General features: G+C 41.4%; 16 protein-coding genes and 2 long non-coding RNA genes across 31 annotated transcripts; 11 read left to right on the top strand and 7 right to left on the bottom strand.

The window, feature by feature from the left end:
• Nucleotides 1-720: 720 nt before the first annotated feature.
• Nucleotides 721-65,370, top strand: fasn (fatty acid synthase). The gene is made up of 43 exons (XM_003217289.4): nucleotides 721-962; nucleotides 14,293-14,432; nucleotides 17,347-17,499; nucleotides 18,692-18,865; nucleotides 19,275-19,475; nucleotides 19,660-19,782; nucleotides 21,129-21,244; nucleotides 21,700-21,834; nucleotides 22,486-22,945; nucleotides 23,753-23,940; nucleotides 24,342-24,531; nucleotides 28,382-28,476; nucleotides 29,346-29,480; nucleotides 29,593-29,796; nucleotides 37,569-37,684; nucleotides 38,010-38,185; nucleotides 38,528-38,719; nucleotides 39,291-39,371; nucleotides 39,472-39,651; nucleotides 40,178-40,357; nucleotides 40,577-40,780; nucleotides 41,798-42,108; nucleotides 42,560-42,949; nucleotides 44,454-44,618; nucleotides 44,818-44,936; nucleotides 45,027-45,181; nucleotides 45,571-45,774; nucleotides 47,533-47,683; nucleotides 50,471-50,649; nucleotides 50,935-51,054; nucleotides 51,231-51,353; nucleotides 51,726-51,949; nucleotides 53,020-53,221; nucleotides 54,265-54,416; nucleotides 55,041-55,132; nucleotides 55,242-55,393; nucleotides 55,899-56,141; nucleotides 59,534-59,722; nucleotides 60,897-61,118; nucleotides 61,588-61,808; nucleotides 62,467-62,565; nucleotides 62,705-62,956; nucleotides 63,767-65,370. The coding sequence occupies exons 2-43, from the start codon at nucleotides 14,306-14,308 to the stop codon at nucleotides 63,902-63,904; spliced, it is 7,533 nt and encodes a 2,510-aa protein (XP_003217337.1). The 5' UTR covers nucleotides 721-962; nucleotides 14,293-14,305; the 3' UTR covers nucleotides 63,905-65,370.
• On the bottom strand, nucleotides 49,629-62,747 carry LOC134297118 (uncharacterized). Its single transcript, XR_010003872.1, has 2 exons — nucleotides 62,618-62,747; nucleotides 49,629-56,216 (listed from the first exon to the last, which is right to left on the bottom strand). It is a non-coding gene; the product is annotated as an uncharacterized LOC134297118 (long non-coding RNA).
• Nucleotides 65,371-67,141: 1,771 nt separating the features above from the next.
• On the bottom strand, nucleotides 67,142-71,221 carry LOC134297119 (uncharacterized). The gene is made up of 2 exons (XR_010003873.1): nucleotides 71,103-71,221; nucleotides 67,142-68,285 (listed from the first exon to the last, which is right to left on the bottom strand). It is a non-coding gene; the product is annotated as an uncharacterized LOC134297119 (long non-coding RNA).
• A 58-nt stretch (nucleotides 71,222-71,279) lies between these two features.
• dus1l (dihydrouridine synthase 1 like) lies at nucleotides 71,280-96,658 on the top strand. 2 transcript variants are annotated; one of them, XM_062973949.1, is made up of 14 exons: nucleotides 71,280-71,378; nucleotides 76,644-76,890; nucleotides 77,903-78,011; nucleotides 78,684-78,734; nucleotides 79,808-79,920; nucleotides 80,566-80,648; nucleotides 81,453-81,556; nucleotides 86,427-86,571; nucleotides 86,725-86,821; nucleotides 87,945-88,033; nucleotides 88,898-89,064; nucleotides 90,493-90,530; nucleotides 92,267-92,342; nucleotides 94,429-96,658. In XM_062973949.1, exons 2-14 carry the CDS (start codon nucleotides 76,654-76,656, stop codon nucleotides 94,575-94,577), a joined length of 1,458 nt encoding a protein of 485 aa, XP_062830019.1. In that variant the 5' UTR covers nucleotides 71,280-71,378; nucleotides 76,644-76,653; the 3' UTR covers nucleotides 94,578-96,658. The 2 variants fall into 2 exon arrangements, with proteins under 2 accessions (XP_062830019.1, XP_008102777.1); XM_008104570.3 differs by lacking the exon at nucleotides 71,280-71,378 and adding an exon at nucleotides 71,458-71,603.
• A 5,399-nt stretch (nucleotides 96,659-102,057) lies between these two features.
• On the bottom strand, nucleotides 102,058-120,431 carry gps1 (G protein pathway suppressor 1). 4 transcript variants are annotated; one of them, XM_008104574.3, is made up of 15 exons: nucleotides 120,298-120,431; nucleotides 117,382-117,526; nucleotides 112,766-112,858; nucleotides 111,050-111,231; nucleotides 109,683-109,847; nucleotides 109,010-109,145; nucleotides 108,649-108,726; nucleotides 107,120-107,180; nucleotides 106,763-106,848; nucleotides 106,390-106,484; nucleotides 105,780-105,885; nucleotides 104,780-104,860; nucleotides 104,516-104,653; nucleotides 103,220-103,354; nucleotides 102,058-103,104 (listed from the first exon to the last, which is right to left on the bottom strand). In XM_008104574.3, the coding sequence occupies exons 2-15, from the start codon at nucleotides 117,490-117,492 to the stop codon at nucleotides 103,030-103,032; spliced, it is 1,542 nt and encodes a 513-aa protein (XP_008102781.1). In that variant the 5' UTR covers nucleotides 117,493-117,526; nucleotides 120,298-120,431; the 3' UTR covers nucleotides 102,058-103,029. The 4 variants fall into 4 exon arrangements, with proteins under 4 accessions (XP_008102781.1, XP_008102780.1, XP_003217340.1 ...); XM_008104573.3 differs by lacking the exon at nucleotides 117,382-117,526 and adding an exon at nucleotides 117,128-117,331 and having other exon boundaries at nucleotides 120,298-120,403; XM_003217292.4 differs by lacking the exon at nucleotides 117,382-117,526 and having other exon boundaries at nucleotides 120,298-120,429.
• rfng (RFNG O-fucosylpeptide 3-beta-N-acetylglucosaminyltransferase) lies at nucleotides 120,395-129,735 on the top strand. The gene is made up of 9 exons (XM_003217313.4): nucleotides 120,395-120,525; nucleotides 122,205-123,497; nucleotides 124,192-124,240; nucleotides 124,646-124,748; nucleotides 125,081-125,234; nucleotides 126,091-126,176; nucleotides 126,268-126,433; nucleotides 127,033-127,118; nucleotides 127,317-129,735. Exons 2-9 carry the CDS (start codon nucleotides 123,000-123,002, stop codon nucleotides 127,381-127,383), a joined length of 1,209 nt encoding a protein of 402 aa, XP_003217361.1. The 5' UTR covers nucleotides 120,395-120,525; nucleotides 122,205-122,999; the 3' UTR covers nucleotides 127,384-129,735.
• A 1,053-nt stretch (nucleotides 129,736-130,788) lies between these two features.
• Nucleotides 130,789-131,775, bottom strand: LOC100563850 (14-3-3 protein gamma-A-like). Its single transcript, XM_016991390.2, has one exon. It carries the CDS (start codon nucleotides 131,709-131,711, stop codon nucleotides 130,965-130,967), a length of 747 nt encoding a protein of 248 aa, XP_016846879.2. The 5' UTR covers nucleotides 131,712-131,775; the 3' UTR covers nucleotides 130,789-130,964.
• Nucleotides 131,776-134,527: 2,752 nt separating this feature from the next.
• dcxr (dicarbonyl and L-xylulose reductase) lies at nucleotides 134,528-141,138 on the top strand. The gene is made up of 8 exons (XM_003217295.4): nucleotides 134,528-134,676; nucleotides 134,760-134,857; nucleotides 136,366-136,520; nucleotides 137,779-137,821; nucleotides 138,241-138,340; nucleotides 138,546-138,610; nucleotides 139,476-139,593; nucleotides 140,382-141,138. The coding sequence occupies exons 1-8, from the start codon at nucleotides 134,628-134,630 to the stop codon at nucleotides 140,483-140,485; spliced, it is 732 nt and encodes a 243-aa protein (XP_003217343.1). The 5' UTR covers nucleotides 134,528-134,627; the 3' UTR covers nucleotides 140,486-141,138.
• rac3 (Rac family small GTPase 3) lies at nucleotides 140,689-153,888 on the bottom strand. Its single transcript, XM_062973950.1, has 6 exons — nucleotides 153,671-153,888; nucleotides 149,082-149,153; nucleotides 145,875-145,992; nucleotides 144,293-144,355; nucleotides 142,027-142,186; nucleotides 140,689-141,662 (listed from the first exon to the last, which is right to left on the bottom strand). The coding sequence occupies exons 1-6, from the start codon at nucleotides 153,703-153,705 to the stop codon at nucleotides 141,532-141,534; spliced, it is 579 nt and encodes a 192-aa protein (XP_062830020.1). The 5' UTR covers nucleotides 153,706-153,888; the 3' UTR covers nucleotides 140,689-141,531.
• Nucleotides 153,889-161,088: 7,200 nt separating this feature from the next.
• lrrc45 (leucine rich repeat containing 45) lies at nucleotides 161,089-193,105 on the bottom strand. Of its 4 annotated transcripts, none has more exons than XM_062973947.1 (18): nucleotides 190,160-193,105; nucleotides 183,876-184,158; nucleotides 182,185-182,246; nucleotides 179,074-179,144; nucleotides 178,680-178,858; nucleotides 176,557-176,685; nucleotides 175,768-175,880; nucleotides 173,978-174,036; nucleotides 172,525-172,602; nucleotides 171,576-171,711; nucleotides 169,483-169,560; nucleotides 169,096-169,207; nucleotides 168,919-168,989; nucleotides 168,141-168,233; nucleotides 167,830-167,922; nucleotides 166,190-166,363; nucleotides 165,006-165,153; nucleotides 161,089-162,681 (listed from the first exon to the last, which is right to left on the bottom strand). In XM_062973947.1, exons 2-18 carry the CDS (start codon nucleotides 184,111-184,113, stop codon nucleotides 162,485-162,487), a joined length of 2,031 nt encoding a protein of 676 aa, XP_062830017.1. In that variant the 5' UTR covers nucleotides 184,114-184,158; nucleotides 190,160-193,105; the 3' UTR covers nucleotides 161,089-162,484. The 4 variants fall into 4 exon arrangements, with proteins under 4 accessions (XP_062830017.1, XP_008102785.1, XP_003217363.2 ...); XM_008104578.3 differs by lacking the exon at nucleotides 190,160-193,105 and adding an exon at nucleotides 187,449-187,563; XM_003217315.4 differs by lacking the exon at nucleotides 190,160-193,105 and adding an exon at nucleotides 184,364-184,507.
• Nucleotides 187,557-200,194, top strand: cenpx (centromere protein X). Its single transcript, XM_003217296.4, has 5 exons — nucleotides 187,557-187,698; nucleotides 196,533-196,584; nucleotides 197,298-197,351; nucleotides 198,226-198,314; nucleotides 198,501-200,194. The coding sequence occupies exons 1-5, from the start codon at nucleotides 187,657-187,659 to the stop codon at nucleotides 198,513-198,515; spliced, it is 252 nt and encodes an 83-aa protein (XP_003217344.1). The 5' UTR covers nucleotides 187,557-187,656; the 3' UTR covers nucleotides 198,516-200,194.
• A 4,438-nt stretch (nucleotides 200,195-204,632) lies between these two features.
• aspscr1 (ASPSCR1 tether for SLC2A4, UBX domain containing) lies at nucleotides 204,633-300,761 on the bottom strand. The gene is made up of 16 exons (XM_008104579.3): nucleotides 300,333-300,761; nucleotides 294,746-294,801; nucleotides 292,919-293,033; nucleotides 269,684-269,784; nucleotides 249,765-249,822; nucleotides 246,735-246,808; nucleotides 243,090-243,534; nucleotides 236,293-236,432; nucleotides 231,164-231,245; nucleotides 227,644-227,710; nucleotides 226,342-226,404; nucleotides 226,092-226,144; nucleotides 208,978-209,029; nucleotides 206,392-206,461; nucleotides 205,927-206,117; nucleotides 204,633-205,208 (listed from the first exon to the last, which is right to left on the bottom strand). The coding sequence occupies exons 1-16, from the start codon at nucleotides 300,744-300,746 to the stop codon at nucleotides 205,195-205,197; spliced, it is 1,995 nt and encodes a 664-aa protein (XP_008102786.2). The 5' UTR covers nucleotides 300,747-300,761; the 3' UTR covers nucleotides 204,633-205,194.
• Nucleotides 300,762-321,051: 20,290 nt separating this feature from the next.
• notum (notum, palmitoleoyl-protein carboxylesterase) lies at nucleotides 321,052-344,331 on the top strand. Its single transcript, XM_008104580.3, has 11 exons — nucleotides 321,052-321,552; nucleotides 322,978-323,030; nucleotides 327,400-327,495; nucleotides 329,926-329,986; nucleotides 332,711-332,769; nucleotides 335,214-335,316; nucleotides 337,307-337,498; nucleotides 337,984-338,084; nucleotides 339,467-339,614; nucleotides 341,939-341,986; nucleotides 343,166-344,331. Exons 1-11 carry the CDS (start codon nucleotides 321,170-321,172, stop codon nucleotides 343,470-343,472), a joined length of 1,551 nt encoding a protein of 516 aa, XP_008102787.2. The 5' UTR covers nucleotides 321,052-321,169; the 3' UTR covers nucleotides 343,473-344,331.
• A 4,679-nt stretch (nucleotides 344,332-349,010) lies between these two features.
• myadml2 (myeloid associated differentiation marker like 2) lies at nucleotides 349,011-351,562 on the top strand. Its single transcript, XM_008104583.3, has one exon. The coding sequence runs from the start codon at nucleotides 349,320-349,322 to the stop codon at nucleotides 350,337-350,339; it is 1,020 nt and encodes a 339-aa protein (XP_008102790.1). The 5' UTR covers nucleotides 349,011-349,319; the 3' UTR covers nucleotides 350,340-351,562.
• A 15,981-nt stretch (nucleotides 351,563-367,543) lies between these two features.
• pycr1 (pyrroline-5-carboxylate reductase 1) lies at nucleotides 367,544-383,685 on the top strand. Of its 3 annotated transcripts, none has more exons than XM_008104584.3 (8): nucleotides 367,544-367,773; nucleotides 369,248-369,345; nucleotides 371,077-371,147; nucleotides 371,834-372,013; nucleotides 375,924-376,145; nucleotides 378,182-378,274; nucleotides 380,066-380,229; nucleotides 380,309-383,685. In XM_008104584.3, exons 2-8 carry the CDS (start codon nucleotides 369,279-369,281, stop codon nucleotides 380,448-380,450), a joined length of 939 nt encoding a protein of 312 aa, XP_008102791.1. In that variant the 5' UTR covers nucleotides 367,544-367,773; nucleotides 369,248-369,278; the 3' UTR covers nucleotides 380,451-383,685. The 3 variants fall into 3 exon arrangements, with proteins under 3 accessions (XP_008102791.1, XP_016846880.1, XP_062826604.1); XM_016991391.2 differs by having other exon boundaries at nucleotides 367,544-367,841; XM_062970534.1 differs by lacking the exon at nucleotides 367,544-367,773 and adding an exon at nucleotides 367,917-367,941.
• Nucleotides 383,686-397,219: 13,534 nt separating this feature from the next.
• On the top strand, nucleotides 397,220-412,904 carry mafg (MAF bZIP transcription factor G). Of its 4 annotated transcripts, none has more exons than XM_008104585.3 (3): nucleotides 397,220-397,428; nucleotides 405,466-405,527; nucleotides 405,613-412,904. In XM_008104585.3, exons 2-3 carry the CDS (start codon nucleotides 405,492-405,494, stop codon nucleotides 406,063-406,065), a joined length of 489 nt encoding a protein of 162 aa, XP_008102792.1. In that variant the 5' UTR covers nucleotides 397,220-397,428; nucleotides 405,466-405,491; the 3' UTR covers nucleotides 406,066-412,904. The 4 variants fall into 4 exon arrangements, with proteins under 4 accessions (XP_008102792.1, XP_062826601.1, XP_008102793.1 ...); XM_062970531.1 differs by lacking the exon at nucleotides 397,220-397,428 and adding an exon at nucleotides 397,614-397,802; XM_008104586.3 differs by lacking the exon at nucleotides 397,220-397,428 and adding an exon at nucleotides 397,829-397,936.
• Nucleotides 412,905-419,284: 6,380 nt separating this feature from the next.
• Nucleotides 419,285-434,111, top strand: sirt7 (sirtuin 7). Of its 2 annotated transcripts, XM_062970529.1 has the most exons (10): nucleotides 419,285-419,443; nucleotides 421,486-421,623; nucleotides 425,065-425,169; nucleotides 428,086-428,156; nucleotides 428,270-428,342; nucleotides 429,217-429,315; nucleotides 429,399-429,635; nucleotides 430,057-430,137; nucleotides 431,115-431,221; nucleotides 431,557-434,111. In XM_062970529.1, the coding sequence occupies exons 1-10, from the start codon at nucleotides 419,348-419,350 to the stop codon at nucleotides 431,753-431,755; spliced, it is 1,206 nt and encodes a 401-aa protein (XP_062826599.1). In that variant the 5' UTR covers nucleotides 419,285-419,347; the 3' UTR covers nucleotides 431,756-434,111. The 2 variants fall into 2 exon arrangements, with proteins under 2 accessions (XP_062826599.1, XP_062826600.1); XM_062970530.1 differs by lacking the exons at nucleotides 419,285-419,443; nucleotides 421,486-421,623 and adding an exon at nucleotides 423,888-424,028.
• Nucleotides 434,112-436,452: 2,341 nt separating this feature from the next.
• pcyt2 (phosphate cytidylyltransferase 2, ethanolamine) lies at nucleotides 436,453-463,129 on the top strand. Its single transcript, XM_003217320.4, has 13 exons — nucleotides 436,453-436,613; nucleotides 444,959-445,047; nucleotides 445,474-445,635; nucleotides 446,529-446,595; nucleotides 448,218-448,302; nucleotides 449,177-449,221; nucleotides 452,981-453,119; nucleotides 454,062-454,144; nucleotides 454,265-454,342; nucleotides 455,394-455,459; nucleotides 458,943-459,008; nucleotides 459,900-459,988; nucleotides 461,887-463,129. The coding sequence occupies exons 1-13, from the start codon at nucleotides 436,531-436,533 to the stop codon at nucleotides 462,017-462,019; spliced, it is 1,185 nt and encodes a 394-aa protein (XP_003217368.2). The 5' UTR covers nucleotides 436,453-436,530; the 3' UTR covers nucleotides 462,020-463,129.
• Nucleotides 463,130-487,587: the final 24,458 nt, after the last annotated feature.

Raw genomic sequence — 487,587 nt, 5'->3', positions numbered from 1 at the left:
CACCCCTTCGCCCTCCGCGCCGCTGATTGGCCCTCGCGCTCAATGAGACGCAAGGCAGGAAAGGAAAGGAAAGGAAAGGAGGGAGCGGGCGGAGGAGGAGGAAAGGGCGCCTCGCTTTGTATCCCTCGCCGGCTTCCCAGGAAGGAACTCGGGCAGAGAGTAACGAGGCGGCGCGGGGAGAGCCGCAGAGAGCGCAAAACCCCTTAAGCCTCCCTCGCCGGGCGCAGCAGCAGGCGGGAAGGGAAGGGCCTCCACGGGGCCCCGCTCCTCTGCATACCGGGTCACACGCGTGGCAAGCACATCCATGCAAGCCTCTCTCGGGAAGCGAGGGGCCCATGAAAGCAGCCTGTGCCCAAAGTAAAAAACGTGTCCGCTTTGAAAGCGCCTTCTTCCCAAGCAGACCATTCCCTCCCCCATCCAGTCAGGCCCAACTCGAGCAAATGAGTCCATCCGCCCGCCCCCCCCCCCCCTCTCTCGAGCCATGCCCCGGGCGAGTGAGTCCCGCTGCCCAGGCGCCGGGGGCATGGTTCCCCGCGTGGCTCCCCGCCCCGCCCCGCCCCTTCCCTTCCACGGGGGGAGGCCCCGGCGCCCCATAACAGAGAACACGGCGGGGCGGGGGGGGAGGGGGGTCTGCGCCGGAGTCCCGTCCGCGGCTCTCATTGGACTGCGGCGAGGAGCAAAGCTGTCAGCCCATGTGGCGTGGCCTCCGGAGGTGGCGGCTGGTTAAATAGGCGCCGGAGCCTGAGGGAGGCAGTAAGCAGGCAGGCAGTCAGTCAGGAGAGGACCGCATCCACGCAGCGGCAGCAGCAAGAGCAGACGGAGGAGGAGGAGGAGGCGCTGGCGGAGGCGCCGGGCTGAGTGCGCATCAGGCACACGCAAGGAGCACGCAGGACGGAGCGACTGGGCTGCGCCCGCCATCACACACCCTCACAGACCATCACAGACCTCAGCCACCTGAGCAGGTAACCGGGCCCGAAGAAGATGCGGAGGCGAGGGCAAGGGAAGGAAGGGCAGACTGAAGGGCGGTGGGGACGACGGCGCTCTCAAGGCCGCAGCCTGGCCTCCTCCTGCCCCGCATCGCAAAGGGAAGGGCGGGGAATCGGTGCCGGCTCCCCACGGCTTCTTCCAGCTCCCCTACGCATCCTCCGGGAAGCGAAGTGGGCCCACCGGGAAGGACGGCGCACGGGCGCTCCCTTCTGAAAGCCGCCTCGAGCCCTTCTTCCCTTTGGGCCCCGTAAACAGGAACCTAAGCAGCGTCTTGATGGGTTTCCTTGTCTGTCTTGTGGGGGGAAGGAAGGGGCTGTGTCTCTGAAGCCTCCCTCCGCGCTGCCCACATTCTTCCCGGCCTCCTTCGAAATCGGGGGGCGAGGATGTGCGGGATGCAGGGGACAGGAAGGGAGGGAAGGAAAGGAGAGAGGTGTGTGTCTGCCGGGCGGCCGCGGGAGGGAAGGAGGAGTGCTGGGCGAGAGGGGAGATGGAGGCTAAGCCTCGCCTGTGGTTCTGCATCCAGCCATTTTGATGCCAGGCGGGGAAGATAGGCAGGCAGGCAGGAGGGCGAGGGTGGCACAGGGCAGGCCGGATCTGGAGGGGAGAGGAAAGGAGGCCGCCCCCCTCGTCCCCGTTTCGCCTCTTCGCTCCGTGAACACCGCGCAAAGGACCTTCAAGGGCTGTGACACCGAGTGGAGTCGTATATTCTCTGCCATGTCTCTGGTGGCATCAGATACCCTTTCTGCTGTATTTTGCTGCTGGGAACATTCGCCTTTCACTTGTTCCCAGGCGTCTGAGAAATCTTTCCACCTTCATGTTTAGAAGAGGGTTCTTTTTCCTCGTCCATCCATCCATCTCTCCATCCCTCCATCCACCCGTATGTGATCTATTGTTCTGAAACGCAGTTCCTCTCCATGTTCCCCAGCCCAGCTGACATCAGGCATTTCCCTCCCTGCTCTTGCCAGTCTCCAGAGCTTGTTTCAAATGCAATGATTTGAGCTGTTTCAAGTGACAGCTGATAAATTTTATTTCAAAGATGGTTATTTGATCAGAATATTTTTAAATCAGGCATAGGCCAACTTGGGCCCTCCCTCCAGGGTTTTTGGACTTCAACTCCCACCATTCCTCACAGCCTCAGGCCCTCTCCTTTCCCTCCTTAAGCTTAAGCGGCTGAGGGGGGAAAGGAAGGGGCCTGAGGCTGTCAGGAATGGTGGGAGTTGAAGTCCAAAACACCTGGAGGGAGGGCCCAAGTTAGCCCATGCCTGTTTGAAATTGTATTACAAAGTGAGAAATTTGTGCAGTGTGGAGGGAGGCTTCAGAGACAGGAATCCTCTGTGGAAGATGGTGGAGATGGGGAGTGAGTGGTACCACACCCCCTTTGCCAACCCAGATAGGACTGCATCAAAGTTGTCTGGAAGTTTCTAACTTCCCGTTGCCTGCTTATCCTGAAGCATCATTCCATGGAGTCAGGAACACTGAGAATATATTTGTTGGGTTGCTGTGAGTTTTCCAGGCTGTATGGCCATGTTCCAGAAGCATTCTCTCCTGACGTTTCATGCACATCTATGACAGGTATCCTCAGAAATTGTCAGGTCTGTTGGAAACTTGGCAAGTGGGGTTTATATAGCATATGGACAATTTCAATAGAAAGGAGGAAACCATGAAAATGAACAAAATCTGGCTACCAGTATTAAAAAACTCCAAAATCAGAACAGTAAATAAAGAGCAACACTCATAAAACAGGGGAATTCCAGACATGAAACAATCAGGGCCAGCAAACACCTCCCAACAAAGTCAGCCAGGCGTTGAAGCTGCAAGGCTATTCAGTGCTAATCAAGGTGGCCAATCGCAAAATTTACACCAGCTTCAAACAGACAAGAGATCTTTCTCACACCCTGGACCCTCCACAGATATATAAACCCCACTTGCTTAGTTTCCAACAGACCTCACAACCTCTGAATATGCCTGCCATAGATGTGGGTGAAATGTCAGGAGAGAATGCTTCTGGAACATGGCCATACAGCCTAGAAAACTCACAGCAACCCAGTGATTCTGGCCATGAAAGCCTTCAGTTACACAATATATTTGTTGTATATTACTTTAGAAAACCTTCTGGTTTCAAGAAGAAACCATAATCACTTTTTTCTTAATGACCCCAGAGAAGGGAGGAAAAATTGTATTGCTGTCAAATGTTTCTTTCTCCTGCTGAGGCAAGGAACCTTAACCTCATGATCTACAAATAATTTGGTCAAAGTTGGATTTAAAGCTAAAATAGTAGGTCTTTCATTGTGAGGCTGGTACACTAATCCCAATGGATCTGTTTGCAACATTGGGGTCAAAATTATTGTGACACTTATTTCATTTGTGTAATCGTTCAAATGTTATTTACATTTGATTAAGATTAACTCTTTGTGCAACATGCCCTCATGTGCAACACAGTAGGATGTACACCAGGCGTGAGCAAGCTTCTGCCTTCCAGGTGTTTTAGACTTCAACTCCCACAATTCCTAACAACTTCAGACCCTTTCCTTTCTGCTTAAGTGGCTGAGGGGAAAAAGGAAAGGGCCCGAGGCTGTTAGCAGTTATGGGAGTTGAAGTCCAAAGCACCTGGAGGGCTGAGGTTTGCCCATGCCTGGTGTACACAGTAGGTCTTATTATAGTTTGTGCACAGACTAACAACTCATCCCAAACTCGCCACTCAGTCCTGTGCATGTTAATTCAAAAGCAATCATACTTGAAACAGTAGCGCTTATTAAAAGTAAGGTGTTTTTCATTATAGCATTAGACAGGAATCCTAAGCACTCAGAGTTTCAAATAAGCCCAGGCACTTTCTGTGTTAGACCTCTGAGTTGGTTCCAGTAGAATTGCATTGTAAATCATAGCATTTTGACAACTTGCAACTGGTGGAGACCAGGAAGTAGATGCTAGGACAGCTAACAGCTGGTAAACTGACTGGGATTTCTGGGAGTTGTAGGCCAAAACACCTGGGGACCCACAGGTTGAAAACCGCTGTGCTAGGATCATGGAACAAAATAGTATATACAGTTTTGTAACATATTGATAGAAAGAGGACATGATAAAATAGAAATAGTTCTCAGTTACTCAATTCATTTAATATTAGGATCCATTGATTTATTGCTATAATATAAATGAGCAATTTCCCCCTTCCTCTGATGTTAACATAACTAAATAATAAATTAGAATAAGCAAATGCTTCCGTTTTCTCCTGTGCATAATACATTAAAAAGAACCTTTATGAGAGCAAGACATACAGTGTTTTTTTTTTAAAAAAAACAATTCATTATTGAAAACAGTTCTTGTTGGAAATAAATGATGTCATATGCCTTCATTAAGACAGATTGTGTTACATGTCCATCTTGGAAAGGAACAGAATAAAACTACAGAAAGAAGAGCAAAGAGATTCATTTTATTGTCATTATGAACCATGCTCTCAGTTGTTTTTTAATTGAAGCTTGTCATGTTGTCTCATTCTGACAAACTGTGGTTAATCTCAGGTATGGCTTGTTTAACACTAGTCCACTCCAATGCATAATTTATGAAATTGGCCTTTCCCACAAATCGTAGTAATCTTCAACCACAGTTTGAGTGTGGAATGCAATAACAGTTGTGGTTAATGAAACCAGAAATTAAAGCATCCAAATTTCTCCTCACAGTTGTACTGAAAAGGGAAAGGGAGATGGAAGAGAGAGAGAAGAGCACAGGACCAGCCCTAAAATTAAGCAGGAGAGCCTGGGGAGCATTTGTGAGAGATAGAAGGAACAAGGGGCCTATCTACACTGTAGAATGAATGCAGTTTAACTCAGTTTAAACTGCCATGATTCAATGCTATGGAATTGTTGTATTTATAGTTTCACAAGGCCTTTAGCCTTCTCTGCCAAAGAGCACTGTTGCTCCACCAAACTACAAATCCTAGGATTCCATGGTATTGAGCCATGACAGTTCAAGAGGGATCAAACCACATTCGTTCTACAGGTTTATCTCCCATTTCTCCTGAGCCTTTCCATCTACTCCTTTCTGTTGAAGAACAGGGGTGCGTGTAAATATGTGTCCTGTCTTGAGTCCCCTAACCTGCTGCCCTATTATCAGTGATGAAGTGAAATTCAGCTGTCAATCCAGTCAGAATCTGTACCATCTTGTCCTTCAGCTTAGACAGAAAGCTGTTGTGGGGGCAGGAGGCTAACACCATACTAATGCGGTATGTAATTCAGAACAAACCTGGTCCTACCAGTCAGGGAGCTTTGGATGCTGTGTGTTTCATGCTGTCTGCTCTGCATCCCCTAACTAGCCCAGGCCTCTCAGGGGGAAGACGGATACTGCTCCATTACCATTGGTGAAATACCTCCTGTTAGATTTTGAGCACAGAGCGGGTATGTCTGTGTGGGGGGAGATCTTTGGCTTTACAATCCTACAACAAAATGTCTTGGACAACCCTTGGGGAAAGACCAGACTAATGTTTATCATGACATACATCATGTGTGTATCATGATATGCAAATACAACCAATGTGTTGAAATCAAAACAAATTTCAGTGTCAGGCTTTGTTACAGTTCAGAACATAAACAATGGAGGGGATAAAGCACTTAATTAAAATAATAGGCAACAGGTTTCAGTGTGCTTGATGTAGTTACAAGAGTTTGTTTTAATCATAGGAAGACCAATTACAGTCTAGCATTCAAAGTGTGAAAAACATAGATCTCAAGGTTGTTAATGTAGGATGTATATCGTCAAAGCAATGTGACGAAATAAAAATTAGCAATGAGTAATACTATTGAGAATGGCCAGTTATTACAGATGCTTTTACAAATGTGTTATCACAGTGCCACACAGTTGCAAAAATATTGTGTAAATATTTACACAATTGCCATAATTGTTAGGCCATAATTGCCTCTGCAGTGGTGAATCCTCCTTTGGATTAATTCCAAGTAGAATATGGAGAAATGATTTTATAGAGAGCTTTATGCAATGCTGTACCAGATATAAAAGATTATCTGACAAAAGGGTCCAAAGTGGGAAGGGGCAGGCTAAGTGTATTACTTTCACTTTTCAAATAATAGAGCATTCTGGTCTTATTGGTAAAGACAGTGAGAAGAAGTAGTACTTTTAGGTGGCACCTGTGGAAGTTATTTCAGCAGAAAAGCTGAGGGTGTTTTGCTATCTTTGCCTGAGTGGGAATCAGATAATCTTCCAGATGGTGTTGGACACCTGATAGTCCGCACCAATGGCAGTGCTGGCTAAAGCCATTGGGCATTATAATCTAACAGCACCTAGGAGGTCATTGTTCCCAACCCTAATCTAGGGCACACTCAGTGTGTTTCACATAACACATAAATCAAAAACTGATGGACACCATTGGTAATGATTTTTCAGGCCACATTTTGGGGCATAGTGCTACCACAATCACAGGAAGTGCTACTGGCCTTATCTGTGATCACCCAATTCATAAGTTATGATATCAATTCAAATGCATACCTTGGGATGGCGCAAATAGCTCAGGTGCATCTTGTGTAAACCTGCTCTAAGAAACTACATAATTAATGTCTACTTTCTCGCCCCATCATTGAACTGTTGTGTTCATTTCCTGTGTTTACTTAAGTATAGGAACATACAATGGGCAGGTGAGGGAATGCTATGAATGGACTGTTCCTCCTCTGCTTTCTGTCTTACTTCACTATCCTGTCTGTGGCCTACTTCAGACTAAATCTGACTCAAGATATTTTGCTGCCTGAGGCAAAGCTGCAAACTATGCCCCTCTCCACAAATCTATAGCAGGGTACCCTTAAACAGGAACAGTGGTGTGTGAATGCATTGAAAATCACATTTATATACTTGTGGCTCTGCTGTTTGACTGCTTAGCTGGCCAGATGGACAAACCCTTTCCCCATCCTTCTTTGACTGGCCAGCTAGACAATGAACTGTGGAAGATGACAGGGATTTAATTAAAGGGGTTGCCAGTATAAATGCTAAGCTTGCCAGTGCTACCAGAGTGCCCATGCTATTTGAGGAATCAGCAACAGGTTGCAGAAGTAAAGCGACATGATCTGTAGTAAAGAGACGTAAATTGCTCACTGGCTATTGAAACTAGGCTAAGTAGGTATAGAAAGGAAATGAACCCAGGAGACAGTGCCACAGTGCTATTGCTACCTGAAGGTAGTACCTCATTTCACCTAATTGTAGGGCCATCCCTACTTTGGATTCAGAGTTTCATACCTGGCTTATGCAGCAGCCTGAATCTTCTTAATCTCAATTGTTGCACCATTCTGCTATAATTAGGTTGCAATCTCACTGGTGTAGGTGCACTCTTTGTTCTGTAACACGTTGTGAATACGTCTAGTGCTGTGTTAAAAATGTAATGTTGAGCAACTCTGTAAGATCAGATGAATGATGGAAAAGGATACCAGAAAAAGACTAGGAAGATGCCATTTTCAAAAGCAATTTAGCCCGATAAATCTTTTTCAAATTATTATTATTATTATTATTATTATTATTATTATTATTATTATTATTATTACAATGGAAGTTGGTGGATGACAAAAGTTTTAATGAATGTGAATAGTGGTGTGATAGGATCACTAGTTTATCTGGTCTGCACTGAAAGTAGCATGAAACTACAAATAAAACCCATGAAACTGAGCATTCAATGAGTCTGATCCTGAGGCACAACAAATACTTGTGAAAAATCCTTCCCAGGGCTGATTAGTTTACAATGCCCATTTCCCAGCCCCTCCAACGCTCTGAAAAAGTTATTGTCTGTTTTCAGACTGTTCAGATTCATTAGTCTGCATCCAGCTATACCCCCAACCGCCATTCCATTGTATCGCTGAGGCAGATAGAAACATTTTCCTTTTGTCCTTGTAATCTCTGGCTTTCAGTGCCTCAATTCAAAAAGTCAAGTGACTCAAATTCCTGCTGAGTAGAGTAATATTTCTCAACGTTATTCTAATATACACTATCCATAGAGCATGGAACAGGTAGAAATGCCATCTAAGCAAATTCATTGGTTTGTGCAGGGTGCGGCCCTGCTGAATTTAAATAGATCTAGTTCATCTCTACTTTGCTGACAGTATTCTCCAGTTGTCAAGCATTGCTGATATTGTGTGCTTTCAAGTCGTCTTCAACTTATGGCAACCTTAAAGCAATCTCATCATGAGGTTTTCTGGGGCTGGGAGTGTGCGACTGACCAAAGACCACCCAGTGGGCTCCATGGTCTCTCAGGAAACTGAACCCCTGTCTCCAGAGTCATAATTCAGTGCCCAAACTACTGTACCACACTGGCTCTCATTATTAGGCATATATAAGAAATAATCTATTACTGGTAATTACTATATATGTTTCCATTTATCCTGCCTTTATCCTAAGGTGTTTTATAATACTGCTTAAACAGAGATTAATCTGTATTATAAGATTAAACTAGAACTCACTCACAATACTGAATTTTTAAAATTTGGAAGAAAAACATAGAGAAATATAGAAGCCCTGCCATTGAAAAGGGCATAAGTTTTCATGGACTCGAATCTACATGATGAAATTGTATGGCTAACCTATATGTTCGATTTGCCATTATTATCCTCTTAGACTGAGACAGTCTAAGGTCCAACATTCAGTTCGCTGCCCCACACAGATTTACCACTCAGCAAATGATTCTATGGATTTAGTCTAGCTGGGACTAGAAATTACATTTAGGCAATTGAAGTCCTTACACAGATATCTAAATTGAATAGGAAAACTTTCATAGGGAAGATTCATTTTATGCATCTGTGGAGGAAAACAATGTTTGATTATCTGTGAGCAGTTTTTATGGATAGATCACACACTCCTAAAGCTATCAATTTATACTGCTTAGAATACCTTGCTGGCTCCACAGTTGAACAGAATGGGAAAGACTATGCATACCATAGGACAGTTTTAGATCTAATTCACACATAAGGGAGATCCTAAGCCAATCAAATACTAAGGAAACTAGTCTTCCCATATTATTAATTCCAAGCTCACTGGGGAAAGAGAGACAAGGGTAACAGAAGTGACCCATTTATCCCCCCCCCCCTCCACCCTCCTCTAGGTTTGAAGGGAGATTCAAACTAATTTATGACAAAATAAATAAAAGGGGGTTCTTTTTTGTGATACAATAGGAAAAATTCCATTTTTGCCACTCTTGCCCTGTTCCAATAAAATTCCACTCTTGCCCTGTTCCAGTAAAATTAATGGTGATGTTTCCAGTAGGTCTGTTTCTAACTACAGTAGAATCTTTACATAAGAATGTCCTAACATAAGTATGTTTTAGCTTTAAAATTCTCATTTGGCCTAGAGTGACATTTTGACATCCGAATGCTGCTTTGACCTATGAACAGTGCAAAAGAGGTCTCTTTGCCCCTAAACCAGTTCTAATAGCAAGTCGGAGAGAAACAAAACCTGGACTGGATTAGTAGCAGGAGCAGCTCTGGTTCTTCCTGCAAGGCAGAAACTCCAACTCCATGTGATTACTTTCCCTGAATGGAAGGAGTCAAATCCAGAGATTCCACTCCAGAGACTGCAGTCCGTCCTGCAGCAGAGCCTCAGCCTGAACAGCAAGTACAGGGCTTCCAGCAGCGTGGCTCAGTGCCTCAGCCTGCATGTCTTTGCCTGCATGCTCTTCTCTGCTTTGGGAAATTGCTGCCCACTGAGAAAGTTTGGGATAGTTTGTGTGTGTGTTTTTTATTCCTGGTACTGTATGTTTTGCTTCAAAAGGAGAGATGGGGAAAGAGAGCAAGGGAGGGAGGAAAGAGGTTGAAATTACAATATGAAGAAAATGATGCTGTTTTGCCTTGCTGTACACTGGCCAACACATTTTGTTGCCTGAATTGTGCTTCCTTGTCACAGTAGCTGGATGGAGCCAAGAACTGCCTATCATTTTATACATCATTTGTTATTTATAAAGTACATTTCTTATTTAAAAATCACAAAAATTTGGGGTGGTTTTCGGGGTACTGGAACAAATTAATAGCATTTCAGTGGGAAAATTCACTTTGAGATAAGAATGTTTTGACTTAAGAACATGGTCACAGAACAAATTAAATTCTTATGTCAAGGTATCACTGTATATATCATATGTGTAGCCATCAGTGATCCCTTTCCAATAACTTCCATTTGCTGTTAAGTATTCCTATCTCATATTAAGTCATATCAAAGTATACACCCTTCCTCTTTCTGACTATACTTACTGCCTTCTGGGAGAATCATGCAGTCTAAGACACTCCCTTTCTCCAAAACTACCTCTTCATCCATCACAGAGCTTATATATTTCCTAAGTGTGAAATATCTGTTTCATTTCTGGTCCCATATCAGTGAGTCTATCTATATGCATCTATTAAAGCAGTAGTTCTCAACCTGTGGGTCCCCAGATGTTTTGGCCTTCAACTCCAAGATATCCTAACAGCTGGTAAACTGACTGGGATTTCTGGCCAAAACACCTGGGGACCCAAAGGTTGGGAACCACTGTATTAAAGATACTGTAGTAAAGGGAATCTAACAAAGTATATTTGTAGTATATTGATCGGCAAATCAGTAAGTACTTGCTGAAAAATAAAGCCTCAGCAATTGATAAAAAAAGAAAATTAATAACAATATTTGACAAGAACCCATCAAGAAGAAAACTCCATAATATAACATACCGTATTCCCATCATTACATTGCTTAATGAAGTACTTTCTTTCAACAATTTATGCTAATTTGTTTTATCTTTATTTTATTTTTTAAAGGCTATGCTACCTACAGTTAGGAATACAGGAACTATTTTTAGGAAAGCTGCTTTGTGTCCCCTTTGGGGGAGATATAGCGGGGTATAAATACTGTAGTAATAATAATAATCATAATCATAATAAAGAGGCATATTAGGTACTTACTATTAAATATACAAGCAAATTTGAAATGTTTTGGGGAAAAATCCACTGATAATGGACATAATACAACAATAGAATTTTTTTTAAAAAAAAACCCTCTCAATTTGGGCATTCACCTTAACATTGTTTGGATCTCTCATTCTGTCAATAATTTATACGCCATGGACTGACAAAAGTACAGACTTCCCGATGTTGTTGGATTGCAGCTTCTGCCAGCACTAGCCAGCATAACCTAGGTCAGTGGTTCTCAAACTGGAGTCCCCAGATGTTTTTGGCCTTCAACTCCCAGAAATCCTAACAGCTAGTAAACTGGCTGGGATTTCTGGGAGTTGTAGGCCAAAAACATCTGGGGGCCACAGGTTGTGAACCATTGACCTAGTGTGAAAAAGTATGGTGGAAGTTGAAACCTAAATATACCTGGAGGGCTGGAGTCCCCAGTGGCACAATGGGTTAAACCCTTTTGCTGGCAGACCCGACAGGTTGGCAGTTTGAATCTCGGGAGAGCAGTTGAGCTCCCTCTGTCGGCTCCAGCTCCCCATGCAGGAACATGAGATAAGCCTCCCACAAGGATGGTAAAACATCAAACGTTCGAGCATCCCCTGGGCAACGTCCTTGCAGACGGCCAATTCTCTCACACCAGAAGCAACTTGCAGTTTCTCAGGTTGCTCCTGACACACACAAAAACAACCTGGAGGGCTAAAAAATTGACCAACTCTGCTTTTTGCTGAGATGAGCTTAGATGCATTCACCTCCTTCCACCACTACAAAGCCCTGCTCCCAGGACACATTGAACAAAATGGTGCAATCAGTTGCTGAACCCTGGATCTCTTTTCTATCTCAATTCATCTTGACCAATTTCCCGGAGACACCAGATTACATCTGATCTTGGAAGGAAAGTAGGGTCATGCCTGGTTAGTATTTGATGGGATACTGCCAAGAAACAAAAGATACTGTAGGCTATATTCCAGAGGAAGGCACCAGGAAGCCACCTGTGGATATTCCTTGCCTATGAAAAACCTATCAAAATGCATAGAGTCAGCATAAGTTGATATGTCATTTGAATGTCACTTTTTCTGTCCCGGTATAGTACTGTACATTTCTTTGTTGAAATTCACTTTGTTAGTTTTGTCCCAACTCTCAAATCTGCTAAATTCATGTTGGATTCTTATCCTCTTCTCTGGAGTATTAGCTATCCCTCCCAATTTGGTGCTATTTGCAAATTTGATAAACACGCTTTTTATTCTGCTGTCCAAGTCATTGATAAAGATGTTCAATAGCATTGAGTCCAGGATTGAACCCCTTTGATTGCTTCTATCCAGGATGAAGAAGAACTCTTGGGTTCTACCAGTCAACCAGTTCCCATTCCACCCAACAGTAGCATTGTGCAGTCCACATTTTTAAGCTTCTTTCTGGAGAGTGTCATGGGGACCTGGTCAAAGCCCTTGTTGAAATTGAGATATGCTACATCCACAGCCGATCCTTCATTTACCAAGCTTGTAACTCTACCCAAAAGGGGAAAAAAAGAAAAAAAAGATAAGAGTCTGGCATGACTAGTTTTTGAAAAGCCCATGTTGTCTTCTAGTGACCACAGCATTGTATTCTAAGTGATTACAGCCTTCCTCCTTAATGATCTGCTCCAATTCTTTCCTGATATTGTTATCAGTCTGACTGGATGATAATTGTTTGGGTCCTCCTCCCCCCCTTTTTTTTTTTGAAGATGGTGTAAAGATTTTGCCTTCTTCCAGTCTGCTGGAATATCTCTTGTTCTCCAAAAATTCTCAAAAACGATTGCCATTGTTTCTGACATTATTCCTGCCAGTTCTTTTAATACCTTTGAATGTAATTCATCTGGCCTTGGATACTTGAATTCATTTAGATTAGACAAATATTCCTGTCTTGCCTCTTTGCCTATTATGTGCTGCATTTCCTCTGCTGCGTCCTCCCCAAGTTGAGCACTGTTAACCTTTTGGGAGAAGGTAGAGGCAAAGAAGCTGTTGAGTAGTTCTGCTTCTTTTCTGACCTCTGTTAGCATTTTTGTCATCACTTGTTTGATTTGGCCCTGTCATTTCCTTGTTCTTCCTTTTGCTATAGACATAACCAGAAAAGCTTCTTTTATTGTATTTAAGTTTTCTAGCCTGAGCTCATTCTGTGCACTGACTTTTCAAACTTTATCCCTAAACATACTATGTGTTTGAATTCCTCTTTGATGATTTCCTCCTTTTCCTGCATCCCTTTTAAATCTTAATTCCTTGCTCTGCTGCTCTTTCAGATATGTCAGAAATGGATAAACTGAAGATGGAACAGGTTTGATTTCTGCTGCTGTAGATACTAGAACATAGAGTAGTGGATTCAAACTACAGGAAAAGCAATTCCATGTAAACGTTAGGAAAGACTTCCCAATGGCAGGAGCTATTCAGTGGTAGTATACTCTGTCTTATGGTAAGGTAGGGTCTCCTTTTGGGGGGCTGGGGAGTTTAAACAGAGCCTGGGTGGCTTTGATTGTGTGTCTCTGGAAGACAAATAAGGTTGGACTGGATGGCTCTTGGGATCTCTTCCAGCTGTATTAAACTATATTGAACAAAAACTACATAAAATCAAGCCTAATGGGTTAAATCCAAACTGATCTGTGCATTATATATATTTTTTGGTAAGATGTAACTTCTTCACTCCCCAAATGTATTGACCTGTCATTTCCCTCTGTTAACGAGCAATACTGCTTATTAAGCCTTTTCAGTAATCCGGTTCAAGTAACATGGCATGTGCACTGAAAACACAAAGGGACTGGTGGTTTAGTTTTGCCTCACTGGTTTCATACACATCCCTCCAAACATTTGACTGATATTGGGAACAGTGCCTATGATCATTTTCATTAATGTGTGCTTGTATTTTTAGCAAAATCCTAGGCTGTACATACCAATCTGATCTGTTTCCAACTGGTTTCAATGTTTACATATAAAGATTGGGGTTAGTAAGCATTATTGTAATGCCGGTCCCCTTCAATCTGAAGAATTTAACTGCTTCCACCATGTTGCATTTCCCATGTTAACCAATATGAAATCTATCATTATTGATAAACTGCTTGAGCTAAGGATGGCTTCTTCCTTTGGACAGCTTCATTAAAAAAAATTCCCACTAGCTTTTGGGTGATTTACTTCTTTCAATTATATTTCAGTACTAGAATTCAGGATTCCCCAGACACATTTCTATGCAAATGGCCAAGTCCAGAAAAGCAGTACAGATGGGTTTCTGCTCTAAAGTGTGTGCCCCAAAGAATATGTGCAAATGTACAAGAAATTAATCACCCACCCTTTTGTAATAAGGACACATTTCTGATTAACATGTGAAGCACTATAACTGCTTGCATCATGTGCTGTTGCTGCCTTGATCTGAGATTTCACCACTTTCTATTCAGGACAAACTGAGAGATGGAGGAAGTGGTGGTTGCAGGCATAGCAGGGAAGCTGCCAGAATCAGAAAACCTGCAAGAGTTTTGGGAAAACTTAATCAATGGAGTGGACATGGTTACAGAAGACGACCGGAGATGGAAGCCAGGTAGGCCTGACATTTCTGAAACTCGTAGAGACCTATTACAGGTCTTAAATTGAACATCAAATCAGAAACAGCCATTGCCTGTAAAACCAGTCCATTGTTTTCTAGTTGTTATCCCCTTCCATTTGTATTGACTGATGTTTTTGAATATATGGTGGAAGGGATTCGGACTTTCTGATGAATAAAAACTTTTAAAAACTTTCTCTCAATTTCAATCCTTTTCCAAAAATCCAACTATGTGCCTGTATAACTACATTTTAGATGTCTTTAGCAATAAAGATTGCACAATACACTTTGACAACCTTTTTATTTTTAGTCAGAGTTTCAGCAATTTCTTCTTTGATCCATGTTGTAGAGGAGAACAATTATTTGCTATTTTCTTAAAGTCAGAGATAGCCAACCTTATGAGCCGGCATGTGCTTTTGCAATTTTTAGAGAGTGTCATGGGGGCCATCACAAAATGGCTGGCAAACATGGAAGATGACCATTTGCAAAATGGCTGCCGTGATAGGCATGGCTGGTGGCCAAACATAAGAGCAAAACAGAAAGCAAACGGTCAAGACTAAAACATAAGTAACTCACCCAAGGATCTCTGGGGGCCCTTCCACACAGCCATATAACCCAGAATATCAAGGCAGAAAATCCGACAATATTTGCATTGAACTGGGTTATCTGAGTCCACACTACCATATATTCCAGTTCAAAGCAGATAATGTGGGATTTTGTTCAGCTGTGTGAAAGGGACCTGGAAAAGACAGAGATGGGGTCTTAGCCCCAAAACACGAACCCATACCTTTGAGCACACAATTTGCTTAACCAGCAAAACCCACAAACCAAATCAAAACTATAGAAAGGAAATCTGATAGACTTCAAAAACGAAGAGCAGTTGGCCCTTCACATTTTGCAGATGTAACTTTTGCAGATTTGATTATTTGTGGGTTTGACAGTTTGTTCTCTAAGAATTCCTGCATCTTCTGCAGTGATTTTATAGTCAACTTTTGCCATAGATTTGTGTTATAAGCCAGAGACTCCTAGACTGAGAGAACATTTTTAAGGAATCACAACATCTTCCAGCATGATTTTATGACCAGCTGCTGACTGGCTATTAAGTTGCCATGGGGGAACCTAAACATTTCTAGAAAATTGTTCTCTTAGGCAAAAAAGAGTATTTTCTTCTTCACTGTTTTTCCAGTTTCATGGGGGTTCTGTGCCCCTAACCCTTACAAAATTGGAGGATTGCTGCAATTTGCTCAAGAGTCTAGTTACAGAACAAATGTAGGGTCTCAATGCATTGCTTTGAAATTCAATTGCATTGCTTTGAAATTCAAGTTCTTTCTCTCATTTGGATTCATTAACCAAAAACTCTTTTTCTCTGTCATCTCATTGCCACAGCACTCCACTCACTTTTGAGGGGGGTTCTCTTTTTGAAAATCACATCCCCTAACACACCCTTTCCCTGCTTTCTTTCTCACAGCTGGGCCACCCTGCCTAACCCTTCCTATTGCTCTTCCCAGCCTCAACTTTGTGTTGGCATCACTTCCATCACCCCATCTGTCTCAGACCCCTTCCCTGAGTCTACTTCAGTTTCCTCACCATGTTGCCCCACCGTCTGTCATTACTAGACAATAGCAAACTTTACTTTCTTCCTTCTTTGCCCAAGTACTAGTTTCTAGCCACCTGGCATCTTTAATGCTTGATAATGTTTGTGGCTCCAGCAGGGACCTGGAGACATTTAGGAGAGTAAATATGGCAAACAGCTGAGATCAATGGTTTACTACGAAGCACTTCTGGCTACATTTCAAAGGATTATCACAAGTGTCAGTAGGGGCAGTTCATTTTGTAGGGTGGTAACTGTGGCCCAATGGCAGTTACACAGACCACGTTGCCTATGCCCGTCTTCATGGATGGGAAGTCTATTAAATTCCTTCAGTCTGTGTTGGCTCAAATCTTTCAGGTTTTCCTCATGGGCATTATTACTTAGATTAATAAAAAAATATAATGATAATGGTTGGTGCTGTTGACAGCTTGACCTTTAGAAGTTCTTTCTATTTTCTTCACTGCCTGGTATGCAAACCTCTCATGTTAGAGTATGAGTAGACTTTAGCAACCACAAAACTCTGCTAGCTGACAATTCATTTTATGAAGTTTTTTGGGGATTATAAAATCTTATAGATTGAATTCCCAGAGTCATCAATGGTAAGGCCTCATTGAAATCAGTGGACCTTAAATTAATCCTGAGTGATGTAAGTCTCTTTGATTTCACTGAAAGGGAGAGTGGGAAGAGAGCCAAGCAATTGTTGAGATGTGACTGATCCACTAATGATTACAATGGACCTTGGTATTCACTGAAGTTTGCTTCCAAGGCCCCATGCAGATAGCAAAAAGAACAGATACTGGAGTCTCTATTAATAAAATGGTGTAGGGCAACAGTAGAGGTGGTGACAAACCCTGGTAGGCCTCCAAGGTACATTATTTGGGATCAGCCAAATCCAGGAAACACGCAGGCTGCCCACTTCTGCTTTTGAGGCAGGGGCTGCAGTGCTTCTGCTTATTTGTTTGCAAGGCAGAAACAGGCACCTGGCAATCTCCTTGGAGGTGGGAAGCGTGAAGAAACCATACTTAGATGCTGGGGCTTGCTGCTCCCTCTGCTTTACTTGGTGTTAAATCTGTGGATCCTAAGCCCATGGATATGGTGGGCTCACTGCATTTTATTCTGTGAGCCAAAATCTGGAGTTTATTCTATAATACGATGTTCTTGCTCATGACCTTCCCTATACCTTTTAAGCTATACAAAGAATGGTGACATGTGGAATAAATCTAATTGTCGTGTGATTCCTAACTATACTCTCTCCTTCACTCATTATATACTACATGGGAGATGTGGTGAAATAAACCCATTTCTATTTTTAAATTTCAGGAGTTTATGGACTGCCCAAGAGAAATGGAAAACTCAAGGACATCAGCAAATTTGATGCTTCCTTTTTTGGTGTGCATCCTAAGCAAGCTAATACAATGGATCCCCAACTTCGCCTGCTTTTGGAAGTCTCTTATGAAGCTATATTGGATGGTGGTGAGTCTAACGTCCTCTGCCCAGATCTCCAGTTGTGTGGGAACTGAGTGTGCAAGTGGTGCACAAATAGTCTTAAGAGTCAGGTCCAGGTCACACATTTTCTTCTGTCTGTGGATCTGAGTTATTGTCTGCTTCTTTGTAAGAAAATGCAATCCTCATGCATCAGCATTTTGAATAAACAGCAGGCAGTTTCACAGACTAGTTTACTGTCATGTGATTTCATTACATTTTCCTTTTTAATGTACTAATTACAGTTATTCAGTGATACATACTCAAGGAAGAAATATAGATTGAAAGTGTAGGCTCAGCCCCATCTCAATTCTTTTGTTTAGATCTTTGTCATAGGGGGGTGGATATTCAGTTATTGTGCATTCTTTCTTGGAACTATTACAAAGTAAATTCTGTTCTTAATAGACCAGGAAGAAATAGCTGCATTTTAGCCACTCTTTTAAGAAATGAATGTTAGTACTTCCATGTGAGCGTTCTTTAGGCAGGAATTCACCATTAGTATTTAGGAGGGTTATTGAATGGCAGCTATGGAACTGGAAAAACCTTTTTTTTTTCAGTAGTGAATTGGAATGTGTTTTTTTTTTAATTTTGGTGAGGGAAGAGCTAAGCAACGGTGCGTATAGTGAACTTCCCTTGCTATCTCACTAGTTTTCCAACAGATGACATACAAAAACAACTTCACAATGCTTTCTTGCCTGAACTACACCTGTTTGATATCCTGTGCCTGTTGACACTGTGCAGTTATAGCTCTATGATACCACTAACTACCATGTTTCCATCATTTGGAATACTGGATTTTTAGGTTAAGGAGGCACATTTAAAATTTGCACCGAGAGCTCCTTTAGGATATGGCAGTTAAAGTGGTAACATAACAGTATATTATTGAGTGATGTCAAGAGGCTTCCTGTTTGACATGTAGTGGGGATCTTGTATTTAAGATTCATAATGGGTAGTTGTTTCATCATACAATTTTTTTCTTACAAAAAAATTACAATTTTTTTTCCTATTTTAGTATTTCCATAAATTTCTGCACTTGACTTGTTCATGTCCCATCTCCTGGTCCTTTAATTTACTTAGTTGTAAACTAGAAACAACCACTTTGGGTGCCAAATGTTTCTCCTGATCTAATGAATTATTTAACAGTTGATGCTCATGGCATGAACTCTGCCTCCTTCTCTTTTAGGTATTAATCCAACTGCAATTCGGGGCACAGAAACAGGAGTGTGGATTGGTGTGAGTGGTTCAGAAGCCGGTGAAGCACTCAGCGTAGACCCTGAACAATTGCTGGGGTACAGTATGACCGGCTGCCAGCGTGCCATGTTCGCCAACAGAATCTCCTACTTCTTTGACTTCAAAGGTATGTATGCAGAGACTCAAGTCTAATATTTGAAAATGTTTGTGTAGTATTTCAAATAGAAAGGATTGTAGTCTTTCTACAGATAAGAGGTTAATGTAGATAAGAACAATAGCTATGTTATGGAAGTTTGAACATATTCTTTATGAATCTGGGAAATTTTACCTGGGGAATTCATTCCAAGAATCATTCACAACATCTGTCAAATAAATAGCAGGTTCTTATGAAGTGGCATATTTTATTTAAAGGAGAACTGGAATCAACAAAATAAAAAAAGTAATATTTTTTCATCATAAATGGGACTCCCTTGCAGTATTTTCTGTTTTTATACAAGGGAACCTAAATGAACAGTTCTGACGGTGTTACCAGAAGAACTCCCTTACATTTTTTTTCATGACTTTTGTTTCCAAAGGCCCAAGTATGTCCATTGACACAGCCTGTTCCTCAGCCCTCGTTGCTCTGGACAATGCTTGCAAAGCAATCCGAAGTGGGCAGTGTGAATCAGCCCTTGTAGGAGGAGTCAACCTCATATTGAAACCCACCACTTCTGTGCAATTCATGAAGCTTGGCATGCTAAGTCCTGAAGGTGCCTGCAAGTCCTTTGATGCTTCAGGTAATGCATCCATTGTTCGATTTAATCGGGCTATAGAAGCTGTCCACATACGAGTGGGATTATATGTTGGTGTTCTCATCAAGGGTAACAAATACTGGAACTCATAAGGATTTGTGGGTTTTCTTACAGAAACCCTTTACAGACTACATTGCAGGGTTGTTCTAATGGCTCTGGATTTTTGCAGGGAATGGATATTGCCGTTCAGAAGCTGCCGTAGTTGTTTTCCTGACCAAGAAATCAATAGCAAAACGGATTTATGCTACCATTGTCAATTCTGGTTGTAACACAGATGGATATAAAGAGCAAGGTAGGTTGCTCTCCCCTCTTTAAGTTTTGGAGTTTGTAAAACATCTAAGATAGATAATGGGAGAAAATAGGTGTCATGTGTCTATAGCAAATGAGGGCATGTCATTTGAATCCATTGCGCCAGGCTTTAGAACACTCCTTCCAGCCTGGATCGGAGACAGAAGCGGAACAAAAAAGATAATGAGAGCATGTACAGATTGCTTCACTTTATACATTCAAATGTTTGTGTTCTGCCTATATGAAAGGCCTGCATTATTAGGCTGATTCGACTTAGGGTTGTCTACACTGAAGTGGACAAATGTGGCACAGGCAAGGGCATTTCTTCACCCTTGTACACCCCTTAGTGGGACATGGCAGCATGTCATCAGCAATCTGTAAGTGACCTCACATGTCCAGTCCCAATTTTGGCTAAATTTGGGGCATTTTGAGGAAGTTTGAGAGGTTGACGTTGGAGGAACAAATTGTGTTATTTTAATTTGTTCCTGGTAGTTTTAAGGGAAGAAAATTACCACGTCTTGATACTTTTAGGGTATTTGGTGGGGTTGGTACACACAGAAAAGGGTCTGAGAGCTTCATGGAGTCCTTGGGCTATCCTTTACGCAGACTGGCAGTGGCTCTATAGATTTTCAGAATGTGGTTTTCCTTAGCCGATCTGAAAATGCCAGGGATTGCATGTGATCTGCTGCTCTTCAACATCACACCTAGAAAAAAATATGTTCTCAGTAAAGTTTGCATGCTGTGGATAGTATCTTATTCTTCTGAGTTTTTCATCTTTGAAATTTTACTTTGAAAATAAAATAAATGGATACGTTCTTGAATTTTAAATATAATATTTTGTAAAATGCTAAAAGCCAAATCAAAATTGGAGCCAAATAACATATATCAGATTGTTCTTTTAAAGAAAGTGATTGATTTTTAAAATGCTGTGCTGTATTTGTGATACTTAGCACATTTCATGGGTGATTTGTGGATTAACAACAATTGTCAATGTAATCCTATGTGGGTTTCTCACTATGGGTATATGCCTTCAAATTGACTATGACTTACAGTGACCCTATCAAAGAGTGTTTTCTGCTAGATTTATTCAAAGTAGGTTTGAAGCTGAAAGAATGTGATTTGGCCCTGGTCACCCAATGGGTGTTGAGCAGGAATTTGAATCCTGGCCTCCTGGAGTCCTAGTCCAGTATTTAAACCACTTAGTGCACTGGCTGTCTTCTGAGAAGTAAATCCCGTAGAGTTCAGTGGGACTTATCTCCAGTTAAATTAGTATAGGATTATGTCTTAAATGAGAAAGTACCAATAATTTCCACATAGGAAACCAGGATGTGACCTATCACATTGTTGCAGGTGTAACCTTTCCCTCTGGATGGATGCAGCAACAGTTGGTCAGTTCTCTGTACCGAGAGTCTGGGATTGAGCCTGAAGATGTTGAATACATAGAAGCTCATGGCACAGGCACCAAGGTTTGTTGTCTCTCTGTTTTTACTCTTTTCCTTTAGTATTAGCTTATCTTTTTTTTTTGTTTCCCTAAGAACTCCACTATCTTTTCTTTACTAATTCCTCTAGCTGCATTAACAGAAATTAAATTACCCATCTGAAGTCTTCACAAGCTTCAGTCTAGTTCTAGCTACTCAAGCATTTTATTTTGGGCAGTTTCAGTGACATTGGGGTACAGATGGAATCACAAAGTCAGATTCCTCAATGTGAACAAATATATTAACGAGGGAAAGAAAAGTGGAGCCACTTTGATGGTAGACATGACAATTGGATCCTTGCCTGTACCAACCTGTTTCACCCCCATTCACACCCCATTATGTTGTGTCCTTCCATACAAAGTGATGTACAAGATGTGGGAAAGTGAGCCGGCCTTGAGTGACTCTCAGATCTAGCCTGACTTTCTGAAATTCTTGGTTGTTAGGTTGGGGATCCTCAGGAAGTGAATGGCATTGTCAGTGTCTTCTGCCAATCAGATCGACCACCACTGTTGATTGGATCAACCAAGTCTAACATGGGGCATCCAGAACCTGCTGCTGGCCTTGCTGCTTTAGCAAAGGTAAGAAACTGGACTCACTCTCCCTGCTCATGATCCCATTGCATTCAAATGTGGTTGTGAGACTGGGGTGGGCAATTTCACTGGGTCTGAGGGTCAGTTGTCTGCCCTGAACCTGGGATCCCTGGGAGCTACACAGTCTACCAAAAACTCTGTGGGGATGTCCACTTCCAAGAACATGACAGGGCTGGCAGATTAGAGAACTGGGACTCATGATTTCAGATCAAGGTCAGGATGAGAATTTCAGATAATCCCTTCTATGCTAGTTTCTTTGTAGACATTAACACTGACCCATTTATTCTCAGTTATTTTGATACTGAATGCAAAGAGATGTCACAGAGAAAGAAGTATATAATCATGCTAATTGTAAGGCTGCCCTGAGTCCCCCCTCGGGAGTGAGAAGGGCAGCATATAAATGCCTGTAATAAATAAATAAATATAACTGAGAAAACTCTGTGTTATAAGCAAGAAAGAGAGTGAATTGCAAATATATATATATCCTTAATGCAGACTATGGTGAACATTTCCGAATTCCAGCCATCTCAGGTTCTGTTTAAAAGAAAGTACATTTTTACCAGTTCTGGTTAGATCAAAATTGTTTTAATAAACTGTTTGCACTACACTGTGAAATTTCTCTCTATCATTTTCTTTCAGGTGGTCCTCTCTTTAGAACATGGTCTATGGGCGCCTAACCTTCACTACAATACCCCAAATCCAGATATCCCTGCCTTACAAGATGGCCGTCTCCAAGTGATTACCAAACCAACTCCCACAAAAGGTCAAATCGTTGGTATCAATTCTTTTGGCTTTGGAGGTTCAAACGCCCATATCATCCTGAGACCCAACAAGAAGAAATCACCCCCACTGGAGACTCCTCTATGGCCACGATTGGTACAGTTTTGTGGAAGGACTCAAGAAGCTGTAGAGACATTAATAGAACATAGCAAAAATCATCAGGAACATACAACATTTCTGAGCATGCTCAATGACATCTCTGGGATTCCTGTGTCATCCATGCCTTATAGGGGCTACACCTTGATTGGCAGTGAAAATGATGTGAAGGAGGTCCAGAGTGCTCAGTCATCAGGGAGGCCTCTATGGTACATTTGCTCAGGTAAGCACATTCAATCTCCTTTGCTTCTTGTTGAAGGCTTGATTATATGTGCCCAGCCTTCTGAAATTGCTATGTTTATACTGTATGTTGTAGTGCTGATGAATCATACATATACTTATGTAGTAGCCCCATGTAGATGTTCACTTTGTATGTAGATTAATGATTTAAGGAGAGAGGGCATATTGCCCTGGTCTTCTGCATCATTATTTCTGGTTGCTGTCAACATGAGAAGAGCGAGAGTGGAAAGCAGAGAACCCTCCCTTACTTTCATATACATTAGATCCCTGAATAACAAGGTTCCAAATTAGGAAAAGAGCTTAGGCAGATATCTGAGGCTCCTGGAATCAGACTATATCCTTCCATGCATAGAAGGACAAGAGAACTGAAGATGAAGAAGACAGTACCAGCACACTCCACCTCTTTGTATGTCTAATCTATAAGCAAACCACTTGCCTGAACAGGATTATTGTGAAATGACAATTCCTTCCTTCTGGATATGAAGTGTGAAAGTGGATGTCTCCATGATGTCTCCAATTACCCATATTGGAACTGCTGTGGCACAGACGGGAGAGCAAACCAGCTGCAATTAACTGCAATGAATCACTTTGACCAGGAGGTCATGAATGAGTTCGAGGCCCACTCGGAGCTATGTTGTTTGTCTTTGTCCTATGTTAAAAGGCATTGAATGTTTGCCTATATGTGTAATGTGATCCGCCCTGAGTCCCCTTCGGGGTGAGAAGGGCGGAATATAAATGCTGTAAATAAATAAATAAATAATAAAGGTGCTGTTACATTCTTATTCCATAGGCATGGGAACCCAGTGGAAAGGCATGGGTCTTAGCTTAATGAAGCTTGATCTTTTCCACCAGTCCATCTTGCGTTCGGATGAGGCTCTGAAAGACACAGGTCTGAAGGTGTCCGATCTACTTCTGCATGCAGACGAGAACACATTTAATGAAACCGTTAATGCATTTGTTGGCCTTGCTGCTATTCAGGTAAGAATGAAAGATGTGTCACTCCCTTTTGTACTTGATGTATACAAACAAAACCTTTAGGAAACTAATAGTTGTGCTGTGTATTTTATTTATGTATTTATTTACGTCATTTCTATCCCACCTTTCCCACCTGAGGGGACTCAAGGCAGCTTACAGATCTGATAAAAATTCAACGCCAATAAAAACAACAATACAATACAATAAAACATAAAGCAATTTGAAAACAATTTACATTAGGCATTAAAACGCATGAGACAATATACAAAACTTAAAACAAATAAAGTGCATTAATCGATTTGTCCGAAAACCTTACGCATAATCCTGTGTAGAAACTTACCAAGAGAAGATGGCTTATTCAGCTCTGTTTAATGTAAAACCTAGATACATTTTGTGCTTTCCAGATTGCCCAGATTGATCTTTTGAAGGCTGTGGGTTTGCAACCTGATGGGATCATTGGTCACTCAGTTGGAGAGCTGGCCTGTGGGTATGCGGACAACTCCTTAAGTCATGAAGAGGCCATTCTTGCTGCCTACTGGAGAGGCCGCTGCGTCAAAGAGGCCAAACTGCCTCCAGGAGGCATGGCAGCTGTTGGTAGGTGATCAAAAGCCCTTCTTTCCTTCCTCTGCCAAGCTGTCATATTTTCCTCTACAGTTAATCAGAAGTGTTCATATTTGATTACCTGTTGCACATGGGAGCAGGCTGAAGGAGGTGGACCTTTTGCCTTATTATTGCTTATAAGTAATGGTTGACTGCAGTTACATGCTATTAGTTCGATCTAATCCATGCCATTAAGCAGCTCCCAACAGTAGAATAGTTCAATTCTACTTAGAAGCAAATACACTTGTGCCAACAGTACCCTGAGATGTGGCTGAAACCCAGTCCATTTAGAAGTTACGCTCACATGCTGTTTTTTTTTTTCAGACTATAACTCCCAAAGTCCCTGGTCAATGTGGCCTGACCAAAATATATTTCCTCCCAAGCTCCACTTACCTGTACCTAAATTTAACCTACTGGTTTCTTCAGGTTAGCAAGGTGGTGTGGATGTCTTTGCACATGGAAAAGTTAGATAACATAGCTGCTGTGTTGATATGTGACACAGGAAATTAAGATATAATAAAAGTATTGGTGTCTAGTAGTTTTCATGCTAAAATAAATTAATCCAGAGTGCAACCCAACTACTGTGTATTTCTCCCTAGCTTCCAGTCATATTATTGTGTCATCTCTCAGAAAGTTTGATGGAGACCTTCAGAAACAGAACAGTTGAGAGTATTGCAAGAGCTGAATTGTGACAAAGTATCTGGTGGGGCATTTCTGTTATAATGTACCTGTGTGTTTGTGCCTTCAGTTTGCCTGTCGACTTAAAGTGATCCATGAATTTCATAGGGTTTTCTTAGGCAAGCAGTACTCAGAGGTGGTTTTGCCAATTCCTTCCTCTGAAATATAACCTACAGCACCAGGTATTAATTGGCAGTCTCCCATCCAAGTACTAGGAAAATATGTGAGCAAACTTCCATGTTTCTAGGAGTGTTTCTGAGTCCTGTAACCTGCAAAAGGAGTCCACTGTGCTGCCACTGCCGCCACCGTCAATAGACTTTGTCTGGATCTACACTACCTATGTAATGTAGTTTGAAACTACCTTATATGATCAGTGCAGACTTATATAATGTAGTTCAATGCAGTTAAACTGAATTATATGGCAAAGGGTCAGCAATAAATCCAACTTTTTAGAGCATTCTGTTTTAAATCAAGGTGTTCTGTGAGCATCTACCTTGTTTAGAGTAGGTTTTCACTCTTGGGAACATTATTTTGTTTGAAATATTGTGTGTGCTCCCTGTGTGTATTGATTTAAATGAAATGCACTCAGAACTGACTGCTTTTTATTGCCATTGTTTCTAAAACCACTTAATTTGGGATAACAGGGAACATAAAAATAGGAACATGATATATGTTGTATACCCCTAAATTGATATGTTAGAGACGGCCACTAACTTTCTCTGTCATTGAGCAAGTCATGCTTTATTATCTCTGTCACTGGTGTGATGAAGTTAGATATTAAATATGACCTACCTCACCAGGTTATTATGCAGATGGTTGAGCTACAAGATTGTAAAACACTTCATATGTAACTACTATTAGTAGTCATTATGAAATCACAGCTTATGTAGATCCTTATCTTAATTTCAGAGAGGCATTGATCGAAGAGAATGTTTTAAAATAACCCTTGTGTATATCAATTCTGGTCCTTTAGTCCAGTGATTCTCAAACTCTGCTCCTAAATATGTTTTGTATTTCAACTCCCACAGTTCCTAACAGCTGGTAAGCTAGCTGGGATTTCTGAGAGCTGAAGTCCAAAACACCTGGAAGAGTAGGGTTTGAGAAAAACAGTTTTAGTCCAATAGAAAATTTAAGTGGATGTCCATCCCTGTGGAACAGTGGTTCTCAACCTGTGGGTCCCCAGATGTTTTGGCCTTCAACTCCCATAAATTCTAACAGCTGGTAAACTGGCTGGGATTTCTGGGAATTGTAGGCCAAAACACCTGGGGACATACAGGTTGAGAACCACTGCTGTGGAATGAGTGAGGCTCTTCAAGCAGCTAGGAAATTTTATCACACAAGGCAGGCAAATTGCAATTACAACAGCAGCATCTTTGCCTGGGACATCGCATGACATTGCTTCTTTCCTGTTGCTTTCCGGTGGGAAACAGACTGGAAAGCATTTTTATATATACACAGATAATCTGTTAGTGACCACCTTTTGAAAAAGAAATGTCTTCCAATGGTCTCCCACTGGGAGAACAGGAGGTACGCTCTTCAGTGTGATAAATCGGAGGCAAAACCGCTGTTGTCCTACTGTAATTGCAATGTGCCTGCCTTGTGTAATAAACTCCTAACCCCAGGGCCTCAACAAGGAGAAGTGCTGAGGTCAAATAACAAGTTTTATGCTGATCTATATGGTACATTGGATTTGGTTTTGCTATCTCTAGTTCATGGACTAGAAATTCTTTGCATCCTTATAGAATGTCCTGCCATTCAATATCAATGACTGTGTTTTAATCGGTCATTAAGGCACCTTCTACATTGCCATATAAAATCCAGATTATCTGATTTGATCATCTAGATTATATAGCAGCATAGAAGGGGCCTTAGAAATGTATTAAAGTATTGTCTTTTGTGATCATGACTATAGGCTTTAGATGGACCATGTTTATGTGACTTGAAAGAGACACGGTTTCCCTTAGTGCCCACACAGTGTTTCCTTTGTTAAACTGATGTCTCTGATCAAACAGGTTTTGCAAGTTTTTTAAACAATACAAACATCTGCAAAACCTGTTTACCTTAGGCCACTGTGGGATGAATGCATACATCATGAGCTATGATCCCTTTTTCGAGCCTCCCTTCAATTATCTCTTCTTTTACAAAAGCCCATGATTTCCCATCATTCCCAGTTACTACAAGAATGATAACTAGCAATCTTATCTAAATAGTAGTGACACATATGTCAATTAGGTATTTCACTATCTTATGACCATTACAGGATTTTTCAAATGTCCTTCCTACTGAATGATTTTAGGGTTGCCACATTTTTGGTTGAGCTGAAACTTCAGCTGTCAGTTTCAATTAATCAAGGTGGTTAGATGGAACTAAATTGTAACTTAAGCTCTTTTACACATATGATTTGCTAGAAGTATTTATTTCTCAAAGCTATTTGAAAGGAACACTTCCAGGACAACTGAAAGAAAGGAAAGACTTGTTAAAATATCATGACCTACAACTTTCATTCAAGCAAATTTAAAATGTTGGGCCATTTTGATGCCAGACAAATGTGCAGATAGGTTGTTGGCCTTTTGGCCACACATACAGTGTTGGTAAGCACGGAGCATAGATTTATCCAGTTGAGAGGATGATTGATCCTTGTACAACTTGGTATTTAGTCATGCTGTGTGTATACACCTGGGAAGCCACCAGGTTGAGGAAGGAAGATTTCAAACAAAGGAAAAGTGCTGTTAGCTGCTTTAATTAGCAAGTTGAAAATGACCCTCTAATTTACCACAATTAATTGGCCATTTCATTTGCTCTTTCCCCATTTGACTTGCTTTCTAAATGTTTTGCAAACCCGTGGGATTTTGTATTTCTAAATTTTAGTAAATCTGCTTATGACTGAATTGTTCATCAAGGGAATTCTATATTACTTGTTTGTGGAACAGGAGGTGAGATTTGGATAGTACTGAGGAAAATACTCATTTGCTTCTTTCCCACCTACCAACCCAATATTATGATGCAATTTGAGATAATGCCAAAGGGATCAATTTGTCCTAGGTCTAGCATGGGAATGAGAAACCAGAAAACCAGGGTTGATGAGCTTCACTTATTCCTTACGAAGACTTCTTTATAAGTACTCCAAAATGGCAGGGAGTCATCCAAAGCAATATATGTTTTGCAGGTATGACATGGGAGGAGTGCAAGCTCAAGTGCCCTCCAGGAGTGGTGCCTGCTTGCCACAACTCTGAAGACACAGTCACTATTTCGGGACCTCAGGTGAGAATGCAGCATGATTGATGACTTTCTCTGTTGTGTAGTTAAGACATCTGCTGGCATCTTCCTCACCATTGGAATTTTACCTGAGTTAAATCTCAGGGCACTTCCAGACAATGTCAAAATGCGAGTTTTAAAAGTGGGCCACAAAATTCCTGAAAGCAAGTCCACATACAGACTTGCCAGTTCCGGGAAATGGTCCCCTGCTGTCTTGACACCTTCCTTTGAAGAGGATCAAGATGGAGGACAGACTGGGAACATCTGGTGGAAGTTTAAAAAAAATTCTCTAAGATGTCCTGGACCTCATATGCGTGCATGTGAAGATCCCAATGTACACATAAACAGATTTCTTCTCTCTTCATGCAACTGTTAATTCAAGCTCTGTTTAATATTATAGACATCAGAAGAAAGGAATGGTTGCAGAGAGTTCTAACTTGCTTTCCATTTGTGCTTCCCTCCAACCATCTGTGTGTCCATGGTTCCATTTTTTGACAGCCCAGTTAACTGTTTCAGGCTTTTAAAACACGTGTTCTGGAGCAATCCATACAGGGGAATGGGAAGGAAATCACGTGTTTTGCATGACTGCAGGGATATACAGTCATGTGAAGGTGCACATTTTTGGGGCAGAATCAGGTTTTAAGCTCACATTTTAAACATATGATTTTCAGCTGTTAACCTAATTCTGCCCATACTTTTCCCAAATGTCGTTTAGCCACACACCCTTTTTATCCCTGTTATTTCCGGGTTTTACTGCATGTGTAGCAGGGCCCTCAGTGGGTCAGGAAGAAATCCCACTTTAAGCCATGTCAAATTAATTGAGATTGTAATAGAACTTTCCAAAGTAGATTTACCATTTTCATTCCTTTCCTTAGAATCTGGTGTCCCAGTTTGTGTCTAAACTGAAAGCAGAAGGTATATTTGCCAAAGAGGTGCTCAGTGCTGGAGTCGCTTTCCACTCTTGCTATATGGCATCAATTGCGCCAGTCCTACTTAGTGCTCTGCAGAAGGTAAAATTCCTTAAGGACTTCTCATTGGGAGAATACTTCTTTTGGTCCCTGTTGCCCAGTTTTCGTGTGACATTTGCTTGATGCTGCCTGTCTCCTTTTTTCCTCCTTGTAGGTTATTCCCAGTCCAAAGCCACGTTCACCTCGCTGGATCAGCACCTCCATCCCTGAATCTCAATGGCAAACTGAACTGGCTCAGTATTCCTCTGCCGAGTACCATGTGAATAACCTTGTCAGCCCAGTCTTGTTCCAGGAAGGCCTGAGGCATATCCCAGAAAATGCTGTTGTAGTGGAGATCGCCCCACACGCCCTTTTACAGGTATTACCCTTGGTGACAATTAATGGGCTGAAACTATTAAGATGCTGTGGAAAGCACTCCTATTTTCTAATAACAAGAATGCTCTTTCATCTCCTGTTCTTATTCTTAGTACTTCCAGATACAGTACTTCATATAGCTTTTCCTTTCACATTTAGTAATCTGAATGCTTCAGTTTACCTCTGTGCATAATCTGAGTTTTCTGTAGCTAAAGACAGAGACCAAGATCTTATTTAATGCCAACAACGATGGCAGTAACAGCAGTGGTGTGTGTGTGTGTGTTTGGTAGATTGCTGACCATATCAGAGGACATTCCAGGGACTTTCTGGTAGCCATTCCTGCTGTGGAGCCGAAGGAGTAGAGCTTTGTGGATTTGCCATTCAGCAAATGCAGAGGCAGCTTGTGCAAGGAAGGATTGGATACCTTTTTGCACACATTTCAGCTGCTAGCATAACTTCCCAAGATGATTCCAGGTGGAGAAACAAGGGATGCTTTTAAATGAGCCTATTATTTTGCAAACCTCTTGATTAATTCACAGAGTGTTCTGGCAGAGGGGTAAATGTAGCATTTGTAACCCTTTCATATTTAAGGAAGAAAAATCAGAGAAGCTACAAAGTGTCTTTTTACTGGTATTGCTTGTAACCCTTTAGCTGAAAATGCTCTAGAATCAGTTACAAGTATTGTTATCCTACATGGGAGCAATGTAGCAGGGAAAAACAAATTAGCCATAAATATTTCAGGATGTGAAACGGTCATATTTTGTTAAATAGTACTAGATCAGTCTGGCAGTGGGATAGGTGAGCAGAAAGTTGGTCCTTTGTGTGTCCAGAGGAGACATAGTATATGGATGTGTTTGTATTATGATTGTGGGACAGGGCCGGCCCCACCATAAAGGCCATTGACGCCGCCGCCTCGGGCGCAGGTCCCGGGGGGCGCCGTCAGGCTGGGAGGGAGGCGGGGCACCGCTCTGACGGTGCCCCGCCGCCCGACCAGTGCGCCCTGGCCTTGTGGCTCCCTCTTTCGCCGCCCGGGGAGGGGAGGAGGGATCGCCTCCTTCCCTCCCCGGGCGGCGAAGCCTGGTTCTTTCGCCGCCCGGGGAGGGGAGGAGGCGATCCCTCCTTCCCTCCCCGGGCGGCGAAGCCTGGTTCTTTCGTCGCCCGGGGAGGGGAGGAGGCGATCCCTCCTTCCCTCCCCGGGCGGCGAAGCCTGGTTCTTTCGCCGCCCGGGGAGGGGAGGAGGCGATCCCCCCTTCCCTCCCCGGGCGGCGAAGCCTGGTTCTTTCGCCGCCCGGGGAGGGGAGGAGGCGATCCCCCCTTCCCTCCCCGGGCGGCGAAGCCTGGTTCTTTCGCCGCCCGGGGAGGGGAGGAGGCGATCCCCCCTTCCCTCCCCGGGCGGCGAAGCCTGGTTCTTTCGCCGCCCGGGGAGGGGAGGAGGCGATCCCCCCTTCCCTCCCCGGGCGGCGAAGCCTGGTTCTTTCGCCGCCCGGGGAGGGGAGGAGGCGATCCCCCCTTCCCTCCCCGGGCGGCGAAGCCTGGTTCTTTCGCCGCCCGGGGAGGGGAGGAGGCGATCCCCCCTTCCCTCCCCGGGCGGCGAAGCCTGGTTCTTTCGCCGCCCGGGGAGGGGAGGAGGCGATCCCCCCTTCCCTCCCCGGGCGGCGAAGCCTGGTTCTTTCGCCGCCCGGGGAGGGGAGGAGGCGATCCCTCCTCCCCTCCCCGGGCGGCGAAGCCTCCCTCTTTCCAACCCTGGCCGCGCCTCCCACGCTGCGTGGGAGGCGGGGCCAGGGCGAATAGCATGGGAGGCGGGGCCAACCCTGGCCCCGCCTTCCACCCAGCGTGCCCTGGCCCCGCCTCCCACGCAGCGCGGGAGGCGGGGCCAGGGCACGCTGGTTGGGAGGCGGGGCCAGGGCGCAGGAGGCGGGGCCGGCGGGGGGCGCTTTTCAGCGCCCCCGCTTAATATTTAAATTTATCTCCGACCGGCCCTGTTGTGGGACTTACTCCCAAGGGAGACCTGCTTGGTTTGATGCCCTTAATTCTGTTTACTAGAGTTCATTCTGATGGCTAAATTTGCTTAGTATCATTTCGTTTTTTGTTGTTTTTATTGTGGGTGATCTTTATATTTGATTGATACTTGGAAAAGTCTTTGCTCATTCAGTGACTTCTGAAATATCTTCAGGTTGTTTAAAACTACTAATAATGTGCTTTTGGTAGCAAAAAGTCTTTATATTTAGTAGTTTCTCCACACAATTGGTTTCATAAGGAATAGAGATGGATGCTATTTTCCAAAAAAAAAAAAAAAAGAAGAAGTTTTGATTGTCTTGCTGTCATGTTTAGAATAGCGTTTCTCCCTAATTGACCTAGCATTTGTTATTTTGAGCCACTAGGAAAGTTCCAAAGAAATAGACATACACACTTCTGGGCTGCATTACTTTTATAGAACATTGAACTGCTTTATTTCATTGATTATATTTGTTCCTAAAACAATGAAAAATACAGAGACCTTCTGAATTGAGCTTTCCATCAATATAGAATGGTGGATGTACATGCACATGCAGGGCATTACAATAACTTAAGAACCAAGCAAAAACAATTCTGTACATATCTCTTCAGATCTATGCCTTGCTGACTACAGTGGGGTTGTACAATAACAAGGCTCCTGTTACTTCTACTTGTTTCCAAGTGCCTTGCAAGAGGAAAAGCACTGCAGCTGTAGTTTTCCAGCACCCCAATTTCCAGCACCTCAGAAAACCTTGAGCATTTGTTTTAAGATTGGCAAGAAACAATCCAATAACCTGATCCTAATAATCAAACTAGTTTAATTTGCACCAATATGGAACATTTTCCAAAGGAACACTGTGTACAGAAATCCAAACAGAAGGTTACCGAAGTATGATTAGCAGCGACAAATTTCTGTCTCTTTAAGAGGACTCCAGCTTAAGTTTTTTAAAAATGATGATCCAGAATGGTGTAGTGATTTGAGCATTGAATTACAATGCTGGAGACCAGTGTTCAAATCCCTGCTCATTCATGGAAATCCATTACAAGTAGTCCCCAAGTTACGAACAACATAGGGTCTATAGGTTTGTTCTTATGTTGAATTTGTATGTAAGTCAGAATGGATACATTTTTAAAGTATAACTCCAGCCATATATGTGTGTGTGTGCATAAACACACACACACACACACACACACACACACACATAAAATGGAACCTCTACTTAAAAGTGTCTCAATTTAAGAGCATTTTGAGTTTTAGCTGTCATGGTTTTGCTTTGACATAAGAGCAGCATCTTTAGTTAAGAGCTAGCGCCAGAAGGAGCGCAAGTGTGAGAGTACAGGGCTTCAAGGAAGCAGCCTCCATGCCTTGTACTCTTGTCTGCTTTGAGAGATTGCTGTCTGCTTTGCTCTTGTCTGCTTTGAGGAACTTTGGGTTAGTTGATTTTGTGTGGTTTTTATTCCTGATATGTTTGGCTTCATGAAAAGAGAGTGAGAGAGAGCAAGAGAGGGAGGGAGGGAGGCTGGAATGAGTACAGTATGAAGAAAATGATGTTTCTGCCTCTTCGCTTTGTGCTTGCTTGCCGCAACTTTGTGCTTCTACCATATTAAAGTTGATCTTTCTTTTTTATTGTTCCATATGAATGTGCATTTATACATTATTTGTTATTTATGAAGTACATTTTCTTATTTAAAAACACATAACAAAAAGGGGCTGGGGGCTGGAACAGATTAATAGAATTTCAATGGGAAATTTTGCTTTGAGATAAGAGCATTTTGAGTAAAGAGCTTGGTCATGGAATGAGTTAAATTCTTAAGTCAATGTATCTCTCTCTCTGTGTGTATATATGTGTGTGTATACAGTGTGTGTGTATATGTATATGTGTGTGTGTTTGTGTGTGTGTGTATGTATGTATATGTATATATGTATATATATATATGTATGTATGTGTGTGTGTGTATATATATATATATATATATATATATATATATATATATATATATATGAACTTTGGATAGCACAGGGAAGGGAAAGGTTAACACCCCTGTGGTGTTTATTTTGTTGTCTTTGCCCCTGTTCAGAAGATTTCACCTCACTTTCTGTCCCTGTGATAATTTTGAAAAATTTGTCTTGTTGTCAAAACAGGGACTGGGGATAAAGCTTCAGTGGATACACTTTTTCCCCATGATAACTCTTTCAGGAGTAAATTTCCCTTCCGAGGGGTAGATTTCTCCCATTTTCTGTTGTCTCTCCCCCCCCCCCCCCCCCCGTTCTTAACTATGACTCATTTAGAAGTCAAGTGTTTGTAACTTGGGGACTGCCTGTATGTCACTTTGGTCAAGTCAAACGCTCTGTCTCAGGGGAGAGCAAAGACAAACTCCCTCTGACCAAACCTTCCTGAGATAGGGTCACCTTAGGATCACCATAAATTAGAAATACCTTGAAGACACATAACAGCAAGCCATTTTGAGCTGCTATTTGCAGAGGCACATGTGAGATTGAGAGAAGCATTTAAATATCAGTGCAGAAAACAGCAACATTTTAGCTTGATTATTTGATTAATTCCAGATATATATGTGTAGGATTGCTGTTGTACCATGTGATCCCGCATCACAGAAATAAAAGTAGGTTCCATTGCATTTAACAATATGGATTTCCCCCAAGTGACCATAGATTGGTAGCTTTGGGCTACAATCACATCCCTACTTTCTTGGAAGCAAAATGCATAAAAATAAGAGCTGACTATCCTTTTCTCCATAAATATATTAAGATAAATATTCAACATTTTGATAATACAATTCTCTGAGATGCCTCTTAAGTTTATTTGGTGCTACTAGCAATTTATGCAGATAATTCAATGCAATAACATAAAAGCAACTTTGATTTGGACTGTACAGTCTCAAGCGCTACCACACACTGGTTGCTTTGCACATAGGAGAATAGGAGAATGCACAAAAAAGTATAGACTTACTACAAAAGAGACAAAACTTCAATTCCTGAGTATACTAAAGCTATCAAATATTAGAAGAATTAGGAAAGGCAAGCTCTTGCATTACAGAATTTATGGGCATTTTCTTTCCACACACATTCTAATCCATGTCTGATGTACACTGTGGATTTATTGTAAATCTATATGACTAACCCATCAGCCTTGGTTTTGATTTCATGACTTAGTTTTTAGGGTTTTTTTTTTTAGTAAACTTCCAAAATGGCACTGAAAGTAGCATTATTTCAGTGATAGCATTCACTTAATTAAAAGCTCCTCTATTTATGGAACAACAATGGATAAGTCTTTTGTCTCTATACAGTGAATACATAGCCTGGATCTACACTGCCCTATATCCCAGGATCTGATCCCAGACTATCTGCTTTGAACTGGATTATATGAGTCTACACAGCCAGATAATCTGGGATAAAAATATCTGGGATCAGATCCTGGGATATAGAGCAGTGTAGCTCCACCCATAGTTGTCATTCACATTTCGTGGTATTCACAGGATTGCGAAGATTACACTGTAGTCTTCCAGACTCAATCAGAAATACTTTGCTGCTGCTGCTCCTACCTTACCAGTTTGCACACCCAATGCATTTTGGAGTACTACCCTGTTTCCCCGAAAATAAGACATCCTTTGAAAGTAAGACCTTTGCTTACTTTACTGAATTGCTAAATATAATGCCTCCCCTGAAAGTAAGATCTAGCAAAGTTTTTGTTTCAAAGCATGCCTGCCGAACAGAACACCAGAGCATGCAGGATCAGTAAATGTACGTACCATAGATTGTTGTACATGGAAATAATGGTAGTAACAAGAAATTATTGATAGGATTCACAGTTTGTCTGGTTATGCTGGTTTGTGATGACAACTACTGCACAGTATATAATAAATGTTCAATTTTTTGTTCAACAATAAATGTGAATTCTTCTTCATGGAAAAATAAGATATTCCCTGAAAATAAGACCTAGCACATCTCTGGGAGCAAAAATTAATATAAGACACTGTCTTATTTTCGGGGAAACAGGGTAGGTGGCATTTGGTTTTAAGGACTTGTGGGCAGGGCCTGTGACATCATCATTCATTCCTGATAAAAGCCAACCCCTCTTCCACTGTGCTCATATCATTTTGTGGACGTTTAATAGCATTTTTGTTGAGTTTTAGCATTTAAATTTTAGAAAGCAATGTGTTCTTCCTCTGAGACAATGAAAAATGCTTCCCTCTGTATTATTATTTTTATACACAAACATACACTGCTAGCTTTCTCAATCATTTGGGGACAGGATATTTGTGCTATTGACATTGCAACTGCTGGTGTTTAGAGCTGAAAGGAATGTGAACTTTTAATAAATCAGCATTCTGTTGAAAGCATGAAAGGGCAGAAAGTAGATAGATTAGTAGATCTCAGGGTAATCTGAACCATTTTGAGAGGGATTTCCTTAAAAAAACCCAGTAACTCTGATGTTCTCATCAATGCAATTCTGTGCCTGTTTACCTGAGATCTAAGTCCCAACATGTTCAGCTGGACTTATGTACAGATAATTACATATAGAATTTGCACATTAATGAGACTGCATGAATTAAGACTAGAATTTGAATGACTGACGACTCTTCCGCACATGACTAAATTCCAAGAGGAACTGGGATAATATATCTCATTTCCTCCTGGGATTTAGTCCCCACACCCACCCCAAACCCTGGGCTTTCCCTGGGAGGGTTACAACCAGAGGTTGACCCGGGGGGGGGGGGAGCATGGAGCCAGCCCCCAGCCCCCATTTACCGTCTAAATTTACCTGAGGAACCTGGCTGTATGTTCAGGTTCCTCTGTCAAAAGCTCCTGGCATGTCAAAATGATACATCGGTAGGTTGGAAGGGGGGGGGGAGGAGGGATGTCAGGTAAGTTTAGGGGGTAAATGGAGTACTGGGAGGGAGGGGGAGGATGCCATCCTGCACCTTCAGGCCCGGGTGCCCAAAGATGGCTGTGGGGATTGACCCTGTGGAAGAAGTCCCTGGAATCTGTTCCCACAGGGCTCACACCTGGAAAGATCTAAACCTTACATTAAGGTCTGGATCTTTCCAGGTGTTTAATTAATCTGGAGTAAACTGGGAAATCCCAGTTTACTACTGATTAATTCGAGTTTACCTGAGGCATCATTTGGACACCTCAGGTAAACATGTGACAGGTTGTGGATTAAAGGCCTGTCTGGAAGGGTCCTGAGTTTTCTTCTGATACTGGAAACAAATGGCTAAGGTATGCATTAGTTTAGAGTCTTAATTTTCAGTGTATGTTTGCACACCATAGTAACTTTTGTGACTCTAGTTCCCACTGGAAAAACCAGGAGTCTCACAAAATGACAATAGATAAAAGGTGTTTAGTATGCACATTCTTGGAAACTAAAGTGAAATGAAACACTTTCAGTCAATTCTGCTTAAAAGATAATATTGGGGAGGGAGAAGGGGGCACCAGAAGAAGAGTTGTTCACCATTATGAAAGGCAGGTTGCAACATTTTTATTACTCTGATGTAGTGCTTTATGCTTTGGTATAATGCTGGGATTTATTTCCTTCCTTTAGACTAAGGGTGGGGCTGCTGATACTGTGTTTGGTATGGCTGATAGCTGCTCCTGGTGTGACAATGAAGTGAGAAGAAAAGTTTTACCTAACAAATTTCTTGATTCCAGTCATCTATCAATTGGATTAGATACCTCCCAAAAAAAGTTGATGTCCTAGATACAGTGTATTTTTAGAGGAAGGAAGTTCATGGGGTTTTCTGCTAACATTTTGAACTTTCCAGGCAATCCTAAGGAGAGCTTTGAAGCCAACCTGCACCATTTTACCCTTGATGAAGAGAGAACATAAAAATAACCTGGAATTCTTCTTGACACATGTTGGAAAAATCCATATGACAGGGTAAGGGGATGTTTATTCATTCATATGTGTAATATTATTAAAAAGCAGAATTTCAAATGCTCATACCAAAATAGGAATAGAAATTTTACAACCAGCTAGAATATTGGTGTACTAGAAATTATATGTTTTCCTCCACACTCCTTCAGGGATAGAAAGTATTGTGCTTTTTCAGAAGAGCCTTTTGGGGGCGGGTTGGATATATTGCATTGGGATATTCCTGGGCCCAGCCTACTCTTCACTTTAGGCCTGTCACCCATGGATGGCTGTGTTCTTTTTTAGGACTATTGGGTAAACTTTTATTAAATCCTCTCTTTTGTGTTCTCAGAATAAACATCCTTGCAAACAACCTGTATCCACCTGTGGAATATCCTGCCCCTATGGGAACTCCATTCATCTCCCCATACATTCTGTGGGACCACAGTCAGACATGGGATGTGCCCAAAGCTGAAGACTTCCCAACAGGCTCTGGGAATTCTGGAGCAGCCACAGTCTACAATATTGGTGTGTACTGGAAATATTATGCATTCCTCTCTGATCCTTACTCCCTGCAAAAACAGAAATCTGAAGAGGTCAAAGTAGAGTGTTTCTAGCTTCTGACTGGAGAGTATGCATGACTCATTAAATGCTTTGTGTCACCACTTTAGCAAGAGAAAGATGCTGATGGGCAAAGGGGGGGGGGGGGGAGCTGCCTTCTTTGTTTGCAGCAGTAAAGCCTACATGGTGGGAGGAAAAGTGAGAATATTTGCATTTGAATACCTTAAGTACCTTTTGGATCTGTTTGAAACAGCGGTTGCTTTGGAGTTCTAAAAGCTATGCTTTGTTCTTTTCTATGATTGCTGACAGATGTGAATCCTGAATCAGCTGACCATTATTTGGTGGGTCATTGTATTGATGGCCGGGTCCTATACCCAGCAACTGGCTACCTGGTACTGGCCTGGCGCACTCTGGCACGCTCTCTAGGCACCTCCATAGAAGAAATGCCCATCATCTTTGAGGATGTTACAATCCACCAGGCAACAATACTTCCAAAGAAAGGTGAGATAAGCCAAGTGTCTCCCTCTCAGGTACAATATGATCGATGTGAGGATTCTTTGAAGGGCAGTACCTCAAAGCTGAATTAACATAGTCTGGTGAAATCATTCATTAAAAGGAATAACAATATGACCATAGTACAGGAAGCTTAAATCTTAAGAGCTTTTGTTCTAGTCGGCGTACTGTGACAAATGAATATTGCTATACGTAGGATTGGATTTTCTGACCATCCCAAATACGTTGGGATATTTCTACAACTATGAAAGCAGAACTGAAACTCTTCTGATATGGAGCCACAGGATTAGTGGTTGGGGACCCCAGTGGCACCTCATAGGATCCTGAATGGCTTCACCCACTATGCCCGTTGTTGTTGTTGTTGTTGTTGTTGTTGTTGTTGTTGTTGTTGTTGCTATCTTTATTTCTACCCACCTTTCTCCCTGTGGGAACACAAGGTGACTAACAATCCCACACTTTTGCTTGTTTCATTTAATAAAAAGTAAAAAATAAAAAGCCCACAAACCAGATTTTCCTCTTTCTTGCTCTAATATCTCCTCAATTTCTGACTACCTTGCAGGCTTAACACAACTAGAAGTGAGACTCATGCCTGCTTCCCAGCGTTTTGAGGTATCTGGAAATGGAAATCTGGCTGTAAGTGGTGAGTAAATACATTCAGTGCATTTGCTCTGGAGAAATCAAAATGGCTGTGTACTCCTGATGACTGACAACCTGTTGTCTTGTGTGGATTTATCTACCAGGAAAAATATCTCTTTTGGAAGAAGCTGCTCTAAATAACTTTCGTAACCAGCAAATTGACTTGGGGAGCCAGCTGAGCTCAGACATTCAGCTATCAAAGGGGGACATTTACAAAGAGCTTCGCCTGCGTGGCTACGACTATGGGCCAACATTCCAGGGACTCCTCGAATCCAGTAGTGATGGTAATTACAAAACTCTGACTTGGAAAATAGTGTTAAGCATTGTCACTTTAGCTTTTGGAGCTTTCCAGTTAAGATAGTAAGATGTGACATTTGAAATGTATGAGACTTCCCCATTGTTTCTTGATGGTTGAGGTGCTAAGAGGTTTCCCATCCACATTTGTCTGAATGCAGGTAAAATTCTCCAGTGCAGTGAGGAACATTACATTATTCATCACATGAAGAATTTGTCTTGCATTCAAGCAAATATGATCTGTAGCTTTCTTCAGATCTTCCTAATCATATGAAGGGGTCAGAAATTGAGGAGAGAAAGACAGAATATGAAAAACTCAAGGCACTGAATAATCTAGAAATCATTGTAGACATGGTTTTATGAACTAGCTAGCAAAGGAATCTTGTCATAGTTATTACTGTAAGCCAGAAGCTACAATTTACTTGTACAATGAATTGTAGTTTCTGGCTGACTGTGTAATAGAGATAACATGCCAATGATGGCTGTTTGATTAATGAGGTTATTTCTCATCCTCAGGGAATTCTGGGAAGGTGTTGTGGAATGGAAACTGGGTCACATTCCTGGATACCCTGCTGCACTTAATCATCTTGGGGGAACTGGGAAGAAGTCTGCGCTTGCCAACCAGAATCCGCTCTGTTTGCATTGATCCCAAACTACACAAAGAGCGTGCACAGACATACACCGATGAGATAGAAGGTAATGGCTTTTCTTTTCTTTTCTTTTTTGCAGGTACAACCCAGTAAGATTATGGGAGCCAATAATTTAAAGTTGCAGTGTCTCTTAAAGCAGAAAGGTAGATTTGTGGAAGTACACCTATTAGCAACTGAAGTTTCTTTGCAGATGTTAGGCTGAATTCTGAAATAGGCTTTGCTGTCTATTTCCATACTTTATGCCTTCTCTCTTCCTGCCATACAGCTTTCGATGCTGTTGTAGACCGCTGCCTTGATACTATCACAGCAGGCGCTGTTCAGATCTGTGGTCTTCATGCCAGTGTGGCTCCTCGGCGACAGCAGGAACAGACCTCTCCCACACTAGAGAAGTTTTGCTTTGTGCCCTACATGGAGGATGATTGCTTGTCCTCCAAAGCTCAGCTTCAGTCCAGCTTTGAGCACTGCAAAGGTAAGATACATTTGTATCCTTATAATTACTTTCAGAGTAATTACACTATAAGAAAAGGAGGCATCAGGGCCATGAAATAAAATGCTTTGCTTGAGCAGTGATCTGAAACCTGTTGGATGCAGGAGTCAGCTGAATGCATGTCAATTTGCTAAGAACATAGGATGCTAATTGTAGCCTCATGTATTTGGAGCATGTAATAAAAATTGTTCCAATGCTTCCAATTACAACAAAGACATCTGGGCTATAATTCAGGGAGAAAACCTAGTCCACAGGACATATATGTTGCTTTATAGTCTACTGATCTAATTGCTGTTCTTTGAATGGCACTGAGCTCCTCTAGGTGAGAATCCTGGGAATTGTTGTTTGGGGAGGCACCAGCATTGGTCTACAACAGGCTTGGGCAAACTTCGGTCTTCCAGGTGTTTGGACTTCAGCTCCCATAATTCCTAACAGCCAGTAGGTCAAAAACACCTGGAAGGTCGAAGTTTGCCCATCCCTGGTCTACAATAACATATGCTATGTATTTCTTTCTCAATTAGACTCGGAGGGGGGGGCAAAGTTCTGCCCTCTCATGGTTATTTTTGCAGACCTCATCCTCTCCAGAAATCCTAGTCTGCCTATTGGCTAGTCCAAAAAATGAAAAGCGCCAAGAGCATCAATTACACTTTTAAATGATGGTGCTCCATACCACAGCACATCAAAAAGTCAACATAAACAACCTATGTGTTTCAAATTCAGGAACGGATTTTCATCCACTTCCAGGACTTTTTGACACTTCTGACAGCTTTTACAGAAAAGTAGAGCTTAAACCCACAGCAAGGAAAGCCTTTCCTTATATACTTGCATTTATTTGTATAAACTGAAAACAATAACATGCAATTTACAATTAATTTGAATTGCTTGTACTGTAAATAGATGATTGATTACATGTACAACCATGGCTCAGTTAAATATATTCTGTGGAAAAATACTTTATCATTTTGTTTTGTTTTGAAATGTGTGGTTTCTTTCCTACAGTATTGATTCAGAGCTTACAAAAGAAGATAGCAAAGCATGGGGTCAAGTTGGCTATCCAGGGGCTTGAGAGTGCAAAGGTCCCTCCGCAGGCAGAGCCTGGACAAAAAGGTCTCTTGCACATTCTTGCTGAAATCTGCCTCCTGGAGCTCAATGGAAACCTGCACTCCGAACTAGAACAAGTTGTAACTCGGGAGAAGCTGCATCTTCAGGAAGACCCCCTTCTCAATGGCCTGCTGGATTCTGCTGCATTGAAATCTTGTGTAGACTTAGCACTGGAGAACATTACAGGTTACAAGATGAAAATAATAGAGGTGGGTTGTGGTGGAGTTCTGCACAGCTCAGAACTCTGAACTTTTTGTCTGCGGTTTAATTATGGACTAATGAGCAGGAATGAGAGGGAAATGTATGTTAGCTGATATTTTAAGTTGTTTTGGATTCCCATTGTCAGGTGAAAACCACAAAATTTTAAACTCTTTTTAATTTTTCAAATGTATGTTTGTGTTTTAGAAATGTACTCAAGCATTGGCACAATCCATGGGGAAAATGCATGAAAATACACAATAAAATGCATGCAGTAGGAAAATCCATACCAAAATATGTGTAAATATTTATGCAGGAAGGCAAAGAAAAGTTTGTAACCTGATATGGAACTCCAGAGGAATAGGAATTATGATGGAAATCTAGGGAAAAAACAATGAGAAATCATAACATGTTTTAAACATGATATATTAGCTTTTTATTGTCTCCACTTCATATTTACAGGCTCTGGCAGGAGATGGGCATTTATACTCACGAGTCACAAGTATCTTAAATACTCAACCAATGCTTCAAGTAGACTATACCGCCACTGATCGAACGCCAGAAATCCTGGCATCAAAAGAGACATATTTTCAGGAAATTGGTGTTTCCACTGAGTTGTGGGATCCTGTTAACCCTCCTTCTGGAAATTTGGCAAACGCTAACCTTTTGGTTTGCAATTGCTCCCTGAATACTTTCAAGAACCCAGCAGAGGTGCTCTCCAACATGGCAACAACCCTGAAAGATGGTGGCTTTATCTTATTGCATACTCTCCTAAAAGATCAAATTCTGGGAGAAATCGTTGGTTTCCTTACTTCTCCAGAGCTTCAAGCAAAACAAGGTCTTCTGACTCAGGTATATTATAAACTACCTTATTTCTTCTTTGGTTTCTCTATATACTGTTTTGTTCAGTATGCAGACGTTTGGATATTTAATAAAAATAATTGTGTTGTTGTTCATGGTATTTATTCCTAGCAAATAACAAGGGGCTTTACTATTAGATTGGTGTGTATATAAGGAATAAGCAAAATGCAGTCAGTGGGCCACAGGTGGCTCCAAAGATCTGCCCCAAATCCCATTAAATGTTTTTCTTAAAATAAATTTATTTCCACAACACTCGAATGTCTCCAGAATGCAGGGCCTGCAAGTAAGTCCTCTAAAATTCAGGAAAAAATGAAACATGTAGAATAATGGAGTCACAGAGTCTGAAGAGACCATTCGGGAACACACAAGCAAGACACCCCCAGCAGATGGCCTTTTAGTCTCTGCTTAGAAACTCCCAAAGAAGGAGACTCCACCACGTTCCAAGGCAACAGCATATTCCACTGCCAAACAGTGCTTAAAGTCAGAATATTCTTCATAATGTTTAGGTGGAATCTCTTTTCCTGCAATTTGGATCCATTGCTCCATGTTTCTAGTCACCAGAACAGCAGAAAACAAGCCTCCTCTCTCTTCCTTATAACATCCTTTCAAATATTTAAACATGGCTATCCTGTCCTCTCCCAGCCTTCTTTTCTCCAAGCTAAGTTGTTCCTCATAGTGCTTAGCTTCCAAATCTTGAATCATTTTGGTTGTCCTTCTCTTGGAGACGTTCCGGCTTGTCAATAACCTTCATGAATTGTGGTGCCCAGATACAGTGTTAATTCAGATGAGATCTGACCAAAGCAGAATAAAGTGGGACAACAACAACAACAACTTTTACTTGTTACCCGCCTCTCCTCACAGCTTGAGGTGGGGCACAACACAGCTTTGACTTCCCTCAGTCTAGAATATGCTTCTATTGATGCAACCTATTACAGTATGTGTATAGTGGCCTCATCCTTAAACAGAGGAGTAGATGGATAGGATTTAGGCTGCAGTCCGGTACCTCTGAGAGTATATCAAACTGAACTCAGTGAAGTTTACTTCTCAGTAGAGACACAATATTGCACTATTGCAATTACAAATGGCTACTTTGTGGTTCCTCTTCCCCAGATCCCCTCTTACTATTGAACATATTGATAACATTCAGTATATGACTAATATTGTTTAGTTAATGCATCCCAATGTAAACCAGTTTAATTACCCTAAATATAAGGAGAAGGCAAAAAACTGAAAAAATAGCCATTAAAATGAATTCTTGGCAACAGAATATTTGGCCTAAATGCAATGTTAGGTCACAACTAGAAATAGACCAATGGAGTCAATAAGGTTTTCATAGGTCTTGGTTTGGCATTTGATAATGGGTTCAGTAGGTTTACTCAATTTGGGCCACAGTTTCCTGGCTCATTAGTATATGGAGCCAGTAACTAAATACATTTTCTCTAGGCAACACATGTTTAGATCGATTTTTATCTTCCTAATTTGCTTGGTTTGGCAGGTAAAATGGGAGGAGTTATTTAGCAAAGCTGGTCTGAACTTAGTGGCTGTGAAAAAATCCTCCTTCGGTGCAGCCATCTTCTTATGCCGTCGGCCACTTCCCATGAAGCAACCTATTTTCCTGCCTGTGGAGGAAACTCAGTACAAATGGGTGGAACCTTTGAAGGTAAGGATTTCAATATGGAAGGTAGTATGTGTTTTTTAGTCTTGTTCCCAGGCTTCCCATTTACATTCAGATTTCTCAATGAGAATCTTGAAGGACCTCTCTTGACCCATGTGAAATTAGCGAGCTGTGGTTTGCGTGTTATGCATTATGGAAATCACCCTTTTTTCCCCATAATAAGCATTTCGGATTTCTCTTGTAGGAAATGCTAGCAGATGCTTCTGACCAGCCCATATGGCTAACTGTTACCAATTCTGGCACTTCAGGAGTTGTTGGGATGGTGAACTGTCTGCGTCAAGAACCTGGAGGCCATAGAATCAGGTACAGAATTTCATCTCGCAATGTTCTGGACATCTGGCACTAATGTGTGAGAGAGAAGAATCAGATTAAGTCTTGTATTTTACTTCCTAGGTGCCTTTTTGTTTCCAACCTGAATGCTTCTTCTGCGAAGCCTCCCACTAACCCTTCTGCTAAGGAGATGCAAGTGATTCTCCAGAATGACTTGGTGATGAATGTTCATCGCGATGGAAAATGGGGCTCTTTCAGACATCTACAGCTGAAACAAGGTGATTCTTATGCTAAAGTTTGTGACATTTCATTTCCATAAGAAATGGAAGATAGCAATAACAGAAAAGACAGTGGTCCAGTCTATATATATGCTAAAAAAATGATAAAAATAAATAGTCTTCTGCTCCCGGAATATCTTCCTGATTCTGTTAAATGAGAAATGTCATTTTCAACATAGTCAAATGGTATATAACTCCAGGATGACACACACTTTTGTAATGAATTCAGATTATAGTCAGAAAATCTGAGCAGTGGCCACAATTGGCTCACATCAATTCTAATGTTTGCAATGTGCAGTGCAACTTACTATTAAATAAACTTATCCTTGCCATTTTTCTATTTGTAAAATGGAACAAGGCTGACTGCTTTCTATCCTGGTCTTTTCCAGCTCAGTCTCAAGAGATGACTGAATATGCATTTGTGAATGTATTAACACGTGGGGATCTTTCTTCTCTTCGCTGGATTGCTTCTCCGCTATGCCATTTCCACACAACCAACCCCAATGTTCAGCTCTGCAAAGTCTATTATGCATCACTTAATTTCCGTGACATTATGTTGGCTACAGGAAAACTCTCCCCAGATGCCATCCCAGGTGAGTTGGGGAACATTTCTGTAAGTGGAGGATTCCTAGTATATTTTTACTACTAGCATACTGTCTATAACCTCTCATTTTACTTCATGTAAAAAATATGATTTAAAAATAAGCATTTTATCAGAAATCCAGACTTGGGAAATGCCCAAAACTCTGTGCTTATGTGTTTCATGTAGAAGGTCCTAGGTTTAGCTCTTGGCATCTATACTTCAACAATGAAGAGAGCAAATTTTGGGAAGGACTACTGCCAGAAGCCTATGAAAGCTACTGCTGATCGTAGTCAGTTAGGTCTAACATGGGCCAATGATCTAAACTCAGTTTCTCCTGACTGATTTACACCAGTGCCCTAATACCTATTTTTTAAAGATTACATATATATGTTGGAACTAAGAGTCTTGGAAGAGGTTTAAAAGAGGGAAGTGCTCCTCCTTTATTACTATTAAACCTCAGTATCTTGAGACTAGTCATATACTTCAGTGATATTATCCTCAACAAAAATAGAATTAACATTTTTGTTTTTGTATAGAGAAATTACTTAACATCATCATTAATATATTCTATATCATATTATGTAATAGCATATTATAGCAAGATGGTTTCTGCAGAAACTGCTTTGGCAATTCATACTGTTTTGGCAGAGAAGCTTAATATTAGGGTAATAAATAGGTTCTTATCTTTGCTCTTAATCTAGACATTATAGAGTCATAAAATCATAGAAGCAGGAAAACTGCATTCAAAGCACCCCTGACAGATGTCCATTCATCCTCTGCTTAAAAGCCTCCAAAGAAGGAGCCTCCACCACACTCTGGGGCAGAGGGTTCCACTGCTGAACAGCTCTCGCAATGAGGAAGTTCTTCCTAATGTTCAGGTGGAATCTACTTTCCTGAAGATTGAAGCCCATGTTTCGTGCCGTCATCTCCAGGGCAACAGAAAACAAGCTTGCTCCCTTCCCTATGACTTCCCTTGACATATTTACACATGGCCCTCATCATGTCTCCTCTCAGCCTTCTCTTCTGCAGGCTAAACATGCCCAGCTCTTTAAGTCACTACCCATAGGGCTTGTTCTCCAAAATGTCAATGTCATCAAGTTGAAGCATGGAAGAGGGTTGAAGATGTTGAGAATCTGTTTCTACCAAATGCTCAATTTAGAAGTTACAGTAGAGTCTCACTTATCCAACATTCGCTTATCCAACATTCCGGATTATCCAACGCAGTCTGCCTTTTAGTAGCCAGTGTTTTTGTAGTCAGTCTTTTCAATACATTGTGATGTTTTGGTGCTAAATGCTTTTTTCAGTTGATTTGTTGTAAAATATGATGTTTTGGTGCTTAATTTGTAAAATCATAATGTAATTTGACATTTAATAGTCTTTTCCTTAATCCCTCCTTATTATCCAACATATTTGCTTATCCAACGTTCTGCTGGCCCGTTTATGTTGGATAAGTGAGACTCTACTGTATTTTCTACCATATATTATATTGTCATGTTTTACTTATTTGTGATCAGGAAGAACCCAATGACCATAGCAACCTGATAACTGTGGCTGATTCTTTTGAATGAATTGCTGGTCAACAGCAATTTTATTATAGTTGCTTCATAGGACAGCAGGCAGTCCCCAGCTTATGAACAAGATAGGTTCTGTAGGTTTGTTCCTAATAAGTTTGTTGAATTTGTTTGTAAGTCTGAGCAGGTACATTTTTGATCTGTAACTCCAGCCTATATATATAGGACTACCTGTATTCTGTTATTACTGTTTTTAGGAAACTGGACACTGCAGCAGTGCATGCTAGGAATGGAATTCTCAGGGTGTGACTCGACTGGGAAAAGAGTGATGGGGCTGCTGCCCGCTAAAGGACTCGCCACAGTAGTAGACTCTGATACGAGGTTCCTATGGGAAGTGCCACAAAACTGGTAGGCAGCTGCTATTTTATTTCCCATGGGGGGTAGAAAATATGTACTTTGTATAGTGTGAAGACCTTATCTAAAAATGAATATAAGTTTATCCCAAAGAATGTGTACTTCCTTGCTCTTGAGATTTACTGACCACCACTTTTCTTCATGCTGGGAAAGAAAGTCCCACAATAGCAGAAGGGTGGGCTGGTAGTTTACCAGGCGCTTTCCAGAAATGGGATTAGGGAGAGGAGCTATGTCTGTATGCCATTATGCTGGGGGCAAATGGGGAAATCGCTTGGGGCACTGAATACCTCCTTGTGCAAGTGTCTAAATCAGGCAAGGGCAAACGTGGCCCCTCCAGGTGTTTGGACTTCAATTCCCACAATTCCTAACAGCTGGTAGGCTGTTAGGAATTGTGGGAGTTGAAGTCCAAAACACCTGGAGGGGCCACGTTTGCCCTTGCCTGGTCTAAATAGTACAACCAGGAGTCATGCTAGCTTCACCACCCCACCTCACCCCAACAAGAGGATTTTAGTCAGAGTCAGATTTTGAGGCATAATTGCTGATTTAAATAAATCAACCAATACTCTGGAATCTCAAGGGTCTCATCCCCTTCTTCTTATCCTCTAGTTCAGTGGTTCCCATACTCATCCCAGAATCTCTGATCATTGGCAAAGCTGAGGCCTTTGGGAATTAAAGTCCAAAACAGATATCAATATATTGGATTAAAGTTTGGAATTACTGCTCTAGTTGCATCTTTGCTTAGGACACACTTTTACTCAACCATTTGTGCTTGTTTTCATCTGTGCTGGTATAATGGATTTTGAGAAAAAAGAAATGGTACATTGTATTGTCAAAGGCACACTCCCCCCCCCCCCCCAAATGGTACTGTTGGTTAATTGTTTCTTGGTAAGATAGTGGTTCTAGGTGCATCTGCGAGTGGGTTTTGAGTAGTTTCTTCATTTTGATAATGAGTTTGTTCATGAAACTTCACATACATAGCCTTCTTTTGCAACTGAGGCAAGATTCTTCCCATAAAAGGTCTCTGCTTCTCACAGGTGTCAGATGCACAGTCCCAGAAACAAGTATTACTATGAAGGATTTGTTTGATAGTTAGTGCGTGTGATCTACTATGTGCTGCTTTACAACTTAATGTGAAAAAAGCCCTGTCAAATAGGTAGATGAGCAGCTATAACAGTGAAGTACTCAGATGCATCAAATAAACTTAGCTTTCTTTTATTCATTCTGTCTATGATATAGATTGCACTATTTCCTTACAAGCAACATTATCTTCTATTCAGATTGAGCAAGTCTTATCTGGAATTCCAAAATTGTCCCCGTTTGGTGGCTGAGGTAGGGCCCTTCGACACAGCCATATAAGCCAAAATATCAAAGCAGAAAATCCCACAATATCTGCTTTGAACTGGATTATTTGAGTCCACACTGCCATATATTCCAGTTCAAAGCAGAAAATGTGGGATTTTATTCAGCTGTGTGGAAGGGGCCATAGTGACACCTTTGGTTTCTGATTATTCAATGTACACAAACTTCACCTTCAGACTATCTGTATGAAGTGTATATGAAACAAATGAATTTCATGATTAGACTTGTGTCTCATCTTCAGGGCACCCCATTAATTATATGTAAATATTCCTAAATCCATTTTTTTTTCCAAAATCCAAATCCCTTCTGGTCCTAAGCATTTTGGATAGGGGATACTCAATCTGTATTTATTAAACTCAACATAAAATAATACATTCCTTGCCACATTACAGAAGGTGCTAAATGACAGTCTAACAGTTGCCCAAAACAGAACATATTAGATAGAAAGAGGATGCAATAAAATAGAACAGAAGTTATCCAACAAGGTAGGTAGGTATTTAGGTAATTTAACATTTATCTAAATGCAATGGATTTATTTCATAGTTTTTAACAAAAAAAATCAAATCTAATGTACGCAAGATCATTTTTCACATATTTTAATGAATTTTTTAAATACAGTATCACAATATTTTTAGTAATTTGCTAATTATTTTAGACATTCATATCTCACTTTTATACCCACAAGGTTTTCCAGGGCAGGTTACAAATATCAGCAATAATACATCAATTTACATTTTTTTAAAAACACAATTATAATAGTAAATGAGACTGTAGGAAGAGGGGGAAAGGGCAAATTCTGGCACTATTTCTTAGGCCCCGTTTTTATAATCATGGGCTGGAACAAAAGAATTTCAAGAGAAGGAGAAGCCTTAGTTCAGTTCAGTAGAGTCCGTGAGGCAGCTCAGTTCCCGGCCTGATGGAGTCAGTAGGTTTGCTGTAGAATTTTAAAGCAGTCTAATATTCACACTAGAAGTGAAATTACTTTCCACATCTTTTGAAAAGAAATTTCTGGTTGATGTGTGCCTTCTGATATATGGCAACTCAAATGTGACACTTATCACAGGATTTGTTTAGGCGGTTAGGTTTTCTCATTGCCTTCTTCTGGGGCTGAGACAGTGTGACTTACCCTTCTGTGGTTACTCAATGGTTTTTGATGCTTGAGCAGGGAATTGAACCCCAGCTTCTGTGGAGTTGTAGTCCAATACTCAAATCACTACACCATGCTGACTCTGTTGAAAATATATACATCAGTGCATTTTGTATGTGATTCATTGAAGTTAAAATCTGAGAGAGAGACCACTTCCAGATTCAGACTTGTCTCCAAGAACTGCGGTAGCTTGGCATGGAGGTCATGATAACTGTTATGAGGAAAGAGATAAAGAATCATGAATGCCTAAGAAAAGCCTCTCTGCCTTTCTCCAGGAGTCTACAAGAAGCAGCCTCTGTACCTGTGGTATATGCCACAGCTTACTATTCCTTGGTGGTCCGAGGAGGCATGAAGAAGGGGGAGTCCGTGCTCATCCATTCAGGCTCTGGTGGTGTTGGCCAAGCAGCCATTGCTATTGCCCTGAGCATGGGCTGCCGTGTCTTTACTACCGTAGGTAAGTAATGGCATCCCTTTGCATTGTGAACAAAAACCATGTGCGCCTCAATAAAGTCTATGCTTAATTCTGCAAAGATAAAAATGGAACAAGTGAATAAGAATGGATTGCACTCTTGTGAGTTCTTTTGTTCCTTAGGGCAGTGAATTACCAATAAATGTTAGATCCCACAGGCATAATTAACTATAACATAATTTAGGCATTACAGCAATCTGTTATTTTAGCATCAGACTTTGGCATTAATATGTCTTTCCCATAAACATAATGCTTATTTTCTGATTTTAGGCTCTAAAGAAAAACGTGAATATCTCCAGAAAAGATTCCCCCAACTTGATGCCAACAGTTTTGCCAGCTCCAGAAACACCTCTTTTGAACAACATGTTCTGAAAGTCACCAATGGAAGAGGTAGGTGTAATTACTAGAATTAAGAATTCGCTACCAAACATTTACAATTAGGATGCAGAATATTTAATTACTAGAGGATTGTGTAGATAAATGGAGATGGTTTTGCTAGTAAGACAGAGCAATGAGAATCCTGTAATGTACAAATTATGCATTATTGTGTTGGGTCCTTCCTCCAGGTGTTGACTTGGTGCTGAACTCCTTGTCAGAAGAGAAGCTCCAAGCCAGTCTGCGTTGCCTTGCTCGGCATGGGCGTTTCTTGGAAATAGGAAAATTTGACCTGTCCAACAACACAGCTCTTGGTAAGGTTTCATTCTTTACTATTTTAGTACTCTGGTGGTCCTTCAGAACTGCATTGATTCTATAGCGTAGATGCACTCTAGGACAGGGGGGCTATAAGATTATTTCTAACTAGAAAAGGAAAGCATATTTATTAAGGAATACCATTGCCATTATGAAATCAGATGACTGTGTGAGTTCAATGCTGTTGTGATGAGTCTTACTGCTTCTATTATCATTTACATACTTTTGACTAAATGACTGAGCAGCAGCAGCTTTGAAGGTGAAATTATTTATTTTTCCCTAACACAGGAATCGTTTTTAAAATGCACAGGAAATTTGCCAGCAACAGAAAATACAATAGAGTAAAAGTATAACTGTGTTGCTTCTTCTAGGAATGGCCCTTTTCCTGAAGAATGTGGCTTTTCATGGGATCCTATTAGATGCCATTTTTGAAGAAGGAAATGAAGAGTGGGAATTAGTGTCAGACTTGCTAACAAAAGGCATCAAAGACGGGGTAGTAAAACCTCTGCGGACAACTGTTTTCAAAAGAGACGAGGTAGAAGCAGCATTCAGATACATGGCGCAAGGAAAACACATTGGGAAAGTTGTGATCCAGGTATGACTGGTACTTCCAGATTCATTTTCTGTACCCAGGATGCTAAGTTTGGAAATGGCTCTGAACAACTATGAGTAGTTATAGTAATACCTGCATTTTTAAGTAGCAAAGAGGGACAGAAATAGGAAGGTGTGGTAAACATACACATATAGGCTGTTTTAATGTAGCTTGTATTTGTGCTTTTTGACAATTACTTAAAAAATAGAAAAAGTGCACAACTGTAAAAACAATAATTCACAAGAGAATATACCTACACCATATAACAAATGATAAAAAGTCAAAACCAGAACAGTTAAAAGTCAGACTAAATAATCCTGTAAAATATAATTACATTAACAATATAAAAACCAATATACATTTAAACAGCCAAAAATACAATGAACTCGGTTCAGTGGGGAAACCATTTGTTTAACATTTTTAATTACATTATTTTTAAGAAACTGTCAGCTAGTGTAAAGTAATTAACAGGAGAGTCAGATGAGCCACCTCTGTTAGTTTGAGGTTTTGTGGATTGAGATGAATCTGCTTTAGGCCAGAACTGAGCTGTAGATCCTTCACTTAGAAGATCAGGTGGGCCGTCTACCACAAGATATTTGAGAAGTGAAAACATAAAATCATTAAGTTTGAAGAGACCGCAAAGACCATCCACTCCAACCCCCTGCCATGCCATGCCATGCCAAGCCAAGCCAAAGAGGGGCTAATGTTTTTACTAAAATTTAGTACAATCCAAAAATGTGTGGCAGAAAAAAAAATGAGTGTGATACTTGTCTTTCCTATCATGGTCCACTCTGTTTGACTTAGAACCTTCAACTGGACCATTTACTAGTTGCTTTCTCTTATGTTTATTCTATTGTTGTTTGCTTAACTTTGTATAAATTTTTGAAATCATACCGCATGGATATGGCAAAAATATGCAAATATATGCTTATTTGAGATACATGTGTAGTGTGAGTGTGTGTGTATGCATGTATTGAATACGCATATTATCTGACATAATTAATTGTTATAAAATATTAGGCATACTTCATTGTTAGCAATATTTGATGAATTGTCTATATTGCTGTTTTTAGGTTCGTGAAGAAGAAAATCAATACCCCACAAAGGAAGCTAAGCCAACCCAACTCCCTGCAATCTCCCGGATGTCTTGCCCACCAAATAAATCCTACATCATCACAGGTGGCCTTGGGGGATTTGGGCTGGAATTGGCTCAATGGCTGGTTGAAAGAGGAGCAAAAAAGCTGGTGCTAACATCTCGATCTGGCATCCGAACGGGTAAGCTAAAAGAAAAAGCAATGAATTGGAAAGAGTGAATACTTGAGTGTTAACAATGTCCCTGAATGTTTGGCTCAATCTTTTAATTTTGTTCTGTGAACCTAAGCAGTAGCAAGAAATGTTGCAATGGAATTAGGAAACATCTAGATTTACCATCTGATAAAAGAAATTGACAAAGTTTCTTATCTGCTGACATAGACATATTTACTATAACACATTTTCACCATTTTAAAAGCATTATTACGTAAAAGGCACTGACCAGGAAGAAATTAAATTCAAATGATAACAACTAGGGTGACATACATGAATGGCTGGAAATATTTGTTTATCTTTAATAACATATATACTTTAGGCAAGGGAAAAATCAGAAATGGCAGTATAAAGCGTGTCAGTTAATGAAGGCCAATATATTGCTCCTATTTTTATTTTATTTTTTGGCTTTTATGTAATCTAGAATGGCATTGCTGGGAAGACACTGGGAATGTGTAGGAGAGAAATCATCCACTATTTTGGAATTCTAGATGTGTACTTCTTTTGCAGTTGTCCCTATTAATATAGTCTCATCTGAGGGATGGGGGAGAATTAACAAGGATCTACTGCTAGCAATAGGATCATCATCTTTCTGCATTCCCAAGAATACTATTTTATATATATAAGACACATTTCCATTGTGTCTACTAAGACAGTAAAAAAAAATCAGATCACTTAAAAAACTGTCTGGATTATTTTATTCACAAAAATGTAGCAGGAGGTACAGCCAAATGATTAAATTTTGGTGTCACCATAACTGACACCTGAAAATACCCCCTCATTAACTATTACATTAAAGAAAAATACCAGTAACTACAGGTATTCTCACTAACTTTCTCATCTCATGGGCTCAAACCATTTTTTTCTCAGACCTTAGCTAGCCTGTTAGTCTCATCATTATTGCTGCATCTTAAATTCTAAGGAAGCAGTCTTTTTTAAAACTGGAGGTAGTGCAACATTATAAGCATAACCAGTATGCAGTCAATCCAGTATTCTGGATTCTTGATTTTCAGGATACCAGGCTAAACGGGTCCAAGAATGGAAACAGCTTGGAATCCAAGTTCTTGTCTCAACTAGTGATGCCGGGACTCTTGAGGGGGCACAGCGCTTAATCCAAGAAGCTTCTCAACTTGGTCCCGTTGGGGGCCTCTTCAACTTGGCTATGGTGAGTGGCCGGTGTTTAAAACCCATGTGGCTCCAAGGGTTATTTATTTGGTGTCCAAGCTGGATCAAACTGACTGTTCAAACTAGTTTTCTTCTGCAGTTTATGCTGGATAAGTGTGAAAACAGGAAACAATTACTGTGTTGACCTGTATGTGTGTTCCTTGGCTAGAAGAAATGTTGCTTTTATTTTTTTAATGTTGTGTTGGATTATAATTATATTACTGTTTGTATTTTAAACTAAAATGAGGTATCAGGATGTTTTACCTCAGATCTTTTAGTCAACAAGAAAGGATGAAGGGCAGGCGAGAGATACCTGACAAATATTTGGGGGAAATTATGTGTTATTAGATCATTTCTTTTAACTTTCATGTTGTAAAATGTGTAAGAGTAGAGGACATTTTCATTTATGTTTCGAGATTATTTTGTCTACAGTTGTGAAGACCAAATCAGACTTAACATTAAAAATGTATTTTTTAAGTTTTGAAAAATTCAGTCGCAGTTGACTGTGAAGGGAGTGTTTAATCCCTGCTACAGTAATGGCACTTTGAGAATATGTTTTTACATTTTCTTTCAAATAGAAGCAAAATACATTCTGCATTGACTATGAAATGTCTATTTCCTTCAGGTCCTGAAAGATGCAATGCTGGAAAATCAGACTCCAGAGCTTTTCTATGAAGTCAACAAACCCAAGTATTTAGGCACACTGCATCTGGACCAGTAAGTAACATATGAAACATGAATATATGCTACTGCTCTTTTTGATGAGCACGTAGAGATTCTTGAAAATGAGACGCAAACAGTCCTTTTCTGTGTTATTTTGTTCCAGAGTAACCCGCCAAAATTGCCCAAAACTGGACCATTTTGTAGCCTTCTCTTCAGTCAGCTGTGGAAGAGGCAATGCTGGGCAGAGTAACTATGGTTTTGCCAATTCTACCATGGAGCGTATCTGTGAACAGAGAAGGCATGATGGACTTCCAGGTAATAGTGTCTTTCTTCTAACCTGTAGGGATTATTTTCCAAGACAAGCACTGTAGAGTATAGAATCACAGAAGCATAGAGTTGGCTAGGATCAGATCCAGAATAGCTTATCCCCCTGTTACCTCTTCCACTTTCTGGACAATTAAATTGTCTGCAAGGCAAGTGAGAAATTTGTTGTACTGTGTACTCTTGGCAGAGCTTGTTTTCCAACAAATATCAGAATAGTTGAAATCTACCATTATTTCTACATCTCTTCTTTCTGCATGTTTGGTCATCTGTCCAAGGAAGGCTTCATCCATCCAGTTCTTCAGTCTGGCCTGGAGGTCTGTAGTAGACCCCCACATAATTAGTAAAATAACATTTGTATGAGAATAAGCAGAATAATATTTGTATGAAAAATCTTAGGCTCATAACTGCTCCCAATTTTATACTCTTTTCTTCATCTCACGTTTCCTACTGCTGTATGCTCTGTAATAACCTCCAGGTATTCTCTATATTTGTCCAGGCCTTGCCGTACAATGGGGTGCAATTGGTGATGTGGGCGTTGTCTTGGAGACCATGGGCAGCAATGACACTGTGGTTGGAGGAACTCTGCCCCAGAGGATCAGCTCATGCTTGGATGTTCTGGATCTCTTCCTCAACCAGCCTCACCCGGTCATGTCTAGTTTTGTCCTGGCAGAAAAGCTGTTGGCAAAAAGTGATGGTGGTAGCCAGCGTGATCTTGTGGAAGCTGTTGCTCACATTCTTGGTAAGTATCATTTTGAATAACCAACCTTCTGATGTCCCCGTTGTTTTTGTTGCAACATCTAAGGTGCTTTCCATCCTATGGGGAAAGAAGAATTGTTATAATGCACTCACTCAACTGGAAGTTTGAAAGTGGTCCCTTTGTGTTGCCTGTGTCCATTATTTTTCGCAAAATCCATCACTATTACTCTATAGCTAAGTTGTATTGCTTCTTCTGAATCCTGTGTCCTGACTTGCCTTGCCTCCTACACTTATTATACAAGTCAATTTGCTGTTTGCTGGGGGTGATTTCGCAGAACTTGGGAGCATTTGTAAAACTGTACCACATGTAGAGATTAGTACGGATAATGGTGCTAAATTAGACGTGGAGCAACCTGGGTGCAGTAGAGCATGTGGGATTAGATGTGGGAGGAAATGAGGTCAGAGAGAGTATGTAGGAGTGTTGTTTTTTTGGTTTTGGAGTTTTAAAGGTGTGCACCTGTCACCCTCCCCATCTTTGAAACATGAAAACTTAATAGAAGCACCAAACTGGGACAGGGATCTGAAATGGAACAAATGTCACAATATCCCTAGATCTAGAAGGGTTTTCAAGCCTTCTTCCCAGGGGCCCACATGGAAAAGGTGTAAATTCTTATACCACAAAAACAGTGTAGAAGCAGAGCCAGTCACCAAATGGCAGCAGTTGGAGACTGAGTATGTTATAATTTACTGTAAATTACTAACATAATTTTATTTTGGTATCTACAGTCAGCCCTTCACTTTTGTGAGGGTTAGGAGTGCTGAATCCCTCCAGAAGTGGAAAAACTGTTAATATTTAAGCCCGCCTCCCCGAACCATATTTAATATGCTTGCTGGCTCTCTTAGCCTGCAGCATTCTGCTGTCTTTGCTTGCCCCCACTCCATGAGGAGTGGGGTTTGCCTTCACCTGAACAGCCCCATCCTTTGTTCTTTCTTGGGGCTGGATGGTGATGCCGAGCAAAAGGGACTAGATTTTACCTCCACAACAACTGCACTGCCACCCTCACTTGCTAACTAGACTGAGGAGACTGCCACTTCGTTAGGGTTCATTCCTTAGCTGCTCTTCTCCATCATCTGCCAGTTCCACCACGTCTGCCCTCTTTCTGCATGCATGCATGCACCAGCACCAGCACCAGCTAGAGGCATCTCCATGAAGGCTGTGGCAGAGGGCCAGGGCTCTGCTGTTGCTGTTATCGTCCAACAAACTGCCGCTGCTCTGCATGTAGAACTGAGCATGCTCCTCCAGCATTTCCCTCCACTCTTCCCCCCACTTCCCACCCTACAGCTGAAGAGCATCCAGATCATTTCTTTGCAAGTGGGGTGTGCTGTTTCTAGCAAGAAGCACTGAGAATGTAGCAGGAAAGCCCACCTACTAGTCACTTAACATTTTGATCAGGGGAGGTGGAAAAGTGTACTCATCCCCCATCTTTCAAAGCCAGGACAACATGTTCATGCACAGCACCAACTCTGCCCACACTGTGTTACTTGCCCTGCTTTTCTACATTTTTTCTCCCCTTCTTGAGTGCTTCCTTGTGCTACAAGGAGTTGCTTTATTAAAAATGGCAAAGGTCAGCAGCAGAGGCAGCAGCAAACAATCTATGAATAATCAAATATACTAAAGTTAACCCTGCAAATGTGCCACGCTGCCTATAATCACTCTTTGGACATTAGAGACCCCTTTGTCATAACATTACAGTTTTCCTCATACTTTTTTTTCGTGTTAGGAGTGACTTGAGAAACTGCAAGTTATTTCTGGTGTGAGAGAATTGGCTGTCTGCAAGGATATTGCCCAGGGAACGCCCAGATGTTTTATCATCCTGTGGGAGGCTTCTCTCATGCCCTGCATGGGAAGCTGGAACTGACAGATGGGAGCTCGCCCTGCTTCCTAGATTTGAACCACCAACCTTTCGGTCAGCAGTCCTGCTGGCACAAGGGTTTAATCCACTGTGCCATTAGGAGCTCCTTTCCTCATGCTATAAAAGGCATTGATTTTGGAGGCATTGCAACTCAAGCCTTCTCATTTTAACCAGTCTTTGCTGATCTAAAGGCTTTAAACAGAAGCTTCCCATTTTGAGTTATTGGGTTATCATGGAAACAAGGATTGGGGATAAAGCTTTAGTGGAGACAGCTTTTTCCAATGATAACTCCTACAGAAGTGACTTTTCTTCCTAGGGGTAGATTTCCTCTCACTTCCTGTTGTAACTAGGAGTTGTATGTAAGTCAGATGTTGTAACTCAGGAACTTCTTGTATTTGAAATTAATTTGAAATTAAATCAGAAGTCTCCAGGCTCATTCCAGCCTTATTAAGTAGTTGGGGCAGAAGCCCAGTTGTGGCTGGTCATTGTTACTTGGTTTATCTGGTGCATGTGAACAGTCAGTAATTAAAGTTTTGACACACTCAGATGATGGCTGAATGTTCTCATCAATAAAATGGCTGTTCAGCCGATGATCACATCTTCCCATTGCTGCTTCCTTTCCTTTCCCATTATCATTAGCATCCTTACCCTTCCTGTCTAACATGTTTGTTTGAACTCTCCCTTTCTCGTGCATTACACAGATCATTTCCAAATATTAGAATGAGTCAGCATCTTCTCAGACCATTTAACAAGGGCTTCACTATATCCTACTTCAAATTGTAATATTATTTTCCATTTGAACATGTGTCCATTTACTAGTGGATGCAAACATATTTTTTGGTGGTCTTTCTCCTGGTTTTCTAATCCCCTGTTGTTTAAATATCTTATCGGTAAGTTTTAAAAGGCAAGCACTGCTACCCCCTTGCCGAGGAATTGCAATTCTCCCTTTTCTATTCTATTGTGTCATAACTGCTTTCTTCTTCTTTTCTGAGCAGTCACGTGCTTTGCCACAAGACTATGATTCACACAAAAGGCAGAAGTAACCTTGTGGTGTGCCATGACGAATATAGTGTACTTGTATAATAATGTTTTTTAAAAATTCTGTTCTATCATTCATCTGCTTGCCTTTTATTCATTTTAATTCACTTTAATTCAGCCTGCACAGAGCACAAAGAACCTATCAGTGGACTGGGATGCAGATAATTGTGATAGATTTTTCCTATAGGCAGGAGTTCTTTCTTAGGAAAAAAAGATTTCCTACCCTGATTATAAGGTTTAAACAAACACTGATATTCCAGATTTTTAATTAAAAAAAAATTAGGGGAAAATGTTGCTTGGCTGAAAATAACTGAATAAATCTCTGAGTTGAAATATCATATTCAATATTGAAAATTTAAAAGACTTATAAACATGACCCCATACACTACCCCTGAGAGATGCTATGTCAATCAAGAAAGAAAACTTGAGAAAAGATCTAAATTGGTTGTCACAGTATTGGCACATTTGTATTTCTTTTCCACAGGTGTTCGAGATGTGAGCAGCCTGAATGCTGACACTTCCCTGGCCGATCTGGGTTTGGACTCCCTAATGGCAGTAGAAGTACGCCAAACCCTGGAGAGGGACTATGATATCGTAATGTCAATGAGGGATGTTCGATTGCTTACCATTAACAAGCTGCGAGAATTTTCTTCTAAATCGGGGACTACAGACAGTAAGTATCCCCCCCCCCCCCCCCCGATTGAGAAAGGAGAGGTAAAAATGAAGTAAATAAATAATAATAAATATGCCCATCTCATCAGGATCTGCCCTCCTTTGGATTTGAGTCACATACAAAAAAAGGTGGATATCAGGAGCCAGTAAAATTGGATGTGAATACTGTAGTGGAGATAAGATTCTATTGCCAGCAGAAATATTTTCTAATTAGCACCAAAAGGTTTTACTAATTAAACATATTTCTGCTGATAATAAATTCCTATCTGCACCAAGACTGCAGTACCCACAGTGCAGCATTCACTTCTTCTTTTACTAGCTATTTCCCACCTTTGTTCAGCCAAATTCTAAGCAGCTAGAGACCAAAAAATTGCCCTATTTTCAGTTAAACTGCCAGTTTAAGGGGGGGAAAGAAAAGGAAAAAATCTTTGATGAAAGTAAAAATGCTGTATAATAAATTTATTTTAGTTTTTTCAAATGTAATAGAATTTGTTCATACAGTTTGTCTGTTTTGGTTGTGGTCTATGGACAAATTCAATAATATATACAGTAGAGTCTCACTTATCCAACACTCGCTTATCCAACATTCTGGATTATCCAACGCATTTTGTAGTCAATGTTTTCAACATATCGTGATATTTTGGTGCTAAATTCGTAAATACAGTAATTACAAGATAACCTTACTGCCTATTGAACTACTTTTTCTATCAAATTTATTGTATAACATGATGTTTTGGTGCTTAATTTGTAAAATCATTGCCTAATTTGATGTTTAATAGGCTTTTCCTTAATCTCTCCTTATTATCCAACATATTTGCTTATCCAACGTTCTGCCGGCCCGTTTACGTTGGATAAGTGAGACTCTACTGTATTTTAATTATCAAATCAGATGTATGTGTGCTGCATGATCCTCTATAACTGATGTGAATACGAAATCTTAGCTCTTGCTAAGAATGAGAACTAGCAACTTGTGGCAAAATCAGATACAAGTTTGTGATTCAAATGTTCTGGATGGCCATTCCTACAGACTGTAAACACCTAATTTGGGCCTTTGTTCCTGGAGGTGAAAAATGTTAGTTAGATACAGTTGAACGAGACTAGCCTTAAGCAAGCTTGTGATCGTCTTGTTACCTAGATTGAATGTGCAATGTTTGTTTGCTCTTCTTCTATTTTAGCATTATCCCAGGAGACAAAAGGTAGTCAGGCTGAACAACCCAGACTAGATTTGAATAAACTATTGGTTAATCCAAATGGACCCACAATCATGCTGCTCAATGAAGTGAAGAGCCCAGAGTCTCCTCTCTTCCTCATTCATCCCATTGAGGGATCTCTCACAGTCTTCAACACCCTGGCTTCTAAACTCCGTATACCAATCTATGGACTTCAATTTACCAAAGGTAGATGGGTTATCGTATTTGTCAAGTCTTGAAACATAGTGTTTATTGTCAGAATGCCTGGAATTCACCATGAACATTTCAAGATTCTAAATGTGAACATGATTTGTTAACTTGTGCATGCATAGGAAAGTATTTGGCCTGAAAAAGGGTCGTAGAGACCCTTATGGTAGTCTATTACTTTGGGATGGAAAAACAAGGTCAGAATAGTATGTTTTGAAAGTGAGTAAACATGGAGGGAGAGGGGGAGCTATCAACTTTCTTATTACATTAACAAAACCTTTCCTACAGAATTATATTTCCATTTAAAATATTTCTGAAAAACTATAACCACTAAATTGGTTTTAAAGTCCCTTTTTATATTTCCTTGGTGTTACATTAATTATATCCAACTTGTCTGGAGATAAACTAGCAATATTGTCCATTGATCTTCTATTAGGCTGACTCTTTTCATAACTTGGTATTTTCTTAGCTGCTCCTTTGGACAGTATACAGAGCCTGGCATCCTACTACATTGACTGCATAAAACAAGTGCAGCCAGAAGGCCCCTATCGGATTTCGGGATACTCCTTTGGTGCCTGTGTCGCCTTTGAAATGTGCTGTCAGCTCCAAGCTCAACAGAATCCCTCCCATTTACCCAACAGCCTTTTCCTGCTGGATGGTTCACATTCCTATGTAGCAGCACACACACAGGTGAGATCTAGCTGTGTCATTTTCAGGCTTCCTTTGTAGGCACATTCAGGTTGACAATAGCTTGCACATCCTTTGCTTCACATGTACAGAATAACCACAAATGCATTTTATTTTCTAGTTACAAACACATCAGCCTAGCCAATATCATTGGGTTCCTTTGAAGATATTCTCATCACTTTGATATTTATACTTGTACTGAAGCTTTATATAATTTTAATCTGAATTTTAAAACATGTTGGTAGCCACTTTTAGTGGGATATTTTATAAATGAATAAAATGATGTTACTATTTTGTGACAAAATATACCAGTCCCAAAAAATCTAACTCAAAATGAGCAAAAGAAGATTTTTCTTCTTTTCTTTTTAGATACTCTTGATATTTTAATAATTTGATGCCCAGCAAGATGATAGGGTTGTTTATTTATACTTCACCTTTTCTCTCTACAAAGGAGACTCACAGCTGCTTATATTAAAAGCATTTCATTACAATTTAAAATCTACAGACATAGAAACATTAAAACAGAATTAAATATCAATGGTATTTTAAAAACCATAGTTAAAATCCATAAAACCTGATTAAAAACATTAAAAGCTAAAAAAAATATTTAAAATGTTGTTTTCCTAAGATTTTTTTTAAACTTATGTTGTATATTTTTCAGAGCTACAGAGCCAAGCTAACTCCAGGAAATGAGGCTGAAGCAGAGACTGAAGCATTGTGTGCCTTTGTTCAGCAGTTCACTGGCATGGAATATAATAAGGTAATGTTCTTCCACACTCATCTACATTGGCAAAAAAATGTATTTTACTCACCCCAGTTTCCACTGTAAACTGCACTGTATCTTGCAGTAAAGCTTTTTTTCCACTTCTATTCCTTCTCCCTTTTCTTGCTGCTTGCAGTTGCTAGAAGCCCTTCTGCCCCTGCCGGATCTGGAAGCTCGTGTCAACGCCGCTGCAGATCTGATAACTCAGACTCACAAGGACATCAGCCAGGAGGCACTCATTTTTGCGGCTACTTCTTTTTATCACAAATTGAAGGCAGGCGAAAAATATATGCCAGAATGCAAGTATCATGGCAATGTGATGCTACTGAAAGCAAAGACACACAACGAGTTTGGAGAAGGCCTTGGAGGAGACTACAAACTTTCAGAGGTTAGTTACATTGGTGAAATAAAAATGTCCTCTTGTATCAGTGTATACCCATTACAGTTTTTTTGTCTCTCAAGTAAGAGAGGAAAACCTATAAGCTTACAAATTGTGTAGGTGTGTATCCTTATTTGTATATGCTTGTTAAATACTTTTAAAAAATAGCATCATTATAATTTGAGACTAGTGAGTCTACTCCTTTTAAAATATATTTTTATACTTTTGTTTGATTTTTTCTGTTTTGTCTTTATACAAAAATATTTTATAAAGGAGTAGATTCACTAGCCTCAATGATCTGGAAGCCAACAGCTTCAATTGTCCTGCACTATCCTATGGATACACAGTCCTTTCCTATCCTTGTTGTCATCTTATACAGTAAATACAAATATATCAATATGATTTCATCTTCAAAATTCATTTTCTGACATTATTTTTGGCCTGTCAAGCAGAAAGAGCTAGTGTGGTGATCTGGGTGTTGATCAGCACTCAAATCCCCACTGAATCAAACAAAAACCCACAGAGTGATCTTGGACAAATCGTACTCCCTCAGCCTTAGGGGAAGGCCGTGGTAAATTTCCTCTTAAGAAATCTTGTCAAGGAAAACTAGGTAGGGTTGCCATATGTCAGAATTGACCTGAAGGCACATAACAACAGTAATCAACAAGAAGGTGAAGGTCTATACTGGTAAATAATGGGAAAAGTAATAAAATTGACTTGAATATCTTCTCAGATTATTTTGACTTCTGACTGAAAGAGAATACATGGACCTAAAATGTATGAGTAATGTTCTCTGCTCTTGTCTTTGTATCTATGCAGGTCTGTGATGGAAAAGTATGTGTTCATATCATTGAAGGGGACCACTGCACCATTCTGGAGGGAGACGGCGTTGAGTCCATTATTGGGATCATTCACAGCTCATTAGCAGAACCTCGGGACAGTGTTCGAGAGGGCTAGAAGCTTCAGAAACTCTGCTGCCATTGCTAGAGAGAATTCAAACCTGGCCCTTATGACAACCCCAAAGGATTTCTTCCTGTAATCCATCATATCATCTGCTCTGCAGCCGCGTGTAGGAAGCCATGTTCATCAGCATCCCTCTTTTTCTCTTTCCTTTCTTACCCTCTCTTTCTACACAGTGACTGTTTTTGCAACTGTTGCAAGGACCTATAATGATGGCGAAAACTTCTACCATTTAGCAGTTGAAAATTAGGACCAGATATGTGTGTATATGTATGTGTGTTGTGCTATGTATTGTATTGTTGTCTTAGGAGTATTCCAAAGTGAAACTAACCCAGCTCAGTGAGCAAGGAGGGCAGCTGCAGCTGATTTTGGAGACGCCTTTGTCTGTGAAGAGTCAGTCTGTAGCAATATCAGTAATTCCATTGAGGGTTCTTTTTGTAACTATTACTTTTAATTTGAAATATCTAGGTATTTATTGCAATGTTATTTCATCTAGACTGTTTTAATATGTCACTAACTAAATGATAAGGACAAAATATTCCGTTGTGGAGTATTTTTTTCCTCTGCTGTTTGGTTGCCTCAGATTCTTTTTTAAATGTAACCAAAAATTATCTTTAGAACCATGTGCTCATTTAGGCTGGAAGGCAGATTCCCAGCCAAAATAACAACTTCCCCTGCAGAAGAACTGTATTCTTTCTGCTAAATTGCTAGTCCTTTCTGAAACTTGAATGGAATGGATTGGTAATTCTGAGCATGTGTTATGCATGCTTTTTAAACCCGAAGTTGGGATTAAAATCTTGGGCATTTCTGACATCCATTTCAGGACTGTGCATATTAGGTGCTCAGTGTCATCCTTTCCCCTGAAAACTTGTAGTCTAACTTCTTGTTTTCTCTCATTTGCAACCTGATTCACATGGTTTCATATTAATTTAACCCTCTTCAGTTCTTCAGTATACAAAGCTCTTCAGCAATTACTATTCTCTGCTGAAAGCACCAGTGTAAAAAAAAAAAAGAAGGAATTAGAGGCCCATAAGCATTTTTTATCTTCTTCTGTCTTGAGACATACTTGTAGGAGAATCAGTGCATCTTTGCTGCACCAATGATACAGAGGAAACATGCTAGCCTCACTGAGACGGCTGTGCTTCTCCAAATGGCTTTAGAAGCCAGGCCTCAGCTGGATTACTTTTCCAGCACTGAGGTCCAGAGACTTGCACCCATTTCGGACTCACTGCAAGTGAGTGGCCTAAGCCATCCTCTGTGGACGAGCAGCTAGGAGACTGGTTTTAGTTCCTAATCTTAAGAGCAAATACCTTTGAAATCTGAAGTGTAAAATGAGAACATTTTCAGATTCCTGTTATGTTGTGATTTCTTCTCTTTTTTATTTTTACATTCCTTTGATGAAAAAGCTCTGGGATGTCCTTTCTTCTATGGCTCTCCTGGAATTAAATGCAACTTAAACTCTGCTATGGCTTTTCTTGTCTGTTATTTCTAATTTTTGTGCTCCTCCACTGCTCTTTCTTTTTATTTCTAAAGGAATTAAGATAAATGCTCTCCAATATCTTTAGGCCAATTTGGTTTGGAGACTGTAAAAAGCATTTTCGGATTACATTAGAATACTGTGTTATTACTTTGATGTTTCAGGGAGATACAGTGTAAAATGCTCATCATAGTTCTGACTGCCTTCCTTTCACAGATAGGAAATATTTGGCCTTTCAGATATTGTTGGATTATAACTCCCATTCCTTCATAGGCTGCACTGGCTACACCAGACTGGAATTATGAACCAAAAATATTTAGAGGCCAGTGGGTTACCCTACCTGTCTTCTGACATTAGGGGCTCATTAAATTAACTGACTTTGTTTCCCATTACCCTGAATGGGTACAACCTATCATGCAGAATATGATATACTGCTGTTATGCACTAAGCATGTACAAGAAAATTTACTCCTAGGGCCATATTTGAGCCAGAGACAATAAGCCAGCAACAATGAAGCAGAAATGGAATGTAAGCTGTGTTTGAATGAGTTGTCATTGGTTTGCAGTTGCATGCATGTGTGTTGCAACAAAATACCAAAAATAAGAGTAAAATCCTTCCAGTAACAAGATGATTTCTAGGTTGGGTGGCACTAAGATCCTGAAATATGGGGATTTAATTTCTTGTTCTGACAATCATTTTTGAATATGGTACTAAAAAATTACACAGGAGCATTTCTTACCCTATTTTTGCCATTAAAAAAATAATTCTCACTTTCACAATTTCCCGAAAATACATGTGTATGGACTTCAGATAAACTCATATGTGCTGGGAAAGAATTATGCCAGTTATTTTGGTCCCTTCTAAGCATTTTAGCTCAGCCAATGCAATGTAGTAGCTTGAGCACTGGACTAGTACAGTGGAAGACCAGGGTTTAAATCCCTTCTCAGCTGTGGAAAAACCTTGGGTGACTTCACAAATATCAGTGACTATAAAAAACCACCAGCAGCAGAAACAATCCTGTGATTGTAGAATATACAAACAAAAACACATCATTGGAAGTGTCAATGTAATTGGCTAATGCTGACAGTCCTAAATTAGCATAGAGTTTTAGCTTTCTAAGTATACTGGTATAGTACATGTAAGCTGGGCTTACGATAAAATGTTTTTGTGATTATGTCTAACTACTGGGATTTTTAAAAATAAAAATTATTTCTGCTGAAACACTACATTTTACAGTCAATTTGATGCCACCCATTCTGATGGTGTAACCCAGTGCTGTTTGCATCTCCTGAGCTTTATTAGAGATACTACTGCTAATACTCCTTTAGAGCACTGAGATAATCAATGTGCTCAAGGAGAAGACTTGAGAGGCAGAGTGCTAAACCAGAGGTCTATCAACTTCCCCTCCTAACAAAAAAAGAATTTATAAAGGGCCAGAGTCAGGAGTCTTGCATGAAAGATTGACTGAACTCCAGAGAAATAAAAAGCTGTTTAGCATCATACAATTCTTTCTTTCTAGTATGTTTGACAGATAGACTACAGTTGTATCTAGCACACAGCCTTCCAGCTAGGATTTCTAACAGAACACTGGTAATAAAAGAAAACACAGTTCCTACCACCAATTTGTCCAATTCCCAAAAACACAAGTAAGGGGCCCCTTCTACACCACCATATAAAATCCAGATTATCTGTTTTGAACTAAGTTATACTGAAATGGCAGACAAAGGTTTGAAGAAATGAGACAAAGAGAGTTCCGGTGGCTGTAGAAAAAATGACGTTTATTCTCAATGGCCAGAGACAATAAGCAAAGATCTCCTGTGGTCAGGAAAGCGAAGGTACTGGAACAAAGAATCACAGGTTCTTATATACCCTTTTTCCTCCATCTACTACGTCATCTAGGCATTATCCATCACCAAATAGTGTCAAAAAAGTCTTACTGTGCACTTACTAAAAAGCTATCTTAGCATTTTCCTAAAATATAGACTACTTTCAAGACCCCTGACCCTCCATTAGCCTTATCTCTGGAATTCTCATTTCAGCTTTTAGGGGTTCTCATTAATTAAGGAGTTCCCCCTTATCTTAGCTGTCAGAGACCCATTAGCACTCCCCTCAAGGCGCCAGGTCTTATCTTGACATCCCAAAAAGCCTTAATTTCTCTCTTGTCCATTAGCTTATCTATTCTTGTTGACACTTAACATATGTCCCTTGCACTCAGTGAACTTTGGTCTTGCTTTTGCTGAGTAGAGTGTATTTTAAGGCTAGCACACAATCTGCTGGTGATTACATATTTTCCTATTTCTTAACATGATTACATTCAATATATATTTTCCAATACAAGTATTATATTTTCCCAATACACCTTCATCAATACGGCAGTATAGAAGGGGCCACAGATGCTATGTGGTGCTCCAGGAATATACATATAAACAGCACCCTGTATCTCTTTTGGTACTGTCTGTTTTATATTTACATACTAGATAACATTTTACAGTTATAAGAAAAAAATGTTGCCAAATCATTAATCCTAATCCTAAAATAGCTCTACTTTCCATTTCCAACCACCAACATAGTTCATTTCGTCATAAGGACTACGTCTTCTTTATGTGCACAGCTGTAAAACTTGAAATAATCCAAAGATTGTTATTCGTTCAGACTCTTCATGACCTCATGGACCAGCCCACTCTTATTGGCCTTCGTCACACCCAGCTCCTTCAAGGTTGAGACAGTCATTCAAAAATAACATCCATCCATCTTACCCTTTGTCGGCCCCTCTTCCTTTCTCCTTCCGTTTTCCATCATCTGGTTTTTTGTTTAACTGCAACCCAGCTTTTGCACTTTCTTCTTTCACCTTGGCTATAAGGCTCCTCTGCTCCTCCTCATTTTCAGCCATCAAAGTGGTACCTTGTTTCCCCGAAATAATAATAATAATAATAATAATAATAATAATAATAATAATAATAATAATAGATTTATTTTTGTACCCCGCCTCCATCTCCCCAAAGGGACTCTGGGCGGCTAACATGGGGCCAAGCCTAGTTAATTACAACAAACCAAAATAAAATACATACATGTGTGAAAAGTTCCATGGAGAAGGCCAAGCTGCCCCTTGCCAGGTGATATTCTGCCATGAGCGTTGTGCGGCTTCCTCCCCTTATCTCACCACTTCCCCACCAGATGTAAGATTCTGTTTAAATCTCCACAGCCACTTCCACAAATCTTCTTGCAACCACCAAGAGTGGGGCCTTTGCTTCCAACAGATGGATGTTCCTCTATCCAACTGATGTTGCTACCAACTATGGGGACCTAATAGGTGTCCTCAAGGCTCCTGTCTGAGATAGGATGCCAGTTCCTATCCCCACAGCAATTCTCTCTTTTCTCTGCTGCCATCATACACACCCAGAGGGCGAAAGGGAGAATGTGCCAAGAGGAAGGAAAGTCAAGCAAATCTTTGTTGGACTACCTTCCACCTGGAAATCTATGTTTTTATTGCAAAAGACCATGTGGATCCAGAATAGGTCTCTATAGTCATTTACGGACCCACCACCAGGACTCTACCCTTGAAAGTCGATCATACCCGGCCATAAGTGATCGTCTAAGATGATGCACCCAATATTTATACAGGGTGGGCCAAAAGCCATAAAGTGATTTCAATATTTAATAATTCCTTAATAATAATAATAATAATAATAATAATAATAATAATAATAATAATAACAACTTTATTTTTGTACTCCGCCTCCATTTCCCTGAAGGGAATCGGGGCAACTTACATGGGGATGATCCCAATCAACATAGTTAAAAAACACACTAAAATACATAAAGCAATGTTAGAAAACAGAATAAAACAACAACATTATAACAGACTATAAGGCAGGGGTCCTCAAACTTTTAAAGCAGAGGGCTGGTCCACAATCCTTCAGACTGTTGAGGGGCCGAATTATCATTTGAAAAAAAAATACGAACACATTCCTATGCACACTGCACATCTTATTTGTAGTGCAAAAAGGAACAACAACAACTATGAAAGAAAAATACAATATTTAAAAATAAAAACAATTTTAACCAACATAAACCTATCAGGATATCAATGGGAAGTGTGGGCCTGCTTCTGGCCAATGAGATAGTCAAGTTAATTAGGATTGTTGTTCTTGTGAGCCTTCAAGTCATTTCAGACTTTGGGCGAGGCTAACTCTAAAACTGAGGGCGGGGGCCAGGTAAATGACCTTGGAGGGCCACATCCGGGTTAGTTTGGGGACCCCTGGTATAAGGGAACCATTGAAACAACAACCAATGAACCTGAAATAACAATCAGTTTCTGGACATGGGTGCACAGCCTAGTGCAAATCAATTTTGAGGATAGGGCTGATGGATAAAGTGCGTAAGTCAGACGGCAAAATTAGGGATGGAGGGCAATATAACATGGAGCATAATATCTTTGGATAGATAACAGTAGTATAGTGCCAGGCCAAGATTTTATGTCATAATTGGGGCCAAATTATCTAGGGGATTGTCTAGTCAAAAGCACAGCAGAACATCCCTTTATTTTTAATTTGTAATACCATAGCATCATAAACAGTATATATGGGAAATAAAATTACATTACATGTAAAATCCTTTCAAAAAGCATTTTTCAAAAAGTTATTAAAACTTCAGATGTCTTTGTGACTTTTGGCCCACCCTGTATATCTAGGATTCCTGGAAGGCAAGAGTACGACACAAAAATAATACCTACTTTTACAGCAGAAATCATAGAATCCTAAAATCATAGAATTGAAAGAGACCATAAGGGCCATCTAGTTCAATCCCTTGCCATGCAAGAAAAGCATAAAGTACCCCTGACAGATGGCCATCCAGTCTCTGTTTAAAACCTTCCAAGGAAGAAGCTCCCACTACACTCCGGGGCAGAGAGTTCCACTCCTGAACAGCTCTTACAGTCAGGATGTTCTTCCTACTGTTCAGGTGGGATCTTCTTTCCTGTAATTTGAACCCATTGCTCCAAGTCCTTGTCTCCAGGACAGCAGAAACAACCCCCTCCCTCTTTGTTATGAAACTCTTTCACATATTTATACATGGCTATGATGTCTCTTCTGAACCTTCTCTTCTGCAAGCTACATACCCAGCTCTTTAAGACACTCCTCATAGGGCATGGTCTCCAGACCTTTAATCATTTTAGTTGCCCTCCTCTGGACACCTTCCAGCTTGTCAATATCTTTTGAACGGTGGTGCCAAGAATTGGACACAGTATTCCAGGTAACCAAAGCAGAATAGAGGCACCATGACTTTCCTCGATCTAGAGATACTATACTCTTGTTGATGCAACCCAAAATCCCATTGGATTTTTTAGCTGCTGCATCACATTGTTGGCTCATGTTCAACATATTGTCCCTTGATCTAGACACTATATTTCATTTCATGCAGCCCAAAATCCCACTGGCATTTTAGCTGTCACATCACATTGTTGGCTCATGCTTAATTTGTTGTCCACTAAGAGTCCAAGATCTTTTTCACATGTACTTTTGGAGAGCCAGGTGTCACCCATTCTGTATCTTTGCATTTCATTTTTTCTGCCTAAGTGAAGTATCTTACATTTGTTCCTTCCTTTTCCCCCTCAGCCGCTTAAGCGAGGAGAAGGAGGAGGAGGAGACGCTTAAGCGGCTGAGGGGGAAAAGGAAGGGCCCTGAGGCTGTGAGGGAGGGTGGGAGTTGAAGTCCAAAGTACCTGGAGGGAGGGCCCAAGTTGGCCCATACCGTATATAAACACACCATTAGGGAGTGAAAACCGGGGAGGGCTGCTTTCCCTTCAAGGCTGAGCAGGGGAGGCCTTTGCTCCAGGTGTTGCTCGTCAGGTGTTGCTCAGGGTCCCTCTCCGCCACAGCCATTAAAGAGACAGACACACCGTGCCCGCCCTATAATATGTGAAGGACACAGTGAGCCCACGGGATTCCCCTTCCCCGTGGATAACAAGGTCGTAGCGTATCTCTCCTCACGGAGCCAGGTGGGCCGCACCCCTCTCTCCCTACTTCCCTCCCGTCGCGTCGCAGCGGTCTCTCGTTCCTATAGGAGGCAGGCAGGCGAGCGGCCTCCTTCGCCCGCGCCCTCGTTTCCAGGGGGCCTGGTTTGGTGCGACACCGCCGCAGCCTCCTCGCCGGCCGGAGTGGGATGGCGGAGGCGCCGGCGGGCTCTCGACGCAGCGCCCTGCCGGGGGCGGCCTAGGCGCCAGGTAACGCGCCGGGAGGGGAAGGGGAAGGGGAATGGGGCGTGGGCGAAGAGAGGGCTGAGGAGAGGGAGGGGATGGGCCTGCTTTGGGAGGACTGCTGCTGCCTGCTCAGGCGGAGGGGCAGCTCCCCTTTGGGCCCGAGAGTGTGCCCTTGGGGAGAGAGAGAGAGAGAGAGCGAGCAACCGCCTGGCTTTCCTGGAGAAGGACGCAGTAGTCTCCAGATGTTTTTGGCCTACAACGCCCAGAAATCCCAGCCAGTTTACCAGCTGTTAGGATTTCTGGGAGGTGAAGGCCAAAAACATCTGGGAACCCACAGGTTGAGAACCATTGGAGAGCATCAGGGAGGCCTGGGCGCTCCTGGTTTTTCTTAGGGAGGGAGGAAGGTCCATAAGACCAATCGCTTTTGATTCAAGTGATAGCAGTCATGCAAATACTGTGTGTGTGTGTGTGTGTGTGTGTGTGTGTGTATCAGTAATTCTCAACCTTTTTTTGACCAGGGACCACTTTCCAACATTAGTACCAAAAGGGTTACGAATCAGTTTTTGGTCAACTTTTGATTCGGTTTGATTAATTGGAGTGCTGATTCAGAAAATTGCATTGGATAGACCACATCAGTTTCTGATACAGAATATCCAGTAGTCGCCATGTGCTCCTCTATTTAATAATCTGGAGCTGATGTGGTCTATCCAATGCAGTTTTCTGAATTGTCACCCCAAATAACCCCAGGAATAGCCCTAAAAACAAAGACACCAAGGCACCATCTCACTTCCAGGCACCACATAAAGGGCTCCACTCAGGGGAAGGGAGGAAGAGGACAAGCAGCAATCAGGAGACTTGTTGTGCCTGCCTTTCGTGGGTAGTCAGCCTTTCCCCTCCCAACATCCCCATTGCTTCGACACTATAAGAGGGTTTCACGAGACCAGTTGCTCTCGTTGCAATGGTGTAGTAATGGTGAGACCGTATTTTAGTTCTTGAGGACCACTGGTGGTCCATGGATCACAGGTTGGGAACCACTGCTGTGTGGATATATCTATCTATCTATCCACATAATAAAAGTGAAAATCTGTATGTATGTATGTGGCACGGGTGTCCACTCACACACAGCCTCCGGCCTCCACAAGCAGCCTATAGTTCCCAGTGCTGAGGAGATACCAAGTCACCCCCTCCCAGGACATTGCAGGTTACAGCAAGCATATCCCAATGTTCCTTTCTCTCTCCATTTGCATGACCCCGCCCACTGCCTCTCCCTCAACCCTTTCCTATTATTTTCTATGGCACACAGCAAACAGAGGAATTGATCAGCAACTGAACATACTGGAGAGGTTTGGGAAGAATTAAGCATGATTTCTAAGAGTTGTAGGTGCAATCTAAGAGCCCTCTGAGCCCCACAAACAATAGACCTGGAACTAACTTGGAACACAGACCCAGCATGGCCCAATTTGCATACTGGTGGGGTTTGGGGTGACTGACCTTGACATCCAGGAGTTATAGTTCACCCGTTTGAGAGAACACTGAACCCAGTAGATGGCGGATCTGAACCAAACTTGACACACAGACCTAACACGGCCAACTGAATACTGGTGGAGTTTTGGGAGAGTTTACCCAAGATTTTGGGGAATTGTAATTCACTCAAATCCTTATGCATTTTCTAACAGGAGCATTCATAAAAAACAAAAGCAAATACCGAGCTTTTTTGTAAGGCATATCATAACATATGACCACACTGAAACTACCTAACATCCAAAAACAAACCAGGGTCTTTTTAAATAACCTGGCCACCAAGCTAGTGTGTGTGTATGTATATATATGCATGCACGGGGTGGGCCACATATATGTATGTGTGTGTTTATATATATATATGCATATTCAGGTTAATATTTATTTATCGTGTCAGAAGCAAATTGAGAATGTAGTTATAATGTATAAAAAAATACAAACAAAGTTAAAAACTTGGCATTATGCTAAATTTCCTTTGACCAGAAGCTGGCCACTACGAGTGCCTCTGGTGTCGTCGTAAAAAAGTCTTCCATTGAGCATGTGGCAGGGCTCAGGCTGCATTGTAGTAAGTGGACTGTGGCTTGCTCTTCTCCACACTCGCATGTCGTGGACTCCTCTTTGTAGCCCCATTTCTTAAGATCGGCTCTGCATCTTGTGGTATCAGAACAGTGCAGTCTGTTCAGCGCCTTCCAAGTCACCCATTCTTCTGTGTGCCCAGGAAGGAGTTTCTCATCTGATATCAGCCACTGGTTGAGATTCAAGGTTTTAACCTGCCACTTTTGGACTTTCTGAGGTGTCCCTGTGAGTGTCTCTGTAGAAAACGGGAATTCCAAACATGAAACAATCTGGGCCAGCTAACACCTCTCAACAAAGAATTCCTTCAGGCAGGAAGCAACTAGGCTTTGAATCTGCAAGGGCATTAAATGCTAATCAAGGTGGTCACTTGCAACATTCACACTTGCCTCAAACAGACAAGAGTTCTTTCTCCCAACCTGGACGTTCCACAGATATATAAACCCCACTTTCCTAGTTTCCAAGAGACCTCACACCTCTGAGTATGCCTGCTGATTCCAAAAATGGCACCGGTTTCCTCCATCAGTTCTAGTTTTTGATACAGGACATATACCAGTCGCCATCTGTATGCCCATAGAAAATCAAGATAATCATATTCAAGAAACTAGAGCTGATGTGGTCTATCCAATGTAATTTTCTCAATCAGCGCCCCAAATAAACCCAGGAACAGGCCCTAAAAACTGAGACACAGAGAAATTTTTTTGGAATTTGTAATGTTATTTTTGTGTTCTTTCACATCATTTCTGACTAAGGCAAACCTGTGTTTGTATGTGTGTTCAAGTCACCTGTCATTGTGTGGCTATCCCATGAATTTTATAGGGGTTTTTAAAGCAGGGAATCTCCTCAGAGGTGATTTGGCCAGTTCCTAACTCTGAAAAACAGCCAACAGCAAAGCTTTCCAAACATTTTGTGTTGGTGATACACTTTCTTAATCAATTGGATCTTTATTACGATCATAGACCAGCATAAGGAGAATGGGGTACAGTCTCATAAAAGCTTAATACATTCAACTCATTAGAATCTAGGCTAAAAGCTAAGATACAGAGGTGTATTAAAAAGCTAAAATACAAAACACTAATAAAATTATAATTTTAAAAACCTAGAAGGAAATGAAAACGGAAGAGAATCTGGAAGGAGAGATAGGAGCATTAAGGGAATATGAAGGAAGCATAAGGAGTAGAGTCAGGCACAGGTCTAGGAGTAGAGTCAGGCACAGGTCTACGAGACTAGGGGGTCAGAATATTAAACCTATAGTTATAATTTTCTGATAAGTTAGAATGCAGACTTGTGCGAATTCTAAGCACTGCCACACAGAACTTGGCAACATTACAGGTCATAATGGAGTTGGTATCTGAAAGCAACAAGTGATGTACAATTGTCTTGAACGCCCTGGGTGTTTATCTAGCAATGGTGAGATGAGTCTGGTTCTAATGTCTCTGTAAAACAGGCACTGGAGGAGCCTCTGGATACAGGGTCTTCCAATATCAACCCTCGAGTACAGCTGATGGGTGGTCATGACACCGTGTCAGGGTAAAGGCCCTCTGATAGTTGGGTACCTCTAGATTAGTTATATATGGCATAGGGGAGTCGAGGTATCTACTGGTTTGAATGTTGGAGTGCTGGCTAGATCCAGTTGGTATTCTGTTTCTAATATATGTTGTTTAATGAGTGCTTTGGCTTCATCTTGTCCCATGCTGAGTAGCAACCCTGGAGAGAAGCCCAGGGATAAGATTTTAGTTGGTATTGCATTTTTCCATGTGGACTGGAAGCATCCCTCACAGTTAGTGGGGCAAGACCAAGGGGAGAAAGGGATAATCTGGCCTCAATTTTTTATGAAGCCTGTCTCTAGTTGCAGGATGGCACTGGAGACCCATTTTCGTACTTGCAGGGCCGATCTTAGAAATGTTGATGTAGAGCACAAGCTCTAGTGAGGCAAAATTGGAGAAAGAGCCTAGGTATACTGGAATAGTGTCTGCTTATTTGAAATGTAGAGATTTTCCAACCTTGCTGATACAGCTTCATGGGGTGTAAAAAGTGGGGAAAAGAAAAGTAAAGGGAGGAATTTTTAATTTTAGTAATAAATAAATAAATATAAATCACTCTCAATTGTACTTCTAGATTCTTCCCACATATATCCACTTTCTCCTCCTTTTCTTTATGCTGAAACAGACTAACACACCTATTTCTCTGAAACCCTCATAGGACAGGGAGTAATAAAACCATTACTTATCTACAATTTAAATTTGGTTCCTTGCAGTGCTTTGCTCGTGGATGTTGTAAGCTGGGGTATAAATAAAGTTTATATTTAATTTTTAGACGACAGTGTTGTTTTGGTGCTATTTATGTAGCATTATTGTCAATATACTCTTTATTCTGAGTGTAGCATTATTAAGGGACAAGATTGCAGTGGTGAAAAAACCCATTGGCTTCTGTTTGGGCAGTCAGAAATTAGTGTAAGTCTTTAACAAATCAGAATAACAAAATGTGGGGTAATGCGATAATGTGAAACAGTGTAGCCCACAGAATCATAAAATTATAGTTGGAAAAATGGACATACACAAATATTCCTGACTTTATAGTCCTATAAAAATGTGCAATTTTTATTCTGTTACAGTTTTGCAAAAATATAGTAGAGATCTGCAAGTACTGTTATCTGAATTGAACATGGTCTTACACACACATTTATCAGCATGCACACGCACACCGACTCCACAAATATTTATCCATCCTATACAAATCTGAGTTTACATAGATGTATATGTATTTAGATAAAATTACTCAATCTTTTCTGTATTCCACTGAATGTGCTTACTGCAAGGAACTGTGTATGATTAAACCGGAAGACATGTAAATGTCATTTGAACACTTTTAATAGTCACTGTATCCAATGCTGCATTTTTAAAAAATTACATTTTTGTCTTTGCTTGAATCAGTTGGAGAATGTTAGCCTCTATTATTTAAATTTTCTTCCAGTCACAGGAAGATGACCAAACTTAAGGGATTTGAGTTCTGGAAAAACACACTGAAAAGTGCCCGTTTTGTGGTTGCTCCCATGGTGGATCAGAGTGAGTTGGCTTGGAGACTGTTAAGCCGCCGCCATGGGGCCCAGTTGTGTTACACCCCTATGCTGCATGCCCAGGTCTTTGTCAGAGATGCCAATTACCGTAAGGAAAACCTATATTGTGATGTGTGTCCAGAAGATAGACCTTTGATTGTGCAGGTAATAACAATTGCATGAGTTTTTATACTCTAGAATATTATGTGATGCTACTCTATAATGGTTTTAGAAATTTTTTAGAACAATGGTTTACAACTACTTAAATGATCCAATATTCATAATAAAACTACAAATCCACCTATGTGAAAAACAATAGATAATATATACTCATTGTACAAAGAGATCATGTCCAGTACACAAACACTTCCCTATAATAACAATCGGACTACTGCAAATGGATTTCTCCATGAGATAGAATGATGAGAAGTAGTCTGAGGATGTGTCTGGATGATCATTTTTAATTGTAGCCTTTTCTTCCAAACTGGAACTGTTGTCAGATTGGCTTCTTTTTGTGCTTATGCTTTGTCAACCTTCATTTAGATGACGACAATGACGACAACGACAACAGATATATAACTCAGTTTTTCATTGTGGCAGGGGATTAGCTGACAGATGTTTCCAGGAAACAACCTTGTTGACACAGATTATTGTGTACATCCTTGGCAGTATCTTCCCATGTTTCTTAGAGAGGACTTGCCTCACCACAATACTACCTGGCATGGGCAGTGATCCAAATAACATTGCAAAACAGTGCACTTTAAAAATACAGGGTGGATTTCTCCATGAGCAGTACAATGAAACTTGAAAGTTAAGGGGAATTACTGGGGAGATTTTCCTGGACATGGAATCCTGATGTCTAGAAACTTTTAATCTGTCTGGATTTTCATGAAGACAATTTTGTGGTGTAATGCAGGCAAATATCACAAGGTGTGTAGTAATAAGACAGAAAATTTTGTACTCTTGTTATGTTAAAAATTATTAATATGAGGAACCTGCCAAGTAGCCAAAAAACACCGGGATGGAGGAGAAATAAGATTGTTTAATATCTTGAATAGAATAACAACCATGATGTTTGAGAGTTCAGTTATATAGTAGTCTATTTTATTCACATAGTTCTGGTATTTCAGTGTTGATGTGTCTGATTTATTCTTTGTCTTCTATATACCTTTCACAGTTTTGTGCCAATGACCCAGAAATATTTGTTCAGGCCGCCTTGCTGGCTCAGGATTATTGTGATGCTGTTGACCTGAATTTGGGGTGTCCTCAGATGATTGCAAAGAGAGGTATGTGCAGGTTAGAATCTGAAATAATACAGGCTTATGCGGGCTTAATGTGGGTGTAAGCCCCATTAATATTTGAATAAAATGTATTAGCATTGCTGAGTATGTTCTTGGGTGGCCGCAATCCAGATGAATTAGAGGGACAATGCAATTCAAACATGTACTTGCAAACTGGGTGTAATGGTCAGTGCTGCCTAGGAGTCTGAGTTTAGAATGGCAGCCTTGCTTTCTGCTACTGTTAAAACATAAAATACACCCATTTAATTCTCTTAATTTAAACTTGCTTTTAAATGCTTTGCTGGGCTACTTTATTTTTTTGGCTTCCTTTCTTGCAATAATTTCAAACAACATTTAGGAAATAAAGACCACACTCTTTATATGAGAAAAGGGCAGATAAGATGCTGAGTTGGGGTCCTGGGAACTTCAGTTGATGTGGAAAGCACAGAATTTTAATGGGAACTCCCTCTACTAAAGCTTTCAGTCTCTGCCAAGCACTAGCCCATTGTATTTCTCATATGAACTGTGAGGGAATAGCTTATCTTTTAAGTAGGATCTAGAAAATGAAGTTCATTGTCCAAGTAGAAACATTTATGTGGATCTGTTTTGTATAGCCCACAGTAAATTATTACATTTGACTGTCTTAAAAAAAAACAACAATTATTTATTTATTCGTAGGTCACTATGGAGCATTCCTACAGGAAGAATGGGACCTTCTTCGGAGAATGAGTAAGTCTATGAAACTCTTGAGCAGGATGTAAATACAATAATTGTCAGGAAGAGTCAGTGTATTCAGTGTATATGGATTCAGCTTTGATCTTTAAAAGAAGACATTGTCTTTTAGAGGTGAACTGTGGCACATTTTTTATTAATATATAAAGTGGTGAAAAAAGAGAGGCAGTGCTGGCTAATAGTAAGAATAAATAGCAAAATAAATGAAAACTGTCTTTGGAGGATACAATTTTATTCATATTACATAACACACAGGGTTTATAATAAAATATCTCCTTGCTGCTCATATTAAGCCATAACTGATTTTAAAAACAGTGGAATGAAAAACAGTAGAGTGGAAAAAGAACTTAAAAGATACCAGTTTAAAATCAAAACATATCAGAAACAAAATTACACATGTAAGGTAAAGTTTCAAGTTTTAAAAGTCTGAAAATAGAAAAGTCTTTACCAGCTGCCATTTGAGTAAAAATATACAAGGCCTCTCTGAGGTGGGTATTCTTTAAGGGCTGCCGTTAGCATGGAGGACCCATAACTCCACAGCTACCTGCTTCATCTCAGTGGGACACTCAGAGATGGATCTCAGATGAAGATCTCAGGGACAGGATAAGTGCCTGTGAGAAGGGCTGATTTTCAGCTGATACGAACACTCCCCATGCAAAAGAATATATGATGGTGTTCAGTATGTGGTGCTTTTACTTGAAGAAAGATCATTTTGAGTCTTCTGGGTAGAATCCCATTATTCCCTTCAAGGCTGAAGTCAGTGGAATAGAGGCATCATTTCCAGTGAAAATATAAATTTCCCTTTCTTTGGTAGGCTGGTCTACCATGCTTTAAATCTGATTCAGAGAGTTTTCAGGAGATGGGAGAAGGAATAAGAGAAAACTGCTTTCCTCTTTCTGCTGACATAAGTCTTCTGTTGTGGGAATTAGTTGCATTCAGTCCTCCTTTTCGCTTGCTGTTCCATTATATAGTAGGCCATGTAGTTTATGCAAAGCAGGGGGAGAAAGCAGTGCTGCTGTTTAAAGCTCTATTACAGATTATCAACAAGTGATCTTTGTCTTGTTTTCCAGTTATGTTGGCTAACGAGAAGCTCTCTGTTCCTATCACATGCAAAATCCGTGTTTTCCCAGAAATTGCCAAGACTGTGAAATATGCCCAGTTGCTGGAAGAGGCTGGTTGTCAAGTAGGGAATCTACTGTTCCCTGTTACTTTGCATTAATTACAGGGCTCTCATATTTTTCAATTAAAAAGCTGCATACTTGAGGAAATTTTAGTAACTTATGTTCCATAAAGCGAAAAAGGTGAAGTAAAGCTATTTCCTAGCAAAGTTAGGACCAGAAATTAGGCATCCTGACTGAGTTCATTGTACTTAAACAAGTTGGAGGCTGGAAACTTTCACTTGTGAAACAGTAGGTTTAATAGAAAATAGATGGCTGCTGGGGTTTGTCACTGAACTGATGTTCAGTGAAGAAAGTGAAAACAAAGATATCATCACCAGTCCTACTATTCTATTTGCATTTTTATAGAAACCAATAGATCCACATTCAAGTTCAATTTTTAATTGACATTAAAACAAAGAATTCTTACAAAATAGGCTTTAGTTATGTTGTCTGAAGATACTCCCTTGCTCTTATTAGAACATTCGGTGTTCAGAATGTTTCAGGTTTGAGGCTTCAGAGCTGAAAATGGGAAAATTACTATTTAATTTGAATCCCTACCCAGCATTAGAGGCAGGGAAATCTTAACACAAAGAGCATGGGGGAGGACAGCACATTTTCTCTTGTATTCAATTCATACACATTAAACAACAAATATAACTCTGTCCTAGCTCCTGACTGTCCATGGTCGCACTAAAGAACAGAAGGGGCCTCTTGCGGGTGTGGCCTCCTGGGAGCACATACAGGCAGTGAGGTAAGCTTCCAGTCGGCAGCATAGTGATGTGAAACAGGTTTTAAAAATCCTGTTACCAAAGACCAAGACTAAATGCATGCAGTTATGGACACATTGACACTGAGCATGTATTTCAGCTTGAAACTGACTGTAAACTGCAGCAGCTATAAAACACTCTCCACCAAAGTATGCTGCGATGCAAATTAAAGTGTCTAAAGTGAATCAAGCCAAGTTGGGCGAACTACCAAGTTAAGCCCCTTAACACACTTCAATGAGTTTTACACCTCAACTACATTGCACATTGAGATCAACTCTGCAGAATGTGAAGGTGCTTTAAAGAACCCCACCTGCACTAGAGTGCTTTGTAAAACTCAGAATGAGTGAAACACCCCAAAGGCATGGCTGGGCAGCAGAGGGCTAACTGACCACCTGTGATGGGTAATTGATATACCTTCACTCCTCTATCACTCCCCCCCCCCCCCCCACACACACCTCTGGAGCAGTAGTGCGCATCTTTCCTGGAAATGTGAAAAATTGCTGCAGATTCTGGAACCAATTTGGGGCTACCTTCCATTGTTAAATGTAATCATCTTCCTGGTCTCAAACCTGTTCCAGACATGTCAATCTAATCATCTGCACAGCAAAGCCAGTTTTTCCCAAACCAGATCCAAACTGACATGAGTGGTTGGCATAGGTGTGCCTTAATCAAGTAGTTCAGTAAAGTGAGATTGACACTTTTATCACAGAAGAAAATGTTTTTAGATTTGCCTTGCTCTGAACTTTCTTTGCAATTTTATGTATTGCCTTTTTTGTCTGCTGCTATAGAAAGGCTGTGAACATCCCTGTTTTTGCAAATGGAAATGTACAGTACCTGAATGATGTGGAAAAATGTATTCAGAAGACAGGAGTTCAAGGTGTCATGAGTGCAGGTAAGAGAACTTCTCCTTAGATATTTTAAATTACTCTGTTCAATGAAGCCATAATAAATTCTAGGTCCACATCATATTAATTGACCTTGCTTCAAATATAGTTGTGTGATGCTGCCTCTTCAAACATTACTTTAAACTTTGAGGAATTATTTGATTTATATCCTGTCTTTCCTCCAGTATATGACCTAAAGTGGCTTACTTACAGTATATGGTTGGCCCTCTGTATCCATAAAATCTATCCATGGATTCAGTCATCCACAGCTTGAAAATATCACCCCTCCAAAAAGTAAGCCTTGATTTTGCCATTTTAGAGCTTTGTATATAATGGGACCTGAGTGTCCACAGATTCTGATATCCATGGGGAGTCCTAGAACCAAACCATAGCAGATAGGAAGAACCCACTGTATGTTAAAACAAATATAAATAAAACAATGTATAGCTCAAAGCATTAAAATAAATAAGGAATGCCATGTCCTTACCAGATGTTGCCCATGATAGTGATGACACTGTGAAGAAGCCTTTCCTGAATGATCTTTAAAAGTCAAGCAGCTTCACATAAGAAGAAACAAACTTTCAGTTAGTCATAATCACCCCTTTGAATTGTACCCAGAATCAAACCAGTTTGAATAGACAGTGCAGGCTCCATTTCAGTTACTTGGCTGTGGTAGCTGACATGAGTGGAGCGATAGATAAATAATAATTTGATTTTAAGAAGAGGAGGTCATTAATTTGGTCCAACATTAAACACACTGTTCACATTAATAAATAAAAGTTGTCCTTTGACCTTGGTCTGCGCAAACAGTATTTATTAAGAACTAGCTTGGGGACCTGGCAGTGCCCAGGTTATTAGAAGAAGGCACTATTTGTTTTGGGATGTTAGGAAATATCACTTAAGTTTGGTCCAGATCCATCGTTGGCTGGGTTCAGTGCTGTCTGGATAAAGGTGAACTACAACTCCCAGAGCAAAGGTCAATCACCCCGAAACCAGGCCTGTATGCACAGTTGGCTACGTTGGGACTATGTGGCAAGTGTGTTCCAGATCCGAAGTCAGCTGGGTTCAGTGGGTGCAGGTGAACTACAACTTCCATATGCAAGTGCCATCGTCCATGGTCCATCCTCCACCAAACAATGCCAAGATGTAGGGTGGGTCATGGGTAGTTTGTGTGCCAAGTTTAGTCGAGATCTGACGTCATCTGGGTTCTGTGCAGTCTGGATAAGGGTGAACTACAACTCCCAGATCTAAGGTAAATCACCCCCAAACCAGGCGTTATGCACAGTTGGCCATGTCGGGTCTGTGTGCCAAGTTTGGTTGAGATCTGACATCAACTGGGTTCAGTGCTCTCTGGATGCAGGTAACTCTCAAAATCAAGGTCCATTCCTACTATCCCCTGTACTATGTTCAGTTGGTCATGGGGATTCTCTGTGCCAAGTTTGATCCCAATCCATTGTTGGTGGGGGTAACAGTACCAGTGAAGGTACTGCAAGTCCCATCATCCGTGGTAAATGTGGTCCAGATGCATTGTTGGTTGGGTGAACAGTACTCTCTGGATGTAGGTCAAGTACAAGTCTTGTAAATCATGGTGTGAATTCTCCCCTAACCTCTTATTCAGTTGCTGATCAATTCCTCTGTTCACTGTGTGCCAGGAAATGGTATGAAAGGGAGAGGGAATCCTGGGATGTCAATTCTAGAGGAAAAACAGAACATCTAGGATGAAATGGGCCATGCATGAAAGCCTTCACTTGGGTGGGAGGCAGAATGGTGTTTGTGGAGGACACTGGCAAGGTTTGGGCTGCACGTTCGTGGCGCTCACTATAACCTGAAAGTCAGGTGAGGGATTGACTTGGTGGCTCCACAGCACTGGAAACTATAGTCTGTTTGTGGAGGCCGGAGGCTGTCTGTGTGAGCGGACACCTGTGCCACATGCACACATACAAATTTTTCACTTCTATTATGGACTAGCTTGGGGACCCGGCGGTGCCCGGGTTATTTAAAAAAGACATTATTTGTCTTTGAATATTATGTATTCTCAGTTTGGAGTGGGTGAACTACAATTTCCAGAATCGTGGGTCAATCCTCCCGAAACCATGCCAGTATTCAAAGTTGGCCATTTTTGGTCTGCGTACCAAGTACGGTCCAGATCTGTTGTTGGCTGGTCATCGCCTGGCTGCAGCGCTCTCTGGATGGGGGTGAACTACTACAACTCCCAGATACCCAGGGCAATTGTCCCAAAACATCTGTCAGTATCCACAGTAAGCTATGTTGAGTCTGTGTGCCAAGTTTGGTCCAGATCCGTCATTGGCTGGGTTCAGTGGTCTTTGGGTACAGGTGAACTACAACTCCCAAAATCAAGGTCCACAAACCCCTGCAGTATGTTCAGTTGGTCATGAGGCTTGTTTGTGCGAAGTTTGGTCCTGGTCCATTGTCAGTGGGGGTCACTGTTTCTCTGGATGCAGGTGAACTATAACTCCCTTTTCCCCAAAGTAGTCCAATATGTTCTATTGGTTATGGGGGCTCTGTGTGCCAAGTTTGGTCTTGGTCCATCATTGGTGGGGTTCGATTGCAGGTGAACTATAAATCCCAGTACCTACTACTCCCAAATGTCCAGGCCAATTCCCCATAAAACCCACCAGTATTCAAATCTGGGCATATCAGGTATGCATGGCAAGTTTTGTCCGACCCATCATTGTTTGGGTTCATAGTATTCTGGGTATAGATGAACTACAACTCCTCTAAATTCCCCAGTAGGAGTCACAGTGCTCTGACTTGATGCAGGGTGAACTACAACTTCCACCATGTGGAGTCAATACCCCAGACTCCTCCAGTAAGTTTAGTTGCTGCTCAGTTCTGCTGTGTTTGTTATGGAGACAGATTTGAAAGGGAAGGGCAGTAGGCGAGATCATGCAAATTCCACACCAATGGAGAACCGTGGGATGCCTGCCTGTGGTGGAGGACAATGCAAAATCTAAGATGAAATGGTTCCCAAATGAAAGCATTCCTTGGGTGGTGGGCCGTAGTGTTTGGGGAAGACATTGGCAGGGTTTGGGCTGCATGTTCATGGAGCTCGCTGTAACCGCAATGTCAGTGGACGGGAGTGACTTGCTGGCTCCCCAGCACTGGGAACTATAGCCTGTTTGTGGAGGCCGGATGCTGTCTGTGTGAGCAGACACCCGTGCCACATACATACATACATACATACATACAAGGTTTTAACTTTTATTATGGACTATCTTGGGGACCCGGCAATGCCCGAGTCATTTGAGAATGGTAATATTTGTCTTTTAATGTTATGTATTCTGTGTTGTCGAAGGCTTTCATGGCTGGGATCACAGGGTTGTTGTATGTCTTTCGGGCTGTGTGAGGATGCCTGCCATAGATGTGGGCGAAACGTCAGGAAAGAATACTTCTGGAACATGGCCACACAACCCGAAATACATACAACAACCCTGTTATGTATTCTGTTTGGAGTGGGTGAACTACAATTCCCAGAACCGTGGCTGAATCCTCCCGAAACCCTGCCAGTATTATAAGTTGGCCATTTTGGGCGTGTGTACCAGGTGTGGTGCAGTACTCTCTGGTTGGGGGTGAACTACTGCAATTTCCAGATTCCCGGGGCAATTGCCCCGAAATATCTATCAGTATCCACAGCAGGCAATATTCAGTCTGTGTGCCAAGTTCAGTCTGTGCCAAGTCTAGATTCATCATTGGCTGGGTTCAGTGGTCTTTGGATGGAGGTGAACTACAACTCCCAAAATCAAGGCAGAGAGATTGGAAAGGAAAGGGCAGTGGGCAGGGCCATGCAAATTCCAGAGCAATGGAGAACCCTGGGATGGCTGCCTGTGGTGGAAGAAAAAGCAAAATCTAGAATGAAATGGTCCCCAAATGAAAGCATTCCTTGGGTGGTGGGGTGTAGTGTTTGGGAAGGACATTGGCAGGGGCTGGGCTACATGTTCATGGCGCTCACTGTAACCGCAATGTCAGTGGAAAAGTGTGACTTGCTAGATTCTTAACCCTGGGAACTATAGCCTGTTTTGGAGACCGGAGGCTGTCTGTGTGAGCAGACATCCGTGCCACATACACACATATGGGTTTTCACTTTTATTATGGATTTAGACTTAGATAGATTTAGATAGATAGATTTCGATTAGATTAGATTTAGGTATAGATATAGATAGATAGATAGATAGATAGATAGATAGATAGATAGATAGATAGATAGATATAGATGTTGGCCATACATGTTAGCCACTGTGGTTTTAGCAGAAGGTGGAACAACACAGTATGAGACAGACATTTGTCTAACTTTGGGCACTTAAAGGTTGAATTATGGAGGAATTTGTTGTCTTTTAGAAATTATTAAACATAAACATGTAGTAGTTGTCCGGGAAGTAAAGCAGGAAAGGTTGCCTACCACCTAGTATAATGATTAGATCTTTGATCAAATCCATACTCAGTTACACTATTCTATGAGTGAGCAGTGGAGTATTGTGGCATTCAATCTCAAAATGTGTTTTAAAAACTCAAATTATGTTCTTGCCATTTTTTCAGATTTCCGAACTAAATTAAAATGCTTAATCAGTTTGAATAATTGGGAGCAGTTGCCAGTCTTGGCATACACATGTTTTCAAACCTGAACAGGGAATGCAAATGAAACATTTAGAGGGGCTAATCACTATATCCAGCTCAGAAAAAGAGTGTAAAAAAGCACACAGATTAGAATTTAGGAAAAGGTGAAACACAGTCTGCCCTGCTGTCATTTCCCCCTAGAATTGCTCCACTACCATCAGCCCCAGTGTGTTAGCATTGTGAAACTAACTCCAACATTGCAAGTATAACACAATTAAAAGCTTACTTTTGGCTCTTTCTTCTCAGAGGGCAATCTTCACAATCCAGCTTTGTTTGAAGGAAGAAACCCTGTAGTTTGGGAAATGGCTGAGGAATACTTGGAAATAGTACAGCAGTACCCTTGCCCTCTGTCCTATGTCAGGGCTCATCTCTTTAAGCTTTGGCATCATACGTGAGTAATTGGGTTGCTTATATCCCTTCATATGACATTCTGTTAGATGAGGAGGATCTCAAGGGCATGGCAGAACTAAGCCTGCCTAAAGAATACTGGATTTGGGATCTTGTTGATGGGTAAGCAACACAGCTCACGTTATCTTTCCCCCAGGCTGCAAGTTCATCATCGGCTGCGTGATGAATTAGCAAAAGTGAAGTCACTGGATGGACTTATAGCTGTTAACCAAGAACTGAAGTTACATTGCCAGGTACTTTCATTCAAATGCACTTATGATGGATCCCCTTTCAACCCCATAGTTGGCAACACTTGTTTTCCTCTCACACTTCTTGATCCTTATGCCCTTAAGGTTCCCTAGATTGGGTATTGGGCCTCAAGGTGAGCTCTATGTGGACCAGTGGCCGTGATACTCTGTGGTTTCCCTGAGGTAACCAGGATCCCTATCAAAACTTAACAGGAACAACTAGGCATACTTTACAGAAAAAAGAATAAACAAGTAGACATTTGTTAATTCATAATTAGATCAAATATTAACTCCTGAATTGTTTGATCATGTACAATTCCCACAAACTCCTATTCAATTCTTCCCCTGTTTGACTTTCCTATGTCTATTACAGTTTTCCCCATCTCTGTACCCTCTCCTTCCTATCCCTCTAATGCTTTCCCTGTATCTAGACTATCCTTTCATTGTCTCTCTGCAATCTTTTCCCTATCTGCCTTCTATTAGAGACAAACTTCTGCTTTGTATCTCTTCTTCTCCATAGACCCCCCCACCCCTTCACAAAGTTCCCTTAGCTGTGATTGGTTAGCACCAGTCAGAATTATCCAGTCCTACTTTCACAGCATTATTTTCCTCCATGATATGACCTAACATTGCACCATATCTTTGAGCCACCTGCCATCTTTATTTCTCTGGTTTGCCTCTGAGCCCCAGCTAAGCATACTGCTTTCATAACAAATGACGATGACAGTTGGCTGGGGTGCTATGGACAGACTGATTTTAAAACATTCTTCTGACGAAAAAAGAGAAGGTTCTGCTACTGCCTAATAAACTCAGATGAAGGGAAAATGACAAGGAAGAGTAAAACCATGCAGATGGGTGCTGAGGTAATGGTGGCAAATGTGGGAAGGCAGTAGCTGGCATGAGGCAGAGGAGGCAGTAAGGAATGACATGGGATAGGAAAGGCATGTCTTTGTGTGTGTGAGAGAGAGAAAGATGAAGGGAATGTGTGAATTTGCTCAGCAATTCTTGTGTATCCAAGTTTCTAAAACATGTTATTTCAATTCATTTTTGCTCGCTCTGTGAATTGGCAGTAACAATGAATGGCTTCAGCGAAAGCTGAATTTGTCGTAATTTCTTATTGTGCTCACAGAAAGAAATAGCACAATTGAAGGAAGGCGAGAATCCACAAGGAGGATTGCCATTCTTCCATTGGATTTGTCAGCCATATCTCCGACCAGGGTGAGTCTCTGTATTGCAGTGCAATGTGTTGCACAAGTTAAGCCAGTTATCTACAATCTTTGAATGATAGTTTAGCAAATCTAAGCCAAAGATGAGTTCCTTTTCACCAGCTCTGGCAACAATGGGGAAAAAAATCAATTGCTATAGAGGTGATGATGATATTATCCTCTTACCTTTGAATGCCCATCTCGTCCCTGCTTCCCCTCACCCTTGTATGGTGAAGTATGCATACAGTTTACCCTGGGATTTCATTCTGGATTTGAGAGATATTTCTTAAGCCTCAAACAAAGCATGTTTTTAGTCACACATAGTGATAGTGCTATGTGCTTAGGAGGCAATAATGTAATTTAGCCATAACATAAATGGGCAATATCATTTTTAAGAAGTGGGAACTGAAGATAATTCCTTTGGGATTCTTTTTCTCTAGAGTAGTATATGATCTTTCCTGACTAATATTTAGGGAATCATTTTCCAAGGAGCCTAAAATCCTGAATATTCTACCAATGTATATATGTGACATGAAATCCTGGATACTTATGTCACTTTATACTGTATATACAGTGACATAAAGAGCTTTCTTTCATAACGTGACTATTGCTTCATTTTTCCTTCAAGTACCTATATACTGTGGTCAAGCATAATGCTTCGCTGCAGAACTTGGTGGCCTAGGCTTCTCTGCCAGCCCAGGCCAGTGTAATTGATGACAATGGATGCTGGGAATTGTCGTCCAGCAAAGTTTGGAGGGCAGAATTTTGCCCACCCTTGCTATTTTCCATATACTACTTGCTTCTATAAAAATGGGATCCTTAAAGAAAGCACTTGCTGCCTTCTATTTTTAAATATCGTGGTGTTTAACCTTCGCAGGCCCAAAGAGACATGCAAGGAAAATGGCGCTAGTAGGATTGAAGGAAGTACACGGGGAAAGCGAGCTTTGGAAGATGAGGAAGATGGGACCTTGGATTCTCTTTCAAAGAACAAACAAAAGAAGAAATTAAGAAATCCTAATAAAAGCTTTGATCCATCTTTAAAACGTAAGATGTAGGGCTGCAATATTTCGTCATTGTGATAGATATACCACTTCCAAATTTGGCAGCGTGGCAGTAGTTGTGATAATCCCCTGCCATTTGTGCTCCTAAAGCAAGGTGTTTAAGGAGTACAACCTTTGGCCTAAAAGAGAATCATATCTTTGAAAGCCACTCAGAAATGTAGTTCTCCAGTAAAACAACGTGCAGATTTGTGGCTCACCTTCTTTTAAATGAGAAGGTTTTTTTTAACATGAGCTCAAGGACTTGCTTGCTTAAAATTATGCACTCTTGCGATAAAATATTAAATTCCTTTTGATCAAATCATGTTCCTGATGAATTGGGTGGCAGACTTTCAAAAGATCAAATGGCTGTTTGAAAAATAATTTTAATGTAAACATGGTAGAAAGTATGTGGTAGAATGGGCCTTTGCTTTTGTTGCACTTAAACAAGAAAGACAACTTTATAAAAAATATTTTTTTCCTTTGGTGGAATTATATAGATTTAATCAAATAATGTGGCATTCAAAAACATAGTAAGTACATGTGGAGCATTCCTTATCTCAACAAATTCAAAATACTTCTGTGTGATTGAGATAGTATGGTAACACCTTTTTCTGGAAGTTCATTGTATTTTGTTCTATGTACAAAATTATTTAAAATATTGTCTAAAGTTACGTTCAGGCAGTGTGTATAACAGATATATGAAATATAACTGAACATTATGTTTAGACTTCTTGTCCCAGTTATCTTATTATTTATGTATATGCAAATACAGGTACACCAAAAAATTCCACCCACCCCCCCCACCCCCGAAATCCAAAACACATCTGGTCCCAAGCATTCTGGATAAGGGAAACTCAGACTGTACTGTATTTCATCACATAGAGGAATATTCAGCACACATTGCCCAAGAGGTCTTTAATTTGATGGCAGCCTTAATTATATGTAAAGACTTCTTATTCTAAATTGCATAGATAGCACCACGGGAAATTTGTTCGTAACACCTTTCCTTTTATGTGGCTGATAACCTTTTGTGCACAGAAAATAAAGATCAAAAATACTGTAGAAATACTAGCCAGAAAATTAGCCAGATTTTCATGTAAAGTTGTTGTGACTCTCAAAACTGGTAAGTTTTGTTTACAGTTTTATGGTTTCAGTCACTGTAGTGAAAGTTTACTTTGAATAATTTGTTAAATGCAATCCCTGTTTTCTTCATTTTTTTCTGAATAATTCTACTTAGGAATTGGATTAATTTTTTGATCTTCAAATTAAGAAAGTAACATTAATTTTAACTTTGAGGTATCTGTATTGGTTAAAATCCTTTTGCATTGTTATATTTTCTCCTATAAAAATATATTTCATATATTTATAATTGTCAATAACTAAAATATAAAAGGATCCCAGTTTGAACTATTAAAAGTTTTCTTTCTTTCAGCTAAATATGCGAAATGTGATCAGTGTGGAAACCCAAAGGTAGGTCATCATCTGTCTCTCTTTTTGTTAATACTAATACCTTTGTCATCAAATATTAAGTAAGATTACAATTACTATTACGTATTCTTGTGGCAGTGGGAGTGAAACTGCTGCCCAAGGCAAAGCTCAAAGTTTGAATTGCTTGTTCTCTTTCTCAAAAGAGGAGTTTGTTGCCCAGCACTTTATTGCTAAGAAATCTTTATTACAATCTGAAATGCTAATCCTGAAAACTTTCTCAAAAGGAATTCTCTGCCAATAGAATACCATTTAAATCTAGAATGCAGGCCTTTTTCCCATAGACCTCTGCATACATGCCTCTGTCTGACAGAACCTCATTAGACTACCAGAACTAAGGATGTTGTTGGAACCTGTAACATTACATACTTTATGATCCTGCTCTTTGTGCCATATGTGTGTGTGTGTGTATTTGTATAATTGTGGCTTGCTTTAATTAATTACAGTAATGGATGGCAGACTTTTGTCATTCAGCAGTTAGCTATTCTGGTTTATGGTGATGAGCTGCCATCTGCTGGACAGAATCATTTTGCATTATATTCTGGGCTAGATATACTGTATTGTACCAAAAAAGAGCTGGAAATTTGACTTCCTACTTCCTGTGTTGTCTTTATAATTAACTGAATACTTTTTCCTATTGAACTTCTAAAATTAGGTAATAGATGGTTTACATATTTTAAAAAAGGAGTATGATATTACTAATCCAATTTTTAAGCTCCAACAATGCTTGGGTAAGGATGCTAAAAGATAGACTATAGCATCTGTAGTATGGTTTCTTCATAGATTTGAGAGACTACTGTGCAGTGTGCACAACAAAATAAATTTATGATGAAAGCAGTTGAAAATCTGCTAAAATGGCATTACGGTCATCCGTGTCCCTATTACCAGGTCTCATTAAATGATAAAGACATCCTTTATTTGGAACTATCAGTTCTTGGGGAGTTTTCCATACTGTAGCAAGTGCAAAATTAGAATTTACAAGTGTAGAGTTATACATCAGAACACTCCCCACCCCACCCCCTTTACAGAAGACTTTTTTCCTAATGACTAAATGATATTTTTGGAGGCATTGTTTTCTTGTCACAGGATTGTATGCTATTTTTTGCTTCAATTATAAATTGATTCACATGCCTTCTACCCAATATACACAGTACTCTAGTACAGATGTGATTAGAACCGTTGTCCAATCAAATTGCTCCTGTGTCGGAACTTCCTTTGATTTGGGTTGGAGGGATCATTCATTTGGATTAGGATGCTTTGCTGAGGCAGTGTTACACAACAGACTCTGAATAGATCAAATTAAGAAGAAAAATAGGATTAGATCAAAAGCCTCTGCTACTTCATTGAATAATAATTGATTATTTTTATTCTGCTGTTTGCGGAGTTTGTTTAACTCAGCCTCTCATCTGAACATAGTTTCAAGAACAGACTCTTGAGACACAGAGCACATGGTACTATGGCATTTCTAGAGTTGTAAAACCCAATAATTCTTCTGAAGGTCTCATTGGTGGACTTTCCATTTAACATCTGGACTTGGGAGCATTCTTTTCCTAAGGAAATCCTTTCTTTTTTCCTGTGAAAGATGTTCTGCACAATTTTGATAGCTTTTTGTTTGTTTCATATCCTGGTTCAACACCAAGGCAATATTTTATCTTCCCACCTATTGACATTTTAGGATTCCAATGCAAATATTAAACCTGTTTGTTTCGTTATTTTTCCAGGGTAACAAGTGTGTATTTAACTTGTGTCGAGGATGCTGTAAGAAAAGGGCTTTTAGAGAAACAGCAGATTGTCCAGGTAAATACTGTCCAGGCTTATTTTCCCATAAGAGTTGAATACTTGTAAAAGAAAGATTTTTAAACCAAACTTCATAATAGGTTAAAACCATTGAATATTTTGCTGCTCAGAATATTAGTAGATCAAGACATATGAAGTCTAGGTTATAGTTAGGTTTGCCTGATTGAGCTTTTCAGAAAAATTAGCTATTTCTGAATTTATAAAAAAAACATTAAAAGAGATGGGAAAGTTTTTCAATTGCATTTTTAATGTTCATGGCAGACAAATAAGCAAAATCCATATTCATATTCTGGAAAGCTATTGAAAAATTATATTTCTTTGATAGAGCAGCAGTTATTCATTAATTAAGCTTTTATTATGCTATTAATTCTGTATGTAATATTTAATTACATAATTATTTTCCATCTCCTTTTAAAATATTTATTAGTAATCATTCCCTATTTCTAATCCTTATGAAAAGTTAGGATTTTTGTTTATTCTGGATTCTCTTAAGGTACTGCTCAAAGGTTCTAATGTTTTCCCAATAATAGACTATTAGTATTTGTTACAAGTAATTGAACATTGTTAATGCTAAGCACTAGAATAATTTGATCAGGCATGCACAGAGAGAAGCACTTCCCAGTTATCATGGTTCTACACTATTTAGAGCTTTAAGTGCTGTTTATCTTTAATTCAAACTATTATCAGTATCTTTAATTCAAACTGTAACCAGAAGGGCAGCCACTAAAAAGGTCCAGGAAAATCAACAACCTATATTTTATTCCCAAAAAGTTGTGGGTCAGACTAATGAAGGCTGTTTTGATACCATCTCTGGTCTAAAATGTGTTCAGATAATTGCTTTTCTCCAAGAATGCTTGTAGTTCTCCAGTCACCACTCATACAAGCATCTGGACCCAAAAGAGCTATTAGCCAGGGCATGGCAATACTCCTTTATTTAGAATCTTGGTTGGAAGAAACTCCATGGTCTATCTAGTCCAATCCCCTGCCATGCAGGAAAAGTACAATCAAAGCAGCCCCCCGCAGATGGCCATCCAGCCTCTGTTTAAAGGCCTCCAAGAAAGGACTCCACCAGACTCCAAAGCAGAGAGTTCCACTGCTAAACAGCTCTTGGTCAGGAGATTCTTCCTAATGTTCAGGTAGAATCTCCTTTCCTGTAATTTGAACCCATTGCTCCAAGTCCTAGTCTCCAGGGCAGCAGAAAACAATCCTACCCTCTCTTCCTTTTGACATCCTTTCAAACATTTAAACATGGCTATCATGTATCCTCTGAGTCATCTTCAGAAAGGTGCAGACTAGACTTCTTCAGAGCAACAGCACACATCTATCAGTTCACTTCCATTCAATTTTAAAAGCCAACATGGGAAAATGTCAATCTGGGAAATGGTGCAACACACCAATCTTGCCTGTGTTATGAGATCTCAGCTCCTGGGAAACTTGATGAGATGGCAAACTGGATGCTCCCTTAGACTCTGTGATAGTCTTTGGGCCAAATTTTAACAAGTAATTGACTTTTCCATGCACCAGATTCATACAGTAGATAACTAAAGTTTGATTGCAAAGTCTTGGTTTGATTGCAAAGGGGTTAGAATAAGTGCTGAGTGGCATGTCAAGGATCAGATTGTCTAGGCAAACACATTTGCTAATATCACTGCTCTATGCATAATAAGCATGGGAAAGAGTCTTCACTAGTTGTGCTTGTTGTCACAATCACTCTAGCCATTGCCCATCACTCTAGCCATTGCCCAGCTGCTTTCGTTGCCTGTGGATCTTCTGTAAACCAAGGGAAATTATGGTCGGATATACAGTATATACAAAGCAGTAGATGAAAGACCCACAATGTGTAAAATAATCCACCTAAACGTTTTGTGAATTCAGACCCATTTTCCATTTTCCTGAAATAGCCACATTCTGTACCATGGACATACACACGTTTTTAAAAAAGATTTGAAACCTCATATAATTATAAAAATATCACCTGTATATTGGGGGAATTTTAATTCTCTAATTGCCATTCCAAATAATATGCCTTTCCCTCATGGCTATACTACCTAGTTAATCAAGGCACATTTTCTTTTTGGTTCTTTAGGCCATGGGCTGCTTTTTAAAACCAAATATGAAAAAAGTCTTTTGTGGAAAAGTGGGCAATCCAGCCTGGAAAAGATTGAAGTGAAAACACAGGAAGCTGAGGTAGAGGAGGCTCTGTTGCTAAAAGAAGCTATTGATGGTGTTGCATGAGGCCTTGGTACATCCTCCTGGATTTGCGAACTGGCTTCCGTCTCCCCTTCTGGGCCAAAGAAATCCCTGCTTCCAGAACACAAGAACGTGACGCCACAGATCAAATGTGAGAGGTTTTATTAAGGAAAAATTTCTTTTCTCAGGGAAATGTCCTGTAGTGGAAATAAAAAAGGATGCAAAGAAAGCTTTTTCACAATGTGTTTAAAAGATGTCAAAAGACTGAGCAAGAAACATCAGCCTCAATATGCTGCAATGGGGACAAATTAAAGATAGCACCTGCCTGTTTAAAATTTTGTGTGTGGTTTAAAATTGATGATTCTTTTATATAAGAACAGGGGTTTTTGGAATATAATAAAGGGAGCATTCAAGATGTAGGGCAACACAAGTGAGGAGTTCAGTTGAGGTCAGCATTCCAGAGCAGGCTGGATGATCGCTGCTCAGAGTAAACAGTCATGCTCTAATCATGAACAAAAATAAGTCATGTGATTTTTCTGACATAAACAATTGTAATTCCCCAACCCTGAGGAACTAACAGAAAGCAAGAAATAATTGAGCAAAAAACCTACAGAATTAGGCAAAGCATAACTGGAAAATGTGAAATTGTTAGCTTTTTAGCACTGTGTAATTAATAACATAGTCATGAATTAAGTGAAAATACAATTTAGTCACTTTAGTTGAAAAAACTGTGTTAGAAATTCTCCAATTTAGGGAGGCAAACCGGCCTTGATGCAGAAGTGTTGGCCTGCCTCCTTGCCGCGTCTGACCCGTTCCCTGCAGAACCTGTCAGGAGCTGCCAATCCTACCACTTTCCTGTCATCTTCCTTGAGGGATGGGTCCATTCCACTTCTGTGGTGTCATGAGGTGGGATTCCCCTCTACTACCTTGCCCCTTGCTTTCTTGAGCTCTTTATTTTATAATTTTTAATAATATTTGCATTTTAAAAAATTAACCATTGCTGGAACTTGTTTAAAAAATAATTTAAAAATGACAGAGCAGCAGAAATGTTATGAGGCTATGTGGAGGTGCGGTTATGGGACCAAGCATTTACAAACTAGCTCAATTCCACAAATGGAGACAGGTGTGATAACAAGGGTACTCATGCCGGTATGTATCTGGTGCCAGTGATCATACAACTGCCGTGGAATAGCAGCTTTGTGCTATAAAGTCTTCAATTGATTTTAACTGATTAATTCTTTTTAGTGTATTTTCCTGAGATAAATAGTTCAGTTCTAAACCAGATATCCAAAAAGGTCTTACGCTGCTTATGTTTTCATAAGTATGTTGAGAGAACTGCAGATGTGCAACCCCTTTCTATACAGAAAAGGAGATCCTCCAGGCTGTGGACCAAACACAGCCTTTGCTACCTCATTCTCTTCTGTTGTGCCCTTCACTCTGCTTGGAGGTAAACTGTATGAGTATAAAAAGATATAAAGCAACCTCCAGCATCCTTTTTGAGACTGAAAGAAATGTGTAAAATTAACTTTTGTGGATTGCATCACATGCATCTCATGAAACAGACTGGGTTCTTTCTCTCACTCTCAAAGATGCTGAAGGATTCCTGCTTTGAAAGTAAGCAACCTTATTTACTGTCTTGGCCTGTTCTCCAATGACAAAGCAGAGTGTTAAATCATTACGTAAGTTGGGGGAAGAACAATGGCTGGATGCAATTTTTAATCATGTTGATCATGTACATCTGTAATTCAACTGTTTTGGTGTTCGCCACACCTGCTACTGAAGTGGAGACATTGATAGGTTTCAGTTGAAACGAGGCTCTTTAAAATGTCTCACTCATGTGATACATGTTTATTCAGGAGTATGCTCATTGTATTTTAATACGACGATCTGCAGACTGCTGGCATACGCCCTGATCAGGCTCATGACCGGGTGAAATGGCGCCGACAAACCAGTAAAGCGGCCCCCGCCATCAAGCAGGACAAATGCTGAAGAAGATGCCCATTGTGTTTTAAAATAATGACAAAGAAAAATCAGTTTTGAAAGGTTCTTCAGATGGAGAAATGGTGCTGTAGAAGATGTGCAAAATATGTTTTAGGAAAAATACTGTATAAAACCAGTCACTTTCAGTACTTTGTGCTTTTCTTGCATGGCAGGGGGTTGAACTAAATGGCCCATGTGGTCTCTTCTAACTATGATTCTGTGATTCCAGGTCCCATTCATGTTTAATTCTACTGTTCGTAGTAATGCAATTCACATAGGCTTGACAGCTGATGGGATTATGTTTTATATCTTACCTTAAAGCGTCATATTAATCAGAAAAACTGACCTGTTGTTGTGCTGGCTATTCTCTATAGTGGTAGTAATTGTTAGCACAGCAAACATGAATGGAACAACCTATTATTTTAAGGGCATGTTTTTAATCTGAGGTTAATTTACAGAAGATGTAGATAAATGAGAGATCCCAGATGTAAGATTGTATTGTTACGCTTTGGGAGGATAAATGTTGAAAAGCAGGGATCTGTTTTTTGTTTGTCATGTTTTAAAATCTTGGCCTAGGCTTTGATTTGAGGTTAGCTTCAAGTTGCCTTCCAGAGGTATAGGAGTACAACTCACACAATCCCTTACCCTGAGCTGTGCTATGTAGGTGTGGCTGCAAGGAGTTGTAGGGTGGAGCACCCTGGGGCCAAAGGTTCCCTGAACCAGTTTTAAATTTTTCCAGGTTGATAACATCCACTTAGGCTGCTTTGTGATTCTGTCTCCCCCTCCGCACACTACCTCACACAACTTTAGTATGCAAGGATAGAAATAACTTCCTTCCTCAATGCTGAAATTTCACTGTGCTTCTGCTTCTCGCTGTAGCTGAGCTATCCTTCGGACGGACTTGAAGTGAGGGAGGAATTCGATTGATGAGCTTAAATCCCTTAAAGATGACATATTCAAAGATTTCAGATTGGTAATAGGAAAATTAATTTCCAGATTCTTTTAAAACTTCTAACGTTTTGAAATAGACAGTGGGAAGGAAACAATACACCTACTGCCAACTAAAAAGATTACTTGTATCACAAGGTAGCACTCCACCTGGAGAGATTTCAGTTATGCTTATCCAACACCTGTAGAACAAATCTAAGATTAACAGGCTTTATAGGAGCCCCCGATGGCGTAGTGGGTTAAAGCCTTGTGACTTGAAGGTTGGGTTGCTGATCTGAAGGCTGCCAGGTTCGAATCCAACCCAGGGAGAGTGCGGATGAGCTCCTTCTATCAGCTCCAGCTTCATGCGGGGACATGGGAGAAGCCCCCCACAAGGATGGTAAAAACATCAAAACATCCAGGCGTCCCCTGAGCAACGTCCTTGCAGACGGCCAATTCTCTCACACCAGAAGCGACTTGCAGTTTCTCAAGTTGCTCCTGACACAAAAAAAGGCTTTATTTCACATTTTGCATGTGTGAAAATATTTACAGCAACATGCTTGTTCTTCAGAAGATTGTTATTATGATAGTCTCAGACATTATTTTTGCCCTTAAGCCTTCTAAGCAGTGGAGCATAGGATAATTTTAACATGTTGCAATCAACCTTTTAAAATCCCATTAATTATAATCCATTGACGTTACGGATTTCTAAGAAATGTTTATTCTTTTTTTCAGGAAGTGATAAGGTAGAAGGTCACAGTGTTTAATATAGAATTTCCAAAATAAGTATATGATTTTAGTGTGTTTATCCACTTGACCTTGGTTAGTAAATGTGGGAGGAGTACATACGGGATTTCCCTTTGCTATGTATGATGACTATCTCAACAAAGCAATTTAAACTCCATATTATCATATGTAAGAAACCCAAGGTATGTTGACTTCTGTCGACATCCTGCAGGTACAACCACAATTTTAAATTGGCTTTTGTATTTATGTCAGTTTTGAACCAAAAACCTTTTGTTGTAGTTCTTTCAAGGGTAGTGAAGGCATCAATCAGGACCAATATGGAGGGCTTACTTCATGCAGAGAAACTATCTTCGAAGATATTAAACATGTTTGGAGAGTTCGGTTCTTTTAAAAAGAAGCCGAACTTGCATGATTTCGCTACTTTCACACAGATAATGTGTTAGGTTTGCTGTCATAGTGCAAATGGACTTTTCTAATGAGGTTTTGAAAATATTGACTTAGCAGTATCCCCAAGGTTAGGACACTCAAGTGTAACCACCATTTATAATATGAAGGTTCATAACATTAGCTGTCCTAACTTACTCTGTTTGCATGAAACTATGCAATGTGTGATTCAGTTCCTAAGACCATGGTAAGATTTTTATTTTTTAAAATCCCCATGGTATTTCATTTTGCAAAACATAACACTATGTAACGAAATTTGGGGGAAAAAATCTGTTCCTGGCTTGAAAATGTTATCTCCTGTTTAATTCTGAGGCACTAACTTTGAAAGTAGTTCTTATACTCGTTTTTTGTGTCTGCCACAAACTATGTTGAATTGGTTGAGATTCTATGAGATATTCATTGAAAAACTATAGAAAAATGTGCTGCAGGATGTCCCGCACAAAGTTGTTGCAGTTTAATAAACCTTTTCCATGTTTTTATGATAAAACCAGTTAGGAAATGACATTTGTAACCCAGGAACAAAAATCGTGTTACATAGTGTAATTGAGAACTTTGCAACATCTTGTAAGAAAAGAAAAAATATTGTCAGCTAGTCTTAAAGAACTTAAAAATGTAGAAGGGGTGCCAAGATGTCATTGCAGTGCTTGATGCAAACCAGGCACACCCAGATTCACATCACCATACTGTGCCACAAGGTTGGGAGGGAAGGGGATAATAATGATGTCTGTGAAAGGAGGAAATGGTTAAAATATAGTCTATTAAAATATTTATATGAGTTAAAAAGATAGAATGTTTATTGAAAGAGCTGGTTGATGGTTATTAGCTAGAACATGAACACCTCCAGTCAAAAGCCATCCACCTTCAGAGCTTGGTGCTTAGAAGGAAGGAAACAGAATCAACATCTGTACATGGCACTTATTGACCTTGCAAAGGCATTTGACACAGTCAATCGCAGTGCTCTCTGGACCATACTCCAAAAAATTTAAGGCCCTGACAAATTCGTGGACATCCTGTGGTTCCATGATGACATGATGGGGAACAGCGGGTTAAAATGTCAGCTACAGAAAATCTTGCCGACTGAAAGGTCAGCAGTTCAAACCACGGGTCGAAGTGAGCTCCCACTGTCAGTCCCAACTTCAGCTTACCCAGCAGTTCAAAAACAGCAATGTGAGTAAATAGTACCGCTTTGGTGGGGAGGTACAAGGCACCCATGAAGACATGCCAGCAATTCAATCAGGAAGGCATCCATGGACAACAGGCTCCTCAGCATGGAAAAATGGAACATCATCTCCCCATGGCTGAGTCAGGCACAGCCTCCAAATGCCGGAGGCTGAAAAAGACGGAAGCCTTGCCTCTGTACTGTTTGTCTGTGTTGTTAATCTGTAATCTGCTCTGAGTCCCCACAGAGAGCGGAATATAAATAAAGTTTTATTAATATTAGTAGTAGTAGTAGTATTATGGCAACAGTCTTGGACAGCAATGGCCTCCAGTGACCCATTTAGGTGAATCAGGTGTCAAACAGGGATGTGTTATTGCCCCAACCTTATTTTCCATCTTCATCACTATGATACTGCATCTTGTTGATGGGAAGCTTACCACTGGCATGGAAATCATCTCTCAGACAGATGGCAAGTTATTTAACCTCAGCAGACTGAAAGCCAAAACCAAGGTCACAACATGTTCTAGAACTCCAATATACGTGCATCTCTTAGCACCTCCCCTAAATGCTCAGTGTCCCAAATTCTGTACGTGCCTTCGGCCCGGAGTGTCTCCCAGCTGCCTCGGGGACATGTTCCTTATCACATGGTTGGAGGGCCTCCTGTACACATTTCCTCCGATTCCCTTGATCACCCGATCCTTGGTGAAAATCCTAAAAGAAGGGGCGAACTACATCTTCATAGCCCCTGGTAGCTGCACCAACCCTGGTTATCACTGCTCAATGCGTCGGAACACAACTGCCAGCATCTTTGGCAGAGGTCAGACCTCGTCACCCTTCAGGATGGCCAAATTCGACACCCAGACATCTGCTTTCTCTGCCTCACAGCTTGGAGGATACACTCACCTGTAATCTCAGCCACAGTGCGGGCTATCCTAGACACCACCCAAAAGGCATCCACCAAATGAGCATACACATACTTTCTGTGCCCATCCCATGCAAACCCCACCTCAGCTCCAACCTCTGCAGTTTTAGACTTCCTGGTCTACCTCTCCAAACAGGACCTTGGCAAGACATCACTGAAATGTAAACTGGCAGCCATTTCCTGGTACAGGAAATAAGGGGGACTCATCTTACTTTGCCAACCCATTGGTAAAACGCTTCCTCAAAGGCCTCAAGAATGTCGATCTACCAGTGACTTTTCTGGCCTCAGCATGGAGCCTCAAGCTCGTTCTGGCCCAGCTTTCTTGTCCGCCCTTTAATCCATTGGCTTCAATAGATCTCAATAGATTGGCCTCAATAGATTCCCCGTAGAACTCACCTTGGCCCATCATGCTAGTGAACTATATGCCCTACAGGCAAACCTTACCTTCAGTTTCATAAAGATAAGGTCATCCTTCATTGACCTGTTTCCCACTACAAGCTCAATGTCACATCCCATCAAGATGCAGCCTTTGGCAGAGCTGTCCTGTTTTCCTATGTGGCATGATCCCACTGCCAGGTTGGTAGCTTGCTAATCACCCATATATGCACATTTCACAAAAACCACGAAGAAGAGCAGGTTGCTTACCTGTAACTATGTTTATTCGAGTGGTCATCTGTGAAATTCGCATATCCCTGCCCACTTTCCCCACAGTTATCATGCCTAGGTATCCATGGCCTTTATTGTGGCTAAGAAACAGAGGCATTTGTCCCTCCCACTGGCTTTATACTACATGGGGGAGTGGACGGGGGTACCACCAAAATGTTTCCATTTCCAATGGAAGTTCTGAAACTGTTTGTACATACGCAAGAAGATCCATATGTGTGAATTTCAGATAACCACTCGAAGAAACATGGATAGAGGTAAGCAAACCATTCTCCTCCTCCATCCTTGTTGCCTAGAATTCCTCTAACCAGCAGTCTATTTCTCCACAGTTCAGCCAGTGTATTCTAAATTGCCTGATGTCTATTACATGGTATCGATTCTAATAATTCCAGTTTTCATTGAAAAATGGAAACTAAACAATATACACAAAACGGTGTCATAAACTTTCTTCCATCTTTTTAAAAATGCACTTTTCTAAAAGAACTGCTTACCCTTTCAACTGCCCAAGTGGACTTTCAGGGTTTGCTTTTAATTAAGGTAAACATATATTCAGTACCACTTGTAAAGACTGCATCTTCACATATCTGTCATTTCCTCAAACATCTATGCTAAAAGGTTGTCTTGTTTCTAATTTTAGGAGGTATGTCCATGAGGAGAGAAAGAATTAGTGCTCAGATCTGCAGTCATCTTTACAATTATGCTTTTTAATGCATAGGAGAAAACTTTGTTTTAAACTAAATAGCATTAACAGTGTCTGAAGAAAATCTATTGAGTTGTCAAGGGCTAGGTTCAAATTTGTAACTTGTCCCTGGGATGAATCCCCAATGAATAAATCCTAAACAAAAGGAATTGTGGCATACTCAAATATGTAAACTATGCTTGTTAACAAAACACAATTAGAGCCTGGCCTGGGGTCACTACCACAACTCCCCCCTCCCCCTTGTTTTTGCAAAGGATAAATAAGTGGTTCCAGGAGTTCAGAGAGCCAGGTGAGGTTCTGCCCAGATACAAGTGAAGGCCCTTCCCTGCCATTTCACTCCCTCTGTTGGTGCACAAATAAGCTAGTAAATCTGAATAAGGAAGATCAAAACTAGCCGAAATCTGGACAAGGAAGGCTGTGAGAACAAGGCAGAATCTGGATTCTAAAAATGGAAAGAACAGTCTGAAGTTGGCCTGATTCAGGGTAAATGCAAACACAGAGCTTGTACTAAGTGAACAGTAATTCTGCCAGGTTGCCTATTGGTGTTGCTCGAGAGGGTTTTGGAGGGTCTGGGATACTGTGTCTATCTGAATAAGAAGTTGTATAGACACACACTTGTCCCTCCAGATTCATGCTATATAATTTACTGAATGGAAACTAGAAAGCTCTGCTGGCAGCTCAAGGAAGCCAAGTGAAAGGTCTGTTTGGGAAACACCCTGGACAAAACACACCCCAGTCCTGACACGCTTGCAGGTTCTTGAAAATGCTGCATCTAATGGAGGTTTCTGTTCTAGAGGAGTTTCTCAGACTCTAAAGGCATGTCCCCAACAGTCCTGCCCCTCCCACACCTAGAGAGTCTGAAAAGGCACCAAGGGAGGATTGGTGGTGCAGACAAGGTGTTCACACACAGCCCTGGGTGGGAAGGGGGAAGAGTCTTTTGATGATTCAGAGAGCTTCACATGTTGGTGCTCATCCGGGACTGGCTGTTTGCTGGAGTGAGTTCACCTTGGCTTCCTTCTCTTGGAGGAGACTGCAACAAAACAATAAGGACCACGGGCCCGGTCAGCAATGGGCTAGACACAGACCATGAGTTACCACAATTACAGCAAAGAAAAGGGAACCCCAAATCCAGGCTCTTTGCTGACCTTCACATGGATCTGATTACGCAAGACGGCCGCTCGTAGGATCATGGCTTTGGCGCGACGCTGGAACTCCTTCCCCATCAGCAAGGATTTTTCAAAGGTGGTGCTGCGCTGGTCAACATCCCGTGCGTATAAAATCTAAAAAACAAGGGAGAAAGTTGCTAGAGAGACTTAGAGAGTTTTAAAGCAGGGAGAGGGGAGTTACAGAAACATGGAAATATGGAAGTAGTTAAAGATAACCTTGGGATTGTTGTAAGGTCTAAATGTTTTATGTATTGTGTGTGATTGTTTTATAGATTTATAATTTTGATGGTTTTAACCTATTGCCGTTGTTGTTTTGATATGTGATGTTTTATACATGTAAGGCATTTAATTTTGCCATTGATTATGTTGGGAACCGCTTTGAATCCCCCCAGGGGTGAGAAAAACAGTATATAGATGCAATAAATAAATAATCCTTTAGGATAACTCCCACAGAAACACTCTCTTCTGTCACTTTAATTCTTACCAAAATAGTCAAATCTTTTGTGTGACTATTTATTTATTAATTTATTTCTTTTACTGTATTTATATACCACTTTTCTCACCCCAGGGGGGAGTCAAAGCGGTTTACAACGTAATAATGGCAAAATTCAATGCCTAACATGCATATAAGACCAAATCATAAAAGCTAAACAAGAAACATAAAACTATGCATTAAAATCAATAAAACAATAAAAACATAAGATAAAAAAACATGTAGACATGAGGACATTGAATTAAAATTACCTAATATAAACATTAAAATCACTTGATCCAAATTAGGTTTTCAAATCAGGATATTAAATCACAGTATTTGAGCAAGCAATGCAGGCACTGGCTTCTCATGGTGGTACAGTAGAGTCTCACTTATCCAAGCCTCGCTTATCCAACCTTCTGGATTATCCAAGCCATTTTTGTAGTTAATGTTTTCAATATATCGTGATATTTTGGTGCTAAATTCGTAAATACAATAATTGCAACATAACATTACTGCGTACTGAACTATTTTTGCTGTCAAATTTGTTGTATAACATGATGTTTTGGTGCTTAATTTGTAAAATCATAACCTAATTTGATGTTTAATAGGCTTTTCCTTAATCCCTCCTTATTATCCAACATATTCGCTTATCCAACGTTCCAGCCCGTTTATGTTGGATAAGTGAGACTCTACTGTATTTGTACACAGCTACTAAAGGAACGTGGGGCACATTCAGTTCTTGGCAGGTCAACAGAGCTTTCATCAATGCAGATATTAGCTGGTGTGTGACTGGCCCTTACCTTACTATGAGAGTCTATCCTGGCATTAATCAGTCCCTCTAGGATCAGCTGAGTGAGCTCGTCCTCCAGAGCTGCTACAGTAGTGTTGAATGCAGTGGCCATCTTGCGCATGTCAGCTGAAACATAGGGGCTGAAATACTAGAAATGGAAGAGAAGTGTGGAAAGAGGAAGGTGCCTATTAATGACTCTCTGTGCTGCATTCAGCACGGGACAAAATCAAATAATCCCATTACTCTTCAAGCAGGAATCCTGCAGAGCATTTACCTGTATAAGGGCCCGATTTCGGATCTGAGTATAAAGCGTTCTCACATGAGGTGCCAAGTACATATCCAGCAGCAGATTATCCTGAGCAAAATAAAGATACCAGGGAACGAATTAACAGGGGCAGCCTCAAACCTGCAACCCATATCCCTGATGCTACAAGAAGCAACTATATATGGAAACAGAAATATACTAAAGAGAAATACCAGGGGAAAATATATTCTGGGTTAACAGTACATTGAGTGTATGTACTACGCCCTTAATGTAATGTTAACCCAGAATACTTTAATCCAGAATACTTTAATTAAGAGAACTTTGTAGAAACAAGTTCTTGCTCTCTCATTTTGTCATTTCTAAAGAGGAAACAGTCTCTTTTTCCCAACAGAGAGAGCTCCGTACTAATTCTAGGCAAATTCTTAGTCTGGATTGGCAACGACACAGGATGGGGGAAGAGACATTTTAGTTCTCTGCCTTCCTGGTGGGCTAAAGCAGTACATTCAGAGACACCCAAAAGTTATTTTTCATTTTGCATTTTGATCTACCTATGGTTATGTTATTGAGGAAAGAGCTAATATACCAAACTTTTCAAACATTTGGGGGTTTATTTCTCACCATCTAAAATGTTTTCATTTTACATTGCGATCTACAGGCTGGGGAAGGAAGTGTAATTAAGATCACATACAAGTCCACGTAATACCCTGTGATTTCCCATAATTGATAATGGTGCAGAAACGTTCAGGTTACAGAAGAAAGCAGTCTTTAATATAGCTTGGTCCCAAATAATTAAAACTTCAAAGACTAAATCCAGCACCTTAAATTGTGCACAGAATGAGTACAACTAGCAAATAACAGGTGCAACACAGCTAAGTTGCCAAATTCAGTTCATTGACTCAGTCCTTTCTTGCTCTGATCTGTGTTTGATGCTTTTGTTTTGAAAAGTCATTTTCTCCAATAGGAAAAGTCATTGATCCTAACAGGGAAAGTGGAAATCCCCAGAACCTACCTTCATTTCATCCAGCATCTTGAGACATGAGGCGTATTTAGATTCGTAGAACTTGAATATGATGTCACGCACCTGTGGTTCCAACTCCAGGAAGAGTTTGAAGGAGCTGAAAACAAAACAGACGTCAGGGCCCAAAATGAGCCATTCCCTACATCCCCTGCAAGCAGGACATCACGGCAGAACCGTTGAATTCTACAGCTCTGTGAGAATCCCAGAAGGCTGGAGGCCTGATCCTAAGGGAATGGCACACTAAAGGAGTGTCAAACGGAAAGAACTCATAGATTGCTGAATCCTGCATATTGGCCCCTCAGTGGTGGAAAGTCTGTCAGGATGAGTGGAGAGATTATCATTCTACTGTTGTTTAGTTTGTGAAAATCAACCACAGAGAATGACACTGGAAAACAGAGACTGCTTAATCATTTCCCTTCTGGCTATTTATCTGTGCAAAGATCCACAAACCTCATCCCTGCACTGGGAAAAAAAGATACAAGAAACTTAAGAATTCAATCCCATGTTGTTGCATCTGACAGTGGGGCTCAATGACTTCAATGGAACATGTTGTGCTAACTGAGTACATTAATTCATGAGCACAGGTCCACAAATCCCTCACCTGCTGGAGATGACATTGCGTTGCAGTTCCTGGCGGTCAAAGGTGGCTAGCGCACACAGGCCACCGTATACAGCAACATTGCTAGGAGAGAGCAGCTGGAAAAGATAGAAGGGATCACCTCTAAAGAAGAGCACAGTGAGCACAAACTCTTAACTTCAGCTGGAGGCAAAGGAAGGCAGTCTCATGCATCTTATCCAGGGTCTTATATACAAGGAACAGCTGGTTTTCAAGACACTCATAACAATCAAAGGAAAACACAGCTGCTCCCTGAATTAATCCAATCTTGATTCAGTCCACAACTGGGATCACACCTGACATTTTATTTCATACCAACCCCACTGCTCCTCTTGTCATATTTATTTCTCACTCTTACCTCAGGGAAATCACAGTGATCAAATGAGGCCAACAAGAAGCATTTTGCTGCCTGCTTGTATTTCCGGGCAGCCAGCTCAGCCAAGCCTAAGAAACAGATTGAATTAGTCTTTTGTCCAGTACTTTAAGTATATGTATGGGCAAAGACATAATACTGTACTGGGGTCACAGCATCCTACAAGGGGAACTCTAGAAAGATCTACATTTCTAGGGATTAGGGATATAAATACAGGGAGCATGGTCCTTTGACAAAACAACTGGGGAAAATAAAAAAAAAACCCACCCCATCCCCATTGTACATCTAACCAGAACCAAAAACCAAGGCTTTCCCCACAAATCAAGAAAACCACACACTCACCTGCAGCACACTTCAACTTAGTGAGGATTGCCTGTGTCTGGCTGTCCCGTTCACCTCTTTGCTATAAGGGGAGAAGATAGAGAATTAATATGTGAGTAAGCAGTATACTTGTGCATTTGTATGGAATTACTTACCGTTTCTGTTTGTTCCATTTGTATGGCCCCATTTCCGTTTCAGTCCGCTGCTTACAGAAATGGGCAGCAAAGCACCAGACCCTGCAAGCCGGGGGTACGGTCGAGCGCTCGACGGTAGGCACAGCAGCCAGGGCCCACGAGCATCGAGCGTTGAATGGCTCGTAGGCCCAGCTTGTAGGGCCTACAGGTGAGCACTGAGCATCAAGCGTTTGGTGCTCGACTGCAGGTCCTGAGAGCCAGGCCTACGAGACATTGAGCCCTCGATGCTCATAGGCACAGCAGGCAGGGCCAACGAGCATCGAGTGCCCGGCACCTGACTGAAGGCCCTGCGAGCCAGGGCCTACAGCCAAGCACTAAAAATCCACTGACCAAATGGTTATGGTTCCCTCCTGCCTTTTGTTTCACTGTTTCTTTTGTTCCCGTGGGGTTGTTCTGTGCAATCCGAATGGACAAAATGGTACAAAACCACGAAAGAAACAGATGAAACAGGATTTGGGCCCTACTCTAGTAAGTAGCAGCCTTTCAGCTAATTCCTTCTATTAAGTAAGCCTGTCTGAGGAGGCACTTCTGCTATGTGAATTCCTTGGCCCGCAGCATGGCCCAAGTAACTCATCTGAAAAGGCAGATGGGTACACTCAAAAACTCCAACCATGGAATATGTGCAGAACCAAACACCACTCAGGATGGTGAGGAAATGGAGAGTTCTGCACTGATTCACATAAGATAGCTCTGAACAAGTTTCCTTACCTCAAAAGCCAGAATAATTTCAAAACAAAGGTAGTTGTGCAGTCTACATATAAGATCAAAATGTACCATAATACAATATTGTTATTAGGACCAACCAGATAAAAAATCCATGTTTTCAGGTTCTTCAAAACTATCGTATTGTGTTAGATTGTATAAAAGAAATGATGGAAGAAGAAACTAATGACCTTTAAAAATGAGGCCACAAGTTCTGCAGCTAATCGCTTTGCCCAAAAAAATTGAGATTGCAAACTCAGTACATCATTGTTAGATAAGTAAGATTTCAGCGAGAACCCAAAAGCTCATCCACTTCTAACATATTTTGGTTGACTAATCAAAATATTGCTGTGGATTTGGTATGATTTCACCTTAGTAATCCACGGCATTGAAGGATATTCTAAGAGCCAAAATACTGTAGCAATTTCAATAGCCTGAAAATGAGGAGACCCAAATGAAATTCCCACTCAACCATTAGTCTTGCTGGGTGACCTTGGGCCAGTTGCTATCTCTCGGCCTAACCTACTTCACAAGATTGGTGTGCATGTAAAATGAGAGGGAATCTTCTCCGCTATGCTGGGCTCCCAGGAGAAAATGCAATATAACAACTGTATTAAAGTATAAAGCAATAACATGTTGTAAAACACTTAGTACCTCCGCAATTTCTGGTGTTGACTCTGCCTTGCTCACGTAACTCAGGACGTGGGACCAATTCTGAAGATAAACACTGACCTGCAAGGAAACAAGGAGGCACCTCAGCACTGCAACAGGAGTTGATATTGGCAGGACATTATAGGCTTCTATGAACAAGAACATTTCTGTGATGTTATGGTCAAAAATTAACAGCTGGCTGGAACCATTAAGAATTTGCTTGATGGTCAGCAGGTGCATATATCAAATGGCAAGAAGAGAAAAGGAGGGAGACTTTCTTGGTGGTGGTTGGGTGCTGCAACAAAAACCTCCTCTGAACCAGAATTTCCCTCCACAAGGGCCATTGCTTGACACTGCTCTTTACCTTGATAACATTGAGGCACATGTTAATAACATGCTTTGCGCTGGTGCAGTAATCACGGGCTCGTGAATAACATTTGAGGGCATTGCTAAGATCCCCACAGTCAAGATAGTGGTCTCCCAGGTCATCATGGCCTCTCCTAGAAAGAAAGGACATGACCATTGACATAAATAAACTAGCATGTAAGAACTCCAAGAACACCACAAACCAAACCAAGCTATTAATTCTGATCCAATAAGTCAACCTGGGGGAGTCTTGGAACCAAACTTAGTACATACTAAAGCCTCACTGCATACAACTCCCTCAAACAGCACAATATGCATGTGATACAATATCTGGGATGGACGCATGGTGGAAGAGAAGCAGCTCAGGCACTCAGTGACCATCCACAAAATGGCTTCTGGAATGGTTCTGTGGTCCCAAAGAGGTGGAAATCTTTTTGTCTAAATAGGTCATTGAGATGACATTCCTACACAGATTAGTTGATTTCTGAAGTTGGATTTCTCAATGAGTCTATCGTATGCATTGTCTACCCACAGTTCACTGCAACCAGATACAAACCCATACAATATTTCTGAGACACCCCATGGACAAAACATAATTCTGCGCTTGAGATATGTATTCATTATTGTAAAATCTGGATATTTTTGTAGTAGCTTATCTCTTTGCACATCACCTGATGCTCTCTTTGATTGAATTCCCTTTATAGTTCTTTAGATCTGTGTCTAGCTTTTCCAGCTTCAGAAGCGCTTTTTTCCGGGTAGCTTCAACCCACGCCGTGTCTAAAGGAGGGGGCTCTATCCCCCCATCTGGGACAGCATCCGGTGTGTTCTGTAACTCTCTGGAAAGAAAGCAGTAAAGAGACAGCAAGTGAAGGGGTAGGGCAACCATGCATCATCTGTATAGCAGTAATAACCTATAGGCATCAGAAGAAAAAAGGATGTACTAGAAAAAGTACATCCTTTTTCCTTCTGCTGCTAATTAACCAATTAGCTTCATTTCATGTTCAACTTGCAGTCAATAAGAACTCTTGATTCAGATGCTTTAAAATGTGATAAATGCAATACTATAAAATAGGTAAAGGTTCTCATCTCCCTAAGATGTAAAAGGTAAAGGTTTCCCCTGACGTTAAGTCCAGTCATGTCTGACTCTGGGGGTTGGTGCTCATCTCCATTTCTAAGCCGAAGAGCTGACGCTGTCCATAGACATCTCCAGGTCATGTGGCCGGCATGACTGCATGGAGCGCCATTACCTTCCCGCCGGAGTGATACCTATTGATCTACTCACATTTGCATGTTTTCAAACTGCTAGGTTTGCAGGAGCTGGGGCTAACAGTGGCCGCTCATTCCGCTCCCGGGATTTGAACCTGGTACTTTTTGGTCCGCAAGTTCAGCAGCTCAGCGCTTTAACACACTGTGCCACCAGGGGCCCCTATACTATAAGCACACAGTTTTTGGAGTAAATAAAAGTGGAGGTCCACATCTATCTGAAATCCAGGAGCCTTTCAGATGTTGTTGAACTTAAGTTAATGATACTTAACTATCAGCTATATCGGCTCAAGCTGATGGGGCTTGTAGTCCAAAAACACGTTTCTCACTTCTGCGATAACCGTAAAGTTTTATTATGAACATAAAGGACTGCAACCACTGATCAATAAATATTCTGCAGAATCAGTGTGAAATGTCAGGTAAGGATTGGGGCCACCTTGTTTTGTTACTAGTTTCTGCTAAGGAGCAGCAGGCTGTATCTCACCTAAGGATAATAATAAAAGAACTAGGAAGATCAGAAGTGATTAGAATGTCGTAATTTATGCTAAATCCCTACCCTGCCTAGGGTTTCCACTGCCACTAACACACATTTACCACCTCAACTTAGTGAGCATCAAAAATGTATACAGAAAACCATAACAAAATCTTCTGTCTTTGGGCACGGTGTATGCACTGACTTTCTAGATGTTAAAGTAGACCGAAAGGATTGCCAGATACCTAAGAAAAGATACCTGGCAATCAGTCACTCAGGTAAACTAGACCTTCCTCTCAGTACCTGGTGGCTTCAGTCAACTTCCGGTGAATTTCTTCATACACATCAACGTTGAATGTTCTTTGGACAAACGAGAGAGCCATCTTGAGGGCTTCTACACGCAGCTGCGGGCAGTGGTCAGCAATGAACTGTAGCCGCTCAATTCTCATCAGGCCGCTGTAACTTGCTGCATACTGCTCCAGATCCTGAATGGCCCAGCAAGATGAAAAGGTATCATTTCGGTTGCAATATGCCCAATTGTCACCAACACTCACTTCATTTAGGTGCCAAGTTAAAACGTTCATTTAGGCCTCATTAATTCAACCCAAATGCTGCTGCTGTTATGTACCTTCAAAGGTGACTTTAATGCAAACCTTTCAGGCAATTTTCTTGGCAAGACTCGTTCAGAGCGGGGTTGCCTTTGCCCTCTTCTGAGGCTGACAGAATGTGACTTGCTCAAAACTATTCAACGGATTTCCAAAGCCAAACGGTGATTCGAACCCTGGTTGCCAGAGTCATAGTTTAATGCTCAAACCATTGCACTTTGCTGGCTGTCTAAATATTGTTATACAAAGTTTTTAACATTTTTAAATCTTCTTATTTTAACTCATATTGTACAATAATGTTTTAGGTAGTTTAAATTCTTTCAATACAGTAGAGTCTCACTTATCCAACGTAAACGGGACAGCAGAATGTTGGATAAGTGACTATGTTGGATAATAAGGAGGCATTAAGGAAAAGCCTATTAAACATCAGATTAGGTTATGATTTTACAAATGAAGCACCAAAACAACATGTTAGACAACAAATTTGGCAGAAAAAGTAGTTCAATACACAGTAATGCTATGTCGTAATTACTGTATTTATGAATTTAGCACCAAAATATCACAATATATTGAAAACATTGACTACAAAAATACGTTGGATAATCCAGAACGTTGGATAAGCGAGTGTTGGATAAGTGAGACTCTACTGTATTTTTAAACTGTTTGCCCTGTTCTAATGCCATTTGTAAATTGCTTTGAGATTTTTTTGTATAAGGCATTATATAAACATTTCAATAAATGAATGTACAAGCCACCTGAATCACCTCAGTAGGAAGGAAGGACAGAAATTATCATCATCATCAGCTTCTGGCTTTCGCTCACAGGTCAGATAGTTTTTTTAGAGCTATGCCAAGCTCAACCAGTGAACTGTGGTACAGCTAAGAATATAGCAATCCCCTATTCAAGAAATCCATTGCACAGCCATCAGAAAATCACTGTAGATTAATCTCACAATTCCCATTTACAATAGGAAAGCAATACAGACTTAACTTGAAGTTCTATTGCAAAAAATACAACAAAATAGATTTGTTTCCCCCCCCCCCCACTGCACATACAAGAATATAATCCAAATATTGCTGTTAATAAAAGAAAAAGAAAAATTGTGGCCTGCTTTTGCTGATTAGTTGTAAACACTACTCATAGAAGTTTCTGTATTCCCTATATATGGCCACCTTCCTCTGACAATAAACATTTTATTCCTCAATATCCCAAGGTTCCCTGCCTGAACTTTTGACAAACATAAACAGATAAACAGCATAAACAGATAATGTGGGAATATGGCAAAATTTGAAAGCTTCATGGGTGTTGCATATAACCTTTGTTTAAATTCATGATAGATGCAGAATCCAGGTTTTTACAGGTTAAGTCTGAACGTCTTGCTATGATATGTCATAGCTGCAATTCCAACACGTACCAGCGTCGGGTTCTCCACCACATAGTTGATATCCGGTGCATTTTGCTGATCTTCTTGAGGGTCTACATCAATCTGCATGGGCTCTACTGCACCCTGTAACAGCAAAGTTTGTATATGAAACAGAATTCAGGAAGTTCTTTCCCTGCCCCTTGGGAAAGGCTTGAATTCACAGCAGTTACAACCAGAAAATGAAAATTTCTCTTTCAAATCTATCCTGAAGACTGTCAAGATTTCCACACTACCCATTCACTCAAGCAACTTTTGCTCTCAATGGTTTTTCAGAGTGGGAGAGGGTTGATAATTTTCCTGAAGGGCAACCATCACAGAGAATCAAAGGCATACTCAGGTATTTATCAATTTTATGCATAGTCCCCTCGGGGAGATAGGGTGGAATACAAATAAAATTGTTGTTGTTGTTGTTGTTATTATTATTATTATTATTACTATTATTACTATTATATAGGACAAAAATAAACTGAATTCATCAAAACAAAAAAGAAATGCCTCTTTTTCTCACTTTATTCAACCAAGATTGTACTTATTTATTATGTATATATATCCTATCCCATGTTGAAGTCTCTGAATAGGCATCAATACAGAAGAGTCCAAAATTATATTAAAATATAGTAAAATCTCATTAAACAGATAAAAGCAATATTACATTTCCTAATGCATCTTTCAGCAATACTAAAAGCCATATCCAAATGTTGGTTCCCAAAAGCTAGCAAGCAAGAAAGTAGGATGTCTCTGTATGTGTGGATAATATTCCATAACTCTGCCAAACCTGTATAAAAATTATCATACATATTCTTGATTTCCAATCACAGAGCATGGAAGCTCCGCATCAAATTTTCTTAAGTATATTTGGTACCAGGCTAAAATGAAATTTGAGGATACAAGCCAAATATAAGTACAGCTCTACGATACCATCATGGACATAGCTAAGGAGTCTGGTGAAGTATGATGATCACATGAGCTATCACACAGAGGCCCAGGAAAATATATCACTTTTGGAGGAATAGTTTGTTATCTTGAAGACTGGATTTAGGGACTAGTGATCCAAGTCTGTGGTTCCCAACCTTAGCTCCCCAGATACAGTTTTATTAAAATTTTTGGAATAGCTTATCATTGGTCAGTGCTAGTTAGGAAAGATAAACATTTTTTATCTTTCTGCCAAACCTGTATAAAAATTATCATACATATTCTTGATTTCTAATCACAGAGCATGGAAGCTCCACATCAAATTTGCTTAAGTATATTTGGTACCAGGCTAAAATGAAATTTGAGGATACAAGCCAAATATAAGTACAGCTCTACAATACCATCATGGACATAGCTAAGGAGTCTGATGAAGTATGATGATCACATGAGCTATCACACAGAGGCCCAGGAAAATACATCACTTTTGGAGAAATAGCTTCTTATCTTGAAGACTGGATTTAGGGACTAGTGACTCAAGTCTGTGGTTCCCAATCTTAGCTCCCCAGATACAGTTTTATTTAAAAAATTGGAATATCTTATCATTGGCCAGTGCTAGTTAGGGAAGATAAACATTTTTATCTATGTCTTAAAAATCATGGAGTAATTGCCTTGCATGCCCAGTTTGGGGGGGGGGGGGGGCGTTGACAAGAGTTTCCACATGTGCTGAACACCAAGAAGATATATGGCTGCTTGGACTGTGGATGTTCTGGATCCTAGTTCAGCAGATCTATAGAGCTGCAGGTTAAGAAAGGTCTAACTAGCAACTCAACTAGGAGGTCAAGAACTAAGGCAAGTCAGACTTAATCGATATGGCATAAATAAATAAATTTACAGTTTCTACCATGCACATTTGTTATCTTGTATAACAGAGACATTGCATATGAAAATCATGTATTAAAATCATGAAATGGACAACATACACAATAAGCAAGGGATCAAGATACTGTATGAGCCAGAAGAGATCTGGCATCATTTGGTCTACAACAAGCCATTGTCTTAATTAGAACACTTGCTACACTTAACTAAAGGTCTTTAAGTTCTAATTTCCTGCAATTGTCAATTAGATAAAGCCCACATACACGTAAGCAATAGCTTTCCTATATTGTTGTTCCCATGGTCTATGCTCTTGAGAAACCTGTAGTCCCTTGGAAGCAGATCAAGAATTCTCCAATTAAAAGAGAGGCAATGGCTAAACAATCTTTTCTTGCAAGGCTGCATATAGGCTATTACCAGTCTTTCACTGCATTGCAAAGGTGATGAGCTAGGGTACTCTCTTGGTCCCAGGAAGGCAACAATGAAGCACTGCAAGCTTTGTCCATGATCTCCATTAACTAAGCAATAAGGCACTGACAAGATTTTATTTTAAACTGAGAAGCAGTGGAAGGGGTATGTTTAACCACATCGTTTTTTCTTCCAATAGGGTTCAAGATGCATAATCTCCCTTCTTATGTTTGAAACAAAGGTTAAAAACTCAGTTTAGAGAAAGAATGACCTTTTAAATATCCTATCACTGAAATTTACTTCTTTCACTATAAAAACATGAGAGAAAAAAGAATGTGTGAAATAACATTTCTCAATCTCATCTCTACATCAAAAAGTTTCATATGAAGCTAATAATACAGTGTATCTTCTAGAGTTTCCAGAAAATGAAGTTATGTAATCATGACAAGTAAATTGCCTGGCCCTATTACTATTATTATGTTTATTTCTACTCTGCTTTTTCTCTTCGCAAGGAGACTCTACTCTCAGTTCTCTCTGAAGACCTAATTATTGTTGTTTCTGCTGACTGTATGCCAAAACGAGAAAGACAGATCTAGATTTTCATGAATTTATCCAGTCCTACATTCTGAAATATCAGAATTGATAGGAACAGATTAAGACATATCAGTAATGTCACTGTATTGTCCCATCTATCCTCATCCTGTGAGAATATCTTTCCAGATGTTGTTGGACTTCCTCCACCTTCCCTGCCCCCTGACTGTGCTGGCTGGAGCTGATGGGAGTGGAAAGGCAACAATAATTGGTTATTTGCCCCTTATCAGTTTGGACTGTCAGCAGCTCTCCAAGGTTTTAGGTAGATCAACCCTGCTGTCCTTTCCAGTCCTTTAGCTGCAATGGCCTGGATACAGGAACCTCACAAAATGGATGTTAAGCCTTTAATAGACAATAAATTTTGGTAAAGCTTTTTTGACGGATTAAAACAGTTTTAGATCCCTTAGCAATAATGAACAGAGCTAATGCTGGAATCAAAACACAAAACAGATTTACTTGTATAGAAGACTGTCTTCTTTTATATGCACTATACTTACTGTTAAGGTCAGGGCTGGGAACATAGTCCACATGAACCTCTGTCCATTTTTGTCGCTGCCCATCTGATCTCTTTGCTATCAACAAATCTGCCAATGATTGGCAGAATGAAAATCCTGTTTTTTGTCTTGCCACTAAACTGGAAGAAAACGCCTTGCAATTTCCCCTTAAAAACAGTGAATATACTTGTGTGCCTTGTTTTGAAGGGAAAAAACATTAGGAAAGGGAGTGCTTACCATTGCAGCAGCAAATTTTGTCAGTATCAGCAAAAGTAACAGTAGGAGTCATGGGGCCCCTGAAGGAAGGGTTGGGTGGGGAATTCAGTGTGTTCACCCAAACACTAAACATTTGTTTAGGTTTTTAATGAAGGCCTAATTTGGGTGCTCTTAAATTTATAGATGGGGAATGGGAATGTTGCCTTCTTTCAAGAAGAAGCATTTCAGTGATGCCCCTTCAGTTGTGTACTTCCTTCCTGAGTTGTTGATTTTCAGATATCAAATAAAAGCCTTCTTGTAAAATCTGCCTATTACTTGGTTTATTTAGTACTACTATTAAATGTTATTGTATCAAGAAATTTGTAATCTGGCTTGTATATCACAGTGGGAAGACAGGATAAAATACATTTTAAGCAGATGTCCTTCCTAATTCCATATCCTTGGTATGCCAACCCACGACACCGTCTTAGATGCTAGATTAAAGATATCTTAACTAAGTGAAAATGACACAACAAGAAGTAAATTTGTTTTAGAGAAAGGAATGTATTTTAACAAATACAGTGGGCCCTTAGTATCTGCTGGGATTTGGTTCCAAGACCCTTTGTGGATATGACCATCTGTGGATGCTGAAGTCCCATTACTGTATATACAATGGTGTAGTAAATTGTAATAACCCTTATATAAAATGGCAAAACTGAGGCTTGCTTTTTGGGATTTTTTTAACGTTTTCAAGTCATGGATGGTTAAATCCATGGATGCAAAATCAGTGGATACGGAGGGCCGACTGTTGCCTTATTGCTACTAAAACTCAAGTCAGTTCTCACTCAGACCCCCCCGAGAGCTTTCTCCTTTGAGATACCTCATAGAGTAGGGTGCAGGCTGATAAGCAGGCACTCAGGCTGAAGTCTCCAGATGTACCTGGGAGGAAGAGGTCTGACCTACTGCTGCGGGAAGTGTTGAACAGATCTGTCACTGACGAAGAAGCTGAACTCGGAACTGAACTATCCCTCATCCTGTCCTGACTCTCTGTACCCCCTCGCCCTGACACAGAGCTTGCTGGCTGCTAAAGGAAAGAAAGGAAGTTAATGCCTCTGCAGTCATCAAAAAACTCACGCATGGTAGGGCTAGAATCATATGTTCTGGCTTTTTCTCTTTTTCACTGGAGGCCTTCATTAATTTCACATTTGTGTTATTGAGCCACATTCCCCCGTTCCACATAATCATATACTGTCAGCTCACAGGAGGTACAGTGAAGTAACTGTAGAAAGATGAAATTGGACATGAAGATGCTGTATTTTATTGTCAACTAATGGTTGATTAATAAATCCCAGGACATTATGGCTTATACTAATTATGTGTTAACTGATAGATAAAATACGCAAAGCAATCTGATTTTTCTCCTAGGCAATATCTCTCTATTATGCTCTACAGTCTCATAAAACCTACAAAAGCAGATATTGGCAACAAAGCATTCTCTAATCAACATTTCCACTACAGGAAATTTCCCATGGCTATTAATGAAATGTTTGAGGTAAATTCAGGAAACACCTAGAAGACAAATGGACCATGGTCCAGAATTTTTCAGTCAGGCATTACAAAGCTGAGAAGCTAAATGTCCAAGTTCAGCATGGCCAACCCTCACCCTCTAAATATGAACCACATGTAGCCACATATTTTGTAGGTTCAAAAGGTGTTATATTCCAACCCATTCTAGTGTTCTCAAGGAACTGAAGAAGTATTAGCCAAAAGAACAGTCATATTTATGCTCTAACATTCCAACTTTAATCATAAACTATCAGTTTTGGGTTGAGCACAGAGGTTCATGCTAGAAGAAATATGAATATTTCTTCTGAAGCTTTATAATAAAATATATTTTAAGGGACATCTTCTAAGATCAGAGATACTGTAAAGCAACAACACTGACCCATATAAAGATACTCTCCCATCTGAAGGCCTGAATAAAACTGTTTATGGTGCAAAAGGTATAATGTTAGGTGCACTTTGGACATATTTCTAAGTTTTCCTTATCCTTTACTGATGCCTTTATTCTAAACTTTCAGCTGCAATGTGTGTTTTCTCCTCATGCAAACCTTGTCATGAATATAAGATTTGCATCCAACATCAGAGCAGCATGTCATAGAGATCAAACATTTCCATGCCACTCATGGTGTACCTACACTGTAGAGATACTGCAGCTTGACACTAATATGACTGCCATGGCTCAATGCTATGGAATATTAGGAATTGTAGTTTTCCAAGGTTTTTAGCTTTCTCTGCCAAAGAGGACAGGTGCCTCACCTAACTACAGCTCCCATGATTATCAAACATTGAGACATGGCAGTTAAAGTGGTATCTATCCACATTAAATCTACAGCATATATGTGCCCTCAGTTATAAAAATACAGTTCTTTATCATGACTATAGATTGCAATGCGGAGGAGTGAAATAAAATCCTTTCAAAAACACATTGACTTTTCTAACATGTACACTATTTCTGAAAAAGAGGATAAAAGTAAACTCAAGGGTTGACAATGAAAGATCATGCATCTCTCCTGGGCACTTCCGGGGGCCTGGCATTTCTTAGGATTTTGAACCCTTAAAAATGTGGCTTAAACACTTTGTCCCCCACACTGAGGAGAACTAAAGAATGTCTGGGTTGCTGTGAGTTTTCTGGGCTGTCTTGTCCAGAAATAGCCTTTCAGCTTCAAGGTCTGGCTGCTTATTGCCTGGGGGAATCCTTTGTTGGGAGTTGTTATCTGGCTGTGATTGATTCATGCCTGGAATTTCTGTGTGTTTCTGAGTGGTGTTCTTTATTTGCTGTCCTGATTTTAGAGTTTTTTTAATACTGGTAGCCAGATTTTGTTCATTTTCATAGTTTCTTCCTTTCTGTTGCTATTTATTTATTTATTTACAGTATTTATATTCCACCCTTCTCACCCCGAAGGGGACTCAGGACGGATCACATTGCACACATATAAGGCAAAGCCATAACATAGTACAGAGACAGACACAGGCACAGGCTGGCCTTGAACTCATGATCTCTTGTTCAGAGTGATTTGTTGCAGCTGGCTGCTATCCAGCCTGCATCACAGCCCGACTATTCAATGCTAAGGGGCAAGCTTATTCTATGCTGCTTTGGAGACTAGGACACAATGGGGTAATGGATTCAAATGGCAGGAAGAGAGACTCCACCTAAACATCAGGCAGAATACTCTGCCTTTGAGTGCTGTTTGCAGAGGGATGTGCTGCTGTCTTGGAGTGCGATAGAAGCTTCTTCTTTGGAGGAACCTCCTTCTTTGGAGGCTTATAAACAGAATGACATCTGTGGGGGTGCTTTGTTTGTGGGTTCCCCTATGGCAGAATGGGATTCCCCCAGGCAGGAAGCAGCCAGGCTTTTAAGCTGCAAGGCCATTCAATGCTAATCAAGGTGGCCAACTGCAACATTCACACCTGCCTCAAACATACAAGAGTTCTTTCTCCCACTTTGGACTTTCCACAGATACATAAACCCCAACTGCCTTGTTTCCAACATACCTCACAACCTCTGAGGATGCGTGCCATAGATACAGTCGAAACGTCAGAAGATAATGCTTCTGGAACATGGCCATACAGGCCGGAAAACTCACAGCAACCCACTGATTCCGGCCATGAAAGCCTTCAACAACATAAAGAATATCTGTTCCCATCATAACACAGGTACATGGCATTCTTGTAGTTCGGCGACCAAAGGCCCGGTTTCTACAAAAGTCTAAGAGGAGGCCGAGGGGGGCAGCCGGCCCCAAAGTCAAGCGGATGGGACGGATGGGGAGGCGCCGAGGCCAGCTCCCCGAGGCCCCGGGCCTCTCCTCTCCCGCCAAAGGCCGTGCTGGGAGACAGGCCTCCCAGAATGACAGGCAGACACGCGGGCGCCCTCCTCCCCTCCCCCCCCCCTCTTCAGCCGGAGAAGCCTTATATTCCGCGGCCCCTCCCCGCGCGCGCGCCCCTCCTGGCCCCGGCCCCGGCCCCCTCCCCCTGAAACCTCACCGATACCTGTAAATTAAAGACTTGGACGGGTAGCGGCATATTGACCCTCGCGCCAAGCACTTCCGGGCCCAGCCCGCTTGCCCCTTTCCACTTCCGGGTCACCCTCCGTAGCTGGATCACATCCGCTCCGCAGGTGAAAGCTTTAAAGGGGCCGCGGCACCCTTTTCTGGTACAATCCTATCTAGCGTTCCCGGCTACAGGTGGCTCCGTATCTTGAGGGGAGCCGTCGTTGTGGTGAGCGAGAACGGCGAGGCGGTGGCTCCGGGCTTCCTCCACCTCGCAAAGACTGCTCTGGCGATGCTGCCCGCAGGCAGGGGGCGGGTGGGGGAGGCCGGGATTTCTGCGCGTTCCGCCGACGACCGGGGGAAGGAGCAAGGTGGGATGCCGAGGTCGGTGTCTTCCTTTGTTGCCATGGGAGCCAGCTGGGGGGGGGGGGCGGCGAAGAGAGCAGCTGTTCCCATGGCAACCAGCATGGGCACCCCAAAGCGGGCTTTCGGGCATCAGATTCCGGTCGCCTAGGCCCAGGGCGGCCTTTGCTGGCGAACCACGCAGAAAAAGAACAGTGTCGGCTGTTCGGCTGAAATGTGAACTCACACCCGGGTTAGAATTCGTCCACAGACTTTTATTGCACAGCAATTGGGAATAAATTGAATTTACTTCTGAATAAACTCGCACAGGACCACTTTGTGATCCTTTCCTTTGAGGTTTCCCTTCCTTGCGTTGGTTGAATGTGCATTGAGCACTTTGTGTTGAGTTTTAGTGTTTTAATTAATGTTGCATACCTATGTTACTTTTGACATTTTTCAGGGGAGCTTAGGGCAAACTCAAAGGTAAGCTTCAACCCAGTGAAATCAGTGGATATAAATGTGCTTGCACATTGGACCCAAGTACCCTGAAGATACCAGATCCTACCTGATCTTGGAAGCTCAGCAGAGTCAGTCCTGATTAGTACTTGGATAGGGGAGCACCAATTAATTCCACTTGTTATAGGTAGATTATCAGAGGGAGGAAATTAGGCTTGCCTGAGTAAACCCTATGAAATTCATGGGGTTGCCATAAATCAGCAAGCAACTTCAAGGCACTTTCACACACATACCGTTCTGTGTAGAACTGGCCTATAACAAAAACATTCAGAACATGGTCAACTGAAAAAAGGAAGTTTTAGTTGAATGAAACTTTTCTTGGCAATCTTTTATCTATTTAAGTTGAGGAAAATGAAAATTATATGAAAAAGCATAGCTAAGACTCATTCATTTTCTTTTTGTGACATGGCATTAAATATACTACATATAATATGCTTTAAATTATACAGAATAACCATCTTGTGGAATATAGACAATTGTGATATTTAAATAGGTCTCCTATGATAGAAACTTGCAGTGCATCTTGGGTTTGTATAAGTGAATTTTGTTTGATTATATTTTCTTTTCTGTCATACAAGCCTACTATAGTCATATAAGCTTACATACAGATATACAGAGGAAAATCTTAGGTCCCTCCGCTATCCCATGAGAGATGGCCTTTTCATTGCCTGCTCCACTGCCCCTGGAAGACCCTTCCATGGAAAGCTAGGCTGGCCCTCTCTCTGTTTTTCTTTCACCAGCAAGCAAAGTCCATTTGGTTTGATCAGACTTATAACATGTGAGTAGGGGATCTTCCTTTCAGATGTTTATTTTTTTTTAAAAAAAAACCCTTATTTTCTGTTTTATATAGATTTATTATTAAAAAATTAAATTGACCATATATGAGAACTATATTGGGTCCCACTCTGGGGAGAAAAGCAGGATATTTTATACTATATGTGTGTATAAGTTTTTTTAAAAATGTTTCTGTATGTACCCAACTGCAGAGTGTTAAATTCTATGATGCTATGACAATGTCTAAACTTATGGGTTTGTTTTTGTTTTGTTTAGTTTTCAGCAAAACTTTTATATTTTTGTGATTATTTGTCCTATACCAACTGAAGATGAATGCAGATGCATTGCTGATACGACATGTTGGCAAGAAATGGCAGCATCTTACTAACAGAGCCAGGCTTTCATGAAATCATACTGTTGGAAGAAACCAGAAGGGCCATCCAGTCCAACTATATTTTGCCATGCAAGAATACGCCATCAAAGCACTCCCAACAGATGGCCATCCAGCCCCTGCTTAAAAACCTCCAGAGGAGACTCCAGTATACAGAACTTTTTACATGCAGAACTTTCTAGTTATAGTACCAGCCAGGGAATCAGTGGGTGCCTATGCCTGAGATGCTGGAGATTAACTGCCAGTTAAATAATACTGGATCAGATATATCTGTGATCGGACTTTGCACATAGACTGTGTGTGTGCACATAGACTGGTCTCTTTACTGATCTCACAAGAACTTGATTTTTGCTTATGACCCCTAAATGTTCAGCTTATTAGCTAATGTGCCATATTAGACTCTTATTTAAACAACTCAAGGTATACAGTGGCTTAGGGATTCAGCCAAAACATAAGACAATTCCTGTGTTCTGCTTTTAGGATGACCATTCCAGAGGTCAGAAATTGGAAAAAAAATCAATTTCTGTGTTGTCTTAGTGCTATAAAAATGATGCTATGTAACTGGTACATTCCTAGTATGTGATGGACAGATTCATGGATTCACATCAAAGGCCGCAGCAGCATCTCTCAGAAACAATGTTCCAGCTTTCCAGTATGGCAAAGGCCCTTGGGGCTGAAGAATGAGCTTTTCTTGCATTAGGCTCAGTAAGATCTGTTTCCTGCTCTCTGTTATTGTCTGTGTAGTTCTCCTCTTGCTAATTCCCAGATTTCAGGCCAGTTGGAGATCCAGAAGTTATCCACAACCACGTCTACCACTTCTTTTGAATGTTTCCAGCAAAAATGATACCCTACTTCAAGTGGAATCCAGCTCAACTGATCGTTTGGATGATGAGACTAATAATATTGTGCCCTTGATGAAAGAGGACCTAGTAAAACAGTGGAATAATTATGTCATAGATACTCGGAGATCCAAACTAAAAGCTAATGATAAGATGAATGGAAGTCCAATTAATCAATTCAATAGCATGATGGAAGACCACATAGAGCCTACCAGAGTTACTGCTAAGGAAAAGCTTGAACAGAACGATGTCTTCATTGCTGTGAAAACAACAAGGAAATATCACAAAACAAGACTAAACTTGCTCTTCCAAACCTGGATTTCTCAGGCCAAGGAACTGGTAAGAATACACTTTCCCAGAAAACTAAAGTATAAACTTGTTTATCAGTAAAATTATTTTTTAGCTTGCTACCAGGGTGCCTTTTCATGCATCACTATCACACCCAAATGTTAATATCTCTTTTTTCCTGGAGATGTGTAAGATATTTTTGTGCTTCCCTTCTTCTGGTCCCATGATTATGTTAGGCAGAGTTTTAATAAGCTAAGCTCTCCAGAGCAAACTGTTTCAAGCAAAGAAAATGTGAAGGTAGGTTGTTCGGCCATTTAAGCTGCACCACCCCTCATCAGTTAAGTATTAAGAGACTTGCTCTCTCTCTCTATTCATTGTATGTGAGCAGGGAGTACCCGTTTATCTACATATATCACTATCTCATCTATATGAGGAGACATTCTGACAGAGCCAGGAGTTTCTCTCATTTGAAAGATCTGTTAAGTGTTTTTTGATGGTAGAAGAAAGGGATATGAAGTCTATCAGTTTTTATTTTAGGAGGAGTTTTTGCTTGGTTGGGGTGTGTGGAATTTACAAAATTGGATGATGTACTTAGCTTTATCTTACCAAATAATAAAGTCTGCTGATTAAATCTGCACACAGTGAAAGGACATCTTACTTTTAAGGTTGTTCTGACCAAAACCAGTATTAGTACCATTTTCAAAATTTCAAGAGGCATTTCTTTGTTTTTTTGTGCTTCCCACAGACATTTATATTCACAGACTGGGAAGATGGTGAACTACGTCTCAGAGCAGGTGAGCCGCCTGCCAGATTTCTTGAAGTCATGGCATATTTGTTATTGCTGAGACATGTCACATTTTAACCATAACCCAAAGTTTTCACCCATATGCAGTGACTCCGTCATCCACTCACACTTGTGCCATTCTTGCATGTGTGCTTTCTTTGTGGCATCTGAAATCTACGTAACTATTAAATAGTTATAATTTCATGGTTTCATATCAAGTCTTTCAAGTTTGATGTTAGGTGTTTCCATTTCATGTTACTTATAACTTGGCTCCATTGATGCATGGGTGGATCCTGCTGTGCTATATGTATTTGACTTATGAATATGCTCTACCTCTTCCTCATATTTCAGCCTCACTTCACCTTTTTTTCTTACAAATCATATTGATTCTCCAATTGTCATCTTTATTTTACAGGGGACCGTGTCATCAATACCAACTGTTCAGCTGTTCATACCCGGCAAGCTCTGTGTTGCAAGATGTCAGTAGAATATGATAAATTTCTTGAATCTGGACGAAAGTAAGTAGCAGTCACTATTTTCATGGTTACTTACCTTGAAATTCTCCTTTCTTGGCTTTCAGTGAGTTAGCATGCTTCCCATAAGCATAAAAGAAATAAAATCACATTGGGCTGGAAAAAATAGTAAGTAAAAGTAAGATACAGTCTTAATTCTGGGCAGTTGAGAAAAGCTTCTCAATCTTTCGCTTCTTGGCCCAGTGAGTAGATCTGCTGTTTTGCTGTTGTAATTCCAATAGGTGAGGATCTCCTCCAAAGAGAACATAACACAAAGAGCTAGCTCTTAATTCTGTGTAACCTATTCTATACTTGTCTCTTGTCTACTTTTCCTGCAGGTGGTTTTGTCATGTGGATGACGACAATTATGTGAATGTGAAGAATCTCCTGAATCTGCTATCTGCTTTTTCACACAGCCAAGATGTGTATATAGGGAGACCAAGTCTAGACCATCCTATTGAAGCAGCAGACCATGTCCGGAATGATGGATCAGTAAGCATATTCTCTAACTGGATTCTTATTTTCTCAGATTATTGCACTGTCCCTCTATTCTTACCTACTTTCAGCAGAAATTCCTATTTTCCTTTGTTTGTTGCCAAGATGTCCAGCCACACATGGGCCAAGCAATTGCAACTTGGGCAAGCCAGATCTTCCAGCATTTTTGTAGTGTGGTGTTGTGCATTTTACTAACTGAATTAGGTTGATATAGTTATATATTTACTACTCTTAGAATTGATAGTTATTTCTTGGGTAGATATTGTTTTAGATACAAAACACTAAAAACTGCATATTGTAGGAAAGGAGCTTATTGGAAACAAGTGAAAATAATTACATTTTGCATTGTGGAACAAGAAACAAACTGGTCTGCAGATGGTTAGGCTATTTTTGCATAACTTTACATATATACTGTTCATTATTAACCTGCTTTTTCAGTGGCTCTAGAAACAAATTTATATTGACTGACTTTACTGTTTTATGATGCAGCTTTTATATTATTACAATTGTGAACTATACATGCTTACCTATATGTGTTACAGAACTCAGTTCATGGCAACAGTAGAAAGAGTTGGGAATACATATAAGAAATTCACCCACTAGAATAAAATTTGATTTGTTATCTCTTTGCTGATATCACTAGGTTTTGGTGGAGACTGGTATTTATCTGTGCTATCTCCATAAATGCTTACCATGAATCGATTGCTATTTATATCAGATTATGATACAAATTAGACACATTTAGATATGAGTTCTATGCATTCTAATCTGTTACTGGGATCAAATGTGACATGGTCAGCTGATCAGAACAGGAATGCTTTGTTTCCTGACCACTTTCTGTTTATCTTGCTAGGCCACTGCAAAGTTCTGGTTTGCCACAGGAGGTGCAGGATTCTGCATTAGCAGAGGCCTTGCCCTCAAGATGAGTCCCTGGGCTAGGTAAGTGCAGTTTGGGGAACTGCTTCCCATCCAAACCCAAAGCTTAAGAAAAAGTAGGATGATTTCATTCTCTGACCCTGTCTTTGAACAGTTTGGGAAGTTTCATTAGCACCGCTGAAAGGATTCGTCTCCCTGATGATTGCACCATTGGCTATATAATTGAAGGCCTGTTGGAAGTGAAATTGTTGCACAGCCCTTTGTTCCACTCTCATCTGGAAAACCTGCAGCGGTTGCATGGTGACACTGTGCTCAAACAGGTATAGACAAATGGACAAATCCAACTTAAGCCAAAGAATTGCCTCTTCCTTCTGCCATTCCAGAAAATAGATCTGCTTGAGTAGACTTTTAGTTGAATTTATCCCTAAGGGTTTAGGGCATATAATAAAAACATGCAGATGCATCTAATGAAGGTTCACCGTGATCATGGAGAGTCCAAGAGAAAGAAACACTAGTGAAATCAGTACAAGTATTTGAACAAAAGGCATAGATATCCCCTCAGTTGCTCTTCTGGAATAAAACAGTCCTAGAATACAATTTATCAAATAAAACTTGAGAAACAGCTTGACATCAGAATGGATTATAAAAGTGGGAATTGGAAAGTGTATTATGTGGATGAAGAACATAAATTGGGTGAAAGAGTCAACAGATAATAGAGATACTTTTAAGTGAGGAAGAATGAAACTACGATCAAAAATTTTAAAGTATATTGTGAAGATGTCAGACATTTTGGAGAGAAAGGAACTTGGCTTAGCACAGAGACATGCTAATTTAATGAACATGCTCTATTCATGTTCCTTTTCTATGCTTCTTATTTAGGCCCAAGTATAATTTTGGAGTTTGTACATATTTTTTCCAGATTACTTTGAGTTATGGTGGTCCTGAGAACAAACGTAATGTCGTGACTGTGGATGAAGTATTCAGCGTACAGCAAGATCCAACTCGGTATGTAGGTACATCAGTCTTCCAAGTGAAGGGTTTGTTTCCTTTGAGATTTTAGGTCAAGAAATCAAAACGTAAGAGCAGAAAACAGTATTTCCTTCTTTGGTTTACTACAAAAGTATGACTGCATTACAGGATTTGTATTCCTGTAGATCAAAATGTTTTAAATCATGTGCCAGTTTCTTCTCTTTCTCTTTGCAGATTCAAATCTGTCCATTGCCTCCTCCACCCTGACACACTGTGGTGCCCTCCTCTAATGGTGAAGTGACATCTGCTGTTTCAGATGTATCTTCTCTTTGATCTTTCTTCAAATGAGCAGCTAAAGCTGTCCTTGTAGAAAAATAACAAGGATTAAAGTGAAAACAAGTCTGCAGGCACATCAGCCATTATTGGAAATAGTATTTTGCAAAGTCTTTAGTCTTGAAGCACACTATAACCCATTTAGAAAGCTTCTTTCACTCCTTTTTCAAATGTTATCGATGTCATTTCTATTAGCTGAAACCTAATGCAATGTATAGCATTGGTAAAAACTCAGGAATTTTCAGTCTGGCATTGCAGCAACATGGTGGAGGGCTAAATCTCCTTTCTCTCAGTATGCCAGGAACAAAATAAGCTTTTGACACTGCAAATGCGAAGACAAAAGTCCTTGTTTCGGAAAGTAATCATGTTAGGAGCATATTCATTCTGCTTCAGCATCTGTTTTTTATGAGACTGTAATTGAAAGAAATTGACTGTTTCTCTTCTAGTGCATATGAGATGGACCAGTATCTTCAGAAGACGTACTCCCTAAACCTGTGCTCTAGGTTATGATGGAACTTTTATTTGTATAACTCTTGAAAAGTGGATTATGCCTGAATTTAATATTATTCCTTTCCTAAAAGATGTATGTCCACAAACTCTTCACTTTCAAGTCTCAAATGGATTTGTCTTGGACGCTACATGCCCTGACCACTATTTCAGAATAGCTGAAATCCATGTATATGTTGGCTGGACCATTGCATATATCTTAGTTTTTATGCTGCAGCTGTTATCTATGTCATGGTGCATCTCATAATCAATATGCTAGAATATATTGTCTCTTGAAATGACAGTACATTCACATCCCTGGTATATCTCACAATCAGTATGCTGGAATAAATGAAGAAATAATATTATTGAATTCTGCGTCCAAGGGGTTAGGCAAACATGATAATGTTTAAGGGTCTTTTACCTCTTCTAACTGAATCAGCTTTATAAAACGTGTTTCTGAGGCTCAAAGCTGAAAGCATTTCATACTAACCTTCAGCCAGAATAAAAAATAGCCATCACACAGGACTGTTGTAACCCTCCTTGTAAATATAGCAGATTTCACCAAAAAAGCAGAGGGTTGCATTTGGGAATGTGATGAGGTAGTGCTGTGTGTCACAGTCTGAAATGACATGTACTTGATAAATTGGCAGACTGTTAACATGTTTCACACAATCTGTACCACTTTAGGGAAATATTTTCAAAAAATATTACAGTAGAGTCTCACTTATCCAACACTCGCTTATCCAATGTTCTGGATTATCCAACGCATTTTTGTAGTTAATGTTTTCAGTACATCGTGATAATTTGGTGCTAAGTTCATAAATACAGTAATTACTACATAGCATTACTGCAAATTGAACTACTTTTTCTGTCAAATTTGTTGTTAAACATGATGTTTTGGTGCTTAATTTGTAAAATCATAACCTAATTTGATGTATAATAGGCTTTTCCTTAATCCCTCCTTATTATCCAACATATTCGCTTATCCAACGTTCCAGCCCGTTTATGTTGGATAAGTGAGACTCTACTGTAAATAATTGGTACTGATGAAGTGTACTCTGCTTTTTAGCCTTCTTTCTGAAAAATTATCACAACAATCCCTTCACTAAGAATAAGAAATTACAACTAGAGCATTGCCTTAAATGTTTGGAATTTTTGTGGTCTGTAGACATAGCACATTACTTGGGAACATGATGACCAGATATGCTGGAATATTGCAAGCCTCAAGTAACAGTTATGATTGTGGTTCTTAAAGTGATACAATTCCTTTTGCACCCCATGATAGCAGCTGCATATACTATCAGTATATCAAGAGACTTGTAGTTGCTGCATACTTTAATTTCCAAAATTATCAGTAGAGCAGGGGTACACAACCCTGGCATGGCCTAATTTTTATTCTTGTTTTATATCAATTTTTCAATCTCAGAATATTTCCATTTTAGAGCTCTGATAGCAGAAGATGCTGGAAAACATGCATGTATCTATTTCAAGGAGTGAGAGGGTGTCTTGCTGTCAGTAGTTGAGTAGCTTTTCTTATGCAGTTGTCTCTTCTTTTGAATATTTGCCACTGCCACCACCCCATCCCATTCAGTTATGTACCTTTTCCCTACATGTACCTCCAGTTTCTTCTTGCTCTTTCCCACCTCTTCTTATACCAAAAAACAAATTATCAGTAAAAAATTAAGTTTGTCAAAATATGCCAATAAATTTCATGCACAATTGCGTAGGTAATTATAAATACAGAAATCAGGTTCCTTGGCACATACTATTGCAGATTTTTGTCATTGCAGAGCACTGACGAAAAATAAAGATTTGGACTATTGGTTTGTTATTTAGAGTGTTTCTGCCTCTGCTGCCATAAGTGAATGCTGGAGCATTCTCAATTATGTTACGATTGCTTTTTCAAAAATAAATATTTGTAGAAGCATAACATTCTCTTTTATCTGTATGCACACATAGCCTTTGAATCAGCAGTGTGATCCCAGTTTCTCCAGGATTGTTTCTAATAACTATTAATGACAAAAGTAGGTTTGAGATTCAGAAAGATCTCCCCAGTTGGAAAAAATGCAGTCTGCTTTAGTGACAACAAAGGACTAAGTATTGAGGCACCAAATGTGCTAAGTAATGGCATGACAGACTAACAGGGCGTTGTCAGTTTTACAGCCTTAATAGGGGCTGTACTTTATTCTTATGTACTATTAAGAGCACAATTCTAATTTTGCCTTCATATCAGCTTTCATGAAACCCAAATGATATTTGCAGCCACAGATTTAGCTACAAGTACAGTTCGTTGCTGATCAAGGACTCATACTATTCTTGATTCTATAAAATAATGTAATGCTAGTTATTTTTCCTACTTAGAAGATGTCATTCAACACTCTGTTGAAAAATAGGCATTCTTGTTTAAGACAGGGAGTTATGAAAAACATTCCATTAGAAATGTATCTATCTAAAATGTAAGACTATATTTGAAAATACTGAATTGCTGTACAGTGATTTGCACCTATTTAATATTTAATGGGGGAAATGAACATTTAGAAACAGTTGATGGCTTGAGCATTGACTTATCCATTTTACAATGTGGTAAGAGAATTCATCTATTACAGTAATTCTTTTACAAATTGTCATTAAAACTTGGTGCAGGTCTTCTTTTTACAGACCCTACAACATCAGCTACCTAAGTTACGTCTGAATGTAGTTTACCCTTGTAATGCTTTCCACTGTGAAAAATGCATACCACAAATACGCTGGTGACTACATAATCTGACCTCTGCCAGTTCTAACTATTCCCTAACTTTTATCTGACATATGCCTTTCTCATTGTCTCTAGCACTGCATGACAGCCTGTAAGATTGCAATGTTTACAGCAACAGAATGAAAATAGTTCAGCAATGGGCTTTTATTTCTGCTGTGAAGTTAGAGTTACCTGTGCCCACATTAGTCAGATAAGGAATGGATTTGGTCTCAGGATAGCAGTAAAGCAAATGCTAATGACATCCATGTAACTGCTAACTTGTTGTTAGAGCCTATGGCTCCTTTCAGGATGTCTCTGCACCCCCGCTACTGATCTTCAACCTCTCTGCTGTTGGTCTCCACTTCCTCATGTTGGTCACTGGTCCACTGCACAATGTTGTCCCTCAGGCGCTGCATGATGACTGTGGATTCCTTGTAGAACTCAAGGCTGAGGGTCTCCAGTCCAGCAATGGCCTTATCAAAAGCAGCCTTGGCTAGTTTTGTTGCTTTCTCAGCATTGTTGAGAACCTCATAATGAAGGACTGAGTGATTCAGAGCCACAGCCAGGGCCAGTGGATGAGTTGGTTCCAGGTGCCGTTCACTGATTTCCTGAGCCTCCTCGTAGGCTTGCACTGCAGACTTCACCAGCATGTCCTTGGTATCAGACTGGGCCACTTCTGCCAAGTAGCGGTAGTTGTCTCCTTTCATCTTCAGATAAAAGGCCCGGCTTCCCTTATCTGTCTCATGGCAGTGCTTTAGGAGCCCATGGTCTAGGAGGCCAAGAATCTCCAAGCATTGTGTTTCCAGTTCCCTTTTTATGGTTTCACGGTAGGCTTCAGCTTGTTCTTTCTCCTTTCCAACTCCCTGCTCCACTGAGTTCTTTAGACGTCGCCAAGAAGAGCAAAGCTCCTGGATTACGAAGGTATAGGCCTTGGAAAGCAGAGTCTTCTCTTCCTGGGTTAAAGGCTCTCCTCCTTCAGCCACAAGCTGCCTCATGGCAGCGGCCATGTCCTTGTATCGGCCACATTGCTCTGCTAGCTGTGCTTGCTGCACCAGCTGCTTGCGTCTCAACATGGGCAGGGAGAGGCTGGTGATGGTGCCCTGGAAGGAGATTCTCGTTGTGGTACAGGAAAGAAGTGATGTCACAGGAACACTACAGTTCTGGAACACTACCAAGCCTCACTCATCCTAAGTCCATATCAAGGGCAGCATACTACTTTACGCAAGTACCAAAAGTCTACTGCAGTGTAAATATTATGAAACAAAAATGGTATGCCAACAAGGATGTAATGCTTAGAGGTGGCTGGAAAATACACTTCCTGAGGAGGCAGGTTGCTTACAATTACAATGAACCCTACAAAGATTCGGGATCCACATCTATGATATCCAGCAACCATAGATCACCATGCGTATTATTATTAAATGAAAGCAACATGGACATGGACACTTTGAATTGTGCACATTAATGTTGCTGCTATTTAATAATATGGGGCCTGATGATTTAAGGTTTTTTTCCTCATATACATATGTCCTGGAACTGAACTCTTGCTGGGCCTACCGTTGTTCACAAGAGGCTGCAAGGTTAACAGATGGTTAGTTCAAAAATACAAACACGATGGGAGGTTTTGTTGGACCACAAGCCACCAGTATGTCAAAAATAAATATATTGTACTTATTTAAAATTATTTGTATTGTGTTCTCCTAAGGAGCCCCGGTGGCGAAGTGCGTTAAAGCGCTGAGCTGCTGAATTTGCAGATCGAAAGGTCCCAGCTTCAAATCCTGGGAGCGGCTTGAGCACCCGCTGTTAGCCCCAGCTCCTGCCAGCCTAGCAGTTCGAAAACATGCAAATGTGAGTAGATCAATAGGTACCACTCTGGCGGGAAGGTAATGGTGCTCCATGCAGTCATGCCAGCCACATGACCTTGGAGGTGTCTACGGACAACGCCGGCTCTTCGGCTTAGAAATGGAGATGAGCACCAACCCCCAGAGAGGGAGATGACAACGCTTTTTAAATTTTGTATCAGGTGTAAACCTGTGACTCCCAATAACATCACTTTTTTGTCGTGGTTTTTTAAAACATTGCTTGCCTGATGAAGAGACTAGTGCAGCTTCAAAGGCTTCCATGAAGTATTTTGTGCATCTTGGTTGTCTGATAAAGGTATTGCTCTTTTGTGTATTTGGTTTTATTTTGCGGTATGGCCAACATGACTGTCTCTGATTATGCTTCCTATGTACAGTAGAGTCTCACTTATCCAACATAAACGGGCTGGCAGAACATTGGATAAGCAAATACGTTGGATAATAAGGAGAGATTAAGGAGAAGCCTATTAAGCATCAAATTAGGTTATGATTTTACAAATTAAGCACCAAACATCATGTTATACAACAAATTTGACAGAAAAGGTAGTTCAATATGCAGTAATGGTATGTAGTAATTACTGTATTTACAAATTTAGCACCAAAATATCACGATGTATTAAAAACATTGACTACAAAAATGCATTGGATAATCCAGAATATTGGATAAGCAAGTGTTGGATAAGTGAGAGACTACTGTACTTTTTAACTGAACATTTAATATTTTTACACTTTTGTAAGAATATTTTGTTTAACTGTACAGAGAAAGGTCGGGTATAAAATAAACGATGGGATATCTTCCCATACTGGTTCACCCAGCACCTGTATTCATATAATTTGGGCACGAGAGCTCAATGCATTTTATTTTTCAGGTGCTAGGTACAGGTGCCACTCCCTCCTCCCCAGCTTTTAAAGTTTTGTCTTTTTATTGTTTTATATTTGAACATATTTACACTATTCTGCAAATATCTCAAATGTACTTATGGGGCTAACAGGCACACAACGGCTTGTTTTCAGATGTGTGAAGGAGCTGAAGCCAGCTTGGCAACTTCAATGGCAGAAGAGCAGAAAAGGTAGAAAGAAAAGTTCAAGACTGAAGACTTCAAGTGTCTGAGGCCCCTTCCACACTGCTGAATAAAATCCCACATTATCTGCTTTGAACTGGAATATTTGAAGATCCAACTTTCTGTGGTGTCCTTCCTCGCCCTCTCTTTTGACTTTGGATTCAAGGAGTACTTTTTGCATCTTTGCCCCTTCAGCGAGACCAGTCGCTCTCGTCCCCACGGTGAGGCACGGACCATATTTTAGCTCTTGGGACCATTGCGTCAATTAATGACAGTGTGAATAAATTATCAAAATTTGCTTGAGATAGTGCCTGAAGTTGTGGAGGGACTTGTTTAATTTTTGCTTCTGGTTGACTTATCATGGGGATTTGGTTAACCAGTTAAAATTAATGAATAAACCTTTTTTTAACCTTGGCTACAGCTTAAGCGGCTGAGGGGGGAAAGGAAAGGGCCTGAGGCTGTTAGGAATGGCGGAGTTAAAGTCCAAAACACCTGCAGGGAAGGCCCAAGCTGCCCCATGAACTACCAGAACTACTGATAGCTGTCCAAGGTGCCTACTCGCAGGGGAAGGGAAAGGCCTGCAGGGACAGGAAGCCTCCCCTTCCCCTCTCTTTGCTGGTAGGGTAAAGGTTTTCCCCCCGACGTTAAGTCCAGTCATGTCTGACTCTGGGGGTTGGTGCTCATTTCTAAGCCGAAGAGCCGGCGTTGTCCGTAGACACCTCCAAGGTCATGTGGCCGGCATGACTGCATGGAGCGCCGTTACCTTCCCGCCGGAGCGGGAAGTTCAAAGTTCAAAGCAGATAATGTGGGATTTTATTCAGCAGTGTGGAAGGGGCCTCAGACACTTGAAGTCTTCAGTCTTGAACTTTTCTTTCTACCTTTTCTGCTCTTCTGCCATTGATCTACTCACATTGGCATGTTTTCGAACTGCTAGGTTGGCAGGACTCTTTGCTGGAGCGCCACCATTTTAAGGCAGGCAGGCAGGCAGGAAGAGGGGCGGGGCAGCCACGGAGGAGGGGCCTCTCTGTCTCTCTCGCTCTTTGGACTCGGGACTCCACCGCGGGAGGAGATGGAGGGCTTCTCGGGGCGCCGGGTGCTGGTGACCGGGGCGGGCAAAGGTAGAGAGGGGGCTTGGCGTCCCGCCCTCCGCCCCACACACAAATTCGCCCTTGACGGCGCCCCTTTTCCCGCCCTTTTGCAGGGATCGGCCGGGCACTGGCGTTGGCGCTGAGCCGAAAGGGAGCCCAAGTTCTTGCTGTCAGCCGGACCCAGGCCCACCTCGACGGCCTCAAGGAGGAGGTACCGCCGGAGGGAGGGAGGGACGGGCACACACTCCTCGCCACCAACTACAGCTCCCACAAGGCCACACCATTGCAGTGCAGCCCAGGCACGGGCACACTTGTGCCCTCCTTCCCTCCCTCCAGGTGTTTTGCACTTCAACTCCCACAGTTCGGTAGGTTGTTAGGAATTGTGGGAGTTGAAGCCCAAAACACCTGGAGGGAGGGCCCGAGTGAGCCCATGCTTGCACAGTGCATGTGTTTATACCTGGGAGTTGTCCACACAGCTGAACAACATCCCACATTATCTGTTTTGAACTGGAATATATGGCAGTGTGGACTCAGATAACCCAGTTCAAAGCAGATATTGTGGGATTTTCTGCCTTGATATTCTGGGTTATATGGTTGTGTGAATGGGCCCTGGGTTATATGACTATGTGGAAAAGCCCTGGGTCTATTTGGCCTGTTGATTCCAAAACATGACAGCAGTATCCTTCTACCAGCTCTCATTGCTGAGATGCAGAATACAGTAGAGTCTCACTTATCCAACATAAACGGGCCAGCAGAACGTTGGATAACCGAATATGTTGGATAGTAAGGAGAAATTAAGCAAAGCATATTAAACATCAAAATAGGTTATGATTTTACAAATTAAGCACCAAAACATCATGTTATACAACAAATTTGACAGAAAAAGTAGTTCATTACACATTAATGCTATGTAGTAATTACTGTATTTACGAATTTAGCACCAAAATATCACAATGCATTGAAAACATTGACTACAAAAATGCATTGGATAATCCAGAACATTGGATAAGTGAGACTCTACTGTATATGCCAACAAGGAATCTCCATCTGCTCACTCATAAACCAGGATAACCATACCTAAGGGCCTTTCCACACTGCCATATAACCCAGAACATCAAGGCAGAAAATCCCACAATATCTGCTTTGAACTGGGTTATCTGAGTCCACACTGCCATATATTCCAGTTCAAAGCAAATCATCTGGGATTTTATTCAGCTGTGTGGAAGGGGTCTAGGAAACTAGAGGTGATGAGGTATATCCAATACAATTTTCTGAAACAGCACCCCAGATTACTCCAGGAACAGGCCTAAAAACCAAGACGCCAAGAAATTTTGTTGTTGTTGAACTGTGTTATCAAATCAAAAATCTCTATTACGGTCATAGACCAGCATAGGATTGTGTTATCACTGTGTACTGCAACAAAAATGTGGATTCATGTCAATGAAAGTGAATGCAGAAATAAAAAAATACTGCCTGAAAGTGGTGCTCCATTTCTTCCTTCCCCCTCATCCTTTTCATGCTGCAACTACGTTTTGGGAACCCTTTCAAGTTGCCAAGATGCTCTGGCAAAGCTAAGGAGTTCCCTGTAGGAGCCATGAAACTGCCATCTGGAACTTTGTCCTTAGCCTTTGTCCATGTGCTCTGAAAAAACTGGAACCTGAAAAGCAGCCATTTTTTCATGCCTTGGTTTTTCATGTGATTTCTCTGCTTGGATTTCAGTGTCCTGGCATACAGACGCTCTGTGTAGACCTTGGGGACTGGGATGCCACCAAGGCAGCACTGAGTCAAGTGGAGAATATTGACCTGCTGGTGAATAATGCTGCTGTGGCTGTTCTGCAGCCATTCCTCCAGGTTACCAAGGAAGCCTTTGACAGGTAAATTATGACTGGCATAAGTGTGTGTGTCTGTCTGTCTGGTCAGTACTAGATAGCTAGAAGAAGTTACTTTGAATTACAAGCTGCCAGGCAATGACCAAGGGCCTGTATGGGGTATTTGTCCACCATAGTCATTCTGTTGTAGCTGATGAAGAGAAGGCCGGGCTGGACAAGCGTCTGACTGTAAAATATAGCCAGATATCCCTCTGATGTATAAAACGGCTGGGGTGGGCCACAGTGGCTAAATGGTAAATTTGGTTGTTGTGGCAGGTGGCAGAGAATATGAACCTGAATAATTATTTTTAAAATACACACTGCTGTAATTAAATCTGTGTATGCCACTAACAGGATGCCGGTCACTGATCCCCCTGTCCTTGAGGCCTTTTGCATGCCATCACGAAAGAGAAAGGTGATAAAACCTTTGCCCTGGATCTGTGTTTAAATTTTAATTTCACTCTGCCAAAGTTGGCTCACATGCTTTGGCTCCCCCCTGAAAGTCAGTGGGGGAGGAGTGGTGTTTTTTAAATTGCTTAATAATTACCATGATAGGCAAGCTGTTAAGTGAGGTTAGCATGCCCAGGGACTGATTGCAAAGTAATGTCATTGTTGCTGCATTTGGAGGGTTGTAGTGGCCCTACCAAACTATTGTTTATGAGGTTGCTGTAAGTTTTCAGGGCTGTATGGCCATATTCCAGAAGAATTATCTCCTGGTGTTTTGCCCACATCTATGGCAGGCATCCTGAGAAGTTGTGAAGTCTGTTGGAAACTAGGCAAGTGGGGTTTATATATCTGTGGAATGTTCAGGTTGAGATAAAGAACTCTTGTCTGTTGGAGGCAAGTGTGAATGTTGTAATGATCACCTTGATTAGCATTTAATGGCCTTGCAGATTTAAAGCCTGGCTCTTTCCTGCCTGAGGTGTTAACCGGCCCTGATTGTTTTCTTGTCTGGAATCCCCCCCTTTTTTAAATGTTGTTCTTTATTTACTGCCCTGATCTTAGAATTATTTTAATACTGGTAGCCAGATTTTGTTCATGTTCATGGTTTCCTCCTTTTCGTTGAAATTGTCTACACGCTTGTGTATTTCAATGGCTTCTCTGTGTAGTCTGACATGGTGGTTTTTAAAGTGGTCCAGCATTTCTGTGTTCTCAAATAATATGCTGTGTCCAGGTTGGTTCATCAAATGCTGTGCCGTGGCTGACTTCTCTATTGTTGTTGACATTATTCAAAACACCTAATTTTGACATTGATTTTACATAGGTCTTTTGATGTCAACCTTCGGGCTGTGCTACAAGTTTCCCAGGTGAGAAGGTATCCATATGGTGTTGGGTGTTCGCTCGTGAGCGGCACCAAGGAATGCAGCAAGAAGTCCCCATCAAGGCAGGAGTTGTCCTTCAGAGGTTGTTGGCTGCAGCCCCTATCAGTCCTGACCAGCATAATCAGTGGGGAGAGATGATGGAAATTGTAGTCCAACAGCATCTGGAAGGCCATGTACTTGCTGTCTCTCCTGAGGCCATATTTTGACCTTTAAGAGTACTTAAGGAAGTGGCACTTACAGTTCAAATCTTCGTAATCGCTATGCAAAAGTTAACACTTTGTTTAACTAATTGCTGCCTTCTCATTACTGCCCTTTAGTATATTTAAGACCTTAAAAATAATGCTCTTGTCCCAGCTTGAACCTCAACCTTCAATTCTTCCTGTCTCTCATATCCTGTATTTCAGATCGTTGCTCAAAAGATGATTGCCAGGGGAGTGCATGGTGCCATTGTGAATGTATCAAGCCAGGCCTCTCACCGGGCTCTGAAGGATCACACCATTTACTGTGAGTCTTATAAACTGCAAGATTCCGTCTGTCTTTCTACTGAAACAGAGACAGAAACTGCATGTACTTTGTAGATTGATTTCAATGGAAGCCTTTCCTCAAGCCAGGCTTCATGATGATGGCAGATGTGAGAGGGAGTCTGAAGGATAGGGAAAGGAGTACAAGGCAGTGACCTAATACAGAAACATGCCTTGCTTTATTGAAGGTTCAACCAAGAGTGCCTTGGACATGCTGACAAAATCTATGGCTTTGGAACTGGGCCCCTATGGGGTAAGAACCCAAACTTTGTGAATTAGAAGGTAGCTGCTTGGAGCACAAAGGGTCTACCTTTTAGGGGGCAGAGAGAGTGTAGCCCCCAGGTTATCTCAAAAAAATCTCTTGAGCTAATGTTTTACCTCAGAACAGACTTCATCCACATGCAAACATTGTTTTTGCTTGTACACACCGTCCTCAACACCCATACGGTGGGGAAAGATAAGTCCAAAGCCCAATTACACTGCCATATAATCCAGTTTGCAACTGCGTTATATGGTCAGTGTACACTCATATGATGCAATTTAACTGCACTGAACTGCATTACATGCATATACTGGCCATATAACATGGTTTCAAACTGGATAGATGAAGCCCATAGCAGTTGGAAATTGTGTGAAATGGGAGCTAGAAGTGATGCGTCACTTCTGCTGCCTGTGGGAGAAAAGTAATTTGTGGTGGGCATGGCCAAAAAATGGCATATCCTCGGGCAATTACATGGGCAAACAAAATGTAATTATGAATGAAACATGACACCCAGCTACCTTTTAGTCAAAGTGGAGAATATGTGGTTCTTCATGCCATATCATGTGGACTATAATTTCCAGCAACCCAACAGTAAGATATCCAATGATGGTCTGGCGGGCCACAGATTCACCACCTAATGAATGCCACAGAAGCAGCCTAGCATGGCATTCTCCTCCGGAGTTGAGTGAACCAGAACTGCATATATCCCTCTGGTTCTACTGGAGGGTAAAATTCTTACCTGGTTTACAAAAACCACAATTCAGGTGAAGAGAATGTTATAAAGCCAGAATGATAATCTTCTGTCATGCATTGCCTAGAGCTGTATCCATGTTCTACTGCCTTGTATTTTTCCAAGATTCGGGTAAACAGTGTGAACCCCACTGTTGTCATGACTGACATGGGACGCCTCAACTGGACTGATCCTGAGAAAGCTGGACCAATGCTTAGCCGCATCCCACTGGGAAAATTTGCAGGTAATTTGGAGCTCTGCTTCCTGACAAAAGAGTGTCTGTAGACCATGCTGAGGGAGACCAAAATTGACTTCACCTGCAAACATGGTAAGACTCAGAGCAAGGCCCATTATTTCCCAACCCCTGCTCTACCTTTGATGTTGGAGTTGAAGGGACTACATAGAAGTCTTCTCGCTCTTTTTCCATTAATAGTAGCTGCCCCTTTAGGGACAAACAAATACTCTTCTCCTCTGTCATGATAATAGCTTTAATATGCAGTGTTCATGTGTGCAGTGTACACAGTTTCCCTGCAGGTGCCGTATAACGTCAGCTGTCATGTAGGGAATTGTAAGAAAGCACTGCCAATAATGAAAAATCACATTGATTGTGAAAAACTTGATGTGGAAAATAATCTCACACAAGGTCCCTTTGAGGCCCTATCACTATGGGCTGACAGCAGATAGCTGTCCAAGAGAGGATTCCTAAGAGGAGGTAGACCTAGTAGGGAAGGGCAAAATATGGGAAGGACCCTCACGATTATGGGGAGTTTCTTTCCAACTGTAGAAGGCCTAGAAGAGACAGCTGCTACATTTGCCTCCAGATACTCTACTTCATCACACTAGGGTTTGGATCCACTTTAAATCCATTTTAGGGAGGGGCCAACAACTCAGCCAGACAGGTTCTCGGTCTAACCAAATTACAAACCCCAGAATTCTGCAGGAAGCGGAAACCAGATTTAAAGTGTATAAATGCTCAAGTGTGAGGAGGCCCACTCTTTCAGCTGCCCTTGGTGTGTGTGCCTGTTGTTGCAGAGGTGGATGATGTGGTGAACAGCATCCTTTTCCTGCTGAGCGACCAGAGTGCCATGACAACCGGAGCAATGCTGCCCGTTGACGGGGGATTCCTTGCTTGTTGAAATACGGTATTGGCATCACTCCTTTGGAAGGCCATTCCCCTCCGTGTGATTCATCATGTCTGCTCATCCTGAAAATAGTAGAAATACTGCTTTCTAGAAAGAGATCCAGTTGGAAGGCTCCAGTCCTTGTATCCATGTAAAGAGAGTAAAGACAATAAAGCATGCCTGCCTTCTGCTGCCAATTGTAACCAAATCACACTGCCTTACTTATGGAGAAATGTTTATTGTATAAAATAAGAGGTGTTCGGCTCATCACGCTACACAATGATTTAAAAATCCGACCCATCTCCATCCCGACCCCTGCAAAGCTCTCCATGCTCCATCCCCCAGTCCATCGCACCTGACAAAAGGAAGGGGCTGGCCCTCAGCTTTCTACCTGGGCCTTCCCCAGTTTTTCTTTTCAAACATCTTACAGAAAAGCCCTTCCAGGCAGTTTTGTTGTGCCAGGCTGGACATAGTAAAGAGACCTCCCTGCTCTTTCCCTGCTTGGGGGAGAGCTGATGTTCAAATAAAACCAGCTCAGAAGCAACACGTGGAGCAGGTGGTGCCCTGAAAAGCAAAGGCAGCTTTGGATGGCACAGAAGCTGCTTTGAACCAATTCTCGAGCATAAGCTAGCATCTTGCACAATAAAGTACCCATGGCTTGTTCTTCAGCCTGTGTCCCATTTGTCTTGTGCCCCGACTGTGATTTCATACTTTGCTTCCACCACAAAGGTCTAGCACCAATGGAAGTTAAGAAAGGGCTGGTCATGCACTCCTTCCCCAGCACAGAGTCAGGGAGCATTCTCCCTACACCTACCCACCCACCCCTCACACACAGACATTGCTCTGCCCTGGAGGGTGGGATGGCACCCTGCTCCTCCTTTCTCCCATGCGGCTCTTTTTACATCGACACAGACGTTAAATCAAAGAGACATTTAAAAAAACACTGACTTCGTACATGATGAAGGGCCCTGCCCCACTCCCTCTGCAGGACCGCCCAGCGAACGCTCTTTTCTTGTGTGCCAAGAAGAGAGGCAACCACAATGTGCTGAACTCAGGTGCCCTCAAAAAACAGTGCACTTTTTGCCAGGCTTCTTCACAGGTGGGGGGCAGAGCACGGCACGGATGGCTTCGTCGAAGACGGTCTTGAGGCCTCGCTGTGTAAGAGCAGAGCATTCTAGGTATTTTACTGAGCCTGTGGGGATTAAAGGGAGATGGTGTGCCTTACTAAACATGACTGTTACTCCCTGCCATTATCTATGCCTGGAAATGGCTGCTTTTATTTTAAAAATAAACACAATACTAGTTATCATGATAGGGAAAGGATGGAAATCACAGCATTCTGTTCTTGTAGCTGCAGAGCAAAGGCTGAGTCTGGTACATGCCCTGTGAGACTCAATTACACACACACACAACACACCCCAAACAATGGTCCTTGTTGAACTGAAACTCCCATCACCCCTTGCTCACACACCTAGTGTTAAGGAATGGTGGACGTTACTTCCCAGCAACCTCCAAAGGACCACGAGTTGTCCTCCCCTCTTATTTCCAGGACTCACCAATCTCTCTAGCCATGGCTAGGCCTTGGGGGTAGGTAATGGGAGCCAGCTTTTTGTCCCGCAGCCTTTCGATGGTGTCCTTGTCATCTCTCAGGTCTAGCTTGGTGCCCACAAGGATGATTGGTGTATTGGGGCAGTGATGTCGGACTTCTGGATACCACTGAAAATAAGAGAAGCATGGGAGTTAATCCATTTGACTGTTGACTTTGGGAGTCAGCATAATAAAAGGAAAACAGTAGTGGAGCCAAATGGCTATTTTTGGCTCTCTGCTTGACCAAAGCCAAGAAACTTCAGAGAAAGGGGCTAATCTGAATCTTTGAATGCTGCTCACAGACTTTTGTTACTCTTAATCCCCTTGTCAAGGGATCACTCATCAACTCTGGACCAGGAGCAGGAGGACACCCTCTGCTTATCTGTAGCAAAGCTGTTACTAACAAGAAGCACCCCAGCATGATCAATTCCCCCTACTGTTAAGGAATATTATGAATACTAGCGTATATACACACAATGTTGCCCAGGAATGCATTTTTGAATGCTAATTATTCAAAATACTTATTGTTGGCCTTAAGATTTTATGAATGGTCCAAATAGAGAGGTAAAGAAAAACATCCACAACTTCATTTTGTTGGCAATTTAATGTTTTTCAACATATGATTTCCTGATGTGTAGGCAGCCCATCAAGCAGATCCCATTTTTGTGACTGGGGCCGTGGCATCAAAAATATTTTAGTTTTGATAATGAAGCGTATGTGTACCAGGTTTGGTCGAGATCCATCAAGCCATGTAGAAGCCTTTAAAATACAAGCATACCTACCAACAAATTTTCATTGTTATTTATATACATTGCAGTTTTCATAAAAATGTTCATTTTGACTATTAACAAACATAAGAAATATACTGTATTTTCTCATGGCTTCAACATTTCCAATCATTTTACAATTCCAGCTGTTTGTCTGTTTCCCAAGCTGCCTTTAGGTTATTCTATGGTCAAGAAGCATAGAAGTTGGTCCTGGATTGCCCAAAGTGGTGCTGCATGCTGGGCGTTGAACCCAAAACTAACCATGGGCTCAATCAAAAGCCTCTTTCTCAATCCCATTTGGGAGCCAGTCTTCAACCAGGCAAGGGCAGCCTACTTCGGCCTCCTCCATGACCCGTATCTCCAGAATGGCGGACGCAGCCTCCTGGCAACTTGCCTCATCTCACCCTCAGAGGCTGCCACTGCCCCACTTTTGTCATTGCCCTCGCTCCAAAAAACAGCCACTGGGGCAGAGGGGCTGCCTCCTTTCTTTAGTTCACTTCCACTTTTGCCTGGCCTTCTGAGTAGGCCTCCATTAGAACATGACCATGCTCTGGCCCTCTGAGAGGCTCCGGAAGCGTCTGCCTACTGATGCTCTAGCCTTCAAATACCAGAGGGCAGGCAGGCCCTTGAGGGACTCCTTAAGTATCTCTCTGCAGGCACTCTATCCCTTACCTCTTAGGTTTCATTTCTGTCTAGGTACTGCCCTCTTGTGGTTGCACCTGAACACAGCAATATGAAACTCAGGCTGTCAATGTAATTGTTTTAAAAATTAGGCAACAAGAGTGGATTTTTAGCTCAGAACCCACCTGAATATTAATTTGGATAATGAAGGATAAGTTAATCAAGTTTGATCCAGATCTATCAAGCCATGTAGGAGTCTCTGAAGTACAAATATATATACATATTTTCACTTTATATAAATTATATTTACCTGAATCTAATGCTCGTCTTTTTTGGCTAAATTACCTTGCCAAAATTAGGGTACGCATTAGATTAGCATAATATGATAATCTTAGTGCTGAGCCAAAGCAAAAAGAGAAGCTACTTCAGGAGCACCCGGAGCTCCTATTTGAGGGAAGTCATCTCAAATTTAATTGCCATGGCTCAATGCCGGGATTTGCAGTTCGGTGAGATATCAGCATTCTTTGGCAGCCCCCATAATCCCAAAACTACATCCCCCGTGACCCCATAGCATTGAGCCACGGCAGTTAAAGTGGATTTATTCTACAGCATTGATGCATTTTTCTTTTCTGTTGTTGAAAGCTTTGGTGTTTTAACCACTTTACACTTTTGTTTGCAAAGAAGGAATTATAACCAGGCAGTAACTGTAGTGGCCAAATTACAAACCATTACATTCACCAGCAAATAGTTTTTTTGGTCTCAGGGTTTGAAATTTGAGGTGCAGATTAGATTCGATGGCAGATAAGACTCGAGTAAATGCAGGTAGGAGATATAAGAGGCATATTACCTTGGCTCGGACATTTTCAAAGGAAGCTGGGCTCACCAGTGAGAAGCAGATCAGGAACACATCCTAAGGGGAGAGGAGCATTTGCATGAATTAATCAGATAGGAAACCCTCTTCAGCAGTTGCGGACTATAATATAGACCGTATTTCAATCTGGCTGAACCTTTTTGTCATGATTACATTACTAGAGTTCACTATAAAATACATTGAAGACAGTAAAGCCCTCCTGCAACACCCAAAATACATAGATAGGAATAGCTTCCAGTTACACTTGCATGTCACAGGCAAGATTTCTGCCAATTTCTTCTGTTAACAAAGGTGGCCTTAACATTGAAATACATTGCCATTTCATTAATGAGAAGCTGCCTTGTACAATTAATGGCAGTGAAGCCTCTTAAAAGTATGTTTTCCAAAATACGTTATGTTCAGCAATCAGAATGCAGAATTTTGATTCCAACTTTATCTCCACTTGCACAGCAGCATGTACCCTCCATTTGTAACATTTCTGGAAATTTTGAATCTATGAGAGAAAACTCTGCAAGTTTTAGGGAAACAATAGGAAATATGCAACATTAGCAGTTTTTTACAGTCACACTGCTACTTTGGGAACATGACATGCATTATGTGTATCTTATTCAAAGAGATCTTGTAACACTGTAGAAACTAACAGGAAATAAAGCTGGTAGCATAAGCTTTTGTAGACTAGGTCAACTTCTTCAGATTTAACTTGGTTTAACTTAAAAATATTGGCTGATTGGGGATTGTTGGGGATTTCTGTATCAATAAGCACCATAGTTAGGGTGCTATGAATCCTATCCAGATCCTTCCAATCCTTGTTATTGGAAAGTAGCTGCTGTGCTTGATGGGGGTCTCTTCCCATTGATTGGGAAGCAGCTGACCCTCCCATGAGCTCCCGCCTATGTGACAGTGAGATTCAGGAGAAGGGATATACCTGTCCCAATTCCCTCTCATAACAAAGATTGTTCACAACTGTCAGCCAGCTGCTTCCAAATGACAGGAGAATATACCCCCATTGATTGCAGTAGCTCTTTCCAGGCAAATGAATAACGGGGGATGTTCACGGTTCCTACATAACCCCTAAATTAGGGACTACGTAAGGATCGCGGATCCAAAAGCTCAACAGGAGCCCAGTTTTCATTTAGATATATTAAAAATACAGTTCAGTCATAAAATCATTTAATTTACCTTGCTAAATTTTATTTATCAGTTAGAAAGAGACCTACAAGCCACTAAATTGTGAAACACCTCTTTGATTTTTTTCCAGTTAACAAGAAACGTCCAAAATTCTCCAATTAAAAAAACTATTAATAAAAGAAAGAACATCATTTTGCCTCCTGTAGTCCTCCATTGTGCCAATCAGATAAATAGCACTCCTTCCCATAAAGGAAGGGAAAACAAGACCAGAAACCACAATATCATGAAATTCTGTAGACTTATATATAAATCTACCTGTTACTACAGTGTTTAAGAATAACACGGGGAATAAATATAAGAAAACCTTTTAAGGAAATGCTCCACAATGCATTTGTTCTCCCAATCCTTCCCTTCTGAACTCAGCACTTACTGTCTGCGGATAAGAAAGAGGTCGCAGCCTGTCATAGTCTTCTTGTCCTGCTGTGTCCCACAGACCCAGGTTTACTGGCTTTCCATCCACCATAACGTTGGCAGAATAATTGTCAAAGCTGGAAGGAGGGGAAAGATGCCTGTCAGCAGCAGATTAGCTCTCCTTCCAACACAAGCTATGTATATTCTCAAAGTTATTTCGTTTCAATCTAGACTAATGATGTTATATTACAGACCTCTCTCTAGTTCACCTTGCTCAACCAGTAATTATTCACTCCCCCATCCTTTAATCAGGTTGGTCATCTCCTCTGCTATCAGGCTTAATCAGGTTACAGGTTGAGTATACCTTTTCTGAAATGCTTGGGGACAGAAGTTTTTTGGATTCTTTAATATTTGCTTATACATAGATACACATATATTTGCATAGGCATCTTGGAAATGGGACTCAAGTCAAAACATGACATTAATGTTTCATATAGTTCAGACATATAGCCTGGAAATAATTTTATATGCAACATTCAAATAATTTTGTGCATGAAAAAAAAAGATTCTGCATATTGAACCATCAGGAAGCAAAGGTATCACTATCTCATTTTAGAGTGTTTTGGATTTCTCATTCCAAACACGGAAGCCAGTGTGGTTAGAATAGGACTTCAAGAGACCAGGCTTCAAATCCCACTCAGCCATGGAAACTCACTGAGTGACCTTGGGCAAGTTGCACTTTCTCAGCCTCAGAGGAAGACTGCGGCAAATCTCTCTCTGAAAAAATCTTGCCAAGGAAATCTAAAAATAGGTTACCATAAGTCAAAGCCAGTTTGAAGATACATATGCTTCGGTTACTTAGGCCCATAACATATTTTAATAATGTTTGTTATATCAAATAAGAATACTATGTGTGGTTAAAAACACTGTCAAACAAATTATTCAAAATATCATTGCAGTGCTTATACTGCTTCTATTATTATTTACGATGATGATTATTTATTCATTATTATCCTGCTTTTTCCCATGGGTGGGATTTAACACAAGGTCTTTCTGATTTCCTCTTCTAAGACAGTCCAACCAAAAATATTAAGCCTTTTATTTAGTTTTTAGAAGGAGAAATTGACTGAATAGGACTTAATGGGAGTAAATATTAAGGAAGGACTTTGGCCACAGGGTCAGGTGTTGCTGGGTGATGCAGTGGTGCATCAAGTGCTGTGTGAAGCCTCATCCTTTCCTCTCTTTCCATTTGAGTGCAGGAATACAATGCTAAAAACTAAGCAGGAAGAAGCAGCCTTAGTTAACTACTTCACGTCCCTGGAAGTTACACAATTGCATGCACTTTCATACACCAAAATATAAATGCAAAATCAACCCTTTTCTACACCTGGAGCCCTCTAAACAAAAGCTGGGCTAAAACATATAAGATACCCTGAGTCTTATGAACATTTTCAAAAACGAACATGTGTTTTGATGCAATCCTGGATGGTTCTTTTGATGATTTGTTCTGGTGAAACATTCCATGAAGCCAATATCAGGCATTCTGGGTCAATTTACAGTGACAGCAGCAATGAACAAGGACAGAAGAAGAAAAAACCTCCATTGCCACAAAAAGCACTCTGCCTGCTCTGAAGTATCTCAGGAAGCAGCATGGCAGCCTTTCCTCTTGACAGAGACCACTTCCGAAGTTATCCCGTTCCCTTAACACCACGCCAGTTTTATCCCTGCCGTGATGACCAACAGCAATATAAACACAAGGATGTCTCCATCGATGAAGTGTCTGACAAAGATGCTCCTTTTTACAATGTTCTTTTATGCAAGCTCATTTCAACCTACCCCTTTCTTGTCTTATATGAAAGGGTTTTGGTTTTGGGTTTTTTTCGCACTGGCTTTGGCACTGGGAGGATGATGAAGTAGGGCTGGATGAAGATAAACCTTCAGTGTTGAGTTGCAACAGCATGTTTGCAGCAAATACTGCAATAAAGCTTGATCTGGGGCAGAATGGAATTCTTCTCTGGGCCATCCTACTATAGCTATGTATGCTTATATGTGACAGGTAAGGTAAAGAGCTGCATCCAGAATCATTTTCTGCTTCACTCTTCCCACATGCTCAGTAGGGGCTGAGGAAAGTAGATTAGTCCAAGGCTTCTTAAGCTTTTTCCACTCACAATCTCTTTCTGCCAGATAAATTTTTACATGAGCCCAGGTATATAGGTATATAAAACAGGTAACAAAAATGAAACATTTACTGATAAAAATCAGCATTAGAAAGGCTTGCTAAACAGGCTGATTTTCCTTTTTATGAAGTACAGGTGAAGCATTTTCTGCAGGGTTAGACTACTACACATTATTATAAATACTAAATATTGTAACTAACATATTTGTGTAAATGGGTGGCCTTCAGGTACTTTTTACTGTTGTCAATTTTTTCTTGAACTCAGCATTGAGCATTTGGGGTCAGTACTCACAGTTTAAGAAGCGCTGGATTAGTCTGCCTCACTAGCTCCCCTGGCATGTGGGAAAGCATAGATCTTACATATCTCCACTAAAATGGAAATGGGATGCATTTTGAGAGAAGATTTCAAGCTGTCTATAGAAGATGCAAAATGTTTTTGTTTACTGAGGCAGAGCTTATCTGACTTGTTTTGTTTCATTTCACATATGCATATTAGTTTTGAATCACAATTTTTCTGAAACATGTTTGTTGAGGTGTAGGTACCTAGCCCTATTATTTCCATGTTATGTATATTTCTAATACCAAGAAGTAAAGCCCAACAGACATTTGCTTTCTTAACTGGGGTATACCTGTATGATGGCTAAGTGCATCCCAGCTATGATATCCAATGAAGGACTCATTTTAGCCACAAAGGTCCTTCAAAATTTCACGTATGCAACAGCAAGCAGTCCCCATATAGACCATCTCTTGCAGTAATTACATGAGTAGTGTCTCTTTTATTCTGTGTAGAACACCCCACAGAGAAATGCTTTACCTTGATTTCCCAGTAGACATACAAGTGTAATATGTTGCTCAAAATTACATATAGTTGAGTAGAGTAGTCCACAATGCAGGAATTCTACATTTGATATATCCCCCTAGACTCCTATTTTTAATATCCAGAACCTTAAAATCTCAGTGTGGGAATCCCATAAATCACAGAGTCCTCACAGGTATCTTGCCTTACAATTACATTGCCCTGAACCGCTACCTCAATCTCCCAATACTCACACAGTGGGGATGTACTCTCCGGGGAAGGCATTTGTCGTGTAGCTGATCAACAGACAGGTCTTCCCCACAGCCCTGAGAAAAGGGAAGCAGATCCATAAACTACGGTCATAAAAAGAAAACCAATGTGCTCCTGGCTAAAGGTTGGGTCTCTGCATGTGTACTTCTTGATTATGTCCAAGTCTGAACTTTAATTGTGACCTAGTAGTCTAACTAGTAAATTTCAGCCCTAGCAGAGAACTTGATGAACCAACCTGGACACAGTATATTATTTGAGAACACAGAAATGCTTGACCACTCCAACAACTATCATGTCAGACTACACAGAGAAGCCACTGAAATCCATGAGCATGTGGATAATTTCAACAGAAAGGAGGAAATCATGAAAATGAACAAAATCTGGCTACCAGTATTAAAAAAACCTCCAAAATCAGAACAGTAAATAAGGAGCAACACTCTGAAAACAGAAGAATTCCAGACATGAATCAATCAGGGGCAGCTAATGACTCTGAACAAAGGATTCCCCCAGGCCAGGATATGAAGCTTGGAAGGCCATTTAACACTAATCAAGGTGATTAATTACAACATTCACATTGGCCTCCAACAGACAAGAGTTCTTTCCCCCACCCAGAAACTTCCACAGATATATAAACCTTCCTTGCTTAGTTTCTCCATATACCTCACATCCTCTGAGGATACCTGCCATAGATGTGGGCGAAACGTCAGGAGGTAATACTTCTGGAACATGGCTATATAGCCCAGAAAACACACAACAACCCTGTGATTCCGGCCAGGAAAGCCTTCGACAACACAAGTCTCATTTATGTTTATGGTGAGCCTGAATGAAAGGGGTGTTGGAAGAAGCTCTATGTTTTGCCAAATCTTAGCTGACTGATCCAGGCCTACATTTCTAGATACAATGGGGTAAACATCTATAAACTGCACCATCCTCTTGAGACTGAAAATAGAACCTGGGTTTTAAGGGGTTATGTTTTGCTGTAAACTTCTACTCCTTACAACTTCTGTGTCTGTCTATATGTCGTATGTCTAATGGCATTGAATGTTTGCCATGTGTATGTGTAATGTGTATGTGTTTGCCATGTGTATGTGAATGTTTGCCATGTGTATGTGTAATCCACCCTGAGTCCCCTTCAGGGTGAGAAGGGCAGAATATAAATACTGTAAATAATAAATAAATATAGGAGTATTAGTGCATTTATGTGTTGTATCAATAGCCTGAAGGCTACAAAGTGTTCCTAACTATGCAGGCCACACTGTGTCCACCCCCAATGTACATGTTGTATTGCCAGCACAACTAAACCTCTTCCATTAATGCCTTTATTTATTGTTCTTGGGCAGTGGTGAAATGGATCCAGGGCTCCCAGGGGCAAAGACATAGGATTTTATGATTACAGTAGACTATGATATCATATCATCTCCCTTCCACCTGGTACTCCCCATTTTCCCATGCATTCAGCTTTGATCCACATTGTAGCTGAATGGGGAAATGTATCTTTCCAGCTACAGTGTATTCTTATGATGACCCACAAAGAGAATTTTGTAGTGGTTTAGCCTTGAGAGGGCCAGACCCATTCGCTTCACAAAAAAACCTGCTCCTAGTAGAGGTGAAAACTGCAAGATGTTATCTGTTTTAAATAGATCAAGACAGCTGCCTGAGTTTTTAACACTCCTTGGGGGGTGTTGCTATAGAGACTGTTCAGATGAGGACAGGGAATTCAATATTTACCACTACCCTGCTGTTTCTGGGTAGGAAACACACTCAGTAGAGTTTTGGTGACATCTCTTAAGATTTGAGTCATTCCTTCTCAGAAGTTGGAGCATATTTTATCAAATGCAAGTGAGTGCGGCCCTCAGAAGCTGTTGCCAAACAAACATGTTGGTCTTATGTTCCTACCACAGCCTGCGCTGTTTCTGTAGCAGCAAACTACAGACTTCCCCTGGAAATAATTTGTGCAATTTCTTCTAACACACTTGTTATCCAAACTCACTGTAAACACAGATGAACATTTACTAGACTATTAGGGAACAATCAATCTAAACGCAGAAACCCTAAGAAATAACAGTCCTGGAAAAGCTGGAGAACCCAGAACCGCCTTCTCACATGATATTCATGGAGGGCTCTTTGACGACCCAAATTCTTCACCTCCATTACTTCAGTCATCCTAACCATAGGGCCCCAAACCCGGTCATCCCAAGGTAGATCAGTGTGACTGTCGAGGTTGGGAATCTAAAATTGGAGGACAGGAATGGAGGCAGGAGAGAGGGTTTTGTAGAAGGAGAGAAAAAGGAGGGGGTAAGGAACGGGGAAAGGTGTGTGCAGGACAAGCAGAGACCACAAGAGAGACGGGAGGAGAGGGCTTGGTTGTGCTCAGGGCCAGGGCCTCTCTTCCTCCAGCCCCAGCCTGTTCAGATTCCTCATAAGCTGCTTTCAGTGGCTCTTACACCAACTCACTTGACTAAGGTTGCTGTGAGTTTTCTGGACTGTGTGGCCATATTCCATAAGCATTCTTTCCTGACGTTTCTCCTGCATCTATGGCAGGCATCCTCAGAGGTTGTGAGGTATGTTGGAAACTATACAAGTGGGGTTTATAATCTGTGGAAGGTCCAGGGTAGGAGAAAGGACTCTTGTCTGAAGCAGGTGTGAATATTCCAATTGGCCACTTTGATTGAATAGCCTTTCAGTTTCAAGGTCTGGTTGTTTACTGCCTGGGGGGAATAGTTTTTGGGAGGTTAGCTGTCCCTGATTGCTTCCTGTCTGGAATTCCCGTTTTCTGAATGTTGTTCCTGATTTTAGTGTTTTTTTAAATACTGGTAGACAGATTGTGTTCATTTTCATGGTTTCCTCCTTTCTGTTGTAATAGTTCACATGCTTGTGGATGTCAATGGCTTCTCTGTGTAGTTTGACATAAATCCACCCAACACAGGATTCCCCCAGGCAGTAAACTGCCAGACCTTAAAGCAACAAGGCTATTCAGTGCTAATCAAGGTGGTCAATTGAAATATTCACACCTGCCTCAGGCAGACAAGAGTTCTTCCAACCTGGGTCTTCCAAGGATATAGAAACCCCACTTGCCTAGTTTCCAACAGACCACACAACCTCTGAGGATGTCTGCCATAGATGCAGGTGAAACGTCAGAGAAAAATACTTCTGGAACATGGCTATACAGCCCAGAAAACTCACTGCAACCCATTGTGATTCTGGCCATGGAAGCCTTCCACATCACTTGGCTAAATCCATTCAGCAAGCAGAATCCTCTTTGGTGAAGCCTTTCTCCTTCCCTGGCCAGGCGTGCCATCCTGCAACACCCGCTTTGCCCCCCTCCCTTTCAGGCACAGTTTCCTCCCTCTTAAGACACCAAGGCAGGCAGGGAGGGAGGGAGGGAATCAGGGCAATGGAAAGGGCCAGGGTTCCAGGAGAAGGGCTGCCTGCCTGCCTGCCTGCTCCTGGGCATCATCCGCATCCAGCTCTCTCTCCATCTTAATATCGCATTGATTGTGTAGGCAAGGGAGGTTTATAAATCTGGAAGGTCCAGGGTGGGAGAAAGAACTCTTGTTTGTGGGAGGCAAGTGTGAATTAATCACACTGATTAGCATTGAATAGCCTTGCCGCTTGAAAGCCTGGCTGATTCTTGCCTGGGGGAATCCTTTGTTGGGGGGTGTTGATTCATGTCTGGAATTTTCCTGTTTTCTGAGTGTTTTTTTTTTTAAATTACTGTCCTGATTTTAGAGGGTTTTTTTTTAAATACTGGTGGCCAGATTTTGTTCATGTTCATGGTTTCCTCCTTTCTGTTGAAATGGTCCACATGCTTGTGGATTTCAATGGCTTCTCTGTGTAGCCTGACATGGTGGTTGTTAGGATGGTCCAAGCCTTTCTGTGTTCTCAAATAATATGCCGTGCCCAGGTTGGTCCATCAAGTGCTCTGCTCTGGCTGAGTTAGTCTGCGGTGTTCCTTGATTCGCGTTGATTCCCTTCTCTCCTTCTCCCGGTGCCTCTGGGAGGGGTGGGGGGGGGAGCACTCCCTCCTCCCCTTTCCCACCCAATGCTGACAATGGGGCTCCTTTGCCCGAGTGGGTTCACACAAGGTGGGTGCCCCCCCCCTTCCCCACTCTGGGGTCATCTGTCGCGACGGAGGGGAGGTGAAGGGCCAACTGGAGGGAGCCCTGGTTTCCTCGAAAGTCTTCCGACCACATGGCCAGGCCAGGCGCCGAGGGAGGGAGGGAGGGGGGGGGGGCAGAAAGACAAGGCGGGGAGGTGTGTGTGTATGTGTGGGGGGGGGGGGTAGGAACGCCTTCCTTGGAGACTGCAACAGGAGGGAGATGCAATGAGGGCCATGGGGCGGGGCTGGGGCAAGCAGAGGTAACAATAGAAGGAAGCTGGAGGGGCGAAGAGGGGGGGGGGCGTGTGGTCAGACCCCCTTTCCCTCAGCTGTCCTTCCCCCTTCGGAAGCCTGCCTCCTTCCTTCCTTCCTTCCTTCCTTCCTTCCTTCCTTCCTTCCTTCCTTGCTCCGGACCCGCCCTTGCCTTGCCGTGCCTTGCCTTGCCTGCCTCCCCGACCCCGCTGCTTAGCTTACCCGTCTCCCACGACCACACACTTGATGGCCTGCATCTGCCCCGGTGCCCGGAGGGAGGGCTGCGACGGCGGAGGGCGCGGAGCCTCTCTGTCTCTCTTTCTTCCTTTCTCTCTCCCTCTCCTTCCTGGGCGAGGGATGCCGCCCGCCGCCGCAGTGAGCCAAAGAGAGAGCGAGCGAGGCAGAGAGACCCGAGACGGGCGGGCGGGCGGGCGGAGCCGAGCAGGGAGGGAGGGAGGGAGGGAGGAGGAGGCGGAGCCCGAGCGGAGCCCACCGGTGGCCCCTCCCTGCCTCCCCCTCCCTCTCCTCTCTGCCCCCCTCCCAATCCGGAGGCACAGCCCGTAGGGGTCGCCTAGCAACTCGCGCGCGCCTCGCCCGCTTCGGAACGAGAGCGGGTTGCAAATCGCAGCCGCAGCCCCTCTCCTCTCCCCCACCCCGGCCGCGAGTCAGGATGGCCGTCCCGCGCGGCCCGAGCCCCGACAGGGCTTTTGCAAGGCCGGCGGCTCTTCCTGGCCATATCCAGAGAAGAAGGAAGGAAGGAAGGAAGGGCGGCCAGAGTGGCCCCAAGGTTTCGAAGCCATGTCCGATGAGGAGCACCTGAGGAAGCGGGGTCTGTCTGGCTCGGGGGAGAGGAGGCTGAGAGAAGGAAGGGGTCAGGAGCCCAGACACGAATCAAGGAACACGAAAGGCACGGCAGACTCACCCAGACAGAGAAGCCAGCCAGAGCAGAGCACGTGAGGAACCAACCTGGGCACAACATACTACAGTAGAGTCTCGCTTATTTATTCATTATTTATTTATTTCAGTTATTTATACCCCGCCCTTCTCACCCGAGGGGACTCAGGGCGGCTTACAAGTGGCAATTGATGCCGTTACACTGATATACAATAAACTAAAACGATTAAAACAGTTAAAATCGTCATAAAATAGTCATAAAATACAATATACAAAGTTTAAAACAATGCAAAGTGCTTATGCCATTCATCCACCAGACCTTATACAAGAGCCGTAATTCAGACGGCGTCGAGGCCAACACATGCTTATTCTTCAAATGCCTGCGTACATAGCTTATCCAACGTTCTGGATTATCTAACCCATTTTTGTAGTCAATGTTTTCAATACATCGTGATATTTTGGTGCTAAATTCGTAAATACAGTAATTACTACATAGCATTATTGAATATTGAAATACCCTTTCTGTCAAATGTGTTGTATAACATGATGTTTTGGTGCTTAATTTGTAAAATCATAACCTAATTTGATGTTTAATAGGCTTTTCCTTAACCCCTCCTTATTATCCAACATATTCGCTTATCCAACGTTCTGCCGGCCCGTTTATGTTGGATAAGTGAGACTCTACTGTATTTGAGAACGCAGAAAGGCTGGACCATTCTTACAACCACCATGTCAGACAACACAGAGAAGCCATAGAAATCCACAAGCAGGGGGACAATTTCAACAGAAAGGAGGAAACCATGAAAATGAACACAATCTGGCTACCAGTATTTTAAAAAACCCCTCTAAAATCAGAACAGCAAATAAAGAACAACACTCTGAAAACAGGGAAATCCCAGACAAGAAACTATCAGAGCCAGTGGATTGTTGTGCATTTTCCGGGTTGTATGGCAATGTTCCAGAAGCATTCTCTCCTGACGTTTCACCCACATCTATGGCAGGCATCCTCAGAGGTTGTGCGGTATAATGGAAAACTAAGCAAGAGAGGTTTGTATATCTGTGGAAGGGCCAGGGTGGGAGAGCCAGATAACAATCAAGGCCAGCTAACACCTCGCAACAATGGATTCCCTCAGGCAGGACGCAGCCAGGTTTTGAAGCTGCAAGGCCATTCGATGCTAATAAAGATGGACAATTGCAACATTCACATTTGCCTCAAGCAGACAAGAGTTCTGTCTCCCACCCTGGACCTTCCACAGATATATAAACCCCACTTGCCTAGTTTCCAGCAGACCTCACAACCTTTGAGGATGCCTGGCATAGATGCAGGTGAAACGTCAGGAGAAAATGCTTCTGGAACATGGCCATGCATCCTGGAAAACTCACAGCAACCCAAAATGATCTAATGTTTGGGAAGCCAAGCCCAATGAGGAGCAGCTGAGGGAATGGGGTCTGTTTGGTTTGGAGAAGAGAAGGCTGAGAGGAAGGGACAGGAGAGCCATGTTTCCATATCTGAAAGGGTGCCACGTTGGGGAGGGGGCAAGCTTATTCTCTGCTGCTCTGGAGACTAGGGCACAAAGGGGAAATGGATTCAAATGGCAGGAAGGGAGACTTCACCTAGACATCAGGCAGAGCACCCTGCCTTTAAGTGCTTGTTCGTAGAGGGATGTGCTGCTGCCTCAGTGTGCCATGGAGGCTCCTTCTTTGGAGGCTTTTAAGCAGAGGCGGAATGGCTATCTGTCATGGGTGCTTTGGTTGTGTGTTCCCATATGGCAGAATTCAATGCTAATTGAAGGCCATTCAATGCTAATAAAGATGGACAATTGCAATATTCACCTTTGCCTCAAGCAGACAAGAGTTATCTGCTTCCACAGATATATAAACCCCACTTGCCTAGTTTCCAACAGACTTCACAACCTCTGAGAATACCTGCCATAGATGTGGGCGAAATGTCAGGAGAGAATGTTCCTGGAACATGGCCATACAGCCCAGAAAACTCACAGCTGCCCAGAATGGGGTTGGTCCATGGCCCCTAGGGTCTCTTATATGACTGTGATTCCATGCTGGTCCTCCTCCAAAACACAGGATGAGGGTGCTTTTGGTGAAATCTAGACACCACTCACTGCTTTGAGGACTTCTGCCCTCAATTCAGATTGATAGGGAAGATGGACGAAAGGATATTACATCCTAATCTTAAGATCCCAGAGCTCCAACCCTAAGCTGAATTTGTCTGTTGTGCTGGTGAAGAATTGCAATGAAATGCAATTTTCAGGGAGAAAAGCTGTGAACTGTGTGACAGTGTGAGGTTGTAATGGCAGATAGAGCTTCATGTATGCCCTTTTTGACTGCTAGGCAGCCCTTGCAGAGTGAGAAAGTAACCCATGCCCTGCTCAATTGTGTTAATGCTGTGGCTGTGGCCACTGCCAGTAGCTAGCTTTACAGAGAGCCAGGGAAGGTGGGCGGGGGGAATGTTAGACCTGCTCCTCATTGTATTCCACACCAAGTTCCACCAAATCGCATTCCAGCCATGGGACTTCAAAATCACTTCCCCCCATTTCTGGACTGGCATAGTTGGACTTAAGGAGGAAGGCAACTTGGGAGGCCCCAGGCATATGATTAGAAGCCCTTGTGACCTGTCCAGTAAGATCATATTTAGGGCAGAAGCACTTAAAACCCATAGAGAACAGAAAGCCTAAAAGATTCCTGTAGCGACAAACAGTCTGGTAGAAGCAACCGGCACCCAGAACCACCCTTTCTTGCCCTAAAGGTCAGTTTTCCTTCTTAGAGAGGCACACCACACAGGGAACTGCCAGCAAAATTGTCATCTTTACTTTGGTCCTGCCCCTGCTTGGCTGGGAGACACACAAATGCTCCATAACAGAGTTTGACCCTTGAAGATTTACTTACCAGCCATACTAACTGGGCTTGAGATTTCCCAGGGGAGATAACGAGTTATTCCTCTGTATCGATGGGGACTGGGCAAGCATAGATTGTGGTATCCACAGGGATCCTGGAAAAAATCCCAGTAGATAAGAAGGGCCCTGTGTGTGTGTGTGTGTGTGTGTAGGAGAAATAAGGTATCAGACAAAATTTTTGGCATTTTTCGAAGTGGGTTGGGCGAACCTGGGAGCTTTCTGTGGTTTTGGGGAAAATAATGGGACTTGCTAATCATGTTTGATACTTGCACAGTCCATGACCATCCAGCCTCTGCTTAAAAACCTCCAAGGAAGGAGCCTCCACCACACTCTGAGGCAGAGAGTTCCACTGCTGAACAGCTTGTAGAGTCAAGAAGTTCTTCCTAATGTTCAGGTGGAATCTCCTCTCTTGTAATTTGAACCCATTGCTCTGAGTCCTAGTCTCTAGAGCAGCAGAAGGCAGGCCTGCTCCCTCTTCCTAATGACACCCTTTCAAATATTCATACATAGCTATCATGTCTCCTCTCAACCTTATCTTCTGAAGGCTAAACATACCCAGTTCTTTAAGATGCTTCTCACAGGGATTCATGGTCTCCAGACCTCTGATCATTTTAGTTGCCCTCCTCTGGACACCTTCCAGCTTGTCAGTATCTCTTAAAATGTGGTGCCCAGAGCTGGACACAGTATTTCAGGTGAAGTCTAACCAAAGCAGAATAGAGAGGCACTGTGACTTCCCTTGATCTAGACACTATACTTCTGTGGATGCAGCCCAAAATCCCATTGGCTTTTTAAGCTGCTGCATCACACTGTTGGCTCATATTCAACTTGTTGTCCATGAAGGCGCCAAGATCTTTCTCACATGGACTGTTGTCGAGCCAGGCATCACCCATTCTGTATTTGTGCATTTCATTTTTTCTGCCTAAGTGAAGTATCTTAGTTTTGTCTTTGTTGAAATTCATTTGTTAGTTTTGGCCCGGGTCTCTAATCTGTTAAGGTCATTTTGAATTCTGATACTGTCCTCTGGAGTATTGTCTATGCCTCCCAATTTGGTGTCATCTGCAAACTTGATCAGCATGTTCTCAAAACCTTCATCGAAGCCATTAATAAAGATGCTAAACAGCAGCAGGCCCAGGACAGAACCCTGCGGTACAATTATTTTGTTTGTTTTGGTATAACTATTTTGTTTTATGTGTGCAATTTTGTCTTGAATTAATTCAAGAGTGTTCTACTCTAAAATTACTTTGTACTTTTTCCACCCTTTCAAATGATGCCCCTCTCACTTGCTTGGCTTTCATTTTCTTTCTCTAGCATAGAAAGAACTAATATGCTCGAGTGTTGCAAGAAACAAGATAGCCTGCTTAGTTAAAGCATCTCCTCTCTGAAATGTTGGGGTTTTTTTACATGCTAAGGGAGGACTTACATTGTAAACTGGCTCTTCTATTTCCCACACATCATTTAAAAATATTGTTTTAAAGGTATTTTTCATTTTAAAAATTACTTTTGTCTGCTTTCAATCACGATGATGACATTCATGTTTGTTCCCAGGGTGAAAGAGGCCTAAAATCACTTTTACTGTCACATAGAGAAAATTTTGAGTCTATTTTTCTCAGATGCACCCAAGACAGAAACGTAACCATAATATTTTACAAAACATTTAGTGCAGGCTGGACCTGGTTGCTGAGGTAGAAATATGTGGTAGCAAAGACAGATGCTTATTGGCTTCCTTTCTGTATTAGATGCCCTAAGTGTTGGGCAAGCCTAAAAGGGAACAAATTTCTGCTTTCCCATCAAATCAGTCAAATCCCATTAAGCTCAAGAACAGGGATGCTCGTTGTTGTTTTAAAAGCCGATTTAAAATAAAAGTTAGAAGCCTGGAGCGCTATCAGCATGTGCATGGAGAGAGAGAGAGAGGTGTCCTTGCCATTGGGCACTCAGTTGCAAGCCCTCTGATCATTCCAGACAGGCATCAGCAGAGAGCACTCGGGCTCTCTCCAAAATGACAGAAACAAAACCCTGAAAGGCCAAGGAGAATCCTGATACAGTTTTGTCCTGCCTTTGCAGGTCGATTTCTCATTCCCATGTTTACACTGCAGAGTTTCTACCACTGGCAGTGTTGCAGATTTTTGTATAAGTACCAAAGTTAGCTTTAAGATTTGAGTGTTAGACCTGGGTCCAAATCGCTGCTCAGACATGAAAACCTGCTGGGTGGGTTTGGGAAGCCACTCTCTCTCAGCCTTGGAGAGGGCAACTGTAAATCCCCCCTGGGATGGCATTACTGAAGACAGAAGTAGTAAGTATTTGAAGTTCCACCTTATGAAAGATATCCCATGTTTTTATCTGTAATAGATGTGGTGAGAGGTACAATATTTCACAGTTACGTCTCAAAACCATCACCCACTGATAACAGAAGAGTAGCTAAGCACTCCTGCCTTGATCTTTGGGAAACCTCTTTCTCAACAAGCATTAAGGTTCTTGAGCTCCTCTCCCTGCTCCCATTTTCATTACAAGCTTCTTTGGATTGGAAAGAAAGATGCTCCTTTGTCAATATCAATTTTAGACAAAACAGATGATAAACAGAATCTCATCCTTTCTGGACACTGACACTGGGTGCACCTACACTGTACAATCAATGCAGTTTGATGGAACTGCAATGGCTCAATGCTAAGGAAGCCTGGGATTTGATGTTTAGTGAGACACACCAGCGCTCTTAGGTAGAGGATGCTAAAGACAAAACTACATCTCCCAGAATTCCATAGCTTTGAGCCATGGCAGTTAAAGTGATATCAAACTGCATTTTATTGTCAAATCATTGGGTGGCTGTGAGTTTTCCAGGCTGTATTGCCATGCTCCAGAAGCATTCTCTCCTGATGTTTCGCCCACATTTATGGCAGGCATCCTCAGAGGTTGTGAGGTCTGTTGGAAACAAGGCAAGTGGGGTTTATATATCTGTGGAGTGTCCAGAGTGGGAGAAAGAACTTTTGTCTGTTGGAGTCAAGTGTGAATGTTGCAATTGATCACCTTGATTAGCACTGAATAGCCTTGCAGCTTCAAAGGTTGGCTGCTTCCTGTCTGGGTACCAGTATTAAAAAACTCTAATATCAGGACAGTAAATAAAGAACAACACTCAGAAAACAGGGGAATTCCATACAAGAAACAATCAGGGCCAGCTAACACCTCCCACCAAAGATTCTCTCAGGCAAGAAGCAGCCAGGCTTTGAATCTGCAAGGCCATTAAATGCTAATCAAGCTGGCCATTTGCAACATTCACACTTGCTTCAAACAGAAAAGAGTTCTTTCTCCCACCCCGAACAACAGACCTCACAATATATGAGGATGTCTGCCATAGATGTGGGTGAAACATCAGGAGAGAATGCTTCTGGAATATGGCCATATAACCTGGAAAGCTCACAGCAATTCAAACTGCATTAATTCTACAGTATAAATGTATCCAATGAAACATTTTTCTTTTTAAAAAATCCCCAATAAAATGGGCAAAATACTATTGCATTAAGCATGCACTTCCGGCAAGTAGTTGATAACAGGAATCAAACCAGGAAATAAAACTACACAGCCCATCTACAGCCAAGGTGTAACTCGGTCGTTATATTTCACACATTTGTTTTGCATATTTACCAGCTTTCTAACAGTCCCACTTCACTCAGTAGTGTTTTAATATATTTCTGTTTTCCCTTGGAAGGGAAGTTAGGATTTCTGCGACTGAAATTAGTCCCTTTGTGCTTTCTTTCCCATGCCAATTTTGTTGCAGATCTCAAATGGATAAAGCTTTTCTTCATGATAAAACAATCTGAGACTTTGAAAAAAAATCAGAATTCATTATCACTCAGATCTGTATTTAATCATACTAGAGTACACCCACCCTATTGTTTGAGGAAACCAGTGATCCATTGCTTAGAAGCAGGGCTTTGCCTCCTCCAAATTAAGAAATGGAGATTTGGGCAATACAATAGATAGCCACACAATGTTTCATTTTCTTAATTTAAATAGAAGAGATTAGACATTTTATATACTGCTGGATCAAATATAACTAAACATTTCATATTTATACTTGTGCACATAAATATACTCCCAAAGAATAAACACTAGTTAATCATTGAACTTAGGCAAAGTGCAAACCATTTTTCATACCGGTTTCAAAGCTGGAGTTAAGAAATCAATTCTTAATGCTTGTTATTTTCTTGCTTCTAGGGAGAGGGCAGCAAAATCAGGGCAGTTTGTAAATTAATCTAGCTCTTAGGGCACAGTGCTGTTCTCTCATCATACCAACTAAAATCTGTTGTCAATGAGAGGAAGTACAGTGACTGTTTTCTTTACCAAGACTGAGAAGGCTCCATGGATGAATTAGGCCTAAGCACCTACTGGGACTCTTAATCTGAAACTGCTTTTAGGCCAAAGAGGTAATGCACTGATGGCAGAGGCATGCTCATGATAAAGACACCTTTCAGTAAGCTTTAGCAATAGTGCTGTTCCCAGGGATGGAAGACAAATGGCTTATTCTGCTAAAAGGGCTGGTAGCTTAGGGTCATGATATATCAAGCAGATCCTCCTTGCAACCTCGTCCTTTTATAATAGAGGTAGCCCAACTGCTAGCCCTCCAAAATCTGCTTTTGGATTGTGATTCCCATAGCCATTCTGGATAGGGCTGATGGAAGATGTTAGCCAAAAACACTTGGAGGCTCACAGTTGCCTTTGTAATTACATGTTGGGAGCAGGGCACTTATTTCATACGTCATCTTACACAGTCCCTCTGGAACAGGATGGCTGGCATGAGAAGTACTGACATCATCTGAGAAGCCAACTCATACAATTGTTGTTGAGACAATGAGAGCGCTGAGCAGACTGAATTCTTTTTCCCCTCAACACAGTCAAATCTGAGCAAGTCAGGTGAACATTATCTTCATGGCTTAGGCAAACAGGATTTTTTTGGACTCAAAAATTAAGGGATGGCTTTACTCCTGTGGGCTTGCAACGTGGTTTGCAGGTTTAAACAAGATTAGGCTTTGGCGTACAACAGTGAATTGGTTTTTAAAGTAGCTGGGCCTCCTTTAGTGATGTCTCAGGCACAGCCCCAAGTAGCTGACAGTTGAGTCTGCCTTGCGTGATCTCCCAGAGTCAAAAGGGAACCAGAATCCATGAATCTCACATGGCCCCGCAGCCTGGATACAATTAGCATTCTGTGATTCCATTCCTTAAGATTTCTCATGATTCCTGCTCAGTGTTTGGGGCCCGCCATGCCCAGGGGGGGACCCTGTACATAGGCCATAATGGCGTTCTGAAGAAAGCTGGCTCGCTGGGCTTCCTCCTCCCTCATTCTTGAGATCTCTGCTTCCCGAACCCGCAGCTTCTCCTGCAGGCTTGAGATTTCACCCGCTTTGTCCAGCAGCGCCTCCCGGTGGTTACTGGACAGCACTGTGCAAAAAACATGGGGAAGAGTGGTTTTTTACAGAGCAGTAAGAGAAAACCCTAACACCCCGTATGTCCATGTATGCCCCAGTGAAGAAGAAACCCAGGTTTATTTTTAGCCTAAAAGAGAGTTGGGGAATATGCAACCTTTCAGATGCCGTTGAAATGGAAACTACCATCTGCCGTAGCAAGTACAACCAGTGGTAAAGGGTCACAGATGTCACAATTCAACATACAAGGGGGCAGGGTCATGCCCCCATGTTTTGCTTAAAAGGAGAATAATAAAGCAGGTAAATGTGGGAATTGGTTTCTTCTCTTGCTTACAAGTTCAGGTGAGTCTTTTAAAATGCTAGTGGCCACACTATAGGAAAAGGTTCAGAGCACAATCAGTGGGGACTTACTCTCAGTAAATGTGCCATTAGACTGGGGCCAATTTATCTGAAAGTCCTACTGAGTATTCCATCACCCTAAGAGACTACAGTGGTGAATGTGGAAAACAAGCCTTTTACTGAAGCAACATCTCAGATGGGAAAATCCCTCCCAAGGGCTGTTGGATGAGTTCCATCCTTATTGAGCTCCAGCAGAGGCTCAGAACTGAGTCATCTGGCTACTGGCGCTTAAAAAAAAAATCTCTGTTTCAATCTTAAAACAATCTCTTTTTAAGTAATGTTTCACATGTTTAGGGCCTTATAGTGGGAAAAAGCTAATGTATTAGGGTTGTTGTGTGTTGTGTGAGGCACAACCTCTGAAGATGCCTGCCACAGATGTGGGCAAAACGTCAGGAGAAAATACTTCTGGAACATGGCTATACAGCCAGAAAACACACAACAACCCTTTGATTCTGGCCATGAAAGCCTTCGACAGCACAGCTAATGTATTAATTAATTAATTACAGTATTTTGTGGTGCATACTTTGAGGAACCCTAATGTTCGGAAGCATGATTAAGATAAAAAAACAAATACTAGATTGTAGCATTTAATTTTGATGCTATTTATGGAGTTGGGTGGTGGAGTTGCTTTCCCTCTTCTAGGCAGGCTGGGAATAAAGAAGGCAAAGGCAGGGCATGAGGACAGCCCCAACTAAGGAAGAAATGGAAGGACTGTCTGCTGGGAACCATGTGGCCATAAGGCAGTGGTTCTCAACCTGTGAGTCTCTAGGTGTTTTGGCCTACAACTCCCAGAAATCCCAGCCAGTTTACCAGCTGTTAGGATTTCTGGGAGTTGAAGGCCAAAACATCTGGGGACCCAAAGGGTGAGAACCACTGTCATAAAGGCTGCCAGGTTATAGTGGCATGTTAAGGAAAAACAGGTTATAGTGGCATGTAAGGGATGTTAATACATGTCAGGAGGTGGATATTAGTGGACTGACCTCTGGACCCATGGGTCCAGAGTTAGGATAAGTATGAGGTTGCCCCCCCCCCCCCACATTTATGGGTTTAACTTGTGTGGATTAGATTAAGTTGATCTCTCTTACCCAAGAGACCTCTCTAGGAATCTCTAGGTCTTCCAGGATGACTCTTTGATCAAATTCTGGTCTGGTGGATCATAGAGTTGCTCTGGAGGACCTAGAAATCCTTGAAGAGGTTCCTATTGTTGTGTGCAGAACCATTACAGCCTACCAGGTAGAGACAAATGTCAATTTCAACTTCCAATAGTAAAGGTACAGGGCTTCAGAAGTGATGGGGGAGGGATAAAGGCATTGCCCCCCTCCAATAAAATGCTGGGTCGAAATGAAATTGTCCCTCGATCCCCAAATTTCTAGCACTGATTGAATATGGTTTACACCTTGCCCTCTCCTTTTCTTTGGATGCTTAAACTGTATATCTAAAGACTCAGCTAAAGTTTATTGTTACTGCAATGTTAGAATGCGGGTATTAAAGGAAAATTTATTTTGGAGGGGAACAGGATTCTTAATTAGGGACCAGTAATCTGTTTTTGCTCCCACCTAGATCTACCATAGATCAGAAATGACTTGAAGCTATACAATAACATAACTACACTCGCATGGGACATCCGGTCTTGTTTCTGTCTCTCAGCTATACCACATGCAAAGCTTAGAAACATTCCTCTATGGATCACAGTCCTCTACATCCCTCGGCCAATGGTCATATCAGCTGCAGAATTATGGGAGCTCCTATGTACTCAAAAAAGTGACTTTTCCACAAGCATTGCACATACAGTGTGGGGCATCTAGTGGAGTATGCTGAAAGTGCGTAAGGGTCAGAAGCAAATAATAATTGGTCATCAGGCTTTTGCTACTGGCTGATCAGGATACAGTCAACACTGCTGAGGAAATAGAAATCTATTCTGCTGCTCAACATGACGGTTACCTTTCATCTGTCGCTCTAGGGCTGCAATCTTCTCTCGCATCCCTTCCTGTGCTGTCCTCTCGGTCTCCAGGTGCCCAATCTGCTCCTGCAGCTCCACTCGCACTTTGTTGACCTCTGTTACTTTCTCCTGTTCTTTGCTGATCAGCTCCTGCCATCCACAGCACATAGGAAGGGAACAAAGTCATCAGTGGCCACAGCCTGTGGAGGCAGGGCTCCAGGTAGTTTCCCAAGGCTTACTAGGCTTATTACACGAAGAGTGAGAGGCTTTGGTGGACTCACGGGCCAATTTGGCCTCCTCTCTCTGGATGTGTTGTGAGTAGAGTTAACCATCCAACAAAACAGCTTCTAGGAGTATATTTCTCCATTAAAAATATTGGGATAAGGGGGAAGGAGGGTGTAGGTTTCACCAGAGCCTCAAAAAAGTGGCAACTCCATCCTTGTATTGTACTTTCAATACATGAGTCCTAACACATCCATTAATATTTTCCCCATTTCCTCTAATACATATTAGCGTTAGAGGTTTGTGCATGGTAAAAAGTTATGATAAGAAGCTGATGAACACAAACATCTAGCTCATCCATAGCGCTGTTATTGGATAAATATTCTATGTACATTACCATTAGACCTTTTGGGTATGTAGGCATTTGATTTAATTCATTCATTTCCTCAGAGGAATGAAAGCAGTGTGCTTTGCCCCTCAGTTTCATCCTCAGAATCAATCTGGTGATGTAGTAATGCAGAGAGCTGGTGACTGATTGATCTTAGGTTGTTTAGAGAGATTCACAGCTCAGTGGAGATTTGAGCATGGGTCTACTCAGGCCTAGTCCAACAATCTTGACTACTACAGTATATTGCTTGTTGAGAAACAGCATTTTCAGTGGTCAGAGAAGCTGCTGTCTTGCCCCATTTTTAAATGCTATTTCAGATTTATTTATTTTTAAAAAAAATCTCCTGTGCCCATAGGCCAGCAATCACTTATGCATATCTGAACTTACGTATGTATGGAAACAGAATTATTTACTATTTAATCCTAGATATGTTTATCCAGAATTATGCTCCACTGAATTCAATGGAACTTTCTCGCAGATAATTGAGGATGGGATTGGTGCTGAGTCCCGGTGGTGGGTTCCCTTGTTTTGGCATATGTTCTGCTCCCCTTCCCTTTCAAGCTAGCTTCTCTTTACCTGCTGAAGCTCTTCCACCCGCCTTCTGAGTCCTTCCACCTGCAGGCTGAGCTGGCTTTCCTTTGCATGAGCCTCAGACATGGCTTGTTTCTGCTGCAAACAGTAATTCTGAGCCTCATCGCGGGACTGCATCATCAGCCTAAGCTTCTCCTCCAGATGGTCCAAACGCTGTTGCTGTGAATTGCCCAAAAGACAGGGAAACGAAAATTTAAAATATAACGATGATCACTATTCAGAGCTTTCATCTGGTTCATGAAATCTTATTTATTAAGTTAATTAGTTATATACTTTATCTGAAAATCTCAGAGTAGCAAAAAAAGAAAAAAGAAAGAAAGCCAATCATGACAATATAAAATATAATCGGAAATCTTAGTTGATTCAATGTAGAACTGCTAAAGGGGGAAAAAAGCTTCATGAAGGACTAGTCTACCCTCCAATCTGTCAAAACTAACATCATAGAGTTCGAATATCATGGGACATTGTAGTTCCCCATACCACATTGTCATGGCCAGCAGTCTGTCTGGTCTGGTTCAGCTACTGTTGAGGGCAGGTCTTCAGCAGAAGCAGACACTTCCCAGAATTTTCAGCAAACTCAGGCTCCTTCTACACTGCCATATAAAATCCAGATTATTTGCTTTGAATTGGTTTATATTGCAATGTAGACTTATGTAATCCAAAGCAGATAATGTGGATTGTTTGCTTTGATAATCTGGATTATATGGCAGTGTAGAAGGGGCCTTAGAAAGGGTTAATCATATATCATCCTTTGTAACAAGAGAAGTATCATAGGATTCAGCAATTAGAGCTGGAGGCTCATGGAGACAAGCTCCAGCAGAGACCTCTAAATAAAGAAGGCTCTGTGAAATGGCTCTTGGTAGCAGATAGTGTATTCTGACTCTGGATTCTGGTTTTACCGCCCTTTCGTTTGTATTCCTGGATTTTGACTTCTGGCATCTGAATTTGGCTTTGTTTGCAAGAGCTCCTGATATTTGACTTTTGGACTGTGATCCAAAACAACAAGCTACTGTTGTTATTTCTTGGCTGAATCCTGACTCTGCTACTTTTCAGGCACTCTGCTTTTCGGACCCTGGATTGTGACCCTGGCTATAGTTTTTTCTTCAACTTGTTCTGTTATTTCCCAGTGTGACTTTGACTAATTGGACTCTGAACTCAGCTTGGCCCACTCTTATCAGTTTGTGTTTCTATTATTTCGGCTGAATTTTCAAGGACTTAAGAATTTGAGTTTCTTTATTAACTAACTCTGGTCTTTGGCACATTCTCCTAATGTTTGTTGCATCCTCAGCCCTGATATTGGGACTCATTGTACGACACACAACTTGACTCCTGCAAGCATGGGTGGGGAAACATAGTGATGTGGCATGAAGCATGTTGTATTACATCAGTGGTTCTCAAGCTGGGGTCCCCAGATGTTTTTGGCCTACAACTCCCAGAAATCCCAGCCAGTTTACCAGCTGGTAGAATTTCTGGGAGGTGAAGGCCAAAAACATCTGGGGACCCCAGGTTGAGAACCACTGTATTACATGTTCTGGATAAAGAGGCGAAAATGACATTCCCAGCAACAGCTCTGAACTTCTGACAACACATAGATCAATCTCTTTGAACTGTCCAGTTGCATTTACCTCTTCCAATCTGGCTTGGTTCTTGGCTTTGATGAGCTCTTCCTCAACTTGGCCCCGCTCTACAAGGGCACTTGCTTTCACTCGGCTCAATTCCTAGTTACAAAACAGAAGAACAGCACATGACACTTCAGGCTGTAAGAAATTAATAGAGTAGGCTTTGCGCTCAAGCTAGTACAACAAGATCCCCACAATCCTAGAAACATTAGACAACAGGAATTGCATCCATTCTTTTCAGAAAACTAAACTTAGGCAAAAAGCAGCTCATGATGTAGCATGATCTTCTGAGGCAAAACTATTTCTGTCCCACTCACCTCCTCTAGCCCTATACGAGTGGCCTCCAGCCGCTGGATTCGTTCTTGCAGGGCATGCTCACTTGCCTCCATATGGTGTGTCATATGGTCCACCTGCATTACAAACAACATTGTTCAGGAGAAACCTAGCAATGGCATAATCTGTTCCTTGCCTCTAAAAATGAAATGCCTCACTCCTTCCTCTTGAAGTAGTTTTGACTTCCCTAGAGTAAACAAAGTATTGCTATACCAGGGATGGGAAGGCTCACCCATGGGGTAAATCTGGACTTTTGGGATCCCAGTCTGACCTCTGGGTTTCTTCAGATCATCACCTTCCCTTACCCATGAGACTACTGTTTTCCAGCTTTTGTGAACTCCTCAATCTTTACTGTAAACACTTGAGGTGCTTTTTCTAAGGCAGTGGTTCTCAACCTGTGGGTCCCCAGATGTTTTGGCCTTCAACTCCCAGAAATCCTAACAGCTGGGAAACTGGCTGGGATTTCTGGAAGTTGGAGGCCAAAACACCTGAGGACCCACAGGTTGAGAACCACTGTTCTAAAGCCTGGTTACTGAGTAAGAGCTTTAAATTAAATGTTTTCCACCACACACCCCTGCACTGGACCCCATCTAGAACTAGAATGTAGCCTCCCCAAATATCTTTAAAATAGAATTTGGCTCTTAGGCCCTATTCTTGCTTTTCACAAATATGGTTTGGGGGAGTGTTTCTCCCCTTTTTAGTGCTAGTTTGCTCCCTCTTATGCAGGAAAGTCAGATAAGGTCACAGTAGCCTTTTCCTTACCTCCTTCAACCGAAGAGCCTCTGCATCCTCAAGGACCTGCTTGAACCTCCTCTTCTCCATCTCCAAGCGCTCTGAGGGGAAACAGAAAAAAGGATTGCCAAAGAGATGCCATCCCTTTCCCAGAGAGTCTAGGCCCCAGTTTTTCAATAAGAAACTAAGACTCTCAACCATGCTTACCTTCAGCCTGTACAGCCCGAAGTTTAATTTCTGCTGTTGTGTGGGTCAGGTCTTCCTTTACCTGGAACAGCTGCTCCTGCTGTGTTTTGCACCTTCTTTCCAGCTCAGTTACCTAGAAGGAAGACACAGAGACATAGTGAAAGCTCTGTACCTATACCCCAAACAAAGGTGAGGGTAGAAAAATATCACTTGCACTCTCCTAGATCTTTTAGTCTACAACTTTTATCAACCCAAGCCAGGATAGCCAATGGGAATTGTAATTTCACATGTGTGGAATAGGCTGCTGTAGAATCATTCAGTGAATACTAATAAGAGGGTAAACTGGGCTGAGAAGAGGAATAAGCTCAAGTGGATGAAAAATAGGAGAAATCTGAACCCTCCTCCTACCTCATTCCTGAGCAGGAGGTTTTTCTCACTGGCTGTTGAAAGTTCATGCTGAAGTTTTGCCTCTCGATCAGCAGAATCCTGCAAAGTCAGAAAGTGGCAGCCATTACTGCCTCTGATTCATCCACATTCCTCATCTTCCTTACATTAAGGGTGGGGAATTAATTTTTCCCTGAGGGATGAATTCAACTTTAAAAAGTTTCCTGAGAGCTTCATAACATGTGACTGAAAGCCTCATAGTACTTTACTCTAAAGCTTTCCCTGCCAATAAGTCTTAGTACATGAAGAAGGGAGAACAACTCTCTAGGGAAGGTTAGTGAGTCAAATTAACCTCCAGAGGCAGAAGGAGCATTGTTTCTACTATTCAACCCCCTATTTTCCTCTAACATCCTGGTTCCATGGGGAGGGGGGGTTGATTTTAAGGGGGGCAATTTGAGAATGAGTTATTAACAGTGAATCTTTTTGCATTTCTTATGGTTCTAGAGTATAGAACCATATACTCTAGAACACCCTTGTATAGTGTGTGTGTGTGTGTGTGTGTGTGTATATATATATATATATATTGTGATATACACATTTTAAAAATTAAAACCAGAATGTATACGGCAGTCAGTTGGTGGAAATGGAGAGGGAGAAAGCCCGCTAGTAGAGAGCAGTGGTTCTCACCTTTGGGCCTCCAGGTGTTTTGGACTTCAGCTCCCACAGTTCCTAACAGATGGTAAACTGGCTGAGATTTCTGAGAGTTGAAGTCCAATTGGTATAGAGTTATCTAAACAGTGCATGAGCACAGAAAAGTGAAGCAACCTTCATCCCAAACAACTCACTCCTCTTAGTGTTCTTTTAATGTTAGAAATGATACAAAATATATAAAATGTCTTTTTGTTCTGCATATGAATGTAGAAAGAAATCTGTGGAAAAAACCAAAGGGATATTATTTTCAAAGGTAAGTCAATATTTTTGTTTGAAAAAAAGAAAAAAGTAATCAGCTGCAAGAAAATTAAGGTCATGTCAGAAATATTTAAAATTAGGTATTTTAATTACAAAAATGTGAGTCAAGAACTAAAAGGGTTAAATGGATGCAATGACTCAGCAAAAGCTGTAGTTCAATATAAGCAGGTGTGCTTGTAGCTAAGTAGGCCTCAGAGTGAGAGAAGGCCTCAGTTTGAGAAGCTTCGGTGAGAGAAGCCCCAGGTTGAAGGCCTCATGTGTAAAGCTCCAGTGTGAAGGCTGCTGTGTGTAAAGCTCCTGTGTAAGTTCGGTGTGAGTGATGGCTTTGTGAGAGCTAAGCTGTTTATCTGCATGAGAAAGAAGCCCAGCGTGGAAGCAAAGAAGGAAGTATAAAGAACTTTATTTGTGTTATGGAAACAGCGCAACCATATTATCTTGTTACAAAGAAAAGCCTCCTAAGGAAAATATAACATTGGTCTCTGTGTTTTTGTTCTTTTTATCACTTTTGGCTATTGGTGCTGGGTTACGCTGCTATTAATAGGTTACTCTGCTACATGTTTATGGGGAGGGTCTTTTGTTATAAGCCCACTCACCGAACAGGTCAGGTGATAGGATATTCTCACATATTCTCACCAAATACACACAATGTGGCGCAGGCTGTTGAGCAGCTGCAATAAATCACTCTGACCATGAGGTCATGAGTTCGAGGCCAGCCCGTGGCAGGGTGAGCACCCGTCAATTAAAAATAAAAAATAGCCCCTGCTCGTTGCTGACCTAGCAACCCGATAGATAGTTGCATCTATCAAGTAGGAAATAAGGTACCACTTATAAAAAAAAGTGGAGAGGCAAGTTTAATTAATTTACGACCTGGAATGAGGAAGTGCCGTTAGTGTGGATGATGAAGCAGCTGCTCCCCCCATGGCCAGAATCGAACATCCCCTCAGGAGGTTAAACTGCCTCTGCGTCTATCTGTCTCGGTCTCTGTTTGATGTGTTTATGGGCATTGAATGTTTGCCCTATGTGTGTATAATGTGATCTGCCCTGAGTCCCCTTCTTCTCTCAGAAAAAGGCTCTTGCTCCTATATCTCATGGAGGGTCACAGATCTCATTCACTATCACACATGGTCCCAGAAATCACTCCCACCTACCTTCTTGTGTTGCTGTAACTCCTTGGCATGCTTCTCCACCAGCTCCGCCTGCTCCTGCTTGGCTGTGCTCAGCAGCTCTCCGAGGTTGCACACCTTCTGCTCTGACAGAGCCAAAGCCGCCTCTGTCATCTGGAGCCTGCAAGGCAGAAAGGGTCACACCAGTAATTCTAAAGACAACGCAAAGTTTCAGTGAGCTTGCTGTGTATGAACACAAGAGGATGGAGTGCAGCAAGACAAAACCACCTTCTGAAGAAATGTGGTTGGAAATAGATGATTTATTTATTTATTTATTTACAGTATTTATATTCCGCCCTTCTCACCCCGAAGGGGACTCAGAGCGGATTACAATGAACACATATATGACAAACATTCAGTGCCAACAGACAAACAACATTCAGTTTTAGACAGACACAGAGGCATTTTTAACATCTTTCCAGTTTCACGATTCCAGCCAGTGGACCTGTGAGGGGGTGATTCATCCCTTTCCTCTGTGGATATCACATGCCCTCAAAATGATGAAGGAACTAAAGGTAAAGACTGTCCTTCATCTGTCCTTCTGTCTTCAGAAGACTCATGTTGGGGTTGGGAAAGTGTATAGTTGTGTATATGTGCACAGTGGAAGAAACTACCTTCTTAACAGGTGGCAGATTCTCTTTGGTTGGAATTTTTAAAATAAAGGTTGGATGATTGTCTTCAGGGATTATTATTATTAATGAATTATTATTTGCTTTATGTATTCTTACAGTGGCAGGGGGAGTTGAACTAGATGACACTTAGGATCCCTTCCAACATTATGAGTTACTCCTCTCCTTCCACAACTTTTTAATTTGAAATGCAAGGCTGAGCAATGCCCACATTCCTACAGACTAAAAATTAAATTCTCAGATTATATTGAGAATGATATTACAGTTTCTTCAACCATTTGCCCAACCTGCTTCAAAACTCTTACTTTGCATTTAAAGAGTTCATCACAGAATGTCGCTCATTCAGGGCCTCCTGTAGCTGCCCAACTCGTGCTGCTGATACCCTGAAGGGAAAGCAGAGGACACATTTCAGGGAGAAGATCAACCCACTACAAAGCACATATCATGTCAAGACCAGTTGTTCAGATGGCAAAATTGTGATAAAAGAAAAGTTAAATTGAGTAAAATGGGACAAATACAACAAATGGGGGAAGGGCTTTAAAGTAATTGTGCATTTATGAATTATCCTAAGCAGCTCAACAGGCATCGCAATTACCACTATGACATATTATCTCAGTCTACTACACTTTGCCTTTGACTTCATTATGCCACAAATCTAATTAACAAAGATGCTGAGTTGGATTTGATGGCATCATTTCCCCTATGGAGCTGTTTTAGCCAGTGGACCTGTGAGGGGGGTGATTCATCCCTTTCCTCTGTGGATATCACATGTCCTCAAAATCTGTTCCAGATGACTAAGAAACCCTTCAAAGCAAGATTTGAAATATCAAGGAAAAAAACAGGGTGAAGGAAAAGGAGAGACGATGAAAGCTTATCTATGCTAACCAGTTTCTGAATCCATTTCCAACCCATTTCATGTACTAGTGTTAGCTCTGGAGCAGTTATTATAAACTATGGAGAAATATTATATATATTAATGTGTAAGTTGACTTCACATATAAGTTGAGGTCAGGTTTGGGGCCAAAATTATGGATTTTGATGTTGCCCCTGGATAAGGCAAGAGTAATTCCACAGAGAAAAATGAGAGTTTTCATGTCTTCTCTATTAATCTTCTGGAAGTCATACTGAAATATGATTAATACTGTTTGGCTCTATGCCTGAGATTGTTCATAATCTTTTATATTTTGACATCAGATTTATTTTGACCATTTTTTTTTTATATTTGCACCACAGAATGGAGAAAGCCAAGCCAAGCTATCCTTGCAACTACAGCAGCATTGCTTTAACTTAGAATCTCTTCACATGGGGCCAAAATAGCTTTGTTTTGCCACTTTTGGCCAGGCTTAGATAGGGACTGCTGAGCGTCATCAGACAACTCTCGGCAGGCCCCGTCCTTATTCCTCCCAAAGTGCAGGGGAATCACTGGAAGGTGCTTCCTCCACCACCACGGGGAGGAAAGTGTGTCTCAGGTAGCGCCGATGGAGCTATCCACACTTTCCTCCCCCTTTCCCTGTATGACGGGGAAAAGGGCAGTGGGGTAATGCGCATTGCCACCCTTTCTCCCATCTGATGGGGACAGGGTGCAAATGCACCTTGTCCCATCCCCACTGTATGATGGGGGAAAGAGGGAGGGCACACAAGGCACCACGAACTGCCCCACGCGCCTTTCCTTTTGCCAGTAACTGTCAACAAAACAGCACGGCTGGAAAGGGCCATGTGAAGAGACAAGAAGGACATAGTATGTTGCCTTTAACTCACCTGTTGCTGCGAGTTATCTCCTCTCTCTGTTTGTCAATAGTATCCATCAGACCCAGGAACTGAAAGACAGGAATGCAAAATTAACACTACACACTTAAAATACATGCACTCTTATCTTTGTGCTGGGGGAGCATCACTATTAGCTAAAAAAAGCAAAACTTAGCAGAGAAAATGATCTACTCTTCTTTACAGTCATCAAGGGATATATGAGATCTTCACAGCTGTGTTCTAATGAACCCAGAGAGGTATATGTCAATACCCCCCTCCTCTTGTTACCCTGGCATTAAACCTGTAAGGAAAGTCGGATTAACTAGTCAGCTCTGTGGTTGAAAAGAGGCTTGGGTCCATGTCTCCCCAGTTCATGCCAAAGCTTTCTGCACTACGCTGTCTATTAGAGAAATATTTGTGGTCACAAATATCAAGGCCAAACAGCAGCCGGCAAACTCTGTTAAGGAAAGAGAGATGATTCCTTAGTAAAAAAAATAGCTATTAGCAGGAAACATGAATTAGCTTTCTTAGGATTCTTACAGAGGAAGTGTGTGCGTTGAGATGATATGGTACCAGTTGATGTTGCTTTCCTAACCCCCCATCCCTTCTTAATGGCATTTCCTGGCTCTAATTGTAACATATTATCAGCAATTTCCAGTGGGTTTCTTTGTAATTCAAAGACATATCAAAACAAAATTTCCCCTTTCCCCCTTCCTTCTTTTTTGTTTTGTAATACTGACTTAGTGTATCATCAAAATGGCACTTTTGCACTATAATTCTATAATACTTTTATAAAATTAAACAATTCAAAGAGAAAAAATGCCCTTCAAACCATATAACCATCTCAACAATTAATGCTTCGTTTAAATGGGGGGGGGGGGGGGAACCCTGGCGAAACCTAGCATGGAACCAAGAAATTGCTACAAACATCTCCCACAAAGGAATAGAATGAGTGAATGTAGAGGCCACAACAAACAGCAAACCAGGCAACTCTCAATGTGTTACCTTGAGACCAAGCTGCAAGGGCCTTTAGCTGGACGAATTCAAGTCTTTTGGGGAGGCCAAATTGCCCAAATTTTTGGGGAACCAGAAGGCTTTTACTGCTTTAGATTTCAGCTCTGCTCCCTGGATGTAGGAGTTGGGGCAGTAAGTTTCACAAGAACAATCCTTGGTACAGCAAACAAGAATAATGAGGTTTCCTTCCTCTGCTAGATTGTTCAAAATAGCTTGCCATCAGCTCTTAAGGGGAAAACAAAGGTGCAAACTATTGGAAAGACTGATCGTGAGCAATGACCATATAGGTGCATTCTCCAACTGATCTATTTCCACAGAGCAGTGGGTGTTAATGGTCAATAGGGAGGAAAAGATCCCACAACAAAAAAAGGAAGGGAGGGAGGGAGGGAGGGAGGAGAGAGAGAGAAAGAAAGGCAAACAAGGAAAGATTACCTGAGACCCCTGCTCTAGTTGCTCTATCCTTCTTATGTCTCATAGGGTCTCCTACCATTAACTGACCACTAGGAAAGATAATTAGGATAGATTTTTAAAAATAATTATGACAACTGTTTTTTCATCTTACTTGAAAGCTGCATCTTTAAAGACAGTATATAAATAATTCCAGCTAATTAATCAATAAATAATTGTCTTGCCACACAGCAGCAGTGAGGTGGGGTGCTTCAGGAGGCAGCAATGGCCTGCCAGGTATTTCAGGATAGTCACATGGACACCATGGACATCTTGCTGGAGAAGCTCTGCCTATGCCCATAAATGCTGCCAAGTCAAACTATTGGTATTAAGTAACCAACCTGTTTTGCTTTCTCTTCCTTCAAGCTCAACACCTCTTTGCTCAGCACTTGTGTCATGTTACGACTCTTGTAGAGGATAGTCTGACGTTCTTGGTTATGATCCATGGCTTGATCTGAGTCAGAGAGTGAGAGACAAGCAACATCGAAACTCCACCAAATACTATACAATAAACACTACTGAAGTATTATCACTTTTTACCCACAACTGAGAAACTGAGCTACTACTATGTGCATATTCCAGAATGGGAGTATGACACTTAAAAGGTGCTGACATATCAAAACAAAATTCTGCTTGTTTGAGCATCTCATTGCCAACAGAGAACAGCCAGATATCCCTCTAGTTTTAACTCTGATAGCTCCAATGTCTCCACATCACTGACAACACTAAGCTTAGTTTCTCCATACCTCACTACCTCTGAGGATGTCTGCCACAGATGTGGGTGAAACGTCAGGAGAGAATACCTCTGGAACATGGCCATACAGCCCGGAAAACATACAACAACCCTGTGATCCTGGCCATGAAAGCCTTTGACACCACATTGAGAACTTTAATTTGTCCTCTATATAGTTTTCATTCTAAAAATGCTTCAGAATGCCACCACATACATACTTCAAACTCCACAATATATATTTCCAACATCAGATTCTCTTTTGAAAATCTCGTTTCCTTTTTATCTAGTCTCATACTGGATGAGAACTTCTTGTCCATCCAACTGTACAGATAAGCAGGTCTGGCACAGCGACTAAATTGAGAACGCAAAGCATGAAGGGGCTGGCACAGCTGCTCACCCACAGCCTTGAGGATGTCACTGGGTACATTGTTCCCGGCCAATTCCAGTTGTCGTAGTGCCCGGTTGCTATGCAGGCAATTCAAGAGTGCCCGGCCTCCCAGTAGTCCAATGTTATTCCAACGTAGATCTAAGCAAGAAGCAAAAGCATTGCATGTCATACAGGCACATATAGGACTGCTTTTCCCAAGTTTTGGAATGTCAGGAGTTGAATCTGGGCTGCCTTAGGAGATGGGCATTATAGAGGCAATTTAGAGAGGTCTTTGACTTTGTAGAATTGGGTTTAAGAAAGAAAATGAAAAACTAATTTCCTGCAAGATTTTCTCTCATCTGGATCTCATCTGGACTCGGTAAAGAAAAATTGGTGAACTGTAACAGTTCTTCATTTCAGTGCCTTCCTTTACCTAAAAATTAAGAATATTAATTTTAGGAGTACTGATTTTAGGGGCACTTGGGTGCAGCTGACACTAAGGTGCCCTCAATATTGGGCTAAAAAGTTGTTTCAATAAACTGCAGATAAAAAATTCATCTGGCAGCAAAATTAGAGGAATAAAAGACAGAAGGATCACGGGGAATCACCAGAGTATGCACGTGAACAGACACTTTTGCACACCAACACAAAGAGTTCTGTCCTTGTAAATCCTTGCAATAGAACAGAAGCGGGGATCGATCTCTTCCTGCTGATGCATATATTAAGTACAACAGCAACAACACAGGAAATGCTTCAATTACATTTAGATAATACAGAATCATATGTGCAAGATTGACATCATTACTTCACAGGACCAAATGTTTTCTCAAGCAAGTGAACCCCCCCCCCCCCCCCAATTATTTATGCAGCCCTCCAAGTGCTGTACTTCTGACACCACCACAGCTGGACTGCCATAGCACAGTCGATTCCACAAAATCCTATTCCTCTCCCCTGCTTTGCAGCTCCCCATGCTTTTTCCCTAGAAAGGCTTCATATCACAGTATGAAGCCACAGCAACCACTGTGCTTTGCTTCCCTCTTGTTTTGGATGGGACATGCTACAAGAAATTCTGAAATCTTACAGTATTCTGTGATGCAGGAAGGTATTCCAACATGCTCCTATACCATAGGCACTGGAATTACTAAGCAATAACAGAAGGGCAAACATGTTGATAGCAAAACTGGCAATGCAGTGAACTCTAGTCAATTCCACAGAAACTAGAGCAGCCCCACAAAACTAGGAAACTAAGGCAAAACAGGAGTTATTCTGGTATACTATCCTAAACATTTTGGTTCATCTCTCCTAGCATTCAGAGTTCAGTTTGAAAAGCAGATTGGTGTTACGATACCTCAGAACCGAGCCAGTGTAGCCAGTCTGAACGCCGGACTAAGATTTTGGGAACCAGGGTTTGATTCATCTCTTAGCCATGGAAACCCACTGGGTGGCCTTGAGCAAGTCACATACTGTCTGCCCCAGGAAAACCCTGTGATGGATTCCCTTTAGGGTTTCCAGATTTTCAAAACTATTTGAAAGCACACAACAGCAACAACAACCTTCAGAGTCAGATTATCATGTGAGAAGACCACCTCCCCAAGCACTACTTAGAGAAACAGAAGAAAGACAAGCCAGAAAATTCAGCAGTTGAGAACACCCAGGCAAAAACATGGGTTTTGTGCTTCAGTTGTTCTTATTTGGTGGGCTAATGTAGCAAAGTATTATCTTTTGTGGGCTACCGCTTCAGAATCTCTCAGTCAGCAAGATGGGGGATTTTAAGAGCTTCAGTCCAACAAAGTAACTTTTCTAATTTCTGATAAATATATACAGTAATCTTTTACTATGGTGATACAATGAGGGACAGTTGACAAGTTGTTCTAATAAATCAGGATTTGCTAGGCTTGCTAAACAGCTTGATTTTCCTTTTAATTGAAATACTATATAACTAAAGCATTTTTTGTAGAGTCCACTGTAAACACTGCGTGTTGTTGCAAACAGATTTGTGTAAATGTCTAAAACAGTCAGTAGATGGCGTTCAGAAATCTTTTACTGTTGACTGTTGACAATGTTTTCATGCCCCCACCACTGACTTAAGGAGACCTCATCTGGGGTCTGGGCCCAGAGTTTAAGAAGCCCTGGCTTAGAGAGTCCAGTCTTACCCAGGTCTTGCAGGGTGGAATTGCTTTTCAGAGCCATGGCCAGCTCTCCTGCCCCCTGGTGGTTGATCTGGTTATTGCGCACATCCAAGCGCTGGAGGTGACCATTGGCTGCCAGGCCTTCGCAGAACACAGCAAAGCTTTCTTCCCATATACCCAGGTTGTTCCACTCCAAAGTGAGACTATCAAGTACAAAAGGCAAACGACTCACGTTAAAGGCAGAATCCAGCTAGGAAGAATTATGGAAAACTCAACTGTCCTCACAAAAAGGATAAAATATGAAGAATCCTCTTTCATGTTCTGTACACTTTTACATATGCACACACACTTACTATTACCACAACCAAAATCCAAAAGCGGCCTCCACCTTATTGCAGATCTCCCTGTTATAGCTCACCTTTTGATAGACTTGTTTTGCCGGAGCAGTTTCCCCAGAGTCTCTGCTCCTACAGCTCGAAGGTTGTTTCCCTGGAAAGAATCAGTCCTATTTAGTATCTGACGGAAAAGTCTGGCAGTTCTACCCATCTGCAGAGCTTGGAAAGGCTAGTTTTTTACAATCCTCTAGGCAGAATAGTTATCAGCCAGGTGAAATGATTCCAGGGGTGATCATCGAAATAACTAATCTTCCAAATTCTGATCCTGCTGCAAATCTGTTTAGTGAGGAACACATGGGTATATCTACACTATAAATGTGAGGCTGACTTAATTAATTTTTTAATATCATGGCCTCATTCTATGAACCTTGAGAATCAGAAACATAAAGAAATGACATTTTTATCCTCCCCACATACAGTAATTATACTTCAGATAAATAATTGGTTATGTATTTTAATTTTTGAAGTATTATTTTGTGATTTTGTATGTGTAACGGTGCTTCATACAGTCATGTCAGCCACATGACCTTGGAGGTGTTTACGGACAACACTGGCTCTTTGGCTTAGAAATGGAGATGAGGAACAACCCCCAGAATTGGACATGACTAGACTTAATGTCAGGGGAAAACCTTTACCTTATTTTGTGATTTGTTTTCTTTATATCATTTTCTTCATTTTTTGAACAGTGAGGCAGAATAGATTTTCAATAATAAATATAGAAATTCTCAGGATTCCTTTGGGAAGGAAATCACCTCAGGTAAACTGTGGTGCAAATCTATAATACCAAATAATTGATACACACCTGCTTACGCAAATAAAAAAGGCTAGTTTCATAATGGTGCCTAGTCCATATATTTAAGACTGAGGAACAGATTTTTTTATGGAACTGTTTTAAATATATATATATTTCTACAAGTGTAAAGACCAGAAACATGCCCTGAGCTGGGATTCTCAACACTGCAACAGATTTCCAAGACTTCATTGAAATGCCTTTTCATGGCCTAAAGAAGAGGTGGAGAAAGTGTGGCCCATGAACAGCACGTGGATCTGTGCTGTTTTGTTCCCTGTAGACAGAATCATCCCTTTTAACTTTATGCTCCCAAATACCACTAGCCTAGACTAGTCTTTCAACAGGAAGTGACTCAAGGTGCATCTATACTGTAGAACAGGAGTCCCCAAACTAAGGCCCGGGGGCCGGATGCGGCCCTCCAAGGTCATTTACCTGGCCCCCGCCCTCAGTTTTATAATATAATATTTTTATATCAGTTTTAATAATATAATATATTGTATATACATATAATATTGATAATAATCTTATGTTATACAATATAATACTAATAGTAATACCATATAATAATATTAATTGTATGTTATATATTACCTATTATATAATAGTATAGTGGTATAGTTCAATACAGTAATATATAATGCTAATATTGTGCTATGCTAATAATATAATACATTGTATGTACATACAGCTGCTCCGAGTCCCCTTCAGGGTGAGAAGGGTGGGATATAAATGTAGTAAATAAATGCAGTAAATAAATAAATAATTTTAGACTTAGGCTCGGCCAAAGTCTGACATGACTTGAAGGTACACAACAACAACAACAACAACAACAACAACAACAACAACAACAACAATCCTAATTAGCTTGACTACCTCATTGGCCAGAAGCAGGCCCACACTTTCCATTGAAATCCTAATAGGTTTATGTTGGTTAAAATTGTTTTCATTTTTAAATATTGTATTGTTCTTTCGTTGTTGTTGTTGTTGTTGCACTACAAATAAGACACGTGCAGTATGCATAGGAATTTGTTTGTATTTTTTTTTTCAAATGATAATTCGGCCCCTCAACAGTCTGAAGGATTGTGGACCGGCCCTCTGCTTAAAAAGTTTGGGGACCCCTGCTGTAGAATGAGTGCAGTTTGACCACTCTTGACCTGGCTAAGTGCTATGGAATCATGGGATTTGTAGTTTGGCGAGGCACCAGCAATCTTTGGCCGAGAAGACTAAAAACTAGAATCCCCATGGTTCCATAGCACTAAGCCATGGCAGTAAAGTTTGGCTCCACTTTAACTGTCATGACTCAATGCTATGGAATTGTGGGAACTGTAATTTTACAAGAACTCTAGGCTCTCTGCTAAAGAGTGCTGGTGCCTCATTAAACTATTACTCTCATAATTCCACACCATTGAGAAATGGCAGTGTAAGTGGTGTCAAACTGAATTAAATAGACAGTGTAGATCAGGGGTCCTCAAACTTTTTAAGCCGAGGGCCTGTCCACAATCCTTCAGACTGTTGAGGGGCCGGATTATCATTTGAGAAAAATACAAACAAATTCCGATGCACACTGCATATGTTTTATTTGTAGTGCTGCAACAACAACAACAAGAATAATAAAAGAACAATACAATATTTAAAAATAAAAACAATTTTAACCAACATACATTGATCAGGATTTCAATAGGAAGTGTGGTCCTGCTTCTGGCCAATGAGATAGTCAAGTTAATTAGGGTTGTTGTTGTTGTTGTTGTTGTTGTGTGCCTTCAAGTCATTTCAGACTTTGGGTGAGCCCAAGTCAAAAATGTATTTATTTATTTATTTATTTATTTATTATTTACTGCATTTATTTATTGCATTTGTATCACACCCTTCTCACCCCAAAGGGGATTCAGAGTGGCTTACAAATTATATGTACATACAATATATTATATTATTAGCATAGCACAATATTAGCATCATATATTACTATATTGAACTATACCACTATACTGTAATATTATTAGTAATCTTATATGTAATATAGAATATATAATTAATATTACTATATGGTATTATTATTAGTGTTATATTGTATTACATTATAATATTATTATCAATATTATATGTATATACAATATATTATATTATAAAACTGAGGGCGGGGGCCAGGTAAATGACCTTGGAGGGCCGCATCCGGCCCCCGGGCCTTAGTTTGGGGACCCCTGGTGTAGATGCACCCTAAGAAGGAAATCACAATGAGCTTTCTACAGACAGTTTCTCTCTCCAGCCTGGTACCTGTTTCCAAGAGCTAAAGTTTCACTGCAGACTTTACTATGCTTTTATGCTTCAAGTGGGTCAGCAGACTTACCTTCAGATCCAAAGATTTCACAACAGTGTTAGCACAAAGGCCATGGAGTAACAGCTTAGCTCCTGCAAGAGAAAAGGAAGGCTAGTGCATTCTTGTACCTGGAAGATTAATACTTTACTCCTAATACACAAAGTGATGTTCAGGGTAAAACATGAAGAATAATTTCTTGACAGGAGATCAGTTAATGTTTAAGGTCCTACAATTCTTCTTTTGTCACTTATTATACGTGAATTACTCCTAGTGGTGGCCTGTGGTCTTGGAGTCAGTGGGGCAATTAATCAGCTCTATATTTTAGTTCAAAAGGGTCTGCTGGATCTTATTCCCCTTGGATACTTCCTCTAAAATTCAGATAAAACCTGAAGCTAATTCACCACTCCACTAACACGGGAGTCAAATGCTGCCACTGTTCATCCGTGATAAATTCTCATTAGGTTTTGCCTTATTTTAGGAAACCAGTTGCATTTTAGGCTAGATTTACACTACCCAATATCCCAGGAGCAGATCCCAGATTATCTGCTTATCCCATATTATTTGGCAGTGTAGACTCATATAATCAAGTACAAATCAGACAATCTGAGATCAGATCTTGGGATATAGGGCAGTGTAGATCCAGCCACTGAGAAGCCCATTTGCATAACTCCCTAAAATTTATTCTGTAGGGTAACAAACTGAAGGTAAAAGTCAGCAATTAAATGAGAAGTAAGAAGCCCAGAGGATAAGAGAACATGAATTGATGCTTTCATTACCACAGAGTGCATCCACACTGTAGAATGAATGCAGTTTGACACTTTTATCTATCATGGCTCAGTGCTATGGAATCCTGGATGTTATAGTTTGGTGAGGCATTAGCACTCTTTGGCAGAAAAGGCTAAAGACCTTGTGAAACTGCCGCTCCTATGATTCTATAGCATCGATTCGTGACAGCTGAAGTGGCGTCAACTGCATTAATTCTACAGTGCAGATGGGCCCTCTGTCCTTCAGCATCATGTAGATGTCATTCCACATCCTAATCCTGTTAGTCCTCAGACAGAGAATTTGCCTAATGTAGATCTTCATGTCTAGTAATTGTAACTCTGGGCAAGGTGAGTCTTCTTGCATTTTTGTAGTGTGGTACTGTACATCTTACTAACCTAAATGAGATTTCCTCCAGTTATTGCTCTAAATTCAAAAAGCATCATTACTTGTAGGGCAGATGCAGTTTTAGATGCTAAACACTAGAAAGCTGCATTGCATTGGAAACGATTGAAAAAAAGGGAGAAGAATTGAAGTTTTGCACTGTGAAACAAGAAACAAACTCGCTAAAGACCTTAAGTGCAGCTACACTGTAGAATTAGTCTTACCTTACTTTAAAGTGCCATGGTTCAATGTTATAGAATCGCAGGAGTTGTAATTTGGTGAGGGTCCAGCACTCTTTGGCACAAAAGGCTTAAGATATTGTAAAACTACAATTCCCATGGTTCTATAGCATTCAGCCATGGCAGTTAAAATGTCAAACTGCATTCACTCTACAGCAGGCATGGGCAAACTTCAGCCTTCCAGTGTTTTGGACTACAATTCCTAACAGCCTACAGGTCCCATGACTGAGCTATGGAAATTAAAACGGTGTTAAACGGCATGAATTCTACAGTGCATGTGGTCCCACAGTGCTCAGGAAACCATATCAAGGACCTCCTGAAGAGGGGGAGCCTCACCTTCTTCGCTCAGCATGCAGTCGCTCAAGGCTATCTCCGTGAACTGGAGCTCGTCCTGCAAGAGCTTGCCCAGGGCGCCACAGGAGTCAACCGAAAGGCTCTGTGTGGCAAAGTCCAAGCGGCTCCTGCTCACCGCTTGCTCCAGGTGATGCAGGATGCTCTCCTGTGGCTCCCCGCCACTCTCTTTGCACAGCCGGGTGTAGGACCGACGGAGGTCTTGCATCTCTGTGGTAGGCATCAGCAGGACTCAGGCCCCCATGCAGAGGAGGGGTTCGGGGGGAGCCTGAGGAACAGCAACGGCTGGGGGTTAATGCTCTTATGGCACACACTGCTGCATATTTTCCTTTGGGCAATCAGGCTTCAAGGTTGCAAAGAAACCTCACAGAAGGGCAGCAGTAAGGGGAGCACAAACTATCATCCCACAGAAGTCCCCCAGCCCAGCCCAGCCCAGTCCAAGGCAAGCAGTCAGTTTTGTTTCTGGTGCTCACCATGGCTGCTAGAAATACAACCTCACCCGTCAACTGCCTGTTCCACTCTTGGTTACTAGGAAAAATGGAGCATGACGGGTATTGTATTTCAAGTCCTGCTCTCTTCAAACCTGGTGCTTGGGAAACAAAGGCATGCTGGGAACTGTAGTTCAGAGACATGCCTAAGCAGGGGGGAGGAGATAAATGAACAGAACAGGACAGAAGGAAAATGGAAAAAGAAGCAGGGCAATATGCAGACTTGCATGGATTTAAGATACGGCATAGAATACACTGGACTCTCATTTAATCATTTAACAAAATAGAAATTGTTGATGGTATCAGTTGGAGGCAGGGAAGGCCAGGACCCACTTTTGAACATACACAGTGGAAATCTCTACCAATTGCTGTTGACTTCTATAAAGAGGTCCTTTAATTAATGAAAGCCAGTGTGGTGCAGTGGTTTGTGTCGGACTCAAACTCAGGAAGAGCAGATTTGAATCCCTTCTTGGCTATGGAAACTCACTGGCTGACCTTGAGCAGGTCACGCCCCCTCAGGCTAGATCTACACTGCCATATAATTCAGTTTCTGAATCCAAATAATTGGCTTTGAACTAGATCATATGAGTATACACTGCCATATAATCTGGTTCAAAGCAGATAATCAGGATTCAGAAACTGGATTATATGGCAATGTAGATGGGACCTCATCCTCAGATGAAGATGATGGGAAACCTGCTCTGAACAAATGCCTTGAAAGCACATCACAATATAAATTATGGTAACCTGGTTCTGGAAAACAATAAATGCTGTGAATGGAATATGGAGGGGGTATAGTTTTAACTGTAATTTTAACTGTATTTTATAGCATTTACATTTTTATGCTTCATGATACAGAGTTGGAATTGTTTTTAATTTTTTATTCATATTTACACACTTTATTTTTAATTTGTATTGCATTGTGTCATGTTTGCTGTTAGTGACCTTGAGTTCCTAAGTCGGGAGAAGAGTGGGATAAAAATAAAGCCAGCAAGCAAGTAAATATTAAAAAGTGGGCTTTTTCAAAGTAGGTAAATGTCTGAAATTTAGAGAAAGAAAATACTATGAAATGTCCTTACTCCACGCTTCTGTTAATCTTCCTCCCAAGAGGATTGACACTGTGACCATCAGGTGAAATGGTTGCACTTTTGTGTGCCAGGATGCCTACAATGCAGTTGGCACAAATTAGGCATGATCTGGCAAGATGGAATTGTTTTTGAGTTTCTGACTTAAACCCTGGCCAGAAGCATAACAGCATCATAGGGAATATCCTGGGATCTGCAGTTTAGGGAAGTCTGCGCAAAATTCTCAGCCAGGGAGCACTTGGGCCTCATTGAACTACAAACCCCAGAATTCCACAGAATATTGCCATGGCAGTTAAAGTGGAACAACAACGCTAGAGCAGTGCAATGTGATAGTGTTATGTTTGCCACTCAAAGGGAAAGTAGGAGCCACAGTCCCTCCCAAGACCTTTTCCATGGAGTACAACTTAGGGTGCCTCTGTCTACACTGTAGAATAAACGCAGTTTGACGCCACTATAGCTGCCAGGACTTAATGCTAGGGAATGCTGGGAGTTTTACAAGGTCCGTAGCCTTCTCTGCTAAACAGAACAGGCACGTAGAATGGCATCTATGTGGCTTTGAAGGGCGGAGGGTGCATCTGCACCCCAGAATGTATGGTTTAATAATACTTCCCCTACCATGGCTCAATGTTGTGGTGTCATGGGAGTTGTACTTTCACAATGTCAAAGAGGCCTGGTGCTTCATCAAACTACAACTCCCAGTATTCCATAGCATTGAGCCACAGCGCTTAAAGCGGCATCAGACTGCGTTCCTTCTGCAGTGTAACTTTACCAAAAAAGAACGAGACACCCCCCTGAATTATTAACTTGACTTGTGGTTCCCTTTGACACTTCTGTCTGCTCCCCTTTACTAAGTTCACTTTGTCTTTCCCAAGATCCAAGCTCTTGAATTCTTTTCTTCGCTCCCCAAATTTGTGGCTTTTAGCCAAAGTCTCTTAACTTCACTGGGTTGCTGTGAGTTTTCCAGGCTGTATGGCCATGTACTAGAAGCATTCTCTCCTGGCATTTTGCCCACATCTATGGCAGGCATCCTTAGAGGTTGTGAGGTCTGTTGGAAATTAGGCAAATGGGGTATATATATATATATGTGTGTGTGTGGAATCTCCAAGGTGGGAGAAAGAACTCTTGTTTGTTTGAGACAGGTGTGAATGGAGCAATTGGCTACCTCGATTAGCATGTAATGGCCTTACAGCTCCAAAGACTGGCTGCTTCCTCCCTGGGGGTCCTTTGTTAGGAGGTTTTAGCTGGCCTTGATTGTTTTCTGTCTGGAATTCCCTTTTTTCTGATTGTTGTTCTTTATTTACTGTCCTGATTTTAATAATGGTAGCCCGATTTTGAATCAAGGAACATGAAAGGCACTGGAGCCTAATTCAACCAGAGAAGTCAACTGTAGCAGAACACCTGATGAACCAACCTGGACACAGTATATTATTTGAGATCACTGAAATGATGGACCACTCTGACAACCATCATGCCAGACTATACCTAGAAAAGCCACTAAAAACCACAAGCATGTGGACAATTTCAACAGAAAGGAGGAAACCATGAAAATGAACAAAATCTGGCTACCAGTCTTTAAAAAAACCCTCTAAAATCAGGACAGTAAAAAAAGAACCCACTCAAAAACAGGGAAATTCCAGACAGGAATCAATCAGGGCCAGTTAACACCTCCCAACAAAGGATCCCCCTGGCAGGACTCAGCCAGGCCATTCAATGCTAATCAAGGTGGCCAATTGAAACATTCACACTTGCCTCAGGCGGACAAGAGCTCTTTCTCCCACCCTAGACCTTCCACAGATATATAAACCCCACTTGCCTAGTTTCCAACAGACCTCACAACCTCTGAGGATGCCAGCCATAGAGACAGGCGAAATGTCAGGAGAGAATGCTTCTGGAACACGGCCATGCAGTCCCGAATACTCACTGCAAACCAGTGATTCCGGCCATGAAAGCCTTCAACAACACACTCTCTGACTTAGTTTACTTACTGAACCAGAACACAGGGCGAGGGGGGGGGGTGATGAGTCGAAGGTGAGGCAGGAAGGCGATTGCGACCCTAACTCCCCCAAGTGTCCGGCAGGGGAGGCTTGCTACAGGAAGTGACCCAAGAGCAGAGGAAGACTACAATTCCCGGCATGCCATGCGCCTAGATGCCCCTCAGCAGCCGTTTGCGCGCCTCATCTGAACCGGCGCGACATGGAGAGCGGGGAGGAGAGCGCCAGAAGCGACTTCAAGAAGGTCGGCGGGGGAGCAGGAAGGCTGGGGAGAGGGGCTAGGACTGGGAGGAGAAGGACGGGAAAGGAGCCGCCACCACCCAGCCTTCTATTTCGGGGGTCTGTGTACAGTACACACTCAACAGCGGGTCATTCTGGACTCCTTCGTGCACTTTCCCTCACCAAAAACGCCTGCACCCTGAATACGGTTAAAGATTCCCATAGTGGCGCCGCGAAATGACCAGACACGCTTAAGCGGCTGAGGGGGAAAAAGGAATGGCGCAAAACACCTGGAGGGAGGGCCCAAGTTTGCCCAGGCCTGATCAACGCTGTACAATTAAGGCAGTGTCATATCACTTTAACTGCTCAGTGCTGTGGAACTCTGAGAATTTGTACTTTTACTTTTAGCCAAAGACTGCTGGTGGTTATTTATTATTATTCATTTATTTGTCTTAAAAGAGAGACTCAAAGTGGCTTTACAGTAACACCAATACAGTACATTATAAAACTTAAAATATACAAACCTTAAAACAGAATTAAATTTTAACGGTTTCCATAGTCCTGAGCCATGGCGTTTGAAGTGATGCCAAACTGCGTTATTTCTACAGTGTGCAGAAGCACCCTCAGAGTGGCTTGCTTTGCAGCTTGAGGCCTGGATGGTGGGAGCAGTTTCTCAGGAGCAGCCATTTGAGCCTCTTCCATCAAATTCTCATTTTTAGAATTCATGAATCTGATGAAATCATTATTACAGTAGAGTCTCGCTTATCCAACATTCTGTATTATCCAATGCAGTCTGCCTCCCGCCCGGATCCACAGCTGTTTCTCTAGGCAGCAATTCTATCTAGTCAATTTTTAGTAGTTAATGTTTTTGTAGTCAATGTTTTCAATACATCACGATGTTTTGGTGCTAAATTCATAAATACAGTAATTACTGCATAACGTTACTGTGTACTGAACTGCTTTTTCTATCAATTTGTTGTAAAGCACAATGTATTGGTGCTTAATTTGTAAAATCATGTGATTTGACATGTAATAGGCTTTTCCTTATTCCCTTCTTATTATCCAACATTTTCACTTATCCAACATTCTGCTGGCCTGTTTATGTTGGATAAGCGAGGCTCTACTATATAGCATTTATTCTTTAACATAAATGTATTTATTTCACCTTCAATATTTTTGTTATCGTGTCAGAAGCAACTTTCAAGTTGCTTCTGGTGTGAAAGAATTGGCCGTCTATAGAGACATTGTCCAGGGGGTGCCTGGGAGGCTTCTGTCATGTCCCCGCAAGCTAGAGCTGACAGACTAGAACTCATTCTGTCTCAAGGATTCAAACTGGCAACCTTTAGGTCAGCAAAGTAACCTTCAGGTTAGCAGTCCAGCTGGCACAAGGGTTTAACCCGGTGGTTCTCAACCTGGGCTCCCCAGATGTTTTTGGCCTACAACTCCCAGAAATCCTAGTCAGTTTACCAGTTGACGGCCAAAAACATCAGGGGACCAGGGGACGTCAGGCTGAGAACAACTGGTAACCCACTCACCACCATGGCTTCAAATCCCTAAATAATCACCACAGCTGCTCTTAGCTGTTAAGCTATTCTGCCTTGGTCAGACCACACCTGGAATACTGTGTCCAATTCTGGGCACCGTCGTTGAAGGGAGATGTTGACAAGCTGCACTGTGTCCAGAGGAGAGTGACTAAAATGATCAAGAGTTTGGAGAATAAGCCCTATGAGCGGCTTAAAGAGCTGGACGTGTTTTGCTTGCAGAAAAGAAGGCTGAGAGGAGACATGATGGCCATGTATAAATATGTGAGGGGAAGTCATAGGGAGGAGGGGCAAACTTGTTTTCTGCAGCCCTGGAGACTAGGACGCAGAACAATGGCTTCAAACTACAGGAAAGGAGATTCCACCTGAACACTGGAAATAACTTCCTCACAGTGAGAGCTGTTTGGCAGTGGAACCCTCTGCCCCGGAGTGTGGTGGAGGCTCCTTCTTTGGAGGCTTTTAAGCAGATGGCTGGATGGCCATCTGTTGGGGGTGCTTTGAATGCGATTTTCCTGCTTCTTGGCGGGGGGTTGAACTGGATGGCCCGCAAGGTCTCTTCCAACTCTATGATTCTATGACTATGATTCTAAGGCTGTATATGGGTTTTTTTGAGTGGGGGCAGGAAAAGAGGAAGAGTTTGAGATACTTAAGGCAGAGCTTTCCAAACATTTCATGTTAGCTACATACTTTTTAGAGATTTATCATTTCACGATACAGTAATTCGGTTTTACTAGCAAACCAGAGGTTGAACCATCAAACACATACATAAATTGTAATAACAAAATCTCTCATGGGCACCTTTCATTTATATATTTTTTAAAGTGGGAAGTGGGGAGATGAGGTGGTCCCAGCATTAAACCCACCCCGTTGAACTCCATAATCCCTTTGGGGGAGCCCTTGTGCCATTTGGCTGGGTTTGTGAACCAGCCAAGGCTGCCAACCTACCATGATGTTCTGCTCTCCTGAAGTTTAGTTTGCAGTCAGAAGTCAAAAGTGTTCATTTGCTCTAGAAATCTGAGTGCTGCGAATATAGAAACTATGACAATGACAGGTGTTGTAACAATGGGTAACTTCAGCTGCCTTCATGTTACTTGGCTAACCGCTTGGTCATGGGTAAGAAAGGAGGAGCATGTCTAGATATGTTAAATGACTGTTTCACAGATTTGTTCATGGCAAAACTGACTAGAGGGCTGTGCAGACTAGATTTGCTATCGAACTGATGGGAGACAGGGCCCATAACAGCACATGTGAATTTTGAAAAGTTCCACTGCAACTGGGAAAGGAAGAGTCAAATGAGTCTCGTATCCTCAAGAAACCAGATATTATTTATTAGTTTATTAAAGGAGACTGAGAGGGCATGCCAAATTAGGAATGGAAACATGTCCAAGGGACAATGTTTAAAAATGTGTAGAAGATAAAAAGTAGGAGTTATGGCAAAACTAGTGTAAGTTCAGAAGACAAGTAACTGTAGTAAATAAACAAAATAATTGGTGACCATACTGGTAAAAATATGGTATTTGAACAAATGAAACAAAGAAGAAACCAGCCAATGTTAAACTGATGAATGTGTGAAATATTTGTTAAAGGAGAGGAAAAGTGCACAGTAACTGGATTCCATGTGTTAATCTTCACTGTAGCAAAGTCTGTAAACCTCCTTTTTGAGATATGATGGGTGAAGAATCAAGCAACAAAAGACTGTTTGAACCAAGAGGATAAAATGTGCAATTCACTAGGATCAGATGGCATACATATTTAACACCTTTAAAAACTTACTGTAAATACTTGCGTATATGTCCAGAATTTTTTTCCAAAACAAAAACAAAACAGCTCTCAAAACTTGATTTATCCACAGGCCAAAGTAAGTATTGTGTCTTACCTCTTGTTGTATGTCAGCTTGTTGTGCCCACTGTAATGTCTGAACCTGAAGTTCATGAAGGGAATGAGTCTTTAGTTGAGGGGCCTAAACAGCTAGAAGATGGCCAATGTTCAGATGAGAGGCCAGGAAAGGAAGACCTTTCATCGAATTCTGATAGTGACTTAGATGCTGTTGATTTAGGTGTTCTTTAATCGTTCAGTCGTTTTCGACTCTTCGTGACCTCATGGACCAGTCCACGCCAGAGCTCCCTGTCGGCCGTCGCTGCCCCCAGCTCCTTCAAGGTTGAGCCAGCCATTTCAAGGATACCGTCCATCCATCTCGCCCTTGGTTGGCCTCTCTTCCTTTTTCCTTCCATTTTCCCCAGCATCATGATCTCCTCCAAGCTTTCCTGTCTTCTCATGATGTGGCCAAAATACTTCAGCTTTGCCTCTAGTATCCTTCCCTCCAGTGAGCAGTCGGGCATTATTTCCTGGAGGATGGACTGGTTGGATCTTCTTGCAGTCCAAGGCACTCTCAGGATTTTCCTCCGGCACCAAAGTTCAAAAGCGTCTATCTTCCTTCGCTCAGCCTTCCTCATGGTCTAGCTCTCGCAGCCATAGGTTACTATGGGGAATACCATTGATTTCACTATGCGGACCTTTGTTGCCAGTGTGATGTCTCTGCTTTTCAGTATTTTATCGAGGTTGGCCATTGCTCTCCTCCCAAGAAATAGACGTCTTCTGATTTCCTGGTTGCAGTCTGCATCTGCAGTGATCTTCGCACCTAGAAATATAAAGTCTGTCACTGCCTCCACATTTTCTCTCTCTATTTGGCAGTTGTCAATTGGTCTGGTTGCCATGATCTTGGTTTTCTTGATGTTTAACTGCAGCCCGGCTTTTGCACTTTCTTCTTTTACCTTGGTGATAAGGCTCCTCAGTTCCTCCTCACTTTCAACCATCAGAATGGTATCATCTGCATACCTAAGATTGTTAATGTTTCTTCCAGAAATTTTAACTCCAGCCTTGGATTTGTCAAGCCTCGCACGTCGCACGATGTGTTCTGTGTACAAGTTGAATAGATAGGGCGATAGTATACAGCCCTGACGTACTCCTTTCCCAATCTTGAACCAGGCTGTTGTTCCGTGGTCTGTTCTTACTGTAGCTACTTGGTCTTTATACAGATTTCTTAGGATACAGACAAGGTGACTTGGTATCCCCATATCACCAAGCACATGCCACAGTTTGTTATGGTCCACACAGTCGAAGGCTTTAGAATAGTCAACGAAACAGAAGGTAGATGCTTTAGGTGTTAGTGAGAACTTAACCTTGAATTGAAGGCAGTTTTACAAGAAAGATATGGAAGTCTGCAAAAGACTCAGGCGATCTGCTTGTTTACAACAGAAAAGAGATAATTGTAATGAGATAGCTTTCTTCAAGGGCAAAAGAAATGCATTTCTCACGATTAGGGATTAAGAGCCTTTTATTGACTCATTCAGCTTTTGTTTTCAAGTCAGGCAATTTTCGCTTAACCTCCAAGGTTCCTGCTTTTCAGTGCTCTGTGTTTTCATGGATATTTTCTGGTTCCAGTTGTCACTTGGCATTTAATGTGTGCTTTTTGAATTACTTTATCCATGCCTAGTCATGCTTATGGATTTGTTTTGCTTTGTTTCTTGTTTTTGCCTATCTTGTTCCATGGAAGTTTTTACAAAATTGATGATGGATTCTCACTGAACATTTAAGACATTCTTATGGACTAACTTTTGGATTATACTTTATACTACTTTTACTGCTTTGCTTTTATATATGTTTTCCACAATAAGCTGCTTGTTGTATACTCGTTGGTGTGCTGTTACAGTCAAAGGGATTTCTGCCTTGAAGTGCTACACCTCTTTATCAAGAATCCTCCCTTTCTCTGAGTAAAGTGGCCAAAGGTGAGAGCTTAAACCATCCCAAGACAATGGGTGCACTGAGCACCTCAGCTCAGTCTACCATGGTGCTGCCTCTGGCCTCTTTGAATATCAGACTGGGAAGATGGTGGCTGCTCTTTGGCCCTTCCCCTCAGGGAAAATGAGGGAATATAGGAGAAGTTGGCACTCCTTTTTGGTTCTCCTGGGATGGACCTTGTTCTTCACTTTTCAGTATTCTACCCAGAGAAGGCAATGGTTCCTTCTTTGATGAAAAATACATGCCTTTAGTTTATACTGTACATGAGGTCAGCTTATACACGAGTATATGCAGGTAAATATGAAATGGTCGTACTTCAGTAATTGCATAAAGATATTCACCTTCTGTTTATTTTTACACTATTGCTATCAGCATGCCAAATACTGGTAAAATTAGCCCCAGTTTACTAGGAACTTAAAGCCTAAAATAGTGGAGAAATAATCAAGGAGCAGCATGGATCATATGTAGCAAGGGAATACGTAATGTGAGCAAAGTCCAGTTGTCACATAAGCTTGATTTTTTAAGGAACCAGAATGAGAATACGAATAGATGGCCTCATGCATACACTGGTGAAAAACATGATCTGAGATATTATTATTAACCATGTTGTAAAACAAACTTAACAGACAACATCAGCATTTCTGGAGAATGAAATCATGGTTTGCCAGTCATATGAAATCCCTTAAACTTTTAAGTCTTTTAAACTTTATTTTTGTTTATAATATTGTACCATTTTGTATTAATTGATATTTGTTTGTCTGTTATATCATTTATTGTATTTACTGTTTTGTTGTAAGCTGCGTATTATTATTATTATTATTATTATTATTATTATTTAGCACTAACAAACATATAAACTGAGTGATCTGCTAGACATAGACTTGGATTTCCAGAAAAGCATTTGATGAAGAATCCTGGATAAATTGGACAGTCATTGACTAAAGAACAGGTTATTTTATTGCAGGGGTTGCTGTTCTTATGTGCTTTCAAGCCCATTCAGATTTATGATCATCATAAAGCAAGCCTATTACAGAACTTTCTTGGCAAGATTTATTCTACAGGGGTATGCCTTTGTTCTCCTCAGAGGGTGAGCGAGTGTGACTTGCAGAAGGTCATCTAGTGAGTTGCCATGGTTGAACCCTTGTCTAAAGTCTCATAGTCTAGTGCAGTGGTTCTCAACCTGTGGGTCCCTCGGTGTTTTGGCCTACAACTCCCAGAAATCCCAAACAGTTTACCTGTTTACCAGCCAGTTTAGCTGTTAGGATTTCCGGGATTTGAAGGCCAAAACATCTGGACCCACAGGTTGAAAACCACTGGTTCAAACCACCTCACTATTTCTGGCTCTGTGGCAGAGATAGGAGCTCCTACCGCTGAGCTGCTGAACTTGCTGACCAGAAGGTCAGCGGTTCGAATCCGGGGAGCGGGGTAAGGTTCCGCTGTTAGCCCCAGCTTCTGCCAACCTAGCAGTTCAAAAACATGCAAATGTGAGTAGATCAATAGGTACTGCTCCAGCAGGAAGATAACAGCGCTCCATGGAGTCATGCCGATCACATGACCTAGGAGGTGTCTATGGAAAACAATGGCCCTTTGGCTTAGAAATGGATATGAGCACCAATCCACAGAAAACCTTTACTTTATGGCAGTGATAGGAACTCTATTTCATTCCTGGTGGTTACTGCAGTATTGGGTGGGGCAACTCTTACTGCTGGGATATGATATCTGAATGGGCTTGTCCCATCACCAAACTGTATATAAACACATTTCTCGCAATAGAAACAAATAAGCACGGAAGTTCTGAGCTAGAAATGGCGCTATTTAACTTGTTCATGTCATCTTGGGCTCCGGAGTCCTGAGCAATGCATGAGCTAGCCGGCAGGTGGCGTCAGAGCATCGTGAAAAGCTAAGCAGATGCCAGAGGTCTGTAAAGGGATTTCTTCAGCATTGGTGAATATACAGCAAAATTTGTAGGGTTTGAGTTGATGGTGGAAAGACAGAAAAGATCTCCATAGTGGATATAGTTCAATAATAGAACGTAAGGTCTGTAATGTGGCAGCAGTGAAAAATACCATTTCTATGTTAGTGATGTTGATTGTGAAAGGGGCTGAAAACAAGATAGCCCCATTTTAATGCCCTTGTTCATATGTGGCACTGCAGCTGCATTTAGAATAAAGAGTTTGATCACTTTATCAAAAAAGCCACAATAAGCATAGAACGTGGCCAGTGGAAACACTGAGAGAACATTTTCCTTAGGGAACTGAAGCATGCTGTAACAGTATGAATGGTTGGACAAGGTAGATAAGATTCAGTAGGGCTTGGAAAAACTTGACAGAGAAAAAACTTCTCTCAGGACACTTGATTTTGAATACTTCCTGTAAAAAATTATTACAAGGAGATTGTCTTTTTTGTGTGGTGTAGGAATCTATCCCTTTTTTTTAATGTGATTTCTATCTGGTACCAGCATTTCTGGTAAAGAAGTGATGCCTAGTAATACACTTATTTGAGTGAATGAGATACACCTGTAATCTCTCTTTCTTCATGTGGAAGTTAGCTGACAAATTACTGAAATTCAGCTACTAAACTTAGAGAAATTTTTAGGATGCTTCTGGATAAATGCAGGAGGTAGTGGTAGTCCCTAGTTAATGTTTTTTATTATTATTATTCTAGCAAGTCTGGAGCAAGGATGTGTACCCCGGGCCATTTTTGTGGCCCCTAAGGTGACATATTTTTGCATTTTTAGAAAATGTTGCTTCAAAACGCCTCCCCCCCCCCCCCCGCCCCTCACCATATCTCTAAGGGATATAGACCATATTTCCACCACATCAGGTGTCCTCCTGAACCATCCTTCTACGGAGTCAAAATAAAATTTTGCAAAAGGGGTTTCCACATATAAACATGATACCTTTTCTTAATGAAGCTGTGACTACAAACCTGCTGATTATATACAAATTTATTTGCATACAGTAGATAAGTGAACTAAAATGTTTAAACACACTATTCCCATTTAGTTGGGTAATATTTGGGAATAAGTCGTGTGTTCTGTTGCAGTACCCAAGATACAGAATTCCTTGTCTTGATTCACATAAGCCCTTTTGTTTATTGATCCCAAAGGCTAACAACTGACTTCCTAACAATCCTCTGAGAAACTATATGCTGAAATAAGTAGAGGCAAGGAGCTGGTCTTTGAAAGAGTGCTGTTTTCAGCAGATGAAAAAACCTTGTGGATAAGGGTTGCAGTAGAAAAAATTAGGGTGGAGCTTGAAGCCAGTTATGTGGTCTCTGTGTAGGGATGGAAGATTGATGTCAGTATGTATTGCCCTTCAGGTCCCAGAGAATGAAAGGCAGAAGTGGTAAGGTAATATATTTTATTTGGCCAGTTCCTTTTGATGTATTTCTACACCAACAGAAGTTGTTCTCATAAAATATATTGCTTTACCTCTTTTATATCTCTTTGAAATGGAAAGACAAAGAGATTCACTTTTTCTTCATTAACACCTCTTGATGGATTCCCTTTTCTGTGCAGGAGACTGTGAACAAACTGCTCCAGCTCTACTTCAAAGATGACAAAACACGAGGTAATTGCTTTCCCTTCTGTCTCAATAAAGAGGCCAGTTCTTTCTGGAGGTCTTCCCAGATTTTACTGTAGAGAGACCAGGCTCTGAAATATCAGAGGTAACCCAAGATCCTTCTAGACTGCAACTGACTGTAATTCCAGGCCTTCCCAAGACTTCATTTCCCCCAAAATCTGATGCACAATACTGTTCTAAAATAAATGTCATGGTTCTTCAACTGATGTGATCCCGCATCTTGCAGCAAATGTTAGAACTGGGCAACTAATCCTATCCAGACTGTCTCATGGCTAACATTCAATATCCTCATAGTTGGCTATAGATTCTCAGCTAAGGTACACACTCCCCACTAGCATGGCCAGTGAAAAATAGATTCCCAAGGCTTATAGGACAGAAGCAAATAGAGGAAATTACAAACATGAGTGATCTCTCATCCCCACAGCTGCTAGAAGTGTGCAAAAAGGTTATTGATAGAATTGACTAGAAATTTCTTATTCTAGTCTAGTCTCAAACTAGCTACCTGTATCTACTAAATGCAAATTAACCCTTTCTGTAACACTGACAGTTGTTAATACTTGATCATGACACTAACAACCACTCCAAAATCCCTATGTCTTGTCTCAGAGGCCATGTTCACTATAGTTGCCTTGGGTTGTGGGCAGGGATAATTGTGCTGTGAGAAATGTTTAGTCATGATAATTGTTCCTCTCTCTTCTCAGTGAGTGGTGATGCTCTGTTGCTGATGGCAGAAATGCTTAAAGTATTTGTTCAAGGTAAGTTGTGGCATCCATATTTGTTTCAAGGAATGGCAGTCACAAATTGATGATATGGCCTATGGAAAGGTGAAAGTGCTGAAGTCAACATTCTATTGAGTTAAATTTTATTTTTATAAGTAATGGCAGACTTTCTGCAAGGTTGGAAGCCAGCTAAATCCAGAGGTATAGCCAGAGCTTCCATGCCTTTCATGACTATAAACTTTCCCTTCTATGATGCTTTGAGTTATGCCTTCCTTTCCCATCTTAGTCGTTCTAAGAAATTCTTTAGCACAGGGATAGGATCATACTGCTGTACTGCCCCTCCTAGCATTTTTCACCAATGGCTATTTTGTCCAGGGCTACTGGTCATAATAGTCCTGTAACATCTGGAGGACTACAGTTCCCACTCTTGCCCTAGAAGTAGTAGTTACAGTGTTCACAGAATCTTTTCTAGTTGCAGAATTTGATTTCTGGTCCTAATTAAACTTAATATGTGTGTCTAATTATGCTTCCATCTGATGTTAAGGAGCGTAAGACACATTTACTAATTTAAACTCAGGATCTACTTTGTGGAGCCTGTGTGGGTCTTCATTGCTGGTTGGTTATGTGTATGATGGTATACATACGGAGTTAGGCACATGTTTTGTTTGGTTTTATTCAATCTTGAGTGAATCATACCAAGTGATAAGACTCTAGCACTTCTTCCTAAGGCAAAGCATTTGTGATAATGCTCTAAACAGGCAAATGTGTATGTACGTATAAGGCAGATGAGAAAAAGCTTCAACCAATAACGTCCCCTCCTGTTTCCCTAAAGTCTCTGCCCCTTCCTTCTCTGCTGCATCCTTGACAGCCCTCTCTTGTGCTTTGAATTCTTTGGAACCGTGTGTTACAGAGGCAGCAGCACGAGGCGCACGGCAAGCTGAAACAGAGGACCTGACCAAGGTGGAAGTGGAGCATGTGGAAAAAGTGCTGCCACAGCTGGTATGTAAATCCCATCTCAGATTCCTTAGTTAACAGCATAAGGATGCGGGCAAAGGCATCTTAATTCCCTTCCTTCATGAGGATGTTGGCTCAACTGGGCAACTAGAACTTAAGGAAATCAGCTAGCTAACTTGGAGAGAATGCCTTGTTGCTCACACTAATGTAACAATTCTTAATTTTTTTCAGCTTCTGGACTTCTAGAAAACTGATGATGCAAATCTTGCCTTCCTGCTACTTTGGATTGACTCCTGGCACAAAGTGGGCTACAAACGTCCACATGGAATCTGTTCCAGAGTGACTGTGCTTACTGGAATGATAGTCCTCCTTTGTGCTCCCTTCTACTTAATTACCATTCTTTTTACCTAGGTGCCTGCTTGCTCTCGAATGTCAAATGGGCTGGATTTTTTTTAATGATCACAGTGCCGAAGCAAATGGCCCTGAGCCACTTGAGACTCTGCCCTATCCTGCTGCTTCCCATTCACGGCCAGGCAGAGCTTCCACTTTTCCGATGGGAGAAACAGGTGTCTTCCTGTAGGGATGTGTGGAAAGAGTGAGTTTGCCTGGAAGCATTCCCTGCCCTGTAGGCTCTCATCACCCCTGCAAGCTTTTTAAAGGATAATTTCATGCCCTGCCTGCAGTCTGAGCTCTTAAACAGGAGCCAGGGCCGGGTCTGTGCCAGCAGCAGGTACCTGATCTTTATTTTATAAATAAACAGTGCCTGTCCCTCAACCTTTCCAGCATTCCACTGGGGCCATGACATCAAAGAGGGCTTGGAACCTTTTAACCATTTGATATTCTCAGAAGCTGCTTCCCTCTGCTATAAATTTGTTCTCACAAAGAAACTTCAATAAATCAAAAATAGTTTCCCTCCCTTTTGCAGGCTCCTTGTTGCAATTAATCATAGAAAGTCAAGTAGCTTCAAAGGGTTGTTTGGCCTTCCCTCCACCCCCTCTTTGTAGGACGAAAGAAAAACTTTCAAAAAGGAGCAGAATAACAAACAGCATGTGTGAGGATCCCACATCACGCAGGACCCAGCCCCTCTGTCAGCAGGGGAGGGGGAGGCTGTGAAATAGTAAACCTCACACATGGGAAAGGCAGGGTAGAGCCCAGCAACTCTGACTTCACAGCAAAATAAAGCCTAGGCCTGCTGAGGACAAAGTAACTGCATTTTAAGGCATGAATACAGCAGTGCAGTACTGGTGTACTCAACCGTAAGCCCTGTTGTTCAGTGGGACTTACTCCTAGCTAAGAAGGCATTCCTATTGTTGCTTATAGATTAATGTCCAAGCTGAGTGATAAAGAGTAGTTTGCCAAAGTTGTTTCTAATATACCCACTGCTACATATTAATAACTAACAGGAACAAAAGGAGAGAAATCTGAAAGCTTGCAATTTCCATCAGCACTAGCCAACACAGTCAATTAAAAAGAATCATGGAACTTGCAGTACAACATGTGGGAGGCTGCAGTCATTTATGCCTCACTCCTCATTTAATAGCAGAGAAATCTGACTTCAAGCACTAGTTAACTAATTTTACATTATCTAATCAGGCTTGACTGGGAGCTGCTTCCCTGAATAATTTTCCCCATTGCCTGCTACTTCACCTTTTATCCAGATTGCAGGGCTGGAATTGTTTACATGTGATGCCGGTACCTGCCATTGAGCAAGGGCATTTTCCCTGTTGTACAAAGTCAGTGCTAAAGCTACACTAAACAAGGATGACAGTTTTTTATGAAACCTCTACGTAAGCAGCCAAGCAAAGTGGAAAGACAATTATATGCTCTAATACATTATAAAAACTGTTCTATACCAATGACATGCATGCAATCAAATCCTGCATATTTATATGGAAGCAGAAATAAATATGGCCAATTGTAGAGTACTTTTTATTGAAGAATGCAGTCTTAAGATTAATTTATACACCAGATTTATATTCTGCCTTTCCCACTCGCCATTCAGGTAATATATGTTTTTCCGTTGTCCAGTTTTTGTTTTCTTAACTACCATGTAAAGTATTCAAGATCAAGAAATGGGTGATTGGTTCAAGGTCATCCAGTGACTTCCTACCTGAGTGGACCTTGATCTCCCCATTCTTAGTCCTAGTGCATGTTACTCATTTCTACACCAGTGACTTGTGACTGATACAGGCTTAGAATATCAATAAAAATATCTCATTACTTAGAACCTTAGCAAGCAACTCTTCTACCTTTTCCAGAGTAATTGATTACTCACTTTAAACCTAGGAAGCTTGAGATAACTGTCTTTTAACTTTGGTCAATGTAAGACTGCTCAGAAGCAAACCTTCTGTTTAAGGAAATTATATTTCTTATTACACCGCAAAAGTAGTGTGAAAGCCTACTTCTATTTTTATTTGGTTTGACAGTCTAGTTTATAAGATGATACTCCAGATAATTTTTTTGTATGTAGTTTTCACATGTTTTTTTAAACATCAAAACACCCCCATAAAATGAGAGTGCTTTGGCTACCCACATAATTTAATCCCCCTGAAGGAAGGGGTGCAAATGTTCTACAGAGCATTTAATGTGAATTTGAATACGTACACCTGTGACAAAGCTAAACTAAAACAGATGTCACTTTCTGATCTGTTGACACACCAATGTTTAACACATGTCTGTTTACATTTTTCTATGGTAAATCCTAATTATAGTCCAGAGTAGGGTTTATGACAATACATGGTAACTATGTCCTATTCCATGAAATAGTCAGAGGGAATTGATATTTCTAGGCACAAGGTCAAATACCACTCCCATGGATTCAGCAGCTGAGTGGTAAAATGGTTTTATATTTGTATATTTTAAGTTGTATTGAAATGCTTTTAGTTATGAGGCTCTTTGAGTTTACGTATGGAGAGAAAAAGCAGGATATAAACAAGCACAATAATACTTTTTTTGTAAATGAATACGATTTTCATTGTGAACAATTAGAGATGGAGTTGTGACTTCCTTTGTTGTCAGCTGAAGTTGAAAAGGAAGCTTAACTTCCTTTTTGAAGCATGAGTCTAATGCCTTGTACAGCTAAGCTTGAACACTGCAGCCATGCTGACGACAAGATTTGGGGAAATGTAATTCTTATAACTAACTTTTCGAAGTTCAATTCAGAAGTTCAGTATTTTCTCTCTAGTCTTGAGGCATCAAGCTATCATATATATAAAACTGTTGGATAACTTATCCTGGGAAAATCTATTATGTGTTGCATATAGCTCTGTAAACATTGGCAACAAGGGCAGGCTGAAGGGAACTGATGTCACCTTCAGTTTTAAAAAGTTAAAGAAAAGTGGCTAACTTTGAGCAGTTACAGCAAAAAGGTGCAGAAAAGTTTTTAAATCAGGTCTCTTTGGTTGTTTGTTAAGAAAACAGTTTTCTAGCTTAACCAAGCAACTTACTGTAAGTATAGCATCAAAAACCAATGTATGAAGCTGAGTAAATGCCCTTTCTTCTGATCCTGCACTGTAATACCCATCAACTTATCTAGCATTGACGGTGGTGCAGAATGCAGGGAGGTGCAGTGCAATACCTGAAGTGCCACATTACTACTGAAAAAAACAAAAAAGAATGACCACCCAGAATTTTGGGTGGGACATGTCTGAACATAAGTGATAGTAGAAATCTTCATTCTCCTACAGATTTTTAAGGTAATCGCATCTAATAAATGTGTGAGATTTAAAAAAAAACACTTAGATTTTGAAATGTGAGGAACTTTAAGGACGAATCCTAGAAATAGGACTTGAGCATTTACATAATGGAACTCCTATCCCAAAGGCACAATCTCTTTGCATCTTCTCTCTACCACTTATAAAGAATAGACAGCAATAAAACAAAAGTATGTTTTGAAGAAACACACATACACCTTTCTATCAGGAAGAACCATATACTAATGTTCATAATCCATCCTAATAATAAGAGTGTGTATGTTCTTGTTTGACTTAGCCAAAATTCTGGTTCCTTAGTTATGTGATGGATCTCACAATATTAAAATACAGAGTGCTGAGCATGGGGATAAAAACCCAGAAAGCACCTTTGGTGTCAACATTATATAGACCAAAAGAAACAATTACAAAACCGCAGCTTTAAACGCTGAAATAAAATACCTGCTAACCTCCTACTCAGAGCAGCTTACTGATGACCTATGCACACCACATCCTTCCAGTTTACAGGAAGAATAGAATTGGCACTGCTGTAGCGCAGCCTGGATCCAATTTCTACCTTATCTTCTGTGGAAGTCATACAGATGGCAACAATATGTGTGTGACAATAACTACAAGCTAGGTACCAGTTTTCAACTCCTGTTGTCTTCTACATTCTTTAGTGGCTCATTTTGAGAGTGACATTAAATATCTGTTCTTTTCCTGTTTTAACCACTTTCGGCTCTCTGTGCTCACAACCCCATTTCCCCCTACCTTTTCCCTCCCACCACCCCTCCCAATTTTCTTCAAAGCGACTGGAAACATTTGGAAGTAATTAGACCTGAAGGGAAATGTTGGCCAGTCTGGGAGACAATGACAAGTGCCAGGAACCCTTGGTGCCCCTTCCAGTCACTTTGAAGTTCATTCAGATGGTACAATGCTCTGTTTTCTTTGTTAGAAAAAGTGGGGGCAGGAGGGAAATGGGCCATGTCAGAGCCATTGAATAGAAAGCAGGTTACTCTGAACTGATATAGAACCCGATTAGTGGGAGGAGGGAGCACACAATTCAGAGGGAGACTGACTGAAAGGCTTCCTCTAGTCATTCAGCTTTAATACATCTCCATGTACTTTTATGGAAAAACCATATAGTTAAAATCCATTGATGTGGGTTCTATTTAGATGAATCTGAATATATCACCTGAGTGTTTGATCATTTTGGCTCAGTCACAAAACTGAATAAAGGGGCAGCGAGATCAAAACTTGCAAATGTTTAGTATTTGCTTCTAAAGCCGACAGATACCCCTTCTTTTGGTTATACAGCAACAGTATGTGGAAAAATCAAGGCCTTTGAGTAGTAAAGAATGTCATAAATTAGGCATACACAGATATACCTATGGATGTTCTCGAAGCACTGAAAACAATTCAGGCACAAAAAAGAGCTACACTTTGAATTCAACAAAGGCTTGAAGTACAATGCAGTGACTTGGCTCAGTACAGCTCTGTATTCAGTAGAGAGCAATGCTGTGCTGTCTCACTAAATGCGTCTCTCAGTTTAGAGCAGACAGCATGCACCCACAAGGCAGTTAACAGTTGGGTGCTCAGCCAACAGATGTACCTTACTTCTCATGGAATGTGTGCAGTGGACCTCGGGACAAAGGAAAACAAGGCTCTAGTGACACAAGGCCAGAGATGGAATTCCTAGACCAGCACAAAATGAACCAAAGCAGAAGCATTTGCCAAATTGGGGGCCAGCATTTTCTTTTCTATAAATATTTACAGATTTGACATTTCCTGGCACAGAAATGCAAAGGGAACAATAAATTGAGATTCTGTCAGGCAAAAAAACAATAGCAGGACTGCTATCGAACACTTTAAATATTATAAATCAAGGAACTGGACATTTATTTGAAGTACACATTTTATAAAAATTATTCTAAAATGTGTATGATAAGATTATTCCCTTTTGAAACAGAAGCTCAATATAAATTGTCATGTAACTAATATCACAAAATTTATATAGGTTTTTTTTATAAAACTCCAAGTTAAATGTTGGAAATATGCAAAGGGGTGCTACTTCAGTATACTGTTAATGAGAACTTCCCGTGATTTGTCATTCTTGAGAAACGTAGTTTAATAAAAGAAAAAATCTGGGTTAAGTTGCCACCAGGCATGTTCGTAGTATTGTTGGGGAAAATGCTCATGAATGTAAGGATAATTTAAAATTAGAGTTGGTACAAAAAGCAAGCATAGTTAGGGAAAGCATTTTTGGGAGCTGAAGTGAACATTTTAATTATATTGATAGAACTCTGAATGGAAACATAAAATGTGATTACTAAACAGATGGGTTCTTTTTGTTACATACTGAAATAATTGTAGAAGCCCTGTTAGAAAACCATATTTTTCCTGTTTAGTAATGCTGTTTATATAATAATAAATGTTTTCATAGGGAACAAGTAAGAGGTCTGAAAACTATCCGATATCATCATATATCCGATATCGTCATCCAGCATGAGAAATGGTAACTCATGCTAGTTGCAGGTGATCATTTGCCTCCCTTTTACAATCATAAGTAAGTGTGGCTCTAGGGTCACATGCAACGCCCACAAGACTATTTCTGCTGTCCTTGGTCCCTCCAGACTCTGGACTCCCCTTTTATTGGCACATAAAAAAGTAAACCTTTAGGAGTGACAATTCACCTTTTATTGACATTTCAAAACCAAAAGTAGACTTCTGCTTTTTATGGGGTGGATAAATTATTTTTGGCAGACCTCAGAAGATCTTAAGGGAGCAAAATCAGCCCTTAGACATGCTGCAGTTGCTTGCTACTGGGCAAGTTACTGAACCTAGAAATGACCTAACAAATTTCTAAGCACCATTTAAGTATGAAAAGCACCACAGCTCAGAAATTCCTCTCTTAAATGGCAAAGAATTTTCACGAATGTGTCTGATTACTTCATTTATTCAAAAATAGAAATGTAGGTTTTTTCTGCTTTACTGCACTGCCATATTTGTAGCCAGAACATAATTCTGCAGACAAAACTTCTTTCAATTATTCCCAATACAGTAAAGTTGGCAAGAGAAAATTATGCACTGTAATTTTATTCTGAAAAATCAGTTGGTGAGGCCAGACCTTTTGGCATGTCATTCAATATTATACACAAAGAGGAAATGAGGCAACTGAACATGTTGCCTCTCAAGCCAGGCAAGGCATTGCTCTGATGACGTATATCACACCACCTTCACCTTTTTCCACCTGAAATACAAACAGAAAATAGCAATCACAGCGTTTGCAATAATCTTTTGCTATAGTGAGCTTCCTCACTGCTGCATTTTCAACAAACATCTCAACAGGGAGGCAACCAAAATGGTAAAATGTCTGGAAGCCATGTACTATGAGTAGTGGCCTAGGGAGATGGGTAAGTTAAGCCTGGAGAAGAGGTGGTTAAGAAGGGACATTTTAAAATATATGAACAGATATCACACTGAAGATAGAGCATACTTTTTTCTGCTGCTCCAGAGACTAAGACACTGAGTAATGGTTTCATAAGGAAGAATCTCCTGATGCTAAGAGCTATATGACAATGTAAAGTGCTGTCTCAGAGTGTGATGGAGTCTCTCTTTTTTAGAGGTTTTTAAACCTTGGATAGTTAGAAAGGAATGAAAATATGGTACAATGGAAAACTAAATTCTTTATATTCAGGCAATACACTCTATAGAGGGAGAAGAACATTAAGCTTATAGTTGGCATATTCCCATTCTACCATCCTTTCTTGTCAGTTTCATTGAAGGAAGGAATTTTAAAATGAACCTTTCAGAAAAACAATTCTCAGCAATCCCAGTAAGTCATACAGTAACCTACACTGTCCCTGTGCAGAATTTTGCCATAAACCTACATGCAGAATGCTGGACTAGTTGCATAGATCCTTCCTGAGAAAGACATTTGTTTAACAGCAAGTATTGTAAGAGGGTACCTGGAAGCTTCAACCACTTTGGCACTTTTCCGGATGGAGCTCTCCTGGCTGGTGGCTGGGAAACTTCCACAGCTGTGGCCATCTCCGAGTTTCCTGGTACTACAGTCTCTCCCGCTTCCTTTGGTTCAGGTGGGGAATGAATTACAGGTTGTGAACTTGGTGGAGAATAAGTCACCGATTTAGACAAACGTCTAGGAGAAAAAGTAAACATGCAGATGTTAGGATAATACACTCCAGCACTTTAGATTTTGAATTTCATAGCAAAAAGTTAAAAGATCTTTGAGTTTCAACAAAAATGCTTTTCAGTCTTTAGGAGACTGGACAGTGTGGGTGGCAGTCTTCATTCAGCTGGGACTTACAAATTTCCAAGCGAAAGCACATGTTCAAGCAAGTTTTATCAATTGCCAACACTTTTCACTGGGCAAGGAAATCATATCTTTAAAAAGGAGTACAGCATCTGCTTACCTAGCTACTAAAATGTCTGCTTTAGAAGGGGATACTACAGATTCCAGCAGGTCCAGCCTCAGATAGTAATCTATAAACACACAGAGTTCATGTCTGTTAAATAAAGTAATAATTCTCTTAGGATATCTGTAGCAAAGTGCTTCAAAGCAACAAAGCCTCCAAACTCACTTTTGTTTTTAAAACCTGTATCTGTTTGTCCAGATATCACTCTGTATACTGATTGAGTGATGGTTATAACACTAACAAAAGCAAAACTGCAGACAGACAGTGTCTCATCCTGTATGTATATGTTTTACTTACTCTTTAATTCTTTTGATCTTTATACCATTTGCCATTTCCTAGTAAAATGCTCCAATCAGACTGCTAGATGATATCTTCAACATGCAGCACAAAACTACTCTGATCTCCTCTTCGGACAATCTTAAAGCTGCCTCAGTTCAGCTGTTATGGTTATCTGAGCAGATATCCATAGCAATATGTAGCATACTTGTCCTAAGCTTGAAGGTGAACTATTGGAGATAATGTGGAGTATTTAAAATATATGTGTTTTATTCGTGGCTATTATAGACTGTAAGTTCTGTTTGATTTCAAAAATTATTTATGAATAATTAAGGTACAAACATCCCCGATTTTTAAAAAAGTGGCACAACTTGTAATTTATTCTTATTCCAGGTGTACTTGATCTCACTTTACTTATGGTAATACAATGAAATTATTATTTATATTAGCTTAACTAGACACAGATCCACTGACTGCCAGTCTGTTTCTGGGCACAATTCAAAATGCTGGATTTGACCTATAAAGTCCTATATGATGCCAGGCCCAGCTATTTAAATGATTGTATCTTCCCATAAGAGCCAGTCCAAGATTTAGATCTGCAGGGAAAATACTTCTCTTTATTCCAATTTCTTTGCAGGTATGGTGGTAACATGGGAGAAACCCTCCTCTGTGATTGCTCCCACATTTTGTAACTCCATTCTGAGGGAAGTTAGTAAGACTCCTTTGTTGTTTTCCCTCTCATGGCAAGTTAAGATCTTTCTTTTCCAGCAACCCTTGGAAAACTGCTTTTAACAAACAGGAGTGGTTTTAGGGTGCTATACTGTTTTTAATTGGTTTAAAACTAACATTTTAACTAGTTTTAATTCTGTTGTCAATTGACACAATTGTTTTTATTTCATATGGTTTAACCTATATATTTTTTATTGTACTCTGCCTTTTATAAAGTGTCTTGAGTCCCAGCCTGGAAGAAAAGCAGATATAAACAAAATAATGGATAGATGGGCACAAACAACAAAACCATGAGTTAAAATCAATAAATTGAAGAACTGAGCCAAGGCAAAATTAGCTCTTCACCAAATCCTTTCAGCCATTATTAACACCATGTTGGGGTGACTCCATTTTTTAACTGGAGATGATGATTTGTCATCACCATATTTATACTCTGCTTTTTTCCTGCCAAAGGGGACTCAAAGCAGCTAACAATAAAAATCATAAGTATATATGTGAAAAGAATTGATATTTTCATTTATTTCATCTTAAAATACAGCAACTATATATCATTTCCATGCCAGGTTAACTTCTAAACTGGTTTCATGGCCTAATATAAAATTCCTGGGCCATCAGCAGTCCACTGATTTTTTCTTAACATACTCAAATAATAATACATAATTTTTATTTATACCCTGCCTCCTCTCCCCAAAGGGACTCGGAGCGACTTACAACAAATAATACAAAAATATAAGCAATACATGATTAACAAGGTCCTACTCTCAGTCCCTCCTTCGGAAATATGGTTGGTGAGGACAAGAGACGTGGCCTTCTCAGTGGTGGCTCCTTGGGTCTGGAACTCCCCCCCCCCCAGTGAGATTAGATCTCCCTCTTGGTCTTCAGAAAGAAAACAAAGACATGAATATGTGACCAAGCATTTGGACAGTAAAGTAATGCAGTGGGAGAAATAAATAGGGAATATGTGCAATTGACAATTGGAGTGGCCTTGGTTTACAATTTTGGATCATGTGATTTTAATGTTTACATTAGGTGTTTTAATTCTGCTATCCAGGGTTATAATTAACTATCTCGTGGTCATTCTAAATCCTGTCTGATAGTTTTCAATACAATGCAGCTATTCTCAAAGGCTTGCTTAAATAGCCAAGTGTTTAGCTTCTTTCTGAAAGTTAACAAGGTGGGCTCTTGTCTTATTTCCCTGGGGAGAGCATTCCAGAGCGGGGGGGGGGGGGGGGGGAACTATGGAGAAGGCTCTCTGTCTCTCTCTCTCTCTCTCTCCCCCCCCCAAATCAACCTCACTTGTGAAAGAGGTGGGATCAAGAGGAGAGCCTCCCCTGCTGATCTTAAAGTCTGGACAGGTTCATAGGGAGAGATGCGGTCATGTAAATAGGCAGGATCTGAGCCATATAGGGCTTTATAGATAATAACCTGCACTTTGAATTGGCCCCGGAAACATATTGTCGGCCAATGGAGCCAATACATTAAAAACTGGGATTGGCCCCCAGGACTTTGCTCCTTTGAACACTTATACAGAGCTTTGCAGAATCTTCTGGAAAGGCACCAGAAAAGTCAGGTACTTGCCATTCTGCTTTTCAGATCCAAAGTATACAACAGCAGCAGGGAAAAGGTTAGCCTGCAATAAGAAAAATCCCAGAGTTAGAAGAAAATACAGAAAAACCTGGAAACGCCTCTTCTGGATTTATGGTTGGACGAATGGATTTATGCACTTCTTATGTTTTAAGTTTTGTATATTGTCTTATATGTTTTAATGCTTAATGTAAATTGTTTTTAATTGCTTTATGTTTTATTGTATTGTATCGTTGTTTTACTGGCATTGAATTTTTGTCAGGTCTATAAGCCGCCTAGAGTCCCTTCGGGTGAGAAAGGCGCGACAGAAATGACATAAATAAATCATAATTTTGTAGTCAGCTGAAGAGCATGTAAGCACTGCAGAGAGCAGCTGTCTTTTGTTCCACAAGCCAAAGGGGACCTTTTTGGTTGTCAGCATATTGCTGCTTAAGAAGAACAACCTTCAAACCTTCATGCTGGTAACAAAGCTACTTTCAATTATAGACAACTACGCAGTAGCCAACAGTTCTTACCCCTTATAGGTTTTCTATCTATTCTCAAGCTCGAGTTAAGAAAGACAAAATGTGTTAGACCACTGACATGTGGAAAAGGATCCATTCTACCCTTATTGATTGCAATAAGAATTACAAATTAATGAATTATTGCTGGAGCTTTCTCTCCGCTTCTTACACCATCCCTTTCTTCCAAATATATTGTGTTGTGTTTTTTGTTTTGTTTTTTGCATTGTATCCTAAAGGCACCAGATCTTGTTTGATCATGAGGGTTAGCCCTGGATAGTACTTGGGTGGGACCACCAACAAATCCCAGGTACTATAGCCTATACTTCAGAGGTATTGTACCACTGAGTATTTCTTGCATAGGAAACCCTATGAAATTGATGGGGTCACCATAAGCCGAAAGGTTACTCTGAGTCACATGTATTCACAATTTTGAGAGACGAACTTGCACTTAGTATTTGTTAACTCCTCTGGGATCCTTTTCCTGGCTAAAGAGTGCAGTACAAATACTTTAAATAAATCAAGAAATGATGGATTAACACAGAGAAAGGCACACAGAGCAGCTGAGCGTCTGCGTTTGCTGGAGTGCCACAGCCAAGGACTGTATTATTGCCATTCCTCCAAGGGGCCATTAGAAATATTAGTTCAACAGATGCTTTGTGATTATATAAACACATTTTTTAATATCATCACAAAGCACTACAAAAGACAGATATTAAAACATTTTGTTTTTATATCTGTCTTCTGTAGCACTTTTGATCAGTAAGCTCTCCCAGTAGTCACTTTCTAATCACAATTCTAGATGCAAAGTTGGTGGTTCATTATATCTAGAAATGTGATCAGAAAAGTGAGCACCCTGAGACCACTTGGAGTATATCTGAGAGGTCTCAACAAACACAAGTGTCAATTGACTGATCTGCCAACAAGTACAAGACACTGACTGAAATTGATATTAAAAGTCTTAGAAAGAAATCAGCACTAAACCTACTTTTAAAAAAGGGCTGGAAGTGGAGAGAATAAGACACTCTAAAAAGGTGGTTCTCAACCTGTGGGTCCCCAGGTCTTTTGGCCTACAACTCCTAGAAATCCCAGCCAGTTTACCAGCTGTTAGGATTTCTGGGAGTTGAAGGCCAAAACATCTGGGAACCCACTGGTTGAGAACCACTGCTTTGAAGGCCTTCTTGTGTAAAACATGAAGAATAAAGGAAAAGAAACATCATGGATCTTATATAGGGAAGACTTGCTATATTTGGAGCTTTGTAAGAGTGTCAGCATTCATACAGATATGGATGGTGCAATAGACACTTTGCTTTCAAAAAACCTTATGACAAAACCCTCATTACAAGCCAAACAAAAATGTAGCAGTTTTCATTTAATAAAAGGGTCCATCCTTTCAAGGTTCTTAATTTGACTCTAGACTGACTTGGAAAATATTTATGTTTTGAAAAAGATTCTTGGCATAAATAAATTATAATTTGTTCATAAATACTCTAGCAACAGGGATGACTATCAAATTTGCCAGCTAAAGGACAATGCCAAATTATTTAGAATGGTGAAACCTGATGCTCCTAACGAATTTCACCAAACCAAATGCTTGGGAAACAAAATGGCAAATGTGAGGGTTACTCTGGCCTTTTAAATTCTTCAACTTATTCGCAAAATATAAACTTGTATCCTGAACTCCACTGTTAGCACAACAGCTAAACCCATGCCCTTACTTTGTTGTGTGTTCTTCATTTCCTATCCATGGCGACCCTAAGGAAATCCCAATCACAAGCCTTTCCTGGCAAAATTTGTTCATAATTGCCCTTGTCTTTCACTGAGGCTGAAAAGATAGGACATGCCCAAGGTCCATAGTGAATTTCATGGTAAAGTGGGAATTCAAACCCTGGCCTACAAAGTCATAGTCAAAGTTCAGCTCTCAAAGCACCACATTATGCTAGTCAAAGTAGAAATACAATTATTCTAGCCCAGCTCTAGAGGTTGCAAGATATTGCACATATACAAATTCTATTGCCTTACTCCAATCATGAATATGCTAACTGCACCTTGACTATTAGTTGGTTGAGTATGTTTTTATTGTATTTTATATGCTTGTTTTTTATATGTTTACATGCTTTAAACGCACTTTGATACCGTATTTTATGCCGTATTTGGGCTTGGCCCCCATGTGAGCCGCCCTGAGTCCCTTCGGGGAGATAGGGCAGGATACAAGAATAAAGTTATTATTATTACAAAAGGGTTTCCCAAAACATTCTAACAGCAAAGTGACACTGAATAAATGAACTTCAATAAAGTCAAGCAGAAAGCAATCTACACAGCAACAAAACAAAAACAAAATTCACTCCTTTCAACTATATAATTCTACCATCAATGGACTCAAAGGAGAATCTCTGACAGGGTTTAAAGCCAGACTGTTTGGAACAGAAAAAGAAAGGATATACTATTGCTCTTTGCAAGGCAAATGGTGCCGCTTCCTTTTTTTGAAGTGATGGATCAAGAGTCTGGAAGTGATCCAAGTGTAACAGTAAATATTAGTACATTAAATGAAAAGAACCCACCTTACCGATCTATTCTCCAGAGATTTGAAATGGGAAGGCAACAGATATAGTAACTGAATATATTCAGGTCCCAGGAAAAGAAGACCATCTCTCCCCACACATACACAGGACAAGACCAAGTTTCCTCTCCTACATTCTAGCAATCAGGTTTTTCATGGTGCCAGCTTGATATCCTAACAGCAGGAGAAAAAACTTTATTCATCCCTTTAAAATACTTCCTCTCTCAAGCAATAGGACCCAAAGTTGCAAGCTCCACCAGGAACCAGTCACAAAGGCGGCTCTCCGTAAACTTTTTAATTAAAAAAGTACCAGACACAGTTAAGAACCCCAAGAAAACCCTTATGAAAGCTTTGATGTCTCCACTGCCTTCATCTGATGGGCTCCTACTATTTAGGGAATGGATTTTTTAAAAGGAAACTCCCCCCCCCCCCCCAACCAAACCTCTTCACATACACACTATCCTTTTCACGCTGGCCACAAAGTTGGAAAATGAGGTTTTTGTAGCGTGTTAGTGTTGGAATTTTTTAATAACATCCCCTCTCTTTTTTTCTCTCCTGCCCAATTATCATGATGAATAATTAACATTCTGAAGGAGATAACTAAGCACAGCATCTCAGAGCTCAAAGCCCTTTAGTTCAAAGCCCTGCCCTTTTCTCTTCGTTTCTCCAGTTGCCGCCACTAAAACTTCCTTGTCAATCAAGCTCTGGGCACACACATCAAAGCTTCATGTGGGAATGGCCCCAAGGGGTCAGAGAAAATTCATGGCAGGGCCTGTGAGTGAGGCACAAAGAAAGAGAGACAGAGCAAAGGAACACAGTCCAAGAATGAGACAGAAACACACAACACCCATGCTGTGGCGCACACATGCGCGCGCGCGGTGACACACACACACACACACACACACAATGTCCTGATAAGAGCAGCTATCCTATTTTTACTCACAAGTTGACAAGTAAGTCCATCAAGCTCCTCCTCCCCAACCAATTCCCACCACTGGCAAGACATCAGTCCAAAGCCATTTTAATTGGAAGAGACTTAAAGGAATGAAACAGCAGCTCAAGAGCACACAAAATTTAGCCACCTCTCCATGGCTTACCCCCAACCTCCAGATCTTCATCCTGCCTTTTTGATTCCATTCGTCTGACCAATAAACATTCTCCTCACAAGAGTTTATCCACAACTCACCCTTTTCTTCAGGCTAAGTACAAGGCATGCTTTTTGTGTGCATGCTATTTGCCTGCTTTTCAATCTCTTCTATATCTACTTCCCTGGTGTTACAAAAAATACCAAAAAAGCAAAGTACTCAGTAGGTCTCATAAATCTGGTAGCCTACAACCAGGTATAAGATGTGTAAAAGCAAAGTTAAGAGACTTGTACGGTAGCTTTGATCTTCTGGTCAGGATGTCTTCCCTGACACCAACTTTGGAACACATTTCAAGTTTAGTAATGTATGGATAAAACATCCTTCTTCCACTCCTGCTCTCCTCACCCGCACTGCTCTACCTTGCCAATGAGCTCTGCACATCCCTAGCATTGTTGGATCACATTATACCATTTTTATTCGCATTCCATCAGGCAGAATATTCAATGAAAAATGGAATACTTGAGACCATTTCCGATTTCTCCCCTGGCAGCAGCTCTTTCCGAATTGTGAGTCACTTCTTGCTGCGGATTCCTTGGACTTTTGAATGCTTGGAGCTGTTCTTTGCTGGGACAACACATTAAAGACCAAGACGCCTCCAGAACTTTTGAAGATTACATTCTCATGTCACATATATTTTCGATTAATAGACTGAGAGTCTCTGGCGCTTATACATTTTTTTAAAAAGTTCTAAAATCAAAGCCTAAGTTAGAGCACAAGCAATATCACAAACCATTTGAAACTTAAATTTTAGAAAAAACAGATGGTGCACAATATAGGAACTTGTGTTATTTGATACTTTAGTCGAGCCTAGTCCAGTACAATGCAACCCAACCCCACTATGGAAAAATATGAGCCATCCTTCTACAAACAGAAGCTGAAACTTCCAAATTGTATTTAAACATAAATCGGTATCTGTGAAGTGGCACAACAGGGCTTGTCTGAAACAAGTATTTATCCATCTCACACTCAGAGAACGTTGGATATAGGGTGGGATACAAATATTTTAATAAATAATATCTGGCTAAGCATGTAAAGAGCAGAAAAGCCAGACATGAAAGTTGCAAAAGTAGAAGCTAAAAGAGATAATGTGTATTGACTTGGTCAAAGGGAACATGTGATATATCTCTACTATAAGCAGCATGATAGTTTTCCTTTATTTATATTTTTCTCCTGACTTCATCAGTATCTAAACAACAAAAGAACAATTGCTTTACAGGATCAGACTGGACGGGAGGGAGGGTCCGAATCAGTCCAGTCCATCCAATGCTCTTTGCGAATAGCAGGTAGTCAGATGCCTCTGGAAGCTTACACACCAAGACATCAATCTACATATTGCAATGTTATTGTAACTGTTTCTACAAGAGCTACTGGGGCTTAAGTGACCAGACCCTTCAAGGTGGACTAAGGTTGAGGATTTGAACACAGATTGCTTTTTTAAGGACACAAAGGAAGGGCAATCAGCTGAAAAGCTCAAAACTAACCATTGGAAAGTGATTATGCATCGTGCCCTGAAGTGATGAGACATCAGAGGCAGAGTGTACTACAAAAGGACTCCCAAGTGTACATAGAAAGATTAAGCTACCATGCTGGTCACATCACCCCCCTTTCTCTGCCCAAATATACAAGCTGACACGTAGTTCCCAAAGGAGATAGCAAGGATATACTGGGACCCTCTGACATAGGAGTTAAAGAGGTTAAAATATCAAGCTAGTGAGACAAGTCTTGTGGTTCTGTCAATGGAAGACTGGTGACAATGACCTATCCCCCATGATATCAATAGTGGTAGCTAGCTGAAGCAATGTTTCACCTAACTTCCAAGCACACTCCAAATATCTGTGCATGCTCCTTCCACAAAAGGATGCTCCAAAAGCTTGCAATTCACTGCAGTATTAACTGGCCACATTTGTTCAGAGGCCTTGAGATCAGGCAGAGGCTGCTGCCTTTGAAAGGGTGAACAGAAAAGGGGGACTTGCAGCTGCCAAAAGGGGATGCATTCTTTCCGTTACATGAGCTGAAATGATTAGAGTGCCACAGCTCCCCTGTTAGTTTGATGTTTAAAGATTAATAAGAAAATGAGTGCTTCAAAGGGGACATGCACATGAATGCAGAAATCCAAGCCACTACCATGAAATACCACACAGCCACCCCCACCCTGGCCCCACTGCCGCCCCTTCACCAAACACGGAAACCAGCACTTGGAAAATTTAATCGGGAAGCTAGTGGATCAAAGCTTCTCTGACAAGAGGCAAAGACCATCTCCGGAACGGATATAAACACGAGAGCCACGGTCAAAGGGACATTGCCTAAATGGCCTTGTCTCATTTAATACTCAAGAACAAAGCTTCCCAAACTGAGAAGACTCTGATCAAACACAGAGGAAGCCTGAGGCAGCTGGAAGAGAAAGACTTAAATGTCTGTTACCTTTATCAGATAAATTCTTGAAGTGGAACTTGCTGGCAAACCAAAGTCAGACAAGTTTTGATTACTGAATGCTATTTGTATGAAAGTGACCGATATGATCTGGATTTCTTGGATCACTTTGGGCCATGGACCCGTTTCATGAACCCGACTTCAAGATTTTGCTGCCAGCATTACACTGTACGGACACCAGAGATTAGCGCATTAGGATTAGTGACCCTAATTCTCTGTGCTAAGGGCATTTGAAGGTGAAAACAGGTGAAAACTTTACCAACTGCAGAGGTGCATTAATTACTTAGACTAAAAGACTTACAATTATCTCTTACTGATTATGAAGGCTTGGTTAAGATATAATGGAAGATCATGGCCAGGTTTCCATTATGTTTCAATTGAGCCATGTTCTTTCTCATTCTTCCTACTAATGGAATCATATTAAGGAAAATTCAGTTCATAAATGTTGCATTTTTGTTCCCAGGCATTACCAATAGGGCAGCAACTTGGTCAGTCTGGAGTCACAATCAGCTCTGCTTACAGCAAAAATCTCAAGAGTTCCAAAGAACATGAAGGAGCCCCAAATGTTGGGAAAAGATGTCTAGCACTGTTGAATTCTTCACCCTTGGTGACAAGGATGGGGATTGCTTTTTTTCCTGGCATCTCCAGAAGGGCCAATGAGCTTAGGAAAAAAAAAACACAAACAGCTGGAACTGCTAGGACCCCTTGGCTGGAGTGCTGCAGCAGGGAAACCTGCAGTTGATCAGTTCTGCCCTCGAGAACACTTTAAAATAATGGGGAGAGTGCAGCCAGTACAAACAGCAATAACAAAATATCAAAGCAATGCCTTGAAGTCTTTATGGGCTCCAAAAACTCCATGTTGCTGCCAGTCTGAACATTTGCCCTACACACACAAAAAGCAGACACTCACTTCAGATGCAGCCCCTTTCCTTCTGAAGCAGACAAGTTGACAACATTTGTTTTCCTGGCTTTGATCCTACAGTTTGAGTCTCCCTCTTAAATTCCCTGTGGCTATCAGGTTTAACAGTGTTGGCCTCTAGATGCCTTTTCAACTTTATAATGGTAACATCAGTAATTTGTTAGTTTATTTAATGTCCGCATCCCACCTTTCTGCCAAAAAAACAAAATAAAACCCAACAACATCCTGTCATTCTGGCACTTGTTCACAGAACTCTCCAGAGACCTAGGACCCTGTTAGGGCAGTCACTATCTGCCTCATCACACTAGAGCATGAATCCACTTTAAATCCAGCTTCTGCCTCCTTCAGAATTCTGGGGTTTGCAGTTTGGTGAGGCCCGGACCTGTCTGGCTGAGCTATTTAAAGCCCCCTCCCTAAAGTGGATTTAAAGTGGATCCAAGCTCTAGTGTGATGAAGTCCCTATGACAAAGATATTTCTTCATGTAAAGACAGGGAGCCGTGTTCATTTCAGGGATGGAGGGAAAAATCCAAAACCCTGGAAAGAAAGGGGGTCCATTCAACCTGTTTGTTGTATCCTCTGATTAATAAAGTTTGGTGTAAAGGAGTTACTTTATTGTTCTCAAAGGGATTGACAGATATAATGATAAGACCTATGGGATCACTTTACTTTATCCCAGGAATACACATGCTTTGGGGTTTCAAAGAACTCTTCATCTGGATGAATGGCAAGGCAGCATAATCTCAGGTAGAAAACAAACAAGTAGTATGGATATCATAGCTTCTGCTCATTCATAACATATATTCAATCAATCAATCAAAATAGTTTATTGTACGGGCCCAAGGCCATGACAAAAAGCAACGCATGCACACAATAGTACCCTCGGAGCAATAGACTCCAATGATACTGAGCAGAAGCCATAATCGTGCTCCCTCAAGAAGCTAAAACAATGCCAGTATTCCTGATTAGCTTGTTTCAAGGATATATATTGCAAATTACTGAATACCATGTTTACAAACTTCCTAACTCTGTAGGACTACATTGCCCTACAGAGATCCTAATGGAAATAGAGACATCTGCTAGCTAGAGACAGAGGACAGGACATTGTGTTCCTTACAAGCACTGAAATGTAATGGAACCTGCATTAACAAAACATTTAATATGTAGAGAAAACAAGATATAAATGTTTAAGGACATGAATAACGTAAAATGTGTAGGACTATGAAAAAGATAAAAAAATTATATTCTATGAAGGCTTAGAGAACTGTATCAGAAAGAGATATATGTGGGCCCATTAAGAGAAGAAAATTACCACTTGGATAGGGTGGTAAGTGAAGCTGTTCCAACACTTTCTCACTGATCTATTCAAATGAAATATGTAGGCAGAGAAAATAGTTTATAGAGCAGCAGTTCATCTATGTAGCATTCCACCACATTGTAAGTAGATGATATTTAAAGCAGCCTTCTCCAGCTCTGCCAGAAGAGGGTATCTTGCTCTCATCCCTGCCATCAGCCACTGGAATCCCTCACAGTTCAAGTTTTATGCACTTTATTTCTCTATTCATCATGCTGTAATTAAACAAAAGCCTGTTTTGTCAAGTTAGTCTTCAACTGCTATAATCCACACAGAAACAAATCTTGAGAAAGTTACTTTTGGGATTACCAACTCCCCAAATCCAACAACCAGCATGCCTGCTGGGGAATTCTGGAATTTATCGTATTTTTTTCTAAGCCACAGACTCTAAAGGTATAGTGATAATGTTAATAGAAAACTGTCATTACAGTGTTCATATTGGCTTTTCTGGAGCCCTTATTCATATTATAGTGCTTAGTCTTAGTATTCCAGTTGCAGAAGCAATTGAGACTACTATAATTCCCACAGGTATAAGTCAAGGTTCAATGCACCAGCTTCCTCAACCTTGAGGCTTATCAATGTGCTGGAGTATGGAAGTCACTAGCATAAACCTGAAAGGCACCAGGTTGTAGAAGGATTGTGTTTGCTATTTCTGTGCTGTAGGACCAGGCCTGAAGATCACATTCCTTCAAGATGTGATCAATTTGTTCTAACAGGAATCACTTTGTTGGTGAGATAATACTGAGTACTTTATGATTCCACGTATTTCATTAAAACCCCGTTAGATTAATTGCCACATCTCTTAAAGATATGAACCTGTTTGAAATATTAAGAATCACAGGGCTTCCCATTCAATAAGGTTGGGTTTTCCTGTCGATTTTGCTCTGTCTCCCTTTACATACCAAATTCCCAAAGCAAGCCTTCACCGATTACATATCTATGCCTCCCTGCCTCAGTTTGTTTTTCAGCTGGAGAAGGCAAGTACAGAGTTCACCACCACATCAGCATTGCCCCTCATAAAGTTGGTGTAGAGACAGGCCCAGTAACTACACCTCCAAGGAATACAGGGGCTTTGGCAAAACAGCCCAATTAGAACCAGTAGCCAATAAAAAGGGCATCCAAGAATAACAGAGTTGCCAAGGATGTGGAAGCTGGAACAACTTCTGCACCTATTTCTCGCCAAAACAGACAAGACATACACACACACACATGTCCCCCTTCAGCCTCTGCCAAATGCTCAGATATCTGTGGCAGAGAAAGGTTATCCAAGCAAAGACCAATATACACTGACTCAAGGTAAAAAAACAAAAAAGGGGAAGGAGAGAGACTACAGATGAAAATTTCTGATGATGGAGGGCAAAGTATCATTTATAATCAGCCAATCTAAACAGCGAAAATGCAGATGCAGTGACAGTCCATGAAGTTAAAGTAATGCAATCTGAAACTATGAAAAGGAGGAAATCATTCAGGTGTGATGGGGAAATAAGAAAGACACTGCTCCATCCTGTTTGATGCTTCTGAACAGTGTGCAGGTTCATTAATGACTCCTTTTAGAAGGTAGACTGTTGCCTGTTTTTCCTGGGTGATATTCCAAGAACAATTGCTGCAGTCTGTCTCTCATCCTGGGTGGTGCTGACTCACTTCGGAAGGAAAGCTGTGAATTTGGGTGCATTTCCAGTACTCCAGCCAAATGTCAGACAACACCACCATTTGCAGTAATAGCAGAGTAATTTTCAGGTTCTGTCCACACAATTCTACCAGAGAACAGAAGCTGGGTATATTCACAAGTCAGCCGGGCTCCTGTGAGGAGCTCTACTGGGTGGTGGGCACGCCAGCCAACTACTGCACTTCAGATGGAAGGTGCTTAAGAGTACGAGTCCTTATGTTTACTGACAAACACATCTAAAAGCAAATCTCTGCACTCTAGACTGGAAGACTGGTACACATATTTATAAGTAATTCATGGTCTGCTACTGCTGAATGTGGAGCATACACTTGAAGATCAAAGAACCACTGGAAGAAGTGGAAGATTACCTGTCTTTGTACTGAAGGGAAATGTGACTGGGGAAGCAGATACTGGTACTGTTTGAAAGGATTGTGTGACTGTGAGCCTCTAATACTACTTTGGCTCTTACAAAGTGATGTACATGAGGTTCCCTTCCCACGTGCTGACAGTTTCCTTAATCCTGTTAAACATCCCCACTATTATATCTGGATATAAGAAGATTCTCCGTGTCAGACACATTTATGCAGACCACACCTGACCATTGAATATCTGCCCATTTACACTTTCCCATATATTAGCATTAAGACTCCACTCCTTCTGTTTTTCAGAAAAACTACCAAACTGTGGAGAAATAAATCCTCAGTGCTAAAAAGTATAGAGGTTTTAGTATAAATATAAACATCAATGATATTTCACATTTTAATAAAGCAATGGAAACATACCAAGACACACAGCTCTCCTTAAAAAGCAGTAGTGTTAGAACTCTGGAACTTCAGGCCTCAAAGTATCTATCAAAACCCCTAGACAACTAAGACACTTGAAATGTGGCCACCAACCTCTCAGTTCACACTGCCCACTCTGTGAACGGCTTTCACCTTGTCCCAGGTTTTGAAATGCCTCCATAAAGCACAGACATTTCAAAAGGGATGCTGTTGTGGCAAGCGGGATTTCAAAAACGTTTTATAAAGTTACCTTCATCAAAACATCCTATTTACCCATGCCTTGGAACTTAATACATGATCACAGGAAAATAGATCTTTCATGCCTTCTTGGCTACTAAAAGATTGATCCTCCTGCACTGGAAAGATAACAAATCCCTAACAGTGATCCAATGGATAGAAAACACAACATTTAAAAGAGTAATTTGATAAAAATTACGAATGGATTTATTATAGTCAGAAATTTTGTCTTTTTAAAATTAAAATGTATGAGTAACAGTTTCTTTTTCTCTCTCCCTTTATTCCTTATTGATGTCATGTGATGTGTAACTAAGGGTAAGCAGTGTAATCTGACTTTACAAAATAAAGTAAAAAATTCAAAGTAGGTATATGCTTAGTCAATTAAAATACCTGAACACTTGGGAGACAAAGACAAGTAATTTAAAATGAAGTTTGATAATTTCAAACAACCATCATTAGGAAGTGCATTGAGAGAAAAAGTTAGAGACAGTGAAAGGGAGAAAGATGCTCACATATTCTGTTGCCAAACCTCAAGTTGTCTCTCTCTGGGGGGCAGTCAACACTCCTGTACTCTAGCACATAAAAATAAAGGTGGTTGCTCATTCAGCTGAGACCAGTCAAGGGAATATGGTTGATTATGGTAGGGACTGTGAAAGGAGACAAAGTTTGTCATTTTAAGGTGCTTTGTAAAGTTGAGCAGGGAAAAGGTGCCAGTGACCACCATGGGAGATCACTGATCTAAACCACAGTGGAATGGATGAAAGAAAACATTTAACCGAGGCATTTCTGTCATACAAAAAAGCTGGAAACAAACAGAACATAACCTGGCAAAGATGCACAAGAGAATGCTGAAATAAAGGATCTACAGATATATTCAGGCCTCTTCTATAGATCATCCAAACTGCTTGGTGGGGGAAGAATGGTCTGGTGATACAGGCTTTATTGAAGAGTTTTCCTGTACATGTTCCAAACAAACCAAAAACACTTTCAGCAACTGGAAAGTGCAAAAGGCTTCAAAATGTATTTAATGTTGCTTGTCTTCCCCGACTAGATTACAGCATTTGTTTTCATAAACACATCAGCATGCTCTGAGTGTCTTCAGCTTTACAGTCCCAGATACCATCAAAATAAAACTCTCACCTCGAAGGAAAGGTGCTAAACTATGATACAAGATGACAGCAGAGGGAATCTTTTTACAACAGCAAAGAAAAAGGAAAGTCCAAACACCAAAAATTATGCATTTGAAAGTATGCTTCAAGCAAAGACAGCCACACCTAGGAGTAGAACTTCAAACTATGTAAAAATCACTCTCTCCCTCTGCTACTGCTAACTAGCAAGGCCAAAAACAGATTTTTTTTCTGCATCAGATCTTAATGAAATCGTTTATTATTAACTGTGTTGTTATTCATGCTTTATTGCGTATTAGTTATGAAACTATTTTGATTTTACTTCAAACGGAGTGCATTACTAATTTTCCGCCTTGCTTTGTTGTGAACTTCTTTGAACATATTGTTTATGGAAAGGCAGTATACAAATAAAGGGAATGAGAGAGTGATGCTCCGGAAAGTGATCCAGGATCAAGAAAAATATTTTGCCTCACAACTTGTCTGATTCCATGGGTGGTCAGATTTTATAAAAGAAGCCCGCACTAAGAGTTTGGCACACATAAAGCATATGCATTCAGGCATGGCAAGAACATTGTGTATAAGATCTGAAGAGAGTTGTAACATTACAGTCTGTCCATCAAATAGTCTCTCCCACAGAGAATATTGAAGACCAAGTAAAGTTTTTCCCGCAACAAAACAAATATTTTATAGCACCTTGATTAAAATATGGGAAAGCTGGTTAAAACTTCTTAATGGGCTTGGCTTGTCCTAAAGAAAACCAAGGAGTACAAAGAAGCTTTTGGTTTCCAGATATGGATTTTAATCAATAGTTTAATCACGATCCCAGATGGGCTGCACCTCCTCTCTCTGTAAACTTCTCAGGGTTCCATGGAAAACTTTTCTTTCCCCATCTTACCACTATGACAAGCGTGTGGGAGCCAGAGATTGTGTTGTGTGGCAGCTGCAGCCAAGATGGCACAAAGCAAGGAAAGACAGGAGAAACTGCCTTCCCAATGAGTGGGAAAGTCACTCGGTTCAAAGGCACAGGGGACCTTTCTACTAGCATTCTGTTATTAATTAAAATATCTTCTGCTGCTTTGAATGAGAATTCGAAGAAAAGAAAGAAAAACAAATAAAGGGAAGACACTTAACTGGCTGCTCCTAACAAGATGACTCTGTGGCTCACAAACAAAGGCACTGATCCTTCTGTTCCAGCACCAAGCGGCTACATGCTCCTTTGAACAGAGGCCAGACTCAGGTATTAAATAACCTCCAGGGTCTTGCTTCATAATTCATGAGTTTCATTTGTTGTGTTCAGTCCTTACATCTCCCCTCACATCCCCATCTCATCACAATGCAAAGGCATACTGCTGTGGCCAAGATGCAAAGAAAAGCCTAGGACCACACAAGACATTCCCACTAGCCCAGTGGTTCTCAACCTGTAGATCCCCAGGTGTTTTGGTCTACAACTCCCAGAAATCCCAGGCAGTTTACCAGCTGTTAGGATTTCTGGGAGTTGAAGGCCAAAACATCTGGGGACCCAAAGGTTGAGAACCACTGCACTAGCCAGTGCAATCAAAAACTACACTTTAAGCTCTAATTTTCAGAAGCAGTTCACTATGCAGCTGCATCAGAACAGGAATGTGAAGGGAAAGGAAGAAACTCCTGATGTCTGAGAAAAATAAGCCTGAAATAGAGGAGATATTCGAATCCTGTATTAATTACATTAACTGATATTAATTGCATTTAAATGAAATGTATTAAAATATATTAAAAGTGTCCCCTTCCCAAAATGCAATCATTGCTGTGTGGAATAGATTTTCATGGGCATTATATGTATCTGCTTCATTTTTTGATGAGATAACTAGTCCTGAGAGCCAGAGGGATGTAGTGCTTTGAGTGTTGGACTTCAGCTTTGGTGGCCAGGGTTCGAATTCTGCTCAGATACAGAAACCCACTGGATGACCTTGGGCAAGTCACTTTCCTTCAGCTTCAGAAGAAGGTAAAGGCAAATCCACTTTGAACAAATCTTGCCAAGAAAACCCCATGATAGGCCTGCCACAAGTAAAAAATGACTTGAAGCCACAAAACACGACTACTTATGAGGAACACAAGTGCTTGCTTCCACCATATTCCATAAATAATTTATTATTAAAAATATCTGCAGGTTACATTTTTAAACAAAGTGGGGAGGTAGATAATAAAGCTCCCTCCCTTACAAACACAGCAATGCCAGTCATTTTATGAACGTTGAACTCAAAACTTTTAAAAGCTAAATGATATCCTCTCCTTTTTGGAACACTTATCTAACCAGTTTAAAAAAGCATAGTAAAGAGCCATACAAATCCCACTCACCCTGCTTCTGCCTACTCCACCCCTTGGTTACTGGTCTAATACATATTGGTACTGGAAAGAGATATGCAAAGGTATGCAAAAATTAAAGTGTGGTTATTTGACTTTGATCCCTGTTCTGTTCAGGACAACAGAAATTCGAACTGACCACTACATTATGTTTGGGCTATAGAAACTGCCATGTACAATAAAAACACACCCATAACAAAAGTGCATGGGCCCAATGAGTCAGGGAGAAAAAGGCCAAGGTAAGCATATTAGTCAATCAAACAGAGACAGGCATGCTGGGTTTTGCGAAAACCATCATTTCTTGGCTAGGTGTTTTCGTAAAAGGACAGGCCTCCAGTATGAAGCAGGTAGTGATATTACTTCTTTATATATTTTGGTGCTTTGACAACAGCTGTGCTGGTATCTCCTCCACATGGCCTAGCCAGGAAGCCAAGGAATCTTGAATGCTCCATTATAATTTCAGAAGAGTCGAATCCTTTCCTAAGTCAATATGCCATCTGAAAGGCTCTGACATACACTAAGCAAACAGACTCCTCTTACACTCTGCATGACTTGTCAACCTCTAAATAACCCTTGGTACACCATACCCTACAACTGACAGTTGTGGTTCTGATTATTAACTTTTGGGTAAAAAAGCTACAGTGTCTGCCCTTTCACGCTGTATTTCATTAAATAAGAACAAGGCAACAGCTAGTTCGGGACAAACCTTTCTGTGCAGGGCTCCTTGTCACTATGAACCTTCCCAACAAATTGGGGTGGGGAGTTACTATCCTCAAGAAAGGGGAAGCGGGAGAAGGTCACTTCAGTGACCCTTAGTGCTGATAACCAACACAAGCTTTTTGGATTGCATGAACCATAAAGAAGGAACTGATAACAGAAGCCAAAGCTCCTACTCACTGAGACAAAAATGCCTGTTGTGCAGTTCTTATGGAGAAGCTTGCATCTCCTTCTGAAACTATCTCTCTCTTTCTAAAGAAGGGATCTATTTCACACTGTTGAGTATCATTTTCAAGTGAGACAACACTGCTAGAGCCAGGTTTGGAAAACCCTCCCATCATCCAGTTCATATAAAATACATTTCAAGTCTTTCAGGGATTCAGAAGATGGTTGTAACACTGCCAAAGTCTCTCCAAAGTGAGATGCTATCCACTGCAGTGAAAGTGATTTGTGTGAGCAGCATGAAATCAATGAGAAAACTGTGAATATTTTTATTTAATGTTCTTTGTGCTTTTCCAGTAGATATACTAGGACATGTTATGAATCCACTTAGCCACCGCTTCCTCTAACTTTTCATTGGCTTCCTTTAAGGCAAAACATATCAAAAGCTGCAAAATTACTGTACACATGTCATTTACCTGGAAGTAACTCTATTGAACACAATGGGACTTATTTCTGAGAGAACATACACGTGCACATACACACACACACACACACAAAACAGATGACATGCATCTTATGTTCTAAGTCTGAACAGAGGGGAAAATGTACTTATGTATGAATACCGATTGAAGCCAAATTATTATTCTGTTTTCATTACCCAATAAATTACTTCTATATTCTCGATCTGATCATTAATTTTACAAAATTACTTACAACAAATCACATGCATCTAATTTATGCCATAGACTAACTTCCAGGTTAGTGTGCACAAGATTTCAAACTTCATCTTATATAATTACAACAGGGACTACAGTTGCTCATTTATATCCAGCATCCTTCTTCCTGTCACACAAGTGATGCATTCTACAATTCCCATCCATCCACATTGCAGCCCCATATAGACTTAGGTAGCTTTAGAAGCACAGGGTTTTCTGTAAAAGACTATGTTTTGCCATAACTGTGTGCACGCAACTATGGGATGTCCACACAGCATCTAGCAATACAAGGAATAGTAACAAAATCTCTTAAACTCTGCCAACTGCAGAATTCTTCTGTTTTTGATTATACAGAGATCTGCTAAAATAATTATCCACACATTCAAAATCTAAAATGTAGAGAATACTTTGTGATAAAAATACAGACAAAACAGAATGCTGGACATAGCCATTACCTGGAAGAGGGTCAAACTGTCTTCTGTCAAAATGGACCTAGGAGGTGTAATGACTAAAATAAAACACAAAACTCTCATTAAGGAAAGAGAACAAGCACACTCAAAGAGCTGATGGGAGGCGGACATAGAAGCCAATGTGTCCACATTACCCCAACATCAGTTATATAACAATCAAAATATGAGGTTAGTGAAACTGTCACCTGGTCAAGATAGTGGAAGTTGATATTATACAAAATAATTTTGAACTTACACAGATAAAATGGTATTTCTGGATCCGCAAGGTGGCTCTTCACAAAAGCCCTCAGAGCACCAACTGTCAAAAAGAGCAAGGTAAGGGAGGAAAAGTAGTACAGTGAACATTGTTATCTTTAGAACAGTGATCACATCCGCCTTGGGTGCTGTGATATCAAACCCAATTTAGTGACTGCTTTGAAGAACCAAACTCTGGGAGGAGCAACAGGCAATGGACAAGCTGGTCAGCACCTGTAAAGGTTTTCTCAAAAGCAGTCAATTGGCATGTCTCTTTTTCTAGCATTATTACTGGGTCCTTTGCCTTCGTGATGTAATATTTCCTTCTATAACTTGTTGGCCCAAGCAACCTCAGGTTGTCCAATGTACCAACTATATTATCTGCAAGGATTAAATGAAGTGAATGAGATTATGTAAACCTGTCGTCCTCTGACATCAAGGAAAGACAAAAAATACCACAAAGGCATACTTCAGTTAACAAATCCTCTGTCAGAGAAAACCCTTTTTAGCCCTGCCCCGCTCACTTTTCCTCTTAGTCCTGGTCTGGCTAGAAGTTCTTAGCAGCATTAACATTGGGAGGATAGTGGACAGGGGAAACAAAATGTGCCAATTACCTTAACTCAACAACCTGGGAACAAGGTGGCAAAGACACATTATACCAAGGAACAAAATTGCGTAAACCTACTTTGGGAAGGCCTGATAGAGGCAGCTGATGGGGATGGTCACACAAATGGCTACTCTTGGGTCTCCGAAACAACAGGAATTCATTGAGAGAACTGAACATTTGGTCTCATAGACGGGGATGGGTGCAAAATAAGGACTGAAAATTGGGTTTATGCCCCAAAGTGGACTAGGAAGGTCTGGCCATTTGCTATTTAGAGGTGCAGGAAGCATGGTTTAAATTTTAGTTCTTGGCATATTTAAAAAGAGTGGTTGATTTAAATTTTCTCCAACTTCAGTGTTTCCAGCTCTGGAGCTTTGGTTGAAACCATATTGGACCAACACCCTGTTGTTCAGCAGCCTCATCTCGATATGACTAATGCTGTGGTAAATGGACTGGAAAAGAAGTCACTGGGCAGCTGTCAGGAGGAATACACCCAGCTTAGAGAACAATCTCAGCTTTCCTCCAAACAACACAGTGCATATGTTCTCAGCTTTGGAAACAATACCCAAATAAAACAACTAGTTGCATTAAAATGTAAAATACTTCCAGAGGAAAGCACTAGGCTCAACAGCAAGGATTTTTTTTTCTGTTTCAATATCTCTTATACTGGCAGCAGCCAGGCAGCACATGAATTCTTACCTGTTTCACAAGGGTGAAAGAACCCCTGGAGAATATGACGATCTGGGAAGTAAACCCTCAATACCACCTATGTGAAGACAAAAAAGCAGACATTAGTATTTTGAAGTAAGATCTCAAGAATCTGCATTCTTTTATGAAGGTTCAATTATGGCTGAAGGTCAACCTCTGACTAGGACCAGTCAAGAACAGGAGCGGATTCCTGAAGTGATAAAGTGGATAAGCCTGAACTATATGAATCAAGACCCAGTTCAAATCTTGCTTCTGTCATGAAATTAACAGATGATTTTAGGCAAATCCCACACCAACTGCAGTATGGAATCATAGTCTGTTAGCCTACCCCATACAGGAAGGATGTGTTTTCTAAGGAGGGAGGGAACCCCTGAACTCATGGGGCAGCCATGGGAGTCATACAGGACAGGAGGAGATGTGGAAGGGGGAAACAATCTCCCTATCAACCAAATGGGAAGTGAAATAGAGTGCTTATTGCCCCCAAACTGTCTCCTATATCTAATAGCCTGGATACCCAGGGTGATAGTCCCTTAGGTTGAAAGTGCTGCTGTTGAACGCAGATCAATAAATGGAAAAACAACTGCCATCCAGGACTTGATTCTGGATGAGCATGCTGACCTGGTTTGTAATGCAGAGACCTGGCTGAATGAGATTTGGCGGGGGGGGGGGGGGGAGGCCAGGCGTGGGGGGGGGAGGTGGAGTTGCAGTGGTCTATCATTATTCCACCCCCTGACCAGATTCCCCTTCCACAGTCAATAGTGTTTTGAGTATATTTACCTAAAGGTGGGCAACTGAGACAGAATAGGGATCCTGTTGGTGTACCGCTCATCCCGCTGCTCAACAGACTCCCTTCCTGAGCTAGCCGGGATGGTTTTGGGGTTGGCGTTGGAGTCTTAGTGGCTAATAGTGCTGGGAGACTTTAACATCCAAGCTGAGACTGCCCTGTTTGGCGTGACTCTGGACTGCATGGATTCCATGACAACCATGGGTCTGCCCCTATCCATGCTGATGGACACACTTTGGACCTTGTTTTCTGTGCAGGATGTGATGATGATGATTGTGGTGTGGAGGAACTTAACACAGTTCTGTTGTCATGAACCGATCATTACCTGGTCAGGTTTAGACTCACTGGGATTCCAAAGCTCTGCAGGGGTGGGGGACCGATTAAGATGGTCCGCCCCAGAAGGCATTTGATCAGAGTGGATTCCTAATGGCTCTTGGGGATTTTCCTGTCACCTTGGCAGGCGATTCTATCAAAGCTCTGGTTGATCTCTGGAATGGGGAAATGGCCAGGGTGGTGGACACAATCATTCCTGAACATCTCCTCTCACTGAGATTTCCAAAGAGTTGCTGACAATGAAGCAAGTGAGACAGAGACTAGAGCGACGTTGAGGGAGAACTCGAAGTGAATCTGATCGAGCACGGGCTAGAGCCTATTTGAAAGCCTACTCTGCAGCCATGGAGACTGCAGAGAAATCGTTCCTTACTGCCATCATTGCATCTGCAAGGAACTGTCCGGCTGAGCTGTTTTAAGTGGTCAGAGGACTATTACATACTGGTCCTCAAGGAGAAATCCTTGACCCTTTCAGCAGCCCGCTGTGAAGAATTTGCAAGGCACTTTGCAGATAAAGTCGCTTAGATCTGTTCCAACTTGGATACTATTATTGATACAGTTCCAATGGATATAACTTTGGTTCCTGCTTGTCCAGTGTTGATGGATATCTTTCAGTTCCTGCAGCCTGAGGATGTGGACAGGATCCTTGGAGAGATGAGAGCTATCACATGTATTCTAGATCCTTGTCCTTCCAGGCTGATCAAACAGGCCAGAGGGGGACTGGCAGAGTAGGTGAAGGTGTGGTCAATGCCTCCTTGGAACAAGGCAGAGTTTCAATTTGCCTAAAGGAGGCAGTTGTAAGACCTATATTTAAAAAGCCATCCCTGAACACTTCTATAATGGGCAACTATCAACCAGTGTCCAACCTCCCCCTTTTGAGCAAGATTTTGGAGCATGTAATGGCCTCCCAATTCTAGGGATTTCTGAATGAAACAGATTATCTAGATCCATTTCAATCAAGTTTCAGGCCTGCTTATGGAACAGAGACAGCTTTGGTTGCCTTGGTGATTGATCTACGAAGAGAGTTGGACAGGGGGAGTATGTCCCTGTTAGTTCTCCTGGATCTCTCAGCGGCTTTCAATACCATTGAACATGGTATCCTTCTGGATCGTCTCACTGGGAGTGAGAGGCACTTTTTTCCAGTGGCTCCAGTCATTCCTGGAAGGCTGTACCTAGAAGATGGTGCTGGGGAACTCCTGTCTGAACCCCTGGCGGCAGGGTTTGTCCCCCATGATGTTTAACATATACATCAAACCTCTGGAGATGTCATCCGGAGTTTTGGAGTACAGTGCGGATGACACCCAACTCTGCTACTCCTTCCCACTAAATGCCAAGGAAGATGTCCAGACCCTAAACCAGTGCCTGTCATCAGTAATGGACTGGATGAGGGCAAACAAATTGAAACTTAATCTAGGCAAGACAGAGGTACTCCTGGTCAATTGGAAGGCAGGTCAGGGAATATGGATTCAGCCTGTTTTGGATGGGATCACACTTCCCCTGAAGACACAGTTCTGCTGTTTAGGGGTCCCTTCTGGACTCAGCACTGAATCCGGAGGCCCAGTATCTGTGGTGGCCAGGAGGGCCTTTGCACAATTAAAACTTGTACCAACTGCACCTTTTCCTTGAGAAGCCAGATCTGGCCACGGTGGTACATGCCTTAGTTACATCCCATCTGGATTACTGTAATGCACTGTACATGGGACTGCCTCTGAAGAAGGCTCGGAAACTTCCGTTGGTCCAAAGAGCGGCAGTCAGGTTGCTAACTGGGGCTGGCTACAAGGAGTAGGCCACCTTGTTGTGGCAGATGCCCTGGATGCCAGTCTGTTTCCAGGCACAATTCAAAGTGCTGTTTATTATCTTTAAAGCCCTAGATGGTTCAGGCTATTTGGCTTACCACATCCCCTTGTACGAACCCACCTGGGTCCTGAGATCTTCAGGAGTGGCCCTTCTCTTGATCCCACCTCCATTTCAAGCTCGGTTGGTGGGAATGAGAGAGCGGGTCTTCTTGGTGGCTGCTCCTCAACTCTGGAACTCCAAAATGCCTCCCCTCCCTGCTGTCCTTCCAAAGGCAGGCTAAAACCTTTTTATTCAGGCAGACTTTTAAACCTGAATATGCATTGAATATGTTGAATGGGTTTTAACTGTGAATTTTAATACTGTTTATATTTAATTCTATTTTAATCTTTGTATATTTTAAATTGTGTACTAATGCTTTTATGTTAAGCCGCTTTGAGTCCCCTTCAGAAGAGATAAAGCGGGGTATAAATAACAACAACAAAAGCAACAGCAGCAGCAACAACAACAACAACAACAACAGTATATGGAAGGTTTTCAGCACTATTACAACCTTAGCTAAATTTTAAGTATTATCACAGTTTCATGATGGGTTTTATGTACCTTTGGATAACGCTCTAACTTTTCTTTGATTTGAGCTTCTCGCTGTGCTTGTGTCATCAAGGGAGTTTCTTCCAAACGCTTCCTAGGAAAACCAGATACTTAACAAGCCAATATAGCCAAGACATCTCAAAGCAACCAGCTGTGTAGCTAGTTTACCCAATCTGGCTAACTGTCTCATCATCAGCATACATACATTTTGACAGTTTGCTTATCACCATCCACCTCAGTGCAAGAAATTTCCCTAACAGACTAAACCAAGCACTTCTGTCTGTTCTTAGTGTTAGGAATTTTTGTGATGGGGCAACTACCCAAAATACAGCAGAGCATCCAAAATATAAAAACAGGATACTTAGCATTCAGCTCACAGCAAGGAGAGTGTGAAGCCCCATGTGGCTGTAAAGAATTTAGAGCTTAGGAGGTAAACATGCAGGGTTATGTTTTTAAGAATACAAAAAGTTTATTTATAATAAAAACAAATAGCCACATTTCTTAAGAGTAAATAACTGGGTCTGAGGTACTCTAACACCTATCTCTTCTAAGGTTTCAAAGAGCGGGGAAAACAGCAATCACTACATCTCTCTTGACACAAACACAGAGAGAGATCTCAATACACACAGCACACTCTCTGATGCAAAAGTAGAATTAAGAAGTAAAGGCTTACAGTAGAAAAGGTTTGCATTCTGGACAACCAATCAGAATGGGAGCAGAAACAGAGAGAAGAGAAGAAACAGATACATTCCAACTGTCATTCAAGAGATGGGGGGATGGGATTTCCCATAGCTTATTCTAAGCTAACTAACTACTCCTCATTGAGGACTACAGACTTGGGCAGTATGGGGTTGAATTCCAACACTTAATACAGAGATGTAAAAGAGATACCAATTTAAGAAGAACCCTTAGGATTAAATTGTTTTAACCTAAGCTGAACTACTAGATTTCATTTGCTTAACAATTCTATGAAACACTGTTCACATATCTAACTAAGTCTGCACATGTCTCAAAATAAGTAGTGTACATCAACACTGCATGCATTCACATCTAATTCAGATGAACATTTAAAATAACCAGTTGTACAATTTGTTTTTGGTTGAAATGAAAATACTCATTGCTATTTTTTTTGCATATTCTTGTTGTATTTTCAAAGAAATTATAAAAATATGTATGTTAAAACTACATAATGTGTATGCCGATGTATGTGTGCATGTTCCCTCAGGTCATCTGTCAATGTATGGCAATACATTAATTTCAAAAGGTTTTCTTAGGCAAGAAATACTTAAAAGATGATTTGCCAAATTCCTTACATGGGTACTAATATATTGGAAAAGCTTTGCACACACCTCTCTTAACTTGTATGACTCACTTTGTTTCCAAATAACATAATAATGTGAAAATTAGTATTGGAAATCGAGATTTGGTGGGTATATGAATGTACCTATTGATCCCCAAAGAAGGAGAAAACCTTCAATAGAAGGTACCAAAAAAAAACCCTACTTCTAGAAAGAAGCACTTATAGATCCCCAAAGAAGACCAAACCAAGGAGTTGGACACTATGGCTCACAAGGACCTTTCCAACCCTATGATTCTATAAAACTTAAACATAAAGTTCAATTCAACTTAACTATGGTACAATGGAATGCCATACCACAATACCAAAGGAATGATTGGAAATGTAAAAGGGAAGTTTGATTCATCTGACATTTAACTGAAATTGTTGCTTCATAAAGACTTGTAAGAAGGAAAGGATATATTGTAATCAGAGAACATACAAAAACAACTTAAGAAGTGTTCTTACAACCTTCTCAATTAAAACCCAACTCTGCAATATAACTCCATCTGCTCTGAGAAATGATATAGCAATCTTTGTTGAAGTTTTTTTTAAATAATAATAATTAACTATCACTTTATAAACTGCTTTTTGTTTTAAAAGTAATATTTAAAGGAAGAACAATGCATGAAAATATAGATATAGTTCATAATGTACTTCAGTAAATGTCAGTAGTATACAAGCTTACAGCTTGCTTGTCTGTAACAGTGGCTCCTCAAATCACTCACAGGTTGTTCGGAACTAATTAGAATATCCTAGAACTGAGTATTGTGTCTTGGCAGGAACCTTCTCAGTGCACATATCTAGATGAGATTTCTGCTGATCCCCACAGTTCCTGGCCCACAGCAGTGGAAGAGAAAGGCATCAAATAGAAAGTGGAGAGGTTGGCAGGCTGTGTGAGTTCATAATTTTCATTCAAATGAACTACATTAAGCAACCTGGTCTTCTTCCTACTCTTTATTTATTTATTTATTTATTACATCACTTCTACCCCGCCCTTCTCACCCATCAGGGGACTCAGGGCGGCTTACAATATAAACATACATATATATATATATATATATATATATATATATATATTCCATCAAGATTAAAAATTACAATAAAATTAAGAATATACATTAAAATATACATAATTATACATTTAAATATACATTTAAGGTGCTTTCCATGTCCAGGTAGAGTCTGTCAGTAGGTCATATATTCATATCTCATTTTTGCTGACTCACATATGGGTATATTAAAAACAAAAGAATGGGGACATTATTCACTTTGTTTGTTCACATAGAAGGCCACTGTGGCACTATTGGTAACTATTTGCATCAGTGGATGAATCATCTGAATGCATACAGAGCCTTCGGAGACAGCCATAAGCCCTAGCATATTGATATCCAACTGTTGCTCAGCTGTAGCTCCAACCAGCCATACACTATGTTGTTTTAGGTGCGCCTCCACTTCCACAATGTTGCATAAGGATTGATGGACAATGATAGCTAATGGGCTGTGAAACACACACTGGTGAAATACACAGTTAGCTCTCCCCAAGGAAGGCTTGTTCCAGCTTGGAACACAAGTGAGTGATGAAGAACCAAAGAGACTCTATCAGTTTGAAGTTCAACTTTAGACTGATGACAGGTTTAAGACTTAGTAGGAGATCAAGGATAAGATGGATGTTCAGTACAACGTGTATCTAGATCAGTGGTTCCCAACCTTTGGGCCTCCAGGTGTTTTGGACTTCAGCTTCCACAGTTCCTAACAGCTGGTTAGCTGACTGGGATTTCTGGGAGTTGAAGTCTAAAACCTGGAGGCCCAAAGGTTGGGAACCACTGATCTAGATGGAGCAAAAAGATACCAATTGTTGAGACATGGAGAGACCATGCCACCACGAGTTTTGAAGTGACTATGAAGATCGGCATGCATTTTGTAATTTTTTTTTGATACTGTGGCTATTCTAAATGGCAGCATTTGAAACTGGTATGTTTCACTGAACATGAAACAGAAGGCATGATAGAAATGGGACAATATGCATTCTTGAGATTGGCCATTGCAAATGATACTCTTTCAGGACAACCCCCCCCCCCCTCTTAATCCATTTCATAGTTGGTTATAGTCCCTTTGTAGATGGGGCCCAAGACTACAACTTCCACGATTCCATAGCATTGAGCCAGGATAGTAAAAGTGGTGCCAGTCTGCATTAATTCTACAGTATAGATTACTCTAAGGCACAAATGGGCAGAGATTCCTAACAGAGCTGTGATTCCATGGGCAGATAAAAAGGAACAGGGAGATTGTGAGAATCCCATCTAGACATGCACACTTAATCAACAGAGTTCCTGCTGAAAATGTTCCACTTAGCTGTAGAGAGATTTGATCAGTCCTGTTCAGATGCAAAACAATCCAAACATTAGTCACAGAAACCATGAAAAAAACTGGTCACTCTATCCTTTTGTCTCTGTATTACTCCTTCCATACTCTTTGAAAAATCCAAATACAACAATCAAGTAAATATTATTGAAATGTATCAAAATCCTGACTACCATCCAATCTTGAGATTACTAGCAGTCTCTTAACATTTCCATTTTGCTGCATGTGTTGGTCACATGATGCTTTTGTTCTGAATTCTCAGTGATAATTATCACAACAGTTAGTAAAGTTAGTTTCCCATGTTTGGAATCATTTATCTCTCTTTTAAAATGGCAATGAGATCCAATAACAATATATTATACAAATAGAAAATATTATTTCTAGAATGTTCGTATCAAGTGCAAGGCAAACAGTGCACATTTTAAAAGCTAATATTCTTCTGCAATTGCATGACAGGAATTATTGTTTACTGTTCTTTTTTTTAAAAGGTCTGATTTAAATGTTTTAATGTTTTAAACTCCTGATCTGTGACCTTAACAATAAAATTCATTCCTTCAAACTGCAACAAAAGAGCCTCCTCTAGGGCAGCCTGAAGTTTGTGAGAGAATAGGGCTCATTTGTCCCCACATTTTCATACTTGCTCTGATCTCCAGCTGTATTCCTCCCTGTGCCAGGTCCCATTCTGTGGGCATAAACTTCCGCCTGCAACTGAGGATTCTAGTTTTCACCTAGACAGTTATCACCATTCCAAAAAGGAGAGGGGAAAATCCTGACTTAAAAGTGACAAGGATTTACTTTTTGGCTTAGCACCTGAGACTTATACTGAGATCAAAGAGATCTGAAAGGGACTGCCAACAGCAAACAAGGAAACTATGAACTTTGTTATCCACTGTCCAGTCATCTATACTTTTTCCAGTGTTTATGCAAGAGTCATTTAACAAATAACAGCAGAGAAAGAATTTCTAGCAACTTTGTGACCTAGATGAATTGACCAGATATACTGAAAAACTACAGACTGAAGGAAACAAAAATATCAGTTAGGAAAATTCTGTTCTAAAGAATAAATTCCTAGCCTTGCAGGACGCAAGAAATTGTGGTCCACTTATATATACAACTTTTTCAGGGACAAAAATGTGTGTGCTTGGAAAAACAAGATCTTTCTTTCTGAGAACACTTCCACTTGTATCTGATTTGAAACTAGACTGAGGGGTTCTGAGGGGTTCTATACTGAGAATACACTTGCTTGGTTAGAAAGCAATAAACAAGCCCCCAAATCTCCAAAACATGGGGGATACAAAGCACAACTAGGAGATGAGATGAATTTTTCTCACTGTAGTCAAATGCTGTAATAAGATACCCATACAATGGTACATGTATCAGGAAGACCTTAAAACAGGTCATTTAGGAGTCATCATTTAATGCTAATGAGAAAGAAATCTACCTTTCATTCTGGAGCTGGGCTAAACGTTTCCTTACATCATCTACTGTCACTTCAAAGAACTCATCAGGAAGGTCTTGTGAGGCAGAACCCAGTGGATGTTGCAAATCTGGATGGCACACAATTGGCTCTCGCTCCAAACACTGTAAGACAATGCAAAACTGAGGCTATGTTGTTTGAATCCACAAAAAACCTAGATATTTGCATTTACAAAATGGCACCTTTTGTGATGTCTGAATTGACCCATGCTGGTCAATTTATCTGCAGTATATTCATTTATTCTACACAAAGGGTTCTATGTTAAAATGTAAATTTCACCAAAGATACAAGAAATTCATATGTGAATCTCGCACTTCTTTAAATACACAAAATAAGCATAAAAGGAAGACTTGCAACTTAACTTTCTCATTAAAAAATGACAGATATCAAAAATGTCAAAAACGTCAGATATTGTTTGAGAGCACATGTATTAATGGAATACTGTATATAATAAAACAAATCTGTCCTTCTACGCTTTTGAATTGGTTAGTAAAACATAGAAATAAATAGGAAATAAATATTAGCATAATTTGATCAAGCTAGCACTAAAAGCTGGGACAGATGAAAGAAAGCAGAAAATTAAAATACAAAATTTTAATAATACATAAATCTTGTAAATACCTTATAAATATTTCATATCAATAATGCTATAACAAAAACAGAGTAAAATTATTTTTTCACCATTAAAAAAGAAACATAGTACAATTTGAATAGCCAAGTGCATCCCAACCGACAATATGATGTGTGTGTTGTTATAGTGATCAAGGCACCAAAAATAATCAAACCTATTAGTGTATGTATTCAGATCTGAGAAGAACAAAGATCTTTTGACTTTTAGAATATTCAATCCTCAGATAGATCTATATATATATACACACACACACACCTATGTATGAGTGGTACTGTTTGCCAATCTGTTTGCTTCTCAAATAAGGTATTCTGACACTGCATGAAGCAAAATGACAGCTATGTACAAAATGTTTTTGAGCTATTTCAGTTGCCTAAGTGCTATTGTAAAATACAGTTTATACCACTAAACAAGAGGCTAATCAGAACATTTATATATTCATAATGAACTACAATACCTTAATGTAACAGTTGTTCCCAACCCAATTTTATGTATTTATGTGGCTTAGTAAGTCACAATGTATACTCATGAGTATAAAAGGGGCTACTAGCCCTACAACAAAAAAGATGTTGGACATGGAGGACTAACTACCAGGTAAAGCATTAGAGAAGAAATAGATGGCTACAGACACTGGAAAAACTAAATAACTTAGAAAACTTTCTCCAGAAGTGATAAGCAAGAAAAACAAACTGCTTCTATCATACTAACAAGTCAACTGACTATATTTACGTAGAACACATTTTACAGCACATCAAGATCTGTTTCTTGTTGTTATGTGCCATTGTGTCAAGGACAGGTTATGACAACCCTATCTCAGGGGGTGCTTTGATTGTTCTTTACCTGTACGGGTGTTGGACTGGATGGCCCATGTGCGGTCCCTTCCAATTCTATGATTCGATGATTCTATCTATACTGCCATATAGTGCAGTTTGAAACTGCACTATATGGCCAGTGTAGATTCAAATAATGCAGTTTAACTGCATTATGAACCTGTACTGACGGTGTAATACAATTTTAAGCTGTATTATATAACAGTGTAGATGGAGCCCTAGAGCTTTCCAGGTAAGATTTAGTCAAAGGAGATTTGTCATTGCCCTACTCTAAAACAGAAAGAATGCCCAAGATTATGCAGTAGGTTTCAGTAGCTATGCAGAGATGTGAACCCTGGTCTTCCAGAGTCCTAGTACAACATTCAAACCACTACATCCTACAGGTTCTGTGTTGTACTATATTCTACATTACAAGCAAGTATCTTCAGGTTTCTATTCCATCAGTGTACAAAATGTTTCTCAGTTTGAAACTAGGTCTTGCTGATTCTAATGAGCTAGAGAGGGTGGTATGCAACCAAGTTGTTGTCTGACTAACTCTATGAATCTAGCAGGAAAGAGTCATGGCACCACTTGGTCTGAATGGTTAATAGGATGCTTTGAAGGTGATCGTCAATGATCTGCCTAGCCTGACCCCAGACTCCATGAACTTGGATGTTCCTATTTATAATCGCACCCACATCCCCACGCCATAATGTCTCTAGTACATCCCTGTCTCTACTCTCTTTGCCACCCACACATCCCCAGACATCTACTGTCCTATCTTATCCTCACTTTGCACCACCCCACTCCCATACCCCGAACAAGACCTCTGGGAATAGAAGGAGTCTTTCTCAATTGTCAGTAGAGACAACACAAATTACAAGGCACTGTTTCCTCTATTTGTGGGCACCAGAGGGTAATTTGGGAAGTTAAAAGAGTGAGGTTGCGTGGGTGGGACCCTCTGCTACTTTTAGAAAGTCGAGGAGAGTTGGGCCTAACTAGAGGGTGAAGGAGTCTGATTGTAGCTTTCTCTGCACAGAAAGCACAAGGAGTACCCATGACCTGCCAATCTGTCCTGTTACAAAGACGACTGTCGCCTAACTCTGGCTGTGTAGACACTGGCAGCAACAGCACAGGACAGATAAATATCTTGTAGTAAGAGCCGGAGGCTTCTTCTCCTGAGTTACTGAAGGGGGGGGGGGGCATTCACTGCACAAAACTTGGGCACTTTGTTGCCCTTCTCTAGATACCAAGATAATAGATAGGAATGTTTTTTATTATTAAAACACAACTACTGATAAAAGAAACCAGCTATTAAATGCAACTTCATCATAAAGTGAAAGTGAATGAGTCCCTAGGCAATTTTTTTTCTTATTTCTGAATCAATGAGCTACAAGTCAAACTCACAAGGGAGGAAGCACTTTCTGCAAGTCATATATGGTCAAAATACAGACTCTTTGTAATGAAGTTTCCCCAAGACTAAAAAGAGAAATCAGAACCGTGATCTAACATCAAGTCTGAAAATCGTTATTTATTCTAAAAAGTGTCAAACTAAAGGAAAAGAATCATAGCAGGACCACACAAAGAGAAGCAGAGAGCTCAACACATACAGAAGTGATTAAAAGTCTAAGTCAACATTCATTAGAGAAAACAGAATGAGGCAATTAAAATGACAACTTTGTGTCACAATTGTGACATTCCTTTATGTACAACTCACTTTATAATTTCTTACTGCCCATCTAGCTGAGTTCAGCTTTTGTGTTCTACTTGTTCACTTCAAATGCAATAATACTGAGATGGGCTTTTGTGTTCTGCATGTTCACTTCAAATGCAATTAATATTGAGTTCATCATCAACCAAATGTCATTCTTCAAAAGCTGGAGAAAACCAAGTCTAGATTCCCCTGAGAAGTATGTTCCTCTGAGAAGTATGTTCTGGCTTGGTATGACATATTTCCAAATTAAGAGCTGTCAGCATTCAGCTCCCCTCTTAACTGTTCAATAACTGAAGGAGATATCAGAAGGGCTATGTCTAGAAACAAATAATTTACTTGAAAACAGAAACAATGCAGCACATTCTTTTCTTCAGACTGTCAAATATGCCCAATACACTGGCGACTTCCAATTTTGATAAGAATTGCTGTAAAATGGAGATAAAGTGAATAAGACCTCCTGCCTACCAAGCCTTTCCAACAGATGCTACATGATGTTATTTAGCAGGTCAGCTCTTGGCTTTGGATGGGGAGCTGCAAGTGGGCTTCTGGGCAGTTTTGTCAATTCAGTTGCTAGAGGTGCTTCATGATCTGATTGTATCAGAGAAAGTGTACAAGAAACAGCCATGATGTATACGTAGCATGTGTCACTATGTTTTCAAGGACTTGTCATTTTGAATGAGATGTTTTTTCCATTATTATTTTTTTCGTGTCAGGAGCAACCGGAGTTGCTTCTGGAGTGAGAGAATTGGCCGTCTGCAAGGACGTTGCCCAGGGGACGCCCGGATGTTTTGATGTTTTTACCATCCTTGTGGGAGGCTTCTCTCATGTCCCCGCATGGAGCTGGAGCTGATAGAGGGAGCTCATCCACACTCTCCCCAGGTGGGATTCGAACCTGGCAGCTTTCAGGTCAGCAACCCAACCTTCAAGTCACTTAGTCCACTACGCCATCTGGGGGCTCCATCTTTTCCATTATGGGAACCCATTACAGAAGGCTCTGAAGGGGAAATGACCATGGAAGGACTGGCCCCTTTGACCAAGCTTAGCCCAAGAAACGCTTCAATCAGCAGAATTATTATAGGCTATTACAAGCTTTGTACTATGGTCATGCCATTGGAAGCTATGTATTAAACTCTTATTGCAGCACACAGTAAACAGAAAAAATACTAGTGCAGGCTGTGCCTTTAAAACAAGGTGCTGGGTAAACCTAGCTCCTCTACCCAGTATGGAACTCTCTGATCTCTGGGGAAATTTGGAGTAAAGCTACCTACTAATAATTAATGTTCTGACATCAAAGTCAAAGCATAGCTTGTCTGTAAACCATCCCAAGCACAGAAATGGAGGGACGTCGGCACAGATTTTATCCTTTCTCTTCCATCAAATCCAAAAAACCACACACAGGCACAACATTAATGGGAAGATTCTTTTGCTAAAATGGACCTTTGATGTTTAAAAATAATTTGTTTTGTTTTTGGGGTTTCTTTTCTTTTCCCTCTGGACTGAAAAGGGACAAAAAGCAGATGCCATGTGGCCAGCCCCATTCTGAGGCTGCTGATGAGAGCAAGACAAGGGAATGGAAGGAATGAAGAGCAGAGCGAAACATAATCAATCAGCGGCAAAGGCACCCGAGATCAAAGGCCTGGAAGCAGCAGTCAAAGTCACACACTGTTTAACATGAGAGAGGGAAACCTCCAACAGAACCTGCAGCTGCTTCCAAGACAGCAGTTTGCTGTGTGCCCCGAGAAGCCAAGCTCCAGGGGCATCCCTTAAGCATTCGGCTGTCTAGGGAGCATAAGGACCCCTCTCAAGTTTGCAAAATGGGTTTCCATAGTGACAAGCAAAACAATGTAAGAAGACTTAGCACTGTTCTCGGCCCAGCATTAAAGTAAAGAAAACACCGCATCCCTATCTTCCCAGATGACATTACGTCCTTCCATACACAAATACCATACAGAATAGCATCCATGTGAATTGTATTACCTCTTATGAAGTGATGTGCTTAAGAAACTATAGGAAGTGGCTAGAAGTAGACAAATATTACATTCCAACAAAGACAACTTAATTCCACATGCTCATAAATAGTCATAACTTTGCTAGCAACATGTTTATGATTCATATCATACACTAGTCACCAAGGCCTAATTGCATTCTTGAGAAAGCCAGAAAGATTTCTCTAGACTTCGTCTGGGGCTGTAATTCTAGTATACCAGTATACTAGAAATCTCCGAGTTGCAAGCATCTGACTTGCAAAAGGCTCATCGTTAAAGAGCAGGGATAAGACAACAGGAAGTGAGAGAAATCTACCTCTAGGAAGGGGAATTCACTCCTGGAAGAGTTATCATGGGGAAAAGGTATCTCCACTTAAGTTTTATCGCCAATTCTTGTTTCCACAACAAGCTAGGTTTTTTTTCAAAATCCAATTATCACAGGGACGGAAAGTGAGGTGAAATACTCTAGACAGGGGCATAGACAGCAAAACAAACACCACAGGGTTTTTTTTCGTGTCAGGAGCAACCGGAGTTACTTCTGGAGTGAGAGAATTGGCCGTCTGCAAGGACGTTTTCCAGGGGACGCCCGGATGTTTTTGATGTTTTACCATCCTTGTGGGAGGCTTCTCTCATGTCCCTGCATGGAGCTGGAGCTGATAGAGGGAGCTCATCCGCGCTCTCCCCGGTGGGATTCGAACCTGGCAGCTTTCAGGTCAGCAACCCAACCTTCAAGTCACGAGGCTTTTATCCCCTAGGCCACCTATGCTATCCAAATCACACACACACACACATAAGCATAATTCCAGTAGATTTCACACATTTCTCCTGTGCTACTATTACTAGTCATCTTCTTTATTTCTCTTTTTTGAGCTAGCTCAATTACCAGTAAGAACAAAGAATCAACCAATAAGAACAAAGGCAGGAGAAATTCCACAATAAAACAATTTCTCGAAGAAATCTATTAAAGACTTATCTCACTCCTTCAAGTCAGCCCTATTTTCTGGGGATAGAGTCAATTAAGGCCTCACGGTCATCATCTTTCCCACTGTCTTTTGATGTCAGTGGAGAAAGTTTTGCAACAGCCATGTTCCCACAAAAAATATTAAAAGAATATCTCAGCAATTGAAGCCATTCTGGAAATATAGGCAAAATTGAGGGAAACTTTGATAAATAAAGACCCATTTTGGTTTCAGCACAACTATACAATTAACACTCTGCTTCTGGTCATGAAAGAACAGTTAAGTAGTAGTGCTTAAACTTGCATTCTGTACAGCAAATCCCAAAAATCTGTTTTCAGCCCTGTTGTTACCACTTAACCCTTACCAACTCAGAAAAGTGTTAAAATGCAAGTTGATGAGTGATATTAGTTCCAACTTTCTCTACCACCTTGTTTCTCTTCAATCAAAATATCAAGTTAAAAGGCTCAGAGACCATTGTCTGTCCAAACTACCTCCCATCCATCAATGTCAGAAGCTTGAGGCCAGTGGTTTACTCTAGGATGATTACAGTGGAATCTGCAAATACTAACAAGTCTCCTCCACATCTTCAAAAACAGTCCTAAAGGAGAAGAAGCAGAGAGAAAAATCCCTCTATACCAGAAAATTGTAAGAAAGCCAAACCACTACCTCTTTTTCTTCCTTTGGTTTCCCTTGGCTGTTCTTTGACTTCTTTGGCTTGGAAGGTCCTCCAGGACTGGACAGAGATTGTGCTAGATTTGACATTGGCACATCTGACATTGGAGATATCATTTCTACAGGAGAGCCGCCACCTAGACGCTGTCCATCACCTACAAATGGGACAAATGAGGAAGGCACAGGCTCTGAAGCAGGTTGATGCTCCTCAGAGCTCTTCTGGGACTCTTTATTCAAGTCCTGCTTATCAGTACATTTTTTGTCAAGTGCAGGATCATGACTGCAAACTGAGCTTGTTGAGAAGACAGGTGAGTGAGGCACTGGTGAACCTGCTTGCTCTTCCCCAGAAGATGTACTTCCTGTACTACCTTTAGACAGATATTCACTGTTCTCTGTTTCTGTTTGACTAGGGGAGGTGCTTGTCTTCTTTGTGACTACCCTAGAAAAAGAACATAAAGGAAATAGGTGAAGTAGTTCTTGGCACTGAAAATATTGATTTTTTCCCTACTCACAAGATGACCCAGGTTAAATACCCCCCTCCATTTTCTCAAGAGATAAACAAATAACTACTTCTGAAAATTAGAACATGTCATGCTCCACAGAAGCAAGGACTAAAACTAAATGTCGTCTTTTACATGAACTAATTCAGGCATTTTGACTGGATGGCTCCAACACTAGCAATGAGAACTGAACAGACAAGGAGCAGATTGCAACTTAAGGTCACATCAGATGATAAAGGAATAAAGACAGGCATATTGTGTAATATTTAAAGAAGAAAAAAGCCCACTTCTACATCTATATAAGCCACAAGCTGTGATAAAAATGTAAGGTAAAGCATATAAAATGATTAACAACAAAATTGGTATTGAGAGCATGAAAAAGGATATAATAATAATAATAATAATAATAATAATAATAATAATAATTTATTCTTGTACCCCGACCCATCTCCCCGAAGGGACTCGGGGCAGCTCACATGGGGCCTTGCCCAACATCACAATATAAAATCAAAACAAAAACACAAATTTACAACAATAAATCAACAATATCGGTAAAACAATCGAAAAGGACAATCTTACAAGATAAAATGTTAAAACAGGTATATCAAACACAAGTCTGGGCCGAAAGGTGAATGTGTCAAATCGGGAGGAGACAGTTACACAATTGACATAGTCAATGAAGTACTATAAATGACAATAGTGACAATAAAAGGGCAGATCAGTGGGTCTATTATTACATAGGCAGGCATCTTAAACCAACAAAAGTATACCCTAATATATATCAACAGCCAGAAAAAAACAAACTCTCCTGGTCAGATAGAACTGGATGTCTGCTCTATTAGAAGCAACAGTAGTGTAGTTAAAGGTTCTAGCTAGAGTTTTCCCTGTACTCCCCTGTAAATAAAGCAAATAAGAAATAACACCCAAATTCCTTCCAACAGCTCTGAAGGTTTAGTGCCACCAGTGGCAGCAAGTGTATGTAGCAGCAATTGTTAATAAACAAGCTATCAGCATCTCTGGACATTTTCTAAAACGCACCTTTCAACTCATGACATATGCTAAACTAGCTGTGCCCGGCCACGCGTTGCTGTGGCAAAATATGGTGGTATGGGAAATAAAGTATTGAGGAACTGGTGGTAGTTAAGGTCAAGGGTAAACGTTTTCCCCTGACATTAAGTCCAGTCATGTCTGACTCAGAGTGTTGGTGCTCATCTCCATTTCTAAGCCGAAGAGCCAGCGTTGTCCATAGACTCCTCCAAGGTCATATGGGATGACTGCATAGAGCGGCGTTACCTTCCCGCCAGAGCAGTACCTATTGATGCACTCACATTTGCATGTTTTTGAACTTCTGGGTTGGCAGAAGCTGGGGCTAACAGTGGGGGCTCTCTCAGCTCCCCCAATTCAAACCTGCAGCCTTTCGGTCCAGAAGTTCAGCAGCTCAGCGCTTTAACACGCTGCGCCATCAGGGGATATTATTTCCTAAAGGTTGTGAATATACAATATTTCTGATTGGTTTTTTTTGTTTGTTGGAGACAAGTATGAATGCTGCAATTAGGAAAAATGATTAGGATGTAATGGCCTTGCAGCTTTAAAGCCTGGCTGCTTCCTCCCTGAGTGAATTTTTTGTTGGGAGGTGTTAGCTGGCCCTGATTCTTTCCTGTCTGGAATTCCCTTGTTTTCAGAGTGGTGTTGTTTGCGATATTTTATGTGCGTCTACTGTCTGTGGCCCTGAGAAAACAGAGGATTTGCCAGACTTTGATGATGGGAATACTTTGTTGGGAGGTGTTAGCTGGCCCTAATTGTTTCCTGTGTGGAATTCCCCTGTTTATTTACTGTCCTGGTTTTAGAGATTATATTGTTCTGCATTATTCTATCCCAGTAATTATTTCATATTAAAGTAGAATCTCACTTATCCAATATTCACTTATATAATGTTCTGGATTATCCAACGCAGTCTGCCTTTTCATAATCAATGTTTTTGTAGTCAGTGTTTTAAAGTCATTGTGATATTGTAGTGGTAAATTTGTAAATACAGTACAGTAGAGTCTCACTTATCCAACATAAACAGGCTGGCAGAATATTGGATAAGCGAATATGTTGGATAATAAGGAGGCATTAAGGATAAGCCTATTAAACATCAAATTAGGTTATGATTTTACAAATGAAGCACCAAAATATCATCTTAGACAACAAATTTGGCAGAAAAAGTAGTTCAATACACAGTAATGCTATGTAGTAATTACTGTATTTATGAATTTAGCACCAAAATATCACAATATATTGAAAACATTGACTACAAAAATGCATTGGATAATCCAGAACATTGGATAAGCGAGTGTTGGATAAGTGAGACTCTACTGTAATTACTACATAGCATTGCTGCGCATGGAACTACTTTTTCTGTCAAATTTGTTGTATAACATGATGTTTTGGTGCTTAATTTGTAAAACGATTACCTAATTTGATGTTTAATCGGCTTTTCCTGAATCCCTTCTTATTATCCAACATATTCACTTATCCTGCCGGCCTGTTTATGTTGGATAAGTGAGACTCTACTGTATATTGATAATCTTCTACTATCTGCTTAGAACTGGATTATCTGAGGCCCCTTCTTCACAGCTGGATAAGATGCACACTGAAGTGGATTATATGGCAGTGTGGAGTCAAGATAATCCAGTGCAAAGCAGATAATGTAAGATTATAAATGGGTTATAGAGCTGTGTAGAAGGGCCTTGAGTCTACACTGCCATATAATCCAGTTAAAATCAGATAATCTGTGGAAGAAGCCTAAGTGAGGCCTAAATCAGCCTGTCCCCGAACTGAAGCCCGGCTGTCCCTTGGCTGGTTGCTAGGCAACCAAGTGGGCAGAGATTAGCCCTCTAAACTGGCAGCAATTGGATAAAAAAAATTATTGCTCTCCCTCTAATTAGGACTTTATTTTTCTTTTCTTTTTGTTGTATCAACCTGGAGGCATGGATGATGGGTTGTGTTGTCAAATTTCGAGGTTGCGGGGCCTGTACTTTTGTTGTTTTGTCCACTGCCCTGATGCCATCACTCTTTTATATATATAGATGTATTCCTTGAGTGAAAAATAAACAAGGAAGATTAATTTACTAAAAAGCAAAGCAGTTTTACCAACCTTATAATAGCATTGCCTCCTGTCAAGCCAAGTGACTTCAGACTTGTCTTCTCCAAAGCAGTTTTTCCAGTTACCTGCCAGATACAGATACTTTGCTTATTAACTCAATTTTTAGAAGGGATACCAAAGACAAATAAGGAGCTGCCTCTCTGGTATTTTTCCTACTATGATTGTAAGCATTGCTCTATTTTTTAAATTACTTATTTATTATTTATTTATTTATTTGCTCTTTTTATATTGCACCTTTCTCTACCCCGAAGGGGAATTAAGGCAGCTTACTTAGAGGCAAATATCTTGTCATAATCTCAAGAAAAATCTATAGTTCAGGATTAGATGATGCACTGTTATTTATTTATTTATTTATTTCTATATAAGGGACCAGGTTCAGTTCTTGGCACCTCCTTTTATAGGTTTTTCAAGTAGATGGGCTAAGAAAGATGACCCAAGTTACTGAGCCAGACAAGTGATCGCTTCACATGGTCAGGTTATTTATGTATTCAAGTAGTAATTTAAATATGCCTAATTTAGATGGCAAAATGTAAATATGCTTAACATTTGGTTACACTTTCCACCTCTGTGAGAAACATGGAACAGAAGAACCATCACTTCCAGGTGAGTCTGCAAAAGACAGCAGGCTCGGGACTGGCTATGTTCTAATCTCCAACTAAGACAAAGCTTAAACTACCCCCCCCCCCCCAAGATCTACTTGGGGATGATGGAACAGAGGCTGCAGAAGGGGAAATGCAGCATGGAATAGGTGAAGAGGCAGTACAGGAATATCTATCTAACAGAAATGAATTCAAGTCTCCAGGGTCAGATAAATTAGAACCAATTATTTGAGAATTACTGGAGAACAGGAGACATTCCAGCAGACTGAAAGAAGGCAATTTTTTTTTAATTTACTGTATTTTTACCCTGTTCTATCTCAATCCCGAAAGGTACCCAGAGTGGTTGTTGTCCCCATCTTCAAAAAGGGGGAAAATGAGGACTCAAACAGTTACCATCCAGTCAGCCTGACATTGATATCAAGAAAGATTCTGGAATAGATCATTAAGGAATGATTAAGGAAACACTTAGAAAGGAATGCCATTCCCACAAAAAGCAAGCACAGGTTTCTGAAAAATAAATCATGCCAGACAAAATTTCTCTCTGTGTGTCTCTCTTTGATTGTGCTAAAAGCTTGGTATATAAAGGGAATGCTGTGGATATCTCATATGCCGATTGTAGTAAGGACTTTAACAAGGCCCCCCATGACATTGTCACAAAGAAGCTAATAAATGTGGGCAAGGTAATGCTACTGTTAGGTGCATTGGGAATTGGTTGACTGGCCGAACCCAAAGGTTCTTCTTCATCCTGGAGAGAAGTAACCAGTGGGGTGCCACAGGGACCAGTCCTGGGCCCAGTACTGTTCAACATCTTAATCAATGACTTGGATGAAGGTTTAGAGGGCATGCTTATCAAATCTGCAGAAGACACCCAATTGGGAGGGATAGCTAATACCCCAGAGGACAGAATCTAAAATTACTTTAACAGATTAGAGAGCTGTACCCAAACTAACAAAATGATTTAAACAGAGAGAAAGGTATGGTACTGCATTTAGGCAATAAAAACAAAATATGCAGATATAAGATGGGTGACACCTGGCTCAACAACAGTACAAATAAAAGCGACCTTGGAGTCTTAGTAGACCACAAACCGAACATGAGTCAACACTGTGATGTGGCAATTAAAAAGGTCAATGAAATTACAGGCAGCTCCACTAGGAGTATAGTGTTGAGATCGAGGGAAGTCATAGTCCCAATCTATTCTGCTTTGGTCAGACCTCGCTTGGAATAGCACTGTGTCCAATTCTAAGCACCAAATTTCAAAGGATATCAACAAGCTAGAATGTGTACAGTGAAGGGCAACCAAAATGATCAAAGGTTTGGAAGCCAGGCCTTATGTGGAATGGCTGAAAGAGCTGGGTATGTTAAGTTTGGAGAAGAGAAGGCTGAGAAGGGACATGATAGCTATGTTTAAATATCTATATGAAAGTCATATTGAGGTGGGGTTACATTTGTTTTCTGTTGCTTTAGAACAGTGGTTCTCAACCTGGGGTCCCCAGATGGTCTTGGCCTTCAACTCCCAGAATGGGACACAGCGGAATGGATTCAAATTGCAGGAAAAGAGATTCCACTTAAACATTAGAAAAACTTCCTGATGGTTAAGGGCTGTTCAGCAGTGAAATGTGCTGCTTCCTTGGAGCATGGTGGAGTTTCCTTCTCTGGAGTTTTCTAAACAGAGGCTGCATAGTCATCTGTTAGGAGTGCTTTGATTATATGTTCCTGCATGGCAGACTAGGGGTGGACTGGATGGTCTCTTACAACTCTATGATTCTATGAGCTGCCCTGAGTCCCCTTGGGGAGACAGGGCAGGATATAAATAAATAAAATGATGCAACGAAATGTTGGTCTGTAGGTCTCATCTTCACCCATTATCACTGCTGTGATGATTACGGCTGATGGGAGTTGTAGCTCAAACACATCAAAAGGTCTACAAATCTCCAACTCTGGCAAAACAAGTACACCGTGCAAACCCGGCAGGAAAAACATGGGAAGGTTGACATTTATTTGTGTGCAGGAGGAGGGGGTGACTCTAAAATGCTGACATATAAAAGTATTAAACAAAAACAAAAATGCTGCAGAGATCAAAACATGGAAAAAGCAAATATTTATTAAAATGAAACCACTGTTGTGACTCTTGCGCATTAAAAGAACTAGAAGAAACAGACAAGCAGGCCATTGAGAATGTTTTATGGGCTTAGAGGCTTGCGCTGAGCGACCTATGATTATGTTCCACAGAGAATTTTTTTCTTCCCCACACAAACACATCTAGCTTTGAAGAGACCAAAGCTCTTCCATTTCCCTTCTTCAGTGAGCCCAGAGAAGGAACACATTTTCCAGGATGGAAAGCTGTGCAGGGTATATCTTGTTATTTTCAGTGGCAGATGAAGGGGGGGGGGGTGGCAGAGAACAGAGTTTGTTGACTTACCTCATCTCGCATGTAAATACAGATGGGGGAGACTTCACAGTGTTCTTCCACATACTCCCTGTAAGGAAAGGGAAAAGTAAGCATGCCCTATTAAAAGAGAATCCTGTGCTGGCCTTGAAAACAACCTGACTAAAATCCTATATTCTTACACATACATATATAGCTATGTATGATTTTTCAAGTCTGCCCAGTGGAGTAGGTATTCCAAGCTCAACCTATGAGATTGTGGATTGCTAAACAGACAACTAAATGGGCATTAAAGCAAATCAAACCTGAATTTTCATTAAATGAGTAAACTGAGACTATCATACTTCGGATATAGACTAGACTAGAAAGTATAATAATGTTTGGTAAGGTAGGAGGCCACAGGAAAAAAGAAAAAACACATTCCAAATGGACAGACTCAATCAAGAAAGTCTCTGAATTTGCAAGATGGTTGATGACCATATGACTTGGAGGGCTCTTATTCATAGAGTCCTCATAAACTGAAATTAACTTGACGGCAGTTAACAACAACAATGCAAGTCACCACTTTCTCAGTGTGGTGCCTCAGAAAAACAATTCAGAACAAAGTAGCACTATTATATACAAAACTATTATACAAAACTAGGGAAGTAATTTGAGAGTACAATAAATGGTTAGAATAGACAAGACTGATATGTTCCAAGTCAGCTTGCTAAAAGAAAAGACCTATGTTTCAATGGTCACAAATCTTCATTTAAATAAACATGTTCACAAGGCCAAACAAACTCATACTGCACTGACTATACACATTTTGGTGCCCCAAAGGTTAGACCTGCTGATTCCAAAAAAAGGCATCTATTTCCCCCTATTAGCTCTAGTTTTTGAGATATAAAACATCTACCATTTATCAGATACTATCTGCTGAAAAACCTATGATAAACATATCTAAGAAACTACAGCTAATGTACTTTGTCCAATGCAGTTTTCTGAATCGGTGCCCCAAATTATCTCAATAACAAGGCTATGAACCAAGACACAAGAAAAAATTGTCTTAGTGAGGTGTGTTATCAAATTCAGTAACCTTATATCTTCAGGTATATGAGATTAAGTAGGCCTCTACTGTCTTTCTTTGACACCAAGGCAAACAATAAATATTTGCCATTTTCTTAACATAATAAAGTGGCAGATAAACTTTCTAATAATTATTATTTTGTCATTAAGTCTACTTCAACTGATGGCAACTCTATGAATGAGAGACTACCATGAGACCTGATTATCAGCACCTCAGCTCAAGCCTTGGAAAACTGAGGACTACCCCAGGTTAAATTTCAAGGGTGCAGTAGTGACATTTTATAATGTTCTTCATTCACTTCTTACTCCCTTTGTATAAGCAGTCAGAAAAGTAATGTTGCATATAGAGTCTAGGTAAAGGTAAAGGTTTTCCCCTGACGTTAAGTCCTGGGGGTTGGTGCTCAAGATCAAGGATGCAGAATGGGGGAAGAGGCAAGTTTAGGGGACTGCGGAACAAGAGAAGCTTGTAACAATGCATTTTTGTGCATTTAGCTATTTTATCTTCTCTAGACTTACTGGTCAGTTAATGAGATGCTGTATATAAGTGTTGTTATGTTGTACAGTAGTGTGTTTTCAGAAATTATTACATTTTATTTTGTACTGCTGATTGTCATGGCAATCTTTCCAGTTTAAAAATTGAATGTGTGTTAACCATTATTTTAAATTCATTATTTGGAGCAGAATGAGGGTGGACAGCTTACCATGAACTGGCTCTGTGACAGAGGAAAAACACAGCCTTAGTGTCCTAGGTCCAATTTTAATATGGCAGAAAAAGCCACCAATTTTAAAAGGAAATAACATTGATACAGTGTTCCCTCACTTATCGCGGGGCTTAGGTTCCAGGACCACCCACAATAAGTGAAAATTCGCAAAGTAGGGACACTATATTTATTTTAATATTTATATATTACTAGCTGTGCCCGGCCACGCATTGCTATGGCGAAGTCTGTGGTATGGGAAATAAAGTATTGAGGAACTGGTGGTAGTTAAGGTAAAGGGTAAAGCTTTTCCCCTGACATTAAGTCCAGTCATGTCTGATTCTGGGGGTTGGTGCTCATCTCCATTTCTAAGCCGCAGAGCCAGCGTTGTCCGTAGACTCCTCCAAGGTCATGTGGGATGACTGCATGGAGCGGCGTTACCTTCCCGCCGGAGCAGTACCTATTGATGCACTCACATTTGCATGTTTTTGAACTTCTGGGTTGGCAGAAGCTGTGGCTAACAGTGGGGGCTCTCTCAGCTCCCCCAATTCAAACCTGTGGCCTTTCGGTCCAGAAGTTCAGCAGCTCAGCGCTTTAACACGCTGCGCCATCAGGGAATATTATTTCCTAAAGGTTGTGAATATACAATATTTCTGATTGGTTTTTTTTCTGTTGGAGGCAAGTATGAATGCTGCAATTAGGAAAAATGATTAGGATGTAATGGCCTTGCAGCTTTAAAGCCTGACTGTTTCCTCCTTGAGTGAATTTTTTGTTGGGAGGTGTTAGCTGGCCCTGATTGTTTCCTGTCTGGAATTCCCTTGTTTTTAGAGTGGTGTTGTTTGCGATATTTTATGTGCTTCTACTGTCTGTGGCCCTGAGAAAACAGAGGATTTGCCAGACTTTGATGATGGGAATACTTTGTTGGGAGGTGTTAGCTGGCCCTGATTGTTTCCTGTGTGGAATTCCCCTGTTTATTTACTGTCCTGGTTTAGAGATTATATTGTTCTGCATTATTCTATCCCAGTAATTATTTTATATTAAAGTAGAATCTCACTTACCCAACATTCACTTATACAATGTTCTGGATTATCCAATGCACCAAAACATCATGTTAGACAACAAATTTGGCAGAAAAAGTAGTTCAATACACAGTAATGCTATGTAGTAATTACTGTATTTATGAATTTAGCACCAAAATATCACAATGCATTTAAAACATTGACTACAAAAATGCATTGGATAATCCAGAACATTGGATAAGCGAGTGTTGGATAAGTGAGACTCTACTGTAATTACTACCTAGCATTACTGCACATGGAACTACTTTTTCTGTTAAATTTGTTGTATAATATGATGTTTTGGTGCTTAATTTGTATAACGATTACCTAATTTGATGTTTAATAGGCTTTTCCTTAATCCCTTCTTATTATCCAACATATTCACTTATCCTGCCGGCCTGTTTATGTTGGATAAGTGAGACTCTACTGTATATTGATAATCTTATATTATCTGCTTAGCACTGGATTATCTGAGGCCCCTTCTTCACAGCTGTATAAAATGCACGCTGAAGTGGATTATATGGCAGTGTGGAGTCAAGATAACTCAGTGCAAAGCAGATGATATAAGATTATAAATGGGTTATATAGCTGTGTGGAAGGGCCTTGAGTCTACACTGCCATATAATCCAGTGCAAATTAGATAGCCTAAGTCTGCCTGTCCCCTAACTGAACCCTGGCTGTCCCTTGGCTTGCTAGGAGTTGGTTGCTAGGAGACGAAGTGGGCAGAGATTAGCCCTCTAAAATGGCAGCAATTGGATAAAAAAAAATTATTGCTCTCCCTCTAATTAGGAGTTTGTTTTTCTTTTCTTTTTGTTGTATCAACCTGGAGGCATGGATGATGGGTTGTGTTGTCAAATTTCGAGGTTGCGGGGCCTGTACTTTTGTTGTTTTGTGAGTCGCCATGATGCCATCACTCTTTTATATATATAGATTTTAGTAGTTATACACAATTTTAAGTCTTTATCAACCAATCTTGTGTTGATAAATCACCTCCTTCTCCTCCTGTTGCCGCTTGGGCTCCTTTTCTCTCCCTTTGGCTTCTCCTTCCTCCCTTCCTTAGGCTGTAAATTGTAATTTTTCATGATTTATAATAATCTTTTAGAGTTTACTGAAAAACCGCAAAACAGTAAATCTGTGAAAAGTGAAATGCGAAGTAGTGAGGGATAACTACTATGTAACTAACTGAACATTTCCCTCCTTTTAAAATGGTCAGTTTTCTCATCAACGACCACTGTCATGCCTTTTCATAGTAGTTTGATATGAACATATTAGCATCCAACATTTACTTTCACTAAAATATCTCCTCGCTGACTTCTGCATAATTGGCAGACATTAAAGGCAGCCTCATTTTCAGTATCATTATACCTATCATAGAAGGAAGGAGTAGATAGAAATATTTCCTAACATTTATAATTGCGTCCCTACTCTTAGGAGATACTCCTGGAACAAAATTATCTTTAATAGGATAGAATAGCAACAACAAAAGTAAAAAACCCATTCTACACTCAACATTAATTGGTTTTTTAGGAGCACACTGAAGTCTAGGAAAACAGGATGTTTCTCTTTGCCAAACAAAATCAACTGTGCCTGGATTCAACTTAGAAGATTAGGTATTAGCAACAACTTGGTCAAGACCAGGAAATAGAGTGGATCAGTAAAGAAATGAAAAGTTTTCTATGTTAAATTGCCTGTATCGAGACATTAATGGTCAGCACTAAAGACAAAAAGAAGGGGATCAATAGTTAACATTAGATTTGACCGTAAAATGTTTCACAACCGCCAAAAAAGCAGTGAGTATTGGGTTGGGGTAAAGGTGGGTCAGGGGTCATATTATTTTTATTTCATGTTCAAATGGACTGCTACCAGTTTAAAGAAATGCCTTTAAATGGCACCAGAGCCGGCCCAAGATAATTTTCAAGTGTAAGCGAATAGAAATTTTGGTGCCCCCCCGCCCACACACACACCAAACCACATGAACGGGCCAGCAGAGCATTGGATAAGCAAAAATGTTGGATAATATGAAGGGCAAGTGTGAATAACTGCAGTTGATCACCTTGATTAGCATAGAATAGCTTTGCTAGACATGGTTATGGTTATTGAGCATTATTCCTAGCAGTGCAATAATTGAGGACTTTTTAAGTATTGACCACTGGACTGATTCTGGACTATGATTTTGAACTTATGTGGTTGTAATTGTTGTTTTTAGTAGTTTTTGTTTTAATGTTTGAGTTTAATTGTCATTATATTATTGGAATTTGTATGTCGGCCATCGAATTGTTGCCAGTTGTGAGGCCACCCTGAGTCCTCTTCGGGTGAGAAGGGCGGGACAGAAGTATGGGAAATAAATAAATAAATAAATAGTAAAAAAAAGGACAGTAAAAAAAGGACAGTAAAAAAGAACACTCAAAAACAGGGGAATTCCAAACATGAAACAATCAGGGCCAGCTAACACCTCTCAACAAAGATATACAAACCTCACTTGCTTAGTTTCCAACAGACCTCACAACCTCTGAGGATGCCTGCCATAGATGTGGCCCTCCTCTGGACACTTTCCAGCATTATTTGGCAGAGAAGGAGAAAGAATTTGGGCCCTTCCACACAGCTCTATAACCCAGGATATCAAGGCAGGATAACCCACATTACCTGCTTTGAACTGGATTGTCTGAATCCTTACTGCTATATATCCCAGTTCAAAGCAGGTAATGTGGGTTATTTGTTTGAAGCCATTCTTCCAAGTTCTAGTCTCCAAGGCAGAAGACAACAAGCTTGCTCCCTCCTCCCTATGCCTCTCACATAATTATACATGATGAGGAAATTCCCAGCTTGATTTCGTCCCCGCAGGCTATATGATTATGTGGGATACAGGACTTCTTTGGGGTCAGAAACACTGTTTCCCGCCAAAGGGAAGGGGATGGGGTCTCAGAAACATAATGAGGCAACATAACACATGGGCAAGTAGGAACACATAGACAGAAACACTGAGCTTTTAGGGCAATTTTATATACATGAGAGATGTAGTTTCCCAAAGTACCCTAGCAAGCCAGACTCCTTGGCACATAAATCCTGGGGGACTCTAAAGAGAGGGATGAAGGAAGGAATGTCCCCAAGTTTGGGAAGGCGCGGGGCCAGGATGGCCCCGATAGAGGGAAAAGATGAACTGATTGCAAGAGAGTGAATAAGTATAAGTTCCGAATTACTATTGTCACAGGGCAGTCGGTGGCTCCCAGAGAGAACACACCACACAAAACCAGGAGGCTGCGAGTTCGAATCCCGCTCAGGGACAAAAATGTCAAAATCAGTTGGAAATGTTTTGCCAGAGAAGGCGAGGCTTGACAGCTCAATTTATTTATTTACTAGATTTATATGCTGCCCTTCTCACCCCAAAGGGGACTCAGAGCAGCTTACAAATTACATTCACATACAATACATTATATTATTAGCATAGTAAAATAATAGTATTAAATTACTATACTGTACTAAATCATTACATTGTAATATTATTAGTAATATTACATTTAATATATAATATATAATTAAAATTATTAAATTGTATTATTATCAGTATTATATCGTAATAATAAATAAATAAATAAAGTTTTATTATTATTATTATTCTTAGAAGATAAAGGGAAAAGATGAATGATTACAAGAGAGTGAATAAGTATAAGTTCCGAATTGCTATTGTTACAGGGCAGTCGGTGGCTCCCAGAGAGAGCACACCACACTCAGAACCAGGAGGCTGCGAGTTCGAATCCCACTCAGGGACAAAAATGTCAAAATCAGCTGGAAAAAGGCATGGAGGGTACGGGGCGCACAGAGAGCTGCCAAGGCACATGTTTTGCCTGAGAGCGCCCCCCGTCGACGTGCGCCGAACTCCGAGGCGTAATTGACGTCCCATGTTGGACCGGCCCTGAATGGCACAGGGAAGACCAACAAAATGGCAAAATTATCCCCACAAGTATTAGAGGATATTGGGTGCATCTGGAAGGAAAGAAAATGAAAAGGTCCCACATCCTAACTCAATGACAATTATTTTTACATATAAAATATTGCCAGGAATATTATCTCCTCATACCAGCACCTTAACATTTATACCTTCACTTCTCCACACAGATCACAATTTTCTGCCTCTTTCCCTCTCTAAACAAAAAGGATGTCCCTTCCCCTTTCAAATATGAATCTCCTATCTATAGGTGTAGGTAGCCAGTGAGATTATCTACAATCTACTTCTTCCAAATGGAGAAACATTGTCCTACTTGATTAGTAAACATTCACTTGAACAGAAGTAGCACAGTAACATGATGCTTTGAATTATACTCAGCATAAGCTCTGTCCCTGTGGGGGAATGATACATCCCACAACTATAGGCTCCAGAAAAAGAACCTAGTTCAACCCAGTAGTAAACTGGAAGTTATTATAGGAAACATCAAGCAGAAACTTGAAAAATATCCTCCCAGGATCACTGTGAATGCTGTTAGGAAACCATAGACTTGCTCAAGTCTCACCTCTATAAAAGTATTATTATACCTATAAGTATTTTATAAGTATTTTGAGTATTATTCAAACTATAATAATCAATGTCATTCTAAAGTGGGGGTGCAAGTCACAAAACCAGAGAAAGGTCTGGTCTCAGAGCATCTGTTGGTGATGGGGAGGAAGGCCCCCCAACTGATGGAAAAAGGAGACAAGACGGAACTGTTTTCCTGGCTTCCCGTTTCGCTCTGGTCTCAGAGCATCCTGTTTAATTACGAGATATCTAGCAAGAACCAAAAGCCCAACTTTCTATCCAACTGTAAAAAACAAGCTCCAAGTACTCTCTGTGGATTGATGCTCCCTGCTCTTTTTTGTGCACTTCCATTCTGCAAATGAAGGATGCCCTAAGGTCTTACTTTTCAAGCAACTGTTACTACTTTCCAGTAATTGTGCTCCTTCACCCTTTACCGTACGCAGCACAGGGACTCTCTAATCACACAGGAATGTCTATGACACAGTGGGCATTTCCTTAAACTCCTAATAAAGTTCTTCACAAATAAATCAGGGCACACTATAGGAATGTTACAATCTGACAGGTAAGCTATAAGAAAAGTGCCACTAGTCTAAATCTGGATACGGCAAGCATTATTATCCAAGGTTGTCACCCTGATCAAGCTGCCACAAAAGATGACACACACAAAGATCCCCAAGAGATCAGATTGTAAACAGTGGTTGGAGGCCATCAGTCCCCTCCTCCAGCTGCTGCTAATCCATTACCGGCATTCTCTGAGGCAAGCAGACACATCAAACAGGCTGCCATTTCTTTGATGTGCTGTTCTTCAGAAGGGGAACAGCAGGCAGATTAGATTCCCTCATGTAGGGATCTGACAGGGCCTGTAAACATCTTGTGTAAGGACTAGAGCATGCTGGAGGAGAAGGAGCTCACAATAGTTTCCAGACTTTCTTCAGAACCAGTTAGGAGAAATAGGCACTATAGACCCAGGGGAAAATTCCAGTGGGTTTCCACACTTGTACTTCAAGAAGAGTAGTACTCAAAAGAACTCCAAAGAAAACAGGACAGCCAAGAATGATGCAAAATAATCAGCAGCCAGACCACTGACTGTGGCTACCAGGATCAACCCTGAAACAGCTAATCCAGATACATTACAATATATGGATGCATCTCCCAAATTACACAACAAGCAAGGGTAAACTACTCAACCAGATCATATATAGCTTCTTAGTGTTCCTAGAATTAAAAATGAGAAATCACCCAAATAGTAGCTTTCTTATCCCAGAGGGCAAGACATCCCAGCTGTGTCTTATGGACTGGTATTAGTAACAATTAGCACTTTTCTTTGGATTTTCATCTTCAAAAGAGATACTTCATTATATCTCAACCCTTCGTTCCCATCTGGTGCATTCCAGATGTTTTGGACTTCAGTTCCCATCAGACCTAAGCAGAATAGCCAATGATCAGGAATGTAGCAACTTGTGGTCTAAAACATCTTCAGAGCACCAAGTTTGAGAAAGCTGTCCTAAAACAAGTAAAAACAAATATGTAAAAGAAAGCAGGTGTTATTCAAGCAAGCCAAGAGAATCACTTGATGAACAAGCACAATTTTTGCAGACAGAAGGACCTTTTCTCAGGTAGACACAATATACAGCTCTGGACAGTACAATGATAATACCTAAATCTATCCTTCTCATCTAAAGTGAAAGATGTTCTACTTCGAAAGGAAATGTCTGATATCAACAATAGGCTGGATAAGGGAGAACAGACTGAAGGTCAGTTCAGATAAGACAGGAGTTCTCTAGTCACTAGGAAGGCACATAAAGGGATGTTTGTCTTGTGCTTGATTTGACTACGCTGTCCCTAAAGACACATTTATGGTTTGGGAGAATTTTGAATTCAGTCCTGGACCTGGATTCAGTGGTGGCAAGTATATGGCTTCTGAAGTGCATGCTAGTGAATGAACTGTACCTGGTCCTGTAACTGTCTGATCTAGTCATAAGACGTGTCTTACTTACAACTAATTTGGATTAATGTGATGCACTCGACAGACAGTGACTTTTGAAAAATGTTTGTAAACTTCAGTTGGACCAAACACTGTGGACTAGTCAGTTACAAGGAAGACATGATTCTCTTTTCTGGCTATTAGTCAGTTTCTGGGCACAATTTAAAATGCTACTGATAACCTATACATCCATATAGAATATGGGATCCAGGCTACCCAAAAGAACATATTTAGAGAGAGAAACTGGATAGAAATATATATTTATTTATTTATTGTGTCAGAAACAAATCAAGAATATTGTTATAATGTATAAAACCCACAAAGTTGAAAACTTGGCATTATATGAAATTTCCTTTGACCAGAAGCTGGCCACTTCGAGTGCCTCTGGTGTCACTGTAAGAAGGTCCTCCATTGTGCATGTGGCAGGGCCCAGACTGCGTAGTAAGAGGTCTGTGGTTTGCTCTTCTCCACATTCGCATGTCGTGGACTCCACTTTGTAGCTCCATTTCGTAAGATTGGCTCTGCATCTTGTGGTACCAGAGCGTAGTCTGTTCAGTGCCTTCCAAGTCACCCAGTCTTCTGTGTGCCCAGGAGGAAGTTTCTCATCCAGTATCAGCCACTGATTGAGGTTCTGGGTTTTAACCTGCCACTTTTGGACTCTCGCTTGCTGAGGTGTTCCTGCAAGCATCTCTGTAGATTGTAGAAAGCTATTTCTTGATTTAAAACGTTGGCATGCTGGCTGATATCCATACAGAAGATGGGCTGGAGATGTCCATACCTTGGTCTTTTCATTACTGACTGCTACTTCCCAAGGGATATCAGGTGCTGCAATACCGGATAAACAGTATAATTTTTTCAGCAGTGTAGGGCGTTGACATCATGTGATAATGTGGAATGTCCCATTAAGAGCCACATCCATTGTTTTAACATGGTGAGATGTATTCCACACTGGGCATGCGTATTCAGCAGCAGAGTATGACCTAGAAATTTCTCAAGAGAGCACCTCTCTATGAATCCTTGGTATTCAGTGGGATTCTATGTCCAGATTCCAGTGAAGATTGACCATATAATCATGCTGGAACATTTAAAAATTCATAGAGGGAGCAATTTCATTATCTGTGTTTTTTTACTTTCACTGAGGTCTTATGATCCTAATCCCCGTGAATGTGGAGGGCTGATCTTACTTGTATTAATACAGGTAATTCAGAGGATCTACGCTAATTTATATTAGCAATTGGATTAAGCTTCAAACATTAAAAGTTAGCAAAGATTTGAAAATCATCTTCCTTGATTATCTATAACAGGCTTGCACAACCTGTGACCCTCCAGGTTTTTTGGACTTCAGCTCTCAGAACCATTGGACAAGCTGGATAGGGCTTCTGGGAGTTGGAGATTATCAGGTTGGGCAGGCCAGATCCACACTAAAGCTGGCTTTTCCAAAGAAAACTCTTCTAAAAAATTAGCTCAAGAAAATATAGAGTTCAACATATTACAACCTGCTTTTTGATCTCTCAGTGGCTTTTGATGCAGTTAATTGCAGTGTCCTCACCAACCAACTCTATGAGAGAAATAGGCACTGAATTGATGTGATTGCGCTCCTACCTTAATGGTCAATTTCAGGGAGTGGTATTGGGAAACATTTTCTCTGCCTCTTGACTACATGATTCTGTAGGTACAAATTTGTCCCAGTGCTGACATATAAATCAGGCCTGTGGTCCTTTCAGATTTCTCGACAAAAAAAAATTGATTGATCCTTTGTTTTGGAGGGATAAATTTCTTGTGGATGATCCCCCGACTGTCAAAAAAACTCCCCAAATGAGCATTGATTTGATTTTTGATTTGCCCATTCTCACTTTCTTGGGACGGAGAGAATTTGCAATTTTGGCTTTTGGTCTCCGGGTCATAAATGAAAATCCATGATTCATCTCCTGTGATCATGCGACTGAAGAATTCTGGCTCCCTCTCAAAAGGGTTTAGAAGATCAACACACACATCCCTTCGATTGACCTGCTCAGTTGTGAGGTTTTTTAAAACCATTTTGGTGCAGAAATCCTGTGTTAAAATCTGATGAATGGCAAACTGGTTTTTCAAAGTCAGTTGATGATCTGACATCAGAAGAGTCCTCACTCCTTCCACATTGTCATCCACTTTTGAGGTTGAAGGTCTCTCCGCACAACATTTGTCTTCCACTTTTTCTTGGCCTTCTAAAAAGGCCTTGTGCCATCTGAACATTTGTGGCCTGGATAGGGAATGTTCTCCTTTGTAACCTTTCATAAATCATAGTAGTGGATTCACCAAGCCTTACACAAGATTTGATGGCACAATATTGCTCTAATGTTTGCCAGTGCATTTTGTAATGCACCTTGCAGACCAAACTTCACATCAGGCACGCTCAACAATTGAGTATCAACTGTAGCAAGTTCACACTTGTATTGAGTTTACGGCAGGGGTTAACCTAACTGCCATGTGAAGGGGGAGATAGCAGAGTTGTTGGTTTGTGCACAGCATTGCCAGTCTCATTACTTTTCTGCTGTACCACATATACAGCCTTACAAGAATACTTGCACTGTAAATGTGCTAAAATACATTATTATCTTAACCGTTTTTATATGCCTAACTTAATGACTCCAGCATTATACCCAATATGAGACACAGTACATTAGCACCAGTACTGTGTATTTAACTTGTAATATGCTTCTATATTTTGCCAGTGTATCAGTTAATTTGCTCCTGAGCACATATGGTTGTTGTTGTTGCTGTTATTGTTGTATGCCTTCAAGTCACTTCCAATTTGAAGTGTTTTTCTTTTGAAAATTTGTTCAGAGTGTCTACGCAGTTGAGATGAGATTGTGTGATTTGCCCAAGGTAGGGTTGTGTGGCTTAGTGAGAATTTGAACGCTGCTGTCCCAGAGTCCTACTGCAACACTTATTTTACCATATGCAGTCCCTAGAGCAATAATTCCCATGACTGTCTCTGCTGGAGCACAGAGTCATGGGAATCATTTCTCTAGGGATTGAATATGAACTGTCCTATGTAAAGTCAGCCCCTTGGGCCATCTAGCTTTGTATGATCTGTGTTGAATGGCTGCAATTTTCCTTGGTTTCAGATACCCCTACCACCTCTTCCCAAATCTGTTTGGAGAGTGCTAGAGAATTAATGTGGGGCCTTGTGTATATTTCTCTCAGAATTTTAATCTTTTTAAAAAATTTGGTCAGCTTTATGATACAGAACCGTCTGGTGAGCCACTAAGAGATCAAAAAGGAGCAACAGGGTAATAGTCAATCTACTTTTCTCTTGATACAGGTCATCCATCAGAGCTGTAACATTATCTTTCTAGAATGCTACAGGTGTTGCAGGTTTTTAAGTAAAGGACACAGGTAATACAAAAGTTACATCTTTTATAAATGCCTGAATTTAGAATTCTTTGTGGCAGTCACACAACAATGGAAGCTGCCTGCAATGTGCTAGAAGAAAAAAGCTTACAAGAAAAACCAATTTACCACTTGGAAAACAAATTTAATACTCATCTGCTTGTTGTTATTCATTCAAGAATTCAAGCTGGCCCACCCACCCTTTTCCTGGTAGTTCTATCATCTGAGCTTTGGGAGTCTTCATATGACAGTAGGTTACTGACTCCTTAAGATCATTATTGGAATGGTTTCTGAGCCTGAAATAAATAACTGCCAATTACACAATCTTATAAGGCTGTACATGGATCATCATCAAGAAAGGCTTTCAAGCAGAACAGGAGCCAAGAAGTCTCATTAACGTAGAAAAAACCTGGGGAAACAATTTGAGGATGAACAGGAAGAACATGAAGTATATTGTGTTGACAACTCCTTCCCAAGTATCAGAGAAATCCCTTAGCAAGTATGGGGGTTGGCTGTGTATATGAGTGTGTGTGTGTGTGTTAAAGACTCAACAAGAGACCTGCAGCAATTGTCTATGATTCATGAAGCTTGGCCCTCTAAGCCACAAAAGAAACAAAATTAAGTAACAAAATGGTCTTTGGAGTATTAGTTTGACATTTGTTTTTGAAGAGCGACTATTGTTCTTGAATCCACTTCAGACAGAAGGAAGCACTAAATGTGGGCTGCAGCAAGAGGGAGGCAAACCATCACAGAAGCTTCCTAATCCATAGACATTACATATGAAACACAGGCTGCTTCTGAGGTAGACCAAGGCACAGGGGATGCAATAAGAAAGTCTCTTTCTTTTGAAGGCTTGAAATAGCTCACTCAGTCAATACTCTGAACCACAATCTTGCCTGGAACCCTTCTGCCCATTCCAAGCTCACCCACTTCACTTAGGTCAGTGGTTCTCAACCTGTGGGCCCTCAGGTGTTTTGGCCTACAATTCTCAGAAATCCTAGCCAGTTCACCAGCTGTTAGGATTTCTGGGAGTTGAAGGCCAAAACTTCTGGGAACCCACAGGTTGAGAACCACTGACTTAGGCGATCCCTCGTTGTTTGAGTATGATGGCCTTCCAAGTGTAGTGTCTTGGTGGTGAGTACACAGGTGGCTGTAGAGCTCAATTCTTGAACCACATGCTCTTGCACAGTGAGAACATTGGTTTACACGTGGAAGGCGGTCTTGGTCAGGGTTGGCTTGATGCGCCTTCCTCGTGGCACATTTCTGCCTTTTGCCTTCCATTCATGTCTCTTCAAATTCCATAGCACTGGTCACAGCTGACCTCCAGCTAGAGCACTCAAAGGCCAGGGTTTCCCAGTTCTTGGTGTCTATGCCACAGTTTTTAAGGTTAGCTTTAAGCCCATCTTTAAATCTCTTTTCTTGTCCACCAGCATTCCGTTTTCCATTCTTAAGCTGGGAGTACAGTAATTGCTTTGGGAGACGGTGATAGGGCATTTGGACAATGTGGACAGTCCAGTGGAGTGGATAGCGTAGGAGGATTGCTTCAATGCTGGTGGGTTTTGTTTCTTCCAGCACGTTAACATTTGTCTGCCTGTCTTCCCAAGAGATTTGCAGGATTTTTTGGAGGCAATGCTGATGAAATCGTTCCAGCAGTCAAGTGTGATGTCTGTAGACAGTCCACGTTTCACAGGTGTATAACAGGGTTTGGAGGACAATAGCTTTATAAACAAGTACCTTGGTATCCCTATAGATGTCCCAGTCCTCAAACACTTTTAGTGTCATTCGGAAGAACTCTGCACTCGCAGAGCTCAGGCGGTGTTGTATTTTAGTGTCACTGTTGACTATTGTGGAGAGGTGGCTGCCAAGATAGCAGAAATTGTAAACATTTTCTAACGTTACAGCATTAAGCTGTACTTCTGGTACTGCGGAGGGATTGGCTGGTGATTGCTGGTAGAGCACTTCGGTTTTCTCAATGTTCAATGAGAGCCCGAGCTTCTCATATGCTTCTGCAAAGGTGTTTAGAGTGGTTTGTAGGTCTTTTTCTGAATGAGCACAGACTACGTTATCATCAGCATATTGGAGTTCTATAACAGATGTTGTTGTGATCTTGGTTTTGGCTTTCAGTCTGCTGAGGTTAAATAGCTTGCCATCTGTCCGATAGATGATTTCCACTCCTGTGGGAAGCTTCCCATCAACAAGATGAAGCATCAAACCAATGAAGACAGAAAATAAGGTTGGAGCAATAACATCCCTGCTTGACACCTGATTCCACCTTAAATGGGTCACTTTGGGAGCCACTGCTGTTCAAGACGGTTGCCATCATATCATTGTGGAGGAGATGCAGGATGTTCACAAATTTATCACAGCATCCGATTTTTTGGAGGATGGTCCAGAGAGCACTGTGATTCACCGTGTCAAATGCCTTTGCACGGTCAATGAATGCACCTTATTGCAGCCACAATACAACGCTCCTTTTGATGTCATCTGCACCTAGGAGATTGCATGTAAGACAACCTTCCTTAAACAATAACAGAAATCTGGGTATTTGAATGCAGAAGGGAGAACACATAGCCATTGGACAAGTGAAAAATAACACTGCCTCGGGACAGAAAGTAAAGGATGGAGTTTATTTATTTATTTATTACATCACTTCTACCCCGCCCTTCTCACCCATCAGGGGACTCAGGGCGGCTTACAGTATAACCATACACATTAAAAACAGTTTTCATCAAATTTAAAAATCCATCAAGATTAAAAATTACAATAAAATTAAGAATAGCCATTAAAATATACATAATTATACATTTAAATATACATTTAAGGCGCTTTCCATGTTCATGTGGGGTCTGTCAGTAGGTCATATATTCTTATCTCATTTTTGCTGCTACTCATGCTCAAATGCCTGGTCCCATAACCACGTTTTTGTCCTCTTTCGGAAAGACAGGAGGGAGGGAGCCTGCCTGACTTCAATGGGGAGGGCGTTCCATAGGCGGGGAGCCACCACTGAAAAGGCCCTGTCTCTCGTCCCCGCCAGCCGCACCTGTGAGGCTGACGGGACCGCGAGCAGGGCCTCATCTGACGATCTTAAGCTTCGAGGTGGGTCGTAGCGGGAGACACGTTCGGACAGATAAGCTGGGCCGGAACCGTTTAGAGCTTTATAGGCTAAAGCCAGCACCTTGAATTGTGCTCGGTAGCTAATTGGCAGCCAGTGGAGCTGGCGTAACAGAGGAGTAGTACGCTCCCTGTACGCCGCCCCAGTTATTAACCTGGCAGCCTCCCGTTGGACTAATTGAAGCTTCTGAACAGTCTTCAAAGGCAGCCCCACGTAGAGTGCGTTGCAGTAGTCTAAACGAGATGTAACAAGGGCGTGGACCACCGTGGCCAAGTCCGGCTTCCCAAGGTACGGTCGCAGCTGGCGCACAAGTTTTAATTGTGCGAAGGCTCCCCTAGCCACCGCTGAGACCTGGGGCTCCAGGCTCAACAATGAGTCCAGGATCACCCCCAGACTGCGCACCTGCGCCTTCAGGGGGAGTGTGACCCCATCCAGCACAGGCTGTAACCCAGTACCCTGTTCAGCCTTCCGACTGACCAGGAGGACCTCTGTCTTGTCTGGATTCAATTTCAATTTGTTGGCCCTCATCCAGTCCGACACAGCGGCCAAGCACCGGTTCAGGACCTGGACAGCCTCCTTAGTGACAGGTGGGAAGGAGTGACAGAGCTGGACATCATCTGCGTACAGATGACACCGGACCCCGAAACTCCTGATGATCTCTCCCAGCGGCTTCATGTAGATGTTAAACAACATGGGAGATAACACAGAGCCCTGCGGGACCCCACAAGTCAACGGTTGTGGGGCCGAGCAGGCATCCCCCAATGACACCATCTGGGACCGACCCTCCAGGAATGAGTGGAGCCACTGCAAAACAGTACCTCCAAGTCCCATTCCCGCGAGGCGTCCCAGAAGGATACCGTGATCGACGGTATCGAAGGCTGCTGAGAGGTCCAGCAGAACCAGCAGGGACACACTCCCCCTGTCCAGTTCCCGGCGTAGATCATCGACTAAGGCGACCAAGGCTGTCTCAGTACCATGCCCCGGCCTAAAGCCAGACTGTGCCGGATCCAGAAAATCAGTGTCAACCAAGAAACCCTGGAGCTGCGAAGCAACCACATGTTCCAAGACCTTGCCCAAATAGGGGAGATTGGAAATAGGCCGAAAGTTTCCGAATTGAGTGGGATCCAATGATGGCTTTTTCAACAGCGGCTTGATCACAGCCATTTTTAGGCTCGCTGGAAACTTGCCCTCCCGAAGGGAGGCATTTACCACCACCTTCACCCACTCGGCCAAACCCCCTCTGGCTTCTCTCACCAGCCAGGATGGGCAGGGGTCTAGGATGCATGTGGTCGGTCTCGCCTCTCCCAGGATCTTGTCCACATCCTCGAGCTCAACCAATTGAAATGAATCCAACAAAACTGGACAAGCAGGTGCACTCGTTACATCCTCAGAGACTGCCGTTAATATGGTGTCAAAGTCGGAACGGATCAGAGCGACTTTGTCCGCAAAGAACCGAGCAAATGCTTCACAGCGGGCTGCCGAGTTATCAGGGCTCCCACCTTGATTGGTGGGAGTTAACAACCCTCTGATGACACGGAACAGCGCCGCCGGACGGTTCTGTGCGGACGCAATGTTGGCCGCAATGTTGGCCGCAAGGAGTTGTCATAACTGATCATAACTTGCAATACCAGATGACATTTGTGCAGCCATGCTTCACAGAACAACTGAAACTAACAAAAGCAAACTCCCTCCTGAAAAGCATTCCCTTCGGTAAAAAAATCAAGTTGTCTTCATTCAAAGAGTTATGGTGAGCACAGAACTCTGCACAGCAACAGATGAGTAACACACAAGGGAAAGCTACACTGACAGTAAACCTATGTACAATTGTTAGGATGCAGATGCACATTATTAGAAACCTGCAGAACAAACCTGGCCAAGAACAAAAGGCTTGTGGAGCCTAAAGCCCAAAGAATACATTACAGGACAGATAAACATATGCTAGCGTAAGTGTGTAGGTATGAGAGTGAGAAACTAGCATTTTCAGAAATGTACAATGGTTAGTAGAGAAGGAACAGAGGAAAGAGAAGCTTCATTCTTTCCTATCTATTATTTCCCCACTCTAAAATTTATCCCCAGTAGTACTTGCCCCAAAAGACATTTTATGTGTTTGACAAATACACATTTTAAACCACATGATGCAGGAAAAAAAAGATCTGAAGGAGGAAAAGAGTGAATGAAGAATGGGTTAAATGCTATTTCCATTCTTAAGTACTATTTCTATTCACCTCTGATTTTCTGCAACCAGTTGAACTATCCTATTGTGATTTTAGATGCCTCATTAACTTGAATATATACTGTAGTAGTTATTCTTAATCTGTTTATCCTATTATGCTTATATTATTGATGTACTCTGATTGTTATTTATGTGATTTTAATATGTTGTAAGCTGCTTTGGATCCCGTGAGGGAGAAAAGCAGGATATACATAAAGATTTTTTATTATTATTATTATTATTATTATTATTATTACTATTATATTACTATTATTATTATTGACACAAAGACATAGCATGACACAGCAAGCGAGATATATATGCTGGATTTCGTATTTTAAAATTACAAGTCGAACACTTCCCAAGTGTTTAGGACTGTGTGATGTATTTTCGGAAGATGCATGCAGATCCCAGTAAGGTGGCCTTTTGCAGTTGACAGATCATAATTTTGTCAATGCTTATTGTTTCCAAATGCTAGCTGAGATCTTTTGGCATAGTCTGTACTGGTTTATGCCAGAGCCTTTGCAGTTCGATCTTGAGGTCCTGATAACAGCTGCGTTTTTCCTGTTGTTTTTCATCAATTCGACTGTCACCTGGTATGGTGACATCAATAACCCAAACCTTTTTCTTTTCTACAACCGTGAGGTCTGGTGTGTTGTGTTCCAAAACTTTGTCAGTCTGGATTCGGAAGTCCCACAGTATTTTTGCGTGTTCATTTTCCATTACCTTTGCAAGTTTGTGATCCCACCAGTTCTTTACTGCTGGGAAGTGGTACTTGTGGCATAAGTTCTAATGAATAATTTGGGTCACATAGTTGTGCCTCTGTTTGTAGTCTGTCTATGCGATTTTCTTACAGCAGCTGAGGATATGAACAATAGTTTCATCAGTTTCCTTGCACAGTCTGTATTTTGGGTCACTGGCTGATTTTTCGATCTTGGCCTTAATTGCCTTTGTTCTGATGCCTTGCTACTGGGCTGCAAGAATCAGGCTTTTTGGCTCCTTCTTCAGTGTCCCATTTGTGAGCCATAGCCAGGTCTTCTCCTTATCAACCTTTCCTTCAATTTTGTCAAGGAACTGTCCATGCAATGCTTTGTTGTGCCAGCTATCAGCTCTAGTTCATAGTGCAGTTTCCTTCTACTGATTTTTTGTCTGCTGTACTTTGAGGAGTTTCTGATTTTTGACTTCAATCAAAGCAGGTTCTTCACTTTCCTTTACATATTCTGCCAAGGCATGTTCTTCTTGTTTGGCTGCTTGTTTTACTTGTAAAAGTCCTCCGCCACCAGATTATTTAATTTTATTATTATTATTATTATTATTATTATTATTATTATTATTATTATTATTATTATTATTATTAGATACCCAAAATGCTCACTGACCCTTGGATGTGTGCAACTGAGTGTAACATGCAGTTTGGACCAAATGGTGTTGCGCCCCCTTCGCTTTTTATGTGTCTGGCTAACAGAAGGGAGGATAAACACATGATCAGTGGTGCAAGTGCGGAATATTCTGTTCCAGCTCCATTCCCTCCAAAGGCAGTCAGCAGATGCACAATCCAAACAGAGCTTTTGTTGTTGCCATTAGCCCCCCTCCAGCTATGACACTAGTTTTTAGCAATGATGCCACCCAGACAGTTTAAAGGAAACTAAGGGGAACCAACTGGCTAAATCACTATCCCGAGAACATATGGCAGGATTCCCACATGTGCAGTATAATCTAGTCCTGTCTAAAGTGGTAGCCATTACTACAGATCTGCTCAACAAAGTTACAGAGTAAGACAACAACCCAATTAAATATACCCCAAGCCTAGCAGGAATCATGGGTGGGGTTCTCTGAATTAACATCACAGTTGTTTATCCATTTAGCATCTTTTTCATTGCTTATGTTTCATGGCTTTGGCGTTTTGAAATGTTTATCTCGTTATTTTATTTTTACACATACCTGGTCTGTGAAAAATGATGAAGAATATCCCATAAAGTATGGGTGGAAGAAAAGGTGTCTTGGAGCCTAGAACCATCATCCAACTGCAGTGCAATTCGTACCTAGGAAGCAGAACCCACAGAATTAGAAAAAGGGTATATATGCCCCACATAACTACAAGCAAACCAGATTGTTCAAGGTCACATCTGGCAAGTCAGCCCATTCAGGGACACATCTGGCAAACAGAATCCTGGCCCCCACTGCTAGGTTTTGACTTAAGCTTCAGACTAACAGACATCTGTGTCACTTAGTGCTTACAAACAGTTGACCCCAAAACAAACAACTGACAATGTGGATCAAGTTTTAGTTACTGCTTCAGCAGAGACAAAACTGTAAACATGTAGTTGTTGAAGAACAGTTATGTGTTTGTCAAAATCGTACTGGAGAAAATGTTATGGATTGAATGCATAGAGAGAACATGTTGAATGCTTCTCCCTATAGATACCTGCACTTATTTCACAGCAGATAGGCTTTAAATTGGCTTGAGTTCGCTTTTCCTGACTTGGACTCTAATATATAAGAAACCTAATATTATAGAAATCCCACCTGGATTTAATCACAGGAAAATTCTTTAAAATGCCTTTTTATCATCAGATCCCGTAACTTATTCAATTTCTAAACCCTCTAGCAACACTTTAGCTTCTTGATCCTAATATCTCTTTCTCAGACACAAACTCCAGACTTGTTCTTGTGTATCTTAGATCACCTTGTCTTCCACTTTTGATCACAGCTTTGCATTCTAGTTATAATAAGACCTTACAAATAATAATAATAATAATAATAATAATAATAATAATACTTTACTTTTATATCCTGCCTACAAGCCCAGATAAAAACAGCAAACCAAAATAAAATAATATCAGGAAATTCAGACACAGGTATTAAAATTTAACACTCTAGGCATAGTAAAAGTATAAAATGATAATAATAGTAAAACGTGGATTTGGCACCCAAGTAGAGGGGGTAAAAAGGAAATGGGCAAAGTGCAATGAGTGAATATTGTAACACAAGGTAGTTGATTAAGTGCTACCATCAATGAAAGAGCAACTTGGAGTGGGGTTCACCCTGTGACTATAACAAACTGATAGAGCAAGATAAAGTGCAATAGATGAGGAAATGGTCGCGGGTACAAGGTCTATCGTGGGTATTCTCCAAAAGTCTGCTGGAAGAGCCAGGTTTTTAGGCTCTTCCTAAATGCTACCAGGATGGGGGCTTGCCTAATCTCCCTGGGGAGCGAGTTCCAGAGCCAGGGGCTACCACGGAGAAGGCCCTCTCCCTCGTCCCCACCAACCACGCTTCTGACAGAGAGGAGGATCTCCCCTGATGAACGAAGAGATCATGCAGGTTCATAGGAGGAGATACAGTCACGAAGGTAGGCGGGTCCCGAACTGTTCAGGGCTTTGTAAGTGATCACCTGAATCTTGAATTGGGCCTGGAAGATGAACGGCAGCCAATGGAGCTCCTTAAACAGCAGGGTTGACCGCTCCCTGTAAGTTGCTCCAGTGACTAGTCTGGCTGCTGAACGTTGAACTAGTTGGAGTTTCCGGGCCATCTTCAAGGGCAGCTCCACACCGAGTGAATTGCAATAATCCAATTTAGAGGTACCCAAGCATGGACCACCGTGGCCAGATCAGACTTCACGAGATATGGTCGCAGTTGGCGCACAAGTTTTAATTGTGCAAAGGCCCTCCCAGCCACCGCCGACTTACTTTTATTTATTTATTTATTTATCGAACTTATATGCCGCCACTCCCCTAGGGCTCGGAGCGGCTTACAAGAACCGGCTAAAATCAACAATTTAAAAAACATCTTAAAAACATCTTTAAAAAACATCTTAAAAAACATCTTTTAAAAAAAACATCCTAAAAGCACCTTTTAAAACATCAACAACAGAACTCAAAAGCCTGTCGAAACAGGTGTGTCTTACATGCCCTGCGGAAGGCCAACAAGTCCCGCAAGGCACGAACTTCAGGTGGCAAGGTGTTCCAGAGAGATGGCGCCACTACTGAAAAGGCTCTGCGTCTGGTTGCAGTTAGATGCAAAGTCTTAAAACTGGGGACTTCCAACAGGTCTTGGTCCTCAGAACGGAGGGATCTCTGGGGTTTGTAGGGAGTGAGGCGGTCCCTCAGGTACATCGGCCCTAGACCATATAAGGCCTTGAAGGTAAGCACCATCACTTTGAAAGTGATCCGGTGCTCAATTGGTAACCAGTGCAGCTGCCGTAAGATTGGTGTTATGTGGCATCTTATCGGGACTCCTGCAAGGAGCCGGGCAGCTGCATTTTGCACCAATTTGAGCTTCCGGATCACTGACACAGGAAGGCCAATGTAAAGGGCATTACAGTAATCCAGTCTCGAGATGACTGTAGCCTGGATCACCATAGCCAGGTTGTCCCTAGACAGATAGGGGGCTAGCCGTCTAGCCTGCCGAAGATGAAAAAAGGCAGTTTTGGTAACGGCGGAGACCTGGGCCTCCATCGTCAATGAAGGGTCCAAGAGGACTCCCAGACTCTTTACCAGTAAAGACGGGCGTAGCATTTCGCCATCCAGGGTTGGCAACTGGATATCCCCACTGCCAGGTCGGCCCAGCTATAGGATCTCCGTCTTTGCTGGATTCACCCTCAACCTACTGAAACGCAACCATCCAATAATGGCCTCGAGGCACTGATGAAAACTGTCGGGTACAGACTCCGGTCGGCCCTCCATCTTTAACACAAGCTAAGTGTCGTCAGCTTATTGATAACACTCGAGCCCGAAATCTCGGACCAGCTGAGCAAGTGGTCACATATAGATGTTAAATAACAGAGGGGAGAGAATGGCCCCCTGAGGAACCCCACAATGTAGAGGGGACCTCTCAGAGACCAGGCCTCCCCTCTCCACTCGCTGTCCACGGTTGTGAAGAAAGGAGGCCAGCCAATTTAAAGCTGTCCCCCTAACTCCAGCAACGGCAAGGCGGTGGGTCAGAAGATTGTGATCGACTGTGTCAAATGCTGCTGTGAGATCCAATAACACAAGCAGCACCGACCCGCCCTGGTCAAGCTGGCATCGGAGATGATCCGTGATGGAAACCAATACAGTCTCTGTCCCATGCCCCGCACGGAAGCCGGACTTAGGTGATCCCTCGTAGGCCGAGGACGATGGTCTTCCAGTTGTGGGGTCTTGGGGATGGATCCATAGATGGTTGAAGAGACCTATTCTTGATCTGCATGTTCTCCCGCAGTGAGGACATTGGTTTCCAGGTGGAAGGCGGTCCCGGTCAGGGTTGGCTTGACGTTCCTTCCTCTTGGCACATTTCTCCCTTAAGCCCTCAATTCGTGCCTCTTTGAACTCTGCAGCACTGCTGGTCACAGCTGACCTCCAATTAGAGCACTCAAAGGCCAGGGCTTCCCAGTTCTCAGTGTCTATGCCACAGTTTTTAAGGTTGGCTTTAAGCCCATCTTTAAATCTCTTTTCCTGCCCACCAACATTACGTTTCCCATTCTTGAGTTCGGAGTATAGCAACTGCTTTGGGAGACGGTGATCGGGCATTCGGACAACGTGCCCAGTCCAGCGAAGTTGATGGCGTAGGAGCATCACTTCAATGCTGGTGGTCTTTGCTTCCTCAAGCACGCTAACATTTGTCCGCCTGTCTTCCCAAGAGATTTGCAGGATTTTTCTGAGGCAACGCTGATGGAAACGCTCCAGGAGTTTGGTGTAATGTCTGTAGACCGTCCACGTTTCGCAGGCGTAGAGCAAGGTTGGGAGGACAATGGCTTAGTAAACAAGCACTTTGGTATCTCTACGGATGTCCCGATCATCAAACACTCTCTGCTTCATTCTGAAAAATGCTGCGCTCGCAGAGCTCAGGAGGTGTTGTATTTCAGTGTCAATGTTGACTTTTGTGGAGAGGTGGCTGCCAAGATAGCGGAAATGGTCAACATTTTCTAATGTTACACCATTAAGCTGTATTCCTGGCATTGTGGAGGGCCTAGCTGGTGCCTGTTGGAAGAGCACTTTGGTTTTCTCGGTGTTCAATGAGAGGCCGAGCTTCTCGTATGCTTCTGTGAAGGTGTTTTATAAGGAGTGGCTTATAGGTCTTCTTCTGAATGCGCACAGTCTACGTTGTCATCGGCATATTGGAGTTCTATAAGAGATGTTGGTTTTGGCTTTCAGTCTGCTGAGGTTAAATAGCTTGCCATCTGTCCGATAGATGATTTCCACTCCGGTGGGAAGCTTCCCATCAACAAGGTGAAGTATCATAGCGATGAAGATAGAAAATAAGGTAGGGGCAATAACACATCCCTGCTTGACACCTGATTCCACCTTAAATGGGTCACTTTGGGAGCCGTTGCTGTCCAAGACTGTTGCCATCATGTCATCATGGAGGAGCCGCAGGATGTTCACAAATTTGTCAGAGAGCGCTGTGATTCACTGTGTCAAATGCCTTTGCAAGGTCAATGAATGCCATGTACAGAGGTTGATTTTGTTCCCTGCATTTTTCTTGGAGCTGTCGTGCAGTGAAGATCATGTCCACTGTTCCTCTGGAGGGACGGAAGCTATTCTGGGATTCTGGGAGGGTGTCTTCTGAGACAGGGAGAAGGCAGTTTGCAAGGATTCTTGCGAGGATTTTCCCAGCAAAGGTTAGAAGAGAGACACCGCAATAGTTCCCGCAGTCTGTTCTGTCCCCTTTCTTGAAAAGGGTGATGATGGTGGCATTCTTGAAGTCTACTGGGATTTTCTTGGTCACCCACACCTTTTCAATGAGCTGGTGGAATTGTATCAGCTCAGGTCCACCCGTTTTGAAGATTTCAGCAGGGATCCCATCAGGTCCGCTGGCTTTGTTGTTTTTTTGTTGGCTGATGGCATTGCTAACTTCTTCCAAACTAGGCAGTGCTGCAAGCTCATCCCTGGTTTGTTGTTGCGGGATTTGTGAGAGGGTCTCTTCGGCCACATTGGAGCTGCGATTCAGCAGGTTCTGGTAGTGCTCTTTCCAACGTAGTGCAATTGATGTTTTGTCCTTCAGAATTTTGGTTCCATCTGATGAGCGTAGAGGCTGCCATGGTTTCTTGGTCCGTAAATGATCTTTGTGGCTTTGAAAAATCTCTGAGCATCATGGGTATCTGCAAAGTGTTGGATTTCTTCAGCCTTCTTTGTCCACCAGATGTTCTTGAGTTCTCTGGTCCTTCTTTGGACCTCAGCTTTTGAACTGGCATATATCTTTTTCTTGGCAGCACATTTGGTGTCTCTCTGCCATGTTTGGAAGGCTTTCCTTTTGTTATCAATTAGCTGTTGGATCTCTTTGTCGTTATTGTCAAACCAGTCTTGATGTTTCCTAGTTTGGTATCCAATGGTTTCTTCGTAGGCTGTGATGATGGAGGTCTTCAGTTTGTTCCAATGTTCCTCAACATTTTCGGGGTGTTCTGTGGGTAGATGATCCTTGAGTGTTGTTTGGAGAAGGGCTCGTTTGGAGGGCTCCTGAAGGCCTTGTTTTTTTTTTCCTTGGAGTCTGCGTTTGGGGATGATCTTGATAGCCATCGTGGATCGGATTAACCTGTGGTCTGTCCAGCAGTCATCGGCACTTGTCATGGCTCTTGTGAGAAGCACATCGCGGCGGTCTCTGGCACGTGTAATAACATAGTCCAAGAGGTGCCAATGCTTTGACCGGGGGTGTTTCCATGATGTCTTGAGCTTGTTTTTCTGGCGGAAGAGCGTGTTGGTGATGACAAGGTTGTGCTCTCCGCATCTGGTGAGAAGCAAGATGCCATTTGAGTTGCTGTTTCCGACCCCGTCTTTTCCTAAGATCCCTGGCCACAGGTCGGAGTCCCATCTGACTCTTGCATTAAAGTCCCCCAGGAGGATGATTTTGTCCTCCTTAGGTATCTCGGATAGGATGGTGTCCAGCTGACAATAAACATTTCCCTTGATGTCTTCGTCAGCATCTAGAGTTGGTGCATAGGCGCATATGATGGTTGCCTGTTGGTTTTTGGCAAGGTTAATTCGGAGGGTTGAGAGTCGTTCATTGATGCCAGTGGGTACCTCAGTCAGGTGCTTCACCAGGTCATTTCTGATAGCAAAGCCAACTCCGTGTATTCTTCGCTCTTCTTCAGGCAGTCCCTTCCAGAAGAAGGTGTAGCTTCCTTTTTCTTCCTTCAGCTGTCCCTCTCCTGCTCTCTGGGTCTCTTGAAGGGCTGCTATATCGATCTTAAAGCGTCCCAGCTCCCTTGCAATGATAGCAGTCCTGCGTTTGGGGCGTTCGCTGTCAGTGTTATCCAACAGTGTCCGTACGTTCCATGTTCCAAAGTTCATTTCTCTTTTTTGGCTGCAGAGTGGTGACGCCTCTGGACACGGCAGTCCAGTCAGGGTAAGAGAGGCAGACTATGTTTAGGGCACCTTTTCCAGCCCCATCCCCGTGTGGGGTGAGCAGAGAGGATCCTAAAAAGGGCTGCTCAGTCATGGATACAGCTGCCGGACTACTCAACTGCCTCGGTCCTTGAGGTAGAACGACTGAGTCCATATCCACCGCCCATGTGCCAGTCTGTGACTAGGGGCTTCCAGATTTCACAGTCCTGCCCCCGTCGCCAGTCACTGATCGCCATGGGACTTTTTTGGTTTGTTTTTATTTTTCTTGGAAGACGCCTGTGCGTGATTTTTTTTAATGTGTAGAGGTCGGTGCACGGCCAGTCAACACACAGTCTTCACAGAGTGAGGTTCCAGCAGTGGTGTAATTAATGCAACGAGAGTGGCTTCTCAGTCTGTTGCAGCCTTCTTCCGCCTTCACAGCCATTGTAACAAGTACCATGTTATCCTCCGCCTGCTCCGCCGTTGAGGTCTTTGGGTCTTCGGATTGTGCTTGGTCTGAAATCTCCCCTGCAGCCACTCCTGGGAGTGCATGACTCCAGTGGTTGGGCCCGCAGGTTCATCGGAACACGCAAGCCCCCTCACCACAACAAGGTGACAATCCATCGAGAGGGCTTCATTTGGGCATCAAATGTCAGCGTTGAGTCCAGGAGGACCCCCAAACTGCGGGCCTGCGTCTTCAGGGGTAGAAAATAATCTGTGGCTAAAAAAGGTAAAAGTAAAGGTTTCCCCTGACGTTAAGTCCAGTCATGTCTGACTCTGGGGGTTGGTGCTCTAAGCTGAAGAGCCAGCGTTGTCCGTAGACACCTCCAAGGTCATGTGGCCAGCATGACTGCATGGAGCGCCGTTACTTTATTTTAACTGTGGCTACTCGGTTAAAATTTTCAACACTGATTTGCGCCCATACCTTGGGAAGCCTGACTTGGCCACGGTGGTCCACACTCTGGTTACATCCCGCATAGATTATTGCAACGCACTCTACATGGGGCTGCCTTTGAAGACTGTTCAGAAGCTTCAGTCGGTCTAACGGGCAGCAGCCAGGCTGTTCACTGGAGCGGCGTTCAGGGAGCATACCACCCCCTGTTATGTCAGCTCTACTGGCTGCCAGTCTGCTACCGAGGATAATTCAACGAGCTGGCCTTAGCCTACAAAGCCCTAAATGGTTCCGGTCCAGTCTACCTATCCGAACGTATCTCCCCCTATGAACCACCTCGGAGTCTAAGATTGTCTGGGGAGGCCCTGCTCTTGATCCCACCTTCTTCACAAGTGCATTTAGGGGGAACGAGAGACAGGGGTGGCCCCTCCCCTGTGGAACTCCCTCCCTAGTTATATTAGATCAGCCCCGTCCCTCCTGGCCTTCAGAAGGAGAGTAAAAACCTGGCTTTAGAAGCAGGCCTTTGAAAAATAGTACAGTGCAACAAGTTTACTTGGAAATCGTGCAATTTATTATGGAATGGCCTTAAACCTTGTTTTTGGATGATGTGTCTTAACATTGGAATGTATTTTCATTATGTATTTATGTACATATTAATTTTAACCTAATTTTTACTTCAAGTTTGTGTTTTTATGTCCAAGCCACTATGCAAGTGCTGTCTTGTAAGCCGTCTTGAGTCCTCCTTGGGATAGAGAAAGGCGGGATATAAATACAATAAATAAATAAATAAATTTAAAATTCATTTTTAATCATCAAATGCTAATGGCATTTTTTCAGCAATGCATTTCTCTTTTCCTTAATTCATCATTTTAAAGGTAATTTTGGAATGATGTTGACCATTTTTAGTAATTGCTATCTGCTGATCCTAAAATTGCATGTAACTAGGTTAACTACATAAATGGAAGGGTTATGAACTTGGACCTATTCTGTCACCATATTGTGGGACCAATTCTGTTCTACGTGCTATGTGTGGACTATCATAGTTCAAATTACAATAAGCAGGTATACTCAATCTTCTTCATATTCTGGAGCCAGTATAGTACAGATAGTCCCCAAGTTGCGAACAAGAGAGATTCTGTAGGTTTGTTCTTAAGTTGAATTTGTTTGTAAGCTGGAACAGTGTAACTTTTGCCATATATCTTTCTATCTTTGGATAGCATATACCCATGTGGTGTTTGTTTTGCTGTCTGTGCCCCTGTTCAGAAAATTTCAATCTGGCTTGTTGTGAAAACAAGAATTGGTGTTAAAGTTTTAGTGGAGACCTCTTTTTCCCAGAATATCTCTTCCAGAAGTGAATTTCCTTTCCAATGGTAGATTTCTCTCACTTCCTGTTGTCTCACTCTTGTTCTTAACTATGAGCCTTTTGTTAGTCGGATGTTTGTAACTCAGACACTGCCTATATAGTGTTTTGATAATTGGACTTCAACTCTAGAGACTAGAATTCAAATCCTCACTTGGCTACATAAATGCACTAGAGGTGACCTTGGGCAACTCACACTCTCAGTCTCAATGGAAGGCATTTAGTGAAAGTTATTTTTACTGTCTTAAAATTTAGCTATATTTTAAAAATAAAATTATGAATAACTTTTACTATAGGCAAATTTTGACATCTTCCTTTGTGGCATACCTATTCAATTTTAAATAATTGTGGCCCAGAAAACAGATATAAAACTATGCATATCTGACATATATGACTAAGCGAACACATAAAATGTTTAAATTCAGAAGCTTCCGAGATTATTCAGAAATGGTGATCAGATATTCACATGTAGACTGTGCTCCTGGCTAGCATACCAATTTATTGTTTAAACCATTAAATGGTCATGACATCATTTGGAGCAACACATTTCTTTTCTACAAGAGTTGTCTTGTTACAACTTGAAGACATTAAATTTCTAATTCCCCTGGTTCTAGAAAGTGTTTCTTCTTTCTCTATTTCCGAGCTGAACATCATATAGCCCTAAAACTTTTGGCATTCCATTGATCTAACTTTAATAGCTGCAAATTGCAGTCCCACACCTGGAGAATCACATGATTTCAACCTATGTATTTAAATCCATCCTCAGCACTACATGGGAAGATGTAGTAGAGGATCTTGTACCAAGTTACCTCAAATTACCTTCCACTGAAAACATGCCCTGATTGGCCCCAGAAACAGTTTTCTTTTTTGTAGTTCGTAAAACCAGAAAAAGAAATGTTTTCCATGTTTTTGTTTTTTCAACAAGGAAGTCCACCTACAAAATGTGAATAGCATCAGATTGTCCTGGTGGGTCCCAAATAGAAGGAAGCATCCATTTTATTGTTTTAAAATCAGTCCCATTTTGACCAGTGCAATCATGGGCTACTACAGGAATGGGGGAAGGAAGGAATCAAACCTTCTGCTTGGATACATAACTTGAGAAGACGTTTTGCCAGGACCTATAATCATTTTCAGATGGCTCAAAGATAATGTCTCCTTAAAATCTTTCTCCTTTTGCTTCCATAAGGCAATTGGAACTGGAATAACCTTGTGATCAGTTGTAGATATACACCAGTGATTCCCAAAGTGGGCGCTACCGCCCCCTGGTGGGCGCTGCAGCGATCCAGGGGGGCGGTGATGGCATCTATTAGGACATGGGGGCGGGGCCAGGGGAGGGACGGGGCCTCTTCCCAAGTGCCAGAGACAGGGGAGAGAACCTGAGGTGCCTGTTAGGACACAGGGGGTGGAGCTAGGGAAGGGGCGGGGCCTCCTTTCCAAGAGCCCAAAACAGGGCTGAGCCTCTATACCTCTCCTGAGAAGCCTTTTAGGACTAAAGGGCGTGGCTAGGGGCGGGGGCAGGGCCACTTCCCAAGAGTGCAAGACAGGGCTGAGCCTCTGTTTACTTCTCCTGAGGCGCTTGTTAGAACACGGGGGCGGGGTATAGAGGTTCAGCCCCGTCAGGCACTTGGGAAGAGGCCCCGCACCCTCCTCTAGACCCATCCCCTGTGTACTGGCAGGCTCCACAGGACAGGGATAGAAGCTCAGCCCTGCCTCAGAGCTCGTAACTCTGCCCACCCCACTCCTGGCTGCCCATTTGTGGCCCCGCCCACCTCTCCCTCCCCCTTCCAGCCCTGCATCTTGGACTGGGGAGAGGCTCAGTTCTGCCCTCTTGATCAGGAGCCACGCCCACTCCTCTAAACCACGCCCCCTTTTCAGGGGGCGCTGAGTAATATTTTTTCAGGAAAGGGGCGGTAGGCCAAATAAGTTTGGGAACCACTGATATACACAGTCAATTACTGATATGTTAAAAACAGTAACAACTGCAGCAGCAGTAACTGTTATTACTAAGAGTTGGGCACAATGATAACCTTGTAACTGTTTCAGGAAGGAAGATTTCCAATATTGTGAACAATACCACACTCCCAGATTCAAACCATGGATTTTAGGACCCTCAATACCACAAGCTTTAGGAGGAAAACCTGAACTACTAAGACCTGGTAAGGCTGATCAAAGGACTTCTACAAACATTCAAAAACAACAAACAAGCAATTCCTGCACAAACGATCTTGGTTCTCTTTTTGTCTGCCTCTTAGCTTTAAACTCTGAATCACTGGCTAAGTTTTCCATGCTTTTGAGAAAACACCAATGAATCTCCCAAGCGGGTAATGTTGCAAGAGTACTGAACTGCCATTCTTATCCCCATCTTGTTCATTCTAAATGCAGTCCTTGTCACTGAAGTAATCCAAAGATCTGAGAAAGGGATGGAGGCAGACACAACAAAATATTCCTAACATTTTAACAAGAGTTTTTAAAGTAAATCCTAGACACCACAAAATCCAACAGGCATGAGGGCTTTTGTTGCCAAGGTTAGGGAGCTCTTTGCTGTTATTTTTGCTGCATAGCCAAGATGTGACCTACTGGGAATGAAGAGCTTGTCTGTAAGTAAAAACCCGTCACAAAGGCTAAAGTAGATTCACCCCTTCACAAACATGGCTTTCCCAATGTCTCCATTGCCCAAGATCAGCCACCAGATTATCCTTGGCTGCACAAGAGTGCCGACAGCTGACATCACCGGACTATGAGACTCTGGGCCAAAAATCCACTCTGCCAATTGCATCAGTTTTTTAGGCAACAGTTCAAAGCCAGGCATGTCACAAAAGTCATATTCAGGCAATTAAAACTTCACAGAAATCCCAAGCTACATATAAATATTAATCCGTTATTCAGCAAACAGAAAGGCCGTGCCAATTAGTTTCTAAGTTTATAAACATGTGAGTACAAGACAGATAAATAGGTAATCACTGTGTTAGTTCTTTGTAATAATGCATCTTCCTTGACCACAGAGGACTCTGCTTCCATTGCAATACATATAGGGATTTCAAAAGCCAGAAAATGTTGGGGGGATCCATTGGCACAAAACCAAAAATATTACATTGCTCACTAAAGTTCTCAACATAAGGGCTCTAGAAAAATATCCTTAAAAGGGTGCTTAGAAAGTATGTACCCTTTTTAAAAAATGGCTTTTCTTCTGGTCCTCAGGATAACAAAACAAAATATCATATACAGTAGAGTCTCACTTATCCAACATAAACGGGCCGGCAGAATGTTGGATAAGCGAATATGTTGGATAATAAGGAGGCATTAAGGAAAAGCCTATTAAACATCAAATTAGGTTATGATTTTACAAATGAAGCACCAAAACATCATGTTAGACAACAAATTTGGCAGAAAAAGTAGTTCAATACGCAGTAATGCTATGTAGTAATTACTGTATGTATGAATTTAGCACCAAAATATCACGATATATTGAAAACATTGACTACAAAAATGTGTTGGATAATCCAGAGGCTTGGATAAGCGAGTGTTGGATAAGTAAGACTCCACTGTATTGTCAAATGAAACAATGTTACAGTGTTCCCTCACTTATCACTGGGGTTAGGTTCCAGGACCACCCTTAATAAGTGAAAATCCACGAAGAAGGGTCTCAATATTTATTTTAATATTTATACATTTTTTAGTAGTTATAAACTATTTAAAGACTTTATCAACCAATCGTGTGTTGATAAATCGCCTCCTTCTCCTCTCGTTGCCACTTGGGCTCCTTTTCTCTCCCTTTGGCTTCTCCTTCCTCCCTTCCTTAGGCTGTAAATTGTAATTTTTTATGATTTACAATAGTCTTTAAGAGTTTATTGAAAAACTGCAAAACAACGAATCCGCGAAAAGTGAACTGTGAAGTAGTGAGGGAACACTGTATAACCATTTCCTTCTTTCTATGTATGTGTGTATGCACCATTCAAATTGCCCATTAATTTATGGAGACCCCCTGAGTTTCGTAGAGTTTTCTTAGTCAAGGAATATTCAGAGGTGGTTTTCCTTCCTCTAAAATGTAGCCTACAGCACTGGGTATTTGTTGGCAGTCTGTCATTCAAGTACTAACCAAGGCAAACTATGTTTAGTTTCCAAGTTCAAGTGGGATCTGGTTCCATTACAGTATTTAGACTAGGGGTCCCCAAACTTTTTAAACAGAGGGCCAGTTCACGGTCTCTCAGACCGTTGGAGGGCCGGACTATAGTAGAAAAAAAAACTATAAACCAATTCCTATGCACACTGCACATATCTTATTTTGAAGTAAAAAACAAAACAAATGGGAACAAATACAGCCTCAATGTTAATCAAATAATAATAATAATAATAATAATAATAATAATAATAATAATAATAATAACTTTATTCTTATACCCCGCCCCATCTCCCCGAAGGAACTCAGGGCAGCTTACATGGGGCCTTGCCCAACACAACAATGTAACAACAACAACAAGACAATAAAACAAATACCCCAACAATAAAACATCAGCATCAATAAAAACAGTCATAAAAATCAATATACAGAATAAAATGTTAAAAACAGGAGACTAATACACGGATCTGGGCCAAAGTGCAGAATATTTCAAAATGGGGAGAGGTAGTTTCACAGCTAAAATAGTCAATAAAGTGCAATATAATACTAGCAAAGCATCATCAATGGAGCTATTGTTGAATGGGGAGATAAATCGAACCTACAACGATTAATCATCGAAGGCCTTTTGGAAGAGCCAGGTTTTTAGGCTCTCATAATCATAATAAAAATAATAAAGTATTATTTATTTATTATTATAATAAATAAATTATAATCATAATCATAATAAAAATAATAAAGAGGGTTGTAAGAGACCCCTTGGGCCATTTGGTCCAACCCCATTCTACGTTTGTGCACCAAAAGCACAAGCAAAGCACCCCTGACAGATGTCCACCCACCCTCAATGTTGTTAATAATCATCATCATCATCACCATACATCACACAGTCCTAAATGCTTGGGACGTGTTAAACTTGTGATTTTGTGATACTAAATCCAGCATATATATCTTGTTTGCTGTATTATACTGTGTCTTTGTGTCGATGATGATGATGATGATGATGATGATGATTGGAAGAGACCTTGGGCCATGTAGTCCAACCCCCTTCTGCCTTTGTGCACCCAAAGCACTAGTAAAGCACCCCTTAATAATTAATTATTAATTAAATAATAATTAAAATATCATTATAAACAAGCAAAGCTTTGGAAGGCATGCACTGGGCGAGGGAGGAGACGGGAAAGGCACGCACCTTTCCCTCCTCCCTTGCACCGCACGCTGCCACGGGGGTCGGATAAATGGCTTTGATGGGCCGCATGTGGCCCCCGGGCCTTAGTTTGGGGAACCCTGATTTAGACCTTTATTTTCTTCTGGAGCAGTGGTTCTCAACCTGTGGGTCCCCAGATGTTATGGCCTTCAACTCCCAGAAATCTTAACAGCTGGTAAACGGGCAGGGATTTCTGGGAGTTGTAGGCCCACAGGTTGAGAACCACTGTTCTAGAGATAAAATTGGAAATTATGGTAATAGAATGGAATTTACCATTTATCACTTACACCTGTCTCAAGAAGCTGGATGTTGTACACAAAAGTACTGTACAACATCCAAACCAGTGTTAAACAGGACAAGTACCTATCATATGATTAAAGACACAAACAGTATTCAATCTGGCTTGAAGCTTATTTTGCTCTTGCAGGTTAAGTAATACAATTTCCTACAGCATGTTATTCAGTCATCTATTCTATTCCCTTCAAATAAAACACACACAAGTCAAGCTGTCCTCTTTGCCTATGAAACAAAACAAGATAGTCTATCATGGAAGATTTAAGAATGGATATAATTGTGCAAGAATTTTATCACTTAGTGTTTTATCTCATTAAAGATATTAACTAGGTTACCAATACAAAGTAAATTGATATTACAAAAAACACTGAATGGTCAATTAGATTGTCCTCCATAGATTTAAATCTTAAACCATTTAAACCTAATAGTCACAATCTAATTTTTTTTTGTGTTTCATTTCTATCTGATCATACTGCTTATGGTTCCACACTCACATCTACATAGACATGACAACTTAGGATAACTCTAAATTTATCTGCATAATTGTACTTTGATCCACCAAATCAAAGTGCAATTTTGGCATAATAAATGTGTTAGTCTTGAAAGTGGACCAGATTCTTCTGAACTGAACTGAAAGATATCAAAGTATTATGGTCAATGAAGTGGTCAATAAAGTGCAAACAATATAGTACTGAAAGTTTATAATGATCTGTATTAACAGCATTAGAAATCAGAACTCAGCACAATGAACTAGAGAAACACTAATCCTCTCCCACCAGTAATGTGGGCTTAGTATTAGTATTTATCTTGATGATGTTCATTTCACTTCAACAAGCTATCTCACTGATTTTATACAAACTGCTTCCATAATAAATTGAATAACATTTATTAATAGACTAGCTTGGGGACTGTGCGGTACCTGGGTTATTAGAAAAAGGCCTTGTTTGTTTTGGGATGTTAGGTAATATCACTTAAGTTTGGTCCAGATCCATCGTTGGCTGGGTTCAGTGCTTTCTGGACTCCCAGATTCCCAGGGAAATCACCCTCAAACTCTGCCTGTATGCACAGTTGGCCATGTTGGGTCTGTGTGCCAAGTTTGGTCCAGCTGGGTTCAGTGCTCTCTGGATAATGAAGTATAACTCTCAAAATCAAGGTCCATTCTCCTAAACCCCTGCAGTATGTTCAGTTGGTCATGGGGCCTCTCTGTGCCAAGTGTGGTCCTGATCCATTGTTGCTAGGGGTCACTGTTTCTCTGGATGTAAGTGAACTATAACTCCCAAAATCAAGGTCCATTTCCACTAACCCCTGTAGTATGCTCAGTTGGTCATGGGGCTTCTCTGTGCCAACTGTGGTCCCAGTCCACTCTCGGCAGGATTGGGGTGACATGTTTATGCGCTCACTATAACCTGCATGTCAGTGGAGGGAGGGCCATTGGTGTCTCCTGCTCACTGTATAGCTATTTGTGGGGGCGGGAGGCTGTCTGTGTAAGTGGACACTTTCTCCACATACACACATACACATTTTTCACTTTTATTATGTGTATAGATAGATATAGATAGATTGGACATGACTGAATTTGACACTATTGATCCTGATGTCCCCAAACAAGTTTGTCCCATATTACAAACATTATTTCACTTTTGTTTAACGAGACAGAAAATCAGAAAGTTTTTAAGGATTACAAGTTATCCTTAACTGCAACAATATTAAGTGACTTAAACTTGAAGTTTTATCAATTATTTAGAGTGATATATGATATAAATAAGCTGATTTGGATTTTACTTGAAGTTGGTGGCACAATTTTTCATTGCTAAGGGTACAGCTACACTGTGGAATTAATGGAATTCGACCTGTTTAACAGTCATGGGTCAATGCTATAGAATTGTGTGAATTGTAGTTTTAAAGGGCATTTAGCCAAAGAGTGCTAATGCCTCACCAAGCTACAAACCCCAGGTTTCCACAGCATTTAACCAAGGCAATTAAAGAGGTATCAAACTGCATTAATTCTATAGTATAAATGCATCCCAAGTACACTTCTTTGATGCATGAAATAAATGTCAAAGCTGACAATGGATCCAAGGATTTGGAAGAGTCACCCCTTAGCATAACTCTTTCTCTTCCTTTATACTGTTACTTTTTCTTCTTAATAATAACAACAATAATAATAGTAATAGTAAAACTTTATTTATATTCCTCCCTATCTCCCTGAGGGGAATCAGGGTGGATCCCAACGAACAAAAAAGGCAAACATTCAATGCCTCAACAAAACAACAAATACAAACATAATAACCTAAAATAACCCCACATATGAATACAACTTATAAAATGACATCTACAGATTAAACAAAACATAACCTATCAAAACATTATCTCTAACATAAAACCTAAACATAAAACATCTGCATTAATTTACAGAAGCCAGCGAAGATTCACCCAGATATGTGAGTTGACTGAGTGGCCAGTGATGTTAACTGGGCCAACATGGTCCAACAAAGCCTGAATACAATTCAGTCAGAGGTCTCTTAGTCTAATCCTCCTCCTCTCCATATGCTAATGAGCAAAAATAAGTTTGAGTTGTTTTCTGAAAGAGAGAAGGGAGGGACCAGATTTATTTCTTTAGGGAGGGAGTTCCAGAGATGGGGGGCGACCACAGAGAAGGCCCTCTCTCTCATTCCCACCAGCAGCGCTTGAGATGGGGATGGGACTGAGAGCAGGGCTTCCTCTGCTGACTACAGTGTCTGGTTAGTTTATAGGAGAAGAAGCGATTAGTCAAATAGCCTGGACCCGAGCTGTTTAGGGCTTTAAAGGTAATGATCAGAACTTTGTATTTATTTCTTTAGTCGGAGTACCTATAGAGCAGTGATTCCCAAAGTGGGCGCTACTGCCCCCTGGTGGGCGCTGCAATGATCCAGGGGGGCGGTGATGGCACCTATTAGGACATAGGGGCAGGGCCAGAGGAGGGGCGGGGCCTCTTCCCAAGTGCTGGGGACAGGGCTGAGCACCTGAGGCGTCTGTTAGGACACACAGGGGGCGGAGCTAGAGGAGTAGGCGTGGCTTCTTCCCAAGAGCCCGAAACAGGGCTGAGAATCTATACGTCTCCTGAGGTGCTTGTTGGGACACAGAGGGTGGAACTGGGGAAGGGGGTGGGGCCTCCTTCCAAGAGCCCGACACAGAGCAGAGCCTCTATACCTCTCCTGAGAAGCCTTTTAGGACTAAAGGGCGGGGCTGGGGCGGGGGCAGAGCCTCTTCCCAAGAGCCTCTGTATACCTCCTCTGAGGCACTTGTTAGAACACAGGGGGCGGGGTATAGAGGTCCAGCCACGTCAGGCAATTGGGAAGAGGCCCCGCCCCCTCCTCTAGCCCCGCCCCCTGTGTCCTGGCAGGCGCTGCAGGACAGGGATAGAAGCTCAGCCCTGCCTCAGAGCTCGTAACTCCGTCCATCCCAGTACTGGCCTCCCATTTGTGGCCCCGCCCACCTCCAGCCCTGCATCTTGGACTGGGGAGAGGCTCAATCCCATCCTCTTGAGCAGGAACCATGCCCACCCCTCTAAGCCATGCCCCCTTTCCAGGAGGTGCTGAGTGATATTTTTTCTGGAAAGGGGGCGGTGGGCCAAATAAGTTTGAGAACCACTGCTGTAGAGGATTGTTGATCATGTTTCTGGCTTTAGCAGAGCTTGACTGAGACAGATTTTCTAGCAGGGGAAAGAAAGTGGTATCCCATCCCACAGATACGGAAGGCTACATGATGAGCTATGAGCCATTTCCACAAAGGAACTCAGTACTAAATATAACAATTCTAAGACAACTGGAATTACCATTGGTCTCAAAGATTTGAGGCTCAAAAATTTATTCTATGGCTGTTGTGAAAATAAATACCATAAATTTCATGTGATGAAGACTCATTTATATGAAGCACATGGACCACAAAGAAGACTATATTGTTGCATCAATCTTAGTGAGTACATCTGCTTTAAAATCTTGAATAAAAGAGAGTCTGCCACCTTTAAAGAAGCCCTGACGAACAGCTTGTATTGTCAGAATTTTTTTTGCTAAAATGCAGGGTAAGTTTCTTGTAATTTGAATCTATCAGTGTTGTCCCTCCAATCTGAGGCCACAAAAAAATTTTTTCACCATCTGTAGATATAAGCCCTTTAAATATTTGAAAATAACAACTGTATTATCTCTTCTTCAATTTAAGATTCTTAGTTCCTTAAATAATTTGTCATAGAATTTGCTTCTCAACATCCTGCACCATTATCTAGAACGATATTTATGTCAGTTTGTCAGTATCTTTCAAATGATGATGTTCAGGACTGAACACAGTATTCCAGGTAAGGTTTGATCAAAGCAAAACAGCACCATAACTTCTTACAATATTGACCACGCACCTATTTTGAGCTGGTTCTGTTGTGGTGTGCCTTTAAGTTGTATCCAACTTACGTCAACTCTAAAACAAACCTATCATGGAGTTTTCGTGACAAAATGTACTTTCTGATGAAGCTGAACAAATCTTACCAAGAAAAGCCACAATATATTGGAAAAAATAAAAACATAGTAACAACCCTTATCACCACAAAAAAGTAAGTTTAATCTGGAATGACCTATGAAAGTTCTTCTTGATAATGGTGCTTTTTACGAAATGCTCACAGATTTACTACTTAATCATTTGCTTTGAAACTTTTCCAGATACCAACTTCAAACTGACCACCTGGCAGTTTCTCTGAACATGAGACTATTTTCCAGAAATAGGTTTACATTTTTAAACATCTCGTGCATTCTGAGTGTTACCATTATTACCTCCACTACTGACAAGTCTTTGCATATATAGTTCCCAAAAGTCTTTTCCAACAAATAAATGTAAGCATTTTTGCCTTAGGAAGTCATTTCTTTAAGCTATTTTTAAATGGTAGGATATTTAAAGGGTGGAACTCTTTAAACACAACTCAATTAATACAATGGAACTTATTTTTGAATATTCATACAATGAATATGCCACAAGACAACCATACTAACACTTCAAGGCAAATATGAATCCATATTTTACATAAGCAACATTGTTATAAGTGAACAATTGTGGTCATTTTTTAATATACACAGCTTCCAAACAATCTTTTTGTGTATTTTACTTTCAAATTTCTCACAATGCATTTGGTTGATAGACAAAATCTAAGCACCATGGCTATATCTAATGATAATATTAACAAACCCTTTAGGTGGACAAGTCTGATATTTCATTTAAAACTTTGATAGCGACCCTCTGGATCTCTAAATGTTTTGAACTGCTATTTCTATAGTCCCTTCCCATGGTCTATGCTGTGATAGAACAGATGGGAGATATAAGTCAAACTAGCTGAAGGATCAAAGATTTCCTACTCCTAGTTTAAGAGTCAATCACATTCTATGAAATTCAGCATGGTATTCGCTGAAATTAGAAAATTCCAGTTCTTTTCTCAATTTTGTATAGAAAGTATAAGAAGAAATACTTTTTAGAGTATTTCTTCTTATGCAGTTGAAATACACAGCTATTTACTCTACTACAGTCAGTAAACCAGACAGAAAGCAATTTAAGTGCAGCATATATATATTTATGGATCAGTTTAGTACAAGCTAAAAAAAGTGCTTATTTTAAAAATAATTAGGTAAGCTCAACTTCTATTAATTGAGTAATTTATACTGGGATATATATAAATTATCTTGCTAATATTATATAAACTTTTCCCCTCCTTTCATCGTTGCCTGTTTTGTCATCTCACCTTTGGTCATGACAAAGGTGAAATGCCTCGCAGACATTGGTGAAAGGAGGAATAAAATTGTTAGGGCTGCCATAAGTCAAAACTGACTTGCAGCCACACAATATTAAATCCCTCCTTTGAACTGCGTTGAGAATATGACGATGGTAGCATAAAATGCTTAAATCAATATGTAACTGTTACAAAAATTAGGCACAAATCCTCCTCTAAATTTTTTGACAATATCATAACACAATCTAAAATATAATTTGGCATTTTTGAAACTGGCAATTATATCTGATAATTTTGGCAATTATATCTGATTATATCAACTCAGTTTCACTAGTGTATATGCACATACATTTAATAGAAAATCAAATTTATTCAAAAACAAGTCCCAACAAGTCTAATGAAACATATGCCAATATTAAGTGTGCATGGGATTACATCTTTCTATTTTCTTTTCATTTTGGAAGTCTATTTATTGGGGAAAGGTTGAAGTGATCATAATAGGAATACTTCTGATTTATTCCAGTTAACAAAAATAGCATAAGTCATATACCATAATTGTTTCATTGGGCAGGATTAAGTGTTAAGTATAACTAATGGGGCTAGCAAATGATAACCTGCTCCTCTCCACCACAATCTCCACCCCAAAAAAAGACATCCTCAAGGATCATGTGACTCTACTGAATGAGGGATCCTTCCTGTAGGCAATGCCTCTGCCCCATGGATCTTCAGCCTCCTTCCATGCCATATGCATCCCATTCAGCAGGGCCCTTGGCCTTTATGTGAGGCATTGAATTTTGCCATCTACTACGTTACAAATAGCTTTGAGTCCCCACAGGGGTGAGACAAGCGGTACAGAAATGTAACAAATAAATAATAATAGTGTAGCTTTTGCCAAGCATACCGTGTTTCCCCGAAAATAAGACCTCCCCAAAGAATAAGACCTAGCAGGGGTTTGGGGGGATTGCCAAATATAAGGCCTCCCCTGAAAGTAAGACCTAGCAACCCAAGCTGCAGCAGAGTTCCATTGGGAAGCATGGCTGCAGGGCAGAAGCAGCACTCATTCATACACCGGAGGGAGGGAGGGAAAGTGCTTGCTTTCTGTGCCTCCCTCCCTCCCTGCCTTGCCTTGCCTGTCCCCCAGCTGAGGCTTGAAAAACCTTCAGTGGCTGCTGCTGCGCTGCCGTTTCTTCCTTCCTTCCGGCTCCCTCCTGGCCATGCTGCCTTGCTTCCCAGAGGCTTCTGATTGGCTCCTGGAGCCAGGGCAAGGGAGGGTGGGAGGGAGGGAAGAGGGCTTTCGTCCTGCTGCTTTTGCTCCTTAAAGGTACAGGACGCATTGGGATTCTCCTCTCATCTTCCTATCCTATGCCATGAAACTGATTATTTTATACTATTATTCTATTGCCATATTATTATCATCATATTCTGTTACTATTATTATATCCCATTATTATATTATCCTATTAATATATTTTAAATCATTATATTATATTTTTCTATTATTATTATTATTATATCATTATATTATTATTCTATTATATTTTCATATTATTATATTATTATTCTGTTATTATTAAATTCCATTTTATATTACCCTATTAATATATTTTATATCATTATATTCTATACTATTATTCTATTATATTATCATATTATTATTTTATTATTATTAGCATATTCTGTTATTATTATTATATTCCATTTTATATTATCCTATTAATATATTTTATATCATTCTAGTCCATTCTATTATTCTATTATATTATCCTATTATCATTATATTATTATGCTATTCTGTTATTATATCCCATTATTGTATTATCCTATTAATACCATATTATTATCATTTTCTGTTATTATTATATCCTATATTATATTATCTCATTAATATATTGTATATCATTATATTATTATTATATTATCATATTATTATTATAGTATATTATATTATTCATCATTCATGACTACATTGAAACTAGAATAGAGAGAAATCAGCGTGGAAACCTTGTGAAACCTAAATTGCAAGAGGTACCATAGATTGTTGTACATGTAAATAATGGTAGTAACAAGAAATTCTTGATAGGATTCATAGTTTGTCTGGTTATGCTGGTTTGTGATGACAACTACTTTACAGTAGATAATAAATGTTCATTTTGTTGTTCAACAATAAATGTGAGCTCTTCTTCATGGAAAAATAAGACTTCTCCTGAAAATAAGACCTAGTGCATCTTTGGGAGCAAAAATTAATATAAGACCCTGTCTTATTTTCGGGGAAACAGGGTAGGAGGCTGTCATAGGGAGGAAGGCCACAGCAGTCCCATGATGTATACTTGAAATTGGATCCATGCCATTTTTTGTCTTAATTACAATTCCATTCCCCATCTCCTGCCGAATGTATAAATGGAATATAAGAAGGCCCAGTCAATGCAGACTTAGCCATAGAAAACTTGGATATGAAAGAAACAACTATAAAAAACGAGTGCCCAACACTTTAAGAAGCAAAACACCAAACACACATAGAGTAATATTTACAATATAAAATATCTCAATGAGATCAACAGTGCTTCCTAGGTAATAGAAGGTTTCAAATGGAGACGTAAGGCCTCCAAAGATCACATGATTTCACAAGTTATGGGGCTATCCCCTTTTTCAAATGCTTTTGGCAGGAAATCAGTCGTGGAATAAATTATGTAATTCATTTGCCAAAAAAATATTCATTTTAACAGCTCATTTAGACTCCATTCCAGCAATCTAGTAAATTCCTAAATACCACAAGTTGTTTCTCCTCAAAGTACTGCTCACAGCTTAGTGCCAAATACTGATGGCTTGGAAATCCAAAATTCTCCCTCAAACGAATAAATGGTAGCAAGCAATATTTTAGACAGCTGTACATGAAGCTTTTATGTATACTTATAAATCCGATTATGCTGTCTTGAAACATATTAGAATGTTGATTTTAAAAAACTATCCTACAGCAGTAGTCTCTCCTTGAATTTCTTTTATTGTTTTCTCAACCATCCAATTTCAAGTTATAATTATACATATGGAAAAAGCAGGATTAAAAGGTATGGCAATTGTAGCATTGCCTGTATCCTGATAGAGTTTTAATACAGTTTTTAAAGTAACATAATATCTTAATAATTCACTATACGCATTTACTTATCCCATTATATTTCCTGCTAAAAGGGAACAATATGATCTTCTCTCCAGCAAACAACTGCAAAGGCCTTGGTCAGAGTATGGGCTATAATCATATGATAAAGTAAAAAGGAACATACTGCGGTTTCAGTTCCTGCTCTATTGCGAGAGATTGGCACCATCTCCAGTTTGGCATTGTTGGGCAGGTTGGCAAATCTCCACTGAAGAGAAAGATCCAACACAGTCCTCTGAAATCTGTAAAACAAATAAGCGCAGTAGTAACTTTTTACCCAAAGGTTGCCTCAGACAATTCATCAATGCATTATTTCAAGCAACAACAGATTCTGTTAGTAACGACATGGAATGCCAAGCTGCTATTCTGAGAAGCAAATTATTAAATCAGATGTTTTGTTGTATTTGTCACAGGTTGAGCTATGCTAGGCTTTGCTAAGAGATTAGGAAAAGAACTCTGTTGCTATGAGTCACAGCAGAGACAGTACTGAGCAAAACATTTCAAATTTGGGAAAGGAAAGCTTTATGACACAAAAGGCTGCTAATCATAGCACAATATACATTTTGTTTTAAAAATAATGAATGAAAGAAAGAACTAAACTCTGGTTATGTATATCATAGGCTTTACATGAACTCAATCTCCCCAAGATAAACGTAACCATTTAAAACAGGCACACAGTATCCTTGCCTCTGTCAAGCATTCCTTCGTCATGCCTGACTTCATGTCACAAACAAACCTTGCAAAGTTTATTATGAACCAAGAAATCCCAATATCCCTTGGAATTTTGTTAATAAGAGAGACTTTCTGTGAAAAGGACATGACTCCCAATGCATCCTATAACATCCCTGTTGCTTCCCCACATCCTCTGTGCTAGAAGACTTCAGTGGAAAGCGCAGCAGGAAACTGGTAATAGAAAAACAATAGCTACCTTCCAAACCCTGTCCGAAACAGACCACTGATCTTTACTTATAAAAATCAAAATAAATGCAACAGCAATCTTCTGTATGTTTTCATTGTACATACAGAAGCCTTCATTGGAGTGCTTTCAGACAAAGCTCTCCATTGCATTTGTTCTACTTAAATGACACAGATAACAGCTTTCATTTACTCTATGACTCCTGTATCCATAGGAGATAGGTCCCATGACCCCCTCTGGATACCTGAAACCCATGGATAATAGTGAATGCTATATTTTGACTATACTTGAGCTGGAAGCATACCATTTAATAGAACTAGAGAACCTAGAGAGGTCCACAGGGGGATATTTTTTGGAGCACAGATCCTATTTCGGAGTATGAATGAGTTGCCCTGCACAATCTTTCTATGTTCCTCTCTGCTTGAGCTACTCCCCACTTGATAAAAAAAATAGACTTCGCTGCATGATGTCTCTTGACTGATAGAACTAGGCGCCCTCTGTGTAGAAAGCCCTAGAAATACACATCATGCCATCAACTGACATGAAACCAAAGCACCCAGAAATCAGATCTGGAGAAAACGTAGGCATAAACTTCCATTTTTCCATCACCATAAATTTTTCTTAAAATGTGCTGAATTTAAGTCAAAGGAGTACAACTACTAACATTCCATGACACTCGAGCTACTTAATTTATGTGGCTCTTTGAATTTCCTTTCAAGGATCAACCAGTAAGATTAATTCAATGTGTTGTCGAAGGCTTTCATGGCCGGGATCACAGGGTTGTTGTATGTCTTTCGGGCTGTGTGGCCATGTTCCAGAAGCATTCTCTCCACAACCTCTGAGGATGCCTGCCATAGATGTGGGCGAAACGTCAGGAGAGAATGCTTCTGGAACATGGCCACACAGCCCGAAAGACATACAAGATTAATTCAATTCAGAAAAAAAGTCTCCAATGGCAAAAAGCTCAGACTTTCATGGTGAGCTCTACATTGACTACAAAAGGGCCCAGCTGTAAACAAATTAATAGACCAGACTCACTTCAGATCATATTCATTGGGACTGAAATTCTGCTTCCTGCAAACTTCTTCCAGGATCTGGGAGGGGGAAATAGAGCAAGTTAACTGGAAATATAGTTGTTTCTCATTCTTAAGAGCAGTATACTCAAGATGCTTTATGAAGATTAGTTACGTGTTTAGACTGGCCACTGTAATATATTCCCCTTTCTGTAAGAGACCCTAATCAATACTAGCAAATAAACTATATGAGGTGGAGAGATCTCTCCTCTGACAACTGTCTCCAACAAACTGATAACCATATGTATTGATTTTATAATTTACTAACATATTTTATCCTGCTTTTATCATTAGATCTTTAAATAATAAACAGGTACTACTATGTAAAACTTGAAAGACAAAACTGTGTTCTGAAGTCATTCCACAAATGACCAAAGAGCACATATTTTCTTGTTTACTGCTGCTGATCCATGTCAACCCTATCACAGGATTTCTTGATGAGATTTGTTCAGAAGTTTGCCACTGCCTTCTTCTGAGGCTGAGACAGTGTGAGTTGCGTGACGTCATCCAGTGAGTTTCATGGCTAAGTTGGGATTTGGTCTCCAGAATCGTACTGCAATACTCAAGATAGTCAATACACCTCGGAAAAAAATACAAACATTCACACCAGTGGGTTGATTCTGAAGCGGCTATGTCAACAAAGGCATGATCTCAGCACCCAGTTGGTAGACTCTACATGTTTTTCACTCCCTCATGAGATTAGTACTCCTTAATATTCATACATTAGTCAACAAACAATTGAGAAGACATGTTGAACACCTTTTAAATTAGTGCTAACGTGACTTAGTGAAAAGCAAAAGTTGATCCTGGAGTCATACAGCCTGTCAATCCATGTGAGGTATATTTTCCCACCTAATTTGGACTGTAGTCCTTCAACATGGGCCCCTTCCACACAGCTGAATACAATCCCACATTATTTGCTTTGAACATGAATATAGGGCAGCGTAGGCTCAGATAACCCTGTTCAAAGCAGACATTGTAGGATTTTCTGTCTTGATATTCTGGGTTATATGGCTGTGTGGAAGGGCCCACAGTGAGTAGCAAGTAGACCCCCAGACTTGAGGCCTTATCACAGTTAAGAGGCAAGTTTGTAGTTTAGGGTAAGGTAAAGGTTTTCCCCTGACATTAAGTCTAGTCGTGTCCGACTCTAGGGTTGGCGCTCACCTCCATTTCAAAGCCAAAGAGCCCGCATTGTCCGTAAACACCTAAGTCATGTGTCCAGTATGACTGCTTATAGCACCATTACCTTCCCGCCGGAACGGTACCTATTGATCTACTCACATTTGCATGTTTTTGAACTGCTAGGTTGGCAGAAGCTGGGGCTATCTACAGGAGCTCACCCTGCTCCCCGGATTCGAACAGTCTACCTTTCGGTCAGCAAGTTCAACAGCTCAGTGGTTTAACCCACTATGCGACTGGGCTTTAGAGGAGGGAAGGGGTTCTTTAAAATGCTCAGCCAGAGTGGTCCGGGGTTTCACTAAACTATAAGCCACAGGATTTCAGATGGGGATCAGTGCTTGTCACGGGATCAGCATTTCCTCCTTTACAAAGAAACACCCTGTATATATTTTAACGTTTATTTTCACTTTTGGGAAGATAATCATTATAAAATAAAACCATTATTCTCTTTGTTATTCTTTAAATGTGGCAAGAACTCTGGATGTAACTATCTGACACTCCTTAAACTGTGGTGGCTCAATGCTATGGAGTAACGGGAGTTGTAGTTTAATGAGAGCTATGGAATAACGGGAGTTGTAGTTTAATGAGACCCGCACCCTTAGCTAGAGAAGACTAAAGGCCTTGTAAAGAATCATAGAATCATAGAATAGTAGAGTTGGAAGAGACCTCATGGGCCATCCAGTCCAACCCCCTGCCAAGAAGCAGGAAATCGCATTCAAAGCACCCCCGACAGATGGCCATCCAGCCTCTGCTTAAAAGCCTCCAAAGAAGGAGCCTCCACCACAGTCCAGGGCAGAGAGTTCCAATGCCAAACAGCTCTCACAGTGAGGAAGTTCTTCCTGATGTTCCTTTCCTGTAGTTTGAAGCCATTGTTCCGCGTCCTAGTCTGCAGGGCAGCAGAAAACAAGCTTGCTCCCTCCTCCCTATGACTTCCCCTCACATATTTGTACATGGCTAACATGTCTCCTCCCAGCCTTCTCTTCTGCAGGCTAAACATGCCCAGTTCTTTAAACCGCTCCTCATAGGGCTTGTTCTCCAGACCTTCGATCATTTTAGTTGCCCTCCTCTGGACACATTCAAGCTTGTCAACATCTCCCTTCAACTGCGGTGCCCAGAATTGGACACAGTATTCCAGGTGTGGTCTGACCAAGGCAGAATAGAGGGGTAGCATGACTTCCCTGGATCTAGACACTTATACTCCTATTGATGAGGGCCAAAATCCTGTTGGCTTTCTTAGCAGTCGCATCACATTGCTGGCTCATGTTTAACTTCTTGTCCACAAGGACTCCAAGATCTTTTTCACATGTACTGCTGTCTAGCCAGGCATCCCCCATTCTGTATCTTTGCATTCCATTTTTTCTGCCGAAGTGAAGTATCTTGCATTTATCCCTGTTGAACTTCTTTTTGTTAGTTTTGGCCCATCTCTCTAGTCTGTCAAGATCGTTTTGAATTCTGCTCCTGTCTTCTGGAGTGTTGGCTATCCCTCCCAGTTTGGTGTCATCTGCAAACTTGATGATCGTGCTTTCTAACCCTTAGTCTAAGTCGTTAATAAAGATGTTAAACAGAACCGGGCCCAGGACGGAACCCTGCGGCACTCCACTCGTGACTTCTTTCCAAGATGAAGACGACGCATTGGTGAGCACCCTTTGGGTTCGTTCGCTTAGCCAATTACAGATCCACCTAACCATAGTTTTGTTAGCCCACATTTTACTAGTTTGTTTGCCAGAAGGTCGTGGGGGACTTTGTCGAAGGCCTTACTGAAATCCAGGTACACTACATCCACAGCATTCCCTGTATCGACCCAACTCGTAACTTTATCGAAAAAAGAGATCAGATTAGTCTGGCATGACTTGTTTTTGGTAAATCCGTGTTGACTATTAGCAATGACTGCATTTGTTTCTAAGTGTTTGCAGACCACTTCCTTAATGATCTTTTCCAGAATCTTGCCTGGTATCAACGTGAGGCTGACCGGACAGTAATTCTTTGGGTTGTTCTTTTTCCCTTCTTGAAGATAGGGACCACATTCGCCCTCCTCCAATCTGCTGGGACTTCTCCTGTTCTCCAAGAACTCTCGAATATGATTGCCAATGGTTTTGAAATAACTTCAGCTAGTTCCTTCAATACTCTTGGATGTAGTTGATCTGGCCCTGGTGACTTGAATTCGTTTAGAGCGGCCAGGTGTTCCTGGACAACTTGTTTCCCTATTTGGGGTTGGATTTCCCCTAATCCTTCGTCCATTTCATGTTGCTGAGGTTGAAGATGGCTTTCTTTTTGTGAGAAGACCGAGGCAAAGAAGGCATTAAGCAATTCTGCCTTTTCCCTGTCCCCTGTCACCATCACCCCATCTTCTCCTCACAGAGGCCCTATTGCCTCCCTGTTCTTCCTTTTTCTACCAACGTAAAGCATCCCATGATTCCACAGCACTGAGCCAAAACAGTGAGAGGGGTGTTGGGGTCCTTCCACACATCCCTATATCCCAGAATATCAAGGCAAAAAATCCCACATTATCTGCTTGGCACCCTATCTATCTGATGAGGCTCTGGCAACAGTCATCCATGCCACGGTCACATCTAGGCTGGACTATTGCAACGCCCTGTATGTTGGGCTTCCGATGTCCACGACCCGGAAGCTCCGTATTGTTCAGAATGCGGCAGCCAGGCTACTCACAAGGACACCCATGAAATGCCACATAACACCAGTGCTGCAGCATCTGCATTGGCTTCCAACTGATTACCGTGGTCTATATAAAATGCTAGTCCTGACTTTTAAAACTCTTTACGGCCAGGGCCCATCGTATCTTAGGGACCGTCTCTCCTTCTCCCATCATCGGAGGTCGCAACGACCATCCCAACGAGACTTACTCTATGTACCGGGTCCTAGAGAAGTGCACTTGGAAAGGACCAGGCGCAGAGCTTTTTCTATCTCTGCCCCTGCCTTATGGAATGCCTTGCCGCCCTATATGAGAGCCATGCGTGAGTTGGGGCCTTTTACCCTAGAACTCAAGACATGGCTCTTTACTAGAGCTTTTAATCTATTTTAATATTTTTTAATCAATATTTGTATGTATGTATTTTTATCCTTTACAATTTTATCTTGTAAATCGCCTAGAGCATCGTGGATGGAGGGCGATTAATAAGTAATTAAATGATGATGATGATGATGCTTTGAACTGTGGCAGTGTGGACTCAGATAACCCAGTTCAAAGCAGACATTGTGGGATTTTCTGCCTTGATATTCTAGGATATAAGGCTGGGTGGAAGGGCCCTCAAACTGTGCCCCTTCTGCAGTGTAGATGCACAGTGTAGAACAGGCATGGGCAAACTTCGGCCCTCCAGGTGTTTTGGACTTCAACTCCCACAATTCCAATTGTGGGAGTAGAAGTCCAAAATACTTGGGGGGCCGAAGTTTGCCCATGAATGGTGTAGAACGAGGACAGTATTCATCTACAGTAGAGTCTCACTAATCCAAGCTAAACGGGCTGGCAGAACCTTGGATAAGAATCTTGGGCCGAAGTTTGCCCGTGCCTGGTGTAGAACGAGGACAGTATTCATCTACAGTAGAGTCTCACTTATCCAAGCTAAACGAGCCGGCAGAACCTTGGATAAGTGAGTATCTTGGATAATAAGGCGGGATTAAGGGAAAGCCTATTAAATATCAAGTTAGGTTATGATTTTACAAATTAAGCACCAAAACATCAGGTTATACGACAAATTTGACAGAAAAAGTAGTTCAATACACAGTAATGTTATGTTGTAATTACTGCATTTACGAATTTAGCACCAAAATATCATGATATATTGAAAACATTGACTACAAAAATGCCTTGGATAATCCAGAACCTTGGATAAGCATGTCTTGGATAAGTGAGACTCTACTGTATTAGCTGCCAGAGAGGCCATTTCTTTTTCCCTCAGGGTGACAAAGAGAGAACACAATGCCCCATCCCCGCGAAGAACCAGGGCAGACCTCACAGCCCATCTTCCATGGGTTCTCAGTGGGAGCCCTTCCTCACAGCCCTATAACTCAGAATATCAAGGCAGAAAATCCAATATCTGCTTTGAACAGGGTTATCTGAATCCACACTGCCCTATATTCCAGTTCAAAGCAGATATTGCGGGATTTTCTGCCTTGATATTCTGGGTTATAGGGCTGTGTGGAAAGGCCTCCTTCTCAGCGACAAGGCCCATTCCCCCTAGAAGTAGAATGACGGTGCTGGCCAACATGGAGGAAAGGGGGAAAGCGAGCGGGCAGGCCGCGCCTCCTCTGGTCCAATCAAAGCGGGCCTCTCCCTTTGCCCCCACCCCTTTCCTCGCCCCGCGCCAATCAGCGCAGGTTTGGCCGCGGGGCTCGCGGGGCGCCTGGGCCGGACCCACCTGCAGCAGCGCCGTGCTCGGGCCCACGCGCACCGTCACGCGGCGGCCGTTCGGGGCCAGCACCGAGACGGCCCCCGAGGAGCCGCCGCCGCCAACGGCTGACATCTTCCCTCCCTCGCCGCTGCCTCTCAGCTCCGCGCCCCGCCCGCAGCCCGCCTCCGCGCCTGCCGCTGCCTCTGCGAAGCCGAATGGCCGCGGCGAGGGGGCGCGGCTACCAGACAGGCAGGCAGGCCGCCCCGCCTCACGCCGCTTCCTTCTCACGCCGAGCCCCGCGGGGAATCCTGCTTTTTCGATAGAAGGCCGCCGAGAGGGAGAGCGAGAATAACACACCCTCTCAGTGGCTGCATCTAAGTACGCTGCCGAATGAATGCGCCCTGACAGCTCTTTAACCCCTACAGCCCCGTGCTGTGGCATCCTGGGAGTTGTGGTTTTCGCAGGCCTTTGCCCTTCAATTCCAGAGAGAACTGGTGCCTCACCCACCAAACTACAACAGCCAGGGTACCATAGCATGGAGCCATGGCCCTTCCAGTTGAGTCACGCCACATTATTTCAACAGCGTAGGGGTGGGTGGGTTTATTTGTGGCGAAGTGTGTTAAAGCACTGAGCTGCTGAACTTGCAGACGGAAAGGTCCCAGGTTCAAATCCCGGGAGCGGAGAGAGCGCCCGCTGTTGCTCCAACTTCTGCCAACCTAGCAGTTCGAAAACATGCCAATGTGAGTAGAACAGTAGGGACCGCTCCGGCGGGAAGGTAACGGCGCTCCATGCAGTCATGCCGGCCACATGACCTCGGAGGTGTCTACGGACAACGCTGGCTCTTCGGCTAAGAAATGGAGATGACACCAACCCCCAGAGTCAGACATGACTGGACTTAACGTCAGGGGAAAACCTTTACCTTATATGTGTCTATGTATATAACGGTGCTCCATGCAGTCATGCCGGCCAAATGACCTTGGAGGTTTCTATGGACAACACCAGCTCTATGGACAACCCCAGAGTTGGACACGACTAGACTTAATGTCAGGGGAAACCTTTACCTTTACTTATGTGTATATGTGTGTATCTATATATATAAAAGAGTGATGGCATCACGGCGACCCACAAAACAACAAAACTACAGGCCTCCCAACCTCAAAATTTGACAACACAACCCATCATCCACGCCTCTAGGTTGATACAACAAAAAGAAAAGAAAAACAAAGTCCTAATTAGAGGGAGAGCAATAATTGTTTTTATCCAATTGCTGCCAGTTTAGAGGGCTAAGCTCCGCCCACTTGGTCTCCTAGCAACCTACTCAGTCCAAGAGACAGGCACAGTTAGGCCTCAGGCCTCTTCCACACTGCCTATAAGATACAGATTATCTGATTTTAACTGGATTATATGGCAGTGTAGACTCAAGGCTATATTACCCATTTAGAATCTTATATTATCTGCTTTGAACTGGATTGTCTTGACTCCACACTGCCAGATAATCCACTTCAGTGTGCATTTTATACAGCAGTGTAGAAGGGGCAGTTCCAGGCAGATAATATAAAATTACAAATATACAGTAGAGTCTCACTAATCCAACATAAACAGTGTCCTCTATCCTCACCACTTTCACAGTACACAAACAACCAAATGCATACTAAACATAAAGACAACCATACAACAGACATTCAATACCACCACAACCTCAACAATTTCTCACCAACACCACCAGACAACGCCACAGCAACGCGTGGCCGGGCACAGCTAGTATGTATATATATGGAGCTCTCAGTAGCGTTCCATGTTAAACCGCTGAGCTGCTGAACTTGCTGACCGAAAAGTCGATGGTTGGAATTCGGGGAGCAGGGTGAGCTCCTGCTGTTAGCCCTAACTTCTGCCAACCTAGCAGTTCGAAAACATGTAAATCTGAGTAGATGAATAGGTACCACTCCGGCAGGAAGGTAATGGCACTCCATGCAGTCATGCCGGCCACCAGACCTTGGAGGCGTCTACAGACAATGTTGTCATCGCCCAGATGTTATCCTATACTGGACCTTTAATGCCTGGATGATGGTTTAACATTTTAACTATGTCGATTTTAACTATGACTTGTTTACATTGTTTTTAAATTGTGTTGTCTGATGTCTAAATTGTTATTTTATGATTTTATGTGATTATATTGGGCTTGTTCACCGTATGAGTCGCCCCGAGTCCCCAGCTGGGGAGATGGAAGTGGCATACAAAAATAAATTTCTATTATTATTATTATTATTATTGGCTCTTTGGCTTAGAAATGGAGATGAGCACCAACCCCCAGAGTCAAACACAAGTAGATTTAATGTCAGGGGAAAACTTTTGAAGTCCAAAACACCTGGAGAGCCTAAATTTGTTCATGCCTGGTGTAATTACACCATAGGGCTGAAGATCTAGTTACTAGACTGCTTGATTTCTGTTGGTTAGAAGGGGCGAGAGAATAACATTAGAACAGACCCACTTACCTGTTTCTTTAGAACAGACTCAGTTACTGTTTCATCTCATTCACTTGTGTGTGCCACCTGGATGTATATTCTGATACACATATGCAGTTACTATGCCCATTCAATTTGACATCACTACAGCTGGATTGAGATGACTGGAATCCAGGATGTGTCTACCCAGAAGTAAATCCTACCAAATCCAGTTGATTTTTCTCCCAGGAAAATGTGTATAGGGTTAGTAGTATGTGACTCCAAATGCTTGGCTTTGGGGAGAGGAGGCTGGGAGCATGTGATTGTACAGGGAATTGAAGTGTGTTATCAAGAGGTTCTCCAAGTGGCCAGCTTCTGGTCAAAGGACATTTTGCATAATGCCAAGTTTTTAACTTTGTTGGTTTGTTGTATGTCTTTCGGGCTGTGTGGCCATGTTCCAGAAGTATTCTCTCCTGACGTTTCGCCCATATCTATGGCAGGCATCCTCAGAGGTTGTGAGGCATGGATAAACTAGGCAAGGAAAGGAAAAAAGATATATATCTGTGGAGAGTCCAGGGTGTGGCAAGAGTCCTTTGTCACTGGGAACCCAGCATTAATGTTTCAGTTAATCACCCTAATTAGCATTGGAAAGGTTTTGTCTCTTGCTTGAGGGGCATCCTTTCTTATGTCAATAGCCGTCCTTGGGGCTCCTCTGCCTTCAGAGTGTTGGTTCCCATCTACTGTTTTGATTTTAGAGTTTTTTAATACTGGTAGCCAGATTGTGTTCATTTTCATGGTTTCCTCCTTTCTGTTGAAGTTGTCCACATGCTTGTGTATTTCAATGTCTTCTCTGTGTAGTCTGACATGATAGTTGTTGGAGTGGTCCAGCATTTCAATTGTCATCCCCCCCCCCCCCCCAATCCAATAACTGCTGCTTTCGAGGCTGGGATAAATTGAAACTACAAGAAAGGACATTCCACCTAAACATTAGAAAGAACTTGCTGATGGTAAGAGCTGTTCAACAGAGGACCATGCTGCTGCCTCTGAGTGTGGTGTAGTGTCCTTCTTTGAAAGCTTTTAAGAAGAGGCTGGATGGTCATCTGTCAGGAGTGCTTTGACTGTGTAGTCCAGGATGACAGAACGAAGTTGGACTGGATGTCCCTTGGGGTCTCTTCCAACTAGGATTCGGTCAACAAGAGTAAAAATTAAATAATATAAAAGTATCACAAAACTTCATGAGAAATTTTGCCTGAGATTTGTAGTTCTGTGCTTAACAATCTGAGCAGTGCACAGAGATGATAATTTAAAGACATAAATTTGTTTTTTAAGATGGAATGTATAACTAACCATTATTATAACATGTCACTTTCAAATAGTAACTGTGGCTACTATTTGTCAGGCAAGGTTCTAAGGATTTCATGTATGTAAAACATAGGAACATTGAAATATCCTATAAAGACAAAAAACGATTATGATTTACCAATTATCAGGAAATACAAGACAATGATGTGGTAATGCTCCACTGGCTGCCTATATGTTTCCGAGCCCAATTCAAAGTACAGGTTATTACCAACAAAGCCTTAAATAGTTCAGGTCCAGCCTATTTATTATATTATTATTATTATTATTATTATTATTATTATTATTATTATTATTATTATTATTAATGCGACTGCATCTCTCCTTATGAACCTATTTGAGCATTAAGATCTGTTGGGAAGGCCCTCCTCATGGTCCCAACCCAGCCGTCACAAGCTGGTGGGGACGAGGGAGAGGGCCTTCTTGGTTGTGGCCCCCCAGGTCTGAAATGCCCTCCTCGGGGAGATTAGGCAAGCGTCCATGCACTCAGCTTTTTGGAAGGACTTGAAAACTTGGCTGCTTAAACAGGCTTTTGACAAGGGTTAATGCAATATCTAACAGCCAGAGGACATAAATGGGCCTAAGTTTTAATTGGTCTTTTGCTTATAACCAGACCAGTGGCTGGAATGTTTTATTTGGTTTATATAACATTACAACTGTTTATTTTCATAACAGTTGCCATTCCTAACAACCTGCAACCACACTAAAATGAACAACTTTAAAAACTGTTCAGTGATGATAGATTTTACTTCTGAGTCTTTTGTAATTTGAAATGTAGAAAGTTGGCTGCCGTTCAATTCCTTATGTCCATTGCACTATCCGGCGTACCGTATCTGAGTTCTCTCCAACATGATTCATAGTATTTAAATTTGCCATGCTACCCTTCAATAATGTTACTAACTGGGGTTTTTTTTCAAAGCAGTTAGAAAATAATTTGTCCCTCTCAACAATGTTCAAGGTTCATTCAGAAAAGGAAATTATCTGGAAGTATTGAGAGTTTCAGTTCTTTTTATTTTGATTTTATTTGTATATTCCCAGGTTTTCATCCAAACTCTTGCTTGAAACAACTGTGGTTTCTCTCGATATCCTGTCACTAGTGTTCTTTTTCCTTCCCCTCTTACTACTGATCACATTTCATATCTAAATTCATGCAGTATTTCAGAAATTGGTTTTCAATCATTTCATTTGAATCTTCTTTATTATTATTCAGGAGTTAAATTCAAAGTGCTAAAGTGCCTCCTCTAGAGATGAAGTACTCTGTCTAGAGGATAATGAATTGATATAGATAAGACAGACTCATTCTGATATCCCACTGTTTCACCCATCGCATAAGAGCAGATGTTACTGCTCATAGATGTTACTGAATGTTCATTGACTGGATAACACCAAATTTCTGCGAGATTAGGAATAATTGATTAAAAGTTCACTGTAATTAGAGAGTGCAAGAAAGGTATACAAAATGTACATAGAAAACTCGTATTTTTTTCATCCACAGTAGCAGAAACACTATAACCACTATAATTGATTTTAACTTGATAAAAATTAATCTTAAGAGAAAGCTCAGTCTTCCTTTAGTAAAGAGGATATAATATCATACGACTAAAAAGATCTACTTACTAATGCAGGCACTTGGTAAAGACATAAAAGAAAGAACTGTAATGTCTCAATTCTTTTTACACTAATAAGTTTAAAAGTGCTGCTGCTCAGTCGTTTAGTCGTCTCCGACTCTTTGTGACCTCATGGACCAGTCCACATCAGAGCTCCCTGTCGTCCGTCACCGCCCCCAGTTCCTTCAAGGTCAACCCAATCACTTCAAGGATACCATCCATCCATCTTGCCCTTGGTCGGACTCTCTTCCTTTTTCCTTCCCTTTTCCCCAGCATCGTGATCTTTTCCAAGCTTTCCTGTCTCCTCATGATGTGGCCAAATACTTCAGCTTTGCCTCTAATATCCTTCCCTCCAGTGAGCAGCCAGGCATTATTTCCTGGAGGATGGACTGGTTGGATCTTCTTGCTGTCCAAGGCACTCTCAGAATTTTCTTCTAGCACCAGAGTTCAAAAGCGTCTATCTTCCTTTGCTCAGCCTTCCTTATGGTCCAGCTCTCGCATCCATAGGTTACTATGGGGAATACCATTGCTTTGACTATGCGGACCTTCGTTGACAGTGTGATGTCTCTGCTCTTCACTATTTTGTCAAGGTTGGCCATTGCTCTCCTCCCAAGAAGTAAACGTCTTCTGATTTCCTGGCTGCAGTTTGTATCTGCAGTGATCTTCGCGCCTAGAAATATAAAGTCTGTCACTGCCTCCACGTTTTCTCCCTCTGTTTGCCAGTGGCAGTTTAAAAGTAGACATTGTTTAATAAGAGTAATGTTAAAGTCATCACAGGGTGCATCAGCACTGTGGAATGAATGCAGTTTGACACCAACAAGGCATCTTTTAAAATGTGGATGATTTTCCTAAAAATCTAAAAGTGTGAAACAGGAATTCCTATGTATACAAAAGGGCCAATAGAAGAAAAACAAAAACAGAAAGATAAAGTAGTGAGGAAAAGGGATTGAAGGGCAATATGAAAAAGAAAAGTTAGGATGAAAGCAGGAAAATAATATTTTTGAAATAATGTGAGTGGTACTTTTAAGATTACCGTGAAAGGCTTACAGCACTAATACTCAGAGTAACAGAATGAAATCTGCATGTATAGAAGCTAGACTTCTAAGTCGACACAATTACAGCAGGGTTGTTGTCCTTGTGTCCTATTTTATTGTGGCTTTACTGGAAGTGTCAATCTCTTTATAGTTGGACTAGCTTTAGTTCAGTCATCAAACCTTTGTAATGTGATTTTGATACTATAACTGAAATAAATAATATCATGTGCATATCATGATGCTGTATTAACACACTTTGAATGACTTAAAAGAATTGTTTGAATTGACATAATCAGGCAATAAATCACATAGTAGTTTAATGTTGTCTGAATGTTTTAATATGGTGTAATTGTTTGGGTGTTTTGATGCTGTTTTTATCCTTTTATTTTTGTGACTCTTATGTAAGTCACACTGGCTAAGAAACAGCAGAACCAAAGAGAAGGTAGAAGAATGGATCAAGATCAAGAAATGAAGCAGAAGAGTAACTGACGATATCTGATGAGACCATCACTGTGTTCATCACAAACACATTCTACAGGCTATCAGATAGGTGACTATGTTGTACCTCAGTGAGGATCCACCTTGATCTCAATACACAACACTGAGACAGAAGGTAGCAAAAAGTAAGGCAAAAAGCAATAAGGAAATGCAATAATCCAAATGTAAATGCAGTAATCCAAATAGAGTTCAATGTCCCAAAAACAGCAAGTAAATCCTTAAAAGACGAGGCTTAAAACTGGAACATGATCTTCAAAGCAAGATCCAAAGTACATGATATAAACAGGAGCATGAAAGAAATAATACTTTCCCAAGAAACCATAGGCAACACTTGCACCAAGACTTGAGGCTTGAAAACAGGAACCATAGGCAACACTTGAATCAAGACAGGAACAAAGCAGGAGATCTTCCTCTGAAAGCAAAGTTGCTTGATCTGAAATGTGTCCCCACATTTCTCCTTATTTTCCCATTCTTACAAGACATGAAGGCATTCCTTTGACCTTGGGTTCCCAGCATTTTGGCAGCAATCCGTAGCGAACATCTAGGGAGTTTCGTTCTCAGACTCAGCCTTGTTTCTCCGTCTAATTGGACTTCCTCATTATCACTTTCAGAACCACCTGGCTGTTGTTGACTTTACCTGCCCTCCTCCCGTTCTGAGATCTGGGAAAGGTCACTCTGATCTGAAGCCTCTGTTATCTCTGCTAGCTCATCTTGGCTGCCTGCCTGCCTTCTCAGAATCTCTGGCTGCTCAGACTGACTAACATTCTCAGTTTCAGACTGCAAACCCAAATCCCCATTCATCATCACACTGAACCACAACAGACTGTTCTGCCCCCACTACTTTAACTACTTGGAAGGTGAACTGGCTGTCCAGAAAACAGATCAGAGACTACAATTGAATCAAAACGAGAATTTAACTGACAAGAATTTTAGACTTTCTCTCCTCCTGAGTCTCACTACAATGTCTTTATGAGGAGAGGTAAAATCTTTGAGAAATAGACACAGTTCTGGCCAAACTGAGGCTCTTGGATCTTTTTTTTTTTAATTGTCTCTTTCTTGTATGTTGTTCAACTGTCTCTAAGATGATCTCAATATTTAACTCTGACTGGACTTGAATACAGCTCATACAACTCCGATTGGACGTGCTATTTTGTTGACCTTTCAGCCTTCCTCTCTCTTTACTTTTCTGTCACGAAAAAGGCTGACTCTTCTAAGAACCAGAAGTGCCTTACCTGAGGCTCCGCCCCTGAGGGGATTCCTAAAGGAGCAGGGCGACAGAGGCTTCAAATGCAAAGAGGCTGCCTAGACTGACCCCCCCCCCCCCCAGAAACTGTACATAAAATATTAATCCGTCTAACTAAAAAAGGCTTAACTAGGGGTAAACAGTGAGGATCTTCATAGGGCACAACGGTGACTGTACATAGGAATATACTTGATTGCCCATATAGAATAAAATAAGTTGCATAATTGGAAGAAGACGGAGAAGCTCAATTCTCTCTGCAGAAACAAAACCAGGAGCAAATTGTGACATAGATCATGAACTGCTAATGTCAGAAATTAGAGTAAAGCTAAAAAAAAGAATGAACCAACTGTGCCAAAAATGCAACCTAAAGAATATCCCCATCGAATGTAAAGGTAATGTAAAAATAGCTTTGTTTGATTAAACTTAACTGATTATAAGCCAGAAGAATTCTGGACTGAAGCTGGGATTTTGTCAGGGAGAAATGCAAAAAGATACTATTAGCAGTCCAAAAGAAAGAGAACCTTAATGATGACAGATTAAACTCTTCAAGCAGTTAAGGACAGATGAGAGACAAAAGTACAAAGTGACAGAAATAAGGCTAGAACCCTGAATACAACTGTTCAGTGACTTGTGGACAAGAACAAAGAGAACTACTATAGTGATCAATGTAGGCGAGAAAGATGAGAACACAAAAGGAAGATCAACATACATCTTCTGCAATATCCAAGAAATCAAGGAGCTAGGAAACCTATACACCCAGCAGAGGAACACATTGCATGGCCAAATAGAAATAAAAAGACAATGGAAACAGTACACTGAATAATAAATAAGAGATTAAATGATGACATTTCTTTAAGGAAGAACCATTTGAAGATGAACGTCCAATTTTAGAATACTCAGACCACTTGGGGAAAGAATTATCAGGAACGGCATACCAATGGAACTACTTCAAGTTATAGAGACAGAATCCACTCAAATTTTAACTAAAATCTGTCAACAAATCTGGAAAGCTAAAATGGCCCACAGATTGGAAATCCTCAATATACATTCCAATTCTCCAGGAAGGAAATACCAGGGTTGCAGCAACAATGAGACCATTGCATTAATCTTCCATGCAAGCAAAGGGGTGCTCAAGGTTCTACAAGATTTTCCATATATGGCGCAAGAAATGCCAGACTTCCAAGCTGGGTTCAAGAAAGGAAGAGGCACACCACCATGGCCCAGGATTGAGATTTTGAGGATGAAGACAATTCTCCAGTTCAACCTGTTGCATGTCTCTCTCAGAACAAGCAACTGATCAAACAGAGGCGCCACACAAATAAAAAGAACAATCAGGTGACTTACTTTGGGTTAGAATCTGGGGAAACAGAATGGTTTTTGATTGGCAAGGGGATCATGGAATCATAGAATCATCAAGTTGGAAAAGACCTCGTGGAACATCCAGTCCAACCCCCTGCCAAGAAGCAGGAAAATTGAATTGAAAGCACCCCCAACAGATGGCCATCCAGCCTCTGTTTAAAAGCCTCCAAAGAAGAAGCCTCCACCACAATCCGAGGCAAAGAGTTCCACTGTTGAACAGCTCTCACAGTTAGGAAGTTCTTCCTAATATTCAGGTGGAATCTCCTTTCCTTTAATTTGAAGCCGTTCCGCGTTCTAGTCTGTAGGGCAGCAGAAAACAAGCTTGCTCCCTCCTCCCTATGACTTCCCCTCACATATTTATACATGGCCAGCATGTTTCCTTGCAACCTTCTTTTCTGCAGGCTAAACATGCCCAGCTCTTTAAGCCACTCCTCGTAGGACTTGTTCTCCAGATCCTTGATAATTTTAGTCACCCTCCTCTGGATACATTCTAGCTTGTCAACACCTCCCTTAAATTGCAGTGCCCAGAATTGGACAACAGTATTCCAGGTGTGGTCTGACCAAGGCAGAATAGAGGGGTAGCATGACTTCCCTGGATCTAGACAATATACTCCTATTTATGCAGGCCAAAATCCCATTGGCTGTTTTAGTCACCACATCACATTGTTGGCTCATGTTTAACTTGTTGTCCATGAGAACTCCAAGATCTTTTTCACATGTACTGCTATCGAGCCAGGCGTCCTCCATTCTGGATCAGGTAAGGATGTTTTAATCATTCTACCTGTTTAACCTTTGTGCCAAAAATACCATACATAAAGCAAGATCAAACCTGGAAGAAGGAAACATGAACATTTAAGGATGGAACATCAATAATTTAAGATATGCAGATAGTAGGAAATATCAAAGACTTGAAACAAGTACTGAAGAAAGTCAAGGAACTGGAATCAGAATGGGAGAGGAGGGGGCATGCTAATCATAGTGGCTTGCATGGAAACATAGATTATATCTCATTTGGAGTACAATGTACAAAGAAGACCAAGTTTAGGGAAAGAAGCCTGATTGCACTCTATTACGGTTGACAGTGGCCTCAGTTATATCTGGGAGCAGCGCCTAGATAACTGCCAGCTTATGTCAGCCTTTTGGCTAATTCTAGCTAATGCATTTTAGATTCCAGAATCGGAATTCCAGACCCGAATAGCAGTATGAGACGTTTTTACTTAAGCTGACTGTAAAAATTTAGCAATAGGAACTTTAAAGTAACTAAATTAATGTTCCTGCTGAATGTTCTTTCAATATGAATGTATCTGTGTTATGTTCACTAACTCTGTAATAATTTCTCACAGCATTAAGTAATCTAATTATCATATTACAGTAGCGAGGTGTACACCAAAAATATAAGCAACATTACATTGCTAATATCTCAATGTGGTTACGATTTTTGTTTGCTCTGTTATCTTCAGCAACAAAGATAGAAGCTATGCCATAGTCCACCTGTCTAATGTGACTTGCCCAAAGTCACCCAGTTGACTTCCATGACTGAGCAGGGATTCAAATGCTGTTCGGCCACAGAAGCCCACTCTTAAATGTAGCATTGTACAAACCTTTAATTCTTGCTGTCATTGCTTTACCTTAGATTTATAATATCTGTGAGACTTTATTAAATTATCTGTATATTAAATTCAATGTAATATGCATATGGACAATCTACCTCCTTTTTTACAGCTGTACTACATGATTGCAAAACGGGGGTGCCTCTTATGACAGTGTCGTCTGACCTCTTTGAGCACAAAGGCTTTCTGTTGAAGACAGAACTGATCAGCTCTATTGAAACATTTGAAATACGAATTCCAGCTGTCTGTTTTGAAAGAAAGTGAGCCCATGTGATTTCTTTACTAATGTAAAAACTCCAGATGCATTTGGGCAAGTGTAGTTCAAGACTAATGTACTGTGATCCAGTCTATATTAGCCTTACTGGGGGAAAACATTCCTCTGATGTGCTACAGATGTTTACAAATCATTTTCATCTTTCAAATACATATTATTCCTTCTTGTAACAAATTCTGAATTCTAGCATAACAATGTGAGCATTTGGCCTCCAAATACTTTCAAATTCGACTTTCAAAACTTTTACCAGCATGGCTGACAGTAGTGGATTGTGGGAATTATAACCCAAAAGATAGGGAGGGCCAACTATTCCCACACCTGTCCTATCGTAAGTTTTCAGCATGAATTAACCTTTAAAAAGGATAGATGAGGGAAGAGATTGGATCTCAAGCAATTAGTTTCTTATTTGGATCTCGTCCCACTGTTCATCCTAGTCTTCATCCTAATCCTCAGATACAAAGGCATACTTACCACTCAGTATTCTCACCATGATTGGTGTCACTCACATGGCCTTCTTCCCATACCAGACCATGTCATGGTATTGTAGTTTAAAAGAAACCCCAGAAAATTTGACGTAAAACAGCAACTATAAAAGAAAACATTGGGAACAAAACTGTGTGTGCTTGTAGCATGGCACATAATACCATGTGATTTGTGGGGAATAATAATAGCTCTAACTATGTACATTAGAAGACTCAAAAAGTAAATTAGTATAGACTTTTAGTCAAGTAGGTATACTGATAGAGGGCATGTTAGCTAGGTTTACAAAAATGTTTTTGTGGTTATTTATTTTAAAAATAAAGAACAACAAATTACTGTTTCAAATTTTATGTTGTTTAAAATATTGTAGTTTGAGTATGTGGGATATATATATCCCAATATATATAATATTTTTTATTTTAAAGCAAAAAATACAACAAAACCTTTTTTTGCAAAAAGATATAGTTAGAGATATAGATAGATAGATAGATAGACAGACAGACATGTATATAAAAGAAAAATGGTTGTTTTCTGCTTTTAAATAAAAATATGAAAAGACAAATTAATAAAATAAAAGTGAATGCAATTTACCATCACTCATCCCGTGATAAGAACGCTATTAAAATATGCAGCATACTTCCAGTTTTAGTTTGTCAATCAAATAATTTAATTGGAGATTAAGAAGACAAATGTGGCATTATTTTAAGATTTCCTAAATGCCATGATGATAATTATTTTAAAACATTGAACTATTTATAATATGAGCAATATCATGTACAGTAGCAATTTTTACCATGGACAAAACAGGAAACTCTCCAGACCTTGCATATTACTTTCCTGAAAATAGGGTTTTTAATGTTGATATGGAATGTTTGTTCAGGGGTTCATTGTATGAGAACATCACATTCAATTTGTTTAGATTTACCCTCAGATTTCAGGACCAAAACCTGAGCCCATTGTGATATTTTAGGAATGGGCACTGGTGACAACAGAAGGATGATGCTACAAGGGACAGCCTCTAGTGCAGTGGTTCCCAAACTTATTTGGCCTACTGCACCCTTTCCAGAAAAAATATTACTCAGCGCCCCCTAGAAAGGGGGGCATGGCTTAGAGGGGTGAGCGTGGCTTCTGCCCAAGAGGGTGGGGCTGAGCCTCTCCCCTTGTCCAAGATGCAGAGCTGGGAGGGGGAGGGGGTGGGCAAGGCCACAAATGGGCGGCCAGGACTGGGATGGGCGGAGTTACGAGCTCTGAGGCAGGGCTGAGCTTCTATCCCTGTCCTGCGGTGCCTGCCAGGACACAGGGGGTGGGGCTAGAGGAGGGGGCGGGACCTCTTCCCAAGTGCCTGATGGGGCTGAACCTCTATACCCTGCCCCCGTGTTCTAACAAGGGCCTCAGAGGAGGTATACAGAGGCTCAGCCCTGTCTCGCACTCTTGGGCTCTGCCCCCACCCCTAGCCCCGCCCTTTAGTCCTAAAAGGCCTCTCAGGAGATGTATAGAGGCTCAGTCCTGTCTCGGGCTCTTGGGAAGAAACCACACCCACTCCACCCCCTGTGTTCTAACAGGCGCCTCAGGTGCTCAGCCCTGTTTTGGGCTCTTGGGAAGGAGGCCCCACCCCTTCTCTAGCTCCACCCCCTGTGTCCTAACAGGCACCTCAGGTGCTCAGCCCTGTCTCCGGCACTTGGGAAGAGGCCCCTCCCCTCCTCTGGCCCCGCCCCTGTGTCCTAATAGGTGCCATCACTGCCCCCTGGATCGCACCAGCGCCCACCGGGGGGTGCTATCGCCCACTTTGGGAATCACTACTCTAGTGATATCATCAAGCATAATACATTAAGCATCAATCACAGTTGCACATAAAAAATACAGAGTGAGCTGACTGAAACAAATTGTTGAATGGTTGATCACGCAGGCAAATCCAAATGATACAATGGCTCCAGTGTGTGTGTGTGTGTGTGTATGCCTTCAAATGCCCATTGGTTGTTTATAGCAACCCCATTAATTTTACAGGATGTTCTTAGGCAAGATATACTCAGATGTGGTTTTGCCAGTTCCTTCCTCTTAAATATAATCCACAGCTCCAAATATTTGTTGATGATCTCTCCTCTAAGTACTAACTAGAGTTTACTGCTTGGTTTCAGCTTCTAAGATAAGCCTTCAAGGTATTTAGGACTTCCCTTGGGGTGCACTGTATTGTAGTTGGGTTTAATAAGAGGACTGAAGGCAAAGCCTACAAAATGGCATAAATAGATTATCGATTTATTTACACACATGCCTAAGATTCCTTGATCTGGAAATGGAGACTGGGCAAGTACCTGAGATCTGGGAACCTTATCTATTAACAGACAGGAAAACTTATAGAGAGCTACATAAGAGTTACGAGGAAAGAGCAGGGGGAGGCTGGAAAGATGGGATATAGCTAAGTGATTTATGTGGGATTTTTCAAGTTGTATTACAAGCACAATTTTCAGTTAAATAAAAAATGGGCAACATGTGCCCCTCTAAGTGTTGTTGGATTGTTGTTCCTATCACTTCTAGTCAGAAGGATAGTCAATGATGAGAGATGATGGCTTCAGTCCAGTTACCCATTGCACTTTGTGAATCTATTGTTGACCACTGGCTTATAAGGATTTGCATTAGCTTGGCTAGGAATGGACCTGGAAACCTATTAACAGCAAGAAATGTGTGCCCAAACTCAGTATAAAGCTATCTGTAGAGTAAATGCTTATCCATTTTATTGTTAAAGAAAATACCACTTTTTAAAACTTTCTGGAATGACAAAGACAACATTTATTATTATATTTTACAATGATGCTGAAACTGAAACAGTTGGTTTTTGCAATAAACTGAAAGAAAAGTTCAGTTCACAACAAATGATTTGCTTGTATTTAAAAAAAGGAAATACATAACCAGAGCTTGTTTCCTATTCCACTTTAAATCTGGGATGGCTCCTATTTTCTCTGTCTGAAGCATACAGCTGTTTTCTATTTTGCATCTGAAACTGGCACATCCTTATAAGAACTGTATTACTTCTGTTAAAACAGCACTCTTTGAAGTAACTTGAGCTGAATTATCCAAGTTGTAGAATTCAAGCAATGCCTCCAATTTCCAAAGGCATATAACAATCAGAACTGTTGTAAAGAGGTTAAAGGTCACATTTCATATCCCATACCACTTTTAATTTGAAATAGTTGTATAAAATTGGAAGCATCAGGGACCAGAGGAGGGGGGCTGGGTGGGAGGGCAACCTGGAGCTCATTACAACTCTGTAAAGAGGGGTGAATTCATCAGGGAAGAAGGGGATACATCCCAAGCAGTTTCTATTTTTCCCCTATTGATGGGTTTTAGTTAATCTCCTGATTTATGTTATACTCTAAAGAAAACACAGTGCCAAATCCCCCTGCCCTCAAAACATGGTTTTTGTGCGGGTTGACCTCACTCTGAAAATGCCTTCATCTTAAAAAAATTTGAAACCCAATGGGGCCCATACCTTGGTTGGAAAAAACATGCAGTAATAGCAGAAGGCCCACATCCAGTTCTTTGCATTTCCAGTTAGAAGGATTAGGTAACAGGTTATGGGATGTGACTTTGGCTTGACTTTGGCCTGGGACAGCCAATGCCAGCAGACTGGGTGGGCAGCCTATGAAGCAAATGCTGGTCCTCAAGGGCCTATTTTGCCCCAGAATATTCCAACACCCATCAGTGTCAACAAATGGGAGGCCAGATTTTCCCCACACACTTGCAAACCTCCAGGAATTGTGGGGTTTGGCCTAATCAAGTGTGATGGGCATAAACCATCCAGCCAAAAACCAAATCCAGCACTGAATGTCTAGTTCCAACTTTCCCTCATTTTTATTTCATTTGCAGAGATTTATTTATTTATTTATTTATGGCACTTCTACCCCACCTTTCTCAACCCCGAAGGGGACTCAAGGCGGCTGCGATCACACCAGAGTGCCCGCCAGAGGGAGAATCTGGCCCTCAGTCCAGCCAAAGTTGCCCACCCCTGAAACAGACAGAAGTAGGACAGATTGGAGGTCAGAAACCGGTGGGCTTCCAGAGGCTATTGGATTATAATTGGGCATTGTAGCTAAGGCTGATGGTAATTCTAATCCAACAGTCAATAGGACTAGTGGCTCTTAAATCTTTTGTCCCACAAATGTTTTCAACTTCAGCATGACAAGTGTTTCAGGAGAACCGAGGATTGAGAAGCCCTGATCTAGAAGGCTACAGATTTCCATCCTTGGGGCAGACAGACCAATACATAAGCTGGTAAGGCAGTTTCCTGTGTGGTAACCAGTCTTTGTTGCCCAAAGACTGCCAGGCAGTAGCCATGGCTTTCTACAAAGGAGAGAAAGAGTTTTGAGGTGTTGTCGAAGGCTTTCATGGCCGGGATCACAGGGTTGTTGTATGTCTTTCAGGTTGTGTGGCCATGTTCCAGAAGTATTCTATCCTGATGTTTCGCCCACATCTATGGCAGGCATCCTTTGAGGTTGTGAGGCATGGATAAATTAGGCAAGGCAAGGAAAATATATATATATATATATCTGTGGAGAGTCCACGGTGTGACAAGAGTCCTTTGTCAGTTGGAAGCCAGCATTAATGTTTCAGTTAATCACCCTAATAAGCATTGGAAAGGTTTGTCTCTTGCCTGGGGGGCATCCTTTGTTTAGTCATGTAGATGACACCTTCACAATTTGGAGCCATGGAGAGGAAGAACTCAGCAAGTTCCTGGACCACCTTAACAGCATCCACCCAAACATCCAATTCACCATGGAAAAAGAAAAGGAAGGAAAACTGCCATTTCTAGATGTTCTGGTCATCCGCAAACCCAATCAACAATTGGGCCACACAGTTTACAGAAAACCTACACACATGGATAGATGCCTTCAGAAAAACTCCAACCATCACCCAAGTCAAAAAAGAAGCACAATCAAAGCCCTGACAGACCGTGCACAAAGAATCTGCGAACCTCACCTCCTCCAAGGTGAACTAAACCACCTAAACTGGGCTCTACAGGCCAATGGATATTCCACCACAGACATCAGAAGAGCTGCAAGGCCAAGAACAAGCCATGAGAGTCAAGACAAAGATCCACCCAGAGGAAAGGTGTTCTTACCATACATCAAGGGAACCACTGACCGCATAGGCAAACTGATGAAGAAGCACAACCTACAATCTACAGACCCACAAAGAAAATCCAACAAATGCTACAGTCAGCAAAAGACAAAAGGGATGCTCTCTCCTCTGCAGGAGTCTACCAGATACCATGCAACTGTGGACAAGTATACATAGGGACCACCAAATGCAGCGCCCAAACACGAGTCAAAGAACATGAAAGGCACTGCAGACTAATTCAACCAGAGAAATCAGCCATAGCAGAGCACTTGATGAACCAGCCTGAACACAGTATATTATTTGAGAACACAGAAATGCTGGACCACTCCAACAACTATCATGTCAGACTACACAGAGAAGACATTGAAATCCACAAGCATGTGGACAACTTCAAAAGAAAGGAGGAAACCATGAAAATGAACAAAATCTGGCTACCAGTATTAAAAAACTCTAAAATCAAAACAGTAGATGGGAAGCAACACTCTGAGGGCAGAGGAGCCCCAAGGACGGCTAATGACTGAACAAAGGATGCCCCCCAGGCAAAAGACAAACCTTTCCAATGCTAATTAGAGTGATTAACTGAAACATTAATGCTGGGTTCCCAGTGACAAAGGACTCTTGTCACACCCTGGACTCTCCACAGATATATATCTTTTTCCTTTCCTTGCCTAGTTTATCCATGCCTCACAACCTCTGAGGATGCCTGCCATAGATGTGGGCGAAACGTCAGGAGAGAATACTTCTGGAACATGGCCACACAGCCCGAAAGACATACAACAACCCCAAAGAGTGTTGAGTTTATAAAGGGATTTGTGTATGTTTAAGATGGATAATTAAATTCTACTGCCTTTTTTGAAGTAGAATTCAATATGCCTAGGGTTTGATACACTCAATGAGCCTAGGTTTATATGTCCATTGAGCCTTCCTCTTGTAAAATCTCAAAGCAACATAGAGACTAGCTGATTTTAAAGTCATAATTTGCCCACCCATCTACTCTCCCCTCTGTTTGCTTTGTAAAATATTTTTTTCTATTTCTTGAAAGCTTGCAAAGAAACTTTTTGTTCTTTTCGGGTTGACCTTCTAAAAGTATTTAACGCAATATGGATTTTGGAATCTACTTTATCCGGCATCCCAAGTGGTCAGGAGAATGGCCAATGGTGTTGGCATCGAGACATCTATGAGTCAAGTTATTAAAAATGATAACTAAAGGGAACCTCCATCCAAGAGTAGACATTTTTTTCTGACTTTGGCAAAGAAGTTGGTTGTGCTACTTTCTCCATGCCATATACAAAATACATTGGACTGATAGATTAACCTTTCTCCTCAACACAGATGATGGGATATGCTCCTCCCTCTCACACAACAGCAGGCTAGTTGAGTGTGTGTATGTGTGTGTGCCTCTTAACTCACAGCATCTTCTTCTGACACCCTGCTGCCACTGTCAACCATAAGCTTTTGCTGAAAGGCAGGGGAGGCTCTTCCCACACCTTCTGTGGGTGATGCCTCAGATCCCAGTGACAAGATCTCCCAAAAGTAAGCGGCATGGCAAGGATGAGCCCCCCTCCAGCAACAGTGCTTATATGGTTTGCTATTATAGTTCTCCCACAGCGCCCGCAGACTGCACATCTTGATACCAAACCTTAGTTTTGCCATTTTCTCTAAGTGACGCCTTTTTACTACACCATTGTATATGACAGGACTTGAGCACCAATGGACTCACCGGGGTGCCCACAGGAGTTCCTGGAACCAAACTCTTTGGTTTTCATTTCCAGGGACTGGGAGGGTGCCTTGAGCCAAAACAGGTTGACTAGGGGTGCATCTACAATGTGGAATGAATGTCGTTTGACAGCAGTTAAACTGTCAGGGCTTCGTTAATTGCTGTGAGTTTTCCAGACTGTATGACCATGTTCCAGAAGCATTATTTCCTGACATTTCAGCTGTATCTATGGCAGGCATTCCCGGAGGTTGTGAGGTCTGTTGGAAGCTAGGAAGGTGGGGTTTACATATCTATGGAATGTCCAGGGTGGGAGAAAGGACTCTTGTCTGTTGGAGGCCATCTTGATTAGTCTTTCAGCTTCAAGGTCTGGCTGTTTCTTGCCTGAGGGAATCCATTGTTGGGAGGTGTTTGCTGGCCCCAATTGTTTTTTTTTACTAAAATTCCCGTTTTCAGAGTGTTGTACTTTATTTGCTGTCTTGATTTTAGAGTTTTTAAAATACTGGTAGCCAGATTTTGTTTTATTTTCATGCTTTCCTCTTTTCTGTTGAAATTGTCCACATGTCCACCTTAGGTTTCCCATTTTCTCTAAGTGACCCCTTTTTGACTACACCATTGTATATGACTGGACTTGAGCATCCCTCCGGGTGTTTTGGACTTCAACTCTCAGCTGTTAGGAATTGTGGGAGTTGAAGTCCAAAACACCAGAAGGGCCCAAGCTTGCCCATGCCTGATCCATGGACTCACTGGGGTGTCCACAGGAATTCCTGGAACCAAACCCTTTGGTTTTCATTTCCAAGGACTGGGAGGGTGCCTTGAGCCAAAACAAGGGGTTCTACATCTACAATGTGGAATGGATTCAGTTGGATAGCATTTAAATCAGTGGTTCTTAGCCTGGAGTCCCCAGATGTTTTTGGTCTGCAACTCCCAGAAATCCCAGTCAATTTACCAGCTGTTAGGATTTCTGGGAATTGGAAGCCAAAAACATCTGGGGACCCCAGGTTGAGAACCAGATTTAAACTGTCATGGCTTAGTGCAGGCATAGGCAAACTTTGGCCCTCCGGGTGTTTGAACTTCAATCCCACAATTCCTAACAACCGGCTGTTCGGAATGGTGGGCGCTGAAGTCCAAAACACCCGGAGGGCCGAAGTTTGCCCATGCCTCGCTTAGCATTATGGCGTTCTGAGCTGAAACGTTCGTTGTGGCTCCAGCCCCCTCTGGCAGAGAAGGCAGGATACTTTATGATCCCATCGTATGGAGCCCCGGCACCTCCAAAAGTGTCTCAGTAGTCCGGTACATTCCTTCTGCGGTGCAGGTGCCCCTGGTTGCGCTTCGCCTCAGGTGGCCAGAGGCCGGGGGCCGGTCCGGCTTGGCGGTGATGGAGATGCCGCATCCGTCCCTGCGCGCGGGGTGGGGAGGCAAGGGGTCCGCGGGGCCCGGCGAGAGGCGTCTCTTTGCCCCAAAAGGGAAGCCGAGGGACGGGCTCCCACCCGCGCGAGGCGCAGCCACAGCCACAACAGGAGCACGTGGGAGCCAGGGGCCGCGTGGCGGGAGTGGAAGCCGAGGGGACTACCGCCGAGATAGATGGCTGGCTGGCAGGCAAGGGAGGCCTGCGGGTGGGATAGGCGAGCGGGCCTCCCCCTCCTCCCCCTCCACCCAGCGTAGGGGGAGGGCGAGGGCTGTCCGGCTGCTGCCGCTCCCTCTGCTGCTTGTGTTGTTGCTGCTGCTGCTGCTGCTGCCGCCGCCGCCCCACGCGGCGCCCGTCCTGGCGTCGCCCCCGGCGGGCTCCCCGTGCCCCTCGCCTTGTCATGTTTGTGGTTTGGAGCGAGGCGGCCAGCCCGTGCGCCAAGAAAAGCCCCAGCGCCCTCCCGCCCCGGCCCACAGCCCCGCCGGCCGCCACTCGGAGGAAGAGGAGGGAGAAGCAGCAGGAGGAGGAGGAGGAGGAAGAGGAGGAGGCGACCCCGGTGCCGGAGCGGGACCCAGGGACCCCCCGCCCCCGCCCCGGACTCGCCGCCCTCCGCCAGGGGAAGAGCTCCCACCCAGCCGTCCAGCAGCCCATCCGCCTCCTCCTCGTCGTCCTCCTCTTGCTCGGCAGCAGCAGCAGCGGCGGCAGCAGCAGCAGGTGGCCGGGCGATGGGCCGAGGGGCCGCGCAGATGCTGGCGCTGCTGCTCCTGGGGCTGCTGCCCTGGGGCCCCGGCGGGGAGGGCAGGAAGAGCTGGAGGCGCCGCGGGCAGAGCCCCCACCAGCACCAGCACCAGCCTCGCAGCCAGCCCGCGGGGGCAGCAGCGGCGTCGACGGCGCCCCGGGGCCGCAGCGAGGCCTCGGGGCCCCCCGTGGAGAGCTTCCCCTTGGACTTCACGGCCGTGGAGGGAAACATGGACAGCTTCATGGCCCAGATCAAGAGCCTGGCGCAGTCGCTGTACCCCTGCTCCGCCCAGAACCTGCACCAGGAGCTCCGGCTCCACTTCCTGCACAACGCCTCCGCCGCCGCCTGCAACGACGGCAGCCCCGCCGGGTGAGTGAGCCGCCCAGCCCGGGACCCCGCCAGCCACCCATCCTGCCTTCCTCTGATGAGCCAGCAGTTTCCCATCCCTCCTTCGCAAACCTCTCACATTTTCGTTCGGTGTTTCTACTGTGTCTTGTGCCGTTAGACTCTAGGCCTGGACAAACTTCGTCCCTCCAAGTGTTTTGGACTTCAACTCCATTCCTCACAACCTCAGGCCCCTTCCTTTCCCCCCTCAGCCGCTTAAGCGTCCCCTACTCCTCCTCCTCCTCCTCTTCCTCGCTTAAGCGGCTGAGGGAGGAAAGGAAGGGGCTGTGAGGAATGGAGAGAGTTGAAGTCCAAAACACCTGCAGGGCCCAATTTTGCCAATGCCTGGACTAGAGTGCCTTGTGTTCCCTGAACTGTTATTTTGATCACTTCCCTTCACTCAGAGCAGTGTCCTTTCCTACCTAGCATCGAATGCAGTGGATTCAAATAGCCTTCACAAATGTGCTGTGGGGATGTGTTGTGATTTTGATCCAGCTGCTACAGGGCCCTTCCACACAGCCCTATATCCCGGAATATCAAGGCAGAAAATCCCACAATATCTGGGTTATCTGAGTCCACACCGCCATATATTCCAGTTCAAAGCCAATATTGTGAGATTTTATTCAGCTGTGTGGAAGGGGCCCAGAGAGATTGGCACCAGTAGCGTTTAGGCTAGGATTCCTGGGGCTCTCCAACCAACCACCTCAGGAGACTTTCTGGCCCAATGCTAAAGAAACAGAGGCCCCTTCCACACAGCTGAACAAAATCCCACATTATCCGCTTTGAACTGGAATATATGGCAGTGTGGACTCAGATCACCCAGTTCAAAGCAGATACGGTGGGATTTCCTGCCTTGGTATTCTGGGTTATCTGGCTGTGTGACAGGGCCCGGGAGCAGGGCTTCTCTTCCCTTGCAAAGCCCCTCAGGCAGGCAGGCAGGGGTGCATGAGGAAGCTTCCCTCTCAGCCTGCTTGCTGACTCCTCTCTGGCTTCCCTCTCTCTTCATTTGGCCAGCGGATTTCGTCCTTCCAAAGGGCTGCAAGGCTCCTTCCCGGGTCCAAGCTCTGCTCCCACCCTGTGGCCGGGACAAAGAACACAGGCAGTAACAGGTGGAATAACTCTTTCCTGCCTGGAAAGACTCAGGAATGCCAGGAATGTGTTTAATGCATTTAGTTTGGAGCGAGATGAAAGCCAGTTCAGCCTGGCTCATGGTCCCCGAGAAGGCCCTTTGATCAGCCTCTGTTTGGAGCTCCTCTGACAGCCATCCTGTTTCTTTCTCTTGTTCTTTAACCCAGTATTTTATGTAACTCTCTTGATATTATAATGAGTTGGTGTATCAAAGGCCTTGCGGCTGAGTGAGCCAGTCTTCCTAATTAAGTTCATGCGGCCTTCTATTTGTTTTTATTTTAGCTACTACCTCAAAGAATCAAAAGGCAGTAGAAGATGGCTGCTATTCCTGGAAGGTAAGTTTGGGTTTTCTTTCTTTCTTTTCTTTTCTTAAAGAAAAAACTTTTAAGCAAAAATCAATCCTTTTATGCTCTTTTTGTTGTGTTTTTTTTAAAAAAGAGGGTGGGAGAGAAATGGTGGAAGGGCTTTCCAGCTGCCTTCTTCAAAGACTTGGAGCCTCTCTGTGTGCAGGCGCTGGCTGCCTTGTCTATAACCAGTGTTTCCATCCTTTCTCTCCATTCGCTGTGGGTATCTGCCACCTGGAGATTTCTTAGCAGATGAATTATTCACCTAACTAATCAAAACTATGTGCAGTGCTGCCCTTTGATCAGATGCAAGCTATACTTAGAAGTACGCTCTACTTTATTGAATGGGACTTACACCTAAGTGTGCTTGCTTTCCCCATCTTGGTTCAAAAGAATGGGAATTGTTACCAAATATATAGGAAAGATACCAAACTAGTATAGACTATCATGAAAGATTTCTTCAGTAAACAATATTTCTTGCAATGTTTTACTTATGTTATGTTGTGTATTCAGCCATGTATTTCCTAGGTTTCATAGGAACCATGCGGTAAGTTGCCACAGACAGATTTTGGCTTACATACATGTTTTTGTTTTCTTCCTTCTCTCTGGGACATGGAAGTAGCTTGGAAGCATTTCTATTTTGAAAAAGTTTAATTCATTTATATGGAAACTTTTTCCAAGTGAAAAAAAACTTAGCACTGCAACATCAGAAGTTGACTGTAGTTAGTCTAGCTATTTTTGTGTGTGTCAGGAGCGACTTGAGAAACTTCAAGTCACTTCTGGTGTGAGAAAATTGGCTGTCTGCAAGGACATTGCCCGGGAGATGTCCAGATGTTTTTGATGTTTTTACCATCTTTGTGGGAGGCTTCTTTCATGTCCCCACATGGAGCTGAAGCTGATATAGAGGGAGCTCATCTGCATTCTCCCTAAGTTGGATTCGAACTGGCAATCTTCAGGTCAGCAACCCAACCTTCAAGTCATCTGTCCTGCTGACGCACCGCACCACCTGGGGCTCTCTCAGTCTAGCTAAGACTTGTTGTTGGAAAAAGGAAAGGGCAGTGATGATTTGTATCTATTTACTTAATTAATTGTTGTTGTTCGGGCATGGAACAATGCCACTCGTGTAAGCCCTTTGAGTCCCCTTCGGGTGAGAAAGGCGGGATATAAATGTCATAAACAAATAAATAAATAAATAATACTATATTTATACCCCGCTCTTCTCACCCCAAAGGGCAAAGTTATGGCAAAATTAAAGGCTGCATTATACATTCATATCATAAATAAAAACATATCAAATTATAAAACAGTTAAAACATTGTATTATTATTTTTATTGTATGACACAGCAAACAAGATAGATATGCTGGATTTCGTATCACAAAATCACAAGTCGAACACTTCCCAAGTGTCTAGGTCTGTGTGATGTATTTTCGGATGATGCGCGCAGATCCCATTAGGGTAGCCTTTTGCAGTTGGCAGATCGTAATTTTGTCAATGTCTATTGTTTCCAAATGCTGGCTGAGATCTTTTGGCACGGCACCCAGTGTGCCCATCACCACCGGGACCACCTGCACTGGTTTCTGCCAGAGTCTTTGAAGTTCAATCTTGAGGTCCTGATAGCGGCTGTGTTTTTCCTGTTGTTTTTCGTCAATGTGACTGTCACCTGGGATGGCGACATCAGTAATCCAAACCTTTTTCTTTTCTACAACTGTGATGTCTGGCGTGTTGTGTTCCAGAACTTTGTCAGTCCCACAGTATCTTTGCGTGCTCATTTTCCAATACTTTTGCAAGTTTGTGATCCCACCAGTTCTTTGCTGCTGGGAGGTGGTACTTGAGGCATAAGTTCCAATGAATCATTTGGGCCACATAGTTGTGCCTCTGTTTGTAGTCTGTCTGTGTGATTTTCTTACAGCAGCTGAGAATATGATCAATGGTTTCGTCAGCTTCCTTGCACAGTCTGCATTTTGGGTCATCAGCTGATTTTTCGATCTTGGCCTTAATTGCATTTGTTCTGATGGCTTGCTCCTGGGCTGCAAGGATCAGGCCTTCTGTCTTCTTCTTCAGGGTCCCATTGTGAGCCAGAGCCAGGTCTTCTCCTTATCAGCTTTTCCTTCAATTTTGTCAAGAAACTTTCCATGCAATGTTTTGTTGTGCCAGTTGTCAGCTCTAGTTTGTAGTGCGGTTTTCTTGTACTGGTTTTTTGTCTGCTGTACTTTGAGGAGTTTCTGATTTTTGATTTCAAACAAAGCAGGTTCTTCACTTTGCTTTACATATTCTGCCAGGGCATGTTCTTCTTCTTTGACTGCTTGTTTCACTTGTAAGAGTCCTCTGCCCCCTGATCTTCTAGGCAGATATAGCCGGTCAACATCTCTGCGAGGGTGCAGTGAATGATGAATGGCCATGAGTTTTCTTGTTTTTCTGTCCAAATTGTCCAGTTCCGCCTGTGTCCAATTTATAATGCCAGCAGTATATCTTATGACAGGTATGGCCCAGGTGTTTATGGCCTTGATGGTGTTGCCTTCATAAATAAAAACATATCAAATTATAAAACAGTTTAAACATACTATTATTATTATTATTATTATTATTATTATTATTATTATTATTATTATTATTACATTGGGTGCTATGCCAAAAGATCTCAGCCGGCATTTGGAAACAATAGACATTGACAAAATTACAATCTGCCAACTGCAAAGGGCCACCCTACTGGGATCTGCGCGCATCATCCAAAAATACATCGCACAGTCCTAGACACTTGGGAAGTGTTCGATTTGTGATTTTGTGATACGAAATCCAGCATATCTATCTTGTTTGTTGTGTCATAAAATAAAATAATAATAAAACTTTATTTGAAGACCATCTTATCCCCCCAAGGGGACTCAAGGCGGTTTCCAATGCAATACAATAAAACAGATTAAAATACAGTGCCGTGTCCCATAGTCGTTATTCAAGCTGCTACATTCAAGTTGGAGTCCATATTATACTACTGCCTGAAGGCCAAATCTTTAACTTTTTCCTGAACACTAGGAGGGATGGGGCCAGTCTGATGTCACTGGGGGGCCACCACTGAGAAGGCCCTGTCTCTCGTTCTCACCAGTCGCTCTTGCAAAGGAGGCAGAACCAACAGCAGGGTCTCCCCAGCAGATCTTAAGGCTCTAACTAGCTCATAAAGAAGAAATTTGATGTTACTTTTGAAAATAATTTGAATTGACTTTTTATTTCTCCCCATCTAGCTCAATCTGGTCCCTATGGTTATCATAATCATTTCTCAACATTTATTACTGAACTAAGGAAATGCTTTGCACGTTTCAAAAACAATTTCAAGCATTTCAAGTACACAGCCAAGGATTTTCTGTGATATTAAGTATTCTCAATATGAGTAATCTTTTTAAGTCTGTTAACTTCAGCCCTAATTCACCAAGACAGATCCATATGGATATTAAGCATCGGAATGAGATAAAGATATATGCATATCTTCACCCAGGGTCACTAGATCTTGCACAGAATCATGCCATGATTAGGACCATAACTTAGTAGTAAATCATATTGAATCTAGTTAGAGTTACTTCTGTGTAATGGAATGCATGTGTTACACTGGCATGTGCAAAACAGGCCCTTCTTTGTTGGCACAGCAGTGGCACACAGTGAGGCATACAATCAGTTGCTGCTTTGAAAAAGAAGAAAGCACACCAATTTCACCTAGATCACCTCCAAAGTGACAGAAGTTTTGTGTGAAGCCTGAAGATGTCATATTAATTCTTTGGAAAGTAAATTTTAGTTAATGCCTTATGAAAATTCCCATAGTTAGAGTTGCAACACAGCTTCATTCCAGATGGATGTTGTCATGTGTCATCAATGTTCTGAGATCAGCATTGTACTATTTGTTACTTGTATTTTACAGTAACTAGCATGTTTTAATTTGCTACATTCAGAGAACATATTGCGGTGTGCAATTATATAGATGTTTTCTTAACTGTGATTCCTTTTAGGAAGCTTTGCATAGTATTGCCATTCTTGAAATCTCAGTCATATTAGGTCCCATTACTGCATTTCATTGTCTCCTTAGTATATTAGGTATCCTGCAAAAAATGTATCCTAATCTATATACCTTAGTTTATTCCATTTAGTAGCCGATCCTCAGATTGTACCTAAAGCAGCATAGTTTGGGATAAAGACTCAGGGCCTTTCCACACAGCCATATAACCCAGAATATCAAGGCAGATAATCCTCAATATCTGCTTTGAACTGGATTATCTGAGTCCACACTGCCATATTATCCAGTTCAATGTGGATTTTATAGAGCTGTGTAGGGGCCAAAACTGACATTTTCTGGGGTTTCTTCTGTTTTTGTGATTCAGGAGGCTGGTACTGCTTTAACAGAGAGAACTGCAACACTCGGTATGAAACAATGAGGAGACTTATGAGCTCAAAGGACTGGCCCTCTACAAGAACTGGTAAATACTTTATTCCTAACAGTCTGGCACATGCACTGGTCATTGCAAATTGTTCCTATGTTCTACTTAAACATGTAGTTGCAGGTAAAATGCATTGCTCTTCAGATTGCAAATCCTGTCAGCTCTAACCAGCTGTGTTGAGATATATTGGGCATTAGAGTCCAGTGTTGTCTGGAGAGCTGTCCATCCTTATGCTACAAAGAGCATAATGCTCCTTGAAATATATGTTAGTGTTTTAGAACAATCATTGATTTTGCTAGTGGAGGAGCAATGCTACAGGACTCTATTATGCCTGCAGAGAGCTCAATGAGTATAGCTCTTTTAGTGGTGGTGTTCCTATATGTAATAACCAAAAAAAGGTCCCAAATTGACACTTGAAGGAAGGAAAGCCAGACAAGATTTAAGAAATTCATTATTAAAGAAGGAAAAAAAGATCTTCCTTCCTTCTGATTGGCAATGTTTGACAAGTGGAAGCAGTGGATCTGCCAGTTTGTACCCCTCTTTGCCCCCACTTTGGACTGCACGGCTAGAACCATACTGCTTGGATTCCTGTACTAATAGATTGTACTGTTCTGAGTGCATGTTTGTGGAAAAGCAGCATATGAATTGAGGATGACAGTAACCAGGAGATAAGAATAGTTGTTTATTCATATTGTCTCTTATGGCTTAGGGCAGTATAAATTTCAGCAGTCTTAATGCAAACTATTATAATGTTATTTCAAATACAAGACCTCCATGGCAAATGTCTCTTCTTTTTTAGTTGTTGTTGGTGCTGTTTATGTTTATACTTTGTGATACCATTTAAACATTTTCATTAAAAAACAACACCATGTGACACTGAAAGTATCAATATTTTTATGATACTTGACCTTGGGAGGAAGGAAAGTGGCTGAGCAGTGAATTCCCAGCTAGTGTTCTTTTGCTCATGATTTCACTAAATTTGTACCATAGTCTTGTTAGTATCTTTTCTCCCATCAGTATAGGTATTCCTGTGGATTTTTAAGGAAGAGATTCCTTTGTGGTATCCAGGGAGGGCTATGAAGTAAAGGCTATCAGAAAGCTGTTCCCAATGACACCAGTTTCTATGGTATTGTTTTTCATGGAGGCTGAAGGGAATGGTGTTTTGTGGGCAGATCACAACATGGCTGAAAGGATCTCAGACTCTCCTTGCTAAGCATTTTCATATCAGTTCAAGAGTAAGAAATAGGCCAAAACGACAGAGAGCTGCTGGACTTGTTTACTCTATTGAAAAACTTTGGGCCTTTCTTCAATCAAAGGCTAGATTTCTTCATGTATCCTGGGACTTTTGGGGATGTGGTGTTAAACCAACTTTAGCCTGCTTCAGGCAAAGTCTGGAGATATTGTGGAGTGCCTTTACTTTCTTTCATTCTACTGGAGCAGTATGCCTCTGCCCCCCTCTTCTTCATGCTGGTTGTTATCAGAGGTGTGTGTGATGGCCAGGAGCTTGCATAGAGCCCCATGGGCAGCTAGGAGTGGTGGTCACACAGAAGAGCTATGATGCATACTCCCCCAGTATAATTGCTCTACTCTCTGGTTGTGTGGACAACATGGTCTGCATGGTATACATAAGCCTGCTGTAGGAGTTTGGGCCAGGTTTTCATAACAGACCAAACCCATAATCTCTTACTAATTTGAGAAGCAATTTTGTTTTAGAGACTTGGAATGTGGTTAAAGACTTTCTTAATTCCATTTAGAATTAATGGATGGCGCTCCTATACTGTTAATAGCTATATAGCAAAGAGGTTTTTAGCACTTGGTGCTTGCACAACAAACTCCCTCAGCAGAAATGCCTATTCCACACATTACATTATGAGCTCCACACAGCTGTCCTGATCCCATTGGTCATATGGCCACTTCAGTTCCTTCCCTTCCTTTAAATGAACTTGCATTCTCTGTCCCCCACATCCAGTTTTTTTTTTTTTAAAAATGAATCTTTGGTTTAAGTGTTGAACTGGGATTCTGAGGGACCAGGATTCAAATACCTTGGGCAAATCAGCCTTGGCGGAAGACAGTGGCAAAACCCTTCTGAATAAATCTTCCAAGAAAACCCAATAGTAGAGTCCCTGTAAATTGGTGTTGATTTGCAGGCATATAACAATTCCTCCGTGGCACTAAGCCATGTTAAATTCAGTTGAACTTACTTCTGAGTAGAAACTCACAGGATTGGATTGTAGAATTGTGACTTGTCATGTGGGGGGGCGGGGATGTATTATATACAATGTCTTTTTCAAAACATTCAGAATGATAAATCTAAGATATTCTGCCTTTGTAGATATATACTGTACACAGAAACATTTTCCTTGCAATTATGTTAGTATTAAATGTTCTCTGTATATTGATAGAGACTTATTTTACTATGCAAAGAGTTTTCTTGTTTTCTTTCTAACTTTTGATTTTTTTTACTTATAGGAACGGGCATTCTGTCATCACAACCAGAGGAAAATCCACACTGGTGGAATGCAAACATGGTGTAAGTAGGGGGAATGGTTGTGGGAACTGGGAGAAACACAATTTAAACAAGGGCAGGATTCAGAAGGGAAAATAGAATTTCATTTACACATGTAATAAATAAGAGTGAGCTTTATAAATTGCAACAGTTAAATCATAAGAGCATGAATGGAATTTGTAGGTGAAATAATATACTTAACAGTAAGCTGCTTGTGGTTATGATTTCAACACCCTCAGTGAAATCAACTAATTACTTAAGCCAAAGTACTCTTCCACCCAAAATTTCTTTTTGAGTTTTTGATAAAGAGTTGATACCGTGCTTGGATTCAAAAAGGCTTGGGATTCAAAAAGATTTCCCAGGGTTGGGAAACCTTTGATTCTGCACATATTTCAGACCAGAGCTTCCTCCATCCTCAATAATTGGCTGTGCTGGCTGGACCTTTTGGAAGCTGCAGGCCAAGAACATCTGTAAGGCTGAAGGTTCCCACCCCTGGACTAGAAAAAAACAACATCAGATGAAGCTGTCTTTTGTTGTTAATTAAGATTGTCAGGGCAGTACAACATAAAATGGGTTGCAGTAATCGATTGAGACATCTATCACCTTGGACAGAGCTAACTTTTCTAGGAATAGTTATAATTGATGTACTGACCTAAACTGCACATGCATTCTTGGCCACTGGTTAAGTCAAGGCCTCCTGACTGAAGATTTTATTTAAGACAACAACTGAGCTGCAAATGCTCATCTTTTACCAATATCAGGTGCTGTTTATGAACATGAAAAATGTCATTAAATGTTGGTGTAAGGGAGAGATAAAGCTACACAGTCTGGTTGTCTAATAATCAAGTTATATGGTGAGAGATTTTTAGCAACTCCGGAAATTTCTGCTGTTGATAGGTTGTGTAGCCCCTAAAGAATGCCAATCAATAATATAAAGGCTGAAATATTTTGGGTTTTTTTTACAAAACAGGATAACCAAAAATCTGTTGAAATAATAAAATACAACCATCAACATGTCCATGAAGACATTTCTTCTTTTGCTTGTGGATGTTATGTGCTGTCCAGTAGTAGTTTGTGATTCTGTCATCACTCATCAACATAGTGTTCCAACACTCCAAACAACCATTACTATTGGTTTAAAATATGTATTAAATAACACGGGGGAGGGGGGGACCAGAACCCTGAGAGACACTATAAGTCAATGGCCATGATGTTAAGCAGCAATCCTCACCATCACCTTTTGAAATCCAAGAAGGACGGACCAAAGCCATTGTAAAATGGTGCCTTCAACTTCCCTCCCAGATCATACCATGGTTAATGGTACTGAAAACCAGCAAAAGGTGGAGCAGTATCAACAGGGGCAAGCTCTTCCTGTCCTATCCCCATTGTTGATTGTCTGTCAGGGATATCGAATCTGTCTCTTTTCTGCAATGCTTTTTCTATGATGCCTAAGACCAAACTGGAAGAAGATATCAATCAGGGCCGGCCCCACTCATGCGGCAGCTGACGCCGCCGCCTCGCCCAGCGTGCCCTGGCCCCGCCTCGCTCATGCGGCAGCTGACGCCGCCCCCCCCGCCCAGCGTGCCCTGGCCCCGCCTCCCACGTTGCGTGGGAGGCAGGGCCAAGGCACGCTGGGCGGGGGGGGGGGGGAGCGGCGTCAGAGCTGGCCCCGCCTCCCACGTTACCCCCGCTCGCCCGTCTGGCCTTTTGTAGCAGGCCAGACTCAGCGGAGGTTCCTCCAGGCCGCAATCGCGGCCTGGAGAAACCTCCGCTGAGTCTGGCCTGCTACAAAAGGCCAGACGGGCGAGCGGGGGGTAGCGTGGGAGGCAGGGCCAACTCTGGCCCCGCCCCCCCGCCCAGCGTGCCCTGGCCCCGCCTCCCACGCTGCGTGGGAGGCGGGGCCAGGGCACGGGGGGCGGGGCCAACTCTGGCCCCGCCCCCTCACTATTCGCCCTGGCCCCGCCTCCCACGCAGCGTGGGAGGCGGGGCCAGGGCACGCTGGGCGGGGCCAGGGCGCCGGTGGCGGGGGCGCTTTTCAGCACCCCCGCTTTACATCAAAAAATATCTCCGGCCGGCCCTGATATCAATTGTTAAAAATTGGTTGAAAGCTGTCTTATGTCCCATACTAGGAATTTAAATCAAATGATCATAGTAGTTTCTTCTGCTTGTAAATTATGAAACTGGTAAAGCAGAGTAATTGGCAGCTTCTATTGTGTTTTTTTACAGGGAAAAAAACTTAAATCGAAAGAGGAAAAGACTAGAAGAAGCTGCTCTATTTCTCTATCTACACAAAAATAATATCTAGACACATCTCACACAAATGAACTGTGGAGTTAGAAGTGCTTAACATTTCACATGGTCACCACAAGAAATACAAGTATTATTTAGAAAGGCTGATATGTATATTCAAATATACATTCCCACCTTTTTCATAATATTTGCACTTGTGCTTGCGGTGGCCAATCATAGTTTCCCAGCCTGTGACCCAAGATTGATAAGGTTTGTACTTAATTCCTCCCACACAATGGGAGACCTAGTGGTTTTGTAAAATATGAAGTAGCTCTTAATACAAGAGAAATATAGGTCAGTAAAGCAAATCAAATGAGTCTGGATGGTAGCATCAGATCTGAGTGGTTATGGGGTTGTCTCTTCCCCTCACCCTTGGGCTTTGTTTAGCTTGACCCCTCTCTCACCTCTCCTTGCATGTCAGAGAAATCTTGGTGCTGATGTATGTCTTGTCTCTTGCAGTTTCATCCCATATTGCTCAAGCGACGTCTGGAGTGGAGCCTCTGCCAAGACTGAGAAAAGTGAGTCCTTCTGACAGGCCCTTGTTGCCAGACAGACATTATGCGTTAAGGGGAACATGACCTGACTTTTCCACAGTTGTGCAAATGAAGAAATAGTTCTTGCCAGTGGGCAGGAAGGAATAATAAATATCTGTTAGATAAAACATTCGGCTTGCAAACGCTGCTTTGTCATGCTTCAGAGCCCTCTCATGCAGGGTGTCACAGTATTGGCCTCAGGGGGAATAACTGCATCCTGATAAGTGTCTGAGGCAACCACTCCACTTAGCTAAACTTTCTCTGCTCCCTGCAGCTAGGGCCAAGAACAGAGCCTGAATTTTGCATGTTGTTACAGAAGGACGAAACAGTGCCAGTATTTACAAATGGAATCAGGAATTCTCTTGATGGCCAGGCCTGGCTTTGGGGGATCGCCATCCATAGATCTGTTACAAAAAACTACACTGGGGGAACCTCATCCAACTTAAAGAAATGTGCTTCTTGATGATGTTGGCCCAAAAACTATGAAGTCTTTTGTCACATTTGAAGGACTCTTCTGTGCAGGCTGAAAAATGCAGAGATACTAGTATAGCTTGTTGGGTAGTCATGGACCCTCTTGTAATTCTTTTTCCATGCTAATAGTGCTGCTTCAAAACCTTTATTTAATTATAATACTTTGCTCAATTCTTCAGCCCAAAAGACTTCCAAAGCATTTTACAAATTGTTAATTGGACACTTCCCTGCCTTCAGGCCTACAGTTACACAGGACACAAAAGGAAAAGGCAGTGTGGGAGTGGATTAAATCCAGCAGATGCTGCTTCAAGTTGGTCTTTCATCAGCTATCGGGCCTGGACATGGTAGAACTGTGCTGTCCTCTTTGATGCTTCCAAGACCAAGTGTTTATTTTCTTTATGGTGACATTTTAGATTGCACCTCAACAACTAATACGTATCACATGTGGCAACTTTGAATTCAGATACTGATGCAGTGTATTCACAGCATCAGGCTCAATCTACACTGCCGTATAATCCAGATTATCTAATCAGATTATCTTCTTTGAACTGGATTATATGACTCTACACTACCATATAATCCAGATCAAAGCAGATAATCTGGATTTTATATAGCTGTGTGGGTGGGGTCTCATTTTATAAGATTGTCATCTATTTAATCAAAGAATTCTAGATTAGGAAGGACAGCTAAATGGGAAAAACAGATTGTTTTCAGTCAGTTGGTATTTTTAAAGTGGGCTGAGCAGATCTACTGTCTTGACTTCAGAAACATCAATAGAATAAGTTTTTTTAGCACCAATTTGATAAGGTCACCACCCTCAGTCCTCTTCTGTGTTCCCTTGGGATAGAGTTTATCTCGAAATCTATCATAAATAAAGGATATTATTCACCTCTTTTCTAAACAGCTGTTCCCATTTCCTCCCAAAAGCACCAGGGTGGCTGTATATCTAAGCTGCAGGACCAGCTGGCAAAATATTGTTGTCAGCCTTATGCATATAGCTCAGGAGAGCTGGGATCGGCCTCTAATACTTTGGGCAAAATTTCAGAGATGGGGAAATTGTTCTGGGGCCACACATGACACCCAGTTCTCACAAAATCACAAAATTGTAGACATGAGGGTCCATAAGGGCCATCGGGTCTAACTCCCTGCCATGTAAGAATATACAGGTGAAGACTCGATTCAACCCCTGCTTAAAGACCTCCAAAGGTGGAGAGTCCACCACACTCGAAGGCCTGCCTCCCTTTAGGTCTACTTGCTGTTCGGGGCAGAGAAGAGGGAGTGTAGTAGCCATACATGTGGTATTTGCTGAGTTGCTCACTTTTTATTTCTCATAATTTATTGGTTTGTAATTCACTATATGTAATATTATTTATTTATTTATTTATTTATTTATTTACAGTATTTATATTCCGCCCTTCTCACCCCGAAGGGAACTCAGGGCGGATTATAATGAACACATATATGGCAAACATTCAATGTCAACAGACAAACAACATTCAGTTTTTTTAGACAGACACAGGCATTTTTAACATCTTTCCAGCTTCACGATTCCGGCCACAGGGGGAGCTGTTGCTTCACCGTCCATTGGTGGCTGTTCTTCCTCATTCTTTTCCTAGTGAGCAGTTTTATGGTGTTGAAGATTAGTTAAATTAGCCTCCCGCATAAAGCGTTCCTAAATTTTCCCTACTTGACAGATGCAACTGTCTTTCAGGGCTGCTAGGTCAACAGCAAGCCGGGGCTTTTTTTTTTTTTAATGGTCGGAGGCTTAACCTGACCCGGACTTCGAACTCATGACCTCTCGGTCAGTAGTGATTTATAGCAGCTGGTTACTAGCCTGGGTCCCCTGTGTACTGCCTCATATCTTCTATGGAGAAGCATGGGGAGGGGGGGGGGGCTTGTTAGTTTAACAGTTTACCTTACTGTGAACACTTTTTTCCCTCTCTTTTCCACCACAACAGTGGACTTTGTCTTCATGGGTGCTCTTATCATACAAGAGGTTGTAAAGGAGCTGGTGGGAAAAGGTCTTGGGAATGCCAAGGTGTTGTTGCTGGCAGGAAGCAGGTACGTGCCTATCTCAAGATTGCCTAGGAAGGGCTGTGGGAAATGATCAGCTGAAAGGATGAACATTGGTTGGTCGCGAGGATGAATTTTATCCCACAAATATCCTTCATCCTCTTGAGGAAAGGAATGCAGGAGATGGTTTTGGTTACTTTGTCTACATGTTTAGTGGTTAGCAGTTGTTCATGTGTTTAGAAAATATCAGAAAATTCTTTATTGCAGTGTTTAATAAAGCAATAACAACAGTAAATATACAAAATAAACCCATAGGATCACCATGAATAAAGCTCAGTGTAATTTATAAAGTTATAATGAAGGTGTAAAGAGTCTTCACCACCCTTACCCTAATTTTTGTTTGGAAAACATGGAGAAGTTTTTTTATAACAACTGCAATGCTATGGGTACATCCAAACTGATCGAAAAGTCCCAGATATTGTTCCTCTTTTTTCTGATTTTGTACTGGGTTAAAATTAACTAACCTGGTAAGCTGGTGACAAAAATCTCTGATGATTCCACCATTTGACAGAAAATATTCTGGAATAAAGAAAACATGTATGGATCTCCAAAGTAAAGCTGGTTCAGACAGATAAATGTGATACAAGGTAGTTCTTCACATATCTGAGATCCAAGACATTTAAGGCTTAATAGGTAATCAAGAACACTAATCAAGTTGGCCAAATGCTAATCAAGGGTGGCCAATTGCAACACACTTGCCTCAAGCAGGCAAGTTCTTTCTCCCACCCCGGACTTTCCACAGATATATAAGCCCCACTTGCCTCTGAGACCTCATAATATCTGCCATAGATGTGGGTGAAACGTCAGGAGAGAATGTTTCTGGAACATGGCCATACAGCCTGGAAAATTCACAGCAACCCATTAACAACACTTTGAAATTCTGCCCTTAGATGAACTGGGACTATGTAGCAGTGTCATTGATTTTTTTTTTTTTGGTGGGGGGGGGGGCAGGGGGCGGGAGAAATTTGTCATTTTGATGGCACACCTCACCGCTGGTTGCTGACTTTGAACAGGATGTGTGTGAGCATCCACATGATATTAGCTCTGGTCCTTGGGAGAAGAGGTTTTCATATGAGGTGCCATAGATGGCTGCAGTTCAAATGATGATACTGACCAGGATTTTACTGGTTGAAATTAGGAATCTTTGGTTTCCTCCCCTTGCTCGCATCATTTGTCTAGCGCAGGGCTTGGTAAACCATGGGTCCCAACCCCAAATGGGGTTCCCTTAGTTCAATGTTGGGGTCACAAAGAATTTGGCAACAGTAAAAGGTTGAACACAACCCACTTACACAAATATGCTAGCAACAACATGTAGTATTTACAGTGGACTCTGAGGAAAATGCTTCAGCTGTACTCCACAAAAAGGAAAATCAGCTTGTTTAGCAAGTCTTGCAAATGCTGATTTCTTATCAGTAAATGTTTGATTTTTATATCTATTTTATATATCTATATAGCTGGGTCCCGTAAAAAAATCTCAGGCAGAAAGGGATCACAAGTGGGAAAAGTTTTTAAAGTCCTGGTCTAGCAGATGGCACAGCTCACTAGCTTAAACCATTTAGTATTTCGATGATTTTTTGGTTCTTCCTTCAAGCTTCTGAAGTGGAAAAAATTCCCAAGTTGAAATGGAGAGTCAGAGCCATGAAGCCCACAAGAACAGGAGTCATTAAAATTGTTTAAATTATTTAATTCTGTGGTACTCTTTCATGTCATATCATTTAACAAAAGAACATGCTGAGGGTCTGAGTCAACTTTACATATCTGGAATATCTTTAACATAGACAGTATGTGTTTTATAACGAATATGGATCAAAATGAATGCGGTCTATCAAAATCTCATAACAGGGCAGTGCTCCATGAATTCAGATTTTCAGGACAGAATGTAAGATATTTAGAGCCTTGTGATTCTACTGCAAGTGGTATTGAACAGTTCTGCAGTCGCATTGTCTCTGTTATTGAAAAATGCATGTTATCCTTACAGTGCTGGTGGAACAGGGGTGCTCTTGAATGTGGACCAAGTGGCTGAACAGCTGGAACAGCTGGGATATCCTGGGATTCAGGTCCGTGGTCTTGCAGACTCTGGCTGGTTCTTGGATAATAAACAGTACCGTAGAACTGACTGCATTGATACCATTACCTGCGCCCCCACAGAAGCCATCAGGAGAGGAATTAGGTACTGAAGTATTCTAAGGTCTCCTTTCCCAGAAAGTCTGAAGATGAGAAATCCAGTCTTTCTCTCTCTTTGTAACAACAAGGTATCTACTGCCTATAGCTCAAGAGTGGATGTCATGTAGCCCTTCATGTTGGATTACAAATCCCAGCAGCTTTATCAAGCATAGTCAGTGGTGTAGCAGGCTGGGAATTGCAGTCTGGAAGGCTGCATGAATTCCACTCCTATTTTAGCTGATGAAATTCTATTTGGAAAAGAAATCAGATGTGTAAAATAGCCACGCAGAGGATATATGCAAATTACCATAATTTAAGAGAATTTCCTTCATGCTAGTTTTCATTTATATACAGCATTGCTGCCCTCTGCTGGCCATGTTTTTTGGTAGTCGAACATTTTCTCTCAATCCCAGTTGTCCAGTAAACTATAATTAAATATTGCTAGCAGAACTTGTTTGTGTAGTTAACTCGTGGTGTAATTTCGTCTTTCAGATATTGGAATGGACTTGTTCCAGAACGCTGCAAAATGCAGTTTAAAGAGGGAGAAGAATGGAATTGTTTCTTTGGCTATAAAATTTATCCCACTCTCAGATGTAAGTATACAGATGAGGGTTTTCTATTGTTTTTTGATCAGAAATAGGCTCTAAAAAGTTCTTGCCTACAAGTGCTAATAACAGCTAATAGTCTCACAGTCAGTGAAAGTTTTTAGTCATTGCTTCATCATTTTATCAGGTTAGCTGACCAGTTGCATTTAAATGAATGTGCATAGTATCATATCCTTTGTTTAAGTGTTTTTGAGATAGCAAACTGCCTTTGTTTCTTAATTGTAAGTGTAATCTTATTGTTAGAAGATGTATTTACTGTTTTCTGTTCAGTTCCCTATTTCAAAATCAATGTAACATTAGAAATAAACGAATCGGGCCGTACCTTTCTGTGTTATAAATTAAAATGGTATCGGGTTAACTGATCTGATTAACTAAGTCCCCTTCTACACTGCTGGATAATCCAGGTTATCAAAGCAGAAAATCCACATTATCTGATTTGAACTGGATTATTTTAGGACCCTTCCACACAGCTTTATAACATCCACATTGAACTGGATTATATGACAGTGTGGACTCACATAACCCATTTCAAAACAGATATTGTAGATTATCTGCCTTGATATGCTGGATTATATAGCTGTGTAAAAGGACCCTTAGTCTACACTGGTTTACTCTGAGCAGTAGTAAACCAATCACAAAAGTAAATATTTTTTACAACTTATATACAACAATGAACATGTATACAAAGAATATAAGTCTGTTATATTCACAGTGACTGTTTGTAGCCAAGAGAGTTCTACCAAAGAATCTTATAACAATAATTTTCTTCTAGAGAGCTTGTAAAGATCTTTAAAGGATGTCAAATCTTTATAACATACTGTATTAGATGTTCTTTCTTGCTTGGGATAAAGATATCAAGCACAAATTCTTTGGAGCAGACTTCTCCTTAACGGCAGTAGTTATTTTACTCTAAAAGTTTATAACATTTGTTGTGCTAGATGTTCTTCCTTCCTTGTGGAGTAGAGTTATCAAGCATGAATTCTTTGGAGCAAACTTCTCCTTAACAGCATTATATTCCTTACTCTCTTGTAGATAGATGCTTATAAACCCAAATGTCTATGAAAAGATATTCCTCTAATAATACTTTATGTGGAGCTTCCGCTTCCATGTGGAGGACTTCCACGTAGAGGATTTCCAGACCAGTTTCAACTATATTAAGTCTTCCTCAGGTGGAAAAATATAAAATTACAAAATGAAGTGGACATCAAGTTCTCCTAAATGATGCTCTGCATTCATTTGATTCCATAGCAAGCATATGGCCATCAAGGATGGGAGGCGGGGGAGCAAACCCTGAAATAAAACTCGAGTTAAATCAATGAAAGCTTAGTGCATACAATGATGAAGTCTGTTGCTAATTCTTCTGTGTGTAGCTCCTGTTTTTGTGGTTCAGTGGCTCTTTGATGAAGCCCAGCTGACTGTGGACAACGTGCATTTGACTGGTCAGCCAGTACAGGAAGGACAGTGGCTTTACATTCAGAATTTGGGCCGTGAGCTGAGGAACACACTCAAGGACGTGGCGTAAGTATTACTTCATCATTTATAAATACTGGGGGGGGGGGGGGGGGGTTGTAAGGGCATTACCTACTGAGAATACTGCCTCAGAGCAGCTCAGATGTAAACTTGTCCTTTTCCAGGCACAGTTCAAAGTGTTGGTCATGAACTATAAAGCACTCCATAATTACATCCAGAACACCTGAAAGCCTGTATCTTGCCATAGAATTCTGTCCAAGTTTTATAGTATAAATGGAAGGGCTTTCTCCCCATCCTAACACCACAACCTCAGCTCATCTGGTGAGGAAAAGAGAGAATGCATTCTCAAGGCTACTCTGAAGTTATGGAATAACACCCTGTCTTCCCCAGCCCTATAACTGAAAGCGGCGAGTTGGAGGTCCGGTCCTTAAGCTGGAGTAAACCAGGTTGAGGCAATTTAGATTTACATTAAGCAAAGTCAGGAAATGCTTTAAAGTTTTGCCCGAACTCTGGAACAGCCCCGTACGTTAGGCTGAATATGGGCAGCAGACTGGCTCCAAAGTTAATTGGTCTGCTGTCCACATAGGCTGGCAGGCCTGTAGCGAGGGGGGGGGGGTGTTTAGGGGTTCAACCCCCCCCCCCCCGAAATTTTTCAGGTTATAAAAAAAACCTGGTTTACTCATGAATTTTAACTGGTTAACCAAATTCCCATGCTAAATCCATGAGACGCAAAACATTAAGAGTCCCTCCAGGCACTATCTCAAGCAGATATTGACAAGTTTGTAGCCGGGTGTGTGTGTGTGTGTGTGCTAGGGGTTCAACCCCCCTCCTCCCGAAATTTTCAAAACACCTCCCGAAATTTTTTTCTGGCTACGGCCCTGTAGGCTGGTACCACCATCCCTTTTTCCTGTATTCAGCAACACAGGAAAAGGACGATGTGTTGGAGCTGTTTTGCTTCCATTGCTGCTGCAGCCAGCCAGGAGCTCTCCAGCAACAGCAACAGAAACAACAGGACCCGTAAGGTTTGCAGATAGTCAAATGCAGACTATCTGCTCTGCTCCTACCCGTCACAGGTCGGGGCAGAACATCTCAGCAGTTCAGCAGCCTTCAAGTTTTTGATTCAATGTATATGAGCCCTGGGTTGGCCCCCTCTTCGTCTCTTTTCATTGGCAGGCAGGCAAAGGTCTCTTCCATACTGCTCAATAAAATCCTACATTATCTGCTTTGAACTGGAATATATTTATTTATTTAAGATATTTGTACCCTGCCTTTCTCTGCAAATGGACCCAAGGCGGCTTACAACATGTAGATGCACAATCTAAACATTAAAATATAGATAAATAAAACATGGCAAAAGTATATATTCAATAAAATGAATTACCTCAGAGTATATGGTTGGATAACACAGTTCAAACAGGTATTGTGGGATTTTCTGCCTTGCTATTCTGGTTATATAGCTGTGTGGAAAGGCCCAATGACCGTCCTATTTAAACAGACTTTCAACCTTTAACGTTTGTGAAGGAGGCGAAATGGATGTACAATGTATATAGAATGATAGAATCATAGTGTTGGAAGTGACCTCATGGGCCATCCAGTCCGATCCCCTGCCAAGATGCAGGAAAACTGCATTCAAAGCACCCCCGAGAGATGGCCATCCAGCCTCTGCTTAAAAGCCTCCAAAGAAGGAGCCTCCACCACAGCCCGGGGGAGAGAGTTCCACTGCCGAACAGCTCTCACAGTGAGGAAGTTCTTTCTGATGTTCAGGTGGAATCTCCTTTCCTGTAGTTTGAAGCCATTGTTCCGCGTCCTAGTCTGCAGGGCAGCAGAAAACAAGCTTGCTCCTCCTCCCTATGACTTTCCCTCACATATTTATACATGGCTAACATGTCTCCATATAATAGGGTTTTTTTTGTGTTTTTAGTTGTCATAAATTGATATCTCAAAAGTAATATTTTAACTGGATGATTTAATTTTTCAACCTTTTTTCAAACTTTTCAACCACTAAATATTTTAGATAAAAGCGTTTCCTTCTTATGCAACAGGTTAGGAACCAGAGCATTGTCAAAAACTGGAAACCATAGAAATGCCATTTCAAAATGGCAAAAAATAATCAAAAATGAAGGATGTTTGTATTTTGTATTAACCATTATTGTAAGCTTCTCAGGAAGGTGTGGTATAAGTCAAGTAAATAATCCCTTATCTTCTGCCAGCCTCTCCAACCATAGTTTGCCATACTCATAAAATACATATACACCAAGTCCTTCTCCACGGAATGCCCAAACATTGGGTTCTTATTAATGAAAAGTAAAAATATTTTGTTCTCCTGTCACATGTTTTTTTATGACAACATGGTCTTTTTTAACCCTCTTCAGAGCCAGCTTTGCTCCAGCATGTTTGTCTCATGAGATCATCACACGCAAGTAAGTATTTACAGACAGATTTCTTATTGCTTTATATCATTTCTACTTAATAGAGCTGAGCACATAAGAGAGCATTAGAAAATACTATCAGAAAGATATGCATTTTGAAAGTGATCCTTCAAGGATGTGATTGTTCAACCACATCAAGTGTGATGGAGGCATTCAGAGCTGATGGCCCTTATATAAACATCAAAGGGTGTTCCAGTTGTAAATTACTGTCACAGTTCACCCACATGGAACTGATAAGTAGATTGAGATATTGGAAATGACAGGAAATCTTGGTCTGGACTAAGCAGTGGATCCAAATAACAAATTCCACAGTCAATCAGCTTCTTCCTTTAAGAAGGTTGTCTTGCAGTCTTCAAATTAGGATTACCCTATTAAGTGAATTTTGCCATATGAATTAAATTGTAACTGGAAACATATGTGCCATGCCATCCTGGGAACGGATTACAGGGTGCATTGTCCCTTGAATTCTGAAAAGAACAGAACTGAAAGCAGGCAATCCTATAAGCAGTGATGAATAAGTTGATTCCAACATTGTCCAAAAAAGAGTGTCTGAATTAGATCACATTTGTCAATATTTGTAAATTTGGAGATAGGCTTCATTTTTACCCTTTTCATTGAAAACAGAGTAGTAAGACTTAAATTCTATTTTCAAAAGGAACATTTTGATGTTGTTATTACCCCCAAAAGTAGAGCGTCATATTTTATATTGTTCCTTGTAATGTGTTATTTCCAGGTCCTATCCCTGGTACATTTAATAGGGCGTGTCAGAAATATAAATAGTAAGCTCACCAGTCTTTTGGAAATTCTTAGCCATTTAGTAACCAATGTTAATTTGTCTGTATTAGTGAGTTTAAGTCTAGAAAGAATGATACATAGTTTGCAGCAGTCCGGGTCTCTATTTTTTCTGTGCTTCATTCTTCGCTCCCATGCCTTTCCGTGTATGTCCAGCAAACTATTCAGTTGTGGCCCCTTGACTGTAGGCACACTGTTAAGTCACCACACCTACATCTGAGTCAAGCCGTAGTCTTAGTGGGCTCTGCTTTGAGCAGTTGTTCTGTCCAATCATGGTGTTCCTATATTGGTCCACATGAAAGGCTATCTGCTAATGAATGCTAAAATTGTAATGATTCTTCATGCAGTGAAGCAATTTGCGTGGTGTATTTTTTCCAGTCACTGGACAGACATCCAAGTAAAAGGGACCTCTTTACCTCGCGCTCTGCACTGCTGGGACCGTAGCCTCCATGACAGCAACAAGAACGGGAAGGCTCCATTGAAAGGATGTCCAATCCATCTGATTGACAGCTGTCCCTGGCCACATTGCAACCCCTCATGCCCTACCATCCGGGATCAGTACACAGGACAAGAGATGAATGTGATCCAGTTCCTGATGCATATGGGCTTTGATGTGCAGAAGATGGCACAGCAGCAAGGTCTGGAGCCCAGTAAACTTCTGGGTATGCTGAGCAGTGGGAGCTAGGAGAGTTCTCTTTACGGAGGACTGTGTGTGACTGCATAAGGAGTGGGAGCCTTTTAGCTCCACTCTCAAACTTGTCTGTCCTTCGTGCTCATTTGCATCACATAAACATCTACCCAGACACACAGGCAAAGGCATGCATGCACTCCTCTTGCACAGTTAATATGTTAGGATAAAAGGAACAGGAGCTTGCCAACACCATTTCATTGTAATATTACCTCTACTTCAGGGGGCAGTCTCAGTCCAAACGCAAACCCCTGCTTGCAATAATTCACTTACAGTCTGCAGAGAGCGGTAAGTGCATAGAAATATCAGTAGAAGAACCCCGACCAGCTTAAATGGACTTTTACCTTTTCTAAGATGTTTTCACATCATGGAATGGGAAGAGGGGGAGGAAGGGAAGCACTGAATTAGTTGTTCATGTAGGAGTTAAGGTATGATGACGCAATTTATTGGAGGCCAGCATCTTGCAGTGTAACATAACATACAACCTAAGCACACAGGCTAGAAAACGGACTTAATCTTATACTCAATTTACTTTTGTATTATTTTATAAAATGATTTTTATTACTTAATTTTTAAAGAAATAAGCAAGAAATATAAGATTAATGATATTGTTTTGTAACATATTTTTTTAAATAATGAAAAGAAAAACAACTTGTGCTATTTTGGCAATGTGAAAATATTTATTTTTAATATGTAAAAGCTATTTATAAGGGCTGACCCAAGATATGCTCACATGTTGTTGTAAAGTTGTAAATACTTCTCCTTTGGAAAGGTTTTCCTTCTGATCATGTGTGTTTGGGAGAGGGCAAAGGTCAGCAGTGGCATTGTTATTATAATTTCTATTAGATCCCCATGACTCTGTTGCAGTATGCTTTTTGTTATTTGCGAAGCAAAAAAGAAGTGGCACCCTTTCTGTTCCACTACCTTCCGACTAAAATAAGAGTTTATGCATTGAACCGGTAACCTTTAAAACCTCACTTCAGATCATTTTTGCACAAACTATGGGATCATCTACAATGATCATACTGTACAGTGCATGCCCCAAAGCACACTGCAACTCATTAAGGAGATTAAAGCACATCAAGCAAAATTGTGTGAAAGTCCAAAATACACCCCTGAATGTGCTGCACCACATTTCATGGCAAAATCAGCTCTGCAGAATGTGAAGTGTGTTATAGACAGTCACCATGCTTTAGTCACCTTGTAATATTCGGAACTTGGGGGGCTGTCAAAAACTGCTCCAAGGGCAAGGCTGGGCAGAAGATGGCCGGTTGACCCCCTGAGAAGGGTAATTGATTACTTCCACTGCTAACTCACTTTTCTTTTCTTTTATTTACATCTGGTAAGTACTTGTGCACATCTCATCCAGAAATCCAAATTTTGTTGTGGATATTGCAGATTCCGGAAGCATAGAATCATAGAATTATAAGAGTCGAAAGAGACTACATGGGCTATCTAGTCCAATCTCCCTCCATGCAGGAAAAGCACAATTAAAGTACCCCTGACAGATAGCCAAGCAAGTTGAGGCCAGATTCTATGTTTCATGTAACAATGATGCTGGTCTTGAACCTGTTCCAGAAATGGCAATCTAGAGGACTCAGGGCGACCTTACAACAAGCAATAATTTGATGTCATACACATATACATCCATAAAATAAACAAGTACAATTAAAATCCAGCAGTTAAATATCAATTATTAAAAATCAATTAAAATCACGCAATTCAAATCATAATCCAGGACCGTTCCATTTGTCAATCACATTAATTCATGGTCACTTATTGCACTTCTCCCATTACTTATCAAAGGCTTGATCCCAAAGTCACATCTTAAGTTTTTCCCTAAAGGTCAGGAAAGGGGGGCTGATCTAATTTAGCTGGGGAGGGAAATTAGATGAGGGGCCACCACTGAGAAGGCTCTCAGGGTAAAACTACACTGTCGAATTAATGCCATTTGAAACCTCTTCTAACAGCAAAGGTTCCGTGATATGGAATCATGGGCACACTATGGTGTTACAAGGTGTTTAACCTTCTCTGACAAAGTGCTGATGCCTCACTGAACTATTTGTTGTTTGTTTATTCAGTCGCTTCTGACTCTTAGTGACCTCATGGACCAGCCCACACCAGAGCTCCCCTTCGGCCGTGGCCACCCTCAGCTCCTTCAAGATCAAGCCAGCCACTTCAAGGCCCTTGGTCGGCCCCTCTTCCTTTTTTCTTCCATTTTCCCCAGCATCATTCTCTTCTCCCAAGCTTTCCTGCCTTCTCATGATGTGGCCAAAATACTTCACCTTTGCCTCTAATATCCTTCCCTCCAGTGAGCAGCTGGGCATTATTTCCTGGAGGATGGACTGGTTGGATCTTCTTGCGGTCCAAGGCACTCTCAGGATTTTCTTCCAGCACCAAAGTTCAAAAGCATCTATCTTCCTTCGCTCAACCTTCCTTATGGTCCAGCTCTCACATCCATAGGTTACTACTGAACTATAGCTCTCATAATTCTATGGTATTGTGTCAAGGTAGTTAAAGTGGGGTCAAGCTACATTAATTTTACAGGGGAGTTGCACCCCCTGAAACTGCAGTTCTGTTCAGAAGGATGCTAGATGCAACAGTAGCCCTGTGGAAGTGTTTATCTTTGCTATGAATACATGGAATAAAATAGAAACTGTGAATGTGCTGAAAACAACAAGCTGCCCCAGATCAGATTATAGAGCATTACTCATTCGCTTCAAGAAAAAAAATAATTAAAATATTTTTAGAACTTATGACAGTTAGGAACCACTTTGAAGGTAGAGTCGCCCCCTTTAGGCCAGCTTTCTGTATGAAAGCATAGGGCTATGAGATATTCTGATGAACTTTTCAGACTTGCTGGAGTGGGACAGGGAGACCTGTTAAAAATAACGAAAGATGACAATTTATGGGGACAGGTTCCCTGGCAATGAGTACAATTCAAAAGGGACTTGTGGAAGTTAAAGGAACATTTTATTTTCAGTGAATAATTCCTGACATGTTTTGAAGTAAGTTCCTCTTTCAATTGAAGAGATGGCTAAATTAAGTGACAAATAACCCCTGGCATGTCTAGTCAACCTCAAAAATTTTAGAATCATGAGTCAGTCCTTCAAAAACAGATGGTCTTAAAAATAGTGTATTTCAGAATATGTTTGACGTCCTTTTATTTATATTTGGATCTTCGAACCTTTAAGGAATATCACTGTCCCAGACATCTTGGTGCCTGAGTTAGAAAACACAAGTAAGAGCCCTTACAATGGCAAAAAATGAAATAATTGATAATAATCTGTCCTTAAATGGTACTACAAAATAGCAGGAACACAAGAGTGGCAACTACCCAGGTTGTGAGGCTACACACAATCCTTACCAGCCCTCAGAATGTGTTCACACTTACTGTGCTCACACCTAGATTTTACTGTATTTTTCATTCAAAATGCTCCATGACACCTTGCAGTGGGTATAAATAAAGGCCAATATCTTTTGAGCTGGTTTACAGCTGGAAGTCATCTTTTACAAACCAGGAAGAAAGCTGGAAGTCATTGAGGTAAAAAGGTTCCTACAGGCTTAAAACAGATGGAGGCGGGGAAGAGAAGACATGACTAAATTGTCTGCCAGTCTTCCTAAAGTAGTACTATTTGTAGTGTGTTGCTAGAATCCTACATCATATTTTACTTAACGTATATAGTCTATTTGTAGGTTTGACTTTTGTGAATTTGATTAATTACAGATCTGGTGGCGCAGAGGGTTAAACCGCTGAGCTGCTGAACTTGCTGACAGAAAGGTTGGCGGTTCGAATCCGGGAGGCAGGGTGAACTCCCACTGTTAGACTCAGCTTCTGCCAACCTAGCAGTTTGAAAACATGCAAATATGAGTAGATCAATAGGTACCGCTCCAGCGAGAAGGTAATGGCGCTCCATGCATTCATGCCAGCCACATGACTTTGGAAGTGTCTTTTTAGGCAACACTGGCTCTTCAGCTTAGAAATGGAAATGAGCACCAACCCCCAGGGTTCGACACAACTAGATTTAATGTCAGGGGAAAACCTTTACCTTTTAACCTATAGGAATCTGTAGGTCCTCCAGTGCAATTTTGTGCTCAGCTACCAGGAAAGTTGACAATAGAGTTGTGCTAGTAAACCTTTCAGGTAAAAAACAAGTAGTGTTTAATTTATATTTATTGAGATGCATGTACCACTAGACAAAAAACACAAATAATAGCAAAATCTGTATTTATGGGGGGGGGGGGTTCGTTTTCAGGTGAGACTGTGCTTCTAAATTCAACTAACGTGGAGGGCTGACTGTATTTAGCTAATCAGCAGAGATGCAGAGAAACTGTAAATTACATAATTGCAAAGATGTGTATTGGGACACCAATAAAGGTGTTCCATTCTTATCAAGACAGTGCACAATTAGTGCATTATGCGCATGGTGCATTTTGTACATCCATGCGGGATTTTTAGTGACCTTAATAAAAAAAACAATTGCTACAAGTGATAACTGCAATGAAATGTTACAGCACAGAGTGCTTTCTACAGTGTTTGCTTTCAGTATCCCTTCAAATTAAAATCACCAGCATTATCATTGTTATTATCTCCCGCATGCCACAGTTTTTGAATCTGAAACAACACAAATACCGTATCCCCCAAATAATATAGCACTAACCTAGCATTGGATTTTTACAGTTATATATGGGCAGCTGTCCTTGTTACTAATCCAATTAAGCGTCCTTCCATACAGCCATATAACCTAGAATATCAAGGCAGAAAATCCTGCAATATCTGCTTTGAACTGGGATATTTCTGTCCACACTGCCATATATTCGTTAAAAACAGATAATCTGGGATTTTATTCAGCTATGTGGAAGGGGTCTAAGTCATGCTACCAGAATTTACCAGTGAGAAAGAACATACAAGCTAGGGGAGTTTACAACACTTTGCTTTTGCTTGAGCTTATTGGGAAGGGAAAAATCCTGCCTCTCCCTTCCTCCTTGCTGCATTAATTACACTTGAAATTTAGTATGCAGTAACTGAAGTATGCTGAGGAAAAAGGAGTAAAGTCTAAAAAATTTAAGAAGCTGGAAAAGTGGGGCAACAATTTAATTGGGACTCTTCCTGCTGAACCAGAACAGTTGTGGGAGTATGAGATAATACCAAACTGGATAAACAAATTGGCTGTATGTGATGGCAACAATAGGAGAGACCAGCTCTTTTGAATTTGCTTTTCTGGTGGGATTACAGTCACTGGGACAGCCTGGAAGGAGCCATATTAGACACATGCATGTGATGAGCTCAATTTTACAAGAAACAAATATCAATGCTATTTGTTTGAGAAATACAATTCTCCCCACTGCCCTGCCTGATATTTTCTCCTAGAACACTAATGTTACATAATTAAAATTGATTTTCTAATGTAGCCACTTGTGAATCAATCCTGGGTGAAACTAAAACCAGCACACCATTATTGCGCCCACCCTGCAGCTCATTCCATTCCAGTCTATTAATACAGTTTCCTATTTATATATACTGACTCCTCGCAACAGCATAGCGGAGGGTTACAGCTGCATAGACGGAGTAAATGGCCTGTTAGGAGTCACTTGGGAGAAAGTGATCGCTGGAGGTGGAATGACAGAAGAGAGAGTGACCGAATGCGTAAGGAGCACTCAGCAGGCAGACCCCAGCCAAGCAGCCTGACTGATGAATCTTAACCGCAGAGTACCACAAAGGCAGGTCAATACTCTTACTGCAGAGTGAAGATTTTCTCAGAAAGCTTCCAACAAAGCTTGCTCTGCGGCGTATGTAGTGAGCCAGCCAGCCGAGAGACTGGCGGAGGAATATGAAGCTTCTGCATGCGGCAGCTCCTGCTTAGTCATCCAGTGCCAGGTGTGTGGGGCCGGTGGTGGTACTCAGGATCCGGAGGCCCACGCCCAATCACGAAAGGAACACGAGGTGGCTCTGGACCAATGATGGAGAGCTCAGGAGGGACACACCTCAACACATCGGCAGTGACTTCTAAGGTGGGAATTGCCCGGATGTTGCAGGCAGCCTTTGGTTGTGCAACGTTCAGCCTCGTGGCCCACCGAGGAGGATTCAACGTGGCCTATGGCACCTTCTGCATGTCTGTCTGGTGTTTCTGTTTTGCCATCACAATCTTCATCATCATTTGTGAGTTCACCCTCTTTCACAGATGTCTAACCATCTCCTGGGGGAACTTCACGGCAGCTTTTGCCATGCTGGCCACTCTCATGTCCCTTACAGCTGCAGTGATCTACCCGCTGTACATCCCCTTCAGCTGCCATTCCAGTGGATGTGAGGTGAGAGACTTCCGCATCTCTGCCAGTGTTTTTGCCGGCCTTCTGTTTTTTGCATATGCTATGGAGGTATTTTTCACTAGGGCCAAGCCAGGACAAGTAACCAATTACATGGCCACAGTGTCTGGCCTCCTGAAAATTGTCCAGGCTTTTGTGGCTTGCATCATCTTTGGAGCTCTGGTGAATGGCAGCCAGTACAATAAGTACGCAGCCACACAATGGTGTGTGGCGGTTTACAGCTTCTGTTTTGCCGTGACTGTGGTGGTGGTTGTGCTCAGTGTCACAGGAAGAACAGCAATGATGAAGTGCCCCTTTGAGCGCTTTGTGGTCATTTACACATTTCTGGCGGTCCTGATGTATGTAAGTGCTGCGGTGATCTGGCCTGTGTTCTGCTTTGATCGTAAATATGGCTCTCCGCATCGTCCATATCAATGCTCCAGAGGTTCCTGCCCCTGGGACAGCCAGGTGGTCATTGCAGTGTTCACATATATAAATCTAGTGCTTTACATTGTGGATTTAGCCTACTCGCAACGTATCCGCTTTGTCTCACATCCTTAATACCCAATCCTGGTGCCATAAAAATCTTAATGGATTCCAATGTCAATTTGCTGAAAAGGATGACAATTAATCGTGCTCCAAACAGAATAGTTAAGAAGAAAGGTGTACTGGGGTCATTTGGTACCAGATAAGAAGAAATGACTTTTTCTAGCCCATAGATACAATATTGTTGCCTTTCTAATGAGGATGTAGGCATGCAGCTATAGTGGCTGTACAGGCCAACGTGTTCTCTAGCAATAGGTTTGGATCCTTAATGTGTATCTAAGAATTGCTGTTTAGTGTAGAGTTGCATCAGGTATAGAAAAGCATACATGTTAATAAGAATGTTTTTTAAAAACGGGATTTTCCCTCAAATTGATTTGTAAGCCTGGTAGATTTTGCAAGAAACTTCTGCTGACTTGAATCCCATGTGAAACAAAAGGTAGGACATTAAATTAATAAAGAGAGAGAGATTTTAAAGGGAAGAGAAGAAAGATTAGAAGAATAGTTAAAATTGCAGATCAAAAACATCATCCCAAACATGGCAAGAGTAACAATTTCCTTAGCATATATATAGTTTGAGAAGTAAAGTGAATGCCACCAAGTTTCTTACTGAGAATAGAGCAGGAAAGATTGCTATAGCCTACCGAAAAGCTGCATCCAGTTTGGTTTCCTCAAGGTTCCTTCAAGACATATCTGGAGATGCTTCAGTGCCTACATTCAAGACATTCAGCTTTGAACCAAAGCCAAACTTTTGAACCAAAGTATATTATTTTTTAGACAATTTGTTGTGGATGTTGTGTTTGCAAGAGTTTGCCAGAGTTTGCAAGAGTTAGACAGTAGGCATCATTTAGTTCATTAAGAACTTTGGCATCATACAAACCACCCATTACTTCACAATTCAGAACATGGCTTAAGTTGTGGCGGACTTCTGCAATGCAAAGAACACAAATTTAACATTTTCATAAGTCTAATTGAATACCTGTTGCCAGTCTTGACTCCAAGATGTGCTGATTCCAGAAGAGAAGAAAGCTACTTGACATTGTGGTGTGCATAAAGGGAGAAGAAGGGAGCTTGTTTGTTTCCTGCAGTATGGACCAGGATTTTCATCATATTATTCAAAGCCATTTTCAAATATAATAAACCAAAGCATGTTGTTGATTCAAATAGGTTCTATTAAAGGTATGCAAACTGAGTAGAAAAGTCTTATTCCAATTCTAAATAAAATGTCTGATTGACAAAGGTCTTCAGGCTTTTCTTGAACATATCTAAAATACATAAATAGAGAAGTTACACCAATACTTGTAAAGCACTCCTTGCTTTCATTTATTTTATAACATCTACCATTTGTCAAAGGTCTGTACCCAAATCCATGATGCATTGTCTATTCTAAAACAAATCCAGCATCTATGTAGCAGAAACAGGAAATTACAGACAGACCCCCCCTTTTTTTTTTTACATTGCGAAATGTTGAAAGGTATGCTGTGTAGCTTGCCACCATGATCCACTTCCTGACCTGCCAAAGGTTTCCATGCTCTCCAGACCCGTCAGGCAAAACACACCCTAATTAGGCATTTTTAAAAATAAAAATCTATCCTTCCCAGCTTCTCCATCCCAGTAAGCATCTGAAGCCTAGTTATTGCCATGTTTGCCTTCTCACAGAAGTAGCATGAAAACATAAGTGGAATAAAGATTGCAGTAAGAATAAACAACAAACAATGACAGAAGCAAAAGCTTCCAGTAGCGATTCTTCCTACTCCCATCCTCCTAGGCATGATAGAAGTTTTCGTCATTGGTGAACCAAACGATAGAGCCAGGCCAGCTTCTCCAGCAGGTCTTGCCTTACCTTGCCCAAAGGAGTTGAAGCAATTAACTCTGCTTATTCTAGATGCAGATAAAGATTGCTTTGTCTCCACACATGCCATTCGCAGTAGGTCCAAAGAAAGGAGGAGGAGATGAAGCAAAACATCAGAGAGAGATAGCCGCTTTTCTCTCTTATAAAAGTAAGTTCCCAGGTTTGAGAAAGCAGCACCAGTTTTTTTAAGTGCTTTCTTTTCAAACAAAAATGTGTCTTCTGTCTCTTTAATACACTCTGAAGATGCCAGCTGAAAGTAATGCAAAGAGAATGGAAGAGAAATCTGCTTCCTCCTCAAACTCCCGCACTAAACACCCATGCCAACCATCCTGGCTTGTCACCTGTTCACCTTGCTCCTGCATCTCAAAGTTGCTTTGTGCAATATCACACATATAAAAACAATTCTAGATGTCTTCTCAAGTATGCATGATTTACACCCTCCTCCCAATGACTTAGATTCTACTGAGCTACTCAAATAACACAAAATCTTTTGCAGGATAGCGAAACTGTACTGTACACTGAAGATGTGGCCCCAACAGGCTGCAAAACTCCTCAAGGCTTCCTGGTCTGGATAGAAAGTCTTGATGCGATATATGTTAGGAGCTCAGACCGCAGGTTCTGATTCATGTTCTCTGAAATGTAAGACCCTTTGGGCTTGCTGCTCTAGGAAGGTATGCCTCTCTTATTTTTGTGCAGCTCCAAGAACTTCTCCTCTGATGATGCTGACCTATGGGAAGAAGGGGCCACCAGCAAGGCAGAATGGGAAGCATAGGGTCCCCAAGGATCTATGTTGGTCTCAAGCAACACAGGTCTCATTTAGCTTCCATTTCATTAGAGTGATTGACCCAGCTCAGGAAGGGTCTGGGTTGTCTCCTGCCCTACCTCTGCTGCCTTTCATATTGTAGACTGATGCTCTTGGTAAGTGTGCATTGGCCACCCATATTGGGAATTAATTCCCACAGACATTACAATTTTTCCCCTTTTTTGTGAACACCCTCCCCTCTGAGTCTGGAAGGAGTTGGAATAGAATAAATTTTCCACTGAAATGGTAACTGGTCTGGTTCTAGCTCCTGGCACTTTTCTATACCAGTGCTTCCTAAACTTGGGTCCCCAGATATGCCTCAACTTCATGTTCTAGGAGCACCGGATGTGATGTTCAGGGATTCTAGGAGTTCTGGAAACACATGGTTGCAACCCCCTGGCTACACCTAAATGAACTTCTCTCTGAGTTATGTATTGCCTCCAGGGCTACAAAACATGTCTCTGTGGCTCCCCGTTGCTTTTTGGAGTGTTTTTGATAGTCCTGCATATGATGACATTTAGGGAGCCACCCAAAGTTAGCAGGGCAGTTTTCAATAAAAAGAAGTCTATGTGATGGCAAGGAACTAAAAAACGGTGTTACACAAATAATTTGAGACAGCAGCAATTTTAGTACAAGGGTAATTCAAAACCTTGGTTTGGATACAATCTAAGAAAAACATTTCCACCAGCAAAACAAGAGGAACTGGATTTAATTACTAGTTTGGGACAGTATAAAAGCAAATTGCAGGAAATGAAACCAATTTTCTGAAACATGTTGAGGTATTATTTGTGTTTATAACCTTTTCAGGAAACCATCTTTGGAGGGTTTCCCCCATTAATACTTTAAATAAGCACATGAAGAATTTGAGCGCTATGACTGCTGTCCTTCACTTTAACCGTGTCATAGTACAACTAATTAATTTCTCCATCTGCCATGCAGAGGATGAGCCATGGGTTTGTATGTAGCTTGAATGAATTGGACACATTTAGAGCAGAAGTACATGATACTAGAGATAATATTTACATGGTTCCTGTCACTGAAACCTTACGAAAGCATCAGTTGGGAGCTAGATTGCCTATTTGTTATTTTCAGCAGTAATCCCAAGTCTCCAGTTTGTAATTTTCACTTCAGTCTGATATGCCAGAAACCCATTACAATTTCTTTGTGGAAATGCCAATTTCTGCAGTCAATGGTCAAATTGCAGGCATGTGCAAGATGAGAACTCTTGACTATAATAACTGGAGGCATAGGCGGAGACAAAGAAAACTCTTGATATCTCATCATTGAGCAATTTGCACAATTTGGGGGAGGGCACCCCGACAAGGGAGGTGAAGAAGGATAGGAAGTAATAGAGGGAAGAAAAAGATGGAGGTAAGAAAGAGATGGAGGGGCAGAGACAAGAAGCATACAGCGTGATGCAAAGAAGCAGAGTGTCTTGGGGGAAAAACGGGACAAATACAGTGGTGGGATAAGCAAACCCTAGGTTAAACTGTATTAACCAGTAGTAAATAATGACAAATGAAAGACAAATAGAAGACTGCCCACTAGGGGTGTGTGATGAGCTCCTAGGAAGCTGAGGGGTTTTTTTTTCCATGTCAGGAGCGACTTGAGAAACTGCAAGTCTCTTCTGGTGTGAAAGAATTGGCCATCTGCAAGGATGTTGCCCAGCGGATGCCCAGATGTTTTTACCATCCTTGTGGGAGGTTTCTCTCATGTCCCCACATGGAGCTGGAGCTGATAGAGGGAGCTCATCCACGCTCTCCCCGGGTTGGATCAGGTCAGCAACCCAACTTTCAATTCATCAGTCCCGCCAGCACAACGGTTAAACCCACTGCACCACCAGGGGCTTCAGGAAGCTGAATGAAAATTCAAGCGCTCTAAAATGGGGTTTAACATAGTCTTCTCTCACACCTGTCATGCTCTTTTAATCTTCTTTCCTTTCCTTTAAGAGCACTATTGATAGTTTCAGCTATGCCACATACATTCCTCAAAATAAATTCTGTATCATCATCCAGAATATTACCGGGGGGGGGGGGATATAGAACAAAAGGCTTGAGAAGCATGTGAAGAATGTTATAAATCAACAGCTGGATAAGGAGACTTCAACAGGGTTTTCATTTAGACCTGCTTGTAACTTATGGCCTGAAAGGGAATTTGTGTTGTCGAAGGCTTTCATGGCCGGGATCACAGGGTTGTTGTACGTTTTCCGGGCTGTATGGCCATGTTCCAGAAGTATTCTCTCCTGACGTTTCGCCCACATCTATGGCAGGCATCCTCAAATGTTGTGAGGTGCCTGGAAAACATACAACAACCCTGAAAGGGAAGTGAACTAGCAGTGCCTAGTGTAAATGAATCCCAGAGATCTTTGTACTACCTGCAGTAGTATATGGTGTGTGCATGTGACTCCACATTGACTGTCAACTTAAGAAGATTCCATTTAATTAATAGGAATTTCTGAGGCAAGGACTACTCAGAAGTGGTTTTGCCAGTCGTTTCATCTAAAATAGAGCTTACCTGGTATTCTTGGTATATGTTAAATAGAATGTGTTTGTTAATACATCACATATATTAGAGCTGGGCTGGAAGCCATATAGCTGTTGTCAGACTGCAGCTTCCAGCATTCTTTACCACAGAGTAGGCTAATTTGATCTGGGAACTGCAATTCAGCTAAATCACTTCTTATCCCTGTATTATTATCAATTCATCCTAAAGGCCATTTCTTTAAAAATGAGTCCCAACTAGAAGAGCTCTTCTGAATCAGTTGTACTTAAAATCAACATATTAATCTGAAGCTGAAAATTTGAGGTTTTCCAAGGATCCACGGATACAGAGGGGAGCCTGGCGAGTTCCACTAACCACAAATGTTCTGAGACAGAAATCAGGATCTCACCAGTGTGAAGGCAAACGACAGAAGTTTTATTTAATCTGCAGAAAGGATGCTTGCACAGCAATGGATGTTCAAAGTGTATGAGTGTAAAGTACAAGGGAAAAATCAGGCATTTTTATACATAAGAGTTTCCATGCATTAACATTGCTACAGTTCAAAATTCCCTCCCATTCCCCTGATTGGCCAGCACCAGAAAGCCGGGCGGAGTTTCCCAGGCTTCTGATTGGTCGAGGGATGGGCTTTAACTGGTGTGCGCACTGATTGGAGGAGGAGGTTGTGATCATGATGCAGTGCAGCCGAAGATGCAGCGGAGGCTCCTTCTTTGGAGGCTTTTAAGCAGAGGCTGGATGGCCATCTGTCGGGGGTGCTTTGAATGCGATTTCCTGCTCCTTGGCAGGGGGTTGGACTGGATGGCCCATGAGGTCTCTTCCAACTCTACTATTCTATGATTCTATGATCCCCCTCTCATCTGGGCAGGGAAGCCCTGGGGCCTCCAATCAGCCAATGGAGGCAGTTCCTGGGACAGGGTGGTCTCCAGGGGGTTGTGTCCACCCCTGGGTGTGTGCCAATGGAATTGAGGAAACAATAAGTGTCCGGATAGGTGAGTTGATCCGATTATGCAGATACCAGGTCCAGGATGCGGGGACAATGGATGCTGGGTCTTCAGACATTTTCCCACGTCAGGAGGACAAAGAAAAGGTCCAGAAAATGTCTATTGAGGATGATTGTATCATCAAAGTCTCTTCATGGGTCTTTGTCCAGCAGGCTTCTTGGGTCCCCTGAAAGGGAAGTTTTGGGTGGCCACTGGATGGTCTCCTGCTGGGTGTCAGGAAAGACTTTTGTCCAACAGATTATTGACCTGGTCATGCAGAAATTGCTGAGTGATATGAAGAAAGCCCAGGCTTCTGCCCTCCTCCCTCTCATTGGCTCAAATAGGGGCTGGTGCAATTTGAAACTGATTTAAGTGCCATCATTCTATCACATTCAGTCATGCAATGACTTAGGGCATTTCTTTGCTTCACTGACCACTTAGGTCGGTGTGGAAATGGATCAGTTCTGTGGTGGCTATAAACTCAATGATATGGCATCATGAGAGTTGTAGCTTTATGTCCTTTAGCCTTCTCTAAAGCTGCTTCACCAAACTAATACTCCCAGGATTACATGGTCTTAAGCCACAGCAGTTAAAGTGGTGCAAATTGCATTGATTCAACAATGTAAATGGACCCAAAGTTCTAAATCACTCCTTTCCTTGTAGAAATCCATGGGCTCGGGCTGTGGCGCAGGCTGGAGAGCAGCTACAATGAATCACTGCAATGAATCACTCTGACCAGGAGGTCATGAGTTCGAGGCCCGCTTAGAGCCTATGTTTGTTTGTCTTTGTTCTATGTTAAAAGGCCTATATGTGTAATGTGATCCGCCCTGAGTCCCCTTCAGGGTGAGAAGGGCAGAATATAAATGCTGTAAATAAATAAATAAATAAATAGGTATACAATTTTCCTAAAGTATACAACTTCTAAACTCCTCTCCCCATGTCTAAAGTGTTTATGGATGCATTTTAAGATATATGCAGTCCGAGTCACACTGACATAAATATAATGTGAAGAAGCAACAAAAAATGCTTAAAGATTCTTACTGATGGCAAGAAACTGAAATGCACATGTGTGTTTCTATTAGTAATCTCATTGGTTATGAATTGGATAAAATTATTTAAACTCTATTAATGTAAATTTATTTTCACTCTTTAGTGAACTCTTGCTATACTAAAGCAGATACATTAATAGCCATTTGCAAAAAGGCAATGAATAGTGCTTGATTTCCTACATGTTGCTTTCCATAACAAATATGATTTTGATAAGAAAACTATATACATAATCAAGTGCTATCAATCATGTTTTTCGGTTGCAATAATGGGAACTCTAGCTCTCCAATTAATATTTGCTATTCTTGTAAGCTTTTAATGAGCATCAGGGCTCTATGGTTTGTGTAATCACCTCAAACTAATTCCAGGATTTTCTATGGAATCATCTGCAAAGTGAAACCACTTTCTTCAATACCAGTTTGAAGCTGACTTATTTTTTTATTTTTTTGAATATTTTTTATTACATTACTATTAATTTGTTACAAAGAAAAGAAAAATCTTTACAATTCATATAATTAAGTCTTTTTCTTCCCCCAGTGTTCTACCCGTTGTGTTCCCCATCATCGGAGTCCATTTCTTTATATTCCAACCAGAACCTCATTTCTTCTGGTGGGGGTTGATTCCCATCTTCTCTCCTTAATGTTTCTTCAATAAATTTCTTTCATATACTTTCAAAATCATTTTTCTTCCTTAGGCCTTTTTTGACATTTAAATTGCATGTTAATTTATCATTTATTGCTAATTTCCAAATTTCCTTGTACCAATCTTTTATTTTAATTTCCACTTCCCCTTTCCAATTTCTTGCTATTAATAACCTTGCAGCCGTTAGCAACATTGTTACCAAATTCTTTTCATTTTCTTTCCATTCCTCTGTATTATAAATAGATAATAGCATAGTCGCTGGATTTCTATTGATTTTTTTCCCCATGATACTATTTCTACTATGACCTTTCCCCAAAAACTCTGTACATACTTACATTCCCACCACATATGAATATATGTCCCCCTTTCTTGACAACCCCTCTAACATTTTTCTGAACAGCTCTTATCCATATTATGTATCTTTATTGGGGTCAAATACCACTTCCATACTATCTTGTAGTAGTTTTCTTTTATTCTAATTGATAAATTTTTGAGATGCCTTTCTTTCCATAATTTTTCACTGAAGCTGACTTAAGTGGTCAGTGTGGATGTGCCCTTTGTTAGCTTTCATTGCATATGATGCAGAAGATAAACAACGAATAAAGCCATAATAATAAGCCTGAGAACCACCCCAGCGTTGAAAGGCCTTGTCTGATATTTTGAGAAGCTCTCTGATGGTCACTAGCAATAAACATCCTGGTCCCTGAGACCCAAACAGAAGTGAAGAAAAGTGCCAGTCACTTGGCACCTTCCTTTAAGAGCACAGTATGGCCACTTCATATAGCGAGGACAAGGAGTTGCTTGAAGGACCAGGAGAGGAGATGGAGACTAAGCAGTTTCCAGTCGTCTTCCTAGCCTAACTCAGTTGAACCTTCAGAGACACAGACATTCCCCAGCACCCTATATAAGCCCCTCTAGAAGCTGAAGTGAGCCCGTCTGAGCAAGCTACAGAGGGGTTAAACGTACCCACACCTCTACAGCGTAGGAAAGAAAAGGCAGGGCAGAGCAGGTTTCAGAGATTCGCTGAAAAACAATTAGTAATCAAGCAAGAACTAAGATCTTAAGGTTAAAAGCCTCTGTGTTGTGACTCTTTGCGGCAGACAACGTTGTTTCCTGTTTTGAGGATAGCTTCTATTTGCTCCTATCCTAGGACCTGATTCTGCTACTTCTTGGTGTGTTACTCAAGGACTTCTAGCCTTGACTTCTGGCAATCTGATTTTCAGCTCTGGCATCTTTCTTTGTTTGTACTTTGGACACTGAACTGGGAACTGCTGCTTCCTATAGACTTTTGTACTCAGCTTTTCTGACCCTGGACTGTTGATGTTGGCTAGCAAATCTATTTCAGTGAGTTCTGATTTTGCTCCTTCGCCATGGCTGTTTAAAACAGGTGGCACCCGCCCCTACCTCCCATCTTCAGGTGCCAGCTCCAATCGCATTTGTTCAGGACCAGAGGATAAGGCCCTTCCACAGCTCAGCTAAGGCCAGGAAGGGAGGCTGTGTGACACCATGACAGCAGCTTTTGCATAATCCAAAGTGAGCCACAAAGCAAGTAATGACCCCTACAGACAGAAAGGCAGAGTCGCATGATGGCATTGTCACCAAGAGTATGCTCCGTGGCTTCATGGACTCTCATTTTCCCTACGGAGGAGGGCTGTTCCTGTGCAAGGAGGAGAGGGAAGGCAGGAAGTAATTAATGGTTTCCCCACCAATTGTGGATAGTGCTGATGCAAATTAGTTTCTGAAATGTAGGGTACATCTACACTGACCATTTAAGTCAGTTTCAACCATGAGCCCTAGCAAATCCTTTTCTAGGTCACATGCAGCTCACACGGCCTATGTTGTGCAAATGTGCACTATACCATGTTTCCTCTCTATGTAATTTTTTAAATTGAAAAATGTCCCATTCCTGTCCACTTAAGTTTGCTTACAACAAATATTGCAGTTTCCAAATTAAAACTACATGTTGTGATGCTTTGGACTTTATTTTTTATCTTTGTGCCAGTAAGTAGCTGAATGTCCTTTCAGCTTGAGTCCAGTTGCATCATGAGCCAATGATTCTAATGATTGTCTTCTGCTCTTTCCTGGTAGCTAGTTGAGTGCCTTCCGATCTGGGAGTCTCTTCTTTCAGCACCATATTTTGTTTCAATTTGGGTTGTCTCCATGTAAGGTTTTCGAAATGAAAAACTCCCAGAAGTGGTTTACCATCTCCTGAGCAGACCCAAAATAAAAGGTTACATAAAAATCAATGCCATTAGCTGCTGTCCTCCACTAGTGTCCCCTCCTCGTACTCTTCTCCTACAGCTTCTCCATCAACCTCATCATGTGAACTATCACTTCTCTTCTGCTGATATGACTGTTATTTCCTGAAGAGGATGAATGCATTTTGCCTCTACTCCTGTTCCATCTTGGGTAATCTTCCAATGAGTCAAGAGTCCTCATTGAATATTACGTTCAGCCTCTCTGACAGCCTAAAAACTCTTTTCCATGTTACTGTATGGATCCACAGAGAGGGAGATATATTTATAGAATGATGTATCCAAAGAATTTGTTCCAAATTTTCCATTTTATTATGACACTGAAATAAAATCTGAGATCAAAAACACATTCAAATTGTAGTTCACTACTTGAAGCTTTATGTGAAATAAAAGGGTGTTAATTGTGAAGATCTTAAATTATGTAAGGAAGGGGAAATGGGTTCTCAAGAATGCTTCAATATCTTTCCATCACATTGTCAGATGCGTAGAGCTAATTTGGGATGCAGCATTCCAGGCAGTCCTTATTGACATTCCAGCAATACTTTCCTTTTTAATCTGCAGGCATCTTCAGTGTCTGTATTCTCAAATGTGGTTTAATTTAGAAATGTTGATAGGACCCCTAATATGGAGGGACAGCTCTGATCCTATATTTTTCCTATCTAGCCTCATAGTACTATAAAGCACATTATTTTCACAGATGCAATCCTATGGGTAAAAAATGAATATAAAGTGTTAGAAAGATACTTGTGGCCTTAGAAAGGAGGCAGCCACTGAAGCTACTTGGTGACAAATTCAGAAGAAGATAAAGAAAATACTTTTTCACACGGTGCACAGCCATGACATATAATCTTGGGTGCCAATATGAATGACTTTAAAATGAGAAAGAAAGAAAGAAAGAAAGAAAGAAAGAAAGAAAGAAAGAAAGAAAGAAAGAAAGAAAGAAAGAAAGAAAGAAAGAAAGAAAGAAAGAATAGAGGATGTGCCATCAATGGTAACTAGTTAGGGTGTCTATATAAACAAGGCAATAATTCTCTGTAGATTTCTTGCCCAGAAGCATTAGATTTGGAGTAAAAAAGCACTGCTGTCCTGCTTGTGGGCTTCCCATGGATAACTGTTTGGTGATACTATAAGCAGGATATTGAGCTAGATAGGCATTTAATCTGATCCATCCAGGATTTAGTTTCATATACAATATACATGAAAAAAACCCCACAACCCATATCTACTCCACAATCCAATCTGTGACACACTATATTTAGATCAGATCCCATTGAGTAACTTTTCAACCACAAAGGAGACACTAAATCACACATCATCTACATGTGATATATTAAAGCATGGTTCCAGGTGTTGGTGAAAATTTCTATTTACATCAGAAAATGCCCAAAAGATAAAAACAGTAAATTCTCAGTTAACCTGACTTCAAGCAACCAGAACTCTCAAGCATCCACCAAAAAAGTGAAGAAAGAAAATTGTAGGATTGTGAGTTTTCCAGGCTGTATGGCCATGTTCCAGAACCAGTCTCTCCTGACATTTCACCCACATCTAAGGCAGGCATACTCAGAGGTTGTGAGGTCTCCTCAAAGGATGTCTCCCTAGATGTGGGCAAAATGTCAGGAGAGAATGCTTCTGGAACATGGCCATATAGCCTAGAAAACTCATAGCAACCCAGTGATTCCAGCCATGAAAGCCTTTGACAATACAATAAAATTGTAAATTAAAATAGAGAAAAACTGTGCCAAATTAGGTTACGTTTGTCCTTTTTTTAATTACTGGATTTCAATATTATTGTCAAGTCAGTAGTTTATGGTATGGTATAGTCATTAGTCCTATTTTCAACAGCAATTCCCAAGCAACCAGACACCACATTTATGTGGCATCTACCTATCCTCATGGATGCTGGTTAACCAAGAATCTACTTTAAGTGGGTCCGAGACAAAATCAAGTCTGAATTCTCACTAGAAATCATGATGACGTGGCCTATTGAGAAAGATGATGTTCAGTAAAGCTGAAAGAAGAAGGGGGAAAGGAAGTCTTCATGAAGGTGGGCTGGATTAACCAAGGAACTCACAACTGCCTTGAGTTTTCAAGGGGTCAGAAAGGTGTTTATGGCCAAGGCTCTTGGAAGTCATTCATTCATAGGACTGAAGCCAATTTGATGACAGGTAATAAAACAATGGACTCAACCTCTTAATGGATGCTCTCAACCAAAATGTTAATATTGTATGATGCATTTTATTACAACGCTTGAGAAATGATTGAACACATTCTCATAAGTATGTATACCCTTAAATCTTACACCCCTTTATACACTTGTGAATAAATGTATTAGGAGATGTATATTTCACATTAAATATCCTATTTATTCCAATAAGGTGCACATTAGATTTGTGTAATACTGTAATCTTAGTGCTGAGCCAAAGCAGAAGCCACTTCAGGAGCTCCTGAAAGTCCTGTTTAAGGGATGTCATCTCTAATTTAATTGCCAGGGTTCAATGCTATGTAATCCTGCGATTTGTAATTTGGTGAGGTATCAACATTCTTTGGCAGAGAAGGCTAAAAGCCTTGTCAAACTACAGCCCACACGACCCCCATGGCATTGAACAAGGCCATTAAAGTAGATTCACCCTACAGCATAGATGTACCCCAAGGTTTTCTTTTCCATTGCTGAAAGCTTTGGTGTTCTAACACCTTTGTTTTTAAAGAAGGAATTCTAAGCAGGAGGCAACTGTTTTATTTATTTCGTGTCAAAAGCATTGTACAACAAATACATTTCAAATAATGGAGGAAAAAAAAGAGATCACAAGCAACTAAACAGTTTTAGACCAAAAACAGGCAATAGCAACCGCATTGTCTGTAGCTTTAAACAACTCCTCCTCCGTGCATGAGGCAGGGCATTGTGGGCAAGCATACATATGCTGAGTTGTTTGTTCAGCTCCACAGTCACACAAGGTGGAGGATTCCTCCAGGTAGTGCCACCTTGCCAAGTTGTCTTTTGATCTGCCCACTCCACTTCTGAGTCTGTTCAGGGACTTCCAAGTTGCCCATTCTTGGTTTGCCCCGGGAGGAAGACCCTCTTGGGGGGCCATCCAGTTAGAATTGCCAGGTTTAGCTGCCCAGAGGGACACCCTTGCTGCTGCTGGAGGAACATCAAGAGGAGTGGTGGTTCTCATGAAGCTCTTCCTTGATTTGAGTCTGGTGGGAGGAGGGTGATAGCCATGCAGTGGGTGGCTTTCACAATGTTCGACCTTTTTTCTCTCACCGTTAGCAGCAACTTCCCGCCGCACGTCAGGAGGGGCAATGCCAGCTAACTTGTAGAGTTTATCAACAGGTGTAGGTTTAAGGCATCCTGTGATGATTCTGCATGTTTCATTCAGTGCTATGTCCACCTGCTTTGCATGGGCAGACTTGTGCCAAACAGGACAGGCATACTCTGCAGTTGAGAAAGACAAGGCCAAGGCTGATGTCCTTATTACTTGTGGGTCTGCACCCCATGCGCTGCCAGTCAGTTTCCGCAGGATGTTATTGCGTGCAGCTACTTTGTGCTTGGTGTTCATGCAGTGTTTCCTATATGTTAGTGTTCGGTCTAAGGTGACACCAAGGTATTTAGGATGGAAACAGTGTTCGAGCTCTTGGCCTTCCCAAGTAACTTTCAGTTTCCTGTTGGCTTCGCGGTTACGTAGGTGGAAAGCACACACTTGTGTCTTGGCAGGGTTAGGCTTCAGGTGGTTCTCTTTGTAGTAGCTGGAGAGATCTTTCAAGGCATTGGTGAGTTGCTTTTCAACTGTTTCAAAATCTTTTGCTTGTGTTGTAAGGCCAAGGTCATCAGCATATATAAAGCTCTTTGTGAGTGGTGGTTGTGGCTGATCGTTCGTGAAGATAATAAATAAGGTTGGTGCAAGAACGCTGCCTTGGGGTAAACCATTCTTTTGCCTCCTCCATCTGCTTTTCTGGCCCTGAAACTCCACATAGAAGCTGCGGTTTTCTAAGAGAGTCTGGACAGTTTTTGTAAAGTCAAAGTCCCGGGTGATATGGTAGACTTTATGCAGCATTTTTCAATGTTGCACCATGTCATAGGCTGCCGTAAGGTCCACAAAGACTGTTCCCGTAATGCAGCATTTCTCATAGCCTTCCTCGATATGTTCAGTCAGATGAAGAATTTGACCTGTACAGTTTTTCCCTGGTCTGAAACCTGCTTGTTGTGCAATAAGCTTGGGTTCGATAACAGGTCCTAGTCGATTTAATAGCATCCTCTCATAGACTTTATATAGATGACGTAAGAGGGAGATTGGTCGATAGTTCCTGGCATTGGAGGCATCTTTACCAGGTTTTAAAATGGCAATTATCTTAGTTTCCTCCATGCTCTGGGAATCTGTTTGTGTGCCAGGCATTGATTGTAGAATTTCAAAAGCCAGTTTTCAGCTTTGGCCCCCAAGTGTTTGATTTGCTCCATCATCAGGTCATCTAGGCCAGGTGCTTTACCAGTCTTACATCGCTTGATGGCTTCTCTGAGTTCTTTCAGGTTTAGAGGAGAAGACAACTGGTAGGTTTCAAGTTCTGGCACCCTGCATTGGATGGAGGCAACTGTAATGGCCAAATAGAAAATAGTGCACTTCTTGCCGCTGCACATTACATTTGGCAGCAAATACTTTTTTTTGTTTTCTGGATTTTGAAAACTGAGGTGTGCATTAGATTGAGTGGTACATTAGAGTCAAGTAAATATGATAATTAATTTCCATTCACCCTAAAGAAGTTAGCACATTGCACATATTTTTTTTGCATTACTTAACTAGAATGGCGACAGTAGCAGTAGTTTATTTGGGTTCAATATTTGAAGCAAAGACATTTAGAACACAACAAAAACTGTTTCTTAAACTTTCAATGCAATTTTCTGTTTGAACCTTTAATATGTGGAGTGGCAAAGTCCTGTTGACTCCTGGCATGGAAAATCAGTACAACTGCAGATGGATTTGTGATCACTTAAGCTATTTACATTGCCCTGTACACACTGATCCCTTTGGAAAAGGTTAAACATTCACAGATTGACCATTAGGGAGAGGAGCAGATGGCAATGTTCCATGTACACCTGTATGTCAAAATAAAATAACAAGCTTTAGCTCCATTACTGTTTAATAGCTTCAGTTCACTCTTTCCTTAACCAAAAAAATGTATCTGCCTCACAGTAGTTTGTTTCCTTTTTTGCTTAAAATTGAACGACTGTATTTCTTTGATTTAAAACACACTCCCCCCCATATAAACATCTCTAAAAATGAGGTGCATCTTAGGATCAGAGGCCCCTTTCATATACATATTTATAAAGTTTTTCCCCTGTCCGTGGCACTGAAATCAGTAGTATGTTTTTTACAATCAATGGCATCTTGGAATTGGAAAAATGTGGTATTTTATGTCTTGTTAGAAGGCATTCTGTAAAACTTTGAAATGTATTACAAAATTATCTCTTTGAATGTTAATTTTCTTATCTATCATGCTGTTGTACAGAAAAAAATACATAATCTCACCACTTTGTGCTAAGGATGACTATGTAAGATGCAATACATTCACTTTTTTTTTCTTTTCAGTTGACTCTCTCTTATCTGAAATGCTTGGGACCTAGTGCATTTGGTATTTTGGGTTTAAAACAAAATGCATTATTACATTCAGTGTTGTGTGAAGCCAGAGGTATTTGTATTTGCTTCCAGATAGCTACAGAAAGCACCATCCTTCAACAGTGCTCTTTTGTATAAAGCACTGTGGTTTACTATTACTGTATCTTTATTTTGATTCTGGATTGTTATGTATCTACCTGATGCCAGAAATTTGGAATTTTTCTAAGTCCCTTGGTTACCGAGAGACGCCTGGCAAGCTTTGTTAACTGCAGCTGTTTTGAGTCAGAAACCAGGAATCTCACCAGGTTGAAGGTAAACAACAGATACTTTATTCAATTTGCCTAAAAGGAACATTCATAGAGCATGGATGCTCAAAGGGTACAAGTGTAAAAACATTATCATAAGCAGACATTTTTATACACAAGGATTCTCATGCTTTAACATTGCTACGATTTGAAACCCCCTCCCTTTCCCGATTGGTCACCGCAGAGAAGCCAGCAAGCGCCCCCCAGGACTCTGCTGGTCACAGCTGACCTCCAGCTAGAGCGCTCAAGGGACAGGGCTCCTCGGTTCTCGATGTCTATGCCACAGTTTTTAAGGTTTGCATTAAGCCCATCTTTTAATCTCTTTTCTTGTCCACCAACATTCTGTTTTCCATTCTTGAGTTAGGAGTACAGTAACTGCTTTGGGAGATGGTGATTGGGCATTTGGAGCATTTCTTCAGTGCTAGTGGTCTTTGCTTCTTCCAGCAGCCTGACATTTGTCCGCTTGTCTTCCCAAGAGATTTGCAGGATTTTTCGGAGACAACGCTGATGGACTCATTCCAGGAGTTGAGTATGACTCTGTAGACAGCCCACGTTTCGCAGGCGTATATCAGGGTTGGTTAGACAATAGTTTCATAAACAAACACCTTGGTCTCCCTATAGATGTCCTGATCCTCAAACACTCTCTGCTTCATTTGGAAGATGCTGCACTCGTAGAGCTCAGGTGGTGTTGTATTATTTAAAAATTCAGAAACTCAAAGTGAATTGCATCACACGTAAGAAGAAAAGCACAAAATGGTCCACTCAAAGGAAGTATTTGAACCTGGCATGGGCAAGCTTGGGCCCTCTAGGTGTTTTGGACTCCAACTCCCACCATTCCGCACAGCCTCAGGCCCTTTCTTTTTCCCCCTCAGCCGCTTAAGCGGCTGAGGGGGAAAAAGAAGGGGCCTGAGGCTGTGCGGAATGGTGGGAGTTGGAGTCCAAAACACCTGGAGGGCCCAAGCTTGCCCATGGCAGGTTTAAACTGAGCCTGTTGCCCTTTTTATGGATTTACAGTCAGAAGGCAGGGCTTCTAGATCCAACTTCTAGCTTGAGAAACAGCACTGGACTCACTAGAGACTTGGCACAGTTCCTCTTCCTGACACCAACTGCTGAAGACAAACACGAACAGGTCCAAAAGCACTACAGTTCCCAAGAAGCAGCGCGGCCACCATCCTCTCCCACAACACCCTATCGGAAGCGCGGAGCTTGCGGTAGCCATTACCTGCTGAGAATGGGATCCCTCCCTGACAGACGGAGAATGATGCAATTGCAAACAAAAGTTGCTCCAATAGCAAACTGTCCATCCGCCACTTCATTCTTTCATTGGGCGGAATGAAAGGCAAGGACACGCCCCTTTGCAGCGGATTGGCTGAGCGCCGCCTTCTGAGCGGCTTTGCCAGGCGCAGCTGAGCTCGCCGTTCCCCTCCCAGCAGCAGCAGCCACGTGGGCGTCATCCATCCTCAGGTTGGTGCTTCGGTCGAGACGAGGGGCCATTGGGGGTGCACGGGTGGTCAAACGGGGATTAAACCGTGGTAAGGAGGAGAGATGCGGACGGGAGTGGTCAGGACGTGGGCAAGGAAAGAAGAGACACAGGGCACAGGGAAGAAGAGAGTGGAGAGAAGAAAGGGATGGGTAGGCTGCGGTTATGTCTGTGTGTATATATAATATGTGCAGTCATGCCGGCCACATGACCTTGGAGGTGTCTACGGACAACGCCGACTCTTTGGCTTAGAAATGGGGATGAGCACCAACCCCCAGAGTCAGACACGACTGTCAGGGGAAAACCTTTACCTTTACCTACACATATATACACACACACATGTGAAGTTTGTTTCCAAATGGTACCTACCCCATAATGTATTGAAAAATGGGTTATAGGCACACATTGTTGGCTAGGAGCAAAATATTATATAGTGATCAAAACTTATCAAATCACTTAGAGCAAAAGATTTCATTTCCCCAGCACATTTTTAAAATTCCTGTAAAATTAAAATTCCTGTAAAATTTGCTCCGATGTCCAGCTATAACATACACACACACTTACTAATTCAGTATCCCTTATCTGAAATGTTTGGAACCAGATGTGTTTAGGATTTTTTCCCCTTCTCCAGGATTTTGGAATATTGCATGGATACATACATAATGAGATATCTTGGAGATGCAAACCAAGTCTAAACAAAAAATATTTATGTTTCATATACATCTTTGATACATAAGTTGAAGGTCTTTTATAGAATAAGCTTACTAATGTTGTGCGTGTGCCTGAAACAAAATTTGTGTGCACGGAAACATCAAAAAGCAAAGGAGTCACTATCTCAGTCACCTATGAAGACAATTTCAGTTTTTGGAATGTTGGATAAAGGATGCTCAACCTTTATAGATCTGTGCCTTCAGGCTACTTGCCAAGTTTTGATGACCCTATACATTTAATAGGGTTTTCTAAGGGATAGCCCACACCTTCTATTTTTCTTAATATATGTTAAATAAATTTGTCTGTTAATGTATCATATACATTAGAGCTGGGATGAGTCATGGCCCAGCATTACATAGACCCGTGGTTCTCAACCTGTAGCTCCCCAGGTGTTTTGGCCTACAACTCCCAGAAATCCCAGCCAGTTTACCAGCTGTTAGGGTTTCTTGGAGTTGAAGACCAAAACATCTGGGGACCCACAGGTTAAGAACCACTGACATAGAGTCTTTTTAGGCATGGGAAATTCAGAGGCGTTTTTGCCAGGGAGTTGCAATGAGAGGTTGAGATTAACAATACAGTGGCATCATTAGTAGTTTCAAAACTGAGGTTCTCACTACAGCTGTGCAACTTTGTTGGTGGTTTCCATAAATACAAACAGGGCCTGAAAATGAATTGTGTGTGCTCAGTACAACATAGGCTGCCTGTCTAAAATTCTGTCACTTTGTAATTTTTTTCTTTTATTGCCAGGAATAAAAGTCACTTATCAGCTGCTGACACCATGAGTGTGGGTTTCATTGGCGCTGGGCAGCTGGCCTTCTCCCTGGCCCGAGGTTTCACCGCAGCAGGTAGGTGAGCAGGTGGTTGTACCACTACCACACATTAGACCAATCCATTGCGACAAGTGGGCTTATTAACAAAAGACCCTCCCCATAAATGCACAGCAGAGTAACTTATTAGCAGCAGCATGACCCAGCACTGGTAACTACAAGTGATAAAAAGAACAAAAACACGCAGATCAATGTTATCGCTTCCTTTGGAGGCTTTTCTTTGTAGCAAAATAATATGGTTGCACTATTTACAAAAACAAGGTTTCCATAACAAATAAAGTTCTTTATACTTCCATGCTGGGCTTCTTTCTCATGCAGATAAACAGCTTCTAGCTTCGCTCTCACAGAATCTCCTCTCACACCAAACTTACACAGGAGCTTCACACATTAGCTTTACACAGAGCAGCCTTCACACTGGAGCTTCACACACAAGGCCTTCAACCTGGGGCTTCTCTTGCTGAAGTTTCTCACTAAGAGGCCTCTCTCACATTGAGGCCTACCTCATACTGAGGCCTTCTAAGCTACAGTCACACCTGCTTATATAGAACTCAGCTTTTGCTGAGTTATTGCATCCATTTAACCCTTTCAGTGCTGGACTCACATTTTTATAATTAAAAATACCTAGTTTATTTTTAATATTTCTGACATGATCTGCATAGAGAAATAGTACTGCCCTCTGTTCACCTGGGCATAGCACTATTGCAGCATCTGACTTCCCTCTGAAGAGAACAGTCTCAGAGTCTATGGCTGGGTCTACACTACGTTTTATGGCATTATAGATGCAGCCTACGTTATATTGGTTCATCACAAAACCATTCCAAATTATACCATTGTTAATATCTATTCTGCACTTAACTGCCTGTAACTTGCTCCTCTTCCATATAAGCCTGTAATAAATATTTGAAATTATAATAAACGCCCCATCCTGGTAACTTGTGCAAATGTACATCTCTCTGTGCTGCTCAGATGACATGTCACGTCTCTGGGCTAAGGCCTATCTATGTGTATGCATATTCAGAACTGTCCGAGGGAGACTGTTTTCATTACTGTCCTGCAAAGGAGCCTACCAACCGGATGTTAAGCTTATGTTTGCTTGCTTGCACATGCGTATACTATGGTAACCCTTGTTCAAATTTTGCTTATTACTTCATTCTTAATAACTAGCTACCGTCTCCTGAATAACCTGTTCTGCAACAGAATATATCCATTGTTGCAAAAATGCTAATTGCTATGAAATAAAGGCAGGTCAAACTGTCTGTTTTCTCTTGCATTTTAAAGTCCTTCTTGCATTCATTTACCACTACCTGAAATCATAACCTAAGACCCAGTTCCAAGAGTGACATTTTCAAATACTTTTAGGGCTTAATATAGAGAGGAATATTTCAGCTATTCCTCATACAAAATTTTCTAGGAGTAAAAACTGAAAGTCACACTAAATAAACGCAGGAAAAACCCCACCCAGCCAATATTAAGAAGACAACTTAGCTCTTTCAGTAGTTTTTGGAAGTGTAAGGTTCTCAAGGATGTAATTCTGTGTGAAAATATTTGGGACCCCGAATGTTTATGGCTCACCCCTTTGCTGTACGCAGTCATTCTTCAGCTAGAGAACTCTGTGAAAGGAAATGAGAACCAGACTGCTAGTAAGTGGAGGAACTGGGCTAAAGTGGGAAGTCTTATCCAACAACTGGGCAATTATGCTCAATTGCAGAGGGAAGAGGATGTGGTCAACTACTTTTTCTCTTTTTTCAGGGATCTTGGCTGCTCATAAGATTACGGCAAGTGCACCAGATACAGATCTGCCAACAGTATCTGGGCTGAGGGTAGGTTCAAATTTTGGATTTGAAAAATCCAAAATGTCTGTTTTGCACTCTTAAAAAACCCATGCAAATCTTAACACGTTTCTTAAATATTGTGCTATTCTTCCCAACTCAAGAGTTGAACTTCCAGGCCATGTTTTCTTTGCCACCAGAGCTGATTGCTATCTTATGAAATAGACCTGTAGGACTGGAAAATAAGAATTCAGTTATATGCAAATCCATGTAATTTTAAGCTGGTGGTTTCATTTAAGCTTTAGTGAAACTTGGGAAATGCATGCTAGGAGGGGCATTTCTTCCCCTGTGTCATTTAAAGTAATGCACTATGTGGTTTTATTCTTGTGTTTTTCAAATACATCAATTCCCTCATAAACACCCATTTGAGTCTCTGGGAGAAAAATACTACTTGTTATGTGGGAACATGTTGGGCAGAATTACAACCAGCCATGCAGTTTGCTCTCCATTTCTGCTTTCTTCTGTCTGCATCCATGTCTCATGTAAAGGTTAAAGTCCTGAGGCCTTGAAGGCTGTTGACATACTGAGTATCAGGTTCATCATGTTTCTGAGGTTCCCAGTAAGCATGATCATATCCAGCTCCTTCCTGCCATTGCACGCCTGATCGATTTGGCCTTGGTGTTGAAAAAACAGAGAGAGTGGGATGCTTCACCAGCTGCTATCCATCTTATTTCCAGAAAATAGGTGTGAATTTTACCCTAAGCAACAAAGAGACAGTTAAAAACAGTGACGTCCTGTTCCTGGCAGTGAAACCTCCCATCATTCCATTCATCCTGGATGAGATTGGCTCCGACATAGAGGACCGGCACATTGTGGTTTCATGTGCTGCTGGCGTCACTATCAGTTCTATTGAGAAGGTGAGAGCATCATACAGCATTCATTTCTAGCAGTTGTTTTCAAGGAAAGGCTCACTGTGGGCCAAGGGCAGCCAGTAGACCATTCTGAATGCTGGACTGGAAATAAAAGTAACAGTTCTGCATGTTTGCATGAAGAATTCCATGTAGAAAGAAGGGCAGGGGACTTGCCTGTGCCCAGAACTTGGAAAAGTTTAGAAAAGTTACTTTTTAGACCACTGCTTCTTAAACTGTGGGTTAAGAATGCAGTCCCCTTAAGTTAATGTTGTGGACATGAACAATTTGGTAACAGTAAAAGGTTTCTGAATGCTACCATTTAGACACATCTGTTAGCAACAACATGCAGTGTTTACAGTGGACTCTGCAGAAGATGTTTCAGCTGTACTCCACGAAAAGGCAAACCAGTCTGTTTAACAAGCTTTGCAAATGCTTTGCAAATTTATTATCAGTAAATGTTGGTTTTTAATACCTATTTTACATACCTATATACTTGTGGTCATAAACATTTCTCAGGCGGAAAGGGGTAATGAGTGGAAGGTTTAAGAGGCTTCTTGTAGATTACAGTTTCCAGAATATCCCACAGAAAAATTAGTAATCATCCTTTTAGATTGGCCATCCTAAAACAGAATTACTGCTCATAGTTAGAATGATAATAATCTTCATTCACTTTCAGGAACACTTCTTAAATTCTTGTGCCTGTTAAGAAAAACTTGACAATGTCTTGGCAGCATTAGTGCCATGCTAATCAATTCAGGACCTTAATAAAAACAATTGCCTATATTTTCTTGTATATGATGATTCTGAAGTATAATTTAACCACTTTGAAAAATTGGGGTACTTAAGGTTAGGTCATCTGGACGAATCACAGTTTAAACTCTTAAAACTGATTAAAAACCTATTCATAGTTAAAACCACAGCACCCTCTAACTGACAGCTTATCAGAATGTAGACACATCATGAATTATTACCTGAAAATGAAATGAAAAGCTGTTCAGTATTGTAGAAGTGCAAATATTGACCTGCTGTGACCAGGGATCTTCTGAGTCCAAGAAAATATGAGGCAAAGAATTTGAATGTAAAATTAGGTTCCCTGAAGTAAACATTACTCATTTCTATGCTGCATTGGTTCTTAGCCTGCCTACAAATTATGAGCAATGAGGGACTTATAGCCAAGGAGATCTGTTGCTGGATGCTTGGTCTTGACTGACTTGCCTTGGCATCCATCAGGGTTTGTTTCCAGGAAATCCTGTAGATATCAAAATTCATAGATGCTCCAGTCCCATTATATACAGTGACAGTAAAACAAGACCCCTTATATAAAATGGCAAAATTAATCATTGCGTTTTGGAATTTTAGAAATGATTTTCAAGCTGTGCATGGTTGAATCTGTGCATGCAGAATCTATGAACACAGAGGACAAACTGTTCTTCATATTTGTGTTTTTATGCCCTCCCTGTTTTCGTTGGTACTTTGGGTAATGGTTTTTCAATTAATGTAAGAGTACAGTGTTCCCTCACTACTTCGTAGTTAACTTTTCGCGGATTCGCTGTTTCACGGTTTTTCAATAAACTCTAATAGACTATGATAAATCATAATAAATTACAATTTACAGCCTAAGGAAGGGAGAAAGGAGAAGCCAAAGGGAGAGAAAAGGAGCCCAAGCGGCAATGGGAGGAGAAGGAGGCAATTTATCAACACACAATTGGTTGTACTAAAATGTGTAAATATTAAAATATAGTGTCCCTACTTTGCAGATTTTCACTTATTGCGGGTGGTCCTGGAACGTAAAAAGGTAAAGGTTTCCCCTGACGTTAAGTCCAGTCATGTCTGATTCTGGGGTTGGTGCTCATCTCCATTTCTAAGCCGAAGAGCCGGCATTGTCCATAGACATCTCCAGGTCATGTGGCTGCCATGACTGCATGGAGCGCCCTTACCTTCCCACTGGAGCAGTACCTATTGATCTACTCACATTTGCATGTTTTCGAACTGCTAGGTTGGCAAGAGCTGGGGCTAACAGCGGGCGCTCATTCCGCTCCTGGGATTTGAACCTGGGACCTTTCGGTCCGCAAGTTCAGCAGCTCAGCACTTTAACACAAGTGAGGGAACACTGTAAATAGTTAATCTTACTGGAACCTTAACTATTGGTGTTTGTAGCTGTTGACTTAGATTCCACTACTGCTGGCAGTTGCTCAAGCACTGACCAGTGCCACCCTGTGGTCACTTTCCTAAATTCATGAATATACAGTAGAGTCTCACTTATCCAAGCCTCGTTTATCCAAGCCTCTGGATAATCCAAGCCATTTTTGTAGTTAATGTTTTCAATATATCGTGATATTTTGGTGCTAAATTCATAAATACAGTAATTACAACATAACATTACTGCGTATTGAACTACTTTTTCTGTCAAATTTGTTGTATAACATGAAGTGTTGGTGCTTAATTTGTAAAATCATAACCTAATTTGATGTTTAATAGGCTTTTCCTTAATCCCTCCTTATTATCCAACATATTCACTTATCCAAGCTTCTGCCGGCCCGTTTAGCTTGAGTAAGTGAGACTCTACTGTATAAGCAATCTTGCAGATTTTCAGCCTTTGACTTTCTGGTTTCAGACCTCATTATGAGGTATTCATTTAATAAAATAAACCCTGTATCACAAGATTTCAGAGTGGCATACAGGTAAAATCAATATAAGCAGGTTTAATAGAAATCGATTGGCATCTACATTAAGCATTGTCACCAATCATGCCTCCAAGCAGAGGGTGTTCCATGTCTGGGGTCCCACAGGTGGGAAGACCCTTTCCCATTTCCTCACACAGACCTCAATGTTCCAGCATGTATAAAAAGGGGCATTTCTTCAAGTATCAGATTTCCAAGTGGTTTAGGGCTTCATATATCACCATGAGCGGTATCTTAATTCCAGAGTGGAGTTATACTGACCAAGGCAATTCTTTTAGGACTGGCATTATACAATGTCCATCGAATACTCCAATCAGCAATGGAGCATGTGCATTTTGCATAGCTATAACTTCTAAGCCATCTTCAGGACTGGCACTACATAGAGTGCATTGGAGTAATCTGATTACCTGGAAATGAAATGGAAGAGAACATTTTCAGATGTTCCCTTTGGATAGAAGTGGAGGAGAGTAGTTGCTCTCTGGACTGTTCTTGGTCTGTGACTCTCACTAACTTCAGCAGCAAGGCTTGTGATCCAAGAGTATCACACGTTCTTCACCAGAAAGTATGTACAGTAGAGTCTCACTTATCCAACACTTACTTATCCAACGTTCTGGATTATCCAACACATTTTTGTAGTCGGTGTTTTCAAAACATCATGATATTTTGGTGCTAAATTCGTAAATACAGTAATTACTACATAGCATTACTGCGTATTAAACTACTTTTTGTGTCAAATTTGTTGTATAACATGTTTTGGTGCTTAATTTGTAAAATCGTAACCTAATTTGATGTTTAATAGGCTTTTCCTTAATCCCTCCTTATTATCCAACATATTTACTTATCCAACGTTCTGCCGGCCCGTTTATGTTGGATAAGTGAGACTCTACTGTACATAAGAGGAATGGGGGAATTGCAATTACAAGTTCCATCCCAATTATCTACAGACATTAAGTTGAAGTGATGAAGCGGAGATGGTCTCACTCCGAATCTATTCACACTTCACAGGATTTTTTCCAGTAGATCAGTGGGGATTTCTTAATTTCAGTTGTCTATTTTTAGCAACAACTACATTTTTGCATACTAAGATTAGATTGCTGAAAAAGAATTTAGAGGAAAACAGGATTGAATTTTTGTTTGTGGGAAATTGTGTTAGTACTACTTGCTACATAAGTGTTGATGTTAAATGTAAACTACAAGATAAATGTTCATTTGTTTCTCTTGTCTCGCTTCTCAAGAAACTCTCTGCCTTCTGCCCCACCCCGAAAGTGATCAGGTGCATGACCAATACACCAGTGATTGTCCGTGAAGGGGCCACGGTCTATGCCACAGGGACACATGCTGAGGTGGAAGATGGAAAGCTTTTGGAACAACTGATGGCTAGTGTGGGCTTCTGCACTGAGGTGGAGGAAGACCTGATAGATGCTGTTACTGGACTCAGTGGAAGTGGGCCTGCTTATGTATGTGCCAATATGTTATGAATAACTTTTCAATAACTTTAAAGCATAGTTTCTTTTTATTGCAATTTCAGTGTGAGAGGTATATCAGAACTTTTACAGAACAACATTTAGACATACAGATTCTATGCAGCTACATTGGATTCACAACAACCTACTTACATTGGCTAACAAACAGACAAAGGGGGTTACATTTTCACTCAGCATTCACACACACATCTACATGCATTCATCCTCATGAACACAACCAAACATCATGTCTTTTTCTCCCTCCTTGGAGAAGCACCTGCTTAGGCCAGGCCCTGCTTCCCCTGCAGCCCGTCAACACATAGTTCCAAAACTTCAAAAGTCCAAAATGCATCCTTTTCCCCCCAAGAACAATGCCAAGAATCAGAATCCTGTTTCTATACAGCAAAATTGACTCCCTGCAACACATATCATGACTCCAAAATGCAGTCCTTCCTCTTCCCTTGAGAAAAGGAGCATAAGTACAGAATCCTACTTTCCCATAGCAGATCTGACTCTCCTTCCCAACTGAGCAAAGCATAGCAGGTGAACAGTGTCTCTATCACACATTCTGGATCATCATAAGGTCACTTATATAGCAATATTTTGCTGATGTTATCCACAAGTTGTAAGTGTCTGATAGACGTCTTCCATCCTGGAATATCTCCGTTTTCTGGACCAGATGTTGATTCTCCTGGATTGGTGTTGGCCTTGTGTTGACTTCCTTCTTAATGTTGTAAACATTCCTTAACTTGATGTAAACATTTCTCTTATCATTGTCACAGCTCTTATCACAGTTTACCAGGCAAGTCAACTATTTCTGTTCTCATTAGCAATTTTTAATTACAATTCAGCAAATCATTGCAGGCCTTAATATTTTTGAATGGTGTCTTCAAAATGTAGCTCTCATTCATTCATATTTCATATAGTTCATTCATACCCACACATATTAAATCCACATTTATTAAATCTGCACATTATATTTTTGTAACATATTAGGAATTTTTAAATTTCTTTATTGTTTGCATGTGTCAAAAGTAACATACATTAAATATAGAAACAGGACTAGCAGTATATACAGGATTGGCTTCTCTTATCCACAATGCTTGAGACCAGGAGTATTCTGCATTTCGGACTTTTTTGGATTTTGAAATACCTGTATTTACATATACAGGTATCCTCAGTCTCTCTTTGCACCACCTGCTTCTGCCTTTGAGAAGGAAACTGCAGTGTTCCTGCTCAATCGTAGATCTGCGGTCTCCTTCCAAAATCTCCTGTCATACATGAGTGCAAACAAACAAGGTGCCAGGCTGGAGAGGGACTAAGGATCTGAGAGATGCGCAAGAGGGAGTTCCATAGCCACTGTCTGGGACATAGAAGTGAGTAACTCATGGCAAAAAAGTGTTAGGTTTTGGAGGCTTTCAGGTTTCCAGTAAGGAAGATTCCGCCTGCAGAGCTTTTACAAATTCAGATGGGACAGCAGTAATTCTACAAAAGCTTCATAGTGACATGCATCGATTTTGTAATCCAGAGCTGGGAAGTTTGTGACCCTCCAGATGTTGGATTGTAGCATCCATAAATCCTAGTCCATCTTTAGACAATAGTGAGGAAAGCTAAAACTTTCCATTCAACAACATTTAATAATTCCCACTCCTGCCCTAATCTTCCTGAAGTTATTGACTTGTGGGTGTTCTGTTCACACTGTCATCAGTCAATAAGAATGCATTAGTGTTGGCCGTTGGTAAGCTGTGGGTGCCTACTGGATACATGTTCATTTCATGGACTTCAGTAGGCTCAGTCTAGGTTTAGATGGAACTGATCTCTAAGGTGTGGTTGATTTGCTCTTCTGCTCAGTGTGGAACAGCTTGTGCGCACAGCTGACCCTTGGGAACAGGGAAACCTTCCTTTCCTTTGGGTGCCCATCCTGAATTGGTTGGAGAGAAGAGTGGGCAACTAGGAAAAATTTGTCCCCTGCAATATGTGTCAAGCACTATTCTTTCCCCCTCTGGCTTTATTTTCCTGTGATCTTTTAGGCTTTCACAGCCCTGGATGCCCTGGCAGATGGAGGGGTGAAGATGGGCCTTCCTCGCAGACTGGCTGTACGGCTGGGAGCTCAGGCATTGCTGGTCAGTGTGTGTCTCAGTATCTTGTAATCTTCTGGTTTTTCAAACTAAACTGTCTGTCAGTACTTTAGTTATAAATATCAGCCAAGTCCAGTTCTCAGAAATACACTTATTAAAGTAATTATAAGGTTAGGTTTTATTAGACATAAGATTCACAGTGAGTAGAGATGGAAGTCATAGGTGATGGGAAGGATTTGTTAAAATGTTGTAATGTATATGTTTTGCTAGTTAAATTTTACATTTGCTTCTCAATTATATACAATAAAGGTTTTTAAAAAATAAAAAAATAAATATACTTGTGAGAAGAATTGATATATTGGACATTTTGACTCTCACCATATGTAAACAATGGGAGGAAAATGCATTACACTGTTGTTTCAGTTACAAATGGTTTCCACATGTGCATTATTTTCATTCTGAAAAGTAGCTCTCCAGTGTTTGTTCTTGACATCCTCTTTTAATTTGTTTCAAAAGATTTGAATGGTTTAAGCACATGGAAGCATCCTGCACAGCTCTACTCTTTCTACCTGAACAGAGATCTTGTTGAAGCCACAAGAGGGAAGACAAATAGAGGGGCGATGTAGAGTGGGCTTTTTTCCAATCTGTTGGTCATTTTGCAGTTTTAAGGAAAGAACAAAAGATGTGTTTTTTAACCTGCAGTATCTCATCCAAACTCATGCAATTTCATGAAGCATGGGGAAAAGTGGAGGTCCAGAAAAATGTGGTCTTCCCTTTATAACACTGTTTCTTCCATATCTTTTCTTACTAGTAAAAAGCAATTGAAAAGAAACAGAAGGAACAGGTGATCCTTTTGATTGATACTGCTAGCAAGGACATGGAAAAGTTGCTTTTTTGAACTACAGTTCCAATAAGCCTGGCTACTGGCCAGAGATTCTGAGGTGTCATTTTTGAAAATATCAGTGGTTGGTGCTGCTGATGGCCCATTTGAAGTGTTGGAAGCTTACATGAATAGGTATCTTTAGCAATTTTATATGAAGGTAATAAAATTTCTTTTAAATGATACATTAAATTTTTTAAATCTGTTATTCAAAAGAAATTTGGTGATGATGATGATGATAATAATGATAATAATAATAACGACTTTATTTGTATCCCACTCCATCTCCCCAAAAGGACTCTAGGCAGCTTACATGGCAGCACAGTGCAAGTAAAATACATAAAATATACACAGAATTTAACCAAAAACAATAAAACACCGAGTAACAAAAATTACAACAAACAGGGGTTAACATAGAACACACTAATTGAAATAAAATAACAATAAAACACAGTAGTAAATTGTAATTAAAACAACTATACAAACCGAGTTACACATGAAGTTCTTTTCTACTATAGTACTTCTAAACCTTTACTACAGGTCTTAACCTTTTTTGTTCCATGGACCCTTTGCTGGTTAGGTAAAAACCACAGAACCCTTCTCAGGATGTAGCAGCAGATAGCGTTATGGCACTCAGCAATGGCATGTTGCACAATGGTTTGTACACAGCAGGACTGGGTTTAATAACAACCATAATTTCAAAGAATGGATGAGGTGATTTTTCAAGATAGGCAACAACCGTAATGTGATATGAAACGAATATTACTGTAATGTATTGCATACCTACATAAATGAAGGAAATGCTAGATTTCAGTTAGAGGTCAGAGAAAATAAATATATTTTTTCTAATTCAAGCTCATGGACCCCACCCCCACCCCAGCCGCCAAAGTGTCCATGGAGCACTCATTAATAACCCCTGTTCTAAAGAGTTTTTGACTCCTATTACAATGTTGCAGGGAGCTGCCAAGATGCTGTTGGAATCAGAGCAGCACCCAGGACAACTGAAGGACAACGTCTGTTCCCCGGGGGGTGCTACTATCTATGCCGTGCACTTCCTGGAGAGCGGGGGTTTCCGCTCACTCCTCATCAATGCCGTGGAGGCGTCCTGCATCAGGACAAGGTGTGTATCGGGAGGTGAGGAGTGGTTCTTTCTTAGCTGTATCCTCTGAGCTTCTCATGAGTCTTCTCCTTCCTAACAGGGAGCTGCAGTGCTTGGCTGATCAGGAGAAGGTTTCTCCTGCTGCTATTAAGAAGACCTTAATGGATAAAGTAAAGCTAGAGTCTTCCTCTGCCAACAAGGTCAACCTATTCAACAAGAACCCGGGCAGTAAGAAGTATTAAGGAGACCCAGTTGTGGCCTGGTCACACTTTTCTTTCTTTTTCAAGGGAATCTGTAGCTCATGCCATTTGGGGATGGAGGTGGAGCAGAATCATCAGCCCTTTCTCCTGAGTGGCAGAAACTCTCAACCTCACTGCTGACTCTTCTGTAGCTGTTGCAGGGTTACATTTTATCCTGACTTTCTTCCATGGAGGTCCTATGTTACGTATCCTCACAACAGCTTTGTTAGGCAGTTTAACCCTGCAATACAATGGCTGGTTCAGTGAACTTTCTGATTAGTCTACTACACACTGCTGTCAGGCTGTGCCTATTCCCTGTGATTTTTTAATGAGATCAGAGGCTGGAGTCCCAAACCTTATTTTCATCACAGAGTGGCTACATCCAGTTTGTAGGACATTCTGGATTGGGGGTGGGCAGAGCTTGGAATGGTTTTTATTAACACAAAGATATATTGAATTGGAAACAGATTTGTCAGTTTTAATAGTGGGGTTGCACAGGTTGAGTATCACTTATCAGAAATGTGTGGATCAGAACCATTTTGGATTTTAGAATACTTGTATCTGGGTACATACATATGTAACGCGATACCTTTTAGATGGGACCCAAATCTAAACATTTATCTTATGCACATAGCCTGAAGGTAAATTTTATACGCTATGTTTTTAATAATTTAGCGCACATTGAAAGTAAAAATGCCACTACCTCAGTCAACCCATTTTTAGAGTATTTCGGAATTCTAGATAAGGGATTCTCTATTTGTAATTACTTACATCTTCGCCATCAGAAAAAATTATCAAATTATTTTTAAATTTGAAAAACTTCAAAATTTCAAAAGCCTGCCAATGCCTAAAAATCATTTACAAGGTAACTCAAGACGTTAACATTGTTATTCAACAACTTAATTACTTTTCAAAAACCCTCAATGAATTGATTCCAAGCTCTGCATAGGATTCTTATTACATAGCATATTGCTCCTGTTCCCCATATATTGCTATTTCTGCTTTGCCCAGCTGTATCAGAAATCACAGATATCCTGGACTGAACAGCTCCTTCCATGCTGCCATGTATTTTTCTCCTTTCTTTCATCTGTAGTTCCTGGACATCTAAAATAGGTACTCAAACACATTTATCTTATGCTCCCAAAAGGGGAGTAGGGGTTATTCATATTAGCAAAAGCACAGCTCAGGAGTGTAGGAAGCTTTCCCATCTGCCTCCACTAGGTCAAATTTTTTGCCCATCTAGCTTAGTATTGTCTGTTTTGATTGGCAGTCACACTCTCAGCTTGGCATCCTCTGCCTCCTGCTTACCAGATCTTTCACTACAACTTGTCCGTGGCATCATCACTTATTGTCACATCTTAACAGTGTAGATTTAGAGATAGCTTTGAAACATACCCAAAATGAGTTCAGATCACATGGTTAATATGGGAGTTTTTTTATGATCAGTTCTGATTTGTATTTTATAGTAGAGCAATTTAATAGGTCACCTTCTGTTGGCAAGAGAGAACTATCAGCAATAACCTGTCATGATGTGTATTAGTGTCTTTAAGTCACTTGTCGATTTGGTGATCCGACAAATTTAATAGGATTTTCTTAGGTGGTTTGCTTGTTCCTTCCTCTGAACTTTAGCTTACGGCACCCCACATACATTAGCAGTCTCCCCTCCAAGTACTAACCAGAACTAGGTCTTCTTAGCTTCCAAGATCAGATAGGATCTGGTGCCTTTAGGGTATTTAGACCCTACAACTGTTATGACACAAACATGAAATAAATAAATAGATGCAATCATGACAGACTCTACTATGGAATTTAATTTGCAACATCCCTCTACTATCATTTTTACAAGAAGGCCTGCGACTTTAAGCTTGCTGAAGGATTCACAGTGACTAAAGACGTCAAGAGGTCTGGGTTCGAGGTAGACAGAAAATCTGAGGTGCTTAATAGGGCAAGACACTGGAAAGATAGTTCCTTGCCTCCAAAGGACTTGCTTCTCTGAGGCATTGTCTAAACCTATCCAGTCTCTCAGTGCTCCTTAAGGAGAGCTAGCCTATCCAGAAGCTGTCATCCAAAAGAGTAACTTTTCTAAACTCTGCTTTTTGATGGGATCAAAAGCATTTTTTCGTTTGCTGAAGGAAGCAGAACTGAGGAGTGCAGAGATTGCTGTTGATGCCCCAGATATATTGGCAGCATCCCAGTAGGGTTACCAGATGGAGAGAGGGATAGAATATCAGCCTTGTTAAGGGTTGTATAGATGGGGAAAATTGAGCAGTTATGTCCCTTCTTTCAATTGGTAAACCTACATCTCATATAGGATTGTTTGCCATTGAACAAGTCCTGTTACACATTGATTGTTAACATTTTCTTGCCTAGATGACTTGCAACCCCACCCCCTGCCTTTTGCATATAATGTGGCATTTTCTTATTTATCCTTTTTAGATGGCCCTCTAGACGTTTTTGGGCTGTAGCCTCTATAACCCCTTACCAGTGGCCACGGCTGATGGGAGTTGTAGACCAAAAACATTTTGGCCCACTTCAGTATATGAGTGAGGTTTGTGTTCATGTCCGCTCCCTGTGCTTTCTTAGATGAAAGGAGAATTTCAGAGGCATCTACTTCTGCCTTTAGACAAGCCACAGTTTCCCACTGCATTCAGCTGTGGTTTTCCATTATAACTGAGCTGGAGCACTCTTTCCACTTTGCCTTCACCTTCTTCTTATTGTTCCACATACCTTTGCAAAAGCTTGTGGGGGTTGTACACAGATAAAAAGTAAACACATAACTGCATACTCATCTGGGAAGCTTTACACTGAGAACATTTGTTATTCAGTAGCCATGTTTGTCACTATTTACCTCATATTTGCTTTGCCCGCTACTCAACCAGGACATTGCTTCTCCCATATTGCTATATACCAGTGACTGGAACAAGGAAGCAGGCTGAAGGTGGGGAAGAAATAAAACATGCCATGGCACAATTCACAGATTGTCCAGGACAATTCAAACCATTCTGGGTATCCTCCACATAACTCAGGTTACCTCAGGCCTATGTGATATGAAAGGCGTATTTATTGCTTGAAAATACAGTTTAAAACACTTAACAATTGGTTTCTTTTTTAGACTGCATGGATTTCCCAATTCTTTCTTCAGATATGTTCATATCGGTGCCCTATGTTTATTGTTAAAGACATACTCCCTCCCCCCTCCAAATCTTTTCTGGACAATAAACTCTACTTTTTAACTCGAGATCTGGTGTGTGGATTGTGTTTTATCACCACCTGAAGGATTATAGCCTCTCTTCAGTTGTGTACGACTAGTCCCTTCCCTGGGAACTTTACTCAGAACAGATTGGGATTCGTTCCAGGGTTCATTTTGAAAAAAAGATGGGGTGTCTTTTTAAAAATATATGGATGGCGTTTGGAGATAATAAATATGTGGAGCAGTATTTCTCTTAGGATTGTCAACCTATGATAGTCCTTCAGTTTGTATGGAGAGGTCAACAGGACTAATATTCTTAATTTTATATACAGAACTGAAATACATTTATATTTTCTCTGAATGTATAATGCTTAGCTTTGCTATACTCAGCTGGGGTGTTGCCTTTTCACTTTATTGTATATTGTTGAAATATGTATTTATCTTTGAGAAAATGTTAAGTTCCGAAAAGAGTGCAATTTGTTAACTATTACTTCTGATAATATATACAAAATAATTGTGTGGAAAGTATGACTTTGCCCTGTGACTCCAATTCATAAGACATGATTCAGGGCTACAATCTAACAAAGAATTCAGCTCATGAAAGCTGTATCTCTGTAACATCACTTTTGTCTTTCTTCAGTAGTGATTTACAAATGTTGTAATCATTATGCATAAATTGTTTTTGTGTAATCAGTCGTACTGACAATGAAAGGATAAAGAGATCGTTGCATGGAGTTTGAACCCACTACATTTGATTTGTTCTAATTTCTGGTCTACTTGCAATCATATTGAATACTCTTTGGATCTGGTGCTATCCTTGTAGAAGGAACAGCTATTTGTTTTTTATAAGACCTGCACCCAAATACTGTTTCTTGGCAAGTAGCAATCCAAAAGGCTTGCTGTACAAAACTGGATAAAATTGTCAAGAAAGAAAGGTACAGAATGATTTATCTTCAGTGTTGTCATTGAATGTTGCTTGTGAGTAAAAATGAATGTGGGTGTGACAGAATGAGAACAGGGTGTGTTTTAGGAGCAGCTCTTACATATCTGGTGTATGTAATAATTGCAGTGTATGGGTAAGATGAACACTGCACTGGAATTTTCCCATACTTGGCTTATAATATAGATAGATGTTTAATGTATTCAGGAAAAAAACAAGAAATACAAATAAATTATTAAAGTGACAGTGGATTAATCTAGCAAAAGAATAGGAAAGAATATTGGTGTAGAAAAGTATGAAGATGAGGAACATTCATGACAAGTTTCTATATAATTAGAGAAAATACTATCTGTGCCATTTTTGTCCTTCCTGGGGACCTTCTTTTCATAGATATCCCTATCTCTCTTTCACTTTGTACCTGTGCTGCAGACTTTCATGGACAAAAGGAATTAGCTACCATCTATATTTTAGCTTTCATCAACATTTTAAGCAAGTTCCACAAACCTGACCTAACCAAGGGGATCTGCAAAATTAAGGTTGTTTGTTTTAGTGCCATAAATTACTCAGTAAAAATATATTGGAAAGATTTTTTAAACACGCATCCTCATCATAATGCTTCCCATTTTAACCTGTTCCCAAACTTTTCTTAGTTGAAACTTTGCCGCTCCAGTCCTGCTCCTGGTGTGTGGCACACTTCTTAGGTGAGACTTGCAGAAAGCATTTCATTTATCAGTTACAGAAGAAAAACTCATATGAAATAGGTGAATCAAGTACTAAAACTGTCCAGATAAAGGTATATAAAATAATAAAATCTGATCCAGATTGCAACACTGAATTCTTATATTAGTAATAGCACTAGACAAGATCAAGGTTTGCCTCATCAACATACTTTTACAAGAAATTATTTTATTTATTTATTTCAAATATTTCTATCCCGCCCTTCTCACCCGGACGCATACATAAAAAGGCGCAATCATCAGATGGCAGCATTTGCCCAACGGGCTTGGGAAAGGCTACAGATCTGTTTTTTTTTTTCCTCAGAGAAATAATGGGAGGCAGATTGCTTAGAACTGCCTTTCAAAAATTATTCACACATATAGATACATACAAGGAGATGCAGCAAAGAAAAGGAAACTGGCATGGTATGCTCACTGTTTCCATGAGGCACTGAACTTCCTAGGTAGTTACTGCAGTCTCCATTTCTGTGGCATAAGGTAGAAAGTATGTAGTATTTGCATAGAATTTCAACATACAATGACAGGCAGAATTATTGAAGTAGCAAATGATCCATCCAAGTATGAAGAACAGCAAAGGCACCTACCTTAAATCACACTACTGTTTGCTGTAGGACAAATGCCATCTTCATGTACCTTTGGCTACAACATGTATGCATTCACCAGAATATCCCTTCCTCAGCAAAGGTCAGGTGTTCTTATCTAGTGAAAGGACAAAGTGCTTCCCCACCCTTCCTTTTGTGTTACTTCAGTATGATCTTTAGAAAGAAAGAGGCACTATAGAGACACAGTAATAATCTGCAAAGAAATGCTGTTTTCAAGCCAGATAAAGCCACTTCTACTATGAGATTGTAAACTCTTAAGATGGAGTGGTGAACTTGTAAGTCAAATGTGGCTACTTGTTTTTGACCATTTCTACCTTGCTGCTGAAGGGAGTGTAGAGTACTCAATATTTTGTGATTGTCAGTTTTCCCCCTAAGTAAGATACAAGGTCTTGCTTTCCCAAAATAGGGTGCTTTCTCCAAGTTTTTTTCTTTTAAAACTGGAAGTGAAGTTAAGAGCTAGAGGACTGTGATGGCAGAGGTTACAGAAAGGTACAGAACATAGATTACATTTTTAAAGATACTTCATTTTTGCACAGAATAACCTACAAATCCTTTGTATGAGAGAGAAAAGGGAATATGTAAGAGGTTATGATGACAATCTGGCAAACAGAGGGAGAAAACGTGGAGGCAGTGACAGACTTTATATTTCTAGGGGCGAAGATCACTGCAGATGCAGACTGCAGCCAGGAAATCAGAAGATGTTTACATCTTGGGAGGAGAGCAATGACCAATCTCGATAAAATAGTGAAGAGTAGAGACATCACACTGGCAATGAAGGTCTGCATAGTTAAAGCAATGGTATTCCCCGTAGTAACCAATGGATGCGAGAGCTGGGCCATAAGGAAGGCTGAGCAAAGGAAGAGAGACGCTTTTGAACTCTGGTGCTGGAGGAAAATCCTGAGAGTGCCTTGGACTGCAAGAAGATCCAACCAGTTTTTACTCCAGGAAATAATGCCCAGCTGCTCACTGGAAGGAAGGATATTGGAGGCAAAGATGAAGTACTTTGGACACATAATGAGAAGACAGGAGTGCTTGGAAAAGATCATGATGCTGTGGGAAAAGGAAGGAAAAAGGAAGAGGGGTCAACCAAGGGCAAGGTGGATGGATGGTATCCTTGAAGTGACTGGCTTGACCTTGAAGGAGCTGGGAGTGGCCACGGCTGACAGGGAGCCCTGCCGTGGGCTGATCCATGAGGTCATGAAGAGTCAGAAGCAACTGAACGAATAAACAACAAAAAATGTTGACGATTCTAGCATTTGAGATATAAGCAATATCTCAGTTTTGGACATCAATTTAGCATGATTGCCAAAGTTGCAATAGCGAATGCCAACTACTATATAGAAAAATCTGATGTCGGATGCTAATTGGCATCCAACTTGCCAACAGCCCAAATAGTCAATGGCCAGGTTTGATCAAAGCCGCCATCCAACACGTGGAAGGCTCAAGGTCCTCCAGCTCTTTACATGGGTTGAAGACAAGATGCCTCTGAATCGAAACCTTATCAGAGACAACAAAACTTCTAAAATAGGGGAGACGTTACTTCCCTATGACTTGTCTATTTTTGGCAGCCACTGCACTGCTGGAGAACCATATCTGGTGTGCATCAGAAATCAATCTATGTACCTATCTACTTTTCTCTTTTGTTTTCTCTCCCCCCCCCCCTTTCTCTTTCTTGCCTGAGCATTAAATCTCATCAGACTTTTTGCCTGTGTGCACACCATTACTTATATTGCCCTGGTTCCTTACTGCGCTGTACACAGGGCCAAGCTCAGCACATTTAGACAAACAAACTTAGTACTGAAACTCCAAGGGAAGTGGAAGGGAGGGGTAGAGAGAACGGCATAGCCATCAAGTTGCTGCATTGTGTCATAGCAGTTTTGCCTCTTTTCACTTGTGCCTGAGATGACGATGGATAACAAGGCATACAAGTGAAACTAAAAGAAGGCAATTTTGCCTCTTGAGGGGTCTCAGGAGGAGGAGGGGGTGTTGCTGGTGTCATTGGTGGTCCTGCAGCTGGCTCCTTCTTTCTGGGTGCTTGTCCCCTGCACTTGAAGCAGTGCCTTTCCTCTGAGCTTGACGTCTGCCGCAGCCTTCCCGTCCCAGGCACCTAAGCAAGATGCAGCTGTGAGCGAGGCTTTCCTGCATCAGCACTTTTGGTCCAGACCTCGCTGCTCCCTGCAATTTCCGCAGTTTTGAGAAAGTGTAGACACAGCAAAGACTGAACAGAAGTGAGGGGAGGGGAGCATTCCTGAGGGAAGGAGGGAGAAAGGGGGATGGCACGGTAGAGTGGGCATTAAAATGATGGTCTGGCTGCTCTGGGAGGTGAAGAAGCAAAGGAAAATAAATGCTCTCTGGGCTCCCTCTCCTCCAATTAGTTTGTGATCCAGTTATGACCAATTTATTTCCTTGGACAAACAGCAAGTGCCAACTGATGGGCCGTTTCATACTTCACTATTATAGTACTATGGCTCTGTTTTATCTTGCAGTGGCAACATCCTATAGAATGCTGGGATACGTAGTTTGGTCAGAGATATTAGAAGAGCTTCCTGGTTATCCCACCCTGTACTGTAAATCCCAGGACTCCATAGGACAGTGGTTCTCAACCTGGGATCCCCAGATGTTTTTGGCCTATAACTCTCAGAAATCCCAGGCAGTTTACCACCTGTTAGGATTTCTGGGAGTTGAAGGCCAAAAACATCTGGGGATCACAGGTTGAGAACCATTGCCATAGGATGTTACTATGGGAGTTAATATGGAACCATAGCACTACATTTATGTAGTTTTAAACAGTCCAGAAAACTTACCCCAGATCACAGAATGCTAATATCAACTACAAGAAGCCAAAAGCCATTTGGTCTTCTCTTGCATGAGCACATCTACTACTTTCTGCATGGCAGGAGGGGGGGGGGGGGTTGGTCTAGATGACCCAACTCTATCTCTCTTCCAACTCTATAATTCTGGATTGTGTTTTAATGGCAGGTGCTCCTCTTAGGGAAGATTGGTCCTAAACCAGTTCCGGCCATCCCGGGGAGACCATGAGCTTGTCAGAAGTTCAACCTACAGCTGAGCATGTGACATTGAAGATTTGGGACTGTGAGGATTTGTCTTGAGTCAGCTGGAATCTGGGCTGGGAAACAAAAAATGCCTTTTGACAGTTCAAATCAGCACCCGCAGGCTGAAAGGTCCCCTCTTGAACAATCATCTCTTTGCTCCAGGATTCTTCTTTTCTTTCTTATTCACTTACAGCAGGGAGATGGGCGCTACAGGGCTCTGTTAACTGGGGTTAGTTGCAGGGCTGTAGGGGGAATGATCTCTGCTTACGAGGCAAGCACTGCTGCTGGGCAAAACAAAGCAATGGGCAGAATTGGTTTAGAAAACTTTCCACTAAGCAAGTCTCTGTCTCTAGAAAATTAATTTTGAAAGTGCTGGCTCAGGCTTGTGGAGAAGTTGTGGAACAGACAGCGCACCAAATCCTAGCAGGGGAATAAGAACTGCCAGTCAACTCTTGCAAGGCGGCCCTGCAGCTCTTGATGGACCTGATGCAAGATTTGCTGTTTTGGAACCTTAAAGGCTTACAATACTTCTACAGAAATAATTCCCTATTGGCATGCGCTCGGAAATTGCTGTTCAAACTCTGCACTCCCACACTCCCACAGCCCCTTTTATGCATGACATTTATGTATATGAGAAGCAGTAGCAAAAACAAAACTACCCAGTAGCTGTGTTTCCTTTGAGCCAAGACTGAAGCCAAGATCATGCCTGACTGGTTCTGTCCTAATACAAACGGTGCCTCTGAGCACATGCAGAATTGCTTCTGATGTTGATAAATAGCAATAACATTTCATGTTTCTTGAAGGCAGAAGGGAAAGCCTCAGCAAACATCTTTTAAAAATAAATTCTATTCAGCTGAATGGTTGCATCAGATGTTATCCTAGGAGCTATCTCAGTTATTTTATGCCTTCCCTCAGTCTGTTTCTTTTTCTTTAATAATGTACAGTATTAGTGGGCAGAAGAGGATCTCTCTTCACTGCTCCCCACCCTTAAAAATAGGCTCCTTGCACAGCTTCTCTTTGAAGTCTGCATCTAGCCAAGTCAGGAAATGGAAGGGGGAAGATCTGTACCTGGAAACTCATGTTTTATCCACATGCTTTCTCTTGGCATTAGCCAGCACCATGCAGAGTTGCTTCTTGGTGGCAACAAGTTATACAGTCAGCCCTCCATAGCTGTAGATTGCACATCCATGGATTTAGCCACTAATGGCGATCTATCTATTTATCTATCTACGAATTTTGATTTTGCTGTTTTATACAAGGAGTTCTGTTTTATTATACTATTTTGTATAATGGGACCTGGGCATCCAGAGATTTTGATACCCATGTGGACCACTGTATAGGTGTGGGGAAATCCCTCCTTTGCTTCAGAAGTGTGTTTCTTTGTGTCTCATGAAGAATGTAAACTCTTATTTGGCCTTTATATGTTGGGTCTTATATTTTGGAGTGTTTGTGTGTACGTGACCAAATCCTTCAAAGCTAATGTAAGGTTTAAGTAGCCAAGTAGCAGCAAGGGGTCTGCCCAATCTGGGTCTGCCAGAGCTCAGGGTGGGAGTCCAAACTGCATTAATTCTACAATATAGATCCTAATTAATGCAACAAGTTATTGCGGTTTAACCCCACTTTAACTGCCATGGCTCAATTGTATTGTGTCCTGGGAGTTATAGTTTTATGACCTTTAGCTTCCTCTGCCAAAGAGTGCCAATCTATAGCTCCCAGGATTCCATAGCATTGTGCAAAGTGGGATTAAACTGCATCAGTTCAACTGTGTAGATCAGTGATTCTCAACCTGTGGTCCATGGACCACCAGTGGTCCGCAAGAACTAAAATATGGTCTGCGGTCTCACTGTTAATGCTATGGATAATAACACAGCCCAACAAAAAAACACTTTTTTTCTTGATGTCTTCGTTTTTAGGCCTGTTCCTGAGGTTATTTGGGGTGCTGAATCAGAACATTGCATTTGATAGACCACATCAGCTCTAGATTATTAAATATGGTTTTCTGTGGGCGAACAGATAGCGACTACTGGATGACATATGTTCTGTATTAGAAACTAGAGCTGATGTGGTCTATCCAATGCAATTTTCTGAATCAGCACCCCAAATAACGAAACCAAATCTAAAGTTGACCAAAAGCTAATTTGTAACCCATTTGGTACTAATGTTGGAGAGTGGTCCCTGGTCAAAGTGGTCCTTGTTAAAGTGGTCATTGTTCAATTTAATTTATAAATACATTGTCACATGGAATTATGTGCCATGCTACAAGCACACATAGTTTCAAAAGAGATATTGACAGTCTGGAAGGTGTTCAGAGAAGGGCGATTGAAATGATCAAAGGTCTGAAGACCATGAATCCCTATGAAAAGCTGAGAGTGTTTAGCCTGCAGAAGAGAAGGTTGAGAGGAGACATGATAGCCAGGTATAAATATCTGAAAGGATGTCATAAGGAACAGGGAGCAGGCTTGTTTTCTGCTGCCCTGGAGACCTAAGTCCTAGTCTCCAGGGCAGCAGAGAATAAGCCTGCTCCCTGTGGAAAGGGGATTCTACCTGAACATTAGGAAGAACTTCCTGACTGCAAGAGCTGTTCAGCAGTGGAACTCTCTGCCCCAGGGTGTGGTGGAGGCTCCTTCCTTGGAGGCTTTTAAACAGAGGCTAGGTGGCCTCTAGTTGGGGGTACTTTGTGCTTTTCCTGCATGGCCAGGGTTTGGAGTAGATGACCCATGTGGCCTCTTTCAACTCTTTTATTCTATGATTTCTGCTATAAAAGTAGGTATTATGTTTGTGTCATACTCTTGCCTTCCAGGAATCTTAGATATACAGCGTGGGCCAAAAAATCACAAAACACCTGATATTTTAATACCTATTTTACCTGTCTGGCAACCTTATCACCAAAGTGGATCCACCAAGTTGGATGCACTTTGAATCCACTTAATAATAATAATAATAATAATAATAATAATAATAATAATAATAATAATAATAATTTTATTCTTGTATCCCGCCCCATCTCCCCGTAGGGACTTGGGGCGGCTCACATGGGGCCTTGCCCAACATCACAATATAAAAACAAATCAAAACACATAAATTTACAACAATAAATCAACAATATCAGTAAAACCATCATAAAAACAATATTGCAGGAAAAAGCGTTAAAAACAGATATAAAACACAAGTCTAGGCCAAAGGGCGAATGTGTCAAATCGGGGGGAGGTAGTTACGTAATTGACATAGTCATTAAAGTACTAGAAATGACAATAATGACAATAAGAAGGCGAATCAGTGGGTCTATTATTATGTAGGCAGACAACTTGAACCAACAGAATTCACTCATCAAAGGCTTTCCGGAAAAGCCAGGTTTTCAGGTTCTTCCGGAAGGAGAGGAGGGTGGGGGCCAGCCTAATCTCCCTAGGGAGCAAGTTCCAAAGCTGGGGGGCCACGACAGAGAAGGCCCTCTCTCTCGTCCCCACCAAACGCGCCTGCGAGGGTGGTGGAAGCGAGAGAAGGGCCTCCCCCAATGAGCGAAGAGATCGTGCGGGTTCGTAGGGGGAAATGCGGTCTCTAAGGTAGGCGGGTCCCAAACCGTTTAGGGCTTTGTAGGTAAGAACCTGCACCTTGAATTGGGCTCGGAAGGTAAATGGCAGCCAGTGGAGCTCCTTAAACAGAGGCGTTGAACGTGCCCTGTAATTTGCTCCAGTTAGAAACCTGGCTGCCGAGCGTTGTACTAGTTGCAATTTCCGAGCCGTGTTCAAAGGCAGCCCCACGTAGAGCGCATTGCAATAGTCCAGTCTAGAGGTAACTAAGGCATGGACCACCATGGTCAGATCAGACTTCTCGAGGTATGGTCGCAGCTGGTGCACAAGTTTTAATTGTGCAAAGGCCCTCCCGGCCACGGCTGACACCTGAGCCTCAAGAGTCAGCCCCGAATCCAGGAGGACCCCCAAGCTACGGACCTGCGACTTCAGGGGGAGTGCAACCCCATCAAGCGCAGGTTGCCACCCAATACCCTGATCAGACTTGCGACTGACCTGGAGGACCTCTGTCTTATCAGGATTAAGTCTCAGCTTGTTCGCCCTCATCCAGGCCAACACAGCGGCCAGACACTGATCCAGTATCCGAGGGGCTTCCTTGGATTTTGGTGGAAAAGAGTAATAGAGTTGGGTGTCATCCGCGTAGAGATGGTACCGAACTCCAAAACCCCGGATGACCTCACCCAGCGGTTTCATGTAGATATTGAAAAGCATGGGGGACAGAATAGAACCTTGCGGGACCCCACAGGACAATGGCCAGGGGTCCGAGCAGGTGTCCCCCAGCTTCACCATCTGGGAACGCCCCTCCAGGAAGGACTGAAGCCACTGCAAAACAGCACCCCCAAGGCCCATCCCAGAGAGACGTCCCAGAAGGATACCATGGTCGATGGTATTGAAAGCCGCTGAGATGTCCAAGAGAACCAGCAGGGTCACACTCCCCCTGTCCAGTTCCCTGCGGAGGTCATCCACCAAGGCGACCAAAGCCGTCTCGGTACTGAAACCAGGCCTGAAGCCAGACTGTGATTGGTCCAGAAAATCTGTATCATCCAAGAATCCCTGGAGCTGAGAGGCAACCACCCACTCCAAGACCTTGCCCAAAAATGGAAGGTTGGAGACTGGTCTGTAGTTACACAAGTTGGTCGAATCTAGGGAGGCCTTCTTCAAGACAGGTCTCACCACCGCTTGTTTTAGGCAAGATGGAAATCTACCCTGCCCCAAAGAGGCATTAATTATTCTCAAAAACCAATCAACCAACCCACCACTGGACTGTTTTAAAAGCCAAGATGGGCAAGGGTCAAGGGCACAGGTGGTCGCCCTCACCGCTCCAAGAATCTTGTCCACATCATCAGGCTGCACAAGCTGAAACGAATCCCACAAGTTCGAACAGACAGAAGCCTCGGTTACCTCACCTGGCATCGCAACAAGGCCAGCATCTAAGTCAGAACGAATCTGAGCGACTTTGTCTGCAAAATGGTGAGCAAACTCGCTACACCGAGTTGCCGGGATGTCAGGTGTCCCCCCAGCCTGAGGAGGGTGGAGGAGCTCCCCAACAACCCGAAACAACTCTGAGGATCTATTTGTTGCAGAAACGATGCGGGCAGTCGAGAAAGCCTTCCTGGCTGCCCGCAACGCCACGGAATAGGCCCTAATAGCGGCTCTAGACCGTGCTTGGTCAGATACATCACGAGTTGTCCGCCAGCGGCACTCTAGTCTCCTTCTCACGCGTTTCATCTCTGCCAGCTCCCCGGTGAACCAGGGAGCTGGGGCAATTCCACGTAGCGAGAGGGGACGTTCGGGAGCGATCGTGTCTATTGCCCTGGACAACTCACTATTATAGCGAGCGACCAAGGCATCAACAGGATCGTCAGCTTCCATGGCAGACAGATCCCCAAGAGACCTCAGGAATCCCTCAGGATCCATAAGTCTCCTGGGGTGGACCATCTTAATAGGTCCACCACCCCTGCGGAGGTTTGAGGATGTGGTAAGTCTTAAACTGATCAGATAGTGGTCGGACCATGACAATGGAAGAATAATTTGCTCTTCCACTCCGACCAAACCGTCGCCCGCCAGAAAGACTAGGTCGAGTGTATGTCCCGCTTGATGAGTGGGACCCGATATTATTTGGGACAGACCCATGGTCATCATGGCGGCCATGAATTCCTGAGCTGCACCTGTCAAGGTGGCCTCAGCATGAATGTTGAAGTCCCCCAGCACCACCAGGCGCTGGGAACCCTGCACCACGCCAGAGACCACCTCTGCTAGCACAGGCAGGGAGACTGCTGTGTCGCGGGGTGGACGGTACACCAGCAGAATCCCCAAACTGTCCCGGGTACCCACCTTCAAGTGGAGACACTCAGACCCAGCAGATTGCAAGGTGGCGCATCTGACCAGGGCGATAGACTGCCGGAAGACCACCGCAACCCCACCTCCCCGCCCTCTTGGCCTGGCCTACTGATGCACCCCGAAACCCGGAGGACAGAGCTGGGTGAGACTAACCCCACCCAGGTCATCCAGCCAAGTCTCGGTGATGCAGGCCAGATCCGCCTGTTCATCCAGGATTAAATCCTGGATAATAGATGATTTTCCCTTGACGGATCTGGCATTAAACAGCAGGACCTTCAGCCCGGAGGGGCTGCCATGGAGGCTACCACACCTATCCTTCTTTAGGGAGGGGCCTTTAAACAGCTCAGCCAGACAGGTCCTGGGCCTCACCAAACTACAAACTCCAGAATTCTGCAGGAACCAGAAACTGGATTTAAAGTGGATTCATGTTCTGGTGAGGCAGCAGACAAGAGGAAGAATTGTTTGGGGCTACAAACAATGCGGTTGCTGTTGCCCATTTTTGGTCAAAAGATATTTAGCCTAAAAGATATTATCAGTTTTATACTAATTTATGCAATGCTTTTGATATGAAAAAAATAACCTGCCTGGGATGCTTTGGGCAGGGCTTTAGCGCAGCTGGTAAACCACCAGCAGTAATAAGATATATGGAGCCCTGGTGGCAAAGTGTGTTAAAGCACCGAGCTGCTGAACTTGCAGACCGAAAGGTCCCAGATTCAAATCCCGGGAGCAGAATGAGCGCCCGCTTTCAGCTCCAGCTCCTGCCAACCTAGCAGTTCAAAAACATGCCAATGTGAGATCAATAGGTACCGCTCTGGCGGGAAGGTAACGGTGCTCCATGCAGTCATGCCGGCCACATGACCTTGGAGATGTCTATGGACAACGCTGGCTCTTCGGCTTAGAAATGGAGATGAGCACCAACCCCCAGAATCAGACATGACTGGACTTAACATCACGGGAAACCTTTACCTTTTTAATAAGATCTACCAACCGAAAGGTGGCCAATTTGAAGCCCGGTTGGGGTGAGCACTCAACCGTCAAGCCCAGCTCACTGTTCGAAAGCGGTTCGAAAACAGCTTAGAGCTGTAATTAGAGAAATTAGGTGCTGCTAATAAGCAGGGGAGGTATTTTACGATACCATAAAGAACAAGACCAGAAATGCGATGACCAAAAAGAAGGTGGAAGGTGGAAGTCCTGGTGGCTCTTCCTCATAGGAATCCCAACTCAACCTCCAAGGCATCGAAACAGGACTTTGAAGTAATATGCCTCCTTTCTGTCTGTTCTGTTCTGTCCAAATGGCATTGAATGTTTGCCCTGTATGTGTACTGTGATTCAACCTGAGTCCCCTTGGGAAGATAGTGCAGAATATAAATACAGTAGAGTCTCGCTTATCCAACACAAACGGGCCGGCAGAACGTTGGATAAGCGAATATGTTGGATAATAAGGAGAGACTAAGGAAAAGCCTATTAAACATCAAATTAGGTTATGATTTTACAAATTAAGCACCAAAACATCATGTTAGACAACAAATTTGACAGAAAAAGTAGTTCAATAGGCAGTAATGCTACATAGTAATTACTGTATTTATGAATTTAGCACCAAAATATCACGATGTATTGAAAACTTTGACTACAAAAATGCGTTGGATAATCCAGAACGTTGGATAAGCGGATGTTGGATAAGTGAGACTCTACTGTAGTGTTATTATTATTATTATTATTATTATTATTACAGTAGAGTCTCACTTATCCAAGCCTCGCTTGTCCAAGCTTCTGGATTATCCAAGCCAGTTTTGTAGTCAATGTTTTCAATAGATTGTGATATTTTGGTGCTAAATTCGTAAATACAGTAATTACAACATAACATTACTGTGTATTGAACTACTTTTTCTGTCAAATTTGTTGTATAACCTGATGTTTTGGTGCTTAATTTGTAAAATCATAAGCTAATTTGATGTTTAATAGGCTTTTCCTTAATCCCTCCTTACTATCCAAGATATTCGCTTATCCAAGCTTCTGCCGGCCCGTTTAGCTTGAATAAGTGAGACTCTACTGTATTATTGCCTGTGCTTTTCCTGGCGGGCCGAATGGGGGTTGGGCTGGGTCAGGCACGGGCAACCTTGAGCCCTCCAGGTGTTTTGGACTCCAACTCCCGGCTGTTAGGAATTATGGGGTTGGGCTGGGTCAGGCACGGGCAACTTTGGGCTCTCCAGGTGTTTTGGACTTCAACTCCCACAATTCCTAACAGCCTAACGGTTGAATTGTGGGAGTTGGAGTCCAAAACACCTGGAGGGCCCAAGGTTGCCCGTGCCTGCGCTGGGTGGGCCATGCGGTCTCTCTCTCCCTCCCAACTCTATGATTCCATGAGTGCATCCATACCTATAGACATCCCTCCCTCCCTCGGAGGCTGCACCGAGTGGCTTCATGAATGGAGGCACGTGACCCAAACATCACGTGAGGCGTCCGTGAGCAGCGGTGGCGGCGGCGGCGGCGGGCCCCGGACTCTCGGTCCCTGTGAGCGGCGTGGCGGCCTCCCCGTCCCCGCCCCGGCCCGGCCCTCCCTCCCTTTCCCCGGCGGCACCGAGCGAGCGGAGGGTGAGTGAGGGAGCGAGCAAGAGCAGGGAGCGAGCCTGCCTCCGTGTGTGTGTGTCTATCGAAGGCAGGCAGGAATGGAGGAAGAAAGAGACGGAGAGAAAGAGGGGCCTCTGGCAAGAGCATGGCAAGAGAGGCCGTGCTCTGTGTGTGCGGGTTGGGGAGGGGAAGGGAGGGGGGCTTCTTCTCTCCTTCGCAATATGGTCGTGCGTGGAGTTTCCCTCCTGGGACCGTTGCGCTTTCCACACACATTTCCCGCGGGTTTCCTGGCGCAGGTGGGGCCAGGTGGGGGCCCAGGTGAGCGGGTGGCTGCTCCCTCCTCCTCCTCCTCCTGCTGCTGCTGCTGCTGCTGCTGCGCCGCCCCTTGTCTCTGACAGGTGGGTGGGCTTCCCTTGGCTCCCCCTCCCGCTGCTTCCTCCCTCTGCCTTTCTTTCCTTTTTCCTCCCGTGGGTCTGCTGCTCCTCGCTAGAAATGCCTCCCTGGTTTCTCTCCTTTTGTGGTTGAGTTGCGGGTAGGAAAAAAAAGTAGTTGACTCCCCTTCCTCTCCTCTCCCCATCCAATCCTCGGGTGATTGTTGTTGTTATGATTCTCATTGCCCTCCTTCCTTGGGGCTGCCTGCAGGCTGGCCTCTTCCTCCTCTCTCTCTTTCTTGTGCAGCCATGTCTGCCTTTGTGGTGCTGACTCATCAGGTGTCAGTGTGGGGGGAAAGAAGGGGGAGCAGGCTGTGTCTTGGGAGGGGGGATTTTGAGGAGGGGGAGATGCAAAGGGCGTGAAGATCAAGGGGGTCTTCCTTCACCCCCTTCCACCTCCTGCCTTCCAGCCTTGCCGGGTGACATTGCTGACTCATCCAACATGAGGTCACCACTAGGTAAATCAGGCATGGGCAAACTTGGGCCTTCCAGGTGTTTTGGACTGCAACTCCCACCATTCCTCACAGCCTCAGGGCCCTTCCTTTTCCCCCTCAGCCGCTTATGCGGCTGAGGGGGAAAAGGAAAGGGCCTGAGGCTGTGAGGAATGGTGAGAGTTGCAGTCCAAAACACCTGGAGTTGGAGAGGGACTGCAATAGGTCAGCTGCAGAAGAGACCCGACCTGCTGATTCATCTCCTGGCAGAGAAGAGTGCCAAGTTTGGGTGGAAAAAGGGGAGCGCTTGAGATTCCCTTTTCTCCCCTTTGCTTTGGCTGTATTGAGTGTGTTGGGAGTGCAGCCTGCTGCGAGGACAGAAGGGCGCCAGAGAGGATGACCAAGCGGAGAAGGGGTATTATTTGGCAGAACTTTTCGCAAGGGACCCTTTTCTGAGTGCTTAAGGTGGGTCAGGCACACACGGGATTGTTTTTGACAGGACAGGCAATTCTCAGCAGCCTCTCCTCCACTGTCTCTTTTACTGAGCCATTCCCAAGGAGTGAGAATCGTGCCTTGTTATACCTGTGTCTGTGCGGTAGTTACTCGTTTATTGTATCATTCTGTTGACGTTTTCAAATGCTGTCGCTAATATAGTCATTCTGCCATCTGTAGCCCCCGGTGGTGCATTGTGCCGGCAGAAGTGCTGACTGAAAGGTCGGCGGTTTGAATCCAGGGAATGGGGTGAGATCCTGTCAGCTCCCCATGCGGGGACATGAGAGAAGCCTCCCATAGGATGGTAAAACATCTGGGCATCTCCTGGCCAACGTTCTTGCAGACGGCCAATTCTCTCATACCAGAAGCGACTTGCAGTTTCTCAAGTTGCTCCTGACACAAAAAAATCTGTAGCAGATGTTATTGTTTTATATACTTTCACCTGGACAGTTTTACTGGCCCTTTTGGCCCAGACAGTTTGCATGTTGCCCTGGGCACCTCCTCTCCTTGGCTCTTCTGTTTTTATTGGCATTGGTCCTGAAGGAGGAGGATGGCTTTATGGAAAGGACTACTTCTGTTTTTGTCTCTGGTGTTGACAGGCCCATCATCCTCAAGGACTCTGTGAAGAAGGCTGGTATTGTGTCACGCTGAAATGGCAGGGAGGACTTTCTTCTACAGATTTGTAGGATGGAGCATGTCTGTGCAACAAGTGCATGTTGTCCTCTACTGAGTCCCTGGTAGGACGCTTCCCACAGAAAATCTGGCTGGAGCCTGTCTATCATCTGCAGCCCTGACTCCGGAGGGCAGCCTGTCCTCTGCCAGTTGATGGGTGGGCAGAATACTCAGTGTCAATCTTGTGTTCCATATGTGTTTGGATGGGATGTTTTCTTATAAAAGCATCAAGCCATCTTGGTTTAATATGCTTCTGACCCAGACATAAGCAAATTTTGGCCCTCCAAATGTTTTGGACTTCCAATTCCCAGAAATCCCAGCCAACTTACTGGCTGTAAAGAATTGTGGGAGTTGAAGTCCAAAACACCTGGAGGGGCGAAGTTTGCCCATGCCTTTCCAACCTGTGAATTTAAAACAGTAAGTTAGGAGGGATCTGGAAAGTTGTCTGATTTAAACTGCAGAATAGGCAAACCTTGGTGTTCCTATAACAGATCTGTGTCATTTGCATATTTTTTCCTTTCTTCAAAATGGAATTTTAAAAATATTATAGGGGCCATCATAAACAGGAATAAATTGAGTCAAGATAATTAGGAGGCAGGCTTGGTTTAAAAACAATACAAGCCGCCTACAACATTGTGTTTCTTGGAGGAAGAGTTGGGTAGTGTTGTACCCCTTACCGCGTGTTGGAACTGTGTGGTATAGGGGATATACTGCCAGTCTTGAGGGGGTGATGTGCCTTTCTTCTCATTTTTGTATCTAAGATACTGCAATATGGACAGTTTTCCCTCTATTTAGATAAGTGAAATAACATAAGGTGTTTATGACAAATGGGAAACAAAATCAATGTGTCGGGGCTTGAAGCGAGAATTCAAAGAAATGGAGAAATGAATGAAGGTATATTTCATTTTGATTGCATGCTTAGCTTATCAGCTATGTTAAGTAACTATTTGAGGCTGGCATCTCAGTCTAAGGGCATGTTGGAATAACTGATTTAGGTCCCCATCCCACCAGCTCTGCTGACTAAGAGGCATGCTCACAGCAAAAGCAATGGTGAAGCACTTCGTATATAAATACACTGTACAGGGGAGTCATGTCTTCTTGGAGAAAATGCGATTTTCTGGTGACCATACAGCTCTGAAAGTTTTATTGGATATCATTGGGTTCATGTTCCTTTCCCAAGTCAGACAAAGGGGTTACTATATTTCAGAAGGATAATTTGGAAGCTCAGTTCAATACCTTTCTTTTAATAGATGTCAGTGTGAAGACAGGTGGGCTGTATGCTTTTAAAGAAAGACAGGGTTGTGTTAGGGAGACTTTTTGTCCTACACCTGTTGGAAAGCCTCCCACTGTGGGCTGTCATCTAGCTCCTGGTCCCCCTTGCTATTGCCCTGCTGCCTTCCTTATCCCTTACAGCTGGGCCTCCGGTAATGGGGCTGTCTCTACTGCTGGAATGGATGACGTCACCATGTTTACACTCGTTTGATGGCACTGCTCTGTGAACCAGGAATGTTGAGAATGGGGCCTGTGTTGAATCATGCACTCTCTGTCAGCTCTGTTGTGAGCGAAGAATTGGCGGTGCTTGTGCTGAGTGCAGGCCTTTTGAGTCCTGGCGAAATGTGTTGAGGCTGCACTTTTTTCCCTTTGCAGCCGTCGCACTTGGCACTTTCCAGTGTGATCTTTCTTCGGGAAGCTGTCAAAAAGCTGAGAAATCAGCAGTCTAGGGAATTAAACCAAGTTTGTCTCTGTCTGGATGCCAGCTCTCTCTGGCTGTCCTTTTTGCAGGGCATTAATAAGTCCTGCTGCTTTGGCCAGTGGGTCAGGGTTGTTGAAGAGCCTGATGCCATCCCAATTTATGAAAGGGAAAATTTTGGTAGGTTTTATTATTTATTGACTGCCGTCTGTTAAAAACAACGACAAATCCTTGGGGATGTGACAGTTCTGGTTCCCCTGGATGTAAACTTATATCATACTTCTTGATTTGAAAAATCACCAGATTCTTAACTTTTATAATGCTGAACCTTATACTCTGACTTGATAGAGCTTTTGGATTTTATGAGGATGTCCCATCACTTTTTTCAGAGCGGTGTTTTGTATTACAATGAGAGAGCGCTGAGAGCAACTGAGATTTTTTTAGCCAGCATTCTATCCTGCACTCTTTTCCAGATGTTAATAAGCAACTCTGTATTTCAGGCATTGATCTTGACATATAATAGAGTAGTGGCCTCACCGTATGCGGGGTCTTGCTGAGTTGGCAAAGCACTAAGTGTGTGTATTCTGCTGCAAAGTAGCTTCCCCCCTCCCCCCCATGTTGCATGAACATTTGTTCTTGTCACTGTGAAACTTAGCACTACTGATTGTGGTGGATTCATAGCTGTATTAAAGGGATTTTCCATTCTTTAAAGCCCTGCAAATCATTTTTCACAAGAGCACAGATAATTTTTTTTCTGATGCATTTCAAGGAAAGGCTTGAGTCTAGCATCAGTATTGTGACTGCTCAATGAGTGAGTGACTTTCAGTGTTATGTAATACTTTATCTCGTATACTTGAGGGGATACTTGTGAATGCCCAGTATTAATTTGAACCAGTAATAAAAGAACATCCATTTTTAACATTACTATAAACTCAGAAGGAGACTTTAATTTTTGGGTTTTTTTTGTTTAGGGCACTGTTTTGCAGGGTATCTTATATGGGAGATGAGCAATGACCAATACCATAATAGTGCCCATTGACTTTAGCTGTTTCTTTGCTTCCTAGAAACTTGATGTGCACAAACAACAATGGTGTGTGGACTGGCACTGTTTCATGGATCACACACACAAAAAAGGATATAGTCACAAAAACAGGTGGAAAGCCAGACAGAATTAGGACATCAAGTTAAAACATATATAAGCATATAACAACTGTTAAAAGATAGATTAAAGCTATTAAATAATAATAAGCAATTCAGTTTCAAAATCACACACACAGTCCATTTTTATACATAGCAATAAGGGTGAAGGTCCATAAGGTGTAGGTCTTGGAAGATATCAATTTATAGAATCATAGAGTTGGAAGAGACTACTCGGGCCACCCAGTCCGCCCCCCTGCCATGCATTTCAACCTGTGGTCTCTCTCACTGGCATTTAAAATTCTAATATTTTTCCATTCTTTCTACCTGGCAGAGCTTAACACAACAATATAAAATCTTGACAAGTAAACACGCCTCTTCTCTTCCACTATCCACAACTGGTACTGTATTTCCCCGAAAATAAGACAGTGTCTTATATTAATTTTTGCTCCCAAAGATGTGCTAGGTCTTATTTTTGGGGGATGTCTTATTTTTCCATGAATAAGAATTCACATTTATTGTTGAACAAGAAAATGAACATTTATTATATACTGTATAGTAGTTGTCATCACAAACCAGCATAACCAGACAAACTGAACCCTACCAAGAATTTCTTGTTATTACCATTATTTCCATGTGTAACAATCTATGGTATGTACATTTACTGATTCTGCATGCTCTGGTGTTCTGTTTGGCGGGAATGCTTACAAACACAAGCTTTGCTAGGTTTTACTTTTGAGGGAGACCTTATATTTAGCAATTCAGCAAAACCTCTACTAGGTCTTATTTTTAGGGGAAGTCTTATTTTCGGGGAAACAGGGTATATGCACCACCCTTTGAGTGATACGGGTTTAGGAAGTATGGTTGTTTTGTCTTGTGCTAGCCTGAATCAGAATCTTCATTAACAATAATGGTAATTTTTTTCTGACCTACAGTTAAAAAGAATGACTCCCAAAGAGCCGTCTAATAGAGCTGCAGTCAGGGTTGTTAGTGATGTAGTGCCGGGTAGCAAGGAAGGCTTTATCTGGAGGTCAGTCATTGTTTGAGACCTGCTTGTTTGTTCTAAAGACATGACTTTGGTGTTTGGATCCCTTTCCATGAGGCAACTGTGACCCCCTGTGTTACAGAGGGGGAAGCCTCTAATCAAATGACCACAACCGTCTCCTTTGGGCTTGTGCACTTTACTCATCAGCAGTTTTCTGTGCTCTAGGAATATGTGAGTTTTTGCTGGCCTGTTAGTGCTCCTGGAAAGCGCTGAAGCCATCCCTTCTGGGGGTGCTGCTGGGGGGCCGTTTTCTTGGCTTTTGCTGACACTAGCTTGTCTTAATTCCGTGCTATAAATGTGAGCTGATGTTTTATGCATTTAACAAACAAGAACATGGGCTGTGGGGGAGGAGCAGTTATTATGCCATGTAAGTGCTGATGATGTGCTTGGGTGGGAGGTGGATGTAAAAACATCCCGGTCTGGATTCACATAGTAATTCTTCTATCCCCAAGACAGTATTGACCACTGCAGCAGATTTTTCTTCTTGTTTAGGAACAGCTGAGGCTTCTGTGTTGTTCAAGAGGAATAGTAAAAGGTAGAGTACTTTCTCATGCCTAGTATAATGTATGCATGTGTTGGGGTGGTGGTTTGACATTATATGGTACAATTCATCTTCTGAGGAAATCTCAGGTCTTTTGCAGGAGAGAGTTGCTATTCTTGCAGGTAGTTTCAAGTTGAGTCTTGTGAAGAAAGTAGTACGTTTCAGCTTTCTTTTGTTTGTTGAATTGCATAACAAGATTTGTCTCAATGGGAGGCTTTTTGGTGAAGCCACTTTGCCTTTCAGTTTGAAAATGGGACGAGAGGTTTCATGAATGTTAATGAAGGTCCATTAAAAAAGAATAATTTTGCACATAGCAATGAAAATTTGCTAGCAAATTTCTTTCTTTCTCAGAAGTGTTATGTACCTTGTGAATTTTGGTATTGTCATGCTAAGTGTCCCCCTTAGACTTACACAGTGGGTGTTGAAATCATGGAGTGCAGAAGCATTATTAGTGTGAGTTCTTTAATTTGCCTTTACGTATAAACCATGATTATACTTTTCAAGCTTATTTCTGAAAATTGTAATTGTTAGAATCTTGAGAACCATAGTTTACATTTTTAAAAGAAATGACATTACATATTTCTTTGCTGAAACATATGTTCTGCAAGTTTAGAACAATCTGTTATGAATGATTCTTCTAAGCTAATGGAATGACTTTGCATAAGTGTGCTTTATAGATCTTTTTAAAACGGAGGGTAGGTTTTTTAATTCTGCTGTTTTGTTGATAAGGTACTGGGGGAAAAGGGAAATCACTTTAGAGCATTTGGATAGAAAAACAATCAAGTATATTACTTTGTCTTCCTGACCAAGCCTTTTGGGTTCTCAGCTGTTTGTGTATTTTCTGTCCACTGCCATTCCTGCTAACATTAGGGGTAAAGGTTATTCTAAAGAAAACAGGGATAGTTCAGAATTACAGCAAAAGCAGACCTCTGTTAATCAGGTTGCTTATTTGATGGTTCAAATTGGAGCCAAGCTATTTGTTAGGCTTCCATGCATTCCCCATCATTTCTTCTTGCTCCCACTTTCCTGTCTTCCTGTTCCATTTCAGACAGGATGGGCTAGATCATATATATCAGATTCTGTCAAAGGGGTTATTTTGCAGAATGTTCACAGACATATTTCTATTCTATGGGGTGATTGATGGCCATATATCTTTGAACCCCTCCATGTAAAGGGCTGTAGGCTAATATGTTGCCAAGCCTCTTGGACTGCAACTCTCTTGCTCTGTTATACTATAAAGGCGTGAACTGTGAGCATGGCTGCAGGCATGCTGAGTCAGCATGACTGGCTCAATACCGCCATCCAGGACCCCGGCTGCCAGGCTATTTTTAAATGTGGTTTCATCCTACTCTGGCTCCACCCAGGGTTGATAATACCCCCCTCCTCTGCCATTTGCCTTTAAGTTCAGTAGAGTGGCGTGGGGCTGGCAGGGACAGAGGTGGTTAGGGACTCCTGTAAACCCTTCAGCTTGGTCCATTGCTGTGCTGAGCACATCAGGATCAGTTCTAGCAAGAAGCCCTGCCCACTTCTCCTGTCTTGGCTGCTGAGCTTAATAAATAGGTCTCTGTGAATGAATACTCTGAAACTTCGGTTCGTGACCTCTGGCCTTCTCTTTCTTGCAGAATCTGACTGTGAAGGCTTGCATGTTATGACGACCCCCAACAAAGGAAACAAAGCCTTGAAGGTAATGGGACAAACCCGGGACTTAGCTGTGCGTGTACACCCTTCCAGACCCTCAGTGATGCATGTCTTCCTCCCTGTCCTCACAGGTGAAGCGGGAGCCAGGTGAGAATGGGACCAGCTTGACAGACGAAGAGCTGGTGACCATGTCTGTGCGGGAGCTGAACCAGCATTTGCGGGGCTTGTCTAAGGAGGAGATCATCCAGCTCAAGCAACGCCGGCGGACCCTGAAGAATCGGGGCTACGCCGCCAGCTGCCGTGTCAAAAGAGTGACGCAGAAGGAGGAGCTGGAGAAGCAGAAGGCAGAACTTCAGCAGGAAGTGGAGAAGCTGGCTTCAGAGAATGCCAGTATGAAAATGGAACTTGATGCCCTGCGCTCCAAGTATGAGGCACTGCAGAACTTCGCCCGGACCGTGGCCCGGAGCCCAGTCACCCCGGCCCGGGGCCCACTTGCTTCCAGCATGGGGCCCCTCATGCCTGGCAAGGTTGCCACCACCAGCGTCATCACAATAGTGAAATCTAAAACGGACGCCCGGTCTTAGTGAAACGAGCACTGCTTAGGCTTGTGTGTGCAGGGCAATTAGGCACAAAGCTCGTCCAGAGTCCCCAAAGCACAACCCTCTCCCAGATGGCCTAGCCCACACAGGCACATGCTGGCCTGCTTGTCACTGCGGTCCCTTTGTTTTTAGCTTTGTTCTGATTGGTGTGACTGATGGTAATGCAACCCTTCTGTTTGAGCAGAACCTTCCGCCCAAGGGGATTCTGGGAAGAGACTGAAGGACCTCAGTACTCTAGCCAAAGAAATTCTCAGCAGCTTGAGATAAGTTCTTGGGGAGGAATAACCCAAAGTGGGGAGGGTAGAGGTCATAGGAAGCTGGAAGACCCGCCATCAGTGTTTACTCGATACCATTCTTCCAGGGTTGTGTGTCAGCTGTCCAGTCTGCTGCTTGTAAATTGCTTGGTATCAGTGACTATAATGGGAGTAGTTTGTGTGACCATTTTTATATTAACATCTAGTTGCGCCTTTTCTATTGAAAGGTGGGATTCCTTAGGACTTTTCCTGAAGGGTGAGGGAAGGGGCGCAAATTGCAGTTCCTGGTGTCTGTGCTGCAGAGAAGTGAAAAGAGCCAGGAATGGGCACCGCTGTGGCCTCCTGTCTGGAGGAAGGCAAGCTGTACCACGGTGACTGCAGGCCGGTTTTGTGCCTAATGTGTTGCACTGAACAAGACCAAAATCACTAGTTGTTTCCTGTGTTTGGAGAGTATCAAGTGTCTCTAGTGTGATGGTTTACACAACCAGTTTATGTGGTTTAAATAGCCCTTTATTTATGAGAGAAACATTATTAAATGATCTAAGTTTTAAAATGAAACTGGATAAAGAACTTGTATTAGTCTCCTTTTTAACTCGAGAGGATGAGGATACTTAGTTGTCATATTCTTGGAGACTTTGCTATCTCAGAAAAAAAGAAAATTTTAAAAGTTTCTCGCTACGTCTTTGTGGCTCTGAGGTTGGTTTTTATAAAGAGTTATCAGACTTTTATTTATAAATAATGTCAAGAAAAAAAAACAAAAAAAGGCTAGTCCTGTTTGATATCTTTTTGCAATTGTACCAAAAGTGACTTATTCTTGAACTCCTCACATGCTTCTTTTGTGCTCCTGTTGTGTTTAGTTGTCTGTGCTCTGAGGTCTTGTGTGACGCTGTGATGTGATGGTGCCAATGGCCATCTTTGCTGTGTGAGTGTCCCGTGAGCATTCTTCTTTGCTTTCTCTGGGCTGAGTGCAGGGTTTCCTGGGGCATTTCACACTAGGTCTTGTCTTGTTAGAAGATTATTGTGTCTAAAGGCATCACTTTTTAGCTACTGAAATGTGAGGGGGAAGGGTTATCTATTCCTTAGCATATTACTAAAACTTGCTTAATGATAGCTGGTGGACAGTGTTCCATTTTTCTGTGTCACATGTGTACCAGCCCCCAAAGTTTAATTTCCTGCTGGTCCTGGGTGACTCAAAAGATCAGCAATGTTGTAACAAAAGAGTCAAGAAACAACTGCTAATTACACAGGAATTTGAAGGAATTAGTGAAGCTGACAGCATGTCTTAGAATAGGTAAACAAAGTCAGCATTTCCCAGGTTTGGACTAATAGAATCAGTGAAGCTTCGTTTTTCGGGTAAGATGCTTTTGCTGTTGATGGTGCAAATATTTTCTCATCCCTTCATTGTCATTTGCTGTTGTTGAGCTTGCTGGGAATCACTTGGAGAACTGAGCTGGAAATATTTTAAGGCTAACAAGTGGTGGCCAGTGTGGCCCAGGAAAGTCCAACTACCCTATATATGTTATAGAGAGGCTGAAAATCATATTGCAAATCTAATCTTTTGTTTTCAATAACAGCTTTGATAGCCTCTAGAGGCCAGTCAGCAAATCATTTCTTTCAACACAGAAGGAAGATAATTGCCCTGCCCTCTGCATTGCTGCCCAATAGTGGTTGATCCATGGGGATGAGGTGGCAGCCTTGTTGTGCAGGGGCATCTCTTGTAAACCTGGCAAGACACACATTTTAGAAAGTCACCCAAAGTAGCCATTTAATTCCTGATACTTTGCTTAGAAAATCTGCTTTTCATAGTGTGCATAGTTACTGGAGGCTGGAGAATTGACAGAAAACAAATTTAGAACCCTTGACATAGCTAGTATAAGAAATGCATATATGTACATTCATTATCAGGCAGTGGCATCTCATCTGTGATGACTTATCAAGAGAATCTAGGTGCTTGCACCACTGGGCAGTATAACAACTGTTATCTTTTCCAGATCCTGAAAGGCCTCGGTTTATATTACAATAGAGTCTAGGTCTCATGGTGAATGGGATTGTCAGATTCAGACAATCTGGAATTCCTACACAGCAGCAGATTTTTCTCAAAAAAGTTATCTCCATTCTCAGTTTCGTGGAAATAAGTTTCTCTTAAGTTATCTTCCTGACATTCACTTGCTGCAAGTTTTTCAATGTATGAGGTGAATTGCAGGCAAGGAAGAAGGAAAGCTTTAAACAAGGATCTGCTATCAATTCCTCTTCTTGATGTCTGTCAGAGCTTCCTCACCTCTGTGACTTCATTGCAAGGAACTCAGTGCTGCTGCAAACTTACTACTTGAAATGGACAAACTGATCTCTGCTAAACTCATAGTGGTTCTTTTAACAATCCTTTTTCTCATAGCACATTGGGATATTTTTCTATTACTCTTTACTCATAAGGTTGGCTAATATGAAAAAAAAACAAACAGAAAGAGAGGGAAAAGGGGGGCAGATATTTTTAAAGCTTTAGTTTGGACACAACAGTTAATTTAGTTGTAGTTTCCACAAAAAATAACATTTTTTCCATTATGAGGAATTGAAAGAATCTTAGGAAATATTTTAAAAATCAGCCATAAATGTGTTTCTCAAACCAAGATAGCGAAAGTTCTGGATTGATAAGAATATTTGCAATTCAGAACTTATTCTGCACAATCCTTGCGCATTCAGCATGCAGCTTTGTATGTTTAAAAAGAGCATAGGAATTTTGTGCAGAATAAGTCCTCAACTACAGCATTGTCAAGGATGAAAACAGAAATATGACGTGCAGATATATTAAATTTTGTTTTATGCACAATAACATCATGTGTGGATTCTGCATAGAATAAGTCATGAACTGTGAAGTGTTCAATGACTGCTGTTTTCAAATGTATTCTTGCAGGGGGCAGTTCTGTAATGCAGATTTAGAGGGAATGGATATGAAGCTGCTGTTCCAGTAGTGGTTATTGGCGAGCCAGGAATGTCATCTTTTCCACTGGGGTGTTGCAGCCACACTGGGCCTGTAAAAGGTCTAAGGAGGCCACAAGAGTTTGGCTGTCACTCGTGATTTAGAAGGCTTAGATTGCTGAGGCCAAAACCTTTCAGTTTTGTTGTCTCATTTTCCTCTACCTCTCCCTTCATCTTTCCCTCCTTTCTGAAGCTGTGTATATTTTCCTTTCTTCATTGCCTTCCACTCTCTTCTTGCCAAAGAAATACAAATTCTTTGAAAACCAAACCATTGTGATCTGCATAAGCAATATTTACACACCTCTTAAGCTTGCAGACCACAGTAGCATGCAACTTAGGTTTTTCGGTTACCAAATGAGGGGCAGGGGCAGAAATGATATTTTTGACCACCTAATCATATCTTAGGTTTTGAAGTTCTGTGGCCTGAACTGCTAGATTCACTTTTCAGTATAGACTCATAATGTTAGCTGTCTGGCCTTGAAAATGTGTTTCTCTATTTGCATTGTTGTTTATTAGTCTATGAAAAGCAACATAACAATCAGATCATGACCAGATTATTACCAGAGCTTTAAATTAATTTGTTTAAACTTCATTTGTTAGCCCTAATTCTTTCAAATAATCATTTTAAAATGCATTACTATATGCATTACCTAATTTTACTTTTGAAGAGTAGATTATTTGGTTGTGATATCTGGCAATTTTAGTAATTCAATTGGCTTCTTTTTAAAAAAAAAGTAAAATCAATGTATTAACAAACCACCCATCACAGTTTAGTTTTTACCCATCCAAGATTCTTTAATGTTTTAAAGTTCTTTCATGATTTAACATTGTTAATGTTTCCAAACTCTGGTGCTTGTTCCATATCTTGATATTCAGATAAAGCTTGAATAATAATATGGTAAAGCGGGGACTGTCTGTAAGGAGTATAAGTTTCTTTTCAGCAGAACAAGCAGTTCAGCAGCCTTGGTTAGCTTTTTTGAATCTCATACCTTTATGATCACATCATTTGACATGTGAACCTATCATAGGGGTTTCTTGGCAAAAATTGTTTAGAGAAGAGTTTGCCTTTGCTTTCTTGTGAGCCTGAGAGAGACCTGCCTAAGGTCACCCGGTGATTCTCCATGGCATCTCAGTGGCTTTCATAAGCGTGTCAGTGGATGTCATCCTGACCATTTCCCATTTGGTAGTTCTTCCCTGGAGTCAACTGTGCTTCCATTGCTGCTTCCTCTGATTGGGTTTCTATTTTTCCATTTAGAGCTTGGAGAGCATGAGGAGTCTCTGATTAAAAGCTCCTGTGTAGAGCATTAGCCACATTAGACAAAAATGACAGAATCTGTGTCATCTGAAAGACTGACACATTTATTATAGCATAAACCTATGCAGATTGGAGTAAGCTTCATCAGATGCATTAGGTGGTATTCTACATTGCCTCGTGTCTGTACATGCGGCTGCTTTGAGGACCATGGGATGGTGGAGGAGCATTTTGTTGGAAAAGAATGGCAAGATTTACCAACAACAGTAATTACATTAAAGCTGAGGTCAATTTAAGTTATTACAGTGAACATTTACAAAGCAATATTAATGATAACACAAACATCTTAACATTGGTATTTTTGTTACCATCGATACCACTTTGTGATTTTTATCATGGTTTGTACTTCTGGCAATTCATTTCTTCTCAACTGTACCTCCTTCCCTGTCCTATGTTGGAATATCCTTGAAGTGGTGACAATTTTTTTCTTCTTCTTTTTCCTCCAGACTTGTGCATGTTTGCCTCTCTTGGGGTCTAAGAAGAGAAAAGTTATCTTTGTCTGTGTCTCTGGGATGTTGCAGGTGCTTATCCTTGTATACAGTGAGGTGTATGCTGGGCACACAATGGCAGTAGCGTGCTTGAAGGACTGAAATTCAAATGGTGAATCTTCCAACACCCAGGGAGACCTTTCTCATCTTCTCTTGCCCATGTTCAGCCTGTCTCCTCTTTGTGTTTCTGAGTCCTCCCTCTCCTAGGTGCCGCCCTCAAGCCCTTCCCCTTGATTTCTCTTTCTGGTATATAGCATTCAGAGTGTGATGGTTCTTGTTTTCAAGGTGCTTGTTTGTTTGGTTTTCCTGCTGTGAAAGGTAATGTGTTTTTATTTCTCCTTTGTTATGGGGCATTTTGTTTAATGCGGCCAATGAGGAGCTTTGCTTTCTACTTGGCTGTAGAGCAGATCCGTGAAGTATAATTCCGCCCACATGTGGCTGGCTTGTGGCTCGGGAGCGGGTGGGGGAGGAGGGTTGTTTATGTCGTAGTGAATTGTGTAAAAGTGATCTGTTGGATTATGAGACAATTGTATCTCTCCAGAAGAAAAGAGAAAGAGAGAGAATGAGGGACTGCAGGCTAGGAATTGAGGCATTTGGTATTTGGGCATAGGAGGTTTGATGGGTGAGTTCTCAGTTGGATGAGTAAGTATGTGTGAGGGTTCCTGCAGGTAAGGCATTACATCTCTTGTTTTACTTGGGACAGTGGTGTTGCTTTCTGGTATCCCTTGTGCATTCGGCAGGATGACATCTCATCATATATAACCTGAGAACAGAATTGGCATTCCTGTATATTGGTGGCTTTCTCAGAATTGTAGGCGACCTCCAGCAGTTCCTCGCCTTCTCTGCCACTAACAGATGAAAGTACTTGCTGACATTTTCTTGATGTCTCAAGCTGTATTTTGTTAGTAGAAAACTGCTAATGCAGAAAAATGTTTTTTCTCCCTATTTGATAACATTGCTGCTTCCTCTGATAAAGCAGTGGGTGGCTGGTATTGCTACAGCAGAGTATTGTCTCTGCCCATGTAGAGGGACTGGAAGACATTGTCAGAGCACTCGTAATTGTAACCCTCGGGGAGGTTCTTTTAACTGGTGAGGATTTATATGCCCTTTGTCTCCCATTATCTGGTATGTACAAACTCTTGATTCTTGTAGCTAATAAGAATCATAGTGTGGCTGAGTGCATAGTTTCCTCATTCCCAATCAAAATACTTCCTATCTTGGACAAGGATAAGGATCCCCATGTAGTTTCAAACTAAACTCTACTTGTCTTTGCCCTCACTTGTAGTTTGCTCTGTATTACACCCTTTGCCAAACTGAAATATTACACAGAAACATGAGAATTATCATGTTCAGAGCACTTAATGAGATGGACTGATGCCTGTCCCAATTCTCCAACCCGCAGATGCTGAGGATAGTCCTTACAAGATATTAGCTGAAATGAATTCACTGCTGCTTTAAAATATTTCTTAAATGGGAAAGGAATATTTTAATTTTAAAAATCTCAGTCTCCAAAGTTAATAAAATTGGAGATTAATAGAGATTAATTATGTGCCAGGGGTGTAACTGCATATTGTCAAGTCCTGGGGCTCTCCTGTACTACAGGAGAGCCCAATTAATTAATCAGTATTTATTGCTAAATTATTGTCCTTTTTCAATCTGTAGATATCTGATAACTGTTGGGGATTTGTTGCCACAGCCCCAGTGGAGGTGTTGTTAATTTATTTATGTATATAGTGTATGTTTGTTGATATGAAGCATTCTTTATTTTGTATATGACCAATAAACATCTTTAAAGAGGCTGGTCCTTATGAAATTACTAATTGGGTTTGGGCTGGCAGAGTTGTTTTGCACTATAGGCTGAATCTCTAAGACTGAGCTATGTGTATACAATCAATGTACAGGAAATTTCTACTTATTTGCTAAGTCAGGGACCAGAGCACTGTCAAAAAAGTGGAGTTGCTTTAAATGTGAAACCCAGGTTATTTTGGTTTGCAAAGCATTTTGGCCACTGAAAAGCTTAAATAATACAATGTGTCATCCAGAAGAGTTTCTGCACACATTCAAAAGTTATTCAAGGAGGGGTCCACTCTTTCATTCGGCTAGACTTGGGCTGCGCAGGTATACGCAGGCAGGCGCAAGTGAACTTTTTAGGCAAGAAAAACGGATGAAAGAGCAGGCCCCTTGTCAAAGTAATTGAATTTGTCAGTAATTTGGATGTGATGAAAGAGTGAGTCATCAGAAGTTGAGGCATCACAAAGTGGGAGAAGCCTGTATCTTATTTGCCTGATGCAAAAAGACCGGAAGAGTTCCAGTTTCCTGGATTAATAATTCCCCACAAATCTATTCTAACATAATAAATACATGCAGTTGCTAACAATTTGTTAATAACCAAACCAGGTGCCTTTTTAAATGTAGAAACTACTTGCATCTGAAACTTTCAAAGTGTTATCCATCAATAATAAAACATAGAACGTAAAAAGCAATAAATAAAATCATGATTAAACATTTTTCCTTCATAAAATAAACAATTCATGAACTAGATGGTAACAACACTAAAACGTCTGTACTAGGAAATCTGTACATGCACAAAAAATAAGAATTGTATGGCATTTGTATAGTATCAGCATTGACAGCCAGAATTCTTAAAGTCCTGATTTGAACAACCCGGAGTGGACCAGGATGGTCTTTCCAGATAAATTCAAAGACTTAACAGTGTGGAATATTAGATTCCATGTTGCAGAAAGCTTTTTAAATTGGTAACAAGACCTAAATGCATCACGGTGTCAAAGAGGCAGCCAATGCAATAGCAAAGCATTTTGCACTGGCTCCAGCTCTAGATCAACTTTAAGAGCAGCTTCATGTGGAGCCTTAGGTTACTGATGTCAAGACCACTACCATCAGGCTAATTTGGTCTGGCTCAAGCCAGAGCATATCAGCTGATGCTGATAGAAGGACTACAGTAACAAACGTGAAACACTTTTCACAATATTGGATTTCTATTTTCAGGTATTGCATCTCTCAGCAAATCATGTGTTATGCTTTGTACCTGATAAATAGGATGTTCTTTCTTCAGTTTTGTCTGCTGTATAGAATTGCATTGCCCCCCCTCCCCCCAATGATGTCCAATAACTCTCTTGTATACTTTGATGTGTTCTAAAGGAACATTTTGGTCTCACTGCCTTTGCATTTTTAGAGAAATCTGGTCTGGTTTTGTGGCCTTCTGGTATCTAAAGCCTGTTTTTAGTTTGACAAAAAAAAATAGTTCAACAACACTTGCCCTACTAATACACTCTCACAGGGTGCTGTGCTACCAGTGCTGAATTTAGGCCCATAAACTAGCTTTGGAAATTTAAGTGGTGTGGAGGGGCAGTTAAATCTTGTGTGAATGTGCCCATTTCTTCATTGCAGAGATCTAAGAAGATGAAGCACAACCACAGATCTTCTATATCCCAGTAGTGCTATAGATAATTACTATTATTATATTTATTTATACCCTGCTTTATCTCCCCAAAGGTGACTCAAAGCGGCTTGACATAAAAGTATTAGTATACAATTCAAAATATACAAATACAGTAGACTCTCACTTATCCAACCTTCTCTCATCCAACGTTCTGTATTATCCAAAGCAGTTGACCTCCCACCCAGATCCACAGCTGTTTCTCTAGGCAGCAATGTGCAGTGGGCCAATATGCCAAACAACAACACAAGTGTAGCCACAGTTCCAAACAATTGGCGGACTTGTTATAAAACAAGATGTTTTAGTGCTTAATTTGAAAAATCATAATGTAATTTGATGTTTAATAGGTTTTTCCTTTAAAAATATTTTTAATATTTTTATTTTTAAAAGTTGTAAAACACCCACAATATGCATTACAAACATATACACATACACATACATAGACAACCCACCACGCACAATACAATTACCCCTCAACCCACCTCCAGTGTGACCCACCACCTTGACTCCCAACACTGAACAACGTAGAGTTTATACATAATTTTGTTTAACCCTCTGTGCTTCTGGATCAATAAATTCCCAGCTTCCAATTTCTTTCAAAAGCTTCATGACTTTCATGTTTCAGATTGCTAGAAATCTTGGCCATCTGTGCATAATCTTTCAATTTATCCTTCCAATTTTTAATACTTAATGTTTTTTCACCTTTCCAGTCACTGGCAATCGTTACGCGTGCAGCCGCAAAACTGTACAGGTAGATTTCTCTTTCTGGCTGCACTAGTTCATCACTGAATAAAACTAAAAGACACATCCCTGGATTTTTTTTACTTTGTTGTGGATCATTTTATTTGTTTCTTTTATAATTTTTTTCCAATAGACCTGCACCAATTCACAAGACCACCATACGTGAAAGAAGGTCCCTTTCTGTGTTTTACACCTCCAACAGCATCCTGATTGTGATTTGTCTATTTTGACTAGGAGAGCTGGGGTTGTGTAACATCTATAAAACATTTTATATAAATTGTTTCTTATTGAGGCCACCACTGTAAATGAAAAGCCTTTTTTCCTCAGGTTCTCCCAATTATCAAGGTCTATGTTTCTTCCTAGATATTTTGCCCATGAAATCATGAAGGTTTTTATTTGATTATCTTCGAGGTTGTAACCTAGAATATATTTATAAAGTCTGACTATTAAACCTTTTCCCCCCTTTGTCTAGTATAGTTTCCAGTTCTGATTTTTTTGAAGCAAATCCCTTCTTTTCATCCTTTTTAAATCTTTCATATAATTGGTGATAATGAAACCAGTCTTTAATACCCAGTTCATCTTTTCCCCTCAATGCCCATTGGCCCTTAGTTCTGGTAAGTAATTCCCCGTAAGTTCTTACGTCATCCTTCGAGGAGGGTCTCACAATAGCTTCTAATGGTCTCAACCATAAAGGTGTTTTCGGTTCCATAGCTAACTTGTACCTATTCCAGATATCTATTAGGCTTCCTCTAATTATATGTTTATTAAATGCCTTATTTAGCCTCCCTCCTTCCTACCATAGGTATGCATGCCACCCAAATCGTAATCCATATCCTTCTAGGTTAAGTAAATTGGTATTCTTGAATTGTATTCAGTCTTTGAGTCAACTCATCCAGGTGGCTTCATAAGTTCTTAGGTCTGGTAAATTTAGTCCCTGCTCTCTTTGGTGTCAATTAGATTCTTGTAAGCAATTCTGACTTTTTTCCCTGACTCGGTTTTTCCTTAATCCCCCCTTATTAGCCAACATTTTCGCTTATTCAACGTTCTGCCAGCCTGTTTATGTTGGATAAGCGAGACTCTACTGTATATAAACATTAAAACAGAATTAAATAGAAACAGGACTAAAACATTCACAATTAAAATCCATTAAAAACATATTCAAAATTAAAAACCATAGCATTGACTAGGTCTTAAATACATTCATCTTTAAATGCCTGTCTGAATAAAAAAAGTTTTTGCTTGCCACTGGAAAGACAGCAAGGAGGGGGCTGTTCTGGCTTCCCTGGGAAGAAGGGAGTTCCAGAGTTGAGGGGCCACTACTGAAAAGGGAGGTCTGCTCTCTTGTTCCCAACCGAGCTTGAGATGAAGGTGGAACCGAGAGAAGGACCTCTCCTGAAGATCTCAGGGCCCAGGCGTGTTTCTGAACCCCCTAGGGCTTTAAAGATCATAACCAGTACTTTGAATTGTGCCTGGAAACTGACTGGCAGCCAGTGGAGCTCCTGCAACAGGGGAGTTATCTGCTCCCTATAGCCAGCCACAGTCAGCTGGTCTTTGGACCAGCTGAAGTTTCAGAGCACTCTTCAGAGGCAGCCTCATGTACAGCACGTTACAGTATTCCAGACGGGATGTAACCAGGGTGTGTACTACCGTGGCCAGATTTGGCTTCATAAAGAATGGGTGCAGTTGGCACATAAGTTTTAATTGTGCAAAGGCCCTCCCAGCCACTGCAGATACCTGGGCCTCCAGGTTCACTGCCATGTCCAGGAGAATCCCCCAAACTGCGGACCCGTGTCTTTAGGGGGAGTGTAGCCTCATCCAGCACAGGTTGGATCCCTATTTCCTGATCTACCTTCTGGCTGACTAGGAGTACCTCTGTCTTGTACGGATTAAGTTTCAATGTGTTTGCCCTCGTCCAGTCCATTACTGATGACAGGCACTGGTTTAAGGTCAGGACAGCTACCTTGACATTAGGTGGAAAGGAGTAGTAGAATTGGGTGTCATTTGCATATAGGTGGCACCAAACTCTGAAACTCCAGATGACCTCTCCCAGTGGTTTCATGTATATGTTAAACAGCATGGGGGACAAAATGGAACTCTGAGGGACCCACAGGACAATGGATGGGGGTTCAAACAGGAATCCCCCAGTACCACCTTCTGAGTACGGTTCTCCAGGAAGGACCAGAGCCACTGTAAGACAATGCCAACTTTAGTGATCAATGGTATTGAAAGCCACTGAGAGATCCAGGAGAACCAACAGGAACATATTCCCCCTGTCTACCTTTTGGCGTAGGTCATCCACCAAGGCAACCAAAGCTGTCCCTGTTTCGAATGATCAGAGGGTTACTACAACACACAGTATGTAGTAGCCCTCTGACCACTCGAAACAGCTCAACTGGACGGTTCCTTGCAGATGCAATGGTGGCAGCAAGGAACTATTTCTCTGTTGCTTCATTGCCACAGAGTAGGCTTTCAAATACGCTCTAGCCCATACAGTTGTTATAATATGCAGTGTATATTAAAATTCCCTTTTCTACATAATCATTAAAAGTCCAGGAGCCACCTCCAATTTTCATTCTGGCAACAGCATCACTAAACACAGAAGATGTGCTGGAGATTGGTGATTGGTGCTTGGCTCCTCTTAGGCAGGAATTCAGGTAAAGAAAATATATTAGGGAACACCTTGACCCCATCTACATGGACAATTTAATGCAGTTTCAAACTGGTATTGAAGAAAGTGGTTTCGCTGTGCAGATTGCAGAGGAAGTCCTGCAGCCAGTTTGAGGTCTGAAAGGTGATAGCACAAACCACAGAGCACTGATGCACATTAAGAGCTTTCTTTTGCATTTTTTGGCGAGAGCTTATTGCCTGGCCACAGCAGTTTGAAGCTTGGATAAGCGAATATCTTGGATAATAAGGAGGGATTAAGGAAAAGCCTATTAAACATCAAATTAGGTTATGATTTACAAATTAAGCACCAAAACATCATGTTTTATAACAAATTTGACAGAAAAAGCAGTTCAATACGCAGTAATGCTATGTTGTAATTCCTGTATTTACGAATTTAGCACCAAAATATCACGATATATTGAAAACATTGACTACAAAAATGGCTTGGATAATCCAGAAACTTGTATAAGCGAGGCTTGGATAAGTGAGATTATACTGTATTATTATTATTATCCTCATTATTAAGGAGCTGTGGTGGTGCAATGGGTTTAACCCTTGCGCCAGTTGGACTGCTGACCTGAAGGTTGCCTGTTCAAATCTGCAAGACGGGGTGAGCTCCCGTCTGTCAGCTTTAGCTTCCGGGAACATGAGAGAAGCCTCCCAGCAGGATGGTAACACATCCAGGGGTCACCTGAGCAATGTCTTTGTAGACGGTCAAGTCTCACACCAGAAATGATTTGCAGTATGCTCTCATGACAGGCTCACCTTGAGCCCTCCATCTGAATAACCCTTTCCAGGTGGTGCATCTACACTGTAGAATTAATGCAGTTTGACACCCCTTTAACTGTCATTTTTCCATGCTATAGAATGCTGGGAGTTGTAGGTCTTTATCGGCCAGAGTGCAGGTGCCTCACCAAACTAAAACTCCCAGGATCGCCTAGCATGGAGCCATGGCAGTTAAAGTGAAGTCAAACTGCATTCATTCTACCGTGTAGACCAGGCATGGGCCAACTTGGGCCCTCCCTCCAGGTGTTTTGGACTTCAACTCCCACCATTCCTAACAGCCTCAGGCCCTCTCCTTTTCCCCCTCAGCTGCGAGCGCTGGCCACAGCACGTAGTATAAGATTGATTCAAAAGCCGCCGAAAGCCCCGCTGCCCGTGGGCGTCATAAAGAGAGAGAGGGGCTGGGCACTCTATTTCTCGGCAACTCTATGGTGAAAGGGCCATTAGAGAAGCAAAGCCGTTCGCTTTTTAGACCGGAAGTACCTATAAGGACTGAGCAAATACCACTCCAACAGCTCTGGGAGGCCGGAAGCGGAAGTAGCGGGAACAGCCGCCGAGGCCGGCTGGCTGGCACCCGGAAGCGCCCGAGTTGATGGCGGCTGGTCGGAGTTTGAGCCGCTCCGAACGGAAAGCGGCGGCTCGGGCCGAGTTCCTCCGGCAGGAAGAACAGCGGGAGCGGCGGAGACAGGTACAGCGGGGAGTGCCACCGAGGTACGAGGCCGGAGGGCACTGCGGTGGAAGATCCTTGCCTGGCGGAGGAGGAGCGGGCACACGCCCCCTTCCCCCGGCCTTAGAACTTCTCTTGAGGCAGAGCAGGCCTTGTGCCCAACTGCTTGTGGCTCTTCCCGTCGTGCCGTTTTGTGCTGTGTAAAGAAGGGCTTCTTTTCCCAATCCCGTATCTTCCGCCATTCGACTTCAGTGGACAGCTTTGGATTTCATTGTGATGGGAGAAGGGGGAGAGTCTCTTCTATTCTTGCTTTCTGACCACCCAACCGTTATAGTTCCCCTTGCTCTCTTAATGTTATAATCTTCGTTGTGTGCCTTCAGATAAATTCAAATTAATCACGATCCTGAGGTAGAGCTTGTTCAGAGCGGATTTGCCCTTGCTTTCCTCTGAGGCTGAGAGAGTGTGACTTGCCCGAGTTTTCCCAGGTCTCGTAGTGCCACAGGCTAGTTCTACACTGCGATATAATGGTTTGAATTGTATTATATGGTCAGTGTAGATCCATATATTGCATTTAAGTGCAGTTCAAACTGTTATGACTTGGCCACGGTGGTCCACGTTCATGTTACAGCTCGAATAGACTACTGCAATGCACTCTATGTGGGGCTGCCTCTGAAGACTGTCCGGAAGCTCCAAGTAGTCCAATGGGCGACAGCCAGATTTCTTACTGGAAAGGCAGACAGGGAGCATACAACCCCTCTGTTATGTCAGTTCCACTGGCTGCCAGTTTGCTACCGGGCTCAATTCAAAGTGCTGGCTTTGGCCTATAAGTCCCTAAATGATTCTAGTCCAACTTACCTGTCCAAACGTATCTCCTTTTATGAGCCAACTAGAGCCTTAAGGTCTGCTGGGGAGGCCCTGCTCTTGGTCCCACCCCCTTCGCATGTGTGACTGGTGGGGACGAGCGACAGGGCTTCTCAGTGGTGGTCCCTCAACTGTGGAACTCCCTCCCCAGTGACATCAGACTGGCCCCATCCCTCCTGGTGTTCAGGAAAAAGGGCTTTGTACATAGGTATTCAGGGAGTACGGTAATATGGAATTCAACCTTAATTTAGCAGTTTGAATAATGACTATGGGAAAAGCAAGAAGTATGGAAATCAAGACTCAGCACTTTGTATGTTTTATTGTATTTATATGTTTTAACTGTTTATAATTTGATATGATATGCTTATTGTTGTGTGTATGATGTGGCATTGAATTTTTGCCGTAGTTTGTAAGCCGCTCTGAGTCCCCTTCGGGGTGAGAAGAGTGGGGTATAAATATAGTAAATAAATAAATATATTGCATTTCAGTGCAATTCAAACTGTTATGTGGCACAGTAGAACAAGCCTTGGTCCATCACCGCACTTATAACTAGAACTAGTTCTTTAAAACCCTCTTGGTTTGTAAGCTCTGTTATCAAAGATTTCAGCATTGAGACTGGCTATTTCAGGACTTATAGCTAAGTATGCTTAGCAGCTAGGGTCATCCCTAAGGACTCCTTTATACAACAAGTCCTTGTTAGAGTACACCTACCTTTTAATACTTCATTAAATACTTCATTAATAGTAATTAAAACAAAAATGTGTATAGGTATTTGTAAGCAATTATATTCAGTGAGTTCTTGTTGGTGCATAATGAGACAGTCTTCTGATGGCTCAGAAATAAAGCCCACTAACGTATTCCCAAGCAAGTGTGTACATTGGGCCCTTGGTGTCCAGTTGTGTTTGGTCTCAAGATCCCTGTGGATACCAAAATCCATGGATGCTTAAGTCTCATCATATGCAAAATGGCATTACTTACGTTAAATGGTGAACAACTCAAAATGAGTTGTAAGTGTTCTTGCCTAACCCTCAAATATTTTCAAGCAACAGTTGGTTGAATCCATGGATGTCAAGGGCAGACTGTATAGAATATCAGTTTCAGACTAACTACACACTCTACCCAGGATTTGTTGAGATAGTTCCACTCGTGGGATGGCTTCTAATGAAAATATTTAGATACTTTTATCTTTTGTTTAATCATAGGTGTCACAAATTCTCCACAAGCCAGCTGCAGAGCGGAGTTCTGAAGAGACTCTCTTTCTATCTGAGTGTCAAGAGATCGTACGGGATCTGGAGCGACTTCGCAAGAAACGTGAGCGACTGCAACACCGGCTGGAGGAAGTATGTATCCTCTTACTTTACTACTAAAGTGTTAGGTGCTCTATGTGCTTAATATCTGAACCACTTACCACATCTTAAATGATGTGGCTGTGGTCCATAGAAGAGGAGAAGGAATGAGTTGCTTACTTGTATAGAATCATAGAATAGTAGAGTTGGAATAGACCTCATGGGCCATCCAGTCCAACCCCCTGCCAAGAAGCAGGAAATCGCATTCAAAGCACCCCCGACAGATGGCCATCCAGCTTCTGCTTAAAAGCCTCCAAAGAAGGAGCCTCCACCACAGTCCACTGCTGAATAGCTCTCACAGTGAGGAAGTTCTTCCTGATGTTCAGGTGGAAATTCCTTTCCTGTATTTTGAAGCCATTGTTCCGCATCCTAGTCTGCAGGGCAGCAGAAAACAAGCTTGCTCCCTCCTCCCTATGACTTCCCTTCACATATTTGTACATGGCTATCATGTCTCCTCTCAGCCTTCTCTTCTGCAGGCTAAACATGCCCAGCTCTTTAAGCCGCTCCTCATAGGGCTTGTTCTCCAGACCCTTAATCATTTCAGTCGCCCTCCTCTGGACGCTTTCCAGCTTGTCAACATCTCCCTTCAACTGCGGTGCCCAAAATTGGACACAGTATTCCAGGTGTGGTCTGACCAAGGCAGAATAGAGGGGGGGCATGACTTCCCTGGATCTAGATGCTATTCCCCTATTGATGCAGGCCAGAATCCCGTTGGCTTTTTTAGCTGCCGCATCACATTGTTGGCTCATGTTTAACTTGTTGTCCACAAGGACTCCAAGATCTTTTTCACATGTACTGCTGTCTAGCCAGGCATCCCCCATTCTGTATCTTTGCATTCCATTTTTTCTGCCGAAGTGAAGTATCTTGCATTTGTCCCTGTTGAACTTCATTTTGTTAGTTTCGGCCCATCTCTCTAGTCTGTCAAGATCATTTTGAATTCTGCTCCTGTCTTCTGGAGTGTTAGCTATCCCTCCCAGTTTGGTGTCGTCTGCAAACTTGATGATCGTGCCTTCTAACCCTTCATCTAAGTCGTTAATAAAGATGTTGAACAGAACCGGGCCCAGGACGGAGCCCTGCGGCACTCCACTTGTATGTGTTTCTTCGAGTGGTGATCTGTGAAATTTGCACATCTGGGTTTATCCGCGCATGTGTGGTGTAATTCAGAACCTTCTAGATCTCTAAAATGAAACATTTTGGCTGTAGCTCTGCCTACTCTTCCCATAGCAGTGGGCAGGGCTGAGCCTCAGTTCCCAGCTACTAGACCGGCAGCTAAGGAGAAAAGGCATGATAACAGCAGAGAGGATGGACAGAGATGTTCGAATTTCACAGATCACCACTTGAAGAAAAACAGTTACAAATAAGCAACTCATTTTTCTTCGTGGTGTCTGTGAAATTGCACATATGGGTGACTGGCAAGCTACTCACTTAGGAGGGCAGGATCATGCCAGTGAAGACAGAAGTACACTTCTGCTAAAGGCAGCTTCCTTTCTGGGTAAGGCATCTAGTTTGTAATGGCTGGCAAACATGAGTGGAGTGGACCACATTGCTGCCCAGCAGATGTGCTATCGATGGATTCCATGCAAGAAGGCCTGCGATGCAGCCATCACCCTGACCAAGTGAGTCTTGACTTGCTATGGTTGACAGCCAGTGAGTAGATAAGCAGGAAAATCGTTGCCGTGATCCAAGAGGAAAGATATTGCGAGGTGACTTGTTGGCTCACAGAATCACTGCAATACTTGAAAAATAATCTTGGTGATTTTCTGTGTGGTGATGTCCTATGGACATAGAAACCCAGCAGTCTCCTCATGTCCAGGGAATGAAGGGCCACTTCCAAGGCCGAAGAGAGATTTTGAAAGAACACTGGCAGGATGATGTCTTGGCACATATAGAAGCGAAAGACCACTTTTGATCAGAAGGTAACATCCGTGCAACGCACGCAGTTCGCAAGCACATCTAGCTGAAGTAATTGTGACCAGGAACACTGTCTTCCATGAAAGGAAGGTTAGCTTGAATGGTGACCTGGAGAGCTGGGATAGAACCAGTTCCAGTTTCCATGCCAGGAGTGGGGTGTGTGACTGGTGGATGTATATTCTTGTAACACTTGAGGAAGAGCTGAATAGGGGGATCCAGAAAACAGGAAATTTTTCTGGCTTTCGTGCAGTACCAGGAAATTGCTGCAAGGTAGCATGTAAGGGAGGAGAGAGAGAATCCTCTTGCTAACAGATGAAATAAGAAGTCTAAGACAGTGTTGGAGCAGTGATGGGGTCAAGACCTTGCTGGCTGAGAAAGGAAACAAAATTTGACCACTTATAGGTGTATGATTTCGTCTTTAGCTCCTGGCCTGGAGGCGCGTTAGACTTTTTGGCCTTCTACGAACCTCCTTCATGCAGCGGGCTCTGGTGAGTGCTCCCACAGTCCCCGGTAGACCTGGCAGGGTCTTCCTGCTGCCCCTGCTCCTCTGGAGGCTTGGAGGAGGAGAAATGGCCTGTGTCTTGGGCCTGCGTCTCGGGCCAGCGAGCCCTCTGTAAAGGAACGCCTGCATGCGTGTCTCCCTATGCCGCCGTGTCTGGCAGATGGCACAGGCCTGGGTGACATGGCCCTCCCCCAGGCAAAATAAGCACTTGATGTGGCCATCCACTTCGGAGAAGTTGGTCCCACAAGCAGAGCAAATTTTAAAGAGAGGGGCAGAGGCCATAATGGCATCTAGCCTGTTTGTGTCTGGTCTTGAGTCATAGGGTGGAGAAGCGCACGGTAAATCCGCTCATAGAATCATAGAGTTGGAAAAGACCTCATGAGCCATCCAGTCCAAACCCCTGCCAAAAAGCAGGAAAATCGCATTCAAAGCAGTCCAAGGTCGAGGGAGGGAGAAAGCCAGTGAGTCTGTTAAGAGTCCGAGTCAAAAACTTAGGAAAGACAACAAGTAGCAAAGTACAGAGAGAAAAGGTTTCTAGCTGCAGTCAGCAGCGTAAAAAAGGAACTGAGGCTCAGCCTCAGGGAGAGTGGGTGGAGCTACAACCAAATTCTTTCATTTTAGTGATCTGGAAGGTTCCGGACTGCACTGTGCATGCGCTGATAACCCCATTTATATAATTTTACAGACACCACGAAGAAGAATCAAGTTGTGAAGCATGTTGCTATGATCGGGTGTTCATATGCTTGAAAGCATTCTATAGAAATACCCAAATCAGTACATTCATTGTTCCTTATTCTTGCATTTTCTTTCCCCCTTCACTGGTTTGAAATTATTCACTTTCCCTGTTCCTACTGTTCTGTGTTTCCTCACAAAATTTTCAGGGCAGGGACAAAAGAAAAGAGTGGTGAAATGATAAATGGATATAGATGAGTTTTTGTCAGGTGAGGAAGTGGTCATAATGATATGGGATGCAACTGAAATCTGATACTTTTGGGGAAAAACTCAAATTCTTTTTCTTCTAGGTTTGTGATGAACCTGAAGAGTTGAAAAGAAAAGTCAGCAAGCTCTCCCAAGTTGTGCGTGGAGCTAAACATCTCATTGTATATACAGGAGCAGGCATCAGTACAGTAAGATTATGTTAATTGTTTTGCTAAGATTGTCTCAGACAAAATAATAGAAAATGAATTTTAAAAACTAGGCTGTCCATTGTCATTGTTATGTATGGTTCTCTCACCAACAAATAAGGACAACTTGCAATACAAGTTACAACATCTCTAAAAGCTCTGTTAAATTATTTTCTGGTTACTGTGGCGTACTATGATAGCTTGCCTTTTATTATGCAATGTAGCATGTGAATACCCTTTGAAAGGGATTAAGATAAAGAGATTGTGTTAGAATTGTTTCAGGTGGCCATTATTGGATGACATTCTAAATCATTGTAATGGAAATGAAAGTTGGGAGTGTCACATTGGGCCTATCTACACTGACCTACAAAGTGGACCCGATCTGGTGTCTGAGACACCGGGTTGGGACCACTTGGTGATCTGCTAGGAACTCCCTGAACTACCCTGGAGGTGACGGAGTCCTGATTACCCAACATCGAACATGGTTCAGTACCGCTGGGCAGCCACTCTGCTGGACCTTAGCCACAACATCCCAGCTGCCTCAGTCTTTGGAGTGTTTTGCCTGATGTCAGCCAGAAGTGCTCATTAAAGTGGCTGTGAAGTGGAGGGGGAACCCCCCCCCCCACCTACTCAGTCGATTGATGGCAGCCAGACCACCTACAGCAGGGCTTCTGAAACTTTTTTCTTTATAAAAATCCAACATTTACTGATAAAAAAAATAAGTACCGTATATACTCGAGTATACGTCGACCCGAATATAAGCCGAGGCACCTAATTTTACCACAAAAAAACTGGGAAAACATTGACTCCAGTATAAACCAAAGGTGGTAGATTTCAGAAATAAAAATAGATACAGTAGAGTCTCACTTATCCAGGACTCACTAATCCAACGTTCTGGATTATCCAACGCATTTTTGTAGTTGGTGTTTTCAATAAATCGTGATATTTTGGTGCTAAATTTGTAAATACAGTAATTACTACATAGCATTATTTTGTACTGAATTACTTTTTCTGTCAAATTTGTTGTATAACATGATGTTTGGGTGCTTAATTTGTAAAATCATAACCTAATTTGATGTTTAATAGGCTGTTCCTTAATCCCTCCTTATTATCCAACATATTTGCTTATCCAACGTTCTGCCGGCCCGTTTATGTTGGATAAGTGAGACTCTACTGTACCACTAAAATTACATTAATTGAGGCATCAGTAAATTAAATGTTTTTGAATACAGTAGAGTCTCACTTATCCAACGTTCTGGATTATCCAACGCATTTTTGTAGTCAATGTTTTCAATACATCGTGATATTTTGGTGCTAAATTCGTAAATACAGTAATTACTGCATAGCATTACTGCATATTGAACTACCTTTTCTGTCAAATTTGTTGTATAACATGATGTTTTGGTGCTTAATTTGTAAAATCATAACCTAATTTGATGTTTAATAGGCTTTTCCTTAATCCCTCCTTATTATCCAACATATTCGCTTATCCAACATTCTGCCAGCCCTTTTATGTTGGATAAGTGAGACTCTACTGTACTTACATAAAGCTCAAATTTAAGATAAGACTGTCTAACACTGATCAAATTATTATTCTCATCTTCTTCAATGTAAATGTGCTTATGTATCCTTTTAATAATAATAGAGTAAAATAATACATATAATAATAATAAATACAGGAAAATAATACATGTAATAATAGAGTAAAATAATAAATGCAATAATAATAATAATAATAATAATAATAATAATAATAATAATAATAATAAGATCAGAGTGAAATAATAAATGTAATAATAATAATAATAATAATAGAGTAAAATAAATGTAATCGCAACAATAGCGAAAAATAATAAATGTAATAATACCAATAATAATAGAGAAAAATAATAAATGTACCATATATTCTCGATATAAGCTGACCTAAATATAAGCCAACCAGGACCCTCACCCGAGTATAAGCCAAGGGGGGCTTTTTCAGTCTTTAAAAAAGGGCTGAAAAACTAGGCTTATACTCAAGTATATACAGTATTTGCAAGGCTTACTAAACAGGCTGATGTTCCCTTTTTATGAAGTACAATTAAAGCATTTTCTGTAGAGTCCACTGTAAACATTGTATGTTGTTGCTGACACTAGGTGGTGTTCAGACACCTTTTGCTGTTGCCAATTTTTTTGTGACCTCAACACTGAGTTGAAGGGATACCATTTGGGGTTGGGACCCACATTTAAGAAGCAGTGGCCTACAGAAAGATAAGGGTGACAGCCACATCATAGAGGGAGGTGTCCAGAGAGGACTGCCATCCCACATCATTTGGCCACCTGAGCCTGGGAAGGATTGTGTGAATCTTAGTCCAAAGGGAGAGAATTTTACCCACTACCTTGCATGTTGGAAAGATTTCATGCTTGATTCCTCCTTTTAGCTCCATGTGCTTGAGAAAAAAGGAGCTAGTTATCAGACATGCCCTTAGCAAAGCTGCTCTGACAGTAGGAGTTGTAGAACTGGCTGTGTCTTCTTTTTCTGAAATACTGTGCAGCTAATCTGTCAGATCTGTGTGGGAGGTAGAAGAGTAAGACTTGCCACATGAACACCACATGTTCTTGGCCGTGGGTCAAGAATGCTAAGAAAAACTTGAGACTAGTGATTCTTCTAATAGAGGAAAAGCCTAAGGGCATTTGTTGTTCAGGACTTAGCTTAGCATGAATGTGATTGTGGATGCTTGGACAACAAATGGCTTTGATTTCCTGCAGGTAGTGGTAGAATTTGTATAGAAGGGGAACATCCAAGTAGGGCCTATGGAGTTGGCCAAGTTTATAGAAAGTGATAGGCAGAACTACTTGTGAATTTGGGCAAGGCTGTTAATTCCTGAAGTGTCCACCCAGTTGGGTAAATTTTCTCTCTCTTGTGACTTCTGGCAATAGGCAGCATCAATTCCTGACTACAGAGGCCCAAATGGGGTGTGGACTATGCTTAAAAAAGGAAGGAGTATCAGGTAACCAGTTCATCTTATTTCCTTGTGACTTGGGAATTTTGTGGGGAGACTGTTCCAGCTTGAGAGGCTACACTGCAAACATGAAGTTTATTTATATTATTTCTACTTACCAGGGCTACAGATCTGAGTGAGGCAGAGCCTACACTCACCCACATGAGCATTGCCTGTTTGCACAAACACAAACTGGTAAGGCTTTTTGTTCTGCACTTCTGGGATAAAAGGAGACAAAAGTTGCAAAGGAGAGGGCAGGGCATTGTTGAGGTAGTGTGAAAGACATTTTGTGTTTGGAGATTTCTCCATGGAGGAAGAGGTACTGTGTACATGATTTTTTTCTCCCTGACAATTATTCTTACACTAAATTGCCAGGAAAAGTGAAGCAGGTTATATAGATTTTAAATTGGCAAGAAAGCAAAATATATTTGTTCTGTTGATGCAGTTTGAAGTAATTTTGAAAATAAACTTACCCATTAAGTCTCTCTTCAAAGGAGGTTGTAGGTTGATATTATGCTCTGTAAATAGTTCTATTTGTCAAGAAATACGACCAGAAATTAATGAAGAACTAACTAGAAGTTTGTTGAATGCTGTAAGTAAAGGTATCTATAGGTGATCCCTCTGAATATGATTGTCTTCAAAGGGTAGTGTCCTGGTGGTGGGTGTGTAAGAGGCTGTGGAGACCTTTTTTGATCCACATGGTCTTTCATAGTGAGGACATAGGTTTCCAGTCACAACAAAGGTTTGCTTGATCTTCTTCTTGGCACAGTTCTTCCTTTCGCCCTCTATTTGTGCCTCCTCAAAATCCGTATCACTGTTGGTAAGTGTATAGGTCAAATTGATATGATATGTTATTTCTCGACATAGTTGTTTGGCTAGAACTCAGAGACAGTAATCAGCCATCTAGAGCTAGCATCAAAGTGCAGTTTTGGTAGAAGCAAAACAGGAAGAAAAGGGAGGAATTTTATTTATATAATATGAGAACTTTCCAGGTCATTATCTTGAGTATTGCTAAAAAGAATGAGGAAATTCTATGTTTTACTTTCCAGGATGCTTTTTTCCATTTCAGGTGAAGCATGTAGTGTCACAAAATTGTGATGGTCTCCACTTGCGCAGTGGGCTCCCACGGGAAGCCCTGTCCGAGCTCCATGGAAACATGTACATGGAGGTGAGCATTTGCTGAAAGCCAGGCTTAGGGCAACATGAAATCCAAAGAGTGCTAACAGCCTTTGTGCTTGCATTCAAATCTAGGTTTGCACATCCTGTACACCCAACCGTGAATACGTGCGAGTGTTTGATGTGACGGAGCGCACAGCTTTACATAGGCACCATACTGGCAGAGTATGCCACAAATGTGGGGAACAATTAAGAGATACCATTGTACACTTTGGAGAGAAGGGAATCTTGCAGCAGCCCTTGAACTGGAAGGCAGCCACAGAAGCTGCAAGCAAAGCTGATGTGATCCTTTGTTTGGGGTCTAGCCTGAAGGTAAAGTGAGAAATATTTTTTTCAATAGATAAAATTTGCACTGTTTTTTGGTGAAATTATGCCATCAGTCTTTCAAAACAGGCATTCTTGCAACACACACAGCTTCTCAGTACATTGTTTTCTTTTGTGTAAACTTTGCTGTGTTTCCTAACACCGTATTAATCAAAAAACAGATAAGTATTTCCTAACAGATAAGTATTTCATAATTTGCTAAGGTGGGTATGGTAATTGTGACATTGATAGTTTCGGAGTTCTGGTTATTTGCAAATTATATATCTTAGCAAGCACAGATTCTTTAATACATAAAATCTACTGAGGGCTGAATTTACACAAAATCACTTGTTTTTAGATGTTTGAAATTAAAGCATGTTAACATCCCTATTTTGGACCTATTTTAGTGGTATTACCTTTCTTCTGGCAGGTTTTGAAAAAGTACCCTCACTTGTGGTGCATGAACAAGCCACCCAGACACCGCCCTAAGCTCTACATTGTAAATCTCCAGGTGGGTATAAGCTGTCATTTATGAACAGAACAGTTTACTTTGGCATGCAGTATAGGTGAATGTGATATCTTCAATTACTTTCATGTGTTTATGAGATCATAAGGGAGTGTTGGAAGAATGTATGCAGAAGGTCATGGGCCCAGGTGTATCCAGTGAGAAGAAATGGATTTTGGCTTGAGGGTTAAAAAAGAGTATTCTGCTTTTAAACTTTGGAAATACGTTGTCACTTGAAGTAGGCAGTACTGGGGTATATCATTCGGAGGTCTAGTCAGCTTTATATTACTGTGACGTCTTTTTGATACTTCTGGATTTAGAAAGTGGGCAGGAATTACTACTGTGTTGCATGTTCATTCTATAGTTTGCAAATAGCTGCCTTTTTCTATTGATTCTTTAAATGCTGTATGTATATTTCTCTCTAGATTAGCTTTTTCATTCTTCCTCACTGAGAATAGGAAAATAAACAGAGCTGCTGTTTACCCTTTCTTTTTAAGAGGCTTAGTGAACACATATTGTATCACAATTTATCACTGGTTGTCTTGTGGCATGCTATGTCATTGAGTTAAAAATAACATGTTTTCTTTAATAAATAATGATTAAAGAAAGAAAATTATGCAGATCAGACCTGAAAGTCTACTTGGCCCAGTATTCTGTTCACCTAGTAACCAATCAGATGTTATGGGAAGACTGAAAGCTGGACATGATTTAAAGAGCACTTCCAGATTGTCTTCCTTTGCAACTGGTATGTAGAGAATATTGCTTTTGACTGTGGAGGAAATATGTATAGCCATAAGCATTAATCGTTGGTTCCCCAATCTTCCATGGATTAGATGACAAATAACAAAGTACTATCTTTTCTGCAAGGCATAAATGTGCTACTAGTATTCCTGCAGTGGAAAACTCCTGTACAGCCTAAATTGTATCAATATGATGTTGTGGGACTATTCATTTAATACATTGCATTGCAATTCTTTCTGCAGTGGACACCAAAGGATGACTTAGCTGCTCTGAAACTTCATGGGAAATGTGATGATGTGATGAAGTTGCTGATGGAAGAACTAGAACTTCCCATCCCTTCATATGACAGGTCAACAAAAATATGTTTTTCTATTGTTGCTACATGTAGGTTTTTAATTTTCCTCTTTAGCAATTAAGCCTTCCTTTGCTTGCACAATATCTTATTCATCTTGTAATTAAAGCTAACTCTTATGGTGGCAGAGCTCAATTACAGTTTATCTGAAGGTTGGAAAACGCACATCAGCCTAGCCTTTTATTACAGTCAGGGTATTGATATCAGTGCTGCGTTTTACATTTAAATATTCTGTATGGCTGAGCTGTTCTTGACAAGGACTCAGGGTAAGGAGTATGTAGTCTCCAGCAGTGTTGCAAATTAACATAACCTAATCTTGAATTGCCCTGTAGGTCAAAGGATCCCATATTCTCCTTGGCTGTCCCTCTGCGATCTGAAGAAGAAAACAGCCATAGCCGGAAGCCTGTGGCCCTAGCAGCAAGCGTCCATGAAGCACCACTGGGAGAGCAGCAGGTGCCTGCCAACCCACTCTCGGGAGGCTGGTTTGGCAGAGGCTGTGCAAAAGGCACCAAAAGGAAAAAACTGTCTTGATCATGGACACTTTTTTTAACCTCGGGGACCAACTGAAGTTGCTAAAATCAGGACAGGAAATGACATCTGCATTGAAATTGGCCAGAATTGCTAGGCTAACTGGAAAAAACCACAGCTGCTATTTTCATAGAGGTTTTATATAATTAGCCTTTAAACAAACAGAGGCCAAAGCTTAGTTTGGGTTCTGCTTTCTGATTGATAGGCTGGCATTTGATACTCAGGGCTGCCAATTAATAATAATTATTAAAAAATATAGAGCAATAAAATGGTTGTGTGCTTTCTTCCTCCCCCAAATACATCCATGTTGTTTTGAAGTTAAAGTACTGCGAGTATCCCTCATAATCCCATTCTTTGCATTTATTATGGAATTCATGATGCATCTAAGCAGAAGTCTGTTCCTAAACTGAAGCTTGAAATGGTAGATCTGTGAGGGTTTTCCTTGTTGACACAAAGGGTAACGTAATGCTAAGATAATGGGGTGGAAATAACAGTAGGGATTATGGTACTCTGTTGACACAGGTGTTTCACGCTACCATTTTGAGGTCAGCACATTGCCTTATCAGATAAGCAACCTGCTCAGATAACATGCTTCGCCTAGTTGTTTAAAAATATTTTACTAAAAGTTATGAATACTTAACCTGCGATTCCAAAATCCTTCAAAATTGTCCAAAAGGGTGACTGACATGACTCCTTTACTGATAGTTCGGAGTACACAAATGCTGTTTCATGCACAGCATATTTATAAAATGACTTTCAGACAATGTGTGAATAGTGTGTATGAGAGATCAATAATTTTGGATTGGGACTTGGGTTTCATAGCCAGGAAATTTCATAAGGCACATACAGGCAAATAGAGTATTTTGGCTATGGGATAGTCAACCTGTAGCATTGTAAATATTTATTTTGAACTAGCTATGCCCGGCCATGCTTTGCTGTGGCTTATGGGAATCCTTTGTTGACCAAGTGGAATAGCAGTGAATAGCCTTGCAGCCTCAAAGCCTGGCCATTTTCTTCTTATGGGAATCCTTGTTTGGTGAGCTGGAATACAGTCAAATTGGCTTGCCACTTGGAAGGCTGTGTTCTAGGGGAATGGTTTTCTGGCTGCTAGAATTGGAATGAATAGCCTCGCTACTTCAAAGCCTGGCTGCTTGCTACCTAGCGGAATCTTTGGTTGGTCAGCTTCAATAGTACAGAGTAGTATCGCTGCTTCAAAGCCTGGCCACCTTCTACCAAGGTTAATCGTTTGTTGGTCTGGTTGAATTGCAATGAATAGCCTTGCAGCTTCAATGCCTGGCTACGTTATGCCTAGGGGAATCCTTGTTTGGTGAGCTGGAATAGCACGCTCAATCAAAGCTGCTTTGAAGCCTGGCTACTTCCTTTGTAGGGGAATCTTTGTTTGGCCAGCTTGAATTGCATTGAATACTCTTGCAGCTTAAAAGCCTGGCCGCTTTCTATATAGGGCATCCTTGCTAAGCCAGTGTGATGACTCATGGGCCATGTAGTCCCGTTCCTAGCGCTGTTGTGACAGATGAAGAGGAAAACTTGGGTTTTCCACCATTTCAGCCAGAATTGGAACTTTCCCAGCCTGAATTGGAGCCCTTGCACCTGCAAGAGGTTTGCCTTCCAGAAATCTGCCAAACAAGCCCTGAGTCAGAATCTCCCCCATTTTCTCGCCGTAGTTATTATCAACAACAAAAAGGAGTTCAGCAGGCTAATCGCAGAAGCCTGAGAATCGCAGCCAGGCATTCAGCTGATTAAGACTGCTTCCATGAGAAATTCTAGGGAGTCATGCATCTGGACACAGAGATTGACTTTCGGTTCTGATTCCCCAGAGAAGTGTTCTTTGGTGGGAAAACGAGACCCTATTTAGGTTCCTTGCCCCGAAGGAATCTTGCGGAGTCAATTCGTCAGCAACTGGAGTAGATTGTGTGTGGACAGCGCTACTCCCGTTTCCAAGCCTTTGTTCCTGTTTCCAAGCCTTCGTTCACGTTTCCAACCTTGCCTTGCTTCCCGGACCTTGCCTTGCTTCCCGGACCTTGCCAAGTATTTACCACGGATCTTGTCCTTCTTCCTCGTTCCTTGTTGCCTTGTATCAAGCCTTGTGTTCCAAGAATCAAGATTACTTCCTAGCATCACATCAAGTTCCTTGGATTAAGAACCTTGTCATCTCCCCTCACTTTGCTTGGCAAAGTGGGTGTTTCGGTTATTGGATTACAACTTTGGACCTTAATATTTCATATTGGACATTGTTTCTTTGGACTAACTTTGACCTTTCCTGAAAGGTCTACTTCTGAACTATTTCCTACACTTGCTTTTATTAACTTTATATATTTCTTTAATAAAGATATTAGATAGATTCTGGCCTCTGTGTTTGGTTATTGGTGCTCTGCAGCCTGGGTCGTGACAGCCAGGTTGAATGAGATGGAGAAGCCTCATGGCTTCAAAACCTGGGGGTTTTGTACCTAGGGGAAATCGTGGTTGGCCAGGATGAACAGCACTGAATAGCCTTGCTGCTTGCAAGCCTGGCCGCTTTCTACCTTGCGGAATCCTTGGTTGCCCAGGTTGAATAGCAATTAATAGTCTTGGTGCGGCAGGTACGAATGCTGCAATTAGCCACCTTGATTAGCATTCAATGGCCTTGCAGCTTCAAAACCTGGCTGCTTCCTGCCTGGGGGAATCCTTTGTTGGGAGGTGTTAGCTGGCCCTGCTTGTTTCCTGTCTGGAATTTCCCTGTTTTCAGAGTGATGCTCTTTATTTACTGTCCTGATTTTAGAGATTATGTTGTTCTGTTTTTTTATACCACAGTAATTTTTATTTATTATATTTATAATCTCGTATCATCTGCTTTGAATTGGATTATATGTGTCCCTTTCTATACAACTGTATAAAATCCACACTGAACTGGATTATATGGCAGTGTGGACTCAAGACAATCCAGTTCAAAGCAAATACTGTGGATTATCCTGCCTTGGCATTCTGGGTTATATAGGAGTGTGGTAGGGCCTTGAATCTGCCATATAATAAAGTTCAAATCAGATAATCTGTATTTTATAGGCAGTGTGGAAGAGGCCTAAGTGAACCCTGGGCGCCATTGTGGCTGAGGGGGTTGCTAGGGGATGAAGTGGGCGGGGCCTAAAGGGGGCAGGGCTACCCTTCTAACTGGCAGCCAGGGTTGAAAAGACTCTTCCTCATCCTCTAATTTGGACTTTATCTTTCTAGGGTTTTTTGTTTGAAAGACATAGATTGGATGACTATGTCTTTTGTGGCCAAATTTGGTGTGATTTGGTTCAGTGGTTTTGTTGTTTACTCGGCCCTACAAACGTATATTACATTTATATAGAGATATAGATAGATACTGTATTAATATTTCTATGTTGCCGATTGAAAGTTGGAACATTTGTTTTATTTTGAACATTGTTAGTTACTCTTTCAAGTGAGAAAAAGCAGGCAATAGGAATAACAATGAGCTAGAAGCCTATGAAAACTAAATGCGAAGGGAGCGGGTGAAGGCGAAACGTCCACCAGGAGGCAATGTGGATAAGTTGCGGGAGCCCTGGAATTTTCCAGGCAAGAATTTGCAGTGTGTTGTTGAACGCTTTCATGACCAGAATCACTGGGTTGTTGCAAGTTTTCCAGGCTGTATGGCCATGTTCCAGAAGCATTCTTTCCTGAGGTTTCGCCCGCATCTATGGCAGGCATCCTCAGAGGTTGTGAAGTCTGTTGGAAACTAGTTAAGTGGGGTTTATATATACAGTAGAGTCTCACTTATTCAAGCCTCGCTTATACAAGTTTCTGGATTATCCAAGCCATTTTTGTAGTCAATGTTTTCAATATATCGTGATATTTTGGTGCTAAATTCATAAATGCAGTAATTGCAACATAACATTACTGCGTATTGAACTGCTTTTTCTGTCAAATTTGTTGTAAAACATGTTTTGGTGCTTAATTTGTAAAATCATAACCTAATTTGATGTTTAATAGGCTTTTCCTTAATCCCTCCTTATTATCCAAGATATTCGCTTATCCAAGCTTCTGCCGGCCCGTTTAGCTTGGATAAGTGAGACTCTTACTGTATCTGTGGAATGTTCAGAGTGGGAGCAAGAACTCGTGTTTGAGGCAGGTGTGGATGTTTCAATCCGCCACTTTGATTAGCACTGAATAGCCTTTCAGCTTCAAGGTCTGGCTGCTTACTGCCTGGGGCAATCCTTTGTTGGGAGTTGTTAGCTGGCCCTGATTGATTTCTGTCTAGAATTCCTTTGCATTCCGAGGGCTTTTCTTTATTTATTGTCCTAATTTTAGAGTTTTTTAAAAATACTGGTAGCCAGATTTTGTTCATTTTCACGCTTACCTCAAGCAGGGAAGAGTTCTTTCTCCCACCCTGAACATTCCACAGATATATAAACCCCGCTTGACTAGTTTCCAACAGACCTCATTACCTCTGAGGATGCTAGCCACAGATGCAGGAGAAACGAAGGGAAAGAATGCTTCTGGAACATGGCCATACAGCCCGGACAACTCACAGCAACCCAGAACTGGTAGGTTACCCCCCAACCTCGCCCTGCCCCGATACAGCCAGTGAGGAGCCGACAGAAGGAAATGGCGCAATGAGAGGGTTCCCCGCCCGAGAATTACCAGTCACGTGACAGCCACCGAAGATGGCCGCTCCCTCGAGCGCTTCGGTGTTCCGTTGTCACGTGACTGGGGCGGCCCCGGCTACTGACAGCGCCGAGGTCAAGGCAACAGCTGAGAGTCCGGCATTCACTCGCTCGCTCGCCATGCTGCGGAACGGAGCTGTCGGAGTCGCCTCTCCTGCCAGCCACTCCGCCACCCGACCGGTGCGCGTCTGGTGCGACGGATGGTGAGTGCCGGAGGGGAAGGGAGGGGGGCTCGAGTAGGGACATTTCCATGGCAACCGATGCCTCGGCGTCCCCCCTCGCCGTTGAGGGGGAGCGCGCGACTCGCGTCCCCATAGCAACACCACCCTAGGCCGCATCTGCTGGAGAGAGGGCCCCCAGTGCCCCCAGCCCGGCACTACGGGGACGCCAAGCTCTCTGAAGCAAATTGGGCACCACTTCGTGTTTCAGTGGGGCTTGGCGCGGCTTCTTTCTACCCTGCCACTGAGGGTCCTTCCCCTCAGCTCTATATCTCAGAATATCAAGGCAGGAAATCCCACGATATCTGCTTTGAACTAGGTTATCGGAGTCCACACTGCCATATATTCCAGTTCAAAGCAGATAAAGTGGGATGGGATTTTATTCAGCTATGTGGAAGGGGCCTGAGGCATCCTCCGGATCTCCCTCTTAACAGTCCCCTTTCCCGTTTCATGCGATAGAGTACACTTGGTGTTCCACGCCCGCGGACGCTTCAGCATGTCTAGTTCCACAATGCTTCCTACTAGCACAGAATTGTCAATAGACCTGAGCATGCGCTGTGTGGGCCCCAGGGATCCGCTGAGCGTCAGGGGCTGGCCTTGACTGCAGAGCCAACTTGCTCTTTCCCCGATTGGCTTGGCTCTGAAGCAGGCAAGGTTTATGTCCTAATGAACCCGTTATCCCTTCTGAAGGGACTGAGTGTTCTCCCTGTGAGGTGGAAAGACCTTTGGAGCTTTAGTAAGGAGTCATAAACACTCCGTGGAAAGGTGCTTTTAGGTTGTTCTGTGTCCTGAATTCTCCTTCAGGGGAGGGGTATATTTAGCTGTAAAATGATACAGATCTGTGTGTATCCCTTCTAGTTTAGATTGTCCCTTATTGTCATGGGTGGAGTTTAATGATCCTGAATGATATTTGCCTCAGCCTAATGAGGTCACATGGCTCTGTCATTTCAGAATTTTGCAACTTTCTGATTACTTCCTTTCTTTGCAACACATAATAATAATATGTAATAAAAGTTTATTTTTAACCCGCCCTATCTCCCTGGAAGGACTTGGGGTGACTTCCAGACATATAACATAAAAACTGGCAAACATTCAACGCCATTTCAACAACATAATACATCTATACAAATAAAGTGGAATAAAACAATGGCTGATAATCTGGCACTCAACATCATGGAACATATAGTCGAGTAGTTAAGTTACATACCCCAGAATACCAAGTTCATTTGCTCTTTGGTGTATCTTTTGAACTTTTCCTGTTATCATTGGTACACCTGGAGATGTGTGGAGCCATTTATATCATGTCTGTGGCCCCTTCCACACAACTAAATAAAATCCCACATTATCTGTTTTGAATTGGAATATATGGCAGTGTTGACGCAAATAACCCAGTTCAAAGCAGATATTGTAGGATTTTGCGCCTTGAATTCTGGGTTATATGGCTGTGTGGAAGGGCCAGAGGCGGTTCAACCACCAGGCCAACTAGGCAGTTGCCTGTGGCGCCATCTTGTTGGGGGCACCATCGAGGCAACTCCTGTCTCCTGCGGCCTGCCTCCGCAAGGTATTGAACTGCTTTTTCTGTTGATTTGTTGTAAAACATGATGTTTTAGTGCTTAATTTGTAAAATCTTAATGTAATTTGATGTTTAATAGGCTTCTCCTTAATCCCTCCTTATCATCAAACATTTTCGCTTATCCAACGCTTTTATTTTTTAGTGATTGGTTTGCGGGGGTGCCAAAATTTTGTTCGCCTACACTTGAAAAATACCTAGGGCCAGCTCTGGGAAGGGCCCCAAGTCTCTCTCTCTTTCCCATTTCTTTTCTTCTCTAACTTCCAGATCATAAATGAATGTGCAGAATATGTCTGTCATTTTTATCTACAGCAGAGCATTCCAAACATTTCATTTTGGGGACACGGTTTTTAGACATGCATCATTTCATGACACAGTAATTCAGTTTTACTCGCAAACCAGAGGTTAAATCAACCCATTATAAAAGACTAGCTGTGCCTGGCCACGCGTTGCTGTTGCATTGTCTGGTGGTGTTGGTGAGAAATTGTTGAGGTAGTGGTGGTATTGAATGTCTGTTGTATGGCTGTCTTTATGTTTAATATGCACACTGAAGTGTATTATATGGCAGTGTGGACTCAAGATAATCCAGTTCAAAGCAGATAATATAAGATTCTAAATGGGTTATATAGCTGTGTGGAAGGGCCTTGAGTCTACACTGCCATATAATCCAGTTCAAATCTGATAATCTGTGGAAGAGGCCTAAGTGAGGCCTAACTGTGCCTGTCCCCTGGGCTGAGGAGGTTGCTAGGAGACCAAGTGGGCGGAGCTTAGCCTTCAAACTGGCAGCAATTGGATAAAAACTATTATTCCTCTCCCTGTAATTAGGACTTTATTTTTCTTTTCTTTTTGTCGTATCAACCTAGAGCCATGAATGATGGGTTGTGTTGTCAAATTTCGAGGTTGGGGGGCCTGTAGTTTTGTTGCTTTGTCCGCTGCCCTGATGCCATCACTCTTTTATATATATAGATACAGACACATACATAAATTGTACGAGGATGTAACATATCTCATGAAACCTTTCATATGGATGTGTGTGTGTGTGTTTATAGCTTATTTAACATAGACATAGAGATTTCTCATTATGTTCATGTAGCACACCTACACATTGCAGCCAACTCACTAACGTATCACAACACAGTTTGGAAAACTGATCTACTGGATACTGTATATATGGGCTCCACTTAAATACTCATTAGAATACTACTAATAATACAGACTACATGCTGTCTGATGCTTCTGTTTGGATACAAGCATCAGACTCTGAAAAACAGCTTTTCTTTCTTTTTTAAAGTTATGTACAAAATTTGTGTTCTGGCCTTTGTGCAAAAGGTTCGTGGCACTGTACAGGAGAATGGGAAATTATAGTTCTTTTTCTTCTTCTTCACAACAATTATGAGTTGCTACTATGTAAGTTAGGATATAACATAGTGAATGGCTGGAAATCACCCAAAAGTGTGTTTGATAAAATTTGAATTCAAGGATGTTTTTTCAAGAATTTATATTATTCACTCATAGTTTTGTTATGGGGAATCAAGGGCCCCATGCACACTGCCATTTGACACAAATTGCACTATATGGTCAGTGTAGAGTAGACTGTTATAATGCAGTTCAATGCAGTTAAACTATTTTATATGAGTATACACTGACCATATAATGCAATTTCCTACTGTATTATATAGCATGTACATGGAGTTACTGAGGTTACTATTTATTTTTATTTTATTCCTTTTATCGTCTAATGCTTATTTGTTTGAGATTGTTTGGTTCTGGATAGAATTGTAGCACAATCTTTGCAGGTTTAGTACCATGCTTATCAAATCCTTTGAAGAAGATGCTTGCAGGGTTACTTAAGATGACCATTCATAATTTCCATTTTGAATTGCATGGTTATCGCCATTTCATTCACTCCATTCAGTTGTGTCACTCTTTCCATTGCTGGTTTAAAAGTTAAATGAAGCATTCAATTGCAATTATGCTTTTGGAACATTATCACTGGTGGCTGGGACAGAAAGAATAGCCTTGTGAGGATCATCTTTGCATTTAATTCTGGGCATCTCAGTTCAGTGGGAAATCAGAGAGATGCCTCTTGAGCCATCTAATGTGGGGGACCAGCAACTGTCATAGCTAATGTGCCAGGGACTGATATTGTACTTGTGCCCACTGACTACAACAGTTCTTTTCTGAAAACATGCCTGCATACCAATATGAATCCTCAAATCACCTCTTTGAGTAATGTTCTAGAGAATTGCATGTACATGGGACACTGCTCTTTCTTTCTGATAGTCCAAAAAGCACACTTCTTACTCAGCCCCATTTCTTAATACCAAATTCTCAGGTTTCCCACCACTTCCATATCACAATATATCCTACAAATTAAAATAAAAGAGCTTGATATGATGCTGAAATAAAGTATTGCAAGAGTCTTTAGTCAGGTTGGAAAAGAACTGTTGAGTTTAGCAATCTTTTCATGACAATGAGAGGTTTTACTGGGATGTAAAGGTTGGAGAAAGAGAAGGGGCTGGAGGAAGCGTGGACTGTGGAACTATTATATTGCGAGAATCGGGATAGAAAAGGTTAGAAAATGCAGATATGGGAAATTTGTTTATTATGAAAGGAAACTTTGCCTTGGGGTAATGTTTTGGTGGTGGTTGCTTTGGGGCAAACAGATCAGAGTCACAAGTGGATTTTTGATTTCCCATTTTCTAGAGTGATGATAGATAACCAAAGAAAATCCCCAGCCTCTTGCATATGTGGCCTTGCTTCTGGGCATGCTAATCATTGAGTGAGCCTATTTACCCTAAAGGCAGCAAATCCCATCAAATCTTGTACGCTCAGCAGGATCAGACTTTAATAGGAGACCACCAACAAAGACCAGTTAAAAAAAAATCATGTCACAAGCGACTTGAGAACATTCTGCAAATCGCTTCTAGTGTGAGAGAATTGGCCATCTACAGAGATGTTGCCCAGGGGATGCCTGGATGTGTTGCCGGGAGGCTTCTCTTATGTCCCTGCAAGCTAGAGCTGACAGATGAGAGCTCACCCCATCTCGCGGATTCAAACCAACAACCTTCAGGTCAGCAACCCAACCTTCATGTCAGCAGTTCAGCCAGCACAAGGGTTTAACCCATTGTGCCACTGCAGCTCCAACACAAAGACCAGGTGTTGTAGGCTTTCAGTGGAAGGTACTGCCAAAAGTGCCTCTTATGATTCTTTGCCTAAGTAAACCCTATCCAATTCATAGGGTTGTCATAAATTAACAGGTGATTTGAAGGCAGAAACATACTTGTGATCCCTGGACTAACAGTGGTCTCCAAGCCATCAAATCTCAGTCTCTGGCAAGTCTGTAGGAAAAAAAGTAACTCAAGCTTATGACACAGTACCAGTCCCTGGCACATGGTAAATATTGCCATTCCTTTCAAAGCAGGTCACTTGAGAAACATTGAAATAACAAACACTTAATACATAGTTTCTATGCTAATGCCTGGGGCTGTGGCGCAGACGGGAGAGCAAGCCAGTGCAATTAACTGCGATGAATCACTGACCAGGAGGTCATAAGTTCGAGGCCTGCTCGGAGCTATGTTGTTGTTTGTCTTTGTCCTATGTTTAAAAGGCATTGAATGTTTGCCTAATATGTGTAATGTGATCCGCCCTGAGTCCCCTTCGGGGTGAGAAGGGCAGAATATAAATGCTGTAAATAAATAAATAAATAAATAATGCCTTCACTCATAAATATTTGTACTGTATTTGTTGTCCCATTCAGTGTAACATTTCTTGCCATCTGACTCTGTTCACTCATAGTAGCAACTTGGATAATGCGTGTTAAGAACTGAAATTGATTGTGTAAGCAGTGTCAGGAGAGCTGAATTCCTCATGGCTAAATGCAAAGCAGAACAGGCAATGCTGGTTTGTATTGGCAATCTCAAAGACTTTATTAGAAATCTATATTGCCTTCTCTCACACATTCCAAGACATCTGCAAAGGAACAGCATGTTCTTATCCAAGGAAGGCCCATCATGTTAAAGGAGACTCTCTTCTCTCAGCAATGATAAAGTTCAGCAATAATTCAAGAGCTGAGGAGAGGACTTGCATACCAAGATTTGGTGGAGTAGGGATAGGCAATCAAAGAAAAGTGTCAACCTTTTGCATGTGTGGTGTTGTCTCTAGGCATTTTCCCAAGTGCATTGCTCCTTCCCTGTCTCCATTGTGGATTTTCTAGGAAAAAATGCAAATGGCCCTTGGAACTCCTCCATGGTAACTGCCTTAGTAGTATGTGGCTGTTGAAAGTAACCCACATTGATGCTGAACAGTACCAAGGCCAGTTCTAGGTTGTAATATAACCACTAACTGTTGCTGACGACTTGACCTGCTTCTAGTGCACTTGGCCATCTTCTGGTTTGGAGTAGGATTAAACCAGAAGAAGGCCTACTCCCTTCAATATGTTTTCTTGCCTGTTTTGTTAATTTGTAATGCTTTCATTATATCTATTTTAAAAATGACTATTTTCCTGATTTGAGATAAAATTTTCTAAGAATGTTTTCCTGTTTTATTCTAGCAATATAAGGTACCTTCTTTTTACTGCCTTGTGAGGTATAATGTTTATATAATGTGTTCTTCCTTATCCCCATATCACCCACCAATCTGCCCTGTTGCCTCAGTAATAATTTATTATCAACAAAAGTGTGGCTGTATCAATTGGCAATGAAAGCACAACAGTGGAAAGCAAAGATAGGTGCATGGATTTTATTCTATACAATATACACTGCTGCAGGAGCGAGAAACAATGTGTGTTGCACTTGTAAAGGACATAAATAATCTGGATATGAAATATTAGTCATATAACAGGTTTGTTTGATTGTTTTGTAGCCACTCCATTGGAGGGAATTTGGAGGGAAAGGGTTTTTTCCAAGTCTGCCTACACATAGTACACGAGTTGAAGGACTAGGCTCAAAGAAGCTCCATCTGAGCCCAGATGCTAATTTTCTTTCTACTTTCTTCAGTAGCTTCCCTTTATCTTTGAATCAGTCCTTCCAAGGAGGGAACTACTTTAATCAATAAGTGCCTGTTATTAATAATTGTGTGTCTATATACTGTATATAGAAGTCTTGGAAGTCCCTGAACAGACTCAGAAGTGGAGTGGGCAGATCTAAAGACTACTTGGCAAGGTGGCACTACCTGGAGGAATCCTCCACCTTGTGTGACTGTGGAGCAGAACAAACAACTCCGCATATGTATGCTTGCCCACAATATCCTGCCTCATGTACGGAGGAGGAGTTGTTTAAAGCTACGGACAATGCGGTTGCTGTTGCCCGCTTTTGGTCTAAAACTATTTAGTTGCTTGTGATTTCCTTTTTTTATCATTTAAAAAATGTATTTGTTATGCAATGCTTTTGACACGAAATAAATAATAAAATGTACTGTATATACACATCTATGTCCACTTACACTTCAAAGACAATTAGTATACAATATAATACATAGTGTTAATACTAGCAACTTCTTTAAAATAAGGCATCCTTTGGAGATGGCAGTTTGCAATGGGGAAGCAGTGAAATAAAATACGTAACCTTTTCTGCAGTGACCATTTTCTTCTTCAAACAACTTTTCACCTGTACGTTTTTCATCAAAACAAACATCTGCAGTTTCTAAACATTTATCTAACATTCCACAGGAAATAATATTGAGTGGAGTAGTGTTTCATAGAAAGAGTAAGGGGTAGGCAAAACCTTCACTGCCTCTTGCCAATTCTCCATTGCAAATTTTACTCTCCCCTTGTAACAGAAGATGCCTTTCTGGCTAACTTTTGAGATGGCCACATTGTAATACTGTACAGTTTGCATAGTCTGATCTTCACAGAAATAACACACTGGGAAGTTTTAGGAAATCACTCCCTACCTAAAATAATTTCTGTTTTTGGCTGTCCAGTTTTCGCTTGCAGTATTGACTTCACACAGAGATCCAGAAATATAGCAGAAGTCTATCCAGCTGATAATAATGCACTCAGTGGAGCCTAATACAGACAAGTTCACCCACCATATTGCCAGTCTTCTGTTCCTGAAACATAATCCAGATATTTCTGTAGCTAACACGATTGTTAAAATAATTTTAGTTATCCTCAAGGTAGTAGTTTTTTAAGATCAAAATGTATTGTAACTTCACACTTACAACTGTCTTTGGAATGAAGGACCCAATCCATGTAAATTTTTAGCATTTGCAGTTTTTCACATAGCAGGAATCGAAGTGATTTCTGTTTCTGTGGAGAGGATGTAACAGTGGACAAAATACAGGGAGATGTTTTTGAGAAACATAGTAACTGCTTCTGAAAAAGCAACTCTTAAATTGTTTGTTGCAGTTATGTGCCCTCGAGTAATTTCTGATTTAGGATGACACCAATTAGACCCTGCCATGGGGTTTTCTTGGTAAGATTTCTTGAGAAGTGACTTGCCTTTGCTTTTCTCTCTCAACCTACCTCTAAGACTGAGAGAGTATGAATCCAATGAGTTTCCATGACTGAGCAGGGATCTGAACCCTTATCATGGCCCAATTGAGTCATGGCCCAATGCTCAATTCACTGCAACCTGCCGACTCTTCAACATTAATGTAGCTAGAAATAAAACCCTGCATCTCTCAGTAACTGTTATGTGGCTGAGTGCTACCTAGCTCAACTGACATTTTATGTAGTGTTTTAATATTGCACATGAAAGTCTTAAGAAAATAATGAGTACTGTACCATTTTCACAAGTCCTCTTGTCTTTTTATATAGCTACGACATGGTACATTATGGGCACTCCAACCAGCTGCGTCAGGCTCGTGCAATGGGAGATTATCTGATTGTGGGAGTCCACACAGATGGTAAGGAAATTATTGCATTTTTGTCTGTTTTAGAAATATCCCAGGAAATGAAACCAATTACTCAGAACATAAGCAGACTCGGCAAAGTGACATGGCAAGGGCAAACCACCAGCCACAGCAATTGCAGATATACCCAGCTGAGATAATACAGTTGACTTTTTTCCCTTTACTCCATTGCTCCTTGTGATATCAGGGAGATGGAAAGAGGGTGGCAAAATTACTGGGCCCTGCCACGATCTGATGGGGGTAGATGCTTTTATTCTTGGACTTGGAGGTTGGGTAGATAGTCTGGCCCTAAACTTTGTCCAGTCTTTTGAGATTTCACCTTGCTCTGTCTGTATTTTTTGAGCTCTCTCTTTAGCCATAACTGCTTGAAATTGCACAAAAGGTTGACACTAACCAGGTGTTCTCTTCTCTTCATCCCAGAGGAAATCTCTAAGCATAAAGGTCCCCCTGTCTTCACTCAAGAAGAGAGATACAAAATGGTGAAGGCTATTAAGTGGGTTGATGAGATTGTGCCAGGAGCGCCTTATGTTACAACACTGGAAACTCTGGACAAATACAACTGTGACTTCTGTGTACATGGAGGTGAGCCCATGAGTGTTTTCTTTTTTGTACCTTGGTATCTTTACACAGTAAGACTAGTTGTGCTTAACTGTGGTTCCCATGCTAAAATAAAGAGAGGAATTGTTTCTATTATCTGCTACTAAATTTATTTATTTATTTATTTACAGCATTTATATTCCGCCCTTCTCACCCCGAAGGGAACTCAGGTCGGATCACATTACACATATAGGCAAACATTCAATGCCTTTTAACATAGAACAAAGACAAGACAAACATAGGCTCCGAGCGGGCCTCGAACTCATGACCCTCCTGGTCAGAATGATTCATTGCAGCTGGTTGCAGCTGGCTTGCTCTCCAGCCTGCACCACAGCTCGGGCCTCATGCTTTTTCTTTACCCTAGATTATATCAATTCTACTAACATGTATAATAAAGCCATAAAGTTCTAGTTGGATAGCTGATAGGATGGCTCATATTTTTGAAAAGATAGAGTGGAGGCCAATACTGTTTACGGAATTTCACTTTATCTAACAATACTACAGGCTGATCTCTTTCATGATACAGTATGATCCCCATATCCATCATGATTTCACTTATCCAGGTCCAACACAATATATCTCTCTAGGCATTTCCTAGCTCAAACAGAGCAACTCTATAGTATTCCAGAAATCTTTCATTTCAATGAGGTACACAGTTAAATGTGGTTTTGTGTATCTATGTGAAGTCCAGGAACCTAGCCACTGAGGAAACAGGTGTCATGCTTTGCAATGGTCTTCATAAAACTATTTATCTTCTAGGTGGGGAAGAGTATCTAATAAAGTTGTTCTCATTCCCCACACTCACACATACATTATGTGACTTTTGAACTCCCCAGGCAGATCCCCAATAAGGATATAGTGCTCTTTTTTTTTTATAGATGATATCACACTTACAGCAGATGGCAAGGACACTTATGAGGAAGTGAAGAATGCTGGGAGATATAGGTAAAGCTTTACTTACTGCTGCTGTTGATCTCTTCAAAATCCTTGCCTGTATCAGAATAGTGATGCATTGCTTAAATGCTCAGCAAACCTATCTTCTTTGCAGGTATCTCTTGTTCTTCTTCCATAGAGTCAAAAATGCATTCATCTTGGATCTCAGATTATTTTGCTTTGTTTAAAATGTTTTAAAGTGTTTTAATCTTATGCCTTTAAAACAGAAATTGTAATTTAATTGTTTTTAGCTATGGTAAAATACTGTAAGCCACTTCGGTCTCTCTCTGGGAGAATGACAAAATATAAATAAAATAGAGAAGATGTCAATTTCCTTCTGACCGTTCTCTGGGGTTTTTTCTCTCACTTCTTTGTCTTGTTGTCAAGTTCAAACTTAATCCTGACAAGATAGAGGTCCTCCAGGTCAATCGTATGGCTGATCAGGGCATAGGGTGGCAACCTGTGCTCAACGGGGTTGCACTTCCTCTGAAGGCGCAGGTCCGCAGCTTGGGGGTCCTCCTGGACTCAATGTGGACGCTTGATGCTTAGGTGTTGGCGGTGGCTGAGAGGGCCTTTGCAAAATTAAAACTTGTGCGCCAGCTGCGACCGTACCTCATGAAGTCTAACTTGGCCATGGTGGTCCATGCCTTAGTTACCTCCAGGTTGGACTACTGCAATGCACTCTACATGGGGCTGCCTCTGAAGATGGCCCAGAAACTACAACTGGTACAAAGATCGGCAGCCAGATTAATAACCGGAGCTAGCTACAGAGAGCAGTCAAACCTCCTGTTTAAGCAGCTGTGCTGGCTGCCGATAAGTTTCTGAGCCCAATTCAAAGTACTGGTTATTACCTATAAAGCCTTAAACGGTTCAGGACCTGCCTATCTCTGCGATCGCCTCCTCCCCAATGAACCTTTGCTGGCCCTAAGATCATCCGGGGAGGCCCTCCTCTCGCTCCCGCCTCTGTCTCAAACGCGGTTGGTGGGGACAAGCGAGAGAGCCTTCTTGGTGGTGGCTCCCCAGCTCTGGAACTCTCTCCCCAAGGAGATTAGATTAGCTCCTTAAGTGCCCATCTTCCATCGGGAACTGAAATCATGGATTTTCCGAAGTGCCTTTCAGTAAAACGGCCACCAGATGTGAAAATTGTACGGTACCTTCTTATTGCTCCCCACTCTATATATCCTAGCACTTTATTGGAACCTTAGTTCATCCCTTCCTGCCCTGATTTTACTTATGGACCCTTTCAGAGTCCTTGCACTATTCATTTTTTATTATATGTGTATCGATGTTGAGTTTTAAGGTATTTATTTAATGTGCTTTTTTTTGCTGTATTGTGTTAACTACTGTTTTAAATCACTGTTTTTATTATGTTATGTTGTTATGCTGGGCATGTCCCTGTTGTAAGCCGCCCCGAGTCCCTTCAGGGAGTTGGTGGCGGGATACAAGAATAAAGTTGTTGTTGTTGTTATTATTATTATTATTATTATTATTATTATTATTATTGCTTCAGTCACTATGGTGTATTTTGGTGCATATTTAGAGCAGCAAGAAAAGGTGAATTTGAAGACACTATGAATATTGTTGAGTAGTCAATACCAAGGTCTTTGTCTTACTCTGAGCTTGTCTTATTGCAGAGAATGTAAACGGACCCAGGGAGTGTCTACTACAGACCTGGTTGGCCGTATGCTGCTCATGACCAAAGCCCACCACAGCAACATTGTGAGTCAAAGGGAAGAGTGGCAAGTTTGAGGGAGCAGGGGTCTTCTTGACAAACATATATTCCTTTGTGAGAACCGATGATGAAACAGGAGCCCTCTTCTGTGTTCTAGCTATAGGACATGAGGGCCTTCTGGGGAGCGGGAACTTGCAGAAGTCTGTTATTTATCAAAGAGGCAGGTCTGGTATGCCACAGTTGTTCTATCCATTCCCATGTCTTCTAAAATGTTTTTACAATGTTTTCATGGTCAGAACTGATTGGGATGGTATGGCCTTCAACTGCAAGAGAATACCGTAATCAGTAAACTTGGCTGTTGTCCACTCACTTTTGGATGTTACAAGAATATCACTATGTCAAAACACCTGAGAGAAACTGGTGTGATTAATTAGGATGTTGCCTTCGACAACATGTAGCTTCTCAATCTGGTAAGATAGAAAAGACCTCATGGTTCAGTCTAAAAGCGAATTTCAATACAGACAGAAACCAAAAAGGCCAACATTGAGGTATTTCTCATGGTTGTTGCTGTGGTTCCAATCAAGTGATTGGAGAAGGAAGCTTGCTACATTTGTATGTCTGTTCTTTAATACTTTCCTCTGCTTTACAGTAAAATCATTTGAATTTCAAGCCACATACTACTTCTGACTCCAAAAAGAACTTTTGCCTTTGACAAAACAACATTCTCTGTTGTGGCGCTGTTGGCGGTCACACTAATTTCAGCTAAAACTCTATCATTAGGTACATTTTAAATATTTGGTGGGCAAAACTGACTGATGGTGGCTGTGCCCTATCAAATACCTGGCCCTGGATTCCTTGTGGTTTACTTTTTAATTGGATGAGTTTAGTGAAAATTCTTGCTATTTATATTTTCTTCTTCAGGTTGAAGACATGGATTACCGTACACATGCAGACAACCTTGGGAAGGTGAGCGCTGCCTATGGCACTTGTAACTGAAGCCTGTGATCAGACCAGTGTTCACTAATCACTATGCTGTGTCTGCTGCTTTGCTCTTGCCATCCTATGCTATGATAAACCAGAAGCAAACTAGTGTTAATTGGGTATGGATGGAGTTAAAGTTAATGTTGTGTGTTGTAGCTGTTCAGTGATCTGCTCATAAACAAAGTGTGTTTAAGTATCCTAACTGAACAAGTTCATATTCAAACTGACTAGAGCCATTTGGACTGGTTGCCAAGTCATGGGGTAGCTTGATGGACAACCATGTTTCAAGAATGAACTGCAGACGTGAAAAGTTTCAACCCAAACATTTCCTTGGGCTCTTTACTTTTGCCTGTGTGTTATGAGGAAAATACAGCTTCTCTGACCATGTCATTTTGGAGAAGTTCTAGGGGATCGCATCAGAACAGCTTAGCAATCAGGGATCTTTGTGAATTATTATACTAATTTCTAGTCCTGCCAATACTTATAGAAATGCCTGTTTAGGTTCTTGCGTTATGTTTGGGATATCTTCAACACCCAGTTCCTCTTTGATTGTGCTGGAAATGACTGTGCCTTGAAAAAAGTAACAGCTTTGAGTGGATTGTCTCTGATCTCAGGGAAATTGCTGTTTAGCATCAGGGTTGAGATACCCTCGCAAAGGAGTGACTAACTTAAATAGTTGCAGAAGCAGTACCTAGTTCTGTCACATGAGGGAGCTAACATTCCATTCTGTTTTCAATATTTTGTAGAACTTTTTATATTCCTGGGTTAATTAGAGTCTGGAGCTTTAAAAATATGAAAGCTTTAATAAAAAGCAGAATAGTAAATTAATCTGCAGAATTAGACAAAATTTATCACTGTATTTGTCTCATCAGAGATAAGGCACTTGATAAAATAGTAATGCTCAAAGTTGCTAGTCACTTAAGAGGACACAGCCTGAGCAGTGGGGCACATGACAGTTTTTATTACGCTTCTTAATCAAAATAGATTGATTTCTTAGCACAGTAACTGACCAGTTTAATTCATATTACTTCATGAGCACAAAAAGAAAAGCCTGCTCAATAGTCCTGTAGTCTGAGCTTCAGTGAGCTTGAGTTTCAGCTAATACTTCAATTTCCGATGTCCTTTCATTTCATTCTTCTTTCAGTATGTCACAAAACAATTTATATTTATTAAATTTCCAAGAAGGAAATATGAAAGGTGGAAACCATTTTTCTCTTTGTTATGAGCAAAGCATTTTCAAATGAAAGTTTACTCCTTTATAGACTCAGTCTCAGTTTGTTTTTTCATAAACTACTTGGTTTTGTTACTGAATAAATGTTGCTGTTCATATGAGCCAAGTGTTAATTAGGGTTGCCATAACTTAGAAATAACCTGAAGGCACACAAGGAAAAAAAAGATTCTGGATCTTGTCTGGTTTTGGAAGCTAGGCAAGCTTGCATAGGAAACACTAGGGATCTCCAGGTGGGATTGAAAAAGAAACCTACCTGAAACCTTGGAGAATTCCTGCTTGTCAGAGTTGACAGTACAGGACTATGTGGAAAAAAATGTCTGATTCTGCATCAGGCAACTTACATTGTTCCTTTAAATATCAAGTATGGGAAAGAAAGGCAACAGCAAAATTTCATGCCAAAGGATGGTAATAATTTTTCAGTGTCTTTGGCCTAACCATTAAGTTAATATTTGGAGCACTTCATCACTGCTGTAATGTGATCAAAACCAAACCCTTCTTGTAAATTGCAAATCTAGTACATTTGTATCAAATAGAGCTTAAAGTACTAATCAGATGGCTAGAAATGGGTAAGGTTGTCCCAAAGATAAAGTATCTGGGAATTATGATCTCGAGCAAAAACATTAACTTATTTCAAGATAATTATGGGAAAACATGGTCAGAGATCAAAGAAAACCTGAATAATTGGCAGAAGTTACCATTAACCTGGTTGGGCAGAGTAGCAATAATTAAGATGATGGTACTCCCAAAAATGCTTTTATTTCAGAACATACCTATAATCAAAGGGACCAAAATTTTTAACATATAGAAAAGGGATATTATGAAATTTGTTTGGTCAGGGAAAAAAGCCAGAATTGCTTACAAGAATCTAATTGACACCAAAAAGAGAGGGGGGGGGGACTAAATTTACCAGACCTAAGAACTTATTATGAAGCCACCTGCATGAGTTGGCTCAGAGACTGGATACAATTCAAGAATATCAATTTACTTAACCTAGAAGGATATGGATTACAATTTGAGTGGCATGCATACCTATGGTATGAAGGAGAGAGGCTAAATAAGGCTTTTAATAAACATATAATTAGAGGAAGCCTAATAGATATCTGGAATAGGTACAAGTTAGCTATGGAACCGAAAACACCTTTATGGTTGAGACCATTAGAAGCTATTGTGAGACCCTCCTCGAAGGATGACGTAAGAACTTACGGGGAATTACTTACCAGAACTAAGGGCCAATGGGCATTGAGAGGAAAAGATTAAAGACTGGTTTCATTATCACCAATTATATGAAAGATTTAAAAAGTATGAAAAGAAGGGATTTGCTTCAAAAAAATCAGAACTGGAAACTATACTAGACAAAGGGGAAAAAAGGTTTAATAGCCAGACTTTATAAATATATTCTAGGTTACAACCTGGAAGATAATCAAGTAAAAACCTTCATGACTTCATGGGCAAAAGATCTAGGAAGAAACATAGACCTTGATAATTGGGAAAACCTGAGGAAAAAAGGCTTTAAATTTACAGTGGCAGCCTCAATAAGAGACAATTTATATAAAATGTTTTACAGATGTTACACAACCCCAGCTCTCCTAGCCAAAATAGACAAATCACAATCAGGATGCTGTTGGAGGTGTAAAACACAGAAAGGAACCTTCTTTCACGTATGGTGGTCTTGTGAATTGGTGCAGGTCTATTGGAAAAAAATTATAAAAGAAACAAAATGATCCACAACAAAGTAAAAAAAAAATCCAGGGATGTGCCTTTTAGGGTTATTCAGTGATGAACTAGTGCAGCCAGAAAGAGAAATCTACCTGTACAGTTCTGTGGCTGCACGCGTAACGATTGCCAATGACGGGAAAGGTGAAAAAACATTAAGTATTAAAAATTGGAAGGATAAATTGAAGGATTATGCACAGATGGCCAAGATTTCTAGCAGTCTGAAACATGAAAGTCATGAAGTTTTTGAAAGAAATTGGAAGCTGGCCTTAGCATATCTGACAGGGAAATCTAAGTGATAAAAACAAGAAGAATTTATTGATTCAGAAGCACAGAGGGTTAAACAAAATTATGTATAAAGTCTGTGTTGTTCAGTGTGGTTAGTCCAGGTGGTGGGTCGCACTGGCGGTGGGTTGAGGGGTATTTGTATTGTGGGTGGTGGGTTGTCTATGTATGTGTATGTGTATACGTTTGTAATGCATATTGTGGGTGTTTTACAACTTTTAAAAATAACAATATTAAAAAATAAAAAAATGGGGCAGCTGTGTGTAACATATTGGCTGCAGTAGTTTCTTCATATAAAGTAAAATGCTAAATTTTTCTTCAGCCTTCAGTTGCCTTTTTCTGCTTATACTTATTTTTAATTTCTACTTTTGTGTTCTGAAACACAAGAGATTTTTTGTCAACTGTATGGCATTCCTATGCTAGAAATATAGGCTAAACAACATTTTAGACTGGGTCTTCTTCAGCTTTTCCCAGTAAAGCCTTCCAAAGTATTGAATTTGTATTCCTTTCTCCAGTGCCCGAAAGGTCACAGCCCCTGGACTGGAGTTTCTCAGTTCCTGCAGACATCTCAGAAGATCATCCAATTTGCATCGGGCAAGGAGCCGCAACCAGGAGATACCATAATCTATGTGGCTGGTGCATTTGACCTTTTCCGTATCCTGGATGCCTTTCTTTGGGGCTGAATGGAAGAAGGAGTTGTATAGCAAGAAAACGTGTGTGTGTGTGTGTGTGTGTATGTGTGTTTGTGTGTGTGTTATATCCTACATTAGTACTGCCTGCGTAACAGTTCTCAACTTGCTTAGGCTACATCACCCCACTTATTTAAGAGAGCTGAATTCTATCCTAGTCAACTTGTATCATATTACTCAGTGGAAATAGCTAGTAAAAATTGTGTAAAAGACATACTTCAATGGAGGCTTCATACTTTTTTTTTCTGCTTCCCCACCTCAGCATCCCCCCCCCCCCCCCCCCCCAGGATAGGCAGACATCTCCATGTTTTTTCCCCACGTTTCTTTTCCCCTTGATCTTCAGTAAATTTTGTTTATACATTTATTATTTGTTGCTTTAAAAAAGAGAGAACCAATTTATAAATATCCCAAAATGTTTTTGGGAGTATCAGGGTAGTATCAGAAGTATATTCTGTAAAATGTGGCATTGGTTTCTCTTTGTTTTGATTCCAAACAGGTAACAGTAAGTCTGTAAATAATGTGTCCTAAATACCCCGAAGGCACCAGTTCCTATCTAATCTTGGATGCTAAACAGAGTCAGCCCTGGTTAGTACTTGGATGGGAGACCATGAAGGAATACCAGGGGCTGTTTGCCTATATTTCAAAGATAAAGTACCTCGTTGCCTAAGAACACCTTATGAAATTCATAGGATCTCAAAAAGTCAACAGGTGACTTGAAGGCATATAAACACAAACATAGTACTCATACCACAGTTCCAGAGTGAGCGTCTCTATTTGCCATATACAAATAAATTGTTGCTGAGATATTACCAGAAATAAAACAAGTCTAGGAAGCAAACATATATTTAAACTCTAGTCCCTCTACCCATTGCCACAGGCTTTCTTTCTTAATATACGCATATTCCAGATGTCGGTCATGTGGATTTTCTAGAAAAAGTGCATCAGATGGCAAAGCAGCCTTATATAATTGTAGGACTGCACTTTGACCAGGTAAGCATCTGTGCCTTCGTGCCTATATGAGGGGTTTTCCTCATTCCTTCTTAATGGAATTGAGGAGTTGGGAATGTAATACATTGCATGTACAGAACCTGATTGATATTTTAATTACAGGAAGTAAATCTATACAAAGGCAAGAATTACCCAATAATGAATGTGCACGAGCGAACCCTCAGTGTCCTAGCCTGCAGGGTGAGTATTTGGCTAGAATCTTTCTCTTCAAACTTTGGTATGTTCTAAACAGATCAGATAAAGACAATCCTATTGGAACAAAGCTAGTCTGAGTATAACCTGGGTTTCATTACAAGTGTTTGACTCCTCTTTAACGAGCATGGGTCAATGAGCTGTGGAATTATGGGATTTGTAGTTTTGCAACATGCTTTCCCTTCTTTGTCAGAGTTCTAATGACACAACAAAATTTGCTATGGTTAAAGTGGTGTCAAACTGCTATAATTCTGAAATGTGAATGGGAGGCTTGACAGGCAGAATAGACCATGTGGAGTCAGCAGCTACACAAATAGTATAACGTAGTGTAAGGCAGCTTCCTGTGTTAAGTGTTACCCAGGGTTGCCTAGAGAGTTTAACATTAATTAGAATCCATGTTCTGTGATGTGCTTTTGAGATAAAGTAACATACAGTAAAAGGAGCCCCAGTGACGAAGTGTGTTAAAGCGCTGAGCTGCTGAACTTGCAGACTGAAAGGTCCCAGGTTCAAACCCCGGGAGCGGTGTGAGCGACTGCTGTTAGCTCCAGCTCCTGCCAACCTAGCAGTTCGAAAACATGCCAATGTGAGTAGATCAATAAGTACCGCTCTGGCGGGAAGGTAACGGCGCTCCATGCAGTCATGCCAGCCACATGAGCTTGGAAGCGTCTACAGACAACGCCGGCTCTTCGGCTTAGAAATGGAGATGAGCACCAACCCCCAGAGTCAGGCATGACTGGACTTAACGTCAGGGGAAACCTTTACCTTTTTAACATCCAGTAAAGTTGCACATGCAGATCTTTTTTCTGCTGTTTCTTCATAATGATTTTTTAAAACGATAATGAAAGAAATGTATGAATAATGTGCCTGCTGTTTTGATAGCTAAAGTGAGTTCAAGCAGCAGGATATATGGGAGTTCCAGCTCTGTAGTGAATTCAGCTCTACTGTTATCTTGCACTTGGAATTCAGTAACTGGAATAGTCACCGGCCCGTGTAGGAATCTAAAGTTGTAATTGATTTTTTTCCTCACTGATTCCTTTAGTATGTTTCTGAAGTTGTAATTGGAGCTCCTTATGCAGTCACCGCTGATCTACTGGATCATTTTAAAGTAAGTAAAAGATACAAAGACCTATAGATGGGAGGAAAGAGGGAAAAGCACAAGAGTTAGATGGGATCCCAAGGGCCAGTTAGTCAAGACTGCTGACAGTGTACAACTCCATAACTGAAATATCTTTCAGCAGATTGCATCCAATTTCTGTTTAAAAGTCTCCAATGAAAAAACAGTCTACCATCCCTTTGGAGGACCATTTCACTTTAAAGCAACAAAAAGACATTTTTGGCACCTAAAAGAGTAGTGAAATTATTTCAGGAAAAGCCCACTTCAGATGGCTTTTTCACAGTCTACATTTTAAATGAGAGAATTCTGAGTCTGGGATTTTTTTTTCTGCTCCAGAAATCCATGTTCTACTTTCATCTTTCCTCATTTCGTTTAATTGGGTTGGAGTTTTTTTTGTGTGTCAGGAGCAACTTGAGAAACTGCAAGTCACTTCTGGTGTGAGAGAATTGGCCGTCTGCAAGGATATTGCCCAGGGGACACCCAAATCTTTTGGTGTTTTTACCATCCTTATGGGAGATTTTGCCATCCTTGTGGAAGGTTTTTCTCAAGTCCCCGCATGGAGCTGGAGCTGATAGAGGGAGCTCATCTGCGCTCTCCTCAGGTTGGAAGTGAACTGGCAACCTTCAGGCCAGCAACCCAACCTTCAAGTCATCAGTCTTACCGGCACAAGGGTTTAACCCACTGCGCTACCGAGGGCTCCGGGTTGAAGATAGAGAATGGTTTCACTGTTACTAGTTTTTTTTTTCAGTTACGCAATTTAAGAAGCCAAGTATTATTATTGTTAAGTTTTCCAAGTAGGTAATTAACAGTTCCCAGTCTTTAAAAAAATGTTTTCATCCTGGTTTTGTAGTCTTCTGGTCAATTTGGCCATTTCAGAGAGCTCCATGAGTTTCATCATCCATTCTTCCACTGTAGGTGTTGTCTGTTGTCTCCAGTATTTTGTAAACAGTATCCTAGCTGCTGATATCATATACTGAAATATTATCTCATGTTCTTTTGGGATTTGTTTGTGAATTAGATTTAATTAGAATGTTTCTGGCTCAAAAACAATGTTGATGTTTAGTATGTTTCCCATTATTTTGCAAATTTTTGTCCAATATTTTTAGCTTGTGGACATTGCCATCACATATGCTAAAAGGGGACAACTGCTTTATTACATTGACAAGTATTTTTTCTCTTGGATTGGATTTTTGCTAGTTGTTCTGGGGTTACATACCAACGGTACATTATCTTGTAGAAGTTATCTTCGAGGCCATAGTTTTTGGTGAATTTTATCCCCCTTTTCCACATGTGTTCCCATGTACACATTTCAATTTTGTGTCCAATATTTTGTGCCCATTTGATCATGTGATCTTTCTCTGTATAATTTTTAGTGATACTTCGTAGAGTCTAGCAATTAATTTATCATTTCTTTGTAGATGTAGATCTAATTCTGTATCTATTTTTTGTATGCCCACTTTTTATCATCTTGCCATCTCTGATGTATTTGAAAATATTGGAACCAGGAGATCAGGTGACCTTCACTTCGGAGTTTAATAGGGATTTTAATTGTTTCTTATTGTTGTCTATTTTCAATAGGGGTTTGTATGTCAGCCAGGATGTATATTTATATTGTAGTTTGTGGAATGCTTCCTGTGGTAATATCCAATTTGGAATTTTTGAGATGTATTTGAAAAGATTATTTCTTATCATATGTTTTTAAAGTTAGTGTCCGTTTTTTCTTTTCTGTATACTAAGTAGGCGTGCCACCCAAATTCCAGGTCGTATCCTTCTAGCTTTAGTAGTTTTTTTGTTTTCTATGGATCCATTCTTTGATCCATAATAATGCTGCAGGTTTGTAATAAAGATTCAAGTTGGGAAGTGCCAAACCCCTTCACTCTTTTGCATCCTGTAGATATTTAATTCGTGGTTTTTTCCAATTCCAGATAAACTTTAAAATGTCCTTATTCAAACTTTTAAAGTAGTTACCCTTTAGTGGAATTGGTATATCATTTTTGGGAGGACATTAATTTTTATTGTTGCTGTGTGGCCCTTTAGTGATAGTTCTTGTTTTGACTACGTGGTCAAATCAGATCTTATAATGGCCCAAAATGTTTTTATAGTTATTTTTGCCAGCTCATAATTATCCATTGTTAATTGTATCCCTAAATATTTTACTTTATTTTCACAATTTATATTTGTCAATTTCTTGATTATGGTTTGATCTTTTGAGATTATATTTTTAGTTAGAATTTTGGTTTTGGTTTTATTTATGGTGAAGCCAGCATATCTTCCAAATTCTTCAACTATTTTTTTATCATTCTAGATATGGATTTGAGAGGCTTTTCTATCATTAGGACCACATTTTCTACAAAGAGTCTTATTTTAAATGTTTCTTATTTGACAATTATGCCTGGATTTTTTCAGAATCTCTAATTTTATTAGCCAAGATTTCTATTGCAAGAAAAAATAATGGGGGCATGTGAACAGCCTTGCCTAACTCCCCTCTGGATTGGAAAGGGATCCAAGTACTCATCATTGAGTTTTACTGTAGCCCTTTGATTGGAGTAAATGCTCTTTACTCCATTAAGAAATTAGTTTCCGCAGTTTATCATTTTTAAAGCCTCCTCTATGAATTTTCAGTGAATCTTATTGAATGTTTTTTTTAACTTGTAAATATATAAAGGTTGCCTGTTTGTTTCTATTGGATTGTAAAAATTAAATTAGGTTAATTATCATTCTCATATTGTCTTTAGTTTGTCTACCAGGCAAAAAAACTGCTTGGTCCATATTTATCCAAGTTCTTAGTATTTTTTTTAACCTGTTGGCCAATATGGCTATAAATAATTTGTAAGCTGTGTCTAACAGACAGATGGGTCTATAGTTTTGAGTCTTTTTTTGTATCATGGCCTTCCTTTGGGATTAAAGTAATGTTAGCTTCTTTCCATGAATTGGGAATCACTCCATTTTGTGAAGCCTCATTGATTATTTTATATAGTTGAGGAGTTAGAGCATCTTCCATTTTTTTGTAGAAAATAGTTGTAAACCCATCTGGGCCAGGGGCTTTGTCATTTTTTGGATTTTTAATGGCTGTTGTGATGTCGTGCATAGTTATAGGGCTATTTAACAACTCTTGATCTTCTTTTGTAATGGTGGTTAAATTGGACTTCTTAAGATCTATAATTCATCATGATGAACAGATTGTATTTTATAGAAGTTTTGATAATGCTTTATAAAGATTTTTTGTATATTTGCATTTCCCGTGATTTCCTGACCATTTTCTTCAATTGTTGTAATTATATTTTTCTGTTTTTCTCTTTTTAGTTTGTTGGAAAACTGTTTTTTTTTAAACAATTACAAGTCAATAGTTTTTGCTTTGTTATAAATAATCCAGAGATCTATCAACCAATATATCAGCCAATCCATATCTATCTTCTACCCACATAGGGAAGCCTGGGGATGAGAATAGTAATAATTATCGATCTTTTTCTACAGGTGGATCTAGTTTGCCATGGGATGACAGAATTGGTACCAGACAAGGATGGGTCTGATCCATATGAGGTAAAAGAAGGAGAAAGTTCACTTCTGTTTCAGTTTTGTTGTAATCAAAGCATGGCAGATAAGTATTTTTCTTGTATATGTGTGCATGTTAAGGATAGTATTTCCAATAATTTGTGACCTTAAGCTGTTGTCTGTGTGAAAAGCCTTTGAGCAGTACTCTTAACTTCCATTGCTTAGCTATTGCTCGATGGGTTGGATACAATGAGATTATTTTTTGAAATAAAGCCACAATAGAGCCTCCTTTCTAGCAACAGCAGAAGTGCCCACTTTAGAAGAATGAGTTCACAAAAACCAAGTGGAGGTAGAAAATAGGTTTTCAGATCCTGAAAAGGAGGGACATTTATTAAAGAAATCCATTCTTTAAGAATGGCCTGACCCTCACTGAACTATTTTAGACGAATAAAGATGGTAAGCATATATGTTTCAGCACATCTTTATCCTTGGAGAGGGAGAGGGGGAGGGGGAATGCCCAGTTGGCAAAGGGCAGAAAGAAAACATAGTCAGCCCCAGTTGGCTCTTTTGGTACCATGAAGGGCAGTGATATGAGTAACCTGTCTGAACCAGACAATGTAATCTACCCATAATGCTTTGGTATAGATGGCAGACAAAGGAACCAAGCAGGCAGGGAAAGAAAGATCAAGTTCCTAATCTTTCTCTCTCTCTCTCAAAATCTTCTTATCCATTATGGACAAGAAAAAAAGTGAGAACAGTGCAGCAGCTGCTGCATCTTCTAGCAACCACCATTGTCTTAATAAATGTTTTTGTGCTGTAGCATCTGTCAACAAAAAGTTGGGTCATATTTCCATAACTAAATTATTTGGAAATATTTCTAAAGATTATTCCTGAAGGCCTTATTGCCTATCAATTTTATTCTGTTCCCTGTGTCTCTAGGAACCCAAGAGGCGTGGCATCTTCCAGTTGGTGGACAGTGGCAATAACCTCACAACAGATCTGATAGTGAAAAGAATAATTAAGAACAGGTCAGCTGCCCTTGACTTGAATTTGTTTTCAATTTAGCTCAATGAGGCTTACCTTGCACTGTACCATAAAAACCATTCTCACCTGTCTTTACAATTATGGCCCTGCACTAATCAGTCATTTCTTCTTTGTGGTCTCTGTAAAATTGTACATATGGTACTTTCTACGCAGCTGCGCAGTCAGTTCGGAATCTTCTAGTGTCTTTAAGATACATTTTGGTGGTAGCCCTGCCCACACTCCCCAAGAAGGAATATAGCCAGTGGGAGTGGCTACACCCTCAGTTCCTTTTGTACGCCGCTTTTGCAGCAACTAAGGAATCTCTCTGGATACAGAACGCCTGTCAGACTTTTCCTTAAATACCAGAAGGATGCCAGTGGCCTTCCAGTATTCCCACAGCAACTGTCCTCATGGATTGTGTCTGCTGTCCATTTGGCCTACTAGTTGGCAGGTCGTGACTTACCTTCACATATCAGAGGCCACTCCACAAGGGCCGTGGCCACTTTTCAAGCCTTCCTTGAGGCTTTTGGAGGACGTCTGCCAAGCAGCCGCCTGGTCTAAACTGCTCACTTTTGTCATCCATTACAAGGTGGATGCTCTTTTTAAGAAAGATTCAGCTTTTTACAGAATGGTCCTCTTCTCTCCAGTGGCATGACGCACACCATCCAAGGTTAGCAGCTTGCTAGTCTATCATATATGTGATTTCCACAGAGACCACAAAGGAGAAGAAATGGTTACTTACCTGCAACCGTGTTTCTTCGAGTGGTCATCTATGAAATTCACACATCCCCACCCGTCCTCCCCACTTTTGTCATGCCTTGGTTCTTCGAGGCTGCTACTCTGTGGCAGAGGAACTGAGGCTGTAGCCCCTCCCACTGACTATATACCTTCTTGGAAAGTGTGGGTAAGGCTACCACCAAAATGTATCCTAAAGACTCTAGAAGATTTCAAACTGACCGAGCAGGCACAGGAAATACCATATGTAGGAATTTCACAAATGACCACTCAGAGAAACACAGTTACAGGTAAGCAACCATTCCATTCCCAACTGAAAAAAATACAAGGAAGAAAGAGGGCTCTATTGGAAAACCTCTGAACTTATGTTATTAGTGCAAATTAGTACATAACAAAAGCATAAAATTGAAAAGTGGGCCTTAAAGTAGACATTCTTTTTTCTGCACAATTCTTGTTCCCAATGGTTTCATGTCTATGTTAAAGCCACAGTCTATAGTATTTTAGTTACTTGGCATTGCAAGTCCTGAATTATATGTAAATAATATTACAGTCAGAATCAGTTGTGCACATGTACACAAACCATGGATCTCTTCAGAGTCCACTTGGAGCTGTGACTTTGGTGCAGAAACTGGAGAGAAGTACCACTAGCAATCCCACAAAATGAATCATGCCTGTAAGAATACAGAAGACTCCTGCACTTGATGTTTTGCTAGAAGATGATGTTTTAAGACTTCACTGGTAATAGAGAACCTCTGTTTTTCACAATATATTGCAGTGCTGGCTCTTTTCTGGTGCTTCTTATTCCTATCAGGGTCATTTGAGGTAAAATAAATTATGTGTTTGGGATTACAAAGTATCCCCCACACACGGTATCCTGATAGTATTTAAACAATATCCCTTTCCTAGTTCTCCAATTCTTAACAAGCTTCCAGATATTGGTGATACTGTGTTGTGCCTAAAGTCACCAAGCCCTAAGAGTCCAGCTGGGAGCAAAAATACTTTGTCAACCCAAACACTTCATTTACTTTACTGGAGGTGAGAGCCCAGCAGACCTCCAGGGAGGGGTTGTCCTTTCCAGGAACACAACTCCAAACTAATTAAAAATTCTTAGTTAAATCACTGTTAAATCACTCTTGGTCATTAGTTAAATCACTCTTGGTCATTTCAGGCTGGAGTTTGAAGCCCGGAACCAAAAAAAAGAAGCCAAGGAGCTGGCTGTGCTGGAGGCTATGAAGAAAAAAGAGGAAGAAGTATCCCAGCAGAAGGCAGGCCTAAAAGGGTCCAAAGGTTACGAGAGCTAGCATGGAAGAAAGGTGCAGCAGAATCCTCCCTTCTGGAGCAGTTTTCTTGAAGGATAGGATACTGCTGTGAATCTCAGCAAGGTCTGTGGTCATGATTTTCCTGGCTTCAAGTCCACAGTTGCACATGCAGAAAGATCCAGGATGCTGCTATATAATTTGCCCAAGCCCACTCACATGGGAAGGGTTTAATATTGACCTACCAATAAGAGATTTTAATTCCAATGAATATTTGCAACACTGCGTGGTTTTATCTTCTAACACTCTGTGACCTATTGGAATTGGGAAGCAGGAATAACCTCTGCTCAGCTTTCTTCTAAAATCTGCACATTTCAGACCATCCCTCTGATTTTTTGCCTGCCACAGCAGGCAAAATTTTCTAATCTTCAAAACCGTCCAGTCTAGTTTGGCTTATCTCCTACACAGCACTAACAAGACTCTAGGGTACTCACTTGATAGCAGTACCCTGTCAAGTTGGGCCAGATACCCTGAAGCCTCCCCTTTTTCTGAGAAGAAGGTTGCAGTCATACTGGCAATAGCATTTCTCAGCTGGGCCCAAAAGGGAGGAAGAGAGCCAGTTGCTTTTACTGCCTTACACTGAATTTGATACATTCAAAGTCTTGGTTAGAGCTTAGTGCATCCTAGTCTTCCCAGTGGCACACAGTATGCTCCCATTATCCCATGTTCAGATGTGCCTCTTTAGATCCATGGCTAAGCAAGAGTTGGTGAGATTGCATTATTACATGTTCCCAATCTTTAGAAATCTTGCTTTGGATGGATACGCTTATTAAAACTCCAATACATTGCTTTGCAATAGGGATTCTACTCTGCTCCGTGCTGGCCTTGTGGCTCTTGTACAGAGGGACTGAGATATCTGGTAGCCCCAGCTCAGCATACAGCCCATTGTGGATAAATGCCTTGTACGGTGAAAGTAGGATGCATTGTTGTGAGGCTCACAGATCCATCACTTGCCTCAGACTTCTTTCTCATGCAGGGTGGGAATGTACACAGGAGCTGTTCATGAGGGTGGGATTCTTTCTTGTCCAGATAGGCTCTTTTCTATCTCTCTTGTGCACTTTCAGCAGTGGAAAATAATAAAACATCAATAACTTATGTTTGTGTCAATGGCTGGTGTAAGACCTAGAACTGAGAAAAGATGACCAAGACTTTAGTTCTAACCCAAGATGTGGTTGCAGTGAATGGAGGTGGATCCTCCGATATGGTGTTGTAAGGAGATAATCTTCTCAGTGGTCTTGGTGAACAGTGTCTCAATCTGCCCTCCCCCATTTGCTATGAGCATGAGGAACACCTCTGTACTAATCTCAGGAAGACTGTGTGTGTCTTTCGTAGTTCATAATTTTCAGCAATGAAGGCTTTTGTTATTGTACAGAATATTCGGTTTTGAAAATTAAGATGGGAGATTTCTAGGGGTAACTTATTTCATTAATAAGGAAGGATATGATAAGGGAAAAAAAACAGCTGAATTTCTTTCTATTACAGAGACAGGAGGGTCAAAATCTCAATATGACTTGCGCTGACTTGGGGTAAAATAGCGAATGGAAGTACAGCCAACTGACCATATTTCTTATTTCTATGTTGTCAGGGGGCTGTGTATTTAATGTCAGCAGGAGAAACTTCTATATTTCAGATTCCTCAAATCTGGGAAAATTTGGTAAAATTTCTGGCTGCACAACTACAAACCCATATTGGATTTACTACACTACATTAAGGACTCGTTCCGCTTCATAAAAAAATAAGCAATCTTAAACTCAACCTCAGTGACAAACTGATCAGCTTTAATGTGGTTTTCCTATTCACCGTGGCACTTATTAATTGGAATTTCCCAAAAGACATCACAGCCCTGTTTCAACATTGCCTCACTACAAGCTACTTCTAGTGGGATAATGAATTCTGAGAATAGAAAGATGGGGTAGCCATAGGGAGCCCTCTTAGCTCTTTCACAGCAAAATTTTATATGGAACACTTTGAGAAACAAGCCCTGAAAACACAAAAAAGCCCACTATATAGTTTTGTTATGTTTATGATACATTCACTATGTGGAGCTACAGAGAAGAACTAAACAAGTTTCTGGACTATATCAACAATATCTGCCCAAAATTCCAATTTACTTTGGAAGAAGAAAACAAAGGAAAACTACCATTTTAGAGGTCTTAGTCATCCACAAACCGAACAAACAACTGGGCCACACAGTATACAGAAAATCTACACACATTTATAAATATCGACATTAAAAAATCACAATTAAAACCTTGGTAAATTGTACAAACAGGTATCATGAACAGCTCAGATAGTGAGGACAAGGAGGAGCAGAGGAGATGGAGGACAGCATCTCTCAAGTGTCTGCCCAGCCTAACTCAGTTGAGCCTTCAACAGATACAAATACCCCCCAACAATCTGAGCAAGCCCTAGAGCAGTGTTTCTCAAACTGTGCTCCTCCAGGTGTTTTAGACTTCCGCTCCCAGAAATTCCACCAGGCTTGCTAACTGTTAAGAATTGTGGGAGCTGAAGTCCAAAACATCTGCAGGAGCACAGTTTGAGAAACTCTGCTTTAGAGAATGCTGAAACAAACACATCTGAACAAGCTACAGAGGGTTACACTTACCCACATCTCTAAAACATAGGAAAAATTAGGCAAAATATCACAGGTTTTAGAGATTGAGAAACAATCAAGCAGCACGAGAGAAAAGGTCCTCAGTGTTTTGACAATGCAGAGGACAACGTTTCCTGGTTTGAGTCCAATGCCTGCTTGGTCTCATCTTGGAATCTGACGGCCACTTAGCGACATGTTACTCAAGGACTTCTGCTTTGACCTCTGGTAATCTGGCTTGTGACATTTTGTTTTCTTGAACTGTGTTTCTGTCTCTGGATCAGACATTTGACTATTCTGTTGCTTTCTAAGGACTAATCAGCACTTCTGATCCTGGTCTGTTGACCTTGGTTATTTCAGTGAGTTTATTTGGACTTTGCTTCCATAAGTAGACACTGGCTTGATAAACATTGACAGCAACAAAGGCTGCTGTAGCCTCTCCCGCCATTTCACCTCTCGAATGAGATGAGACAATACTGCCCACAGCCAGAGCCGGCCCTAGGTATTTTTCAAGTGTAGGCAAACAGAATTTTGCCCCCCCCCCAAAAAAAACCCAATCACTGAAAAATAAAAGCCTTGGATAAGCGAAAATGTTTGATAATTAAGGAGGGATTAAGGAAAAGCCTATTAAACATCAAATTACATTAAGATTTTATAAATTAAGCACTAAAACATGTTTTACAACAAATCAACAGCAAAAGCAGTTCAATACCTTGCGGAGGCAGGCCACAGGAGACAGGAGTTGCCTCGATGGCGCCCCCAACAAGATGGTGCCACAGGCAACTGCCTAGTTGGCCTGGTGGTTGAACCGCCTCTGCCCACAGCTTTCAGCATCCCTAGTGCTTTGGCAAACCATCAGCTTGATATTGTCCTACTGGGGCAGTCTAACAGGAAACCTTCTAAATCTGACATTGAGTGGGAAATATACACCTCTGAGGACGCCTGCCATAGATGTCAGGAGAGAACGTCAGGAAAGAATGCTTCTGGAACATGGCCACACAGCCCAGAAAACACACAACAACACAGTGCTTTTGTCTGTTTATTCCAGTGGCAACTGTTTTCCTTTTAGGTAGTAGGTTCCATTAGTGAAGCATTAATGTTCCAAACAGTGAAGAGTTGCATTGCATGCCTGTAGCAATTAACAGTTTCAATCTCTATTTTAAACAGAAATAGAGCACATTTCACCATTATGGGGAAAACTAGCTAGGAGACATAACCACCTACTTAGTCTGATGGGGCCGAGCTGCAGCGCAGGCTGGTTAGTAGCCAGCTGCAATAAATCACTATGGCCAAGAGGTGGAGTGAGCACCCGACAATTAAAATAAAAAATAGCCCTGCTCGTTATTGACCTAAGCAACCTGAAACACAGTTGCATCTGTCAAGTAGAAAAATTTAGGGACCGCTTATGCGGGGAGGCTAATTTAACTGATTTACAACACCATAAAAAAGTCCAGCAGCCTGCGTGCTGGATGAGGAAGTACACCATCCAAAGGACTTGTCGTCACAGTGGATGATGAAGCAGCAGATCCTCCTGTGGCCAGAATCGAGCATACCCTCACAAAGCCAAAAGCTGGGAAGTTAAAAAGCCTCTGTCTGTCTGTGTGTTTGTTTAATAGCATTGAATGTTTACCATATATATGTACATTGTGATCTGCCCTGTGTCCCCTGAGGGGTGAGAAAGAAGGGCGGAATATAAATACTGTAAATAATAAATAAATGTCCAGCTGCTAAAAATTGTTTACTGGCAACTTCAAGACTTGTCCTTTCTTAGGATGGTGTATATTTTAACAGAAATCAGAGGACATGATCATTCAAACAGAGGATATCTACAAATTGAGGGCTTTACCATGTTCATTAGGGCTTGTGTCCACCATGTTTACTCTTAACAGTGTTATTGGGTCATTAAGATGATGTGGCATAGTCCACATGACAATTTTTCTCCTTTCCTGAGGCAGTCAGTCTATTGGCTGCCAACAGAGCTCGTATTTTAACCTAACAAAGTGGTACGTATGCCCTGAGCCTTCAGCCCTTCACAGCGTCTTATGTTTGTTTTTAATCTTGGGCTCGTTACCATTTTTGAATTAATTTCTCTGAAATATGAGATTCCTCCGGGCCCTGTTGCTCCTGCAAGTGAGAGATTTGAAAAGGATTTGTCATTAAATGCAAACAATTCAGCCCAAAGTGGCAAATCAACCACAGGCAGTGCATTTCCATAGGAGAATGCTCCCACTGGCATCCAACTCCTTGAAACTGTTATTAAAAATGTCAGACTTATTTAATTTCTGCTTTTCCTGCCACTCTCCAGCCCAGGTCTGGAACTTCAGCTTCACTCAGTCAGAGGCAATGAACACTGCCTGGCAAAGCCGAAGTTACTCACAGCACCTAATTGTTCTTTCTGATCACAATTCCTTTTGCATTTTACATTTTTCTTCTCTCCAAATGCCTGTGGGGACCTTCCTTTCTATGCTGGAATTTTAGAATGTGTTGTTTTTACCCTTGGGTGGGATGAGAAAGAAAGGTAATTAATTATGAAGAAAGTTTATGAATTTCAAATGGCAGCTGTAAACTATTGCCTCTCTCAATAAAACCTTTAAGGCCTGGTAGCTGTTACTGTGCACTTTGAGGAGCAACCTTGTTGCCTTTATTAGAACTACATTCTTCTTTAACCAACTGATGGTTGAGGGGTTTTTTTGTTTTTGTTTTTGTTTGTTCCTTTGGCTGTTTTGTAGAGCCCAAGACAACCTAGCTTAATACAGATTATTTCCTCACCAAGGCTGTCTAGAGCTTCTTAAACTTTCTTATGTGGAGGTGAAGAACTAATATATCCCCCATATTTGTATTCACTGGCTACCATTGCTTCTTTCTTGGAAACTTTCTGTTGACAAGCAGCTGGTTGCTTATGGATGTATGCCTGCAAGTATCACTGGTTGAAGCTATCAGAAGTACCATAACTTTGGGATGCTGATGGAGTATTTGAGGAGTTGCAGTCCACCAAGTATCTGTCCAAGTTCTGACTAAAACTGGCCATAGCCCACTTAATTGGGAGCAAAACACCAGAAATTGTTACAGGAAATTTAACTTTTTCACTGCATGTCATGTCATAGGGGTTTTGTTTGTTTTTAAAGGCTTAATTATTACTAGAGATATTTTCTTACAGCAGTGATTCCAAAATTCTAGTTCTTCCGGTTTTGGGACTTCAGCTCCCATAAGCCTTAGCTACCTTGGCCAATGCAAGGAGTTATGGAGCTGAAGTCCAAACCACTCAGAAGACCAAAGTTTTGGAAATCCTGCTTTGGAGGAACTAGGGCCCCTTCCACACAGCTGTATGAAATCCACATTGAATTGGATTATATGGCAGTGTAGACTCAGATAATCAGTTCAAAGCAGATATTTTGGATGATCTGCCTTGATATTTTGAGTTATATAGCTGTGTGGAAGGGCCCTAGGTTTGTGGAGAAACCTTCTCCCCATGGACCATATGCAAAGGAGGCACTGTGGGATGACCAAAATACTTCCTGGGCAAGAGCAACTCTTCATTATAAGTCCCACCAAATTTCACCTGTGTGCAAAAGTCTGTTCTCTGATGATGGCAGGAAACATCGGGGGAAAATGGTGACTCCCAGTAGTCAGAACCATGTTGTGGATTGCGCTATTATTTCGCTGCAAAAAAATTAATGACTAACTTCAAATTATTATCACAACCACCACATTCGCCTGACGTCACACTGTCAGACTTCCATCTTTTCCCCATTACAAATAAATGCCTGGAATGAAAGTACCATATTTCCTATCCAACAACATATGATGCTGTAAATGAGTCATGCATCATCCAAGAAAAATAATTTTTCCAAGGGTTGGCTAACCTGGAGCACAGCTGAGAAAAGTGTTTTGGATTTTATTTTATTTTATAACACCAGTGCTTGCATATACATACATAATGAGATATCTTAAAGATAGGACCCAAGTCTAAACACAAAATGCATGCATGTTTCATATATACCTTATGTACAGCGTCTGAAGATAATTATATACAATATTTTAAATAATTTTGTACATGAGACAAAACTTGCATACATTGAGCCATCAGAAAGTAAAGGTGTCACTATTTCATGAGGTGGATTGTGTAATATATCAGATTTTGGAATTCCAAGTAAGGGGTGATCAACCTGTTTAAGAAGTGCCTTATCATGCTATGTAGTTATTGCTGCTTTATTAGAATAATTATTTTCTTCATTAGACAAGCCACTAGACTAAATATTAAGTTCTCATTTGTGAATAATCTCTTTGCATTTCCAAACTATAGGTCACTTTAGGAAGTTAGGAAGCCTTGGACTTTGAGAATGTAGTTGCTGCTGCCAAGTTGGTGAGCAGATGTTGCAGAGACAGTTGGAGCTGGAGTCATTACAGATGGCAGTGACAGCCAGCACTCTTCAATAAGAGCAAGAAGAACTCAGATTATAAAAAATGATAAACCTTCCTTGAGTGCTTTGGTGAAGACTGATTTGTGAAGACTGTCAAACTCTAACCTTCCAAAGTTTTTTCCTATCTATCTTCCTCTCTTCTTCCTTTTTGTGTACTTATATAACTATAAGTGTGTGTGTGTGTGTGTATTAAATGATTTGTGTAAGGTGCAATGGCAGTGAAATAAAATAGAGTTAGAGGAGAAGGGAGAGAAGCACAGACTCCTTAAAGAGAAACATCACAGCTCTCCCTTGTGGGTGTTTTGCTGGTATCTCGTGCTTAGTATCCCTTAGAAAAGACAGATCTGGACCTGCTGGTACAGTAGTACCTGACAGGGATTTTTAATCTCAAATGTTTAAAGCAGCAGCAATAGTTACTTTTCCCATTCTGAATTATACTGCTAAAATGACAACTACTCAGGGGATCGAGGGATAGATTTATATGTGGAAGGGCTGTAAACTCAATTCTTTTCTGGTGCACAAAACAAATTCCAGGACTCATGAACAATTAACTATTTATATCAGTCTTTGATGGATATCTACAGTCTAGGTATAAATAAATTAGACCTCCCAAGAGATAGAAGTCTGCTTATCTCCAAGATAAGCAGACTTCAGGTGTATCAAATCTGATTTCTCCTCAAGATCCACCAACTCAAGATAGGTGCAATAGGTAGAATAAGGATATCTTTAAAGAACAATGTGCTGTTTGGGGGAATATTCTGTGACTTGGAATTTGTTTTCAGCTCCAAAGTTAGTGTAAGCTTACTCTTATTTATCTCCTTTTAATCATGCCACAACCTTCTTCAGCACTGTAATTTAAATTGGTAAAATAATTCTGGTTGTTAAGCAACTAAAAGTGAAAAAATCCTTCCCAAACCAATGTGTATTGCAAATCAGATGTTCCATTAGATCTCACTGTACATTGTGCTCAGCCCTTTGAATTGAAGTGGTTTCTTATAGGTTTCAGTGAACAATCATTATATCCATCTGTTCTGATGCTAATAATATTGCCTTAGAAAAGATTGGGGCTTCAAGATGATATATTTGACCTCAGAGCAATCACATATAGTACATGAAACTGTTGGAAGAGGTTACTCGGAGTTTTGAAGTTGGATGCTGATGGTTCCAAACTCTTTTCTATCCGATTCCACAGAAAGTCTTAACAGCTATGCGAGTTGAGTTCCAAAACACCTGGAGGGCCAAAGGTTGAAAACCACAGAACTTGATGGCAGAAAACAAACTGAAACTTAATGCAGACAAATCAGAGATGCTTTTGGTCAATTGAATGGCAAATCAAGGAATAGGGATTCAGCCTGTGTTGTATAGGGTTACAATTCTTTTTAAATCTCAGGTTTGTCGTTGGGCAGGCTCCTGGGCTTTCTCTACATGGTAGGGTTGGTCCCATTTCTCTCTAGAAAGCACTACCTTGATTGACGGCTGATTCTCTGAGTGGTTTTGTGTCACCCTTAAGGTGGAGGCTGTTTCCTTTCTAGCCCACTAGGGCATGGCTCTGGGTATACTGGGGACTGAACCTGGTATAAGGTGCACTCTCTCACTGAGCTAAAACCCTTGGTACTCCATATTCATCTTCTGCTTGTGGTCACATGACAATCGCACGTTCCTTGTGACTGTCACACTCTCTGGCACCTCCAGACTGTTAATTGGCTGTGCAGGTGGTTCCAGGCTGGTGAAGTGATTAATATGGAAGTGAGAGGACTCACGGAGGAGCTCGTTCCCCTGTTATTGCCGCCTTAGGGTGTCTGCTTAGTGTTGCAGCCTCCATGAAGCAGGAGGATCCAACTGTCAATTAATAGTAGAAAATGGGAAGAAATGTTCCCCACTTGTGCTATCCAGGCAAACTGTTTTAGTGTCACATCAAAACTTGTCTCTTGCTCTGGGCATTTTAAGTTGTTGTATTGTTTACTGCCTTTTGGTGTTGTTTTATGTTTGTACTGCATTGGTGAAATAGGACTGAGTGATCCTTTTGGTTACATTTATTGTTCACCACTGATATCTTTTAAGAATGGGTCATTTATAAACACCTTAATAGTAAGGAAAGGAAAAGACCAATGTACATTCACTTGTTTAACTAACACTTTACTCTTGATTAAACGGCACAAAAAGTAGTACTTAGAAAGCATGTGTAGTAATTATCTGTATGTAACTGTTTTAATTACAGCAATATTAACAATGCTTGTTTTTCAAAGCACATATCCCTATGTCTTCAGAATGGATAGATATAATATATGGTTGTTGTGTGTCTTCAAGTCATTTCCAACTTACGGTGATCCTAAGGCATATCCATCATGGTATTTGACAAGATTTGTTCAGAGACTTTGCCTTTGCTTTCCTCTGAAGCTGAGAGAGTGTGACCTGTCCAAGGCAACCCAGTGAGTTTCCATGCCTGAGTGCAAATTTGAACCCTAGTTTCCAGAGTCACAGTGCAACACTCAAACCACTGAAATAATATAAACACAAATAACGTTGATGTACCCTTGAACCCCATGGTCTAAGCAGTCTGTTAGAACTTTAGGAATCTTAACTCCTCAAAGAGTTTTGTTTCCTTGAAATGATACCATGAATTCCACTGAGAGATATTTCAATGGTTATAGCATTTTTGTGATACATGGATTATTACCTACATCTAGGTTAAGTATAAGGAATTAAGTATACCAATAAATGCTGCACCTCCATGTCAGAGCTCCTTTTTTACTCAGCCTGGTTTTGTCTGATATTTTTTTCTGAGAACTACAACTCTGAAAAATGTTTTCATTTTAAAAAGAAATTTAGCCAACGATTTAAGGGCTGCAGTGGGGGAATCCACATTCATTCAGATGTTTGCTAGCTACTTAAGACCCATTTGCCTAATACAATAGAGGTAATTAAGCTTCATCAAACTCTGATTTGTTACCTTCTATAGCCTAGGACTTCAGCTTCCTTAATACTTTCCCCTTGTTTCTGGGAGTTGATGCCTCAGGCCTAAACCAAATTACAAGTTGCAGATAGAACAAAAATATTACATTGATTTACACTAGGTGTGTATTTAGTATTTACCATTCAGCATTCAACTAGGTGTATATTTGCCATTCATTTATTTCCATTTCGACAGCCTTTTAGAAACGGATTGAAAGGTGTACTGTTTGCTGGTTTTTGTCTTTTAAAGGGTTGGTTTTAAATGGTTTTAATTCTATTAAATGCATTTTGTAATAACATTTGTATATTTTTACTTATGTGTTAATAAGTACTTTCAACTCTACTTGTTTTAGTTTTTGTAAGTCACATTCCATTTCAAGGGAACAGGCAGGGTGATGATGATATGGTAATGCTTCTCGTCATTATACCAATTACTGTACTATTTATGAGATGTAGACTGTTACGTAGAGTAGGGAAGCTATCTTTTTTATATAGAGGGAAAAACATTACAAATATGAGTACAAAATGGTGACAGCTGAAGAGAAGACAAGATGGGCAAGTTGTTGGCTAACAGCATGGCTGCTCATACTTTGGATATACAAAATAGATTTTCGTTGTGCTAGTCATGACAATTGCAGGGCTACTAGTGTGCCTATTAGGCAACGCTTTCTTGTTTGCACCACTTTTTTTGCAAAACTTGTAAAGCTAATAGTGAGGCAAAATAATATGAGACAAAGATCAGCACACTAATGCTGGATATTTCCTGTCACTGCCAGGACAATAAAAAAGACATGGGTCTTTGCAAAGCAATTCAACTGTCGCGTCAGGTCACAAAGTGGTGGATTGATGGGCAAGTTGTTAATGTTTGGCTTAATGGAAATTCCAATCCATCTGCCTAGTGGCAAAGGCCCAGTTCACTCCCCTTCATCATAAAAGGGGTTTTCCATCTGCCCCAGGCTTCACCTCCTTGAGGAAGAGTTGAAAGTATCAGGAGATAAGAAATGGCCAAGCATCAGAAAAGGCAAACTTCTTGAGAGTTCCTCTCATTGATCTTGAGGCACATTGGGCAATAAACAAAGCCTGGGATAAACAGATATAGAAGTAAACTCTTGGCTGTGCTCTGTTTGAAGGCAGAGCTATGTTGTTTCATGTGGTCTGTGCTATTAGGTAAAATGATAAGGGATGCTCTCTAGTTACTAGTATTGAAGTAAAATTCAGCAACTAGTCTGGTCAACATAAGCAAGTGAAATGCAGGAAACTATCTCCACAGCAAAAATATTCTGGGTCAGTCCTGATGCTTGTAGCCAAGAAACCATCAGTTAAAAGGAAACTTTCATGAGCCTGTTAAAGTTAGTAAACTGCCCTTTGTTGGCTATTTTTGAGGAAAAAAAGTAAAAGGGAGCTACAACACTGGAAGACAGTTCAATCACTGCCCCATTAATAAAATACAAAGGGAGCCATAAGACCATCGAAAGTGGAATAGATCAGATGTAATAGTTAAGGAGGGACTTGCTGGGCTGAGTGCTTAGCTTTATCTTTCCTGCTCTAAGTTTCAACTTAGTACTAAGATAATGTGAACAATGGGAAATGTACGATGTATGTCAGGAATAGTTTAACAATAGTTCCCTCTATTCCATTGCTTTCCATCGCACAACAGTTTGTCAGTAGTTTGTTTAGAGCTGAGCTAAGAATACTTTTTTGAACTACAACACCCCAAATCTCTCAGCTACTATGTCACTATTTACCCTGACTAGGGGATTCTGAATGTTTTAATTCAAAAATGTTATTTCTTTAACATGTAGTTTTGATATGTAGCCTGTTCATCTTTATAGTCATGTTTTTGTAGTTTTTTTTGCATTAAATGGTGTCCTAATCAGATAGTTTACTAAATTATTTTAACTTTTATATTATCTTTTGTTTTACCCTTGTTGTAAGCTACCTTGGTTCCCATGTTGAGGGAAGGGTGGGACATAAATATAAAATAAGATAAAATAAATTCAGGAAAGGAAGCAGGGGCAGAAAATTGTAGCTTTGATCCTACCCACTCCCAGAACAGAATTAATCATATAATTTACTGAATCAACAGGGGAACCAAAGCTCATTGATAAGCAAATGAGGTATAACAAGGCATAAGAATGTGACTATTGTTTGCGGAGTATCAGATTATCGTAGAAGAATGTGGGGAACAATCCATCACAGCCTGGCTCCCTGTTTTTATCTTGTTTCTTTGCTGTGGTTTCTACTGCCCACTGGCGATTTGAAGAGTCACATGTCTTCACACAATATTTTAAATTTTCAATTTTAAGAGCTAATTGTTGGATTTTACAGAAATAAGCATATGGCATGCTAAGTGGTCAATGTAGCATCCAAAGAGGAACGTAATTCCTATGCCCAATTTATAGTTGCTTAGGGCGGAGTAGGGCTGTTGTGAACTTTTGTATGTGCCTGAAATTAAAATATATCTCACTAATGTGATCGAGGTGACCACCCCCCCCCCCAGGACTTTGTAAAAGATAGTTCAAAATTCAAGACTTTATGTTTTATATTCCATATATTTATAGTAGAAGGTGATTGAGACTTTTTACTGGAGTTTACTGTGACTCTCTGCACAAAAGGTGTTTGACCTTTTAGCCTGAGGCAAGAGATAACAACTTCATGAATTGTAAAATCATGCTGCTAAAACTCCACTTTTATGAATTTCCATGCTGGGTTCTCCAGATGTTATGAACTTCGTTCTTATCAAATATTTTCAATTGTTTATATCATTCATGATTCCCCTTTATGAAAGGTAACTCACTTTTATGAATTCTCCCTTATTTCCATGAAATCTATCTATCTGCCTATATGTATTTGTACTCTTTGGAATCCCCGGAAAATATGTATTTTTCCCAGCATGGTTTATATTCCAACTTTATTTTATTTTTCATTTTATTTCATATAATTGTCAAATCATGAAATCAAATAGGAAATATTTTGAACTCAACCTGAACCCCAGAACTTATCCCATTTCCTATGACCCAGGCTTCCTTTCCCAAAAACAAAAGGATCATCTGCCACCGCTAAATCCAATCAAATTCAAATTGCATGGACAATATAGGGCTTGAGTCGCCAAATTCGGAGTTTGCTGACCTAAAGGTGATTCGCCCCAAGGCAAACATTGTCATATCTCACCCAAAGGAAAAACCAGGACACCTCAGGAAGGCGCCCTGCAGAGCCTGTCAATATGGCTCATCACCACCCATCTTTGCTTCCATCTCTGACACCCCAAGGCATATCTAAAATCTGTATACGTGACAGAAACCCAGACACCCTTGATTGCTGCCATTAATAAATTAAGCACCCTTTAGAAATCGGTCTAGCAGGACTTAATCCGCTAGTTCCTGTCCCGTCACCTCATTGTTTCGATAACTCCCGCCTTCTCTTTCCTGATTGGCCCGAGTAGAGACAAAAGGCAGCTTCCTATTGGGCCAACGGAGCAAGGCGGGAAACGAAAGCCCGCCTCGTTCAACCTTCTAGCCTATCAACGATCAGATGGGCGGGGAAGCAGGGCGGGAAATTCAAAGGGTTGTCAGACTGAAATTTTGTATAAGTATGGCTTTATTTTGATTGTATGGTACCCTAGTAGACTGAATGATCGCTACTAGAGTCCTCTTCAGCTGAATTGCTCAATAAAGACTCCTTGGCGGATTTTCCTTCAACTTTGGCGGACCTTCTTCATTTCGGCTTCAGGTTGTATTGCGGCTCGTAATTCTCCTTTTGGCTTCGCCAAGGTCCGTTCTCTCAGGACCGGATCAGGTCTCTCCTTAAGGGCCCGATCCCCTAAAACGCGGTCGACAACATAATTTGGCTTTACCACGAAGGGACTTGCTTGGAAGTTCCACTCCAGAAGACAGGAGCAGAATTCAAAACGATCTTGACAGACTAGAGAGATGGGCCGAAACTAACAAAATGAAGTTCAACAGGGACAAATGCAAGATACTTCACTTCGGCAGAAAAAATGGAAATCAAAGATACAGAATGGGGGACAGCACTGCTGGCTTGACAGCAGTGTGTGCGAAAAAGACCTTGGAGTCCTCGTGGACAACAAGTTAAACATGAGCCAACAATGTGATGCGGCTGCTAAAAAAGCCAATGGGATTCTGGCCTGCATCAATAGGGGAATAGCGTCTAGGTCCAGGGAAGTTATGCTCCCCCTCTATTCTGCCTTGGTCAGACCACACCTGGAATACTGTGTCCAATTTTGGGCACCACAGTTGAAGGGAGATGTTGACAAGCTGGAAAGCGTCCAGAGGAGGGCGACTAAAATGATTAAGGGTCTGGAGAACAAGCCCTATGAGGAGCGGCTTAAAGAGCTGGGCATGTTTAGCCTGCAGAAGAGAAGGCTGAGAGGAGACATGATAGCCATGTACAAATATGTGAAGGGAAGTCATAGGGAAGAGGGAGCAAGCTTGTTTTCTGCTGCCCTGCAGACTAGGACACGGAACAATGGCTTCAAACTACAGGAAAGGAGATTCCACCTGAACATCAGGAAGAACTTCCTCACTGTGAGAGCTGTTCGACAGTGGAACTCTCTCCCCGGGGCCGTGGTGGAGGCTCCTTCCTTGGAGGCTTTTAAGCAGAGGCTGGATGGCCATCTGTCGGGGGTGCTTTGAATGCGATTTCCTGCTTCTTAGCAGGGGGTTGGACTAGATGGCCCATGTGGTCTCTTCCAACTCTACTATTCTATGATTCTATGATTCTATGATTCCAAAAAATCAATTTTTAGGCTAAAATTCCAAGCGGCGACCTTGGTCCAGATATTCTGGAACAGGTTGGGGAGAGAAACGGCTGCAAGGAGGGCCCTCCGACCAACAATTTGACCTCATTTCACATCCAAATTTCTCTGGCAGTCCCTTTCTCTCTCTAGATCTGATTCAGGGCACTGAACAAAGGAGCCAGATAGGAGGAAGCAGATTTTTAGCTCCTCGAAGGAAAGGCGCCAACGTGAAACAGGGGACGCCCTGAAAAGGAACCGGTTCCGTTGTTAAGACCCAGGTGGGAGGAGCTCTGGAGGTATTGCACTTTGGATCAGAGCTCGGTAACAAATCCTGGTGAAACGCGGGAACATCTGGCACCTAAAAGCATGTGAGAGCAGTCTAGCTTGCAGATTGCAGGTTCAAGGATCGTAGGGTAGGGGAACGGTTGTGCTCCCGGGTCACCTACGGATTCTACGGACTCTAGCCATCCAGCCTTAGTGGAGGGGACTATTGAAAGGACGAGCTGCATCCTACCGGTTGGGTGAGTCGTTACTCCATTAACTGTCGGTGTAGGCAGGGGCTGAGCTAAGGATGGGTGTTTGTTCAGCACGGCTAGGGTGTCCCACCCCAGCAGACATCCCCAGGGATTCTCCATTGGGTAAGATCCTGGCCAATTGGGGTGGGTTTGCATTGAAAAACACGGTGCAGGCCAGGTTGGGCCAACTCAGCGTGCATAAGTGGCCCCTTGTGGCCCTTGAAGGGGGAACAGCTTCCCCCCCCCCCCCACATGGCAGTGTGGATGAGAGTCTCATCTTGAGACTCCAGAGCCATTGCCATGGGGAGGGCAAGTGGTCCCAGCTTGCTTATGCCGCGATGTTCATGGCCCTAAGCCAGAGAGAGAATGGGAGGGGGGAGGGGGTCCACGTCTTCCCATGCAGAGATTAGGGCTCCAAAAAACAACCCCCCCAAAGATTCCTCTCTAGACCCTTTCCCCTTACCCCCTCCTCCAGAGGATTTTCTGGACACATTTGCTTGCCTTCTCCCCCACCCCATCAGCCCAGGCCCTCTGCCCCATCCCTATCCCTAATTTTTCTCCCCCTGTCTTGAGTCCTACACCGATCCAGGACTCCCAAATTGACCCTTCTAGAGAACCTCTGCTTCCAGGGATCCCCACCCTCCAAAACTCACTCTCTCAACCCCCTGCCATTTTCCCTCATCTCCCCTCCACTCCCCAACCTTCTACTCTCTCAGCCTCATCCCCCTCCACTCCCCAACCTTCTACTCTCTCTCAGCCTCATCTCCCCTCCACTCTCCAGCCTTCTATTCTCTCTCAGCCCCCCCAACCATCCCTCTCTCTCCTCCTCCCAACCCCTCCACTCCCCAACCTTCCACTCTCTCTCAGCCTCTCCCTCTCTGGGGGTTATTGTGTATTTATGGAAAACCTTCCATCTTCAGGAACTGGCTGAGTCCTGCCTGGGGTTCCCCTGTTCTCTGAGTAATATTCTTTGTTTGTTGTCCTGATTTTGAAATTTGCCTGTCTTTTAAATGTTGGGAGCCAAGTTTGGTTCCTTTTCATGGTTTTCTTCCCTGATCTATCTTTTCTGTTCCTGTCTCTCTCTCTCTTGTTTGCTCTCTTCTTGAATGACTGTGCATACAATGGGTTAGGGGTTTTACTAACACACTCTCTCTCAGCCCCCATCCCAGCCGTTTCATTGAAGCCTGATGCCCCCCCCCCAAAATTGTATCTGCCCCTGCCACTCAACTCCTGCCACATTCTGAGTTTTCCTCAGATGGGAAGAATCGCCCCACCATCCCCCTCCTTCTCTTGCCCCCACCAGGCTCTCGCTCTCTCTCTCTCTCTCTCTCTGCGCTCATTCCTCTCTTGGAGAGAGAGGAGAAGGAGGGGCCGTGGGGAGATTGTGCAAAGAGGACACTTTTTTTCTCTTCCTGTTTTTGGAGGGGCAAAGGGGGGAGAAGATTCAGTCCTGAAGCCTGCCACCAAGATCTATAGTTCTCCAAGGATCCCTTCCTTCTTTCAAATCAAACCTTCTCCAACTTGATATTCTGCCTTGCCTACCCTCAAATTGTACCCTTTTTTTTCCTTTTCCTCTCTCTCTCTCTTCCCCGGCCTGAGTGAAAATCTCTCTCTCTCAAATCTCAAATCCATTTCTCCTCTCCTTCCTCTCTTCTCACCTTTTAAAATCCCTTATTTCCCTTTGTTCCCATTTTCTAGACACTATCCCTAACGTTTTACCTCAGTGTTGTCTTATATTTCCTTTGGTCCTTACAAATGGGGGGGGGGGGCATTCCTTTAGCCGCTTCTGTTTCTTAATTTCCCCTTTTCTTTCTCTCCCATCTGGGAAGCATGGCAAAGGATTTGGGTGGGGGAGGGGGACTCCCAGAAAAGTGTTGATTAAATTTTGTGTGTTTATGTAATGTGTGGGCTGTAAACTCTTCTCTACTCATCCCTTTGCCTTAAAAGCCACCAGTGATAGATAGTTTTCTGGGAAGGAGGGCTGGAATGGACTAGCTTAGTGCTATGCTCTCTCTCTCTCTCCCTTTTCTTCTGTGCCATCTCACCTCCCTATTTTCAAAGGTTCAAGCCCTAATATTTTGTGACCACCCCCCCCCCCCCCAGAGAAATCCTGCTGCTTCTGTGGTTTTAACTTTTTCTTGTCTCTCTCTTCTCAAACCTCCCTTATCTTAGGGAGAAAGGGGGGTGGAAGAATGGATGTATTTTCCTATATGTGAGTTTTTTCTCTCTCTCTCTCTTCCACTTCATGTTTTCTTTCAACTTTGGCGGACCTTCTTCATTTCGGCTTCAGGTTGTATTGCGGCTCGTAATTCTCCTTTTGGCTTCGCCAAGGTCCGTTCTCTCAGGACCGGATCAGGTCTCTCCTTAAGGGCCCGATCCCCTAAAACGCGGTCAACAACACTAAGATCTAAAATGAGAATGTGTTTATGTGTTGTGGACAGCTTGGAAAGCGTGGATGAGGAGATGCTGGTGGAAGGCTCAGTGGTCAAGTTTGGGAAGCCCAGCAGTGCCCAGCAGCTCCCTCAGCCAAGCTTTGAAGCAGGACCCATGGAAGGAGCTACTACTTCCCAGCCTGCAGAACAAGTGCAAAGAAGTTCCCCTGAGCAGGCTGAGGAAGAGCTAACTGTTCCAGCTGTCATGGATCTGCGAAGGGATAGGTCTCAGCTTCACAGGTCCTGAGATTAGCTGGGAAGAAAGCCAGCAACAGGTGAATCCTGTGAATTTAGGATTGAAGGAGCTCAGGGGTGGCACTTTGTTGCTGGCTGCAATGTCAGTTCTAGAAGCTACGACCCTGGGCTCTTGCTATCTCACGTTTCCTGAACTCTGGACTTACCTTGGACTTGTTCAGAGGATAGCCAGATCTATGGCTGGTGGATTCTGATTCAACCTTGTACTCTAGACACTCTCATAATTGGCTTACAACCCCGTAATAGACATTTTGCTTCGCTATTTGTGTTATCTAGCTAATGTTTGCACCTCTGTTGGACTATAGCTTGGTACATTTGGTTCTGGCCCACTGCAATTCCCATCAAGCCCATATCTTGCCAGCCACAAATCCCATCAGCCCCAGATCTGGTTATCTTCTGAACAAGTCAGATAGTTCAGCCTTCTTCTTGGGCTGGAGCTCTCAGTATCCCCAGCCTGCCTAGTGAAGGGGTAAGGATGTTGGGAAATGCATTCTGGAAAATAGGCTGAGTTGTCTAACTAGTTTGAAGGAAAGCCACACCCTCAGCAGCTTTCTGTGGTTGAAGTTCAACTCCCATCATCCTCCCTCAATGCCCCTCAAACTGCACTATTTTAAATTGGTCATGATGAGTTTGTGTGGCAGGTTTGGTCCTGATCCATGAAGAGATGTAGAAGCTTTTGTGGACCAAATATGCATACATACACATACAAACATACAAAAAACATATTTTGGCATATATATATATATATATATATATATATATATATATAGTTATAATAATAAAGTAATTAGAATCCTTTGATTCTAATCAAAGTTATATATTCCATCTTACATTACATTTTGTAAGGTTTTCATATTATCTCTGAGCAAGAATGCCTTGTACATTGCTAGAGCACTGAGTTGCAAACCTCACTTTAAGTTTCTCTTGTAATTTTGCAGAACTTCTATTGGATACTTTAATGTTATTAAGCATGTGTAATTTAAAAAAAATGTCAAACAGAAGCTCTGATGAATACATTTTGGGAGGACACACTTTATTCTGTTAAACCTTAAGCTGCAGTTTAAAAAGTTGACCCATGCAGTCAGAAATCAATCACAGTGAATTCAGAGGAACATTTGTTGCAAAATGCTTCTTAACCAAGCATCCCCCTTAACTGCCATCACCCATTTACTATTAGAGCAATGGTATTCTAAAGGTTTCTTGCATATTCCCACACTGTACCTGCTGTCTCTAGGAATTTCTCCATTTGCTCAGTCCCCTTCAAAGCAACTACAGTATATGCTCAGAGAGCCTTTCGGGTTAGTATTTGTACCTGGAGCTGCTCCTCTTGAAACTTTCCTCTCGGTAGTCAGGCACTGCTTTTGTATATATTTGAATATGCCTTTACATTAATTAGTAAAGTTCTTAGCAATGAAATTTGCAACATGTCTGTTTGCCTTATTTTGCTAAAACCAGTCTCGGAACGAGTGAAGAGATCCAGCCCTTCTACTTGTGAACTCCTCTAAAGGATACTTTGGGAGGTTCATTTTAAGGTTGCCATAAGTCATAAACAACATGAAGGCACACCACAACAATAGAGCTCATGGTGGTTGTCTATGTACTTTCATATCAGCTCTCACTTTTCCTTGGCAAGATTTATTCAGAGGTTTGGTGTTCCTTTCTTCTTAGGATAAGAGAGAGTGCCTTGTTCAGAGAATCCTAATTTGTGGAGTCCCAGACCAGTATTCAAACCACTACAGGCAGTCCCTGAGTTAAAAACATCCAACTTACAAATAACTCATAGTTAAGAATGGGGCAAGGCAACAGAGGTGATAGAGATCTACCCCAGGAAGGGAAACTCCTGTAGAGTTATCATGGGCAAAAGGTGTCTTCACTCAAGCTTTCTCACCAATTTTTGTTTCTACAACAAGCCAATTATCACAGGGACAGAAAGTGAAGTGAAAACAAACACCACAGGGGTGCTGACCCTTCCCTATGCTTTCTAAGGCTTAAGAACAAACCTATTCTTATTTGTAACTTGGGGACTGTCTATACATCGCACTGGCTTTCTTCAGGATGGTGGTGCTGATTTTTTTTTCCAATGAAGGGCATCAAAAGAGAAGACCTGGCAAAGGGTCCCTGGGAAGAGGTTAGATAAAGGAACAGAGGCCTGGAAGGGAAGTTTTGAGGAAGAATAATGAAAACACTGGTGCCAGGACCAGTGGAGCAGCTGGTAGTGGAAGGAAAGAGAATCCCACTAGTATTGATGGCTAATGAGAGAGAGAAGCCCTCAATGGTGCAGAGTTAAACCGAAAGGTCAGCAGTTCGAATCCAAGGAGCGGGATGAGCTTTCGCTGTTAGCCCCAGCTTTTGCCAATCTAGCAGTTCAGAAACATGCAAATGTAAGTAGATTAATAGTTACCACTCCAACAGAAAGGTAGCGGCACTCATGCAGTCATGCCAGCCACATAACCTTGAAGATGTCTACAGACAACGCTGGCTCTTTGGCTTAGAAATGGAGATGAGCACCAACCCCCAGAGTTGGACACAACTAGACTTAATGTCAGTAGAAAACCTAACCTAACCTAATGAGAAAGAAGCACATGGTAACAATCCTGACACGTTTGGAAAGCGACAAGAAGTCCCACTGGTCCCTTGGCTTTCCTGGCTCACACCCACATCCTTCTCTTTAAATTGCCTTTTTCAGTCTCACATTTCTCCTATTTTTCCTACCAGCTCCATGGTCCTTCTGCTGGTTGCAGCCATGGAGCTCAGGAGGAAGAAGTGCATAGTTTATGAGAGCCAATTTGCCAGTTGCTTCCAGCTAGTAATTTTCCAAAGGCTGAACAGTGGTGGCATTTGGCAGGAGCAGATAAGCTTGCACCTGATGGGACCCAGGAGGGCTGTGGAATCATTTTCTTGTCAGTAAGGGACAGAAGAAAAGGATTCTGCTTGACAAATGGTAGGTATTGCTATAGGATGGTCATGGGTGAAAATAACGTTTCAAAATCTGGAGTGGTTTAGTGTATGGAAGGGACAGGATATCACCTTCCTCCTTTTCCAATCCCTGTCTTCCATACAGGGAGTGGTTTAGTCAGTGAAATTGCATTATATGGCAGTGTAGATCCAGTCTGAGAGAGTGAGGACATGTTGATCAAGGATGGGGATCCCATGGCTCTCTAGATATTGTTGAACTATGATGCCTCTCATGTCTCCCCCATTAGACTACCTTAGATGACTTCACTAGGGCTGATGAGAAATAAAGCCCAATAACAAGCAGGGGGCCACGGATTCCCTGGTCCTGATGTAGCCTTATCAGCTGTTGACACAAAGAAGGCAACTAGTAATGGCTGATGCCTAGAGACAGCTGCACAAAAAGTGCGGTCAGCACAGTGAATCCAAATATATCAACGGTAGGCCCTTCACATTTGTTGGAGTTAGGGGAACAAGACCCACATAAAATGTTTTCCTAAGAGGACACCTCTCTAGGAATCTACAGGTCTTCCAGTGCAACTCGATGTTCAATGTCTATTGAAAGTTTATCATAGGTGGGCCTTGAGATTTTTAGAAGGACCATATTAATCAAATCCATAGAAGTTAAACACAGAGACTTGAAAGACGGACTGTAGTTTGCTACCCACATTTCTCTGTTTCACAATCTCAGTTTGCTCTGCTCCCACTTACTGCCCAACAGTAAAGCTAATACAAAAGCTTCCTAGGACCCCAGAAATGGTACTTCCCGTTCTGCTGGTCCAGCAGCCCCCCCCCCCCCCCCCATTGCTGGTTTTCCATGTCTTCTCTCCCAGTCTCAACACAATTCTAGACAAAGCTTGGAACAATTAAGGGTTTTTTTTTGGAAAACCAACACCTCTCAGCCAGGATAGCCTGCCCAACAGAATAATTTTCCAAAGCACCCATCCAAATACACATGGCAGGGGTCTGTGATGACACAATTGTGCGAATGAGTGTGTGATAGTTTTCTAAATGCTCGTTTTCTGCTCTGGGGATGTTGTTATAATAAGTTCAGTACGAACAAAGAGCTGGCAGTTCCAGTGATTATATTCTCATGCTGTGGCTGGCAGGCACATTGGGAAATATGTGACACGCTGATATACAAAAGCAGTAAGGAGTAAGAGAAAGGAGCAAAGGGTAACTTGTTAGTGACTGAGAATGATTGATTGACTCTGTACAATCCATAAACTTTCCAAAAATCAATGCTGTCCGACTTTTGAATAGCCAACTATAGTTATTTCGAAGACATTTTCTGGACATTTTCTGAATCTATTAATTATTACTATTTTAGATGTGTTTGTTTAAATCATTTTTGTCATCTCTCCTTACAATTTAACACATCTCAAACCGGTTACAGAAAATAAAGATAAATGAGATATAAGCAAAGCAAGAAACAGCACATATTATAGTGTATTGTACTGTTTTTATATGTCTGTTTTATTGTAAGCCGCCCTGAGTCCCCTGTTGGGTGAGAAGGGCGGGATATAAATATTGTAATAAATAAATAAATAAATATTTTTAAAGGACCTGATAATTAAAAAACATAAACTTCAGTCCTGATTTTTGATACTGTTCTCCAGGTAAGTCTGTGCTTACAAACATGGCAGATAACTCTATAAACTCTCGTTGACAAACATAAAACAATTAATGAAATGTATTAAAATACTTGCACAACCACAGCTAAGCACTCTACCCTATAAAGACTTTAATGTCCTAGCAAAAATACTTGTGTTCAAGGGAAGATTGATCCAAGAATCTCAGCTTTACCAAAATTTAGACAGAAACTGTAGTTCATCTCAGTCTTGGCTCAGAAGTCAACAGCCACCTGATTCCAGCTCGCAGGAAGGGACAGTAACAATATTCAGTACATTCTGATGTAACACTAGAGTAAACATGAATCTAGAATTGCCAACAGAGTGGTTTCTAATAGTTGCTAACAGTCTTTTCCCAGGGATGAAGTTTGAATCAACCATGAGATATGGAAGCTCCTTGTACTATAAAGCTGTTTCCTGTATGTACCATGAGTTCTCCTTCACAAAAGATGATTCTCTGTTTGAAAGGCCTTCCGAATGAAATTAGCTGTATAATTAGAGAAGAGAGGGCAGGTAAAGAGTCAAAGTTGCCCAACATTGAAAAATTCACAGCTGAACAACAGAAAGCCCCACCAAGTGGAATGAATTGTAATTCTAGATAAATTATAATAGTTATGCCTTTTTTTCGTGTCAGGAGCAACCTGAGTCGCTTCTGGTGTGAGAGAATTGGCCGTCTGCAAGGACGTTGCCCAGGGGATGCCCGGATGTTTTTTGATGTTTTTACCATCCTTGTGGGATGTCCCCGCATGGAGCTGGAGCTGATAGAGGGAGCTCATCTGCGCTCTCCCTGGGTGGGATTCCAACCTGGCAGCCTTCAGGTCAGCAGCCCAACCTTCAGGTTACAAGGCTTTAACCTATTACGCCACCAGTTATGCCTGAACTTGCATCTCTATAATCATCATATTCAGGTTTTGTACAAATGTGAGTTCTTTTTCAGATCTGTGTTTCCCCTTTGGGCCATAATGTTCTTGCCACACATGAGACACAGTGACTATTTATCACTCTTAGGGCCCTTCTGCACAGCCCTATATCCCAGAATATCAAGGCAGAAAATCCCACATTATCTGAGTGTGGGCTCAGATAACCCAGTTCAAGCAGATATTGTAGGATTTTCTGCCTTGGTATTCTGGGATATAGGGCTGTGTGGAAGGGCCCACAGGCTTTCTGTTAAGTCCAGACTCCCTAATCTTCTTACTTTCACAGAGGCATCACCTTTAAATTACTCAGGGAATGTCTACTACCTGAAGTATTTCAGCCAGCATTTTCCTTGTCATTAGTGATCAAATGCATGTTCCTGGCTAATGTGCACCAATTATGAGCAGCGCTCTTTTTTCTTGGAGGGATTTGTGGTAGAATTGCTTGATAGAGTCAGACACCTAAGGGTAATTTACATTATAAAATGACAGGTTCATAAACTTGGCCTATAATAAAGCATATTGGAAGTACAAATGGCGCTTATAGTCAGACCAGCTTTCTAGAGAGACTGTACATTATTGAGCATTTTCTTACAGTCTAGGGATACATGTTGCGAGCTGCCAGAGGCTATCTGTTGATTTATAATAACTCTTTCTATCCTGATCTGTGTTTGTGCTGCTATAAATCCTGCTATGTTTTTCCTCTATCTTTCACTTTGCTGTCTTGCCATGATTCAGTAACTACGGTAGTAAAATTACTTTGCTACAATTGTGCTTCAGGATTTTTCAAACTGTAAAAATAAGAACTTTGGAAAGCTCTATTCCTTTGCCCCTTGTGGACTCATGATCTTTCTGCTGTACTCTCAGTCTTCTCTTGCCTGTTGTGTTAATTCAGCCCTTTTGGCATTTTCTTGGCTTTCTGCTAACAGATCATCCATAAAAAGTAAAGGTTTTCCCCTGACATTAAGTCCAGTCGTGTCTGACTCTGGGGTTTGGTGCTCATCTCCATTTCTAAGCTGAAGAGCCGGTGTTGTCCATAGATGCCTCCAAGGTCATGTGGCTGGCATGACTGCATGGAGTGCCATTACCTTCCCACCGGAGCGGTACCTATTTGCATGTTTTCAAACTGCTAGGCTGGCAGAAGCTGGAGCTACCAACGGGAGCTCACCCCGTTCCGCGGATTCAAACCACCAACTTTCCGATCGTCGAGTTCTGCAGCTTAGTGGTTTAACCACTGTGCCACCGTGGCTCTTTAGATCATCCACACCTACAGCTTAACTTTAGCCTCATCTACACTACCATATAATACAGCTTGAACTGCATTATATGGTCAGTTTCGACTCATATAATGCAGATTGAACTGCATTGAATTGGATTAAATGAGTCTACATTGTCATGTAATCCAGTTCAATCTATGTTATAATGGCAGTGTATCTGGCTCCAGTAAGAGCTGAACAATGACTAGAATTCTCTTTGTGACATTATATGGCAGCACAAACCTGTTTAAACCCATGTATGTATTTTGAAAGCTTACATGTTGTAGTGGTTTGATCATTAGACTTTGACACTGAAGTTTAGTACTCCCAAATCTCTTCCATAACTAATCTGTTGGTTGTTAACATACTGTTAAAGTCTTCATTGATGAACAGAATATTGTGTGATTCTTTTCATATTTTTCCTGTCTTTACTCAGGGTAGTATTTTTGCTTGCATGGGTGTATGTGTTTTTGGGTGGCCTTTCAACTTATGGTGACCCCATGTATTTCACAGGCTTTTTTACGGGAATATCTAGATGTGGTCTTCCCAATTCTCTACTCTGAAATGTAGTCTTCAGCACCTGGAATTGGGTGGTGGTCTCCCATCCAAGTTCTTGACCACAGGTGACCTTGCTTAGTTTGCTTAGGGTATTCAGGCCAGAACTATAGACTGCAATGAAATGCTCTGAATTTCATCAGATCACTTAATAAAATATTGAGGATCGATTTATTTGTTCAACAAATCAAAGCACAATATGTGCCTCATCTTTAATAACTCTTGTCTTGGTAATGTCCTGGATGAGCCAAGTTTTATGAAAACATCTGTAATATTTGATGCAAAGGATAATTTGAAAACTTCTGGTTGAGGGTGTTTTCCTAT

The sequence above is a fragment of the Anolis carolinensis genome, chromosome 2, assembly GCF_035594765.1.
Source record: "Anolis carolinensis isolate JA03-04 chromosome 2, rAnoCar3.1.pri, whole genome shotgun sequence".
NCBI lineage: Eukaryota > Metazoa > Chordata > Lepidosauria > Squamata > Dactyloidae > Anolis > Anolis carolinensis.
Note: the sequence above shows the minus strand (reverse complement) of the source record. Positions and strands in the feature narration are given on the sequence as shown.

Excerpts from the sequence above, each read along its gene's own strand:
- fasn (XM_003217289.4), top strand. The coding sequence starts at position 14,306 with ATGGAGGAAGTGGTGGTTGCAGGCATAGCAGGGAAGCTGCCAGAATCA. Across the intron at positions 22,946-23,752 it reads TCTATGGTACATTTGCTCAG|GCATGGGAACCCAGTGGAAA; the intron begins GTAAGCACATTC and ends CTTATTCCATAG. Across the intron at positions 28,477-29,345 it reads TCACTATTTCGGGACCTCAG|AATCTGGTGTCCCAGTTTGT; the intron begins GTGAGAATGCAG and ends TCCTTTCCTTAG.
- dus1l (XM_062973949.1), top strand. The coding sequence starts at position 76,654 with ATGACCAAACTTAAGGGATTTGAGTTCTGGAAAAACACACTGAAAAGT. Across the intron at positions 76,891-77,902 it reads ATAGACCTTTGATTGTGCAG|TTTTGTGCCAATGACCCAGA; the intron begins GTAATAACAATT and ends TACCTTTCACAG. Across the intron at positions 80,649-81,452 it reads GAGCACATACAGGCAGTGAG|AAAGGCTGTGAACATCCCTG; the intron begins GTAAGCTTCCAG and ends CTGCTGCTATAG.
- gps1 (XM_008104573.3), bottom strand. The coding sequence starts at position 120,330 with ATGCCGCTACCCGTCCAAGTCTTTAATTTACAG. Across the intron at positions 111,232-112,765 it reads TGGTGGAGAACCCGACGCTG|GATCTGGAGCAGTATGCAGC; the intron begins GTACGTGTTGGA and ends TGGGCCATTCAG. Across the intron at positions 105,886-106,389 it reads CGCAATGTCATCTCCAGCAG|CTCCTTCAAACTCTTCCTGG; the intron begins GTGAGGGATTTG and ends TTTTGTTTTCAG.
- rfng (XM_003217313.4), top strand. The coding sequence starts at position 123,000 with ATGAGCTTTTCTTGCATTAGGCTCAGTAAGATCTGTTTCCTGCTCTCT. Across the intron at positions 124,241-124,645 it reads TGAACTACGTCTCAGAGCAG|GGGACCGTGTCATCAATACC; the intron begins GTGAGCCGCCTG and ends TTTATTTTACAG. Across the intron at positions 127,119-127,316 it reads GTACAGCAAGATCCAACTCG|ATTCAAATCTGTCCATTGCC; the intron begins GTATGTAGGTAC and ends TTCTCTTTGCAG.
- LOC100563850 (XM_016991390.2), bottom strand. The coding sequence starts at position 131,711 with ATGTTGAGACGCAAGCAGCTGGTGCAGCAAGCACAGCTAGCAGAGCAA.
- dcxr (XM_003217295.4), top strand. The coding sequence starts at position 134,628 with ATGGAGGGCTTCTCGGGGCGCCGGGTGCTGGTGACCGGGGCGGGCAAA. Across the intron at positions 134,677-134,759 it reads GGTGACCGGGGCGGGCAAAG|GGATCGGCCGGGCACTGGCG; the intron begins GTAGAGAGGGGG and ends GCCCTTTTGCAG. Across the intron at positions 138,341-138,545 it reads GAAGGATCACACCATTTACT|GTTCAACCAAGAGTGCCTTG; the intron begins GTGAGTCTTATA and ends GCTTTATTGAAG.
- rac3 (XM_062973950.1), bottom strand. The coding sequence starts at position 153,705 with ATGCAGGCCATCAAGTGTGTGGTCGTGGGAGACGG. Across the intron at positions 145,993-149,081 it reads GGAGAGTACATCCCCACTGT|CTTTGACAATTATTCTGCCA; the intron begins GTGAGTATTGGG and ends CCCTCCTTCCAG. Across the intron at positions 142,187-144,292 it reads TTGAAAATGTCCGAGCCAAG|TGGTATCCAGAAGTCCGACA; the intron begins GTAATATGCCTC and ends TCTTATTTTCAG.
- lrrc45 (XM_062973947.1), bottom strand. The coding sequence starts at position 184,113 with ATGCCTACCACAGAGATGCAAGACCTCCGTCGGTCCTACACCCGGCTG. Across the intron at positions 171,712-172,524 it reads ATGAACTCTTTAAATGCAAA|GCTCCAGATGACAGAGGCGG; the intron begins GTAAGAGTTTTG and ends TCTGCCTTGCAG. Across the intron at positions 167,923-168,140 it reads CTCGTATAGGGCTAGAGGAG|GAATTGAGCCGAGTGAAAGC; the intron begins GTGAGTGGGACA and ends TTTTGTAACTAG.
- cenpx (XM_003217296.4), top strand. The coding sequence starts at position 187,657 with ATGGAGAGCGGGGAGGAGAGCGCCAGAAGCGACTTCAAGAAG. Across the intron at positions 187,699-196,532 it reads CCAGAAGCGACTTCAAGAAG|GAGACTGTGAACAAACTGCT; the intron begins GTCGGCGGGGGA and ends TTTTCTGTGCAG. Across the intron at positions 196,585-197,297 it reads CAAAGATGACAAAACACGAG|TGAGTGGTGATGCTCTGTTG; the intron begins GTAATTGCTTTC and ends CTCTCTTCTCAG.
- aspscr1 (XM_008104579.3), bottom strand. The coding sequence starts at position 300,746 with ATGCCACAGCACGGGGCTGTAGGGGTTAAAGAGCTGTCAGGGCGCATT. Across the intron at positions 226,405-227,643 it reads CTTTCACCCTTGTGAAACAG|TTGGTGCTCTGAGGGCTTTT; the intron begins GTAAGAATTCAT and ends TCTTTTTGACAG. Across the intron at positions 209,030-226,091 it reads ACAGTTTGACCCTCTTCCAG|GCTAACCTTTTCCCTGCTGC; the intron begins GTAATGGCTATG and ends TTCTTATTGCAG.
- notum (XM_008104580.3), top strand. The coding sequence starts at position 321,170 with ATGGGCCGAGGGGCCGCGCAGATGCTGGCGCTGCTGCTCCTGGGGCTG. Across the intron at positions 335,317-337,306 it reads TTGTTGCTGGCAGGAAGCAG|TGCTGGTGGAACAGGGGTGC; the intron begins GTACGTGCCTAT and ends TTATCCTTACAG. Across the intron at positions 338,085-339,466 it reads AATTTATCCCACTCTCAGAT|CTCCTGTTTTTGTGGTTCAG; the intron begins GTAAGTATACAG and ends TTCTGTGTGTAG.
- myadml2 (XM_008104583.3), top strand. The coding sequence starts at position 349,320 with ATGCGGCAGCTCCTGCTTAGTCATCCAGTGCCAGGTGTGTGGGGCCGG.
- pycr1 (XM_008104584.3), top strand. The coding sequence starts at position 369,279 with ATGAGTGTGGGTTTCATTGGCGCTGGGCAGCTGGCCTTCTCCCTGGCC. Across the intron at positions 371,148-371,833 it reads CAACAGTATCTGGGCTGAGG|AAAATAGGTGTGAATTTTAC; the intron begins GTAGGTTCAAAT and ends TCTTATTTCCAG. Across the intron at positions 372,014-375,923 it reads CTATCAGTTCTATTGAGAAG|AAACTCTCTGCCTTCTGCCC; the intron begins GTGAGAGCATCA and ends TCGCTTCTCAAG.
- mafg (XM_008104585.3), top strand. The coding sequence starts at position 405,492 with ATGACGACCCCCAACAAAGGAAACAAAGCCTTGAAG. Across the intron at positions 405,528-405,612 it reads AAGGAAACAAAGCCTTGAAG|GTGAAGCGGGAGCCAGGTGA; the intron begins GTAATGGGACAA and ends CTGTCCTCACAG.
- sirt7 (XM_062970529.1), top strand. The coding sequence starts at position 419,348 with ATGGCGGCTGGTCGGAGTTTGAGCCGCTCCGAACGGAAAGCGGCGGCT. Across the intron at positions 429,316-429,398 it reads ATGGAAACATGTACATGGAG|GTTTGCACATCCTGTACACC; the intron begins GTGAGCATTTGC and ends ATTCAAATCTAG. Across the intron at positions 429,636-430,056 it reads GTTTGGGGTCTAGCCTGAAG|GTTTTGAAAAAGTACCCTCA; the intron begins GTAAAGTGAGAA and ends TTCTTCTGGCAG.
- pcyt2 (XM_003217320.4), top strand. The coding sequence starts at position 436,531 with ATGCTGCGGAACGGAGCTGTCGGAGTCGCCTCTCCTGCCAGCCACTCC. Across the intron at positions 454,145-454,264 it reads TAGGACTGCACTTTGACCAG|GAAGTAAATCTATACAAAGG; the intron begins GTAAGCATCTGT and ends TTTTAATTACAG. Across the intron at positions 459,009-459,899 it reads ATGGGTCTGATCCATATGAG|GAACCCAAGAGGCGTGGCAT; the intron begins GTAAAAGAAGGA and ends CTGTGTCTCTAG.